Below are 502,500 nucleotides of genomic sequence, written 5' to 3' on the forward strand. Positions count from 1 at the left end.
TAATTCAACTCATCAAGTTGCACAAGTGGAAGTGAACACTATGATAAATTGAGACATAATATTAGCTGTGAAGATACACTGTTTGCCTCTAGCTCTCCATCTAGAGATGAAATGTAAATCTTTTCTTAGACTTTTAAAAAAGACACTTTTTTCAGACATTTCTATGTGCTGCTGTAGAAGCCCTGAAGCAGAAATCCAACTCAGAAACCTTCAAACATGCAGCACACACACAGAGCAACTCTCTGCACCCACTCAGCTGCTACACATATGAATTTCAAATGACAGTTATATCATGTTATGCTACACACACACACACACACACACACACACACACACACACACACACACACACACACACACACACACACACACACACACACACACACACACACACACACACACACACACACACACACACACACACACACACACACACACACACAGTCTTTTGTGTGTGTAATCTTTGACATGAAAGCTGTCTTTCTCCTGCCTGTCATGTTTCTGCTGCAGTGTGTTCAGCCCTGAATGTCTATTAAGCATAAATCTGCCTCCCACAGAGTTCGGCCTCTGACACAAACATGTTAACACACATGCCTGAGCAGGCACACACTGCACGCTACAGTATGCATGCTAACTGTATTTGTATATGATTGTAGTCTTCCTTCAGTATCTCACCAGTATCCTATAGCCTTTTCACACTTACAAACAAACTCCTTACAAATTTCCTGAAATGTTTGGGGTGGACTGAATGTTTGAAGGCAATTTTTTACCCCTGACTTTATGCAGATGTTTTGCTGCCAGCCCCAAAGTAAAATTTCTGCAAGAATTCGGGTGAGCCAATGTGTGAATGCAGATGAAAATGTTCAGGAAAATTCCCTATAAGCAAGCAGGAGAGTTGATGATGTTTATGTCCTGCGACCACTTTGTGATCAATTTGAGCTTGCATTTAATGAAACTGCTTCTTTATGTTTTCTGCTCGTCAAAATAAAACAAGCTAATGAGACTAATTAGCTGAACATTTGACCTCTACGTCTTTAAAGCAGGCTTAAGGGGAATTCACAGCACGTCCCTCAACAGTTGTTTTGAAAAAAATGGTTTCATCGAGGGTGCAGTCTGAACTTTCTGTTTTATGTCTTATGCTCCAAATCTGACACCTTTAAACTCCCTAGTCTGACATCCAGCCGCTAACCCATCCTTCTTCCTCTTCTTCCACCATTAATAGAAGAAAGACATGGAGGTGCTACGGGGCTACTTATCACTTCACCAGGCTGGAGAAAACCTCACCCTGAAGTGGACGCCGAACAAGCTCATCAACGGCACGCTGGGAGACTGTGACCTGGAGAAGAGGTAGACAAAACACGCTCCGATACATTTATAGACAATTTAAAAATTATCTCACGCTTTCCTGTGAGACAAAAAAGTTACTTAATAACTTGACACCCCGACGACGTAGAAACGTGGTAAAACTAGGATAAACATTAGAGATGCTTTTGAAAAAAGGTGAGAGGCTAGAACGCAAAAAGATTTTAAGACCGATGCAAAGCTGGCCAAACACTGAAGCTACAGTGTCCGCGAAGGAGGGGGCGGGGGGGAGCTCTCTTTGGACTGCAGTACCCATTTTAAGCGCTAGGTGTCAGAGTTATATATGGCCCCCCTGCCATTTACATCACATAAATGATGAAATAAAGGGTCCTCGAATCAAAAATACCAGACTATCCTCTTATAACTCTTCAAATTATTTGAAATGCAACCACGGCCCATGGAGCTTTATTCACACCACGTCTTCCTACCATCAGTATCTACTGGGATTACGCACTGACCGTCCCTCTGCGCCAGATAGTCTGCATCCACTGTCACCAACGACGTGAGTACGCTGCTACCAAGTACAAGTACATCCTTAAGTGGATCTATATGATGTTCTTATATCTTTCCTTTCTTTTCTTCTCATCTTATACCAGCTGATTGTGGAGGCACGCTTGTTCTGGTCAGTCAGGATGGGATCCAGCGGCCGCCCCTTCTTTTCCCCCCTGGTGGTCACCTCCTGGCCTTCCTCTCCTGTCTGGAAACCGGGCTTTTACCGCGGGGTCAGCTGGAGCCCCCCCTCTGGTCCCAGAAAGGAAAGGTAGGTCTCGGTTAGCTTGAGGATACGTTTGTACGTTTGGTGTCGATGCTGAAGGATCAATTTAGATGGAGGCCTCTAATGAAAATCCTTAACAGCTAAACTGAAACAAGAGCCATAAGTGTAGATTATGTGTGTTCAATGAGATTGTGAGCATCATTTTATTTTTAGTTAATAATAGGCATAAAATTGTGTTATATGACACTATACAATACAATAAGTCAGGAAAAAGCCTGTTCTGAACTCAAAGGTTAATGTGTGTTCTGCAGGGAAAAGTGTTTCCTAAACTGAGGAAGAGGAACAGCTGTGCTCGGCTCATCGACCAGGACAGGAACAGTGAGGAGGAGACAGCTGCCGACTACGTGTTTCGTATTGTTTACCCTGGATACCGATACGACGCCAGTGAGTAACACTTTTCCATTGCACATCGAAGTATCAGCATTTGGGCACAACAGAAATCGAATCTTCCAATCCATTCTGAAAGATACGTTTTGTATAACTGCTTGGATTTTGTCTTCCCTGAGGTGTTTTAAAAGTGTGCGTGAAGTCTGGTGTTTTTTCCCCCACAATTCCTCGGGCCTGCAGGGTGGCTCTGCTCTAACTGTGTTCTCTGTCGTCCCACTGGTGCACACAGTCACCATAAACTACCACCACACCACGGGCAGCCGCGCTCCGTCGCTGGACGACGACGAGGAAGAGGAAGATAGGCTCCATGCAATGATCTCAATGATCTGCTCGCGGAACCTCACAGACCCTAATGTCATGAAAGGTTTTTATCACCTTAACACACCCACCCTACCCACCCTACCCCAGCCACCCACAGCACCCACCCACCCTCTCCTGAGAACTCACCCTGGCTTCAGGCGTCCTCCCTGCCTCCCACTCTGTCGCCCCTCTTCTATCAGGCCCCTGATTGCACCCGTCCTCCCAACCCGTCCTCCCCAGCTTGGTCTGCCTGTGTGTGTGCTATCTGAGGCCGATCCCAACAGTGTGGAGCTTTGACGTTGACACAGGTTGATCAACACAGAACTGAAAAACAACCTTATATAAGTTGTTTTTTGGTGACATGATTATGCACTTCATATTTTCTTAATAGTCAAATGAAGAAATACTTACAAAAATAACACAAAACTAATCTATGAGTATATATAAGAGCATGAAATCTGAGACTCCAGTGGAACTTTACTGTAGATTAGATACTAAAAGTCTAATAGTCTCTGACAGATCTATAGGCTATTACCATTGTGGTCTATAAAGGGGAATCTCAAGTGAAGAAACCTGGGCTCTATTATGATGACTTATTAATGACTAACGGGTACAACAGGTTTTAGAATCACAGTAGATTGCTTCAGCCTGCAGCCAGAAAACATGTTTTAATGACTGGTTAACAAATATAACACCTTACTCCTGCATGACTTATTAGTAACCTTCTTTAAACATGTAACATGTTCTTCAGTCATGCAAACAACATTATTTTACATTGCACAATAGCATCTTTTCATTCCTTGGAATTGAAATTAATAAATTAGATTAAATAACTTTCTTTTAACAGCGTCTCAGCCATGTTTTTGAAACTAGCTGAGTATGGCAGCAACAGCGCTTTCTATTGGTCAACGAGAACATAACGTGATCACTGACACAGCGCTGTCTCATTGGTCAACGAGAAGCGCATTCCAGGCAGAAAGAGAGGGAGGAAGAGACTGCAGCAGGCATAGCTGACATACAGAACAAAATTAGTTCCTAATAGTTCATTAAGTAACATGTCTTTTTGTTTCAAAATATTCTAAGATGATTCCATATTTTAAAGAGCCCATATTATGCCCTTTTTGGGGTTCATATATTTAATCTATGTACCTACTAAAGTATGTTCACAATAGCTAAAGTTCTAAAAAAGTGTCTGTTCTCATGTACTGCCGCTCCATGCACCGGCTCGCTTCTGACTCTCTCTCTAAGAGCGCGGTCACACTGGCCATCCGTACCGTGCCCAAGCACGCTTCAACCCTAAATCCAGTTCGTTTGACCAGTGTGACCGCTCCGTAACGTGCTCAGGCACGGTACACTTCCTTGTCTTTGGCACACTTCAGAAGAGGTGTGCTTCGGCACAGTACACTTCATGCACAAGCACGCGGGTAAACAACACTGACAACCTTCATTATGGAGAAATCCAGAGTTTCATGTCTGTATCTGACACTAAAATGACACAATATAAGCCACAAAGTAGCTGTCATTGTTCTATGTGTTGTTCTCCGATGTGCGGCTGCGGACTCGCCTGTGGACTCGGCCGCGCGTCTATTTTATTATTTTATTTATTTATGGCTGTGTCTGATTAAAATGACTTAAAATAAGCTGTAAAGTCAGTAAAGTAGCTGTCATGCTCTGTGACGAAGTGCCCACGTTCAGAGTCCCCATGTGTGCCAAGTCTGATCTGGCATATCGTGGGCGTGCTACAGAAGTTAACGGGCGTGCAACATGAGCTGCTGGGCTTGCCACAATGAGCCAATGGGCTTAGATCAGTGATCTCACACTGACAATGACGACGCACTGACAAATTTATATGGAGGGGGGCTAGAACCGAGCGTTACATGCAGCTAATGCTACAGCTAACAGGAGGACGTAGGAGAAGCCTCGTTTCCGCTGACTTTGAATTTTTGCATATAGATGTGCCTAAACATGCACAGGACACTTGGAAAACACACTAAAGAGCATATACAACCAGAAAAAGCATAATATGGGACCTTTAAGGAACGGTTGGAAACCCTTGCTGCACCTACCAGATGCCATCCATCCACTGTGCTGGTTTACATCCAGGTGGTAGAGCACGGAGAAAAGGCCTCTTAACCAGAGTGACAGCGCCGACTAGTGGCCAGGGGCTGCATCACAGCTTACCCACAACTATTGACCGGCATTGTGGGCCTACATTCATACAAATATTAACAGTTAGTTTAACTGATCAGTCATTGTGTTGCATATTAGCGAGGGTGACATTCAATACTTTATTTGGCTGATGGCGCACATCCCTAGATGTCATGAATTTGTGGAGACCCAAACAGAGCGCAAGAGAAGGAGGATGTTGGACTTTATAAAGTAAAACACTTAATGAATGTTCTATGTTGCTAGATTTTGTTTGCTCACTTGCCTATCAAAGCTTTCACACTGTTATAAAAACAATGCTACCAAATGCTACATGTAGCACGGTATATGAACACAACACACATCTTGTGTTTGCGACTATCCCCTTTTGGCTGTCAGATAAATAACAGTTGTAAGTTCTAAGTCGCTGGATGTTTAATCAGGCACAATTAAATTTGAGTCTTTAGATAATTAGTCATAAATATTGTGAGACTTCCAGTAAATGTCACAGCAGCTGCTGAAACACTCCTCTGACACTCATCCTGCTTAATACTAATCTCCTCCTCTGCCTCTTTTCTGTCCCACTGCTCACACACAGATTAAGCTTGGCAGGGATCCTTACACACTGACGATAAACAGATTTAACGTTATGGAGAGTGACTGCACCCTCGTCACCTGGTCCGATCACAAAACTTCCCCACGGCTTCTTGTTAAGGCCAAGGCCTTACATGCTGTCTTGAATTCTGGGATTTGCAGTGCTGACTGTCTTAAAGAGACGTGAACTGGTTTAGCATGACTCAGCACTGTTGGGGTTACGCTGCGGAGGCAAAGAAGTGCTTTGATGATTTGCTTGGTTTTCTGCACACCTTTTGATTTAATTGACTCTGTTTCCTCCTTTTTGTCCTTTCATTTCTCACTTGCAACATGCTTGACAGTTTTTGCATGGGACAGTTGCACCTTTTTCTTTGTTTTTTTTCTTAAGAGAACGACTCTGTGTTTCTGCATATTTGTGATGGGAAATCCTCTCTCACAGTTTCCACATCTGTTCCTTTCGATTTCTCTCTCTCTCTCCTCTCTCTCTGAATTCCTCAGTTGTTTCTCCTCTTGTTTGTGCAGTCGTTTGCTGCGATGCTGTTCACTGTAATTCTTCACTAACCCCCCCCCCCCCCCCCCCCTCCACCACCACCACCACCCTCCCCTCTCCTGTCTCCTAGCCCCCTTCCTAACCCCTCTCATTACGGTCCTGTGGGGTTCCGCAGTAGTAGAGACGTGGAGTCCTTGTGTGAGCAGTCAAAAACACTTGTTGATCACGTCTAGTCATAAAGTAAAGAGGCCACATGGCGGCCTCGCCCCAGCAGCATTTTTTCTGTTCGCTTTTTTGTTCTTAATATTTTTTGCTTTTGGGGGAAATTAATGACCAAAGCGCAGCTTCATATTTATGACAGGTCATCAGCTCCAACCTGAAGAATTAAGGTGAAGAGCATTTATTTGATGTTGAAGTTTTATGATTTCTCCTCCCCTTTGTGTGCCTTTTGACTGGTGTCCATTTGTTTTCGCTATCTGTGAGAATATGAGATTTCTTTTGGTGTCTTGTTCTAGCTTTTTGCATCCTGCATGGCCTGAGCGTCAGCCTCGCCCCTGCCTCCTCTTCTTCTTCCTTCACTCCCTCTCTTCTTCCTCTTCCACCTCCTGTCTCCTGTTTGTCTGAGGCGTCCCTGAGCTCTGCTGTCTCCTCTGTCTCCCCTCTGAACGAGCTGAACCAGCATGGCTTCCCAGCATCCTCTCTGCCTGTCTGTCCCACAGCACCTCCCCCTCCCACCCTCTCATCTTTTGGTGTCCTCTCTTCTTGGCTTGCTTTTCCAGCTCTCACATGTAAACATGAGTGTAGAACTTTCCATCCATCTCCTCATCTCTTGATGTCATGAAGAAGAATACATGGAAAGATGTATTTATGGTTGAGCTGAGGGACCGATGTCATAATATGTAAGAACAGAGAACACAGCCAGTGTGAAGCTGATGAAATAACAAAGAACGTAGCTCGTGAAAACACCAGCGTTCATTTAGTCTCCAAGCACAGACTCTCTGTCTTCTTACTTTTGCACTTCTCTCTGGTTTTTAGACCATGGGGACATGATGGAGATGCAGGGTTTTGGAGGCAGCCCGTCGTCGTGGCAACAGGCTGAAGTTACAACTCACGAGCTACTGTGCCAGTCCTGCACCACGGCCGGCACTAACTTGTCATTTGATCTCCAGTCCGGCTGTACTTGCATACATGACACGTTAGACATTCACACGTAAGGCCTCATTAAAAACTCCTTCACCTGTCAAAAAGAGCTGCGATGTTTTCTTATCGGGATCTACATTTTTAGTCTAAAGACAAAGGAGACCGATGTGTTGAAATCATGGCATAACATTAAAAGCCAACTTCTAGCTTACTATAGAATTAAAACTCTGAATTTAGGGATGTTTCAGTGAATCTTTTCTGCAGTTTAGGATGCATACTATTGGATTTTAAAAAAATGTTTTAAATGTTTTTTCATTCAAACACCTGCCAGTTTGTAAGGTGAAGGTGAGGTTTATCAGTGTTATGAAACAAAACAAAGAAGAACATACCTTTTTTTAAATGTGCCCTCCCTTAAATAACATCTTTATAATCCAGCAGCATGGAAAAACTGCTAAGGCAATTATTTATCTTGTAAAAAAGTTTTTAAAAAAAGTTTATTTAAGGCAAGATGAGATAAGATAGAATTGTATTAATCCCGAAGGAAAGTTCCATATAGAAAGCCCTGTCTTATCTCTGTTTTTAATAACAGCATGTCAGTAGTTTTTGGAAGTATGTTTTTCCTCAACCCAAACGACTCATATTTGTTAAATTACTGGAATCTCAGTATTATGATACTATTAAAAGATCACATTTCTTCCCTATCATAGATAATATTTATTGCATTCTTTAAAAAATCTTGTTATTGCAAGATTTAAGACAAGTTTGAAGTGATGAAAGTGTTTTTCATTAAAGTCATATCAGAGTGTGAGTTTATGAACGGCTGCATGAAGAGAATCTGCTTGATAGTACATGACAGTGTCATCGGCATAAAGACATATATTACAATTGTACAATGAGGTGCTGTAGAGAGTGTACCTTGAGGGGCTTTCTTTGTTATGAGGAGAAAAAATGACTGCTATGCCACTGGTGTCACATCATAAGCTCAATCAAAGTTAAGGCCAATTGAATCAGCAAAAATATTAATGAATTCATGAAGGTAGTATCTAGTCCATTCATCTGTTAAAGAAAATGCATAAGGCAGCTTTTACTTTCAGCCATATCAATGGTTTCTGTGTGTGAAGAAAACATTTAAAAAGCTTTTACAATCCGCAGTCACTTGGTAATGGTTGATTTCTTTTCTCTCCCACAGTGTTCCTCTTAAGATGCTCTGCCAAAATATGAAGAGGCAGATAGTGTCCAGAGCCTTTTATGGCTGTAAGTCCTTCCTGCTCCACTGCACAGTGTTCGTACAGTCATTTTTAACATACGGTTTACATTTAGCGAGCAGACAACTCTAAAATGTGTTTTCTTAAGTTTAAGAATCCACCTACAGGAAACAGAGGCAACATTGAACTCCCAATGTAGAGAAACAAATATTTTAAAGTCACTTTAATAGAAAATGATTTATGCCTCAATGCAGCAGTGTCCTCGATCTGATTAAAAAAAACATATTATACTGTAATGGAATAAACCTTTACATTTGTTTGAATATATATATATATATGTATATATATATATATATATATATATATATATTATAGCAGTAGCCTGAAGAGCTAATTATTCAACCAATTATATGACCATTGTCATAACACCTTTAACACTGCAAAAAATTAAAAATAAGGCTAAAAATTAAAGCAGGTGTAGACATTAAGACAAATACAACAGTGTTGCTACATTACATACATTTTACGTTCTCAAACAGCGTAAGACTTTTATTTTGTCTGGATTGGTTCTTAGCTGTTAATATGCTACAAGAACCTTTTAACCTTTTAGTTGTATCAATCAGTCACTTTTAGTGCTGTACTTTCTGTATGGGATATTTGCTAAATGCTTGCCTGTCTTGCCTGAGTTGAGACTTTTGTCGAGGTTAAATTCTTCAAAACCCAACTCCCAACTTCAGTTTTAACAATCACAGAAACTCCCAACTTCAGTTTTAACAATCACAGTATTAAATGTCTCACAGTTGGGGGAGTTGTATTTTTCCGCGATTTGGGACATTTATTTAAAAAAAAAAAAAAAATATATGTCTGGACTTGACTTTGCAAAGGCTAAATGTCCCTCGTGTGTCTCTGTACATGTCTCACCTGTCCATCAGGGCTGGCCTACTGTCGTCATCTGTCCACTGTGCGGACTCACCTGTCAGCTCTGGTCAATCACAACATCGTCCCTCCTGACAGACCCTGCGAGGCATCCGGAGGTCTCAGCAAAGAGGTGTGGAGCAAGTACCAGAAAGACTGCAAGGTAGGTGGAGAGCAGAAAGGAATGTACAGTTATTAAAAGTCTACAAGAACATTTATTATAAGATAGTGACAGACAAATTACAAGATAAAAAGCACCTTAATCTTCTCCTGTAACCATCCGACACCACCAAAACCCTTCATCAGCAGATCAGTGAATGATAAAGCCAAAAGTCACAGCAGGCAGAATGCTAAATCATCAGTGAGTCATTGTTGGTATTGATCAAAACCTATACATATCATGTTATTGATGCTGAGTCAGGGCTTTGCTGGTCTTAATTACAGTGAAAATTTATGAAGTGGAAAAGGGCTGATGCAGCCTGTGAGGAAAGTTCCTTAAAAGAATAATGAGGAGCAAAAGATTTATCTCCAGAGGTTAGATGAGAGTTTGGCCCAATCACTCCCAGAGATGATGGCGGTATCTATTGTGGAGAGCCAGGAGTTTTAGTGTGAATGTTGTGGAAATTCTCATGACAACAGTCAGGGACATGAGGAACCAGAATCCATTGACAGATCTTTGTCACCTGTCATAGATTTTTCAAAATAAAATATTGAATAGGACGAAAATACCAAAGTCCTCAATGAAATTTAAGGAAAATTAAACTTGAATTACCTCAACAACTATTCAGTAAAATCATCTTAAAATGAAAAGGGCTATTGCAATTGTTGTAATTAAATTCTTATTTTATTTTCATTTTATATACAATAACAAGTTTTCGAAATACGTGGCCGCATACCTCCTTTTCACGCGCTCCAAGTACCCGTACTGTAATTCATTGTATAGATCATATTTCAAGCGGCGGCTGGCTTGACCGGGGTTTTGCAAGACGGCTCACTTGACCGTGGTCAGTCCGCCCCAGCTCTAGCTGCCCCCGGGTTCCTCGTCCTCACCGCTGCCGGCTCAGCTGCTGCGGCCGGTGGCGAGCTACCCGCCTGTCGGCAGCAGATGAATCGCTGCTATATTGCGGTTCATAGAGATAGCCACGAACATCCGATTTGAGCAAAAGACCTTCAAAATCCCCTTCATCCATCTCAGTTTGAAGTTGAAACATATCAACGCCATTATCAGCTTTCTCCATAGAGCCTGTTAGCATAGCTTCCAAGCAATATGGCGGGCGTTAAGTTTCGTTTCGGGGAGTGAGGTCCCACCCACTGATCTGTGATTGGTCTGTAGCTTCAGTGGTCGAAAAAATGAGGAACTAGTAGTAGTTTCACCCTTGCTTACCACAACAGCTTCCGATGACGAAAAATTACGATTTTTGCATCATCAGAGGCTCCTTGTCAGACTTAAAAATACAAAGATTTCCCGTCTCAGGGGAAAATGAGGGCGGGATGCACGACCATTTAAAAATACTACCAAGTTTCTAATGATACAAAGCTTAATGCAAATGGGTGAAGTATCCCCTTAAGTTAAACGCCTCCCCACAGTCAACACTTTGATACAGAAGACCATGTGACCATGCTTCTTTACATTTTATTTCACTCCGTCTTCATGTAATAACAATTACATTTGGTTGTTTTGTCAAGATGTCAGCTTATTATCTCATTATCTTGGGATAACATCACTTTTTTTTTCATGATAACGACTTAATTTCAATCGTTTTCTCGAGCTCTTGATGAAGTAACTTGTTATTATGGGAAAATCAACATTGTTATCTTCATTTAACGACATACATAAGACAAAACCTCAAGAAAGCAAATGGAAATTACTCGTTATCACCAGGCAGCAGTGTAATAAATACAATATTTATGGTTGTATGTCTGCATAGGACTTCTGTGCGTTAACTCATAAAACCACAGTAAAACTAAGCATTTTCAAGAAAGAAAATAATCAACTAAAGCAGCTTTAAATACTGATGAAAACTTAGTGAAATTGAAAACAAAAAGTAAAAAAACATTAATAAAAAATAAAGAAATATGGGGTGCCGATTGCCGAGTCGTTATGTCGTGTCCCCATGTACAGAGGCTTAGTCTTCATCTCTGTGGTCGTAGGTTCGAATCCGACCTCGGCCCTTTGCTGCAAGTCATCCTCCGCTCTCTCATCCCAACATTTCCTGTCTCTCTTTGGCTGTTCTATCTCATAAAGGCAAAAGACCCAAAAACATATTTAAAATAAATCAAATAAAGAAATATTATAAACTATAATAACCTTTTAATAATGTGAAGATTAAAATAAAAACCCACACCTTTTTAATGACTATCAAACTGTTTACTGAGTTTTTAACCCAATAGAAGCTTTTCTAACTTTGGAATTGAGTTAAAATATTTCTATAGATTTATCCTCCCTCCATGACACACTTTCCTTCTCTGTAGGCGTATACTTATTAAACGTCAGAGAACATGTTCTGGTCTCCTCCCCTCGCCACTCTCGTCTACACTGTAATGAAAGTTTAATGAGTCTCAGTGAGATGAGGTGTGTTACAGAGTGCAGTGTGATACCGTCACAGCTATTAAACTATCCACTGTAATCATTCATTAGCTCAAATACAGCCGTCATTACTAATTCACCCTCTATTCACATCTGTGCCCTTTATCTTCTGCAGTCATGCGTGTCTTCCTCTGTACAGATCACAATCACTCTTTCTCTTCTTTCATTATTGATGCTCTCCCTCTAAGTCTCGTTCCTCTCACCATTCACAGTCAAGTGTCGTCTTCCTGTCAACCTTTTTTATTCTTCTTTTGAGTCATATTCCTAAAATCCTGTTTATCTGTCTGTCTGTGTTAAGAACTACAAGGAGCTGGAGCTGCTGCGGCTGGTGTATTATGGCGGAGTGCAGCACGAAATCAGAAAGGAGGTTTGGCCTTTCCTGCTGGGACACTACAAGTTCGGCATGGGAAAAAAAGACATGAGCCAGGTACAGCACACACACACCTTAACATGTGTGCACAATCTTAACTTCTCCCTTAGGGGTAGTGTCCATACATTTTATCTGCTGGCAGCCGTGAAACAGGCTGTAACTGCTGCAATATTATCCATTTTCTGAAATACACAATATCAAACTATGCCCACTTAAAGTTCTTGTTTTTGCCACTGCAAGCTCAGATTATTATTCTAAGTTTGTGACCACCTCCAACTCCATAAACAAACAAACAAACATAATTTGATCTCTTGTTTTTATGATCAAGGATTACGTTACTATTGCAGCCTGTTTAAAGGCTGCCTGCGGAGAACTTCCAAACGTTTTGGTGCATTTAGTCGTTAAGATCCCATATATGTGAAATTTGAGCGCCTTTTGAAAACCAGAACAGAATTCCTGTTGGATCTACGAGAACGTTTTTCTTTCTGTGCAGATTGATATGAAGATCAGTGAGCGCTACCAGCAGGTGATGCGGGAGTGGAAGGCCTGTGAGGTGATCGTCAAGCAGAGGGAGAAGGAGATGCAGTCGGCCATCTTTGCTAAGCTCTCTTCAGGCAGCAGCATCGACAGCCATGTCCTGAGGCTCGTTCACAGAGACTCCACACTGAGCAACGAGGTGAAAATCCAGACGAAACACAAAACCGCCTCCATTCAGCAAACTGCAAACATCTAATTCCTTGTTAGATGATGTATCCCATAGAGCATTTGTTAACGTAGTATCCTGCTGTTCACTGGTGTCATTAACATTATAAAGATGTGCATGATGTTAATGATCTAATGTTGCATTTCTTGAGATCTGCACATTCCACTTTTCCAAAAAACCATGTCTCCTTCCTCATAACACTGCTTTACATTTCAACTTCATCTGCAGTAAGAGGGTGAGTTGTTTGTTTTCCTCAAAACTAAAAATAGGCAGCCTTTACAAAAGTCTTAAAAGCAGGGGATTTTCACCTGGTAAGCATCTATTCAGCTTTTTTTATTTCTCTTGAATGAATCTTTGGCAGGACGACTAGTAGACCAACTGAAGAACAATTCGTTCCTATATGGGTTTATGATTTGCTTTTGGATCAAAAGATTCCATAGAATCAGCAGATTGCAGTATTTCCACTGTCAAAGAAATAACAAAGGCAGTGTTACTTGTCCTGAAAAAAGCCTTTGACACTATCAACCATTGCATTCGCCTTTTTAACTTATCCATATCTAACTTTTCTCATTTTGTTTTGGTCATACCTTCAGACCAGAGAGCAGTGTGTAAAAGTTAACCAAGAAAAGTCACCTTTCTGAAACCTCAGATTTGGCTCAATCCACGGCACTCTGCTTTTTAGTCCGTTTTCATATGACTTGTCTACATACAAAAAGGAACTTTATTCATCCTGAAGGACATTCTGGTGCCAAGTTGCTGTGACATTTTAGTACAAAAGGCAGGCGTTACATGAAAGTGGATTTAGGGCTAAACTAAAAAAAATAGTGCCCTAAAAAGGATCAAAGTTAATTAACAGAATAAGCTTAGTATGACAGTAATGACATTATTGATACCACTAGTAATACTGACTGTTCAGTTCGTGGTCAGCTCATTTACATTTAAAGCTACAGATACAGAAACAGTCTGTTCTGAGCAGAGCTGAAATAGAGGGGTTTATAGGCATGATCAAATACAGGATCAGAGTGGATTTAGAACAAGAAACTTCACAGACATGTTTCGGGTACTCTGGGACTTATTTTGAAAAGGAGGATAATATGTGACCTTTAAGATCCACAACTCAAATGTCATAAACGTGAGAGGAACATTTCCTATTAGACAATTTCAACAGTAAAGACAAAAATGGTTTGACATTAATGTGACGTTTATTATCAACGAAGGGAGCCAGCCTCTCATTTCTCATATTTCATATTTCATGACAGTATGAGCTTAAGAGTCGTATTTCTAAAATCGGAAATAAACTTAATATAATCAAATTAATTTCAGAAGAAAGATAGTTTAAAATGAAGGTGAACTGTTGGCTAAAAGCAAATCAAAGCTGTACTTTTATTTCACTTAGTTTATTTACGTACTATGAGTTCCATGTATGAAGAGTGTGTATTGGAGCTTTTGGTGTGATTTTTATTTCCATATCTGTAATGTTATGTGGTTATATGCCACTGAAAGCTGTTTGAGTTGCTGTGTATGTAAAAGCCCAAACCAGACAAAGGTTGAACATCAGCTTAAGCATAAACTCTCTGTACATCAGCACATCAGTTTCAAGTTGCGTCATTCTTCAGGTGTTTATGTCCGTGGATGAGCCGGACGCAGGGAGCCAGGAGACCCCCAGTGGAGAGGACAGTACCCCCACCATGACCACCCTGGTTCCCCCCGCAGCCCTCCCGCAAGAGGAGCGCCCTCTGGTGGAGTTTGACTCCCCCGACTCGGGTCTTCCCTCCTCCAGAAACTACTCAGTGACCTCTGCTCATTCCCAGATCCTGTCCAGCATAGACGACGGGCAGAGCACGGAGGAGGAAGGGGGGGGCAGGGAGGAGGGCAGCACTCCAGGTGTGCTGGGGGGGCGTCAGGAGTCTTTGACTGAGGACAAACTGTGTAGCCAGCTGGACAAACTGGTGACCAACGGAGCAGATACAGAGGGGATCTTACCTTCACTCTCCTCGTATACCGTGAGTAAAAGGAAACATGACTAATTTCTTAAACTGAATTTTTGAGATTTCTTTCTATGAACAAAACAAGCTAATGGACAAGATGAGGTTTCTCATTGTAAATCCTGTAAATTAACTTTGATTGATACAACTTTACCATTAAATATCAACAACATTGTTGCCTTTGTGCAGATCGAGCTGTTGGACACAGTCGCTCTGAATCTCCACAGAATAGACAAAGACGTACAACGCTGCGACCGCAACTATTATTACTTCACCACAGCCAACCTGGAGAAATTACGAAACATCATGTGCAGGTATGAGGATGTGTTTCTAGATCCTTCACTGAGAGCTGCTATAATCACAATATATATATAATTAGAGCCCATAATTATAATTATTATAAACCATTATAACTGCCTATTACATGTACAGTGTACTGGTATCAGTGTGCAGCATATGGTTTAAATATAGGTCAGAATAATAATGTTTTGGGTTGATTCAGAAATAATGCTTCATTGAGTTTGTCCTGTAGAGTTTGCTCTCTGGCTCCTCTCAGTGATCCTCTCAGGACTGTCTGCAGCACATGTAGCAGAGTGGGACAGGTCTGCCACTAACAGGACTTTTAATAATGCTAATGTTTCTTTATCTCCTTGTTTTGTAAAGAAGTGTGTGGCATATTGTCTTAAAAGTGATTACATGTCAGTGTTTTGTTTGAAAAAAAATGTTTTACATGTAAAATGTCTGCATCAGAATAGCACAGAACATATAGTCTGCAATGGGGCGCCAGTAGCTTAGTGGTTAGTGTGCAAAGACCATAGTCCTCGAGGGCGGGTGGCCCGGGTTTGAATCCGACCTGTTGTTTCTTTACCACATGTCATTCCCCACTCTGTCTCTCTTCCCTATTTCTGTCCACTGTCCTATCTCTAAACAAAAAAAGCCCAAAATAATCCTTCAAAATAAAACAAAACATATAGCCTATAAAATGTTGACAGCAAAAGGAAGAGCAGTCATTATGCAGAAAAAATGCCACTCTGGGAATGTCCAACATTATATTATCAGATTCTTTTTAGTGATGCATTAATGTGTAAGTTGATGGCCAAGGTGGAGCTCAGTTGGTGCAGTCAGTTTCTTATATGTGATGAAATTATCACCAAGGTAACATATATGTAAAACTGTCTCTTTGAAAAGAAAACCCACACCCACAGTGTAACATGAAGCCTGTTGAGCTGAATGTGATTTCTTTGCTCTTCTGTGTCTCCTTCTCGCCTGCAGCTATGTGTGGGAGCATTTAGAGATCGGCTACGTTCAGGGCATGTGCGACCTGCTTGCTCCACTCATGGTCATCCTGGATGATGGTGAGAACAAAGACTCATCAGAGCACCATGTATCTTATATCTCTTATAGCTGTCATTGTAAAAGAAAGATCGCTTCTGTAGCTTATCAGAACTGAAACATGTATACCTTATTTTTATTAAAGAAAAAAATCACACTGGCATTTCAAACACAAGGGCAACCATGTATGAAGGTAAGGTTTAGTTACTGTTTATCATTTACAAAGAGGAAAATAGTCAAGTGCATTGAGTAGTCAGAAGACTAGAAAGGCTATACCAGCTCAAGTCTTTTTACCATTTGCTGAATATGTTGGTCAGCTTTGATTAAAACAAGTTCTAAAATATTTCATAAACCTCGGCCCTCTTCAAACATAATTTTGATCTAATGACTAATAGATACGGCCAAGACATGAGCTCTCAGGCTGAAACACGACAATTAAAGTAAAAGTTCCCAATCAAAGAACAAACACTGAAAAGCTTTTGTCACTTACAGGCTCAGATTTTTATTCTCAGAGTCTGACATTACAGACAGGATCCCTCCAGAGGTGGACCTTTTTTAAAACAATATACATAGTTACTCAAATGGACATTTGTTACACCAACACGGCAGCATGACCCCTTATCTTCCTCCGGTGTGTGTGTGTGTGTGTGTGTGTGTGTGTGTGTGTGTGTGTGTGTGTGTGTGTGTGTGTGTGTGTGTGTGTGTGTGTGTGTGTGTGTGTGTGTGTGTGTGTGTGTGTGTGTGTGTGTGTGTGTGTGTGTGTGTGTGTGTGTGTGTGTGTCAGAGTCCTTGGCCTACAGCTGTTTCACTCAGCTAATGAAGAGGATGAGTCAGAACTTCCCTACCGGTGGAGCCATGGACACACACTTTGCCAACATGAGGTCACTTATCCAGGTGAAAAAATAACTACTACTTCAAGTGTGTGTGTGTGTGTGTGTGTGTGTGTGTGTGTGTACATGCGTTTCATTTACCACCTTGTTTTTCTTCTCTGATGTCAGATCCTGGACTCCGAGCTGTTTGAACTGATGCAGCAGAACGGAGATTACACTCACTTCTACTTCTGTTACCGCTGGTTTTTGCTGGACTTTAAGAGAGGTGAACAACAAATTCTAACCCCCACCCCTCTTTTATTTTTTCTTGATCTATTTGAGAGGTATCCTGTCTAAGTGACTACATATGTACACCCAAGCATTTTCTATTCAAATTGACCATGCAAAAAGGTACCTTTAGAACCAAAGAAGAAGGGTTGGGTTTAAAGTATTTGAAAAAGTGTTAAGTGTGTTTTCTGTGTCTTTGTATGTGTGTGTGCAGAGCTCCTGTATGAGGACGTGTTTGCGGTCTGGGAGGTGATCTGGGTGGCTCCCAGGATTTCCTCAAAGCACTTTGGCCTCTTTCTGGCGTTGGCCCTGGTCACAGTTTACCGTGAGATCATCATCGATAACAACATGGACTTCACTGACATTATCAAGTTCTTCAACGGTACGTGACTTAGCTAAAAGCAAAGAAATCATTTGTTGGAATTGTTGTCTAATAAGAGTGTGTTTGATCCACAGAGATGGCTGAGCGTCACGATGTCCTGCACATCTTGAAGGTAGCCCGTGAGCTGGTGCACAGAGTCCAGTCTCTGATGGACAACAAGTGACTGTAGAGGAAGAGGAGGGGGCGAGAGTATATAAAGGACACTCAGCTCTTCCTCTCATCCCTCAGAGAGACTCAGTGTTCCCTGGCCTCCCCATGCGCGTTGCAGGTCCTGGGAGGCCGGGTCCCCTCACCCTGCCCAGGTGAAGCGCCCTATGAGTGGGGCAGGAATGCTGCTGAGGGGGCCCGGCTCTGGAGCTCCGCCTCCATCTGTTTACATTTAACCTTCACATGGAATGCCCATGGTGTCCGTTCAGACATGTGGATCTGTCTGCATGCTTGTGAGTTTGATCACACTGTGAACGCATTTCTTGAGTCTCCCCAGTCTTACAAGAGCTTGTGTGCGTGCATGAAAATACACACAGACACACACATGCACACACACATGCACACACACACGCGCACACACACACACACACACACAAACACACACACACATATTTACACATGCAGCATTGGCTCTGACAATACAGCAAGTTTCTCGAGTGTCGCCCTTTTCCTGACTCTGAACCAGAACATGTTCGGTGTCTGTCAGGAAGTCAGTGTCCCTCCGCGCAGTACCAGCGGAGGCCACTAGAGTGCAGGATTTACACACATAGAGGAGCAGAAGACTTAGCCACGAAGAAGTTTTCATTAGTGACCAAATGGACTGTGCCAACTACCTTTTCATGAGTGTTTTCTACAACAGGCATGTGTTTTTAACCCCCTTGTTCCCCTCTCTCTTTTTTTCTTTTCGTTCATTATCACACAAATGTTGCCTTTATCAGTGACAGCCCAGCGTACCGAGTTGCACTTTTGGGAGGGTTTCCTTCATGGTGCCTGTGAAGAGCGTCAGTGACCGTGAGGCTTGGAGGCACCACGAGAGGCCAAACTGTAGAGAAAAAAAACAGAACGGATTGCAGCCAACTTTCCTGAGCGTGCGTATCGGTGATGGAAGCATTTAAAATGCTTATTTCAACACAGAAAGAACAGAAGCAACAGAGCACAACAGTAGAGAATAAAGCACACAGGCCACCCCCTTAAACTCTGAAAATAACTTGAGCATCTCTGTTTGTACCACCAAGGTGTAAGGTCAGGGCTGAGGTCGTGTCTCCAGGAATACTTCTGGAAAAGAGATATTTAACAACCTAACATTACACAGTTCTAATGCTCATTCCTTTTAGAATAAATATCTTTAACTATGATTGTTTTTAGGGTTGAAAAACATATGTATTCATCACATTTTTAACAGATGATTTAACAGATTTAAACTAGCCAGGCGTAATGGACCTAAATGAGCGTAGGAGGAGTAGCTCTTTTTATGCATTTCAAAAATCATGTTGAAATGTCCAAGATACAGTATGCCAACTATTTGTATTACTGCCTGGAACAAGAAAATATAAATAAGTTGTTGAACATTTCCTCTTATTTGCAGTATTATCATAAATCAAATTGTCGATAGTTCAGTTGAAATACCATTTTGAAAACATAACGCTACAAAAAACACTGAGAGACCACTGCAACATGATGTTTTTCTCTGGTGCTACTCTTGAGTAGTTTCTCTGAGTTTGTCTTATAGGAAAATAAGCATTCTTTTATATTGAATTAACTGTTTAAAATTGTACAAAAACAGAGCAAGGCAGAACTAAATAAATAGATAAATTAATGGGTCAAATAAGAAACTGTGGTGCCACTATAAAAGGGTTTAATTAAAATGATTTAAAAGGTGCTGTCACAACAGTAACATCTCAGGAGAAAGGTTGGGTGACTCGATTATGTGGTTGCAAAAAGTTTCAAGTAAAGCATTAAGCATTCCATTTGTGTAACTGACAACATGTCATTAAGCTAATGGAAGAAGTGGTGTGGTGAGGTAGACTTCCAGGTGAAGAGGATATGTTTTTTTAGCAACCACCAATCTCAAATGCAGAGACATTCAATCTGCATATTTTACATCAGACTGAAAGTCTCCTCCTCATACTGCATTAACCTGCAGCCTGAGATGATAGAACAACAGTGAACATGTGTCAAAGTCCCTGACCCAGGACTCCCTGGTATGATCAGAAGAGACCGATAGTAAATGTAAAGTGATTTACAACTTTCAATATTAATTATTACATATTTCCTTTGTGTAAAATGACAACTAGTTACGATAGCAAAAATATGCAGTATTTATAAGGGCCTGACCGATTTCAGATTTTAAGTTACCAATATTAGGGAGAGAAAAAATCTGATACGGGTACATGTGGATGTTTGTGTATCACTGCTTGACGCTCAGGAGAATGATGATGCTTTTTGTAATCCATATAGTGCCCTCTGCTGGTGAAAGAGAACTGCTGGTTTAATACAGTGTTACTCAAATGAAATACGTTTTGACTGGTAAATAAATCTGGTGATATCCTCCCATATCTGTGATAAAATTGGCCCATACAGATAGTCATTTGATATGCTAATATGAACCGATACTATCGTCTGGCTGATTATTTGGTCTGGCTCTAGTATTTATCAGACTGGGAATAATGAGACGAACACAAGTTCTTATTCATGTATATACAGCAGAATAATAATGTTTGAACGTAGGACGAGTTCAGAAATAGTTCAGTATTTAGTGGAATAAACCTGATCTTAAAGTGCAGCTTTCATGCGTCTGGTCATGCTCTCCTCCAGTCTTAACACTGACATTATTTCACTCCTTGCACAAAAAGTCAGCAGCTTGTCTTTTTGATGCATTTTTTAAGATACCACTTAATATATTACCACAAAATATTCTGATGTCAGATCTCTTCCTGAGTTAAAAAAAACATGATTATTCTGTTGAGTATTAACTTTTTATCAAAGTTCATCAAAATCTGAAAAACAGTGCATCTTTAGTTATCTTAACGAGTCTTCATTATCGACCTAAATGAGATCATTTCATTTGGAGGTTGGGAGAAATGTTGTGTACAATTAAACAAATCATTTTCCGTTTATTCAAACAAAAACCTCTAAATAGTAGAACCAAAGAAAAACATACTTTTGTAAGGAGTCCTTAGTTTTTTATTCTGGAGCTTTATATCTGGGTGGGGCTTTAACAGACCAGATTCAGCTGACAGAATTTTAAGATGGTCCTAATTTTACCACACATAGCCTTAAAATGCCATTTCAACATGATTTGTTTTGCTTGTAGCTTTGCATACATGCACACAATGATTATTTTAGGAGAATCCGATCACTGTTGGAAAGTAGAGATATACAGAGTCTCAAATCCTCGTTTTCTGTTGGAAACATCAGATATGTTCAAAGATCTGAGCAGCAGGAAATCTGGTTGCAATCCTGCCTGGAGTTCAGCCTCTGAGAACAGAATTAAGCTACAAATCAGATTTGCGGTTCCTGTTTTTAAAAGAAGCTGCTGCTTTTGATGCCAAACTCTCGCCAGTGTTCAGCGAGTCAGTACACGCTCGGTCTTGGGCTTCACAGTGACAGCACAGAGTATTATTCATGTTTCTACCTTGAAGGGAATTTTTGATACTGTTTCCCCCTTATCAGTGTGACCCTTTATCTCCTCTCCTCCTTAAAACGTCCGACACGGCTGCATCTGATTGGTCATCCAGCACGGACCTGCACCTGTGATCCAAGTGCCAAGAGTCTTCCCCATCCTGAAGCGTACTGTAGTGATCCAGCTCTCTTCACTTGCTAGTTTGATCCCAGGAACGGGTGGAGACGTGGATGTACGTCTCCCCTTTTCTTCTTCCAATCAGGACGTTGTGTACCAAAGCCTTGAAAAAGCCCCCTCTGTGGCATGACGACAATGTGCAATTTCATACTGCATCTTGAAGACTGACTGTTTACTATGTGTGTACAATATTTTTGAAAATTGTGATTCTTTAACTACTGTGCAATTGCTGTCGTTTCAGAAGATCCATTAAAGTCTATATTGCTGTAAATAGGAAACTGAAATCCTAATATTTCTATGAAGACCGTGGAACCATAAATATAAACATATATACCTTATTTTGAGATCTATTTTTTATGTTGGTTTTAGCAGCACTAGTGGGAGTTTTAAAGTGTGCAGAGATGCAGAATGTGTGCAGACGTTGTTACACGTTGACTGTTAAGTGTTCCTTCTCAATGTTGTGCACTGATTTCAAGATTTCTATTTATTAAGAGATCCAATGAATTAATTGCATTGCTGAATATGTATTGGTAAGGATGTATTATTTGCCTTGAATGTAATGTATTATTAAACAACAATTTGTTCATGAGTGGGTTGTGGTTTATCTTCCTTTTAGTCGTTTAAAGGGTTTTGATGAGTTTTAATAAGTTGTGTTTGCTCCTTCACTCTCTGTGTTATCATTCTTCTTATAAAGGACATTAATTTACTATGAAGCTCACTATTCACTTCATGTATAACCAAAGGGTTAAATACCTGTGTTCAGCATAATAATCCACAAAGTCTGGTTGGTTCCTATAATTATAATCAGGCCCGCCCACAGAAATGGCTGGACCCCCCTCAAAGTCCCAGTGAATGGGCCCTCTCAGGATGTGATTTAAATCAATGTATACACATTCATGCAATAAATAATTCTGTTCCCATCAAATATTTCATCAAACGTTAGGATCGTACAGTTTATGTGGATTCTGGTGCCCCCATGTGGACAAGGTTTGTAATGCACTGTCTAATTTAGGGCAGGGTAGTCAGGTTTATCCTATCAAGTTTTATTTGAAAAATCAGAACAAAAGATGGATTATCTTTAATTTAGGATAGCAAAGAAAAACAGCTCAGATTCCAAGATCTGGATTATTTTTCATCCAGATCAAATCTTTTGGGCCAGTAGGCCCTGATGCATCAGACATGGACAATTCAGCCTCCGATAAAAAGAAAAAAAAAGCTTTTAAAATGTTGGTTTCTTGGCTGTCTTGTGATGAAACCTCATCATTAATTGTTACTTTTTACAAATCTGCATAATGGTGTAATTATTTCAGCATACCTTTGGACCCATTTATTAAAATGTAATCACAGTAAATTCTGTTTATTTTGGGTTCATAGCGCTGTAGTAAGACAGACTTCAGTCGTAACTTGATAGATACAGTGAAGCTGTCACTCAGTAGAGACAGATAGACCTCAGAGCTCCGCAGCTGAAGCAGAACGCTGAGAGAGAAATCCTGGTACAGATCCTAACTAACTGGTCATAATACTGGGACATGGTCTGGCCTGAACCAGCAGCAGGAAGTTCACCCAGAGACATGGAGTTCATGGAGGAGGAACAGAAATGAACCGAGCTGTGTTTCCCATTTGATTATTTTTGAACCCAGACACAATAATGTTTGTTTTTAAAACATATCAGTTAGGTCGTGGTAAACCAATGTGAATAAACACAAATGGTGCAGGTTAAGTCACTCTCTTTAGGTCTGAGAAAAAATACTACAAGTTGCCCTGAAATGAACAAGAGACAGAAGCTGTTCGGCAGCTTCCCACTCCCATCATCTGATTTATACAAATACAACCAATAACTAACCTGACTGCTGCATTCCTTCAAGATATGTGTGTTAGAATTATATTGCTGTAAAACTTTCTTCTGCTTTTCATTGTTTTAAGTTGATTTAAGTGTTGCACTACTTGTCATTAAGAATAATGCTGTTTCTTATAATATAAATTAAATGACTTTTAAGGAGGAGTTTTTTTTTTTTAACTTGTCAGGAGCTTGTTCATTTTGTAAAATCTTGACCCTAAAGAAATGTTGAATGCTGCATTAATCATTTAAATGAAGAAAAAAAACATGCGAGTGAACACAGGTTTAGAAAAAGCATCGTTTATCACGGTTGATACTTCAAACTGATCAGTACCCATGACATTGCACAATACAAAGGCATGAAAAAATGAACACTAAAATAGGTATTGCATCTTCCAAAAGCTAATTTTCCATTCATAAATACTTCTTGCGATTTCGCTTTACTGCAGTTTCTTACAACAGAATCACAGAGTTGTTGTTGTTTTCACTAAAAAGCCTGAAATCATTTCTAAAAAAGAAAAAGAAAAATCAACGAGCATGATGTGACACAAAAATAACAATCAGCAGACATTCTGTGGGTGTGAGAAGTATTAGTATTATTTTCTGTACAGTACAACATCCAAGGCCAAGAGTCCTCCGCTCCGTACACGAGGAGTAGGAGCAGCCTGCAGGTGGAGGTGCTGCTGATGCTGAGGTCACTGTCCTACTGTGCTCAGACGGTGAGATGATGTCCAGCATTTTCTGGTTCACTGCAACTGAGACATGAAGATGTTTGCGTCAAAAACATAACAGAGTTCGATATACAATGCTGAATATGAAGCTAAAAATAAGCATAATCTGTTAGCTTAGCATAGAGACAGGAAACAGAGGTGAACAGCTAGCATGGCTCTGCCCAACAAATATTTTGGAAAAGGTTCAAATGTTGCCAATGTATTTAAGCGATTGAGTCAGTGTGCAGGAGTTTGCATACGGCTTTGACTACCTTGAATCTGTTTTATTTCAGTAATTGATATCATTTTTATAACTGTAATCTAACATATTCATTTGTAAGTAAGAACTACAGCTCCCAGATACCTGTGTGTTGCGGTGATGGCACTCCCTCTGCTCTTAACTGGGGTTTGGTCCCTCTGCAGACTTCTGAATCTGTGAGGAAACAGACAAGTAAAGGTTGAACAGATAAAAAATAACCACCCAGATGACGCCCACAGGCAGCTGACGTGTTACAAACAGTAGTTTATTCATCCATCATTCAATACACAAAGAGCTTGATTGGGTGGACAAAATGAGCAAATCAAAAGCAAAAAGTGTGAATCAAAAAACATGGGCGAGAGCAAGATGTAGATTGGTCTAACTACCAGAAGGGGGCAGACGTGCTCTTCAGCCGACATCAGGCTCTTGAACCGAGACACAACAAGACAACATAAAGAGACTCACACAAAAAACAACAAATAAAGACCAAAAAAACACAACATAAAGCCGAGACCAGAAGACAACGAAAGGCTGCGTCACATGGCAAGAAACTCAAGTTAAAAACATGAGATGAGGAACGAAGACGATTTGTTTTCACTGAGCTGAGATGGTTTAAATCAAAAGAAGCCGAGTTTGGAAATAAAACAAAAGAAGAAAAAAAAGCTCAGCAACAGGCAGGAATGTTACTGTACCTGTGATTGTTCTTTTAGGAAATCTGGTAGCTGAAATTCACCTTTAAAGACCTGGAAAAACAAAGCGCCAGGTTTAGTGGTCATTGAATCTGCAGGAATTCATCACCTGGTTTACCAGGGGGAAGCTGGACTGGATCATCAGATCACTTTACATAAAATGAGGTTTTTTTAAAATCACTGAATCAATTAGATTAAAGCCTCATTCGTCATGTGCAAAAGCATGATTATCACTTCTCAAATCCAAGCTGAGCCGACAGTCTGACTGATGTAATCCACCTCAGTGTGTTTATCAGCAGGAAAAGGGCGTTATAGCGAATAGGATCACAAAATGTTTCATCAAAGTCGACAGCATGATTTAGACTGTGACAAAGCTTTCAGCATGAAGAGGCTTGATGACGGCCGGCGCCTGAATCAACCAGATGTTGAGAGAAGATTGGACTGAGTTGTCTATCTCAGTTCATTGCTAAAAAAAAAAACCACATAAAAGTATAAAACATGGATGTAGTATCAGTGACATCACCCATTGGTGTTTGAAGAGTAGTTATGAAGCCCAGCGATAGTGGTCGCCATATTGGAAACGCCATCTCAACCTGTTTTCTGATCAATCTAGAAACAAAGGGTGAGGCTGTTGTTGGCTAAACACACCCTTGTGTCAGTCAACTCAACCACGCCCACAATTATGCAAATGTTTGCATAACCCAATTTTAGAACAATAAGAAAATAAGCTAGACAAAACAGGGGAGGCTGCAAACAAAACTATTCTCACAATGAATCTTTGAATGTTCAGGTAAAAAAAAGGTAAAAAACATAAAGCCCAAAGTGACGTCCTTAAATCATTTCTGTTTGCCAAACATCATTTCAAAACAGAACAACTACAATCACATTTAGAAATGACAGATATGCAGCACATCTTGACCTTTTCAAAAGCTGGAAGGTGCAAATATTTTAAGTTTTCTAACGACAATGATCGCTCGTTTTAAGGCACATGGTATAGAAAAGTATTGAAAATGTTGTCAAACTTAACAGAGACATATCCTTGCTATAGGATGGAGGTTGATAGATGCATGCCAGATATAAGTTGTCCTCTTCTGTTGTCAGAGGTTCCTTCAAAGGGGGAGAGGGAGGTCTGTCATGGGATCAGACTAAGAGGTGCAAAGAGATGCCATGCAGGGAAATGGAAGGATAAGAGGAGGATACGAAGGAGGATACGAAGGAGGAGACGAAGGAGGAGACGAAGGTGGAGACGGAGGAGACGAAGGAGTCTTTCTGCTGACTCTAAGCTGACGGAGGGCTGACTGTGTGCAAAAAACAGACGTCACATCAGACAGAGGAGGAAGGTCAATACCCTACAGGACAAACCTGAGTTTCCTCTGTGCACAGAGGGAACTCAGCTATGTCTCCTTTTGGCCACACAGTCGTCTCGTGAACAGACAGCTCCTGGCTCCTGCAGGATTATCATGAACATGTGTCTTATTTCCTCAGACAGTATCTATTCAGGAAGTCAACTCCCTAACACTGAACAAAAACAACGCTGCAGCACAAGGTCATTACGTTAGACTGAGATAAAGAAGCATGTCGAGGGATGATTTGGCTGAGAGTAACAGTGTGAAAGGAGAGAGTGGATTTTAAGAGGAACTGAACACATTAAAGGGGTCATATTATACTTTTTCTGGTTGTATATGCTCTTTAGTGTGTTTTCCATGTGTCCTGTGCATGTTTAGGCACATCTTTGTGCAAAAATTCAAAGTCCGCAGAAACACGGCTTCTCCTACGTCCTCCTGTTAGCTGTAGCATTAGCTGCATGTAACACTCGGTTCTAGAACCCCTCGATAAAAATTTGTCAGTGTGTCGTCATTGTCAGTGTGAGGTCACTGATCTAAGCCCATTGGCTTGTTGTGGCAAGCCCTGCAGCTTATGTTGAAATTTCCGAGACGCGTGCTGAGCAACTGACCAATAACGACAGAGCGGATTGGAAGACCAATCAGAGCAGGCTTGGCCCACGTGGGGTCTAACAGTGGGGGCTCAACAGAGCGTAGCTGACGGACATGAAAACAGACACTTTTTTCGGACTTTATCTATTGTGAACATACAAAAGTAGGTACATAGATTAAATATACGAACCCCAAAAAGGGCATAATATGGACACATGAAAGAGGATCAAGTAGGGGGCAGTAGTGAGGCGCTGACTGATCACCGATCTGATCTCACTTTTTTCTACTTTAGTTCTTTTCACTACATTGAAAATGTTGTGTCTAAGCTGTCTCGCAGCCACCCGCCACTAGATGGGGCTGTAGCTCTGGTTAATGGCTGTAGCTCCTCCTCTCCTCGCTCTACTACCAGGATGTAAACCAGCACCGTGGACGGAATGCTTCCTGTTAGAGAAGCGCAGTTTGCCATATTTTGATCTGGAAAATGGAGATAAAGTTGTTTATAGGCTGTGTCATGTTTAACTGGGATTAAATGCAAATCAATTTAACATCTTTAAAAGTAGACCCTTTGATTAAGAGTTTTGAGTGTATTTTATTGGTAATTAAGTGGTTTCTTGCTTTTCTGCACAGCTTCTGTTTCTTTGACTTCCCCTCTCTTTCATCACGAACCACAGCTGCACTCAAAACACCCCCGACATCAAAAACAACCACAGAAAGACGGAGGATGTTTGAGAACAAAAGGGCAAAGATCACCTTAAAACAGTGTTTGTACTTCTTTATCTAAAGTTGCTCTATAAAACCAATAGAGAAAACTTGTCAGTTTGAGTTCCCGCACGCAGATAATCAATGAAGATCAACAATTCTGGACGTCTACAGAGAGGCAGGAGTAGGTCAAAAGTCCTCCTTCTGAGCTCCATTTAGGAAAACTTCCCCAAAACACAAACAACTCATTCTTTACTCCCCTGTGTGTCTTCATGCATGCTTGTGTGTTTGCCTGAAGTGGACAAGGAGCCAGAAACTGAACGGTTCTCATATTATTTCCAACACCAGAGACAGAGAGGCGAGCGCATGTTTCTGATTTCCTCCTGGGTGCCATTTTGAAGTTTTCCTCGGCGAACTGAGGCTGCAGGCCAGACAGCTCCGAGCGGGCCAAACCTCCCGCTCAGACACAAAAAGGACAAGAGGAGCAGAGTGCCCGATGGTTGTATGCTAGCTCACATGCTCAAGGTAATAAACCCAAGCTGTTTATGATTTGTAAACTTATAGAAGAGGCTGGTGTGTCGGCTTTGCACGCATCAAATCAATCAGTCCTTCAAAGAGAAGACGGACAGAGACAAGGGCCAGACTGCACGTCTGCATGATGGGATCTCTGCTGTAACATGAAGCCAGACTGCTCATGTCGAACTGACTCTAACCTCAAGGTCCATTACCTCTGAAGGATCTGTTAAAATGCTCATGAAAGGGGGAATATTCATAATGTGGATGATTTACAAGTCGTGTAAAACAAGCAGAAATAGTCCTGAGGATAAGAAAACTGTGCCTGCCAATTCAAGGCTCAGTCTACAATCAGCTGACTGACAAATATGATACTCGTCAAAGGTTGATTCTGGTATTATAATACTTGGGTCCAACTGTTTTTTTTTTGTTAACACATATTGTGGTTTAAATGACTTAATGGTGCAAAAAGTGATTGCGTCAGTAGATTGCTTCAGCTGACAGCTGCAAAACAGGCTGCTGTAGTAAAAGATTGTTTTTCAGGGCGAATGTGTCTGATAAAATTGATCATTTTCAAAACTACCAGACTCCCTGATCAATAACAACGATTTAACCTCATAGATCATGGGAGTAACAGTATATATCTTCTTGGTTGGTTCCTTTATTTGTGTTATTTTGTGCTATGGATCCATCTTCACCATGTACAACCACCAAAGCCATATAACAAGGTAAACAAACATGTCTAGGCAGAGTTCAACCAGCAACTCCTGAGTTCTTGGTTGTAAATTATTGTTTTTATCTATGGAGTCTGGTGAGCAACAAAAAGGACTCATTTCTGAGGTTGATTATTTCTGTCAAGTCAAACACTTTTAATAACAGTTTGAGCCTTCAAGATGCAAAATAAAATACTTTTTAGTGGCTGTACCATGATCAGGTACATCGACCCTGATGTGTTTTGTTGCAGCCATGACAGCCAATTTCACGGCTGCTTGTTGAAACAATCTTCTCAAGCTATTCCAATGTTTTTTATTACACATTTAGGCTCTAAAATATGCCCTTGATCGTTGGTTAATCTTTTTGTTCAGCATAAAATATGTAAAGAGTTTGAGTTTGGGGTGGATGTGTACAGTGACATGGGATACATTTCACTATGATTTGGTAATACACCAGGGTTATCACGATACCAGACAACCCGAAAAATAAATATGAATTCAAAACGGAAAAGACACCAACAGTAAAATCCAATGTTTTGGCTTCAACAACCCCGGAGAATCCACTAAAGTATCTGGAGCAGAAACCCTGAAAAGCTGCAGCTGCTCGGCCGGGGAGGGAGCAGAATGGCTGGGTCAGCCAAGGTGCCTGCTGGTACAAGCTGTAGGTCAGTCCAGTCCAACAGCAACAAAGTAAACCCTGCTGAGGTTCAGACTGAGTGTAACTGCTGCAGCTCCCTGTGACTAAGACCCCACCCCACCACTCCAGTCCCAGGGGGGCTAAACGTGAAACAGCCCAGTGAGTTTGAAAAGCTGCCAGTGTCAAGCCCCAGCCGGTGGGCGAGAGTGTCTCACTGCTCTACTTCAATGTTCCTTTTCCAGGGATTTTGTTACCTCAAAGAAAATACTTTTATCTGAACTGCACACAGAGACCCTTTAGAAGAAAGTATGCTTGTGTGTGTGCGTGTGCGTGTGCGTGTTTTTGTATGCCTCCTGGACCAAGACTGCACTAATCTTGAAAAAAAAAAAACTACAGTATCTAGTAGTTTCAGAGTTTGACGACAGTTTTGAACCTCAGTGAGTTCGAGTTTTCTTGAAGGCCTGTTATGTGACACTCTGAATATTAATACAGCAATAATCAAATGTACCCTTTGTTAATATGTTGTTGAGTAATGACTTCCCAGGAAGAGAGTGAGGTGAAACTACCCTAAACACTTTCCAAAACCATATATAGTAAATCCTTTTTAATTGCTATTAGAAACAGTTCATCACATTCTTCATTAAGTAAATTGACGGCTTTTTTCAATGCTGCTGAAATGTGTGACGCTTTGCGATGTGAATTATCCGCGGCTAAACATTAGCAGTGTTAGCATCACTAGCCGTCAAATTATCTTGCAGGTCAACGTCTACATGCTGAATGTGATTACACAGTGCTCCAGTCACGTAGATTCTTACAATAAAACCTGTGCTTCTCCTACGAGGTGCCATCCATCCACTCTAGCCACAGCTCCATCTAGTTGCAGGGAGCGGTGTTACAACTTAAACACAACATTTAACCAGCATTGTGGGCTTGCATTAGTAAAAATATGAAAATAATATTAAACTACCACTAATTCTGGTGGTGACCAGTGGAGAGGCAATGAGTTTTGTTTAGTTGACTAATCTTGCATTTTTCTAAAAGCCTTGCTGTTGAAAATGCTCCAATAATTCTTTGTCTATTTCAGGTATCGAAAGTTTGACCTACAAAACAGAAGCTTCAGGTGAACTTAAAAAGCTTAAAATATGCAGCCTCCTACCATTTCTTCTTCTGCATGTTTAAAGGTTTAGTATTGCCAAGAACATTCATCCAATTACCTCCATCCCACTTCTTTCTAAATTGTGAGCAAAGATATTTTTCATTATGTTGTACGTGGTTCTTAGCGCCAAAAGTGAAGAAAGACAGATGCAGAATGAAAAATAGGAGTATGATCGCTGCCTTACTAGATCCATCCATTTCTTATTTTCCGTTTATCTTGGTGTGGGGTCCCAGTGGCAGCATAATGAGGAAACAGTTTCAGATTTTCCTCCACTGAGGAAAGTTTTCCAGCTCCTGAAAGGAGAACTCCAAGTCTTTCCCAGACCAGATGAGATAAATAATCTCTCCAGTGAGTTCTTGGTCTACCTCAGGATCTCCTACTAGTTGCCCAAATAACTGAACAAAAGGAGGCCCCGTTATCAGTTGCCCAAACCACTTCAGTTTGTTCCTTTTGAAGCCTTTCTTAGCTCTTTTAGTAACATTACCTTTCTGAAACAGAGTCATTACATTCATCAGGTGTAGATCAGTTACGTGTTCCAAAATTATCCAAAAAGCTCTTGTTCCCAAAGCACACTGAGGCAAAGAAGGAACTAATGACCTCAGCAATAAATGATTGATTGTATTGATACCACGCTGAATCCAGAAAGATTGTGAAAACAAACCAAAGTAGAAAGTTGTGAATAAGTTATCTGTCAGTTAAGGAAAGGATTCTTCATGTTTCCACTGGAAATCAAACTCAGTTCATCTCTGAGTTAAAGGAATAAGACTCATGGATCGATAAACACTTCATGTGTGGCCGTCATTAATAAATCTTTTAGCCACTTTCTTCTTGCCATGCCTGTCTGGCTCATGGTTTCATGTATACAAGTCTCTGTTGAGGTCTGAGAGCGCCACGATGGCTAAGCACTGACGACAAACACCAATCGATACGTTTTGATGAGTCTGCTCATCATCAACTGTCCTCCCATTGATATAAAGGAAAAGGTCCAGCTCCAGACATGAAAGACGAAGAACCTTGCAAACATTCATTTGTTATCCCCCTTAACTCGTCTTATTACTGTTACTGTGGAGAAACTGAAAACTTATTGATCCCAATATCCATTTCCACCAGGGATCAGAACAACTGCAAAGCCACTTAAAAGCTATTGATTGCGGCTTCAGGAGCCCAATGAGCCTCATTTACAGCAAACTGGAGAAACCTCTGCTAACCAGCAGTCAGAGGTGAAGCCTGGACAAAGAGGAGACGCCCAGGTGTGGTCACGTTAACAATCAGTTATGATGATGATGATGGACAAAAGGATGTTTGGGTTCAGTTAATGCAACTTGTCCTTAATGTAAATTTTGTTGCTCTAGACCAAGACCTGCTTTTTGAGTAAACTAGGTTAGCATTTACATATTTGACACATTATATGGCTTTCTATTAGGGATGGGAACAATAACTCGAGTACTCGTTGTTGACATCTTTATTCGAGTAACAGTTCACTTCTCGTGAATGTTGTACGCTACAACTCAGTTAGCGTTCAATGCACCATGTCAGCCAAGCGCAGGAAAATTATTACTGGTAAAAATGATGGCGATAACATGCTGTTCAATATATGTGGCATTAAACTTGCAATTCTTAGAAATACCAGTTTGGTGCTTGAAGGTATTATATGCAGAATTGTATGACGATGTTTACATTAAAATACCTAAATTAATAAAATATGGACTAAACCCATGTTATACTGTATATATATATTTTTTGTTAATTATTTACATTATCTCAAATATGTCCAACAGTTATCAAAGAGAGAACTACGTAATTTTATAGTTGACGTGGTCCGCAACAGCCGCCATGATGAGCTGCCATGATGAGCTGCCATGACAGACACAAAATGTTCATCGTCGCTAAGGAAACACCGGAGGTTACGTCAAAGGCCCTACATATGAAAGCAGGAGCTTCTACTGAAAGCTGCTGTACTGTCGCTGTATGTGCTGCTGTGATAAAAACATCACGTAAATTATACTTAGCTCATGTCTTCATCATTGCCTTTACCACAGTGCAACACTGCTGAAAGAGGATTTCGTATAAGACATGTCTTCACTTCTCAGTTAAAAAAACATCAAAACAGCACATAGCTAAGGATGCTCTGCTTCTCATATCATCCACATCACTCCGTCTGCACTACTCAAACAAACACTGTGATCAACAAATGCTCCTAAACTGTTTCTCTGCCGAGATCCAGACTGCATTGTTTTCTGGACTGAAGAAGAGATGAGAGGGGGAGTAAATATTTGGATGGGACTGGCTGAAAATTTAAGACAGCAGAGAGAGCATTTCCACATGTGGTTTCATCACATAGCGGTTTAGTTCAGGGCTGGTTGCCAGATGTGTTATGCAATGCAGCAGAATAGTTGGGTGGTTCGTGGGGGTGGGGAGATCGTGCAATACTCATAGAGACAGTAGCCTTGAATTTAGTGAGATTACATTCTAAGTATTCACAAAGGAAACCTCCTAATTCTTAAATAGTTTTTCTGTATTTATAAAAAGTGAAATTGATTTATTTGCTTGCTCTTTCTTTTGAGAGAAGCAGATAAATTGCAAAGACTGTTCCTCTGTCTACTGAGGTTCAGAACCCCGCCTGTAGGACAATGACACCATGAAGCCCAAATAAACTATCACTAACATGTATGACAAACTGACCAGTAAGGTTACCTTTTGGTTTCTTGGACCTGGCAGGAGGAGGGAGGCCAAAAAAAAATAAAAATACTGACCCTGCAGCTGGGTATGATGCAGGGGAATCCCACTAATAGCGTGCATGTGTTCTCAGCATACATCTGAGCCAACTAGCATCAACTCGCACATGTTGTCATCAAGACACGCAAGTCCACTTTAAGGATTTCAAGTGTTATTTACCTTAGGGAGCAGAGACAGAGAAACAACCAGAACACACACAAAGACATGTGTGTTTACTGCAACAAAAAACCAGTCCACAGGACCACAGCCACATGTGAAAACCATTAACATGAACAACGCGATGCTAACACGGATAGAGCATTTGATAATCGACCAACGCACTGACAAACTGCAGCCCCGGAGGAAAATGATTACATACAGTTTGGAGACTCAGCTTTACAGTAACAATCCAACATTTTGAGAAACATGTTTCTTTGAGCTCATCACACAATGAGACATTGTGTTTAAACCCAACTGATCAAGAACATCTGTCTGCTGTGACTGTTAGCAGAGTAACATAACAAACAGAGCCAGATTCATAAAGTACTGGGAAGACCTTCAACTTAATCGTAAGTATTAAAAATAAAAACACATTCTTTATAAAGTTTTGCGTTCAACTTTCTTCTCTGGCCTCAGACACAGCATTGGAAAGTCTGTCAGACATACATAGTTGGGCACATCTTTAACGGACTGCCATAACATTTTGGATATAGGACACATTTTTTATTCATTTTTTCATCTTAAAAGTGGGCTGCATCTTGTATACTTGAGACCAATTTAGACCTACAAAATGCTGAAACATGCCCCATCATGACTGCATGTGCAGCCACCAACATCACCCATGAAAGAGAAAGTAAAAATATGCCTCCATTTATTGTGGCTAGACGATTATGAAAAACTTGAGTGGCATTTTAAAAAAGGAACCTTTGTTACAACAGATTTTGTATGTAAAGCCTGGGAGAAAAGACATAACACGTTGTTTAAGATTGAACTGTGACAGGAGCCGGCAACTTTGTAATGCTATGATATGTAAATGTAAACCACTGCAACTGAATTCTTTGGTGTCTTATAAGCCCATGAGGGTTGGGCATTTTGTGTGCATGACACGAAAATAGATTAAATCAATCAATTAATCAATCAATATTGCTTTGCCATCAGCTGCTACGCTACCCAAAACATGGTGACTTGGACCAGGCTGGTGGTGCCACTTTTTAACATCATTACTTCCTCATTTAATCCATGTGGAGTGCTGGTTTGATTGAAAAGACTCCTCAATCAAAGAAGTTACCAGCGAAGAGGGGCAACCCCGACTCGAAACGAACTGGTCCCAGTCTGTGGGTCAGTACTTCACAACTGTCAACGTTACAGAAGGCCATGAGCTCAACTAGCGTTGGTAGTTTGTTTTTTTTGAAGACTTTTGCCATTTATTGTCAGTATGAACAATAAACTAATTTAAATCGGCAATTAAAAGAACCAGCAACTTCCACAGTAAAGGGTTAAATCTCAAGGAGAGAATACTGTAAGTGTTTTTTTGCGACTCTGCCACTTCGTCTGAAGTTTCCATCTCTGTTTGTGGTCAGACACATTTTTCCAATGAATACTAAAACACCCCAAATGTTTTCCGTTTGACTCACAACACTTCTGACAAATTATAATTCATTCTTTCTTTGCGTCCTCCTTCCCTCTTCCCTGATCCACTCATAAAAAGGGAATAACAATCTGAATGTTTCAGAACAGTGGAACGGCTAAAACTTTATACTGGACGTACCTACTGTGGACAGACTCTCAACTTTTCCACAAACCACAGAATAAACCAAGCAACATCTGGAATAAAGCCATCACAGTGAGGACATCACACACTCAAACTCACATTATTCAAACACAACATATGTATGGAGTGAAATAAAATAGAAAAAACAATAAGAAACCTCAAGGCCAACTTAGAATTGCTAAAAATAAAAAAAAATGCAGTTCCTTGAGTGGCCTCTTGAGGCTGTCTCCAAAAGTGAGTTGGTCCCCATCATGTTAAAATGTCCATCTTTACAGCGGAAATAAACATGTTCACAGCCTGGTACAAAGACATGTTTGGTATGTAATGCAAAATGTTTATTGTTGTGTATATTCATGACAACTGTAAAGGGCTGGATCTTTAAACAACTCACCTTTTTAGACAATATTGAGACTTATGGTTATTTATATTCTGGGCGTGGCCTCTTTGAGTGACAGGTGGGAGCTGCTAGCTGTCTGCTAGGTGTCACTTTCTGTTCTCTCCTTCTCATCTCTCTATCACTAAACAGTGGAGCAGACTCTTACCATAACGTGAGTTAAAGACACTTTTTTTATTGCACAATAACCTATACGGCTGATGCTATTTTAAACAGTCAACAGTTTATTTCCTTGCACCCCTCCCCTTACTGTCTTGCATATATTTTGGTTTCACTGACACTGCAGTTTCTCACCCTCGGGTGTTGTGTGGTTGTGCTGATGTAGAGTACATTTCACTTCTTTGTGAGACCAGGGAGAAACTTCCTGCCGTAAACAGTGTTGACGATTCACTTTTGAATGATGTATAACAGGCCAGTAAACACACATGCGGCAGAGCTGAGGCAATAACTGGCTTCATTTTCAGTGACTTACACCACCACACTAATGTAACTCAGCTGAGAGTAATAGCAGCTTTAAAAAAGAGCACAGACCTACTTATTAGCGCAGCAGGACACTGTTTTCTCTTTCATACTGTTTATTTGTTACCTATGATAAACAGCAAACTGTGAACTGGATAGTCTGCTGATCATGATACTATTGTTATGATATATTACTTTCCAAAATCTGTAAAGCCTTAGCTCCATGTTATGTAAACCAATAGCCCGTCATAGCTGATCAAAGTATTGATTTGTTCATAAACATAAGAAATTTAAAAACTTGTTTACTCCTATATTTTGCTTGATAAACAAACAAAATTGTTCAAAACTATAACTGAAGATGTGTAGTTTGTTAAAGCTTCACTTTCCATACCATTTATAATAGTAAAATAACAGAGACTGTATCGTTTTAAAACTTTTGTTCCCTTACAAAAAGACCAAAGCCTCCAGCTAGCATAGCTTCTTAATTTAGATCGGTTTAAACAAAATAATGAATAAATTAGCAGACGGCCACAGATGATCTGTTTTGGTACAGTAAAAATCCAGGTTCAGTATTTTACACAAGTCAAAAAGTATAAGAACAACTAAACACTACAATAAAGGTTTGTTTGGATATTAGTCTCCTGCTATAATGGCCTCCTCTTTTTTTGGCTTTAGTCTTTCCACCAGATGTTGAACCTGGCTGCACAGGTTTTGTCCCATCCAGGCACACGAGCATCAGTCAGGTCCAACACTGGTGTTTGATAATAGGAAAAATACTTCAGTTCTCCCAGCTACACTTCATTACTTTGAATAAGTATTTACAAAGGACAGTTATGGTCTCTGTGGGTGAACAGACGAGATGTTAGAGGGGGAAAAAAAACACAGATACCTGGAAAGAGTTTCAGACCAGAAATGTTTGGACAGCAGACAGAGAGGGCAGAGGTCACACTAGGTAAACACACAGTGAACGGACAGAAATTCTCAAACCTGTATCCCCACACAACTGTTAATCCAACATTTTTACACATGTTTAAAACCGTTATGACATTAGCTTAGACTGTGATACAGTAATGGACCTCCAGCAGTGGAAAGGTACTAACATACCATCAAGTCATCACAGAAGGGAATCTCTAATTTATGGAAACTACAGCTGCTCTCTTTCTTTCTCCTACAGTCTCCAGAGATGTGTGCAACATGAATCATCTTTTTCCCAGTGGTCTCGATGATTTACAGTCATTCACAACGACTCAGATTTAATGTCATCTTAACTCATTGATATTAAAACCTCTTTGTCTGCACAATTTAACACACTGAGAAATGCAGTATCTTAACACCAGGAGGACCTTGTAATCTCGGCCTCTGCAGACCTTCAGAGATAAAAATAAAACAGAGAACCGTGTTCCTAAGCTCGAACTTACACGATGTGACAGACAGAGACGAGCGGCACACAAAGTCACCTGATAGCTTAGCTGGAGGGAAAACGATTTAATAGAACATATTCTGCTCCAAAAATAGCATATGCTGCCAAGATATGGGAAGAGTTTGACGTCTGGCAACGACAGCAGCAGGAGCTTGCTCATGCATAAAGATTATGTAACCTACAAAGACACTCAGTCTGTATTTCTGAGGATGGTGGTTCAATCTCTGGATCCTCTTCCTCCCTTGAGCAAGGCAACCCCTTGTTTCCAGCTGTGGTCTCAGCTGATAAAGTAAACCACTTTTGACTTAATCAGCAGGAGGATGAAAAATGTCTCTGTTTCTGCCATCTCACACTTCAGTGCAACCCTGGAATTTTCAAACTTCACTCCAACGTCGAAGAATAATGGTATTTTAAAACATTTCAGTGTCGTCGTGGCCTGGGGCCTGAACTACAAAGCAGGATTATCAGATCTCGAGGTAACTTCAGGGTTAACTCTTATTTTCAGGAGCATGAAGGTGGTTCACTTCTTATCTGGGTTAAATCACAATGGTTATTTATGCTGAACACCTATAAGGGAGACCAACAAATCATTTCTCTTTCCTGTTTGTTTTTTCATATGAAATATAAGATTGTGAAAGACTTTGAGTGTGTTACAGTTATCATCCTACAAACAATTAAACACACTGTGCCTTCTACTTTAGTAAATATAATATTGATTTACTCAGCTACTCACTGCTTTAATTGAAGTTTCTTATTCATGTTTATAAGCTACAAACCGCTCTGTTTCATCACATCAGCTGAAATGTCTTAAACTCTCAGACTTGCCATATTTAAGGAAATGCTTAGAGCGATTTAACAGGTGGTCTTATATTCATATCTATTTTGTTCTCTAATAATGATTAAGTGATACTACACACCTTAGTTTGAACATTCATCCAGTCTGTACTTGTTTTCCCCCAATAGTCATTTCTGCATTTGTTGCTGCAGCTGTGCTGAGTCTGGATGATCTGTTTAACTTGTTTAAGTTGATAACCAGCTTCATGTGATCCCCCTTATCAGGGTCAGTAAAACCAGATAACCAAAAGATACCCTGGGTATGTTTAACTCTGTTCTTGGTCCAGGTTCCTGATATAGAGGTCCACTCACAGCCTGTTACAGCTGATCTGGTTTCTAGAAGTGCATTTCTTTTTCAGTATATACTATAGGTATGTTGTTATAACTGTAATAATGTTTAATGTGTTTATCCCACTCCTAAGAGAGACACTATAGTTACTTTGTTTTTCAGAGTATCATGAAAAGAGTAAGTATATATAATTTGTTTGATGAGCTACTCTCTAAAGGAGTAGCTCGTCATTTTGGGAAACAGGCTCGATCACCATCTTGCTCAAAGTTACATGAGATCATTTGAGTTTGACTGAAGGTGTAAACGCCAAAGAAAGAGACCCTTTTAAATCTTCTGGCTCTTGTTCTGATCCGTACTCACCCTTCTGGTGTTGTCCAGGACTTTGGGGTCCGGTCGGCCGTAGTTAGGGGGGTTGGCGTGGGGGTCGTAGCCCAGTCTGGACAGCATGGGGGCGACGACGGCCATGTCCCTGACCACGTCGGCCGGGATCTTCCCCACCCACTTAGACAAGGCCTCCACATTGACAGGCTTGATGACCTGGTCTGTAGACCGCTCCACTCTGTCAGGAAGGGAAACAAAGGTTAGAAAAAAAATGCAATAAAGAAAGTACTCAATAAAAAGAGGAACTCAAACTGAGAACCTTGTGAGTGCAGCAAAAAAAATACAGCTGACGCCAAGGGCATTTATACATTCAGGACACTGAGTGCTGAAAAGCATTGGTTTTTGGATTGAAAATGGGCACGTGAACGATGAATAGACACTGTTAATATGTTTCCTGCAATTCAGACAGTGCGCATGCAGCCACCTCCTGCATTTTTGGGTAATTAAAAACAAGACGTCTCCCAATATTGGATGCATATCACTTCTATTTTTGGTGCTTTGGTATCAAAACAGGTATCGATATTGGTTGATTTTTGACTAGAATCGTATCAAAGTAAAAAAAATCTGGTATCGTGGTACGAAGAAAATTACCTTCCCGCAGGAATAAAACTTTCTGTTGTCCTAAAACAATACATTTATTGAAACCCCCTCTACTGTTTCTACATCTTCAGATTGCTCTCTCCTCCTGCACTCAAACTACGATCTGTTTACGGTCCAGCTTCTCCATCCCTCCTGTATGTTTCCTGACTGACTCTATACCTCAATACAGCAATTCACTTTCCTCTAATCCATTTACTTTGCAATTGAGTCTTTACACTGTACGGGTATAGTCTCCTGCATGATTAATAGAGTGAGCTGGTTTTGTCTTCTCAGGAGGACGCTGGAGATGCTCTCGGAGAGATGGGCCCCGATCCAAACATCCACTCTGCAACAAATGGGCAGGGAATCACTTTAGGTAACTCCATCAAGACCCAAGAGGCTGCTAAGTGTTAACGTAGAACATAAACTGATAAAGACAAAGACTGGGTGCAGGGTATGCAGCTTGGCTTAACTGTCATGTCCGATTTAGGCAACAACAAAAAAAGAGCAGATAATTAATTTTATACACAGCCACAAACTAGAGAAAACACAAATGAGTCACGGTTTGAAAATGAGTCATTTCCTTGCCAGTTGTGTAAGAGTACTTACAAATCTCAACTGCTTAGAAAACAGAATTGCCTTTGAATAAAAAAATATATATATACTTAATCTGAGCTCCATGGATTTGCAGACAAAACAATATGTAGCAGCATCTTTTAAAGGAAAACACCAACATTGACAATATCACTCTACCTCGTCCTTAACTTCCAATAACAAAATAGGAAATAATCATCGTTCGGGCTCCAATAACTGTCACTACACTGATATCAGACAACAGATCCCTTGGTCTACATCAAGCAACACTCCTGTGCTGAAAAATGAAGCCAATGACAAAGTGCAAAAACTGCAATTCTCCGAGTGTCCACTTGAACTGGCTGCAAAAAACTAGGAACCCCCATTAGGTCCAATTTTAAAATTGTACTTTATTAACTTTACAGCAGATATAAACCTGTTTTACACCTGGTACTAAACACAATTGAGATCTTTATAGCTCATTTCTTTATTGGCTAAGACTCTACAGGAATTAATCATTTGTTATAACTCATCTGTATAGATTAGATTAATGCTAAAGGGTTATGTATCATTAGTCATAATAAGGGGACTGGCAGGGTTGAAGTTTTTTTTTGTCTGATAATATTAATCAATCTTATTCATTAAGCACTAATCCATAAATGTTTTCTTGAGACACTTAAAACAGGTCTAAACCACGTTTGTTTTTATATTAGAAAAAATAGATACTGCTATCATGCAATAGGTTTGTAGGTCCTGCAGGGTAAGAGGCAAATTGAATTGGGTGCTGCTCTATTTGGCATTCTAATGAGTTAAAGAGCTAGCCTTAACACTTAGCAGAGAGTGATATATTAGCCCAAAAAAAAAAAAAGAAATTTGGAAGTTATGAATCTATTTCTAAATCTTAGGAGAGAAGAATCTCAATTTCTTCAGAAATCAAATTTTTTGCCCACCTCGACTCACGGCTGAATGTGTCTATTGCAGATGCTTGCAGTAAAAAAGGTACAATTTATTGTGCGGCATTAACTTATTCCTATCATCTTCTTTTTTGTGATGAATATCTCAGTCTTAATAGTGTTTGACTTGAATGACAAAAGATGGTGTTTGCAGCAGCACTAACACTTAAGTCCCGACTCAACACCACAATAAAAATGACAGAGACAATCCACAGATATAAATAACCTCTCTGTTTATTTCCTGTCATCAATCTAAAATAATTTGCACCTAAAGAGCTTAACGAGTGAAGTACACACATACTCCTCATGTCAGCTCCAAATACGATGTGACAAAAAAAAAAAAAAAAAACCTTTCTGGCCGTCACATGACCACTTCCCTCAGGCTGATGCTCTTAATGGCCTCCAGCTTGTCAATAATTCAAGACGAGGCCTCCTTTACCCAAGGAGGTGTTCTGTATCACCACAGGCTGAACAGAGGATCAGATAGAGACATCGGGATCACAAAAAGGATGGAGAGTCAGGTTAGGGAGAAGGGGAGGGAGCGGCTGACTGTTCTGGGAGGAGTAATGGAGCAAGTGGCCCAGCGAGGCAGAGCTCCACTAAATCAAGGCCGCGTAATTGATGTTAATGCTGAGATGAGGTCCCACACGGGGGCCTGGCTGCCCGCTGATCGAGATTTTCATGAAGATAGAGACCCGAGGCTGCAGGGTGGTAGAGAGAGCAGAGTGCTGGTGGTTGAAGAGGGCAGGAGGTGTTCTCTGCAGGGTGTCAGGGGGGTTGACTTTAATGGACTGTGGGCAGAGTAGCTGAGAGGAGGTGGGGCAAAATGTTTATAATGGTAAGAGGTAGTTGTGCAGCCCTGAAGGCTACTTGTGGCTGCTTTTCCTCTTACAACAAATTGTATCAAGAGCCTTTTAGAGGAGAGGTATGACACAGGAGCAAAGCCTGTAGTAGCAAACATGCAGAATGTGTGAAAAATTTAAATAGTATAGGGCCTCATAGGTTTGAATACTTCAAAAATACAAGAACAAAGTAGTCACATTTATTGTTTTCTGTCTATCAGTGTGTTTTTTATGCACAAGCTTCTCCAACCCATTGCATGATGTGGAAATAATAAACTTATTTGAATTGGATTGAAACCCGTTACATCTGTCAGATATTAGTAAAAACAAATCAGACTAATTTGCTGTGCATTTCATTAGAAATGAGTAAATGGCACCAAACTGATACTCATTGTTATGGAACTTTTCAGACTCTGTTAAAGCCTTGAAGTCAGAGTTTGATTTGTGGACTGTTTGGTGTGGACGTGCAGGACAAAAAGCAGCGAGTCTCTAAATGCTCGCCAGCACTCTGGTTAAAGTCTGTGTTCATTAATATTTGATGTGAATCAATTTGTGGAGGGGTGACGTGTGTTTTAAATGAGCACACATCTACATCTGGATCCAAAGAGCTCTTATCAAACCCTCTCCACATGAGCCCACATTTTGACCTCATGTTTGTTTTTCTATTCAGAGCCGTGCTGCGTTCTGTAGTGTAACACTAAATTCCTGTTTTATTCAAACAAAGTGAAGGTTATTCTCCTATGTCTGGAAACAACTGATGCAGACAGAGTGTTGTGAGAGTAAAGGACATTGTGGCCTTTGTCTGAAAGTCGAGGGTCCTCATTTTTGAGCCTCAGAGGTTCACTGTTGTAGTAACATGGCTGAAAAGCACTCAAGGGTCTCCATGGTACTTCAGCTTGAACCACAACACACCTGACAGCTTCTGAAGATGACTTTGTTTCAGCCTGCTTTACAGAATTTAGCCTCGACTTGAATGATATATGAGCACTCATCTCGTAGTTTTGCTTCATAGAGGATGAAAACCTAAATCTAAAAGCCAAACTGTGTCGAGGCGCTTTTTTTTTTTAATAGTCCTAGTTGCAGCAGCCGTGGGTTTGAATCTGAACTTAGCCCTCTGCTGCATGTCATCACCCACTCTCTCCTCCCAATGTTTCCTGTCTCTCTTCAGCTGTCATTTCAATAAAGATGCCAGCTGAGTCCTTTATTGTTTGATATCCACACATTTTGAGTCTAATCTGATCCCTACATGATTTTTGGGGGTCGAGGTCTCTGTCAATCAGTGGTCGTGTGGAGGAGGCTGTAGTCCTCCAAGCGGGCAGCCCGGGTTTGATTGACCTGTGGCAACTTTCCAGCATGTCATTCACCACTCTCTCATCGATAACCGACTCTATCCACTGTCCTCTCAAAGAAAAGGCAAAGAGCACAAACAAGGGATTAGCACATAGTGTGATTTGGCTGAGAATAAAAACTTCAACTGCAATAAAAAAGAATTTGCACTGTAGCCCATTACTACGATCTCTATGCATGTGCAAGTCGACACATCCTTATCCTTCATGATACAAGATCGTCCCATCGCATAACGGTTGCATGGCGTGAGAGATAACAGAGTATGAAATAAAATAAGCTACGCCAGATATCTTTGAGATTTGATAAATAAAATAGTGTGAAAGTTTCCTCAGAATGCAGTGCTCATAAAATGCATGTTTTCAAAAACAGAGCTAAAAGAGGTCAAAGAAGTGTTTTACTGAGATATCATTATGAACAGAGCAGCAGGTTTCTGTCGTCTGTTCAAACATTTGGTGTTCTTTGGACTGTGCCAAAAAAGGAAACAGTGAGTTTTACAGCTCTTCAGAAGGATTTAATGGTAGCAGCACCTCAGTGAAACTGTCTGCATTCTCCTCGTCTTACTTTTTCTACCATGTGCCATTGGTCCCCTTTTCTACCATGACATCACCTTAAACCAAAAAAAGTAGGTCATTGCAACAGTTTCTAGACCAGAGGTCATTCTAAATGTGCTTACGCCTCATAGTCTGCATGTCATGAGCAGGTTTATGCGTCTGCTTCTTGTAGTGTGGACGTCAGGGTTAAGAGGCGATGGTTCATCCTTGAACCACAGCTCAGAGCTTTGAGCTCAGCAGAATCAGAAGTGCTGAAGAGTCCTTGAGACTCCAAGTGCTTGACGTCACTAAAGACATGGGGTTTCTTAAGAAAAAAGAAGGTTTGACTTTCCGTCAGTTAATCAATAAATGGGTAAATCTCTGCAGCTCAAGAGGCATTTATTAATCCAACAGACCATTGTGTGTTAATCATGCTGAAAAATAATTTCCACCTTTAATCTTTAATCTGTTTATACGCCACTGTTATTCTTTAATTATGATGGTATTGTTTGGGCTGTAAAACAACCGCCCATCATAAAAAAGACTGGCCTGCAACTAAACCTAATTGCCGCCCCCTACTATGTCATCCTTTCTGCCTCTTTGTTACTTGTCCAAAGTTAAGACATCAAAGTTAAGAAGCACATGAGGGGAAGCAGAAGAGAGAATGAGGGCTGGAAGGAGGGCAAACAGCTCGATGAATGCACAGCTTCTTAAATGAAAACCACGAGTGTGTTCTCTCAATGCAGAAAATAACAAAACGTGGCTCAAACATCTCCAGAGGATATGAGTGTGTTCTGGTGCTACGTGGCAGGAAGGGGGAGAGAGTAGAGGGGTGAGACAGAAGCGAGGAATGAGGTTGGACCCCTCAGAGTTTCCTCAATGACTTTGAGAGGCCAACGTCTCAAATCACTGAAACCAAAACAAGTCTGACACCAGGCAGGGCCATTAGGAAAGCCTGCGTACAGTCCAGCACATGTAATCACGTGTTTTTCCCTAATGAGAAGGTTCCTCGCTGTGAGCAGCAGTAGGATGTTTCATTTCCAAACGAAACTCAATGATGGAAAGTCTTGAGGACTTGTGAAAACATGGGAGGGATACGTTTCAAGGCCAGAGGTGCATGCTTATTTTCAAGGTCTGCGGGAACTGAGATTAAGGAGAAAGTGATACCAACGTCTTGACACACTGCTACCTGCATGTCATTTTTCTTTGGGTTAACAGGCGAGCCACACTTCCCCTCCAGACCGAGAAGTGAAAAGCAAAATAGAAATGGACATGGCTAAGCTTTCTACAGCCATGGGAAGGTAGCATGGATGCCTGGGCTTAAATGGGAATCCCACCATTTAAAAGCTACATCCTATTTTTAGATATTTGGGCTTCTTAATGACTTAATGACTGAATGAGAATAGGTTCAAAAATAATGTAAGAGTTCTCCAGTTGATTGATTCTGCCGGTAGCCTTGAAATGGTCTGTAATGGCTGCAACGCGATCTCGGCAGGAAAAGGCCCCCAATGGAAATTCATCCACTCAGAGTTCTTGTTCTTTTCAAAGTCACCAAACTCCATTGAGAAAAATAGTACTTTTACCCTGAAGAACACACAAGACACTGGTCTACCACTGGATCATTGATTTGTGGTACATACAAAACAAATTGATTAACAAAGTTTTAAACACTAAAGTTGCACAATAACACAAACAAACTAAGAGACCAGGAAACAGCTATTTGTGATCTGCAAAGTAAATTAAGAGTTTTTCTTTTCAATGGTGTTTGTGGCTTTGAAGAGAGAATGATGCATTTCTGAGGAAAGGAATGAGAAAAAAAATCATTTTGAATGGTGTACTGTAAGATGTTTTTTCACCTGGGGCAGTTTGATTGTCTTGCCATTCCTGCCATCACAGTACCATTCAGCCAAAATAGGGACTTCTCTTAGCCTGTCAGTGGCAAAAACAAGCACTTTCATTGGAAGTACTCAAGCGTGCATTTTCCCAGCCATGAAAGCCTGTCTCTCAGCTGCTGGCTGAAGCAAACTACCGCAGCCTTTAAACACGTTTTTTAGTTATCTACATCAAATATGAACAAGAGTGTCCAGTTTATAAAAACACTCCAATGTAAGACATAAAACACAACCCTTTTCCAAAAGCTAATGTTTATTTTACCACTAGTACATCACCAGTGAGAAATGTGATGTATCTGCAGCTGCAAAGAAAAATGAATTCCTGTAGAAGCTGCTGTTTATTATCAGCCTCAACATGGAAAAAAACCAAAACGTTATCACAGAGAAATAGCAGACAGCTTCCCGAAACTGCATTTCAAACATGTCCCGAAACTCATGAGAACCTTGGATAAAGAAGGACTGAGTCACAGCATGAAACTTTTATAGATGGTGATTCAGTTTATCCTCACTGGATGTGGCAACGTTTGAGTGCTGGAAGTACCTAAATGGCCCCAAATCCGAGTGAAAAACATTCATACAAGGGACAAAACGAGGCCATTGACCTAACACCTTCACAAAGTATTACACTCAACCCTAATGCAACAACCAAAAGAAGATAATGTAGCTGTTTCAGTTTAGAGAAACTGCCAAGAGCGAAAATCTATTCTTAAAAGGCATCAGACGGGCCTGCGTTGTAATTACTCTGAAATTAGAGAGTTCACTTACCAAACTACAAGTTTCAACCAGAGCTACAAACAACAGAGATCAAAGACTCAGCGACGGGAAGCAAGAATAATAGTTCAGTCTGAACCTACAATTACTAGAACCAACAATGAATTCTTAAAATTAGGCCTTGACAGGACTGGAGTCTGATTGGTTTAGGCTGTTCAATAACAAGCTTTGACTATTTGTTCGCCTTTTTCAGTTTAGCTCGTCAAGAAACATTTGACCATCAAAAAGCTGTGTCGACTATTTCTTGCTTCACCGGTGATTCAGTTTTTCAAGTTCAAATAAATGTAATTAATTTGACCAAGGCAAGCTAACAGTCATATTGGAAAAAGTGCAACAAGATTTGGTAAGTCAAATAACCTATAATCTATATCTAGATAAGAATATCAATGATTGCAATTGAACATTACTGAAACAGACCAGTGTGTTCTGTGTGGTCATTTTCATCCGTCCTCACTGTGAAACACAGGTTAGAAAGTCTAAGGCTGCTAAACGTGCTGAACAATATCAGCCCTCATAGACAAATAAGTTAACTGTTTTATAAACCATTGCTTTTATTTACTTAATCATGGCCCAAAAATTGCTTTCCATGACACATTCCATCGATCCCTTAAAAATAATCAAAACTTTCATCAAATGTACGACATGATGATTGTCATCATTCAAATCATCATTTGAGTCCAGAACAACATGTCATGTTTTGGGATTTGGGTTCAGGAAAGGAAAAAGGAAAATAGGAGCTCTCGGCAGCACTTACTTGGAGAGAGAAACTCCTCCAGCTTTCCCAATGAGCTCCTCATGATGGAGGACGGCATCATTCCAAGGAATGTCCAGGAATTTCAGCAGTGTCCTCATCCACTTCTCAGGATGGAGGACCAACTGTTCGTAGTGCATAGGCAGACATTTGTCCGCTGCATCCAGGCACTGAGTGTACATGGTCTCTATGGCCCGGTTCCACTTGGTCAGGCAGTCCCTGTAGCTGCCCAGGTCGAAGCCTGCAATAGTCACCTTCCTTGAGATCATGGAGTGGACAGAGGCTCGCCCGTCACGGATCATGAGCACAAACTTGGCACGGGGAAATATCTTGGCCAGGTAGGCAAGCGACTTCAGTGCAAATGGGTCTTTGTTGCAGAGGAAGTTGGCGGGCTCTCCGTGTTTGACAATTATTTCCAGCAGGAAGGCCTGCATGGCGGCGTCCAGCACCTCGTCGGTCACTCCAGCCTCATCCAGACGCATCTTCTCTCGACCTGACCGACTCCACATCTGCTTCATGGCGAGAATCCGTGGGATGACGCGCGTTTCCTCTCCACAGCGCACCTCAGGGTGAGCGTCCAGCATGGCTCGCATTAGCGTGGTCCCGCTGCGGGGAACTCCTCCGATGAAGACGAGCGGCATGTCTTTGTTGTAAACAAACGGCGAGCTGAGATTTTGACCCATCCGTAAGGTGGTCCGCATGCTGCCCCCCAGCGCAGACAGCGGCAGGATCCCGCCCAGCTGGCTGCGCTCCTCGATGCGATGGTGGCACTCCATAGCATGGCGGCCCAGGTAGAAGACCGTGACCGAGCTGATGACCAAGCAGGCCACCAGCAGGTTCTGTTTTAGCTTGCCAATCATGTTGCAGCCCACAGGCAGGAGAAGACAATATTACCACAGGGGCAGTTTTAGGGGGAGGGTCGGGAAAGAGGAACTGAAGGGTAATTAAGGTTCCCACCCTTTACGGTTGTTTGCTGGGAACCGGGCATGGGTCGAGGTCCCTGGTGCACAGCAGACGTCGAGTCCCCAGCTCCATCAGGCCTGGATTTGGGTAAAAGACACACAGAAGACAAAGTTTGGATATGGCTATAGAATTTAAGTAAAAAATAAAGTGAAGTTGAAAAGAAACCATAAAGACAAGTAAAGGTATAACCATAAAGCCACATGGATCAATGTATCGCTTGAATGATTGAATAGAGTTAAATGAAGAAGATAAACACAGATCGTCATCATCATGTTGAAATACACCTTGAATTTAAAATCCCCATGGTGTTCTGTGTCTCATAATGTTAGCGCGCCCTTGAACTAATTAAAGAGATCTCCTATTGGAGCCGCAACAAATGATCGATCCGTCAAGATTTTTAAGATTAAGCAATTTTTCATTCAGTACTGACGCCACGATGCAATACGTAACACATACTCGGTTGACATCATGATTTTACCGTGAGTTTGTCCCAGCTTTTCTGATTTTTACAAAGAAATCAGATTAAAATCAATTTAGGAATATAAATGATTAATTTCAGTTCTCTGAAAATATGAAAAATTGAAATACATCAGATTGTGCCATTTGTGATTTACACCTAGTCAAGCTGTATGTCTCACATTTTAAAATAACTCAGACTGGATGTCAGACAACGGCATGCTGCACTGTTATTACTGCATCAAACACGTCTCGGAACAAAATACAGAGGATACATTTGTCAGGAAGACTGATCACACCCTTCCTTTATCTGACAGGCCTTTAGATCTCAGGCCAAAGTCACTATGCAATTTCATCTCAGCAGAGAGGTTTGACTTACAAAGATGACAAAGAACTCCTTTAAACACAATTATGACAATGAAGAGGCCTCCAAAAACTAACTCAAACTTGTTTCACAGATGTTTCTTTACAGAGAGAGAAGGAAGAGCAAAATGTACACAGAATTTTTTTTTTTTTTTTAATATTTACTCTGGATTCAATTATCAATTTGTATCAGATCTAATCATAGTGAATTGAAACCCCCCTGATCGCTCACAATATTTTTAGTTATTGATTCTAGAGGAAGCGATTGAATGTTTGGCAGCACTTTGAGTCCAAGACAAACTTCCCCAAGGGGACAAATAAGTGTCTCGTATCATAGACAAAAAAAATTGCAGTGTCACTTTTTTCAGAAATTATCCAGCCCTTATGCACACCCTTTACATCCACCATATTTGATTTAGATTAACAGGCTCTCAGTATTGGCACACAGGCCACTCTGACATCACTAAATAAAAGGCTGCAGAGGGAGTGAGAGTAAGCATCACACTGCCCCCCCCCCTCCCAACACACACAGAAACTGAGGGTCTGTTCGTATGCTTCATTGCTTGGCAGAGCACAACACAATGACACAACACACTGTCATATCCTTGGAATTTTAATCAACATTTCGTTTTGCCCTTTCTCAGCGAATACACAACTGCTGACTGGCTTTTTAAAAATCCTGTGAGAATTCAAACGTCTGAAGCCTCATGGAGATCTTACAGTGTTCACATACAGCTATGTTTAGAAACGCTGGCAACCTCGACTGCTGCCGACTGCAGAAATCAACCATCTCCATCTGTGCACGGAGCTGACAAAACACACACTAGTGTGATATCCGTGCCAATGCCACTCAATATTTATCTTAAACTTATACTACAAAACACCATGTTGTGTCGTCTGGACCAGAACTCTCCCCCCGAAAAAAAAAATCTTATTCCGCTGGTTAAAATGCAATGTCATCATCTTAGGCCTGCTAAGTGTACAAAATAAAAAATATGCTATAGAATAGGTAACGTGCTAAGAATTTTACAGTCTATGCACTCTTCACTATTATTTTATGGAGTAAGTCCATAAATCCTGGACTGTATTTTTAATTTTTAGAGGGGTTAGGACACAGAAGAACAGGCAAGTGCCTTCCTCTCCCATCTGTTTCCCCTCTGACACCGGGCTGCCAACTTCTTCTCAGCGGTTCACTCGTTCCTGATGAGCCAAGCAGCCGTTGATGCTCTTAAGCAAACATCCACAACAGTTAACTCATCGTTACACTAGTAAGGAGCGTTTCACAACAAAACATTACAGCTAATTCCTCACATTAGCCTCCCTGTGAGAGAAGCTCGTGTAGGACTAAGCTGCAGATAAATACTGTGGCGTTTTTCTCCACAACAGTGTGGCCGAGGAATGTAGAAAATGTGTGAAGACTCTACAGCACTTCTTACAATCAGTGTTTGTTTCTTTGTCTTCCTGTCGTCAAGCTTTGTCTTCTTTCTCAGCCCACACACTCTCACATCTCTCTGTCTTCTCCTCTGTGATTCAGCGTTGAAGGAAGGAAGGATTTACAAAGCATGCAGCATGCCAACACCTTTAGTCTATTAAAAGGTAGTGCAATAGGGGCCTGCTGCTTCCCAAGGCCACTGAAACTAAGCTTAAAGGGTAAATCCACTTTAGCATTCACGTATGTAGTTCAGATGTGATTAATTAAGTAGGTTGTATGCTCGTGGTGTGTGTTAGTGAAATTAATCTGCAGTATTTCTGGATCATCAAAACAGCAACTACATCGAATAAATTAGGTCAATTATCAAGATCAAGTTCTGCATGAAGTAAAAGGATGCAAATAAAGTAGGCGAGAAAGGAAGAGGTGGAAGGTAGAACGACGGTACGTTAACATGCACAGTTTAGTCAAGCTACTGTTACAGCTTCATTAGGCAATTTAATCTGAATATCATCCTCGTCTCAGTATAAAAGCACCGAGGGAGAATCCATTCATTTAAGAACAAATGTCCGACTCAGCTACAGTAGGTGGAGATATTCCTAACAAGTTAGAAAACATAAAAGTGGTGGATTTATGTAGAATAGGTTCAAAAAGTTGAATTGCTGCAGTAGATTTCCTCACCCAGCAGCCTTGCAACAGGCTGTAATGGCTGTAACACAATCCTTATGGAGGAAATGGGCCTGATCAAATAACATCAACTGAAAGCACTTGCTTTCTTTCCTTTTTTGTGCAAAATTGTGATGCAAGACGACACAAAGTATATGAAAAGTTTACAATAAAATGGTAAAAGTGTCCCTTCGGCATGAAGCTCATTATCTAAATGTGGACAGAACTGAGCTCCATCAAGATGAAAGTGCACAGTGCAGCTCACCGCAGCAGAGAGAGGAGACGCTGACGGCTCATCTACACAATCAGTCAACAACTTTATGTGCGCATTTCCAACATTTCCAAAGAACAATTTTGAAATACTTCAATTTTGGTACCAAGAGCTATTGAAAAGTATGATGTATGGCGTTACCTTTTTTATTTTCTTCACATCATTTGATTAATTTAAGGCTAGTACAAACAACAAGCATTGGGGAAAAGATTCACTTTGCTTTGAGGTTTTATACATTATTTTGACAACTTTTGAAATCTAGAACAAAAGGCCCCTTCAGACCTCCCTGACTGCCCGGTTGATGAACTGCGGTTGAGATTCAGAGCTGTGTTGTGTTACACCTTGCACCGGCACTGAAATGTGTTTGTGTTAAATTAATTGAAGCTCCTCTCTCCTGTTACTGATATTGTATCCTCCTGACAGGAGATTTTCCCCCATTGATCTGTTAGTGGAAAAAGAGGAGGCTGAGGCTACTCTCAGCGGAGCAACGGTGAAACCAAACCACAACGACATTTAATAACGAGGACGGCTGAACATCTTCAAGCTCTGCTGAGAGTCAGCTCGACTGATAACAGCAAGAAAACACGATTTCAAAAAGTTCCCTCTTGTTTGGTTATCATTTCTGCTCTATCATTAACTGCTTGATGAGTTGGCTTCATCAGGCTCGTACCTTCAGCGGGCACTGCGACAGTTTGCACCTCCATTCCCATACATGTGCCGTGCATACTAGCTCAAAACCTTTACAAGCAATATGAGAAATTCTAATAGTTATGTAGGGTAATTGATGAACAAATCTCAAATTAAAACACTATGAAAATCAATGTGCCATGTTACGCTGTGTGACTCTCGGGTCCAACACCAAAGTTTATGAAAATCTGCTGCAGTCTGGAGTTTCTAACGGTCACAGACAGTTGTATGAAATGAACGATGCCTCTACAGGCTGAACGTGCATTTGGAGATCCCCTTAGGCGTTTATTATTTTATGACAAAACTACTGATAGAGACAATTTATTGGTTGTTGAATATTTGTGTAAAGCATGTCGGAACAAACATTCCAGCAGATAAATGTTATCTTCCTCTTCTTTTACCTTTCTTCCTCTTATGTTGTTTGGCTTCATGGTGCACTGGATTACGATACAGGGCCGCCATCATATCATATTGTTGTTGTGTATTGATGACAAATGCACCAGCTGCTGTACTTGGAACTCTGTGTTTTCCATGAAAACACCCGTCAGACTTTGTTGAGGGCCAATGACAGTATGAAAATAGACGGTGGTGGCCGCCGCCAAGTTTTGAATGCAGGAAATATGTTCGCAAATGTTTAAGGGGGGCCTGGAAAATGACTTGAATGACAAAAAGACAAGTAGCTTTCAAGCACAGTACCTTTGTGAAAACTGGCTGATTTACTGTCTGTAATTCTAATTCGGCATCTGTACCGATCTTTAAAGTCAGCAAGTTTCAAGACAGATTTGGAATCAAATTTAAGAAAATGTGCTCACAGTTTGTTACAAATATCATAGAATGAGTCCTGCTATCAGTCATTTTCAGCCATAAAAATTAAGGCAAAGCAGGAATAAAAAACAAAGAAAAGGGCAAGAAAGAAGAAGAAGAAAATAGATGAAGCAAGGAAGAAGAAGAAAAGAGAAGAAGAAAATAGATCATGTCAGTTTAAAAGAGAAATACAAGTGATCGGTGTCCATGCTTGTGCAGGCCTGCTCTGCAGCTGTCATCCTCTTACTCACAAATCATTCAGCCATTATTAAAGTTCCAATCAGATCTCGCACATTCCTGCAGGATCAATCAGCAGGACTGTGGTCCATTAGCCTTTCCACAACCTCTGCCCCCCAGGCTCTGTCATACATCACACGCTCATAAACCCAATCAACCTCCAGCTACACTCAAACACAGGAAGGAAAGATGTCATTTTGGCATGTGCAACTTTCAGATTCATTAAAAACAGCTACTCTTCCTCTGCTTCCAGACGTTTTCTTCAAGGATCACTGGGCAAATAAACTATGCATAAGGTCTTCTTCCTCCACCCGTTATCTGCACAAACCTTGAGTCAACCTTGGGTTCCTGGGGGATTTAATTTGCTTATGTACCTGTCGCTCAGCTTATGGCCTGCAGGGGCCTGGTTTGCATTTGCAGAATGGATGGTGTGCAATTAGAGCTGACACATTCTGACATTTCTTTTAACAGGAAAAAAGCCTCGCCCACTGGCAACCCCACTCTTCTTTATTGTTTGTTATGTCACTCAGTCTGTAGCTATGGAAAGCACTCGTCTTGTTTTAACAAAGTCAGCCTTAATGTTTAAGCCCAGTTAATGAGGACTTTTAATGTAATGTCGGGACTGTTCGCTTTTTTCCACATTACAGATAACACACACACACACACACACACAAACGCCCATGAAATCACAAAAAAAATCAGATGAGGGAGGGTAGAAAAACACAGGGAGTGGAGCCGTTACTGTGATTTGTTAAGAGCCTTAGGTCAACTTGTTCACAACCATAAGAAACACTAAACCAAGAAACGCCCTTATTATGCAACCGGCTGCAAATGATCCAAATAAAAAACATAGAGCTCATGTTCTTTTACAATCGCCTGGACATTAACTACTCAATCATCACAATATCACAATACAATGCACTCCTGAATGTTACGAGAACATTTCAGGACAGCCTGCCCCTGAAATCTTCCCTGAAAAGTTTTCCCTGTCTGGGGGATTTAAGGAAGTGGGGGTCTCAGGAGGCAAGATATGATGTAAAAGGTGCTTGCTACATTTAAAAGGGAGAAATAACCAACCGGTGAGCAAAACAAGAATATGAATTTTATCATGCCTATAACCCGTCTATGTCAGCCATGCTGGCCTGTTTGAGCACGCATTCTCTGAAAAGTGGAGCAGGCAAAAGACGGAGAGGATGTGGTTTGTAGACAAGCTAGGGATACATATTAGTAAGAAAAACAATGTATTTTGCATAATGTGTGACCTTTAATAGCATCACAGTTAGCATGTTAATGCTGACAGCCCTACTTGAAATACAGCAAATCAGGGAATACTTGTTAGATGATTTGTCCAATACAGTTCAACACTCTTGAAGAATGTATAACTGTCCTGGCACATCCTTTAAGTTTGGCCCCTGTTAGTCACGCCTTGCAGATTGAAGCTAAAAGCAAACATGAAGATTCCATAGTGTGAAGATTTGTTTTTGACCTCAAAAGGCTATACAACATTTAGCTTCCTTTCTCACGCAATGTGTAAACTTATCTGTCACTCCCACACTGTGACATCTACTCGCGGTCAATAATTTCACAACATCAGAGCAGAGTACTCATGCAGCTCACGCAGGAAGCACTTCAAACCACAGCAGTCCTGCCTGCGGGAATCTGAATATGTGTGTGCTGCTCAGTGCATTTAACAAAATCAATGTCAGTGACCTCTGTAAAAGCAATGCCACACTTAGGTTAATCAGCATCACCTTCACAGAACAGGGGTTATAAACAGTGACTGACAGAACAGTAATGGAGGAAGTGACGGCCTGATACACTTTCACACTTTTCACACGCTTTCACACTTGCAGAAAATGTCTGAGGAGCTGTATGTGTGAATGCAAACAGTCAAATTTTCTTGTTGGTTGTTGAGAGTTTTTCCTCTCAACAACCTACTATTTTTTACTTATCAAGTCCAAGTAAGATGACGTGAGAATGCAGCAGGACATAACTAGGAGAATTCACCTGGAGCAGGGTTGGAATTTATTAATTCCCTGCAATCAGAGAAACGACCATAGATTGGTCTCATGCATACAAAAACATTAGCTACATAATTAAAGTGCTGCATTATGTTTTCTGTTTGGCAGAATGTTAGTCTCCGCTCTTTTGATATTGTGATTCTGTTTAACCACACATTGCATTGATATAAAGGCAAATATTCTCTTTAAAGCATTTTATAGCAGCATCTTTTGTTTTGTCTGCCACTTCTGTGTTGTTCTTTTCATATCATATCTTGCCTCAGGAGACCGCCCACCACCCCTCCCGTCAGACCAGGATATGTCCCGCTGTGAGTGCATGTGTGAAGACAAGATTAGGAGGATTTCTGGGGCAGTCCTCCTGAAATTCTCAAGAAATGTTCAGGAATGCATATGTGAAAACCCACTTGAGTGTGTTATTGATGGGGGAGGGGAGTTACACTGAGTGGGCTTTCTTTAGTAAACTATTCTCAATACTATTTGAGAAGGAGTAAGACACAATCTGTGCTGTCAGAGCTGTCAGTGTGGGAGTGTTGCTCTGGAGACCGTATTGTGAAGGAGAATTAATTAGCATAATTGTATGTATAACGTATTTACAAAAAAATCCTACAAACTTCACAGCTGATAACTTGTGAAAAATAATAAGGCTGAGCTCTCTGCAAGTTCCTTATGGCACAAAAATCAACTTATAGAGAAGTAGAACTTTCTAAATATAGGTACTAATCAACAGTTTGTGCAGAATGTGCAGGGCTGTGTTGTGATCCTGAATCCTGTTTCCAGCATTATTACAGAATCATCAGAATCATTATTACAGTTTCATCTTGTCTGTTCTTACCTCTTCAGTAAATGGGCTTTCTAAACAAGAGGTGAAATACAGAGGTGAATCTTTCTATAGGTCATTGATTGATTTGATTTCGATTATGATTCTTGGACTCACGATTCAATTCAAAATTGATTTTCGAATCAAACCGAAATCCCGATTCAGAACACAATCCCTATTTTTTACAAAGGGGGGCTTGGCTAAGAAGTGGAAAAGTAAACTATTTTCACACATAAGGAAATCTCCTGAAAAACTCCAGAGATTTCCAGGAGGAGCTGTATGTGTGAACGCAACAGCAGAATTTTTTAACCCCTTTTAGTTTAGACTCCTAGTATTTTTTCTGCAGATAATCCGGAGGAGCTGATGTCCGAACGCGGCCGAATATAATCCGGAGATTTCAATTTGAGCCAATAGGAAGAGAATGACGTTTATATAGTGACCGGCTAAAGTGTCTACACGCGACCTCTACGATCTCCGTGCACGTAGTTAAACGGCTGCATTATGTTTTCTGTTCGTCAGTATGTTGTTCTCCTCTCTTTTGTGGATGTTGTATTTCCATTGAATTACACATAGCATTGATATAAAGACAAATATTCTCATTATAACGTCGTGTAGCGGACTCTGTTGCTACGGCCGCTACTTCTGTGTTGTTTTTTTATGTCACGTCTTAGGTCGGGAAATCCCCCGCCCCCCCTCTGACAGGGAAAGTCCCCCGCTGTGAGGAGCATATGTGAACGGCTAGGTCAGGAGAATCTCCAGAGAAGTCCTCCTGTAAATATCTAGATATTATCCGGAGTGCATATGTGAAAACGGCTGTATTGACATTAAAGGTGCACTTAGACTAGGCAACCTGTACCATGCCCAAGCACATTTGACCCCCAAAGTCCAGTTTGTTTGACCACTGTGAGTACTCCATAGCGTGGCTTCCTTGGCCCTGGTACAGATGGAAGAGGTGGGATTTAGCATGGTACGACGCAACCAACTCACACCCTGCTTCATCGTAGTACCAAGTAAGGTGGAGAGGGTGCATGCCCAAAAATGCCAGCATTGGGTTGGCTGTGCTCATACTGACTGCTGGTAAACATTTACTTTTGATTTTGATCAACGGTCAATCATCTTTGGATGTTTGGAATCATGGAAGTTTATAAAAGTGAAACTGACGTGAATCAAATTTTTCCCACCACCACTAGTGAAATACAAAGCCATTCATTTATTAATGCATTTAACCAAAAATGTAATTATTACAATGCTGATCTTTTACTCTTTATGCCACATTTAAGAAATTACAAGCATTTTCCAGTAACAGCCTAACAAAAACATTTCTGTCAGTTGTAAACATTTAGATCTGAATCTGGTCTGCTGCATAAATCCCAACAGGCTACCGCCGCCCGATGTACAGTGGGGTTTGAGTGCGACCTGTGGCTCCTTTCCTGCATTTCATTCCCCCCTCTCTCTCACGATCACTGTCCTGTCTCTCAATAGAGGCATAAAAAGCTCAAAATCATTTTTTATTTTTTTTTAAATCCCAAAATGTTTCACTCTGGCTGTTTGCAGTTTTATTACAAAAAAAACTACCAGACATGATATACTTGTGTCCCTTCAGTTTCCACTGAGACAGAGTGTGTCACCATGGGGGTCTGACCACTTTGTGGGTGATCACCAAACTCGTTGGCTCAGAGCTCAACTCCTTCTGAACACTTTTCAAACAGTGTTGTTTCAATGTGATAAAAGTAAAGTTTCTTCACTGGGAATGCTGCTATTCTCAAACCTTCATATTTCTTTTTTCACATAATTTCGTACTTAATGACCAATAGATGAAAAATGTGTTCAAACTGCCAAACACACTGTAATGTCTGCAACGTAATCTTTCAGGGGAAATCCATACAATCATGCCATGTCTTTTTTGTCATTGAATGGCTGTTATTATTATTCCAAGTTTCCTGACACCAACAGAAAGGATCAGTAAAGAGATAGGCCTTTCTGAAAACAGTGGATCTTACTTTCTGACCAGAAACAGCTGTTGCGTAGCTTGCCTCAAAGCCACCAGACTGTTAACAAAATAATAGTTATTTTCCTCACAAAAAAACAAGTTGCTGGTCTGCCGCTGCCTCAGCTGGTTAGTTTGTTTAGTTGTGGGACTTGCATGGTCGCACATAAACACAAAAAAAACTCACTGATGGAGTCAGAAATATTTCGGCAACTCATTACAAAAAATGAATGTTTTTGTCAATGGAGTCTGGTGGCATTGAAGATAGAAATGTAACACATTTTTATGGATTAAAAATTATCTTTGTCTTAAACACACATTTCTATCTCTGAGGGATTCCTCTTATAATGTCACTAAGAATAAAAACAAGAACTTGTAGTGGTGCTATGATGGGGGGGGGGGGGGGGGGCAGTATAGCGATACCAAAATTACCTTGTAAGATCACAAATAGAAAACACAAAGAAGGGCAGGAAAGAAACCTCCCAAGTTGTGTTGTGTTAGCTATAAACTGTTGCAGACACTCTTTGTCCACACTCACAACCAGTAAACAAACAGTGACCAATCAATCAGGCATTTCACACCGAGTCCGAGCTGAGGACATCTACGGACATCTGCAGCCATCGGCACTACTATTCTCTTGAAGTTTGATGAATACATGCCCCCAGTCAACCTTAAAAATATGAGCTTTTCTCTGCAGTTTTCAGGGCTCAGTGGTCAGACAGCTGCTCAGCTGAATGTAATAATTGTGATGCAGCAGTGGGTGTCCCTTTCAGACCAGGAAATGAGAGTATAAGTGAGCTGGAGTCCAACTGATTCCTCTCTGCAGCTGTGGAGGCCGACACACAGAGAGCAGCCAGCACAGAGAAATACCCTGAATTCAACTGGACTCCAGTCTTTTTTCACTTCAGACCACCTGCGCACAACAGATGTGCTACCAGCTACACAGACACTGGTAGTCCTTGCCCCTCTGAGGCCAAAACCAACTGTTTTTTTTTTAGCTTTCCAAGACTGCTAGAATATATTTTCAAAAGCATTCATCATTGTAAGCCTGCAGGCTACAATTTCTCGTTTATAAATCCACTGAACAAATACTGTGACAGACCAGTATTTCCTTTATTTTCCTGCCATCAGCTCAGTAAGCAGTGAGGGGGAAGATAAAGCTGCTGCCAATAAGGATTTCACTCAGCAGCATGGGTTATAGCAGAGAAAAACAACAACTAAAAGTGCAACCATTAGTTAACAAATCAATAAGTGAATTGCTGATCGGCAATTAGTTTCTTCATTGAAAGAAAATGATGTTTTCAGTCGAGTAAAAGGGCCTTTAAAAAAACATGTTTCAATATCAGCTTGTGTGTTTTCCTATAACAAAACTTATTTGCAGAATATTTAACATAAAACAATGCTTATTGTGATTTTAGATAGTTTGTATTTTAATATGATTTCACGTCTTTTAAAAAAAAAGCAGCCTTATGATCACCCTTACAATGACATATTGGTCATAAATCCAGATGTGTTTATTTTCACACCAGCTCAGAAATGCAGTATATTGGCATACATTTTAGTAATCTGTTCATGTTCCCACTCTAGTATCCAGATCTGTAACAGCCTCAATAATCCCATATTGGTTTGACTGTAGTTTTACAAATACACAGCTGAATCAACTTGTTGCTCTCAGAAAGATAATCGCCTGTTATTTTGATAATCCTTCAATCATTTAAATATGTTTTAGAGCATATGATGCTTTTCCGCCTATGAAATACTGAGTTTCCTGCTATTATTGGTTTTGTGTCAGATTAAATTGAATATTTCCCATTTCCCCATATTTTCCAACAGAGTAGTAGATTAACATTGAAGATATTCAGCAAATACAAATATAGAGCTGAATGCTAGTAATAACAAAGCACTACTGTCTGCTGAAGTAAAACATGAATAATCAGTTTTCTGCAGCTAATTGATGCCACATCCCTGGAGTCCACCACAGGAGGGATGCAATGGGTATCCAACAAAAACTAAGACATTTAAATGATTGCTCTCTCGTAGTATTTTCTCATTTATGTGGCTTCTTTGTACAAGCTTGACCACTGTGATTAACTGAACCCCTGTTGCACTCACAGGCCATAATACGTAACCCCAACACATTCCATTATCTATTAATGCTACACGTAACCTCAGACCAGACCTCTATCTTAAATACTGCAATTAAACGATGGACTTCGTATGAACAGTTCACACAGAGTCAGCGTTAGGTTTTCCTTTAACGTCATGGTGTCATCGTTAATTCGGCACACGTTTCCAAACCTCTGAGGCTACTAATGCTCACAAAACCCTGAAGTTTAGATTTCGTCTCACAGTGGATTTTTACCGCACCCAGATGGGTCTGGTTTTGGAGATGAGCAGTAGACATTAGGGTGGAAAGAGGACGTGTTTTAAAGTTAATATAATTGAAATGCTAGCCGAATATTAAGGAACAGAGTTACCTTTTGATGCCAGTCTATGTTGATATTCAAGGTGTGCAACCTGACTGCATTTCTTGATAAACATGTCAGATCTGAGATACAGTTCGGCGAGGCACGTAAGGGCGCTGATCTGTCAACATGCACCTCCGGCTAATTTGTTTCCCCCTACATTGTATCCATATTGATTGGTGCGTGATTTCCAATGTTGACACTACACTGGCAATTATGTAACACACATTGAAAGAGGAATAATAGCTTTATAACGCTAAGAAAACGACGTATTTCGGTTATAAACCCCCCCCCCCCTTTAAAAAATGTGCGTTTAATTGTCGCAGCTCCTGAGCTAAAGCAAAGGAAAGGAGAGGAGAGGGACATTACGACGAAAAAACCTACCTAATTCTGCGGATACGGCGCAGGAGACTCCGGTTTCTCGGTTAAAATATCTTCACAGAATCCAGCGTGAATATCCGGACAAACCTGCCGGCCTCTCGAGTCACTTTCCGGGCATTTTCTGTCCACATACACCGTGTCAGCCGCACGGTGCCTCTGCTCGACTGAAGGTGATTTCAACACCAGTCTCCAGACTGCTAAAACTAACTGCACTGCTCTACTGGTGGTAAAAGACAAGCCCTGATTGGTCGATAATCTAGAGAGCGGTTGTGTGTCCCAGTCGCTGATTGGTCTATTCTGGAAAGGGCGGAACTAGGGTAGATTTAAAAGCACAGTACATTAAAGTCGACTTTTATTTGAGGTTCAGCAGGATCAATTAAACCTCATAAATCTTGTTGGAGTATATTGATTTTGAAATATCTTAAATAAGTAATAATTTAATTGCTAAACTATTCAAGTGAAACTGCCTTTCCGTCAAATTGTATCCACACAAGGAGTAAGAGGCAGCTGTGGCCTTGTTTACGTCCTCGTTTGTTTTGTAAATATAGCCTCCAAATAATTTCAAATACTCATTTTAAGTTACTTTAAATAATAATTATTTAATTATACAGAAAAATATAACAGTATTGGAAAGTTAATGCAAATAAAAGCCATCAAACAATTCATACTGTGAGACAATGTAGCCTATATAAATAAATCACAATGTCAGACAAAGCAAAGTTAGGATCAGGAAAACGCACACACATACACACACACAAGGTAAGCACAAGAAAGGGTTTGGGGTTTGCATGAAGGCTCATCTGTACAGGTGGGTTTTTAGTTTCTTATGATTACTCAAAGCACATTTACACCGCAGGTCAAACCTACACATTCACACACTGATGGCAGAGGCTGGTATATGTAAAGTGACCATCAGAAGTAACCAATCCCATTCACACCAACGAACCAGCGGTGCAATTCAGGGGTTAAGTGTCTTGCCCAAGGACACATCAGACATGTTGCTGCAGGAGCTGGGAATCAAACCTCCAACCTTCTCTACCAACTGCGCCACAGCCGTCCCAGGATACACCACAAGCTCTCCATGTAGGTGAAACAGCTTCTGCATCACCAAGAGGAGACTAAAGCCCTTCAGCAGGTCGACACACATTATCTTTTCTTGAAGGTCAGAGAAAAACTCAGCCATCAGCAGGACCAAATGCACATCAGACCTCAGAGGAGAAAGTGAGGGCAGATCAAGCCTCTCCACTAGATAATAAAGATTGCTTTTTTTTTTCTCCTACTGGAAAAATTCTCATGGCAGTCAGTGAACGCTTTGAAAAGCAGCGACAGAAAAAAAAAAAAAGATGGCGAGTGATCAATGATGCCATTATAGTGGCCGCTCTGGTTTCAGTCACAGTGAACGGTCAGTAGAGACGAGCACTCAGCATCTCCTGCAGAGTTCAAAAGTGCTGATAACTGATACGAGCAGACGCAGAGAAAACAGAGAGCCAACAGAAGTATTTCAACAACATGGAGGATTGTTTTTAAAGAAATTCAGCACTTTGTTGAATAAAGATATTTTTCATTGACATCATAATTTAATAAATGCATGAACATTTATCTCAGTGTATTTTCACATAAGATTTAAAAAAAAGTTTAGTGTTTTTTCTTATTTTCTAATTGTGTTTATTTATTTTGAAATGCTTTATTAATTCCCTGAGAAGTTTAAAAGTTGATGTTCACCGCTGGGATTAATATAAAGTAAAGTATATTAAATTAAATTCAAAATAACAAAAACAATACAAAAATACACAAATTAAGGGTATTTAAAGTTTTAGTTATTTCTCCAAAAGCAATTTTCCAGAGTAGCTTTTAGACATTTCCTTCATTTTGCCACTGAATTTATGTATTTTGAAATCTCCTTTGTTTATAACATAAATGTTTGCTTCATCGTTACAACTTTATTTCTAAGTTAAGATGCGAATCTGCATAAATTATGTGCCCCAATTTTTTTTTTTTCATTTCATTTTACACATTTTCATTCAACATACGTACATGTTATTAATCATCCTTTAAGAATGTTCTGTTCACACTTTCTATTGATAAACAGTAGATTTATTTTTTTTAATATGTATTCTGCCATTACCACTATTGTAGTGTTCTCCAAATTAAGTTTTTAATTATAATGTTTATAATCAACTTTTTTTTAATTAGAAATGCATAAAAAGCTGATTTGTGGTGACATGTGGGGTTTTTTCTGTGAATGTTATAGTAAAATAGTAATAGTTCATAGAGCATCTTGGAAATAAAACAGAGCTTTAAAACAACAACAAAAAGGAACTTAACTTGTATAATAATATAACAACAAGAAGCAGGGTCTTGCAGCTGTGCTCCTGCAGGAACCTGCATGGTATCAGATGACTGGATATCTGATATTTAGTTAAATATTTAAACACATATTGATCCAAACTCATGAAATATCTGGACAGTTGACACCTTTAGGATTATAAACAGGATGGTCAGTGAGTGTTGATCACAAAAGCATTTGGGTTGATGATGATGATGATAAGGTTTTGTCAACACTGATATTTCCCAGGAGACTCCCAGTAGATGAACAGCAGAGCAAGTACAATGCACAGAGTGTAAATCAGTGCTCAATCTGAGATTCCCCTCATTTATGTTGCATATTACTTCATTGAGAACTATGAAGGCTGTATAAGGGCAAAAATAGCTGCCACCACAATGCCTTCCCTATGGACTTTTACCCAGGGGTCTGTAGGAGTGTGAGAACGGATGGTAAAAAAAAGGGAGGAAATGTGCGTCTCCAACAATGCCCGTCTCCTCTTGGAGGAGGTTCAGAGGTCAAGGTGTTGAGGTAAGGTATTACTTATAGGACTGACACATCAACAGCGCCAGCCACCTTGTTTGTAGTTCGACCAAAGCTAAACAAGAGAGCACTGTAATGGAGTAAACAAATCATTCTAGTACAGAAAATATTTCAAGTCCAAGGAAGAGTCCAGCAATGCTTTTTCACAGGAAAATGTTAAATTAAAAAAGCATTACAAACTGGAAGTATAAAATGTCCTTATATGTGCCAGCCCCATGGGAACAAATCCAAAAGAGTAAAATAGGATCCTTTTTTTGATGGACACAAAAACACATGAAAGTCCTTTCCTTTCATCACAACTTAGATTATCTGCTTTTGACGTTTTCTCTCCACAAATCTAGAATAATTTACAACCCACTCTCATGATGACAGTCTTGTTTCTCTTGGACAAATTAAGACAATGAGCTAAATTTTTGTTGGCTGACTTAAAGTCCTTATCACGTCTGTTAGCTTGCATTTTACATTCAGTGAGAAGAGCACAGACAATCTTTAGCTCCGACACGTTAGTCTAATTTTCTGACTGAAGTTTTGATATAGCTGGATGTCTTACAGAGTCAAGATGTAAGCTGTGTCATTCAGTGCTTTCTGAACTTCAGAGAGGGAATCTGCTCTCAAAGAAAGGGTTAATCCTTGACTGACAGATTAATTGACTTGCCGCTCCCTGAGTGAATCTGTGTCAGTGTTCGTTGTTTTACGGCGCAGATTTCTCTTGACAGAGTTCCCAACAACTCGCATGCCACTTCTTTAAATGAGGATGTTTCTTTATTACTGGGAAAGAAAATGCACTGCAGCCAGATTCAACCCTGCCTGCCCCATGTAGCCTGTAATTACCAGTCTATTTAACTTCTTTTTCTATTTCAAAGCAGGATTTTGACAAACTAAAAATATTGGTCTTTCCTATGATCTAATGATAGATGACACATTTCTCCCTCTGGCCTGTAGGACTTTTTTACTGGATATGCAGCATTTTATTGGTTTGTTTTCATCTTTTCTCTATTTCTCAATGAATCAATCTTTATTTGTATAGAGTTAACTCAACAAGTGTTATCTCGAGACACTAACACCAACAATCAGGTGCATGAAAACAGCTGAAACATAAGCAGAAGTTCAGCTCTCACAGTGATGAAGCTATAGACAGCATGAGCTCTCAATGAGATAAACCCTTTTTCACACATACAGAAATCTCCTGAAAAACTCTGGAGATTTGTCTCCCCGGAGGTTCTTTAGGCTATGTGTGAACACAAACAGCCGCACTTTTTGCGTAGACTTTACCCAGAGTTTCTCCGACCAGACCCCTAGTATTTTTTCCTCAGAAAGTCCGAGTGAGCAGCATATACTCCGGAGAATTCATCTCGAGCCAATAGAAAGAGAGTGACGTTTATATACAGTGACTAGTGTCTACACGCGACCTCTACGATCTCCGTGCACGTAGTTAAACGGCTGCATTATGTTTTCTGTTCGTCAGTATGTTGTTCTCCTCTCTTTTGTGGATGTTGTCATTCCATTGGATTACACATAGCATTGATATAAAGACAAATATTCTCATTATAACGTCGTGTAGCGGACTCTGTTGCTTCGGCCGCTACTTCCGTGTTGTTTATTTACGTCACGTCTTACGTCGGGAAATCAGTAAAAAGGAATAGCCCCCCCCCTCCCCTCTGACAGGGATCGTCCCCCGCTGTGAGGAGCATATGTGAATGGTGAGGTCGGGAGAGTCTCTGGAGCGTTCCTCCTGAAATTATCTAGATATTATCCGGAGTGCATATGTGAAAACGGCTGTATTGATCAAGAAACAATCAGACTATACTGTCCAAAGTGAAGTTAAGATTGTTGAGGGTTTTCAAAATAATTACCTCAACTGCCTTGTCCTTGCTGCATTAAACACTCCACTAGTTTTCCAAGCTAAATATCCAATTTGGGATTCCAGAAGATGTCACAAATGTGTGTATTCCTGGAAGACCTTTTGCAATAGCTGTGTAGCCATGACTGGAGAAATAAATGAGGTGCAACTTTTAAAAAACTGATGGGTGCTACTGCTGAACATTTCAGGTTTTTTCCATGTTGGCCAGAGGGTTGGGGACACCCAGATGGCAGATGAAACGATAGTGTCTGATGCTATATGATCATTTTTTTCCTTATATGAATGCTGCGTGTAATTTGAGTGTAAAAAAAGAGTGTAAAGAACATGTTGTAGAGCAGAAACCACTTCAATGTAAGGTGTTAGTTTTTATCTATTTGTTGTAATTCAAACAAAAGCAATACTACCATGATGGTGTATTGGAGTATTTTTTGCAGATTGTGATACATCCCCATATTTTTCTTATGCACACTTTGAGTATTTAGAAAAGCGCTACATAAATCAAATTTATTATTATTATTATTATTATTATGAATAATAATCTGAACAGTCGTAAAATGTCATTGATTCAATATGATTCAAATGGAGACAACGTAAAAGAAAGGAAGAGAGGCTTTGCACTGACTAAGCTGTTGACCAAAGTTTCATGTCAAAAGTTGTCCTCTCTCTTCCTCTGGAGCCCCTGAGGCTTTTCGGTCCCAATTAGGAGCTCTGCATCTGTGCTGATTAGTCAACAGCTTTTCAACCGCTGCCAGCAAAGGAAGCCAAAAAAAGAGGAGAAGGAGCTCTTGGCCTAGATACCCAACTATTCAGAGTCCTAACAAGGTGAAGTGGAATGCATAAAATACAAAGACATAATCTCTTTGGGACAATGGAGGAGAAAACAAAGATTCAATCTGTACTACTTCCTCTCTCGTTCAGCTGAGAGACAAAAAGACTGGATTTAGTCCAAAATGGGATTTGTTTCTGCCCTCTGCAAGCAGCTGGTATGATTTCAAGTATAACAGACAACCAATAACAATATAAGTCAAGTAAAAAATCAGGGTGATTCTACAGCAGCTTCACTACAGTGCGCCTAAATGGACAAAATAGTATAAATGTGGTTTTAAAAATCAATGTGTTCATTTCCAAGCATAATCTCATTGCGGTTAACACGTTAACGCTGACAGCCCATCTTAAAAGTTGTTTACTAGCTTAGCGTGAAGACACAAAATCAGTAAACAGCTACGTTAGCCTAACAAATCCTTATCAAACAGATTCTCCTGCTTGTGAGTATCATGTGTGAAAGGGCAACTCAGGAAGATTTCAGGGGCAGTCCTGTAATTTATCTTGCTTTTTCCAGGAGTGTATGTGTGAAAAGGGCAAGGGAAAATCTGACGCACAAATATCTGTTAGAACAACAAATCACCCTGCAAGTCAAGGATCAAGGATCTGAAGTTTTTGGGCACTTACATATCTGGGTCTTTTTTTTTTTTTGGCCCTGAAGGTGCACACTTGCTTAGATATCATTTGATTGAGTTTTAAACTTCAGATACGTCTATGTGATATGGAACAAAACGGTCTCAAAACCTGAAAATCACCCCCAAACTCCTGATGACTGTCTTTAAAAGTAATCACTGTGATTGACAGAAATAATAGCAATCTCCTTGTATGCTTAGACAGTAAGCAAATACTGTCTCTGCAGGACCAGTTTGTACACACACACACACACACACACACAGAGAGACTGTGAATTAGCAGGATGTCCTGACGGGTTAAATGAGAGGTTTGTGAGTCTGGTCAGGTTTTATCCAACAGTAAGCTGATGGTCAGGGGGTGTGCCTGTTGTCTGGGCAGATGGTAAAAGGGGGAGGGGTGCAGAAGAAGTGTGAGACCCCAGGAAATTACATGCATGAATTACTGCTCAATATTATCACTAAGCTGGCAGTATCCTGGTGATTAAATCCCCCCCATCCTACTGTATATACAGAACGTAATCCAGTTGACACAGTTTTTATAATAACTGACTCAAAGTTGTTACAAGTTGATTGTATGAATGGCTCTTGTTTGTATGCTGACGTATATGCACTGAAATTTGTGTCAAGCAGCCCCTCACCATGCATTATTAATGAGCAGTGTTATATAACGAACTGGGGCTGACGCACTCTTTCACAACAGCACCGTCCTCTAAACCCTCAATGCCCAGTTTTACCCGGTCTGACAGATCTGTGATGGACTTGCTCATAAAGTCCATGCATACTTTGATCTGGGGTTGTGACGATACCAGAATATTTAACTTCAGTATGGTGCTATTTTAAATCAGTTTTCCAAATTAAAAAATGTCTTGTTATAAATGACCAACTCATGCACACTGTTCAAATTGCACAAATACGCTGGCAATGCTTCAGAACCAAAAAGTTGCCAACGTATTTGTGCAATTTTGACAGTGCTGAATCTTGGTGTCTTTCATTCAGACATTCTTCTATTGTAGTTTCAACTATTGCAGGATGTGAAGTTAAGCTCTTTGATCTATTCTGTTCGTTGGCAATAATAAAGGCACAGAAATAACCCCACACAGCTGTTCTTTGGGGAATGTGGTTATGGTATAAAGCTCTTTGGCTTTTAATGTCTCCAAGTCAAAAACAAATGTATGTCAACAGTGAAAAACATCACAAGATGTGTTGGCTCAGTGCAGAGGTCACAGAAGCTGCACGACTGAGGAGAGGATCATGTCCAAATGAAACTTGACATATTTTCATATGCTTGTGTTGGATGTTTTGCATTTCAGGAGGGAACATTTTCTGCACTCATAAGAAGCTGTATTTTTTTTTGACAGTGAGAGAAGTACGTTTTGGCATTGTGTTGGTGAATGGGTGTGGAGCAAATACAACGTTAGAACCAACAATTATTGTTGACTCTTTTAACCATGAGTATGGTCATTCTTGCCATCATACCCACATTTTTGTTGCCTGAGTTTACTGGTCTGCAGAGCTCCTCCTCTCCAGCCAGATTTAGTTTCACCATGAGCCTATGTGTTACAATTTCCCATCCATCCCCAGGAGGTCCCTTTGCTTTCTCTCATTTCTCCATATTAACCCAACCATCCGGTCACCTGTCTCCACCAGGGACTACAAAAACACACCATTTTTCCTAGATGGGCATTATAATGCAGGATGTTGCAGTGCTGGCTTCAGCTGGTGAAGCTATGTGACAAAATACACTCTTCATGGGCCATGTTTGGAAGATAGTTTGTTCTGATGCAGCTTGAATTCTGTACTTTTGCAAAAAAAAATAGGCAACTTTCAGCATTGATTAAGCTAATGCAGAAGTGGAAAAAACTGCAGTTCCTCGAGTGTCCACTAGAGGCTGGCCAAAGAATTCCCATTAGGTCCCATATTAAAATATCACTTTTTTACAGCAGAAATAAACATGTTTACAGCCTGGTACAAAAAGACATTTGTTATGAATAGTTAATTTCTTTATTGGTTCACACTATTCTGAGGGCGTTTTCTTTGTGACATATCTGTTTTTAATATAATAATGCTAAGAGTTATTCATACATTTGCATAATTAGGGGCGTGTTGAGTTGAATAACAGGTGGGTGTGTTGTAGTTGGTTGTCAGGAGCCCTAACTCCACCTCTTTGCCTGTTATTAAATTGGTTAGGGTTAGGTGCATTTCCAACATAGCAACCACCTGAAGAGGGGTTTCAATAGATGACATCACTGAGACTATGTCCATGTTTTATACAGTCTGTGGTTTTATCTCATAACCTAAAACTGGAGCTACAAAAGACAAACAACAAAGTCATTAATGAGCCAGAAAACAAAAGATCAATCAATGATCCGTTGTCATTTGAGTATAATCTTGAAGTCATATTAATGTTTGCTCCATAATGACATGCATGTATTATTACTAAAGTGTTACATTTTTAAAATGCTGCAGTACTGACGTATGACTGATGGGAATATGGAAGCATGTTGGAGAGCTGAGCCTTTTTTCCCCTCCATTAGACCATCACTCATCTTTCCCATGTCTTGAGCTTTCACAGCGAGCTGATTAATGGCCGTAATGGTGAGGGTGCAGTCAGATGCAGAATTCACGTTCTGCACGTTACAGCATTTTCACATTATGCAAAAATGGGTTAAGGCAACTTCCCAAGATTCGTTTTCCTTGCAAATAAGGAAGCAATGGGTGAGCTGGACTTAATGTATTTACAGTCTAATTGGCTCTGACACTTTATTGTATTTCCTTACCACTTTGCTAATACTCCCGGGAGCTCTGGCCCGGATGGTGCCTCATTGGCGAAACTTGAGCTCAATCAAGACAATAGACTCCTCAGATCAGGACCCTCTGATTGTGCCATGTCAGAGATTTCTATACTCAAATTCGACTCTCTGAGTGGGGGGAAGAAAGTCGAATATGTCATCCAAGCGCACTCATTAAGTTTGACAAAGCCAAAGCTAATCACGTCTTGGGTTGACGCTGCAGTAACTGATAGCCAGAGTGAAGGAAGGGCTGATGTTATTGCTCGGACGTTTTCCTCTTTGATATCACACATCTAGACTGAACAGCTTTCCTCTGTGTGAACAATGCTTTTAGACAAACAGCTAGGGTTAGGGTTAGGATTAATGCAGTGTTGCTAAGGAGGCAACGTCTGCTCCTTCTTAGAACAGGGCGTTGCTGCTGTCCAAACAGCCAGCTACTCAATTAAATTCAGACAGATTATTTGTAAAATTACTTTTAGATACTAGGAAATATTTTTTTTATTAAGATGTTTAAAGTCACTGTGCATTTGTAATGAAAAAGATACTTACCTTTCTATCTGTATGAGCACCCAACATACTCTATATCATTAGATTGGATGGATGGATGGATGGGTGTAATTAGAGGAGGCTCCAGGGAAAAAAGGTTGGAATAACTGCTCGATATTAATGTGAGTGTTTTTGCACTCCACACTTGGCAAAACAAAAAACTGATTAAAAGACACATTCATAATTGCATCACTTACACAGACAAGGGAACACTTCACTCCAATAAGAACATGGAGCAAAAGAGAAAAATACTTCTGCACACAAAGTTTCACTTCTACACTTATAGTCAGTAAGTATGAGCCCTGCCAACAGATGTCCTGTAGTTGACTGTCATGTCAAAGGTGACCTCAATCCAATAAACATTCTGAGGTTGTTATTTTTTTTTATCCATAAACATGGTTTTAGCTGTGATCAGTCACATTATCCTGATGACATGAGAAAGTCACATGGACGTCAGGAAGTTAAGAACACTGGTTGGGAATCGATGGGTATGGACGAAAGTGATTGGCACGCAGGTATCATCAGAAAACTTAGAGACACATTGGATATGATCCTGACACTTTACGGAAAAGTGTTTTTTTCCGGCAGGTTGACCAACTTGCCTGACTAGGAGGAACGTGGTTTAGTCCTGCAGACTAAATGAGCTTTAGAGACTAAAATCATCTTTTGAACCAGGCTGAAAACATGTTTATTTCTGCTGTAAAAAATGACATTTTATTATGGGGTCTAATGGGGATTCTTTGGCTTTTGTAGCCAGCCTCAAGTGGTCACTCGAGGAATTGAAATGTTTTGCACCTCCGCTTGCCTCCGTTACAATCCCCAGAGCTCAAACAGCTGATTTATTTATTCAATCAGCTGTTATAAACTGCATACTGAACTCAAGAGAGCTCACTGACTCTCTTCCTGGTTTTCTTCTTCCTCTTCACACAGACATTGTTATACAACTTTGCAGGAGCTAAAAGAAGAACTAAAACTACTATACGCTGCTATAGTGAGGAGTGAGTCAGTCATGTAGTGACGATTACCCAATCCTCTTAAAGCGTGAATATTTCCATTACTCTGCCCTGAAGCAGAAATGTGACGGCCGGTGCACAAGAGGCAGCATGTTGAAATGTTCTGCAACACTAATGTGTAGACACACAGGAGAGAAATGCACGTCTACCAGAAGACCTGAAGCAATAAAGATGTTTAAGAACATTAATCTGCATCTAAAGATGACCCAGTAACACTTAATAACTACACGCTATTAATAATTTATAAAGCATTAGCTAATCATTAGTTAATGCTTTATTGCACATCTAATTTATTGGACAGTTAAACAACAGTTAAGTGCGGCCCTGTTCTCTCTCTCTCTCTGTTTTTTCCTCTTCCTGCTGCACACCTGTTCTTTCTTTTTTTCTTTCTCCTCCTTCACCTGCTGCACACATGGGTGCACACTGTGCTTAGGGAGGAGAAGGGGTATTTAGAGCCGCCAGGTAGGAGAGACTGGGGCACACACACTCTGTGCAGTGATGTGGTGAGGAGCTTATGTTCCCAATTTTCACAGTTTTTCCCCACACAGGTCAAGATTGTTGGGTTTGGGGTGGAGATCACCCGTAGTCCTATTTTCTGTCTTTTATTTTTTGGAACGTTAATCTTTTCTTCTCATCAATCTTGTGTATGCATGTATTCAGTCATAGGAACTGTCTGAGTGTCAGCTGATAGAATTTAAGCCCTCTGTTCATCTGAACTTGGACTGAACTCCCATTGAAAAAGAGAAAATGCGAGGGATTAGAAAACAGTGCAGGAGCTTTATAAACTGTCATAACTGTTTCACAGCAGCAAACAAGTGAGGCGAAAAGAACAGACAGAGAGCTGGAGAAATATGACAACAGTATGATGATTCAGTGCAGACCAGCAGAGTAGGAAATCGGGTCTGCATAGCCTACTCACAAATGTCTCGAATACGCTAAACAAAGAAATTAATAAAGCGTGTAATGTTGCTGTGTGAGTCACTGCCGGTGGGCGTGCAGTGATAGCAGATGACAAACAGCTTCACTTACAAAAATAACCCCCATACTACCACGTATGTTCAGTCGAGCAGGAAATATTCTAAACAGGGTTCCAGTTTTCTGCTTTGTTAACCTGCTTCACAACACCAGCCACTACGACTTACATCCAGACGTTGCCCACTGAGCTAACACTTTGGCTGTTCCAGGTTTCAAATAATATAAACAAATTAAATATGACAAAAATGATATTTGACTTCTTCCTCGTTCATAAATATAGATGAAAATATGAGGGGGGATATGACAGTTTTCTAAGAAATAACAACTTATTTGATAACGTATGAGCTAATGCCAGACAGCAACTTATGTCAGCATATTGATGACTCCTAACATTACTGCTTAATATATTACATAAGCTAGCTCGGAAAGGGTTGATGACTGACTCTTGTCAAGCATTAAATCAATTCCAGTCCACTGTTATACATGACTAACCATAGCTAACCATTATTATTTTTATTTTTTTCATGAATTATACTTTCCACTGTTTAATTATTATTTATTTTCTGTCTTTTTTTTAATATTCACCTTTGTCTTATGTTACATGTTCGGAATAAACAAATCAAATCAAATCAAACCATAGCTAAATGGTTAGAAAATAGGTTGTTTGTCCTTGAAATATGGCCCGATATTACGGTTTTTACTGGAGCTACATTTCATCAGTTGTTTTTCATTTTGGACTGTGAAGTTGAAGACAAGAACGCTAATGCTAATGTTCTTCAGACAAGAACATTAGCATTCAGCTAATTCCTTGGTAAAAGTACTGTTTAATTATATTTTACTGTAAAACTGTCTTGCTAACAATAAAGTGAGCTAGGAAAATGCTAATGTTAGCCGTTACTGCTAATTTGTTTATCAAATAAGTTGTTTTCCATATAGCTGTATATCCTGCTGGATTTGCATTATCCATTGTCTTTGGAGTTGTTCAAAAGCAGTGATAGTGATGGTCTCCTTAAAGCTAATTTCAGACAAAAGCTAATATTCTGGTCTTCCAGGCGGGCGGCTAGGGTTCGAGTCCGACCTGTGGCTCCTTTCCTGCATGTCATTCCCCACTCTCTCTCTCCCTGATTTCCGACTCTGTCCACTGTCCTGTCTCTCCAATAAAGGCACAAAATGCCCCAAAATGAATCTTTTTAAAAAAAAGAGCTAATATCCTATCAAATCCAAGCTAGAAAGTAATGTTTAATCACTTGATGACATTTCCTTGCTAAAGTTAAAGTTAGTTGTTTGTGCTTTTAAAGGCATTTCCTTGTAATGTTTGACGTGCAGGTATTGGCTTACAATGAAAGCTCTGTAGATGTGTCTGATACAGACGTAAGTAAATCATTTGATATAAATGCTTTGACGTCACATCTCTAGTCGTTTTATAACCAATAAAAAACACATGAATGAGCAGAATGAGTTTACTAGACAATGATCAGACATCCTGTTTTTTTTTTTTTAGCAAACACAGCATCCTGAATCATCTGTTCATCATGTTCTAAATATGTCCTGAATATTTCTGCTGCCAGTCATATTTGCATCACACACAGCACAACCCTCACATGAAACAGCCACTGACCCTTAGCAAAATTACCAGCTTGTAAATTGGCTCTTTTACCTTGTTGTGCTGGTTGCCATGAAGACGAGGCAGCTCCAACAGTTGCCTCATTCATTACTCCTTCCACCAGTCACCAACGAGTGTTACATCAGTCATTCCTTACAGATTGTTTTTTTAATTAGGTAGAACAAACTCTTCAGAGTTAATATTTCGCAAACACCTGGCTCTCCATTTCCGGAAACGATTCCCTAAAACATGCATGAATTAAATATTTAAAATGGTACCGTCTGACGTCAGAGCAGTTCATGGAAACAGGAAGCTCCCTCCTCAGGAAATCACGGATGTTGTGCTGTTTGCACAACAACCATAATCTCAGCGAATCGATGCTCTAATGAACACAGGCTCCATCCGTTTACAAAGCTGGTAATGCCTTACCGCTCGGACAGATAGTAAACATTGGTGAACTTTCAAACAAATCAATACTGCAGGCGAACATGCATGTTCAGTACACACATGGAACGTTTTAATATTGACAAACTATCAGCATTGGCGTTTAAACCAACAAAAACACACGTGCACAAACATTGACAATGTTGGGAAATGATACCAAATGCTTAATGGCTTGCATACTGAAGGGTGAGCGAGGAGTTTTTAATTGACATGTAATCATATATTTAAACCTTGAAGATTGTGACCTTTAATGGGTATCTTTTTAGAGGACAGGAAAGTTAAGAGTATGATTCAGCTCCTGAGTACATTTCTGAACTGCTCACAGACTTAAACCCAACCAGGACCCTCAGGTCATCAGGTAGATGTCTTAAATAAGTCCGGAGAGGGGGCCTTTAGTTACTGTGGTCCTTCTCTCTGGAACAAACTCCCTGCTGACCTGAGGTCCATTACTACTGTGTCTACTTTTAAAACAATCTGTTCTCCAAAGGATATGAATGGTTACTATTAGTATGTGTGTATGATCACTTTTGTTGTAACTGATGTTTGCTTTGTGGTGTGTATGACTTCACTGATTAGATTTCTGTATCTTATTAATGACTGTGGAAACACTTTTTTTGTATGCTGTGTTTGGATTTTGTTTTTAACCTCAATGTAAAGTACATTGAGCTTATCTGTAATGATAAAGGTGCTATATAAATAAAATTGCTATTGCTATAAATGTTATTTGAAGTCTGTATAGCAGCCGAAACCCATCTGTAATACCCTCATTGGACTCATTGGTTTGTGGACTGCCTTTACGAAGCCTTGGATCCATTCAAAAAGTCCTTTCCTATCCACTTTTCCTTGACCTTGATGAATAAGGTCAAAGGGTCAAGGAAAGGTGTGAATAAAAGGAAAGGAAAAGACGACCGCAGTGAAAGGGAATCCAGCCGCACTTACACGAGGCAGATGTGACAGATGTGATGTGGGACTGCTCTTTTAAAACTACAATCAACTGACGATGGAGAAAGTTCATCTATCATATAGTGCGCTTACTGTATTTAGTGCATTCATTTAGTGCTCACTCATATAGTGCAGGCAAAACAACATGAACTCCTTGCTGGTACTGATACGTATACTTGATGCTCTCTATGAGATCAGGAAGTGTCTCTTGTTTCTAAGCTGATTATAATCAACACTGGTTCTGTTTTACTTCTAGCTGGTAAGTAATATGTAAATCCCTTTCAGCTACATATAAACACACTCGACTGACCTTTTGGAGCCAGCCTCAAGTGGCCACTACGGGAACTGCATGTTTTGTTGCTTCTGCATTGGATCTACCTTTCAACTGTGGGCGTTTCTGCTAAACTTTAACCCTTTTCCATGTTTGAGAAAAAAAGATGAGACTTATAATTTTGAAAGAATATACTCATTAAGAGATAAAATAATTTCCATTTCTTTAGTGTTCATATTATTGTTTCTGAATAGGCTAGAAGGAAACATTTTAGAAAGATAAGCTAGATGAGAGTGCTTCTGCGCAGGTGGCATAAATAGGCTTTTTTTTAAATGTGCATATTTATAAAAAAGCATCCAGACTCTGCAGGTTCTGAGTCACATGCAGTACGCTGCTGTCATCAGGCCTCTCCAGCTGTGAGGAGGAGGAGGAATAAGACATGTGGGAGAGATGAAAGACACAGCCAGCGCACACTCCGCAGATGTTGTTAGACACACTTTTTTGGAAATGCAAAATGAAAATCTAGATGAAAATGAAGAAGAAACATGCAATTGTGAGGTCAATGGAACGGCTACAGAAAACAACTCTTTCCAAACATATGACAAATGCAAAAGTTATTTTCTGATCATGATCTGGCAGGATACAAAGCAGCTGCTGCATGATTAACAGTGATATGTTTCCTGGAAAAACTCCCATCCAATACAAACTGAGCATAAAAATATCTTGTCCTGACATGTATTTATCAACAACGTGGTCTTCAGCATGAATTAGAGTTTTCAGAAATCCTGAAACGGTTTGACAAAGTTTGAACTTCCAACAACAATCAAACGTCAGCAGGATATGTTCCAGGAGGAGAAATCCAGGATAAATTAAAATCACAGCCTTGTACACTTAGATCTAAAACCAGGGTTGTTATCATTCATTTCTGCTGGATCATAGTATTAATCGTCCTCGGCCGCAGGGAGATTTCTGGACTGGTTTTCAAAACCTGCTGTGGATCATCAGCATGTTAGGACAAGCACCGGTGTAAGACAGAGGAGACACAGGAAAAGAGGTCACTAGCTGCTTTCACACACTATGGCACACATTTCAGACCTCACTGCAGCCTTGTGCACACTCGTCCTGAAGCGATCCTCCTAAGCAACACATTAGCTTCACGCATACTGCATGCATCCACACATGATTGAGAGCATTCTGACTGGTTATGTGTTATTATCAACATGTCAGGCAACATAACACTTAAACAGCCAATGGCATTTATATCTGGGATAATTGGACTGATTTTCTGCTTTAGTGTGTTAATCATCATCTCACTCCACCAGATAGGAGCTACTTATACTACTAATGCACACATCAACCTGACGGCTATTCTGTGTCAGATCTCTGATGTGAGCTGGTAAATTAAAGATATATCACCTTCATCCAAAGCACAGTAGCTGTATTGGCACACTTCCTCGTAGGAAGATGGCCTTATAGAAGATCATCACAATCAATTCTGAGAAGTGTGTGTGACAACAGCAAAGATTTCAACTCCATTTCATCAACCACAGTTTCCCCATCTATCTTGTTGATTACAAAAGAGACACATTTCCATTTGGTTGCAAAATCAAGAAAATGCAATACAGATGTTTTTGCTTCATCTTGGCAGTTCCCAAATCAGAGCAACTCTTCAATTGATTGGACTCTTATTAAAACATTCCATCATCAAGCACAAAACACTTGGGGAAAAAAAAAAGGAAGTCACTACATCCATATTTTTATACTACAAATTGACTTCAACATATCTGCAGTATATTTGGTTATCTGGCTTCATAAACCCCAGCTATGGAAGCCCTGAGAGGACATGCATCCATACATTTTATTTTACTCTGTTTTCCCTTGATTATGAGAGAGCATTTCAGCTGTTTTCTCAAAATCTCAACTTGTTTATCTCTTCATCTGGGGATAAAAACCTTGATATTCCCCATGATAAGTGAATTTTAGTCATTTCATCAAGATCGAGAAATTAACTCGTTATCACAGACAAACCAGGGTTGTTATCAGCAGTCATCATATTTCACAAACTCAAGGCTTACTATATTAACAAAAAATAGTAAGTTAAACAGATGATCCACTCTGAAATCAGAGCAGCTGCAGTGAGAGATTCAGGAAGAACTGGCAGCAAAAACACTTGCTGCATATTGAGACTTGTAAAATCACTTTCCATCATAGATCTGACTAGAATAGCTCCCATTTTCCCCTTAAAGGAATTCATTGTTAAAATGTTCTTTTGGCATATTTGACAGTTAACAAACAATATTTCAGCCGCAGTCCACTGCGATCAGACAGAGCAAAATGGAGCTGTTAAAATAAATACAACTGAAAGCTATATGAACAACTTATTTTATTTCTTATAAACACAACAAGCGGGCTTTTGTACACCATAGTTGGTCTGTGTCAGCAGCGCAGCTTAAGGTTCAGGAAAAACATTTAAGTCGAAGAATTGCCTCATTTGTGACCTGCTAGCTCATAATGTTAATACAGCTAACATTACAGCTTTAATCACTGGGAGAAGCTTCTCATGTTTCTCCTCCAATGTAAATTTTCACCACAGGCATGATGGGAAATAATCCTAAAAGGACTCCACTTGTAAGTGAAGATACCCAGTCTTTGCAAAGTCTCAAAGTCTGTTCTTATGCATGATGACATGTTATACATGGGCCAAGGTAAAGGTAAAAACTTAAATTTATTTTTCATATTACATATAAATCAGTTTATTTTTGTCCACAGGTCAAACTGAAGGGTTGTTTTTGTGTGATCCAGGTCACCTCGGGTAGTGACACTCCACTCCGATGACGGCACTCTGAGCCCTGATGATGCCACTTCTGCCCAACACTCTGGGTTTGTAGACCAGCTTAAAGGCATAAAGAAAGGCATCCTCTGTCATCTGAGGAAGAAGAACATCTATTTAAAGACTGAACTGACCCAACGTGCAATATTATCTAATAAAAATACTCATACCACTAGTATGCTTCCACAGTCGTGCAGCTCACTTTCAAACACTAGCACATGAGAAGAGTCGTCGACCTCTGTGGCTGGACAACCACCAAGCGTGACCTCCTCTGGTTTCACCCTACTGCTTAGACCCAACAGGTCCTGACTCACCTCCACCTGGATCTTACTCTCCCAACACCTCACTGCAACACGTTCTTTCGTCACCTGCTGCTGCTGCTGCTGCTGCTTAAGCTCAACAGGAGGCATGATCTTCAGCTCCACTGGATCTTCTGGAAACTTCCAGGAGAACGGTTCGATTTCTGGCCAGATCTTCCTTTGAAGAATCCCTGCAGTTTGTGTTGCAGACTCCCTGGAGTTCCCGCTCTCAGGTCGTGCTGCCGGCTCGGCCTCCACCTCTGCAGGCTTCTGCTCCTCCAGACCCCGATACGTTGGCAATCTCATACTGAGGAATCGAGCGTCATTAAGCCTCAAACATGCAAGCACAAAGCCAAACACAACAAGCTGCATGGACTGCATTGTTTCAAACAGACTGTTTACCCTGCAGCTCCTTTAAGTACGAGCAAAGACTCCTCCCTCAGACTAATTAGCTGCTTCACCTCCACACAGGTAAACCTCTCAGCTGCACCTCCAGCACTAATTAACCTTTGAGCTGTGTGACACTTTGAGACATGAGAAGCAGCCTCTACCACCTTCAGGTGCTCCACACATGCAGACTGAGCTTTCTTTGTTTCTAAAGGCGCTCAGAAGAATGCATTAGACAGCAACTGAGTGGCATTTTACAAAGATCTGTATTTGTGTTTTGAGGACATTCAGTCATTCAAACGTGTATTTATTCAGTAAAACTCTCAGGTTTGCTCCGTGAACACATTTTAACAGTCACACGTTCCAGTAAAATCAAACATAGAAAATAACTTGTGCAGTGATACAAGTTATCATCTGAGAATAGTGATAAATAAATCATGACAGTATTGGTTAGATAATGTACTCACCTACTTGCACCTCTTCTTCCCTACATTTCAGAGGGAAATATTCTATTGACATCAACTCTCTGTACTCCAACTTTATCCAGAATGTTTCCTGCTAGGCTCCTAGTAAGTGTGAAGATGTTGTGAGCCAGAGTGAGCACGCAGCAGGAAATATTCAGGTGTGAGCAGGAGCGGGTGATGAGGCTTACATCCTGTGACTGGTGCATCATTATAGACTGTATGTGCACAACCAGTGTGTTCTCCATGCACAGACTGAAACCGCTTATGTTTTCTGTTCGCCTGTATGTTCTTCTCCGATGTGTCCAACTACACATGGCATTAATATAAAAAAAATGAAAAATCCCCACCTCAAGCTCAGACCTCTTGATAAAATTTACCTGGAAAAAGGTTTAAAGATTTCTTTTTTTTTAAACCAAGAAATCTGAGCCTATAAGTGATGTCTCCTTTCTTTGTGTATTTTAATGTTTAATTTTAAGACTTTGCTTACTTCTCCAGTGAACGATCCTGGACCAAAAAGAACCTCAAACATTTCAAAAGACATTCTGGGACTCTAAGGAAGCACAGACATTATTTCTTTGAAGGCTCCTTTTCTTTTCTCCTTAAAAAAAATATATAATGTGAAATAAATTCAAGCATTTGAACCTCTGGTGTTGAACGATGAAGCCAATGCAGAAGTGCCAAAGAAAAGCAGTTCCTTGAGTGTGGCTGCAAAAACCTAAGGTTAAAAGAACAGTTTCCATCACTGTAGCCTATTTCTTTATTGGCATACACTGCCCAGTGTGTCAATTTTACAAATCATCTGTTTTGATGATATAGAAGCTAATAGTTAAGCATACATTTGCATGATTTTGGGTGTGGCGGAGTTGACTGACAGGTGGATGCGTTCCAACTGTTTGCCAGAAGGCTGAAGGCCCGCCTCAAATCCACTTTTTTGCTCGTTTTTTTTGATTGATCAAAAGTCAGGTTTGGATGCTGTATTTTCAATACAGAGACTGCCGTCATTTGGCTTCAAATCATCTCTTCAGAAGCTAACTGGTGACATCACTGAGACTACGTTCATGTTTCTTCAGTCTATGGTTTCACGTCACTGTCTGTCTGTCATTGTCTGGATTGTTTGTTTAGTGTTTGTTAAAAAAAAAATACATACATACATACATATATATATATATACAGTATAAGTGTGATATAGGGACAGAGAGAGTGGGGGATGTCATTCAGGAATGGAGCCACAAGTTGGACATGAACCGTACCGTCCGCTTCAAGGACTACAGCCTCTGTACTTGGGACGCGTGCCCTAAAAACTTGGCCAACAGCGCCCCAGGACATAATGTGTTAACATAAAACTGATAAACAGCTGCATGTGAGAAGGAAAATAAATCACCTTTTAATCTATGTCAGACACCAGCAGAAGCCAAATGTACAGCTGGACGACTTCCAAAAAACATGATTTAAACATACGAGCATATAAGAAAACATATGTTCACCTTCACATTTTTTCACTTCTCAAAGTCAAAATGTACTGCTTATAAAGCTTACTCTTTTGTTTAAAATTATTCAGTGGATGTCTGAAACAAAAAGGAGTCATGAGAAATACTGTTCCTAGAATCTAGACCCTTAAAGCCAGAAGTCTGCAGGAAAATATTTGTGCTAGCAGGGATGTCTTTCTTTCTAAAGCAGCAGTGTGTGTGTGTGTTGTGAGTGTGTGTGTGTGTGTGTGTGTGTGTGTGTGTGTGTGTTGTGAGTGTGTGTGTGTGTGTGTGTGTGTGTGTGTGTGTGTGTGTGTGTGTGTGTGTGTGTGTGTGCTCGGCTTGGCTGCCAGCAGAGTTCAGTCATGCAGCTGCTGAGTTGACGGCTCTTTGGCAGGGTGTGTTGTCTGCAGAGAGGACAAATGAGGGCAAATATCTGCAAAAGTAAACTTTCAAATCTCGCAGAAACAAAGTCCTGATACACAGAGCAGGCCTGCGGAGCATAAGTCATCTGACGACACAATCTCAGAAAGAGGTTGGACAGTTGGACACCTGTCAAACATGCTGTTGTAGACGTCATAAGAAATGTCCTTGTGTCACCTGAACCATCTGTACGTATAAAAGTCTGATAGACCGAATATTCAGGTATGTTTTTATCAGATAGTTGTCATAGTTTGGACAATTTAACCCTACGAACTATCAACCAAAAAAAGTCACCATATCTTATTAAAGAATGGTCACGTCTTTTTTTCTATATCCAAGATGAATCATCTAGTCAGGCAGCATTTGCAAACACTGCAATGGCATCCCAGCCCCCCTTTAATACTGTGAGCAGGGACATACATGAATGTACACACTTTTTAAAAAATGTATTTGTATTTGTTGATCCTTTGGTCTTCTACTGCAGCGCCATGTCGTCCAAATATGCTCACATCTGGCTGCAAATAAACAAGATGGTAATGGTGCTGAATGCAACACTCAAAACTCTGAAACAGGGATCCAAAAAACATTCCTGGTTTTCATCAACCTGTAGAAACTGCAACCCCACTGACAGCACCAATCTGCCCTAAGGGATGAACTCTACAACTGACACACATAAAGTACCATCCACACTGCTGGTTTAATTAGAATAGATCCATTTAGAAAAGACTGAAAGTCAAGTAATAAATGCTCATTTCAATTCCCGATTTCTTAGAACCGCTTACTGATTCAGATATTTTCAAAACTAGGCCCCATTTTTACATATGATGTAGTCTAAATGACTTACAGGGTACAAAACATTTGGATTCTTTTAGTAGATTTCTTCAGCCAGCAGCCGAGCAAACTGTAATGGTCGCAAAATAATCTCAGGACAATGCTATGTAATCTCATTCATGCTTCTTCAATCAACTTACAGCTTTTCTGGTTGTAAACAAAGAACTGTAAAATTATTCTTTTACAAAACAGTTTATCTAGGAGCGCCAGTAGCCTAGTGGTTAGTGAGCACGCCCTGTATATGAAGGCTGTAGTCCTCCAGACGGACGGCCCAGGTTCAAATCCGAATTCCCCACTCGCTCTCTCTCTCACTGCCCGGTTTCTGACTCTGTTTAGAGTCCTACCTATAAATAAATAGAATGGATAGAAAGCCCTTTTCTTAAGGTTGTCAGAAACAAGGTGTCAACAAAATAACTTTTAGTCGATATTGTTTGATGGCTCACATCGGCTGTAGCTTTTAAAAATCTGCCTGAGAGCTTTTAGTTTTAGTCATTAGGAGTCCAACATATGTGAAAATAGGACCCAGATCTCAAAGAACCTGAATAATCTTTTAGAAAAAAAACATTATTTTTAAGTCTATGTGGGTAAGCAACAGTAATTTAGGCCTACAGGAATTCGGCCCAATGTCAGTGAGCCTGTTAGAGCTGAAACAGGGTGCTGGGATGTCAGCTGTTTCCTACTGCTGGTTTACAAGCAGGATCTCTGATATCCAGAGAACTATTAAGTGATAAAAATGTCTGTTTGGAGCTTAGCAGCATCTCAGAGGAGCGGGGAGAATCTGATGCTAATGGGGTGCTCGTTAACATCAGTGAGAGGGGCTCGAGTGCACTGTGGGACTGAACTGAACACTTTACATTTGTCAGATCTTATCTTTGTTACTGTCAATGCTACAGTTTGTGTCATCAGAGGTTTAGAATCTGTGTTTTTACTATCAAAAAGTTGATTTTTTTACCCCCTACTTTTAGAAAATCACCAACCCTGCATGTTTTTATTTAGTTATAGGGATACTCTGCATCTTCTCATCTCACATTTATAGATTTCTGTTTTTTTTTTTAAGCCAATGCAAATTAAGAAAATAAAGAAACCGTGTTCCTCGGGTTGGCTCCTTTCCTCATCTTTATCTGGAGCCTAAAAACTCTGCTCTGACTCTCTGCTGCTATCTTGTGCCCACAAACAGTAAAAACACTCCTTGCATTCAGGACTCATCGTCAAAGAGCATCTTGTATTTTTTAGAAGTTGGTTGTAGACTTTCTGTGACTATTTAGGAAAGGGATTATATGTTTGAAATAAAAGTGGAGTATTGTTGAAGAAGGAGAGGATTGTTAAAATCAGAGGTTTATATTTGCTACTAATAAAATAGAGATGATAACACTTCAATAAATCTTTTAATCTGAACAAACAATAGCAAAATACAAACTTGTTTGGACTGTTGAACACTGTAAGAAGAGCGTGTTTTATAATCAGATGTTTCACCAGAAGTAGTTGTAGATGCCTCTGTAGTACCAGCAGGTGCAGTTGAGTCCTGCAGCGATGAGGAGGATGACCAGCAGGGTGACGAAGAGGCCAAAGCCGATGACGGTGGCGCTGATGGCCCAGATTAACGTCCTCTTTGACATGTCGATCAGTGGTGACCTGAGCGCCATCCGAGCCCTGCGTGCTCGCCGGCGGTCCTGAGGAGGGTACCGGGACAGGTTGACGTGCTCCATGCCCAGAGAGCGGATCAGACACGCCCTCTGGTGGCTCAGCCGGTCAAAGGTGTGTTTGCCATGGTAACAACCCATACCGCTCTGACCTGGAGGGGCACACAACAAAACAAGGAGGTCAGTGCTCAACCAAAATACCATTATAATAAAATGAATGCATGATTATTTTTGTAAAAACCCAGAGACACACCTCTCAAAACATTCTGGTATTCTCACTATGGTTTAAACAGTACCAGAATTTTAAACTTCAATATATACACCTGTTTCGTTACCACGGCAACAGACCCAAAATTGTCTATTTTATTGTTTTAAATAAACAAAAATTGCAAGTAAACTACTGCACACTGTCAAAATTGCACAGATATGCTGGCAGCATTTAGGTTCTGAAATGTTAATAGTGTATTTGTGCAATGTATACATACAGCAGCAGCTTTTAGTTAATAATATACCTGAGTAATTATTTTTAAGGCTTCGGTACTTTTGGATACTGTCCATCATTCAAATAACAGAAATTGTATTTAAAACACATTGTACTTAAAAGTAACGAACATTTTATCAACTTAATTTGTTAACCCCTCCCCCCTCCTCCTGAAATAATTAAAGATGTTGTTAAGGTTTAAAAAGCATAGGCACATTCTGTTTGGTGATCCAGTTTAATTAATCCTACACATATTTACACTTGGAACTGAAAGAAGAAAACCTAGAGTAACACCAGATTTGGACTTGACACTGCAAAAAGTCCACTTTCTTGATGAAAGATGATCAAAGGTTTCAATTTTTTCCCTCTGGACTGAAAAACAAATGATTTTATGTAAAATTGTTTTGGAGTGGAGTTTATCTTTGGATGTTCAGCATACGAGAAGGAATAGTTTGTCCTGAGGCTGCCTGATATGAAGAAGTCCTCCCACATAAACATACAGACAATAATGCACTTTGATTCTCACCAACTCCACCAAACGGGAGTGAGTTCAGCGTGTAATGCATCATAACATCATTGACCGTCACTCCTCCACTTGTCGTCTCCTCTATCATCCTTTTTACCGCCTTAAAGAGACAGAAACAAAACAAAAAGGAAAAGTTTACAACATGAATAAAAAAATGTGTTTGAACGTCCTCCCTGCTGCATCTTCCTCTCACCTTCTTGTCCTTGCAGAAGATGTAGAGAGCCAGAGGTTTCTCTCGCTCGTTGACAAAGCGGATGGCGTCGTCCATGTCGCTTACAGTGACGATGGGCAGCAGCGGGCCGAAGATCTCCTCCTGCATCAGCCTGGAGTGGGGGGGCACATCCTTCAGCACTGTGGGAGCTGCATGGAGGACATCATAAAAGTACATATACAGTATATAGAGTTAAAAAAAACGGCAATCTGAGTATTCACTCCACTACTAACAGATTTCGAAAAAGTACACTCATTTTGTATCTCATCTTGAGTAAAAGTAGAAATAGATATGCAAAGAAAGAATCTGGTAAAAGATTGACACCTGATTAAACTTTTTTACAGTTGTAAGAGTTTAAAGTCCAGGCTGTTAATTGTTCTCAAAGTAATAAGTCTCCTGTGAAATAATTTTCTACTGGTTGTTTCTGTCTTTGAACAGACCAATGTCACAGCTGCGTCTGGTGAAACAAAATGTATCTGAACTTTACAAAAATGTCCTCTCTTTGTTCTTTCTGTAGAGAGGTCTGACACTCATACTAACTGTGGAAAAACAAGAACTGAGTCAATAAGTGACATGTTACAACCTGAACAAGTTGTTCTGCAGGTGCAACTGGAAGTCATCTATAGGGGCAACTCCACAGTCATTTATCCATCTTCAACATTTCTCCTTAAATGTATTAAAACTAAAGTCCTATTTAATCTGAATCCTGTAAAAACTATCAACCACTTGTAATTTAACCCATCTGTTACATAATCCTGAGATTATATGTGTCCCTAGTCTGTCTACAAACCCCCCAATGATGAGAAAAGTCCATCCTCTCCGTCTTTTGCCTGCTCCACTTTTCAGAAAATGTGTGCTCAAACAGGCCGTTTGGAGATTTTCCCTTCATGACATCACAAAGGGCAGTAACCCCTCCCCCAGGTGGGTGACACTCCCACAGCTTGGTGTTTGTTCTGCCCTCTGAGTCTGCCTTCTCACTGTAAACAATTTGGCAGTGTGCAAGAAAGCCTGAGCCACCCAAGCCCTTCCAGAGAGGGGGCGTGGTCAGACACAGCTCATTTACATTTAAAGGTACAGACACAGAAACAGCCTGTTCTGAGCAGGGCTGAAATAGAGGTGTTTATAGTCAGGATCAAATACAGGATCAGAGCGGATTTAGAACAAGAAACTTCACACACATGTTTTAAGCAGCTCTGACCCTTAGTTCACCTTCTCTGATAAGTTAATATTTGTATTTCTTTACTTCTGCATACCAATGTATCGCTGTGAGGCGTCGCTCTGTCCTCCAATCACAGGAGTGTAACCCTCCATCAGACCCAGGACTCTGATGAAGTGACGCTGGTTGATGATTCGGCCGTAGTCCGGTGAGCTCTTGGGATCAGCGCCGTAAAATTCCTGGGATAGAATTTTAAGAAGGTCTTGATTAAACTCCAGACTGTGCAGTTTCACTTATTGTTAAAGTGTAACCAGGTGACAGTCTGAACAGGTACCAGCAGAGTAAGTCGGATGCACTCCACCACCTGTCCCTGGATGCACGGCTCACAAAGGATGTAGTCTGGAGCGATGCACGTCTGACCGCAGTTCACAAACTTTCCCCACGTGATGCGACTGCACACAGAAAAAACTGAAGACTGAATTCACTTTCATTAACATATTTTGTCCTCTTTCACAATTCAAATGTTTGAGTATTTTAAGTCTTTAAAGAAGCAACATTCAGATACTTTTGTGCAGAGTTGGCTGTCGGAGGTGTCACGGTTTCAATTCTGAATCTTAATGATTTAAAGTTTCTAAAGGAACTTTTGATTTGTGTTGATTTTGGTGCCCCCTGTGCATAACGGTGCTCCTTCTATCTCTGCACCTATTTGTCCTGTACATGAATAATAAGTGTTTTTTTTTGCTTCATCCTGTTTTCTTTCAACATTCAAATGTGTCACTTATTGAGAAATGTAAAAAAAGAGGCTGTTTTAATAGTGTGCTGTTAATCACTGCTTCTAACCCCCATAGTCTCAGGCATTAAAAATAACCATACAGAAATAGCTGTTCTTTGTTCTTATAGTCTTGTGTGTTTATTTAGGTCATAAAGAGACATCAACATTAATTTCAGTCTGCTTCTTAACCAGCTACAAACTCCCCACAGGAGCTTTAAATGAGTCTTTGATGTCGATGATCAAAATCAAAAGTTCCTGCAGAGATCAAAACATTTGTTACAGAGTATAATCCTTCTAGATCATCAGATGCTGACTTCACTTCACTCTTTTCAAAGAGACCAGACTCCATAGTAACAAAATACCACAGTAATTTCATAGCAGAACATGGTTGTTTTTTTTTGTCTACATCAGCCCTGATTTATTAGTTTGTTGGTGTCAGTGTGTTACAGAAAAAAACATGTTTGCATCCTTACCAACCATTTTAAATAAAAAAGAAAAGACAAGGTTAGACATGTAACCCTTAATACAAATGAACTAAAGCATAAAAATACAACACAATAAATAGATTCTGATTATGCAAAAAAAGGGATAAAACACTTCAGGACTAAAAATTCTAAAACTAGAAATAAATGATAGCTAGAATAATGTGTATGGAATGATTCAAACTCACAGATTAGCACAGACAATATATCTGATCGAGGCCGAGGTAGACAAGTAAGTCCACTTTTTAGCAAGGCCAAAAACTGTTTTTTGTTAGAGCAGTCTGTTAACAGCTGATGATGATAATTAAGCACTGTTGATGCACATATTTTAACTACAGGGAAATATTACATTATAACCATTACAGCCAATTTCTGATCATCAACTCGATTCCAAAATGTTTTATACTGTTGTGTCACCTACAGTAGATGCCAAAACATGTAATAATGCAGACCAGGGGCCGCACTTTTTTTCCCCCATTTTTTGGATTAACCAATCTCAGCTTCTGAAAAAAATGTGTCATACTTCGAAACGGGGTCAACCAGACCTCCTCACTAAGATAAAGGTTTATGTCCCGTCTTCGCTCAGATTTGCTCTGAGATTGTTCTTAAATAACTCCTAGGCTAAACATCCTTGCAAGGATTTTTTTAAGCTAAGTTAGGAGCTCTCTGAGAGGATTCTCAGAATGTTTGTGATTCGGGCCCTGGTTCACAAGTACCAGAATTCCCCTTGAAAGCCGTTGCACCTTTACCTAAGTACAAAATCTCAACTGGTCACCAAAGGACACAGTGTTAAGCATGAACAATAGGACAGAATCATGTCATTCAGCTGTTTGTGTGTCTCTCTGCTGAGTTGTGTGTTACCGGCAGGCGACCCTGATGTCACAGTCCTTGTCGATGTAGCAGGGGCTCTTCCCTCCCAGCTCCAGGGTGACCGGTGTGAGGTGTCGAGCTGCACCCTCCATCACCAGTTTGCCCACAGTGCTGCTTCCTGTGTAGAAGATGTGATCGAACCTGAGCCTCAGCAGCTGCTGGGTCTCTGACACACCTCCTGTCACTACAGGGTACAGGTCCTGGAAATAAACAGTAACATGTTCGTCAATATAAGAATATAAAACTGCACCGAAGAACTAATGAAATCATAAAGCATACTGTACATGAAAATTGGTGGCATGTTCCTGAAACATCAGTGAGAATTTCAAATCTTTAAACAATGGTCCTATTGTTACATATTTGATTTGTAATGATACAAGGTACTAAAAGTTCTGGATTTGCTTTAGTAGATGAGAAATGGACTGCAAAAGATTGTATATACCTATGCCTGATAAAAGTTTGTCCACTAGCATGCTTGTTTTTGCAACTGACACGCTGCTGATTCTTTTATTAACAAAAGTGTCTGACAAAAGAATGGAAAGTATCCCATAGAGATAGAGCTAGTCTTAAAGGAGTAATATACATTTGACAACTAGAAAAAGCCATTTCATCTCTCTTGTTTAAGATGCCAGACTCCTTTAACAAAAACAGTAAGTTTCCACTTAAAATAACAGAAGCTTCCTGTTATTCTGCAGCCTCAATCTTTTAGTTTGTTGTGTTGTGTTGGATCAAAAATATTTCAACACCAAAGTCACACAGTAACACAAAAAAAACTAACCAGTCAAGGCAGGGGCGGATAAGAGAAACCAGTCTCACTGTTTTTGTCTGTGGAGACTGGTGGCTTAGAAAAGAGAGACTCAAAGTCTGTTTCTGGTTTGAAAAGAGGATCTTCCTCTTAAAGAAATTGTCTATCTCTGCAGGAATCCTTTCTATGATGTTGTTAGACACTAAGTATAACAAACTGGGCCTGCTATTGGAAATGAAAAATGTAAGTGGGCGTACTTGAACAAGCAAATTAACCCTCAAGGACGATTTTGCAGTCATCACAGCCCATTTTGTGGCCTTCAGATGTTGGCCACAAACCGTTGGAGACTTTTCAAAACTTTTTTTTATCAGGTCAAAATAGCGTCACTTGGTTTAAAAATAACTCCTTTACAGATGATGTTAGTGTCTTGGAAGAATGAGTCTCTGCTGATGGAACGGGTCCTGTCATAGAGTGGCCTTTTAGCCTTGGCGTCAAACACATCCAGGGCTCACTGTGCTGTGTTGGTGCAAGGCTTTGACATTACAGCAGCTTTTTCTATCAACAATAGCTCCGGTGTTCAGACCTTATCCAGATAGCGAGGCAGCAGAGCCCGGAGGAGGAGGGACGAGAACTCGCTTAGCTCTGACGGCTTCACCACAGCTGCGTTGCCTGCACAGAGAGAGAGAGAGAGAGAGGGAGAGAGGACACGGGTTCCTGTGAATGGAGTGAGATCATTGAGTGACGGAGAGCAGACAAGTAGGAGGCTGAGAATGCAGCGCTGACTGCCGTCAAACTGAAGCTAACAAGAGTACATTTCTCTGTTACTGAATCTTAGACTTGTTCAGTAAAAAGTAGTTTCTAAGAACAATTAAACGTGTATATTTAGAGGCATTATTGTCTTTATTTACTCATGCGACTGTGGTGGCAGCTAAATGTGGACAGCCTGGAGTCCAAGAGACAAATAGGACTATGGGAACATTTAGGAATCAGGTTCAGTTTAATTATTTGTTCCTGAAGGTAGATTTGTTTGTAGCCAGCAAGATTGACAGCCATCATGATACACAGATTACAAAACAGATGTTACAAGGGACAACACATTAGAGAGAAGGTAAACCATTAAATGATAAAATACCAATCAGGGCATATAGGAGATAAAAGTCTCAAACAATAAGATCAATAAAAAAATAGCCCATAAATAAATAAATAAGTCTGTATTTGCAAATATGGCCACAGCTTGTTCAGTTCAGTGGAAGCAGCAGGAACAGAGCTGTTGTTGTATCACTTCGTTCTGAACCTTTGGACTTAAACTCTCAGTCCAGAGGGGAGAAGATAAAGAACACTGTGCACAGGGTGGGAATTATCATTTAAAATCGAGGTAGCTATCCCCTGTAACTGTCTCATATACAGGGACACAGGGTAGAGCTGTGACCCACCAATCAGTCGACTCTATGATTCAACATTCGGTTTAGGGAATTTCTGTTTTTTAAATTAAGTACAATCTTGATTGATCTTGATTAATTTCAGGCATTTCAAAGGTATTTCAAAATACCTTTCTATGTGTTGGATGCTCATTACAGGCAGGAAGTGTCACCAAAACAGATTGCAGATTACAAGTTGTCATGGAGACATAGAGGCATCTTACCAGCAGCAATAGCCCCAACAAGCGGCTGGAGGGTGACGGCCCAGGGGTAGTTCCAGGCCCCGATGATGAGCACGACTCCCAGCGGCTCCGGCTGGATATAAACCTCGTCTTTTAAAGTAAACAGGCTCCTCTCTACTGACCGGGGAGCCGCCCAATCCTTCAACTTTTCTATTGCCAGTTTGATCTCGTTCTCGATGCCAATCAGCTCCAGGAGCGGCGTGTCGTACTGACTCTGTAACAACAGTATACTATCTCTATATGCAGACAACATTGTTTTCTATTTCTAATACAGAGAAGAAACAGCGGAACATTTTAAGTTTTCTTTAAACAAGAAGGAAACTGGATTAATTAACTTTAGGAATTCTTCTCTCTACAGAACTAACTGGTTCCAACTTGGATCATAAACACTGTAATATGAAGTTTCATGTAAATATCTTCTCTTCTAGGTTGTTGCCTGATCAGCAGGTAGAGCTTTGTGAGGAATCATTAATAAAGGTCAAAACATAAAGAATAGGATTTTTTTATACACAATCAAAATCTTTCCAAGCTTGTCAAACTGTGGTTTGAGGCCTTAACAGTACCTCTATGTAATGGTTGAATCAGGGGAAAAAAGGCTACATGATAGTTTCTGAGTCTGCACAAATATGTGCTGCAGGTGACATGAACAGCTATTCAATTAATGTTATTGTCATGTTTGTCATCTCTTGTAGTTTTGCCATTTGTTTAACCTTTTAAAAACCAGGAGAAAACTTGTGAAGATCAATAAATCTCTTTCCAAGAGTGTCCTTACCAAGACAGGCAGCAGCTCAGTTATCAAAGTTTCCAACAAACAATGAGCAGCCATACATATTAACAAAATGTAAGATATATCAATACATTAAAAGACATTAAAAATAACAAGTAAAACAGCAGAGATTTATCTTAATAGATTAAGAGCATCGAGGTGAGTCTCTCTGGATCCAAACTAGCCGTAACAAACAGGATTTAAAAAAAAAATGTATATATTTTATTAATTTCTGAGGTAAATAAACCTGACATGCTTCTCAAACACATAGGCCTGTGGACATGCATTAGTGGAGAGATGTCAGAGTGGGCCTGCTACACAGGGAGCGCACCAGAGCGGTTAGGGGTTCGATGCCTCGCTCAAGGGCAGTACTCGGGAAGTACCCTGGCACCTCTCCAGCTACCAGACCAACTTCAATATTATGGTCCATATTGGGACTTGAACCATCCGGTTCCCATCCCAAGTCCCTACTGACTGAGCTACTGCCACCCATGATTAAAAACAAGTCATAGCATAACAACAACAACTACTCTTTCTGTACCAAACAATCATTAAGGTCTTAGAGAATCATTAACATTGTGCTGCATTTTTCATAGACCTACTTAAAGAATTTAATTCAGTGGATCATATCATTGTTACTTGACTAAACTTTTGTAAAACAAAAGAGTTTAGGTTCTCAGAGAGGTTTAAAAAGGGTAAAGATTAAAAGACATGTTGATGTCAATCCTGGTGTAATACAATGTTAGCTTGTTATTTACTTTTTTTTAATTTTAAATTAAGACTTTGACTTTTGACTTTGACAGCTTTCTTACAGCTCTATTTGGATACAAGCTGCAGCAAGCTTATTCATTTGCAACAGTGAGTAGACTAATTCATTATCATAGATGTATTTTACCCCTGCAGCCAGTCAGATTCACGTATTTACAGACCATGGATAGAAAGTACACCATTACACTGACATAATGTACATTACATGTTACATGCATCAGTCACCCTGCACTCACCCTGTTGATGTCCTGTTTGAGAGCGGTGGAGATCTCCGTCTCTTTCTCTTTGATCATCTTCTGCAGGGCGTGAAGCTGCTGCAGTCTGAACTCCAGCGGCCGAGTCCTGCCGCTCAGGAAGGCCTCTCTGGCCCGTTTCACTGCTTGTCTCTCCATAGAGACTGCAGGAGGAGTCTCGGGGGCTGCAGGACATTCATCAAAAAACTTGAGAAAACTTATCTTTGGTCTCTAACTGTGTTTATGAAATATTTCTTTATCAGCCTTAGAGCTTGTGTATCAGACATTCGTTTTATTTTAAATGGGATTCCTCAGGGAACCATTCTAAGACCCATTATGTTTGTCTTTTATGCTACCACTTGTAAATATTATTACCCATCACTATCATTTTATGCTGATGATATTCAATTGTACATCTCTGTTTCTGGTGCTGTCACAAAAGCGCTGAAGGGTTAGTGTCGGATCTGTTTTAGCTTTGTTTAGGAGGATAAAGTTGTAAAATTTACAAGAAAGTTGTAATATTACGCCATTAAAGTCGAATATATGAGATTTAAGTTGTAAATTAGCAACAATAATGTTGTAAATAAACAAGAGTTGTAAATTTACGAGAATAAAGTTGTTAAGTTTAGTTACAACTCAGCGTTGTCAATGGTTAAAGCACAGAGATTCCACTTATTTTAAAAGAATTTCAATTAGCAAGTTCCTTTTATGAAGTAAGTTTATTAATAACGTCCGAGGTTTGCGTGCCTAACAAGATATTTTGATTCTGACAGATTAGATAAATTTATAGATAACTTATATTTATACTCAGTTACATGAATTAGTATCTTTAGAATAATTTAGAAAATGTTCATACCTTTGGCACATTTTTTGTACTAAGGCTATAAAGACAGGGCTGCCTGCCCTTGTGGTCATATGTGTGACCTCATAATGAACTCTTATCAGTCTTTTCCTCGCAATCCCCCAAAAAAGGTAAATATTCTATTAAATCTATAACTTTCATCTCATAAAAGTATGACTTGAATTTTTTACTGTGGCTCATATACTCAATTATAATAATATTTTTGGAACAGTTGATTTAAAATACCAATATATATATTTATAAATTCTTTCAAGCAGAACAGTCGGCCTACTTGTTCTTAAAGATTTATTTTTCATGAAACTGTTTTTCAGATGCTTATACTTTTTACAGTAGACATAAATGGATAAATGCAATTTAAGAAATGTTCTTTCATGACACTGAATTCCAGCTAATTTCAGTAGTAACTGTCTATCAACATGCCTAAACCTATGACATATTAAATCATCATATACATTATGACTTGGGGCGCTGGTAGTCTAGTGGTTAGTGCACGTGCCCGATATACAGAGGCTTAAATCCTCAAGAGTGGGCGGGTTCAAATCCGACCTCTGGCTCCTTTCATTCCCCGCTCTTTCACTCTGCCCTCTGACTCTATCCATTCTCCTATCTCTAAAATAAAGGCAAAAAAGCCCCAAAATAAGAATTTAAAAAATCCAAAACATTATGACTTGACCATTTGTCGATGCTGAGTGACACAAGTGCTGTGAGGACATCATTAATTATCTAAATTTACCAAAGGAAAGAATCTGGAGCCTTGCATGATTGTTTATTTGTGTGTCCTTGTCCTGCTAACAGCTGAGATTCTCCAGAAAGCAATTGCCTGTTTACAGTTTGAAGATTGTCTGACAGATTTTTACTTTCATCCACTGAGAAATCCTCAGTAAGAGATTAATGAATCTATCTATTTTCCAAGACAGTCAAAGCACAGTTCAATATGGCCCCAAGGATTATTTTGTAGTCTAGTCGGCTTCATTGTAATCTAGAATGAGCTCAAAACATCTCGTCAACATCTGCATTTATAATTTTTTCCCCTTAATATAAATGAAAATGTATCAATCATGTCATGTTTAAAATATACATCAATATCAAATAAAAAAATGAAACTTACTTGAGCTCAGGTAAACAAGCATTTAGTGGATAATCTCTGTAAAAATACGAGTTAAATCTTCAGCCAGGGATCTGAAGTGAAAGCGGTTCAGATGTCCGACACGCTACAGACACACATACAGACTGAGCTCCGCGTGCAGGCAGCTCCAGGATCAGTTTACAGGGAGGCTTACTCACTGTGACCAGCAGCTTCATTCAGACTGCCTCAAACACTGAGAGCCTTGATAACATCAGATCCCACCTCCACACACACAAACACACACACACTGACATTTATTCAAGGCGACACATTTGAATTATAGATTTAGACCTCGGTTATCGCTTGTCGTAGCTTGCTTATTTGATATTGTCCAGTTATATTCAATGCAAAAATATTTAATCACTCTATTAATACAGTTTTACCATCACCATTATACAATGACCTCATTTGTTCCTCAGAGTCCTCATGGAGGTCAGAGTGTTATAAAAACAGTATATTTTAAATAACAATAACCATGGGAAAAAAATTCTGAGAAAGACCGTGATAAAATGAGAGGAGGATGTTTTATCCTAGACTACAGTAGAAATGAAGAGAATACATTTAGTGGAAAAGTCAAGAATGAAGTACAAGGGCGGGTTGGTACTGTAGTGTTAGTTTGGCGCCCCGTATACAACAGGATGCTGTGATCCTCCAAGTGGGCGGCCCAGGTTTGAATCCGTTTGTGGCTCCTTTCCCGCATGTCATTCCCCTCTTTCTCTCTGGTTTCTGACTCTATCCACTGTTCTGTCTCTACAATTAAGGCATAAAAATCTACAAAATGAATTTTAAAGAATAAAGTATGACATGAACAATTAAAGTCTGACTGTGCAGAAGAGAGTCCAAACGTCTGCACTCGATATAATACATTTTCTATGATAAGAATGGAAGGGACATTTTGAGAATGAAGATGTCATGTGAAGGAAAACTATTCTGATTAAAGAGGAGAAAAATCTTTTTTTTAATGTCAGATTTTGGACCAGTTTTAAATGTCACTTCAAATTAATTTGAGATATTAAACAGTTCTCAGGATGCAAAACAGACACAAAGAAATGTGGAAAATAAGACAAAGAAAGAAGTTTCAAATGTCAAGAATACATTTGAAAAGTTGACAAAATAAATTGTCGTTGAGAAGGTCAGGGGAAATGTTGTAAATAAAAGATGTAGTTAAAAGAAAAAAAATGTTAATGTTGAGAAAAAAAGGTAGAAAATAAACAAATGTTGAAGTTTTATTTTTAAATACTAAAATGTATGACTTACTTTAGATGTTATTTCTACTTTATTCTGGATATTCAGTCTTTCTTAGAGTGAAAGAAAGAAAAATAGAAACACAGAGATAAAGAAAGATAATGGAAGAGAAAAATATAGAAAGGGAAAAGGAAAAAGACAAAAATACACATGAAAGAAAGAAAGAAACTTTGTCCACTCAGGTTTGTTTTTTCATGCTTGTCACTCTCTCAAACATGTTGAACTGAACATTTTATTTATATATATTTTTAATCAAACACCTTCCTGCTCTCATCCCCCCCTCACCACCTCTACTACCTTACCTGCTAACTAAAATATGGACTATGAAAAAGTCAAGAAGAATCATCTGAGACTTTTTTTTAGTTTGTTGGAGTTTAATTGCAGAACGTGTGAGAAAATGTAACGGAGGATTGAAAACCTTGAATGCAACAATGATACTTGCTGTTATGGTTTATCTTCAAAGCAGATGTGTTGATTCTCGTGTAAAATGTTCCGTGCATGATGTGAAATTGAAATAAAACCGATTATATTGCTTTGAAAATATGAAAAACAATAAAACTACAATAGCAGCATTCAGTGTGACAGACGAGTACCGGTAATTCTAAAGACATACATAATACAAAAACAAAAGTATATGAATTAGAAATGATATGGGCCGTGGGTATATTTCACTTTAAATCATTGGGACACCAGCACAGGTAAGACCTCAGGACGCCAGCTTCTTCTCCTCGTCTTCATCGCAGGAACCTCTGAAAGAAACACCACACACAGACGCAGAGACATTAAAACAGATCGTTTGACTGTTCACGGGAGCAAAACAAGTGTGCATGTCAACAAAGGTGGTGGGGTGGACCAAAACAAAAGGAGCCATTTAGCAGAGGAGAGTGAAGCATGCTGGGTAATTAAAGGGAGGGTAGATGAGGGGGCGTTATGAGGTTAGATTTCCTGGACAACACCACACATTGTCCACATGAGACAAAGCCATTGTTGTGTGAAGGTCCAGGCCTGTGGGATTGTGGGTATGTAGGGGGGAGGAGTACTCATATCTCGTGGGGAAAAATGAATCTGTCGTTATTTAAAAAGCAGTAAACAGACGTCAGTTACACCACGTCACAGGAATCACACAGCTCTCTACTTAATCAGATCAGATTCATATCACTAGATGAGTTCTAATGTTGTCAACACTGTGACGTCTCTGCCTGTATGTGGTCGTTTGGGTTTAACTTCCTGGCTCAGCAGCCAATAGGCAGAGAAGGACATCAGTTAGCTGTGTACACCTGAGTTACTCAGGGCTCAGCTTAGGCCTGGTACACACTAAAAGTATTTAAAATCTTAAAAGTTTTGAAAATGTGAGACTCCACACGAGGACAAATCATGACGGATTAACGGTTCAGTTCTTAAAGTGTGCGGTCTGCAACGAGACCACCAACTCAGCACACCAAACACTAACTGATTCATTCACCAACAACCAGATCAAAACATGCAATCTAGCTACTCTGTACAATAATGGACTCTGTGCAATTACTTTCATTGCTGCCTATATTTGTATATGATTTATTCCATTCTTTTACGGATGTGAATGTGTATGTGGGTATGGTTGAGATGTGCTTGGCTTGTGTTTGTGTGTGTGTGCTGGTTATGCTGCAACTGGATTGCTCCAACAGAGTTTGGTTGATTAACATGACAATAAAGATCTATATATCTATCTGAAGGTGAATTAAGAGTAAACAAACATGATGGTCAAGCTAAATGTGGCTAGCTGTTAGCTGGTACGTCCATTATGGGATACATTTGCGTGCATGTTTTTGGAGTTAAAACAAGAAATTACTCAATTATTTGGGTGCCTACAATTTATATTTGTTACATTGATACAGAAATTTATTTCAATGGATTTTTTACAAGTATTATAACTTATTGTTGTACATGACAACCATAGTGAATATAGTCAGGGGAATAGTCTTCATCACACCACAGACTGAAGAGGTACAGAGTCTGGGTTTACAGGCTGCAGATCCTTTTTATTTTTTCATGTTTAACAGGTATCAGGTTTCATAGGTGTCAAGTTTACCATGTTCAAAAATGTATTTTAGTGTTAGCATGCTAACACATGAAACAAAATAAGTTCTAAATGCAGAACATTTGCAATTCAGAACTTTATACAAAGTAGAGATGAAGATAAGCTGAAGGAATTCATGATAGCGTTCCCTCAGTGTCTGCTTTCATCCAGTTATTTCTTACCTTGCCTATGGATTGAAAAGTGATTTACAAATAAAGTTTGATTTATTGATAATGTTGTTGTTTTTTTTTTTAAGATTTATTTTGGGCTTTTCGTGCCTTTAATTCAGAGAGAGGACAGTGGATAGAGTCGGAAACCAGGGAGAGAGAGCGGGGGATGACATGCGGAAGGGGCCACGGGTGGAAGTGAACCCGGGCCTACCGCTCGAGACGAGAGTCTCAACACATGGGACGCGCGCCCTAACCATTGTGCCACCAGCACGCCCCAATGTTGTCAGTTTTCAAGGTGCTTTGCTGCTAAAGTTTGATCTGATGATGACCTTTAATGACATTGCAGGCATTAGTTCTTTTAACTTCAATCATGAGGGTAAGTCGTTATTAGCTGGACGCAGCTAGCTGAACTCAGATCATCTCTGAACATCTCTAATCTCCAGATCATCAGTACCAAATGAAATACCATGAAAACGTTCTTAATTTGACCAAACAGGTGTGCATGAGTTTCTTTACCTGGACCACAAAGGCTGCCAGGCCAGCCAACATGGCGAGCATGGCGATGCGCTGCAGCCCGCACACGTTCACCCTATTCAGCAGGAAGAATCGAGCCCAGCCCAGCTTCTTGGCGGTGTGAGGGGGGTAACGCATGCTGTTGACGCCCTCCATCTTCAGCTGCTTGATCAGACAGCTGCGTAGGTGGCTGAGCTGGTCGAAGCTGTGCCGGCCGTGATAGCAGCCCATCCCGCTGTTACCTGAGAGACAGGTGAGGGGAGGAGTCAGCTGTGAACGTGCATCAGGGTGAACAGCTGGAGGTTCATTTTAGTGTTTAAAACTGACCTACTCCCCCAAAGGGCAGAGCGCTGACAGTGAAGTGAACCAGGCAGTCATTGGCCAGCAGAGCTCCGCTAGACGTCTCGGCTATCACCCTTTTGATCAGCTGTGGATCAGACAGGAAGGGTCAGAGCAGTGCATTGTGGGTACAATCTTTTTCATTTATGTATGAGTGATTATCTTAAAGTGCAATAGTGTCATTCCTTGTTACTTGTTATACAAGTGAATACTATTGTTCTTAACTGCTACCTCATGGTGACGTATTTATGTGATTTTCAACTTAAAATTTTGTAATTTTAGATTTTATTTGATTGTATAATTATCTTATTCTATTTAAGCTGTCTTCAGGCTGTGCAACAGAATTTTGGTGTATATTATTTGTTTATATAATTATTGGTTAGGATCCCCATTAGCTGTTACTTATAGCACAGCTATTCCTCCTGTGGTGACGTCCACATTAAAAAACATATCAGCAGGTATACAGAGGGAGAGAGGGCTGATGGCCTTATACACCTGTACAGTGACAATTAATATCTTCTATTCTATTTGCAGTGTGATCAGTGTTCATACAGTTTCTGCTCTTTGTTTCATTTGTTTAGGACTCATGTATTCTAAATTTGCATTCATTCTGACTTTCCCAAATCATCATTCCAGCCGTCACGGGCAAGCTGCCAACATAGAAAAGGATATTTGTGACATTTCTTAAGTGAATGATGAAGCCTGATTTTGCTATTAGTTCGGATTTTAACACCTCTGTAGCCAGAGCCTATTTTTTTTAAATAGGTTTTCAAAAGATATATGTATTCATGTCTGCAGGCGGTGATATAATCACCTTGTTGTTGTGAGAGAAGACGTACACAACCAGGGGTTTTTCCCTCTCGTTGATGAACTGGACGGCCTCGTCCACACCGCTCACTGTGATGATGGGAAGTAAGGGACCAAAGATCTCCTCCTTCATCACTTTGGATTCCCCCGTCACATCCTGCAGCACGGTGGGCTCTGTCAGGAGAGAACGGACAGGCTCAAAACAAATTGATACTACTTTAAATAAAGCATTTTAAAAGGTAAGAGTTCCGTGGCTGCAGTCATACAGCACAGATGCTTTTGGTGGAAAATATCTCAAACACATCACATACCTATGTAGCACTGAGATTCGTCGCTGTCTCCACCAGCAGCCACCGTGCTTCCCTCCATCAGAGCCATGACCCTCTTAAAGTGCCGCTGGTTAATAATGCGCCCGTAGTCCTCAAAGGTTTTGGGATTTTCTGTGTAAAACTCCTGCAGCATGTGGAATTAAAGATACATAATGTTCACATTGTCTTCATCTTCAACCGATACTTATTTCCCCTTCATTGTTGTGTTGTGCTGTGGTCAAAGTCATTCTTAGCTATTGTCTTTTGTTCGACTCCTGAGAGATGCGAACAGGTTAAAATCTTAATTTCAGACCCACCTTGATGCTCTTCTTGATTTCTTCCACCACTCTGCTCTGGATGGACGGTTCACACAGGATGTAGTCTGGAGCGATGCAGGTCTGACCACAGTTTACAAACTTCCCCCATGTGATGCGACTGTATCGGGTATTAACAAATAATATATTGTTATTGTTCTGTATTTCATTCATTATATTTATTTTACTATTTGGTTGCTTCTCAGGACTACGTTCTCAGATGTAACCGCAGTGATTTCCGCCTACCCTGATGTCACGTGCATAACCTTTTATTGGCACCATTACAATGCTACATTTCAGACTGACCGACATGCCACAGAGATGTCACAGCTCTTGTCGATGTAGCAGGGACTCTTCCCTCCCAGCTCCAGGGTCACCGGAGTGAGGTGTCGAGCAGCAGCCTCCATCACCAGTCTGCCCACTGTGCTGTTTCCTGTGTAGAAGACGTGATCAAATCTCTGTCTCAGCAGCTCCTGAGTCTCTGCCACTCCACCCGTCACCACCGGGTACAGGTCCTACAGAGAGAGCGTGCAGATATTAAAACAATCTTTGTACTCTAAGTGTAGGTAAAAGAGAAAAGGAGTTTGAAGCTCACTTTGTCGAGATATTTATGCAGAAGCTCCTCCATGACCTTGGCAGAGTGAGAGCTGACCTCAGATGGTTTGATCACTGCTGCATTACCTGCAGGATTAAAGAAATGAACACAGTGATGGGATGGTGATGATCATTAAACACTGAATAAAAATAAATAAATAAATCAAGTACTCTTGAGACGTTTTGTATAAAGCTGTGATATTCAGTAATTAATGAATGTTGTGGCTGCAGTGCATTCTGATCTAATGTGTGTTAGTTTGGAGCTCAATGCCTCTGGAAATTTGGCTTAGAATCATTCAAATACATGATATCAAAGTTCAGAGGGTCAGTAGGCCTAAAAATAAAATCTGAGTTAAAATTGTGTTGTGCATCTTCAACAACAACAACAACAACAACAACAACAACAACAACAACAGTATAGCTACTAGAAACCATAGCTAAAAACTCAAAAGGGTGTGTAGTAGTATTTTAGTACCAGCTGCAATGGCTCCAACTAGTGGCTGGAGGGTGATGGCCCAGGGGTAGTTCCAGGCCCCGATGATGAGCACCACTCCGAGTGGCTCCGGCTGCACATAGACCTCATCTGTTATGGTGAGGAAGTTCTTCTCCACCGGCCGGGGAGCCGCCCACTCTGCCAGCTTCTCTACAGCCAGCTCGATCTCCCCCTCCAGCCCCAGCGTCTCAAACAGCTCTGTGCCCTTCTCGCTCTGGAAGCAGAATTAAGACGGTACACCTGGTTATTAGTCTACATTAAGGTTGTCAAATATTTCAATTTACCGATAACACGTGTTTTATAACAATACAATCTCCACTAATTAGATGATAAATCGTATTAAAATCACAACTTCAGACCATCAGCCATATTTTAACCAATAGTGGCTGCTAGCAACACTTAGTACTTTAACATTGCCAATGTATTTGTGCAACTTAGACAGTATGCAGAAGTATGTAAGCAATCTTTGGTCATTAAAAACAAGAAAATATTCGATATTGGGACCCCAAGACTTGTACCTATGTTGCCGTGGTATCAAAACAGGTGTTGTTTTTTATTTTAAATTGTAGTATGGAGACAGCCCTGTAGCACCCACAGAGCTTCACAAGTGGTTTGCATAATGTGTCTTTACATAATATGTAGATAAACAGATTGTTTTCTTTTCTTCTACCTTGCCGAGGTCTCTTTTGACAGCATACGTGATGTCCCCTCGTCTCTCTGAGATGAAGCGCAGCAGGCTCTTCAGCTGGTGGATCCTGAACTCCAGAGGTTTGGTCTTCCCTGTTAGGAAGGACTTCCTCGCCTGCTGCACGACCAGCTGTTCTCGTGACATCCTAAATACAAAGCTGTAACACTCATCGTTTTCATTCATGAGAGTCAGCCTACTATAAAAACAGGTTAAGGCTGACTTCCAGCATTTTCTCTGACACGAACCACGCCCTGAGCTTGAATTTTAAATATGCCAGAGATTTTTTTAAATCAGACTGAAACACTCTTTTGAACACAAGTCAATCCTAAAATTGAATAAGGAGCTGTATCTTTGACTCTTGTCTAAAGAGACATACAAATTAAAGTTAATTTGTATATTGTGATGCAAGACAAATTTCAGATTTTGCCTGAAAATAAAGTCCTATCACTCAATAAATGACGAGACAATGTACATATATCAACACAGGCACCTACATGTGCTTCGATTAAGCCGTGCACAATCATTTTTTGTCTTTAGGTTGATGGCCTGTTATAAGAAAACATATGAAGGATACAAACAAAATGCATATAGGTAAAAACATTATCACATACATAGGCATGTGAAAAAGTGAAAACCTTATTGCCTTATTAGACAAACAGAACAGTATGTTCTAACTTCTCCAGACTATGACAACATCTTAAATAACACATCTGGATTAAGTCTGTCTGTCCTCAGCTGTAACTTTCTGATTTCTTAAATGACATTATAAAGTCAACAATAGTTTGTCTGACAGTAGCCATTGATTGCACAGTCTTCTTAGAAATAGTCATTTAATGAGAAGTTTAGAAGAGAAGAACTACCCCAGACCTTTTAGAGGTAAACACTCATTAAATAAACTGGGAAGAAACTACTACAATACTGTATTAACATAGCTTAAGCATTTCAATAGAAAGACTACAATACTGATATTAATAGAGTACAATTATTTAATTTAAAAAGACAACAATACTGTCATTATGACCCGATTATAAGTGTATAAATATCAAGGTTTGTTAACTATAACTCAACAAGCTGTTAGATAAATACACTCGTCCTCAAAGTTGTCTTAGCCTTAGCTCTGTTGCTAATGTCAGTGACAGCGTCTAAACTGTTTAAGATACATATCTATATTAACCATGTGAAGACATATGAGCTTTGAAGTACATAAATTAATGTATACAGGGTAAATTAAAGTCTTACCTTTCAGAACAACCGGGTAGCAGGATTTAGAGATGTTGTTAGCGCCGTCGGCTAGTGGTGAGGGGTGATGCTGCATTCAGATGCTCCTCGGAAAGTCCCATTCTCCCGACTCATTTGTGTAAACCTGGTGTAGCCTGAACGAGATTTACACCGTGAGAAAATACATGCACACTGAAACTACAATTTTTTTTTTTTAATTAATAACCGAAATGCAGTAGTCAACTTACACACTAATACCACAAAAATCTAATAAACGGTTAGCAACACAAACTTTTTGACCGTCAAGTCACTATTCCCCGCCATTTTTCAGCGTATCAATAAATAGGTAATTCAGCTACCAGCATTGCATGCAACTTTTTAAATTGTTCTGGTTTACTTCCGATATGACTGCGCCTTATGGGCTTACATGATAGTTTTATTCAAGCTGGAAACCATTTTCCCGGATTTTTCCAACATCACTTGAATCACTAGCCATATTCGGCACCAGCAATTGGCCTGCTAAAGTGTCCATCAAAGAAAGAACCAATCAGCTACAGGAACCCCCAGCTGATCCTCCCCAGCATTGCATAATAATAAGAAAAACAATATAGCTGCAGGGTGCTGAAGAACTGGAAGAGCCACTTAGGTCGGCATTTCAACTATTTAAAATCCATCTGCAGACTTCTCGGTTGGCTGACTTACTTTCAAATTGTGCTTCCTCTCCGACATCTTTGAAAATACAGTAAATAATTTAAAATTTGTTCATTTTCAAAATTGTATGGAAAGGTACATTTTACACTAATAAACAAGTGGTTTAATGCTCTATCAAGGGTCATAAAAAGGTAGAGCGGAGACAATAATGCAGTTGCAAAAAGGTGCAGATTTACGCAGCAACAGCCATTTAATATTGTAAAGGGAGGCTCAGATGGATTTTTTGAGTCATGATTGACCCAAATATCCATCTCAATTCAAAATCAACAAATATAGTATGTCCTCATCAGAAGAGTTGATGAAATGTGTACTATCCACAGCACATCAATTCAAACACTCAGACATCTGTTTGTGTATTCAAAAATATTTCATTCCGTCTCCTTGTGTAAATATTTAAAGTTTTGTCCTGACTAGTGGTAGACAAATTAATTTCTAATCAGTCAATAAATGAACTAAACGCTGCAGCTCTAAAGTGTCTGTTTCCTAATATGTTGCGTTTATGGTCTATCATCATAATACATAATTTGATATTTGATCAAATGCCCAAAATATTTCACCCAAATTAATAATATTTCACTAATTTTATCAGGCATAAATAAACATTTAGCTCTTTACAGCTTTCTGAAATGTCCCGACTTGAACCAAGAGTATTTGAGGTTTAAACTGATGGTTTGACAAGAGGACATGATAATATCCTTTTAGTCAAATAAATAGGGTTATACATTTTTTACACTATTGACAGACTTAAAGATTACTTCTGAAAACGTTCATCAGATTAATTGAAGATAATAATTTTATGTTGAATCCAAACAAAGACAATTATGATAAATATATATTTTTGAATAATGCACAGCAAGACAGCTTTATTGTTTCTCTTTTTAATAACAAAGACTGTATTTGTGTTCCATAAAGAACAGAGAGACATCCCTTGGTGAGACACAACATTGACATTTGTCTTCGAAAAATCGGTGCTTGGATAGAGATGCATTTTCAGGATCATGACTGACGGCGGGGTTCTTCAAAATGCATTCAGAACAAGCAATAGAGGCGTAAAACAACAGGGAACATACATTCAATAATCTAGAGGATCTACAGGGTAAAATGCAGACTTGGTTGGTACCCATGCTTTATCCAAAACAGTCCCCCTCTCGTGACAGTCCATGGACAGGAGCAGATTCAGGTGGGCTTTCTGTCAGATTTATTTGTCCCTCGTCACTCTGTGTGCAGTAAAAGGCTTCGTGTGGTTCAGAGTGCTCATGACGAGGACGAGGAAAACTTAAAAACCCGGATATGTGTAGGAAAAAGAACAGTACATCAGAGAAACAGGCCGCTGGGTGCCTGTGAATGCATTTATACACATTTTTACACTGAAAAAGAATTTATTCACACATGTACAAAGGAGTAGGCCTATGTCTGCTTTTACAAGAAGGCACCTCCTTTCTTCCATCGTTGTCTGTTCCTACTGGCCTTAATGCACACCTGGCAAGTGCTTGTGTGTGTATTTTCTATAGAAATACACACTCATACAAACATATATACAGTACATACACTGTTGGTAGCACAGCAGACGACTGAAGGGAGGCAGAGGAACCAAGTGGACGATAGGCAGTGCAGATTTTGACAATTCAAGTCTCACAAAATTGTATAAATTAAGTGAGAAATCTGATGCTTTCACACTCATTTCAGAAAATTTCATGAGACCCACTGAACAGATAAGTGTGTATTGATCAACAGTCCTGTGTAGAAAGAGTTTTCTGGAAAGTTTTGAAGCTGCCATGAGTTTTTTTTTTCTTTAGCACAACCCTGTTGCGCCAAAAAAGGTTTTATCCTTATCAAAGCCCCTTGGCAGACATGGATAAAATGTATCAAATTCATATATGTACATATAAAGATTTGTGCTCTTTGACTGACAGGCTGACGGTATCGTCAACAACCCCCCAAAAACTCAGATCTCATACACACAGACACACACACTCTCACTCCTCCTCCCAGAAGTGGAAGAAGGAATCATCACATGCATCACATATTTATAAATATATACAACTTTGCAACATCAAGTCTTGTTAAAAAAAAAAGTAGCTACTGATACTGACAGAACATAAACAGCTGTAGTAATTTTAGTAAAATCAATCTTATTTTGAAGGTAAATTGTCGTCAAGTTGAGCTGCAGCCAACAAGTCTTGGCTGTTCCGAGTTTCCCTGGTTGCTCGGCCTTATGGGAAATGTATGCATTCTGATGACTTGTTGCTCATGCACACAAAGCAGGTAGGTTTGGGGGTGTAAGAGGAGTGATTTGAAAACCCCTCCCCCGTCTGCCTTCACATATCTACCTCCAGAACTTATTACAGATACTCGTCTCCTCCACAAACTGCGATAAAGTGCTTCGGCTAACAACACAACAAAATTAAAAACAAAGCAGTTTCAAATCTACAGGTTCCTCGCTGACTAAACACGGCTGTGTGGTTTCTGTAACAGGAGTTTGTGTTGTTTCTGGGTCCAATCTGTTACAGTGATTGGCCATCAGCCTTTTGCTAATTTCTTCCGTCTCTTTTCACTCCAATACTTGAGGTTTTCAAGATAGGCAGGAGATTCGAACATCTTCTGAACCAATAAATAAGATCAATAACAACCTAAAAAACAGAGTAAATAACCACTGATATCACAGAGTAAGCAGGTTTTTAAAAAGATGAACCGCCTCATAGTCCTGTACAATGTCTTTTTGTTCTGGTAAAAAACAAATGATATCCTGAATGACAGACATTAGTCTTTATATACGTATAGTTCAGGTCCACCATTATAGTGTAGGAAAAGAAATGCACCGCAAAGTGCATGCATCATGTCCTCATCCAGTTACAGCCTTCAGTTTCTGTTTTTTTTTGTCATCTTTGGTTGGAAGTTTGTGCATCAGTCACAGTTCAGTCTGTGATGCAGCCAGAAAAAACAAAAAACAAAAACTGATGATAAATACAGATGAAAACGAGCGAATGAAAAGTGCTTGAACTGCTACAGGAGTGACCAGCAGCTCTGTGAGGATGAAGGTTGACAGTCTCAGGACGCTGCGATCCCTCTGTGTGTGTGTGTGTGTGTGTGTGTGTGTGTGTGTGTGTGTGTGTGTGTGTGTGTGTGTGTGTGTGTGTGTGTGTGTGTGTGTGTGTGTGTGTGTGTGTGTGTGTGTGTGTGCGATGCTACTCGTACAGTGTGACGGTGCAGTAGCAGAGGGCGGAGATCCTGCGGTCCACGCTCGCCTTATCTGCAGGGAAACAAAAACAAGATGGTGTTTACACAAGTACCAAAACAAACTTGAAAGTTAAATAGAGTAATTAGACAAACAGACTACAGACGTCTGTCCTATCAGACATGTGTAGGCTCTCTTTTAGATTGATTGTATTTATTATTTAGGTGTCATGCACCAAAGTGCCCAACCCTCATTGGTTTATTTAAATATCAATGACAACACAAAACATAGCATGCACTACAGAGGAATAGGTTTCATGTACGGGTAAGCCTCATCAGCTGAAAGTCCACACTGTATGAAATATTGTGGCAGGTAAGGTTGTTGAAGTTACTTTTTCAATACTTCTTGTTATAAAACAAGACAATCTCTCTGTGTTGTTTCTTAAAGATGATTGATAGTATCAAAACATACTGAAGCTATAAATGCACTACATCCATTCAATAAGACGGGTGTGTGGGAGAGAAATCAATCAAAAACTGCAAAGAAACTTCTGCACACAGTCCATAATTATATGAGTGACATTTTGCTGATGTACTTGTAGAATTTATAAATTGTGCAGTAAACTCTTAAAGCACTAGTTAATGTAAGTTAAAACCATATGTGTTCATACTGGTTGCTCTTGTATGAGGCCAATAGTTAAACAAGCGCTCAGAGTCTGTACTCACACTTAACCACGTTCTCGACATCCGTCGGGTCCTGCAGGATCTTGGACAGGCCGTCCAGCAGCATGGCCGCCTTGCTGTAGCGGTACGCGATATCTTCTGTCTGCTTGAACATCTCGTCCAGAGCTGCTGACTGAACCTGAAACACACACACACACACACACACACAGTCACCCACACATCATCAGGTAAGGCTTAACAAAACATGTAATAGCTGTTCTTTACTCAACATAGCATCTGAAAAAATCACAAGTGTCAATGATTATGTGACAGTGGCAAAAATCTCAGATTCAAAAACAGTAAAATTGTATATTTAATAAAGATGTATCTATGTTATCTTCTTTATACCAAAATAACCAACATACACCCAAATCAAGCATTTTTCTTGTACTGACCCTTACATTGCTCCACAGCAGAGGTTTTCAGGTCAACGGCTACACAGCAGTAAAACAATATAATTCAGACTTCTTGTATCTGAGGCTTACCATCTCCACAGCTTGATTGTAGATGAGTTTCTCTGCGGTGACGCTGTTAATCTCGTCCACAAATCGCTGCTTGTCAGAGAAGAAGTGGTTCAGTTTGTCGGTCAGCCGCCGGCAGAGGGAGATGCAGCTTTTGTACCGATCGTTCAGACTCTTCACCACTGAAAGTACACAAAGAGAGGGATGAGTTATTCTGCAGGGGTGTAATTGTGCTTGAAAATATTTATATCTCTCTTTCAAGAAAGTAAAGTTGAAGTCATGTATTGGTAAATGTTAACTCATAGTTCTTACCTTGTTTTACTGCGGAGGAGGGATTGAGCTTGGCTGATTTGATCTGAGCTTTGGCAAGGTGGAGGGAGGAAGCCAGAAGCTGTGCAGCCTTCATGTAAAGCACCAGCTGTTCCACCTGCCTGTAGGGGGCAGCACAGACACAAAATATAAGACCAAGAAGTTTTAAGCACTGCAGCAACATCACAGAACAAAGAGCCTCCTCACACAACACAAGATAGGAGGACAAATTTTCTCAAAACATGACATATGAAACATCAATTTGCCATGACATTCAGCAGGATTCAGATCTAAAATAAACCCTGAAAAGGTTACGCCTCCTCCAAGCTCGTCATCTATAAGCGGACATGACAGCTTCATCACTTTAGAGTGCAGCTGTGGGCCTGCACCTTTTGGGCATGTTAGCATCGGCGTACAAGTAGTGCTATTCTAAGTGTTAATGTGGTGATAAAACAGGGCAGATTGCGGGTTGTATTTCTGCGCATATTAGCGGGCACAATCCATCATTAGTGGATCAGGTCCCATGTGTTTAAAAACAATCTCTGTTATTTTAACCATCGGAAGAAATTAAAAGTACCTGAGTAAAAAAAAAAAAAAAAAAATCTGATCTAAAGTAATATTTTTAACTAAAAACTGAAAGAGAGAAAGTGAGCACATTCACTGGCAACCATTCAGCGCTGGAACATGTACTTGTCATTTTAACCAGTGTGGAAGAGTTTGCCCTCAAATGTAGCTCATTAAAACATGAAATTAGCTCATATTGGGTGTTAGGGAGTTTTTGTGGCCATGGTTACCAAATAGGTATCGATATCATTTGATTTTACTAGTATCGTAGCAAAGTTTAAAATTATTGTATTGTGACAAACCAGATGTCGGACAATATCAGATTTGTTTGGGACTGTTACTGTAACTATATGCTGTATAGATTGCTGCAGTTGGATCTAATACGTTCCCTGGGTCCATTAAGATGTAGGTCTGTAATTTTTTAACTATGAAGAGATTTACATTAAGTTATCCCTTACCCCCACTCTTTGCTGAGCTGGCTGATCTGGTCCACGACCACACTGTCCTGGGGAGGGTAGATGGAGGCGGCTGACACGCCGAGCTCTGCCCCTCCAGCCCTGATTGCCGCCATTTCAAGGACGCAGTCGGTGAATGAGAGCATCATCCGCAGGTGCATCAGGGTGTCTGTGTGCTCACGCTGCAAAATAACAACAATTAAATGTTAAAAATGATGAGTAGAGTTACAAGCATTTTTTCTGTAAAAATAAGATCGAGGCATCAAACCCCCCCTCACCTCCATGAGAGTCTCCTCGGGCAGCTCAGGGGCTTCGAATGTGATGAATCCCTCCAAGCTGGGAGGAGAGGTTCCATAGGGGACGTATCGCAGGCTGCTGGGTGCTCCCTCGGCCCCGGTGACAAGCTGTCCTCCACCAAATCCACCAGGAGGAGAGGAGCCCATGGCCATGCCTGGAGGAGATCCCACATAGACCCGGCCGCTGGTGGAGCACAGGGAGCCGCCCGAGCTGTTGGAGCCCACTGAGAGGAGGACGAGGAGGGGAGAGGATCATGAGATAAATACAACTGACAAATATCTCACATTACCTCACAGCCTTCTATATGTTAAAGGATATTCAAACCTGGGCCTTGTTTTAATATCATTTGGGGTTTTAATTACTAGAAAAGTACACAAAGTTATAGAACTGCTTCCATTAATTGCTTGAGTCTGCAGCTGTGAAGCAGTAACGTCTGAAAACTAATCCTTGGGACAAAAATGTCTTTCAGGTATGCCGATAAACAAAGGCTCAAATTGTTGTTCAAAGTCTATGACAACATTACAGAAAGGATCCCTGCAGACATCAACCAATTTTCAAGGACTAAGATGATTTGAAACCACAAACTGCCTTCTCATCGCTAGCCTCAAAGCCACCAGAATTCAACAAAACCAGGAATTTATGTCAAAGAAAAACAAGATTTCCCTTTAAGCAGCTGCTCTCTCAGGCAAATATTTCTGTTGTTGTGTGACTTTTGTTCTTCAAATATTTTATTTGGATCACACTCATATTTGTGGAACAGAATTACACAAAAGAAAATCTGGTTTGACTTCCTGATAAAGGCCTGATGCCGAAACATGTCATAGTTGGTTTTGGAGGGCCTTATGCCGATGCCGTGAAGGAAGTTTGTTGGAGGTTTTTTTTGTCTCCCTATGACTGTATGGATCCAAAGAGTTCCTCAAACATACATTTTTTAGTCCATGACGCTCTCCTTCCTGCAGCTTTTTGAGTTGCACAAAACAAACTGACTGATGTAGGCAGCATTAAATGAGCAAAACCTCTGTTCTTTCAGTCATAACAGCGAGCCTCATGGCTGCCGGCTGAAGAAATCTACTGAAGTTATTCCAAAACTTTTCATGCCCTTAGTCAATAAGACCCAACATTGTGTAAAAATGTGTTTAAAAATATCAGAATAGAGCATCACTCAGTGGAGGATCTTTACCTGAGGTGGTGCGTGGTCGTGTGCCCAGGTGGCTGCAGGTGGGAGGAGTGCTGCTGTTTGGCGGTGAACCCACAGTGAAAAGGACAGTACGAGGACTGGCGGACCCGCACTGAACCAGCCCGCTGGGACCTGCAGGGGCTGTGAGAAGAGGACACTTGGCTTTAATTTCTAGGTGAGGTATAAACTATCTCTCTGATTTGATGTTTATACAGAACTCTGTTTGACTAAATAACCAAACACATGCATCCTTTTGTAAATGTCCTTTGTGTGTGTGACAGTGTAGATGTACCTGTGTCCATGGGCCGCTCCGTGTTTAAGCTGTCGTTGCTCCCCTGATAGGCCTGTCCACCAAGCGTGATTCTGATTGGCTGCTCAGACAGACGACCTGTACTGACTGACCTGCAGAGGGACCACAGACAACGTCGACACAAAGTCAAACAACAGAAAAGATGACATCACAGAGTAAGGGGACAGACACAGAACATTTATTGCGTCATTATTTTTAACATTTGAATTCCCCTTACGTTAGAGGAGGCAAGGTTTAACCCGTTGCTCTAGAAACCGACAGGTACAGTGGCTAGCAAAAATATTCTTTATCCTGATTTTTTCCTATTCAAAGTACAGCATTACAACCTGGGATTTACAGTTTATCGATTAAAGGTGGGCTCTGTGTTTGTGACAAAAACACATATAAAGACAGAAAAACAGACAGAAGAAAAATCTGCTGTGTGTGCAATTTGAACAGTGTATCCTCCTTTGCTCTCTTTCTGTCTATAAGAGATATAAAAATAACTTTTGCATCTATACAAGATTACAAAACGACTTCAGATATGTGAGTATTTGCGGACCTGTAAATTTGGAACATGCTGATCTCTCTCTTTCCCTCGTGGCATGTTTAGGATAAAAAAAAATTCTATTGGAAGAATAAAGTTTAGGCAGGAGAAGGAAAAAGGCAGGACACCCACCTGCCAAATGTCCTGCTGCCCTCTGGAGCAGCTGGGCGTCCACTCAGGTACGGGCTGCAGTGGTGGGCGCAGATATCCCGGGCATCTGCCAAGGTCTTGGTGGGCACGGGGCTGTCTGCTAGTGCCATCAAGTTACAGGACGCCTGAGTTTTGGGGATCTTGAATGGGGCAGAAATGGTCTGAGAAGGAAAAAAATAAGTTTAAGAACTGATACTTGAGTTGGTTTGGTCATGTTGACTAATGATGAATTGATTGATAATCCCTCCACTCACTTTAGTAGGAGAGCCGATGATGGTCGGCAGTGGGGACTTCTGCAGCCAGTCGGACGTGCGCGGGGATGTCCCCAGGAGCTTGGTAGGGGAAGAGCCCAGACTGGCCGGTCTGCCGAGCTGAGGGGAGTGACTGCAGGAAGAGGAGGAGGGCTGAACAGGGTCTGATAACTGCTTGTGGAGCTTGCGGGTCTGGTAGACTTCGGTCAGGGTGGGGGCGCTTTGTAGCCGAGCTCCCAGGAGCTGAGAGGACGGGACGGGGGATCCTAAGAAAATGTAGAAGAATGGATTAATATCTGTACAAGTTAGTACAGAAACTGTCTGTGGTTAAAAACAGATCTCACCATCTTTCTCTCTCTATAAATAATATTTTCTTAATGTTCACAAACATTAGGAATACTAATCTGTTTCTGTAAAAAGGTATGGTGAGCTGATGTGTGAACACAGCCAGAAATATTCAGGAATATTCACCACTGATGAGTGGAAGCACTACATGGACGATATGATCTTCATACATGTAAGGAAGCAGCTTCATACTCTTTCATGCCTGCCAGTATTTTCTTTTCTGCTTTTTGGTTGATACTGTGAAGAATTCAATAACGCGCAGCACTGATATAAAGACAAAAACCTTGTCTGAAAGGGAAGATGTCCCACTGTGAGGGACGTGTCTGACGGAGCAGCTCAGGAATATTTCATGGGCAGGCTAACCTGTAACTTTCTAGAAGTGCATGTGTAAAAATGGCTGTCCATTGATTGAGCGAGGCCCCAAAACAACCAAACCGTCGGCCGAAGATGTCTACTGGGAGAAAGAAAGGGCCTGTTTGTCAACACAAGGATTTCCCTTTTATGGGTCCAAAGTATTTCTGAAGTTTAAATAGAAATCCATGTGGTATTGATGGCAATTGATCATGAACTTTCTAATTCCTCTGGCATGTCAGAGAACATCATTATGACTCATTTGTCTCTCAGCTTCCTGCTCTGTAGCCGCAGGGAATGATGCTACTTGTGACACTTCCATAACATTTGCTGAGACTTTTCAGAGACACTCAGCGTTAGTCATATAATCTGCCTGTTTGTGTGTCTTTCTTGTTTGAGGACTGTAACTGCTGTTAACTGTCTGTCTGAGGTTTCATTGCAGACTGTGTGTATTGTAGCTTCTCTCTTTTAAAACACGGTCACCATGACAGCAAACCTCTCGACACAAACAGAAGAGAAGTTGTTAGACGTCTGCAGAGTTCATGTAACGACTGCGTCAGACTTTCAAAAGGGATCTTGACTCATGTTGACACATGCACTCTTTCAATAATAAAGTCATGACACACAGGAGAGATCAAAACAAAGACTCATAGCTGCAGCTAATTCTTATAATACCAGGACAATAGGTTGCATGTTAGGTTGAACACGTTGGCAGAGTTAGATGTATGTTAACCCGGATCTGTGTAAAGACTGACCTCCTGAAGAGCTGCGGCTTCGAGGCTCGTGGTTCTGCAGGTGACAGCAGCAGTGACCCAGCTGCTCGGGGATGGTCCCAACTGTAAACACGAGCACAAACTATTTTAAAATCATGTCTTTGGGTGGTGTTATTAGGAAGCTGAGACATGTCTGGACATGTTCTTACCCAGAGGTGAAGGGGAGTAGGGACGGGAGCTGCCGATGGAGACACGCCTGTTGACCGTCTGAGGGGCGTCTGCGGAGCTGGGAGACCCTGAGCCCACCTTAGGGAACCCCATAGGACTGGTGTTGGAGCGCCTCACTGTTCCAGACCTAGTAAACAAAACAAAAAAATCACAAAAAGTATTTAAGCCTCTGTGAGCAGTTTATGGTTATGAAACAGACATGAATTAATTGAGATGCCTCTTCACGACCTATAAAAGCAAAGGAGGCCGTCAGGGACCAGATTTTCTATCATTATTTTATGACGACATGACTAAAAGCACCCTGCACATAACAGTCTATTTTTTTTATTTTCGTAGCAAAGTTTCACATTGAGTGATAGGTTTAAGTTTAACTGTTAAAAGAAAGCAGGATGAAGGATGAAAAAACTGCTTACAAATGTACAAGAGAAGGTCAGCAAATACATTAATGTACTGCTTTGTCCACTAGGGGTGCCAAAATCAACAAAAAGTTGTTTACATATAAGCACATGGACTAATTCTTCAGAGCTTTAAGAAAAATAAAATCTGCCCTGTTTCAGCACAAGAGTGACTTCAATGGTTATGAAACAAACACAATCAAACAATGATGTCTCTGTATTACCAACAAATGCAAACCAGATCATCAGGAAGAATATTTACGACTCCTTCATAGATCTTTTTGTTGCTGCTAAATGCTGCCACCAGTTAGGATTGAGGCTGGCTGAACTATTAACCAGATCTTAGTCTGCAGTTTCCTCTGCAAGACAACACATTGACTTGTACATTGCTTTATTTTAACATTCTTAATGTACTAGTCACTGTAAATTTTACCAGGAAAATGTATACAAAGATGCTCTCTGTCTGCCTGTACTATATCTTTGGGTTTATATTTAAAGTAACAGTTTAAAGTATTCAATATTAGCATATAGTAAAGACATCTTCTAGCTAATGTCTCCTTTGTTTTTGTAGTTCATTCAGTATTAAACTCAGTGTGTTACATAACTGGATAAAAACTACTTACAGTGCAATTAACTGCTACCTCACCGGTTTAGCAAGTTATACTTATTTGGCTGCCACAGGTCCTGACACAGTTGAATAGAAAGCATGTGTGGGAGCATCTTCTTTGCAGATTGCTCATATCACACAAGAAGTTTGATTTGCAAAGAAAGTTGCAGTGTTTTGCAGGACTCCATGTAATGAGTGAGATTTTCTTCTAGGAGGGCAGGCCTCTGTTAGGTCAAAGGGACAGTGTCAGAGCTGTAATCCACCCTGAACAGACTGATAAGACAGGACAACTGAAAGTGGGACAGCTGGACAAAGACTGAGGGATCTAGCTCCTAGAGGTGCCCAGAGGATCACTACAGGAGGCATTTAATAGTAAATGACAAAGCCAGGACACCACCAGATAAAAGAAAGCCCATACAGAAGACTGTCAGACTGAAATTATAACCACATTAGCAAGACAAAGTCTGCTGTAGTCCTCCCTTTTCAGACAAAAGACAGTAAATGGGAACAACAGAGCTTATCTCCCTATGAAACAAGGTGCCACCCTTCTTTCTTCCTCTACCCTGAAATCAGCTTTGTCTTTACATAAAGCTGCTAACAAACACTCCCAGACTTAGGAAAAGGACATCCCAAACTCAAGCTGATGTAACTGTTCTGCAACTTTATTGCTGATGAAGCAACAGCCTTGTGTTGTGAAACCTAGCCTGAAAAAGATGCACTTCAAAATGAAGACTAAAACACAAGTAAGAAAACGATATCAACAAACAGATTCTGATTCCTGGTGTTTCTATTTCTAAATCTCTTACAGTCAGACCCAGCAAAAGCAGCGCTTACCTGGGGGAGGTGTACAGCGCGGGGGTCGGGCTGCTGGAGAGGTTCTGCTTGATGCGCTGGTAGTTGCGGATCTGCGTGGGAACAGGGATGGGGGTGGTCTCGGCCCGTGGGGACACCATGGGGGTCTGTCCTGAAGTCGGCTGCTGCTGCCTGGACGGGAAGAACGAGGTGAGGGTGGTAAGCAACTCTGCTCGAAGCTGATGCTGCTGTTTCCATATGTGCAGGACATCTTCAGGGGTGTCAAAACCCATAATAATCTCAAAAAGGCATGTGTTATAAATTTAACACCAATTAAGACAATTTGTTCCTACAGCCTCCAACTTTTTGTTTACTTCGCTGGGAAGGTAGGATGAGGAACTGAAGTATAGCTTTGCTGCTCGTGAGTGCAGAGAGAGAGAGAGAGAGAGAGAGAAAAAAAAAGAAAGGGGGCCAGGCTCCCCATGTAAACACAGAAGCAGAACCAATCAGCTCACAGCCTATTGCTGGGGGCGGGGCTAGAGGCAGGGCCAGTCGACAGCACGTGTGAGGCACGTCCTTTCTATGTTCAACAGACACAGGAGGGGAAGTGCAAAGAGACACAGCTCATTTGCATTCTTTTGTTATTCCAGAGGAGACAAAATGTTCTCAAACGCAGGAGTCATGACCGAGTCATCCACAGAAGGCCTCTGCTTACATATAAAGAGAAGGGAAAGAGGGGGAGTGAGGGATATGGTCGTTAAAGAGAGCGGCACCAGTTGGAAACCACTCTTATGTAATGATGTGTAGCCTGAGAGGGTCTACAGGGGAGAAAGTGGAGGACACGTGAGGCACAGAGTAGTACAGACAAAGACACAGACAGCAGCCTCTTTGTTTGATTTGGAGATAAAAAAAAAAACCTTGTGCTTTTCTTTCTCCACACACAGATCAGGAGGAAGCCTGATACAGAAACACATCATGGAGGCTTCCTATTTTCTTCCAGGTTGCTAAAAGCTTTATTGATCCTCAGGCGAGGCTTAATATGTTGTGCAGTGCTGTTTTCTCCTTTTTCACAAAGAGAGAATTTGTAGGTCAGTGAATTGCTGCTTTATAAAAGAGTGTACTCGATCTGCAAGTCAGTTGCCTCTACATTGACCTGGATTTTAACTGAGCAGCATAGGAGAGGGGGGATGGTATCAAACCATGTCGACCTCTTTCTTTTTCTATCATTTGTCGCTTCTTGTTTCTCCTTATTCATCTCCCCCTACACATCGTCTCTCTGTCTTGTTAAGTGTAGCTTTCTTCTATAGCCCACACAGTATTCCTCTATCTATCTATCTCATTCCTTGACGGCCATCAATCTAAGACACACAGGGCACAGACGACAAACAAGGCTCTGATTGAGGAGCTCTCTGGGAGTGTTTCTGGTGCTGCTAAACTGCAAGGAATGCCTCCTGTAATGAAGAAAAAAAGCAGTTCCTCTTGTTTTGATTGTTAACTAATTTATGTTCGTAGTAAAAGAGTTAGTGCTATGAAGGGAGACAAAAAGGAGAGAGGAGGGAGGGAGTAAAGCCGGCGGCCTTAACGGTTAGATGAGGATGAGACAGAACAGCAACAAAGACCAAACAGACTGAGTGTCACGGAAAAGGGGAACTGTTTTGCTCGAGGCTGTGTACAAAACGTTGAAACAGGAGGGTGGAAGAAGTGTAAAGTGGTGTCTGGCTGCAGGTTATCTACAAAGGAAGGGTGGGGAAGAACAAAGCATGACAGACAGCAGCAGGATGTCTGCCAGTTTTTCATTCAGTTTTACACTACCCTTAAATTAGAACCTATATGAAGCTGAGCAGGCTTCAGGGATTGTTGAGATGGTTCTGAAACTGTAAACTATAGGAAAATAACCACTTCTGAGACAGCTGCTGTAATGACTTGTGTTCAAGTAGAGGGTTTCTTAAACATGCATCGACCTTAATTCAATACTACAGCTTTCCCCAAGGTTTATCATTTTGCCAACTGAGCCCCTTTCACACATGACAAATTTCCAGAAAATGTTCCCCAAATTGTCCAGGTGAGCTGCATGTGTGAACCAGCCCACATACTTGATTTTATAATGAGTATGGTACTGCCTCTGACAAAGCAAAAACGCAATCTTCTGGGATTTGGGGTGGCAGATCGGATTTCCATGGGGGAATACAATGATCAAACTACACGTAGCATTGATATAAGCTGTCATCATGGCGTCAGACTCTGTCGCTCCGTCTGACAGTGTCCTTTTAACATCATCTCTTCTCCCGTCAGAAAGGGACAATATTTGGCTTGGAGGGTTTTGTGGGAAGGGGGCTTAATGTGGCAAAAGATTAAATTAACCTTCAAAACATGACTCCGAAAAAATGTAATCAAGAGAATCAAGAAACAACCTTTGATTAAAAAACTATAAATAGGACATAAAAGGACATGAGGTTGAACTGTGTATTCAGTATGATGAGTGGGAAAATGTTCTATTTGGATTTACCTGCAGAAAAACGCAGTCAGTACGATGTTCACAGAATGTGTTGGTGAAGATGTGAAGCAAGTATGCGTCTCTTAACACACAGCTGGGGCACAGTGGTCACATTCACTGTTTGTTATTGAAGACCAGATCTAGTATGTGTAAGGAGTCTATTCTTATCCCACGGCCCTCGCTGGGTCAGGAGCTGTATTTAGCACACAGCTCCACCTTGTTGTTTGGCTCAGAGTCTGATTCATAACTCGCTAATCAGGCAGATTTAGAGGTGGGCGAGAGGATTCACGCGTGACAAACGGACAGTGAGTGTGTGTGATATCTGGTGTCAGGATGAGAGGAGAGTGTTTTCTTTATTTGGCGGTCAGAGAGCTACTAACGTAGGAAGCCTCGTTGACCTGAAAACACACACACACAAACAATAGATGGTACGACCTGGCCTGGAGTTCACGTGTGTGTGTCTGTAAGGTCGTACACACACGTGAACTCCAGGCCGTGTGTGAAATAGAATCTGAGTCACAGCATCGTGTCACAATAAAGTGCAAAGTCGATCTATTTTCTGCCCTGACTCTTGAAAACATCCAGTTCATACTCCATGAACCTCGCTGATGAGTTTGAGACACTGCCGGGCTACTTTTTGGAATCCTTTTAATGCCCTTTGGTATTTTATATATGACCAAACAATTAGAAAAATACAGTAAAAAAAAAAAAAAGTCCAGCCCCCAACGCCTATAAAACAAGACGTTTGGTTTTTACAGTTTGGTTTGGGACATAAATAATTACAATATTTGTTGGAAAGTGATTGAATGTGTTCATGATCATACTTTAAATATGTTGATATGCATCTTGTGTTACCTTTAAACAAAGCCAGGCTAGCTTTTTTCTCTGTTTCCAAGGCAACTAGTGAACTCTTTGAACTAAACTGTTATTTCCACTTTGTTTATTGTGCCTGTCAATATATTCCCCATCCGCTCGACTGCCCCTTGAATCTTTGTACCTGTACATGTTTATTTATTCTTACTGGGTCATAACTTGTTTGGTTATAAGTTTAAACATGAGATCCTAATGGGGCATGGTGACTGTAGCACGCTATTGTACATTCAGACTGTTACCACAACAAATAAACACAAACTTAAACTCCTCTGAAGACCCTCATCTGATCATTTAAAGTTTAAAGAAATACATCAGCTATTCGACTGCTGCTCTAAATCACCAGGTTTCTTTTTTATTAACATACCTGCATATTTTAATTATTTAACTTAACATTGTTTCTTTACTGCACAAATAGATTTCATATGAATTTTCACTGCATCTTGGTATAGTAACATGATTCTGTTTCTGTATGTGAGATGACTCTGATGTTTTGAAATAAAACAGACTTCTGTATGGACTATTGCCTGAGTAATAAGAAGTTTGAAGCAGATCTCCAGTGTAAGGGTCATCTCTAATTTTAAAAACGCTCTAAGAGCAAAGACAAAACCATATCACTCCCACTCTCGCAATGTTTCATTTTTTTTTTTAGGAAATATTATTTATTTTAGACCTCAACTCATGACTTTAAAAGAGCACTGTGACCTGGCTCTTACATTCTTCATTGATTTACTTGAACTTAAGGCCATGTGCAACATTATCTGTAACTACATAAAACTTATTATGTAGAGAAAGCCTTTTAAATAGTAAACATGTTGTTTGTCTAGTTTTATATTACACGTTTTATTATTTACTTTTTTTTTAATCAGGGGTTAGGTGTTATGATTTGATGAACTTTTGACTTTAACTATGTGTACTGTTTTACTTCATATCAGAATAATCCTCTCTGTCATCATTCGTATCACTATTGTCTTTGTTATTATCCTTTTGGAGCAACAGAGGGGTTGTTAAGTGTCTCCGAGTTCACTCTGTCATTACCTCTTACCCAAATTTTGAAAGGGGGGAAATAAAATGGGACATTACGTCTCTGGTACTCAACATCTACTCACCCTCCACACATGAGGAACTCACTGGACGGTCGACGAGCCACTCCCATTGGCTGATCATCTGAGGAGGGAGAGGGGAATTAAAGAAAATCATGATGAGGATGCAACAGGCTTTACAGATGTTTAAATCAGCAGTAACAAGGTGATTGAAAGTCACTCACTGTCACACTTTCAATTCTCAGCTTTTTGTTCAGTATTTGAGTGGGGCACTAGCAGGTGTAGGTGTATGTATGTGTGTGTGTGTGTGTGTGTGTGTGTGTGTGTATGTGTGTGTGTGTAGCAGTAGCAGCTGCAAAGCATGAGGATTCATTTTACCAGTCAATAGGCTACATGTGACTGTCTCCTGTTTGTGGACTGATGTCTACAATTACAGCGTGAAATGGTGAGCAGCTGTCTAACTTACTGTTTGTGGATTTGGTGACATGTGCTCAGAGAGTGTGTGTGTGTGTGTGTGTGTGTGTGTGTGTGTGTGTGTGTGTGTGTGTGTGTGTGTGTGTGTGTTAGCATGTGTGCTGTAGGGATCATGAGCAGGTAATGAATGTGACTTCCCTACATGTGTATCCAAGTCATGGTGTGTCTATAAATGTTTGCAATTTGAAGAAATCTGCTTTCTGGAAAAGAACAGACGTTTTTTTTTCTTCAAGGAAAAAAAAGTATATTTGTAACGGGTCATGGTTATCTACAAGTAAATGTTTGAATTTAAGGACTGAATGGGCTGTTTTCCTGTCTGTGTCTGCAAAATGTTTTGACGTTTTACCAAGTTGTGTATAAATTAAAGCACTCTTGCACACATCAGCAAATCGAGTATCAATGAGATAAGTAACAGTTCTAATTTTCTATAAATGTAAAATAATAGCATTAAGCTAAAGATACTTTCAATTAAACCAAAATGGGGATTTATTTTATTTTAATTTAAATAATCAGATTTTAACACCTGAGTTGATAAACACAGTTGTTGTATGTGTGATGAAACTTACAGCTGTCAGTTGAAATGTTTGGCACCAGGACAAAGTCATCAGTGTCGCAAGACGAGTTCTTACTGCTCGTGCTTCCTGCTGACTCTTTAGATAGCTGCAGGAAGTTGGGCGGGCCAAGCGGCGGGGAGGACAGACCATCTTCTGCGAGTGTCTGCATGTCTGGGAGAGACTGAGCATGTACAGAGAGAGAGAAAGAGAAAGAGAGGGAGTCATGGAGGAGAGGAGAAAAAACAGGATTCAATTTTGATGTGCCTCCTGAATGATGCAATTAAAGCTTCCAGGCAGGGCAGTGCTGACTGTACTGTCAAAGTAATGAAATCACATTGTTGTAGAGAACTCTGACATCCTGGGAAATAGTCTAAGCCTTAATTCCCACTGCTGCTGTGAGATTAGATCTGCCACTGTGAAATACATTGTTACAACCAGAAGTGGACCTATTTACAGACAAAGAGTTTTCACTAGCTGCGGTGGATCATTACTGAAAAGGTTAAAAAAAAAGTCTTGTAATGAAAGGTAAATAAAAAATAAGTCTTTTTACTTCCCCTTTGTTGGACACCCTGTTTTACTTTTCAAGCACTGTTTCAGGGTTGCTGCACACTTTAAAATTTGATTAAAGAATTTATAAGACCCAAACAAATATAAATTAAATGTTTATAGGCATGATCAAATACAGGATCAGAGTGGATTTAGAACAAGAAACTTCACGGACATGTCTTGGGGATCTCTGAGTATTATTTAAACAGGTTGAAAAGGAGGATTATTATATGTGACCTTTAAACGTTTAAGGATCTGGGGGAACCCTGTGATTGTGCTCGAAGAAGTATGCAGATCAAATATGAGCACAACAGGGAGGCATAGTTAATGTTTTAATGCCTTTGTTAGAGTGTGAGTGTAATCCCCTCTGAATGAGGATTAATAAAGTAAATTAAACTCACAGGAGGGGAGTTGTAGCGGATGCACGGGGAGCTGCCACAGGAACTGTCCGTCCCTGCGTTGGAGGCACTGGGGACCGGCACCGGACAAGCTGAGAGCAATAAATAAAAAGTGAATCATGTTTTTAATCTGAAGTAAGTCATCTAGTTTAATAGGGAATGTGAACTTACATTTTTTAATGGTGGACGTCGGCTCCAGGAAAGGATGGCTGAAAAATGCATCTGCAGAAGAATAGGTAAGAGTAGATTGTAACAAAAAAATAAGACAGTCTGAGAAAACCTCTTAGATTTAATATTTTTATGTCCCCACTCACCGAAGTCCATCCGGTCTTTCTGATTTCTCTGCAGCAGCCCGAGCAAAAGGTCGCTCAGTGGTGGAGACGTCTCCCGTGGGATGCTGGGTAACAAGAGCATGGGAACATTAACAACATTGTTTCCTTTTGAGTTTGCTACGTGCAACTTTGTGTGCTCTAATAAAGTCCTGGTTGGGATGTACGTCAGACTTAATGACATGAATTCTGAAGCATGTCAGATGATGGGAGGAATGCACGGTGCATTTTAGCACCAAGACGTAAATAGAAACAAGTTAACAGCCAGGCTAGCTGCTCTCTGAGGCTATACTTAAGACTGAACTGAGCTACGAGCTAAATGCTATCACCATGCCGACATCCTGTAAGGTCAACACTGATGCAGTCATATGTTCACCTTGGTCACTGTGTTAGATGCCCATAAATGGCACACAAGTGTACAGCTGAGACTGATGTGACCGTCATTACTTCTGCAGGTATTTTGGTCATTAACCAATGGAGCTTTAGCAGGGCAATTAAAAAGAATACATCAGTAAAGCAATGAGAAAACTATTTTGGAAAAATGGAATAAGAAATTACTAACATTTAAAGACAGTCTTCTGCATTTCCATTTATTCTATTTCTTATTTTCATTTCTTTGCAAATGTGTTTGTTCCTTTTAACTCATCATATATGCTCGTCATTATTTGAGAGTATGGCATGACTTGTTAACTTTTTTCTACTGTTATATGGCAGGCCCAGACTTCAAAGGCAGAATATGAAAAAGATGACTTAATCATGTTAAAAATGCAACAAAAAAGTTATGTATAAAATAATTAACTTAACTTAATTGACTTAACACTTGTATTTGCTCATTGCAATGATTATTTTTGCCTTTTTTCATTGCAATTATTTGACTATGAAAGCCAAAGGATTTGTTAAATTCAAATGTTTAAGTCATGGTCTCATTTCTTTAATCGTCGACTTTTATCCGGTACAGAATGAGAGAAAAGAGGCTTACATAGGTTGTAGGTTCCTGTTCTTCTCGTAGAACATCCTCAGGTCTTGGGGGCTATTCGCCTGAAAATGTAAATACACAAATCAGATGTCTTGACACACAACTTATAACAGAACATATTTTTGATCTGTAAGTGGAGCACAATGTCAACCTGGAATGGTGGCTTTCCGACCAGACACTGATATATGACAGTGCCTATGCTCCACAGGTCGGCCTTGGCATCGTAGTTCTGGGACATGATGACCTCTGGGGCCTGTGGAGGTTAAAGATCACGAGTAAAGATCCCGCAACACACTGTTATGCACTGCTGAGAAAGCTGACAGCTCACTTTAAGAAGGACTGAGCTCAGCTGCACACACACACACACACACACACACACACACACACACACACACACACACACACACACACACACACACACACACACACACACACACACACACACACACACACACACACACACACACACACACACACACACACACACACACACACACACACACACACACACACACACACACACACACACACACACACACACAGTAAAACACACACACACAGTAAAACACACTGACCATGTACATGGGCGAGCCGCACAGAGTAGCTGCCATCATGTTGCTCTGGAGGTACCGTGCAAATCCAAAGTCAGCTGCAGGACAGAAGCAGGAAACAAAGCAGTCAGAAAAAGACGTGGGAAGTTTTACATCTTACTTTAACCTCTGTGCCTGGTTTCTAGAAGATGCTCTAAGACAAACACAGGGAACAGAACAACAACACAGACGAATGTCATTGGGGTTGTAAGAGAGGCATTCATCTGATGCCCTAAGAGGACAGACATCTGTACATTTTATTTTATTCCATATTCCTGTGAAAACAAGGACATCTTGGTTGTTTTCTCAAGATCTCAACTGCTTTATCTTGTTATATCTCAAGATAACAACGATGGTTCTCCTGTGACAAGTAAACTTCTTGAGAAATCAGCTGAAATCAATTTGTTATCACAGAGGAAAAAAGGAACGCATCCTGAGATACAGAGCGATAAATAAGTCCAGATCTCAGGAAAACAAAATGTACCTATCACAGAAAACAAAATCGATTAAAACTCAGCGTTATTACAAAAATGCTTTTTAAGTATTCTTAAATGTGTTGTAACTTTTTGGGAAAATATGGACTGAACAGAAGGTACTGCCAAATAAAAATAATGTGCAGACTTTCAATTACCAGAAAATTATAAGAAAAGTTGTGACACTCAAAGCACCAGTCATTTATCATGAACTTGTGTCAACCCAATGGAGAGGATTACTGTCACCTATTTTGATGCGAATGCCGCTGATGTTGGACTTCTTGCGGCCCACATACGACAGCAGGATGTTCTGAGGTTTCAGGTCTCGGTGGATGATTCCTTTGCTGTTGAGGATGCGCATGGCTGCAGCGATCTGCTGCAGGAAAACCCTCAGCGTGTCTTCTCTCAGAGTCCCCTTAGCTAAAGAAGAGATAAAATGTATTTTGATAACTTGTGATTGAAATCAAAAGGGGTCTTTCAGTGCACATCCATTCATCCTGAAGTAACAAAAAGGAACTCTAAAATGTTTTTTTCCCCATGTTCCATATTTCTGACCTCCGGAGTTGGTCTTTCCCTGTTTTGTTTGTCTTGTACCTGCACATCATGAATATCTCTAGAACCTGGATAGCAGACCATAAAAGGCTCCCAACAGTCCAAACGCTTCCAGGTTTGTTTTCAGGGTATAGGCCCTGATTGTAATGATCATTTTTCAGGATAGTTATCCTCAGGCTGGCCCATTGATCTCATTTAGATGCTTCCTGCAGCCTAATGAAGCACATTAATAACTAGTTTCCTTTAGCTGCACTTCCATGTGGCAGAGACAAAGGATAAAAAGTCATGCATAACACAACTATGAATCATTTTATTTCTTTTACATCATAGGTAGAAGAAGCAATCACGACTCAGTCTCACTTAACAGTCATAATCCTCAGGTAAAAAGTGTAAATCGAGGCGATTCTTTGGTAGTGAAATAAGTCTAATCCGATGTGAGTCTAAGAGGATTCCTCTCTCTCGCTCTCTCTCTCTCTCTCTCTCTCTCTTTCTCCTCCTTCTCTCTCTCCATCAAGATATTGTGATTACAGTGTAGTCAAAGATCAAAGCTAGTAAGCTTATCAACATTAATCTAGGATTGGAGGGGTTAGTCGCTCTCTGCCCACCACAGCGTACTAACTTCTAACATGGGATCATTGTGTAAGTTGTGGAATCATTCACCAATGAGAGATCCTCTTATGCATTTACCTATGCAGCGCTCAATGTGACTAATGAGATCAAGATGGACAGCCGGTTTTGGACAGTATGCTGTGAACTCTGGGACCCTCCAGTTTTTATTTCACAACCAACAGTGTGACTCAAGAAGAGAGACCATCCCGACATCGATGAGTCTGACCATGAACTATTCTGTAAACTGTAAATGTTGACATGTGGGGCAGGTACATTATGCAAACGTACAGTGATAAGAGAGGAGCAGTTCCAGCCACACAATCAGTGTTTTTATGTATCAGAGGTGTAAACACCTGCAGTTATCTAACAGGCAGATTGGCAAACTGCCACTTGTTTGGAGGAATTCCAGCAAGCGACCAGATTTTAACTCCACACAGCAGCAATAATAACATACTGGGAATGTTTTTATGTTCAGCATTCACTGAAGTCAAACCATTAGCTTTTTTAATGCAAAATAACTACCGTGCATCAATAATTAAGATAAGACTAAAAGATCTGTAAATATGAGAGAAATCAAATTTTTAAAAAAGAGTCATAAACAGTGTGAGGCGCAAAAAGCTCTTGCAGAAGTCTAACACATCGACCTTGAATTCAAATTATTTTTCCAGGTCAGAAAATAAGAACTAAGTAATAGCTGCAACTTCCGCTGTCGTCCCTGCTGGCAAATCAACTGATGCATTCACTAGAAGTGTTTACTTTTGCCACTGACAGGTTCAGGTTGTTTTTCCAGATGTCTTGCAACATTGAGGAAAGATAGCAACAAAGATATGTGTGCCTTTGGTTTTTATACATTGTAAATCTGGATCCAAACAGAACATTCATTTACACACAACAATGCTAAACAAATCAAGGCAGCGGTACACTTCTCACTCTCTTGTTCTGCAAAGTTAAAAGTCAGGGATTTGTTAATGGAGTCGTGTAGCTTTAAAGACAGCGATTTAACGGCCGTTTCTGGTTTGATAAATGCATCATACTTTCCAACAAAAAGGTGTATCTCTGTATGGATCATGGCTGTAATGGTGTGAGACACTTAGAAAAACAATCTGAGCCTGTTGGTGGACAAAGCAAGAGGCTGTCGGCTAAAGCAGTCCACAGAAGCATTTTCTAGACAACAAAATATGTAAAAATACTTCCTAGGTTTCCAAATATCAGGATTATCCTTTAAGCCAACTTGTTGCCGATGAGTAGAAATGCTGACCTTTGTTTTAAATATCACAAGAGCATATAAACTGTGCAGTCAGCTCTGAACTAAAGAAGGAACTCTTTGTACTAAGCCATAGTGACAAACACCCCCACATGAAGACAAACAAAAACTCACTCAAAGACACACCCATGTACTCTCTGACATCCCCACAAGATACAGGCCTACATTATTCTACAAATCAGACATTATGCACAAATCATATATGCTCAATAACGTGCACACATTCCCACACCTACACTCCCAGCAGCTGCATTCACATGGCTGTTCCTCCTCTGCAACATTAGCAACTTTGTTATGATGAACAATAATCTGTGTGTGCATGTGGGGTGCAGACAGATTAGTGTGATGCTTACCTTGCAGATAGTCGGCCAGATCGCCTCCGTTGCAGTACTGAATGTGGGGGGGGAAATACATGCTATCAGCAACATTTACATCCAAGTGCAACAATGAAAAGCTGAGAAGCATATTTTGACATTAAATCTCTGTTTGAGTGTGGCTCATTTATTAATCTTCTGATTGACTTTATCTGTGTCTGTGCTGACAACCTCAGTCGCAGAGTGCAGTTAGTTCTCAGGAGGGAAGACATGAACAGATGGATTAAGTTTGTTGTGGTGGGGCAAAAGACAAAGAACTGCTGAGTGAATGAACAAAGACGAGAAAGATTGATTCAAGTCAGAGGAAGCCAAACAGAGCTTTACTACCATCGAGCTGTGTTTCAAACACTGGTAAAGATAGTCTGTGTACTCTGTTAAAAAGGGAAACATGTCTTCAAGGTTTAGGGGAATGAAATTGGCTCTTAAATTGGCCTCTCATTATCTTCCAGAACTGGGGAAATTGTTGAGAAAAACCTCATCAAGTCAACCCTGGAACCCATCTGCTATCATTTGAAAAGGGTTTATCCTCTGGGATTGACAGCAGATTTACTGAGGGGGGGGGGAGCTTCAGATGTAGCCATTGGTTGGACTCCTGTTTCCGTGCAATGCATTTGTTTACTGTCAAGAAAGGAGTTTGTGTTGAGGAACACGAAGCATGAACTGCAGTAAGTGAAAGAGAGAGAAAAGTCTAAATTGAGGATATAAATTAGTAATTTTTCAGTACCCAAATGTTGCTGATGCATATGTGCAATGCAGACGATGGGCAGGGGACTGGTTGCAATTTTTGGTAATAAAAACAAAGGAATTATTTGATTTGGGGGCCCAGGACTTATTTTTTGGTAGCTATGATGTCAAAAAATCGACTTTTCTAGATACCATAGTACTTAGAAGTCCCAAAACATGACTTATTCACGTTTACAATCAACTAAGCCCCAAATACAGCTGTTGCTAACCTGTTTCCAGATACTGTGTATAGGTACAGTAGCAGACTTCACATCCATATAAATAGTTAAATTTATGCTTAAAAGCTTTAATTAAACCACAACACAGTTTAGAGTTTGTGTCCCAGAGAGCTATACAGTTATCTTCAGTATCTATCCATCCTGTTGTCTCGCTGTTTGGCTCGCTTACTGTTTACTGAGACTTATTTAAACAATTCCTGCGACTGCACGTTGGCAGAAAGCTGCACAAAATGTTCCAAGTCAAACATCTCCTTTCCTTTGAAACATTATTCCAACAAATTACTTGTTTTTTTTTTAGCCTTCACAGGGAACAGCTTTCTTTTTCTTTTGGATTACACCTGGCTCTGTGCACATATCTCTTCATAACACTTTCATCTGATGTTTCCAACAATGTTTGAGTAAGACTAAGTGTTTCATGCTAGGCTAAACATTAGGAATGAGCTTTCATTTAGCTAGATTTAGCAACAAGGGCATGACCATCGCTGTATTCCTTTTTTTAACAATTTTACTGTTGAATAATGAAAAGCCATGTGCGTTAGCCACAAACTGCCCTTCTTGGCTTTCACCTGTGTCATAGAGCCATCCATAAGTTAATGTAACCTTGTCATATTACAGTTCAGCAGGATAAATCATGGAGTGAACTGTAGACAGCTCTAAACATAGATCAAGAAAACATTTTGGCAAAGGCTTTTGGGAAACGTGATTCCTAGAATACAGAGGAGTTCAGTCAGGGTTTGTTTTCTACCCTGCAGCCTGAAGAGAGTGTTGCGAAATGGGCGTGGAAAGTAGTGGACAAAGCCGAGGGTGAGGTTGTCAGCAAGAGGAGAGAGGAAATGTAGACACAATGTGAAAGAAAACAAGAGAGGAAAACAATAAAAATGGGTAAATATTGGCCAGTATTGGATCTGGAAGATCAAAACTCAGCAAAGAAAGCTTCAAGGACTCTTTAGAGGCTCTGCATTATAGAATAATATAAACTTTAACTTTACAAAATAACTCAATGTAAAGTAGAGGAGAATGTGAGTAGAGGTTCATAAAACATCCAGTCATGTTTTGACACTTACCTCCATGACCAGGAACACAGAGTTGGGTGTTTCCTGGAAGACAAGAGACAGAATTAATGACAGAAGTCATTTCATCAAGCAGCTGTACGTACATATACGTACATACAGTATAATATCCTGGAATTCAGTGTTTGAAATAGGCAGTGGATTTGTACTTCACAACTATCAACTTTCAATCAACCGTAAGTCAATACATTTCATGTTGAGAGTACTTATTTGTTGTTGTCTTACCACTAACTGGTGGGTATTAATCTTTCCTAGAGGTGGGTGGGTTAGCCAACATTAAATTGCAGGTTATTGTCTACAGTCTGTAATAGCCTGTTCACCGGTAGTGTCTAGCGTTCCAACAAAGGCCATGGTAGTAAAGCACAATAAACTTAAGACCTACATCTCTATACCTTTAAAACGCCACCAAGAAACAATGGTGAACCTTTCTGTGTTGGCAATGAAAAAGTGACACAGCAGCACATAAACTGCACAACACATAGTAGTCCAGTATTTTTCCAAGCCTTCTGTTCCACATATAATAAATCCTGTGATCTGATCACCAGCTCCAGCACCGTACCAACATGAAGTCAGCCTACGTGTGACCCCGAGCTAATGGGCTTGTGTGTTTGGTTGTTAAGTAGCTCAGTCTTTTCCAATCCGACACTGTGATTTCTCCAACTGGGGCAGCTGGTGATGGGGGAAGGGCCACCAGTATCCATTCTGACTGTATCGGTGGGAGAGTGTGTTGGGGCAAGGGGGCTTCAGGGGGGGATTACATAATGGGGATGTATTATGCAGTGCAATCTGCAGAAGAGGGGGGGATGGGAGTACAGTGTCAGGGTTGGGGTGTGTGGGGGGGGGGTGACTCATATGTCACCTGCACACCACAAAACACACAAACACATCATGGGGAACACTGCAGAACATTATTGCACAATCCACGTCAGAGAAAACTGATAACAACAAATACCAGAGTACTTCTAAGAAAAGCTGCTGCCTGGAGAAACATTTATTTTTCTAAGCGTGCGTGTCCTTTGGCAGCTTCAAGTGTTGTCGTCTCTGGTTGCTGCAGTTGCCTTAGTTTGGTTTGTTGCCTAATTGCTCAGAAGTGGGATGAATTTCAAGAGGCAGGTGGGGACAGCAGCACACAGCGCAGCCTTTGTTTGTGACGGCTTAGAGGAGGTGGAAGCAGTTTTAAACAGCTCAAACTGTTTTCTAGAAGGTACAGTGCGATTATTGGCTGCGTCGGAAAATACAAAATCTGGACTTTGGACATTGATATGGCTCAAAACATTCTGTCCAGCGCAAAAAATACCCAGAACACTATGTTTTAAATAGTCCCTCTGTCGTCATTAACTTTACATGTAGTGGCCAAATGTGCAGCAGGACAGAAGCAAGTAAAGGTTGTATTATCCTCAGATATGAAAACAGACACACAAACACAAAAACACTGCACAACGCCAAGAGTGAGTGTGAGCCAAAATCTACACTGAGGTTGGTGTGTTGTTCAGTTATTGCGTCAAGCTGCAACTCCAGTAGTGCAAGGTTATGTAAAACCATGGGGGGATGGGACACAGACAAACTGGAGAGGGTTGGAGGTGGGGAGAGAGTGTATAAGTGTGTATGTATGTTTGTTTATGCGTGTTGTGAAGAGCAGGCATTCTTTGTCCGGCATATGTAATCCGGAGACTTCTGAGAAAACTTGTGTCATTTGAGAGCAAAGTAAAAAGAAGGACACAGTGACGACAAGTGTGTGAGTGACATCTTCAGCAGGAAAACACTCATTATAACTGAGTACAAAAGGTCAGGACTGTTTGTTGATGTTCGGCGTGGCTGTGCCTGGTGTAAAAAGGGGAGGACGTTTGTTATTTTGCAGGTTTATGATCTGTTATTACGATACACAATAAAAAAAAACATGGACATATTCTCAGTGATGAGTGACATCAACTGAACTGCAGTTGTTAAGCACTTCAGTATTCGCTTTGCCCCTGTGACGTCTTGCCTTCACTTTGAATGTTAAGAAGGTGTAATGGGGGCCACCATCGAAGACAATTCATTTTTTTCAAACATTTTTCTTGGAAGGTTCCAGCGCCTTCTGATTCAAGATTTTTGAAGATTTTCATTTGTCACATACTCATACAGATGTGCAGTGAAATGTAAAGTAGTTATGTTAAAGTAGTTCAGTAGGTCTTTGATGCCACAAATCCGTCACAAGGGCGAGAAAGGGTCTGCAGAGCCAGCAGGGGAGAACAGCGCTGTGTACTTGTGTGTTTGTCTGAGCGTTCACAGACATGGACACCATAGTTACGCCAATCAATATGAAAGTACAAAGACGTAATGACGACAGAGATCGTTACAGCCGTAATGTGGAATCAATCTAAAAAAAAAAGCGAAATGTGAAACAACAAAAAAAGTATCTGTCTTCCAAAACGTCCTTGTTGTCCGACAGTCCCAGTGCAACATCTGTTATGTAACAGAGGCACATGTGTGGCAGATCATGTGAGTGGTCAGCAATTATGTTACACACTAAGCACATGCTCCGTTCAGATGACTGTGTGCTCGCGCGCGCGCGTGTGTGTGTGTGTGTGTGTGTGTGTGTGTGTGTGTGTGTGTGTGTGTGTGTGTGTGTGTGTGTGTGTGCAGCAACAGGTTGTTTTTTTTCTTCTGAGCCGCGGTCTCAGCCGGTTAAATATCAGTGCAGAAAAAAGAAAAAATCTGTGCAGGAATTTGGATGGAGGCCAGCGAGGTTCACTCTGCAGGTTTTCTAGGAAAACTCACAGAGCTCCAAAAATTCCCCTTTATCCAAGAAGAACATGTACTGCCCCTGTTTTCCTTTAAGCCCCCCTATTCTGTCAGACCTGCCTCAATACCTTCTGTAATTACACGCACGCACGCACGCACGCACGCGCGCGCGCACGCACGCACGCACGCACGCACGCACGATCATGAATAAAGTACAGTAAGTAGGCTACTCATGAACTCACTAGCTTTATACAGGTCTTTCAACGTCATTGTTTGGCCTTATTTAGTTTATTAAGTATGCTCAGGACACATGATAATAACCTTTATAAAGCAATTTTTTTAATCCAAGTTACAAGGTAGTTGGAGTGTACCGCATGTCTTACTAAATTTCTGAAATTGCTGTAGTGATCACTCACATGTAGTCCGTCTTAAAATCTTAGAGTTGTTGTAATTGTAGTCCATTAAGTGTGTTGCTGCTTTCTCTTGGTGTTCCAAACAGGTCCAGTAATATTTAACCTGCTGAATTTATCTCTGGTTTCTGCAATGCACTGATGTCCAAAATGGTGTTAAGACTGTTTGTGGATGGCTGCTCATACTTATTTAAAAACATTTAGCAACATTTGGCATTTTAGGGGACTTTCAAATTCATAAAATATCCAAAGAAATAAATTATTTTTCATGGTAAATCAAGACAGCTGTAGCATGCAACAGAAGCGAGAGAGACGAGAGAGAAGGGAGGCAGGAGCCCCGACATAAAGACACCTTATAATTAGAGCCGTCTACATCACATGGCTGCAGCTTGCTCAACATTAACAGCTCAATGAAGGAGGACAGGGAGCCGCTGAGCTGTGTGCTTAAGACTGTCATTAAATGCAGTAAATGAGCACATCTCTAAACTACAGCAGAGATAAAGGAGCGGATCTGTCATGGGCGCACGTACTCCCTCGTCCAGCCCTGCAGTGTTCTGTTAATGCAAAGTTATTCTGAGAGGCAGACAGGTAAGCAGGGACTTCTTCACCCACTGAAACAGCTGGGGATTCACATATAAGCAACCTTTGAGGTTTACTGCATTCACAAGAGCTGACAGAGGACATGTTCAAGAAGATTTTTAAAAAGCAGTTCTACATGTTAAACTCTACTTATTGTATCACAATCATCTTTTCAAACAACAAAAGGTTCAATTTGTGTGTGCAAATCATTTCAACTCCTAATCTGCATTAGCAGCTATGACAACAATTCTCCTTTCTACAGCCAAATATTTCCACCATTAAGGCCATCGTTTCTGACCATGTGACGATCCACAGAGTACTAGCACAGCTGTCCTCGAGGTTCCCCAACAGAGCAGTATATCGGATCGTAAATATTGAACATGTTTCATATATATTATTTAAAACCAGGGCAGATAAGTAGTTCTTTAGTGCAGATCGGATCACATGACAAGATAATCTTTAGAACGATCAAAAAAAATCAAGACTTTGCTTACTTTTTGTTGGAGGCGGGGAATCGGGCCAAAATCAGCCTGATTATCTGGTCGTGTGTACTCCACTTAATTTTGATATGATGATATTTTTTAATCAAATCAAAAAAGAAAACGTTTGTACAGCTTCTCCACAATATTAATTAAAATATACCATTAAAAATGGTCCCCTTGCAACTACAGAAGAACATCATGTTGGAAATCACAGCTTTAAGTTGTAATACCGTCTGATGTTATTACAACTGAAGGACATTTCCATCACAAACTGATACTGCATACACTGAAAACCTGCATGGCTACAAAGTCCTGAGAAAAGATCTGTGAGTGTTTTCTTTTGTTGTGATTTCAGCAAAGAGCATGAGAAATGCTGAGGTAGTGTGGTGTTAGCGCATTATTTCACAATGTGGTGCTGGGTGAATAAACACCTTCATTGTGAAACTAAATCAAACAGTCAAAAGAGCATAAGCTCTTCTACTCCGTGTTTATTCAGTGTTCAGATTGATACAATGTAGTGTGGTCTATATGGTGCACTGCGAGTTAGAAACACACAGAGTTCGCTGTGGTGGGAGCTGAAAATGTGCGTCTGATACTTCAAATAGCTTTAAAGACAAATCTACTTCACTTTCATTTTCAATATCCTGCTGTGAAAACTGAGCCTGTTTGTGTTGAACTTCTCCTCCTCCTGCACATCACCATCTGTCAAAAGCTTGCTGGCATCCTGTTAGTTACAACTGATACTAAAGCCATGCTAGCAGCTCTGCAAGTGTGTGAGTGTGTGTGTGTGGGTGTGTGTGTGTGTGTGTGAGCAGAGAAAAATGCTCACAATGAAAAGGCTAAATTAAGGATGCTTTGGAGGAATAATTTCCCTTCAAAGTTCAAGGTTTCCCTTCAAAGTATAGAGTTTAAGCATATTAACATTTGTTACAATCCAACAAATGACATAGTTCCTTACTTACTGAATTATTTACAATATTTCAGTAATGATTGACCATTAGGTGCAACAATCTACAGACAACCTAGGAGACATAGCAGCTCTACTGGTGCGGCTGAAGTTTATCTGATCCCAGCACTGAAATCTTAATCTAATCTTCAGACTCGACAGCAGAGAGTCTGCACAGAGTCAGTCTGAACTCTGTATCTTCTGCCGTTAGGGTGAGTATCTGCACGCCCTGAAGCACCGTCAAAAGGTCACACACTCTCACAATCGGCCCTCTTTATGAGGCCCTTATTAACTCAAAGCTTTGCCCTTTCCCAGCCGCCATCGACTGTCAGCAGGCCTATCAGCAGCCACCTGTAGTGTGGACCACGAGAGCTGAGTTTGTAGGTCATCAGACATTACAGCCACTGTGAGATGTTAATACAGTTAGTATAGCCTGCATACAGAAAAAGGTTTAATTATGACCCTTTAAGATATTTCAACATCTACATGCCTATTTGATGCTCACTGTTTGCATCAATTGTTTACCCAAATAATTTCAACCTGTCCAAATGCTGGGATTATTTGTAATGTATAGCAGTTTATCAACGTTTACTTAAGAAAATCCAATTACGGTAAAATGATTTAAAAAAGAGTAGAAAGTAAAGATCTATGCTTGTCCCGTCTTAAACAGAAGTTTGGCGTGACTGGACAGTTGCACAAAGCAGCTCTGGTTACATTTCCAGTTCAGTTGTGTAAACGCAGTCATACAGCACGTGGTTACAACAACAACAACAGCTGATGCAGCGGAGGCGAAGCCAACTAGGAATGCAAGAAGACATGATGTAAATGGAAACATGTGGAAAAAGTGAACTAAATATACAAAGTCAACAAGGAATGGAAACCATAAAAAAAAAAAAAGAAGAGGGAAAGGAAAGTGGCAGCTGGGGTTGGTTACAAAACAAATGCAGCACAGCAGAGTGAGAGAGGAAATGCACGCAACTACAATGGCTGCAGACACGCCAGCACTGCAGGGGACAGGAAGGCCAGCTGAAAAATAGACAGTGATATCGTGTGCCTTGGAGCTGTAATGTGACAGAGGCCGGACAAAATAAATCACGAAACAAAGAGGAAGTGAACGGACAAACTAACTCAAACCACATAATTGACAAAGTGCTCTTTGAGGGACTGAGAATGCATAAAGTGCAGCCAGATCCAAGAGTCTGTGTAGTGCTAAGAGCTTACATCCACTATGGATAACTACATCCCCTATAAAAAAAAACATTTATCTGTGTGTTTATTTCCTAAAGCATTCACAGAATCATGGCGTAGGGATACATAATCAAACTCAAGCCTTTAATCCAAGTTATAAAATCCAGATTTTTAGAAGACTTTTGTGCCCTACAATTAGCCATGAACACTGTATCTTTATGCATGAAATGATAACATCAACAAATCAATTAAACCCTCATGTTTGTTTTTCATATTAAAAACTTTCAACTAAGGAATTGGTTTTTGATGACTGATACATATGGATATTTAGAACCAGTTTTTAAAATCAAACCGACCCAAGAGATGTCACAATACCAGACTTTTAAACTTCAGTAAGATACCAAACAAAAATCAAACAATATCGATATCTACATTGATATACAAACACAATGGTAAAACATTTGGTACCAAAATGTTGCCAATGTATTTGTACAACTTAGGCAGTGTCACCTTCTCTTCTCTATGAGTTTATTGGAGACATAAATGGTACTTTTGTATATTCAAAAGGACTTGAATGGACTCCAAAAATCTCCAAACAGCCTGTTTGAGCACACATTTTCTGAAAAGTGGAGCAGGCAGAAGACGGAGAGGATGGACATTTCTCATAATTAGGGGGTTTGTAGACGGACTAGAAACACATATACTGTGTTAGAAAAACATGGCAACTAATGGAAGTAGGTCAATTCTGCTGAGTCCTGCCTGCAGAGTAATGACTGGGCTTCTCATCCTCAGTAATCTGCCTCTGGAAGAGTTTATTACATCAAATGGTCTGATGGAGGGATGAGGAGACTGGTGGGGGAGTGGATGGTGTGTTCAGGAGGGTCCCTGTGGGAGGCTTACGCAAACACAGGAAGAACCTCTACTATGTGGGAAGTGCTTTATCATCGCTTCAACTGTTTTCATCTCCTTTTGTATCTCCTTATAGGAAGTGAACTAAATGTAAGCATACATAAGCACACTTAACTTCTACTAAATCTACTCGTGAGAAATATTTATGACAGAAGAGAAGTTTCCAGATGGGGAAGATATTCAGAATTAGCTGTCTTTAATTTTGTGTTCACATCAGCAGAAACCACAGACTGTATAAAACATGAATGTAGTGTTGGTGACGTTAACCGTCGGTTTCTGAGGAGCCCAATGACGGTGCTATCTCAACCTGACTTTCAATCAGTCGAGTAACAGGCTAAGAGGTGGAGCTGAGGAGGGTCCTAAGCCTCCTGGCAAAGATCTACAACACACCCACCAGTCAGCCAACTCAGCCATGCCTCTAATTATGCAAATACATGCAAAACACTTACAGGTAAGCTTCATGAAATCAGACTGAGTTATAAAAAAGATCCATCCTGCCCATATAGTTTTAAACAATTCAGAAATAAGCTATTGATACCAAAATTCATCTTCTAAACAAGTCTGAAACATGTTTTAATTTCTGCTCTAAAGTGGACATTTTAATATGAGACCTAATGGGGATCCCTTCATTTTGGCGCCAGCCTCAAGTGGACACTCAAGGAACTGAATTTTTTTTGCCATTCAGCATTGGCTTTGTTTTTTAAAACACAAGAGGTTGCCACATAACTCAATAGCTGATGTAAGTCGGATTTACTGTTACTTACAGCTGTCCAGAATCTCTGGTGTTGACATGTTTCACATTTATGTAGAAGCTGTTCAACCACTGCATGAAGGCAATCAGACACATAAAACACCATCGGTCAGGAAGAAGAAACCCATCTCTCTGTGTAGAACAACTGACAGCATCTTTAATGCACCAATGATAGATGCTAGAGCAGGGGTGCCCAAACAGTCGATCGCGATCGACAGGTAGATCGCTGACTGATTCTCAGTCGATCGCGAGATGTTTAGTCAATATAAAATACAATTGTAAAATAGAAAAGTGATTTCAATTTCATCTCATTGCAGTTTTTCCCACACACGATACCTGTGTGGGAAACCCAAGTATACTTCCGACCTGTTTGTATTTAATTTTTCATTTATTCATGAAATTGCTGCGTGCATGAGAGAGCGAGCGGCGGAGATAGAGAGAGAGAGAGAGAGAGAGAGAGAGAGAGAGAGAGAGAGAGAGAGAGAGAGAGTGCAGGCATGCGCAATGACGTGCAGGTAAACACAAACGCACACACACACACGCACGCACGCACGCACGCACGCACGCACGCACGCACGCACAACGAAGTTGTTTGTTGTAAACTAAATTAAGGGAAAAACATATGTGATATAAATACAAACGTAATATTAAAATGTAGCCTACCCTAAAATAAGAGTTTAAAAAAAGTATGTCGATATTGCATTATTTTTTACAGAACTCTCATTTATTATTTTCTGTTTGTTGTTTGAGTATTAAATGCGTTTGTAGGCTGTTGGTAAAGGCTATGGCTCACTATGTGGCATGGTGATCTCGGCAGACTAGTAACTTTAAAAGTAGATCTTGGTTCAAAAAAGGTTGGGCACCCCTGTGCTAGAGAGAGGAAGCTATGAAAAATACAGAGTCCGATATCCTGCCTCAAGCAGCAATGTCTGTGTATTTTCAGATCACATTCTTTTCTATCCACCTCGGTTTGAAGCTGCCGGGAACATGTGATACCAGACTCCAGCTCCAGCGTTGAACAAGAGAACATGGGTTCACAGATGAGCATCAACCAGCATACTGCAGACGTGACAGTGTGCTCACTGTGCTGCCTTTCACATTCAGTACAATGCACTCTTCTCTACTGACTCATACTTTCCACAGACTTCACAGTTTCGTCAAAAGCATTGTAAGTGGTTTGTATTGGTGTTGTAGTCTTTTAAAATCTATTCTTAGACATGCAGGCATGAAGTTGCAGTTTCACATCGAGCTCTCTGAAGTCCCAATGAAAAAAGATAGACAAACAGATGTGGCAGATAGCTGTTTTTAGAAACCAATCAAAGCATGTTTAAGCATGGTAATCTGCTGTAAAATATTCCCCTCAGATGAAATGACTTCTTCTCTGAAGCAACGCAGATGTTTTCAAACTGAAGCAATACTCTCCATAGTGGAGCATTTCAATCTAATCCCAGAAACCCTGTTTGATTCAGGGAGGAACTCAAATGATGTTAGGCAACTACAAGCTAATTTCTGTTTTACAAAACACACATTTTGATTTAATTTAATTATAATCCATAATCTGAATAAAATCAAGAGTTTTGCTGAAGTTGTAGCATGCATGTATACTGAGCGGTTTGGTATCATGGAGCCCTTCAGGGTGACACATGACCCCAGCTGCTCACCTTCTTGAGGTTCCTTTTTGCAATAACGACCCGCTCACTATAATTATCTTTTTCCTTAACAAATAGAGCCAACAGTTTGGTATAGTTGGTATGCCTGACTCAGAAAACCTTAAAGCATGAAAATCTTCTAAAAGCCGCCAGTTTACATAGTGGATTCTGCTTGATTGTCTGGGGTGTAACTTGATGCAGGGAGCTTGTATTGAGGATATCTCATGCCCATGTTTTAAGATTGTTTACTGTCACTGTGGTGTTGCGGCTCGAGCTCTGCAAGATCATGTTTTTATTTGACGCAGCAAACCGACTTTGTAGAGGCTACACATCCCAACTCTGACAATCAGACTGATTGGACTGAACGACTGCAATAGTTGAGCCTTGAATCAGCCAGCTGTGTCGAGAGAAACAGAGGGGAGTCTTACTCAGCACTAAACTGAAGGACTCATCAATTGTTACATTGACCCTCTTGAAGAGATTTAAGGACGTAGATTTATTTGACTCGATCAAGCTTTTCTGCCCTCATAGATACTGGAACATAAAAAGGTCCTTGACATACCTGTCTGCCTTTAAATACCACTCTGAGAAAACAACACTGGATGGAGAGGAGAAATCATGTACTGATAAAAAGTAGTCACTCATCTCTTAACTGATTTGATGAAGAAAAGATTAAAATCTCACCTGGACATCGTAAAGTGCCACAATGTTTTCATGCTGCAGCTCCTGAGTAAAAAGAGAAAACATGATGGAAGATAAGCAGAAGCTAATGGAGTCACTTCTAATGACATTTCTATCCATACACTCAGAGCCTCTTTTTCTGTCGAGGGGGCAGACTAACACAAGGTCAATATCAGATTGTTCTTTGATTGCACTGACGAGATAAATGAGAGGCAATTAAGGGTCATGCTCACCTTCAGGATTTTGATTTCCTTGCCAAGAAGGATCTGGGACTTGGACAGGTTCTTCTTGTTGATGCTCTTGATGGCCACCTCCCAATCTGTCTTCTGCAGAGAGGATAAGAGAAAGGAAACAACAACAACTTAATACAACTCTCTGTGAAATGTCTCATTACCTCGCTTCAAATATACGTGAAAGCATTTGAATTCAGACATGCAGCACACCCAGAAAGCTTCAGGACATTTTTAAGAGTTTTGTGTGTGTGTGTGAAGAGGCTAAATATATATACTGCTCCTTCAGCTGGATATTTCCGGCATTCTCAAAATCAACATTCAACGACTACAGGAAGAGGCGCATGAACTTAAGGGAGAGCAAACTTGTAAATACAGGTGGGTCCCACTTTCCCTCACAATGTTGTTTAGTATGGGTGACAAGCCTACATGGATCCTGGCCTTTTTCTTTTTGTAATCAGTGGACTTAAGAGGAAACGGACAACATTTATGTTTGTTTGTTTTTCTTAACTTTATTGTTTGTTTGAATGAAATAAAATTTACAAATAAAATGTACACAACTTAAAAAGATGCCAATTTCTGTGTGAATGAGCTGCTAGCTATTGCTTGCCGTCTAATTCTGTAAACGATTACTGATTTATTATTTCATCGCTTTTTGAGGTACAGCTTCAATGATAAGTGGATTTATTTGAATATTTATTTCAGTTATCTTTCAAGTAACATTTGCCGGTTGAACCACCCTCAATTTGAGGGTCTCCTGCTGCTCTTTGTCATTTTTACAGTAAATAAAAAAAAAGGTTTTGGTTTTAAGTGTTAGTTGGGGGGAAAAAGAGACTTGAAGACATTACTTTTGATCATAGTGAGAAGCATTTTTCACAATTTTGTGACATTTGAAAGACTTGGAGATGAATTCATTCGTCATAAAAAGAAACACCAAAAAAACGAGTCATAAAAACGACAGTGCAGCTGACACCAACTGCTGCACACATTAAAGTAGCTGCCTTAACCTCTAAAAACGTGTATTATAAGTTACTTACAATCATATAGTTTTCCTCTGAAACTGACATTTCTGTATCAAAAATGAATAGCTTTTTAACATGCACTAATGATATTAACTGTAAAGATTATAAATGAATTACTTGAACCATTAAGTATATGACAAGACGTCACAAAAACTAGCACTAAGGGTTTAGTTAAACTTGCTTTTACCAAAAACAATGATTTATTTTAAAGTAATTTTGCACTAAGTTCACTGCCAATGAGAATCCAGAGGATACATCTCTCTCTGACCGCAGTGGCACTTACATTTTATTTGAAAAGAAAGTGACATTTAAACAAAAGAAGTGCGCTCTAAAAGCCTGCTGGCCCAAATTACTCTGTCAGCATCTCTGTGTGATCGCTGGCCTGAAGGACGAAGGAAATTTTATACGTTCCAAAAACACCGGGTCACTTGAGTTTCTGACAGACGGACCAGCCTATCGCTCTGAATGACCCGCTGAATGACGAGGCACTCAGATGACAGCTTTGAGCAGCGGCCAGCCTACTTACACTAAAAGCTAACGATGGAGGAGAGGGGACTATTTCTATTTTTTTTTTTACCCCTGTGCTGGGATAATGTTTCCAGATGAGCTCCTGGAGCAGGTATAAAAAGACTTTTGGCGGTCACATGAGCTCACAAGCTCTCAGATCAGGTGCTGCACATGCAAACACACAGCTGAAGACACCGAAATAAACCCGGGAGAGAACATCATAATGCCCTTGAGAAAAAACACACAGACTTGAGGCTGGAATATGGCAGAGGACAATGACACAATATTTTTACGATCATGGTCGATATTGGTCATGAACTATCGCTGTGATCATTATCATCAATTATTGTGAGTAACTTGATAATGCTTCTCTGATAATAAATCTCAAGAAAATAACTCCTTATCAAAGGAAAACTAGCATTCTGGGGCTGCTGCACATTTTAGCTAAGATGTGTTTCTCATCACTTTCAACAAAAGACTGATGACTAAATGCTTCATCCAGTTAAATTAAAAACTACTTCATAGAAGCCAAGATCTAAAAAGCTGACAATGAGCTGACTTCCACAAATTGAGTCGACTTGCTTCATGAAATCAGACTGAGTTAAGACATCAATTGGAAAAAAACAAGAGCTCTCTGATGTGCAGGGGGAAAACTGCCTGACTGCTGTAGGTTTTCATTTTCAGTAACAGGAAATCAGATATTTCTATATTAATTAAAATGTCCAGGTTTATTATTCTTATTGAAGTATCTGTTCCCGAGCAATCACAGGATAATTTTATTGTCTGGCCCCACATAGGAAGTCTTTTTAAATAGAAGCTAAGGACAGTATACTGTGGATAAAAAAAATGACATGTTAATGTGGGTTAAAGGAGTTTGTCCTTGTCCTGCGGGTGCACTACACATCCAGCCTGGCACAGAACCCAACATATAGGGTAAGAGTGCATGTGTGTGTGTCTGTGTGTGTGTGTGTGTGTGTGTGTGTGTGTCACTGCCAACTGAGCTGCATCCATCCCCAGATCACTGACAGCCTGCCCAGCCAAGTGTGTCCGAGCTGCCGACACAACACCCAATGAAGAAAATAAAAGATGTGACCTCCGCTCGACGGCCCGTCATGTAATGCTGGTGGGGTGAGGAGAGGACGAGGGAGGGGGAGAAACCAAACTAATAGCCGGGTAATGCACCACATAATGAGGAGCGAAGTATCGCAGAGTAAGCAGTTCCCTGCACAGACAGGAACAGGAGCTTTCATTTTCCAGAATACCGCATGATCTCATTTATGAATCACAGCTGATTATAGAGCAACAAAGAGATCAGCGTCAGCAACACTGCAGCCAGACGCTGAACTAAAGGGTTGTGTAAGACAAGAGTGTGAGAACAAGACTGACAGCAGAAGATGCCAAAGGAGTACAAACGTCTTCTAAAAGTTCTTGATTTTATCACTGACCTGCTCAGATTGTAATTCTAAGTGTCTGACATCACAGAAAGAAGCCCAACAGAGATAGACCTCTTGTCAGAGTCAGGTGGGGTTTCTTTAAAATCAGATACAGCCGTTACATTACTGTCTTCAAAGACACCTGGCCCCACTGACAGAAACACTTATTTTACCTTCAGAACACAAGAGTTACCATACGGCTGCTCCTACAAAAAAAGCTCTTTTTTTAAAGGTTTCTTTAGGGCTTTTCCATGCCTATATTTAGAGACAGGAAGGAGTCAGGAATGGGGGAGAGAGAGAGTGGGGAACAACATGCAGGAAAGGAGTCACAGGTCGGATTCAAACCCGGCCACCCGCCTGGAGGACGACAGCCTCTGTACAGGGCGTGGACTAACCACTAGGCTACAGGTACCCCCACAAAAAAGCACTTTTGATTCATTGAGTTACATGTTTTGCAGAGCTGCAGAAGGTCAAACTGTTGTGAATGTGTGAAAAGTCTGTTTTACAGGATGAGAATGTTGATGTTTGGCACCTTATTCCTACTTAAGGGTTTGCTGTTAACTGTGTATTGGGAAATATCCTTACAGAGCAAAGCAAAAACACAATTAGCTAAGTGCGCTACCTTATCTCTCTTGAGCCTTTGCATGATTTGAAATGATTAATTTTTTAATATCACTGTTACAGAACCAACGCCAGGTGTAACATCCAACACTCCTCTAAGCAGTGAAGCGATTCATCACTTCTGAAGCATGCAGGTGGCTCTAACCTTTCTGCTCCTCCGACCTGGACGGAATTATCCTATAAATAGGCTAAATGGCACGCAGATGACAAGACTTAAACAGTTAATACACTGATCACGCGCTAGGGAGGCATTAACAGCAGTCAAGGGTGTGCTCCCAAATGAGAAGCTTTTATTGAGGATTGTTTGCAGTGTAATTGTTCAGATACAGATACAAGGTTTGGAAATGAGAGTACACCAGTTTATGCAGCAATGAAAGCATTAGCCGTGAAGAACGTGAACTTATGTAACAAGAAATAAGTTATTCTTGCCTGCTCCAAAACAGTATCCTTAACAGCAAGCTGCACTTTACAGCCACAGATAGAGCAGCAAAAACAGGAGAAATTTCAGGTCAATTATCATTATAACAAAACAACAACAACAACAGTGCAGAGCTAGCAGAGGAAATAACATAAATCAAAGCTATATGCTGAATGAAGCAGTTTCCCTTTAACATGCTCTAAAAGACAAGGATCGTCCTGGGAGTGCTACAAACTAGCTTATCTTTGTTTCAATAAAAGATTTGTGGAAAAATATAGTATGGGTAAGTACCAAAGCTTTACAAATACTTCATATCTTAAGTCATATTACTGATCAAAAGCTGCAACGAGCAGAAGAAGGAGAGCATTGTCTAAATTGCAAAAATACATTGCCAAAATATTTGGCCAATTTATATAGTGTGCAGAAGTTTGCTGCAATTTCTGGCAATTAAAACCAAAGAAAACTCCCCAATATTGGGTATCTAGGACTTTAATTTTTGTTGCAGTTGTATCATAACAGATATTGTTTGAATTTTAATGGACTTGTATCAAAGTTTTACAATTCTGGTATTTTGACAAACCTAGTCTATACTAAATTGTTCCTGAAGTTTTTTGTTTTTTTTAACAGGAGTAGAATTATCCACAGAGGTCTCCTTCCCTCCAAAACAACTGGTCATGAAATGTTCCAACGCTCTTAGCAGACACAACAGAGAGAGAGAGAGAGATATGTCAAACAAATCTTCCACGCAACATTTGGGGTGTTAATGTATTCATGTTCTTTCTCATTTGGGACTGACTATGAATCAGAAAACAAAAGAAATCACTCTGTCACTTATTCTCTGTATTTAATATTTATCTGTTCATGTTAGAGGCTTTAAGGCTTTAACTTGAGCCAGGCCATACAACAATGAAAACAATCAAATCAAACCCATGTGGGATTAGTAGTAATGTTGTCAATATTCTCTAATCTGGTATCACAACAGTATTGGTATCAGCTGCTTTGTAAAGGATAGACCGGTATGGGAACTTCCTGACTGTGAGAGATGGTACAAGCTGCCCTGCCCCGCTTCAGCAGCAGGGAGGGATGTGAGGCTCTAATGTGGCGTTTATTGAGGACTTCAGCACCATCTGTTTCACACCAGCAGCAATGGGGGCAACGTGATGTCATCTCTTTGCATCTCTGTCACACGTACAGAAACAAACCCACCATCAGCATGTCCTTCTGTGATAAACAACCGCACCCTTATCAAATGGTAATGTATCTATGGTTTTACTGTGATGGATTCTTGCTGTTATGGTTACGTTGCTGTATTGTTGTTGGTTGTACTGTGATGTTATGTGTATTGCTGTATTGTCATTTTGGAAATCATGTTGACCCCAGGAAGAAAAGCTGCTGTCATGCAAAAGCTAATGGGGATGTAAATAAAAACAAACAAACCACTATATCACATCTCAATTGGCTTGCATTAAAAGCACAATGATTCAATGGTGTCCTTTTATTGACAAGGCTTATCTGGGCCAAATTCCCACCTGCTTATCCTCTCTTCATCTTAAAGGATGGAAATCACAGTCTTTATTTGTATGACATTTTTGAAGCACTATTTTGTTCCATCGGGGGAAAAAGCTTTTATATTCATGCAAGTACTGTATGAAGCAATCTATATACTCATCTAAAATCTATTTTTATGGCAAAGCTGTGTGTGTGTGTGTGTGTAAGCATATTATTGTTGAAATCATGTCTTGTTAATAATTTGGTCAGGTGTCCCTTGTAGATGACATTCCTGATCTAAATGGTGAAATAAAAAATAAGAAAGTATGAATGTGCAGCGTTACATAAGGGAGACTTGCATCCTAAAAAAAAAGGAAAAAGGAAAAACACTGCACCCCATCCTCCCCTCCTGCCTCCTCTTTACGTCAGCGAGTCATTCACTGCTGCCTGACTCATCCTGGTTTCATGAATGAAGCGAACTACATCAACACATTTATCCAACTTACTGCTATAATAACATTAAAAATCCCCTGTGAAAGCCATACAAACTTCATTTAGATGTTCAGTCCCACAAGCGGTGCAGTTTACCACCCCCCTAAAATTGGTGACAGCCTGTATGCTGCCTCTGCTGCAGAACTGCATCCTGCATTGACCCAGATCTGCAAATGAAGCTTGCCCTCTTTTTCCTGCAAGAGAAGAGGGAGAAGAAACACTGTAGACAAGCTGTGTATTTACCTTTCTGTGTCTTCCTTTGAACACCACGGCGAAGGCTCCATGTCCAACCAGGTCTTTTCTGCTGTACTCAAAATCCCCCACAGTCTCCATCGTGATGAGCTGACGGTTCAGCTGGTGGGTAAAACCTTAATGGTTGCCTTGAAAATAATCCTGGAGCAAAAAAATCCAGCGAGTCCTGGCAATGCTTGTTCTTCTTCTTGCACTGCAGATTTATTTCATGATGGGCTGCTAGTTCAATAGTTCATTGATTCAGAAAGTTTTCAAGCACAACTTGTCAACCAATGTTGATTCCAGCTTTATAAATGTGTTGATATGCTGCTGCGAATTAAGAATATTTAAGTTTCGGGCTGTTTGTTGGACAAAGAAGCAATCTGAAGACCTCACTTTAGGGTGCTTGGAAATTTAATAAGCCTTTTCCCAAGTCTTTGACATTTCATAGACTGATCTTGTACCTCATCAACAGATTGATCAATAATGAAAATATTCAGCTCGTGTGTCTTATTATTGCATAAAGGAGAGTCACAGTCAGGACATGGTGCACTCACATGCCCTCGTATTAAGTGAGATGGGATGTTTGTAATGTTACACAGAACAGACTGAGCAACAATCCTGAGCTGAACAGATATCAGTGCCAGCTCTCAGTCGCTGACCCAGTTGGATAGATGCAATCCAGCTTTGCGTTTATTTACTCTCCAAGGAGCCTCACAAGCACACTGTGTGTCCCCAGTCTCCAAAACGTGTAGAGGGGGACAGTCTACATGATGCCAGCCCTGCAGGACATGACCGTGCAAAAGACTGAGAGCAGCTGCAGGCAGCGAGCTATCTGTTAGCTCTACAGTGACATAACAACGCAGAGGCTGCAACACATAGCGTCATAGCTGCTGCTGCAAACATGCTTACAATAACATGTAAATAACACTGAGATAGCTGATGGCTTGTAAAAACCTGCTTCTTTATGGAATAAACAAGTTGTAGCAGCCTGTGAAGCTAGCAAAACATCAGTGAGCTAGCATAAAAAATATCAAGGATGCAACAGAAATGTCAACACACACACTGTTTTCTTATCCGGAGGCGTTAGTCCTTATTTTCATCGAGAAAGGTCCACAAGAAAAGAGATGTCTCCTCTTGAAAAAACATCAAAAACAAGAGGTTTCATCCACTGAGCATCATTTTCCTCCGACAAGAAGACTTCGTTGTTTTCCCTCGTCGTCAAGTCTCAAAGGACAGATAACCTTAGCACTGTTCGCAGCCGTCTCCTGTAGTTAAACGTAAATCCACGTTTATCGACTGTTTAACCAGCTAGTTCACTTATACTGTACAGCTTTTATTCTCTGTACAGAGCTGTCACAACAAAACACACGGCAGCAGAAGCTCCTCTCCTCCTGCCGATGACTTAAACAATACTGAACTATAGTGCCTTGCTCTGCTTTTATACCGTATCCCTCCGCGGAGGCCGACGTAACATTACCCTTCCGCTGAGAGAGTTAGACCCTCTGTTGCATCTCCCAGTAGGGTTTTTACAAAATGATGGATCTTCAGTGAGTGAAAGATTAGTCAGCCATAACAACGGCTTTTATGTAGTTTTACATTTTGGATACTAAGGCTATAACAAGGTGTTATTCTCTAATAGATTTGATTTGAGATGTACATGATTCCTAAAAAAACATCCCAAAACACCTGTAATGTTTTGAATATGCAGAAAGTTATGAACAATACAGTTGAATAATTAATAGTCATTCAAAAATAATTATAATTTCCTATAAAGAGATTTCCGCCATAAATTAATTCAGAAAAGGCACAAATTGTTGCATAAAAATTCACCAGAATGCAGGAAATGAAGTGTTTGACGCTAAAAAATTGTGTCGTCCCCCCAATGTTGCATCCAAACCTACGCCCTTCAACAATTCTTTGTTTGTGTGTGTTTGAGATATCTTTATGATTGTTTAGCTTGCTAATTTTGTATTGAATTTTTTTCCATCTTTTACAGATTTGTATTAATCATCTTAGTTTTATAAATGTTTTAATTCACCCATTTCCTTTATCGTCCCTATTTTTTATTCATTCCTCGTCTCTTTGCTTTAGTTTCGTGTCTGTCTTGGCTTAACCGTACCTTACTTTTACTCTAACTGTTTGTGTTGTTAAATTACATTTTGTGTCCTGCTTTGATAGTCAAAAACTTGTTTTTTAGTAATGAAATGTATTTGAAAGTTGTGTTCACTGTGCAGTGTCTTCATGGGATACAAAAAAATAATAATTCAAATACTGCTATAACCTAGACAGTAAATATTAAGGTGATGATGTATATTTCATATATAAACTGTAATTACTATCATTTTATCTTTTGCAACAAGTTGAACTTGACGCAGCACGAACCCCAAAAAGTTATTTTTAAAAAGTAATCAATAGCCTAAACTTGAACCTTGAACCTAATTTACAGTGCGATATGGCTGTTTATCAAGTCATACATAAAAAACAGTTAATAAATAAACGTAGCCTATGTAATCTGTTTTACATCGTACTTTTTATGTAGGCCTATTGATGTTTTGTATATAGCCAACTCATTCTGCTCACTTACTCTTACATTCTTTTATTTCATTTCTTTCAACAGTCTTAGCTTCTTAGAAATCTCCCACTTTGTTGATTTTAGTGGCCTTGTATTCATCTGTCTTCTTGTTCTGTAAAGTATTTGTTGTCTGTCTCTTCATTGATTCTGTAATGACTCTGTGCCGTTGTAATTGACCCTCAATGCTCTTTCGAGATAAATGTGGAATGAATAAATCCAAATATATATATATATATATTTATGTATATATACACATATATATACACAGCATATTGTAGGCTGTGTGAGACACAGACACTGTGAATATAAAGGTGAAGCAGGGCTGAAGGCGTTTTATTTATAAAAAAAAAAGTATTTTGCTTGTCTGTTTAGATTTGACGCCCTCTGGTGGTTGAAAACGTAAACAGGTCTGTAGACAGTAAATGTGTGTATGTGCCCTCAGCCTAATTTTTTTTTATTTTAATCCATTATCTTAAAATCTATTTAGACTACATAACACTGTTCTGTTCTGTTTTAAATTTGATCTTCTTTGATGTTTAATGCTTTGTTTAAATCATTTAAATGTGAAATCGCAACTTGAATTTTGTGGTATTTTTCAACGGCAAATTGTGCAGATTGGACATCAGACAGTAGACGTGAGAGAACAAAGAGAGAAACCACGGATGGGGGGGGGGGGGGGGTGAACCCTGGTACCTGCAGAGAAGACAATGAATGTTCCTCTTGGCAGGTACAGTTCATGTGATGGAAATCAACAGAGCAGGTCAGATTTGATATTTTATGCATCACCTGAGAAATGGTTTTATATTATTTTTTTAGACCTTACAACAGTCTTTTAAAATCCTGTGTAAAGTTCAGCAGGGTCTTCTTTGCATTTTGACATGTTCTAAATAACAAATTAAAGGCATTAAAAGGTATGCCTGTTTCATTATTATCCTATATTGGATTGTACTGTAATATCAACATGTGATACCTCTGTGTATTTGCCTGAATAAAATGGATAAAAACACCAAATATGTTTCATAAACATGTGTTTACTTTTAAAAAGAAACATTAAAAGTGCTCGTTTGAAAATGGCATTTTACCTTAAAATCACAGTGATAGTCAGTCTGAGACACAGGCTCACAAACAGATGAAAATCAGATACACAGATTAAGGTAGAAAAGGTAAAAAAATAAAGTTGGATAAAGTCAGAGCACATTAGGTCACTTCTTCTTGGTTTTGGGGGTGTGGTTGTACGAGGAGGAGAACAGCATGGTGAGGAGTAGCAGCACAGGAACCAGCAGGTATGGAGCGTATATGGAGACCAGCAGCCAGCGCTCCTGCAGGGTCTGAGGACCCGGGTGGGGCTTCAGAGGGAACTTGTAGAAGAGGATGTGAGCGAGGATCGGGACCAGCGTGGTCGCAACATGGGTGGAGTAAATGATGGCAGGAGTCCGTATCCACTTACAGCCGCCTGAAGGACGAGAAAGACCAGACAGATACGATGAGATAAAACTTTATTAATCACCAAGGAAATTATTGTGCAAGACTGAAGTGCTGAAAAAGTGTGACTAGTCCTAATGGGAATTTAAAAACAATAAATAAATATATTTTTTCTTTAACCAGGAGAACCCCATTGACATTAAGAATCTCATTTACAAGAGTGTCCTAGCCAAGAGGAGCAGCAGCAGCACAACACAAAATTACAGACATAAAACACAGAGTAATTACAAACACAGTTTAACATGTCTGGAGTCACAGAGCAGAAAGTTACTGGTCAAAGCATCTACAACCTGAAGCTGAAGACACATGTAGCCTACATATATGTAGCCTACATATATGTAACCAAACTGAATTGACATGTTTGCCTACCTTTTCCTCCTCAAAGGGAGACCCACTTATGTAAGTACAGCAAATACCCAAGAGAGGTCAGGTTTGATCTGGTTTCTTAGCGCTGGTCTCTCGAGTAAGAGTTGTGCCAAACTCCATTACAAAAACTGTAATTTTAATGCGCACTGGTTCAACTGAGACACAGGTGTAAACTATAGTCATAAGTAGGCTAATGGCTCATTTATAAGTCATTTAAGTGTAACTGTGCTTCATAGGATGTTCTCAAAGAATAAAACACTTTAAACACTCTACAGGCCTACTCTTTCACAGTCTGATAGTGATCCAGAGACGGTGCTGTGAATGAATACTCAGATTAATGCATTAACGTTATTAGATTAAGTCGCTTTATCAGCGCCGAATTCAAATACTAGTCATGCACATTTCCCAAACAACATACATTTGTGTTGATGCCCTCTGTTGTATCTACAAATGGCCAACGCGGGGTTAAAACTGCAAGTTTTTGATGCAGGTCTGGCACGGGTCGCAATTTAAATGCGCGGCAAACACACAGACTTTACACCTTACGTTTTTCTGTTTACTGACCTTTTAGGAAGGCATAAGATGCGACGGGAAAGAAAGCTAGCTGAAGCAAAGCCTCGCAGAAAATGAAGGACTTGAACCACTCCGGAGGATCCAGGACCATCGGGTCTTTGAACTCCTCTGCGTACCAGCTCAGAAGATCCTTCAGCTGCAGAAAAGAGACAGATTCAGAGTGTGACAACACAATCAGCTGTTACTACAAACATGAATACTGTCTGTTATTTCCTCCTAGTTCAGGTGCTTACCGGCTCAGGGTACACATGTCCGGGCAGCAGCGCTTGTAAGTCAATGAATAAAGTGATCGGGATGTGAGAGGCGAAATAGAAGAAGAATACAATCTCTAATACACGTAGTAGAGCCATTGTCTTATACTTATGCAGTGCAATAGGCAAAACCGGGACCGAGTGAGTTTAAAGTGTAAGTGTGTCGTAGAAACGCGTGTTTCCGTGACAGATCCGATTGGCTCATAGGAGCAGATGTGGGCGTTCCTGAACGCACCATTCGTCAGCAAGGGAAAGGTCAGACTCAGTGGTCATGCTGTTTTAGGTGAGTCTCCAAAATACACTTCGCTCACCCTTAACCAGCATAGACTGACTAAAACAGGAGTTCCTACACTTTTCATTTCACGACTCTCAGGGTGCCAGAGACTGGGGACCCCCACTGTCCCGGATGTGGTTAAGACCAGGACTGTAAATATGAGTTGAGCCATAACTTAGTAGTGCATAGCCACACACGCACAAACACATTTTATTTCTGTTTTTCTCAGAATGCTGAAAAGTCAGAACTAATAACATGATTTTTTTCAATGGCCCTATTATCTTCCATCTAAAACAACCTAAAACCATAAAATTAATTAATATAGTTAATCAATTCCTAATTAATTGTAAGAAAGGCCAGACGCAGAATACAAACAGCTGATTTTGATGTTCTCTGTCTTCTAACTGCTTCAATTTTCTTTCTGACTGCTTCAACTTGCATTTCCTTCAGAATATACATGATGTGATTTTCTTCTCTAAATGTCTCACCAGCATCATGACCACGTCAAAGACAGACCTCTTCAACCTGAACATGTTTCCTTCAGGAGGAGGAAAGGAATGGAGGAGTACACAAAATGATTTTTAATCATGAAATACAAATCTTTAAAGCCATAGCATTGTTTCCATTTAAGGTACATTTTAAATATTATAAGAAAAAATATCAATGTTGAAATCATAGACTGTATAAAAAGATGGATGACATGTCGGTCCCACCAAAAAGAAAACCAAAACACTCAGAGCTCCCCCTGCTGATTGGCTGCAGTACAGTACCTCCATGTCAACAGATGGGACGCGGGTCACAGGATAATCTAGATACATTTTTCTGAAACAAGGTGTTCACTCTTCTGAGACGTTTAGTTTGAATAAGTTACCTGATGCTATTTAACACCTTCATTCACAGCTTTGTTTACAGATAAGACTAACATGTTACCGTGTTAAACAAGAATATAAAAAGTTCATTGTTCACAACATTCAACATTAACAAAACAAATGTAGCCATAGATGTTACAATGTTACAATTCACTTAGCAGACACTTTTATCCAAAGCGACGTACATCAGAGAGTAAGTACTAATCCATTCATACACCGCCACTGAAGCAGCGGGAGCAATGCGGGGTTAAGTGTCTTGCCCAAGGACACATCGGACATGTTGCTCAGCTGGTGATCGAACCTTTGACCTTCCGGTTGAGAGGTGACGACTCTACCAATGCCAACTGAGCCACAGCCACCCATAGATAAACATAGTCTTAAATGTTAGATCTTGATTGTCCTTGGTCTGATGCCTTTGTACATTTATTCAGATGTGATTTTCATCCTTGAAGGAGACGCTGGCTGCTCGCAGACATTTAGCTTCGTGATATTCAGCTTCATCTTTCACAAAAATCTGCGGACTCACAACATCCACATAGTCCTGAAAAAAAAAAAAGCCATAAACAAATGTTTTTATTTCAAGAAAAATATATGAGCAAACTTGTCCAAGCTGCCATATCACATAGAAGCATGCAAACAATAATGAGTCATTTCTTACCGAATCGTTTTCGATTATGTTCTCCAGCATGGAGACGATATCTGTGAACGAGGGTCTCAGAGTGTACGGCTCCAACCAACAATCTCTCATTATGTGAAGACTGTGGGGTTCAAGGTGATTTGAGAGATATGATTTGATGCTAGTCAAATATTATACAAGTACAAAAACTGTTGTGAGTTATGGGTCTTACAGTCAGTATGCAGCTACAGCTCGATTAGGACATTTAAAAGGAATAATGTCCTTGTCCGAGGCAGAATGCAAACACAGAGGAAGAATCGATTTATTGATGGAAAAATGTCTGATTCCGCTACGCTGGGTGGCGATATGCCCCCTTGAGCTAGTAACTACTAGACCTTTAACAGGTTTACCCTAATAACAAGTTAGCAAACGGAGAAGTGGTGGTCATATGTAGAATGGTGAACATGGACAACTTTACAAATCTGCCACCGTCTCGCCCCTTTATGCCTCTATTCCCAACTCCAACACCCACTCAAGGGTAGAACAACTGCACCGCACCATTCCTTCTCTGTGCATTCAACATTGTGGACGAGGTGTAACACAGGCGTAAAAGTCTCTTCTTGAACTGGCAATGTAAAAGAGTCTTAAGTGAAAATCTGAAGTTTCTACCAGATTAAAGCTGCATATAAAGAAGCAGGAATCAGTGATGCTGTAGTTTGAAAATAACAGAGGAGCCTGGAGGGAGATCTGCACACTTTACATTACTTCGAGAGCTTATAATAGATCCATCAAGGTTTACCTCAGGCTAAAAAAAAAATGTGCTAAAGATGAGCGTTGATATCTAGAATTGATTTACAGTACACCTTGGTATCCTTTCTGATTCTCAGATGTTAACTGTTAACTAAGTGGCTGAATACTAACATTAGCCATGTTCTGATTGTTGCTAATGGATTATTAATGTGTTTTAATCCATAATATATCCAATGTCTCTCCAGGTTTTCAGTTTTGATTGTCTGTGTTGTTTCTTATCAATCGGGAAGCTTTGAAATGAAAGCAGTTGCTCAGATTTACAACATTTACATGACTTGAACGTAGCACATGACATTAAGACACAACAACATTAGAGCTTGCCACCCTGAGCCTGACGTCAGTTTTTCACTTACATCTCTGGTCGGCATCCTTCTGGGTTTGTGTTCTTATGGCCGATGCAGATGTGATACACCACTGCATCCGACGTCTCCAGGTTCGGGTACGGCAGTGTACCTGAAAATATGTGGAAAAATATGTCATCGCTATAAATAATGTAATCGCTGTCCTAACTTGGTATATATATATATATGTTTTCATTTAATGCATTTTATATATCAGAGACTAATGAGAAGAAAATCCTATTAGTAAGATAATACCTTAAAATATGGGCAGTATTCATTAGGGCTGGTTCAAATAAAATTGATTCATCAATGCATATCAATTATTATCAATTATTCAATATCGATTCAGGGAAATCCTGAGATCTATTTTTATCGTTGTAATGACGCCCCTCTCCACTGGGGGCGCTGTGGGTGCAGTGAATTCAGGTCAGGCACAATTGTGCACTTAAGATCATTCTGTACTTTAATGTTTTATTATTTGCTTATTGAAGAAAAATGCAAAAATAAAATACATTTTTGAGTCAGTTTGTTCTAAGTCTATACGGACAATGCACACATCATTATTTAAGAAATATCAGAAGGTACTGTGATGAGTTATCTGGGTATTTCTGTCTTCTGTATGTTTATTAAATCAATATCTAGGCATACTGATCAATATCAAATTGAATCGTGACCCAAAGAATTGAAATCAAATTGAATTGTGAGGTTGTGGACAATACCCAGCTCTAGTATTCATATTTAAAAAGAGGTTTCAAACAGGCCGAAGAATCGAAATGACACGAGACATCAACCCACCAAATGTCTGCATCTCCCACAGCATGATGCCAAACGCCCACACGTCTCCCTTGAAGCTGTAGTAGTTGTTCCTGAAGTACTCAGGAGGGTACCAGCGCAGCGGCACTCGCTGCTGGTGGAGTTAAGGACAAAACAAAAAAAAGTGGTTTATTACTCAGATATGTAACCCACAACGGAGAGGAACAATCAAACAAAATGTAAAAACCTAAAAACAAAGCAAAAAATAAGGAAACAATTGGTCAAATCAAACACGCTCTAAAAGTGCGTGCTGAACAGTTTGTCGAAGTGAGGCACCGTGTCTAGATCTTAACACCAACATAGGAGAGGACGTTTCATTAAAAAACAGGGGCTTTTATACCAGGAAAATGACGTTCAGTCTAAAGATTCATGAAAATGTTTGGAGACATTGATAACTGTTATATATGAGGATGGGCTCATGTTGGAAATAATGAGTACCATCAGTGTCTCGTCAATGACATCCTTATTCCTAGTCTTCTATGAACCAAGGCCACATGTCTCTGAAACTGTTGTTTCCTGTTGCAGAGGATGTCAGCCTACACGCACACACACACACACACACACACACACACAAACACACACACACACACACACACACACAAACACACACACACACACACACACACACACACACACACACACACATACACACACACACACACACACACACACACACACACACACACACACACACAGCCTGATACTAAAAACCTATTTGGTCTGAATAGCTTCCTGAATAGCACACACTGTACAGGTGTTGAATGCTTTTATAAGTCATCCACTTTGATTATATAAAGGCTGAGAGTTGACCGACAGGTGGGCATGTAGTAGCTGTTTGCCAGGAGGCTTAACGCCACCTTTTTGCCTGTTTTAAGATTGATAGAAAAGGTAGTTTGAGACAGCATTTCCGATATGGTGAACACCGTTTTTGGGCTTCATTACACCTCTTCAGAAACCATATTGGTGACTTCACTGAGACTATGTCCATGTTTTATACAGTCTTCGGTCCCGCCTTTGGCAAGGAAAATAGCCTCAAGGGTTTTAAGGTGGCACATGGACTGGGATACCAAATTTCAATGAGGGGGAAGGCAAAACCCCTGACTGTGACAAACACACTTGCACCCTGATACAGGGGGTTGACATATTTAACATGTTTTAAATGTTAGTAATTAAAGTAGAGTGAGGAGTGGAAACTCAAGACTCGACTACACCACTGGCCAACATGTACTAACATTCTTAAATGGCAGGCTGAGATTTATGTTGATCCACCAAATGTGCAAATTTGCTTTAAATTAGAATTTTAGCATGAGGTCAGTGAAGGCCAGTTATGTGATCTAATCTTGCTAAGTAGTAAGGTTTTTTTGACAATGCTGTGACCTTGTGGGAAAACTAAAGGCCTAAGATTATCAAGGGTTGTACAACAGGAGAATGGACGATAGATGAGCGTCTTACTCGAGGGTTTCTCCAGCGGCTGCTGCGGCGGCTCGTCATACTCGTTAAGTCTCGGGCCAGACCGAACTCGCCCACTTTGACCTCCCAGGGAAACTTGTTGACCATGATGTTCCTCAGAGCCAGGTCACCGTGAATAATCTGCAGAGAACCACCACAACAGTAGTGTTTGTTTAGTAGGTGCTTTATATATTTGAATCTTCAGCCAAGTGCTTCACAATACTCTGTTACCATTTTGGAGCGCAGGTGCTGCAGGGCCAGAGCGATGTGGTAGGAGGCGATTGTGAGCAGGCTCTGCAGCTCCAGGTCTGCACTCAGGCGGACTCTGTTGGTCTGCAGGAAGGTCCTCAGGGTGCCGTAGCTCACGTACTCCATGATTAGAATGCTAGGCTCTGCACAAACACAGAGAGGATTGAGAACTCATTTACCCTTTTATCTATTTCTATTCGACCGAAGGAGCAGATAAAAGTCTGTGTTCAAACTCTCCCACCCTCAGAGGTGTTCCAGTCCAGCAGCTGCAGGATGTTCTTGTGCTGCACCAGTTTCCTCATGATGGAAATCTCCATCTCCACATGTTTGGGACGGACTCCTAATCACAAAATAAGACAAAAAAATCCTCAGCTGTGTGTTTGATTAAATCATTGAAATCTGAAGTAGATTGTCATTACACTGTAATTCGTAACATTACTATTAGATACTGTATGAAATCTTAAATGAACACGATACAATACAGCAGCAATGTTTTAGGAGCAATTATAGTGCGAATGATTGATTATTTATTGATCTCCGGACATTTGATCTCATCTTTCCTTTGTCTGGTTTTTACTGAAGACTCATTTCTGTCTTGTTTCTATTACCAAGTCTTACTGACTGATGGTATACTCTTATTCTTATCTTACTTTTACTTTACTTGATTGATGGTATAGTCTTATTTTTCATCTTGTTCTCACTGATGGATTTATTTATCTTATTTTTACTAAGGACTATTGTCTTCAGTATTGAGCACTGTTGTCACTTCATCATGTTTTGTCCTGTCTTGTCATTTGTTTGTAAAAGGAGCCCGACTCTCTCACTGTAAACCAAATAAAAACTATGGGTACAAATAAAGTTACCTTACTTACTTAGTAAGTACCATGTATCATCTTAATACCATGACAACAACAAGTCCTAATTACTTCCTTTGAATTTGCAAAAGTTGCAAACAGACTCCTACACTGTGTCCACTGTTGGCTACAGCGATGCAGTTTGATTTGTTCATCTGCAGGTTTCAAGATATCTGTCTCTATTTTTTCTGGGTCATAACTTTGATGTTGGAACTACTACTTTTTTTTTCCAGTAGAAATATGTACCTTCTTTGCTGATCTTGCAGGTGAACAGGTTGTGGCCTTTACACGTCCCTTTGTTCATCCTGGCCTGGTAGAAGACGCCCTCCTTCCCCGCTTTGATCAGCTGCAGCAGGTTCAGGTCTGACTTGGTGAAATGAGGACTCTAAGTAGCAACAAGGCAGAGCAAAAGAACAATGCGTTAGATCAGAATGGTGACCAGGGACAGCATGCTAAAAAGGCCATTAAAAGTTTTCCATTGGGAGAACTGGGCAGCAGCTAAAGAAATGATGCAAAACCAAAAACACATACACCTAAAATGTGCTGCCTGTGAAAGATGTGCAGCTCACGGCTAATTTAGAGAAACATGAATGAAGAATAGTGAGAAACATACAAACCCAGAAAACAAATGCTCGAGAAAAATGCTGCATTCAAATCTCTCTCCATATCATGTAAAACAAAGATGGAGGTGTTTCTGTCAGTGTTACCTGCTGCAGGCCTTTCCACAGCCTCCTGGAGGACAGACGGATTTTGCTGCTCTGCTGCAGGGGGATTTGAGGACCCTCCTCTTCTTCGCCCTCTCTCTCTTCCTCCATCGCTGCTGGGACCGGCCTCAGAGGTGTGCTGCTGGGAGCTTCCGGCCGAGGACCGACACCCAGCGAATATCTGCTCCCCTTCAAGTCTTCATACCTCTTTAACAAAGAACGATATCTGCAGGAAAAAATACTTTAAGATGACCAACCAATCGATCAAACTTAATTCATACAGCACATTTCAGACAGATTCAAATGCAGTTCAAAGCGCTTTACAAAATGATTTAGAGTCTAAACAACACCCATAGGAATTTAATAAAATAACAATTAAAAAAAAGATGGATGATGACCAATAATAAGAAAGAGAGAAATATTTTTAATGTTAGTAAAATACAAAAATATTACGTTTTAATGAAGTAAAAATATGTTTTAGAATATAAACTCTAATCTGATAATGTGTTAATAAAGTTAGAACGATAAGATAATCATGACGATAAGAAATAAACACATCTTCTAAAAAAATGTAATTCAAACACTGAAATGTTCATTTAAGAGAATAATGATAATAATAGTAATAATTAGCTTAGTAATAAAAAACATACTGTTATAAGCAGATTAAAGAAATTCATTTTTAGATTAGATTTAAAATCTCAGCTTCTCTTTAAATCTGTTCTAAAGTCTCAGAGCGAAACAGCTGAACGCGTCAACAAATGTTTCAGTTCTTTTCTGTGGAGCAACGAAAGAGAAGAACGAGAGGATTCAGAAACTAAGCAGCTCTGAAAGGTCATCTGGTGCCAGGCCATGTTGTGCCAGCCTGCAGCAGGAAACTCTGATGGAAACACCTCCATCTTTGTTATTACATGATGCAGAGAGAGATTTTATGATATATTAACTTAAGTCTTTAATCTTAAAATCAAAAAGTTTAAGTGAAGCTAAAATAATAATACAAATGAAACTCTAATTCAAATGTTTTCCCTTTATCATCATTAATGTTGTTAATGTTGCCATACATAAAATATAAAATAAAAAAAACAGTCAATTACTGTAAAAAACTAAAGCTCATTTAAGCCTTAAATCTTGATTTCTTTTTCATCCAACTTTAAGTGCAGCTCAAAACAGGATGACAATGGCAACAGATGTTGAAAGTAAATCTTTGTGAAATGATTCCAGCCTCTCTTACTTTCTGAGATAAATGGCAGCGAGCAGCGTAAACACCACGATGGGGAAGGAGACGGCTCCGATCAGACTGTAGAGAGGCCAACCTGAGAGACACGACAGGACAATCACAGTCAGCTTCATCAACATCTCACACACTGCAAAAACTCACATCTAAGCAAGTCCCATTTCTAGTCAAAAAGATCTCCTTACACTTCACTAACAGGTAAAGTGAGGAGAGAAATCTTATTTTAAATATAAAAATTACAAAAAATATAAGGCCTGCATTGCTTGTAATGCGTTTTTTTTTTTTAAATCTGCCATCGGGAAAGAAAGTGAGTGTCTTGAAATGAGATGTACTCACTAATTCAGGTAGCACATCTCAGTTATCTGTTACTGCCCCGTTGGCAGATATATTTGACTTATTACATGTTTATGTGGACTTTTCAGGTGAATGTGGCTGATGTTAAACGTCAATGGTTATTTTTAACAAGATGTTAGACAAACACACTTGCTTATATATATATATATTTTTTGCAGTGCAGTGTTTCAGAGAACAAAGGGGGATGTAGATCTCACCTGAACAGGAATGTCCAACAGTGGAGTTAACGGGCTGGTTCTGGTCAAAGAGCATCACTGAATCCTGAACAGATCCTGAAAATAACATCAGAACAAAACATCATGCTTTTGAAGAAAAGGAAGACAACTCAGATAAAGAATATCTCAAAGTTTTAAGTTCAGAGCTACAGTGGTTACATTCTGACAAAACTAAAACACCTAACAAAGAGAGGACACACAAAAAGCTCACAAACTCACATTTAATGTGAGGAACTCCACTTAAAGGAAACTCATCTTTCACAGATGCTGATCAGAACTATAGCCCGCTCTCTGGCTCCAGTTTGCACGTATTCACAGAATAAACATGGAGCTACTTCGAAAAGGCTGTGTTACCTCTCAAAGAAGCGTGTGGTGGGAGCCTGCAGCCCGTCTGTTTTGTGTCAGTGTGTCGACCACAACATTCGCAGAGGAAATGAACAGAAGCAGCAGGTGGTTTGAGCTGCAAACACTCTTTTTGTCACGCTATACCTGATGCTCAGCAGGAGGGTCGTAGGCCTTATATACGTTTGATTTGAGGGACTTTGAGAAAGTGCTGTTTGAGTTCAAATCGCCTTAATTTGGTAAAACAAACGTAATGGCAGTGATGCAAGGAAGCTATTTCTGTTTCCCCCCACATGTTAAACACAGAGTGCAGTACAGAGTAAAAACAAACAAAAGACACAGGTTTACAATTGAATACAGGGAGATTTAACGATGAAAATCCCTAAAATAATAGATTTCAATCTATTAAAACAGCATGAGAGTGGACAAGGGGGGAATAGTTCAGAACTAGTTAACATTCACTTTAAAAATAAATTGGCAGCCATAAGAGGGTAGAGTGTAGTGTAAAAAAAGGTTAGACCAACAACTCCGCCCAATATTCTGTGAGGTAAAATTACCCAGCATCAGTCTGGTGGCTTTGAAGAGAGCGAGGTAACAGCTGTTTACATACTCAATTAATGCATCTTCCACTGTAACAAAAAAGGTTGAAGTTACCAGTAGGCTGCAAAAACTCCCATTGTCAAATAACTGTTTTTGTAAATGGAGTCTGAGGCCTTTAAAGAGACAACAGCTCTTCTCCTTTGCAAAAGCTCTCTCTGCCAGGGTTCTCTCTGGGATGTTGTCAAACACTTAGAATTAAAATCTGAGCCTGTAATATGAGCCCGACCTATTACTCGGCCAGCCGATAATATTGGCCGAGATATTGGCTAATTCTATCTCTGATATGTGCTGATATAATTAGGTTTATTAGATGTAATATAATGATTTATTTGTATTTAGCTTTAATTTAGAATTGTTAATTTCTAAGTTCAAAAATTGTGTTTCAGGGCACTGTTGTTATTCTGGCCAATAAAGGCTTTTGTTCACCTTAAAAAAAAATCTTAATTATAAATCTTTTTCACAAGTGTATAATAACAGAATGTGTGTGTTTATCTCCATCAATCAATCTCTAAAGGTCAAAGACAGATCTAAAAAAGGTATTGGCCAATATATATCAGCATCAGAATATCGGTATCGATATTGACCCTAACACCTCCATATCGGTCGGGCCCTATAATGTCTGTATTTGTATAGTATCACTATTTCTGTATTTCTTTAAGTCTACTGCTGCTAAAAGCCTCTACAGGAACAGGGGTTGCAAATTAGCCTAGAAACCTGTATGCAAGGAAGCTACTTTGTATTTTACATATGGTATCCTTGTTAAATAAACAAATAAAATCAAGAAAAGTAATCAAGGTGTTTACTTTATCATCCACTGGATGTGGGTTGCTGATCTACTGCTGCCTTCATTTGTTATTTTGAGTTATTACATTTTTCCAAAGATTGTGTTTGATTCAAACTTATGTAAAACACCACAGTCACACCATTAAAAAGAATAAAGGTTTGTGGAGAAAATGTTGTTTCTCTCAGGATTCCAATAAAAACAGGCGTCAGTCTGGCGTTGTCGTTTCCTCTGCAGAATTTAATTTGTTGCTTGAATATTTTGTTACAGATCAACGGTATCACTCCATATACAACTACAAGTACAGTATTTTGTACAGTTCATATTCAAATACATCGTTTTCATCGGATTATTTACAAAACACTTTTTTTTTTTATGTACATGTTTTTCATGTCAGTGCGATGTCACTTTCTTTCAACAAACACGTTACAAAAAAAGTTATTTAAATTAACAACTCTGGTTCAGATCGGACAGAAATGAACTTAAATAAAAAGTGGCTACAGACACTTACAGACAGCTCAGTAGTAGATTGCACTGCCTGCCGACACGCCGAACTACTCTTCTGGTAGGGTGGGGGACAAGTAGGCGGGGCTTCAGGGGAGGGGGAGGGGCTTAATATACATCTGTGTGGTTCATATAATCAGTCCAATCTCAGCGTCCAAGCTCAGTCTTTTTGAAATTGTGCTGAAATTTACTCCAACTATAAATGTGTGTTTGCTAATTCAGTCCAAGCTACAGGTGTGGTTAGCTTAGCATCAAACAGTTAGCCGTTCGAGTAATCATTCATAGCCAAAAACATGACAATTTGACAGCTATTGCACCTTTAAAATGAAGCAAACATTACAAACTGGGTTCTCAAGAGACACACTTTCCCTTTGAGTGAATTCATGACGTTTGAAACACGGACAAAGGCAGGAGGGGTGGAGGGGGAAAAAAAAGAAGAGAGCGGAGCGAAACAAACATAAATAGCACTCATCTGTACATTTCCATTTGTTCAACAAATGCTAAGGAAAATAAAGTTTCATTCAGTTCACAAATATCTCTCCAAATGCATCCACACTGGCGCCTTCTCGTCATAAATACAGCAGCTAAAAGAAAAAAAGGGGGCGAGCACACAGAATCGTCTCCTGTGATCGAGAAGTGGGGGAATTTTCGGGGAGCTGCTTTTTCTGTTCACAGTGATTAGACCGAGCCCTACGCATGCTGCTACACACCAGACCGGACACCACACAGCAAAAAAAAAAACCATACAGGTTTGTTCATCTCTGAAAAGTCACATCAAGAAACCATGAAAGGAGGAGCGGGAGTTAGAAGATATCTGGCCGATGATATTAAGATGCAGCAAACGGTAAACAAATGAAATGTTAGGGGTCCAGTTATGTAGTGAAGCTTTTACAGAGCAGACTCATCCTGCTGCAGCTCTCAACAAGACACTGTATAAAGCAGGCATGAAGGAGCTGATACAGTTTTTCAGTATCTCCAAAGGAACACAGATTTACAAACCCTTCACTGCACAAACTCCACTCTTAGCAAGAGGATAAAAATACCCACATTCACCTGACAGGTCCAGATAATCTTTTTATTTCAAGATATAAAAAGCAAAAAATGAGGTCTGAATTTCTTGTAATGAGTTAAAACAGTGAGGCAAGAAAAATGCTTGTCAAGTCTCTTGAGATAATACGTTACATCTCTTTTTTTAATCACTGCATTGGAAGGAAATTGTACCCATAACAAGCAATTCAGACCTCATGTTTTACTTTTTAAATCTTGAAATTAGATGCTTATCTGGAGTTGTCAGATGAATGTTGTTTGAATGAAATGTCATGAGATATTCTTGAATAGAAATGATACTAATACACTTTCTAGGAGTTGAGATTTTGCAGCGGGTGTCTTTTTTTAAAATGAGTGCATTTTATGATAAATGAATAAAACATGTATTTATTTAGGAATATGCACCACATACAGTCAGAGTGATATCAAGTTTGATACGTTACACACTAAAACTAGATTTTGACACAGAGCACCTAACAGCACAGGACTTTATGGTTTGTTGTAAATGAAGGCTTTAATGGTGCACATGACTAAACGAGTTACGATTTATCTATGAGCTTCGGGGACTATTGGAGAGTAGGACCAAGAGTTTAATATGTTTAATTCAAATGTTACTGGGGATGTGTTTTTAAGAAGAGTGGCATTAAGAGCTCAGAATTTATAGAAAGATGTTTCATGAGCAGCCTTTGAAGACAGACTTCAAACCTCCTGAAAATTCTGGTTTTCTAGCTGACTTTCCGGCTTAATCCACACGGCGATGTTTCCATTTGAAAATGTTTTTTTAAAGAAACAAATCTTTATCAACACAAGTTTTCTCAGCACAGTGTTAAGACTAATCTCTGTCTACATTAACACGCCCTGAAAACGCAAATCACCTACAATTCATATAATTTTTCAATACCACATGTTTGAAAACCATACAGTTTGTGTCATTGTGCAGATTTATAGTATCGTAAAAAATCAAAGTTCTGAGTAAACTACAGATCTTCAGTCATACTTTTAACCAAAAGCTGCCGTGAGAGAAACAAGAGAGAGAACCGTCTGAATCAAGACAGCGTGGAGAAGTGTGCCTGCAATGTTTTTTTGGTAAAAAAAAAAAAAAAAAATCTCTTAAAAATAAGAGATGACTCAATACGAGGTGAATAGGACTTCTATTTTTGTTGCAGTGATATCCAAACATATTGACATGTTTGATTTTTACAGAAGTCTTAATGAGGTTTAAAAATGTGGTATTGTCATAACCCTTAAAATTATGTATACTGGGCGTGCATGTGCAGGTGTAAATAGACACACACACAAAAGTGCTGAAAGTAGGGCTGGTGATGCACACAGGATTCAATGGGAGTAATAACACGCGTCCTGAGGAGCATGAAAATATAAAACGTTTAGCTGCGTCACAGCAGCTGTTAGACACCAAGGGAATCAGGGTCTAAAATAAGTTATTGATGTTGAATTATTTGCTTTTGTAGTTTATGCGTTCTAAAATGAAAACATCTTCGTGTGGGTGTGGCCTGACGGTTGAGAGTTGCAGCAGGTGAAAGCTGGATGCTGTGAAAGTAAGCTCGACCCCCCCCCCCCCCCCCCCGTGTAGCTTTGCGATAAATGTCTGTTCCTCTACCTGAAGAGGCTGCTAACGTCTTAAAAAAGAACTGAAACGTGAAATTCAATAAAATTAATCATTCATAAAAAAAATGTAGGATGCAAAAACAAAAAACATATACTGTATAATGTTCTCTTAACGTCTCACTTTGGAAAATCATGGCACCTGTCCTCGACAAACCCAGAGTGACACTACAGTGTTCTGAGTTTACAGGGGAATTATGGGTAATGTAGGCTAAAAAAATCTCACTAAGTAGCACTGATATTTGGCAGCTGTGGGATCAAACACACTCCTCGTTTTCACATCAGGGCATGTGAGAGGGAAGTGACATGAAACGTGTGCCTCCTGGCTCCTACAGAGGAGGGAAACATTTCAGTGATTGATAATACTGTCACGGATGTTTAGGGAGAAGTTGGCCGACACTGCATGAAGCGATGAGGTAGTATGAATTATGTGACACTACCCCCTAATAAAAACCTTTGGAGAAGCATTCTCTAAAACGTCGACAAAGTATCCAAAAGATGTGATACCAAATGTAATCATCATGGCATCAAATTTGACTGTTTAAAACCGTATCCAATCATTGGCCTGAAATTTACACCTGGAATCCTTTCTGTGCCCTTCCTCTTCTTCTTCTTCTTCTTCAGGTGAGATATCCAGACACTGGTCACGCCGTAACTGCAGGTGAAGGTGTTGCTTTTTATCCTCACATCACAGGTGATGATGCAGAAGAAGACTTAATGAATTGGCCACACTGGCATACATTCAGAGATGCGTTAATAAGCGGATAAATGTTACATAAATGTTATGGCGAGGAGGAGGAGGGGGACGAGGAGGAGGGGGGAGGGGGTGGGGGTTTGTTTTGTCGGGCTCAGCAAAGTGCACCAGTTGAGTGCTTTCACCACGGCTTTATTGTGGCCTTGGCAAATGTTTGCACTAATCCATGTTTTTGATCAAGTGTAGAAAGTGCTGCAACACGTCCCTAAACACAAAGAGCTCAGTCTGACTCTTGTTAGCAGTTTGTGATCTGAATGGTCTGAACGTTCCTGCTCACAGCGGCGCGGGGTGTGTGTGTGTGTGTGTGTGTCTGTGTGTGTCTGTGTGTGTGTGTGTGTGTGTGTGTCTGCGCGATGGAAGACGATCACTGGAGGACGCAGTACTTCTTGTAGTCCGACTCAAAGTCTTCGTCCATGCTACTGGTGTCGGCCATCTTCTTGCCGTCGATCTTTGGCAGGAACTGGGAGTACTCGACGCCCTGCTGCTCATAGAAGAGGATGTAGGCCGAGTCGGTGTCGATCTCCTCAGAGTGAACCTCCTGGAGGAAAAAGAAAACACAGAGGTGATGTGATGGACCAAAAATACTTAAAAATTCTCTCTGAATTCGATGGCTCGTTTTTTTAAAAGTGAAAAAACTAATTAGGCATTACTGATTTGTTTGAGTTATATTAACCTAGTGTTAGAGATCTGATCATTGGTCTAGCACTGAGAGACGGATGTTGCATAAAAATGCAGAATCTAAAGGCACACAGGCAGATTTTGGAATCAGCGTTCTGGTGTTCATTTGTAGTCCAAGTAGAGTCATCCACCAATGTTTCAGGAGAAAAAAAAACAAGTCCATGTGGTGGAGTAAAAGAGGTGGAACAAATACTAAACTGCTTTATTATGACATAGTGTAAACAATGGGGACAAAGAAAAGGAAGCCATGTCTGGGAGACCTTCCACCGGCTGCATCATAACTCCGTTAAAGTTGTCTGAAGCTACCAAAAGCTGTGTCATTGTCAGACTGTAACCCAATGGGATCCAATTTCAGGACAAAAATATTGTGCACAAAACTTAACAGCTTTCTGAAATGTCTAGTAGCGGTTGACCAACAATCAAAGCAAGGTGATAGAACAATACGATTGGTTCTAGTGTCTTACCTTACAGCTGCTGTCGTTGTAACAGTACCATTTCTCGTTGGGGTTTTTGGCATATGTCACATAGTGGCCTCCTCCCATGATTCCTGAATGGCACTGATGAGACAAAGAGGATTTAGAAACAAGAGGAAAGAAAAGTGTGGACTAAATATCAGAGACTTTAACGCGTGTGTGTTCTTACTGATATTGCATAGAGGTTGTAGATGGCGTCCAGGCAAATGTTGTCTCTGTGCTGCAGCAGTGAGCTGTCAGGGTCCACGCTGCTCTCTGTGCTGCAGTCCGAGCTCAGCCCGTTGCTGTCCCCGTTCACCAGAACCACATCACAGTGGCTGCTGGACGCCTCGGTGCTGCTCAGCGATTCTAACGTGATGCCGTCTCCCATCGCCGCCGTCCCCGCTGCGCTGCCCTCTGTGTCCGCCTGTGACACGCTGTCTCGTGTGTCCCCCTCGGCGTTAGCGGCTCCGTCCAGGCTCTCCTTGCTGTTGGAGAGGCGGTGTCGGCTGCCGAGCTGGGGCAGGCGTAGCCGGCCTGGTCTGCGGCCTCCGGAGCTGGTCTTCGGGCTGCAGGAGGGGCTGCTGGTCCGGCTGAGAGAAGGTGCCGACTTCCTGCTCGAGGCAGGAGATGCTGCGGGGAAACCACAGAGTTGTTTACTTACTTCCTGTGCAGCTAGGCCTGAGACTGCTCTGCACATTTCACTCTCAAGTCTGTTCAGTTGACATGCTGTCAGGCTCTTATCATTACACATAGAAAGAAAATAAAGCTGCAGACAGTCTGGTCATGTTCTGCATAAAAGTTATTTTTGATGCGATTCAGGGAAGTTGGGGAAGTTTATTCCCAAATAAATTTATTTTAGGCGCAAACCATTTGCATGTGTCTCAAACAGCAGGCTGTAGTGGTGAGATTATGCTAATTAACTATCAGTTGTATGTTAGAACTTTTTAAATTTTAATTTAACTGCTTATTAATCCATTTTGTTCCGTAAAAAATGCTGTTAAATCAAAAGAAAAAAGAAAGCGCATGCATCTCGTTCACCCTACATTCATAGACGTTCTGTGACGCAGCTCATGGTTTGCATTAGAAGGCAACGTGTTTTACCTTTGTTGAGATTGTAGAAGCCAGCAGGGGCAGAGATGGAGGACAGGTTGTCCTCTCCGACCCTCAGCAGGTCCTCGCTCTCGCTGCGAGAGTGCAGGCAGCGCTGCTCCAGGTCTCTCGGGGCCAGGAAGGCACTGGGATCAAAGTTCTCCCGCGGGAACTTTACGATCTTCTGGGACTTGATCCAGCGGCCGTTCACAAACTGGAAGCGCTTCAGGTGGACGATCTGCAGACGAGAACACACACACGGTAAATACTCACAACCTCATGTAGATCTTTGACAAACTTTTGTCTAAGACCACTGATCTTTGTTTCAGGACTCACCAGGATGGGGGGCAGCCTCCAGAGGTCCAGCTTCTTGGTGGCGAGCCGGTGTGTCTTGCACTTGGAGCAGTAATAGAGCTCGTCTTCGCCCAGCTCCTCCTCGCTGGTGAAGGCCTTCAGACAACTGTCCAGGCTGATGGGCTCGGCCTGGGTGCGGCGGGACTGCTCCACACTGCAGTGCTCTTCTACGATCTGCAGGGAGGCACAGATGGAGACCATGAGGTTAGTTTTTTTGTCTTACTGACAGTGTTCTTTACCAAAGACTTCTGACTTCTGTGATGAGAAACACAAAGAGATTTACATAATTTGATGATAAAAATGGAATCCACTTGAAGATGTGGAATATCACAGAACCTTTTCTTTTTAAGATTTTTATTTTGGGGCTTTTTGCCTTTATCTGATAGGAGAGTGGATAGACATAGAAACCAGAGAGAGAGAGTGGGGAATGACATGCAGGAAAGGAGCCACAGGTCGGACCAAAACCCGGGCTACCAGTCCAGCACATGACCCACAATGTAGGTGTCTTTCATTAAAAAAAAAAAAAAGTGTGTTCCCTAACATTGTACAACATTTTTTTTTTTTTTTAAAGATTTATTTTTGGGCTTTTCGTGCCTTTAATTCAGAGAGAGGACAGTGGATAGAGTCGGAAACCAGGGAGAGAGAGTGGGGAATGACATGCGGAAAGGGGCCACGGTTGGAAGCGAACCTGGGCCTACCGCTCGAGACGAGAGTCTCAACACATGGGACGCACGCCCTAACCACTGCGCCACCAGCGCGCCCCAATGTTGTACAACATTGCTTACAAGGCTTACCTATAGTGTGTCTATATGTACAGAATAGCAATTAATGCAATATAAATTTGGGCCCTTCATAAATAGCGTTTAACGTGTTGACAGTACTAATCAGAATATATCCAAGATGGCGGATGATGCAATGGAGTCCGGCACAGTAAAATTCTGGGTAAATTCGAAGTGAAAAATTTGGCTGCATTATGAAAAGGCTCTATGTTTGGTTTTGTCAATGGGTGCAAGAAGTAGAATAAAGCACAATTCAAATAGTAAAATAATTAGTGACCTTAGACAGGTAAAGAATTCTATTCTTTTTAAAACGTTCAGAGGACTTTGAGGAGCGTAACAGCATGTTTGTGTTTATGTGTGAGTGCTTACCCTCTCCTGGGAGGTCTGGTAGCGGAGGTGCAGGGCGGTGGGGTCCCAGTCCACAGCGATGTAAGCGTTTCCTACAGACGCTCTGTCATCACAACACTCGATGGTGCAACCCCGACAGAACCTGCACACACAAACACAAGTAGGTCAGGTACAGCTGCAGCACAAACACAAACACAGAGTACAGACCCCACAAATTTTTTTTTATTTTATTTTTTTTTAAAATCACATACAATCACAACCTATCAGTGAAAAAAACAGAACTGTTACAATTATCATGATTTCTCTATGCATTTAATATGTTTTGACATTTTTTCTGAGGATTATCCATGCACTTGGGAAAATGCAGTCCAGGCAATAACCCGTTTTGCACAGATTGTTAGACAGGACATGTTGTGTAAAGCAACAAAAAGTGTGTGTTGTTGTTTTCAGTGAAAAGGAAAAGGGGGCATGATGGCGGAGCTTCTTTACAGCACGCTGTGGTATCTCTTTGTATGAAAAACGGGTTAATGTCTCATTACAAACAGACACATTCCTCTGTACTTAGTGACATGTGAGGAAATAATCTTACCTGTACCAGGGACACCAGGCACACGAGTTACCGTCTTTACCAACGACCCGCAAGGTGAAGGGGTACTGGTAGCCCATACTGTCATCACTGCAGGGTCAAACAGGGAAAAACAGAGTCAACAATCATCATACACGAGGTCATAAGTCAAACTGCAGTTAGTTGTTGTCACTGAACAGTCAACAGACTCTGTGTGTTATCAACAGTTTCAGAGTGTTGTTGCTGGATTGGGGCACTTTGGGAGTTTTGTGTAAATATAACTAAACAAAGAAGCGTTAATGTATCCGGCTTAAGATTGCTGATAGAGGTCAGCCCTCAGCATGGTAGTCCGGATCAGCTGAGGCCAATCCTAATGATCTTTACTTCATTACGTTACAGCATGACCCGGCTTTGCCCTGTCAAAATCAACTGGCAGCCTACCAGTCCTGGGCGTGGTTGCTGGCTTCCTGTGGGGGCAGCGGGCTCGCCAGGCGGGACACTTGGATCCAGACGGCGTCGTAAAGATCCTTCTTATTGGTGTGGACCGTGCAGGGGACGATGAGCGGCATGCCGAACAGACTGGGCCGGTTCTTCTGAGACGACAAAAAGTAGAGCTCCGTGCGCATCTACAGAGGACACACAAACATTTAGAAAGACGGCAGGGACGAAATCAATATGGAAAAAAAGAAATACTGTTTTTGTAGCAACATGGATAGCACCAAAATACATGATTAAATAAAATAGAGGTGAGATTAACGCGTGTGCTTTTTTATCCTTTATTTTGGTTTTACATTTTAAAGGTTTATTTTTGGACCTTTTAAGACTTTATTTAGAGAGAGGACGGTGGATAGAGTCAGAAATCAGGGAGTGAGAGTGGGAAAGGAGACACAGGTCGGATTTGAACCCGGGCCATCCGCTTTGAAGACTTTAGCCTGAATACATGGTGCTCGCTAGTCACAAGGCTACAGGCGCCCCCCTCTTTGGTTGTTTTCCTTTTCTGCTTATTCGGGAAAAAGCGAGATCTTGCTGGTAACGGGATAAATGCATTTATAGATCGTCTATGCATTAGAAAATGTCCTTCCCCAGAGTATGTATTGTTTGTTTCACTACAGCTACAGTATCTGAACATGCAGCGCCAAACTAACCACTAGGCCACCAGCGCCCCACACTTTTGCCCTCTCACCATCTTCCTGTGCATGGCGATGATGTATCCAATGAAGGGGCTCTCCTGCACCGGTGTGATGTGTCCGTTGGCGATCCCGTTGGCAAACGGCATCTCCGGGCTGCAGGGGACCATCGTGTTGGGCCCTCCGTTGGGGATGAGGACAGGTTTGTTTCCCGGGATCCCGTTAGCAGCTGAACCGTTAGCGATTGGGGTGATTTCTGATGAAGGGGAGGAGGGAGGATTGAGGAAAAAAAGAAAGAAGATGTTTGTATATTCAGTCAGATCCATGCAGATAGAGAGGTGGGAAAAACAAACTCACCTGTCAGGGTAGGTGAGCTCAGAGACGTCGGCGAACCCGGCACAGGGATCTCAAATGCACACAGGAAGCCGTTGACAGACAGACGCACCTTCTGGTTGTCCTGAGGGAAGTTCTGAAGATAAAAAAATAACAGATATCAGCGTCTAGCAGCAGGACAGAAATAGATCAAAGAGATCATGCAGAAATCACACAAGTTATGCCTTCTGGACACTAAAATAAGAAAAACAAGGAGGGAAAATACTGAGAAATTTAGCGTGACAATAAAGACCATCGATATGCAAACATGTTCCCTTTCTAACACGTCGACTTTAATTTGTTTGATTCTAGAAACAGTGACAGACTCTGCCTAACACAAAGTTTTTAGGATGCTGCTTTTTCCTATGTTTCCTTGAAGGCACCAGAGAAACACTGAAATTAAACACATCTGCAACAAACAAAAACTAAGCAAAACATCCTGCTCAGGTGCAGTGACTTATCAAAGAATGTGCTCACTTTCCTGCTGAGTAAAGAAATGCACTGAACTAAAAATAGAGAGGATATGCTTCTTTCGCCGAGCAACAGCAATAAGATTAGTGATATTTACACTAATCCAGCTGGCTCCTCTCTGAGCCAGCAAACACTGACCGCCGCAACGGTGCCCTAAAACAATAGTGTCAGGAGGGAGCTTGTTTTTTGGGTGGAACAACGGCACGTGTGGAGGTGAGTCATGGCAATAAAATGGCCAAATCCCAGCAAAAGAACAAGCCACAACAAGCTATGTCTTCTATCCCTAAGAATACCAAGAGACTTATTGCAAGATCCAAATCTTCCTCCAATCTTCTTATTCTTGGGGTGTTGGTCGCTTCAGGGAGTGACAAGATTTTTGAACAGAAGGAAAGTTCTGTTTACAATAACAGTGTAACCAAGGTCACCATGTTATTCACAGTTCACAGGGTTATGCAACAAAAGGTAAACACGGTGATGACCATGCTTTTCAGAGGACGTATGGAGCAGCTGTGAGCTGAACTGCAGAAAGCACTTTTCTTGATGCTCTGCCTGCTCTCAGGAGAGGACTCCTCCGCTTTTTACTGTTCATCAGATTTTTTCAGAGAATCAAATCACGTACACTCTTTCTTTCCAAAACACCCGGTGACTAAAGGTTACAAAAAAAGTAGAGGAGGAAATGTTTCTGATGCTACTTGAACGGCCTTTAAAGTCTGCTGGCAGAGCTGCAGCTAATTTGAGCTAATCTCTCAAATCTGATATATTTGTAAAGAAAGTAAACAGCTGGGATTACTGTCCAGATATCAGCCGGCCTGGGTCAAACAGTTATGACATGAGATTCTTTTTGGCTGTTTTTAAAGATAGAGGGAAGAAAAGGATCAAGTTGAAGCTTTATCATGAACAGTCGACTCACAAATGACAAAAGGATGAGTACCTTGATGTTGGAGGTGTGGACCTCAGCCAGGAGGATCTGCTCCGGCTTCAGACTGCACAGTTCACTCAGCTGTTTCTTCAGCCCCGTGTACTTCTCGTCCATGTTCAGCCTCAGGCCGTATCGCACAGGTGTGGAGCCGTCCAGTTTAATCACTACAAACACATCAAAACATTTCACATGATTTAGGTTCTGCTATGGGTTGCATCAGCAATGTGTTAGCTCAAACGATGGAGTGGAGTGTAAGCACTACTAACACTTGAGATAGTTCTGATGTAGGCAAAAGTTACAACTTAAATCTTAAACCCTAGCTCCTAGTAGGTGTAAGGTATAAAGTACCATGGTTGTCATGGAGGATGAGGAGGTGCAGAGGGTTTTACTGGCTTTGTTTTTAGTCAGCAACATGTTCTGTGGGATAGATTACATCCTTCAGAAATGTGTGATATATACTCTTGCACTTGTTTTCCCCCCCGAGTACCTTCCCGTTGCCAGTAGACTTTAAACATGACACTGACAGAAATGTGACCCTCAGCTTTACCAGCAGTTATATTATCGCATGCTGTCACTGTTGTTATTTTACACAAAGATCAAGTCTTTATTTATCACCTTATCATAATGCTTTGTCATATTTTGCATTCATTTTCATCACTGTTTGTAGTTTAACAGCAATTAACATCAGTTGTTTTCAGCCGTTGGTCTGTTCAGAGACAATTAGGCAGAAGATTGTCTGCAACAAACACTTCATTAAGAAAAATGATTTTCACTGACACCACACAAAGTGAAAATGTCATTTCTAAAGCAATATTTTGGTTAGTTTGAACGTTTTGACACAAACACTGACACAACTTAACTAACAAACTAACTAGTTTGGATGTATGGTTTAGAGTAGACTTTATGCAGACAGGGATATAAGTTGCAAATTAGCCACGACTAGAAACCTGCATACATGGCATCTACTTTGTATTTTACATATGAAGCAATGTTCATTGCATTTGTCTCTGTTAAATAAACAAATAAATACGAAGCCCATGCAACAGCCCCCCCCCCTCCTCACCTGTGATCTCCAGGTGCATGGAGCTGTCCATGGGCAGCGGCAGGGACAGGAAGTTGAAAGGGTCGAAGCGAGCGCTGATGTGTCCGCAGGTCTTACACTTTACCTGCGACTTGAGCTGACCGTGGAACAGATCCACCACGATGGAGCGGTTCCTGCGCAGGTGGTTCTCCCACGCCTGCAGGAGCATTCAAACAAACACACACATGAAGAGCTGAGATCACGCTCCAATCCTGCAAATCCCTCTCCTCAGGACAAAAATGTTTCACTAATTTTTTTTTCTTTTGAAGCAGTCCATAACTCCACAGAGCGACACATAGTAGTCATTCAAATTTTAAAATCTATTATTGGTTTAGAAGTCTGTTTCAGTATTATTTCAGATGTTATCTCTCTGATGTGCAATTTGCTGGCATCTGTTCATATATGTTTTTGACCTACAATCTAATGTGAAATAAATGCCCCTAAAGGGAAGTAATAAAGCCGTTTGAATTTAATGGATCAGTAGTGTAACCTCTGACCTCAGAGGCGACCTCCCAGTCTGGCCTGCCGTCGCTGTCCTTCAGCTCCACGTACGGTTTCTCATGCACCCGGTTCAGGTCTTCGTGGAGACCGTCCAGTAGGAAGGCCAGCAGCTCCTGAGAGTCCTGCTGCTGGAAGCCGTTAAAGCGCGGGGCGTACTTAGCTATCGTCCACTGCAGAAAAAGCAGAAAAAATGTTTATTCCAATAATAATCTTGAAGGGTTTTGAAAGGCAGTTTGTAAAAGTGTTCATGCAGCAAACAAAGTGATTCAGCTAGAAGAAAGAAAAAGAAAGAAAAAACACCAACAAGCATCTTTAAATAACCAGGACATCCAGCAGATGTGTTTTAATACATGTTTAAGGTGATTAGAATCAGGTGTGCATTAAAAACATATTTTTTTGACCGTGTCCATGTTTGAGTGTGAGATCTGAGGAGTTCACTTTGAGTTTTATATTTTATTCTGTTAAAGATTTATTGAATATTTATGTAATGATGGATCTCTGTATCCCACATGATGATGTGCACTGGATGGAGATTTTGTTGCTTCACCCTGAAACCGTTTCCCTATTCAGCTCTGCAGGCAGCTGTGGTGAAATAAGAAACACAGGTGAGGGCAAACAATGTCACTGTCTGCTCTGTGATTGCAGGACTGTAGCTGCTCTCCCTCTCGCTCTCTCTCTCTCTCTCTCTCTCTTTCCTCGCTCGAGGAGAGGCTCTTCTTCCTCTAGGTGGAGTTCTGCACACGCTGAGCTAAGACTTCTGACAATTTGGGTGCAGAGACCAAGGCGGGCTCTGCCCCTCTTATGACTGGTCACTTTCAACAACATCACACACACATAACTGGACTCAACTTTGACTTTGGTTATGTGAAGCCTGCTGTTCGGCTGACGAGACAGACAGAGGTCACTACGATATATATATATATATATATCTCTTTCATTTTTTGGCAGCATGTATGCTAGTAGCTGGCAAGACAATGACAATAAAAGTAGTTTTGCAGCTATTCTTTAAGACATTTTAGGGTTATTTTCTGGAAAACTGTTGATGACTCATCCTATAAAATCCAAAAAAATGTGAGATGCGTTCTTGTTTTTGCTTGAATTGAAAGTCTTTCACAAAGATGCCACCAATTCATGCTAACTCTTTATGACTTTCCTGCCACTCCAACAAATTTCTTTGTGATTCAACAAATAAGTATTAATGTTATCTTTGTGTGCAGCAGCTTCAACGACGCTAGGCGGTAGAACACCAATCGAGTTCCTCTTCAGAGTTTCCTTTGTATAGGCAGTATCCGGTAAGCTGTCACATGGGGAACTTAAAGGACCCTGCTCACCCTGAGCTTCAGCGGAGCCACATTCTTCTGCGTCCCGCTCCACAGCTCCATCGCCAGGTCACCGTAACACTTGGCCATGTGACCCCGCATCCCAATGGGGTTTGTTCTGTAAATGCGTCACAACATGGGTTAGGGTAAAAAGAAACGCTGGCAGGGTTTATATCACAGTGAAACCAGTACAAACGTCACCTGTTGAGCTCGTACAGGTGTCTCCCAGAGATGAAGTAGTCCGTGAGGGGCTTGGTGTTGCTCACACACTGAATACTGGAGTTCATGAAGCACGTGTTGCCGAGGTTACTGAGGCCAGTGGCTCCTTTTTCAGTTGGGACTGGGATCGAAAAACAAAGACGCACTTATCAGACTTTAAGCAAAACAACCTACCTTTGACCTTACTATCTTTTACAGACTGAAACATTTATTTTCTCTATTAATCAATGAGTGGTTTGGCCTGTAAAATATCAGAACATGATCAAATATGTTCACATCAGTCACTCAAAGCTCAAGATGATGTCCACAGATTTTGTACTGTCTTGTGATTGCAGAAATATTCTGAATACAATCATCAAGAAGTTAGAAAGTCATACCGTCGAGATTTTTAAATACCCTGGTATACCTTAACACCAAGCCTAATCACCTGTAAGCCTCGGGGGGAAACGCTCTGAAACTAAGGTTGTGGGCACTGCCAGGGCAAAAGAAATACAAACTGAGTTTTACTAACTGTACACCTTTCAGTCAAATTATTTTGTTTAGCAAAAGCATGAGGAACACAACCGTATTTTCAGCCTATCATTAAAAGTTTCTTCTTCAGGTTGTAGTCAAGCATTTGGACATTATCAGGTCTCCAGTGAACAAAGATCTCCTCCCAGCTTACCTTTGTGTCTGTCCATCTTACTACTGTTTGCAATGAAGGACATTTCTTCAGGCCAGCTCATGTCTTTGTTCCTGACTGTGGAGGAAGAGAGAAATATGATTCAGCTCTATTATCGTTCAAAATATCCGTCCCTTCATTTCTGGAAGGAAATGAAACATACAGAGCTCCTACAGGGACATGGGTGAATAAAAGAAGTTTCTGGTCCGTACAAGAAAGAATCACGTGCTCACTAGAACGTTTTTTGTGAGTACGAGAATATGCACATGCAATATTTTCTTGTGAGCACCAGAAACTCTCTTGTTGCACAGACAATACCTTCACACTTCACAAAGGCACATTGTGACAAGAGATAGTTTCTCCTGTGCACCAGAAAGTAGCAGGTGCCCATCAGATACTTATGACACTTTTGTTTTTCAGCCGATGTCCCCTCAGGGGCTGCGTAGAAACATAAACATGGAAGTGTTTCTCACCTTCAATGACCAGCTGCTGCTCGTCGTGGATCTTCAGGCTCTCCAGTGTGTGATCTTCATCGTCCAGGAGGGTGAGGTAGTTCTGCAGAGTCATTTAGACTTTTATTATAAGGACTTAAGTAATTATAAATACGTTTTTTTTTCTCATTCGCATCAGTTCATTTTGTGTTGATTTATGTTAATTAAGGAGAGAGATATATACAGTATATTTTTGGGGTTGCTATTAGGGTTGTCAAGATGTCAGAATTTTAAACTTTCATACGGTTCTAATAAAAATAAACAATATTTAACTTGTTTCAATGCCCCAGCAATGACAAAAAAATAAGTCCTAGACATCCAATATTATGCCAGGCACACACACATTGGCAACGTTCGGGTACTGAAACATTGCCAATGTATTTCTGCAATTTAGAAAGTGCCTCCTCCTCTGCTCTCTGTGCTTTTGCATCTTTACAAGACACCAAAAGGACATGTGAAACATCTGTATTTGTAGCCCTGTGAATATGATTGGACACATGTCTTTGCAGCTCACCTCACTGTTGTAGAGCCAGAGTCTCATGTCCTCCTCTTTGATGCGGAGTCTCTGGGACAGGTACAGGTGGATGTCTTTGATGGTGCCCATGCGGCTGAAGCAGCCTGTGTAGGCCAGCACCCTCTTCAGAGGAGCGTTGGGCGAGGGCACGCTGCCCGCTGAGAAGCACAAAGACGAGCGTTAACACACTTACAGCAGCAGATTGTTTGAAATCTCTATTGGCTCATTCTTCATATCTGGAAGGACTTACAGTATCAAATCAAAAAAGTCACAAAAAAGTCACAAAATCAACACTCTGGTGACTGAGGATTAGTTGTAAGGAAGCAGCAAGAAAGGGCTTTTCGGTCAATCAGTGCAGACTTGATTTGTCAATCAGTGTGGTGGATTTAGTGAACTCTGATTGGATTAAATCAAATACAAAAAAAACAAAACATTAGTTCTGTTAAATCAATTTAAAGCTTCATTGAACTAGTATTGATCCCAAATGTATGATTTACAAATAGTGATTTTAAACTTTTTTTTGTTTTCGATCTGCACAGCTTTGCATCACTACCAGAAGAACAAAAAGGTCTTGTAGACTTGTTCAGTGCTCTGCTGTTGCCTTCAGGCTCTCAGAGGACATTATGAGGCAGAATTAGATCCACTTTAGATGTTTGGCTTGGAGCCTAAAATAGGGGCCGCTGTAAAAAGCTGCCTGGGCTCAGAATGAGTCATGCTGGAAGCCGAATCCTCACTGGGGGCAAAACCTGATACTCGAAGAGGACCAGCGCTCTCCAGCTCAGTACTGATGCCATCTCCAAACCTGATTACACCGCAGCAAATGTGCACATCTCCACTCGCGTTCATAGTGTATACTTGTCCAATGAATCCATTTGGATGTAATAAAACAGGACAACAGACACTGCACTGAGTTACTCTACATTTAGGGTTTCCATTGCGAGTACACTGGAGCAGAATTTACTGAAATTCATAATAACACTGCAGATCCCTGACTGTTCAAAGGGCTTTGATTCAGAGGAGAAATAATAAAGGCGACTGCAGAGAACTAAAACAAGTGTTTTCAAAAACTAATACATGAGCAGCAAAGTCTGTGAAGATGGAAAAGATTGAAATTATGCATCTTTTAGAGTGATCAGCAGTCTTTCCCCTTCATGGGCCGTTTGGTTTATTCCACCGCCCACTCCAGAGCACTGCCAGGGCTGGATCAGTCCACTCTGGGAGGATTAAAGGGGGGGGGATGCAGGGTGGCTCAATGAAGCGTTTGTCGACGGCTTGCTCTGGTCTTGCTGCAGGCTTACTTTACCTCTTGCTGCGGGTAAATACGGAGGGAACATTCGCAGACTGGTCATACCCATATTGACCCAGATGTTGGACTGGGGGGAGCGCGTGGCCGGCTGCTGGCGGAGGAAGAGGAGGAAGCGGGGGAAGAGCTCCAGCTCTGCTTGGCCTGTCTTGCTCTCCAGGATCACCTGCAAGGATGGAAGGGAAAGTTTCACGACTATTCTGACGCGCCATACAATGAGCAGTTATTGCTAAAGTGTCCTTTCTTGCTCTGTTTGGTAAAGATCTTGAAGAATAAAACCTTTGTTGTAAGAAACTTGAATTATGCTGCAGTTAATATGCCTGTTTTTAATGTTTCAACTTAGAGACTTTTCTAAAATAAAACCAGTAAAACTTGACCCTTGCCTCTATGAGATGTGTCTACAAACATTTCTACGTATGTGAGGAACTCCCCCCCCCCCCCCCCGAGGACAGAGAGGTACCTGTTCTAGTGATGTTTAACAAAAGCTCTCATCCCACTTTCTTTTAACAATCAAACGTATCACTCATTAATAATCTTTGCATTGAAACATGTAAACAAGGCTGTTTGCAGTAAGTCACTTTGTCTGCCACCTACCCCGGTGCTGAAGTTTCAGGCATTAAAAATAACATGATAGAAATCTTTTGTTTTTGTCGCGGCTGACCTTATTTCCTTTGTTGGTCATAAAGAGACATCAGTATTTATTTCGGTCTGCTTCATGACCAGCTAAAAAAAACTCACAGGAGCTCACAGGAGGAGGAGGAGAAGAGCTCTTAGTTTTTCTACCCTGAAAGTCTTAAAGATTATCACTGTTTGTTTATCATCTCCTCCACTATTGTGCTTTTGAAAATGTGTGTCATCAATACTCAGAAAACATGGATGTTTTTTTTTCCCACTTTGCAAAGCTGAAGTCTTGCTTCCATTTTTTTAAGCCACATTTGAAAAGAAACAAAATAACACTCTAGCACAATATTTTAACTCTCATTTTACAGCTTGCAATGAAAATGTGTTATCGTGCGATTTGGGACATTTTTTAAATATTTTCCTGTGCTGGTCAGATTGACTCTTTTGGCTTTTTAATATCTGTTGTCGTTTTATCAGTTTCATACTTGGAAAGTTTCACCATAACTTTAAAAATTACATGAGTGATTTATTTAATAAGCAATGGTATGCTAAGACCCCAATGAAGCATTCATCAGGTTTAATGGTGTCATCATCACACATGCACAAAACCAAATCATACATTTTCTGCATGAAGTCAAAGTGAATAGATGAGTGAATGTAGCTGGAAATATTCTTCTTTTTGTTTTTTTCTTAAAACCAACACTCACCTCTGATGAGAAGGAGAGAGTGATGATGTTTAAATCACCTGACCAATAAGTGGTAGTTCACAAAACAAAGCGTTTTCTCATACTCTCCTTAGTAGATATCGAGGATATGTCCAATTACACATATCATTACTGTAAAGGCAAAAACTGTCAATATAGTGTCAGACTTTGTTTCATCATCTTGGATATCTTGTTATAATTTGACCACAGCGATCTCTTGAGGACATTGGTTGCCTCCAGTGGAACATCTCCAGCTGTGAGGGACACGTGTGAGAACATTTCTAAATTTTCAGTCAGGCTGGCCTGACATTTTTTTTAATGAATTTTCAGGGGTGCATGTGTGAAAACAGCTTATTTGTAAAAAAGACAAAGCCAGAATTGGTTTAATCCAATTTCTTATCTGCAGTTTCTTTGGTTGTCGTTTAAAATATTTATTTTCCCACTCATTAGACTTTAGATTTTGTGTCATGTGTTATTATAACATTTTCGGTTAAATCATACCAATCTAAACACCTGTCCTAAAATCAAAGTTCTATGAATTCCTATATTTGAGGGGAGGGGACTGAAATGAAATGTGAATAATGATTCATATATGTATCTCAGTTCTACACCTGACAACAGCCCATCTGATCATCACAGGGCCAATGATCCTGATCACGTGATAAGTATGAATATTCTGTATAAACTCACCGGTCTCGGCAGGCTTAGGTTGGCACCGTACCAGTGGTAGAGTGCCCGCCACACCGGCTCTGGCACCGTCTCAAAGTCTCTGCCATGCGGCAGCTGCAGGGTGCGCTTCAGCCGGCCGCCCTCCATGGTTAACGTGGGGGCCTGCAGGGACACAGCATTTAAACACGTGCACAAAATAAAACCACTCTGCCTGCTCAAATGACAGATAATAGACAGGGACTGTATCCTCTGTCATTACAGCAAAATACAGAGATAAGACAGAGGGAAAAGGAAGCACCATCTGGTCCCTGAGAGCCTGAGCCAGCAGAGGAGGAGGAGTGACTCCTCGTTTAGAATATCAAATCTTTACCTCTGCTATACAAAGCAGGGTCTGAAGGTTCTTGAGGATGGAACCACAGGTGTGAAAATGCTATTTCATTTCCAGGTTTTAGGACTCGTTATTGATTCACTCTATTGCATTTACAGAAGCCAAATATACTGGTTGTGAGAGAACTCAAATGCCAACACAGTGACAGAGCCAGCTTGTAGATTCTGTGCATCATGGGGGAGTAAACTTTGTGTATCTGTTAAATTTAATTACTTAAACTACAAAAAGCAAGGAAATCATTGAGCTTTAGAGGCTTGGTAGTAGGTGTATTTCTGACATTTTTCAATAGATACAGATAAGTGGTTCCTTTTCTTTAAGTGAGAAGGGGAAAAAGCAGGAAGTGTTTTAATCAGGACGTGGTAAGCTTAAAGACATTTGTACAAATCTGACCTGCATCACAATTACAATTTCAGGCTGAACACATGAGCACACAAATACAAAATAAAGTTAGGTTAGCTGCTTCTTATTAAGATGTAACCATGACAACACTAGAGTTCAAAATATTTTCATGTAAAGAAGCTGAACAGAGTGTGTGGCTCATTCTGCCTCTTAAAACAACACATCAACAAAACAACACTACAGCTTGCCTTCATGGGGTCAGTATTGACCAGAGACTGGTTGTCGATGGCGCCAGGTCTTTGTGCTGCCAGCTGGGAGGGGAGGTGTCCGTTAGCTCCAGAAAAACACTGATTGTTGTTGTCTGACACGTTGTGCTGTCGGGCGAAACAACTCTCGGTGGCAGAGGGAACTACCTGCGGGCTCAGGGCTGCTGGATCAGAGGAGAGGGAAAGAAGCAGAAAGAAAACACAAAAGAGTTACATTTTATTCCTGTGTGAGATTGTGATGTTTTCCATGAAAAGAGGCTGTGATTCATCACTATAACACCTCTTATTTACTTTTTAAAAATACTTAAAATGAAATGCAAAGAAAGCTACAAGCAGTCTGTTGCAACACAGCCCAAATTCATTTAGGATTTGAGAGTGGAAGATCAGATTTAAAGTGAGGCTCTCTGGCCTCCTCCTGGATCCAGCCCTGATGTCCAGGCAAACTGACCTGAGGCTGCCAGCTCATCACTAACACCACTACGCATACTGAGGCTCCTATAAAAATTACTCTATGGATTGAAGATGTCCGCTCAGACATCTATGGTTCAGCCGACCGTTACTGCCTGAGAAGACAATGAATGGCTAACCTTATGCAACAGGAGAAGCCTCTTTATAATCTTTTTAAGTAAAAAGGTCTGAAGCCAGCTCCACCCTTTTTAAAGCGTCTCTAGTGCTGTGAATGACTCGATTGGGAGATGTTGACAGTGAGTTTATGATAATTCAGTGCGATGAGGAGACACACGTCTTGTTTCATAACAGGGATCTGTGTGTAATGACCCTGATCTTTTGTCTGTTTTAGACTGTTGTTTCACAGCTTAAAGAAACTTGAGCCTGCAGTGCGGTCCTTATATTCCAGTGATAGTCCACGGAGGAACATCAGCCTTCATGATCAAAGAGTATTACATCACTTCAGCCTGTATCATGACTGCTCCTTTCAGTCCAAGTCATTCAAAATCATTACCGTGTAAAGGTCTCTAGAGTAAGTGCATTAATTAACACGTTAATGTTGACTGCCTTAATAAGAATATTTGTTCAATAATAAAATACAAATGCACTTTTTAAATACAATTCTGCAACATGATCAGGGTCCATAATCTCTGATTATGTAATAAATTCAATTTGGTTTTTGGATAACTTTGTTCTTGTGTTGCTGATCCTGAGATATAGTTGATTAGTTTTAACTCATGGTAAAGCCCTGAATAACAGCTAATGGGCAAATACAAAGCCATAAGCTTCAGATAAGCTTGTTGAAAACACAAACTGTAAAACAGTAATTGTACAGGAGCTTTTGAATGCATGTTAAAAACTGTATTAAACCAGGAAGGACAGAAAGGATGCTACATCAGCACAGTCTGAGCATGCGTTGGGATTCGTTTTCATATTTTGCGCAGTGTGCAGACTGACCGCTCTCTGTAGCCTCCGAGGCGCTGGACACAGCATCGGGTGACCTCTCCTCAGAAGGGCTGACCTGGCTGAAGGTTCCCAGTCCTCCCAGTCTGTCTGGTGGACTGGGCTCCACGGTGGCTGTGGCCATGGGGGTCCGCAGCGAGCCCAGGATGGACGGCTGCTCCACCACGATGCCCTTATGCTCCTGCACAGGAAGAGAAACGCAGGGACTGCCCTGTCAAGGTTTACCTGAGATTAATGAGGTGTTTGCTCTGCATCTATCCCAGTGTGCTGATATGGATCTTGTAGTTTTTTTTTTTTTACATGTCTGTCTTCAAACAGATTCCTTCTGAGCATTAGATGTTGCATGATGTAAAGGAATGATATGACGCTTTTTCAAGGCAAAAGTTGATATGGAATTATTTTATAAAATGCTTCTTTAAAAATGTGATATGGTGTTGTTACATTGGTGCATATCTATATTCACACATGTCTTTAAGATGACTTACATATTGAACGTAGTCCTTCCACTGCTGCCACCACAGCATGGAGATGAGGAACCAGTTCTGACCCTGCTGCAGCCCATGTCTGCTCTCCCTCTCTAGCCAACCCCTACACATTCACACACACACACACACACACACACACACACACACACACACACACACACACACACACACACACACACACACACACACACACACACACACACACACACACACACACACACACACACACACACACACACACACACACACACACACACACACACACACACACACACACACACACACACACACACACACACACACACACACACACACACACACACACACACACACACACACACACACACACACACACACACACACACACACACACACACACACACACACACACACACACACACACACACACACACACACACACACACACACAGGGAAAAAAAGACAAATCTGATAAGAAAACATACATCAAACAGGCACGCTATTCTTTACCCAAGCAGAGGCCGGTAAATAAAACAGATTTGTACCTGATGATTTGTCCCTCCTCCTCAGGAGTACCAGGCCGAAGCCCCAGGACAATGTGGCAGACCTGGACCAAGACAAACACACAAGTACAAAACACATGGAAAATGATGAGTTCATCTTTGCAATTTCACAAAAACACAAGTTGTACAACAGCAGGAAGTGTGTGTACTGACCTGGAAGAGCAGGTTTAGGAACTCATTGGCCAAAGCGCTCTTCACACTCCAGATCTGATAATCCTCCAGGGTCAGATGACCCAACTGGTGAGGAAGAAAAACACCAGAATAATCAGATTTACTTTTTTCAAACAAATAAAAATCAAGATCCTGCTCCTTTAAAGGAGTGAAGAAAAATCTTTGCACAACTGGAGGGTTGCTGCAGGTCTGATGGGAATTCTCCTTCATGTTGTCTGACTTGTACAAATACTTTGGCAACATTTCATTGCGAAAGCATTTGTACAGTTTCGACAGTGCTGTGTCTGTAACTGGCAGCTTTTGGTTAAGAAATGACTGAAGATCCGTAGTTTTTAAGATTTTAAAAGCTTCTTTACTTTTCAACACTGTTACTCATTAAAATAGCTGGGACTGTATTTTAAAACACATGGTTAGGTATCAAAGTATTTCAAATGTAAATCTTAGTCCCTAGTGACAACATGTGGAACTACAAGACTGTGAAGCAGGTCAAAGCTGGAGTTAACCTTCTCTGCATCAGGATTTATAAAATCTGAATATTATGGAGCCAAAATCAAAGGATTCACTTCTAAAGGCTACACAAATGACGACTGATGAAGAGTCGGGTGTCTCACCTTGGTTGTGTCGTGCATCTTCAGGATGCCCTCTACGATGTTGGACACACTACTGTGCAGCTCCTGAAAAGGTACATTAGCATAACACAATATATATTAGCATAAAAAGGCAAACACCATGCAGCAGCTCATGCTCGTCTACTGATGTGGACAAATCACAACAGTCCAGTACTTAAAAATATGACATTAAGACTACAATAGTTGACTGGCTCAATGTCATCATCATCACCATTATTAAAACCCAACATTTTCAGTTTCATAATCATACATTTAAAAGATAAACTCCCGCAAACAGTCTAACTTTCAAACAAACATTTATTGTCAACTTTTCAGAACTAAAAATGTTTTTTGCCTGATGAAGGTCTAGTACCGAAACGCCAATAAACATTTGTTTGCAAGTTTGACAGTGTGCAAGAGTTTATCTTGAAGTTTTTGATGGACACATTGCTCTCCTACGCACCCGTCTTGTGAAGTGGATGTGTAAAGGTTTTTATCCATGATCATACATTTAACTGATCTGTGTTCAGATTGAGCCAGGACTCTCTCTGTTTTGGAGCAATGATTAGATACTTAAAGAGTAAAACAGAAGATCAGTTTCTATGTGTAGTCTGTGCTTACAAGTATAAGTCCTTAGCATCCTGCAAAATGTTAAGGTAAATGATAAATGGACTTGAGCTTGTATGGTGCTTATCTAGTCTGACTACTCAAACCCCCCAACCTTCAGGTTGAGAGACGACGACTACCAACTGAGCCGCAGCCGCCCCAAAATGTTGAATAAAGCAATCTTGAAATGTGCTTATTCAAATTCCAATTTTACCTATAAGAACATTTTTATGGTGAGAAAAACTCTTTTCAGATGACATTGCATGTAATAGAACACAAGTATATATTACCAAATGAATGCAGTAATGTACAGGGTTCAAGGCCCCACAAGTATGAACTGTAAAGAGTTGGAGCTCAAGAAGAGATCACTTGGAAATGACCTACTGGGTTTGAAGACCCACAGAAACAAGTAAGGGCAACTAAGGAGTTCATTTAATTAGATGTTTCTAATATTTAGCGGGTTAGAAAGCGACCAGACTTAGGCCTAAGCAGAGGTTTTGTTTGCATTCAACTATTTGAAGAAAATAAAAACAATAAAAGAAGATGATCTTTAGTCTCTTAAAGGGACGACACAGTAGAGGGAGCAAAGTTTAACGTCCTTTGTTCTGTTCACACACAGTTTGTACATGCATCTTTGTTCAGAGTGTTTGTGTTTGTGTGTGTGTGTTTGAACTTACAGGCAGTGTGTCTGTGTGTTTGTGTGTTTGAACTTACAGGCAGTGTGTCAGTGTGTCTATGTGTGTGTGTGTGTGTGTGTGTGTGTGTGTGTGTGTGTGTGTGTGTGTGTGTGTGAACTTACAGGCAGTGTGTCTATGTGTTTGTGTCTATGTGTTTGTGTGTGTGTGTGTGTGTGTGTGTGTGTGTGTGTGTGTGTGTGTGTGTTTGAACTTACAGGCAGTGTGTCTGTGCGATTGTCCTTCCACACCTCCAGCAAGGCCACGACCATTTCATGCAGCTCATCTCGACTCAGAACCCCGTCACGGTCAACATCAAACACTTTGAAGCAAACTAGCAGAGGAGGACAGAGAAGATATGAGTTAGTTATGAAGGAAAATACAGATGCAAAAGTTTCATTCTCGGCTTGCAAACCACACATAATGCTGCTTAGACTATTAGCAGGAAATCCATTTCTGCAAATGTAATTTCAAGCTCCAGTGATTGTGCACTAATGAACTACAATCTGCCACTTTCCAAAAAAACACCCTCACCCTCCAGCTTACATTTTAAACCCCAAATAACAGCTTCAAAGAAGAAACAGATTGCGCGTGTGTGTGTGAAGCCTTTGGGATGCATTTATCTGTAATGATTAAAAACCACAGCATGGCTCACATTTCTGCCTTTCAGCCACCGGCCCCCTGCAGCATGCAGACAGTCCACAAGAGATCTCTTTAAAGTCGATGTGATTGTCCCGGTTCTCGTCAAAGGCGTGAAACAAGCCTGAAAAAAAACAAATAAATATAAGACAATATTAACACAAACGCTACTCTCTGGAGATTAAAAAAAAATAACCCTGCAAAGTGAGACTTAAGATGTGCCAGCAGAGCTCTGCGGCTCAGAAACGACCTGCCGCAGGACATGCAGAAGGTGTGCGGAATCAGGGACGTCTAATAACTCAGTTTTATAGACGTGTTTTTACAGGATGTCATCTTCTTAATGCCTTCATTATCTCACTTCATTGTATTCTTCTGATTGCTTCAATACCGTATGTCCTACATATTTGTATCTAATATTTCTCTCTATGGCTTGAATTTCTTTTTTATTGCATTTGTCTCCTGTTATCACATTCATCTATTTTTATTGCCATTTGTGTCTTCCTCCAAGCAAGTCAACTTCCTCCTAAAGGACCATTATTATTATTATTATTATTGTTATGTTCATTAATATTAAATAAATAGTTCAAGTCTGTCTTACCTTCACTCAGGGAGGCGTGGATAGGAGGAGAGACCAGCGGGACGAAGGTTTCCAAGTCAAAGCGTCCAGTTCTGGACTGAGCTTTCAGCAGCCAGTAGCGCTTCTCCAAGTCTATAATGTCGGACTCCTCCACTGCAGGACAGGAAACAAGAGGGGTCAAAAACACAGCGTATAACTATTACAAGGTTTAATGAATACACAGTGAAGTGTTTTAGTGCAGACGAGCAAGATCACATGTCAGAAACAAGGCCTGGTGATGCTGATGACCGTTGGTTGGAGAGATATGGCAGTGATGGAGTATGAAGAACGCCCCCCCCAGCAGAGCCCCTTAGGAGGGGGTCCACCTGTCTTCTCTACAACACCAGAGTGCAGTGAAGAGCAGTGGAAGGTGTTGTTCTTACCTGGTTTCTACAGTCAATCACTAAAGTTATTCTACCAGCTAATGTTGGCTGAATCCAATGCAGTACTGTGACATGTTAACAGTCTTTCCATCAAGTCTACAAGGTGAACATTGCACATCCATGTTAGCCCCATACACACCTAAACATCAATCCATCCATATCAACAATCCATCCATTTTCCTCTGTGTATCTAGGTTGTGATGGCGGCAGGCAAGTTGACCCAGACTTCCCTCTCCCAGGAACGTTTTTCCACTCCCCATGAGGGATTCTGACGTTTCCCAAGGAAAGTTGTTGTATATTTGATCCCTTCAACAACCTCTGGGTCTACATGGAGCACTTACATATTGGGACCAAGCAGGAAAGGTAAACATGAGAGCTGTCATGTTAACAGCAAATCTGAGATGTTCTCATATGACTCAGCCAATATAGTATATACAGCGCTGCCCGGGTCAATGACCCAGCCTCCCCCTTTTCAACATGCTAATCTGCAGCTTAAGGTAATAGGATTCAGCAGCTAGCCAGCTAGCTAGCATCTGGCATGGAGCCACAACATATGACACGTGTCAAAACACACACAGGGAAATAAAACGGAGGTCATTTCCTGACAGAAAGTGGACTAAGGCTTTCCAGTTGGGTCATAAAAAAAACCTTCCTAGAAGCTTGTACTCCCCAGTTATTGGTCACAGCTTCCAGTCAGAGGGGATGTTTATGGTTGTGGGCGAGTGCTTGTGAATCCTGGAAGTTGTTGTTCGGTGTAAGAGGGGTATCGCTCTGTCGTTCAGGCTGCGATTCCCGTCCTGATTAAACAAGTAAATCCACTATTACCAGAATTTCAAAGGGGCATTTCTTGATATCCAGGATGATCCAGCACTTTAGTGCCTGCTGTTCAAAGCTACATTTGATTGGATCACCTTGATCCAGATACAGACGTTAGAAGACTACCAAATCCGGATTGCTTTAAATGAGACTACCAATCAAAGCTATGTAAAGAACAGGTAGAGCGGCCAGCACAGGGTTACTTAAAACTAATAAACATGCAGAAATGTTTATTCTGGAGCACTTTCTGAATGACACAAACTGCACATATCACAGCACAATCAAACCTTAGTGTCATCTACTTATGTTTCTTTTGAACAGTCAGGCACCTGATCGAGCCGACTACAGATAAAGAAAAATAGTAGGCGATGCACGTCCATGCCCAGTTACTTTCCAGTTGAGTGACCATCTTGTCTTTATTTTGCATCTTTTTCCACAAGTCTTTGATAACTGTATTTGAGGGATCAACACAGTAAATGTGTATATCTACAGTATCTATCTATCTTCACAGATCCAACTTGGATCTACGAAAGATATCCGCAGTTATAACGGTATCTGACTTTTTTCTTCCAATCAATATCGGCCCCAAAAATCTCATATCAGTTGGGCCCTAAAATATAAAGATAATAATAAGACAAAAAAGGTCCAGAACCTGACGTGGATGTTAATAATACATGATCCTGTAGGAGCCACAGGTTGAAACACACTTCCTTTGGGGACCTTTAATTTGCAATAAGGGACACTGTTGTTAAAAGCTACTTTTGACCGTCATTGTTAGATTTGAGTAGTGTTTGGTATTTTTCCTCTATAATATTTAAATTTCCCCTTTAATCTTCACATTTTCAAAACAGGATTTTTACTGTAGCTTTGATGCCTTGGAGCGGAGTGATTCATTATTTTTCATTGAACATCATTGCACCCTACAATCCCAACATGAAGACGGGTTTAACCTACATTGATGGACGAAAAGAAGATTCCTTGGTGCATCAATCACATCCGACAAAGCTAAAGACATATCCAGATAAAAAAAAAAAAAACAGACAGAGAGGCAAACTGGAGCGTGGAGAAAAGACACATGGTGAATGTGATGTGTGTGAGTGACAGGGAGAACTTTGAGCCACATGGAGGAAAGTGAAGGATCCAACATGGCCGACGACAAGCAGCAGATTTAGAGCAGACAAGCCCCATCCAGCTGTTTTACAAACTTCATGTTCCTTATTTTCTGCAGTTTGATTTACATATGAGATGAGTTTCAGTTAGCTTTGCATAGACTGTTTTTACTTTGTTCTTTACTCCCTGAGGACATTTCAAACATTTACTTGATAAAAGAAGTAATATCAGTACTTCTACTCTTCAAATAGTCTTGTTTTACAAAACCACCTAAGTATTGTGTGCATGCGTGTACATTCAAAGCCTCTGACCCTGTATTCAGATGTAAACCTCAGGACAGTTGACCTTGACCTGGCTGGGAGGAATTCCATCCTTTTTAACATTTTGTGTTCACCTCCATGTCCGGCCTCAGGACATTTTGTTTCTACCTAAACAAACTGAACGCTGAGCGCTGAGTGCAAAATCAATAATTTAGAGCTAAAGGCGGCTATATGGAGAAGACATGGAGGAAATAATATGAGAGTGATACATTATTGAACACCTCTGAGCAGACTCTGGACTAACCTTATGTATCAACGCTTAGTTGCAAACTCAACAAAACCAAGAGGTAACCTGCTCAAGAAAAATAATAAAATAAGCAAACTGTGATGGAGTCCTAATCAGCAAGGCTTTGTGGATGTGTTGCAGATGTGTTGGCATTTTTACACATCCACTCTTTCACTTGTGGCAGCTTTTTTGTTAAAAATACAACTAAGATCTTTCGTTTTTTTCAAAGCTTTTGTACTTTATATATTATTGATTAGTAAAATAACATGGTGTATGAAAAAGTAGCGAGGTATAGATACGCAATGGCAACCTTTCATCCCACAAACGAACTTTCAGCACTTAACTTTTCAGAAATATCTTTGTGGAACATTTCTGATCAGCTTCATTAAGATGGGTATCCATTGCTTCCTGTTTACATTTTTGATTGCTCTTTTTCCTCCTCTGGTTTGGTTTCCATTTTGTCAATAAAGCAACAGCTTTCACCAAATTGTGTTCATGTAGGCCATGAGCAGAAGGAACACAAGGAAGAAGGATAAGGTTGAGTTGGGTTTAATTTGATCAGTTTAGAGATGTTTAAACTCACCTCTAGACTGGCTTTAATTTCAGTCTGTTAGCATCAGTTTTATTTTGAATCAAGCGATTACAGGAAGCTTTTTTTCAGAACTGCTCATTATAAATCTTTATGGCTCCTTGTTAACGAAAAGGCTACGGTATTAATGAAGGTTACATCAGTATCAGTGGCTTTGATTGAACTCAAATTCTTGGAACGATTGCAGTCTTAAAAATTTGGGTTTGGCAGGGGAACCTGCCAGAAGCTAAAGGACCTTAAATGCATTAGGGGTAAATGAGCTTTCAGACAGGCCATCCTTTAGATACAGATGACCAGAGACACACCAGAGTCTTCACCAACAGGTATATAAGCAAAGACGTACGTACGTTTCTGGAAAAGTGCCTCAGAAATAGGTCCAGGGTGTTCATTTAAACTTCATACTAATTCTTATTTTAGGTTCTTTATGACTGCACGGGTCATCTCTGCAGGAAAATGCACCCAATAAAAGTATGCTTATGAAAAAGCAAGCTCAGTTTGTTATGCTACATGTCTGACAACAAAGTCATTTTACATCACAGAACACAGGACTTGCTGCTCTACCTCGATCCGTTATTTTGTTGGTGTTATCATGAGTCTTTACACAATTATCATATAACACACAATAACACGAAGAAGTAACTGATTGATGCATCTGTAGACCAGCAACTCCCATGTTCAACTAGCATATTTATAAATCAACTCGGGTGGCTTTAAAGACTGAATGCCTTCAAGGGAACGCTCCTGGTCCAAAAATGATCATATTCCGCTATCGTCCACTACTGTAGGAATCTTTTCTGTAATGTTTTCAGACACTCAGAAAATCAATTTGAGTCTGTCAGTGACACAAACAAGAACTTTTAGGGGTCTTACTTTGATGGGTTGTATATTAAGTCAAGGAGTAGTCGTCACTGCAGCCAGTTTTGTGACTGCTACCTGAAGCAATATGACATAGACATTTCTACATTTCTCAATCTATTATACCCAATCATTTAGAATCAAACACATGCAGAAGATAGGGCCCAGTTTTAGTGATACCTGACTTACTCTTTGACACCTTCATAAATTAAATGTATGGGTACGATTGGGAAAAAATGTCCTAGCTCAGGAACTTTCTGTTAAAAACTTAGACAGGTGTAGGAACCTTGATAGGAAGTTTGACACAAGCTCTTCCTTAAGATTGAAGCATTAACCAAGATGTGTTTGTAAAACCAAGAATTAGAAACTTTAAGGATTGATATCGTTCTCTCCTCGTAAATCTACCAATAAAACAAACAAAGGTCTGTATTTGTCATCAGATGAAATTGCCCTGTCTGTTAATACCAATTAAAAGGTCAAAAGATCTCCAACAAACTGTTCCAACAATAGCTGCTAAAAGAGAACAACAATCACAGCAAGTCTGACTAGTCTGACGTGATACCCACCTAGAGGTGCAACTCTCTCCGACCTGCAGCAGAGATACCATACCATTATCCAGGGAACATCCTTGGAGAGGTGCTGCCACAGCCAGCGCTCAGCATATTAACCTCCACCTGATCACTGCTCACAGAAATCTACGTCATCCCGACCCGACGCCCGTTTCTCCCTCAGATTTCCACTCTCAGAATATTACAACGCTATCGGACGCTAGCAAGTTAGCGGAGGGAGGGGGGATTCGCTGCTCTAAGCTCGGCCGTGAGTCAAGCTTCATGTTCCTTTTCTAGAAAGAATCATGGATCAGGAGAGTGTCAGTCACTCTCTCTCTCTCCCTCTCCAACACACACAGTCAGAGACACTAAGTTAAGAGGATCAGCAGATTAAAGGCAGCGTCCAGGTTCTCTTTACAAGACACGCTTTTCCAGCCCTCTGTCCTTAATTGGCAAAATAAAGCCTGGCTAAATTTACTTGAAAGAACATGTCTGTATATTTTTTTCCCTTGTTCTATATTTTAAATATGTTCTGATTTTGATTATGATTTTTTTTTTTACAACCTCGACAATTAATTTCTCTTCAAGATAAGAATATCAAAAATCAGATATCAGTACAATATTTGTTGGATTTCCAAATGGTAAATAGACTTGAGCTTGTTAGTTCTTTCCGAGTCTTCTGACAACTCAAAGCGCTTTTACACCACATGTCACACCTAAACATTCACATCCATCTACACACTGATGGTAGAGGCTGCTATGCGAACGCCAGAAGTAACTTATCCCAGTCATTCACACACGTCGCCGCTGACGAGACAGCGGGAGAAATTTGGGGTTAAGTGTCTTGCCCAAGGACACAACGGAAATGTTGCTGCAGGAGCTGGGGATCAAACCTCCAACCTTCCGTGTTGAGAGACGACTGATTCTACCAACTGAGCAACAGCCGCCAAAATCTTGGTATCTTGCAGACATATCCAAGTCAAACATAAAGCTTAAGAAATAATCAACAAATGAGATAGAAACTGAAAACAGATGTGATAATGAGAGGTAACATGAGGCAACATGACCTGGTTAAATGAATAATCCTGATGTTGGAATACTGAATTTTTATGATGAAATTAAGATATTTATTTTGTCCAATGATTTCTAAAACCTGTTCCTCTTAATAATAATAATAATAAAAAAGGTCTTCATCGGCTTCCAGCCAACAGGATTGATGCAAAACCAACTGCTCTTTTTGTTACCTACTGATGGGCAATCAAACATGCTTCACAGTTAAATCTTTGTTAGTAGAAGGAATAAGCTGTGGAAGAACTTCTATTAAATATACATTACATTTGGTGGAATTTAGAAAAAATAATTCCAATGCAGTTTCTTTTCTCAAGGTCTTGTACAGTGGCAAGAACTTTTTTGGGGGGGAAATCAAGTTGACTGAAGTGAATTCTACGTAGAGAATCTGAGTAAACTTTATTTAGAGAATCATGAGATAACGAAGCTGTGATTTGGTTCAATATCAATACAAATTATTTGATTGACATATTCCCTGTGTCTCTTGTTCTACCTGTTGAAAGATGCCGATTTACACATTTTCTTCAAATGCAGCAAAGTTGCAGAAAAGTTTTAAAGGAATGCTGTTCGACATTTTACACATAGATACAGCAGTAATCAAGTATCTCATGTGTAAATACCTCTGAGTCATGACTGTCTACAGTGAGTGAGAAACCTGAGTCCCGCCAGCTGTACTGTTGTCTGAGACGTGTTTACATCATGTGTACATGGACGGGACGACCTTATGTATAAAGCTGTTTCAGTCAATGACTTCAGAAAAGAAGAATAACACAGCCTACTCACTGATTATTTGGATGTCATGTAAGTGTCTTGGACCTCACCTCTAACACCAAAAAAATAGACTACAGAGGATCAACACAGACTGACCTTCTTTGTAAAGGACTGGGTTCTAGGTTGCTTTGATCTGGATACAGATAATGTTTGCCACATTACTTGAGCAGCCAACTTCTGGAGTCTTCAATATAATTGCGAAAGTTAAACAACAAATACATCTACAACCTTAAGTCAACCTTGGCAACAATTACAGAGTAATGGATACAGAAATCCTGCATCAACAGTTAAGCAGTCATCGATCGTGGTGTGATATAGGAGGCAGCAGAGAGGTGAGAGAGAGCTGACTGATGAAGGGCAGATGGAATAATGGAGAAGACAAATGATAGGAGGAGAGTGTTTCTTGTACTCACAGTGTGTGACACCAGCGAGGGTCTGGTAGAAAGTTGGTGTGTCGCTGTCGTCGGTGAGCGTGACACACACTCCTCCAGACAGAAGCCATCTGGACAAAGTGAACGCCTCCTTGTTCTGTAGGAGCCAGCTCTTGAAGCGCTCATAGTTCACTTTGTCGCCCTGCAACAACAACAGAAATCACAGTTAGACTTGTCGAAAAAAGTGAAAGAGATGATCAGCATCTCCGCCTGTAACACGTGTGTCTGTCTCGAGGAGTCCAGCCGCACAGTCCGTCAGCTGCCTTCAGCAAAGTGTCGCTCACCTTTGTTGTTGTGGCAATACGTGTTGAGCAAAGTGGTAGGCTTCATGGTTCTTGGTGTTGGCCACGTGTTGAATCACATCTCTTTTAACGCCTCACAAGTCATCAAGCAGATATGCTCCTTTTTGTCACTCCTCCTCAGCTACATGTAGTGTTCTGACACATGGTGGTGTGTTACAGGTTGGCAGTGGTGTTGGTTCTGCTACTGCCACTAGATGGTGTGTTTAACAGTGCACTTGTGGTGAGCAACTTTCGGGGCATATCTGGTTAGTGTTTATAAGTGACGTGTATAATGAAGAGAGGTTTCCCTGTTTAAAACAAACTTTTACTTAGCTCTTATGGGGGAGGTGTTATGTTCTGTAGTGTTGTGTCTCTTTGCTGAGGTGTTATCTCCCTCTCCCCTGTCGACTCCTCACACCTCGTTTCCACCTACACGTGTGACTGATGTCTGTAGATCTGTTAATATGGGGGTGATGCCACTAGTGTCCTCGAGCATTTCTTTACAGATGAATAGAAACTACATGTAGCCGAGGGAGAGACTAATGTTTAACTGATAAAGAGGATGACTGTGTTTTATATCGAACTGACAAATCTGATAAATACTTTATATAAAGTATAACCATATTGTAGCGGATTAACATTTCTCAGATTCACAATGTGCTTACCCGATACTCAAGTTCTTATTTTTTAAATTGTATCTTTATTTGGATTGGACAGGCAGATACAGCAACAAAACAACATTAGTAAAAATAGAAACAAATGTCCTTCCAGTTTTGTTTGTTTTCAGTCCGGAAAAGGCGCAACATCAGCCATCCAGGAATTCGAGTCCAAAGAAAGTAAAGCCATAGATCGTGGATCAGATTTCGTTCGTCCGTTGTGTCCACTCTCCCCTAATAACTTAAATTTAACAGCAATTGTGATAAAGTCATATCGGCGGGTACACATTAACCTCTTAAGGACAGTACTGACAATTTGCCCGGGATAAACAGAACCAAATGAGGCTCACATGTCCACTTAAAGAGAACTCTGATACAACTTAATTAAAGGCAGAACATGAAACTATGAACAGAAACCAGGGAAGTCGTCTGCTGTTGTCGTCATATAAATAATCATCAATAACCAGTCAGAAATTAAATAATTAAACTACAAAACAATATTACCAGTGAGATCAAATAAAGTCTGCTCTCGTGGGGGCTACGAATACAATCCAGTTGTTCCAAATTTGTCCTTTTGGATCCTTAATTGACAGGTCAATTTTTCCATCTCAAGAGTTATTCCAATCCAATCTTCCAGGGTAGGTCAAGTTCTTTTTAATCATACAAACTCACTTTACAAACAAAATCGGCAACTGAATCCAAGGAAATAGTCTGTTAGCTAGTCAGCATCCTGTTAGCTGAGCTAGCACACAGTCATACGGTCTCTCCGTATTCCAACGCAAAAGTTCAATTTTTTTTATGAACTGGATTACATTCGAGACTGAAATATAACGGAGGGGAGGAGTTTTCGCAGGCACATCGGATATCAAGGGGATTCCCAAAGGAATGAATGATTGACTTGCCTCTGTAAATATACGTAAGTAGCAACGAGGCGTCAGGTACTGCTCTCCTGTTGCTGCAGCTGCTGATTAAACTCATCTGTGCCAACTTTACAATTGAGGCAAAGTATACAGAGCAGGAGAGAGGAGGCAGTCAGTGCCAATAGGGTGTGTGTGTGTGTGTGTGTGTGTGTGTGTGTGTGTGTGTGTGTGTGTGTGTGTGTGTGTGTGTGTGTGTGTGTGTGTGTGTGTGTGTGTGTGTGTGTGTGTGTGTGTGTGTGTGTGTGTGTCTCGAGCTCTTCACCTTCTGCTGAAGGAGGGGGTTTTTCATCAAGGTCTTAATTTGCGTTTTATTTTTTATTATCCCAAGTTGTTTGTTGCACTTCGTGATCTGAAAGGCTCTTTTGTATTCTAATAAGCAGAACAATATCCCGCTATGAAGCCAAACTTTGTATTATCTCTCTGGCTCCATGTGAGAAACTCTTAACAATAGCTGTTCTATGAGCATGAGGCTAACTCCTCTGCAATAATGAAAACAAACCCTGAGATATGAGCCAGGGTTTCAAGAGAAGGCGGCTGATAAGAAAGATATCAGTCTGAAGCTCCCTTTAGACTGTTTTTATTATTCAAACCACACGCGTTTACACACACACTTGACCCTGGTGTGTTCGTTGTGTGTGTGTAGTTTGTTGTGACAGACCTGCTGTGTTGTGTTTACTGACCTCACTGAAGCACTTCTTGAGGGATGTTGGGACTTCTCCATCCAGAACCTGCAGAACGCCTTCAATGTCTTCCCTGGCAGCATATCCACCCAGATCACTGGCAAACAGGCTGAAGAGGTCTGTGAGCACGCACACACACAAACACACGCACACACACACACAGAGTCAGAAGAGACTTGAGCTTTATCACAGGAAGGCAGGCTTCAGTAAGAAGCTACAATGTCAATAACATCCTGATGGATTATTCTGCCTGCAACACATCAACATCAGCTCTCAGAATAACAATGAGGGAGAGACAGGCAGAGAGAAGTCCTGCTTCCATAATTGTGTTTTTATGCTTTTGCATTAGAAAAGCTCTGCAGAAAGGGCAGACTTGTGATAAAACGTTAATGTTTCAAAGGATTATTATAATGAATGTTTCAAACGTTTTAATCCAAAGGGCTGCACTCCCGAGCGAGAAATGAGGATGCCGGGAATGGTGAGCATTAAAGTCAGAGTTTTCAGCGTCACAAAGCGGGCTCTCTTTTTCGCCGTGTTGACTTATACTGCTCTCCTAACCTGGTGGAGAGGCGGTTCAGAGTTTTTGGTTTAATTCGGCTGTCAAACGCTGTCATGTCTGTTGTTCTTGTGCTCTGTGAGGCAAATATAGGTTTGGATGTAGGGGGAATTGTAAAAGGAAACTTGTCAAATTGTAATGTTGGGTTTTGTAAAAGTGCATAACAAACTGTACAGTGAACAGTCTGCCACAAACTGGAGCAATGCATCATGAGAATGTGCATGCATGCAGTGAATCAGACAAATCTGACCCCTCCTTTCAATCTTCTTCCTTTCATGGTTTTCTGTTTGCTTTAAAATGATGCAAAGGACTAACAAGAAGTAAGATGACACCGAGGCGAGAGCAACTACATAAAGTGATGACAGTGATATGTGGTGTATTCAGTTTAAAACACCCGACTCTTTGTTCGTCAGAAGAAACTTACACTTTGCTTTCTCCTCATCGCGTCCTCGAGTCAGGAGCACCAGACCCACAATCAGATTGTTGAAATGAAGCCCTTTGGACGAGCCTCCAAATGAGCTGTAGATCACCTGAAACAAAGAAAGCAGTGTTCGAAACAACTTCCAATTGGCTCGTGTTCACACCGCTGCAACACGATTTACAGGTTAGCAGAGTATGCAGATACAAGTTGGTCTGAAGAGAAGTTGCTCTTTAAGTCTCAGAGATTCTGGATCTGAAATTTGATTCCTCCACTCTTTTGTATCTTGATAATAAAAGTTGTAAGTAAAGGGACAACTTATTAAGGCCGCAGGTTAAAAAAAATCATCAACTCTATTTGCTTTGTGGAGGAAAAGACTTGCTCTCACTTCATAAGACGAAGAGGGATGAATACTTGGAAGAATAGGATTGCTATAAATGTATTGTCTTTAACAAATACTTTGCTGTATGAATCCCTTTGTTTTGATTTAGACAGTCCATCTGTTTTTTTAAATATCACTGACTATGCTGTAAGGTAGGCCCCATGTCAACTTAGCGGTTTTTTCCCCCGGGCAAAACAGCGCTGGAAGGTCTCTCGCTGAGAATAAAAGTGCTGCACATCCATCATGTCTCTATTCTGTTTCCAACGACTTCATGTTTTATATCTGAGGTTGTTTTTTCTTCTTGATCAGACACGGAGCAAAGAGGATGTGTGTACGACCACGATCAGCAGGAGGCAAAAATACAGGAATTCATCTTTTATTTTGAAAAGAGCGCCGATGACGTCAACCCTTTGGAGGAGTAAAGTTTACACTATCACTTGAAAAACAACTGACACGTCACATGATTGATCTATTTTTAGAACTATCTGCTGAGTTATTAAAAGATTAAAGACACCAGTGGTTCTGTTGTGCAACAGTTTGAGATATGTTGTTTTTGATGGTGTTATATTGCAAGATCACGTTACATCAAAATACAAAAACATAAAAAACTAATGTTTCATCATCCTCATCATCATCAATAAACAGCTCATCTCTATCTTTTAGATAAAAGGTCCCGGACCCTCAACATTCAACAAAGCGTGAAAGAGAAGATTTCAGGCTGCTCGTGTGAACAGAAACATGAAGCTTGAGAGGTGACTGTGCAGTCAGTGAACTAATGAAGTGTGTCTGTGTCAGTGGGTCACACACATAAACACACACACACTAGAGCAGCATCACTTCTTGCTTAACAAATGGAGAAGTCAACATGAGTCATACTTTGAAGTTTTAAATTCACCATCAAACTTCCTGTGTTACTTTTTAACCAGTTATTTAAAGTATATTCAGTTCCATCCTCTTCCACACTTAACAAGTTAATAAATAACTTAATCTTTTTACGTATCCAACAACATGAGTGAAAAAACTAGACGCCAACCTAATGTTTTTACATTACATAAACTCTTAAGGTTATAATTCAAATTCAAATAAGGCCGTTTTTGTTTCTAATAAATTTAAACTTTGTGGAGGGTCGATAGCCTAGCGGTTATGTAACGGATCCTGTCCAATCCACAGGACGGATTTGAACTGGTGCTACCCGCTTTGAGGACTACAACCTCTGTACATGGGGTGCGCAAACTAACCACTAGGCCACCGGTGCACCTAGATTGATTTAACCAACGGCATCATGGTCAAATCAGACGTCTGGAGATTGAAAAAGATTGTATTTTTATTCAGCTCATTAAAGTGTACACATTATAAAGAGCTCATCTGTTTCTACACTGACTCATGCTTTCTTTGAACTGTAACAATGTGCAGCAGCCATGTTTCTGTTTGAAGAGACCAGCAGCAGCAGCCTCAGATCAGGACCGCTGTCACCGCAGTAACGGCTGCCATGGTGACAAAGGACGGAGGAGAGAGAGGCAGCATGCTGGTTTGTCTAATGGTTCATTATCTAGTGTTTATTGCAGTGCAGATATTGAGCTTTTGTTTTCCAAACTTAGCCAACACAGGATACGCTGTGTGAGATTACTGTGGGAAACTTACCTCTGCAACTTTAAGGGGAACTCCATCTCCCAGCACTTCCCTGTAGAAGCACTGCTGGGTCATGTAATAGGTGATGCCGCTGGTTCTCTTGAAGGCATCTTTCAGACGCTTCAATTCCACATCCGTGACTGGAGACACACAAGAAGAGAAGAAAGAAAGTTATTAGACAACTCGGCATGCATCGTTGCTTTAACAAAATATTGACAACAAAAGCCAAACACAAAATACATTTTAATTGATTTTTAATCTAAATTTTGATCTGCACTACCGAGCATTTTTTTCACCTCCGCTACACTAGAAATTCTCTCACTATAAAGTCTCAACATTACCAATAACCAATTTTTCTATATTTTCAGATGGCCGACAGTTTATCATTGAGAAGAAGTCCATAAATAAAATGTTCACGAGTGAGTGTTACACGGAGCTGTGTGGTCATATCTAGGGGATAATGTCAGTCAAATAAAAAAATTTGACTTCTCTTATCCTTTCCAAAGGTGTTGCACAACATTCAGATGTAGAGATTTCATTCCAGTCTCGCGCCTGTCGCGCTTAAGCTGCTCTACTCTGTTTCAATGAATATATTGAGGATTAGAGACTGCTGAGCAGAAAACACATTCACGTTATACCAGTAAAAAAAAAAAGCCAGGCAGGAAATGAATGAAAGGAACACATAGTTTTTGACTTAAATGTTTAAAAAGTCATTTAAGGACAACATTTTTTTTTTCTTTCCCTGCTGTTTCAAAACACACAAACCTGTGAACAACTCTTTACATGATGTTTAGATCGTTTACATTACTATTAAAACATTTATTATTAAGTATATAGCCAAATTGTGAAGTTAACTGTCAACTTCACAATTTGATATAATCACTGCTTGCATCATGCCAATTTTCTTATATTATATTATGATTAATCATTTTTATATAGAAATTGCCAAAGTCTAAAATTGTTTTATTCTTTTATTTCAATTATCTAACGATGCAAAGGCAATTTATATATCTTTCTTTAAATTTAAGAAATCATTGATCATACTTGGGTTATAAAGTTACTGAAAAAAGTAATGCATTAAAAAAAAAGAAGCTTTTTAAATAAAGGATTTCAAAATCCCAGATCAAGTACATTTATAACACAAATAGTAAACATCTCTTTAAATGAACAGCTGCAGTTTCTGGTTCTGACAGTGAAGCACTGAAAGCTTTTTTTAACCAAGTGACTTTGTGACATCTAATATAAGTTATCCTAAACAGTTTTGATAAGTCATTAATAACGAGCTTAAATCCTTAAAAACCACTGCACTCAGTGATCTCGGGCGTTGCACTGGTGTTGGTCTGGCATTTCAAATTTGCGTTCAGGGTTTGTTATGATAAATGTAGATCTGTTTGTCTCAAGCGTCACAAGAGGCAATGTTTTACGTGTTGCATCATTTTGGATACGCTATTTATATGCACACTGTTTTAGTCTTTTGTCTAGTCTGTAAGCATCTCTCTTTGCTCCTACACCCCTGCTTTAAAACAAGAAGCTGCATTCTCAACAGCAGCGTGCCTGCTGTGAGGTTGAGCTCATTATAACCACTATCACCTCTTTAGTTCCTTAAGATCTCTCACACAACAACTAGCAATAATCAGGCCGCATGCTGGTAGAGAAGATGTTTTTTGGCAGTTCATGGTTTTATAATCCTAAATAAAAATATTTCTGTTAATAACTGTGTTAGTTAAAAAAGTAAAACGAGACTGAAACATCAGGTTCTACTGTGTTCTAACATCAGCCTGTAGAGGGAGATAGAGTCCAACAAAGATAGAAACATGAAGTTTACCCTGCAGAAACACAAAACCTCAAGTACACATGTTTACAACAATATGCAGCGTGTTGTTAGACTGCAAACACTCAATATAAACTACTTCAAAAACACTCAATATAAACTACTGTAAACACTCAATATAAACTAATGTAAACAATCAATATAAACTACTGTAAACAATCAATATAAACTACTGTAAACACTCAATATAAACTACTGTAAACACTCAATATAAACTACTGTAAACAATCAATATAAACTACTGTAAACACTCAATATAAACTACTATAAACAATCAATATAAACCCTTGTAAACAATCAATATAAACTACTTCAAAAACAATCAAAATAAACTACTGTAAACATACTTACAACATTATTCTCCAACCATAAAATAAATGTTCATCTATTTCAAAAAGCAGTTTTCACAGGATATTTTAAAACCTGACAAATCTTCATCCTGCTTCATGAAAAGTAAGCTGTGAAGAAATCCACACGACAAACTTCTTATGAACACAGATCTCATTTAACTTGTACGGAGTACGCGCCCCATGTACGGAGGCTGTGGTCCTCCGTGCAGGTGGCCCAGGTTCGAATCCGACCCGTTCCTCCTCTATCCCGTATCATTCCCCATTCTCTCTCTGACTCTATCCATTGTCCTATCTTTACAATAAAAGGCATAAAAAGCCCAAAAATACATCTTAATAAAAATAAGCCGAGGAGAGAAATGTATAAAAAAAACAACATAAAAATGCACTCTTCAGTGGGGCGTCAGGGGCTGCTAACTGAGCTACCACATACTTTAGCTCACAAGCTAAATTAAATCCTTTAATCATTAAGTAAAAAACAACACAGGAGTGACTTTAAACACTAAGAAAATAAGCAGCTGGAAATGTTTTACAGTCTCTCATTCAGACAGTGCTTAATGAAAAGTAGGCAGATGTAGGAGTCTGGTGTGGCACTCAACTGCAATAAAAGGAAAGAATAGTGAAAGCTTCATATTAAATATTTAAATCCAATTCTACTCACAAAATCCTGAACCAGGTCGGATCAGTCAACATTAAATTAAAGGGTTTAAAACAAGGACAAACACACTTCTGAGATACACACTTCCTCTGCCACTTCTACCAGACCTTTAAAATAGTTTATCTTGGTTGGCCTGGTGACCTTTTCTTCTCCACACTCACAGTAACAATAACCACTCACACAGCATGAGCTGCTGGTCTCTGTTTGACTTTGACTGCTGTCAGTCGGCATCAAAGAACGTCCTTGGCTGCAGAAGTATCCTTTTTACATACATACATCTAGTTTTACAAACACACACAAACCACTCTCCTTCAGTTCCCTTTTCAGTCAGCCTAACCTTATCTACTGCCTGCTGCACAAACAAAGTGATCCAAAGAAGCAAATGAGGCAAATAAATTCAAAGAAAATGCTTTGGAGAGCAATACAGGGACGCAGGTGTTTGACAGGACTGATGCAAAAGAGGATTGATGAGACACTGGTGCGTCCTTCGGGATGGCTCGGGTATTATTGCACATTCATCTAACCAATTTCAGAGGCGGTGGTTAAAAAAAACAAAAAAAAGATCCAAGCAGATAGAGCCGTGATGAAAGCCAATAATGATGATACACTGTGGGCATTTCTGATCTTAATATGAATAGATCTAACAGAATATCTCAAAGCAGTTCAAAAACAACCAGTCTTTTCTGCAGATTTTTAAAACACTGTGGATATTAAAAACCTTATTTAGATCTTGGTCATCTAGACAATAGAATTTCACCAGATGAATGCAGAAAACTCCGCAAGAACTCCTGATATTTCCAGGAGGAGTCGTATGTGTGAATGCAAACAACAGATTTCTCTCTCTTTTGACTTCACCCGTAGTTTCTCTTGCAGCCCCCTAGCATTCTTTCCGCAGCAAGTCTGAGTGAGCTGATGTGAGAACACAGCAGGATATTATCCGAAGAATTCACCTCGAGCCAGTAGGAGAGGGTGGTGGTGATGTTTTTGTCATGTGACTGGAGTCTGTGTATAGACTGTGTGCATGCTACCTCTATGTGCACAAAATAAAACAGCAGCATTATGTTTTCTGTTTGTCAGTATGTTGTTCCACGTCCTTTGTTGACATTTTAAATCCATCAAACTACACATCGCATTGATATAAAGGAAAATATTCTCATCATAGCATCTTATAGAGGACTCTGTTGCTTCATCCATTTTTTTTTTGGACCCTGACTGTGACCTCATGAAAGACAGTTTGAATATTTCAGGAAGCAAAAGAACAAAACAGAAGAATATAAAATGCAAAGCTGTTGTTTTATGGGGCTCAGTGACTTCCTCAAGTCAGAGAGTGGACATCAAGTTACAATACTTGAGGAAGTTATTACAACCAGTGAGGAAATAGTTTTGCATGAAGTCTCACATAGCCCTGGATGGTTTTACAATTCAGGTATCTAATGGATAAAACAAACAAGGTACGAGCTCTTTCTTCAGCTGTAAGGACAGTTTTTGGTTTGGACTATAGCGTGATTAGCTCTCCAAAGGATTAAACCTCCTCACCCTCAGTTGTCGTCAGTTTAACTTAAAAAACTAAACTATAAATATGAATCAATGAGGGCCACATTACCAGTTAAATGATGTGTCGTACAGCCTCACTAACTGGGGCTGTAGCTCTAGTTAATGAGCCTGCTCTCCCGGCTCTCCTGCCTGGATGTAAACCAGCGCAGTGGACAGATGGCATCTCGTAGGAGCAGGGCAGGTAAAACGGCACATAATCACTCAACCACTCCGAGCAATGTGTAAAAACATTCAGCACAGGTATTTGGACGTGAAACTGCAAGGAGGACCAAAGGCTAGCTGTGCTAACACTGCTAATGTTAGCCACAATCGGCAAAGCAATTTGACCTTGTTTACCCGCTGAGGCTGTGATCCAACTCGGTCTGAAGAGATAACACAGATCATCAAGAGAACGGCTGCACAAGATATAATGCTAGATTGTCAGCTAGTCCTACTTTCAATTTCTGTTTAATAGACAAGGATATAAGCCGCTAGGAACATCCCGAATTTAGACAGAGCCCGGCTAGTTTTCCCTTGTTTGTAGTCTGTATGCTAAGGAAACCATCTGCTGGATGTGGGGGTGTAAGAAATGACTGTGAGAAAATATAAACCTTGCAATCAAACAAGATGTGCGGACAGCCAGAGGGCAGAAACATAAAAAACAGCTCCCCTCGAGGGATGCTCAACACTGAGAAACACAAGAAAATGACCAAATGTCAGGGAATAAACCTGGCTGCACAATCAAGCAGCCATGACATGAACATCTGGTTTTACTGCACATCTTCCAGGTGTTGATGTGAGTAACAGTGTGAGGAAGGATTGCTTTACTGCACAAGAGCACCACTGGTTACATTTTGAAGCATTTCCCAAACTGACTAAATGGGAGATGTGTCGCAGAGCAGCGGTGTGTCGTTAACAAAATAGAAAATGTGTTTTTCTGTATGACTGAGCGGGCGATAGGAGCCACCCAATAGAAATGCAGATATGATTAGCATTGAAGTGCTGAATCACAGGCTTTAGCAGCCCTGCGGGCAGCCAATCACACACGTGGATCAGCAGAGCGCATAAAGCTCCAGAGGCAGAAGAAAGGAGCAGGCTCGTGTGTCATGTAATGTCGAGCTCACTGTATTCACAAGAGAAGAATAAAAGACACTGCAGAGCCCGGCAGCAGCTGCCTTTGTCCCATAAAAACCTTATCTCATATTAGTGACACATTAGCACATTTTAATCTCTGCTAAATCAAAGTTACAGTGAAGACTTGGTATGGTTTGAAACCTTCCAAAACTAGTGAACATTTGAAATGGTGTTAATGTTGTTTTAGTATTTGATTCATTAATTTAAGTCTTTTTAAATTTAGATATTCTAATAAGCTTCTTCCCCTGACAGATCAATTCTGATATGGTAATTTACAGATACAATATGTAGATTACGCTGCCAGTGGGCTTTTAATCAATACAACAATAACAAAAGATGACGTCAAGGCTATCGGGGAAGAGAATATGTTTACAGAAGAGCTAATGTATCCAAGCATAAATTGACATCACGGTTCTATCCCTGAACTGAGCATGTGCAGGTATTATAAATAATCAGCAGATCAGAGGGGGGGGGGGGGGGGCTTGAAGGGCTCATTATCTGACTTAATTTTACATCTACCCTCTGCTGAACCCTGCACTCACTCAATCTCAACATTGACATGCTGGAGGTTAGCGGGCAGCCAGCTGACGGATCAGCTGGAGCGGGCTGTCCATCAGGGAAGCATCAGTGATGGAGGGTGGATAAACCACCGCCCTGCAGACAGCTCTGTGTTAGATCACTGCCGTCTTCCTCTATCTAAACATTTCAACACATTTAAGCTGTGTATACCGGGTTATTCCACCATGAAATATCTGAAGTAGAATAGAGTAGGGATGTAAAGGTGTTTATAATTTTACTATACTGACAGATAAAGTGCGTCGATAGGGATGGGTCTCCTGAGCAAAAAAAAAAAAAGTAGATTGTTTCAGCCACAGTGGAGCAGACAGGAGGGAAGTGGGAACTACTGAGACCATCGTCCAATGCGCTCCCATCATCCTCAGCAAATATGGCGGACACCAGCGTTATTTGCGAGGGAGTACAGAACGATGATTTTGAAATAGTGGATGCCACAGCGGCTTTTAAATATGAGGTATGGAAGCGTTTTGGTTACACCGAGTAAAGAGATGAGACAAGAGAAGGTGACGGAAATATCATGCAGACACTGCCAGACTGCGGTGACCTACTTGTCAGGGAATACGAGTTATATGAGAAGCCATTTGGCAAATTGTCAACCCATAAAGTTGGCAATGCTTCGGTACCAAAACGTTGCCAACTTATTTGTGCAGGAGGGAGCATGTTTCTTTTGTTGACTAAAAACAATAAAATTTCCCAATATTACGTACGTAGAACTTATATTTATGGTATCGAAACAGGTAACACTTTTGTTTAACTTTTAGAAATAATCATATCAAAGTTTAAGATTCTAGTATCGTGACAACACCATAGGTAAAGTTTTCTATATAGTCAACCTCAGTGAGGTGACTGAATGACTAACAACACCTGATTCAATGAATGACTGTGGCTCAGTTGGTAGAGTGAGTCAGTAGAGTGGGTCGTCCCCAGCTCCTGCAGACACATGTCCGATGTGTCCTTGGGCCAACGACAAATTCATAGTATAAACTCTGTCATCTAGTGCTAGTGCAAGCAAGGGGTAGAGAAGGAGCAGGGAGACAGGGAGGCGTGATTGGTTCATCAGATTGGTACCTCTTACCAGATATTGTTCAAAGTTTTTACAGGCTTACAACAGGCATCCCTTTTTCAGAGCACATGAGTTATTCATTTCTGTCAGGACCTAAAGACAATTTTAATCAAAATCTTAAAAAAGTGTATCTGGAGAAAATGACCAGCCCTGTCTTCAAGTCATTTTTTCAATCCTCTGAATCCAGCTCCTCCAGTAAAAGGCTTTGCTACTTACTCCATTTTATATCTTTAAAAAAATGTGATGTTTCAGCCCGAATAGTTCATCATCATCAGCATGACAACTGTATGCACAAAAACCTCAACTACAACCCCTGCAGGCTCTCAGAGTCAGACTCTTGTTAGAAAGCAAACATATCAAGGAACTGCCCCAGAGAACCAGGCAGTAAATAAAGAAAATGTTTAGTTTGCGAATCAGGGAGCAGAAGTGTTCTATTATACCACTCTAAACAGAATACAGCCACGGGATTATAGCAGAACTGTTACGTTTGCACAGACAAATGAGGACGGGAAACAAAGCAGTTCACATTGTGGAGAACACTCTGCGTATTGTTGATGCTGTGATGCAATGGATGTATTCGTGGACACTGGGCTGCATTAACTGCAACGGTTACCATTCAATACAGGGCAAACAATAGCTCTGGTTTCTGCAAGTGCACCAACACACACATACACACACTCTCTTCGGACAAAGCATGAGGGATTGTTACTGCCTGATACACACCTCTGAATCTTTAGCTTTTCTTTCTCAGTTTGCCCACACACACCTGCATTTCTAACACACACACATTCACAGCAGGTTTTCTGTTGTACGACCACCTCACTAAATTATCATGGCAGAAGCCAGCAAAGCGTCCCGCTGTGACTTAATGCTTCCCATCCTGTCAAATAAACAGGAGCACTTCTGCTGACAGTGAAAGAGGAAACACTGCAGAGTCTGAAGCAGAATGCAAATACTGAGCTCACATGAGCCCGGCTGTCAACAAATAGCTGCAGGCAGAAACATACAGGGAGTGCTGTTCTTAGAAAGCCCTGTCCTTTTCACCTGAGGGCAGGATGCCAGCATTCACCCGAGAGCTTTTGTTTGATGAGATTGAGAAGAGAAAATGTTTTTATTTTTAGAGCCACTTGTAAAATTGATTCTACAAATCCTAATAATCCCCCGTGTTCTGCATAGACTTTATCACCTGATTGTTATTTCAAGTGTCTGACAACTTATCAGAAAGGAGCCAAACAGAGAAAAACCTTTCCGTAAAAGAGTCAGATGCTTTTAATAACCAGAAAATGATGTTACCTTGCACTCCTAAAAGCCACCAGACTTCATTGACAAAAACAGTAATTTTAGCGGAACATATTTGAGCAGAGCATGAGAGTTGCTAGTATACCGCTGCCCCGTTGATTCAGTTCCTTGTGTTATAATGTGACTGTGGGTTGGCCAGAACAATGTTTGTGAGTGACACATTAGTATGCCAACCGGTTAAGTCAGCAGTAGATATGCATCTTCAATGCTCTGCATGGTAAAATTTACAGTTTTGTGAATGGAGTCTGGCAGCTTTGAAAAATGTGATGCAACAGCCATTTCTGGTTTTTCAAAGCCCTTCTCATTCATCAAATATTTGGAATAACAATCTGGAGCTGTTGGACGCAAAAACATTCAATTAATAGAGGACATATTTTAATTAACCCAAAGAATCATGTTTCAGTAAAAAAAACTTTAGGCTGCCGGATGAAGCAATTCATCTTTCTAATCTTTATGTATCTATTGTTTACTTTAAAACCAAGCAGCAACCTCCAGTGTTGGAAAATGAAGTGCAAATAACTGAGTAGTCCCCTTAAGGCTGGCTGTAAAAGCCAAAAGGGCCTTACCTACCTCCATCGTTGGGCTAATAACCCCTGGTGTTGTCTTTCCATTGCGGGAGCAGCAGGCTATTATATGAGATTATGATATCAAAAGTCTTTGACAAAAGGTGTCGTGCAGCCACTTAAAAATGTTTGCCTCACTTGGTATTGCCTCACACCGTACTTCAATGCAAAAAGAGCAGGAGAGTAAACAACACACACCTCTATGGAGATCTAAACTATAATTAAAGCTTAAAGACTGCATGTTACTCATTCATACAAGTTACAGAAAGTCTAGCAGCAAAATGATTGAGGCACTCCCAGATTAAGAAGAACTCACTGCCTAAACTCAAAAAAGTACAGACAATTGCTTTATGATGCGAAGAACTTTAAGCACAAGGTTTATATCAAGCTTTTTAGTAATTTTCATATGCAAAGATAATACATTCAATCAATAAAGTGTGAATTTGACAGTCCTGGTGTCGACAGCTAAAGTATAATATGTTCTATTGTAATGCAGCATGCAAACATGCACCTATATCTGAATGATGGCCTAACCATGTTTCCATAGCAAACACCGCACTGTAAACCTTTGTGGCAGCAGTAGACAGACCCACATCCACAAACCAGGAATACCAGGTAAGAATGCAAAGCAGGGGTTTGCCAGCTGGGCTGATAAAGCCGGCTGACGTCAGACTCAGGGAAGCAGTGCAAGCCTCCGCAGTTCTCAGGTGACTGTCAGACTGAGTGTCAGACGACTCAGACTGATGACCCTGGTTGTTGCAAAGCTAAACTGTGTGGTGGTCAACCACAAAGGATCAAATGACCCATGAAGGTTTTCAAGGTACTTTAAAAATCTGCATGTAAAGAGGTCCCTGCTCCATCAGAGAAACGGGAAAATACTGAAATACCATTAACAATTCTGCCAATGCAAACAGGTATTAACAACCAGGGTCAGTCTGGGAAAGAAAATGTCAATACAGTCAGACATGTTTGAGTTATGCAGCTTCACTGAAGTTAAAGTGCATTACCGGTACAATTAAACCTCAGCCCCATTTTTAAATGATAAAAGCAGTCCATGTTGTGTGGATTCAAAAGGTAATGAACATTTTGACAATCTTGAACTCTTCTGAACTCTTCCTCAAAGGTCTGCTATGGAAGAACAACATATTGTAATTTACGTTCTAAATATGGACGAAGCAGCGTTTAATCATGGTGCCAGGGAACCTCTAGGACTAGGTTTATCTGTCAGGGGGGTAGCTTGATCTTCGGCCTCTCACTCACTGTGAATATACCTGTACACTTCGCTCTGCTGCAGTGTTGTGCAAGTTCACGCCATAAAACCACAAGCTCAAAGTTCAGACATACATAGTTCACACATATCCAAATGAAGTAGTTCACACTCACAGTGTCAAATTTTGAACTAAGATCGTCGTCCAAAAAGTCAAATAGTTCATGTTTGTGTTTCTTTGCTGTAAAGAGCTACTCTGCTACTGGATGGAATCTGAAGTCTTTCCAACTCATGGTGGGTAAAAAACAATGTCTGTCATTGACTGCCTTTAACTCTTTATTAACAATCATTCATATTAGAAAACACCTGTAAAAAGCCAGGTGTATATAAAACACATGACATTAAACATGATATGACCCGAAAACACCTCCACACACGCACGGTTGAAAAACTGTGTGGCTTCCCCTGATTCCTGGTTCCCCTTCCTCATTCACCTGTGACTCCCTTTCTCGACTTTGCCCAGGGGTGCAGGTGACGTAGAAGTGGAAAGCAATGTTTACATGTAGTACCTGACTTACCACACACAACACAACACACATCAAAGTGGAGACAGCAACAGCCATAAACTAAATACAATTCAAATGTCTTGCTTTAGTATGATAAGGATCAATTCAAATCAGGCGTGTGCTCAACCACATGTATCACAGGGATCTACACCAGCGCTCTCACAGTGCTTGTGTCACCCAAAAGGGGGTGTGGTTACTTTGGCAACAGGGAAGTTACCTTTGACTGCTCTCCTCCATACGGGAATGATTCTGCCAGGTATTACAACATAACTCACTGCAATACAACAGCTCCACAATCTTAAGCTTCATAAATACCATCAAGGTGAGTCAACACTTCCAGGTACGCACAGTCAGCTGTTACTTCAGGAAGTGATCTCTCTCTGATCTGCAAACTACTGTTCAACAATGGAGATGATTTCAAACAATAACCTTGATGAAGCTCAAACAGAAATCACACGGCAGCTTTGTCCATCCTTCACAATGCCAGAAGGATATGTTTCATGTTTGTTCCCTTTAAATTAAACTTCTTGTCAATCACCCAGAAAACAAAAACTGGACCTGAAGTAGATCACACGTATATAATATAATCTTTAACCTTTTTATGAAGGTCAGGTAACATGGGACTCTAGATGACGTTTCTCTGTAAGTGAAGAATGCAGACTTTAGCCTTTTCCTTCTTTCTAGAAACATCAGTAACCAACTGGGGGACGTGTCCTTCTGTGCTGTTTCAGTAAATGTTTTATTATCAATTAAGAATCTCTGGGAAAATAAAAAGGACTTTCACCTCTTTAAATCATTGCAGCTACTTCTCCACCTCCTGTTTTGATTTTTTTATTGAAGGTTTTTTTTTTTAAATTAAAACAGAAACAGGCAATGGGAAAAAATACAAGGAAAAACTCTAAACATAAATTATTCAGAGGCTATATGTTCGCAAGCCTGCCTGACTTTTAAAATCATTTCCTGTTTTTTACTCCATTTAAACCAGCCGAGCAGTTGCTGCTTACTTTGTCTCAGTTTGTTTGTCTCATATATGACATGCATCTTGTAAAATGATAAAGGTAACAAAACAAAAAGATGTAGACAATAGGAGAATTTTTAACCTACGTGCAAGCTAAAAACTGCAGACTGTCTGAATGTTGTTCTACTGTTCGACTGACTATAACATCTATGCACGGAGAGTTGAAAATGTCCTAAATTTGTCATCTATTTGGAATAAATTCAACCTCCTCAAGACTGTTTATTAACCAGCTTTATTCAGAAAATGATTAATATGTTAGAGCAATATTTTTTTTAAGGACAAGAGCAGCAGTATGGTGACCCAAAGAAACCTGACCTTTCAAGCTGTCACACTGATGATATATGACTTCAAATGACAGAAAGGAGAGGGCAGTAAGTCTAGTTATCTAGATTAGCATAAGGAAGGATAAAGTGGTATCTAACATCTTGATGTTTAACAGCACACTATACTAGTTTTATTTCAAACAGACATATGGCAGCAATCACACCGTGTAGTGGTAAGAAAACTGTAAACAAAGTGAACATGGATTGCACAATCAGCCCTATAACGACTTGCAGGAAGTCTGAATGATCCCGGATTTACTACAGGAACAAATCAAAGCATGAACTTTCAGGACACAGGATGCTCCCTGAATGTTATCCTACTGCGGTCCTACCGGGACGAGCTCAGATGAAAACCGACCCCATAATTGCTGCAGTCGAGACTGCTGTGGGAATTAGGGAAGGCTAGCATGTGACCGGTCAGATAAGGCTGGATGGCTGGATAATTCCACCGCCTGCGAGTGTGTGGTCACATGTGATCATCAGAGTGGGAACGAGGAATGTCCAAACCACCGCACAACAAGCGGCAATAATGAAGGTTTGCCACACATGGACTTAAATAATAATGGAGTATCTCAGCTGGAAATATCTTACACTGTATGTAATGCAGAGGACAGGTGAGTCTGTCAGGACTCTGTTACAGATGTGACCGTATCCTGGATGAATGTGTAACAGCTCCCCCCTCGTAATCTGACAAAGTTCATCTGTTGCCAACCCAGGGAGTAAAGTTCAACATGAAGGCCATCGGGTTTAACATCTCCTATGTGTTTCCTGATAAATGCTCACCCACATCTGACCATGCACCAACACTGCATCACTTACTACACAGACTCAGCTAGCTGCGTTCTGTGCTTATAAGATTTCATGCATATTGTCAGTTTTACGGCAAGAGTTATTACAGGCATTTTCACACTCATTTTGTGAAGATATGGTCATAGGTTGTATCTGTCAAAACTAATGCAATCAAAGCTGGGTGCAAGGTGATATACAAAAAACAAACACAATTTAAAAAAAAATGCAAAAATAGCAAACTGATGACATAAATAACAGTCCATCCAGGGGTTTTCAGGCTTCTTGGGGGGTATATTTTCAACCTAAAAAGCTGTTTTGTTTTTTTTAAGTTTCAATGACATTGCTGGAGCATGTATACTTCGCAAAGATAATTGCAACTGTGGAAAGTGTTTTTACTAAACCATACCAAAATATCTCTTAAAACACGTACCGGTTTGAGGTTTGCAAATAAAGAAAGGCATCTTAGAGTTAGTACACAAAGGTGCAAAAAAAGTATACATTTGATCTATTATTATGGATTCACTGTAAAGAGATTGCCCATTCTCTGTGCGATATATACACCCCAGTGACATCCTGCCTTCAGTATGGATGTCATGGAGGCATAACTGGGGGACGAAGTAATCCCACCTTTGTGCCGCCATCAGAGGTAGTAACAGAGGCGTTACAGGGGCTAACTGTCTGCCATGTTTCTTAAAAAAAGGCAGGCATGGTGATGCAGATGATGTGAATCTGCAGAAAATAGTTTCCTAACCGAAAAAGCTCCAAGAAGAGTGGACGCTGATTTCTTCTTACTGACTGATGTTGAAAATCTAAAAAGTGTGGTATTTTGCCACATCATAAGAATGAGCGCTTTTAGAGTAGACTCTATTAGACAATAGAGGATGGATGCATTAGGAGAACAAACCTGTATGTAGCCCCTCATCCAATGCATCAAAAACATGTGCACTTACATGTGTACTCAAAGCTAACACAACAACAGGATTTATGATTAACAATGATCAACATTATTACACCAGACATGCCTTAATAATAATAATAATAATAATAATAATAATAATAATAATAATAATAATAATAATAGGCAACATGTGACTGTTACCACTGCTTTAAAGAGGATTGACATGTATTTGTTCAACTGGAACTAAGCTGGAAACAACCACTACATTTAACCCAGAACACTAAAAGGGTGAGTTTAAAGGGGAAATTAAGAGGCAGAAGTATCTAAGATATTTCTGCTGATAACATGTCTACACTCATGCACTTTAACTTATAGTATCACTGATTGCACATCTCCCTATGTCAATACTGGCCATTTACAACTCTGTTTTTGCACATTTACATTTAATCTTTCATATTTAAGACTAGTAATGCTAAGTTAAATCCCATTCTTAGTTTTGATATTTTACTGCTTATTTACTTTGTATTTAATATTATATTGTGCTTAGATTTACTAATATTGTGTTTTTTTTTACTAATATTGTGTGTTTGGATAACCTGCTGCTGTAACGCCACAGTTTCCCAGTTTGGGATCAATAAAGTAATTCTATTCTATGTAGGTGACATATCTGTGTGTGAAGGGTGGATTGTTTTTGTTTTACTGTTGTTTTATTTATTTACAAAGATCGTCTATTGTAAGAAACGTTAACATCGTGTTTTACTTTCATTTATAGACCCCAAGAAGAACACGTTAATGTGGTATTAATCAGTAAATATATTTGAATCTACAGGAGGTATCTGATTTTGCAGACTATGCAACCCTAGGAGGCCCATGTTGATGTTTACGAGGGATCATCCGATGGCTCGTCCAGTTTTAAATAAATGTCCACAGGCTAAGTTCTCCTGCAGTGACAACAACATGTTTGTTATTCAGCTAAACGCAACAACCACATCATGCTAACTAAAGGGTGTCCAGATTAACAGAAGCAACCTGAGAGACCCCTACCGCCACTAACACAGACGATTAGCCTGTATCACATGGCTAGGCTCGAAATCCGCTAGACGACAAGGCTAAAGCAAACAGTCTGGAGGCATTCCCCCTCTGTGAGCTTAGCTTCATAGCTACCTCGTTAGCATGCTGTGTTGACAGCAGAGGAAGAAATGTGCACACTGTAATGTCAGGTAAACAAACGTATGACACATTTAAGGTTCTGTGTACTGGTGTTTTGGCAAAGCCAGCCCATCCCTCCCCGTTAGCCAACACTAGCAACACTTTCGCAGCTGTGACCAGAGCGCCACACCAAACACAGTACAATAATCTGTCAATTTAACGTGACCTTGCTTACAAGTGAAGGCAGACGTATCATATAATGCCAGTCGATCAAATTTACATTAAGCGAGCAATAACTACTCAATCGGGGTGGATATAATCCACACAGTGGTTTTTAGCTACAATATATTAAAGGTATTTTAACTAGGGTTGCCTTCCTGCTGCACCCAGCGCAGTGTATTCTGGGGTAAAGACGACTGCGGAAAATGCAGGCAAGGCTTTTGTATAACATGACATAAAATAACAATCCGCCAGGTTTTTCTGACATTTTTCTAAGCCGAATTTAACAGTGTATCCTAGCTGTTCTGGAAATTTCAATCAAGTCGTTTTTTGTCTGTTGTCAAAGGCATCCAGCATCAAACGCCACTTAAACAGCCAGATTGTAAGGCTTGGTACGGAGCTAGCATAGAAGCTGACAGCTAGGCTAGCGGCTTACCTCTCTTGACGGCCTCGTCATACGACAGGAATCCTATCCTCGACTCTTTGGCCCCCATGCTCCCCTCATTTCATTGCGATGTAAGGAAATAATGGTTTCCCACTGAGATGATCGTAATGGGTTGTCTCCTTAAATCCGTTTATTGTGAAATAGGTTTCCTGGTGGTGTGTTTATGTGCTGAGCGGCTGAACAGCGACGCCTCCATTCTGTCACATGATCATCGGACTCTACAGGTCAGTTGATCAGAGTCTCCTGGAAACACGGCTGACGGATATTATTGTTTTATTTTAAACCCAAATAACTTGACATGTTTCCCCATCGCTTGTTGCAAATAATGGATACAGTTTGATTAATCTAGGCGCAATCATAACACAATGCCGTGTGTTCGTGTGTCAATGATTACAGGTTGTTAAACAAGAGGGAGCAGCGCCCCCTAGTGGTGACTGCTAAATAACATTACAGCCTATGGGTAGTTCACATCTACGCATAGGAAACAGCGACATCTAGCGGCGAGATAAATAAACTGGAGCAAGCGAGATGAGTTTGATAAGCCTTCTACAAATCAATGCGTGGAACAGCTCTTTTCATTTGGGCTCTCTCTCTCTCTCTCTCTCTCTCTCTCTCTCTATATATATATTTTTTTTTGTGTGTGTATGTGTGTGTGTGTGTGTGTTTCTTCGTTAAACTTCGTTTTACCGAGATAACGACTTAATTTCTTGATATTACGAGAAACCGGCTGAAATTATCCCAGCATAATGGGAAAACGAGCACTATTATCCCGAAATAGTGAGATATATAATATTTACAGTCTCTGGATATAGCCTATAAATTCGTGAAACAACCTAAATTGACAATATCTACACATTTGTATTTATTTAGGCTATATTTAAATAGCGACAGTCCACATTAATGAACATAAAAATGTAAATATGCCAGATTTAGCCTTAGGCTAATTTCCATCTGTAGTCCCTTGGCAGGTTGGTGGTAAGCAGGTAAACAAAGTTACATCAAATCACGATGACAAGCAAAACCAATGTAACAAGTAATGACAAAACAACAACATATAGGCTACTGTACATTAGTTAACAGAGACACAGTTAATATTCACGGGTCTAGGCGAGCAATTTACTGTACCATCCTCTATTTTACTGCAAGACCACACGTGTTTTTAGATGACATTGACTACCTCGGTTTATAACTGTGTGCCGTAACACAAATTATAGTAACATCAACATATTTTTACGGCTGAATGAGTTAATCCGCGAATTGTTAGACTATATTTTCCTTTACAAATTATACCAATATAACCGCCCTAAAGGTAAATACATTTCGTGCTTATTCGTGTATCTTTGTTTTAAAAGATTTTCAAAGGGCTTAAGCAAGGTGTTGTTAAATTGTCAGATTTGAGAACAGTGTTCGGCGTGATGTGCTGTCTCAGCGTGCGTCAGCTTCCTACGTCACATAGTGAACATGAGAGCTCCCACAGCACACAGCATTACAGCGACACACTTCACTGTCTCATGGGCACCACTGGGTTTACATTAACCGAGACAGTTCAGTGGATATATAACTACAAATTCAGTGTGTTCTGGGTTGGCAGGTAAACAGGTCGGTCTGTAAACAAGGCAGATTGCATCATCTTCTCTTCCGCGATGAGGCTCTGCTGCTGCGTTAGTAAAAACTGACAGGACATGGGACAACAAGTTCTGCTTTACTGGCCAAACATTATTGGTGAGAAACACCTGATTCAATTTGAATGAACTGTCTTTTTGTTATCGGTTATAGTTTGCATTTGTATGACATGGAAACTGTGAAACCGGTGTTAGGGTTTAAAGAGTGATCTTGTTAATTAGCGACTTTTAGACAAAAAAACGTGGCCATTCATATCAACAGCAGATGCACAGTTTGTATTATGCCTATGCTGTAGTTTTAGTTTCGTACATAAATGTCATTCATAAATAATTCAAGGCAGAATAATGAGGCTGAAAGATGGTCGGCATATTTATCTTTTCTTGCATTACAGAGTGTCTTGGCTGTACACTGAATAATGTGTGTATGTTTGTGTGTGTTTGTGTCTTTCAGGTTACATTAGGATTGCTCTTGTGATTACAGCATGGGCTGCATATGAAGTACCAGCATTCTTCATCTTTTTTTATTCCATCTCCATAGCTCTTGATGGTAAAGACTTAATGCAGCCTAATGCAACTAGTTGTTTAAGTACATCTGCGGCTGCTTCCTGTAGCCTAATTCAACCATATGTTAAAAAATGTTTTTGTGTGGTCGTTTGTGTATAACGAACCTGCAAACAGCATGGATAAACCAAAACATATGCAAGATAAATATTTTCCCTTACTGTTTTAATGGCAGGCCTTGTATTCTGCATATACTGTAATAGCCTACAAGTTGTTAACATAAAATATAACATGCCTTACAGTTTTTTTTTGGGGGGGGGGGTTAAAATGTCATATGACATGCTTAGAAAGTATTACAAATACTTTTTCTTATTAACTTCAATTTAACAGACTATATCTTTCACTCAAGTGTTGATGTAGTTTCAGGCCCGGTTTTATGATGGTGCAAAAGGATGCACTGAACCCTCATTTGAGTGGATGCAAAATAATAACAATATTTTTTTTATTTTTTTAAAGTAATCAAGGCTTTCAAATGACAACTGACTCAGATTGTGTTTATTACATCCATGATGTGATGGTCAGGACAGGTGCTGTGACCTGTATGTTTCGCAGGGGCCACACGCAGGACCCATAACACCTACGCTATTTTTTCATTGCTGTTTGCCGCTAACTGTAGCTGCACCCCCTTTAATCTCAGATTCACCCCAACCTAGTCATTTTGTTTTGGAACCAGACCTGTGTAGTTTTGTAGCTGTTGTTACTTTTTCCATTATAAAACAGGTTTTAGCTTTTAACACTTTGCCTTTAAAGAAGCTTCCCCTTCACTACTGTTTACCTTGTTTAAACTGTGGACTTTGGAATGAATACTGATCCATTGCCGTTAGTAATCAAAGTGATATTGGACATGTCCAAAGTACATTAATCTTACACTTTGGTCCTTCTACCACAGGTCACTTTACCCTACCACAGTAGAAAAGCACAGGGGGAATCACATATATACTGGCTGAACTGCTGCTTTATTTCCAGGCTCTATGTATTTTGCATGCAGCCACATTGATGTCAAGTTTTGATCTTTTCATCACCTTTATGAACAAGAAGGTATAAGAAATGGACCTCGCTTCTTGGTTTAGTAAGCTGAAGCCCAATGTGCAAGAGCCTTAAATCTTCATATTAATATCCTGCAGAGGGCCACGCCACTGATTGCAACAAGAAACCCACTGATCCTACTTGATGAGTTGATGGTCATAATCTCTTGTTTCAAGTCTTTTTTTAATACAGCATGATGTTATTTTTTATTGTGGTCCCATCAAGACTAAAATAGCCAATAAGGCAGGTTTATGCTTTAACTGTCTGTGATTGACAAGTCACCAAATAGGAAATCAATACTGTATCAATCCTGTCTGCAAAAAAAACTGCAAAAATGGGAAATTCAAAGCTTTAAAATGTTGGTCTACAAACAGAACAATAATCAGAATTATGGGTGCATCGACAGCAATGACAATTTAAAATGGCCTCTAAACACTTCTTTGCAATAAATTAGACTGAAATCTTTCATATAACAAAAATTCATGGTGGCCTTCAAATGGACACTAGATATATTTAAGTTTTCATTGATGAAAGGCTGATAAAATACAGAAACGCAGGCGTAGCTTGTAGGAAAAGTTGAATCCAGAGTGTGGGTTTGGTTATTGATATGTGAGGATTTTTCTGTTCAGGAGTGGACGGCTGGCTGGCGAGGAGGCTGGGTCAGACGTCGAGGTTTGGGGCCTGGCTGGATGTAGTGGTAGACAATGTGGGCAGAGGGATGCTGTGGAGCCTGCTGTTCAAGGTCAGCCACTTTTTGAATTATTTTCATCATTATTTGAAAGAGGGCTACCTTTAAAACAAGCTTAGGGCTACCATCTGAAAGAACAGCAAAGTTACCAATATATATTTTTTAACCAATATGGATTTTCTTTAGTTGGTTACTTAAGATAGATACATATAAGTATATTTCAATTTTCATTTTTGTTTTTGTGACATCAAACAGCCTCTGAGCTCAAACATGTTTGTGCTGATTCTGGATTTTGACTCTGAAATGACTTGTGTCTTGTGTGTCTGATGCTACAGGTTTCCTCTCGTGCTCCTTTATTTCTTGTCTGATGTCCTGTATTTGTTGTTTTTCAGTGGGGTTGGTTGATGTCAGCAGTGGAGTGGTGTGTGTTTGTGTGTAACCACAATGCCAGAGGAGATCACTGGAAGAACAGCTTTAGCAGCAGCCCTCGACTCATACGGGCCATCATGGACAACGGTAACAAATCTGTCACTGTTCATTAAAGTGATGCTGCTAACTCACAGATTGTATGACTTAATTTGTGTGTGTGCTGCTGTCAGGGTTTCGGACCCCTCTCGGCCTGTGGGTGGTGAGTGGTCTGCACTGTCTCCCTCTCTGGCTGTACGGGTCTCAGAAAGGTTTACTCTCCCACTGGATGTACCTGCCGCCCTCGATACAGAATCTGGTGACCATGCTGCTGGCTGCAGGACGCCTGCTGGCTCTCTCAGCAGAGGTAGATATAACCTGTGACACCCCTGAACATCAGAGGGGTAAAGCACAAAGCGAGTTCAACATACCCAGAGAGAGCCTGAAGTAGCAGGTAGAGACAACAGGTATTGCAGCTGGTTATTTACTGTCCATGTTTGACTCTTTCTGCTTCAGGCTCTGAGCATGCTCACATAAAAGGGCGTGTTTTAGTGCAACATTTGGCTCCGTAACTCTGAACATTTCCTGGTACAGATCATGTCACGAGTTTAAAGTCAGTTACCGTGGTGATGGTGAGATATCAAGATTAAAAGAGAGCCAGCTTTTCTGACATGGAAAACTCTGACCTTATGCCTGACAGAGGCTCGCTTCGTTGTTTAACCCCCCAGGTTGACAAAATGAAACCGTGCTTTTCATATTTAATGTTTGATTTGGTCGTGGAAAGACTTAATTCTCACTTTTTTCTCTCTAGATATGGTGTATAAGGACACACATTGAATACTTAACCAGTGAGGAAACAGAAGACAAGAAGAGCTGAAGGTCGATCAGTAGTCATCTTCTGTTCTCTCCTCTTTCTCTCAGTTTTTAGGACATTCAGATGAAAGTATGGGGCTGCTCTACAGGTACAAGTTGATATTATCTGACATAATCTTGACCTCTCACTTCATGTTCGTTCTTCAGCTAAACAAAGAATTTATCTTGTGAACTTCATTGATTTTGTTTCGAGCTGCTGAGATATGAGATGGCATGTGGAACATGTGGAAAAGCAGAATTTTCTATCAGGTTGAACCTTCTAAGGGATTAAAGATATTATTATTATTATTATTTTTTAAAGGAAATCAACAGAAGGAACTGATAATTCTTCAACCTCAGCGCACTGTAAAAGTAGGAGAGTTTATGATTAGCACGACTCTGGTGATACGATCTAATCACAATACAGGTTTACTATTCAGTATGATTTGAATCTATAAGAAAGGCAATATAATGTTCTTAAGACTAGTGCTGCTGGTGTTTGCACAAGCTCTATGCACTTATTTGTTCTGTCTCAGCTTACATTAAGTTGGAGGTTGGAAAAGTCAAATGTTTGGTGGCCGGGAGGTGTCAAACTAATTACATATCCAAAATGCTTTGCGGAAGAGAACTACCAAACATTGTTTGATTTACTTTCACAGTTTCTTCCATGTGTCCGTCAGGTAAAACGGTCCATTAGAAACACTGCCGATAGTCGGCCCATTTAAACTTTTGTTGTGGCTTCTGTATTTGTTTTATAGCTTCTGCATATGTGTTGTTGTTTTTCCATTAATGCAGTTGTGTTTGTCTTGCTTTTGCAAAAGGTTTGGGATCTTTCATTTGTCTGACACCTCCCGGCCGTAGTAAAAAAAGATGAAGATAGTTAACAACACTTCCATCTTTTGGCCGGGGGGTTTAAACACAACACAAAAAGAATCAGCAGAAATATTTTTTATATATATATATATATATATATATATATATATATATATATATATATATATATATATATATATATATATATTATATAATATATAATAAAATAATCTAATGGACTACACAAGTGTATCAATGGTCACGTGTCCCCGTAGTGTAAGGACTGTCAAAATGCTGGATAGAGGTCTGAACATTACTGCACTAAACTATGTTCTGTGGGTGATAAGAATGATTGTGATGGCTGGGATTTTCTTTAAAAAATGACTCAAGGAGCCAAAGGGAGATGCTTATCGTTCACATCAATTAAACTCTAATAAGGGATTCAGTTTTGTTTAAAACTGAGCAGCAAAGTTATATTCATGTTTAATCTGAAACCTGCACAGTTTTTGCAAAACGCACCAACAAAGTCCAGATGTTATTATAATCTAATGAGCATTACTACTAAACACAAAAGTGATTTAGTAACATTTATATTTAATGTTGTTTAAATGTAGGGACTTGAAAAAAACCTGAGTGGATTTGGTTAAATAAAAAGTTTGTTTTTTTACCGATATGTTTTTTTTACTGATTTGTTTTAAAGCTGTGGCTTTACAGTTTAAGTTTTTGCTTTTGAGAATGTTTGTAAAGTCAACTGTGAAAAGGATAAAAGCTGTTTTTCACACATTGCTAAAGGTTTTATTTTCAATAAATATATAAAGGAAATCATTTTCTTTTTCGCTTTCTTAGAATATTAAGAACGATCTTATTTGCAGCTTAGAGCTCCAGTGAGGATTTTTAAACTGGTAATGAAACAGATTGAAGTTTATACTGATGCCTCTTTATGACCTTCTATAGTAAACTGGACCATCAGGGAGAAGGTTAAAACTGTCTATAAATTACATTTTAATACCTGAATTTAAAGCGACGGGGTAGGTGTCAGACAAAGTGATTAACTCCCCGCTGACAAACATTTGACAAGGCAAAGATTCACTATACGATATATAACATACTCATCTTATTCATGATAAGACAGCAGGATGAGATTTTCCAGTAAAAATGACTACTTGTTGCACATGTACAGGACAAAGTCATCAAAGAGATACCACTTTGTCCACAAGGGGCGCCAAAATCAAAACCACCAGTAAGTTCCTCACAGGCGCTTTAAGGACAATAAAGACATTACTTCATGAGGGTACGACTTGCTTTGCTTTTGGTCTGAACACAGCTTGAATTACTTTAAAATCTGAGAACAGCAGATTTTTTTTTGCCAATGCAATGCAAGGTAAGTATTCAGAATTTTTTCAAAAAAGCATTATCTATGCCTGGGTAGGTTATAGAAGCCCTAAGAAGACATGCCTCAATTAATTTAATCTAATCTAGTTTTCATGTGATGAGTTTATTTCAGCCGTTTTCTCACAATCTTGAATAATCTACTTGTTGTCACTAACACCAGCGTTGTTTCCCAAATAACAAGATAAAAAAGTTGAGATCTCAAGTGGTGAAATACAATGGGATGTATGTCCATTACAGGCTTCCATAACGTACAGGTGGAAACATGAGGGCTGGTTTTTGAAACCGCCTACTACATACTTACATACCATTGAACATAGTATGTAGTATACTTCATACTACATGCTTTGTTTGACAGTAATATGTAGTATGACTGCTGGTTGGTGGTTATTTTGTAGTATGCCTAAGCTGACAACAGTCCAGCTGACAGCACACACCACAGTGACTATCAACTTACAGTAATAAAAAAATAGGTGGTTTCTAAAGCAGACAATTTCTTCAGTTGAGCGTTAAGTGTTGTTTTAATACTTTTCTGATCAAGAAATAAGAGGCAGGCGTTCAGCTCAGACTCATGGTCCACGTGTATCAGTCATACTTACTATCAGGTGAGTTTTATTTCTTAATAATAATGATCAATCCTAAATGTCAGTGTTCCCCCCCCAATCCTCAGGACTTCAGTAATCTGCAGAATGTGGGGATAGTTTTCCCTCAGATCTTACAAATGGTTGTTTCAGGTTTCAGGCTCTTAGTAAGTAAACAAAATAAACAAACACAAGGTGCAAACACAAGAGAGAAAAACATGTGTCGTCTGTGATCAATGATATAAGTTTTAATGTTTTTGCAGCTAACAGTGAAGCAGTAACAGGACAACAGTGAAAACATCCCCTCATCACGCTTTGTTTCAATCATCTTGAACTCTCTGAGAGTCAAAACAGGGCACAGCTTTATTGAACATGTTTGTTCTTCTGTCCATCTCTCCCCAGCAAGCCCTCAACCGTGGATCCTCCGACCCCTCCTGCAGCGTTTTCCCTTTCAGATACCAGACGATCAGAAAGACGACCTGTTGGTTTGATCAGCCTTTGTGTCTTACATTCCTTCAGTCAGCTGGTTTCTCAGGGTTATTGTTAAAAGGGAAAAAATAAAAACACCCAATAATACTTCAACACCGTTTAAAAAAAGCACATTTTCGGATCGAAATGACTAAGAAGAAGAACTGGAATCATTTTGGAATTCCTCAGTTTGTTTGCTTCATCAGCCTTGAAATAGGCCTTAATGACTGCAATGTAATACTTTTGGGCTAATGTAATCATACAAAATATGCCATGTAAAAGTATTTTTTCTTTTTGCTACTGACAGCCTCCGACTGTTATTCCAAGTTTCCCTACAGAGAAGGACCCTTCTGTCTCAGGCTGAGATGCTTTTTTTAAAAAACATCCACTACAACGCTCTTCTCAAAGCCTCCACAGTCCATCGACCAAAACGTCATTTTTACCTCCCAGAACATAGGAGTCATTTGTATACCTTTTTCTTTGTTTTTGTTTTTTTTTAAGTCATTGTGCCTTTACACAATTATTGTGTTGAAATCTAATTCATCAATTTAAAACACCAAAGTCACACAACAGCACAAACCAACCAATCCAGACAGCTGTTGATCAAACGATCCGGTGTCAAGCAGGGTAAAATGACTGTTTTTGTCAGTGGAGTCTGGTGACTTTGAAGAGAGCAGCAGTTTACAGGGGGGGGGGGGGGGGAACAAAAAGCTCCATCTCTATCTCACTTGGAATAAAAATCTGAAACTTTGAAGGATTACAGCCATTACAGCCCGCTCCATTTGTTTTTGTAGTTTAGAAAGCATACGCTGAAGGAAAAACCTTTCTAAAATATGCACTGCAGAAGGAGCAGAATGTACTTGCCATTTGCTCCAAAACAGTAGCCCTAATAGATCAGAGTGCAGTGCAACAGGTCGGCACAAGACCCGAGAGCTGAATTCATTGTAGGAGCATCCAAGGGTAGATTTAATTTCTGCAATTGTTGTAGGACAGGACGTTCTGTGTCTGCTGTTCCTAAAGGACATTCATTTCCCCGACTGCCAAGGAAAAATGTTCTGTTTGTGTGGAGGATGGGAGGGTGCGCCTGTTGGGCTAAGGCTGGACCTCCTCAGCTAGAGCCACTCACATCACTGCTAGAGAGGGAGACCTCCCGACAGCACTGAAGCAACAGCAAGGCAAAGCTCGTTTTCCTCATTCACTTTAAATCAACAGAAAAAAAACAAACAAAAAAACAGCGGGGTGCTTCTGGAAGGCATCAGGTTTTCAGAAATGTTGCAGGAGTAATGCCTAAACCTGTTTTTGGAGCTGGACCTGTTTTTCATGTTTTCCATCAGAGCATAAATCTCAGCAGTTGTTCCTCTGTAGAGCTGCACACGTCACACTCATGTCTTAATGAAAGGATTCCTTCTGCACAACTCTAAAGGGCCAGTTCACCTAAACTCTATAAAACAGTTTAAAAAAAAAAAAAAAACAACCTCTAACGATATGAAGCCATGCAGACGGTTCAGGTTTAACCATGGCCACCTTCTACATTTCTTCACTTTTCAGAATACAATGAAAACATAAATTGAATTCCAAATATTTCAAAATGACAACAGAGCCTTACAGCCATCTGCTACTTAAGTTTTCCTGGGAACATTTAAATTACCTTTAACTTTCTGCACGGCTGAAAAGTCTGACACAAACTGCATCATGCATCTAAATGCATACAGCATGATTTAACCTCGGCTCATCGTTGGCCATAAAAAAATCCTCCAATGGAGCTCGATTTCTGCAGATGAACAGTTAATGAGTGTATGTACTAATAGGTTGTATGTGTTGATGTGTATCCATTAGTGTTGTTATATTATCAATAATAACATTCATCTGATATTTCAAATAAAACAAAGTTTCTACTTGGACTTTTTGGCAAAATATACATGCATGTACCTTATAATGTTATATTGGAATCTATTGGTTAGTTGATTTATTTAAAGTCAAAAGTTGAATCTTTCCACTGTAAAGCACACTTTTGTTTTTGTTAACGATTACCTCTAAACTGTTACTTTTGTCAAACTTAGAAATTCTCAGTTGGTTTGGTTATAGAAAGTTAGGTTGTCAACATGTTCGATACTTTTTGATATTACTGGTTTAAAAAAAAAAAACTACAATCTCTGTTATTTGTATGACAGATCGTATCAAAAAGTACCGAAGCTTTATAAAAAAAAGGTCAGACCTTGAGTCATATTTTCAAACAATAGCTGCTGCGAGTTAATCAGAGATTCACAAACACACGGGCAGCTAGTCAGGAAATAAAACAGGCACCGGTGTGTGTTTTCCCGAGTATCATGTAATTAGTGTGTTCTGATCCTTCAAATTACCGTCATGTAGAGACCAGCAGCAGACTGCCAAAGAGCTGGCATGACATCATCTTCAAGGACAAAGTGAGTGGTAACATTTCAAAAAGACTTGTGACGTTTTCATCATGATGTCATACATGCAGCTCTGTAAGCAAACAACTGATGTGATTTTGCAAAGAAACATTCAAGTCTGATGGAGCACGTGGAAAAAAAACACAGTCCAGAAACTAAAAAAAGACAAATCTGGATTGTTACTTTGATGGGACATCTGAGCGGAAAAGGCAAGATGCACATGTTTGACAGGCCAGTAACACATGCATTCATACGCACTCACACACACAAATATACAATATTGGTCCCCATTGTAGTGCCCTTAAGGGTTGAATAGTTCATTAGCACTTAGATGTATGGGTCCACCTACAGACAGAGAACTGCAGGCTGGTGTAAGGCTGATAATCATCAGTGGAGCACTCAGGCACCGAGAGCTCGATCTGTGTTTACTGACACACGCTCACACAGGAAAGCACTCTTTCAACGGGAATTGTTGATTTTTTTTAAAAAAACAGCCTGGACTCTATTTTCACACTTTGTGGGGTCTTAAAGATGAAAAGAAGATTCAGATTTTGTTCCAGAGCCGGTTGTTCAAAAAGTTATCTCCTCACATTTAATCTATCGGATTGGATCTAATCATGGATCAGGTTGTTCAAAAGAAAACAACATCAGGTAATCCAATCCTGATGAACATCCAGATAAACCCTCCAGTTTGAGTAGATCAAAACTTGAGATCACTTTGATCCAACAATCAGGATTATCCTGACCCCAGTAGAGGTCTGGATTCAGACCAGATTACAGGGAAAATGTAAGAAAAATGATAAATTAGGTCAAACAATCCAACATTTTAACAGTGTAGTCAATGTTTTGACAAACACAATGCTGTTTGTCTTTAGTGACAAAGTAGATGAAGGTACACGAGGACTGTAAAAAAAAAAATGATTTCACTTAATATCATAAAAATCAAACATTCAAGATTATTTCAAAGTAGATGTGAGGATCTTTCAGTTTCTGTGGATTATGGCGCCCCCTGTGGACAAAATAAGTAGTGTGAAGTACCCTTTAAATGACTGGGTAATCGGGTTTCGGTAATCCTTATAAATCTGGATCTGGATCTCCAACCCAGTTTCTCCTTGAAAATCTGGGATTGAAGTGATCTAGATTATTTGATCTTTGGTAGAAAAATCAGGATCTTTTTCATCTTTTGAACAACCAGGCTTAGGAGAATTGTTCAGAAGGTTCACAAGCTATAATGGTAGCAATGTAATCCCTGCAGGCAAAAGCACCAGACCAAAGGAAGTCAACTAAAAGTTCCTGTTGTTGCCACTGACAGTCTCTGATTGTTGCGTGTGCAAGCCTTAATGCTCAAGTCAGATTTTTATGGCTCAGATTTGATTTTTGTTTGGCTGTCCAGATTACTTTTTAAATGGCGGCAACAATCAGATTCAGGTCACTCTTGGCTGCAGTGTGAACGCAGCTGAAGTGTCAGGCTACATCACAGAAAGGATCCTTACAGAGACAGACCTTCTTGTTTAGGAGTACGCTGCTTTTTTTAAAACCAGGAACTGATGTTTTACTGTCACTTTCAGAGCTTGCAGAATCCACTGACAAAATCAGAAATGTAACCTCTCGAGACACAGAAGTAGCTTTTCCACCGCTACGTAGTTAATGTTTCACTATGATGTCTTGATGAGTTAAATCAGATTCAACACTATAGTTGTTGTATCACAAATAACCAATAGAGGGAGCCGTAGAGCAGCTACAGCTGTGATCTTTGGGGTAAACTTGCTGGATTTGTCAATGGAGTCTGGTGACTTTTAAAAGAACGCAAACATTTGTTCTGTTTCTTAAAAAAAAGCCTCTCCTCTGAACAAAAATGTATCAATGTAAGAATCCCTCCTGTAAAGAATAGGAGCCTTTCAGTGGCAATAACCAGCACTTTCATTGGATTAACTATAAGAACATGCAGCTTTCCCTGAGAGATTACGTTGCAGCCATCACAGCCTGCATCAAATCTTCAATCTCCAAACTTTTAGTACCCATTAAGACCCTATAACATATAACAACAAGGCCCAGGTGTACACCAGAATTCCCCTTAAAGATGAAAATAATCAAAGCCTGGGCCTCTAAGCGTCTGCACATGTAGCATCTTCCTCTCCTCGCTCACGTCCTTCGTTTTACCGTCAGAGTGTGGAGCTGTGTTGAAAGCATTCATGGCTCACTCAGTAAGAAACGCAGAAACAAAAAGGGCTACATAACATACACTTTTGCATATAAATTATTGGCATTTTAATTGTTCTAGATCAGTACTACGCTGGAAAACGAGATCAAATCAAATGTAATGTGGTAATTGTGTAACAATAAACCCACTGGTTTAACACATTCCTCTGGTTGTAATCTCTCCAACGAGAAGGATTCTGAGGGTGCACTTCCTTTTCAAAGAGAGAGAAAAAAGAAGCCTTCAATCAAAACGCAAGAGTACAATCTGCTCCAATATTCCACAAGTGTCAAAAAAAACATCGGACATTTTACATCTCTGTTCCTCGTAGTTATGATGGATTGCGGGTGGAGACATATTTCGCAGATGTGTTAGTCAGGGCCAAGATACTGTTGTGTACGTAGCCCTGGAGTCTCATGGCATTCAGAGCTACACGGTTCAAATATAAAAAGCAAAAAAAAAAAAAAAGAAGAAGGTCCTCCCATTCCAAACGGAAAGAAAAAGGCGAGCGAGACAAGAGGGGAGGTCATTGGTCATCCTTACAGGACGTTAAGAGGTTTCTTTTTTTTTTTTAACCCTGCCCCCTCAGTCATGTTTTCCTCTTTTCTCTTGGAGAAATGCATCATCAGTCTGCTCTGTGGGGTGAAGCTGCGTCCAGGCTTCAGTACCGTTTGCAGTAACCATCTCCGTGGTTCGTGTGGGTGTCAATGAGGTTTGATAACGGTGTCTTCTCTACTTTTTAAATCCATGACTAAATCTGTGTGTGTGTGTGTGTGTGTGTGTGTGTGTGTGTGTGTGTGTGTGTGTGTGTGTGTGTGTGTGTGTACTGGCAGTTGACTTGCCGGTGATGCTTGAATTTGTTGTGTTGCTAATTTATTGTGTTCAACGGGAGCATCACATCTGGGCTCGTTTCTGTCCTCACCAGGCGAAAGCCCAAGCGTCTTTTTTTTTTTTTCATCCTCTCTTCCCTCATCGAATTAGCCGAGGCAAGGGCGGGTTGGGCCCATACTCTGGGCCAATAGGAAAGCTTGTACCACTTCCTGGGTCTGCTGCGGCGTAGTGTTGACGTCCTCCAGGGCGTCCGCCACTGCAAACTGCCGGTCCCTCAGCCGGTTCCAGTTGGAAAGTACGTTGTGGTATTCAAACACCTTCTCGTAGTTCCCCACTGAGTTGTAGAGTTTGATGAGGCCTCGGTAGTCGTATTCCAGTCCGCTGTAACCCTCCCCGAACAGCTTCTTACCTAAACAGAGTAAGGAAACATCACTTCCTGTTTTTGTAATCATTCCAGAGCAGGGTTGTCATGATACCAGAAGTTTAAACTTTGATGAAATACTGGTAAAAATCAAACGATATCAATACTGGTTTCAATATTGCGGCAACAAAAAATGAACTTCTTGGCACACAAAGTGGGTGATATTTGTTTTTTAAATAACCAGCCTGCACAAAGTCACTGAACTCAACATATGTAATACTGTAAACTGTGCAGAAGAGTTAAGTAGGATTTACCTCCAATAATATATAAACCAAAAATAAATCATCCCTTTTCAATAAGTACTCATTATCTAGAATAACTGTGTTTTCATCTGCAGGGAGTACGGTCTTATATGTTTTAGTTTTCTTCTGTTTGGGACATTTTGAGGGCGTCAGTCATCAAGCTGTGATGTGAAGCCTGTCTCCCTCCTCTGCTTCCTGTCCATTTGTAAAAGACACCAATGTAACTTCAGCATCTTTATGATACTGAAGTTACATTTGAATACATAAAAAGGTATTGGCTGACCACACCATGCACAAGTAATCCCCCCCCGCCCCCGCCCACTTCTCCCCTGTGTCTGACCGATAGCGATGGAGCGCAGGTAGAGTCTCTCTGCGTCGTCGTACTGGTTCATATCGTAGTTGTAGAGGGAGGCCAGGTGACCCACAGACAGAGCCACCTCGTAGTCCTCATGACCCAGGAGCTGCTCCTTGATCTGGATGGCTTTGATGTGCATCTCCTCTGCCTCCTGACGCACACAAATAGAGAGATACGGGTCAAACACTAGCTAAAATGATTGAAATGAAGTGGATATCTTCTAAATAGTATCGTCTCTTAGCACAAAAGTCGTTGTTTTGTTACTGTTAGTCTAATTACAGGGAAACACAAAAAGGGAAATTATACTGTATAGACTCAGTTTGTCTGTTTTTATACAAATCAGGCTGCTGAGATTTCTAACAAAATAAGAAAATCTGATGTTTGATATATCAAATTTAAAGAACTCTAAAAACATATCGTCAACACCTACCTTGAACTTCCTCATGGACTGGTAGAGTCGTCCGAGGTTGCCGTAGTGTTTTGCCGTCTGGACGTTGAACTCTCCAAAAGCCTTCTTAGCGAGCTGCAGCGAGGAGAGGTGGAGGTCATGAGCCTCCTGCAGCAGGCGCTCTTCTGTCTCCTTATTGTGGCAGTCGATGGCGATTTCCTCGAGGATCAAAGCTGAGCCAATGAAATGGAAGCAAAAGTTAAATGCTTTAAGTCACATCCGTCTCTGATGTATAAACATCACTTCACGGGGAAAGAAGTCACATCCCAATCTGAGATAACTCTTCAGAAAACCAAACTTGCAGAAGCAGACAACAACTCCTGGATTCTGCAAGATAAAATAACCTTTATCACCTACAGAGTCTGGTGGTTTAAAAACAGATATTTAATGGCTGTTTCTCGTCTTTAAAAAACTGCTCACAAATGAATCAAAATGTCTATCACTGTAGGGATCCCCTGTGCAATGTTATCAAACACTCCTAATAGCTATTTGAGTCTGTAAGAACAAGAGGATGTACCGTGAGGGGAAATTCTGTTTTACACTGTTTTGTTATTGAGAGCTGGTGAGTTTGTTTGTTAATAAACAAACAAACAAACTCCCCTCTGTGACCTTCACATCTTCACACGGTGGGCAGCAGCACTACATCTCAAGCATATTTCAACAAGTTTACCTTTGACTCTCTTGGAGGAAGCCAGCAGCAGGTGATCCTCAGGCAGAATGTGAGTGATGATGTCTATGGCACGTTCTGCATGGAATCTGGGGGGAGGGGGGAACACAGCAGCTGAACCCAACATGTAGTCCAACTCAGACTTAGAAAGGAACTGGATTTAATACAGGATAAACACGTCCAAGACAGGCAACATGTTTCCATTAAAGATTGTTGTTGTGAGGCTCAGATCAGGATAACAGAGCACTACCAGGCCCCTTATAAACACAACACTTCCAAAGGGTTTTAGTGCTGGGCATTGGAAATATAAAAATATGGATATAGTTATGACTATATATTCACATAAAAGAAACTTTCAAGTTCAGGTTTGAGCATATTTTCTTCACGTCAGCTTTAACGCTGCACGTATTCAGCTTCATTCTTTACATTTCAATCTTGTTTATATCATTAATTTTTTGATCTTTTGTCATTTTGGTTATATTCTCTTCATTTTCACTTTATATCCGTCATTGCCATCAAAACAAATTATATCGATTTTGCCTTTGTTGTTCTTAGCTCCACTTGATTCTGACTTTTTGCTCCATATTTTACTCTGGATATTTTAACTTTGAAAATATTTTCTCGACATTTCTACATAATTGTTATAATTTTTTAACTTTATTCTTGACTTTTTTTCTCAACATTTCTGCTTCAATGTTCAGCTTTATTGTTTTAATATTTCAGATTTAAACTACATTTTGCCTTCCTTGTCACACTACTATTTAAAAATGTAACATTTGTTAAAAAAAAGACTTCTTTGTCACCATATTGCCGTTTCTTTGCACTTCACCTTTATTGTCAGCAGTTCGATTTTATTCTTGACATTCTGACTTTATTCTCAACATAGAGTGTATCCTCAACATTAAGACTGTTGTGATCATGAGGACTTTATTCTCAAAATGTTCACTTATTTACTGACATTAACACCTGATTGTCAGAAGTGAAGGATAAAAAAACGTCCTTCTCTTTTATGTTTCCTGATCCTTGGCCCTGATTGTCAACATATTCGGTTAAATCACAGAAACATCTTTCCCTCAGCTCCTTTTCCTCGTCTATCAGTGGCTGAAAGGTCAATACTTGTTATGGAAAAGCACACGACGACAGCCTAGAGCCACAGAACATAACAGACAGTACAGAGAGTCCCAGTCATGTGCTTAATGTCTAATGCAATTAGCTGCTGGTCTCAGAATAGTTCAGAGATGGGAAGATTCATTGTACTCACAGAGCGTTGTCAAATTTCCCAGAGCTGTACTGGTGCACGTACGAGGAGTAGGCCAGGTCTTCATGGGCGGTGGCAACGTGGATGTTCTTTCCCCCAAACACAGACTGTCGGATGTCCAGGGCTGTCTGAAATTTATACAGAAAAACAAAATAAGATATGACTAATAACCCACACTGGCTTTAAATTTAAACACAACGCTCTCTAATCGCTCTACGTACCTGGTAAATAGCGACTGATTGGCATATGTTGTCTACATTTAATAAGTAAAATCCATAATCTAGCAGCGTGTCTGAGTACTTGGGATGCTTGTGTCCAAAATGCTCTCTGTAAGACACAAAACACTGAATCAAAATTCACGAGAACAAAAAGTGATAAGAATAACGTTGAGTCCCCGTACAGACGCAGCAGGTTACCTCGCTAGAAACACTGCATGTTTGATCAGCTGCTCTGCTTTTCTGAACTCTCTCTTCACCACGCAGGCCTGCAGAGGACACACGAGTCACACATATTTAGTCAAAGGATTTCCTTTAAGCTGAGCTACTCCACAGATACATTTAGGTACTTTTAAAAAATTAATATATTTTTGATCATATCGACCTTTGAGGCTTGTCGGAGGACGTCAACAACGACTTTGACAGGCAGCCCGGGAGTGATTTCCTTCATAGCCGCTATACACCACCTGTACGCCTGGAAAACAGAGGAAGAAAGACAAACTCAATCCAAGTCTTTACTGCTGGTTAACACAGTGTAAATAATAACAATATAACTATTTAAATTTTTATTTTGGGGTGTTTTGTGACTTTAATGGAGAGATAGGACATTGGATAGAGTTGGAAATCAGGGAGAGAGAGAGAGTGGGGAATGACATGCGGGAAAGGAGCCACAGGCTGGATTCAAACCGGGGCCACCTGCTTGGAGGACTACAGCCTCCATACATGGAGCGTGCGCACTATAACTATTTAAAAATGGATCTGTCACAGCATAATGTTTGTATAATCATGTTTACCTTTATCTATTACAGCTTTACTTTTAGATTGAGAATTCATTTTTTTTTGCATCTGAAAGCTAAGGCTGCATCTTGTTTCACCTCTTTGCATGTTGGTTCATGATGAGAATAAATAACTGTTAAGTTTCATTTTAGTTTTTAAAAGAAGTAAAGACAGCAGCATGGGGCTGTAAGAGATTATGTATTTTGCAGAGTGTGGCTAATGTTAGCTTTGCTTGCACCACCATCCTTCGCTCCTTGCAGGATAATGTCCACATGCTGAATGTGGTTACACATTGATCGCTGGAGAGTTTATAGGCCAGTTTATTCTAATTCTCATCTATCATAATGACTCATTAACTTGCAAAACATTTTAGCATATTTTTTTATATATATTCCAGGGCGAAGAAATCTTTTAAAAGAGCCAGAAAAGAAAACAATAAACAAAACATAAAAAACAATGTACGCACTGATGGACTCTTTCCGTTGCATAGTAACAACTAAGGGTTAAAACTAAAAGCACAACCCTGTTTTGCTACATAAGAAATGTAAGATAAATATCTCAGTCATTGCTGATGATCAGCTGAACGTACCTCATCGTAGTGGCTTTTGGCGAAGAGCAAGGCACAGAGCTCGCCGTACAGCGCTGCCTTGTTGGCCTGGTGGCCATGTTTGGCGAGTTTGTCCATGTAAGACTGAGCGAGCTTGAAGGTCTCCTCCCCCAGGTGGTACTTACAGTTTCCATTGCGGACATGAAGCAGCCTGTGGAGACAAGAGGGGCGTCTATTTTTTTAATTATTTTTTTGCATTGATCATAGTCACATCTCCAGGGACCAATCCACTGTTTCCCAGCACACAACTATGGCCTTGGACTCATCCAAACCGCTTCACACTTGGCCGCAAACCACCCCAATATCATCTAACTAGTGCGCACAAGATAAATGTAAATGTATACAGTAGGGGTGCAAACGAGTTCATTAAATAATAATCGGTTACAAAAAAAATGTAATCGATAATCGTTTTGTAGTCCACATTTTTGGAAATGTTTCTTGTTGCATTGTGGGTTCTAGGATAGGCCTAATTCAAAACAGAAAAAAAGGAGCACGAGCACAAAAAGAAAATAGATGACAAACAAAGCGCTGATAAAGGCTCTGTGCTGAATACGCTGCTACCTAACAAAAATACCCCCCTATGAATTCACAATGTACAAAAAGTCCCAAACAAACAAAATATGCAATATGATCTACGAAAGTTCAGTTCAAATTGTCTTTTTAGTCCACAGAAAAAGAAAGACTTTCACTTTGCGATTACAGCTTTACCCCGCCAAACCAAAGACGTTTGATCATCCAGGACAGAGCAGCATAACTAGATGTTTTCCTATATTTTAGAATTTTAGATGATTATTTTAAAATCTTTTAATAACTACAACACGGAACGAGCATATAGGGAGACAGAGCTCATAGCGGATGGACGAGCGAGATTGAGCGAGTGTGTCATTACGCACAGAGGAGAAAGATGAAACAGACACTGAAATCGTTCACATGTTCTATTGTAACTTCATTTACCAGAGTAAAGTGTGCTCTACACTGCAGACTGGAGTCTTTGTTAACACAGTGTTGCGGTCAAAACAGCTTCAACGTGCGATGAGTGCGCATTGATGTCTGCACGTCCGCTCGCCACACTCACTGCTCTTAATTATAATAAAGTGTTAAAACAGTCATAAGATGTGTGAACTTTTATTGGAGGTTTGCGGTCTGTTGAAGTAAGAAATGTCATATTTGAATGTTAATACAATGGCCTCTTACTAACAATTATTAAAATCCCGAAGATTCAAATTAATCAATAAATACAGTCAGCATCGCGTCATAGTTGGGGGCGGGGCCTCCCGTGGGGGAAAAGAATCACAGAAAAAAAAAGAACTACAAAACAATTACTCAAGTACTCGCTTTAACAATGGGAAGAGTAATCGATTAGAGAAAATTTTGCATTTCTGCACCCCTAGTATACAGTATTTTTTACTTTTTGGGACTTTAGGTACAAGGAGCTTTTAAAAGTAGTTCCTGATCCATCAAACCACAGATATATCATATTTAAAGACTGACCTGACACAGCACTCCACAGCTCTGAAGCAGTGAAGGACCTCACTGTGGAGCGTGCACAGCTGCAGGCACGACAAAAAAACTTTCTCTGCATCTCCATACCAGCCTGCATCAGACAGGAAGCCACCTAGAATGAAAAGACATCAGATTACTCAAACTGTCACCACGTCAGAGGATGTTACTCATGAAACCTTAGCATAAATGATGTTTTTTAAACTTATCAACACATGCTCTGCTTAAAACTAACCTCATTGTGCACATGTGTGGGTGTACCACAGTTTAATCACACATGAACTTGTAAAGGGAAGAGGACATTATCTCTTAAATACATCAATAGTAGTAACAAATGTTTTAAATAAGATTAAATTGGACAGATTTAAATTGATAAAAAAATAAATGTGGCTACTGGCAATAAGCAGACGTCTCTCTGATCTCTGATATATCTTTCCTATCAGCTGAAGCTATGATAACATCACTGGGATGAATGAATGGCCTCTTCTTGTAATCTCACTGTTTCTCTGTTCCCGCTCACCACTTACCCAGCACAAAGCCAAACTGGATGGCCTTCTCTTTGACGTGGGCATCTGACTCTGCAATGTAGGAGCAGCGGCGGCTGAAGGAGTTAGCCAGGACTGAGGCCACTTTCACACCGTGGTCCATCAGGGCCTGAAAGCAGTGGTGCAGAAGGTGTCTGCAGAGAGGAGAGGAAAACAGGGGAGGACCATGTGAGACTTTGGCAGTCCAAACTTTTCTGATAACCTTAGTTTAAAGAGACAATTTATGGGTCAATGAGGATGGTGTGGGGTTTCAGGCCCACTTTCAGTCCCATTATTTTCTCACCTTTTGTCTGAAGCTCGCAGCACTTTAGCAAACACCTCCAGTTCACAGAACTCTCCTCCCAGCTGGCAGAGCCGGCCCTGCTGGTAAAGCTGAAAGACACAAAGAGACAGAGGGACGAGGTGAGGACGGACACTCACTGGTGATGCTCTCTGCAGAAGCGTACGTGATTATATCTGAAACTACAATGGTTGAGCGTCTGTCTTTTTTTCAATTATCTTAAAGAGCCCATATTATGCCGTTTTTGGGGTTCGTATATTTAATCTATGTTCCTACTTTTGTACATTCACAATAGATAAAGTTCTAAAAAAAGTGTCTGTTTTCATGTACTGCTCCGTCAGCTACACTCTGTTGAGCCCACACTGTTAGACCCCACATGGGCCAAGTCTGCTCTGATTGGTCTGCCGATCTGCTCTGTTATTATTGGTCAGTTGCTCAGCACGCGTCTCGGAAATTTCAACATGAGCTGCAGGTCTTGCCACAACAAGCCAATGGGCTTAGATCAGTGATCTCACACTGACAATGACGACACACTGACAAATTTTTATCGAGGGGTTCTAGAACCGAGCGTTACATGCAGCTAATGCTACAGCTAACAGGAGGACGTAGGAGAAGCCGCGTTTCCGCGGACTTTGAATTTTTGCACATAGATGTGCCTAAACATGCACAGGACACTTGGAAAACACACTAAAGAGCATATACAACCAGAAAAAGCATAATATGGGACCTTTAAATTCTATTGTATTTGTGTTATGGGAGACACTTTAAATTGTTGCCTGTTGTTTAGTTGAAACAAAAATTCTGCTGATGTCTAGCCTGTCATCAAAATGCACTCAACTGGAAGCTGTTATATTCAGTGGCTCTCAATGGTGGGGTCTATTGGAGGGGGGGGGGGGGGATTGTTGGTCTCAGCTGTGTCTTTTTATCTGCAGTCATCTGTTGAAATGCCATAAAATGTACAAGACCCCTAATATCCTGTATACCAACATGAGACTCATGTTTTACAGGTAAGAAGCATGTTTATTGGAGTTTTCCAAAAGTACCAGCAGTTGGAGATTTTACCAGACCACATTGATGCATGTTTCAGGTCCTATCACTATTGTTTTGAGCTAAACTAGTTTACTATATATTATTTAAAGAATTTCAATCAGAGAAAGAAGCCCAGCAACAACTGTAGGAAGCTTGGCTAGCAGTCTGAAAAGCATGTGAAAGAGACCGACTTTTAATGTAATACTGTTTTGTTCAGCTCCTCACAAAACCTTTTGATTTGATAAACCAAGTGGAAGCTCTGCTCGCAGGCCCCTGACTTCCTGTGTTCACCAAGGAGTTTCTAAAGCCGTTTTCAGATTGAGATTCTGCAACAGTGCCGTAATGAAGCCCTGCCGCTATTACTCTTATCTACTTTCAAATTGGTGACCCAGTCCGTGATTTCCCATTACGTTACCGTGTTGCAGAAGCACAAGGTGTGAAGAAAAAGCAGGTGCTTCACATACACGCACAATCAGACATGTGCACGCACGACTTGGTCCCACTATCCCTCCATGACACGAAGGTGAGACATTACAGGGGCATAAATATCGCACATTAAAACTGACAATATGAAAAGGACATAAAAAAACACTGATTTTAGTTTTTCTTTTTTTTTTCCAGGTTTAAATCACCTGGGGTCTCATTTATAACTGTTGCATAAGCACAAAACGGGGTCTGAAACTGGCGTACGCCTTTTCCCACGCAAAGTTTGTCATATATAAAAACAAACCTGACGGTAAAATGTGCACACCGGTAAGCAAACTCTGACCCAACCGTACGTTCATTTTGGAGGCATGGGAAATTGGTGACACAGACGATGAAGTGGTGAACTGAAGCCTGCAGATACATATTGATGTCTCTTCCACATTTTATTTAACTAAATATCAAACTTTACTGACAGATCCACGTCATCAGAATCATTCAAACCGATGGTTTTATTTAGGCTATAATTGCGCATGTAGTGAGCCGTTTCATTATGACAATATATAAACATAAAATAAAATAACATACATATTACATCAGCGCCGTCTCGCCTTCATTATCCCGGACGGACCTCAGAGGACGGGACTTGTACACTAATGTAATCACTGATATAGAGTTAAAAATTAGACTAACACAAACACCATAGAGCATTTTCATTAATATCTTTCAATATCGTGCATTTATCATCTAGTGTGATTTTTAGTTTTATTAAAGATGCCTGCGTCAAGACGCACAGAGACACGGCGATGGCTTCACACATTTCACCTTCTCGTTACTAAGCACTTCATCTGAGTAAAGTGCACTTCATCAGCTGCAAGTATTTATTCTGTATTTATAAATACAGAATCGAAATTTAAGTATTTATTCTGTAAATAATTCAAGTGTGGACATTAAGTCGGAGCATCTCTGACACGATCATTAGGTCTATATATCCTCATAATGAGTCGCAGAGCAGACACAGTTTCCCATGAAAAAAAGGGGCCAACAATCAAAAGTTTTTGTTCGTTGATCAAACTTTTGATTACTATTATCATACAGTGAGGCAGACTGCTGACTGACGTGAGCACTCTGACAATATGAACAAGTCAGTGTGGGTCCTGTAAACATGTAAACATTGCAGATATACCCGTGTGTAATGATGAACGGTGGATGTTTTGGGGCTGTAGGAGGACAGCGTGAATGCAGCAGCGACGTGGTGTCATTCTCTGATTTTTTTTCAGTTTGTGATCCTCCTGCTGCAGTAAACTATCCATATGTCCATTTTATCCTCCACTTCATTCACAAACTCCTCCGTTTCTGGGTCAGAAAGTTTCATTTCTTTGTCTAAACTTCCGGGATCCAGCGCTGGAAACCTGTGATCTGCCCCCTCGTTTGTATGAGGGGGCATTTTCATTCACAAGCTGCTTTTTATTGACCGTTTATGGTTGAATGTGGGCGTGTAGAGGGCGGAACATGGGACTAATCTACGTGCGCACATTTCCAGGTGGATCGTGATTTATAAAGGGAACTTTGCGTGCAGGTGTGCGTACCAACGGTTTTATAAATCTGAATCATTTTGTGCGCACGCCATTGCCGGGTTTTTGGCGCACATACATTTTTAGGATGGATTCTACGCACTCTTTTATAAATGAGACCCCTGGTCTCTTTGCTCTCCAGAGGTGAAGAACTCTGAATACTAATCACTGACTTTAACTATAATTGCCACTCTGAAGTACCTGACTCTAGAGCCGAACCGTACTGACAGACACTCATCCACAGACTGGTCTTGCATTAATCGATATATTACATACAACAATCGACCTCAGAACATCTTCGAGAGGATTAAAGTTCAGGGTTTGCTCCGTCTGTGTCGGTCACAGTCATAAACTGCCCCAGAAACCCCATGAAAGGTGCTGTGGTTACAAAATCCTCCCACAATCTGTAATGTAACATATATATATATATACATACATATTAAATGAAAAAGGGTAACCGTTTTAAATATAGATTTTCTTTTACACAACTGTGCCATGCTTCTCAAGTACAAGTTTGAAAAACGCACGTACAGTATAATTTTAAGTGGAGCATATAAAGCAAACGCATGTTTGGGTTAATGAGTGGTGAAGCATGATGATGAAATCTAAATTACAGAATCCAAACAAAACCTAAATTTACCTTGTTTTTATCATTCTAAATGTCATTATTACACCACTGTGTGTCTACTGTGTTGCCTCAATACCTTCATAACAGTGATGAGCAGAGTAACTTGTGACAGCAGTCTAACTCAAGTGGGTCAAATTTAGGTCAAAAACACGTCCAGTGGAGCTCATCTTACACTCGTGTCCTGTTTAAAAGGGGCCTCAGTGAAGACAGCTAACGCCACCTCATGCTCCTACTTATATGCACAAATTGCTTATAATAAACAGGATCTGCTCAGTGGCATTTAATGCAGATTGAGAGCTCCTCATGGGCCTTAAAAGATAGCCGCAAGCTGGCTTTTTCAATCTTGTGTAAGACATATCACTGCTTTTATCACAGGATAAGGTTTAACCCAAATGTGCGTTTCAAATCAGAATTGAATGCATGAAAACCAGAAGTTCCTCACTAAATAGAACACTTCATCCTATAAAGTTCCCACTGTTGCTATAAATGTCAGTGAAGAATAATGTCAAAGTGCCTCAGCACTTTGTGATGTCAGAATGAGGGCAAAAAACCCAGAAACACCTGTGTTGAGTATGACTTTGCAGTTTTGTAGGGATTTAGGGTAGTCGTGCTATCTTGATGAATTTAGAAAGTTGGAAACAAACTTATGCATCTTCATGAAGAGACCAAAAACTTAAACTACAAGTTTCCAGGTTGGCTGCCCCTGGTAGACAAGACATGTACTTTGGAATTATACATCAGGGTCAGACTAAAAGCAAAGCCAATTTGGGGATGGGAACATTCATACTTACGCACCACTTGCACGTTACAAGTATTCAGATGTAATTTGCATGCTGCTGTTGTCTTGTGTCAACACCGACTATGTACTATCACTTATAACAAATCTGAATCCTCATAAAAGCTATTTCAGCAATTTTTTGACATGTTTATTACATGTAATCACAGGATAATCTGTCTAATTTGCGTTTATAAGGCATTAGAAGTCCAGATTCTTGTGATTTATGAGGGACCATGACGGGCCACTCACGATTGACAACAGGGAGGCAATCCACAACAGAAATGGAATGACAACTGAACCATCAAGGTCGGCCTTAAGTAGCTTAAAGTGTCAGTAAATTGAATCTAGACACAATTGCTGGAGAAGGCGGCGAAATCAACCTAGCTTTGTGTGCCTCCAGGTGATGTTATAAAGCTTTGACTTGACTCATTTGATGTTCCAGAGAGCTAGAGAAATACTCTCAGGTACCATGACAGAGCAGTGTAAATGACTTTGGGATCAAACAGGTAGTGCACATCCACACTATCTCATATCACAGACACTAGTACTTTATGACTTCATGTCAACAAACTTGGAATATAAGTTACTCAATCACTACAAGAAGAAGACTCTGTGGAGCATATGGTCACCTCTTGATGTTTGCTTGAGGTGTGACACACAGCACAGGATGGTTTATTCATTATTTTGCCTTGGGTTCAGGGTGTTGTTTACACTATGTCAGTTTTACTGTAACCATTTCCATCTATGTATGACACGCTGTTTCTCACGTGACACAGCATGTAAGACCATGTCAGGAAACTTTGAGGCAAACCTCTGACCCATCCTGTTACTGATGGAAGTTACAAACATTTCTATTCAGAAGTTATAAACAAAAATGGGAAAACCCTTTAAAAAAAAAAAGTTGTGTTGTGATGTCTTGTTAAGTAGGAATGTGTAAACTCCACCACACATCACAAATGATGATCCGTGTAACCATGTACTGATATAATTGTCATGACAACAGACAGGAAATCTAAAAACACGGCTGTATTCATGATCTATTCAGTATTTCCAAAATTCTGGTCATTGCCCTGTTTATACTTAAATGCCGCCCTGTTTTTTTTTTAGTGCTAAATGTTATGACATTTTATGTGGGTCAAAGGGAACGGAATTTTGTTTTCAAGTCCAATAAGTTGCTGCTGCTTTGCGACCTATTGCAATTTGACAGACTTATGGTTTAAAAAAAAAAAAAAGCTCAGATCTTTATGAACTAGTTTGTTTGAATGTCTAACAAAGGCTACTTTAAATAAAGAGGCCAAAACTGATGTTTGACAATGACTACACTACTTAACAGAAGGGATGGTTAGATGAAAAAATGAATCCACTCATGTGCCATTCTTTTTGTAAGGATCAGTGACTTGATATAACAGTCTCTTAGGGCTTTCACACTGGAAGAAATCTCCTGAAAAACTCAGGATATTTCCCATAGGAGCTGTATATATATGTGAATGCAAACAGTCAAAGTTTTTGCTCGGACTTCCACCGGAGTTTCTCCTGCCAGGTCCCTAGTATTTTTTCAATAGCAAGTCCGAGTGGGCTGACGTGAGAACGTGGAAACTTGCAGACCAATGAGAAGCTTTCAAAACGATCCTACGAGACACTACTCAGCCTCAGTTAGGAGACCCTTCTATATTTAAAGTTCTAGGCAGGACTTTAAGCTTTGAACACTGATGAAGGCTTTAAGCTGTAACACGTCCGATGTCGATCTGCACACTGCTGCTCTACCCAGATTATAAAAATGTTAGAGGGCATTGAGTGTGCCAACTTTTCTGTTTTCTTATAAGCCTTTGTGCCTTGGTCGTGCATCTGAAGATTTGTTACTGTTTGAGTTTGCGCCTTTTTCTGCTGTTAGGATTTAAAACTTTGTCAGCTCCACTTTTACATTTTAAGTTATGTGTGTGGAGTAATGCATCGTAGGGTTGTCACAATACCACATTATTAAACTTCCGGTACGATTCTAGTAGAAATCAAAACGATATCAATATCTGTTTGGATACTACAGCAACAAAAATACAAGTCCCAGGCACCCAATATTGGGTAATTTATTGTTCTTTATTACCAAAACAATTCTCCAAACTCCTGCACACTGTGTAATTCACACATGGCTCCTTCTCTCCATTTCCTTATGGTAGCTTTTGGTTTAACACATTTCTTTATAAGCTGTGGTGCATTTCTTTGTCATTAAATAAAGGAGATGGTATCATTTTAAAACACTTGGTATCGAAAAGTACATAATCGAAATTTAGATCGACATATAGTGATGTATTGCAATATGTATCCTATTAGGACCCCATGTATAGCGATATGTGTGTCGTATTGTGAAGTTCATGCCAATACTCAGCCATAAAGATGAGAATCACACTGGTCCAATAACACCACATAGTGTAAAGGAGTGACACATTTCATTTACAGTCTGATGTAATTAGCTTTAGGTGGTTCTAGACCACTTTTACTGAGGGGGCCAAACTGGGGCCAGTTGTTTTGTCAGAGGGGAACATTAAACCCAGGTGAAAAATAGACAAAGATGATCGCTTTAAAAATATATAAATCATGCCAAATAATAGCGCACATCATTAAATACCATGATTTATATTTGTCTCAGTATTTATTACTAGATAGTCAGTCCGGTTGTTGGGTCACATACTGTACGTGTTATGAGGGGGTCTCTTCCTTTTGGAGGGGTGGCCACTGGGGGAACCAAGCTCAGTGTCATAGGGGCCCTGCCTAGAACCGCCCATGTTTAGGATCATCACCATCATGTCTACCAGTGTCCCGACTTCTTCATTTATTTTTTCCTCTCCTACAGACAGTTAATTCCTCTTCATCTTTCTTTCATGGACAAACTTTTGGTTTGGCAAGGCCAATCAGGGCAACGAGAGTGAGTGAGTGAGTGCTGTCAGATGGGGCCCCCTTAGGGAGGTTGCCTACTGTACTGTAGTTGCACAATTTGCATATTTTAGGCCACTGCTTTGGTTTAGGTTTTTCAGCCCTGGGGGGGGGGGGGGGGGGGGGGGGCAAGGCAAATGTCTGTTGACAAGCAGCGCCTCTGAGGAGCTTCTTTTTCTGCAAGTTCAACATATATGGTGTACATACAAGCTGTTTGGAATAGGCTGGAGGACTGTGTAAACAAAGAGACATAAGAGGGACAAGAAAAAGCTGTTTTACGCCCTGAAGAGGCAGCTAACAGTGTACAGCAATGTTAGCTGCTGCTTACACTAACTCGTACAGTCTGCTCGCTGCCACACACACCTGAGCCTCCTCGCTGCCATCTCTTACCTTATAATAGACATCGAACTGTATGTTTTCCGGGAGCGACCTTATGTCCCTTCTTGAGCGGCTGTAGTTGTCCACCACAGCCGAGATAGCGGTGTTGTAAAGGGTTTCAGGGATCCATTCGAGCTCCACCGCCGCCATGTTGTTTTCCCTCTCCTAAAAAAAACACAGCCCAGCAGCTACAGCCCTCCCCAAATCTCCCTACACTCACTACCTCGATTAAAACACGTCCTCCGCGGGGCCTCATACAACATCCGCCTTACAGAGAATCACAAATATAACCGAAGTACCGCTGCGACTATAACAAACACGCTGTTTAATTCCCATTTCCCCCCTTCATCTTCAATTACTCGTCGACCCTACAGCAGTTCCGTCCCCCCCCCACGTCCCGACGTGAACATCCACTGGCGCTGACGCAATGACGTCATCGTGCAGGAGATTATTGGCAGAAATAAACCTTTTATTGTAAAAACAACACAAACTCCCCAATCTCAGATAGTAATGTATTCTGTTTGACATTAATCATTAGAATTTAATTATTAAATAATTGTTTAGTAAATTCCAAACTTGTTATGTCGGTGTCTTAACATGCAATAACTTTGTAATTCACTGCTTTATAATTGTCTATTTACTTACTCAGTCACTGCACTTTAACTTTAACTGTTTATTTATTTATTTATTTATTCATTGCACTAAAACTGTTTATTTACTCATCCAGTCACTGCACAATAATAACTGTATATACTCTTTCACTGCACTATAACTTCACTTATTTGCACTATATATCTCTATATTTATATTTGTTTAATTAATCAGTCACTGCAAAAATAATAACTGTATATATTCTTTCAGTCACCACAACTGTCTATTTATTTATAATTATTATCATTCATTCACTGAACAGCAATTGCTCTGACCACTTTTTACATACTTCTCTCTCATATCAACACAAATATATTTTTGTTGTTGTTTTTGTAAACGCTGCTGTTTAGGATTGCTGCTAACGAAGTTTCGTTGTGTCCTTGTATACAATGATAATAAAGATTCTATCTATCTATCTAATCATGTAATGAAAAGTTTATATTATCAGAATCAATACTGTGGATTTATATACTGTATTATTATCAATCCACTAATATTAATCTATGCATACTCTTAATGCAAATACTGAAAGAACTGAATGTATATTAACCCATCTGATGCATAATTACATATTGTATTATCATGTGTATCTCAACTTTTTTGGACTACCCACCACTGTACTATATTGTCTCATTTAGTCTTGTACATAGCATTTGCTTATTTTGTGTTTAACGTTGTACTTTTGTAAATATAGAGCACAGTTCACCAAAGTCAAATCCCTTGTGTGTAAGCATACCTGGCTGATTCTGGTTCTGATAAATAAAAACAATGTCCTCATGGGATACCACTGTACCAGTGTTTCCATATCTTGGATTGATAGCGTGTAAAGCAGCCCTTGATTGCTTGTCAAGGCCAGGATGATTTTATTTTCTGAGTTATTAAGCCGGCAAATACATTTATAAATAAAGATTCTCAAGATGACTTGCAGCATTGACCCCTGGCGCTACGGGGTATTCTCAGCAAGATTTGACTTGAAGTTTATGCAAGCTTGCATTACTGTAACAGTAAAATAGTGTCAGGGATAATAATCCAAATGGGTTTTCTTTTATTTTTTTGTATGATAAAGGAACAAGACATTTTAATTTCAGGACACACAATTCATATTAAATAAATCTATATCATCACTCTTAATCAGGTTATTCCTAAATATAATGACATGTTTCATGTATTAGTATCGTTCTTTTGTCTGGGATTTCTCGGAAAATGCTTAGTAAATAGCTCTTGATCGTCTTTCAATCTCAGAGAGTAAACACTGACAAATGTGGTTGTGTTCATCTGGATCTGTTTTTTTTTTATTTACATACGTTTGTGCAGCATTTTACCCTCTCTCCCTCCCAGTCGCTGCTCCAACATCCAACCGCTAGAGGGCAGCAGCTGCACTAGAGCAGGTAAATCTATGTGCTAGAAGAAGATAACTCTGACGTCATCACGTATGAGCATGCCTACTACGCTCGCACATAAACAAAGGCAGGACATAGCGCTACAGTAAGTGTACTCTTTTAATTTTATATACGACCAGAATCGAAAATTGGAGAGAGGTGCCTTCTCGAAACAATGGACAACGCACTTTTGATGCGAGTGAGTGTTTTCACCGACCAAGGAGGCAGGAAATACATGGAAGATGTGACCGAGGTCATAGTAGAGCCCGAGCCGGGGGAAGACGACTCGGCGTCGGTTTGTTCTCCAGCCGGTGACACGCAGACAGACCGGACCAGTACAACTGTGGAGTCCTCTCAGTTGTCAGAAGCATTATCTGAATTAGCACGAAGGGCAGACGAGAGTGTGGGAGTGGAAACACCTTTACCCGGAGGTCAGAGCCCGACTACAGCTGAGCCGAGCCCGGCGTGTCGGTCCCGCCGGTCGGTGGCTTTCTTCGCCGTGTTTGACGGACACGGGGGACGGGAGGCTGCGCAGTTCGCAAGAGACTATTTGTGGGACTTCGTGAAGAAACAGCGGGGGTTCTGGTCGGACTGTGACCGGGAGGTGTGCGCTGCCATACGCAAAGGATTTGTAGCCTGCCATCATGCTATGTGGAAAAAGCTGCGTAAGTTTATTAACACTTTACTAAGTTCTGATATACAACTTAACCCACATGTCCCTCTCCACCTGCTTCAGTGTGTACCTCAAACTAACCCGGGATAACACTAGTCTGTGTGGCCTACACCCTAAACGTTTTACTTAAAATCGTCTGTGTGTGTTACAGCTGTTGTCACCAGTTAACACGGTCACTCGTTAAACCATAACACCGGCTATCTCAAATGCATACCTCCGAATGTGCCGAATGGACTTTTTGGACTCCGGGACGGCAAAGTCACTCTCGCTTAGCTAACATTTTGTATCCGTTTTATTCATATTAAGGCAAACCAACATTTACAAACAATTTGCGCAGGTTACCTGTGTCTTTATTTAAGTACAACATGATTTTAGGGGTTAACAATGTTAGCAACCAAAGGCAGTGCAGCTAACAAAGTAACACTGCGTTCACGGAATGTCGGAAAAGGGCGTTTTCGACTTGGCAGTGTCACGTGAAGGCTTTCGTACGGGAGAAACAACATTTATTTTTTTGGTTAACGGGTTAAAACAACTTGACAAAGAAACATGACAGATTACAGTGAACGTTAATAAATCAAACATTGCAACTTACCCTCTTTGCTAATTTGACAATCCTGATACTGAATATTTATCTGTCAGTTGCTGGCCACATTTAGGTACCCTAATTTAGGTACCCTAAATGTCGTCGTGGATACTTAAATATGAAATATCATTTTGATCGAGTTCATGTTGTTTCACCCATAGGTTTCACCTTGTGAACCAGTTTGTCAGTATCAATGACTTTTAAACCTGGGAATTCCGAGCACCCCAGGAGCAAGTGAATACAGCAGTGTCGACTCTAAACAAAGCCTGCCCTAGCTCCCACAGGCAGATACAGAAGTACATTATGTTCACAAGATAAATCCCCGTCAATAGTCCACATATATATATACATTTTTATTAAACTCACTCTCTATCTGCTAGCGTATATGTAATGATTTACATGTATTTCGTTTTTTTACCCAATTCAAAGCCTATCGAAAAGTAGCCGATGGGTGCTGCACAGACACCAGCGGTGTGCTCAGCTGTCTGTCTGGATGTGCCTTTGGCATCTCAGCTGATATATTGCTGCTCAAACTGTCTACATTAATAAAAGCCATAGATACCATTAAAATAACGTTTCGAATTATAAACTCAATATTGTGTTTATTTTCATACCATCCGCCTTAACACTCAATGTCTCTCTTTTCTTTTTACAGCTGAATGGCCAAAGACACTTACAGGCCTTCCCAGCACATCTGGCACCACAGCCAGCGTTGTGGTCATCAGAGGAAATCGTATGTATGTGGCTCATGTCGGGGACTCTGCTGTGGTCCTAGGGGTCCAGGATGACCCCACAGTCCCCTTCATAAGAGCTGTGGAAGTCACACAAGACCACAAACCTGAACTACCCAGAGAGAGGGAGCGTATCGAAGGTCTGGGAGGGAGGTAAGACTTAATTCTAACCTGCTTCTGCACTGAATTTAAATATAGTTTTTATTTATAGCTTTTATACAATACTTGTTTTGTAAAGATCATTTTTACATAACCATAAATCAACAAGAAAGGCAAGAATTTTGATAGAGATCATGTCAAAACATGATGTGAATTAGCTGTTAAAGCTGTTTATGATGATGATGGTCTGAGACAGTAGATTGAAATGGTAAGTTAATGGCACAGTTTAGCAGGTGGAGGCAATTCAGGGAAAAGAAAAGGACATTCATTTCATGGACTAAACAAAATCCAGTTTCGTAATAGCTAATTCATTCACATTACTCACCAGCCTATCAACAACAAAGAAGTGATTGTAAACAAGAAGCATCTGTATTTCACAATAGCAGATCAAAATGTAATCTAATGTAATCTACCTCAGAGAATGATGTGTTTAACTGCCTGTGGTATGTCTACAGATAAGATACTGAGGTGTTAAGGTCCTTGGTGGCTTGCTTACAACAAACTTTTAAGCTTAAAGGAAAATACACAGCTGCCAAGATGAATTCTGGTATTTTTATTTTCGGTCCAAATAACTAATAAGGATCAAACGGTTGTGGGTTTGTGATCTTCCTCCAAAACACTGCTTCTTGTTATTCTTTGTAGTTTCAGGACACATATAAAGCAGCCCTCTCTTCTCCTCCTTCTGTTTTTCTACAGTGTAATCAAGAAGTCTGGAGTCAATCGGGTTGTGTGGAAGAGGCCGAGGCTGAGTCACAATGGCCCGGTCCGTCGGAGCACCGTCATTGACCAGATACCCTTCCTGGCTGTAGCTCGAGCTCTCGGTAGGAAAAGTAAAATAACAGTCATCTCAGTGAATGACCTGTTAGGATCACAGCAGAGCTGAATGACTACAGTTGCATTGTTGTTTTTTTGTGTTGCCATGAATAACTAACTAACTTTATTACAGTGAAAACCTTTATTTATTTTAGAGTTCTTCTCAAAGGTCCAGAGAGGTCAAACAAGTTCAACGATTTTTTTCCAATGTTTGGATCCAATAAACTGAATGACCCGTAAAACAAAATATATATATTATATATATATATATATACCTACTAACTTAATGATGATGGTTTCGATATCATTGATGATGGTTGTGACGATGGTTTTTGTTTGATAATGACGACTTATAAGATGGTTTCTATACTGATTAGAGCTCTCAAGAACTGCCCTCAATGTTGTGCTTTGCCTCTGGTCACTTCCTGTCAGTACCTGTGTGTCCAATCAGACTCAAAGCTGATTGTTTGCTCTTACTCACATTGTTCCCTTTTTTCTAGATCCTTGTTTGTGTTGTACTTACTCTCTGATGTACGTCTGCTAAGTGAATTGTAGAATATTACAGACATTAACTAATTGAGAGAGAAACTTGAAAATGTCTGGAAATTTTACTTTTTCTACACATCTTGTACAGCTCATACACTCCAACTTTGTACATCTGTTCTTTTACATTTTGTCATGTTCTTCAACAAATTTAATTACATTTCTTTTTTTAAGTTTTGAGCGATGGAGTACTAGTTCTTTTTTTTCTCGCTTTATTTGTTCTTGTTTCTTGTTACTTTTACACACCAAAATAAACCGAATTTGTAAATTGTATTTTCCAATTCAGCAATAAGTCCATTTTCACAATTTTGATTGTGAGAGTTGAAGTAGCCACTTTAGTCCTAATTGGATTTATGTTGCCTTTTACAATGATTCTTCTCTGTGCAACAGGCGACCTGTGGAGCTATGACTTCTACAGCGGGGAGTTTGTAGTTTCTCCTGAGCCGGACACGAGTGTGGTGACACTTGACCCCAGAAAACATCGCTACATCATCCTAGGCAGCGATGGTCTGTGGAACATGGTCCCTCCTCAAGAAGCGATCTCCATGTGTCAAAACAATGATGAGGCAATGGTGAGTGCAGGAAAGAAAACCTGATCCAAACAGTGCTGTAATGATACCTTAATAATAATGATATAACACAGAAAAGTCGACCTCATATCAGAACGTGTGAGCATAATAACAAATCTTCATGCTGCAGGCACCATGTGGGGTATCGAGCGCCCGACATCTGGTCAGCCATGCTCTTCTGAGGTGGCGACAGCGCATGTTGCGTGCTGACAACACCAGCGTCATTGTAATCACACTGGAGGAGTCTGAGATTTCCCAGGACACCTTGCACACTGAGGAGGTGTTGCTCGACTTATCCAAGATCTCCCAGTGTCCTCCCACCTCCATCTCCCGTGCTGACACGCCTCTTCTACAGGTAGCAAACAAATATTGTTTTTGTTTTTAAATTGTTGTCAAAAAGAACAGTTTTGGTAAGCAACCGACTCCAAGGCAAAAAAAAAACAACAACATGTTTTTCTAATCTGTTGTTTATTTTTGTGTTGTGCAAGTTCTGGGTGGGGTCTGAAATAACTATTTTAACACAAAAATCCCACAACACACAAAGGAACCTCTTTCCACCAAACCCCATCAACAAAGCAAGAAATTAAACCTCACATAATACGGGATTTGCTGAGCTTTGATCCTGTTGGATTTACTTTTGAACAACTTGGCCCAAAAGTTTGTTCTTACTTTTGTTTATCTTGTTCTTCTTCAGCGGCCTCCAGAGGAAGACTCTCACTCTGCCGTGTGTGAGTTCCTCCCTGCGTTGGAGCGACGGGACGGATTGTCAGGAAGCAACAGCCTGTACAACATTCATTCCTCCGACCCGTTCTCTCTGACTCGACTGTGTTCACTCGGTAGCCTTGAGGTTCCCAGTCAGTCGGGTCTGTCTGACAGGACAGTTGGCAGCTGGACAACAAACAGCAAGCGAACTATTGCATCACCGACAAGCATCCAACCTAAAAAAGCCCGGCGCAGGACTACTGACAGGCAGCCACTAGTCCAACACAACGCAGAGAAGAAACAGGAGTCCAGTGGTGCCTCCCCAATTCTCCAACAGCATAACAAGAACACAGTGTGTGTGTGTTGAAACAAAGATTTAAAAACAGGTTCTAGATTTATTCCCATATTTCTATCCTAAATCTCTAAAAATTAGAGCACAAAAGAGAAACAATCTGAAAAATGTAACAAAAAATGTACATCTGAAGCACAAAGACGTTAAAAGTCAGTGGTTTTTGGCTGCCTTCATTTGGATCAGAACAGAAATATGAAGGAAGAACTCATGTCTCCGGAAAAAAACAACCTAGGAATAATTCTGAAAAAAAAAAAAAATGTAGTTTAAAAAAAAAAAATGTTGTTTTAGTTGAAAGTTGTAATCTTAGGTTAAGTTAGAATTCTGACTTAAATCTCAACAAAATATACATTTTTCAGACGTAGCTGTTTTCCTCCTCTGTACTCTGGAGTTTGCCAGAGTACAACGCCTCTTGAAATCCATGAAACCAGTTTTTGTCTGTGCTTATTTACACAAGACATCTCTTTCCTTTGTTGTTAAGACACATCCTTAAACACAGATTCATGTTTCTCCATACATCAAACCCTTCAGACATGCACGTCTTACTCCTTGAAAGAAATAAGTACCACTAATGATGCTGGTGTAAATATGCATTTTTTAGGATGAGTATTGAAGTAAATGTTCGTTTAAACAAACATATATATTTTTATACAATCTTGTATTATTCAGTGATAGACTTTTGATGAGCTCCACAATAGCTTTCCTCCCCTTTTCACAATCTCCTCATATATCATTGCATACTCACCCTGTGTTTAAGCATATTTATGTATTTTATTCTTAGCATTTTATGTAATCACTGGAGATATGTCTTGAATATAAACTGAAGGCGCTGCTACAGCCACAAACCATAAGCTACATTGATATAAAGATATATATCGGATAAGTGTTGGTAGCATTTTGTGTCTCTCTTGGAGAACATGGCCCCATCAGGTTTTCAGATGATAATTTTAAAGGTTAAACTGCACAATGCTTCTTAACACCTGGATTAATCTGCACTTCTGAGCAGCACGAGGATGCTGCCTCGCTGTGGCGTGCAGTCGCAGTGTCCACACAGTGATCGTGAAACTGGATGTTCTTTCACAGTTCTTTGATTTTGCCTTTGTGGTCTTAATCAAGTGTTCATTTTGTCGTCTTACATTTCTGTCATTTCTAATGGATCATTTGAGTTTCTTTTTTGTTTCTCCACTTTCTTTTAGCCTACTCTCCCCTTAATACACCACATGTCTATTTACTCTGTTTCCCAGAATGCCTTTTTGCAGCCCTCTACTCTGCTGAAGCTTTTGCAGAAATGGTGTGTTTTTGTTTCCCCATGTGTGTGTTTGCTGAGCACCAGCTGGCTCTAAAACAAAGACTTCCTTTGGTTCTGAGGGACCGACACAAAAACTGATGTTTACAATCGATGTGTAATGATGATTACCTTTATGCTGCCAGACTTCCATTGTGGCTGCTTTTGAGGTATAAATGATGTCATCTTGTTTTTGTTCAATCCTATGAATAGCAAAAAATTCTCCATCACCAGCAGTCGATCCTTACAGACTGTTTCACATCACCATCATCCTGCTACTTTGTTTTACCTCGTTTGCATCAACTATTGTGTCTTTCTTTCTGCTTGTATCATTCTCCTTTAACAAGCCATTGTCCCTCCATGCTGCAGCTGCAGTCGCATTGTTACTGATGTATGCACAATTCTCGTTTGTGAGTAAATACACTCTGCATGGACTTTATATGAGAATATTTTTGCACTGTAGTTGTGACCTTAATTGTGTATGAAAAGGGAGTTGTTTTTATACATAGTTTGAAAATGATGCAGATTGGAATGGAGAACATGATGGAGCCTGAAATGAAAAATAGAGGATGGTTAAAGATAGATTAACTTTTATTTTTTAAATCTTAAAGCAGAATATCCTTAACATTTTTAGGAGAGTTTGTCTTGGTGTTTCCTTGTCCTCTTCCGCCTTTTGTTTTTGTTGCCAGAAATGTTTAATTCATATAAAAAATATTCCCAGCAAGAGAATATTGTCCATGAGACACTATGATCGATGTCGCTTGTGAACCTTTGTTACATTATGATGTATTTTTGTTAAGCCAAGTGCAATTTCAAACCGGACTTTGTAGCATTATGAACTGGGTAAAAAAAGTGTATTTTAATGATTGAAGCTGATGATGATGTTTCTTTTTCCTCAGCTCTTACAGTCTTTAGTTGTCTCTGGGTCCCTCTGTGATTTTAAAACTATTTTGAGAATTCCCTTGAATCCACTTGTTTATTTACTCTGTTGATTTATGAATTCCTGATTCAGATGGCTGCTGTGCTAATAGCATTAAGTGCATGTGTTAAGTGTAAATGTGGAAAACACTTACCTGGAAATGAACCTTTTAGAATAAAAATCTCCCTGGTGTCAAGTAATCTATGTTTTGCAAGAATTTTGTTTTTTATATTTAATTGTTAAGAACTCCTGCTTGTTTGTTTTTTCATTGAAAAAAACTGAGTATTTGCATTTTGACCCTACCATCTTATTTACATCCCATATTGAGAAATATAATACTTTGTATTTCTTGTTCCTTTTGTTCAACATGTTGGTAATTTTAATTTTTTAACATGAAGCATACAGCATGTCCATCATTCATTAAAACAAGCATATAGAGCACATTTCTCAGTCACCAGTGTTGGCATTGATATATTTCCTCACATTTCTGTGTCCTGAAGTTTGTCCTGATGTTTTTATTTCCATTAACAGCATTATCAGTACAAGGTTTAAAAAGCAGGAAAATGCAACGTCATATTGTGGTTATCACAAAAAGTAGGCCAAACTGATCCGCTGAAAAAAAAAAATATTATTGAAAAAAAAGACACATGAAAGCAAATCAGTTGCTTTATCATAAATGATTATAAACTATTCCTTTTTTTAAATAAACATATGGAATTCATCTCCAAGCTGAGATTCAGGAGGTTTGTCCTGCATGCTGGTATGACATTAATGTTTTATACAAATACATCATGTAAAATTGCATCATTCTGAGAATTACACAGCTTTGTATAACTACAATGAATAATTTCAGTAAAACACATGCACACATATCAACCATAGCTCAAAACATACTAAATCTGGCTGATTTCATAAAGCCCAAAAGGTACAGAGACAGAGAGTTTAGAAGCCGAAAGAGCCGGTTCTTATTGCTGAGATGAGGAAAATGATCCAGCTCTCTAAAAAGAGACGGAATTTCCATCACTAGTTTATCCATGATGAATCTGTTGCATTACCTAGTAAAGCCTTTCTGCACATGCGCGGCTGCCTGGTGATGAGTGCTTTGCCTGGGCATGCCTCTGCAGTAGTTATGATATGAAAAATATAGGGGCTGGTTTAAGGTGATTTGATTGAAGTTAAAAAAAAACTTTGGTGGCGAAAAAAGTAATTACTTCATGATATTTACGGGATGTTTTTTTAATGTTATTTTGGAAATACTATTTCGCCGATTTAACCATTCAAGTTATATTATTCCTTTAAACTGTTGAGCTGTCATTCACTTCCTAGCACTTGCGTACAAATTGACCATAGATAGTAAATATTGAAATTAACTCACCTGTAAAATTCCAGAGAAACAGGACCTGTGCGGATGTTTATACTCGTCACTTCCGCTTTTGTCAATATGCCACCAGTACGTCAAAGTTATTTAAAATAAAAGCCTAAATCATACCTTGTCAATGGTCAAAAGGATTTATAGATTTTTTTTCTTTTCATAAAACTGTCGTAAGTCGAAGAGATAATCCTCCCATGAATAAAATACTACAAGTATGCTGTTATTTCTTCTATTTTTCGAATACATGCTTTTATTTTGAAGGCAATTATGAGAAGTACAACTGTGTATTTCGGCTAACTTCCGGGCTAGTGGTCAAACATGTTTTCTGTTAAAGCGGGAAGACGAATGGGGAATGTAACATGGAGATAAACAGCGTGTGTTCGCCAAATGAGACCAGTGTTTCCAGTATAACCATGGCATATGGATGTTGTAGCTTTAGCTCTTGTTAGGTAACTGTCTTAAAAAGTTAGCAAGTATCTGTTTCTGAACTGTCAGGTAAGTAAGTTATGCTGAACACATTTATTAAAGTAACTATCAGTGCATTCTTCAGAGTGTTAAGCGTGTCATTTTGTTGTTTGCTGCTAAACGATATCACACGGAAGTGCATGATGTACCATATCATAATCACAGCAGCTGGTACCGATAATATCAATTCAACTGGACCCCACGTGTGATGTTGTTTTTATACAACAGCTGTAGGACCAGCATTAAAAACATCCACCAAAACATCTTAACTAAAACTGACCTGTTGCCACCCAAAGAGTCTCCTGCACACTCTGTTGGTCTCCATGGTTACCACAGACCTGCTACTTGCTTATGTACTTCTCTTTTTTATGTTTTCATTGACAATGCAGCCACTCTAAGAAGAGTCTGTTTTGTGATACAGAGGTACCAGCTAGATGAATCAGGACAAACTGTATCTACTGTAATGTTTAATTACATGAATTCAGAACACCTGGCCTCGACAGAGTGATACACACACAAAGCCTCAGTGATGTTGCACTCTATATAGGCACTATATCATTTCATTTTAATGTTACAGTCATAATTACAGTACCTTATCACATGCATTGAGGGTTTTACACAAAGTACACCAAACATACATCTTAAAATTGACAAGTGAATAGTGCAAACCTTATCATACATGTTTCTTGTTTTTAATGATACAGGAAAATGGCTACATCCCCAGTGGAGTACACCATTGGAGGGGTGAAGATCAACTTCCCCTGTAAAGCTTACCCCTCCCAGCTGGCCATGATGAACTCTGTAAGTAACACCTTCAAAAACTCATCTTGTACAGCTGTAAAGCTGATTGTAATTTATATGTAATATAAATACACTGGCAATGTTTTTCTTTACGGAAATGTTGCTAATGTATTTGTGTAGTGTATCTCTGTGTTATGGCACAGAGAAAATGTAAGAAAGAGTTTAATGCAAAGTTTTGTCTTCACAAACTGTGTGACCAGAACTATTTAAAGTTTCCAAACCTCAGCAACGCAGATTTTGAAGGCCTGTCACTGAGTATGACCCATGTCTATCCCCTCGTCCCTTGATGTCTCTTTCCTACTTTTTCACTCTCTGAAAGGAAGGGTAAATGCCATGAAATTACTTTAGGAAGTCAGTGTAGAGGTATTTCTGTCTCATTGTTGATTGGTAAATGTACCTAGTTTTTGTTTAAGACCTGCATTTCAACGGTTGTCAAAATAATCACTGAAAAGGCGACACAAACCTCAGATTGTAACAGATACGTCTAAATTCTAAAACTAATTTGTCTAAATTTTGTTCGCAGATTGTACGAGGCCTGAACTATGGGCAGCACTGTTTGCTGGAGAGTCCAACGGGGAGTGGGAAAAGCTTGGCCCTGCTGTGCTCCTCCCTGGGATGGCAGCATGCTCAATGTGGTGAGTCAGTTCTAACCAAAGGAAACAAAATAGAAAATGATGAGGTACTGCTTGTACCAGCTTATAATGATTGTCACTGTAAGAGAATTCTGTGTTTCAATATGTGATCACAGCTAAACTGCAACAAGGAGGGAGCCTTGGAGAGTTCAAGAGCCAGGCAGATAAAAGCTTTGGAGACTGTAAGAAGTCAGATGTTACCCCCTGTCAGTGTGAGTGCCACAGCCACACCAAGAGGACCACAGCTACACCAGCTGCCAAATCTCCTGTTGTGGACCTCACTGATTCACCCTGCAAAGACACAGCACAGCTGGCATCTCCAGCACCTGGACATGGTAATAATCTTTCAATTCTTTGTTACATTTGAGTTTAGGGCTGGTTTTGTTTCACCTTTTCAGCATACAACTTCCATGTAAACAGAGAAACTTTTCTATGCAGTGAAATTAAAAGATAGTGTTTTTAACACTTGATGTCTTTCAGGATCGGTACCAGAGGAGCCGCAGCTCAAGAAGCAGACCATCGCCTCTCGTTTGTCTGACAAGTTCCAGTCTTTCCTTACTGGTCAGTCCTCCTCTGAGCGCGAGAAAGACGACGACTTCCAGCCAGAAAGGAAACGCATTCGCACTGCCGATACCAAGGTATAGTAAACCCTTTGTTCACTCTGTAGCACATGAATACAGATTTAAAAAAAATAAATAAATTCAGTGTCATGTAGGGCTGCGTGATTATTCGTAAAAAAAAAAACAAATCACAATCTCATTTCTACAATTCACTTCGCTTGTATATGCATTCAGAACAGTTCTCCTGTTCACTTATTTGCTTCACAACTATCCCAGTTGCTATATCAGTCACACTTACACAGCGTGAAGCAAAACAATTATTTAATTCATTAATCAGACCACAGACTCGGCAGCACATGTTTTTATTTGCAAGAAAAAAAAAAGATTTGTGAGAGAATTGTGATCTCAATACACAAGAATGTTGCTAAAATGAATCTTTAAAATAAATGAAAAATACCCAGGAACAGCCTCTGTTTGACTATTTGTTGCACATTATGAAATTCCAAGGATTGTAATTTGATACCAAACTATCAAAATCTCTGTTGAAGTTGTGCTTATACAGTCCACTGGTTCAGAAAGCAGCTCAGTGACTCAGGGATGTTTCTGTTTATTCCTCAGAGCCGTAAGAGGCAGCGTCTGGAGCAAGGAGTCGTTTTTATAGATGATGATGATGAGCAGGAGAACGAGTCACAAGGTCCTCCGAGTTGGACAGTAGAGCCAAACAGCCCGGCACAGGGTTGGTCATCATCATGCTGTGTGAGTACAGACATCCTGAGTGTCATCAGTTAAATCTGTGCATCTCTTACAATGATATATTTCAATGTCTTTTGTGAAAACACACTTTCAGTGTCATAAATGACATATCATCATCCTACCCATTTTTTTTTATATTCTATCATCATTCTTGTTTAGTTAGACTTCCCTTTTTTTTGCAATATTGCCAATAATAACTTGTCGAAATAAAACATTTAATCAAACATGAAGACAGAGTAGTAACCCTGGCATCGATGAGTCTGGTATTCCAGATTTAAGCCTTATTTTATTGTGTCCTGGCCCAGGAGTTCACTATCACCATTAACTATTACCACTAGGTGGCGATATACTCCACCAAATAGACCAGGTCTGTGTTGAAAGTTTCAAATTTGAGTGGGCCTAAACACATTTGAACAAAGCAGATAGTTATGTCTTTATGAAAACTTCAGTTAGTTTTAAAAATGAAAATAATAACTGAGATAAAACTATAAACATTTAATATATAAACATTACAGGTGAACGTGTTGTTCTGTTCTTGTAGTGTTTTTTGTTCAAATAAAAAAAAAAGAAAATGAATGCAGGTTTAATCTGGTAAACTGTGTACTAAATTACATCAACATATTAATGAACGGATGAAAAATGTATTGTTCTGAGGGGAATTTGTCTTGCACTAATAGAATAAAAACATAAAAGACAGCAGTGACCATGCATGACAGCACACAACAAATATGACAGAAAAATTGTGAAAAATACACGATTAAAGCATCGCCTTTTTACATGTCAGGGACGCCAATTGGCGATTTCAATAAAGTGCAGTGCCAAATTCATGCTGTTTTATCAGAGCTTGTTAAGCAGCTGAATAATGAAAAGATGGATAAATGATGAGTGTATAAAGTCATTGTAATGTATTTCAAATGTAAAAACCCAAACACACCTGCCAGTAAAACACAATTCAAACTAAGAATTCTACAGCGATTACATATTTGGATCATCACCTCTCTAAAGCACTCCCAGAAGGTGGGAGGACCCTGAGAGGACAAAGTCAAGTACCATTTTATTCAGAAAGTGCAGCAGTCAAAGATGTTCTTGAAGCTTATTAGAAAAATAAATGGTTACTGAAATGTTATTGGTAGTCCTGAGCATTCATAATTAACTCATTTTGTTGAAAGTGTTTGGTCCTACAGAGAAAAATCAGCATCTTGTGTTAAATCATCACCTCAGTCAGACAAACCCAAGTGCATCAAATATAAATATTTATCACTGTCTGTATCTGCTGTGTTTGTAACCCACGTTCCTAAGATCTGTACTGGTGCGAAAGACTAACAGGTAATACATGATCTGATTATTAGTCAATCAAATGCTCAGTCATAGAGTTGTGTCACACAGCTCAGGGGGAATAGTTGAACTTGCTAAAACTGAGCCTTAACCTGCCACAGGTGTGCGGTTTGGATTTAGAGCTTCGGATTGTGGGAGGTGGAAAAAGAGGAGGAGGGAAAGTGAAGTCGAACAGGCGCGTCGGGCTCTGGTTTCCCTGCAGCTACATGACCTGGGCTCTTTTGTCCCGCGAGCGCTGACTGACGGCCTGAATGGGCTCCTTTGAAGCAAGCTCCAGTTTTAATTAAGAGGGTTTGCCTCGCCTGGGCCGCTGATCTGTGAAAGCCACGGGGATAAATATTGAATGGGGTTCACCCGCTGGTTACTGCGCCCGAGGGATAAACAGGTGCTTCGGAGGGCAGATACTTGCCAGGGCCCCTACCTTCATAGTGTGGTCATATCAGTAGAGGTGGGGTGTTTGGTGTCATGTCTTCCCAGGTATTGGCTATTGAAGCCCACCCTTATTGGAATGAATTCCAAGCCCTCCAAAGCTGTGGAATGAGGAGCAAATTGGCGTCCAGTGAGAGGTGTCCAGTGAGAGGCGCCAGTGATACCTAAGTGTTCCACTGCCTACGGCCCCTCGCTGCCCTCCAACTGCCCCCCTGGAGTGTGAGATTTCCATCTCTCAGGTGTTGGCAGGGAGCAGAGCAACAGAAGCCTACCTGTGAATATTCTTAGGTGTTCAGTAACACCACTGACCTCTGTTCTGTCAATTCAAGAGAGCTTTAGCCGCTGCATACACTTACACCTTTGGAGTGTAGGTGTACTGCGGAAACTTGGTATGCCTGTACGAAGTAAACTTAATATATCCAAAGAAAGCCAGTAAACCTAGAGGAATGTGTTATACCTATACATTTAGAATCTACCTTTCTGATCATGTCAAATGCTGCTCCCACATTCTACATTCACTTTTCCCCATATTGATCTATATTAGTCTTAGAAGGCTCTTTTTTTTGTTGTATTATTACGATAGTGAAAACCACAAAATCCCCATTGAGTACAGCAGTCTCTACAACGCTCTTGAGCTGAAAGGGCACCTGGGGCTTTGTGCCGAGCTGCTGCTAATGTTTGCCAGTTTTTAGCATTTAGGATCTCTCCTCCGAGGTCTCCTCTTCTCTCAAATTAGCTAGGTGATCAGCATGAGTAAAACACGATAAACAGCAACTTCCTGTTAAAAATGATTGTTATTTTGATGATGCTTGGCGGACAGGGAATCGTGAGGGACTGGGAGCTGAGCTGCCACTAGTATTTCTCAGTTTTTTGTATCAGATTTCTTTAGCTGAATTGTCCCAAGTGGTCTCCTCTTCTACCACATAAACTGACAAAGGGATAAACATTCCTAAAACACTTAAAACAGCAACTTCATGTTGAAAATTATAGATTTTTTGATGATATTTGGTGGGCAGGAGGGCCTGTGAGCTGAGCTGCTGCTAATGACATTAGCTCAGATTTTATTTTCAGGTATTCTCAGTCAGTGTCAACAAGGTTTCGACTGCAGCTTAATTAACTGCAGATGAAACGTTCCCACTAATCAAACGTTCCTGGTTGGTAAATTTAGTAGAAGCAGCTAAAAAATCTTGTTTTTGACCAAATTTATTTTTGGACATTCTACTGAAAGGCCTGATTAGTTATCTAGCTAATCTCTTCTGAAAAGCGGACTAAATCCATCATACAGTAAAATTAGAAAGTGTTAATTAAAAAAAAAAGTGACACTGTTCGATAGAAGTAGGCCAGACATTTTTTAATATTTGGCTTAATAGCTTTGCAAAATTAGATTGTTTTATCCCAACAACTCTAGCAGTTTGGTGGACAAAGCAGCACCCAAGGAGCAACACCACGGGAATTACTGTGCGCTGAAAGAATCAGTATGTTCTTGTTGCAAGCAAAGCTGGCGTCCCGTTTGCCTCTTCTGCCAGTTATCTACATTCCTTTCCAGGGGGTGTCTGCTCCGGGCTGTGGGGCCAGGCTTGAAACCTTGTTGTCCTGGCATCTCCGAGAGGCAGGCGCGTAAAAGGATACTCTTGTGTCAGCTGTTTCCTGCTGCAGCTTTTGACAAGAGCCTCTATTCATCAGCAAGCCCTTCTACACTGCCCTATCCCACCCCTTCCTCCCCCCACCTGCCAATGAATAAGTAATTATTAGCCATCTTGGGGCAGGATATTTGGATGGCTCTGTTTAATGTGGCAGCAGCAGGTAAGGTGATCGGGCTCAGGGCCCAGGCTGTGGAGCGTAACTGTTCCAGAGGAGAAAGGTAACCTGAACTGGTGTTGGGGCCCTGCAGCACCTCTGTTTGTTTTTCACATGAGCTCAGGGCTCGTTATCCCTCTTAACTCTGAGAGGCGGCTCTCTAAGGGCTCCCTTTGGCCTACACTCCATCACACATTGTAATATTTGATGGGCAAACATGCTCGGAAAATCTGAGCCGCGGGGGAAACTTGAGCTCCTCGTCTGTCATCAGAAGTGCTACCTTCTGATCCCCATCATAGTTTGCCATGCGTGACAACACATACCGTTCATTCCTGTGTGGAATCACTCGGTAACTTGTTGAGGAATTAGCGTTAAAACATGTTAGTCAGGCATCTACATTATGTTTATTTAATAATAACACAAATATGTTAATCTCTTTCATTTTCATAACTTAAGTCCAACTACAAAAACAGATAAAAAGTTAAAGAAATGAGCATGTCAATGTCGACCTCATGGTGCGATACTATTTGCTAATTTGCCATTTAACCAACTGACTGTGTTGAGTTAGATTTCTATCAACAGTAGGGCTGCAGAAATAATCAAAACGTTGTTAAAATTGCACCATAATCAAGGGCAATATCCAAAAGCAGAGGCTGCAATTTATTGAAATGAAAATGATTTATGCAAAATAAAAAGCTTTATTATAAATGCAAATCTTGTTCTCAATATCGGATTGACAGCAACGATCCACTTCACTGATCACGAAAAATTGGGCACTTGAAACATTTTCAGCTCGCACAGTCTCGTTTTGAAGACGTTCAGACTGAACTGTTAGAAGTGCCCATAAATCGTCTCCATGACGACGTTCAGACGTGATGGAACAGCTCCTGTATGATTAAAAAAAGAACAATTCTTACACTTCAGTTTAAACGATTTAATTTGAAAACCTTACTGTTGTTGCTGCTTCCTGTTTGTATGTGAAGCCAGCACAAGGTTCAAATAAATTTAATTGGAATGATAAATTTTTATGCATTTTTATTTATTATTCTTATAATACTTTTGCACTTTTAATAAGAAATTCAATGTTGGCTTTCCTACAGCTATGTGTAGCCTTACACTTAATGCCAACAGCATTAATAAAAATATTAATTATGGTAAATATTGGTACATATGTATCGGAATTGGATCGAAACTGAAATAAGTGTATCGGAGCATCTCTTCAGTATGTGACCTACAATAAGTAGATAAGAAGTGCAGTGCACAAAAAAAACGGTCAGTGGTTTAATACTGATGTGAGTGTAATTGTCTAGTTTTTGTTCAGTTCAGCAATTAGAATACAAATATTAACAAAATTAAATTAAATTATTGATCTCGTAAAAACAGATGAGTTATCAAATTCAGTTTTCAAAACAGTTTTATTTTAATTGACCAAAATTGATTTAGAAAGGAGTATTAATGAATCCTTATCTGTCACTATATTTTTCCTCCTGTAAAAATAATTTCATATATGAAAGCTATTTAAATAAATTACCGCTACTCCTAATACTGCTACTATAACTGAAAATGTTCATAGTGATCGGATGTGAATGTGAACAGCTGAATGGTCAAAGAGTACGCCACTTAAAAGAGCTCAACACATAAGCAGGATCAGTTTCATAAGCGTTGTCGGCTACACTTCACCTGTGAAGGTGGGGAGAGAAAGAATCCACCACGTCACTGGTCAGCCAATTATGAAGCAGCTAGATTTTCTCAGCCGACACAAAGGTGACTGATCATCTTTCAGCCTCTAAAGGTCACCTGGTGCTGAGTGACAGGACACCTTATGTATGGATGCTAATTCTATACGCTTCTCCATGTGTGTTTCTGAGGATTATACAAGACAGCCAGAAAGACTGCTCAGGTAGTTTATGATCGGGATGATTGTCTCGTCCTTTCTATCAAAATGTGTCAGAAACCAGTGGAATAAAAAAATGATGCGGTTCCTTGAGTGTCCACTTGAGGCGTCCTGCACAAGTCAGGGAAACCACATATTAAATATATATTGAAATGCTAATTTTTTACAGCAGAAATAAATTTGTTTGTAAACCTGTTTGCCCTCTGTTTCTGCATTCATGTGTATCTTGGGTGGTCCCAGATTTCAAGTAGGTAAGTCGTTCCCTCGACTTCGGACCGTTCACGAGATTTCAGCAACAGTTTATAATCTCAAAACCTCTATGTTGGGATAACAATGGAAAAAGTACAAGACATTGCAGTTAAAAAAATGTATATTGTTTCTAAAACAAGTCATCATTTCTCCTACTTCTACCACACAGAGCTGCCACCGCCTGTAGGCCAAACCCTGCTTAACGGCTCTTCCTCATAAACAAACGAGTGACGCAGTAATCACCAAAGCAAACAAACTCTAAACCCACTCCTTTTCGGACGTGTTAAATGAAGCAACAAGTATTTGAAAGCTTTTGTACTGTAGCTTTTTACAGACCCAGATCTGGGACACAGCAGGTTCTGTATTAAGTTAGTCTCTCAATGATTTTATAAACTACTTTTTCGTCAGTAACTTTTCTGCACTCTTGTAAAGCACTTTTAACTGCAATTTAATTAGTCTGAAAGGTGCTATATAAATAAAGTTTGATTTATTGATTGACCTTTCTCCTTGTTTTTGCTTCTGTCTCTCTCTCTCCAGTCCTCTGAACCCTGCTCCCGCTGCTCGTGTGCTTCAACCAAAGACGGCCCGAAGGACAAGGACCAAGAAGGCAAAAAAAAGATTAGAAAGATCTTCTTTGGCACTCGCACACACAAACAGATAACTCAGATTGCCCACGAGCTGAAGCGCACTGTGTACTCGGGAACACCTATGACCATCTTATCCAGCCGGGATCACACCTGTGTCAACCCGGAGGTGGCGCCTCACGCCAACCGTAATGAACGCTGCAAGGACCTTCTGGATGCAAAAGATGTGAGGATGAACACCAACAAACACATATATTCACATTAAACCTCAGTGTAACTTTTAGGTAACACATCACCTGAGACCGGTCTTTTACCAACAGGTATACAAGTATTGAAAATGTTGACAACCATATTGGGACAAGACTTTTTAGAACCAGGATAAAGCCTGACACCAGCTTCTGAATGACACAGTAAAACAGACCCAAAATATAATTGAGCTTTTTGATCCCCCTAGATTTATCCCCCTCTGTCACCCTTTAACACAAACATAAATGTAACTGGCTCCCCCAGACAAAAGTCCTCTAACAATGTCGCCCCAGAGCAGCAATTATTCAGCTACAATATCAACAATTGGTCCAGCAGGCTCTTTTTGACACACCGAAATGTCACGAGCCATTCAGGGAGCTTTTTATAGAGACATGAGACACTTGTAACCCCCCATACTGTCCTAAAGTTGAGGCGCCTACTGTAATGAGGACAATTACGCTGTCATTGGAGGTGTTTGCCTCCCATGGCAATTGTCTCACTTTGTCATATGGCCGAGTCATAACCCCTCACTGGAGTGAGTGTTACTGATGCTCTGTGTCTTCATCACCCCAGGGTGTAGTCTGGTCAGGGTCAGGTTTCTATGCTGTACAGACGCAGTGATTTAAGCACAGGGAAACACATCAGTCAGCGTTCAATCTTAACCACAGACTGTAGGAATGAAGGTTGTGAAAATGTATACTTTGATTTGTTTTAAAATTTCACAGCCACAGTTATTTTACTGATCGATAGAATCAAAAAGTACCAAAGCTGCAATAATTAATTCATTAATTCATTAATTCATTAATAGTAGAAGTTCCCTCATAGTAAGACAGACCTTTAGTATAATAAGTGGACTCTTCACAACCTGCAGTTTCTGGCCCTTCCATGTTGGCGTTATCTTTCATCCCTGGAGGTTATCTCTTGGCATAAATCTGCCTGCTATATAAACTGCTCTCTAAGAAGTCCAGCCTTTCATTACTTTTGCTTCATTGTCTTTAATCCCTCCAACCCCCTTACTCTTAGCAGACAGGGTTCAGTGTCATCAAAGTGTCTCAGCTTAGCATATCATTGTGAGACAGTGCCATCCTTACATCACTATTGTGTCTGAAGGTTACGGAGTCCACAGTGTACCGTTTTCACAAGAGACAGTGTCACCTCCAGCTGGTGAACCCATAAAGAAGAGGGTGGGACATCTAAAGCAGACACCTGCTTTGACAGAGTAATTGGCCATCATTACATGAGATGCTGCTTCTTTACACGCCTTTTACATACACTGTATGAGTTTCAGCACATGTAAGGTGCTACAATAGCTGCAACACCTGATCACAGGAAGCAGCAAGATCACGTCTGAAATACTGTAAGTCACCTCTGGTTCAACTGGAAACCAGTGGAAACAAAGAGAAAGACTGCAGGGCTCCAATATTCCAGAAATGTATTTCACTAGGGTGATGTTTTCGAGCATACCTGCTCTTCATCATACAACTGGAAACCAGAAAACAAATAATAAAACAGCTCAGATATGTTAGAAAATCCTAGAATTACTGTCAGTGTGTGTTTTGTCTATGTGTCTACACATATCAGCAGTGCTGTATCCTTGTCCTTCTTTGAATGAAATACAATGTTACAGGGTAGATCTTGTCGCTACTACCACGGTGTGCAGAGGATACGGGACCAGTCCGTGCTACAAAGAGTCCACGGACTCAATCACGCCTGGGACATTGAAGACCTGGTCTCTCTGGGCAAACGGCTCCGCTCATGCTCCTACTATGCCGCTCGGGAATTAATGCAGGACGCCTTTATCATCTTCTGCCCATATAACTACCTGCTGGACCCGGTGATCAGACAGAGCGTGAGTAGAGTGTGAAAGAAAAGGATAGAAGAATCATAGAAAAAAAAGAAGGACCCAAAGTTTGTGGTACTCCCTCTGATATTTCCCTTTCTGTCTTAATTTTCACCAGATGGAGATCGACCTTGCCGGCCAGATCTTGGTGCTGGACGAGGCCCACAACATCGAGGACTGTGCGAGGGAGAGTGCCAGCTATAATTTAGACAACAAAAGTCTGATGATGTCCAGAGATGATCTCGATGGGATGGTCAAGAGCAACATCAGAGCCGCCAAACATGAGCCGCTCAGAGACTTCTGTTACAGTCTCATCAAGTAAGTCCATTGGTAACCTAATGCTGCTCAAGGGGATGGTTCAGGTTCTTTCAAGTTGGGTTGTATAAGGCACTTATCAATTGCAAATGTATTTCGCAGTAGATAATAGTCGGTACAGTCCTTGTTTGAAGAAGCCGGCTGGAGTTTTAACATTTAAGCTAAGCACCACTGCAGACAGGATCATGAAATACACAAAGTTTAAGCGTAATAAAAGGACTACATGTTCGACCGATGTCTGCACAGATCATCATTCTCTCTTAGACTTTTCACCCATGCACATCTGAAGATGTTTAGAAAATATCAGAACAGCCTGTCCCGGAAATCTCCCTGAGTTACCCTTTCGCACATGTCCATCACAGCGTGAGACTTTGAGGTACAAAGCCTAGCATCCATTTAGCTTTCCAATCGGGCTCACTGTTATCTACTGTAAGTGCGACACTTACTATTTAAAGTACCTTATACAACCCGCACTATCCCTATAACATCTGTGGTGCTTATTGTGTGAACAGATACAGTATGTGCTAAGGAAGTATTTTCATCTATGGTGTAGCTGGATCCAGGAGAGCCAAAGCCTTCTGTCTGAACGGGGATACGAGAGTGCCTCTAAAGTCTGGAGTGGGAAGGACATACTGGGAATCTTTCACGGCCTCGGTATCACTCCTGACACCTTTGACATCCTGAAGGTACAGCTAATGTCTCTACAACATGTTACCACTTAAACACCTCATGAGTCATTTGGTACAAAGATTTTTCGTTGTTTGCTTTTAGATTTAAAGCAAAGAACAGCAATGATGGCTCGTTGAGAGAGTTTAGTCGTAATAGTCTCTTTCAGTTTCTCACATACATTTCCTTCTGTTTCTGTATTACAGCAAAACTTGGCCGCAGTGCTGGAGAAAGAGGAGCGTGTTGGTGTCATTAACGGTAAAGAGGACATGGTGCAAGTCCCAACCATCAGCTCAGCTACCTCCACCGTCCTCAAAAGCCTTTTTGTGGTCCTGGACTTCCTCTTCAGAGACAACTGCAGGTCAGAGACCAACAGCAGAAGTCAACTATAACACAACTCATACCAGTTCATATTTCAGACGATACAAATCGTAAGGCCAATCGGCTTTTCTCTGTGTGTCTGTAGGTTTGCTGACGACTACCGGGTGGCTCTGCAGAGGAGCTACGCGTGGACAAACCAGGTCCCGCCTGATGTCCCCGACGCGCAGGGCTACTTTGTCCGACCTCGCCAGAGACAACGTCAGAGCAGCCGAGTCAAGACTGAAGTCCTGACGCTCAACTTCTGGTGCCTTAATCCCGCTGTGGTGAGAGGTTAGACGTGGCAGAGCCTGCCATGTAGACCACACTCATCTTTTACTGAAGTCTGTAAACTTAAAGACTAAAAAAAACTTTAATTGACTGCTATTTTAGATGCCCCTGAACTTGTGGCACTTTGCAACATGCGTTACTATGCAGGTAAACGATGTAGAATTGGTTTGCCAAGTGTGGCTAACGTCAACAGTGTTAGCGCCACAAGCTTTCGGTCCTCCTTGCTGGCTAAATGTCAGTTTACCTTTACTGCTCCTACAAGATGCCATCTACCCACTATACTGGTTTATATTAGGGCAATAGATCCGGGAGAGCAAGCCCATTAACTGAAGCTACCCTTCTGGCCATTTGCGGGTGGCTGCGTTACAGCTTAGACACAGGATTTCATTAGCATTGTGGGACTATTTCAATAAAATAATTAGTAATTGATTGAACCTACCGTATTTTCCGCACTATAAAGCGCACCGGATTATAAGGCGCACCTTCAATGAATGGCCTATTTTAGAACTGTTTTCATATATAGGGCGCACCGGATTATAAGGCGCATAGAATAGAACGTGTTTACAACTGAACAAGGCTGGGAGATATTGTGAATATATAAATATAAATACGTATAAAACGTAACGTATAAAACTACAAAAACAAAAGTACATAAGACGATTTCCCCAAATAATAAATTATTTCTTTGACGTTTCTCTTAACTCTCAAAACGTAGTTTTATACGTAGTGCATTCACAATAACTCAACGTTGTTCAAACGTTAATGTGCATATTCACAATATCTCCCAGCCTTGTTCAGTTGTAAACACGTAAAAGAAACACAGTCTGATACCGCTAATTCAAACGTTAGTGCAGGGGTGCCCAAACAGTCGATCGCCATCGACAGGTAGATCGCTGACTGATTCTCAGTCGATCGCGAGATGTTTTGTCAATATAAAATACAATTGTAAAATAGAAAAGTGATTTCAATTTCATCTCATTGCACTGTTTCCCACACACGATACCTGTGTTGGGAGCCCAAGTATACTTCCGACCTGTGTGTATTTAATTTTTCATTTATTCATGAAATTGCTGCGTGTTAGAGAGAGCGAGCGGCGGAGAGAGAGAGAGAGAGAGAGAGAGAGAGAGAGAGAGAGAGAGAGAGAGTGCAGGCATGCACAATGACGTGCAGGTAAAACCGGGGGGGTAAATGTTTTACCAAAAAGTCATATATAGAAACTATGCTACGAGTATTAAGCGCATTTGATGAAGCTGCAGCTACTTTTCTCTGCTCCTCTCTGCTGTCATGACTGTGAGCATGGCGGGGGACGAGACACACCAACAAACAGCGCACACGCAAACGCACACGCACACGCACACACATACACACACACACTTGCACTGGAGCGCCAGCCACCACGCGAACCTTTTTACTTTTTACCTTTAGTGCTACAGCACACAGTTGATCCGTGATCCGTACGGACCGAGGTGGGAACACACGTGACCCGGTCAAACAGTCGGTTGGACTTTACTCCGTTCACTCTCACTGTGTCTGCAGCTAATTTAACAAAAGCAAAATCATCTCACAGCAGCCTGCTGTAGTCTGTAGTCTGCATTATTTTTTACAGAACTCTCATTTATTATTTTCTGTTTGTTGTGTGAGTATTAAATGCGTTTGTAGGCTGTTGGTAAAGGCTATGGCTCACTATGTGGACTGGTAGATCTCGGCAGACTGGTAACTTTAAAAGTAGATCTTGGTTCAAAAAAGGTTGGGCACCCCTGCGTTAGTGCATAACTCAACATTGTTCAGTTACGTATAACACGTAAAGCTCACTTTTTCAGTTCATTCCCCGTCCACGAATCCCTCGAATTCTTCTTCTTCAGTGTCTGAATTGAACAGTTGGGCGAGTACGGCATCCAACATGCCCGGCTCCCTCTCGTCATTATCCGAGTCAGTGTCGCTGAGCGCCGTGTACAACCAGTATGGATCAACCAATTAACCAATTGATCCATATATAAGGCGCTCCGGATTATAAGGCGCACTGTCGTTTTTTGAGAAAATTAAAGGCTTTTAAGTGCGCCTTATAGTGCGGAAAATACGGTACATGTAATTCTGGGCTGACTAGCGAGGGTGATGGCATCTAATCTTTTTGTCGCCTAATTGAACTAAACTCTTTTGAGTGAATGTCCGATTGTGTGCGTGTATGTGAAGCCCCAGCTGTTTTTTCATGTTGTGCCTCTTGTGCTTCTGCAACACTGTAGCATAATTTAAAATCACACTGTAAAACTAAAGCGCTAATGACTTCATTAAAATGGGAGCTAAAACAGCTTTTCTTTACCACATTATATCTCTGATATCATACATTTTGATTATGTCATTAATGACTTCTGCGTCTGTTTCTGGCAGGCCTTCTCTGACCTGAGTGGGTCGGTTCACAGCATTGTGCTAACATCAGGAACTCTATCACCCATGGGCTCCTTCTCCTCTGAACTCGGTGTGAAATTCACCATCCAGCTAGAGGCCAACCATGTTATCAACAAGTCCCAGGTCAGTAGTGTCTCAAGCTGTGGGAACTTGCAAGCAGGCATGGGAACATATAGTCTCTGAATAATTTATGTTTAGAGTTTTTCCTTGTATTTTTTTCCCATTGCCTGTTTCTGTTTTAATTTTTAAAACCATTCAATAAAAATAGATAAAAAAAAACAAAAACATTCAGCTGTTTTTAATCATTTGTGCAGATGCTGTACGTCTGTACCCATCTCACATACTACATATACAATTTTTTTCATAACAGACATCAGGAGAGATAAGCAAAGTTGTTACACTGGTAGCCTAAAGGTTAGTGCGCGTGCCCCGTGTACGGATGCTATAGTCCTCGATGCGGACGGCCCAGTTTTGAATCCTAATTCAAATCCTAATTCCTTATTCTCTCCACTGTCCTGTCTCTAGAAGAAATGCATAAAAAGCCCAAAAATAAACATTTAAGAAGAAATAAATAACTATATTAGCTCACTATACTCCTCTACTGCCATCTGTGCTGAGTATGTGATTTCCGGCACAGCCAACTACTTTTATTGTCGGGTTAAATACTGACATAAGGGTGTCCATTAACGCATCTAAGTTGATTTTTATGGAAATAGTGAAAGTTTTCTTTTTTTGAATCAAGTTCTCCAAGTTTCCTAAAAGAAAGTTTAATCTCTGAAAACAGTCTACATGAGGTCGAGATCTTAAAAGGTTAGTCAAAGTGGGGAAATGTAGATGCTCTTGTGTCAGTTGGAAGAACTCTGATATCTACGCTAAGGGTGTATCAAAAAATTTCCCAGTGCCACCTCTGTCCAGCAGATGTCACAGTCCAACCATTTGATTGCTGTGAAACTAAACTGAAGGCCAGACAGATGTGGTGCTTTTAATTGTGCTAGATTTAGGAGGGCAGCAAGGACACAGTGAGTTAGTGTTACAACAAGGACACACAGGATTGTGGAAAATCAGAGTTATACCATCTTGTCAGACACAAAATGATCGATTGCATAGCAATGAGTGCTATTTTTGTGTTACTTGGATTTATATTTGTTAAAGATTACGTGAAGTATGATGCAGGTCAGGCCGAGGATCATAAGAGGACTGAGGAAACTGTCACCCTGCACTGCTAAGCTTCTGAAGAAAATTAGCAGTGCACATCAGAACTAAATATTATGTTTTATAAAAGGCTTAAAACGAAGAGATACATGTGTGTAGGGGCCGTTGATAACCTAACATTTCTGCTCCCCTCTTTTCAGGTTTGGGTGGGCACTGTTGGCGCAGGACCCCAAGGCAGAAAACTGTGCGCCACATTCCAACACTCTGAAACATACGCCTTTCAGGACGAGGTCGGCGCTCTGATTCTCCACATCTGCCAGGTTGTTGCAAAGGGCGTGCTCTGCTTTCTGCCCTCTTACAAGGTAAATCCACCACCAAATCACACCTTCACAAAACAGTGAAATAGGATGTTAATTTACATATGAATCACTATGAGTCAGATTTAAGATACTCATGGGCTTTATGGTATTTATTTTCTGCAATAATGAACAGTACAAGTGAGAATGCAAGTTTTGACTGACAGCCAACATAGTCCTGTACTGTGAAGCAGGATTTTCACTTATCAAGGTAAATGGTAAATGGACTTGAGCTTGTATAGCGCTTTTCTAGTCTTCTGACTACTCAGAGGGCTTTTACACCGCAGGTCACACCTACACATTCACACCCTGATGGTAGAGGCTGCTGTGTAAAGTGACCATCAGTATTATAAACTAATCACATTCATACACATTCAACTGACACAGACGAAGCAGCAGGAGCATCTTGAGGTTAAGTGTCTTGCCAAAGGACACATCAGACATGTGGCTGCAGGAGCTGGGGATTGAACCCTTGACCCTCAGATTAAGAGACAACCGACTCAACCACTGATCCACAGCATCCATGTGTAGTTTTATTCCCAGCTGTTTGAGGATTTCATAACAAGATGCTTTAAGATGCCTTATGAGGCTTCGTCGTGGATGTAAATTTAATTTACACTTTGAGTGTCATCGACATGATGGATTGTTTCTGGTTGAAACAGAAATTTGGACGTCTCACCACTTGGAGGCGCAAGACACCGCAACATAAACTGTAACAGAGTGGAGTGATAATCTCTGCTTTAGTTCTTTAAAGGCATTTCTAACAACTTATACAAAGCAAGTTACAGTTTTCAAAGCCTCGACTGGATTCCAGCAGATCTCATTCTTGAAGAGGCAGCTGTCGGCAATGTTGTATGTTACAATAGATCAAGACTAATCAATAGAGGTACTTGTCAAGTACTTGTTAAATGGCGTCATCCTCACAGAACTGTATCCTCTTTCAGTTAATGAGGGCGCCTGTGAGAGCGCACTCATAGACACTTTGTTCTCCTTTGTCTGCTGTGCGTTTTTGTTCATGAATAATTAATGTCCACTGGAGCTCAGTTGTCACTTTAGCTTACTAAGGGTTAAGTGGATTTTCATTTATCATTGTGTGTTTGTCCACATTGCACATGTTATGTGTTACTTCAATTAGCAATTTTGGTCAGTGGACATATTTACTGTGGGAAGCACGACACATGTAAGGTAGGAATAGAAAAAAACCCTACGTAATGAATAATGAAAGGAAGACATAATTAAAATATTTTAATCAACAAAAAGGTATACCCCCTATAAAAAAGGGCATGCTAATATTTGATCCTGAGGTATCAAGCAATAAATCATCTGACTTAACAAAATCTCACTTTTAGCGAAACCAAATTTTTATTTGATTAATTAATCAATCTTTTTTTTAACCTTTGGGGTTGTCACAAAATCTGAATTTTGAACTTTGATTAAATTCTAGTATAAATCAAGCAATATTGTTACCTTTTTCAAAATCACAACAACCAAAAATTAAATCGACACTTAAGATTGGGTATATTTCTTGTTTTTAATTACAATGCAGGCAAACTTCTGCTCAATTTCTCGCTCATGGCAGCTTTATAATCAAAAATATAATTGAACATCTAAATATATCGTTCTTAAACACTTGGTTTTGAAAAAAACATTACTATATAGTGACCGATCACAACAGAAATCTTTTTACCTTTATTTGATAGGACTGCTGAAGCCGGGACAAGGAATCAAACTTAGCACTGTAGCCTCTGTACATACTGCGACCGCTCTACCAACTGAGCTCAACTCAACAGATTGTTCCCTTCTAAATCCCAAACCGTGAAGTTAATTTTAACTTCGGGACAACCTCTTCATCTCTTTCAAAAGGAAATATATAATATAATTAAATTCAGGTATCACTTACAATCTGTGTCTTGCTGTGCTGAGTAATATGTTGTTGTTGTTTTTTTATCACAAACTGTGAACCTTTACTGTTACGTTCTGCCCTTGGCAAATTTTGTTTTTGCCTTTGGCATATTTGCATTGTTTGTGTTAAACGTGCATTTCACTGTTTCACCTGCAGTGATCATTTGTTTCATTCTTCCACTGTCCTTGTTTGCTTGCTATCTAGTTGCTTGCTCCAACAGCTGATGACACCATCATCCAAACTGAAAGGGGGGAGCTAAGACTCTGGGCCTCATTGTTTTCTCAGTTTACCTTCCTTTTTGTCAGCCTGCTCTGCCAGCCGAGGAGCGACTGCGAGCTGTGCAATGTTTTTTTATTATTGATAGCCATGTAGGAGTCTTCTATCGCTCTCTCTATGCACACACATTAATATTTAATCTGCAGTCAGCTCTTAAAGATGAGGAGATGAGGGGATATGAAGGGCTTGGGTATTAATTGGAGCCCGTGGAGGCCTCGTTGGTGCCGCTGAGTCCCGTCTGCCCTGGGATGTGTGTGTATTTTTGTGTGTGTAGGCAACATACAGAGGATAGGTCATCTTCAGAAATCCCTGTTCAGTGTGTCCAGATCATGGTTATAAGCCCCTCATGCAAAAGGCAGAGAGAGCAGTGAGGCACAGGTAGGATTGTTGCGATACCAGAATTTTACACTTAATATCAACTATCAACAAACAATATCAACTAACAGCTTTTGGTTAAAATCTGAATGAAGATATTGAGGTTTTTTTTTTACTTTGGTCTTTTCCAATACTTATAACCATTAAAAATAACGTAGATTGCATTGTTTTAAAACACAGAGTATCTAATAGTATTGAAACGTGTTGAAACATCAAACATTTTGACAACCTTTCAAGGAGGTGTACCTCAAGGCTCTGTTTGCGGCCCTCACAGAAACAATGAAAGGCAAACATTCACAAAAGGATGTGTTGCATTGTAAGATCATTTTGTTTTCTGGTTTTCTAGCCTTCCCGTTATTGTGAATGGGATTTCTCAGGAAGCCTTGAGGGAACTCACACTTGGACCAAAGGATGAATGTGGGAGATTTGGGTTGGAAAAAAAGGACAGTGATCTCTCAAAGGATGATTTAACACTAGAACTCATATGCTAATAATGAAAAATTCATACAGATGTGTAGTAGAATAAAATGATGAAGTTATGAACTGTGCCATCATAATGTTCTGGAGAAACTCCTTCCTGCCCGTTATGTCCGTCTAATTGTGAGTGTGATTTCTGAAGAAAGACTGCAGGGAATATCTTTACATTTGGCATCCAAGAAGGAAACTCCGGTGAGGTGGCTGTGGCTCAGTCATCGTCGTTCGACTCTCAATAAGAAGGTCCGTTGTTTCGATCCTCAGTATGTAGTCGAAGTGTCCTTGTTCAAGACCGCTGCCTCTGCCATCAGTGTTTGAATGTGTAGGTGTGACCTGCGGTGTAAAAAGCAAAAGGTTATACAATCTCGGGTCCATTTACCAATGTTAGAAAGAATAAGAAATTGTGATGTATTGTGCAGCCCTACTTTGTATTTTTCTCAGCAGGTTTATATATTCCCCCACAGCATCATTGGTGCACTGAAGTTACGAGTGCAGAGAAAACTCAAGAGCGTGTTGGGCAGCCGCATGCAGCTCAATCAATTTCTTTTATAAGATACACATACACAAAATGTATGTCTGTAATCATGGTCTCACATGCACCTTTTCCCATAGAGCCTCACTGTGGTTTTGTAGCACTTTATCCTCAACAGTCCCCCAGTTAATGCCCATTAAAACCACAGAGGGCCCTGCGGCCCGGCCCCAGCCGCCAAAGGATAGGACTGATGCTCCACTGAGGAGACGGGGACGGATGGTTTATGAAAAAAAAAAAAGCGAGGTTTTGCAGAGGTGAAAAGATGGCAGGGAACACAAGATGCTTTTAAAGGAGATTGAGATAAGGGCCATTAGGTGATGTCGCCTCGCTGTCTGTGTGAAGACCCACCCAGTGCTGGCGCCTTGGCTCCGCAGAGCATGTGTCAAATCAAAGTCAAGGCAGAGTGCAGGGTGAACACCCACCGGCACGCACTGTCCTCAGCTGCAGCTCAGGGGCATTCGAGGCACCAATCACACAGCTCCAGGAGAGCTGGTATTTCAGAGAGAGAGACTGTTTCTGTCTGTGTTTGGGAAGATATTACAGTCATGGGTCAATTTGTCCAGTGTAGCCTATCCCTCCTGATTCTTTTAGAGCTGAGGTGATGTTTTATTAGAGTTTTTACAGTGGAAACTTTAAGGTTACTGCTGTTTCACTAAGCTGGGTGCTTTTTTTTAGGCTTAGAGTTTCAGACTTGAAAACACAGGTCAAATGTAGCTGGAGTCATCTGTTTGTTCTGATAAAGCTCCTCTGTGAACCATTTTCTGCTATAGAGTCATGACAGAGGTACTTTAATTTGCAGTGGTGGATTTTAAGCAAAAACTACTTACATTTCAATAATGCAAGGATTTTTCACAACTTGTAGTACATAAGTAAACCACTTTACATTCTCAGTTGTAGACAATGGGCTTATGGCTTAGAGAGGATGGCAGAAGTTTGGTCAGAATCACATATTGTTGTTCCTTGCGAGTCTCTTTGACCCAGTTATTCACAATGTAAATTAAATATACTGTTTTAAGACACTTTGCACTTGAAATACAATAATATATATTTCGATGCCCTATTCAGGTTGTCAAATTTTAAGACACTTAAAGGCTTTATATGTGATTTTTCACACTTAAATATAATAGAAATCAAGTATATCCTCTGAAAATAACTCTGAGACTCATGACTGTCTACAATGGGTGTAACACCCAAGTCTCACTGTCTGTGATGTTTTGAGTCATATTTTCAGTTTGTTGACATCGCCCGGATGGCGACTGACTCCTCCCCTCGCGAATAAAAGTTGTTTAATTGAGGGACTAGAGAAAAGAAGAATAACATACTGTACTCACTGCTTAACTGCGTTTCTAGATCACGCTCATTTCGGGTAAATAAAGATAATGAATAATAAAGATTGCTAGCATTAGCATGCTAACACAACAATGCAGCGCTAGTTGTTTTGGTTTCATGCTGGTGCTCAAGGGCGACATCTGCTGGATCAAAAAATCACATATAAAGCCTTTAAAAACTTTTAGAGACCACATGTTTTAAAAAGAAAGAATCTCCATTATCTTTTAGGATTGACAGTATTGAAAAGTACCAAAACCTTTTTTTTCACATTGGTGAAAGAGAACACTGGTTAAATTGAACAAAGAAGTTGGCAATGTTTGGGTGCATATTTGGGCAATTTAGACAGTATGCAGGAGTTGGCCTGCATTTTTTTGTTTTGGTATTAAAAAAAGAACTTGCCTAATATTCTGTGCCTGGGATTTGTATCTTAGCTGCTTCATTGTTTAAAAGGGTGTTGATATCATTAGATTCACCAGAATCATATCAGTTTAAAAATCTGGTATTGTGACAACCCTATGCAATATAGGGTACAAGTTCAGTCTAATAATGACTTGCAGCACTATCAGATGTAGAATAATGAAACTTTTATTAGCACATACTACTACGGTACTTTATTTGATTTGAATAAAGAATATTCAGAAATCCTTTCATACAAAGTGAGAATGACATTTTACAATCAATCTAATAGGTACACTTACACACATTTAGTATTCAGCTCAGTTCATCACTTATTTTATTCGAAAGGAGACGATGCAGCCCGGTCAGTGGCTTCTTCTTTGGGCGGCTGCAGTGTTTCTGCAGCGCTCCGTTGTCACCGTCGGTGTGGCGGGGATGTGTAGAGCAGACGACAGGGGACGGGTGGCAGGCCAGAGGTGGCAGGTGGCTTCTTGCCACCCGTCTTGGCGTGATGGTTGCTGTGATATTTTGGGGCTGAATAATTTACACGGCAACAACACGTCTCCCTTCGCCACTGCGAAATGTGGCTCCTGGCTGCATGTTTCATTAATGCCGTCGCCTCCAGACCCCTTCCATAATTCAGCAGGCACTGGAGAAGCTGCGATGTGTCGCCACACAGCTCACTGACACCGGGGACACGGGGAAGGAGATAGAGAGAGGCCTGGATGCAGGGGAGGTGAAAGATGGAGAGATAGTGAGAGGGGAAATGTAAAAGTGCGAGAAAGACTACAGTTCACTGTTTCTAGCTACTTGTTTCACCACCCTGTCCCAATTGGCTGAGAGGCCTGGCCCACTTTACCATGTCCCTGGCAGAGGCTGAACATTGCACCTACCATGCCTAGAAAGGGCCATAAATTATGTACACTTTGTTGTTCCCTCTTATGTGCTAAATACTGCTCATTCCCATTTATGATGCCTGGGAATCCTAACGGTGCTCCTTTAGGATGTCTTGTTAAAATCTAAAAGGGGTTGGCAACAAATGAATTTACTTTAATCTCCCAACTTTCCTATCTTTTAAGGACAAAGAGAACAATGGTTTATGTTAGAAGGTGCACTAAAATCAAAATGTGTAAAGGTAAAGGCAATTGTGCGCTCCTGCTAAAAATACAATCATTTAAAGTAACATGTAGTTTGTGATGCTTATTTATATAAGGAACATAGTTAGCTGCAACTAACGATTACTCTTAATTACCAAGTCATTTCAGGATAAATCTTTTAGTCCAATAAGTAAGTGGAAGGAAAATGGCTCGAGGTTTGAAAAAGTAAGAAATAGCAGATTTATTTCTTTAAAGGACGAATGCGTCTTTTGCACGTTTTAATGTCATCTGTTCCAGTAATACATTTACAGGCCATACAAAACTATGAACTTTTATTTTCTTATTTAAATCTTTGCTTTTGTGATTTTACCGAGGCCTGTGTGAATTGAGCCATTAGATGGAAATATTGTTGCCCGACCCAGTCTGTCCACTAAACACCGTGTCTCTGTCAGATGTTGCCTCTGAATTATTCATGGAGCTGCTCATGTATGTAATTTTTGTGTCTGTAATTTCTGTGCTGAGTGTCTAACACTCACATTGCTGAAAGCATTTGCTGTAGGTGCTAAAGATACGTATGACTGCACAGTTATACACTTCACACCTGCACCTTTACACTTTGAATCAGACCTGTCCTCTGACTTAGATCAGTGCTGACAATAAAAGTAACGCCTGTAATGGAATGCAAATGACCAACATACTTACCCAGCTATAAATACTAATTAACTACGGTGTTGATGGTGTGTGTTAGGTGGGGGTTGTTTCTATAGTAGATGAACGATGATGAAATCGTGAAACAGACTGTGGATCATCTTAGATTTATTCAGCCATGGTCAGACAACATAGAAACACAACACACATGGCTGAAAAAGTGTAGACCATCGCTGACCCATGCTGACCAAGATCTCACAATCGCTTGCAATCATAGGCAAAGTGGCAAAGTCTTCATCTTCACAGTGTTGCTTATATTCTACTTGAAGGTACATCCTACAAATTCTTGGCTGCTTTGTTACATCTCTAAAAGGCTAGAAAGAAGACATAACCTCGACTCGGAAATATCAGACAAATACATTTCTTCAGTCTCAGAGTCACATTTCCTTTTCAGCTCACAACAGACTCTTCAATCCAAATATAACTCTGCTGCTATGAGGTCTCTTACACATATGTATTACAGCCTCACAAATCTAAAAGAAGAATTACTCTTAGATGGTTGACACAATTCAAAGATATATCCACAAAATTATCAAGATGAATGAATCCATGAAAATACGTACTAACAGTGTATAAAGAACCAGTTTTATGCAGGACATTGAACCCCTTTCATCATGCACAACAGTTCTGCACTATTCCTGACATTGTGCAGGATGGATACAGGAGACTTTATGCCATTTTTTTTTGTGTCCTGTTATTAAAAAGGCAATATCAAAACATTGTGAGCAAAGCAGGTAAAATCCTGGAACATTTACAAAGATTCCTCCGCTTGCACATGCTACCGATTATTTCAAGTTGTGAGCTTGTGTTTGACGCTGACAATCTCTTGCTGTGAGGTACATATGAAAGGCTGAATAAGTTCCTGAAAACACCAGCGTCTGAATGTCCTTAGATTATTAAGAAAATGACAGGATTTTGTTCTACATGGGGAAGGGATCAATACCACATTGATGGATGTGCTGAAGGGTTCAAACAAAGTGTGTCACCTGTAGGGATGTGTATGATTAGACACTAGTAAATTATTGGGTTTGTCAGCGTTAATGCGTTAATTGCAGTGTGTCTAAGGCCTGAAATAAATGCATTTATGTTTTTAAATTGCATTTAATTGCGTGCTATTTTGTCCCTTTCAGCAAACCGAAGGCACTCCCTTTAGTCCCTTTCAGCACATCATAGTTACAGCACCACAGAAACGCTCTGCAGTCGCATTGTTGGAGAATAAGACCATTGCGTCAACATAGTGGAAGGCTCTGGAGGACGTCCTCAGATTCCTCAGAAGAAGCTGTCTCCTGCCCATAGTCATGGTTTCAGAACACCCTCGTTTTGCCAGTGCAGCACTTATTTAAACAGTAAATCTTAGAGTGCATTTCTTTACGTTCATTTAATTTCCAAATCAAAACATAAGATTGATTCACATTATTCATATGGACTATATAGAAATCAATCTCAATTACCTACTGAGATCCTGCATTCAAACGCAATTAAAAAATGTATCGTTTGGCAGTCCAATTAAGCCCACAATGTTGATAAATGTTGTGCCTAAGCTGTAATGCAGCCACCCACCACTAGTCAGGGCTGAAGCTCCAGTTAATGAGCCTGCTCTCCCCACTCTACAGCCTGGATGTAAACCAGCGAAGTGGATGGATGGTATGCTGTAGGAGCAGTGCAGGTAAACTGGCATTTAAAAAGTCAACCTGAGCAATAACGATATTCAGCACAAACATGGATGGTGGACCTTCACCTGCAAGGAGGACTTAAGGCTGGTGGAGCTAGCACTGAAAACGCGAATTGAGGTATCATCTTGGAGAGGACAAAATGGCAGATATGATACTTGTGGTACCGTCAGATTAAGTTCTACAGGTGTAAGACAGTTTTTCTATTATCAGGTTTGCTTGATACTCTTTGACTCGTGGTTTTTTCGGCTCCTTTCCAAGAGCAGTGTGGCCAATAATGGCTGTTTTGTTTAGTGGTAGATCCACCTAAAGTACATAACATGAATTATTCATCCTGCGCAGGAAAGCAATTGAAGGACAAACAGTTTACTGACTTGAAGATGCACGTAAGGGGTTCCTCGTCAATGTAACACTGCATATTTAGTGAGTGTGACATGTTTTATTGATGCAAACGTCCCACCCTCACTTACTTCAGGAGGCAACGACCTGACGAAATCTTCCTCATGCTTCATTTCACCGCTGTCACACTGGCATGCAAGAAAATATCAACGCTTTTATAGCGTCTCATTTCCCTGTCTGCATTTGATGTTTTCCTGTGTTCTGCACAAAACCTGCAGAGAATTGTTGTTACGCTTTTGTTCAAGCTTGTGTTTAGTGAACAGAATAGATGTGCTGCTAAGGTCAAAATGTTGTTGAATCCTACCCACCTTCCCTTCATCTGGTGGCACCGTCTGAACTTGACTCAGGCTTCACTGGTTGTCACTATCACCGTGTTGTGAAGTTTTCTGCTGACTCAAAAGCAGAACTTCTACTTGACCCTTCTAACACGTTTCCAATCCAGTGGAGCTGCTCTTTGATTGTGAAGCCATGCTTATTCAAGGATATGACCTGCACAGCACAGACAGTGGAGCCGTGCTAAGAAGAAGGCTTTTAGATCAATGAGTCTCCCCTGAGAGCTGCTGACTTTTTGCACCAACAATAGTGCAGGAACAGTGATTTTATTACAGACAGGGTTTAAACCCATCAGCTTACTGTACAGGGATAGTAAAGAAAAGACATCCTATTGGTTTCAGGACACAGGAATAAACATGTTATAGCTATATTCCTCCTGTACCCTTTATTTGTGAGCTTTTGTCCTACTATGTAACAATGCAATCCCTCTCAGATGCTTGGCATACACATTAGCGGTGTCTGAAACTTTTGTCCTTGTTTACATCAGTTTCTGGTCTCTAATTCTTCACCATCCTCCAAAACACAACACATAACTGATACTGCCATCAATTCAAACTCAAAATACCTTATTTTTCTAACTAGGAGGAATTATTAATTATTAATTAGGAATTATGATTTAGAAGCTTCCTTGTTTCTTTTTTCATTTTATTTAATATTTATTGTACCAGGAATATATCTTGCCATTCCCTGCACATAATCTATTCTGTTAAGAAATGTATTTTGTATGACCTTCTTCTGCTTGTCTTTGTGCTGCTTCAACCCCCGAATTTCCCCTCTGGGGATCTTATCTTATATTCTCCTTGAGATACAAAATATCTTTTACAAGAAAGTCCTGGCAAAGACGGCAGCAAGAGAAAAGTTTTACACAAATAAAGAACAGATGACGAGCAGCGGAACTTAAATCAAGCATTAAGTAAGCAGCTTTCAGCAATAAAACGTGCATACACAATCCGGGTTTTAATCTCTTCCAAGCTAATAAAATGCTCTAGTTTAATTATGTCATGTAGCCTTTCACTCAAACACAAAACACCTGAACATTTCCAGATATTTGTTGTAATGTGTCAAAGCAAACAGCAGAATTTTAAACGCAACTTTATCTAGACTTTTCCTGCCAACCACCTAATTCATTCGTGCAAGAAGTCGATATAGCGGATGTGTTAACGCACTATACGCAGTAATATTCAGGAAAAGTTACTGTAAGCGAGGGTGCGGGGTGATGACGTTTGTATCCTGTGACCAGAGCATGAGTAGTTAGATCTTTGTGTATGTAATGAAGTTGCTTCATTCTCCTATCTGCTCTCCACTTTGTTCTTTTCCATTTATTAGTTGATACTGTGAACACATCAAAGTACATGAAGCATTGATATGAAGCAAAAACTCCCACCGCTTGTTCAGTTTTTTTTGCTTAGTCTGCCATCTTTGTCATGGAGTCCAAATTGCTGAGTTCCAGGTCCAGGTTCTGCCCATAGACACAATTACACACTTATTTAATCCCAAAAAATCGATGCTGAAATTCACTCAGGGAAGTTTTTATCTGTGATAGAGAACAATAAATTATGCTCTTTGTCAGCCCTCAGGATGATTCCAGTACTGTACTAAGCTTCTACTTTTTTAGCAAAACATAGTCCAACATCTCTTTTTTTTAACGACATGAATCCTCCTGTGAATTGATCAGATGCTGGACAAACTGCGGGACCGGTGGACCAACACGGGTCTCTGGGAGAAGCTGGAACTGAAGAAAACTGTCATCACAGAGCCTCGCGGTGGAGCGAAGGGGGATTTTGACGAACTACTTCATACGTATTATGATGCCATCAAGTACTGTGAGGAAAGAGGTGAGACTCGTACGATGCACATGGAGGCTTGCAGTGAATTGATTCTTTTGCATTTTAATTTATGATGCAATGTTTACCTATTTCATTCACTGTGTTGTTCTATGTTGTGTGTATGGTGTCTTTATTTTAGATGGTGCACTGCTGATTGCAGTCTGCAGAGGGAAAGTGAGTGAAGGACTAGACTTTACAGATGACAATGCTCGAGCCGTGGTCACCATTGGAATTCCTTTCCCGAACATCAAAGACCTCCAGGTTAGTCAAATTAAGATGGTCTGCAAATATTTTGCTGAGACACTTGTAGATATGCTAACATTCTAACAAGTCTCATATTCTAGTGTCACAACATTGAACATTTCTTTTTGAGTCAATCAAAAAAAAAAACGTTTTAACTTTATTAAAAATTATTCATCAACCAACCATCGAAACCATCGAAATGATTTTGTTATAATTAAACTGAAGATGACTCTGAATAAATTTTATTAAATCCCTGTTGTTCCGCTTACATCAAATTACTGAAATTCATCGAATTTAGGGCATCATGTTAGTAAGTAACGCTAAATTATCTCAGCTCAGGGTATCAGTATAGCTGTTTTCACACATGCACAAATCTGCATGATATTTCCTGAATTTTTTCGGGGTGAGCTACACATGTGAACACAAATCACAGAATTTTCCCCTTTGACTTTATCCGGACTTATCAACCCCTGCCCCTCTGGAAAACTGCAGAATAATCTTTAGGGAACATTCAATTGGATAGTGATTACATTAACGATGAGTTTTGCCATTAAGCTTAATAACCACTCGCGTAAGAAGTGCTAACCTATTCCTAATTTGACCAAACGTAATATGTTCACAAATCCATCATCAAATGGAACCAATATAAAGTTTAACTATCGCATATATAAATACTTTTTAGATTTAGGCTGCTACCTTTAAAATATGTTACTCATTTGTTGGTAGACATGTTTTATTGTCCATACTACTGGTATATGGATAAACAACACTTTCTTTAAAATGCCCACATATACAGATACCATGAACACAAAATGTATACCTTTCAGATATACTCAGGCACCCACACACACACCAGACACACACACACACACACACCAAATAAGAGCATCTCTTTTTGGTGATCCGTAAAAGAAAATCCCAAAGCGATGTTGCTGTGTCTGCCCCGTCCTTAGCAGATAAAGTTGACCTTTAAGTTTGACTCTCTCCCCGCCTCCCTCCTCTGCTCCCCTTTACTCCTCCACGTCCTCCTGTCAGAGCACGACGGAGCTTTCACTAACCTGATCTGTCAGTGTGGGGAGATGTGTGGGTGATTGAAGCTTCCTAGACCCTTTCACCTGAGCCAAAGCTGTCAGCTTCACCACCATCAGCTCTCAGGATGTTGATCCTTATTACTAACTAGATGAATTTCTTTAATGTTATAGTTTGTATTAAAACGGCTGCTTCTGAACACGTACATGGTCAAAAGTGTGCCGAGGCCACGGTGATGATGTTCATTCATTTGCACACATTGCAACTAGCGATGGCAAGAATATTTTTTAAAGTTGAAGCTAGAATTAAATGTTTGTCAAAGGGGAGAGCGTTATCAATAGGGTCAAACAAAAATCCCTGCTGATGCTGCATCCAATCATTGCAATGAAGACTTACATAGTGGTTTGTTGCTAGTCCAGGTAGTGCACACTACACAATGGTGTATCCTGAAGTCCCCAATCAATAAAACCTTCTTGGTTGTTTACATAACAAATGCCTCATAGGGGCTTTCAGGACTATCCCCAAAATGAAATTACACCTGATGTTAAGTCAACAAGCCAACAACTTGTCAGCAAGGTTTTAACTTTTTTTTTATTTTCGCAATAGGACATTTTCAAATAGCTGTGTTTTACAGCAACAGGTATTATGAGAATATTTACTGAAATACAAGACGTGAATTCATTGAATTCAGTATATTTTATTCTGTTCTTCGCCTGCATGTTTTGCTGTCCTGCCAATCCATCAGACTGCTCTTTAATTCTACGCATTGTACAATTGGTACATTGGTACCATGTAGAAGGTATGTCCACCTTCATCCATGTGATGCAGCATATGGCAGAAAACACATAAAAGAAGAACTTTATATCCTCACTACCTTGTTAAAGTCAGTGTACAGTGTCATGAAAGGGATGTTTCCGTGTAACTCTGCTGCATCAAACTTGTAAAATAAGGTGCCTGATGCAGAATAAAACAGGAGCTGTGTGGATGGAGAAGACCACCGGGGGGAGGATGGAGAGAGCCAGAGCTAGTTAGGTAGAAGGTGGAGCTGACCGAGCGTGAAGAGACGGTGAATTCCTAATGACAGATTCTGTGCTCCACATCAACATCCTTTGTTTATATGTTACAAGTGCTGAGCTCCTCTGAGAGCTTTCCGTCTCCTGCCACATGTTGTCTTAATTGTGCAGTTAGATCAGGAAAGGCTGGCGGTGGCAGCTGCTGACAATTTAATTTTGTGCTGCCTCTTAAGGCACACCAGACCTTTAATCTTTGTTTTTTATATACCATTGAAATACAGAAAAAAATTAATGAATAAAAAAATTACGCTTTGGTTGGAATTTAGGAACCGTTCATTTGTTATTCCACTTTCATCTGAATTTTCAAACCAAGGATATCAACCAGTCTCCATACAATAGCAATGTTGGAAAGATTGTTATTTTCATACAATACATGTAAAGAGCTACATGCCTTCAAAAAAAGTCAGAAATACTTCACTATGGACACAAGTCTTCAATGCAAAATTATAAGGTATTCAATTTTATAACCTTATTTTCTGAGTTTGGCTTTTATGTCTAGTTTGGATCAGCCACCTAGTGGGTTTCTGATGGAACCCAGCCAGATCTGCTGTTTTTTGAATGCTCTGGCTCGCTGCTCTGTTAATGCGTCCTCTGCAAAGCTCTGTTGCGCCTGTAGCTAGCAAGTTAACTGTAAGCGATCAAGTGTTGTGTGTGTGAATGATTGGCTAATGCAAGTTTTCTGAGAAGTGGTTGTTAGAAGAAAGGAGTTGGAGCCTGTACCTCGTAGGGCTCTCAAATCTTAAATAAATTTGAACATTCAATCGAACGAGAAAGTTAACACGCGAAATGTGAAATATACAGTCTATCGGCGCATCATGCTGTCTGAAATAGTTTTCAGTATGATCCAGCAGAGGGTGCTATCAGTGTAACTTGACCATTGCATGTACTCTTGACCTCAGTAAATCAAAAGCATAGACTGTAAAAATTAGGTCAAAAGCAATTCAGAAGATGCAAACTCTCAGTCGGGAGACTCCTCTCTCTGCAGACAACAGCCTGCTGCTTTGGCTGAGTGAAATGGGGCACGCAAGATACCTGCAATTCTCCAAGCTGACTCGCAAATATTTGTGTGTACCACAAACATCTGTGCGCTCTGAACAGTTGTTCTTGTCAGCAGTAATTAAAAAGAGAGTCTCACTCGATCCTGATCAAGGTAATGGACTTAGAGAAGAGTAGAAGTTCAAGGCAACTTATATAGGGTAATTTCCTTTTTTAATTACCTAAAACGGCAAGCTAACTCCTACAAACTATCGTAATTACACAAATACATTTGCAATATTAAATACACTTGGTAATAAACGCACAGTATCAAAGCAATAACAAAATATTATGTCAAGGCTTTTAATTGTGGCCACCTTCAGGCACAATTTAAATCAAAATTAATATATTTGCATTTTTTCTTAATCCACTGACACGAATGACTTTGAAAGCCGTGCAGCTAGCCCTCGTAGCCTAAGCTGGGATATACTGTATAATGCTGCCGCACTCTGAGATACAGAAATAATAACTTCTGGAAAAGGTCACACACAATGTTGATACTTTTCGATACCACGTGTTGAAAAAATATACAATTTCTGTTATGTTAATCACCTCCATGCACTAGTGCTAACATGTGCACATTCTCTTAAGAGTACACATGGACCCAGACATATTAATTCATTCATTCAACGCCGCACTCACACGGCAGCACCCCATTGCTAGGATAAGAGGTGTACGCCCGGCTTCTCTCCATGTAAACTGCTCCAGCACTTTACATGCCTGCACGGCCTGCATTCCCAGACGGGCATAACTCTCCGACGCTCCAGCATAAGCACATAGCATGGCATTTTATTGGCCTGTTGTGTTATTGTGACAAAGATCAAAGGTTGAACTTGAAGAGTCCTCTGCAGAGAAAGCCCTGCCAAAAGGTGGAATTACATTTATGTTGAGATTTTTCCAACGGCATGTTTTACAATGAACAGTCCTGTCCTGCGTGAGTGAGTCAAACAATAAGCGGCTTTAACAAGCAATAAAAAGACACTTACAACTGATAAGGCATCTCTGTAACTTTAACGACAGGCTCAGCCAACCTCTCGCTGCTGCTCCTTATTAAAGACAACCACAAGAGAAGTTTTATTCTAAGGCCTGCTAGAATGTAAAACGGGTGGATGAAGGGGATTTTAGAGGAATGTTGGAGAGTTTATGGAAATCATCAAAAAGAGGGGGTGATGGATGCTCCAGGCTCAGTCAGAACACTGTACACATGGCTATATCATCAGCCACAGAAGGAGAGCTATATAATACATGATCTCAACTTTTACTGTCCTTGTCAGCACAACAGGCCTGGTTTAGATGGACGCCTGAGTCGACATTCTTTGTTATTAATGCACGTTCAGCCCGTTATTTACCCTTAACAGCACATAGACATTTACACATCATTAATTTCTATGTTTACAGTGTATCGTTTGCCCCAGTACCAAAAAACGTACACTTACGTTATATATTCCAGTTTATTGCAACTTCTTTCTTCTACAACAGAAACAAAAGATTAAATTCAGAACTTTATGATCAAATATTAAGACTGTTAATTTAGTCAGGCATTCAGTGCCAGCTATCTGGCCTCGATGATGATCAACATTTTTTTGTTCAAAATTTATTTGGGGCTTTTTGCCATTATTCGACAATGGGTAGAGAAGGGAACCGGGTAGAGAGAGTGGGACAAGACATGGGGGAAAAGGAGCCACAGGTCTGACCCTAACCCGGGCCGCACATATGCAGGACTACAGCCTCTGCACAGCATAAAGAAACAAAGAGGTTGATAAGGTTTAGCCCCCTTAAGTAAAGTTTGAATTCCAAGTCCGAACAGTTTTTAGCTTTTAAGAGAAAGCTGGAGAGAACGGGATGACACCCAGCAGCTACTTTGATACATGGGGCCCCTGCTCTGCCATAAACCAATTAGGTGTCCCCACTCCCAAGCAGCTTTGAGATCAAGTGACCAGGACCCATATGCGGCTCAAGACCATCTTGTTGCACCCCGCTCCTTATTGGCCCTTTAGGACAAACAACACTTTGACAAAACAAAATAACCAAAGGCTACAGTTAAAAACAACCAAATCTAATGGACCAAGGACACACAACGGACCAAGTCACTCTGTGAAAATAGAACTTTAAACTAACAAAAATCAAATACATAACTAAATAGCAACACAACATCTAGAACTTTTCACACTCCTGAAGCCACTCATAGTGAAATGTTTTGTACCTCAATCTGGGAAATGAGGCGCCTTCTTTGACCCTAAGAAACAACCCGGCAGAGGACAAGAGGAAAGGGACAACTAGCACAGGAAATGCATACAGCTGTAACACATTGAAGATACAGTTTAAAATAGAAAGGGAGACTGTTCAATGTAGTTTGCATTAGGTTGTCAAACACTTTGAAACTTCAATGCTTGTCAACACTCGTGTTTAAAAACAATATAATGTCAGATTTTTTGATGACTGATTTGAAAACTTGATGTAAAGTCATACTTGTAACCCTAAATTGCTGCAAGTGAGAGAGAGAGAAAGCGCAGTGGTGGTCCATTGAAATTTAAAGTTTGACAAATATTGACATCTGAAGTCCTTTTTGGCATCTCATAAAGATTTGAAAGTTACATAGATTTTTTGGCTAATAGAAAGCCGAGGAGGTTACACTGTGATTCAGTGAGTTAACCAAAAACTCAAAAAACAGGAACGTAGCCTCAGTGACATCAGCCGTCAGATTTTGAAGAGGCATTTTGAAGCCCAACAATGGCAGAGTATTTGAACTGCCGATTCCAAATACGGTAGCTTTAAATCAATCTAGAAACGGGTGAAGAGGTGGAGCTGAAGCCTCCTGGCAAAAAGCTCCTCCTGTTATTCAAATCAACCATGCCGCCAATACTGCAAACATATGTATAACTCTTAGCCTTGATATAATCAAAACAGATGATTTAGAAGCATACAGTTTTTTCCAATAGAGAAATAAGCTAGTGACACCAAAACTGTTTTGTACCAGGCTGTGGACATTTTGATATGGGTCCTAATAAGGATTCTTAGGTTTTTAAAACAAGTGGACACATGCAAATTGCAAATCATTTTACTGTTAACAATTTCACAAAGTCATTGTTAGTGATAAAATGACAGACACAAGACTGAGATAATGGAAACATTTTCTCAAGATGGAGACTACCCTATGTCTCATACTGATCTCTGTTCTTTGCCAATTCAGATTTTTTTTTACTTTTCTCAACACTAAGCCTAAACCTTAACATACAACTTAAGTTAAGTTTTCCCTTTAATCAACTTTACAAGAGTGCAACTTCAAATATAATGATGAAAGAAGAAGTTGGATTCAGTTAGTGGCTTTGGTGATAGTTGATCCTTGTGCACGTTGGAAAGCAGTGTGATAGTCTGATGCCTTTGTGAGTGTGTGTGCAGCAAACACATGCACATATGGACACTGTTTTCAAGACAAGCCACTCAACTGTCAGCTCGGTCTTATGTGGCAGATGAGGCGCTCAGCAATCTCAGTGACAGGCACAAGATGTCCCGGACTGCCAGGGGCGTGCACACTGACACCGACGCATGCACACACACACACCCTGCGTAATATTTAGCTCAAACAGATGCGCTCAGCTGCGAATCATGCCTACTGGTCAAATATATGTTTTTAGGGATGAACAGGTAGCTGTAGAGGACAAGGCCAAAGCAAGCGAGTGATCTCTTGACATTTTAACTAATCCCTTCAAGCTTGTGGTTTCTTGCACATTTGCGAGACTTGCTAGCAGCCAGAATTGGCTTTTTCACATATGCAACCTGTCATGTTGGATTGAACGATGACATGGTGCAGAGCGGGGATGTGATGGCTCGAACGCTGAAGTGGACTGTGATTGGATTTAAATGACACCACCGGCTCAGGGCTACTGGCCTTTCTGCTCGAGCTGTGGCTTTAGAAGTAGATTCTTTAACTGCTCTGGTGTCTCATACATTGGCAAACATCTCACCATGAAGCCAGCAGCGTTAACAAGACTTCCTGTGATAATGCATGAGCTGCCTCCCACTGACATCCTGCAGTAGTATTGTATTTGCACATATAAATCCTGTGATCAAAACATCTCTTGAAACAGACTTCAAAGTTTCTAAATATTTGAAAGTTTTCCAGGTGTTTGTTAGTGGTTTGCATGCTTCTTTGGTAAGGTGTTATTAGTCATAGTCCAACTTTGGAGCGACATTTAGGATTTCCTGTGACTCTGCTTGTTTGTTTATGCCCAGACAGGCCACAGTGGCATTGCGTGATGCGCGTGAGGGAGCAGGCTGTACCTGCCATGGCCCCCGTGTTTGGTGGCTCAGGGCGAACACACGGTACCTGTCAAAAGCAGTTAAAGCCCTGTTCAGCAGGCTGCCTTGCATGGCATCCCGTCAGACGCCAGCTGAACTTTTCACTTGTCAATTCTGAAAGGTTAGCGCTAAAATCAGCAGCGACAGATGCAAATGGATGGATGCTTTCCTGGCATTTTTGTGCAGGGATGCTTCATGTCACCTAGACCACCTTGTCTGCCCCCTCCTTCCCCAACCACTCTGTCATTGCCTCTGTTTAGCCCCTCTGTTCCCCTTTCAGAACAAATCCGTCTGCAGGGGCAATGAGACCTGACCCCTTCAGGTCCTCGGTAAAATTTGTTTGGGGTTTACTTTGTCCTAGATTGCATCCTCTTAATTTTCTTTTATTTAATCCATGATTAATCCAACTAATTTGATATCCTTTTAAAAGTTTACTTGGGATCACTTCCAAAACAACAGAGTTAAAGTTAATTTCCTAAAAATCATTTTCTTCCTGCTCTTCTCACCCTCCTTTTTTAGTGTATGCTATTTTTATTAGGTCAGGTTATATTTTAGTATTAAAAAAACAAACTGCACCACACACACCGAGGTGTCTGTTCACATGGCCATTTATACATTTGTGTTGTTATTCTATTCTATTTTGAAATAGCGTTTTATATTCTTATCTTATTCCATTTAAGTTTCTTTGCTAATTGTTTTACACCAAAACACCAAGTCAAATTCCCTTCATGTGTAAATTAACTATTCTGATTCTAATTATGCTGTGTTTATTGAACTTTGATCTTTTTACTTGAAAGAAACATGCATTTTAATTTGATTTTTGTCTTGTTTTATTTTATATTCTTTATTAATCCGAGAGGGATCATTTAAGTTTACACAGTGTTGTTGAGAGACATGCTACCCACACACACAGGCTGGAAATACTCGAACGCACAAACAGGACCTATGGACTTGCGTCAATGGAGTGATGTAAGAGTGAGGGACTGCACACAGGGGGCGCTCCTGAGCCGTTGGGGGGGTTTGGTGCTTTGCCTCGGCAGTGACTTGGCACCTCTCCGGAAACCAGATCAGTTTCCATACTTTGGTCCGTACCAGGACTTAAACAGGTGACTGTTGGGTTCCCAGCCGAAGTCTCTACAGACCTAGCCACTGCTGATAAATGAGAGCAAATGAAAAATGCCATGGGAAACACCCCGTTTTCCCGACTTGTGCGTGCATGCATGAATTGGAGCAAACATTAACAATCATGGGAATCACAAGCTCCTTCATTGTCCTGTGTTGTGCCAAAATTAAACAAATAAACCAAAATTTAAAATAATAAATGTATTTTGAAATGACAAAAAAAATTGTCAAGGAGGGCACATGGGTTAAATGTTACTATTGTTGTGATTCATTTAATCAATCATAGAAAATCATCTTTTCATACACTGGCACCTGATTTCATTTCAGGTGGAACTGAAGATGAAGTACAACGATCAGCACTGCAAGTCCAGAGGTCTTCTCCCAGGCAATCGCTGGTACGAGATCCAGGCCTACAGAGCTCTAAACCAGGCCCTCGGGAGGTAAATCAGTCCTCTGCAGTTTGTATGGTGTTTCGTTTGTTCTTTATCTTTTATACTTTAACCTTCAAACTTCTTTTTTTTCAGATGCATCCGCCACAAGAACGACTGGGGAGCCCTGATTCTAGTGGATGACCGGTACAGGAATAATCCCAATAAGTACATCACAGGTACACAGTGATGCACAGGATCTCAGCTTGAACACTAGATGGCAATAGTTATCCACTGTAAAGCTGTTGGTAGTGGGCATCTCTGTTTGATGTGTGTGTGTGTCTGTGTGATCTCAGGTCTGTCTAAATGGGTCCGTCAGCTCGTCCAGCATCATGACACCTTCGGCAACGCCATGCAGTCTCTGGTGGCGTTCTCTCAGGTGCAGCAGCAGAAGATGGAGGCCGCCCCTGCGGACAGTCAGACCCAGAGCTCTTCATCTCCAAATGGTCACACATGTTTACCTGCAGAGGGACAGAGTCTAACCAAGACGTCAGAACCACCGACACCACGCTCATGTGTGAATCCACCTGAACCCCCGAGCCCCTCGGCCTTCAGCTTTTTCTCTCATACACAGTTGAAAGCTGAACAAATAGGAAAAGCAGGTGAGCAAAAGAAGAATTTGATCAAAGAAACGTTGGTTCTGGGAAACTTTTCTCGACCCTCCTTATTGAATACTAATAATGTCACTCTTGAATTGATGATTAAATCTTGAGATCTCTTTTTTACTTTGTGTTAATATTCCCTCTCATGTTTGTACAAAAAACCAAATCAGCCAATAATGTACTTACTGACAGCATCATCAAACTGACTTAAACACACCTCATGTTGGAAATGAAGGAACTACAACATAATTTAACATTAAGAAACAGGTAAACTGGAGTGTCAGAAAGCCTAGCGGTTACGTCGCACCTCCCATGTACAGAGACAAAAGTCCTCGTTGAAGCGGCCATGGGTTCGAATCCAGCCATGGCCCTCTGCTACATGTCGTCCTCCGCTCTCTCCTCCCAACATTTCCCGTCTCTCTTCAGCTGCCCATAAAGGCAAAAGGGTCCAAAAAACAACTTTAGAAAAAAAATAAACAGGGACATAAACAGGACATCTCAAACATAACGTCATAGTACTGCATAATATATACAACTAAATAGTGTTTTACTACATTGACAATTAGCACTGAATCAAATCCAACAACAAAATTCTACTGAGATGAACTGGTCTGTTCATTAGACCAATATGCTAGACGAGTTTATTCATAGAGCATCATTCATTCAAAGAGCAACTCAAAGTGCTTTATTCAGTTAAAAAACAGAACATTAAGAACACCATTTAGCAAAAATAGGACATTGTAATATAATATAAGCCCAACAACTATTGTTTCCCCCACTTTTAAATTGCCTCTACTTCGGCCTAAGTCTTTATTAGAAAGGCTTTAAAAATTAACTTTGATTTAGTTTGATTAGTGGGCCTAAATTCCCTTAGTTTTTTCCAAATATCCTCTTATTGAGCATCAAACTCTTTACGCTCTATATTAAATGGGGCTTTGAACCCCTTTAGATTATAGATTATCAAGTGACAAGGATATTTGTCTAAAAAATACAAGACCTTTTGATGCCTTGAACATGTTTTGTGAAAATGTCAAAGTTTGGTTGAAAATCCACGTGGTTAGGTTTGGAAATAGATCATGGCTGAGCAAAAATAACATAGTATATAAATAGTGACCTTTGGTTTCACATGGGGCAGGAAGATCTCTCTTGCTAAAACCCTAAGGGGAGATTTCACCTGCAATCCAGACAGTCATGGAGTGTGCTGAAGCGTCCCTGGGTTTTATGGCCATAGGGTAGATAATGTGTTTTTAGGGAGTCAAAAACTTTAAACTAAAAATGACAAAAAACATCCAAACCCAAACAAATATATTAAATGATGCTTCACTCTGCCTTGCAACTATCTTAACCAAACTAATTCTATTGAATTAAATTGATGATATGGATGTGACAAAGATGGAGTTAATTATTTAACTGAAGCTGTCCTACTTAAGTTTGTTAAGGTTCCTCTGCTTCTTCCACTCTCTGGCCTGTATTTCTTTTTATTGTCTTTATTAATCACCCCGTTTAAACAGCTGGGTTTTTAAAAGCCAGCGATCTAAAAAGTGCATGTCATTTTTTTTTCCCTTGCATAAGAATGTGTGAGCATGACATCAGCCGGAGAAAACATGTTGAGGTGACGCCATTGCACATCGCAGTGGTGAGCACCCATTGTCTTTGGGGTCACGAAAAGGCTGAGCAGTTAAATCTGATGTGGTGCGGAGGGGTGGTGCAGAGCAGACCCCTCATAGTTGGGGGTGGGGGGATGGATGTTGGGGGTGGGGGCCATGGGATCAGTTGAGTGGCTTGCCTCATTACTGTAAGATCTTTTGCGTGCCTGAGTGGCGCTGGAGCGAGCTGATGAGCAGATGTTGGACTGTTGCTTTTAATTAAATCCACTTGACCTTTGTTTGGGTTATATTGAGCGTAAGCCCACATTTATATATTCTTTTACAAAACAGCCTCAGCAGCTATGCTACTCTGCATACCAGTCTCACTTCATTATGTGCTTAGCTATGAGTCTTCAAGCTTCTGGAAACCCAAATTCACGAGGGTTGGCACAATCCCAGAATTTTACACTTTGATATGATTCTAGTAAAAATCAGAAGATATCTATATCTGTTTCTATACCACAACAAACATAGTCCTAGGCACCCCATATTGGGTCATTTCTTGTTTTTAATTACCAAAAATGGCACACTCCTGCACACTGTCCACATTTTACAAATACTGCAAGGTTTCCGTTACCAGACGTTGAGCAAAAGTCTCTCCTTCGCTGCAGCTTTTGGTCAAAAATATGACAAAAGATCTGAAGTGTTTTAGACATTCGTTGTTTTGGATACTTTTAATCCTTAAACTGGGATTGTATTGTTGTTGTTGTTTTTAAATGTATTTTTGGAACCTTTAGCGTTTATAAGATAGGACAGCTGAAGAGGGACATGAAATGTTGGAAGGAGAGAGTAGAGGATGACAGGAAGCAAAGGGCCGAGGCCGGATTTGAACCCACTGCTGCTGCGACGAGGACTACAGCCTCTGTACATGGGGCTTCCAACATAACCGCTAGGCTTCCAACGCTCTCTGATTGTATTGTTTTGAACACATGGTATCAAAAAGTATACTGAAATAAACTGAAAAGAAATAGAAAGCCCACATATTCTTGAAAAGGGTCTAAACAGCTAAATGAGCTGATTCTCGTTTTCAACCATCAGTGAACATCTATTTTTACAAAGATTATTGTGAATGTCTTATTATACATGTTTACCTTGATATCATAAATGCATGTTTACCATTCAAAGTAATATTTCCAGAGGCTTTAAAATGTTATTTCTAGTAAAGTCTGTAAAATGTTGTTTTCTTGTTGTAGGGTGTTTGAAGACGATAAAAAGCCCCCCAGCAGAGACCAGATCACATCAGAAAAGCAAAGCCCCGCCTCTGTACAGCATCTTCACCTCCAGCCCCGTCAGCACCCGCTTCAAGAAGCCAATCTTCAAAGAAAAAACAGCCCATAACTCTAACCAACACCTTGAATCATCAAATCATTCTGAGAACGAAGAGAAACTGCTGATCTCTGAGGCGGCTTGTCTGAAACAAGAGACACCAGACTGTTCCAGTGAAATCAAAATGAAACCAACCAATCTGTCCGTAGAGTCCCCTCCCAGCTGTGAAGGTGAGCCACCCTCAGCACAAGATCTCGATGAAGATGAAGAGGACGAGACCATCTTTTTTACTCCAGAACTTTTCGAGGGAGAAGAGAATGAGGGCAGCCCACAGAAGGAGACAAAGACTCCTCAGAAGACAGACCCTGCCCTGCTGTCAGAGGAGCGAGGGCAGGCGTCTGTTTGGAATGAGCAGAGTGATAGTTCAGTCAGGAAGGAGGACACAGAGCCGTCACAGGGGCAGAAAGAAGAAATCAACGCAGAGAGGCAATCTGAGGAGGGAAAGCAAATAGAGCACCAGATCAGGCAGACAGAGAATAAGCTTCGCAGACTCTCCAGGTCCAGACAGAAAGCTCCCTCCACTCCTACAGGTAACTAACCACCTGGGGAAAATAAATTATGTGAACAAAGCAGAGTGTCTGACATGTAAATAAAAGCCAACAACTTGATCAACAAATAAAGTGCTAACAACATGTTAAATGTATATAATAGTGAAAAGAAAGTGTTCCAATCATAATACACTACTAGAGTTCATTTCATTTCTGCACAGTTATAATCATTTTTCATTGCTGCTTTTTCACATTTCATCTTTCAGAATTATCCACTCGCTGCACATGCATCCACACTATTTTGTTTGAGTTTTAAAACAAGTTTTAAATAGAAGAAAAAAATGAATTCTGTCCGGGCATGTGTTTTAGAACAGTTTCAGAACTAAACGTTTAGAGGTTTGATTTCTGAAATCACATATAACCTGACCATTCACTTACAATGGGGATACAGGCTGTAGTTTTCTGATTCACAACAGGGCTTATTATGCCACGGGACACGGGAATTGCTCGTATACCACCACCACCACCTCCCGCACATACAGGAATTATTAAGATAATAAAATACAGTGTTTCCCCTTCCATTATATTAGGGGGGCGGCCCGTCAACTTTTTTTAAGATTTATTTTTGTGCCTTTATTGTAGACATATGATAGCTTCCAATAGAAAAGGACAGCTGTCATTAAAAGTAACCCATGAACACCAAGATTCCTTCAAGTGTTTGTGCCGGCGTGTCGCCCCCCCGCCACGCTGTAAACCTAGGGGAACCACTGAAATATAGAATTGAAATGTCAAACAACAGCAAGCATAAACAACAAGGTCATCATCAGACCATCACTTAGTTCATTATGTTCATCATGGCTGATGTTTGTTTTCTGAGTTACATAAAAACAAAGGGAAGTGACAAATCAGAGAGAATATGTTTGCTTCCAGAGTTTAAAATGCTGACGCTTTGAAGTCTCATATGGACGCCCACGGTATTGTTTCTTGCGGGTCACAGTGCAGCGAAAGGTAGCTCATGTCTTTCTTCCTCTTTTCTTTGGTTAACATCAACACTCTGTTTGGCTGATTGTAGGCCAATAAAACTACATTTTAAAGATGATAAAAACATGATGGGGTACAGTATGTTTAAGAATGACACTAAACACAAACACATCATGGTGGACGTCCTGTGCTGTTCCTACCTCTCTGTGTTGATACTACATCACCATCAGCTGTTTCTTTGGGTGTTTTATTTTGTCCGTCTGATATGTTTAATTTCTCCTGCTGATGCTGAAGGTTACTTTGAGGGCTGTGACTGAACAGCTGTATTGATACGTTATGAATCAGGACAGACTGAACACTGCTCGTTCACATTTAAGTCTGACTTATACTTCTGCGTTGAATCTACGCCGTAGCATGTTCTGTAGGTTTGTGTAGCCCTTTACCTACATAGAACCCTATGTACAAAGCCTGACATGCACCTCTTCAAACATGTAACTACGAGTCAAAAAGACGCACACCACAAGCCCTGTGATTGGTCCGCTGGGTCGCATCGTATTTCCTGCATTTCGATATCCCCGTCCTCTGCCTCAACTGATTCAGCGGCCATACATTCCATCTCCTCCGACGTCTCCTCTCCTCTCTGCAATAATAACAGTATAATCAACTTCTACTTAAAATGTATCAGCTCCAACTCCAACATCGCACACTTGGTTTTGGTCCCCATGGTTTCTTGTACACAAAGAAACAGCGAATGTGGCGAGAAGGGAAACTGGCAATATACTGTAGTTAGCATAGAAATTGCATTCCCAGCTAGCGATCGTTAGCGGAGTATTACAAAGCTACACAAACGCACCAATGTTCTCATGGTGTTGTACGCCACTACAGCTAAGCCACTAAGGTGTAGACTCTAAGCAGATGTATAAATCAGGCTTTAAATACAACTCCAGAGTCTCAAACAGGGTCAGCAGCATTTCAAAAGAAAATCAAATCAAACATGTCACTGTAATCATGTGTGGTTTTTTTTAGCATCAGAGAGTGTCACAGCTCCTTACACGACAGGCACACCCACTCCTCCACGTGCACCCGGGAGATGATGAGGCGCCAGTCATTTAAGATCAGCTGCTCATCCAGAGTGACAGCACATCTTATTAAGGCCATTCTCAGTTAGAAACACAACTAACAAAGAGGAATGGAATAGCAGCGCTGATTGAACATGCGTTTTAACAACTCATTAAAATACAAAGCCATAAAATTATTTTTGTTTTCAGCAGATAATCAGTTAATACTCCTTTAATGATGTGTTTGTAGAATAAGGCCGAGGAATGTGGGCGCTTTAGACATGCCCCACTCAACCTTTCAATTCCAATTCCAGTTGTGTAGTCATGAGCTGCAAACGTAAATGGTACGAGTGTGTGAACACAAATGCACCTCCTAATATCCATATACAGTCGGCTAGGTCAACATAGATTTAGATTTCTAATTTTCTAAGGCTGAAGGGAAGCGAAAGGTGAAGATGAGTACGGCAACCAACTGATTTGGTCGTAAATAAAGAAAGAAAACCGTTTTATAGGAAAGCACAGGCAGTAGAAAGTTTCATATTTACTAGGACTTGACATTATCTTCAATAAATACATAAAGGATTTTGGATTTAACAAACGGATATTTGCAAACCAGATTCAACTGCGTGTGCAACTCAGCCTTAATATGTTGATATTTTTGTCAACATTTTTCATCAATGAGGGGCACACTCAATGTCCCTAAAAGTAAACCAGGACCCTCCCTGAAACATTTTTAACACCATCTAAACATAAAGACTTCCATTATTGAGGGGTTATGACAGGATTGTTTTAGTTTAGACCTGAAAAACTTAAATGAGTTCTGGTATATCTCTGCTTAAAAAGCTGAACCTCTATTACAATATATGTTAAATCCTTTTTATTATCAAATAAGAAGCCCATCATTTTATCTTAATGCTTTAAACTCACTTAAAAATATCATAACCAGTCATTTTTTTGTATAGTTAAAATATTTTTAGTCCTTATTTTCAGTTCTTCATAATTCACAGATATTTAGACTTGAACCTTTACATCTGTATTTTATTCATGCTTGACAACAACAACAGGGATTATTTTGTGACCTGAGCAATACAGTAGTTTGTGTGATCAGCGCTTTAATGGCCACATTTGATTGTTGGAGTCTGAGGAGCTGAGGTCATTTAATCAAGCTGATGCTAAATGCACAATCATCAAACTGGCCGGGCCGAGGGGAGACAGAAAAAGGAGATTAAACATGATTACGCTGATGTGATTTGTCTCATTACAGCTCAAACTTCACCAATGTGTGATTTGCACAGACGAGCAGAGCAGACAAGTGTTCCATTAAAGCCTTTCTTTGCTCATCAGCTGCCTTCCCAGGACCCCTTAATCGTGCATGACCACTCGTTAACATCATCAGGACACAGAGCGCGGAGAGGAGAGGCCAGGGAATGTGTGTTAAAAGCACTTAATAGGAAGCCTGCATTACTGAAAGACTCAGTAATGGCTGTGTATGAATGAATGCTTTTTTCCCGTTAGACTAATTTATCCTTTCCGCCCGACCCCGAATCATTAAAGCTTCACATTTTTATTTAAAGAAATGAACCAGACTTGACCACGATCACAAAGTGGAAAAACAAAAATGTTTTGCATCATCATCAATAAAAATCCCAAAGATTAACAATGTTTTTGCAAAGATTTAATTCTGGATATGGATTGGTTAACAGAATCAAAATACAGGACGGAGTTCAAACTCCTGTTTCTTCACAACGTTTGAACCTCTCTTAAATCACAGCTCATTTACAGGATGGTAAAATTGGTTTATTAGTTAGATAATAAATAGATAGAGATAATAGTTAATAAGTGATAACATGAAATTAAAGTAGTCGCATAAACTTTGTATTAGGAATAAGTAAATCTGGGATTACACTGAAATGTATGTAGGGAGATATAGGTTCATAAATTCTCAATATCATCGACTATCAGGTTCAGGTTACTTTATTTGTACCCGTAGGTAGATTTGTTTGCATCCATCATGACACAGATTACAGAACTGACATGAAATGACATGTAAAAATCATGAAAGTCAAAATCTATAAATAGATAGAAAAATAGAAATCCTTTATTGTCAGTGCACATTAAACAGCGAAAAAATGTGAGAGAGAGCACTATCTCTTCATCTTCTTTACCAACTTCTTAATACAATTTAGACGCTGTGCAGGAGTTCACCTGACAATAATAAGACAAGAAATTATCCAATCATGGGTGTCTAGGACTTCTATTTTTGTTGCCATGGTTTTGAAGCAGTATCAATATTGTTTGCTTTTTACTAGCATCGTCTCTCAGTAAGAAAATCTGGTGTTTTGACAACCCTAGTCTCATTGGTACCTGAATGTGACCTTCATTTAAAAAGCCACAGTGGTCTTACAAACAGTGCTTTTGGGTCCCAGAGACCCACATTGTTGTTGTTGACTCTGCCAGTCTGTCATTCTGCCCAATGCAGATGTAAAGAAATAACATGAGAAACTCTGATCATACTGTAACAGCATGTGTGTTTTGCTAATTATGCAACTCGATGTGAATTGACAGGTAGAGGCGATGAGGTGAAGAGCGTAGGGAGAGTCAGTCTTCAGCAGATTGAGACCAGGAGCAGCCAGAGGAACAAAGAAAAGGCAAAAACAGACCAAGAATGTTTGAAGAGCAGACCATCCAAAGTCAGACCAGTCAGAGAAAACAGGTCAAAAACTAAGAATACATGTCTACCAGAGGATCAGGATGATAGCTGGATTACCTGCAGACACTCAGAACAGATCTTAAAACCAGGTGTGAACAGCAGAGTGACTGAAACAGGAAAGCCTTCTGATGGTTTAAAGGAACAAAAAGCTCTCAAAAATGTGCCCACCACACCTGTTGGTTCAGCAAGGATCGAGTTTGACATCATTACCCCCAAACAAGAGGGCACACAGAGTCTGCATGAAGCTGGAGCAGCAGGATGTTGTCCTGTAAATCCAGGTGCGGATGGTGAAGGAAGACAGCAAACAAAACCTAAAGGTAAGGCCTTCAACATGCAATCCTGAAAATGTGTTGATGCATTTCAGGACAGTCGCTCCTGAAATTCTTGGGAGACAAGCCATGATGTAAAGAGGATGCAGCCAAAGTCACAATATTGTTTACATCATATCCAAGATAATTATAATTTTTCCTTTAATAATCCCGACAGTGGAAATTCAGTTTTACACTCTGTCTAATGAACATGCTACACAAACATAGGCTGAAATACACACACATGCACAAACAGGATCCTATGGACATGCATTAATGGAGAGGTCTCAGAGTGAGGGGGCTGGAGCTGCGAGCGCTCCAGAGCAGTTTTGGGGTTTGGTGCCTTGCTCAAGGGCACCTCGGCAGTGCTCAGGTACCTCTCCAGCTACTAGACCAATTTCCGGACTTGGTCCGTGCCGGGATTTGAGCCGGCGACCCTCCGATTCCCAGCCCAAGCAATAACTAATTGGACATATTCTTGGATTTTCCTGAATATTTCCCTGCTGCGGTCGCACATTGGTTAACCCCGTCTCCATGCAAACTTTTAATAGAGACCTGACAGATGTAAAGGTTCAGTCTGGATAAATTCAGAGTGAAAAATTCATCAATTTGTGTCTATCAATCCTGTATCACTTACATTTCAGGAGTAAATGTAACCCACTAAGCCTGCCGCGGCCTCAGACTGTTGCCCAACTGTATAACTAAATCGCCGAACTCTATCGAGCTTCAGAGCATCCCTAACACTGAAGTTTTAATCAGACAGGAGTCACTGAAATGTTAATTGTTTACTCAGTTACAGTCATTTAGGTTACCTTATCAAGGGCAACATAGCAATGTGATTACACCAGTTTATTGAATAGAATTTGATGCAATGAATTTTATTTACTTAAGAGGCATTTGCATACAGATTATGTTTTTCAAATGTTTTCTACACCGAGATGTGACTTTCAGAGCTAGTACATGTTCTGGTGCTTTAAGGGAGCTTCTAATAAAGCAGAAAAGGATGTCTCATCCAAGACGTGACTCGATGTTTTTGTACTTCGGTACTCTAAGCATGAATTAATCTCAATTTGATTATTCAGGGAGCTGCAATTTTACTTACTGCAATGATGTTAAATATCACTTAATTATGTATTTTTATTCCAACCAAGCCATCAGAGTACAGCGAGCCTGCAGGAAGAAACGTAGGAGATTTAACAACACGTCTCCAAAAAGAAATGCACTCGGAGGTCAGGTACTACTTCTGGTACCCCCACCCCCCTCCTGGGCCTCTGACCCAGGAGGGGGGTGGCGTATTAACATTCAGAGATTTTTATTCCACTTTGATGGAGACATCTGTTATGAACCTGTGAAATGTATTGAACATTTCTCTAAATGCCCCCATATTTAAATACATATACCTTCTCTATTCCTCTCGACAGTTTTATGTAAATTGAAAAAAATAGAAAGATAAACATAGATAACTACTCATCCTACAGCTGTTTCTTTTATCATTTAACTTCAGCACTCACCCCCATGCCCACCTGTTTTTTTAATTTTTACTCTGATACCTCTCACTGAACACTCATTCATTTAAACTATTTACTTTGTTGTTCACTATGTTTTTTTCTTTTTCTTTTATGTTTTTGATGTTTTTTTATCTTTTAGATTTATTTGTTTGTCTTTGTTTTTGTAGATTTTGTCATTAAGTATCTTCTTCCTGCATTTCCCTGTCACGTAGTCTTGTTATTGTGTCTCTTTCGTGATGCACTCTTCTTGTACAATTAAATAAAATAAAATAAAATTACTCTAAATATCCTCAAAGATGTTTCTTTAAGGGATTCCTAAATGTTCGTATTTAAACTTTTTCTTCATCGTTTAGAGAATCAGAGAGCAGAAGCCGTGCTCTTTGGGACTCTACTGCTCCTCGTGTGAGATGGAATTACTTCCTCTGGTGCATGGTAACTTCTGAGAAACTTTAGCTAACTAATACAAATCAAACCTTTACCTAAAGTCAATGTGTGATTAATGCTTTGATACATTTTCACTGTTTTTTCAGATGCATTAGGACGCGCTGTTTGTGAATTTAAACCTCTCTCTATTCTGAGTAAAAACACATCCAGTGCTGCAGCATCGAGCTGCCGCTGCGTGTGTGAACCACATCAGCCATCAGTTCAAGACAACTCACTGCTGGTGGTCCGAAGTCTCACGTCTCTGGAAGCCCTACGGTCTTCTCTGCAGCCCTATTCTGATGACAGCTTAACTGGTGAGTTGGAAACCGGATTGAGATGGAATAAAAATAAAGAACAATTGATTGTAGCTTATCATGTTATACACAGGGAGTCACTAAGCGCTTAATGGTGTTCATCTCAGTATTAAATAAAAAATATATGTAATTTAATCAGGAACTTATTTTGAGCTTGTTCAATAAGAGAAATAAACGTACAAGCCAGCAGACAGACAAAAACAAATATTTACAAACAATGAAAAGTATAGTAGAAAATAAATAGTCAAACACTTGATGATTTACAAGCAAAAAAAAGAGCGGGGGAAAAGTATAAACAAAGCTGCAACCTCGGGTCTTGAAAAGTGAAGCCAATGTGGAAGTGAAAAATCCTGCAGTTTGCCAATTGTCCACTTGAGGCTGGCTCCAGGAGCCCCAGAGGTCACAAACCACAGCCAAAGAAAAAGTTTTTATGAATAAACATGTTTACAGCCTGGTACAAAAAACAAAATAGGTCTGATTAGTTATTGTTCTCATGGGCACACACTGTACGGGGGGTGAATATGCTTTGCTTAGTGTACTTTCAAGATGCCTTCATATAAACGTCAGCCAAAAAGGTAGAAATAAGTAAAAACATGATAAACCAGTAATTTCACCTCCCAGAACACACACATTGTTTGTCTCCTGCTGCACACCTCAGTTGGTGTTTTGCATTAAAAAAAAGGCAAAATGGGAAGCACTGGAATAAACGTTAAACACAAACTTTCACTTCTTCTTTTTACAGAAAAGTTTCTTCCTTGTTAAGTTTATTGACATGCTTTCCCACTACTTCTCCTTTGTGCAGCGTATAATGCCATCTGGAACCCCGAGGAGGGCTCCGTCACCAGATTTCTGCAGTGCAAAGGCTGTTTGTCTGAACACCCCGCTCGGTCTGCAGCTTTCATTGCAGTGGAGCTCCAGTACCCTCGAGACAACAGCCAAGATCAGGTAAACTTTCAGAAAGAATGACAGGACAGTCTATGAGACGATTAATCTCACAAACTGTTTAACATACAGTACAGACCCACATACAATAAGATAGAAGACCCCCGGGAATGGGCATCTTTATAGGAAAGTGATATGCTGAAACCAAGCGGCTTGAAAAATGAAGCCAATGTGGAAGTGCAAATTCCTGCAGTTCCTCAAGTGTCTGCTTGAGGCTGGCTCCTGGAACACCGGAAGTCACATACACACAACAGGCAAAAAAGCTTTAATAGCATAAATAAACATGTTTACAGCCTGGTACAAAAAACCAAATAGGTCCGATTAGTTATTGTCATCACTGGCACACACTTAACCGGAGGGGGTGGGATGTTTTGTTTTTTTTGTTTTTGTTTTTTTAAACGGCTCCGTTTTGATTTTGAAATGATAAGTGTTATCCATAGTTAGGCGCGTAGCTGACATGATTGACTGGTGGGTGGGATGTAACGGTTTGTCAAGAGGCTTAAAAACCTGCCTCATCTCCAGCTCTAAGCCTGTCTTTAGGTTGACTGAAAGTTAGGCTGAGACAGGATTTCCAACATTGCTGCTGCTGATGATCCTCTGGAACCGCCTGCAGTAACAGATGGCTGACGTCACTCAGGCTTCATCCATCAATGTTTACAGTTTATGGATGAAACACTTCCATTAAGGCTTTTATTTGCCTCGGTCTATAAAATGATCCTGATGTTGCAGTTCATATTTATTTTTTGTGTCCCGCTGCTTTTAGTCCTTATTTTCGATCCGCAAACTTTTTCAGCACTAAATGAATTGGAGCTCCTAAATGAGACCTTCCTTTATTTTATTTTCCTGTTAAAGGTGTGTTGATATAGTACCGTATTTTCCGCACTATAAGGTGCACTTAAAAGCCTTTAATTTTCTTAAAAAACGACAGTGCGCCTTATAATCCGGAGCGCCTTATATATGGATCAATTGGTTAATTGGTTGATCCATACTGGTTGTACACGGTGTTCAGCGACACTGACTCGGATAATGACGAGAGGGAGCCGGGCATGTTGGATGCCGTACTCGCCCAACTGTTCAATTCGGACACTGAAGAAGAATTCGAGGGATTCGTGGACGGGGAATGAACTGAAAAAGTGAGCTTTACGTGTTATACGTAACTGAACAATGTTGAGTTATGCACTAACGCAGGGGTGCCCAACCTTTTTTGAACCAAGATCTACTTTTAAAGTTACCAGTCTGCCGAGATCTACCAGTCCACATAGTGAGCCATAGCCTTTACCAACAGCCTACAAACGCATTTAATACTCACACAACAAACAGAAAATAATAAATGAGAGTTCTGTAAAAAAATAATGCAGACTACAGACTACAGCAGGCTGCTGTGAGATGATTTTGCTTTTGTTAAATTAGCTGCAGACACGGTGAGAGTGAACGGAGTAAAGTCCAACCCACTGTTTGACCGGGTCACGTGTGTTCCCACCTCGGTCCGTACGGATCACGGATCAACTGTGTGCTGTAGCACAAAAAGTAAAAAGTAAAAAGGTTCGCGTGGTGGCTGGCGCTCCAGTGCAAGTGTGCAATGAGATGAAATTGAAATCACTTTTCTATTTTACAATTGTATTTTATATTGACAAAACATCTCGCGATCGACTGAGAATCAGTCAGCGATCTACCTGTCGATGGCGATCGACTGTTTGGGCACCCCTGCACTAACGTTTGAATTAGCGGTATCAGACTGTGTTTCTTTTACGTGTTTACAACTGAACAAGGCTGGGAGATATTGTGAATATGCACATTAACGTTTGAACAACGTTGAGTTATTGTGAATGCACTACGTATAAAACTACGTTTTGAGAGTTAAGAGAAACGTCAAAGAAATAATTTATTATTTGGGGAAATCGTCTTATGTACTTTTGTTTTTGTAGTTTTATACGTTACGTTTTATACGTATTTATATTTATATATTCACAATATCTCCCAGCCTTGTTCAGTTGTAAACACGTTCTATTCTATGTGCCTTATAATCCGGTGCGCCCTATATATGAAAACAGTTCTAAAATAGGCCATTCATTGAAGGTGCGCCTTATAATCCGGTGCGCCTTATAGTGCGGAAAATACGGTAATTAAAACTTTATCTTTGTGGAGTTTATTACACCACATCTCTCTCTCTCTCTCTCTCTCTCTTGCTTGAGCTGATTTTCCTTGACTGTGTTTTTGACATTTGCCTTCATAGTTCTTCCCTCTGTTTTGATCGATTGACCTCATAAAGTAGAATCTTTATTGAAGCTTTTAGTAAACAGACAACAACCCACAGTCTGACTCTTTTCTCCTTAGTGTCGTGACATGCGTTAGAACGTTCAGTGAGGATCTCTCACTCGGCAAAACTTGACGACTTTCACCATATTTCACGTTTAAAAAAAAAAGATGGCTTGTTTTGACAAAAAAAGGAAGTCTGGGCCGTAACTTTGCTAATCTGGATGGGATTATATTTGGAGTTTTGCGGTGATGCATGGGTACACGATTGTTTGTTTTTAATGAATGTTTGAGTTTTTTGTAGTAGTTCTACATCCCTGATACGTGCTGATAGTTTGTTCCAGGAATGTGTAGCTCAACAGACGTCACCTTTTCACCGTTAGTCCCACACCTAGGTAGGTTCATAACAGTCTCCTGTAGTTGGTGCTCTGGCATTTATCCTGCTGTTGTATTTTCACAGCAGGGTTTGAAAGTTCTAAAAATGTCCATAACAAAACAGAAATGCCTCCATGCCGTGATTACTCTACATTTATCTCTCTTTTTTTGATAAGTGTTGATGTGAAAAAAATAAAAATGAAAAAATAAAAAAATAAACTTGGTCCTCTAACTTCTCATGCACAAAGGCTGTGGCAGGAGGCCAATTTCAATCAATAACCACTCCCACCCCTCCATAATCCGATTTACAGTCATCACAGGACAAAGTATCCCAGCTTCTATAAACGTCTCAGCCAGTTTTTTTTATTGCCTCATTGATTGTTAACACTGAAACTGTTTTAAATGGTTTAGTTTACAGGCTTGAGATGCCTCGGTGCATGTGCCTATACGGGAGTGGTCTTTGTGTTCAGCAATAGATAGACAACCAGTCTGTTTTAGTACTCGGGAAGCATACATATGTATCTTTTGTTTGGGGCGGGGGGGGGGGTTACAATCTGAAGAATGTATTTATATATCTGGTATAGAGTAGTAAATGACTGTTTCAATAAATACAGTATTTCACTAAAGATTTCTACAATATCATCTAAATAGTTAATTTATCTTGAAGCCTGCACATGAAAATCTGTATTTGAATTTTGTTGTTTTTTTGATCAAAAACAATTCACTCGTAATTTTTTAGTAAAAAATAATCCGCCTAACACTGACGTTAATTATTGATTTTTCTGATATTGGGTGCCACTTACAATCACCACCCTCATGTCAATAAAATTACATTTCTGTACCAATCAAAACTGACACAGTAGCCTGGAGTGCCCTCTAGTAACTGTGGAGGATTATCTCTGCGACCTGTCAGATTAAAAAGATTAACCCTGATTGACTTGTAAATTCAGGTTAAACTGTAACTTTCCAAACTCTGTGCTACTTTCAGATCTGAAATCATCTCAGACAAATATAATTTTTTTCCTATGAAAAATAAACCAGTAACACATTTTATAAACAATATTTTCCTCGTATAAAACTCCGTAACTTAAGACACATTTATTTTTGCTTGTTAACATCCACCATCCTTATTAGCCGCAGGTTGGAGGCTGACAGGTGCTGGTACAATTAATGGGGAAAAAAACATTTGTAAGGTGAGATAAAAGTTGCATGAACACTTTGATTTTTGTATAAATAACTGAATTTGAATATGCTGAGCATGCTGTAAGTAAAGAAGTATTTTAGATTTGGACCTCAGTTAAGTTATCGTTAGCCGCTTCTGTCACTTTAAGCATCTCATCCACATCAGTGACTATCTGCTGACATGTCTTAAGGTTACAAACCGCCCAACATTGCCGTGCATTGAGTCCATATTTTGTGTAATAGAATAATCCTCGCCTCTTTCATGTGTACAACATTATGTGAAGATGAAGGACATGTTTGTGAAATCGCGTCCACATCTTGTGCCATCTGGATCACAGTGTGAATCGGACTAAGCCCACAGCTGAACGCACGCCACTGCCCCCCTCTGCTGTGAGGGCTTTAGGACACACTTTGTTTCAGCCTTTGCGTTTTTTCTTGGACCTTCGCATGAGGAGCTCGCATGAGGCCTTTTCAAGTTCCTGCTGTTCAGCTGTAAAATTGGCAGACACCATATTGCATGTAAAGCTTTGGAGTCTGTTTGGGTAAAATCACCAGACACCCAAACTGCAGTCTACATGCAGTCCAGTTCACAGACCTCAACACTCTCTGCGTGGGGCCTGACACATTCACAACAACTTCATCGGCGTCATCGATCCATGCCATTTTGACCCGTTAATCTCAATTGGTCATAGTTGTCATAACACCCCCTCCCCATCATTTATCACTTTGTTATCAGTGCCAAAACATGTCATTCCTCATCCCTCCAACACCTGCTTTCAAATCTTTATACCCAACCTGCCATCATAATTGCATATAGTGACTGCGGGAGGAATTACATTAATAATTGTTCATCTTCACATAATAGGGCAGCGCGCAGACACCATGTGTGTGTTAATGTGCTTTGTTGCAGCACAGATTGGAGGCTTGCAAGCTCTGATAGTGACCTTTCATAAAAAGCAATAATCACGCCTCAGTGGTTATTAAAGATGATTATTTTCATCTGAGCGGTTTATTTGTAGCTCAAGAACATGCTTAAGTAACATGTTAACTGATGTATACAGTCTCCCTGATGATTTGAAGTTTGAACTCTGAAGTTGAATCATTTTTTATTTATGATGTTTCTAGAATATCTGTGCAACTATTCATTTCCAAAAGAAGGGTGTAAATAACTTTTAATATCTGCAGTTTCATGATGGGGTTGGATTACCATGCAAGCTGTCTTCTGCTAATACATAAAACACATTTAAACACAGTCACTGTCAGGACACGTTAGCCATAGCTCCATACAGTGAACTATTAAACAGAGGACTGAAACTATCAACTGTCTTAGTTAAGAATTCATCTGTTAGTTATTTCATTGATTAATCAATTCATTAATTTTATCCACTAGTTATATAAGGTTAAAAAACACTTGTATAACTTTCACAGAGCCCGAAGTGATGTCTTCAAACTGCTTCTTTTTTTTCACTTTAACACAAAGCGACTTTTGATTTACAAAATGGAAAAAATTTATGTAATGTCTTTAAATTAATCCAACATCTTTGTTTCATTTTCTTCGGCTAAAATAACCAGATGAGAATATTTGATTTGAAAGTTAGCATAAATGTTGTCGACAATAAAACACAAAGAAATTTGATTTATTGAAACACAGAGCTATAAATAGTACAACCAGAAGAAAAACATATTTTTGTAGTGGTCGCTTACTTTTCTTCTTGAGCTGTATTTGCTTTTAATCGTATAAAGTACAACATTTTAGATTGGGAGCAACTCTATGAATGATGTATGATTAATTTACAGAATTTATTTTTTTCTGATTTTGATTCATAATTTCTGTAGGATATGATTCAAGACTACTGTGATAGTATCAAAATGAATGGAATTAAATTGTTTGCCTCTTCTCCACACTCTCATCTTCCCATATAAAGAACATAATAATGAACAGTTTTTGCAAAGGAAATTCAAACAGAGACATGAAATATATTGAATAAAACAAACATCCATGTAAAAGTATAAATCCCCTCCCCTCTAAAGTTTGAATCCTGCTTGGTGGATATTTAAGTCATTTAAATAATGGAAGTTTCACGGTTGTGCATCCAAAACAGCAACATTTTAATACAAATTTTGATCTTTCCCTGCTGAACATCCTGTGTGAAAATCAGCTTACCCATATTTTCCAAATAAAATATAAATGACACAAAGCATCTTTTGTTTTCTGGTATAAAATGTATAAAAAAGAGTTGGAAGTGTATATCTGCTTTTTGTCCTTTTTTCATAAAATAAAGAATGCAGGTGGATTTGTGATTGGAAAAAAAAACTGGTACACAACCTTTTTAAAATGTTCTTAATCTTCAACTTATTTCAATGGAATTCAATTGGTACAGTCATTGTTGTGCATTAGGTTAATAGGTACTGGTATTGATTTCCTTAAGCGTATGTAGCCTGATAAGGATGGGTAGTCCGGATCATCTAGTACTAGAGGATCCAAAGCAATCTGTCTCCGGCTGCAGCTGTTAGAACTTGGCTTGAGTCAGAGGTTTGGAGCTCCTTGGATAATAAACCCAGATTTGTTTCAGAGGGTCAGTCGAATTAGACACCTAATCTGCCTATGTGGTTTTATAAGTTGACTAATCTTGATATAGACATCCGTTGTTTGGGCTCATCTTAGTGTGCTTACACCATAAGCTGGTTAATGCTTTAAGTGTGATTGTGGCAACCATTTGTCAGCTGAGAGCCTGATGCCGTTTCAGTTGTGCATATTGTAGGACGGTCTCAGCAGGAGAGCATTAAGGACTGGCAATTAGCCATTATGCAACTTTACGCCTCTTTATGGTGGAACACCAGCAGAGATAAGAAACTCTGATCCATTAAACTACTTAACTTCTTTGTGCAGTATCACGTTGAGGTTTTCTAGTAGCTGTTGTCTGGTTGTATTTAATTTTGTAGGTTAATGTGTCACTGCTTTTATATATTACAGAAATATGCTTTGATATATAAATACAGTATGGAGATGGGATTAATGAAAACTGGTGATCATTCACTTTAGTGTCGATACCAGTGTACTGTTTTGATTTGCTAATTCCCACCACAATAGAGCTGCAAACAATCTTTCTTCATATTGTTTACAAATTGATTTTTGGGGGAGATATCAGAGTCAGGTTTAGTGCCATGTGCATTTCCACATACAAGGAATTTGACTTGGTGTTTAGGTGCAGAAAAACAATTAACATAGAATATGCATTAAAGAGAAAGACAGTATAGAACAGCAATACTCCTGCTGTCAAGGGACTTCAATAGATTAAGTATTTAACTACAAGTGTGAACAGGAAATATTCAAGTCCACTGTGCCTTAATGTAACGCTTGAGATCTGTTTTAGCCTTATGTTACGGTCCTGTGGGCTTAATTGAACTTATTATTCCTGGAAGGGGTGGAGGGGTAAGATGTGCCAAACTTTCACGGTGACTTATCAATAGCACTTATTGATCTGCTCCAAACAGAGGAAGAGTCAAATGAGGCTAAGAGTATTAATTCAGGACCCATGTTGTTATATCATTTTAAATTCTTCATGCTTTTCAGCCTTTTAAGCCATGAAAGCATAAGTCATGGCAGTGTCCTTTGACATACCACTTTTTCCAGAATGGTAATATCCAGCAGCTATGGGATTGATTTTCTGGAAGTTTAATACAAATATTTTTGAATATCCAAACTTTGAATATTTCTTTGTGAGTGGAGAAGAATCAGAGCCTCATAAAGAGCCACTTTTTTTTTTGCCAATCTTGAACCATTCCTCAAACTCGACCTCCGCCTCTCTCTTTTTACTCAGAATCCCTGAAAATAACATTTCATGACAGTTTTGTCCAGAATAATATACACACATTGACCAAGGACTTGATCTCTGACATCTGTCAAACTTCTTGTCAGTGGTTGTGATCACCTTATAGGGATAGCTCTGTTGTGCCACCATCATTGGAACCTTATAGGCTTAATAAATTTGCACAATTTTGGTTGCCCCTTATATTGCAGCCAGTTTGACCACTAATCACAATATTCATAGACTTAAACAAAACTGGGATACAGCTTTATATTTACCAGAATTTCTTTATTTTAAAATAAAAAAATACTTCTAAACACACGTGAATAAAATGGCAAAAACACTAAAATTTCTTATAAATAAATACAAATAACTAGTGTAACAGAACAAACAATATCAAACAGTGCAGGGAGCAGAAGTGGTCACAGACGGCCCGGGGACGGCAGGGGATGGTTTTAAATGTTTATGATGAAAATTGGATTTTATAATATAGTGTGAAAACAAAATATTATTTTCTGTTCAGAGCAGTACAGAAACCTCAGCATAGTTTTTCAGGTGAGCCCAAATGTTTTCCTAACCAGACCTACAGCATGCACAACTATCTATTCAGTGAGGACTTCATGCACAAAATGCATTCATGCTATTAAACATAAATGCTCTAAAGGCAAGAGCTTAAAACTATTAATGACAACAGGAAGTGGAAAATAAACACTTCAATCGACTAGGGGGAAAGCTCACTAAGTACACAAAGATATCAATAAATATAAAAGTAGGTTTTGTGTCCAACAACATAGCTTACTTTACAAAAGAAGAAGTGTATTTCTTACACTGGTTATTTTCTTAAAAAGAATAATCTTTACCTTATGAAAGTACAGTGGAACTAACTGATGTTAATTCAAGCTACTGATTAGGAATTAGGAAACACTGACGTTACTATCATCCATCCATAACGAGCTAGCTTAACTACAACAGATAAATAATTGATCCGTGCAGCATGTTACCTCGGTGTCTTTTTCACATTATTCCTCCTCTTCTTCTTTTTCGTCCCTGGGCTCCCGAGGGCTTTGTTGTTGTTTACATTACGGTCATTTATAAACGTGATATTAATCGGTACACTCATTGTCACTCACTTCTAATAAGTCGCCTGCCCTCCTCCTCCTCCACAACGAGCAGGTAACGAGCAGCTGTGTTGTGATGTGCCGGGTCAAGCAGGAGACAAGAAAATAGAGCCTTTTGAAATATGTGAAGTAGCCTAGTTGTGTTTTCATGGCTTCTTTCATAACGTTACTAATTAATAGCATGAAAATTATATTAGATAAATAATATTTACTGATATTTAAACACATTTTTCCTTTTATTTCTTCTTCTTATCTTCAACTTTTCTGCATCACTCATTTGGGGGTTAGCCCCCTATGGATGCCGGCGCCCCTAACATTTGCCTATATTGCCTATGCCACGGGCCGGCCCTGTGTCTCCGGGTACATGAAAGGTAGTCCTGCTTTCTTTGGTGACCCTCTGGTTCTTCACTAAGTGCCATTAGCAGCTTGACATTTTTCTCTTTGAGTGAATACTGGATTGATTGCCTTGAAATGTAAAAATATACATTGGGCCAAAAGGTTAAATCATATTAACTTTGGTCATGTAATGGCTTTTCTTCTTGCTTCACCAGCAGGTGAGTCTTACTTGTACAGCATCTGAGACCCTCTCTTAATTCTACTTAACGACCATCATCTTACAATTAAACTTCAACTAGACTTTTATGGCCACTAACTTTGTAAAATTGTTACTTATTTAACTCTTTAGATGACTACAGACCTTCAAATGCAGTACCATCTCCCTTAGATTGGCAGGACTGCTATGGTATCACAAAGGTTTTACCTGACACACAATAAAAAGTCATTCAGGGTTTAGATTCAGCCTTCTACTTGAAGGTCACTGCACTTGGCGCCAATCCATGCTGTGATCATAGACAGTAACTGTGTGACTACAGTCGTAGCTTTGTTGGGCTTTTTTTTTCTCTTTGAAGAACAATCTCATTTTTTCAAAGTATGTCAGCAACAAAAGACTGCACCGGCCTAGATTTAAGTTGGTCTGCTTTGTTTGTGTTTAGTGCATGTCAACTGAACAATCAATCAACATTTAGCTTGTTCATGTGACTTCTAAATAAAAGGATTCACTGTCTAAGTGACCATGAGATACTTACAGTTAAGTTCTACCATAATAGATAGCTCAATAGCCTTGAAGCTTGATGAGTAGTTTTTATTGCTTACCTGCTCTAAAGTCAACATATTTGTTTAAAATATATATATTTATATACTGTATATGGACCATTTTTGGCTGTATTTGATAGGACAGCTTAAGAGATACAGAAAATGTTGGAAGGAATGAGTGGGGGACGACATGCAGCAAAGGGCCTTATGACAGAATCCATAGCAGCTGGGACGAGTCCTGTAGTCTCTGAACATGGCACAAGCGCTATGCTCTGCAGCGCTCCAGTCAACATGTTTTAAGCTGTACAGTTAACATTATTTCAGATAATGATTTCTCATAAATCTGCCCTGTGAAACATTTGCCTCTCATTTGGGAACAGGGACATGACCTTGCACAACTCCATTAGTGTGGTATGCTGCATAAAATATCCATCGAGACCACTTAAAAGATGATTCCACCAATGATTCTGTCCTCAATATTCTAACGGACGTCAAACTGAAAATAGAACGCTTATGACTTGCCTGCAAATTTAGCTTTCATGTGCAGATATCAGTCTAAGATTACCATCCAAAGATACTTATTTTGTGGCATGAATAAAATATATAAAATGTCAAAAACTGGTGTACATCTTGAGATATAACTTGAAAGCTTATTAATTTAAGGAATAGCTCTTTTTGTAATCTTGTAAAATTATCTCTCATGCTCTGTTATTAAGAGACATTTTACTCACTCATGTCAGATTTCAGAGAGAGGGGCTGCACAAGGGGCTCCTCTGAGCTGTTGAGGATTCAGTGCCTTGCTCAAGTCACATCGGCAGTACTCGGAAAGTTACTCTCCAGCAACCAGACCAATTTCCATACTTTGGTCTGTACTGGTACTTAAACTGGCAACCCGCCATACGAACTGAGTTACTGCTACCAAATTTAAAATGAAGATTGAAGATGGGTTTTGCCAGAAAAAAATCTCAGATGATTGCGTAGTGTCAATTCATCTTCTCACAATAGACATCACTTTAACCAAGGAATTTTATTCTTATGAACAGTTTTGAAGCACAAGATATAAGTCCAATACCAACTTAATGTGCAATAGTACTGTGCCCAGTAGAGACTTGGCATGAAAGGGCGTTGAGGTCAGAGGATTGGATAGGTATGTAGTGCATATGACTTTATTCCAGTTCTGTCACATATTAACAGTATTTTTTTTTTTGGCCTTTGCCTTAATTCAATAAGACAGTGTAGACAGTAATGACATATTGGGAATAGAGAGAGAGGATGGTGTGCTCCAAGAAGCCAATGGTTTTGAAATGAAACCAGGGCCTGTATGGCAAGGACTCCGCCCCTGTGCTCAATGAATGAGCGAATGTAATGCCACACTCTGTAACCATAACCCAGTGTGTCAGGGTTAGCTCCTTAACCATAGTTATTATAAACTCTCCAGCTAACCAAAGGGCCCAATGACGACTTGACGACTTGAATGAAATGCTGCTATTGAAAATAATGAAAGTTCTTGCAGAGTCATACTTCTGTCTGGCAGTGACATCAAGGCCCTGACACACCAAACAGATGGCAAAGAACTAGTGGCGGCGAAGGCTGACTGTGGCATCCCATCACGTCGCCTTTGTCTTGGCCAAAAAGCTGCACTTCAACACACCACAAAGACTACAGCCGATGGCCAACCACCACGTACATTCTGCGCTAGTATGAGAGGACATAACTCTCCATGCCAGCAGGCGGCGGTAGTTAGTTGTTGTGATACACTGCTGTCGCTCACCACTCGTATAGGTATAGGTATATAGGTACTTCTAATCGAGAATGTCTGATAAAAAGTTTGAAATGGCGCTGGTGTTGTCAGGCCTTGGTCTTTAAGTGGAAAAAGAAAAGAAGCGGCGGAGGCGACAAATAAGGAGAAACCGCACTAAATGGGTGAAAGCATGGATAGCCTACTACAGCGGCAGTCTCAAGGGGCTTTCCCGAATCTGTGTTGAGAGCATAGACTGTAAATATTAAGGTTAAGAGCTGGAGTTGAATGAATCCTTCAAAGAGCCAATCAGAGTGATTTCTCTCACCAACCGCGACAACGCCGACCGACGCCGATTGAACATGTCGAATCGGCTGAAAAAAGGCAGACGGGGGCCGATGGGTAGCGACAGAGCTGGACGCACCGCAAAAACTAGGGCGACGATCGCTCACCGACGGTCCAACCAGAACCACCGCCGACGATTTCCTTGGTGTGTCAGGGCCTTTAGATCACAGAAAAGTGGAAGATTATAAATATCTGGAGTGTTCGAAATGATGGCAGGGTGGAGTTTTTGCAGTCTGTTGATGCTCTCACTGGGCACATGTGGGGAAACTCCCTCAGATATGCTTAAGCACTCCTACATTTGGGAATCCTTCTGCAAATATTTCTTCAGATCAAACATGTTATTTCTCACTCATCTCCCGCTAAATGCTCTGCGATTCTTTCCTCGAAAATGATGGATTGCCCTTTTCTTTTGACATGGTACGGGTGAAAGGTGAGGTATTAAAAGCTGTCAGAAATCTACTCGTCACAAAGCTACGTTGGAGTTTAGGACTTACAGATATGCGAGGTAATGTGTTGAAGAATGGGAGGAGTGAAAGCACAAAGCCGTAGGTGGTCCAGACCTTTGTAAATATTGTAAGTGTTGGGACATTGTGCGTGAAAACACGTCCAAGCTTAATGAGGTTGACTTAGGAATGCAGAAACCCTGAGAAGTGTAAATTGTTGGTTTTTCATGCAAGTAGATTTTGGACTGGACAGAGCATTGATAGTATTTTTATTTTTATTTTTTTACATCAAACTCTTTCCTCCATGTTCCAAATTATCTCACACCTATTCTCACCACACACAGTCATTTGCAGCACCGAGGAAAATCCCAACAGAGTAATGACGGGAAAGTTCTTTGTCCCGGCCTCTTAGTGGAATCTGTAAGTGCTGACAGACAAGACCATTTAAGTAGAGGAGCTCTTCAAATCAAACAGGACACACTCAGTGTTTAATTCTGTGGCAACATACCCGAGAGCTTGCCCTGACTCATCACACTTTCAAAGCTCGCTGGCACACCTCGCCGTGGGAATGACACTTCTCAGCCCATCTCTGTTTGAACAGGTTGATTCCACTTTCTCTGAGCTCTGCGTCAGGCATTCAGCAGCTTTTCTGATTTACAATGGAGCTCTGGCTGAATGCACGAGCACAGACTTCAAAAAGGGTTAAAAAGTGTTGTGTACAAGTCCAAAGTGTGCACATGAATACACCTAACCCTCCGTTTGATGTATGAATTAATCCCCTTTTATTGTTGACGGCCTGGCAGGTTGACACTGAGCTGAGGATGGACAGGCATCAATAAAGCTCAATAGATTTCCCTGCAGACTTTTTCTTTCCCACATTTGTATTTGGGTGGCATATTACTGACACTCACTGTCAACACAGATTCAGATTAAAATTACCAACTTTTCTTCAACATAGTGGCTTAAAAACTAACAATGCCTCTCTGTTTAACAACACACATTTTACAGTTTCTTTTTGTCTTGAATTAAACATATATGCATAAATATTTATCCCATTATAGCTGCTACAATCAGAAGTTAAACAAAAAAAATTAACTATTTACTGCTTCCAGCATCCTGTATATATGTGAAATTGTCCTCTCCTTTTAGTAAAAAGAAGAAATGATATCTGTGAAAGTGTAGGCAGAAAATCTGTTAACTGACAAATCAGAAATATGAAGTGTTCACCTTGAGCTCGAGGAATTGTATTCTGTGTTTCACAATATTTTATATAATATTGTCAGTAAAAAAGATTCAATAAAATAATAAAGGGACTGATTTGGATGAGAAATCAACAATAACTTCTTCTTTTTCCTCCAAATCTTCTTTTTTCTAGTAAATCAGTGTAGTGATACAACAGAAAACTCAAAGTACTTGGTCTTTTTTGATTCTCTGATTTTTTTTTGAAATTTTCAAAATCCAAAACAAAAAACGCCAACCAGAATTTACATTTTTAGACACTTCAAATCCATTAATACAGAGGAAACATTTGTTGTAAACAAAATATGTTTAACTCATAAATGACTAAACATTGTAATCTTTTTCAGTGTTAACTTGATACAATGTGATTTTTATGAACTGATAACATAATACAAGCTCCCCCCAAATGTTTTTATTTATTCTCTTGCATACAGGATTTTCACATTTTTCTTAAAGACTTATTTATCCTTCTCCAATTCAATTCAATGGGTCCTTTTTTTTAGATCGTGTGTCCTTCATTTGTAGTTCTGATATGATTTTTATTACAATGAAAAATAATCTTTTCATCTTATGTATTCAATCTTATTTTGAAATACCACCTTCTCTTTATCAAAATCTTAGCTTTAATGGGTTTAAGTAAAGGTTTAATTACTTTTTTATAGGCTCATTTGAAATTACTCACCTCGTTTTTCAGAATAAAACATTGCATGCAAATCTGCTGGTAAGTACAGTCAGAACAAGTGAAGATAGGATGTTTGTCCATAGTAATGAGTTTCGTTAAACATTTAAAAAAAAAAAAGTATCTTCTTCTCCAAACTCACAGAATCTCTGGCTTTCTTTTATACCTGTTCTGGTTCTGATGTCTTGTTACTTCTTATTTCTAGCAAAGTTTTTTTTTTTTCTGAGATCTCCATGTTTTCTCTTGACTTTGGCCAAGGTTGTAATAAACTGGAATTATAATATTAGTAAAAGGGAAATGTTTGTTTCTGATCCAGATCCTAAATAGTTAAATTTTGTAAAAAATATTGAGTTCTTGCAAATTGCAGGCTGAATATTGTCCTTTTATTCACCACAAACATTTATGTATCATGCTCCAATACCATAAATCCTTATCAGTTTAACTTGATTATGTATATTTATACTAGAGCTGATAATACAGGTGTCCCAGTGCTACCAGTCTAATTCAGTCACGCATCAGTGTCCACAGCTCACTCTCGACACCCCCTGTTCGTGTCAGAAAACAAAGGCCATGGGCGTCCTCACTATACATAGCCGCTGGGGCACCGGACAACACCTCTTAAGCAAACAGGCTTACCCGCTCTTTATAACAGCCGCATTATGCTCAGCCTTTGTCCTTAGCAATCCTCCACCCTGGTCCTCCTGCTCCATAACAGGTGCTGCTTCAAGTTGCTCTTCTGATTCATTGTTTCTTCAATTCCAAAAGCCCTTTTTTTTAAATATTTGTCCTCCACGCTGACTGTGGAGGTGACTTTATCTTAATGTACACAACAAAAAAACACCAGCCTTTCACTCTGTGCGGTGCATTGAAAGCACGGCTTAGGAAGTGTGCAATTTGATCGTGTGTTCTTGTCTTTGTGCTGCTACCCCTATGAAAGCACACTACTTCACCCTGTGAGAATTAACACGACTCCACACTTTTTTGCCAGTCATAATGTCAGACAGATATTCTCTTTGTCGTGTTTTAGATAAGTTTCGATTGAGACAGCACAAAGTTTATTTCTAACCTTGGAAAAAACGAGTGTGACAAATTTTAACTTGGGATCCATTTAATAGCGTTTTCAAGATTTTGAAACTACATCTACAGAGGCACTGCTTGCCAACAGGCAAGGCAGGCAACTGCTTGGGGCCCCAGGCTAGTAGGGGGCCCCCAAGGGCTGACAGACTTTGAACCAAAGCAGTGCTTTAGAGTGTGCAAGTTTTACAATGACAGTAGGATACCTCCCTAATGATGCCCCATCTGACAATATTCAATGTTGTTCCAATACTCCTATGAAAACTTACAACAAAACTGATAGCATGACTCCTGCTACAGATCTTAATGCAGAAGAATTCAGTGTTTTAAATTAAACAAACAGCTGTTGATTGCTCTCTTAAAAGCCATCAGAATCCTTTGAGAAAAACAGTCATTTTAACCTCACAGAACAAGGGAGTAGCTGGGCTTCCTCAGCATGAACCACTTTGTTTTGCTGTGAGATTAGAATGAGTCAGAGTTACATGAACGGTTGTTGGACAAATTATCTTATTAACGCTCCATAGTCAAATCTAACGTATATTATAGCCCACATTTCAGTTCTCGGGTGCTTTTTAAAGTCTTAAGAGAAAGCCAAACATTCAGGTCCGTTTAACTGGGAGGTTCATCCAGAGGCCCGAATTTTCAGAGAAGTTCAACCAAAGGTCAGTTGGAATTAGTAACCTTTAGGATAACATGATTAGCGTTTCTTATAATCTTTCCCTGCTTGGCGTTGAAAAATAATCAATATTGACTGGTATTTAAGTTCTATTTGTATTTGGGAAAACGACGTAGTTGGAGAATATACAAAAGCCCAAAGCAATATCGATGTGTCATCACACTAATCCATCACTTGACCCTTCGCTGCCCCTGTTTACCGTGAGCGTCGGGTCATAGGACACGTCAGGGCGTCATCAAACCTACATTAGAATCAAAAACATGCTAAACCAACACCCCTGCAGAGATAATGGATCTCCCCTCACATGACATTTGAGAGCCTCAACCCTGGAGCTGCAAGACAACCATTGCAATTCCAATAGCATAGTCACACACACAAACACAATCGCCTACTCACTTTATCTGCACTCAGGCGCAGGTATCAGTCCCCGAGGTGCAGAAGGGCTCTCTTTGACAAAAAACCTGCTACCCGCAGTCTCCTGTTGTCCCTGTGTGAAGATGCGTTGAGATTAAAATGTCCTACATGAGATGTTATCTTGTAAATTCAACAATCAATTTCTTATCAAATATAAATAAGGTTAGTTTATTATTAATATAAGGTTAGTTGATATTTTGAGTATACACACACACAGTCACCTTTCACCTCTCCTCTCTAAATTCACACAACCCGTCGGGCCTCCATCCATTTCTCTATTCCTGTATGTGTCTGATCTTTTGACATCAGGCTTCTTATCGACAGTACATTATATAAAGACACTTAAATGACCCAACTCAAATACATGTTTTTGTGCATATTACTTAATTTGATTTGATTTTTTCCCCTAACATGTAACCTATGACTTCTATGTTTTCTAGGTAACAAATTTTTGTTAGCACATTGTGGATTTAAGAACAAAAAAAAGCAATTTCAATAATTTGAAAGTGGTTGTTTTGGCCTGATAAGGTACAAAATACAGTTAAAGATGTGGAAGAAATATAATTATGAATATATGTGGTACTGTGTTCGGTGATTTGTTGCAGTCTGACGACAGGGCAGAAATGATTCCTACAATGACTGACCTATTGGTGAGAGTAAAATAAACTTCTTATTTTTTAGAAGCTGTAAAGGCTAAAAATGTGATACGACAGAAATGAACCCAGCCTGGGCAGCTCAGGCATTAGCTTTGACGTTTCACCAAACAATGGGTTAAATTTGAACTGATCATATTAACACATCGGTTTTGATGTCATATCACAAAAGTATTAATGCCACTGGGCGAAAGTTAAACCTGAGTTTGTCCTCTTTGACAAAATATATTCATGTCCTCATGTTTTCAGTATCCTAACATGAACTTCCAAGCCTTCCTTGTTCATTTTGACTCATGCTGTTTTCTTGTTATGCTTTTCTTTAAAAGATACTGTTTGCTCAAACGCCTTAAAACTGGGAGGCAGAACGAAGAGATGAAAGGCAGCAGGAGAAAAGAAAACATGTCAGTAACTGCTGCGTTGATCTCTGTGTACCAGAAAAAGCCATACATCAGTCAGTCATGTAGGTGGTAGAGGTGCAGCAGCAAATAACTTACCAGGGCTAAAGCCATAGGATCATGAGAGTGCAAACATGATTATTGACAGAAACACAAAAGGAGGTTTAAGGCAGACTCATCCAAGCTGTGTGAAATTTCAACCAAACACAGTCATGTGCAAAGAGGGTGGGCAGGTGACAGTGACCCACCCCCACAACCAATTTGTATGCAGTTTCCTCTGTTCTCCTTTCTTCACTCATGACCCAGTTTCTGGGGGACAAAGCCCCCCGCACCCCTGTTATGCTTGTAATAGTTTCCAATTAATAAGACAGCCTGTATTTCTGTGTGCGTGCATGTATGTAAACTGATCACTAGGCAACCTAATCATCTTTTTTTCTGTGACATGAAGGTGTTGCAGACATGCCGTCTTTGCCTTACCCGCCTCCTGCTTGAGTTGTTAAGCCTTATTGCCCTTTACACACTGGCCTGAAGAGAATGTCATCCCCTCTGTCTTACTCTTAGAGGACAGAGTGGGGCGCTGTTTCCTTACTTTGCATGTGGTGACTAGTCATGAAGTGTGAATAGTGCTCTAGCCTTCATGAGTTCACCATTGGGCTTTGTTGCAGGGTTTAACCCCGATGTCTGCTCAGTCGGCACCAACCGAGAGACATCTGTTTCTTAAGCTAATTCTGCTCATTTGCGATCCCTCTCAGAAGTGAGTGGCTTAACCAGAGACAACAAGACACCGCCATTGTTCAGTTCCTCTTGTCACTTTTGTTTTGCCAATCTGTCCAATAAGATTTACTGTTGTTGAAATGAAGTGCATGAAAGAATGCTGAAACAAGTTAATGACACAGACAAGGGTCCTAGGAGGGAGATTAATTTTATTAAGACACTAGTTGAGAATTTCGGGGACCTACCAGTCGTATCCCCCGAGAAAAACCATTAACCAGTTAGTCACTGCTGTGTGTGCAGATGATCTATAGAGTAGACCCTGAACACACAAATGTGGAGAGACATTGCAGCCAGACAGGTGTGGAAGTGATGTGTAGTTAGGTTGAAAAATACCAACAGAGATGACATCAGTAGAGTTCCTTTTACAGAGTCATGAGTACTTTGATTTTTCTTATCTGTGGCCTGCTGCACCAGCTATGTTTTAGTTGTGTCTTAAATAAGGGGTGTGAAGTTCACAGTTAACCCTAAATTGACACTAGTTTGTTACATAAGTTGGGTCAGTGCTTGGTTGCACCACTCTGAGACGTAATGTTCTTCTAAACTAGTACCACCTTTCAAAACAGTCACCATGACAACCGTTTATTAAGAAGGACTGTACACCTGCTGGGAGCTTTGTGTCAGATTTAAGATGTAACTTTTGCATCAGTTGGAACTATGTCATCTGGTGCAACACCTTAAATGTTCGTAGTGCTCCAAGTCGGTCCTAACTGAGAAATTATCTTAAACTAGGCTACGTTTGAACTTATTCTTATTTAGTGTAACCCAGTGCTGGTCTACTCTGAATGCATCACTGCTTAGTTTGCGTGCCCAGTTTCACAGGAAATGTAATTGAGGTCATTTTAATCCCCCTGACTTGGACTCTTTTACCATGTTCTGTTGATGCAGTGTACTGTCTCTAAACAGATTCAGCTGTGCTTTGTAAACCAGCTTTGGTAAATAAAACTCTTTCAGTCAAGGGTGGATTAAAAATCATGGCCATATTGGAGGTTATTGTAGTAGGTACTTGATTGGTGTTGGATAAGTGTTTCTATTTAGGACATCTCTTATTGCATGGACGGAAACTCACTGGGCCACCAAACCCCTAATGAACTTACGTTGTGTGGGTGAATTTGATTATTGGTTGCCCAACTGTAAACTCTAAATTTAGAAAAAACAAAACAGGCAATTTGAAACATGTTAGTATGTTAACACACCAATCCCCTTCCCTAACGCTGGCACAAGGACGTCTATATTTTGCAGAACTGCAGTGGTGGGTTGGTGAGCGCTATGAGAGTGTCAGCCGCCTGCAGCGTACACAAACCAAACAGAGATTTCCCAAAGCAAACACTCGTGTCATCTGAACAAAAACATCCACTCACACTCTCACCTAGTCGGTACACACGTCGACACAAACAGCAGCGAGGCAAACACATGCAGAAGAAACGGGAGTTTAAGCTGCAGAGCAAACGAGGGAGTGGAGGCTAAAGCTTGGATACATTCTCAGGGCAGCAGGGCCTATGGGTGTCAGGGAGAGCACTACCTCTCACCTTTTGAATTGTGTTTGCGCGCACATGTGTTTGCTTGCCTGTCTGCTTGTGTGTTTGCTCATAGAATAAAAGTGTAATGTTTGCTCTCTTAGCCTGCTTGACAGCTGTCTCTCAGGTAAAGCCCTATCAAGTTCAGGCCTTTCAGCAGCACAGAGTGCTAATGGAAAAAATAAGCTTTGAAAGGACGGGCAGTCTCAGAGAAGTCATTAATTTTCACTCAGGCCTTTGTTTTCTCTGACTCTGACAGATTGATCGTTGTGTCAATGTCCTAATAATTTCTCCTCCACCCAGTCGGTACTTAACTTCATATTAATAAAACAAAGGTTATTGAATACTTGAACAAGACACTAATTCACCTGCTTGATCACTTCACGTTTAGTCAGTCATCATTAATCTTAACTACACCGCCGATGGCGACTACTTGAGCCTCTGCTCAAGTTGTTCTGTCTGCTCCGGCAGAGTGACACGCTGTCAAAATCCAGTCCTGCTAATTAAACAACAAAACATGTTATTTGTGTGTGCTCTCTGGGCGACACACATTAGGAACATCAATCAGTTTGATGGTGTAAAAGAAGGTTTGGTTAGGTTTAGGGGAGCGTTAGTTAGGAAGCAGTTTGTGAGAAATATTATTTTAGAAAATCAGAAAACATTTGATATAAACTTCTTAAATATTTCAGATATGAGTTCATCTTATCCTCTAATTTTAGTTTGATTGAAATGGTTAGTTTTAGGTGTTTTAGCATGCTGGCTAGCATTTTACATAAATGTTTAAGGCTATTCTAAATATGTTTACAATGACAGTATAGAAATAAAGGTTTTAGAACACTTCTCTGATTTGTTCCAATGCTATTTGAATTTAGTAATCGACCTGAAACTATTCCCTCTGCCAGACACAACCCAGACCCAGCCAAACAGTTATCTTATATCAGGGAACCTGCACTCACATCCAGCCCTCCACCGCCCGCTCTCTGCGTCTTCCTCTCTCTTGTATTCGGTGTAGTGCACATTCTCCTGCTGCAGCAGACTCGCTGTCTTGTTAATTTCCTGATTGTGTAATTATATCAGGATGTTGTTTGTGCTATCAGAAGATTTAGTTCTAGTCATTGTTTGGGCTGTGCGTGTTTTTGTGAGATGAGTGCAAGTGATAGCAAACCGCGGCTCCATATTTGTGTTATCTAAGCCATCGGTGATAGCAGCTCCTTCACCAGCTTCTTCACATAACACACCCTATCAGCCAACTGCTTGTTGTGAATGATTTACATGTGTGGTGTCAGGAGGAGCTTAGGCAGTTACAATCTGATACATCCTCGTAGAAACCTCAGGAGGAGTGTTTGCGGGGCGGGCGGATGTTTTTTTGTGGCAGAGAGAGGACACAGATCCTATCCTGCACATTAACAGTAATTGTGCTTGTCTCGAGTTCATTAGACAAGGAGTGGGGCCTGTAGGAAGAAGGCAACGGAAGGGGAGGTGTCATCCTCTCACATCAGACATGAGGCTCTGGGGCCAGGAGGAGAGTAGGTGCAAATGAGTTTAGGTCCAAACGCAAAGGGACTGCGTGATGGACACGATAAAACTCATTGCCGCTGCCCACCCTTCCTGGCCCGGGGATGATAATTGCTCAGATTGTTTTGCCATCACTACCTCCTGATAAAAACCAAGGGCTACATGACAAGACTCAAAACAAACACTTAAGATGATAAAGGACAGGCGAGTAGCTCACACGAGTGAGACGAGTCATGCTCTTAAAAGGCTGTTGTACTGGAGACACTGAAACTTGTTGGACTTCCTCTATGACCCTACATAGTTTCTTCATAACTTGTTAAAGTCTTCTGGCAATGTTAAAAAATGTAAAGAACCTTTTTTAACTGCAGTGTAGCAGGATGATGCGAACCACTATTTTAGCAAGGAGATCATAATATCAATCCAACTACATGTGTTCCTGTGAAAAGGCTAAACAGCATACGAGTTAGTATTCATTAGTTTACTGTACTGTATGAAACATGGACAGAGTCTCAGTGATGTCATCCATTGAAGCCAAATGACAGCGGTCGCCATGTTGGAAATGCCATCCATTGCCCCATGCCCTCACAGTGTATCGCTGGAAATTAACCATCTTAACTCCTCAGCCACATGGACTCCTTCTCCCTCCAATAATGGGTTGACCTCCTCACTGCCACCTGCTTGCTTGGTATCATCAGCTGTGGCTCTTGTTCATCTACTGTGTCAAGATCATTTTGCTTTTTGTGAATCATTGGAACATCAATTGCTTTGACAGTTTATAAAAGCGTGCCACCAATCGTACAAAAAGGTCATACTGGTTAGGAAATGAGAGTGATCTCAAGACAAGATGAGTTGCAACTTAATATATCTGCAAACCAAGGGGTCAACTACATGTTTTTATTGACCACCTTGTGTTTGAAATGCTTTGACTGTTGATTGTCCTCAATGTAACCGAATATCTGATTTCTACATTAACTAACGTTGTTTAATCGTTGAACCTTTTTTTCAAATTCTGTCATGGACAGAAGATTTGCTAAACATCTATCCAAGAGAAATGATTGATCTTCCCCTGTTCATGTCTTTCTACTTAGCTTGAGTGAACATGTCTTCTCACATCAGTGTAGTTCATTCTTTTGTTGAATACCACAATTGTTTGCTCCAGTTGTTGATCCCTAGAAGTAGAATAATCTTGTTATCGTCACACCTCATCTGAGATCATTTAGGATCTTTGTGTTCCCCCTCAGCTACAGTCTGAAATAAAAATGGCCTTAAAGCTTGAGCACCTTGGAAATGAAAACATCCGATCAGACAGCACGTAACCTGCAATTGGCTTCTGTGACATCAGTCGATCATTCTCTTACACCATCACAATACTGAAGGTTATTCCCTCCTGCGTGACAAAGACAAGGCGTTCGTGGAAGCTTGTGTTCTGTAAACGTTCCCTGCCAGGAGCTGCTGTCAGAATCCTTCCTGGACCTGTTTTGGAGTTTTCAATCCAACGTAATTGGATCACCCTTTAAATACCCTTTCAAACGGCTACGCTAAACGGATGTACAGCCCGTTTTTCAGCCATCTCCCTGATCAACCTGGCTGTGCTGCGTTAAGTAGACACCTGATTTGACGGTCTAGCTTTGTCAGATCGTCACAGCCTAAACCCTAAAGGGATGAGCCCAAAATCACCTGCTAAGGCTCTTTGGAGTCAGAGCTGAGGACTTAATCTCCAAGTTTACCTTTCTTACCTGTGCTTAGTCCTCTTACCAAACGCTAACTTTGCAGGACACCAGGGTTTTGTCCCTGGAAGGCTGGCTGTAAGGACACCTGGTGTCCAGATTTCTTGAGATTACGCTACAAGGGCAAGGCTTGTTTTTTACACCTCTGACACTTGAGGCCATGGTATTTGTTTCATCAAGTAACGTGTGCAAATCAATAGAAGAAAGCAGTGGCTACATTTCGAAGGATTTTATCTTAACTACATCAAGCACTATTTGTGAGTTGCCTTTTTTCTATTAGAAAGTAAAATCTGAATATTTCGTACCTTTCCATGCAGCTATTTTCTGCAGGAGTACTTAAAGAACTTACAAAAGGAAATCTAAACAGTGCTCTGCTGGGGAGATGAGGGTATTACAGATCAGTCTCAAATACCTAGTTTTGTTAGATTAATTATTTTCATACAATGATATTAAAATGTTGCATAATTATAACAAATATTTGAATTTAAAGGTTTTTAATGGCTTTTTTTCTCAAATATTTTGAGAAAACGTAAATGAGCTGTTCACCTGGCCTTACTAAAGAGCCTCTACGGCTTGTAGATTGATGAACTTACAATGATCCAACATTGGGAAATCATTGCATTCCCACTGAGGAAAATCAAAGCAAAAACAACACATCAAAATAGATTTAAACACCAAAAGGGATATAACTAATAGATATTCATATTTATAGAATTTCTCTGAATTTCACAGTGGAAAATATACTCAAATAAACCATACATTTTATAAAATACAGAACACAACACTAATACACACAGTTCAGTACAATGATATTCAGATAAGTAGATGCTCCATGTGCAGAGTTAAACATGTTCAAATAGGATGTATAACAATCATATAACTTATCAAATCTGAGGAACTTAAAAACTCGAATACAATCTGTGAATCTATTTAGGTATGTAACAATGTTATATATGTGCACTGAGAGAGATGTGTAAAAAGGTAGGACAAACTGAGACCTTGTTTTGCTTAATCCCATCATGAGCTCACCATCCTCGAGCGTGCAAAATGACAAACAAAGTTGTCTCCTGCCTCTCACCCAGCCTTTCTTTAGGTACTTAATCACCTTCATGGGGATAGTTCCTCCTTTGGATAACCTGGCCGTCCACAGCGTGTGATCCCCGGTAAACCGTACTTACCAATCCTAAAGACTTGATCCGGACCAGGCCGCCGGCTAAAGATGAAGGTCAGCTCGGATCGTTGTGATTACAGAATTACTGAAGGACAAACTTCTTAGCAGGATATTCGTGACCGCTCTTCCAAACACAAATAGGGACTTAGGCTTGACCTCTGTCCAAAGTACTCACAGTTTAATGGTTTGAGACAGATACGTAAGTAAATTAACCATTTTATTTGAAATTTAGATGACTTCTTTAAACATGCACACTCCCTTTACAAAAACATATACCGACTTTTATCACATGAGCGCTTTAAGTAAATCTCTTTGTTCCACTGCTGACAGTGGCCTTACGTCATTCTATATAATTTAAACACATTCTTCCATTTCCTCATAAACAAAGGACACATTTTTTAAAAAGTAGCTCTTATTTTGCTCTTCTATCACTTGAAAAGATAAAATCATCAAATTTATCACTAGAGCATTTATGTGCGAAGGCCATAAATACAACACAACCCTTCTAAAACTACGATTATGACTATGAACAGTGAGTGGACCTTTCACATGGAAACAAAACAACTCTCTTTTAAAAGAGCTTTGTCACCTTTGTGACCTTATACTCACATGACAAATGGTTTATCTTAAAGGAAACTCTGTGATTAAAAAAGTCACTTTGATGTAGTTTAGTTTTGTAGGCAATCTCCCCCTCTAACAAACCCCAGTCCATTTGTTTGTGAGTTTGTTTTCTATCTGTTGTTTAATGTAGCTTGAATGAATGCTAAAAAGATATGAATTTAAATGTTGAAGTAATAAATATTTTTAAAAGAAATGACAACATTGCAAAAAGTGTAAAAATTAAAAAAAAAAAAAAGCTTATTCAAGTTTTTTGTTTCTATTCTGCTATTCAGCTATACAGATACTGGGACATTTTGGCAGGCAATGCTTAAAGGGTTAAATAACTCCCCTGTTGGATTTAACTTGTTTCAGCCAGTAGAGGGTATACGTACTCCAAGAGGAGATCCTCCCACTGCAAAGCCTCATTGTCTCATTATTCACCATTACCCAACAGTTCCACACGTCTGATTGTTTGTGCAGTGTGTCTGCACTCATGACGACAAGAGTCATTGTCACACTTTGTGCATGTCGCTGTCGGCTGGTTCTATTTCTATCCACGTTAAAGACCCACTCTCTACTTGCGGGTTAAATGTCAACAACAACAAAAAGGTTGATCAGGGGACGATGAAGTTTCCTTTTGAGGGTGCTGAATTGGTGCAAGAACCTTAAAAAGACCCACTAAGCCGCGATGAATCTAATTGGGGCGGGGGTGGAGGAAGTTATTTAGGTCTTTGTGTCATAGTGCTTGCAGAAAAAGCCAGACATCAAATAGGCTCCAGCCAGAGGTGAAAGACGGCTGAGCGGTTAAGAGGAAATAATTAGGGAGCGTCTCGGAGCCCACTATGTGGACGGTAGGGCAGGCGTGTTACTGAGGAGCATTTCAGCCTCTCCTAATCTTCTGCTTTAATCACAAATGGAGTATTTTCTAATTCCCTTCCATCATTAGCATTTAGCATGTTAGCTTCACCTTTTTTGGGTCATAAAGACCAAAAGGGAAGCAGGATCCATTAATGGGCATGTTACAGATTCAGAGTCAGATGGGCCAACAACATCCCAACAGCTCCTCTCAATCTATTAAAAGAAATAAAACATTTAGCTTTATGTTTATTTTGCTTTTATGTGCTATAACTGTTTAAGTTTTACAAGGAATTGATGCTAGAAGTGGACAGATCTGTCAGTCGTAAAATAGCAGGGCTTAACTTTACAAGCCACATGATGCACACAGCAACAAATGAAGGTTAATGGGCAAAAACCATACAGTAAAGCAACTCAGTGCATGCACATAGCAAGGAGTTTTTTGACATTGACTTTAACTGTATATCACTCTCTCACCTTCAGATGGAAGGTTTATTGAAGTATAAAAGTGATAGCCATTAACACGCCAAGCTGCACAGTCTGTTTACAATGTTTCCTTGAGTACATAAAAATAGCAGCCAAAGAGAAAACACAAGCTGTTTAACTTTAAAGGCTGAATGTGCAACATTTTACACTTAAATGTAGCAGAAATCAAGTATATCCCCTGAAAATAATGTTAGTCATGACTGTCTACACTGAGTGTGACACCAGAGTTCGGCTGTTTGTGATGCTTTCCGAGCTTTCCGAGCCGTATCCACAGGGTGTTTACATGGACGGGATGGCCGGCTCGTCCCCTTGCGTATAAAAGTTGTTTAATTGAGGGACTAGAGAAAAGAGCAACATACTGTACTCACTGCTTATTTGAACGTAACGTAAGCGTTTTTAGATCATGGTCATTTTGTGTCAATTTACATGCAGTGTGAAGCTACTAGCAAACTAAAGAACATTAGCATGCTAACACAACAATGCAGCTCGAGTTGTTTTGGTTTCATGCTGGTGCTCAAGGGCGACATCTACTGGATCAAAAAGTTGCACATTCTTCCTTGAAATTCAAGTGGTTAGAGACCGGTATCAACAACAACAGAAAACAAAATTAAGCAGTTTACTTACATGCATTGAGATTTCATCAGACGCGTGCATACATGATCTTGTCAGATTTTCCTGTTCGGGCTTCACAGTGGTGAAGTGGTTAGCGCTGGTGCTTCACAGCAAGAAGTTGCGGGCCAGACAGGAGCCTTTCTGTGTCGAGCTTTCATTTTGAAGAAGATGATGATGATAGATTTTTATTTAACATGGACATCACAATCACATTGGATGAACCAGATTCATTGTTTGAGTGTTTTAGCACGCATGCTTTTTCTCTACACTGTTTTCCTCGTGCATGAGTGGGTTTCGTCCAGGTACTCCTGCTTCCTCCCACAGTTTAAAGACAACTTGTTAGGTTAACTGGTGACTCTCAATTGTCCCAAGGAGTGACTGTGCTGGTTTCTTTGTTTGGTTGTTTGTTTTCCATGTGTCAGTCCTGTGATTGATAGGCGACCAGTCTAGGGCTCTCGCTCAGTGACAGCTCAGATCAGCTCCAGCCCCCTGCGACTCCGAATTGGACAAGCGGTATAGATGATGGATGGATTTATCTGTGGTGTTAGATGTGTTTGGAATGATCCAATCTGCTCTGAAACTTTTTGATATTTATTATCGAATATTCTGTTGTATGGGGGGAACTGTGGATTGTCACATGGAACAAAAAGATCACCAACTGGGAAGTGAGTTTACTGAAGAAGTGAGCATAACAACTACAGCAAATCAAAATTGACTCACCCCCAGCTCGTGTTGTAAAATGTACTGCCCATGTTCACGCCATCTCCACTACTCAAAAACTGTGATCGCTTATTCTCCTTGGCCTTTCTCCGCCATCTTTGTTTGCTCTTAAGTCACATTCAGACTCTATAAGGATTATTGCCCAGTACGTCGATGTTGTCACTGAGCATCTCTTCAGGTTGCCGCATGTTAATGTCTTGACATAAATGTAATTTATTTTTACTCAAATCAAAAGGCAGACAGGGCTTAAAATTTACGTGTTTCAAAATTATCAAAAAGTAAGAGAGAAATCCCCCTTCATTCACATTTTCTGCTGCCTTTGAGATCATTCTTCTCTCCAGAACTCCTGGGGATTTTTGACCCTTCTCTGAGGAGGCGGAGCCTGGCTCTCTTTGTTTTACAATCTGAAAAGTTTACCTCTATTTGTCCATGTTAGTTTAAGTATCTGAATGCCTTACTTTGGGTTTTGATAGGAGTTTGACTTAGATTTATTTTTGACTTGATTCATATAAAACTTGAAAGCCACAAATCCGAAGTGGATACTTTGTTCTTTATGTTTGTTTGTCTCTTTCAGAGAATGCAAGTTTATTCAAAGCTAAATGTTTCAAGTAAAATGTAAAACGTAAATATCCTGCGTCTCTTTACTCAGAACGTCTAATCCAGGAATTTATTCTAATGATAATTCGTTTTTAACAGATGCTTTTATCCAAAGCCATTTTGAAATACGGACGTCCTGTTTAATACAGCAGATTTAGCTTTGGTTTATACCGCTGCCAACCAGCTGTGTGTTTGATCAGGAGACACAAACACAGTTTAATGTCCTCCCACTAGAGCTTTGAACCACAGTGAGCCCTTTTGGCCCGGTCTTCATGCCCACTGAGGCTAATCCATCGCAGCATGTTGGGTGTTTTCCTGGATAATTTTTTATGAAGGATAGGAAGAAAGAAGACTTCTAACACCTCAGCATGTTCTCAATCCTTTATTCACAATAAAGCGCAGTATCACCTCATACTTGGGACAAATGTAAAGTAATGTGAAGGCGAGCCAAATGAGACCCTCCTCGTCTCCTCCATGGCAGAACTCTCTGCATGTGGACCAGATCAGAATTACACACTAATTGACAATTTACAGGCTTGAGAAAAGCCCTAATGGACTCGATTTTAAATCCCCCTCTGATATTTAAAGTGTCTTTTTGGAGTAGCTTGCCGAAATACCCAGGCTCTTTTCTTTTTTACAAGAGGACCAAGTTAAACCCGTCAGTGCGTCAGAAAGGGCCAGCAGAGCCCACGCGGCTGTTAGACGGGATTATGGGACGACAGTAGGCGAGGGCAGTGCGACGCAGGGGAGAGGGGAACGACCAGATCTCCCTTCAATCACTTCCAGATGGATTGCAGGCTCAGGGTCTCTCACCGGGGATCTTGATGCACTCGTGCTCCATAAGGGGCTTAAGCTTGGCTTCTTTGAGATTGACCGGAGTTTTATGTGGAAAGTTAGATAACATAAATTCCAGTTTATCTGACCTGTCCTTTAATGCACTTTTTAAGCTTTTGACTGAAAAAGTGGGACCATTAAACCAGTCTTGGATCTTTGGTGTACACCTAAGAACATAATAGAACCTTACTTTAACTGTTGTTTCAGGAACAGCTTTCCTATAAAGGAAAACACATTTAAAAGGTTGTCATCATTTTCAATACTTCTTGATACCAATTGTTTTAAAACAACACAATCTCTGTTATCTTTATCCGATGGTTGCCAACGTATTTGTGCAGTCAAGCCAATGTGCAGGAGTTTGCTTATCATTTGTGGTTTTTAAAATCATGACATTTTCCAGTAATTGGTGACTTGTGTTTTTGTTGCCACTTTTTCAAAACAGGTAATGATGTTGTTAGATTTTTACTAGGATCGTATTTAAGTATAAAATTCTGGTATCCTAACAACGCTACATATTTCAACTATTTAAGGGAGGCATAGTTACATATCAAGTAATCCCTGTCAAGAATAGAACATACAGCAATCATTTTTTGAAGCGACTGTCCTGTGGCTCCATTCCTGCATGTCACTCCCCACTCTATCTCCCCGATTTTTGACTCTGTCCACTGTGTCCCATCAGGCAACCATTAAGCTACAGTGTTGCATGAAATAATCAGACACCAGGTATCCACACTGAAGTACCTCCTTCCTCGTCTCAAGCGTAACTTGGCCTGTCTGGTTCAGCATATCCACAGACTAGAGACATCAAATAATACATTCTTTATCACATAATGAATCTACTGATGAATAGAAGGATTTTTTTGTCTTTTAGTTTGGTTAAATTCTGCCTGTAATCAAAACGCAATCGTTTGAATTCTGGAAAAGGTTGCTCTCTAAACCTAATGTGACAGATAGATGTTTTATTTGTTCAGGAAACTACTCTCCCACTTTACATGATGTACTAAGATTTCTATGCTCATTTGAGTCAACACACTGTTCTGATGTCTAAAGGGTTTGATCTTTAATATTTAATAGTTTGGTTTATGTTAAAAACTAGATTGTTTTTGTTTTTTACAGATATTGTTGGCTCCAGCAGCAGTCCAGTTCTGTTCGCGCATCCACATTGAAAGCTAACGCTGAAAAAGGACCAGAACCAGAAGGAGGATAACACTGATGGCAGGAGCTTGTTTTGCTTTAGTACAGATTTTTTTTTATTCTTTGTACCATTTTTATTTGTAATATGACGGCTAAAACTCGCACGACAAATTAACTGTGTCAAATATTATCAGAAGTAACTTGATCTTAAATAAATGGCATCTCAAGAGACTTATGTGAGCCTAATTAGTTATTCAATTTATTTCATCGCAAATTTCAGACTGCAAACATCCCCAACGTGAGCCAACCCAACAACTGTGCAAAGCCAAATACATTTGGAAACTATAATCCTTACGTTTACCATCCTGTGGTACTAAAACGCAGAAACTCCTACACAAGAGAAGGAAGTTGCATGTGAACATAATCCATGGAGCTATATTTTTTCCATGAAATGTTTTAGTAGTGAAGCAGTATAATTCCTGGAAAACATGGTTTTCAAACAGTGGTTTGGCATATTTCATCCTATTTACTGCAAATCAGTAACAGTGGAACACGAGAGTGTGGACTGAGAGGACACTTTGGGTAAAAGCTTTAGAGGATGGCTGCCCAGAAAATCCTGAAATAATTACAAAGAACTCAAATTCAAACACTGTTAGAAGGTAACATGTTTACGGTAAGGTTGTCCAAATGTTCGATATCATTTTCGTTTTTTAATGATCCACTGTATGGAAAAGCACTGACGCTTAAAAAAACTTCAGATCTGCTGTCATATTTTCCACCAAAAGCTGCTAAAATAGAGATAACCTTTTTTTAATTGCACTGTTAATTTGACAATATTTCAAATGCTGCCCAACCTATTTGTCTGAGTGAGACGGTGGGCAGGAGTTTGTCTACATTTTTTGGTTCTGAAACAAAAATGTACCCAAGATTGGGTGGCTAGGACTTTTTTGTTTGATTTTTGTTGCCATGGAATCAACACAGGTATCGCTGTCATTTCATTTTTACTAGAATTGTACCAAAGTTTAAAAAAACTAAAATGGTATCATGACTAGTTTGCGGTTTGATTTTCAATTATTTACAAATTAAATACCCAACTATTTGTACTCTGATGTCAAAGGGCTTGATTATGAATGGATATTTGAAGTGAGAAATGTGCAGAATCAACATAACAGTTGATTTTTATTTGATAAAAACTGGAAGAAAAAAAACAGGTTTGGTTATTTAAGCTAATTAGGTAAAAGAGTAACATTTGAGACCGACACTGTACTTCAACAGCTGAATGAATGTCTGATCTCTGTTATCACACATGTTATAGCTCAGTGTTTGGAGATAGCCGGGTGATGATTTGTTGATTTGGGTGGTAGCTCTCTTCATGAGAACTATCATCCTCCCTTCATGTGAAATGCATCAACAGCTGAGAGGGAGATAAAGAAAGAGGTGCTGACACGAACCAGGACCGAGCCATCAGCATAACTCATGATCTAATGAGAGCGCTGTGAGAGAAAGCAGTGCCCTGTATGCTGATGTACTCGCCCGTTCTCTCTGCATTCCTTTCAACCAAATCTGCTCTATCTTTACTTTTGATTAAGCCTCTTTAGACATTGACTGATAGTTACTCATGACTACTCCACTGTAAGTGCATCTTTTTGATCCTATGATCCGTTTAGTAGCCAACTGCTGCTTATCATATTGCGTAAAACGTTGGGTGCACCCAAGCCACAACCTCAGGTGTTTAAAAGATTTTGCCAATGCAAAGTTTAAAAAACTGCAGTTTCTCAACTGTCCACTTGAGGCTGGCTGCAAAAGCCAAGAAATTCTGATTAGGTCCCAGTATAAAAGTAGATTTTTCACAGATTTGCAGGATTGGGGCATAGCAGAGTTCACTGACTGGTGGTTTCATTGTAGCTGTATGCCAGGAGGCTTAAGGAACTGCCTCAGCTCCACCTCTCTGCATTTTTCTAGGTCAGTGGTTCTCAAACTTTTTAGACTGCGTGCCACCTCCAAAAATATTTGGCTCTCCATGTACCACCATTATGGTAGACCTTAAAATACACTGTAGGCCTATTCCTACACACATTTTGCACGAGGCATATATATTTATAAAATAATGTTATTTATTTTTGACTGTTGGCAGCCACACTATAGGATTACTAAGTGCTAGCGCTAGAACTGACACTTAAACTCCACACAACTTTGACAAGTGCAGCTCAATAAAAATGACAACTTTATACCAACAACCTGTTTGAGAATATTTAATCTCCAGTGTTTCCCACACAAACACGATACCTGGGCTCAAGTATATTTCCGACCTGTTCTTATTTAATTTTTCATTTATTCATAAAATTGCTGCATGTGCGAGAGAGCGAGCGAGAGAGAGAGAGAGAGAGAGAGAGAGAGAGAGAGAGCAGGCACGCGAGAGTGCAGGCTCCGTGCAACCAGAGCCGCTGTACTATAAGGCTCTGCGTTCAACATAGCAAAACTCCCTTTAAAAAAAATCCCTCTTGACTCCTGTGCACAGTTAAGACAGCAAAAGAGAGCAGAATCACATCAGCTTCAGAGCAAGAGAGAGAGAGGGTGAGCGACTGTCCGTACATGCATCACAACAGAAGCTTCTCCTGGCTCCGTTTTAAAAATGTTAATGTACAGCTGCTTTCTGCCGATTGTGTGCTGAACTCCAATAACTAACAGAATATCTGTTAATGTAGGCCTACATTAATCTGTTAATGTAGGCCTACAGCTGCTTGCTGTTGTTTCAGTTCTGAACTATAACGGAATATCGAGTGGAACTTTTCAAAACGTGAGGCGTACTCCTGTTGTTGTTTATGTCTGTGCGCGCGAGCATAAATTGAGCAGATTAAAGTTGTTTGTTGCAAAAACTAGATTAATTTAGAGGGGAAAACACATTTGATATCAATACAACCCAATAGATACAAGACAGATAAGATAAAGAGTACAACAAAAAGAATTGATGTTTTATGCTGAAGGTTTTTTTTTTTTAATATTGTGGAGATTTCTTTGCGTATCACCACAGGGAGCCCGCATACCACCGGTGGTAGAACCACTGTTCTAGATTGACCAAAAGTTGGGTTCAGATAGCATTTCCAATATGGCGCCCGCTGTCGTTCGGCTTCATAACGCCTCTTTAGAACCCAATGGGCAACATCAGTGAGACCACGTCTATGTTTTACACAGTCTATGGATGCCTTGGGAATTAAGGACAGAAATGGAGAAGTTGCCTCTGTAAGTGTTAATGGCCTCTGACAAACAGCAAAGTCTAACAGTTATTCAAAGCAGGGCGACGGTTTTTCACCACTGATCCTAACAAGCTCATAAACTATAATTTTACAAGATCTTGTAAAACAAAGAAGAAATGTTCTGATTTAGAACACCAATATATACGGATGTCCCAACAAAAGTGTTTGCAAGTTTTTAGCAATGTCTGAATTCAACTTAAAGAAGGAATTTGGGTGGGAAGATAGACTAGTCATAGAACTAAACTGTCTTTGCAGTAGAAAGGTGATTTTATTTTTTTAAATGGTGCTACATAGCCAGAGAAATTCTAGAAAATGGGCTGTGTCGTTCTCGTCCAAAGGGTTCAAATACTTCAACACCCAGAAAGCACTAGGCTCATTGCCTTCCAAGGCCGTTCCTTATTGGATGGACCAGAGCTCGAGCTGGTTCTTCCCCTTTCTCCCTACAGCTGGTGCAGCTCTGCTGCAGCTGCTTCTTGCTCCTCTGTGTGCCGTAATTCTTCCCACTGTATTTTGGCTCATATCATTAGCCCTGAAAGTCTGACCCCAACATTACATTATTCAAATAATGATCCTCATTATCCACAGGAACACTGCCTTCTGCCATGTTTGTGTGTTCTCACCAGCTGATTTCGTACGTGATGATTTGATTCTGGGGCAGCTTCTCTTTAGAGATGACTCTGAGGGCAGGCACAGATAAAATGAGGAAGTACAGGTTGTTGTATGAAAGGCATCTGAAAACATCGCCTGGCAGAGTTTTGCTGGTATATGAGAAGGGAGCTGTCCTTGCAGTAAGCACTGAGGGGAGTGAAGCATTGTTCATTTACATTTTCTTTTTCATAGTGATACGCAGCTGGTTAGCAATCAGCAAATTATTCCAGTAACTACCAGGAGTCTGGTGTTTTATCATCTTAAAATCTGGTGTTTACATTGGACAGTGTGATTTGTGGATAAAACACGGGAATGATGTGTGTGGTTGTGTGTGGAGGTGTTGTGGTTTAAAAAAGAAAAGCGGTATTTCATAGGGAAAAAACTCCGTAGCCCTGAGTTTTGGAAGTTGACATTTGCTTATTGTAACAATGTTGTAAAGTAAAGTCATCAAATCCTGGTAAGGTTTGGAAACATTTTTTCACAAAGGTTTTCTTTTGGGTTTAAAGAGTTATATTACTACAATGTACATACATGACATAATTAACTTAAAAAGAAGAACACATCCTAAAAGAAGTCAACATTTCCCTCTGCACTGGCACTAAACATTTGCATTTGACTTAATTCCTGAGCTGCAGAATCAACCAATAGAAAAACTTGTTCATAGAGAAAACTGACTGTAACACTTTGAACGCCTCAAACATTTTGTAATAGAAATTAAAAAGCCACATTTTAAATGTCATGAGATCTGAAGCATCATGGACTAAATACAAGTTTGTTCAAAAACTTCTCCAAAGTGTGTGACATTTATTTCGGTTGCACAATGTTGGTCTTTGATTAAAAATGGCAAACCATTAGAGGCATTAAATGTTTATTTACGAGGTGTGCAAAAAGGTCAATCTAGAAAAAAAAAGTATATTTAATTGGACAAAACCAAATAAAGGGGCAATACTCAAATGCATGAGGAATCTCGTTTATGTCCTCCAGACACTCTTTCTTCTAATGTATGTTATGTTCCTCATATATTTCTCCTTCAGCTTCCCGGGCTGCTCAGGCTGTTTTGTATTTGCAGTCTTGAGCAGATTTTTTCCAAGTAAGTCATTTGGGAGTGGGATTTGTGTGCTGCTCTCTTTTTCCGGCGCTCACAATGGCTTAACAAAAAGTTCTTTAAGCTCCCATCTGGTTCTGCCTGAGAGTTCTTTGCTGTCCCGTTTCACTAGAATATTGTTTGGGATCGTGAGTTTGGAGCCAAGCTTTGACGACCAACAGTAAGAAAGGCTTAGTCTCACACACAACCGTGAGTGTATCAAACAACCAGCATTAATCTTTGAAAAGTATTTGGATTGAACAAATACAACAGCGTCTCTCACTATGGGTTGTTTGTTGATTTCTCTGTATATACACTATAGGAAAAGACTGTGATGCTGAGATTCACAGTGTATGAACAACGATCTACCCTTGTTGTATATTGTAACATAATCAATCTCACTTTGCAAAGCACTTTCACCCTTAACATCAAGATCTGGCAAATATAATTTTGGCATCTGTCAAAAAAATAAAAAGGACTTGAGCTTGATTTGACAAATTTGTGATTACTTTTCAGAAATCAACCCAGCCCCCTTCTGGTTGAACGGATCCAAACATTGGTGATATTGTATATTATCTTACAAATAAAATCAATGAAAAAGGCCAAAACAAACAGTATATCAATGCATAGGTTAACATGTTTCTGTGTTGCAGTGGAACAGTCACTTTCATTTGTTTTGAGTAAATCCAACAGACTGGATTTAAGAAGTGGCCATAGCCTCTGCAATATCACCCATTACTTTCTGGACTTCCTTTTTGAAGACTAAAGTTTAGCATTCTAACCATTGCCTTTTTTTTCTTGGAGACCAGAAGTGATGAAAGGCTGGATTAACATTGCTCTGCATCCATCCCTGTTGAAAGGTCGCCCTGGTAGTAACCACTGATTGTTCATAAATATGGCCGAAGAATCCCTTTCTCAGCCTGTTGAACAAAATGAAGCCAAAACCCCTACAATGGTTGCGACACATTGTGCTTGTGATGTCATTTGGAGCCAGGACTTCGAATTCATGTCCCGCCCCTTCCACCAACAAAAACCCACACATTTAGCTTATTTTTAAAACAGCAAAGATCCCTCAGGTGAGTACAGTCCACAGCAAAACAGATTATTGTGTCAGTTTGAAGAACACATTCTCACATTCTTGGGATGGAAAGTTCAATGACTCTTCAATGACTCTGTTCTTGTTTGTTATGTTTACCATAATCCAGATGAATATGTATGAAGAGAGCTGTAAATTATGATATCATGGACATATATAAGAGTGATAAGAGCTTACCATAATGACAAACCATGTTTGATTTTTGATTTTCTACTTTGCCCCATATCCCATTTGTTAACATGGAAGAGGCAGCGCTTGTGTGCAGTCCGCAGAGGGAGCCCCAAATATTTGGCTTCACTTTGGAGGTGCCGTTATGCCGTCCATCATTTAATACAAATCAGTATTAGCAACTTGGTAAACACAGCTTGCTGCATCCCAAAAGAATACACCACTGTATTTTCTACAACCAGTGGAGTAGCCACTATTTGACCTTTCCATGAATGCAGGTCGAAGGCATTTCTGCAAAGGCATCATGTTTGTAACCAAGAGGCGAGGTCAACTTCTTTCATACAGTCTATGGTAACAACCATCATTCTGTTGTTGGAGATTTAGCCAGTCTTCTCACATGGTAAAGGTAATACAGAATTCTTGCTGTGTTTTATATGGAGTCAATAATGTGGCCTGGTCACTACCCATTAAAAGGGTTTGTTGGATATATACATTTTAATGACTTCAGTTTACTGCAAGAGTAATGCCACAGAAAACCAGCAACTGAAAAAGATGTCCTACAAAGGCACAATTTGCTCCTGTTGATAAATGTTTTTGCAAAAAATGATGGAAAGGTGTTTAAGGTGATTACTCTATTTTGCAAGAGAGCCATAATTGATCTTTAGTAGGAACAAATGGAATTGGTGATGACTGATATAGACGTATAGACAGGGTAGGGAAGGCATACATTATTCAGAGGTGGAATAACACACTGATTGTTCAGGACTTTTCATTGACTTTAACATAAAAAATGTAGCAGCAGCAGCCACATTCTTTGAATGTACTCTACAAAGGTTGCGCCAAAATACACGGGCCCTCAGTGCTCAGTTTTCCCTGAGGAGCAATCCTGTACTCTTAATTTACCCATCCGTGCTTCTCATTTTCTTCAAGATTAACAACATAGCAACTGTCGATTTCCCTTATCCATGTTATTTTCTGAAAACATAATCCTCACCCCTCTTCAGGTTAGGTGCATGACATTCTTGGGATACATGTTTGCTGTTTACTTTTAGACTTAGTGTCATGCTAACACTTCTTGTGCTGAACCTTTCACCCCCTCTGGTAGACTTTTGACCTACAATTTATGAGAACATAGGACACCACAACAGGCTTGAACATGTGCTGCACATCTGCATATCTGTGGCAGAGGTAAGGCTCTGTTCACCACATTAAGTCTATGTAATAGAGCGTCAGTGAGAACCCGAGGATGAAGACGGATTTGGAGTGCAAAATTAGCAATGACCATGTCCAATCATTGTCATCACTAGGCATCAGCAGACCCAAGTTGGATTTGGGAACTTGATTAATTTTGACTTGTACACTGGACAAAAGTGTTTACTTGAGTGGTTCACATTAACTGTCAGTCCAATGAGTCCCTGTGCTGCTCAGACCCACTTGGTACTGATAGGATGGCTCACGAATGGATATAGTGCCTTGAGTCGGATAAGCTGAGAAATCTCTATGAGGACGAATCGGCGACCCTGGCTTCTTGTTGTACAATGCTGAATGGCCTGATCTATCTCTGGATCCCAGAACAGCTGGAGGGCAGGATGAAGAAGAGGGTGATGGAGGTATGACTGGAAGACCTCGCTGAGCTGTAGCTGAGTTGTAGACCCCCAAGTCAGACTGGGGGCGCGACGCCATGGACGATGAGGGGTGTGGTACAACTGGTGAGACTCCGGCAGCGTTGGTGAAATGAGCAGCGAAGGGCTGGTATGGGACACCCTCCATGCTATAGCGAGAGTAGGGCTGCATTGTCGCCCACATGTTGCAATTAATTGAAGAGTTGGTGAGGTCATCTGTGTCTCCTGCCCCAGATCCAGACTCTGTTTCCATAGCACCATACATACAAGCTTCTCTAGAGTTGATTGACTCAGTGCAGTACGGATGAGACAGTATGGGCGACTCGTAAGATGGAGCTGAACGAAAGTAATGCTCCTCTGAGACCCCAGATGATGCATCCAGGTATGGCCGCTTACACCCAAGCTCCAGATGTCTGGTGTTATCTGCAAAGTGATACAATTAACATTTTTGAGTTGAGCAGTTCCATCCTGCACAATGAAATCAACAGAAAGAATGCTTTAAAAGGTACCTCTATGCTTGAAGCAGTGGTACAGAAGGCTGGGATCTCTGTTCTGAGGAAAATGATTTGAGATTGGATCTTGGGGGTCTGTGTTGGACAAAGGAACCCCGCTCTCATACTGATAGGAAGACAGGACTTGAGGGTGTCCAGTAAGAACTCCTGCACCGAGCTTCCCTGCTAGGTGACTATGCGACGAGATAAGCCTCTGTCGAACCATGTTCTTTGAAATCACTGGATATTCTTTCCTGTACATTAAAGCAGCAACAAAAGAGAAAAATAGTCATTGTGCAGGGCCATGCCAAGTGTTTTTTTACACTGGCAGTGCCCTCAACCATAACTTCAGAGCACTTCTCAACAGTGCAAGGTGTTGCTAGGTTACAAAAGTTGTCTCACGGCACTTGTGCTTGGTAGTGACCATTAAAGAGGATTTAAAATTGCTCCTTATGCTTAACATTTGCTTTTATTCAAGGAAATAAAGTTAAAAGAATACATAAAGCAAAGGTCCTTGCATTAGCAGCTTTAAAGCTGAAAATGTACCCTCCAAAAATGTATCAATGGGTGAGGGAGAAGTGACTGACAACCAGTGCAATGTTCCAAAGGTTGAACCATTTTTAAAAGAGGGCTATGAATGCAGCAACAAAAAACAGCTGACACCATGACCATTTTGTGCTTAGGATACTGAGCTCTGAAAATGTTTAAGTGCATTGATTTTGTATTAAAAAAGGCACTACCAGCTCAACAAATGCTGTTGGTTGACAAAGGTCCTAGACTTTTTATGCTGATGATAGGGCCATGTGGGCCAAGAATATGACCAACTGATAACTTGTCGGGCAATCATTTGTCATACTAGCCACAAAATAATCTTCCCAAAAAGCTGATATGTGAATAGCTACTTTACAAGAGTCTCCCAGTGGTTCCACAGGTTCAGTTTAATCCTGGTTCTTTTTTGTATGTATGTGTGTGTAAACATACCCCTGTAGTCTTGAAACGCGCAGATCTCCTTCTTCACTTCCTCTGAATCCTTTGGCGAATGGATTGTTTTCTATCTTCAACTGTGTGATCTAAGAAAGGTACATTTAATTTAAGATCTCACTCTCCGTGGTACAAAACCGAAAAGAACCATAGGTAAAGCAGTTTAACGACTTTTGGGGATAATTAAATTACCCCTGTACCTCTATGCACACTTTCATTGTTAAACGTACTACCCTTAAATAGTCCAGTTTAGGTAAACATCATTTACCCTGAGTTATTGGTCGTACCTTGTGGTTTTGGTAAGATGTTACAGAGATGAAGGCCGTCTCATTAAAGACATGAGTACAGTAGGCAGTGTTCTTGGATCCAAAGGCATTGTTTTCATCTGCTTTGACAATGTGTAGTCTTGGCTGGTACTTGTGCATAGAGTTCAGGATAATCTAGGAAGGGAAAGAGAAGGCACAACATGTTTACCTTTTAACCTTGTTATAGTAACATCTATTAAAAGCCACTTAGGCACGGTGCATCAGTGCTGTCCATACAATATGAGATGTCAGATTTTGTTTTTCCATCACCAAAAAAAACCTGCTTACATTAATCAGAGATCCACTGAACAGCAATGCTATGTCATTCATTGTAATGACAATAAAGGTTTCAAAGTTGTTGCAGATTGGGGCACCCCACATAGTTTTTGCCATGCTCTTTCAAGATATCAAATCGGCATTGTTTGAAGCAACATGGGATTTTTTTTTTTAATTGTAGGATGTACAAGTCTGCATTACCAGTTTGAAACAGTCAAGCTCACCTTCAACACTTGTGCACACCACCAGAACACATTATTAATGTCTTAAGACACTAACTTGTGAATCAGAAAATAAGCTTGAATAGTACTTATTTTTTTAGTTAAAACCTAAAACAAAGAAGGTCTTAGAGGGCGCAACAATAATAACAACATAAAATACTGATTAGTTGACTTGAAAATTTGATGACCTGGGATGTTTTTAAAAAAAACAGCTCATGATTGTGATTGTGTTACATGAGCAGCACATGAAATAAAAGGTCATTAGGTGTAAAAAGTAATTAAAACATGCTTACAGAATCAACAGTGCATATTTGTTGAATAAAGCAAGAGAGCTATAACAACACTCATTGTTCAGTCTTTGTTCAAAAGTGTCCCACAACTCATTTTAAAGCACAGCTGCTGCTTATTAAATTTATAATAAGCAAACAAAGACAACAGGCAGCATAACGTCCAACGCCTTCCAATAAGCAGACCTAAATCCTCATTGCTTGAATTAATTGCAGGTGTGTCTCTGTGCTGGAATGGGTCGCTATATTGGAAATGTTCAACATTTCGATCAGACTATGTAACAATGAGCAAAGAGATGGAGCTGAAGTGAGCTTTAAGCCTTCTGGAAAACATCCACAACACATCCACTTGTGAGTCCACTCAGCCAAGCCCCTAATTATAAAAATACTGTACATGTATGACTCTAAGCTTTCATATAATCAAAACAAGTGTGTTTTAACCAATGGAGAGATGAGCTATAGAGATCAGTTATTTTTTTAACCAGGCTGTGAACATGTTTATTTCTGTTGTAAGAATTAGCATTTTATATGGGACCTGATGGGGATTCCTTGGCTTTTGGAGCAATCCTCAAGTGGTAACTCGAGGAACTGCAAGTGGTATTTGCACTTCTGAGCTGGACTGCTCATGGTGCTTACCGGCACTAACTGTGCATATCATAGAAAAAAAACTTTACAAAATCAATAATATTGTTTATTAAGAGTGAAAATATTTTTTTTAAATCTTTAATCCCAAATATGGTGAACATGTGATTAAACGGTTAAATATCCTCACACCTGCATCTTTGAAACGCTTCTATTCTCATTGTTTTTAACAGTTTTATTGGAATATATATTGGAAGTGCCATTGGATTTGAACTGTATTACAATAGAAAAAAAATGTGAAGTCACCTAAAACCCTCCCAGGGGATCAAAGTGTTTTGTGTTGCTACATGAGTCTATGCTTTTGTTTTTTGTTTTTCATCCCTGTTAAATTTCCCATTGAGCTTTACCTCTATACTGTGCAGTAAAGTTGGAATAGATTAGATCAGGGAATAGTTTTCCTGCGTCTTTTATCTCCATCACACGTGATATAAAAGTGTTCTTTATGAGTGTAGCAGGTAGCATGTGTTGAGCTGGCCCAATGTTTAGGTTGTTTGGGTGGCTGCAGGTCAGCTCACTAGCATCAATCCGCTCACTGCAGCCGAGTGCTGTGCCCAGCGAAGCGTTAGCAACAGTAGGGCAGGGTCATCACTAGTCCAGCTCTGTCAGGGCAGATTAGCATCACACTCTGCACCTCGGCTCCCCTCCTTATTCGCCAGACACTCCTGAGGAGCCTTCTCCTCCAGGGGGCTCCCAAAGAGAGGCAAAGGTTGAGCAGGGCACAGGGAGCGAGGCTCAGGTTGAGCACCGAGTGGCCCCGTGCTCACATGTTTCTGTTGCTGAGGCAGGCTGGAGACAGAGATAAGCTATTGGCTGGTCCACCACAGGCTCTCTCTTGACCTTTGTCTGCTCTGCTGTCTGACTGAAGTCTGAGGGTGATACCAGAGACTGCTGGGTGATTGTCTGAAGGCTGATCAGGGAGGCTGTCCTCGGATCAGTGAAGAGCTAAAGAACATGTTTGCTTTCATCTTCCCTGATAGAAAAACATTCAGAGAGTATTATTTGCTTCAACGGATATGTGATTAGGATGTGTTTCTAAAAGAACAGTAGGTCGTCTTTTATAACCACCAGGGCACTGGTAATGTCAGTGTAGAACACAACCCTATACTGCGCTCAATATTATCTATCAATATTATCTCTTGAAAAAGATATCCACATGTAAATGCATATTTTTTGCTAAAGGGAAGTCAGATGATTATAGTGGGCTTTGTTTGCAAGTACCCACTCTGTTTGAAGAACTGAATCCAATCATCTATCAGACTTTTCTTTTTGCACATTTTTAGGGACTCCTTTATTTCCTATGTACTACTAGTCTTATGAAATAGATGGACAACATATTTATTTATATTTATTTAGGATTTTCACACCTGGGTAGGCCAATCAGATTTCATAAGGGGGCCCATGCCACCCCAATGGACACGCCTCTGATTACAAGTGCACTGAAAAGATAATCTCGGTTTAGATATTTATGGTTATACTGGGAGTCCCACTATATTGGCAGTCATCTGTAGAGGATTTTTTTTTAACAAAGTTGACAGGATAGACAGTATGTGTCTAATGCAAAGGTTTTACAATGAGTCAAATTTAGGATAAGGTTTGTGAAAAACTGTGATGATGTCAATCAAACACTGACTATGGATTAAAAGTCCATGCAGGATGCAAATTTAGTTTGAGTGTTTTTCATGAGAGTCAAATGTGCTTCACACCCATCAATCCAAATGACTTCAACACCTTAATGCCTGCATGGCAAGCAAGCCGCTGGGCCCAATTGACAAGTTGTGACAAGTTCTGTCTGTGACACATGATACATATTGGCCGCAAACATATTCTTTTTCATTTTCTCACAGTTTAAAAGAGACGGCTACAAATTAGACTATAACTTTCTTTTGAAACATCAACCAAATGTTCAACCTTCAAGTAGCCTTTTAAAAGGCTTTTTTTTATATCCCACGCATAATATGTTTAAGCATAGGAGAACAGCTATCAAAAAGCTTCGGGTAATTCAGAAGCTTCCATAGAAATGAACAGTAGCCTTTTGAGGCCAACTTTGTAATAGTTCCAGTTTCAATGTCTCATGCAGTATTCAGTTCTCCCTCTGCATACATTAACAAATAAAACACATTATATGTTGATTGGTGCTCACAGTTGTTTGCCAGTGCAGTTTAGTACAGATGTCTTTCCTTAGGATACTTGGCTGAATTATCATAGTTTGAAATATCAGAGTGTGGATGTGGTTCATTTATGGAAAGCGAAGGATATGGTGCGATTTAAAAAAAAAGAATAATGGTCACAGGATTAAAAAATAAAAAACAGAAAATAGACGTTATTAAACAGTACTGAACTCCAAAACAGTCAGGACTCAACCAGAAATGTCAGAAACAAGAAAACCAGAATACTTAAGTTAAATTAGTCATTCACATAAATGACTGCTGAATAAGAGCTCATTTATTCCACTGTGTGAAGAACTGTTCCACTAAACACCTCCTGGTCTGGGCGTCATCTGGGCTCTGCCTGGCCTCAAACTCGCTCTGTCCTCATTACTCGCCCTTATCGCTGGCCAGGCACTCAACTCAATCTGACAGCGGGCCCCGCCACTGATCTGAGAGGTTATGAACCTAATGAGCCCGCCCATTGATGGGATGGCTTCAGACAAGCTATCCTAGAGTCCCCCTGGGGAGTGCTGCCACAGTCATACTCTTCACCTCCCTCTGCAGCCTCTGCCTCCTTGCTTTCTTTCATCCTTCCTTTCAGACATCTGCCTGTGAAAACACCTTCCTCATTCTGATTTGGCTGTTTGCACACATATCAAAAAGATTTTTCACATCAGCTGTGTATTTCACAAAAGCTTTCTTCTCCCTGTAATGTGTCTGACATGGTGAGATTTTTGGCTGAGCTGAGTTCCCTCTGGCCATGAAATTTGTTTTAGGTTCATTTCAGACATGCAAGCTAAATCTGACAAATTACTTAGAGGAGAAATAAACAACGGTACCACACAAGGTTTCATCCTTCAAACAATAGTTAAAGGAATATCACCTGTATCCCCTTAATGCTGTATGAACCAATTAATACACTGTTTTTTAAAATGTATACCACACAGCTGATCATCAAAACTCCTGTTATAATTTGCATAATGCAACAAACCTTTAACTTGTTTGGGACTTGATTTTCTCCTGTCTTTTTCTTGACTTTGGACTTGTGCTTTAAGCAATGCTACAGCTGTGGATGGCTATGCCAGTCCTCTAGCTGAGTGTAAGTCTTTTTCTTAAAACAGTTCAATTCATGTTAAAGAACCATTAAGCTAAGGCAGGTAGGGTATGTAATCACCACCTGCCCTGAGCTCTTGAAGTCAGGCATGCATTGGTTTTGGACCTTAAAGCTTAAGTAGTTCACTACTTCTGCTTTAATAGAGTCCAAATCAAACTGCATCAAGCTTATGTTGTCTTATATTACCAAGCAGAAACCGCCGATGTTGAAAAATGAAGATATTAGGAAGTGCTAAAAACTGCAGTTCCTTGAGTGTCCACTTGAGGCTAGCTGCAAAAGCCACAGAATCCCCATTAAGTCACATATTCTAACAGCAGAAATAAATATGTTTACAAACTTGTTAAAAAAAGGTTTGGTCTCTATATCTCATTTCCTAATTGGTAGAAAGGGGGGTGACTTTTTTAGAGTTTTTAAGAGTTTTTGCATGCATTTGCATAAATGTTTCATGGGCATCACATCACTTCCACCCTTTGTTGTAATGCAGGCTTATTTTATTTAATAAAAAATGTAATCACTAACAGCTCCATTAAACAATCATATTATTTTTGACACCATTTTGAAGCTTTTTTTTTAGAACTGTTTCAAATTGTAGGAGGTACATGTGTTAGTCAAATATTCATATTATCTATTACCATAATAGCAAAGCTAAAAAGATGATCCTGATGGTAGAAATACTACCCCTCTGTTTCAATATCTTGTGTTTTGCAGATACGTACGTGCCCAAAAGGGTCCAGGTGATTGTTTGTTAGCTTGAGCTTCTGAAACGACACCAGCTGCCTCATCCAGTGAGCTCCTGTGGCGGGGGAATCAGGGTGCACATAGAGTCTGCCAGGCATCGCTGGCTCTGCTTTGCCAGCTACCATCCTATGAAAATACAGAAAAATAAATAAGGATAGTACTAGAATTTAAAATCATCCCTAGTTGTTTTCAAAAGCTTATGGTATCCAACTATTAGAGAGTATGTCTCTTAGCCTTCTGAAAAAATCTACCCCAGCCAGCACATGAACCAAGTGTCCTTTACTTTCATGTAGCTGGAAACAGGCAGAGAACGCTGCTGTTCCCAACCCTTTAGAGTATTTAATCCCTGAAGGAGACTGGGAGGAGGTGGCCTCTGCTTAAACATCATGACTAATTATGCTTGGCCAAGGTGTCGCTGAGAAACACCAGAACCCACCGACTGCAGGCCATGCCACACAATCAGAAACAAATGGCTGTAAAATTACTTCTCTCTGCTGGAGACTTTGGCTTCTTTTCAGAGTAAGTTGAAGTCTTGGGCTATAGCATTGAGCACTGCAATGTTGTTGCCTTCAGAGTTTACTAGAGAAATATACAGCCCTGTCCAAAGTCTTTTTTATTTCCATGAGAAATGTCTAGCCTTTACCCTGCTGTATAGCTTTAGCCACTAATGATCTGACTGTGCTGGGCTGAGAAAACTTGCTTTTGCAAAATAATTGAGGTAATAGATGAAGCAGAGATTTTGCACAATGCTGTTATTTTGTCCCAACCTTACAACTCCAGGGGAAAAAATGCAGTTTGAACTTTAATGCATGAAAGTATAAAGGAACAATGAGGAATTTGGTGGCAAAATACTCCACAATCCCTTAAAGGCAGGGTTGGTAATCTTCAAAAACTAGCATTATTTTGTTTCATTACTTTATAAGTAGCATTCCCTCAGTGCTCAGTCTACACCCTCCCCCTCCCCTCTGTGCTCCCTCAAAAGCCACACCCCTCACATGCACGAGCGCCCTTCTCCAGAAGCGGACCTCAGCTCATCTCTTGCATTATGTAGAAACTACGTTGTCTTATTCAGCGGTAAGTAAACACTAAAATTTATCATAATACACATAAAAAAGATGTGAACATTTTACTACTCACAGCGGCCATCGAAAAACTCACAGTATAAACTATGTCATCAGTGATGTGCTTTGAGAGTGTGCTAGAGCTCGCAAGAGGTAGAGAACGAGCAGGGAGTCAGGGAGGCGTCTGATTGGTTCATCAGATTGGTACCTCGTTGCAGACATTGGTCAAAGTTTTTACAGGCTTACAACTGCTACAGATGACGGATTTCCTTATTTCCTTTTTCAGAGCACATGAGTTTTTAATTTCTGTCAGGACCTAAAGACAATTTCAACCAAAATCTTAAAAAATGTATCTGGAGAAAATGACCAACTCCGCTTTTAAGCCAGTAGACTCTGACATGTCCGTTAAACATCTCCCCAAGATCAAACTTCTGCTCAAAGCAGACCAAGTAAGACTAAAGTAGCAGGTGTTATTTATGGCTAACTCACCACTTGTTGTCACAGAACTTGTAGCGATGGTCATCAGCCGGGACGACGTCTATAAGCAGGATGTATTTGGTTTTAGGGTTCATCCCGGTCACTTTCACCTTGTAGCTCGGAAACATCCTCCTGTTAAAGAATAAAAAGACAGGTGTCAGAATTGCTTCCTTAGTAAGATTCAACCATAAAAATAGACAGCGCAACACCTCCCCTGAAGTGAAGCCAAAGTGTTGATATAGAGCTCCAACTTATAGGTCATAAACCCTGCATCCTCCATATTAACTGATGGGACATGGGTCAAACCATAAGAGCAAAATTACACAAATGCAGCTCTTACGGCACTGTGTTAACCAGATAAGCAGAGTACAAGAGGAACCTAAGAGGAATCTTAACAAACTCTAACAAGAGTCATTGAACGTCACACGTTAATAATGCTGCTATTTTAGCAAATTCCTTTTACTCAGACTCTGGCTCCAAATGCACAATATGTCAGCACCCATCATGGGTGACATATTGACACATGGGTCAGCTAATATTGGCTTAATTTTGTTACAACAGGATGATGTTGAGGCACGTTGTCTATCTTTATATACAGACTATGTATCCAACATGCAGACATAGCAATTATTTATTCATCAGCTTTCTATGAGATTAATTAGCTCAATCACTTTCTGCACAGTGCACTGAAATTCTTATCTTCACACTGAACCGTTCCCCCACATCTTGGATTGGGGCTTAAGAGCTTTCAAATTTGTACTTCTTAATAATATCTCACCTACCGGGGCACTAGTGGCACAGTGGTTAGTGCCTGCGCCCCATATATGGAAACTATAGTCCTCAAAGCTGGCGGCCCAGGTTTGAATCTGACCTGTGGCTCATTTCCCGCATGTCATTCCCCACTCTCTCTCTCTCCCTGATTTCCGACTCCATCGACTGTCCTATCTCTCCAATAAAGGCCCAAAAAGCCCAAAAATAAAATAATAAAAAATATAATAATAACTCACCTTCACAACACAATTCTTCTACACTGATAACTGCAGTAAGCATCTTCCAGGATCGTTTTCATGACATTTTCCTTACAATCCAAATCTCGCAAATTTTCTGACCTGGCTATGATTTAACTCCTTTCAGGCATTTATTTGGAAAAAGACTCAAATCCTCTCATACTTGGGAATCTAAGAGGCCATAAAAGAGCACGGGACCATGCTCCATCTTTCATCTTTTAAATGCCTCCAGACTAAAAGACAAAATATGCTAATATAGCACTCAAAGCCATAAAACACATGAAGGGAGCTACCTTTCCTGACCTCTTCTGGGAAACCAAAAACTTTTTCATCCCATCTGCGTCAAAGGAAATGTAGCAAAGGGCTCTGTGCCCCCTTATAAAGCCCTGAGTGGTTTTTAATGACACCCCGTATCGGACAACAGTTTAGATTGCCGACTCGTCATTGCTCAAGAGGCGAAAGTCAAAAGGGCCTGCTGGAGTTTATCTGTGTGTGCTGCCCGTGGTAACGTGTTCAAACATTGGAGAGGACTTTTGAAAGCCTTGGATGCTTTCACGGGGAGCAGCATTAAAACTCTTCATTCTTGCTGTTCCGATTGGTTCCGTTCTTCAAAGGCTCATAGTGCCTGACACCATCTGATCATGTTACTGTAAATACTCCCTCACGTAAGAGATACAGAGAGGAGGGGGATTGAGGGCAGGTAACTCAAATCTCTCTCCCAGGCTTCAAATCCAATCAGTGAGACAGATCAGTCCCGGTATCATCCTCGCTGAAAGACGGGTTAATCTTGGAGGAACATTCAAAGCAGACCTCTGCTCGTCTCTGGCTCCACTCTTGCCGTACAGACAGAGCAGATGGACGCCTGTGTCAACACATGTGGCCCTCAGATTTGTGTGTATCGGAACGGTCATAGCTACCAAGTGACAAGCTCTGTTGCTGCTCACTTCAACTGTGGAAATCAGTCCATCCGGCTGGGCGGATACACCAATAAACCACAGTCACATACACAAATGAAAGCTATTGAGTCAATATGAGTCTTTAGTCTTCAGAGATACCAGGTTTGCCTCTTTCTGGAGTCACATAAGCTCCTTAAAGTCTTAGTATCACTCAAGCTAACTAGCTTGTATGATGTCTAAAGGGGTGATATATTTAATTCCTCAAAGGCAATTCTGCTGTAACTTACAAATAGAGTTAGGTAAATATAAATGAGAGCTTTACTTGAGGTGTAAATACTTTCACAGGCCAATTACAGAGCACAGGGGGATGATTTTTATTTTTTTTTGTCTGAGGAGATTACACAAATAGTCAGATACAGAAGTTTCAGACGCTTATAGTCAAGTACTCTGTTTGAGACATGCTGAGTCCCTTTAATGTACACCTAACCACATTCAGATAATATTTTTCAGGACATCCCCCTGGGAAATGGGCAGACTTAATATTTTCAATTATTTCCATTGATAATATGATGAATCTCTTGATATGAAAGAAATTTATCAACCTTTGTAATATTGATTGTCGATATATTGCCAACCAGCCCTTTAGTGAGTCAGTTTCATTATCTGGCTGTATCAGTCCAAAAATTACAAAATATATATTAAGACCACTTTTTTGACTCTAGGGTTTTTTGAATGAGGGTGATTAATCAACTTTTTTTTCCAGATAGTTAAAGTATATTTCAAAGATCTCAGCTCCATTCTGTTCGCTGGCATTTGGTGACAACTTATTATTGAAGGTGAATTTTTTTACTTTGATCTAAGGCTGGAGATATGCTTGCTTTTACTTATTTTTTACTTTTACGCATACCCATGCCATGTGCCAAGCGTCCCCTGCATGTGTTTGACGTATTGGCTGTGCACATTCTGAAAAATTAACAAGACGCATATGCAAGATTTGTTATCGTTATCGACGGCAAGGGGCAGAGGAGATGTGGCTGAATCCCTACAGCAGCAGAGACAAAAATGGCAGAAAGTTATTAAGGCAGACTGATAGACCAAGTCTGTAATTGTCCACATCTCAACAGTGTGTGTCATTGTCTCCACACAGAGACAGAATCATTCTGTCAAACATAGCTGGTAACATATAAGTTCACATTTTAGAGGTTGATATGGAAACCTGCAAAACTAAATGGAAACAAGTCCTATGTTTATGTTCAACTATTGAACGTGTAAAGTGACGACTTTCAGCTGAATGCGTCCGTGGCTGCATTTATATTTGTTAAGTTTTTTTAATAAATACATATCTCATGAGTATATATATATATATATATATATATATATATATATTATTTTATTTTTTTTAAAGGTTTATTTTTGTATTTTGGGCCTTTATTGAGAGATAGGACAGCGGATAAAGCCAGAAGTCAGTGAGAGAGAGAGAGAGAGAGAGAGAGAGTGAGTGGGGAAGGACACGTGGGAAAGAAGTCACAGGTCCAATTCCAACCCGGAGGACCACAGCCCCCGTACATGGGATGCACACCAACCACTTGGCTACTGACGCCCCCCCCAATCATGAGTATGTTTTGACATTATAATAAAAAACTAAACAAAGAGGCATTCACGAGTACTATGTTTTTAATACCTGCTCTAACCATACCTTCTATGGACAGATTTTCTAGTTTAGTTCATACAGTGAAACATCAGTACATTTTTTTAATTGAATCATTTAAATACACTGTGTTTTAATTTGTACTGTACATGCAGCTGCTCCCAGGAATAGTTCCTCTGATTTCATGGGGTTAAATTGCCGGCCTGACTATTTATAATCCGAGGTGCATGTGATGAAGCATGGTGTATGTTAGTGTGACATACCTGCTACATCTATAAAAGAAACATAGGTAGTGCAACACTGGACGATGGATTTTCAAAGCCGGACAACATGAAGGCGTTTATACACATACGGCAGTGTGACTGAGTGAGTTTAAGCCCAGCATGAGAAATGGAAGTTGGAGAGTGTGTGTATGATATCAGTGTCAGGCTGTGTGTGTGTGTGTGTGTGTGTGTGTGTGTGTGTGTGTGTGTGTGTGTGTGTGTGTGTGTGTGTGTGTGTGTGTGTGTGTGTGTGTGTGTGTGTGTGTGTGTGTGTGTTTCTGTGCCCAGCCAGCTGTTTCTCTTAACAATCCCACATGTTTAGGCCCTGTAGTGATCCATTCCTCTCTGGGAATCTCCAGTACCACGGGAGATCAAAAGGAGCAGGAGGTGGGGGGGGGTGGGGGGGTTGACGAAGCGCTACAACCTAGTAGACTCAGCCTACTGCGGGCGCCGGATTCCTCTTATCAAGCGGCCGCCGCTCTCTTGACGGGCTGTGTACAAAGAGTGAGAGTGAAGGAAGAGCTGCGCCGGGTGCTTTGAAGAGGGAGGATTACGCCTGGACAGTGACACTCACAATAACAAGCCTGGCAGGCTCGGCTAGGTGTTGCATGTGAGCGGACTGAGAAAGTTTCATGTGTTGGGAAAACGTGGGATCTCCTGCAGTACAGTCTGGCTGCTCTGCATCTGCACCTCCTCTGCTGTCACCTCGGCAGAGACCCTCCTCACATGTTACAACTCTGAGTCCAAAACTATTTTTTTTCTAAAGCCAGGAAACTTCTAAGACTGTTATTTTCATGGCATCCCTTTTTACAGATATGCTAAGATTCTGATATTGTGACAACCATAAACCCTTCCTGTCGAGACTTTCCAAATAACTCGTGTTAGCAGTACTTCAACAGACGCATAATGTTTTAGAAATGAGAAATGTTTACAGTTAGTTTTAGAAAAAAAGGTGACGGTGAGCAAGTCAACATTCATTTTCAGGGGGCTTTGTTGGCCTAGTGGTCATTGCTCTCACCGCATGTACAGAGGCTAAAGACCTCGAAAGCGGGTGGCCTGCTGAACCATGTAACACACACACACACACACACACACACACACACACACACATGCACCGTCCATTTAGTGGATTTGTGTCTGTTTACTGGCTGCATTGCAGAGTGTGCTGTGTAAGTGAGATCAACAACAAACCTTGCAAGTGAGTTTAGGAACTACATCTTCAGTTTTGGGAGCAGACACAGCGCTCTGTAATGAAGTTTACAGCGACAGTTCACAGTAGGCTCTAACGTTACTAACATTAAGTGCAGTCACACACAGCAACCAGCTGATCCTTGCATGAGAACGACGGAGTGAGAGTAAACACAGAAAAGACGAAGCAGTATATGAGACAAACACTTTATGACTTTTCTGTGTGAAAGTCCGCAAATAAATTTCTAGTCTTCTAACTACTCAAATTGCTCTAACACTGCAGGTCACACCTACACATTCACACACTGATGATAGAGGCTGCCATGTGAAGTGACCATCAGAAGTAACTAATCCCATTCCCACACATTTATCTGCTGCCGATGAAGCGGGGTTAAGTGTCTTGCCCAAGGACACATTAGACATGTTGCTGCAGGAGCTGGGGATTGAACCCCCAACCTCCCGGTTGAGACACGACAACTCTCTACCAACTGAGCCACAGCCGCCCCTAGATGTGTGGCTTAATTTCAATGGAAACCATCTATTTCAGGATTATCTATATCGATATTGAATTGGGAAACATTTATACTGCTATGCATTGATGAATCAATATGTTTATTTTGCTGTAAATGCGACCATTTTTTATTTGGTAACTAAAGGGATTTCTTTGGCTTTTGGAGCCAGCCTCAAGTGGACACTCAAGGAACTGCAGTTTTCTTACCCTTTGCTGTATGTTTGCTGAGTGTTTTGGATCCCAAATATTTTTTGAATATTCTATATCCAGCTTGATTTAAAATAAATCACTCTTTGGGCAAACCATATACAACTCAAGGACGAATCCAGCCTTTGGTTTGGAGCCACGGTCAGATGTTTCCTCATTTTAAAAGGCAAAATGAGTTCAAAGCTGGAAACAACAGAGCTAAACGCCTCATTTGTAAACTATCTCTGATCTCGGTGTCAAAGAAGATTAATGTTTGATCAAAGTGTTTTAATAAACTATGCTTATGATGGACAGAGCCACAGAAACAAGCCTGAGGTTATACCTCTGCTCGGCTGCTGTAAACGGCTAATGCTATCGGCTTTGTTTACACTGGAGGCAGTTTGGAAGTGACCAATCAGGGTATTGTGAAATATGGGATTTGGTTGGGAGATATCAGAGAAACTCACCAACTCCTCTCAATCTTTGGTCTACATTGCTTCCTCTCTTAGTTATTTCTATCCAACATCTACATTCACTTCTGCGTGAATCAAACATCTTGTTAAGGTTCAACTATATTATATATTTGGAACTGAGCCAAATAATTTGAGTTCTCCTCAGGAAGCAAACAATCACTTTTGAAATGTACATCTAGTGCCATTATTTCAGATCTTAAACCTTCCAGTATGAGCAAACACAAAACAAGGTAATTAACTCTCATCAGCCTCAGCTGTATATGAAATGTTAGCACACTAATGCCCTTAGCTGAGATAGATAACTTATATACAGCTCAGCATGTAAGCTTGAACATGTCTGCTCTCAGCCTAACTTGATGAAAGATTTTAAAGCTAAAGATAACTGACTCTCTTATCGAGCAGAACATCTTTCTGAAACCATGTAGACAAGGTTTGTAAAGCTGGCCACACACAAGACGATTTTAGGCGCGATTAGGGGCCTGATTTGCCCCCACAACGACCTTCGGGGTGCGGCCCAATTCAAGGTCTCTTTGTCCAAAGAATCCTCAAGTGTGTGGTGTCACTACCATTATTTCACTGCTCCCGATCGAGTTGGAGCATTCCCGATCTTGAAGCGTAAATACCAAACATGTTTGATATTTATTCATTATCACTGAGGGCATGCCCTCGTTTTAAATGACAACAAAACAAACACGCACACAACAAGAAACAACCCCAAAAGTTATGGGAAATTAGCTAGCACAGAAAGCCGTTTACAGTTTATAACAGTTACTTCATGAACAGAGTAGTTCATAATAATGTTTATAAATGGACCCATGGTAATTGTTTGGAGATGGTGTGTGGTGTAAATTGTTCCAGGTGTTTGCAGCACAAATGCTAAATGAAGTTCTCATGTGAGGCTTGCAGATATACAACAAATTCTCTTTAATGATTTGGCCTCCGATCAGCGTTTGAATAGATTCTATTTAAATCTGTTCCTGATGCTCCTGAAAATGTCTTGGATTTGATTTTATTGAACAATTAAGCAAAATTAGGATTAATAGGATTTTTTTAAATTATTGTTTTCATTTCAACTCTGTGATTGTTATTTGAAACCTAGCGCCAAGCTCAGGTGTTGAAAAATGTAACCTGTACTGATGGTGATTTTTTTTAACCCATCTGTTTTGAATATATATTATGACTAAGAGTTTTGCATAATTAGGCGGCCTGAGGCGATCATCGGGTGGAGTGTTGTAGCTGATTTGGCTAATTTTCACTTCGGCTCAATGCCGTCACTGACCTTGAACTTTTGCTGGTGTCGAACATCATTTGGACTACGCTAACTGACGAGCTAGTAAAGCATGTTCCAGAAACCGAGATTCATTCAGCCCGCCCGTGTTACTGTATTTTCTTGAGCCTACGTGCTTCAACAGATTTGAATGTGACCTAATATGTTCTGCCACTGTAACACGGTGAGAAGCTTTACATTTACTATTCATAACACACTTGAGTTATTCAGTCTAGTGTTGATAACATTCAGTGTGCGCTCATTATCAGAGCTGTTGCTCTTTAAGATAAATCCAGACGTTCAGTGTGTCTGCTGCTCCCTGACTGAAGGTTTCCCAGCACAGCTGCACGGCTGAACCCCTCTGCAGAGCCCTTCAAAGGGCTTTAAGGATTCAGAGCCCACTTCATCAGCTGGACAAGGGAAAGCCCATCTCGTACAGTTATGCAGCATTAAGGGAAAAATGTGGTGACCTTTTACATTTTCTACAGGAAAAAAAAACATCCCATGAGGAATGAGAGGCGGAGGTGGATCTGAGAGTGTACTCATTCTCTGGTTAATGTCCACAGGCCTCACTATCTAATCCTCAGGTCGCATTAAATCCAACGAGACGGCCAGTCATTTGTGTTTTCAATTATGAAGTTGCTGCAGCAGGAACTCCACGTCTCGTTCTCAGAGGTTATAACCACTTTATGTTACGATACTACAGTAGCAGCTCTAACAGATGCTCACAGAAAGGAAGGACACTCATTCTGTATCACTTGAATATTGTGCTCTTTGAACTTTTACACAAACTCCATTTTTAATCGGAGACTATAGATATATTCACATATATCACATGAAAACTTATGCAACATTTTCCAAGATTCTGTCACATCTCAGGGTAAATCTGGTGAAAAGGTTTACTTTGTAAAGACAGATTTATTTTATTTAATACTTCACTATAAGCTGTAATTCATTACTCTGTGTTTTTTTGTGGTGTACAGCAACACACAATTCATAAAATAATAAATTCATAAAATGATTAGTTGATCTGAATAAAACTACCACACAGTGCAATAAGTACTTCAAACGGGCACCTCACATGGAAAAGCATTTTCACTGAATATAACGGTTCATAGGGTAAAATATATATTAATGGAGAACTTTGAAAAAAAATACTTCTAATTGTGACACTTTGAGTAGAAATGCTTGCTCAAAATTTTTAAGTTTTAAACTTAAGTTGTGTTTTACTACGGAAGCCCTGAGAGGACATACATTCAAATATTTTATTTACTCAGTTTTCCTGTGATAAAGAGTCATTTCTGGTTGTTTTCTTGAGATCTTGACTTATTAATCTCATCTCCTTAGAGTTTTAAAAGCACCAAACAAACACAGAAATAGGATTAACTTCTTAGTGAGGGTAACGGCAGCATGGCATGTCGTGGTCTAAGCTATCACAGTGACCAGACAAAAATTATATTATCATGAGAAAACCAGCTTTGTTATAGTTTGGATCTCAAGAAAATGACTGAGAATTACTCATTATCACAGGAAAGTAGAGTTTATAAGATGTATGGATGCATGTCCACTCAGGGCTTCCATATTTTACTGTATTATAGTCGCTATTTTTCCAGAAATAAATATCACAAATACTTCTTCTGACTCTGATATTTATGAAAATTCTAATTAAAGAATAAGATATGCACAATGCTACTACACAAGCACAGATATACTCTCACTTCTTTTAATGCTAAACATGTCTTCTTTTTTTGTGGAGGTTAAAATATGTTAACATACAGAAAAAGAGAATTAGTAATTTTAGATTTTAGTAAGTGCTGTAACAAATGAATGGGAGTTTGCTGCTTTACTGACCTGCCTGCTTTTGTGATGATCATCTCCGTGCCGGCCTCGTGGAACTTCTTCCACAGCTCCCTCTCATGAAGAACGACCTTTATGTTCTCGATGTTCTGCAGGAGCAAAAACATCACTGTGACACTCAACACAAGCAATCCTCCTGTCACAGGAGGACTTGTGGTGAAAATATAAACACTGCAGAATAACATCTGAAATCATTTCACACCTTAAAAGATTGATTAAAAATATAAGCCTCTTTAGGTCTGAACAGATGTATGAAATAAATACTCAAGGCTTATTTAAAAATATAAAATTGCAGCTCTCAGAAGACACGGTGTGTTTCTCATGAATGTGTACCTGATCAGGTTCACTGGATGTGGGGATGCTGGGAGCTGTGGAAAGACCCGGTCGTGACTGGTCTGGAAGGACATCCGTCTCCTCGCCGCCGCCGCCACCAGTCATACATTCATCCGTCACCGCTGAACCTTTCTCCTGCAGCATCTCTGCAGGATTACACAAATGCTCAGCTGTCAGAGAAATGTCGTCTGCTATGTGACACCTTTCAGATATAATGTTGACTCTGCAGTGTAAAATAATATGAACCCATATTACCACGGTAACTCTAGACATGAACCACTGGACACCAGGCTGCAGTGAAGCTCTGCTTTAAAGCCTATAGTGTGTAAATGTGTGTGTAGTTTTATTGACTTGTTTAAATATATGCAGCTAGTTTTGGAGCAGAAGTGTAAGTTTGAACACTTATCTACATTCAAGTTACCAGGATTGTATTGCTAATAATATCAACAAAATTAAAAATAATGTTTCAGATGTATTACTAGGATGATTTTGAGATAGTGACCTTCGACTGAAAAAAATCATATTAGCAATGTTGACCTGCATGAGAGAAAATCATCTGAACTGTTTCTCTAAATTGTAGGTTTTTAAAGGTAATTATTATTATTAATTTAGTATTTTTTCTCTCCCTTGTTACTCTCTGGGTCTGCAGAATTTAGTCACATCTATTTTTTTTAAACCTCAAAGAGACAGAAGTGCCTCTACACATGAGTTATGTTTAAAAGGCTTAATCTGTGTCGACACCTTTTTTGGTCAGTTTTTTCTTCTTCCAATACGTCATTTATTAAGACACATTTCTTTGTATTTATTTTAGAGAATTATTAACATGAACTAAAGAAAATAAAATACTTTTGACTGCCACTAACTCTCAAATTTCCCCTCATTATACCTGTTGAAAACACTCAAATTCTGCTAATTTATCTCTGTGTTACATTTTCCATCCTGCTTACTGATAAACAAACCTAGAAAACATCAAACTACTTCTCATCTTTTTTCAAGCCAAATTTTGTCCTTTCAACAAATATGCAAAAATCTTTCACCTATCATCTTTTTCTTAGTAAGTGTAAATTCAAAATCAGTATACAGAAGATGTGCAGTGCATGCTTTTTGAACTCAGATATATATATATATATATATATATATATATATGTCTCATGTTTTATTCTAAAGTATAAAACTCCTCCACTCCCAGAAATAAAATCATCTAGCTCAGGAAACATCTGCTGTCAATGCAAGATGCATCTGTTTTATAGAAAATAATAATGGTAGACTTGCATTAATAAGCCCATAATAAGGAAATAAAACTTTAAATGACAAATGTGGACCTCAAAACCAGGAACATATTTGATCTTGGCTGAGCTGTTCCACTAATGTGTTTGTATTTGAGTGAAAACGAGGTCATTTGTTAGATTGGACCGAGCGTATGTACGACCACCAGTTGCTTTAGTTGGTGAGAAAATCGCTTGATGATGATGGAAAGTAACGTGTTAACTTGAGCCAAGTAGTATTTAGAGTCGGGTTATTATTGGATGTAGACAGGAAGAACAGTCTGAGACGAACATGAAGGGAAACCTCATATTTACTAAACATGTTCAGCTGACACGATTGAAGATCGAGATTTGAAAAATTGCTGTTTACAGTGTTTGTCTCGCACTTTCCTGACTTCACTGCCATCATTTAAAACTGTCAATCTGAACATCAAAAATGGTTGCATTTCAGATTTCTGATATTTTACCCGTAATCGATATAAATATGTGCAAAACACAACAGAGCAGAAGCCTCTGCAATACAAAATCCCTGTTAAGATTTCATCTCTTCAGTCGTTCAGCATGGTCCTGTCTGAGCTAAAATCTGAATCATCGTTGACAGACATTATGTTTCCCATCATGCACTGGGGCAAACTTCATACAACAGTTCAGCATTTGTTAATTCCTTTGCTCCTATGAATCACATTCATTTCTCAAGCATCATCTCATCCCTGAACACTGGCACCTACTAATCATCGCATGTGAACTTTAGTCTGTGCAGACTCACAGCCGTTCAGCTCTGTGGAAGACAAAGTCAAAACTTCAATAACTGAGACTTGATTCTGGATTCGCAGAACAAAGCCTGAGCAGCAAATCACACTGACACATTGTGGTCAAAGCTGCATTGAAAACACATCTAAAAGGCGTGCAGTTTGGTCCAAAGATGCATGTGGACTTCTGTATCTTATTTTATTTTGATTGTGAAACACGCACTCGAGTAAAGCAGCTCAAGGCAACCAGGAGGAGTTCTTTGGAATTAGGTCATTTTCAGTTTGAGAAAGTATAATTTACAGAAGGTTATTAAAGAACAAATTCTGCAAACAATTCTTTAAAAAAAAAAGACCCAAAAGACTTCTTGAACCCGGGCCGCCCTCCTTGAAGGACTCAAGCCTCCATAGATGAAACCAACAAGCCATCAGATGCCTCAAAAATCTGTTACCTCATGCACACAACTGCTTTAAAGCTCCTGCAACACACTTTTGGTTTGTGCTGATTCTGGCACCCCCGGTGGACAAAAAAACAATCTGAGGCTTCTTTCTTTTAACTTTCAAATGTATCATTTATCAAGACTCCTTGCCTAGGAAAACGTAAACAAAGACTGTTTCTGCAGCGTCTGTTTAATCACGTCCTCTGCCACCTACCCCACACCAGCAGCTTTCAGACATTAAAAATAGCTTCATAGAAAAAAAACAGGCATGGCTCTGGTGGTCTTGTTTGCTTTTGGTAGGCCATTTAGAGGCATCAGTATTAATATCAGTCTGTTTCATAACCAGTGAAAAACTCTTCGCTGCAACTTTATTGAACTATATAAAGTATCTGAAGATCCTCCCCCTGAATCAAAGATCTTCTTCACTTGGCTGTGGCTCTCTGTAGAACCAGATGGCACTTTTAAGAGCTGTCATTTTTTGTTTCCTGCATTTTCTCACCACGTAGATTTCATTATTTAACAGGCAAGGAACAAAGTCCGTTAGAAAAACTGATGGAACTTAGATAGTGCAAGTAAAAATAAAGACTGAACTAATCAATGTAATTAAGTTGACGGTCATATGTCCCCTCTTTCTCTAACACCCAGAGAAGTGCTGCAGACTGTCATTCACACTGCTTCATAACCTCCTTTTTCTGTGACCATGTGACCCTCCCGCTGCTCCGAGCTGCACGGCTGCCGCAGACTCTCGAGGGCTTCGTCCAGCTCCAGACTGCACACCCTTCTCTCTGAGCGCTGTTTAACTCCTAGTGAGCTGTGTAGGAGAGGATATATTTAAAAAAGGACAGCTATTCAACTACCAGTTATTTCAAACTGTAAGATGTTAAAATTATACATCGAATGTAACCATGGCTACTATGAAAAGCTATTATGAGGAGTTTTAAGCTGGTCATGAAACAGACTGAAATTAATACTGATGTCTCTTCATGAGCTACAAAAGTAAAAGAGACCGTCAGCCACAATAATTATTATTTCTACTAAGTTTTTTTTTTATGCCTGAAACTTCTGCGGGGGGGGGGGGGGTGACAGATGAAGTGTTCAGCTGCGCCCAAACGAACCTGCCAGCAAAGATGCTTGATGACTGATTTATTTGACTCTTTAAAAAAAAGGTTGATTATTTTATTAAAAGACAACATACCGACACAAAATAGGCAGAGATAAAACATGCCGCTGAAAGGCTGACGCCAAAATCAACACAAAGCGAGAGTTTTTTGCAGGTTATGAAACAGACTGTTATAAAGTTTATTTTGAATGCCTGTAAAAGCTGCAGCGGGGTAGTCGTCTTATAAGGGGATAGGAGCATGTAGTGATAGTGAGTATCTGTTTTTCTGTTAAAATGCAGAGTGAGGTTTTTTTGGTCAGAAATCCTGACGCAGGAAAGGCAAAGAGATTAAAGGTACCACTTTGTCCATAGGGGGCGCCAAAATTGACACACACCGAATCTCTCTCACAGGAGCTTTAACTAAAGCTACTTCAAAAAAGTTTTCTAAACCTGTAAAAGATTATCAAATTTACAGTGTGCCAAAATAAATAGATTTAAAAAAAAAAAAAAAAAAAAGACAAAATAAATTTCTGACATCCAGGGGGGCGTTTTGCACTCAGTTCAAGCAACTTTTCAATCAGCACACAAAAACTCAACTGAATTAATTAATAGTTAGAAATTGTCAATACCTACAACAACATCACCTGTAACATAGTTAAGTTTAGTTTTAACATTCAAATGTAAAGAAATATTTTTATTTAAAGAAATATTTCTTTAAGCTGATAATCCAGTTCTCTGAGTTACCACTGAGACGTAAACAAGTCCTCACACAGAAATAATCCCCTCTGGACTGTAATTTTTTATACTTGTAAAACAGTTAAAAAGAAAGTTAACATACAACTATTTAATTCATTCATGATACCACCCTCATTTTTTTAGTTTTAGTTGTTTATCACAACATGTTTTTGACATAAGAGCATTTTACCTGATTTAAAAAGTAAATGCTTCTTCAGGTCACCAAGAAAGCTGCAAACTACTTAAAATATTTCAGTGACTCTGGTTCAGTACTCTCCATCTCTTAACAAAGCAGTTTTTTTTCTTTAAACAAGTACAAGTTATTTTAAAAAAACACTCTTTCCTTTATGAATTTTAACACCAGACTGATGTTTTTAATTCTGATTATAATTTGTCTTTTATATCTTTGTCCTGCGTCTGTTTTTGACACTGATTACAACTTCTTCTCACTCTGCTCTGACTTTAAAATGTTCCCACTAATCCTTAACGACCATTCAATCTGAATAACTGAAGTGAAAACACAGTCTGGTACGTCAGAGTGAAACCTGTTGCTTTCTCTTCCCTGTCCCTGAAAGCCTCTCTCTCTCTTCTCAGGCCTGTAAACACACCGCGGCCGCTCTCTCAGCCATGAAAGTGGAGAGGCGGCGTCCAGTGTAAACTGATGGAGACATATGTGAGAGCCAATAAAGATAAGAGCTGACAGGGAGCCTTTTTTTTTGGACAGTGTGAAACTCGGCCTTTCACTGTTAAACTGAGCAGCACGAGCCAGAGCCCTGTTTCTGTTTGTGTCACTGTGGAGTCTGAAAACGATGCAGGGCATGAAACTTTTACACACACTAAGTTGATGTCTGTCAACACTGGGAAAAAAAGGAAAAATATCAAAAATCAAGCAGAATTTTTGTCCTAAAGGGCTATTAAAGCTCAAAATGTTTGATATTCTGAGCTGTATTTAAATGTTTTAAACCGTACATGGGGTCTGGTATGAGCCTGCTGTTTGAGCTGTAGAAATGTTTGCTTTAAATGAAGCTGCTTGTAACAAAGAACTTAAAGAAGAAGTCTGTGCAGTTAAACAGAGATTCCTGTGCAGAAGTGGAAAAAATCTATAGGATGAATTTGAGCAAACCCACTTAGAGAAAATGTCCAGAAAACTGTCCTGAAGGAAACAGAGGGGGTAGGAGGAGGAGGTGTTTATGAGATAGTTGTAATAAAAATTCTATCAGCCGCCATTTTGTGCCTGAAGCTGTGAAACATGAAGGCCTGAGCATCAACACTGAGGGCTTTTCAGTCCAAACAACAACCATAATGCATGACGAATATGTAAAACAAATAGCACATAAATAGAAGTCTGCCATCATCTCTAATCAGCTGCACAGTTTCACAGAATTGTTTTCCACTTCACTGCAAAAAAAAGCCGCTGAAAGAGGAAATTCTTTCAAGGATATCTCTATGAAAGTTTCAAATACAAGAAATATAGAAAAGCCAATGTGTTGCATTTCATCACACAACATTATTAACATTTTCACAAGATTATGAAACCTTTAGAGATAAGTCCCACACACACTTAAGAAGCTGCCCTGATTGGCAAAATATATATATACATATATATAAAATTAACCCAGAGTATTGTCAGGGACTGCTATAGAATAACAAACATTTTAAAAAGTTTAGATTGTGATAGAAACTTCCAGAGAAAGACTTCATAGGAGAGAACTGATTTACAAAATTATTAAAGAGCTAATATCCTGGGCTTCAAGAGAATACGAAAATAAAAGTTAAAACTGACAAAAACACAATTCAAAAAACGATTTATAATATCAATAATAATAAAAATGTATTACGTTACGTTATAGGCTTCTGTTATAACCTGCCGGTTACAGTCGAATATTTTAGCTCGATAAATGGGAAACACATAAAGTTTTACATTTAAAATGAAGTTGAAATAAATGTAAAATTATACTAATAGGCTAATAAATAACGATACATTTTTATTATAATAATGAATCATGAATGATCCACTAATCCTCATGAATGATCCTAATTAATGATAAAGCTAAACATTTTTTCTAAATAGAGATCTTAATTAAAAGTTATGCAATTAAAAATAACTAAAGAATTAATTGGTATTTTGTAATCTAAAGCTGTAAATTAAAAAAGTTTTGCATAGTTGGAAATTCTTACACATGGCGATAATAACAAAGTCAGAAAAAGATCAAAACGGAAAAATGACTAACTAAAATGTCAATCAAAAGTAAAAAAACAGAGAGACTTGTGTTTTTGTCATTTCTCCTGTTTCTCGCTCTTTCTCCTCCGTCGTTCTTCTCTATGTCAGATTAAAATCTCGCAGATTATCAGTCTGTGGTAAAGAGGGACTTCAGTGATCTAATGATCGCAGCTGATTCCCTCTCAGAGGATGACTCTATTTTAAAGCTCTCCCCTCCTTTAACAGATTCTCTTTAATACAACAGACACCGCGGTTTAGGAGCAGACAGATAATCGGCGGATAATCAATTAACATCTAATCAGCAGCACACAGAGCCTGTACTGTACCTCATGCGTTCAGCTATCATCTGTTTAAATCCATCCCTGTGCAGCTCTGAGCTCAGCCTGGAAACAGCGGGGAGTCGCCTCCACACAGCAGCTCCACGAGGGTTTCAAATGCTCTGTTTTCTAGCGGGACTCTGGCGTCTGCAGCGGCGGCTGTCCGCGGGGAAAGTGTCGGTGTGTCGGTGGGTTCCGCTGCCTTAGTGCCCTTCAGCTTCTTCGGCACCGAGCTGCGTTCTGCGCCTGTGCAGAGCGCAGTCTGAGCTCTGAGGGGGGAACTCGGTTTGGTGTTTTCTTGGAATGACACACACACACGCACGCACACACGCACACGCACACACACACATGCACACACACGCACAAACACACACACACACACACACACACACACACACGCACAAACACACACACACACACACACACACACACACACAAACACACACACACACACACACACACACACACACAGTTGCTCAGCCCCCTTGATGTTGATGTGTGAAAGCAGCAGGGAGAGAGAGAAATCTGTCCCCATGCTCCTCGCACCGTGCCGACCCTGAGGCTGTAGCCGGGAAGCAGAGCTCTCCAGGCGGACTGTGTGTGCTTTGAGCCTCGGTAACATCCAATAACCCTCACAACTTCATTATTATCTACCGGCTTATCATTCACTTCTGCTTTTAATTAACCCTAGAAACAGATATTTTTCAATATTATTATTCTAATGGGACCAACATTAGATTATTGAATTATTCAGCACTCAGAGACTTGTTCATATTAAGTCTCTGAAGTGAACCATTTCCACATCTGTACTGCTGACCTGCAGGTTGACATTCATCTCAGGAAGCATTTCTGAACTGATGCTTAGACACTACTCATTTTTTTAGAAGTGGCATGCATTTTATCCATATGTGCTCCAGCAATTATTTTAGCTGCAGTAATATTTTACTTTGATTAAAGACCCATTGAAGATAACTTTGGCGCTCAAACTAAAGTAAACGTATCCCTCAGGTTACAATATAAACTCCAGCATAGCACCTCCACCTCTACTTTTCAACGATTTATCGACTTTTAGAAAAGTCGATGAAAATCCAGCCAGCAACTTATTTAAAATAAAAAAACGCCGCTCTGTGTTAGTTTTGTTGAGACATATAGGACTAGCTCAAATTTAAGTAATTCAAGTCTATTGAAGAAATGCATCATGATACAGGCCTATAGTCAGCAACAGGTTAAAACTTCTGAAATTATTAATTACAAACTTTTCCAGTCTTTTCTATGCTCCCTAAGGTTAGCCAATGTCATGTTTATTTTACACTTCACAGCATGCATCACATTTATTATAATGTATGAAGTATTAAAATATGTCGTATATTGCAATTCAGGATAATGTGTCATAATAAGGCCTAATTCGTTTATTTTAATCGGTTCATATTCGAGTCATAGTTAGACTCTGAACTTCTTCGCAAGGCGGATACGTAGCAGAAGGTCCTTCACGTTCAACGTTTTTATTTCTTTATTTCTTTATTTGGTAACATATCATGATTAGAGAAAGCATAACCCATGTTTATTTAAGGTATGTGACCAGGCGCTGAACTTTCCACCCGAATATCTGCCTGAATGTGTGACAAAAATAATATAGTACAAGAAAATCATCACATCAAGCATGTTAGTGTGTGTGTGTGTGTGTGTGTGTGTGTGTGTGTGTGTGTGTGTGTGTGTGTGTGTGTGTGTGTGTGTGTGTGTGTGTGTGTGTGTGTGTGTGTGTGTGTGCTCTCTGCTGGATGAGTGACGTGAAGGCCTCGCTGTGTTTGCAGGTGAATTATGCGCTCGTGGTTTTGGAGTAAATGACGCATAACTGTGCGGCACTCTGTGTAAATCACGGACCAGCGTGGCTTAAACTTCTAATGGTGACATAAGCGAATGAACGGCCACAGTTTGTCATTCGGCCCTCTGCCTGTGTGTGTATGTGTGGGTGTATATTTGTGTGATTTCGCCGCTGACAGACACACAGCTCCGACTTTCTCCAACTGCTGAAAAGGGAAGATTGAGCTGCTGCAACCTCAAACTAATAACTGCACACACTTTCTCTCCTTGCTTCACTTACACTGTAAACATCACATCTCTGCGTAATTTACTCCCATCTAAATCCATCATTTCTGGTCTTTTATATTCACATTTTTTGAATTTTATTTGCTCGCTAATTGAACTTTTAGCTGCAAAACAACGCCCGCGGTGTGTTTAGCTGTGTGCACAAACTCTGCGAAAGACCTCACTGTGATGCGGCTGCATTTATCTCAGTAAATGCCCTTATTCCGTCAGAGCCAATTAGACAAATGGTCTAATTAGCGGGAGCGCAATTATTCTAAAGCCTGAACTCAGTAAGAGCCTGTAAAGTCTGGTACACTGACTGGGGAGAGTAATGGGCCTCATTCGGCTCAGCTCAGCAATAATATCAGAACATTACAACTCATGAAATATAGAGGCAATATTCAAATGTATTTAACATGCATGTTACATATTATATTGAATAAGAAACGATGGAAGTCTCAGAGAAAACAGAGCATCACATATAAGTCAAATAAAGTGGTTAAAATGATCCCATATAAGGCCCAAATTTGTTGAATTACAGCAGGTGAATTTAGGTGTGATCCTGCAGAAATATTCTTAATTCTCAGCTTTACATGCACAGGTGAGTCAGAAAAAGCCTTTTCATGCTCCAATTTGACTAAATCTACTTAAATATATTATTATTATTTTTTAATTTGACAGGTTTAATCTCAGAAAAAAAAGTACAAGACTCCATTCAAATTGTACCGATTTAAGGGCAGGTGAAGAGGAATCCTGCTGCAGAAAAAGCTGTGTATCTTTGCATCAGTGTTGGTGATCTGTGTCCGCTCTTACCTCCTGCTCTGCTCTCAGCTCAGCCCTGACCTCTGTGCTCCCCCAGTCCTCCCTCTCCTCCAGCTGAATGTCAGTCCTCACCGTGCCAGACGAACATGCAGTACCTCTGCCAGGATCTGCTGCAATCAAAAAGCTCGATTTTTTTTTATAGCAGCAGAATTGAGCAGAGATTCTGGAGGGGAATTTTAACCTCCACACACTCCCACTGTCACGTGGTCGCAGCAGGAGGAGGTCACAGCTGCAGACAGGCTGACACCAGAGTGTGACTGGAAATATGACTTCCATTTGGTGATCAAACAGTAGTATTCACACAACTGAACCGTTATTATTATACCTTCAATCATTTTTACAATTACAATCAACCAGTGCAATAGCTCCTGATGCACTTAATAATTTTAAGCAACTATAAAGACCTCTATTAATTATATTCCTCCATTAATATTTTATTAAATACTAAAAAGTGTATATACTGTATGTTTCAAAGTAGTATATATTTCATGTTAATACTCTGTTCTCATATTATCTCATATATTTGATTTTTTTTGCATTAAGAAGTTCAACATTAAGTGAAGCCAAATGTTGTTATCCAATCAAAGAGCGGCAGGTTAAAAAAATGCATGGTCAAATAAGTTAAAATAGAGCTGTCTTTTGGGCTTTTAAAAAATATGTTTTTGAGAGAAGTTGTCAAAAATTCCAACAAACAAACAACTTTACCTATGTCTTATTAATGTTCTGATTAAATATCTTAATTTTGGATAAAGTTTTGGATAAAAGAAAACTTTAATTTCAGCTAAAGGTAACTGAAACACATACATTACTTGTTTGTTTAGAAAAAGAGGTCTAGCCAAGATCACAAACCTATCCAAAGATGCCAAAAAAATCAGACAAGCATCAGATGCAGAATATTTTTTAAACAAGGTGCAGAAAGTATAAAATCTGAAAATACAGGGGTGCAGAGCCCAAGTGGTTAGAGCGTGCGCCCCATGTGCAGAGGCTCTGGTCCACAGGTGGGCGGCCCGGGTCCAGCCTGTGGCTTCTTTCCCACATGTCATTCCCCACTCTCTCTGTCCCTGGTTTCCAACTCTACACTGTCCTATCTCTACAATAAAGGCATTAAAAAAATAAATTATAATAATATCTGAAAGATTACAGAGCCCACTTAAAGCACACACAGCCAACAGAAATCTCAGATTTCAAGATTCAAAGCTTTTATTGTCAAACAACAAAACTGAAAGGCATCTCCCTGTAGTGTATAGTAGATTTTTATCTTTTTAAACCTTTTACGCAAAGGAGACAAATTAGACATTACAAAAATGATACTGAAATAAAGTAAAGACAAGAATGAATGGACATAAAAATAATTGACTTATGTATCTGTATCTTAGAGATCTTCAGCTGGTTTAGCTTTTTAGCCTGTGAGAAAAGTGCAAGTTGAAATTTTGGAGTAATGTAATATTTTATGCAAACCCAAGGGCCGTCTATATGGAATAGATTTTTTGTATCTGGGGGTGTGTTCACTGAATGTTTTGTTGCTATTATGTCATCCAGAGTTGAAATCGAGGTCATTTTCCTGCTTTAGGGCATTGTATCAGACTAGCTTCTAAACAACTCTCCCACAGCACTGAATCAATAGTTACAACATTTATTTGCACTGTTTTATAATCTGTTTAGAAATATTGCAGGCTGGATATTTGAATTATTTAAATCTTTTCAGTGATTTTGGCGTCTCGTCTCAGACACCTCACAGACTGTCAGTCTGAAAATGTGCTTCGCCTTTAAAGCGAGTAAACCTCTTCGATTTCCCTCATTTGAAGCTGAGCTGATGTTGGAGTGTGTGTGTGTATGTGTGTGTGGGGGGAGGGGGGACAGATTTACAGTGGTGGGGGTCTGGTCTTTTTTCTCCCGGACAAAACATTTTCTTGTGTAATTGGCAGGAGGTAAGAAAGTAGTAGGGGGGTCAAGCTAATGCACGCTACCACGTTTCTTCCTCCATGTTTCTCCAGTCAAAATGGCGGCTGAGGCTCCTCTTCTGTTAGCAGATACAGTGTCAGCCACCCCCACCCCCCTTTCTCTATACTGCTTGTTATCTAATCACGGATTGGCTGGTTTCACTGGAGCTCGATGTTGAGTGTTAAGTGGCTGTGGAGTAGATTTCAGTTTGACTCCTCCTCAGATCTGCAGTGTGTTCATCGCTGACCTACAATAAGTTTTTTTTTCCCACATATTAGGACGGGGTATTTCTGGAAATCTTCACTGTACCTGAAGTAACTTTAAAACTACTTTCCTGTTTCTTTTTCTGTGTGAGAATCAGCATTTTGGTATCTTTCAGTCCATTGTTTTGGTTGTTTGGCAACACTTCTGATTTGTTTGGTTTGTTTGATAGCAAGAAAGTTAGCTTGTAAACAAAGCAACATTATAAGAAGCTTAATGGCAAGAAATTTCCCTATGGAGGTGGTGGAGACAAAACAGAGCTAAAAGGACATGACACTACACGTACATTAATGGCAACAGAAGCTGATACGTTTTTTTATGTCACTAAATGTAATCAGACACCTCAATCATAGATATGTGGATCCTTTTATACCTCTTATTTGGCTAAGGCGTTGACTGTATATAAAGATGGACGGTGCATCCACACCTCATCACGTTGTACAGAAGTGAAGCCAAAAGCCCCAGAGGTGGCTATATTGGGGGGGACTGACCTTTTGCACATTTGGAGCCAGAGTCTGTTTAATAGAGATAGTCTGGCTGAGCTGCAGTATTGATGTCCCTCCCCTTCCTCTAATCAAAACACACAGTTAACTTACAGATAAAACATTAAAGATCCATCAGGTTGGTACAGTAGGTTTGGAGCAGACACTCAAGTTCAATGACTCTTGCTTTAGTGTTGATTACATTTCCTCTCGCTAATGCCTTCTGCTAACCTGATGCACACGCGCTGCAGGAGCCTCATTTGTCAACAGGGCTGTCAATCATGGTGTTACACTCCTTTTTTATAACATCTAATTAATAATTAAAGCTAAACTTCTCAGAAAAATGAACAATTGGACATAAATTGGATAAGATTGAACTATAGCGACAGAAACTATGGTTGAGAAAAATGTGTTTGACATTTTGACTTTCTAGTTTGACCCATCTCTCATCTGTTAACATGGAGGAGGCGGAGTTTATGACATGAACTGCAGCCAGTCAGTATTTTGGCTTCACTTTTTGGGTGCTGTCAGGTCATCCATCTTTTATACAGTCCATGGGCTAAGGCTCTGATAAAGAGTAATGCATCAGACGCTCAAGTCCATTACCAATATATACTATTTGAAAAACTTGGCATACAGGTTACATACAACACATCTGACAAAAAAGTAAGCTCACTAAGTTTATTCGGGTGTGTGTGTGTGTGTGTGCGTGCGTACGTGCATGTGTTTAACTGCATCCAAAAGTCTTCTTTACCGACAGGAATCTTGTCAGTTGTAAGGGACGACTTCAATGGCTGATCAATGCGTTTCATTTAAGAGATTTGCTTCAGTCAAAAGCTTCAATTAAATCTGGTAAGTTTTCACTTTCTTTGTATTTCTGAGTTCAAATTTAGAAGCCCTGGATATTTTGTGAACATTGCATTCAATGTGATTAAATGCTTCTTGACTGTTAAAAATGAACTTTCTCACATCTAAAATTAGATTAAAAAGCCTTCTGGCAGTCCAGAGAAACATAGATTCCTCTTTAAGGTGATTGAGTTCAGCATGAAAAAGCAGTGACTTCTAGGAAACAGTGACCCTCCTGAAAGAGATGATTTCTATTTTTACATTTAGTTTATACTTCATCCTCCAGCGATGTGTTGTGGTGTTGTTTTGAATATATCACACAGTCTTTATTGTGTAGCTGTATTAAGCTCTGCGGTCACATCAGATAGAGCCTAAAAACCTCTGTGGTAAATTAAGGGAGGAGCGGCGGTCTGGCTTTCTGCAGAGGCATTTAAATGTCACTCACATTTGGTTTCACACATTCTGAAGTTGGCTGAGTTTTTCTTTCTGCAGTTTGGGGGAATTCTTTAAATGTAAAAGTGCACCTCATGTGGCAGCTAAATGAAAATCACTCAAAAGAATTAATCAAATTATAGAATCTTTACGAAAAACTTTTGATTTCTGTAAATTTAAAAAATATATTTTTCACATATTACTGACAAGTATAGATTTATTTGGACCTTTATAATGTCCCAAAACAAAAACAGATTTTCTCAAACTATCTTGAGGAATATTTCAAGTTTTTTTCCCCCTCAGTGTTGGCACAGATCAGCTGTGATTACACACTGGACATTAAAAAGTGAGTCTCTCCAGTTAACCTCCAGCTCAGAGCAAACAGTGAGCCAGCAGCTCCGTCACACACACTGAGTCTCCTCCCACTTTCCATGAAACAGACACACACACACTGTTGCATGTCCGCAAAAACTGACAACTGCCATAGCTGCAGCGAGTTAGACTTCACAGTTATACTGAGGGATAGTTGAGGGATTCCCGTCAGTGGGCGTGGTTTTGGCACAACTTACAGACGTGCCCTCAGCATCCCAGAGCATAAATCACTGCTACAATTTGAAACTTAATATGATATTCTTAGTGATTTTTTTCATTACTGAAATTTGGTCTGGGGTAATAGTAGACTTATGTTGTATGACTAACTTAAAATCTTAAAATGCATTTTTTATCTCTTTACACAGACTTTAAAGATATCAGCTCCCACAGACCCAAACCCTCCTGCAGCATACCTAAATCCCCTTTCCCCCATTTCAAGACGCACTTTGGGGAAAGATAGCAAAATAAAGTCTTGTGAAGGGGTCACAGAGCACAGATTGTAACTTCCAGCACTTTTCAAGTGGATAAAATTAGACAAGTAAGAGGAAACAAATTAAGAGTTGCCTTATATATAAGGACATGTCAATGTCAATGGGTGCACAATGCAGGCCAGCCAACTCGAGCAAACAGGTTGCAATGAAGAGGGATTTAAGATTAACATGTAACCTGTTTATGACGATGCTTTCATGCACAAAAGTCCTGAAAACTTCCTGAAGCTTTCAGGGTGAGCTGCTATGTAAATTCAAACAGCCCAGTTTTTCACTCTGACTTTAACCAGAATTGTTCATGCCAGCTATGAGAAGTCGGGGTGAGCTGATGGAAAGCATCGGGAAATATTCTGGAAAATTCAACGCGAGACCTCAGTAGGGGAGGTGACGTTTATATCGTGCCGTTCTTTGTCATGTCTTGCTGTCTGAAACCCCCCCATCCTACTGTCTGAGTGTCACGCTGTTTGGTGTATTTGTGAACAAGCTAGTCAGAATGATTGCAGGGGCAGCCTGCCTGAAATGTTCTAGAAATGTTCAGGAGTGAAAACAGTTGAATTATGAACGAGTCTAACAGCGGGCTAAAGTGGTAACAGCTTCTATAAAACTGCTCCTGTTTATCAGCCCCCCTCCTCTCTCTGGCGTCTCACTGGTTCCTCAGTGCTTGTATTTAAACAGTGTCATGCCCTTTGTTTTTCAGCGGTAAGCCCCGGACTCTTTGAAGTGGCCGCCATGTTTGCACTATGACCGTTTAATTCGGAGCGCAGCTTGATGATATTAGTGTCAGGGTCAATTGGTGATTCCAGTCGGACTTTAGAAGCTGCCCTGCCGGCGGTATGTGGGCATCATGTGCTGCTCGGTTCACCATCTGGTCAAACCCATAGTCTTACTTACACCCACATACACACTCCGGCTCCTCCGGTTCCTCTGATCCCCGAACATGTGACCTGGCAGACATGGGACCTGGTTATCCTGCAGACTTCACAGACCTGAGCCCGACTCTGTGGAAGTTGTTGCACAGACCTCCCAGGAAGGAAAATCCCTCTTCTCCATCTTCCTCCTTCTTCCCATATCATCATCCAAAAAAATCTCAGAGTGGTTCCTCTGCAGAAATCTCTTTTCCATGTGAATCCTGGAAGTGAAGCAGTCAGACTTTCTCTGCTGACTTTCATGTCTTTTTTTTTAAAATAGCACAAGCACATCAAAAATGGCTGCCTCATATTTGACTCTCTCTTATTAAAACAGTCAGCAGGAACAGAAACCAGTCTGAAGTGAATTTCTAAAACTGGACTTTAAAGTGTTTGTCTATTCTGACTGATAGGTGTTTGTAAGTAAATGGTTAAAGGGATAGTTCTTATTTGTTAAAGCTGGCTCCTACTTATCAGTGAGTGAGTATAGTGAGTATATTGTGCACAGCAGATCAGTCAGTATCCAGTCCATATTTATTAATAAAGAACTTTTCAAACAATGAAAAAAACACAAAGACCAATGTAAAACAACTGGACATAAAGAAGTAAAAGTGTCAAAAATGAAGGTGTAAAGGCAGAGCAGGGGACGGCTAAATATGTGAAAGCAGAGCGATCCACAACTTTGGAGCTGCTACAAGGCACCGTCATCTCTGAGCTTCAACCTTCAACTTGTGACAGTCAGTAGCAACAAATTGTACAATGAAGGAGCTGTACTGTCATGTAGATGTGTGATTTACAGTGAAAAGGTCTGACAGTATACATTTCAACATAATGTAAACAATAAATACTGAAGTCCAATGTGCAATGATGTAACGCATACAATCTGATTTGCACATCAGGCTCTGGTTTAAACTTCATGAGCCAAAAAATGTTAGGTGGGAAATGTCAATTATTGATCAACAAGAAAAAAGTATTGATTAACTCAAAAATCACACCACCTGTCCTTTCACCATCTTTCCACAGTCAAAAACCATAGGCACCTTTCTGTGCCCAACACCTGCTGCCAATCTTCAACACAATGAAATGCATTTCTGTGGCCTCACCTTTAGATAAACAAAAAAATATTAATGGCTTCAATAGATGAAGAAAGATGAGGTCATACAGCTAAATCCTCCAAAACAAGCTAGCACTTGGATGTCACATGCATCTCTGCATTCTAAATCCAAAGAAAGGATGGTTTAAAGACTTTGTTTTTATTGTATTATATCATGCTTGAATTTTAGAATTAGAACTTTCTTACATCTAAAATTTGATACAACAAAAAACTTCTCTGCAATCCTGACACCAAGATTTAACTAGAGACGGCTGTGACGTCTAGGAAATAATTAAAACTGAAAGAGAGAGATGCTATTTTGGGCAAACGCTTCAAGTATTGTGCTGTTTTCAGTTTTTGAGCAGGTAACAGAGCACCGACAAGAAGGACAACAAGGAGCCACATGGATGGAAGTGAGGTAACCAACATGGCCGACAAGCAGCTGATTCATAGCAGATAGACATTCCCCATCCAACTGATTAACACATTGGAGCGAAGTTAGAGTTCAGTTTAATATCTCCTAATAAGGTGAACAAACAGTAGAAATGTTCTTCAAGGGGAAATTTTTTACTTTTATTCTCTGAGGACATTTCAGAGCCTGGACTGAATAACTTGTACTGCTCTAAAGAAGTTTAATCACTACCTCTACCTTTACCAACATCCATTGAACACAAGTTTTACTTTTACCTGAGTTAGAGGTGTGTACTTTTACCAACTCTTTAAATCGTATGCCAAACCAGCAAGTTAACTTCTGTCCTGAGAAGTTCAGATTGTGGTGTTGCTCAGACTCCCCCTGTCGTTGGACTCTTGTCCCTGTTATGTCCTTGAGCTGAACATTAAACAGCACAGTGTCTCAAACTCATAAAATACCAGACGCCTGTGACACGCACAGACTCCTCTGAAGTCCTTCTCATTCTTTAATTCAGATCATTAAACTGGACTTTAGGGGACTACTTTCTGTCCCCAGCCTGCGGGTTGTACTTTGCTGCTGGCGGTAAAAGCCAAGCGTCCATTTGTCTTCCGTCACTTAACCATATCTCTGTTTTTATTGGGTGTGTGTGATTTGTCAGCAGTCAGTTTCTTCTTCTCAGCCTTTGTTCTCACGGAGGAGAGGAACCTTGTGAGTGTTGGAAAACCTTCCACACTGACCATGTCAATATGTGAGGAGTCTTTATACCTGCATGAGTGCCTCCTTGAGGTGGATGAATTACACACTTGATTGAGGCAACATTTAATTATCTCATATTTTGTGGCTTATCTTAAAGTAAAATAATGTTGAAAATGTGTGAATCGAATACGATACAGCAGGTATTTAAAGTGGATATAAATAAAGTTTTGCATGTTATGGATAATGCATTCCTTAATGCTTCCTCTTTTGCATATTAAGATGTTATATACATCAGATTGAGTAACTGGATATTTGTGTGGGTCACTATTTTATTTTTCCAATGTATTTTCACTTGAAAGTGATCAATTTAGAAATGATAAACAATAAGAATGTGTTTGGCGGTACATTAATAAATAGCAATTAAGTAAAGAAATAAAGATGTCAACATCAACAAAAACAAAAACTGTGGATAAAGGCCAAAATGAAAACGAGAGTCTCAGAGGGGGATTATAGAGTAAATACGTAGTGTATGAGGAGGAATCATCTGATGAAGATGAGGCCTCTGGTGACGAAGGTCTTCCAGATGAAGATGACTTAGATAAGTGGTAAGAGGAGGAGGAAATGGAAGAAGATCCAGACAGCCGGACTGATTCCAAAGCTAACAGTGAGGAAGACATGAATCACCAAAACGAGTGCGAGGAAGATCAAAACCAAGTTTGTGTTTCCACTGGTAAAAAAAAAAGCACTGACATTTTTAATCAGCATATTAAAAACATTAACACCTGATCTAACATTTATGATAATGTTACACTATTACTTTTTTGAAGTATTTATTTCGACTCCAGATTCAAAGAGTCTGACTTTTCTGATTTTATCTGAAGGCCTTACAGAGTTTGTCAGCAACTGATAAGCTTGTACTTACATATATCTTCTTCACCCCTCCAATCCTAAACTCTCCCCTTCCTTACTGTTTGACACGGCTGCAAAATGAAGACGGTTAATGATATCAATAATTAATGTTTGAATATTGAGAAAAAAGGCAGAAAAATATAAAAACAAACAAAACACTAAAAGCAAGAAAACAAAAACTAAATATTCATAAGCACGCAAAGCAGATCTCATATTTCACATGGTGTAAACATCACAACAACATGTTTACTTCTGCTGTAAAGCTGGACTTCTTAACATGGGTCTCTATGGGGATTGACTCACTTTTAGAGCCAGTCTCAAGTGGTTAGTCAAGGAATTGCTGTTCTTTGACTTCTGGCTTTATGTATTGTATTTTTCAGCTTTCGAGGTTGGCACTTTGGAGCAACGTTCATTTCAGAGACATTATTTCTCTGAACTCTTTTCACTTAAGATGAAAAAAAGAATTTCCCAAATCGCTATTTTTCATCTGGTTAACATTGAATATTAAACAACTCTTCTAAACACCGTACACCGTCTTTGTTCTCACAGAACAAGCAGCATCAGTCAAACTCCAGTGTGAGTTCATCGCTGTCTGCTGAGCGGCTCACAGTTTATCTAAACGGGCTGGGGGGGAGGGGGGGGTGTTTTACATGTGTCTGAGCTCGTACGAGTGTCCGAAGGGTATTGTATGTTTTTAGAGGAGCTGGCGGTTTAATCTCAGCGTCTTGACTCGGCCTGGGCGTCCGTTTATCATGACAGAGACTGTTAGTCTTTACTAATCTGCTATGTTCATCTCTGTGTGTGCCTCAGTGTGCAGAGGCCTGGCCTCTTAGTGCCATCACAGCAAATGATTTCTGCAGGGTCAGATGCTCCGATCCCACATAGTTCTTCTTTAAACACGTCCTCCAGGACCGGGCGATGATCAAAAGCCCACTTTCACTCCGGCCTGGCTGTGCAGCAGGCTCATATGTTGTGATTTGAGCTTGTACTCCTGTGACTGTTTGATCTAGGACAGAGAAAGGCGTCTGTTTCCACCCGAGCTTCTGCTGTTTCCTTTGGCGGTAATGAGTGACAAGATGGAGGTCACGTTGGCTTCACCCTCTCCAGCCACTTCATTAGCCGCCCCGCACTGTTTGGCTTTGCTCTGATTTATGGATTTTCGTCGACATCTTTCAGTTTGTAATTTGTCTTAGGAGCAGCAGGTCACAGGAGGATGTACCATGAAACACTCTTTTCATGAAGCTCTTACATGGTGTATTTATTTCACACAATGCTCTAATGTACGCTGGGGAACAAGCAGAAGAGCGTGCAAATACAGCAGAGTTCAAAACGCTATCCTATCTAGCATGTCAGCTGAAAAATCTTTTTCCAACAGGATTACTTAACTTGACCAATATCAGGCAGAAGAAGTGTCACAAAAAGCCTCCTTTTAGTCTTATATATGGACTTTGCATCACACCTGGAAAAAAATGCAACAAAACACCAAACTCTTCAAGGTTCTGATATGATATGTACGTCAAAAATGTAGACAATATTTTCAAGGCTGCACACTAGATCTTTGAGGTATTCTCCTTGCTATACATTTTGAAGTGTGTGGCAATAAAAATAAATAAATAAACAACACAAAGGTATTCTCATGGCGAGTGCTAGAGTGAGAGGTTTCAGCTGAAGCAGTATGGATGGAACGAAAACAGTTAGCCACTTGCTAACTTGTTTGTAGATTGTTTGGTGAGGGTAACCAGAAGATGGAGTAGGTTGTACTTGTGTCAATAAATCAGTTCCTCCTCTGTGCTTGTATGCTGGGGCAAGGAAAGTAATCCAACTTATTGGCCTAATAGCGATATAACTGTAGCTCGACTTAGCTGTGCATGTAAATCTACTGAGTGTGTGAATGTGTGTGCAAAAGGATGAATGTTTGGTGTGAATGTGTGGACTAGAAGACTATAAAAGTGTCATGTAAGTGAAGTCCTTTTACTTTTTTCTCTTCTCAGAAAGTTTATCAGTCTTTCCAGATAAGTCCTTGCTGAGTCAGTGTTGCAAATCAGTGATCAGTTCCTTTGTATCTCTCACTGTATCCAGCAGCCGGAAAATCTAGTAATGATACTTTGCCAGATGTGTGAACTTTGTGATTTATGAATTCATTTCCTTTGGTAACAATGTGTAGACAAAGTCATTTTTAGCATAAGTGAAGGTCCATAAACTTAGCCCTTTTCACACATACACTCCTGAAAATGTCAGGAGGACAATATCAGGACACTCTGCCCCTGAAATGATCCCTGAGTTGTTCTTTTACACATTACCTTCACAGCATGATGGAAGGAGGGGTCGTCAGAGGGAAGACAATGTTTTAAAAAGGACAAGCAACAGAGTCTGATGCTATAATGACAGTTTTCTGTCTTTATATCAATGCTAATTGGATATATTCATGGTAAGTAAATGAGCGGTTTAGATCATACGGTCGAGCAGAACTGAATATGAAGCAGATCATTGTATGCATAAGAATCGCACAAGTTGTTCACCAGTTGTAGGATATAATTGTCCTAACCCCTGAATATTTTCTGCTGTGTTCACACATCGACTGCACTCAGAAAATGTACTGGGGGCCTGTTCTCTGCTGAACAGGCTGACACATCCACCATGTCTGAACATTTTATGCACAATAACATTACTGGCGGGAAAAGGACGACATGCGGGAAAAGAGCCACAGGTCGGATTTGAACCCACGCGGCCCACATGGAGGACTGTAGCCTCTATATATTACCCTCTTTTGTTTGAGCATCCAGTCGTCTTTGAGTAGTTTGAGGAGCGAGTTCGTAGCATCATTTGGAAAAATGTTTGGTCCATATGGGATTTTGTTTTTCAAAGATTAGAGTTCTGAATATTAAGTTTGAAATTACCTGTAGCAATGATCATTTCTCCTCATATTAACATTTTGAGCTTTAGCTCATATAGGATACATTTCTTTATATGTTTTTACTGATAACTTGTAAAAAGTAATTCAACATGTTAATCTGAACACATTTTCATGTGCTACAGATGTACTCTTACATATCTTACACATTGATCATTGCTTATGAGGTTTTCCCCCTACATGTTAAACAGTTATGAAAACACAAGATATTATCTGTAGTTTTAGTTCCTATGTGTTTGAAGATCTGTTTGAAATTGTTTTCCTTACATGTTGCAGCAGTGTCATTTTACAGCATATGATGACGTCATGGGGTACATGTAAAGTAAGTAAGTGTGCCACCTAGTGGCTGATTGTTCTGGAAGAAGAACTAGTTTTGTGAATCTTGGAAAGACAGGAACGGGTGAGTCAACAGATAAAAACACAAAGACACTGTCAACTCTGAAATTAATAAATAAATACGTTGACAACAGAATATTGATAAGGTTTCATTTTTAAACTGAGGGGGAAAAGTGTGACTGGCCTGATGACAGCCTTAACCAGTTACATTAAATAGGTGTGTGTATATATATAATAAGACTTCTTTTGCTTAATAAACACTTACAATGTTTTGATGATTGAGTGACATTTAGAAGAAAAAACAATTATTTCGAATAGCATTAAAATAAAACAGAGGGAAATGAAGCACTCCTCTTTCAGATAAGTTTTTGTTTTGTAGATACAAAGTGCTCTACAGACCCTGAACAGGAACAAGTAAAAAAAAAAAAAAAAAAAACCACACTAAATAAATCACAGAATTAAAAAAAAAAAGTAGTCCTAAAGAATAAATCATCCAAAGGATGCAGATAAAGCAGTTTTGGAACTAAATTGAAATGATATACATCCAAAAACCTTGTTTAGGAAACAGGCATTATCTGTCCACATTGGCTGTCTCTCTGTCTTAATGCTGATCTACTCGGTCATATTATTCTAAAGATGAGTGTAGATTTGGCCCCTGTGTCTGAGAAAAGTCAAAAAACAGTAAAACTGACTGAACTTTGGATGCAAGTTTAATAAAAAGGAAAAACTTTGTAATAGATTTGTGCTATAAGAAAACAACAGCAGAGATGAACTCTTGTGATCCTCTGTGCTTCTTCAGACACAAGACCGGGTCCTTGCTGTCCAGGAGGGGGCGACAGGCCTGCATGCTGTGGTGCTGTAAGTCCAGAAAACTCACCAACACACTCCCTCTCTCTCTCACACACACACAGACACAAACGCACAGTCACAATCAGTCACTACTTGTTGCATGTGTCTAAGACTCTGCATGGTAATCTGCCTGACATGCAAACATAATCAGATCATTCACACTTCATGTGTTTTTAAGGGTTGGAATTCTTCTCTTTTTCATTTTTTAAGATAACCCAAGTAAATAACCCAAAATGTTGCAGCTGGGGTCTTCCTTTACCCCCTATTAAAATATTATAGGTGTATTTTTGACATATTTTTAATGGATCTTTTGCACCGATGATGAGAGTTTCTAGAAAGCAATTTGTGCGTTCCCATGTAGAAACATCTCACTTTAAAAGGCTCCACAGAATTTAACAGTGCATTTGTATTTTCCACCTCTGTGTGTTTGAGTCACTGGTTCTTACAGGCTTGTGTGTTTCCTCCTCCTCCTCCTCCTCCTCCCTGGTCTGTGATTGGATTGCTCCTGCTCTACTTTGGACCAGTGTGAAGGCTGCACCTGAGCCGAGCAGCCAATAGGGAGAGAGAGAGAGAGAGAGAGAGAAACAGAGATAAACAGAGAGAGAGAGAGAGAGAGAGAGAGAGAGAGAGAGGTGCAGCGTAACAATACCCACACTGTAGAGAGGACACAGGTTTCCGGGCTTCTTTCCCAGCACCATCAGACTGATATTCGGCACTGATACTGACTCTCACTCACACAGTCACAGAGCATGCAGGCAGTCCTCTGCAGATTTCAGGTTCAGATAAAACTGAATTTTCTTACAGTCTCACAACATGTTTTTGGCTTCAAAACGCTGAAAATAAGTAATAAAATGTTGGCATGAAATACTGTCCTGTATAGCTGCATCAGACATCAGTCTCAGCCCTCAGAGATCAGATCAGCCTGCAGGGATCAGGAGGAGGTTTGTGAACCTGATCCTGTTCACTCCTCTCATGTGGACACTCATCAAAATCAACAGGTTTGTGTGAGCAGAACAATGTTGGACACAAACAATATCATATAGTTATTTATTTTTACAACTGAACATTGAAACACAATATGTGATCAATACAAAAATAATCTGCTCTATCAAGGAAATATCACTTTCATGTCTGAAAATCTAATTGTGATCTTTTTAAGCTATAATCACATATAGGCCATTTATTGTGTTTATTGATGTATTTCATTTTTAAAGAAGCATTCAACTGCACTACAGAAAACAAAAAAAACATTGTTTATATTAATAGCCTATACTGCTCATTCTGCCTGCTGTGTTATTCAGTTTTAATATTTGTTTATTAAAACAGATGCAATCATCTCAGTTCAATGTTTTAAAGTAGCAGGTGCTGTAATCTAAATTAATTAACTTTAACTTTACTTTAATTCACAAGAAAGTGTCCTATTCTTTATGCTAATTATATCTTATATCAAAAGTGTACATTTGAAGAATAACTAAAGCTTTAAACTAGTTATTGTGGATTAGAACAATATATGTTTTCTGTTAAATTAAGTGTAGTGTCAGTATTCAGTGGCAATAAATAGAAAAAAAATTAAACACGTGCAACAATAGACTTCAGTTAATAGAAGTCAAGAAGATTTAAGTGTTTACTTTCCACCACTTCCAATGTGTGTGTGTGGAGGGGGGGGGGGGGGGGGGGGGTATATGTGTGTGTAATGTGGGGCAGCAGCAGACACACTGTGAATTATCTCCTGTAGATAAAGAGATAAAAATATGTCAGCCCTCTGTGATGTGTTTAGGTCCCACAGTAAAAACAGGAAAAGCTGCTGTTTGTCCTCACTGTGTAACTTCTCCTGTTGGCCCGAAGCTTCAGGAACAACACAGGCCTGCACTGATCATTTAACAAAGTTGTGAATAATCTTGGCCTTTTTACCCCACGCCGTCACCAGTCATTAGTTATGATCCACGGGGCCTCCACAGGAGCCTATTGATCACTCATTGACTGATTGATTTAGACAAATACTTTTTTCTCCCAGAGTGCGAGGTCGAGCCGCTCTCTCTGTTAATTGAAGATAACAGAGGGGCAACAATGGCCCCCGTAATAGAATGAGAGTTTTGTGATTATCGCTGCAGAAAGAAAAGAAAATGAAGAAGAAGGGGAGGAGGGTGAGGAGAGAGAGAGAGGAGGGGGGGGGGGTTCTCTAATTAGGAAGCGGGGCGGTGTGGAGGCTGTGGCCGGCAGGCAGGCGACAGGCGCCGGGTCCCGGACAAAAGGCTGTCTGCTGCCCTAAACTCCCCCTGCTTAACCCTTTAAACTGAGACACACATATATACAGACACACACACACACACAAACACACACACTGTGCAATGCGGAATCTTGCATGCACACACACGCACTAAAGACAAATGCATTACACGCCAGGAATTTTACAGGAACAATACGCAAAAGCATCTTCATTCAAACATTTCATTTTGCTGAATTAATTACATTATTTTCTGAAATAAATCACAGATTTAATAAATGTTCCCCTCACAGAGTAAATCAGTTTTAATATTTGTTCAATATTTTTTTTAACAATTATTTCTGCATGTAAAGTTGTATTTAGTGAAGCAGAGGTTTAGGCTGTGGACCTGTCAGCTGAGGTAAACAGGAGTCTGCACAGGATGTTGTGGAAGTGGTTTGTGTGTGTGTGTGTGTGTGTGTGTGTGTGTGTGTGTGTGTGTGTGTGTGTGTGTGTGTGTGTGTGTGTGTGTGTGTGTGTGTGTGTGTGTGTGCTGCATCGAAAGCTCTTCCTATAAATACTTACATTACTCGACTCTTTCTAAAAATAAAGCCAGGGACACAATAGTGAAGGAAATGCTGATTGACGGTGACTGAGGAGCTGCTCCAAATAGACCCCGACTGCAAGCAGGAGACAGACCTGACGTAACATAAATTAAACACACTTAATGAACTGGAGCTTTTACCGTAATGCCTCTAATACAAAAATGTATACATCAGGAGGAAAATAAAGAAGAAAAATAAAATAAATAAAAAACTCCCAGATCACAGCCTTCCTGCGACATAAAAACGTAATTCAACGCAATAATCCATCCTCTTAATTGAATATGATATCAATAACATGTAGAATAAGACCTGTGGCATTTTTTTTATCGAGTTTAATAAACCACATGCAGAACCCCCCCCTTTTCTCGTTTAATGTTTGACCGACAGATGGCGCTCCAGCCAAACGTGTACGTAAACTATAAATGACTTTATTAAAATGCTCTATACATTTCTGCAGCTGCTTTCTCCAATTAGATAGTCAAACCAAAACTGAATTAATGATATAAATAATATAATATTAACAAGAATAATAATGAAACGTCTGCAGGATTTCAGCACAACGATTTTTTATTGAAATTGTGAGACAATCAAAAAAAAAAAACCCGGACAACCAGCATAAACAAGATACTTTCATCATCTTTAAATATATTTATGAATAGATATGAATGATGCGCCCGTTGAGGAGGAATTGCTTTGAATGTCTCCTGGCTGGAGTGAAATAACCTGAGGTGTTTTTATGAATTTGGAGCTCTTCCTCCCTCTGTCCCTCTGGATTTTGTCGGTGGATGCAGACTAAAACATGGCACACACGTCCTCTAAAACTCAGCGATGCTTCATACACAGTTTGTCAAACCAACAAGCGCTAAATAGCTTTTAATTTACAGTATATGTTCATGTAAAATGGGGGAGAGGGGGGGAGGAAAAGGAGAGAGAAGGAAAGAGAAAAAAGTAAAATTCGTAATATATACACGCTAATATACAGCCTTGAATAAATTAATACCAATTGCATATTCTTGGATCTTAGCTTTATTTACAGAATTGTTTTAATCTTTAATTACATAAATAGTTCAGAAACATTTTTTTTTTCTGGCATGAAATGATAAGAAGCGGCTCTTTTTTTCCTCTTCATCTCCATGCCTTTTTTGAAATAGTCAGGCCTTGAAACAAACAAAGTTTTTGGATGCAGCTTGAGACGCGATGAGGCTCCTGTTCATGTCTGAAGCCGGCTGCTTCAAGTTAACAAACTCGACACATCTTTATCAGTCTGTGGAGCCGCAGGCAGGCTAGACCGATATCTGGGGGCAGATACTGACCTTGTGTGGGCCAACTATGATATGATAAACTTTGATTGACTATATGTTTTATGTTGGAAAGTCCTGTAGTGGTAAATTTGTGTGTTATATATGTATTTAGTTAGGCCTAATTGTTAATTTTCTATATTATTTTCATTTTAGCAGAACAAAGATGTATCCCCGAGTTTCTATGATGTAAAGTCTGCCTTCAGGAAATACTAACCTGATAAACCTGGGACTCAAGGGAGAGTTTTGGTGTCTATGATGGTCCAAAATGACGTCTGAGAGGCCTTCAACCCTCATTTATCTATAATTTGAAACGTTCAATTTAATAATATGGACTTCAAGTTCTGTATTTCTGCAGCTTTGTTCCCGAAATACCAGTTCTCAGCCTTCACCGGGACCATATCGGCCTCACTCGTCCCAGTATCCATAATGTGCTGTACAGGACACTTGCACTTATAGTCCTCTGGTTTGTCTTCATCCCAAAGTCAGTGTTCATCACTTGGGAGAGTCAGCTCTTGGAGAGGGCTCCCTCTGACCCTCCAGGCCGCTCACCAGTCTCTGGATGCTCTGCAGCTCGTTCACCGAGTCTTTCATGGAGGTTTTAGGGGAAGAGGTCCTCCCATTGGACCCTCCAGTCTTATGGTTGCTGCTGTGGTGCTCCGGGGCTGGGCTGGTCTCCCTGCTACCCGGTTTGGAGGATTCAGAGCTCAGGTTGAGGCCGACCTGCTGCAGGCCAGTGGTGAGCAGGCTGGAGCTCTGTGACAGGGAAACCGGGAGCTGGTAGGGGTTGAAGCGGAGCCGGGGCCTGGATGAGTTAAGGAACGGGTTCCTGGAAAGCGGGTTGGAGGAGCTGGTAGCCGGGAGAGCTGAGGCCGAGGCCGCTGCTGCAGCCGCCGCCATGTAGGTGTACGGGTACGGGAAGAGACCGCCGAACGGAGGCATGGGGATGCCCTGGAAGACAAAAGAGAAAAGTGTTTGAGTGACTTTTTTCATTCTAGTCTATAAATAAAAATAATGAGGATTTTTTTTCTCTCCTGAGTTGTTATGGAAATACACTGCTCAAACAAAGGAGAGGAAAAAATCTTCTAAAACACTTTTATCAGAAAAATACATTGGCTGAAATATTGTAGTGCAAAGTTGTATAAGTGTAGACAGGTGAAATTTAACAATCAAATCCATACAGAAAACATCATTTAATCTCACACAATGCTGTTGTGCAATAATAAAAACATGTCCCTTTAAGAAGTATATTTTTTATCCACATTGGCTTCATGCAAGCTGGAAACTAAGTTTGAAGAAATCCTCCTTTGTGAATGTAAATGCTTTTGTTAAAGTCCTGCAGGTTTGCATGCAGAAACAAATGCAATTTTGCTTCTTGATCACTTTTCACTAAATGCACTATTTCAAACACATGAAGGAACATATATTTCAATGGCACACATGGTCCACATTAGAAGTTTTTTATTATTTTATATGATGTTTTCTGTTTGAAATCTGATGCTAGATGTCTCTTGATCAAATACAACCGTGTACATTGTTTAAGACTGCTCCATTTAGGTTTTAAACCACTCTACTTATAGTCTGTTTCTTTAATTTTTCAAGTGAAGTTCTGATAGGACCGTGCAAAGTGAGTTTTCTGGTCCTAAGAAGGTAAAACTTGACACCTAAACCTGTCTGCACTCTCACGTTTCTGTTCTTGCTGACATCGGCTCAGTGCTACAGGTGTCCAGGCAAACTAAATCATGCTCTGATTGGCTGATTCTTCTTACCTGTGAGGCTAGCATGTGCTGGGACAGATGGAAGGGGAAGGGGTTCGGGGTTCCTCCTGCGCCCTGGGAGGAGAGGCTGCCATTTTCCAAACCACCAGCCCCTGATACGGAGGCCAAAAGGTGACTCATGCCCATGGCCGAAAAGGCTCCGGGGGCCATGGCGAACTGACCCGGGTGAAACAACAGTGGCGATCCGGTGTTCAGAGGGTTAAAGAACTGCTGGCTATGCAGGCCAGACAGAGCCAGGCTTTGTAAGTGGCCTGGGCTGAAGTGCGAGGGGCTCTCGGTCTGGACCATGAGAGGGGAGAAGGTCTCCTTGCTGGCACTGATTCCTCCGGACTCTGAGTCCTTCGTCAACGTGTCCAAGGTGTCCTTCCTGCTCCTGCTTTCAGCTTTGTCCTTCTCCAGGTTCCTTACACTGAATAAAGAGTCCTCCTTCTTTTCCGTGCTGGGCCGCTCCCTCACGCGCTCCTCACACCTGGAGCTGTAGGGGGACACGGGTTCAGGTCCAGGGCTGTTTGAGGCAGTGCAGAGCTCGTCTTGATGCTCCATCTCCTGCTCGCTGTCAGTGCACGTTTTGTCGTCTAAAGCAAACGAATCATGGAGAAAGAGAGGTGTGAGCAAAGTGTCAAATTCACACCAATAGTACACACACACACACACACACACACACACACACACACACACACAAACACACACAAACACACACACACACACACACACACACACACACACACACACACACAAACACACACACACACAAACACACACACACACACACACACACACACACACACACACACACACACACACAAACACACACACACACACACACACACACACACACACACACACACAAGCTTGGCCACATAAGCCTGGTGGGAGCCTTAAAACTTTCAAAATCCCGTATTTCCCACCGTATGTTCATGGATTAGGAAATTAACATGTGGCCTGCATTTTAAAATAATTTTAAAAGTAAAATACATTAGATTCATTATTATTTAAAACTATTTAAAGCTTCTGTTTTCAAACACTTCAAATAATAATTGTCCAGACATAAATAACAGGGCCATTTAAATCTGCTACTTGCTTCTTAAGCTTTCAATTTATTAAAATTAGGAAATTAAAAACAACAGGATTAGACCGGAAAACAAAAACAAAAGATTAACACAATTAACTTTAAAGAAAAATGGAACAGAATAATGCCACTAAGAGCAGCACACACTGGTGATTATAAACTGTAATATTTCACATTAAAATCTTGATCAAATAATCCACAAAATGTAGACTGATTTTAGTGCTGCATATCAAGTTGTTGAATGTATACTCTAATGTGTTAAGCATTTATACACTGTCTGCTTCAGAACCAGTGATGCACTAAAAGATTGCATACAGGCTACCTTAATTTGCAATAACTATCATTATATTAAAAAAAGACAATAATTGATTTTCCTAAGGTTGCCAGTTATTTTCTCCCAGTCAAACTACCATCATTGTTTTGCCGATTAAACACAATAAAATTACTACATTGATTAAATGTAAATTCAGACATTTTAGCATCAATATCTCATCAACATACACTTTATAGTCATACTCAGCTAAATGACCATATATGGGCATTTAAATGGAAATAAATAATACTGCTCCTCACCATGACTTGGCCTGCTGAACCTCAGTGGGCTTGAACCAGCACCCAGCGGGGAGTGGACGGTGTCTCTGCCGGCTGGAGGATCACTGGAGGAGGCGTCCGAGTCTGCTCCCTCCCGGTCCCCCTTACACTGGTCCTCATACATCCGCAGTGACGGCATGGTCAGCTGTTTCCTGTCGGCGACACTATCATTATTTATAGTAATACTAATGTTAATGATAATAATAGTAATAATAATTATACAGATATCAATAATAATAATAATAATAATAATAATAATAATAATAAATCATGTTACACCATGACCTTGCAGGATATAAATATGGACACACACACACACACACACACACACGCACGCACGCACACACACTGAAATTTAATTATTGATAATCTCTGTAGGTGTTTGATATCTACCTTTTCTCTCTCCTCCCGTTCCCCGTGTCTCTGAATCCTTTGGCGAAAGGGTTGTTGTCGATCTTTAACTGTGTAATCTGCCAAAAACACAAACATTAAGAATACATTTTTACAATAAAGCCAAAAAAACAATTACAATTATTACAGAATCCACAGAGTTGTGGGTCAATTGTCTGTCTATACACCTTGTGCATGTTTGGATTAACACACACAGAAACCAGCGTGTTGGACAGGAGCCACAGCAGGCCTCACATTTGCATTATTAATAAAAGCGTAATGACGGAGCGTTATTCTCATTGGCCCCTGGAGGGAAATTCTGCCACGAAATATTCCTCTATGGGGGCCACAGAAGCCTTAGTCCCCCCAGAAAGAAAAAAAAAGCAGTGGGAGCAATACTTGAACAGATGACTATCATATCAATAATTAATAATGCGGTTTGGATCGCTGCTGCTGCTTCCCGGTTGTCTCTCGGTACACGCAGTCACGGAGGCGGCAGACGCCTGTGTGTCACTCGCACGTGCTTCATCTGGGCTCCTGGAGGCCTCATAGTGGCCCCGGAACAGGACGCTTCGGGGCGTTTTGCCATTTGAGCAGAGAGAGTATCTCGCAGCATCTGTCCACTGTGGCTGCAGGGTGACCAGCCTTTTAAATGCCCTCTAATCGATGGTGACTCTCTGCAATAAACTTTTACAACAAGAGATCCCCCCCCCCCCTCCCGCTCCCACTCCTCTACCTCACCCTTCGCCATCTCCCAGACCCCGCCGGACACAAGCTCCAATTAGCCTCATGGAGAAGGATAAAGAGGCAGTGGAGGGGGCTTATATTATTGCCATCAAATATATGAAAAACCTCAATCCAGATATGCTGGATTTTTGTAAACCAAAATCTAAGACTAAGAATGCCCTTTTACACACACAAATATAAAACCTCCTCTAAAATATTCCGGATGTAATAACCATACACAAACCTCGGTTTAGATATGGTTTATGATACAAGCATACATAAAAGCTCGATTGAGGTTTTCTTAATTTTACCCATGTACGAACCTCAAATCATAAATCAAATACCAATAGAAAAACCTCAATTCAATTATGCTGGATTTTCCATATCTCTACAAAACTTCAATTTATGTGTTGAATGTCTATACACAACCCCTACACGTCGATTGAAAAATACACCTGCTGAATGTGTATACCCATTTAAGGAAACTCTATTAAAATATATATATTATTTTGTAAAAACATCCATAACAAAATGCTAACATGTATTGCTCTTTTTAAGATATAGTGTATTTTTAGCAATATAAAATAACTCATTTCAGATGTGATGGATTTCATTCACAAGTAAAAAATGTGTTTAAAAAATTCTGGATTTTAATGCCATAAACAAAAAAAACGTCAATTCCGATATAGGCTACTGCGGTTTTAATAAACTCTTACATAACCTAATTTCAGAAGCGCCTGGTTTCAAAGCTATTTCATTAAACCAAAAAAAAATAAAAAAACACATCGTCGTTATTTAAAAAGAAAGAAATAATCGTAAAAAGTAAGATATTTCGGCCTTAATAGAACATTTAAAGCAACAACAAAAGCACACTTGCCACATTTATACGCCTAATTATTCACTCCTGGTCAAGGTAATTGCGCGTTTAAAGCGCATGGATTCCTGCTAACACACCGCAACACAACAACTTTGGCTTCAAATTTGAATTCATAGTCAGAGATATCAGCTACACCCACAAGTCCAGGCAAAACAGCAATTACAAAAATCAAGTGGGACATGGGAGTCCTCTGCAGGGAAATTAGGCGACCTACAAAATCAGATTAAGTCTTCAGGGGATGGCGCGGGGGGAGGGGAGGGGAGGGGGACGCATGTAGGACATTTATTATGCAAAGTATAGCAGCCATATTAGAGGCAGTTGGTGTAGTGTGTGTTTGCAGTGACTCACCTTGTCGTTCTGATACGCTGTCACGGCCACAAACTCGGTTTCCGGGAACACGTAGGTCCTGAAGGTGCTGTAGGGGAGCTTGAGGATATCGTTGGCCCGGACTATGTGGAACCTGGGCTGGTACTTGTGCATGGAGTTCAGGATTGTCTGGACCAACACACGTGAACAAACAGAGCTTTGGAGTAAATATCATGACATTTTGATGCCTCGCTTTGTTTTCTCCACATTAAAACCTCGACAGATCATCTTTGTTATTGATGCTGTTATAATTACTGTGTGAGCAGACTTGTCTGTAATTAGCGCGAGGCGAAGGGAAAAACCTGACCAGGCCACACATGTTGTCATGAGGGCTCACAACCACAGCAGAAAATGTGATTTGATGCAGTTTCTATCTTTCATTCATGTTTAATTTACCACCAAGTATGGACACATTACAGGCTGCTGTAGCCGGAGGGCCTGCTGTTTGACATGCACAACAGCATCCAACACAAAATATCATTCCAAGATACCCCCAAAATAAACCTCAAATAAAGCGGAAATCAATTCCATTTATAAGCAAGCAAATCGTCAGTTCCAGGTAAAATAAAGAGATGAAATCACAAATAAGCAACACATGCATGTGTGAATAAGTCGCGTACAAACAAACAAACAAACGTGCCTGTAAGCGATTGCAAATTTAGACTGACATGTAAATGTTGAATTTGTTTCCAGACGGAAGCACACTTTGCCTGCCAGTCAGATGGGCTTTCTCAGACATTTAACATTTGCCCCCATTGTTTTTATATATTCATTTAAGTGTCCTGTGCATGTTATTGAGGAGACACATCATGTGAAATGATAAAAATAGGTGGAATGATGTGCGTAAAACATGCACTTATTGCAGCATCCAGAACACATTGAATGCAAAATAAAACAGCAACCTAAACTCCACTATGCTATGTAGTGCACCATATGTATTTGTATGTGAGGTAACAGGTTGGATGGGGTATAAACACGTCTGTCAGCTCCGATATTTAAGCTCATTTAACGCCATTTCTCTGTTGCCAGATTTGAAGATACACCTCTTAATCCTCTTTCTAAACACTCAGCTATGATATGATGTGATTTTTTTTTTAAATTCCTAATAAAACCACGGAGAGAAATAAAGAATAAAAAAGTATAGCCGTGGTCTTAAAGGCCCTGAGCTACTGCTGCTGCTGCTGCTGCTGTACGGTTTGGATAAAGTCTGTGGATACGAGAGGAGAAAATGTAGGCTGATAATAATTTGGAGAGCTGCAAGGAAACATAAGCTCTGAGTATGTCAGCGACGGTGGGAAGTCAAGTGGCGACAAAGTGTCAACAGCTTTGGAAGTAATAACATCCCGCAGCAAATATTGCCTCATTTTTAAACGCATAAATGATTTAGTCTTAAGATGATTATTCACGCACTAATATGTTTATTGTATTTGTGTAAAAATGATCTACTTTTGCACATTTTTTTATTTGCATGCTGAAGTTTTAGTTTGAATTTAGAGCTTTTAAAAATAAAAATAATAATTTCACTGGCATTTTGTTGTTATTTTTATTTTGCTGCTGCAATGACCCACTTTGCCCCGAATGCCTCATGAAAATTTAATGTCATCTTAAAAACACATGAAACCTCCTGCCCGGTCTTGCAGCAGCAAACACCTCATAGTGTAAATATAAAAACATGTCCTTAGTGGAAGAAGAGAAAAAGAAATAAAACGTTTCTGTACTCACAAATCCGTGTTTGTCTGATATGTTGTTGGTCAGCTTGAGTTTATGGAAAGCAACAGGCTTGGCCATCCACTGCTCGCCGGTGGCCGGGCTGTCCGGGTGGATATACATCCTCTTGGGCATCTCCGGGTCGGCCTTGCCCGCGACCATCCAGCGAGAGTTGTGAAACTTGTAGCGGCAGTCGTCCGCCGCAACGATGTCCATCAGCAAGATGTATTTGGCTTTTTTATCGAGCCCGTTTATCCGAACTTTAAACGGAGGGAACATCCTCCTGCAGACGGACACAAACACACACACACATCGAGTCAGCCAAAACAGCAAGAACATGCACGCAACACCGGAATAATCGTGACAAAAGGAGGCCGTGAAGGCAACGCGAAGAAAACAAGAGGACATATTTTAATATTCACATATTACACGCAATTAAGCAACACAACACAATCACAGTGTAAGCGTGTATGTAGGCCTATGTGTGTGTGACTTGTCTTTCCGCCTGTGTTTGTGTGTGTATGTGTGTGTTGTCCAACTCGTGCACTACAAAGCTGAGCAGTATATTTATGACCACAGCTCTTCACGTCCCAGCTTTTTGAAGTGACAGCCTGTTTATAAAACCCAGAAGCTCTGCTGCCTCCTCACAATGCACTTTAAGGAGATAAAAAAAAAAAAAACGTGATAAAAGACCAGAGCAGATTTTACACCCCCCAAAAAATATTCCAAATATTTACTTTGATCAGCGGGAAAAATTGTCAGAAATATTTTCAAAATCAAATGACGCTTTCTTGTCTAATTGACTTATTTTGTAAAAAAAAAAAAAAAATGAAGCTAGCCTACTTTAAGTGTCCACACAGTTATTGGGCTGGAACTTATTTTATAAAAACAACATATTTAGTGTGAAACGTGAGGAAAACAACGCCAGTTCATTCTTTATAATCTAGTTATGCCTATTTTATTGTTCATTTATCGTGGAACAGGCTAATAATCAGAGGGGAAATAAATACGGTGTTGCAGAGGCCTGACACGCAGGCTGTCGCTTCTAAACGTTAATAAATCTCCTTAAAGCTTCTATAAAGTCGTCAGCTGGGATCCATTCTCTTCATAAATACACATCAGTGCTAAGATCGTATTTAAAAGAGAAAGAATAATAGTTGTGAGGGATTCCTACCTCCCGGACTTGGTAATAACCATCTCAGTCCCGAGTTTATGAAACTGGTCCCACAGATCCTTGGCTTCCAGTGTAACTTTGGGGTCGTCGTCTACTTCCTCCTCGGGCTCCAGGCTCTTCATGCTGCGGAGATGAGCCGCCTGATGGTGGCTGAGGGCCGGGTGGAGCCCAGCCTCCGCCGCCCCGGCCAGGCCGTGGTCTGGGATGGGCTTGGTGAGCGCCCCGGGAGGCAGACTGAGCGCCGGGAAGAAGGAAGGCTGCGCGGCCGCTAGAAAGGCGGACATGGGGAAGTCGGTCGGCCGGTGTGCGTGGAAAGGGTGATAAGCCATTGCAGTCCCTGTAAAAACTGGATCTCTCATCGGTGCATCCACAAAAAGCGAAGTGAAAATTTGAGATTTGTAGTGGTATTTCCCCCAAAACCCCGGAGCCGGTGTAGGTCCGCGCTTCGCGAGCAGTTTAGTTTGTGTTGTGCGCTTGAGAGGAGTCCGGCGCCGTGTCAAACACACAGCGCGTAATCAGAATGAAGAAAACAGCACAGAGTTGTGCTGATGTGTGCTTCCTTTGGATCCTCCGCCGATCGCTGAGCTGGAGCGGCGCGGTGTGTGAAGGCAGAGCCCGGCTGCGCTGTGTGCCTCACAGTTCCTCTGCTTTAGTCATCCCACACTGACTGGAGAGATGTGGCCCCGCTCACTGCAGATCTGTGACTATCTCACATGTCCTTCCTGCCTCCATCCCCAACACTAATGAACCAAGCCCCTTTGATTGCTGATTTTACGCTTTCTGGACCAATTGTAGGCCCCTATAGGCGTGGTTCTGACAGCTTCGGCCAGACTCTACGAGAGGAGGGAGGGGGGACAAGAAGGTGTCGGAAGCATTAGCAGTAAGAAAACATGTCAACAGAATAAAATATTAACCAATGACAGGAAAGATCGGGAAATCCCACCCCCATTTCCAAGCCAAACACCGGGTCAGCCCTCAGTTGTTGGCCGGTGGAGGCATCACCTCTCTCGGCTTGCGTTTTTAACAATGTCGCCTTCGGAGAACCTGTCCACAGACTCCCTGTCTAATACTCACCTTAATACAGAGGAGCAGCTCCACTTCTGCACGTTTAGCACTGTCTCTCAGAACAACTCATTCCAGTCAATCCGCGGCTCGCAGCTCCGGCTCCGCATTCCGGAGAGATTTATGTCACAGAGCTGCAGCTCTGCGCGTCGCTCTTTATAATAACAGACTTGTAATTATTCCATGTTATCGGCTGTTTTGACGCTTATGCTGGATTTCCCTCATACTAGCCTCGGCTATGTTAGCTGCACTCCAGCTTCACAGAGAGACATTTATCTGCGCGTTTTCCTGATCGAGCTGACGGGAAGAAAGCAGCAGCAGCAGCCGCAGCGTCATAAAGAGACGAGGCTGGAAAAGACAAACCCAGATGCTGCTGCGTGGAGACAAAAAGAGGAAACCAGATGAATGATGATGAGTGAATTTTGAGAGAAATCAGGGTGAGTGTTCGCTTTGATATAAACTCTTTGAAAAGGACATAAAAGTTAGTTCTCTTGGAGACTTTCTGGTGGAGACTGATTCTCAATGAGTTGAGGAAAAAGTTGTAGGCTATTCGTGCAGTTCGTGGGGATTACTGCAGAGTCTCGTTTTACTGCCACATCAAACATGCAGTGATGAGATGATTTAGTGCTCGGTCTGAAGCTGAGGGCAGGCCGGGCTGCAGCGTGTAATCTCCGACAGGTTGTATTTTGTCAAACCGAAGGACGGTGCGGGGCTCCGGGAGCCACGGGGCCCCCACCACCACCAGACTCTGTGCACTCTGCTCTGCTGAGTCTCGCCTTTAGATAACTGCAGCTCCCGATTAAGTCGGACTCAGTTTGCTAACGAGCCGCGCGGCGCCAGTCGCCACAATAAGAACAATCTCTTGTCTCTTTATATTTACCCTGAAGTCCTGCATGTGCGCGCCCCTCCGGCCCCTCAGCTGCAGCCCTCTCTGCGGCTCTGTTCCGCTCCTCTGTCTCGGTCATGACTCGGTGTCAGATGGGATTTTTTTTCTCTGGATAAACAGCTGCTCTCTCGGGGAAAGAAAAACAGTGCCACGGGCTTCACTTTGACCAAAAGTGAAACAAAAAGTGATAACCCTTGTGAATGAGGCTGTCAGTAACAACTGTGCATTTCGTATTAACCCTGGAAGTTAGCGGCGTCTCTGCGACTTCCTCTGACAGCCATACACAATCCTCAATGGCCATAAAAAAAAGTCCTGAACAATATTTATAAACCCTTTACTTAATAATTAGGTAAATCCACCTCAAGTAATTTCTAATTGGATGTAAAACAGATAGTAAAAAAAAAAGCCTGCTTTTGAGAGACAAAACAAAATAGTTTTCATGTCTTTTAATGATTTAAAAATCCACAAGGTTGCAGAAGCGCTTGTGTGGCAGATTCAGCATGTTATGTGATTTAAGAGCATGAAATGTTTGGACATCTCCGCTGCGTTACACACTTGTTGCCCGGCGTCCATCACACTGATACAGCCATGCGTAAAGTGCCAGCAGGCCAGGCAGGATGAGCCACACCTGAATGATGCCTAAAGGTGCAGGGAATACATTTTGTTTTGATATCAGACACAAGTCCCCAGAGCATCAAGTGTTCTATCATTGGAGAGTGTATTTTGACTCAGCTAGGTGTTGGACATAAGCAGTGACCTCACATACAGAATCATCAGGCATGTCTATAGTTTTCTTAGAGTTACAGATTGATGTGTATCTGCAAATATTAGTCCGGACATCATTGTTTGAACTGCAGCACCTTCAGATTTATGAAATGACAGAGATGAAACAGAGCGCCACAGAGTCAGACTTTTTCAGAGCTTTATTGCACAGAAAAAAAGAAAAAAAGAAAAAGATTAGCAGCATATGGAGGAGGATAACGGTTTTTCTGCCGGAATACTCAGCTGGATAATTGTATCAACAATGCTCGTGCAAATTAGTCACCATTTATTTGTTCTGTGCCGTCAGTGGTACAGAAATCTCCATTACGCGCGATTTAAAAGTCATTAAGTCCAGGGAGGAGGACTGCTCCGAGAGGAAGGGGCACTGCGCTGATAGATTAACATACTCTCTGTGCTGAGGATTAATGCGGGTAGACAGTAAATACGCCGCTCACACTTGTTCTTTGGGAATGGGTGTCATTTCTGGAAGTGGGGAAGCTGGATAATAAAGGATCTTGAGGCACATTCAGAAGCTTTCTAAACCCCAAATGTCTCATACGTTTATATCTCAGATAATTTCTGATCATGGAAATATTTTTTTATTATCTTAATCCATGATATGATTAAAATCAAGCAGGTTTGGAAGCTTCAATTTGAGATATTTCTGCGAAAAGTCGTCAGCCACCCTGCAAACATGGGCTAAAATTGTATGAGCTGCTTGCATGCCTTTTTCAATGCAGTAGGAAGTTGACTAAAGCCTCTGCGTGTCCTTGATACGCCTGTCCGGTACATAACAATAAAGCTGCAGATGTGAAAATATGCGTAAAAGCGCCTTCCGTCCCGCTGATTTGGCCCCTGTGCATGTTAGTGATCCGGGCCAGAGACGCTCTAATTACAACAGAACGGGGCAGTTTTGCGCCATATTCGTCCATAATCGAGTATTGTTTTTTCCTTCCTCCCCTCGACATTATTCCTTTCTTCCTTTTATCTCTCCATCTTCTCCTTCCATCTCCCTGCATCATCTCTTCGGCTATATTTAGCGGCTAGACTGAGGCCTTGGCGCCAGACCGTTTAAGACCTGTCAAAGTCCCTCATATTTCCCCTTGTCACATGGAAACCCGGCGACCAGCGGCCCTCTCCTCCTCCCTCCCTTTCTATGCCTCTCTCCTCCTCGTGCAGCCACCAGCAGCCCTCCTCCTTCTCCTTCATCTCCTCTACCTCCTCCTCCTCCTCCTCAGTTCACTCTGCTAAATGAAACATATCAATTCTCACTTTCCTGAAAAGAAAAACGCACACGCTGAACCGCGAGTCCATGTCATTTGAAACAACACAGTGAAAGAGATGCTTTTTGGGAGCAGACTAATACCTGATGCGTCTCAGCTCTTCCATAAAACAAACATTCTTCCCGGACATGACAAACTCAATCATGAACTACAACCACTCACATCCCAGTTTCCTTCCAGCCCTGTTTCAAACCTCCTACTCTCTGAGCTACTCCTCCTGCCTGTGTGCATGGAAGCTCTCGCTATTTGTGAGCATGGGTGTGTGTGACTAACAGGTGGACCACCAGGTGGGGGCGCTATAGTGACCCAGGGGAGCCAGAGCAGAGTGATAGAGCCATCACACCCACAGGCGTGATAGCAGCCGTCAAAGCTTTGATTCTCACAGAACCCCGGAGAAAAAAAACACAGTCATTTGAATGCTGTTATTTTTTTTCATTGCTGTTAATTTTGTTTTTTAACATCATTTTCAGGTTCTGAAATTGAAGTGGAATAGTGCTAAAGAAACTTGGGGACCCTTGGTTGGCCCTAAAACTCACTCCTCGAGCCGCAACATCAGCCTGTCCACAGGTGACGCTCTGCATATGCGCGTGCATTATTCATTGATTTTATGGCTGACTTTGGGAAACGTGCATCAAAATGTAAAAAGCCATTAACTTCTGTCCAATTTTCCTACTTGTAGCATAAAAAAAACAAAACTATTTTGTTGTGTGACAGCTGGTTGGAGGTTATCTTTCCGTTGTGCCCCCCCATTATAACCTTATATAAATCACCAAAAGAGTTTCTGAGGTACTTCAAGCTTCTTTCCCTGTATGTTCAACAAAATTTTAACAAAAGAAAACCTAATGTGATTGCACCAAAAGCATCTCTTCTGTCTGGACTGATAACGGCTTTAAAAAATGTTGCAGGTGCAGAAACTGATAACAAAAAAAAAAATACCTGTGCAAAAAATCTGTGACACAAGCATCCACTCACCGGTGACTTCTGTTCTATTATCATTGATTAAATATTTCAACAGGTAAATATCAACAAACATATCTCATTACATCACATCCATCTCCTCTGTATAAAAAACGGGTTTACATCATCACCTGGAATTTAGCATCCTCTCTGCACGTTTCACAATTATAGGCTACTATACGTTTTTATTTTTTTTAAGCTGTGTGTGTCTGTTTGGGGAGAAAAGGCCAACCGGAGTTCACATTTATTTCAGGTGCACGCCTACCTGACCGGAATCACCGATCATGAAAAAAGGCCTCGCTCTCGCTCGAACGAATCTGTTTAAAAATAGAGCTCAATATGCAGATTGTGAAACAATGATTCATTCCTCCATCTCCGTGTGTATTTTATTCATTTATCTTAGACATGTGTTGTTAATTTATTTCAACATTTTAAAATATATTTAAGTAGGCTATTTTGAAATAGAGCACAAACCCATTTCTCCCTGGCGCTAATTAGTAAATGACATATTTGTTTATGGTTGTTTTTAAATTAAAAAAATCTTCCTACACAGTTTCAGATTTCTCTGTCAGGAGAAGCTCTGAGCTTATTCTTAATCAGGAAACATTTCAGCTCCGGCGTTTTAATACGAACCAGCTGACATTATTTTATTACTTAATGTTCGTCGGGTCGCATTTATTCTAAAGCAGCAGAATAATCTTTTGTGTGTTTTGCAGATGTGTTGACAGCGCGGAGGAATTGAATTAGCAGCTGCAGCGGAGGGAACATTGGATCATATTAGGAGCGCGGCGGAGGCTTCACCTGCAGGCCTGCAGCCAGAGAGAGAGGAGGAAGAGGAGCACACACACACACACACACACACACACACACACACACACACACACACACACACACACACACACACACACAATCCCATTAAAAACTGTTACGTAAAGAAAATATCCTCATCTTTTCATCAAGACCAGAACGTAAAAAAATATCTTTGTTCAACAGTTGCTTTAAACAAACACATTTTACAGTGTTGTACAGTTCAAACAGCAGAATGGTAAGTTTAACAACTGTACATAAAAACCCCAATTTATTTCAGAAATTCACCTTAAACAAAAATAAAGATTCAACAAGTCCCAAATTCAGTCCCAATTAAGGCCGAATCGAACATTAGATAAAGTTTAAATATTTGATTTTAATCGCTGTAAAATCTCGTTGTATTACATTATATGAGTGATATAATGCTGATCTAAGCCATGATTAATGGTGATTTATTGCATGATTGAAAGCATGATGCATCAAGATCTTGATGCTCACAAATTACAGACCGATCAAGTCACTGTGACTTTATGAGTTTAGGCCTTTAATATGAGATCAGATTTTTTGTTCAAACATTTATTAATCTCTCTATAAGCAGAACAGTTTACAGCTTGATCTTGAATCATATAGTTCAGATACAAACATTTTAAAAGACACATGAAACAGTTTTATAATATTTGATGTAAAATCAATTCAGGAATAACATTCCTTCATTTTTAGTCTGTAAAATAATCACATAATGACAATTATTAACGGTGAGCCGCAGGCAGTTATGATAAATCATGCTTTTATTAGCAGCATCAAATCGATCTTTTTTTATAAAATCCTTGTAAAAAGTGTCATAACATGCAGGAAAGGAAGGTCTCATAAGGATTGAGTTAAATATAGAGATGATGGGGCCTTTTGCAATCCAAATAATTTATATCTCCCCTTCAAACAGCTTTTATAAATCATCTATCAGAATATGTTGTAAGAATTGATATGCGTTTATTATAGCCTTAAAATGTAGTCAAATGACTGTGTACAGGAAGATTGAACGTAAACCCTGAAACCTCTCTGAGATCACACACTAATGCCTGTGGAAGATTAATAATGTGGATGAAACTGAAGCATGAAACACATCTTTTCATGTTTCCTATTCACATTTAATCTCCATCAGACCTCACAGCAGCAAACTGACACTCAAATCGGCCTGATCAAGACACCTTCCTCACACTGCGCAGGCCCGGAAACAATGATGGAGAAATTTAGAGGCAACAAAAGTGTGTCTGTAGTCCAAAGAGCCCCGAGGGGCCACGCAGCGGCCTGCAGGAGGTGTGCAAAAAATATGCAAACCTTAGATATCAGCTTTCTTTGATAGAAATAATCAGGATTACACAGTGAAGTATCTTTGCAAGAAAACAATAATTAGAAATCAAATCAAATACAGTTATTGATGTATTTATTATGTAATGCTTGTTTTAGTAAATCATGGATAAAAACAGCCCTGGGCCTTGTGTCAGCGTGCTCAGCAGCTGACACAAGGCAGCTGACACGTTATGCCTCTCTGAACCAGCTGTCATTACTTCCAATGATGTCGTTCTCTCAGGTGATCAAAGGTTGATCATAATTATTACATCATTTACTATTCATTATTTCTCACTAAATAAAACCAGACACATTCTACTTTCTGACAGCTGACCACACCACTTCCTTTGACGTGCACATACATATAAATTTCCAAAATAAAATCTAAATATTTTCAGCCCCCTGAGTCTGGTCGAATGAAGCTGAGGTCCTGGTTGTGCAAACAGAAACCCTGCCCCCTCTTTGTTTCTTAGCCCTCTTTGTCTTCACAGGTCACACTGGGTGCTGTTTAAGGATTTCGTGTGAAGATGGTCAAACATGCAGGAATCATTCAAGGTAAGGAGACTGTGCTGTGCAACAGTTTAAATAATAGTGTATCTGTGAAGTGTCAGGCCCATGCACTCTGGTGTTTTATTTTCATGTTTTGGATTTTTTTTTCAACCAGTGTGACAGATTAGGGAAGGCTAACTTCCAAAACTATTCTTAACAACCATTTAACAACTCCACAAAATTATCAGCACACGGTAAAACACCCTTTAAATACATTCGTGATGTAGCTAAATCCATCTCTGATCAATTTAAATAAAATTCTCAATCCAATGCATATGTCCTCCTTGTTTTTTTTTCTGCTCTCGTGTTTGTTTGTGTTTTCTTTCTCTTTTCTCAATTCTCTTTGTTTAAACATTTTTAATGAGTAAATATTTGTGCATACCTACATCTGTAAGCCATTACACTTATGAAGTGTCAACTCAAACAACCAAGTGATGTTTCCATGTGAAGCAATCCAATACACACAGCTAAACATTAAAGGGTATGGCTACATTACATATGAACTTAACATGAGGATTTTTTTACTTAGTGCTGTGCTCATGAAGGATTAATGTTGGCTCTTTGTAACATAGCAATGAGTAAGGTCTTTGTAAAGTGTCCTGAGATAACACCTGCTATAGAAATAATGATTGATTGATTATTGATTTTGAAAGAGCATGGTTTCTGATACATTCCCTCTAGCATGATGCTAATGGTTAAAGCTAAACAGTGTTGACACCTGAAAAACCAAACATAGCAAGTTGCTCCTGAAGCGGGACAATTTCAATTCAATTCAAATATTCTCTCAGGAGGATGGATAGTAGATTTCTCTTTCTGCTGGTTGTGATTAAGAAAAAAATCCATCAGGGGCTCTGACATTTTTTTCTATGTATTAAAACTATGTCTGGTGGCAAAGCTGCAAAGCTGTGCATAAATGAACCCGACCCCTCTGGCTGCACATTGAGGTGATGATAAATGAACACACTGATGAGTCTAACTGAAATGAGCCTCCCCGCCTTACAGCAGACTGAGATGATGCGGACCTGCAGAAGATAAACTATCAACATGGAGCCCATAGTCTGCTTAAAAACAATGAAACCCAGTTTTCATGCACAACAGTGCAGTTTAAATACTAAAGTGAAGTTTATTAGTGAGGTGTGCCGACAGTACTCCCTCAACATAGTGTATGCTAATCTGCTAGCATAACAGTATGCAGAACATGTTAGCATGTTTTGTTCAAGGTTTGAGATGTTTCCAATTAAAAAGTCCAACATCTGAGTCATTTCTGCTAGAGCTAACCAGGCTAATGCTAATGTTCCTGTTCTGTAGTGAAGCCATGCTTTATTCAGCAGGTTAGCTGTCACACATGTTGATTATTTAATTCAGTATCAACAGTTTGAATTAGCTCTAAATTGACTAAGAGTTAGCTCAGCAGGTTTCTCTGGCTGACAGTTCAACTGTATGATTAGTTGCATCAGGACGAGTCTTTAAGAGAGCCTGCTGGATTCTTTATATTTACAGTCTATGACTGGATTACACGTCTGATAAAACACTCATCTGTTCTCAGGTTTGTCCACATTTAGCAGGACGGCTTTCTCTGTTTGTTACATTTAAACATGTATAAAATTCACTTCAAGGCTGCCATGATTTTGAGTGTGTTTGTTAAATTATAACCATATTGTTAAAAATTACATTTTTTTTTTTAAGAGTTCAATGATAAGATTTCCCCCACATCAGAGATAGAAAGATAAATAGGAACTTTATTGATCCCGAGGGAAATTCAAATTACATTAGAACTTAACATGATGCAAATGTATTAATATGAAACACAGTGAAACGTCTGTCTTCACATCTTGGGATGAAATAAAGAGTTTCATGTAAATGCTGTACATTCAGTTTTGACTTTGTTGCAGAACTGGATGAAGTGGCTTCGACACAATCTGCCAGCTGGAGCTGATTTCTCCTTTATTTTTATGAAAGGAGTGCTTGCATATAAACCTAAATAAACACATTTTGTAACGGATCTGTTTTTATGTACTTGTTCTGTTGTCCTACAATGATGAACAGATTTGAGTTTTGAATATAAATGCAAACATACTGTTTGTAATTCTCAAACTTTTACAAGCTTTTGAAGTTGTAATAAGTTATTGATTTAATTGTGTTCAGTTTGGAAAAGTTCCTGAGCCCTCTCTTTTCGGTTCACTTTACGACTAGAAGCTTATGAACCTATCAATGAGATGAAATAAAGCATACGAAGAGTAATCCAGCGCTAATCTAATAGAATCTGAAGGAGTTCAAACGGGGCCCTTTGAGAAAGAGAGAGTTCTGGACCCTGAAGTTTTGTGCTGATTAGCAGAGAAACAAACATGCCCTCTCGCTCCTCCACTCCCTCCAGAACAAAGAGCCAGAGTCACCCATAAAAAGTCCCTTTAACAACACTTTACTGCCTGTTAAAAAATATGGTACTAATTACCAGAGGGACTATGTGCTGATGGTCACCACCGCGGTTGAAATCTGAACGGCACAATTAGGGGCAATCACAGAGCGAGAGAGAAAGAGAGAGAGAAAAGATGCACAGCTTCCTTTTTCTTTCGTTTTTATTATGTTCTTTTCTTTGCATGAATGCTGCAAAAACAAGTCAGTATTTCACTAATCAACAACAAGCGTTTGCTCTCATTTCAAACTAGAATCAGTGACCGAGTAACAACAGGCCTTCATGACATGCAGCCAGCTCCACAACACTCACACATGGGATTGTACACTGTGTTTATCTTTACAGGGGAATTCAAGTGTTGTCAACCTGGGGCTTTTTAAAACAGATTTAAGGGTCTAAATTAATAACAAATATCTTTACGTTGCTCCTGTAGGTTGCTCTATCTTCTGGATGTGTTCTCTTTCAGAACAAATGTACCTGATCAGAGTGAGTCCGATTGAAAAATCTAGTTTTCTTTTTCCACTAGTGGACTCAGATTGTCACTCAAAGTGTCTGACAACTTTACAGAAAGATTCCCTACAGAGAGAGACCTTTGTGTGAGAGCCGTTCATCACTCTCTGATTCAAACTACCAGACTCCATTAAAGAATCAGGCCCTTTAACTTGCAGAATTAAAGAAGTGGCTGATGTTTTAAAAAAAAGTACAGGATCTTTACCAAACATTTAAAACACTGAAGTCAAGTCACACGATCAGACAAACAAACTGGCAATTGAAGGCCGAGGTATACAAACAAGGTCCTCGCTCTTTCAGGTCAAATCAATGTTTTTGTGAATGGAGTCTGGCTTTGAATAGAGTAACAAAAAGGTTTCATCTCTTTATTATCAACTTGACCTTAGCAGAACATGGGAGCTGCAGGTCCACCCCTGAATCGGCTTGTTGGGTATATTTACTGTGATGTGACTCAGGGCTTTTTAAAGTGTTATCTTCAACTTACAGATAGAGGCAGCAGTAGATCAGCGCCTTCCATGTTCTGAGAGGTAAAATGACTGTTTTTATCAATGGAGTCGGGTGGCTTTGAGGAGAGTGATGCAACAGATGTTTGTGGTTTAAAAACATCATCTTTGTCCTTTAATGAAAACAGGTTCTCTCTCTGCAGGGATCCTGTTTGTTATGTTGTCTGACACATAAAAGAACAATCTGAGTCAGTCAGTGATAAAGAGTAAAAACTGTCAGGGGACCTACAGTAAGTTGATCAGGTCCACTTGTTGCGGCGAATACATCGCAGCTATCACGGCCTGTTTTGAGGCCGCCAGCTGACGCAATTCACTGGACAACATTTTCTGCATACATTAGTCATTAAGATAAGATGCAGACATTCTGTAAAAAAGACGACCCAGGTTTGAGAAACACCTGATTTCTCCTTTGTTGTTTTTTTCTGAGGTGACTCTGTAAATAGTGCATTTAAGATTTCACCAAGTCAAACAAGTGTGTGAATAAAAGGATTTCTGATTATCAAAGTCAATTTTTGTTATGGGAAAAGCTAGAACATTTAAGCAAAATACATTTTTTTATTTTAGAGGCAGATAAAAGATTTTGGTCAAAAGTTGCTACCGTACAAAAAACGGCATGTAGTCCATTACTCCCCTCAATTCAAATGGACTCTGCAAGGCCGAGGTTTTGGGGTTCAAAATAATCCACATGACATTTCTCAATCACAGCGTAAACATCAAAATTATCGTAGCAACCTACATATAGTGTCATGTCATTACTGCATCTTTTAGACAAAAGCAAATGCATGAGAATCAAAGGCAGAACAGGACCAAAATTAATGAAAAACATTGAGCAAGCAGCAACACACTCACACACACACACACACACATGGTTGCTACACGTCACTGACTGGAATAAACATTTCTCCTCCGTCTGCGCTCCCTTTCTTACGGCTCATTCAGACAATAGGCACACCGTAAAACTTCAAACACACAGAAAAAGAATGATGGCGGGCGGAGGACACGGCAGACTGAGCTGCAGGAGAGGAGAGGAGAGGACGGCTGGTCTCTGAAAACAACAAGGAAGGTAACAGGCAGAGTGATTCTGGTCCGTAATTGAAGATCTGTTATTGACAATAATGGAATTTCCCCGGTGACTGCAGCTGTATGAAAATACTCTGTGTGGAAACTGCAAATTTGGTTAATTGTTCAGCGACAGTTAAAACTGTTAACCTGAAGTGAAATTAGTTTTACAGTGTTTTTTACAGTGATTTGCTGAGGTGTTTTCATCCAGACATGAAAGCAATTCAAGTTTTAAAACTAAATGATATATATTTTTTTGAATCTCTAAAATGGTCAAAATATTTGGAACTCTCCACAGACTTAATCCAACTTTCCAGACTTAAGTAATAAAATACTGATTCTGTTTGTGATCACACTGAGCTGTGAGAGAGAACAGAAATCCTAGACACAGTTTGGGTTCAATGTAACACATCAGAGAGTCAGATTTGTCGGGAGAGGAGGGGAGGGGAGGGGAGGGGAGGGAGGCAGAGGTGGGTCAGGAGGGCCGGGTGTTGGTGGATGTTTCTGGAACAGAGGTGGGTCTCCTCAGGGGAAGTTGGTGGGGAAGAGGCTGAGCGGCTGGCCCTCATTGGTGGGCAGAGGGGAGCGGTAGCCCTCGAAGTTTCTCGGGATGCTGCCGCTGGTGGAACCCGAGCTGTTGCTGAGGGTCTCGATGCTGCCCTCCCTCTGCAGCTCTGCAAGGGGAGAGAGAGAGAGAGAGAGAGAGAGAGAGAGAGAGAGAGAGAGAGAGAGAGAGAGAGAGAGAGCGAGAGAGAGAGAGAATTAGTCTTCTTAAGTTCGTATTAAAGATTTGTATCGAGCCTTCACACTTTAAATACAAATAAAATGTATTCATATTATTAATCATTTTAAATCTGCAGTTTGGTCAGAACACCACAGGAGGTCTTTCTCTACCTGTAGCCATCAAACAATAACACCTTCACTTTCTGCAGCAGGAAAAACTGAGTATATAAGAGCAGTACTGTTTTCATATCATATGCAATCATTTTCACAACTTGTGTATAATATACACTACAGTATCTTTATTCTGGGCTGTATTGTGCCCATTATTATGTGCAATGATTACTCTCATATTTTGTGCAATATTGGATTTAATTTCACGTGTAAAAATACTTTTTACAATTAAAATATAGTGTGAAGACTAACTTTCACCATTGGGCTTTATTGTGATTATTATCATGTGCAATCATCATCATCACCTTTCTTTATGACCTTTAGGGTTTTTCATTGTGGTCACTACATGAAGCTAACATAAAGAGAGTCTGAGTCTGTGTCTGAACTGTCAATAATCCCATCACTGTGCTACATATCTTACTCTGCTTCTTAATTTATCATACTTAACTAAATACTTTAGAAAACATAGAAGCTATAGAAGAGGTCTGAGGCAATCAGACGTGTGTAAATAAAACAGTATTTAATTCATCAGGGTTACAGATTCATGTAAACATGTTTCAGTCATACTGGCCTTCATCTCAGCTGAAACATGTTTTTATGAATCTAAAGCCCTGATGAATTAAATTATCTTTATTTATACCCCTCTGATGGACTCAGTTTCTAAGATCCCCACACTGAAGAGCTTCAGAAGGACTCATTCTTTTTTTTTTTTTTAGCAATTTTTAAAACATTTTCAACATCCATGCAGCACTCCATGCCTCTGCTTTTTTCACCTTTATAATACACTTGATCTTTTTGTATTTCACTCACATTTAATGCTCTTTTGTGTTACTCTTTTTCTGTACTGTAATGTTGGAGCAACCTGGCACCAGAATTATCTTCAGGATTATTAGAAGATTTATCTTATCTTATATTCTGTCAGGTCTAGTTCTACATTCTTTGATCAGATCACTTCTGATTTAAGTCGAAGCCTTTTGAATTTTGCACTCCTTCGTGTTGGCATGTGCTGAGTAAGGCTGCTTGTGTTACAAACTCTCAGAAACAACTGTGGAAACAGGCTAAGACGTATTCTTTTAAACATCTCAAAGTCCTAAAAGTTAGTAAAAAAAAAAAAAACTCAAAATCAAACAAAATTTCAAGCATATAAAACAAAACCAAAGATGTTTAAACCTTAAGTAATCCAAACTACATTTAGACTGTATAGTTACACTTAACTTTCATATGTAAAAGCTCAAGTTTAAAAGCCTGTTAAAGGATCATTCTGCTAAATTTGACTATTTCTGCCTCCATATTAGAAATGAAATCAAATGTAGAAACAAAATCTCTCATCTCATCACACAGGAAGATAAAAACAGAATAATTACTTTGGAAGGGAAATGATAACAATTGAGATTATTTACAACACTGTCACATCACACGTTGCCATCCTGTTTCAACCTTTACTTTGAGTTATTACTGTTATTAAGTTATTTGTGCATCTATGTTCAATTTGGTTATTAGCATTATTTCAGATGCACTCACTTTCAGTTCTCAGTCAGGAATAATGGCTGACAAGGTGTTCATTATCAGGGAATAATGGACAACATGGAGTGCATCAACACCTGACAATGAACAGGGCGTCATCCTGCTTATACCATGCTCACTTGTTTGAGAAAAAACATTCCTTTATTTATGCTTTCATGCACTTTGCAGTCACAACATGGCCTCCCTGCAGTCAGCAGGAATGCAGAACTCTGTGGGGCTGAGTTATGATGTAGGTCAGATAATCTGGACAAAACAGTTGATCAACAAACTGTCTGCATACACGAACAAACACAAGCAAATCAAACAGTGCATGACATATCATTTTTTTGAAAGTTTCAAAGTGCACATGGTGGTCTGCATTTTCACTTTACTTTACAGACAGTAGGTCAAAAAAAGGATATCCCAGGAGGAGTTTCCCCTTCTGGTTGCATTATTCAAAAGACATGTTGGAACGAGGAATGTTTCAATCAGACGGAGTCCTCGTTTGTTGGATTATCTCATCAGTTATTCTGGGACTAAAACCAAATCGACCACATCTACCGACATTCTCGGAGTGACACCAAACATTTCTCTGACATGTCACGCTGCTCCACAGCCCTCCAACATCCCTCACTGTGCACTGCCCAAGCTGCCCGGCTCATGTCTCACGGCCATAAGGAACCGATTACTGTTATTACATGCTGTAAACCATATCCGTGGATGTACGGACAGAATGGCGTGCGCGGAAGTGGCAGCGCAGTATTAAGACCGTGATGCATGTAGTGAATAGTGACGTCCATCAGGAGCCTTGCTGTATTTAATCTGCCTGGCTGCTCTGCTGACAGCGGTCCACGCCCTGTGAATGTGCAGCCGTGTGCATCCATGACAGAGTCAGACTGTCATCGACAAATTGAGAGCGGGATTCGATAATACACGTACAAGAGAGGAAAAGTGCAGGTTACATGGAACAAGCTGCTCGCAGCTGCAGGCAGACGAGGGGAATGTTCAAAGGTCCATACTTTCACAACTTCAAACTTTAAGAAGTGGATTAAAACGGGAAAAATGCATAAAATCGGGAGGGCTAGTAGAGCTAAGTCCTCACTTTCTTATGCAATAAAGATGAGAAACAGATTGTTTTAAATTTTGGTGAAACCTAGAGTAGCAACTGAACTTAATAGTGACAAGAGTAAACACACAATATCTCTAAATGGGCTTATTTTTCACAGCTCAGGCACTGTAACATACCTAACACCCTCTTCCATTCACTTCTGTGGTGTAAATGATTGACAGGTGTCATGACACGCCCCCTCTATATGCTGATCATTTGGGCTCACTTCATTCAGCATTCACTATTGGCCAATAGCACAACAGCATCATTGACCGCAGAGATGATATCAAAATAACTTAGCATCTCTAAGCATATTTTGCTTTCATGTCTTTTGCTCATTGTGACCTAAACAGCAGCATCAGGTAAACAATAAAAAAAGCAATGCATTGGTAGTGTTATTGATTGAAATGTCCTGGAAAACCTTAAAATATATATATTCAGATTCATCTATGCATTTATCAAAAGGGCTTGTACTAAAGACCACAGGACCAATGAGCTCATTAGCAGTAATGAGTCGTCAATGTGTTTGTGTTCTCACATTCGGTGCTATTAGCTGCTGTTAACACCAATCAATATCAGAAATGAGTCTCTCCTTAGCCCTCTGTGAAAGGAAGTCACATCACACTCTGCTAACTGATTCATTGGTAATTTACATGAACATATTTCAAATTTGGATTTAACCATGTTTGTGAAATGTTTTAGATGCTGACTATGACAAACATCAGGCCTCATTTATCATAGTAAGGAAGCTAACATGGATGTGGTTTTCCAGTGGAGTCAGCCTGTGTTTTCTTTTATGATTGAACCCCAAGAGAGGAGTTGGAACAACCAAAGGTTTAAATAAAAGAGACTGGTTAGGTACAGATAATGGGATTTTTTATGGGAATTAATGTGTAAAAAAAAATGATAGCCTGCACTGACAATAAAAACAGTGTGAAGCAGATCAAAGAGAAGCTGAGATTTATTCTCTGCAGCTTGAATTTGTGGTCAACAGTTTCCCAGATTTGACGACTTCAGAGTATTATGTTATTAATTCTCTCTGCTGTCTGTCAAACTGTACAGCACATCCATGACCTTCAGATGAACAGGAGCTCTAATTAGCTCAATAGTCTTTTCAAATTTCATACAGTCATAACAGACATGAAACCGCAGCGTGAGTTTACCACATCCTGCAGATGTTCGGAGCCAGTTTCTGTCTTTGTCACAGAGTGCACGCAGGAAGTGAGCTTCTTACTTCAGCCCAGGAAACCTAATACAAGCCAGAGTGTTATTATCCCCGCTAACACGCAATGTGCCACTGTGTGGTGTTATCCCAGCTCCCACCCCCACCTTAAAATTTTCCCCCTGTTTAATTCTCCAACACCACACAGGGCTCAAATGCTGCAGTAATCCAGGCAGAGTTGAAGCTGCTGGTTTGTTTTCAGATCATTTGTGGATTTATGAGGCCAATTCTTGGAAATGTATCCAGTGAGGTTTCTAATAGGTTTTCTATTTTCTCTCTTTCCTCTATTTTTAATCTGTCACTAGCATGTCGTTTCTTCTTCAACAAATGATACAATTTGCAATTGAAGGGCAATTCTGACTCGATTTTAAGTCGAGACAAATTTCAGCCCACTCGTGCGTCGTTTGATGTGCAGTGAAAACAGGTAGCGTGACACAACGCAAAAGGTGGATTTAAACACGAGTCTCTCCTCTGACAAGGCAAATGGCCAATCATAGTTCAGGGCTTTAGGGGTGGCCAATCAGATATCTAGGTTGGCCCTGGTCACCCCTTGGTTCCGCCCCTGTGTATCATATCTTTTCTCTTATTCAAGACCCCTGTGGAGTACGAGCACTAGTGTTTGCTCTCTTTCTACTTTTATATTCTTCTTTTATGTTCTTTGTTTTTGCACCAGAAACCCAAAAGACACATTCCTTGAAACATATTTGACCTGATCTGATTTTTGGAGCCAGGCTGAAACTAAAAAAGATCTTCCCAAACAAGTTCCCTCCTGCCATCATGTTTTATGATAATATGCTGAATGCAATACGCTGCACATAATGTCTTCACTAACAGATGCCCAACATGATGACACAAAAGATGTAAAGCAAAGCTTTTCTTCTGCAAAAAGATAAAGGCAGGTCATATAGAGAATGATCTCCTGCAGAAGTCTGTTTTGAGTAATGCCCTCTGTTTTATTATTCATACATATTTTTTAATTTGCAGTTTCTTTTGCGTTCTATGATCTCCTGAATATTCATATTAAATTTGAGGTTTTTGTGTTGGGGTTTTGGTATGGATGGGTTAAGGTGAAATGCTTCCCTGGTGACAATACATTTTAAACTTTGATAGCAGACTTTAGGAAAGGAAAGGACGCAGCAAAAGCAACAACAAAAACTCATCAAATAATGTTCTTCATCACTTGAAAAAAAAAGAAAATTCTGCCCCACATGGCTTTGAATTTACAGTATTACAGCTCACGCCACAGTGCTAGGTTTAGCTGTGAGAATATGGGTCATCTGTAATGATATCGTTTTCCAGCCACAGCTCCATGCATGCAAGCAGCGACAAGAGCTGGAGCCGCTGAGACTGAGCCCTCACCTCTCCTCTGCACCTCCTGCTCTCTTGACTCCTCTCCTCCAGACACTCCTGAAGGAGCACTTCAGGAGTGTCTGGAGACCTCCAACAAAATGCATAAAGTAGAATCAGGTACACGGTCTCCCTGTTACCTGCTTCTCATGACCACATGGCTGCCAGCCACTTGCCCGTCCTGCTAGCCTTTTTGCCAGCCCTAGCTCTGGATGTGCACAGTTGCAGTGTTATTGTAGGCGCTGTAAGCTACTGAACACCCCAGTAAAGCCCTAAAGGCCCTTTCTAGTGCTGCCTAATCCACCTCATTGTGTGACGCCTACCAGCTATTCAACACGTCTTAACCTCTCACGCCCCCGACACAATCCCCCGCCGCTCTAATGTTGGGGATCTGTTCCTCTGGGGCTGATGTCACTGGGTAAAGTAATATGGTTATTTACAAGGTGGTTTTGTGCGACGTGATGTGTAGATAATGCGGCTCTGGAGGGAGGCCAATGAAGAAATGGAAACTACTGTATGGGTTTGACTGATATGGGCTTTTAAAGGATGGCAGATCTGAGCCGGCTGATAAATGTTTTGTTCCAATAAATAGCGGCATATCCGCAAAAAAATGTCTTTAAAGCCACAAATGATGGGTTTTTGTAAATTTAAAAGCTGATAATATCTTAAATTCTACTTTTTGGATATAGTGTGCCGTTTCTTTTCTCTCCCAGGCTTTATTTAACTTCCCTATGAAATCACTACACTAAAATGTTCTGGATAAAATCGACACGTGTGCAGCCTAATCTCCGAGTCGTTCGTTCTGTTGCTGGTGTTGACTCAGTGCAGCCGCTGAGACGGGAGCTGTGTTCAGAGACGACACCAGGGGCCAAACTTCAAAAGAAAGTGCAAGTCAACGCAAGATACAGACACGAAAAAGCTATCAGTAAAACAGCAGCAGATGCCACAGCTGGAGATAACGGAGAGGTTTTTCAGGCCCGAGAGTTAGACAGGGGGAGAGGGGGGGAGTTGTTCTTGGCAGAGTTGAACAAGGGAGAAAAAATGTTGCTGATTTTGGATATTTCCTCACACAGTGCGACAGACACACATATAATACAGAGCAGAGTTAATACCTCATCAGCAGAACATACAGAAGGAATGATCAGAAACAGTCCGGTCTGCAGCCTGGGCTGTGAACAGACCTTTAATCCTCTTACAGTGCAACACACACACACACACACACACACACACACACACACACACACACACACACACACACACACACACACACACACACACACACACACACACACACACACACACACACACACACACACACACACACACACACACACACACACACTTTCATTTTCACACAGGCTGAATCTAGCGTCACATGCAGTAAAACAAATATAGTGTATTGTACCTAAAACTTACACCAACATGGTGTTTATTTTAATAGTTCTTATATCATTCCAGTTTCTATCAAATTACTTCCTCATCCAAATAACTGAACACAGCATGGACATTTAAAAAAAAAAAACAACCTTTGTTATGCTTTTATTTATTTTATCTATTGGGGGTGGGTGAGGTGGAATAATGATTTTACTCAACTACATTTTCTTAGCTTTCTACACTGACAGTGATTGGTCCAGATTCAGGGCATGCCTGAAAGCCAGGAGAAGTCAAGATGTTCACATGAGCCGTATTCACACTTGCAATACATTTTCTGAAAATTACCGGAACATTTTCGGGGTGAGCTGCATGTGTGAACACAAACGACCACATTTTTTTTACCCTGATTTTACACAGACTTTACACAGCCTTTTCCCTTTCCTGCTCGTGGAAAAATGTCTGCACAGAGTCAGGGTGAGCCAATATGTGAACACAGCAGATCATATTCTGGTAAAATGACTGCAAGCGGGAGATGCCATTAATATCATGACTGGTCTTTTTGCATGAAAAGAAGCAGCTTGGTACTCTTGTCTGCTTGCATTATGTTCTTTAGTACTTGTTAGTTGATACTGTTAATATGTCCAATTACACGTAGCACTGATATTACCGCAAAAAACGGTAATTTCAGTGCTTTGTCAGCTATCTTAGATTTCCACAGCGTCTTTTTTACGTCATGTCTTGCCATCTGAACTGATGGTTGTCAAATGGAAACATGACTTTTGTCTTCTTACTATCATTTTTCATTTGCAGAAATATAATTCTGTCCTCAACATATTACCTGTAAGTGTTACCTTGCCATAAATGTTAGACAACAACTGAGCTATGCCAACTCTGCTGAGGAAGAAGGTCTGAAGTAAGTTAGAGGATCTTAGGTCAGAATTTTAGATTTTCTTTTCAGGCAAAGACCAAGCTTGATTTTCTGACAGTCCTTCTATCTTTAAGTGTGGATATCTATGAAAACACTCGCACACACAGAGCAACCAATACAAAGCGTGTCCTGTGGCGCAGACTGGCAGTGGGTCTGTGTGTCATGTGCATGTTGTGGTGAGACTCTGAGAGGAGGGGATCAAAGAGAACACAAAGGAGCTCTTAATCAGAGGGTCTGTGCCAGGCAGGCCGGGCGGAGGAGCCCCATCCATCCATCCTCTCTCTCTCTCTCTCGCCCTCAGAGGGTGGGATGAGGGCAGAAACCCATAGCGATAGTATACTTATCCCAGCTGATTGTTTTTGTGTTTTAACTTTAATCTCACTGTTGGCCCCAGCTGGCTCTGATTAGTGCTCTCACGTCACATTTCAACCCCCAACAGTCTCACACACCCGCTCACACTTACAACGAGGCGCACACACACGCTTGACTTTGTAAAAAAAAAAATGTTTCACATACATGTTAAAAAATATATATATAAATGTGGGTTCCTTCCAGCGGGTACCAGTATACTCCCTCTGATTGAGCTGCCGTCAATATGAACAAAAAGAAACTTCAAGTGCAAAAAATAAATAAATAAATAATTGAACTGGCACAAGCTGCAGTTCCTCGACTGACCACTTGAGGCTGATCCCAAATGCATAACAATCCATATGAAATGTCCAAACTTAACAATAGAAATAAAAATGTTTACATGTTACAAAAAATAAAAAACGTTTTGTTGTCTAAAGGTCATTTTCCCGTTCTTGAGGACTCAGTGATTTTTAATTTTTACTTCCTGTAAAACTTTAATTAATATTCAATATGAAACAGGCCTTTAATTATTTTCAACAAAACTTGTTTACGGCAGAATTATAAAAAAATAAATAAAAATAGAACAAACATTTAATTGTGTAAAACATTAAGATATCAAGAAACAAATCTCTAATTTGCTCTAGCTTTGTAAGACAGCCCATCTCTGACAATTTACTGCACTGTGGAAGAGAGAGAGAGAGAGAGAGAGAGAGAGAGAGAGAGAGAGAGAGAGAGAGAGAGAGAGAGAGAGAGAGAGAGAGAGAGAGGAGGGGGTTCTCAGGTTCTTTAAGTTCTAAAACATAAATGCTGCTGATTATGTAAAAATGTGAAACTTCTGGGTTGGTCATTTAATATGTAGAGCCGACTGAGTTATTTTAAAATAATCTAACACATGCAGGTTCAAAAACTGAACACAGAGCCTTTTCACACATGCACAAAACTCCTGAAAATTTCCCCAAAATTGTTTAGGGTTGTGCTGCATGCGTGAATCCAGACGGCAAAATGTTTCACTCCAACTTCATCCTGCCAGCGACTCATTCATTTCTGCAAGAAGGTTCAAGAAAATGACCCGCGAACAAGCAGGCATGGCTGGCTCAAATCCTGCGGCTGCTGCAAGGTCGGAGGGATGCTCGCAACGATTACAAGTAGCAGTGATATAAAAGTAATGTCATCATAGTGACAGACTCCCGTTCTGCAGAATCTTTTTTATGTCATGTACTGAACCTCCCTCTGTCTTCTGACAGTGAAAATCTCCTGCTGAGAGGGACCTGTGAAAAGGCTATTTCAGGGGCCGGCTGTTCTGACATTTTCTGAAAAATTTCAGGAGTGCGTGTGTGAAAAAGACTCTAAATACAGATGCTGAGGACTTCGTTGTCTATGCTGGTTGCTGCTGTACAGATAAAGTCAGGTTTTTCATAATACTTACTTTGCCTACATATGTAGGAGAGAATCTTATATTTAAGCGATTCCTGAAGCTGTATTACCCCTACTTCTTTCTTTTGGCTGAGAGAACGAGAGCTGGTTTTGTGTTTTTATACATTTTCGATATTGGGAGGAGAAGACTCTGGAAATGCTGCTAAGATGCATCTCTGGAAACATAGTTGTGTGGATACAGCTTATGTAAATCATGACTTCAGTTTGTACTCAAAAAGAACTAACGAATGGGTAAAACGGCATCATCAAACTAGACCTGCAAAGAGCTTGGAGGGAAACAACCCTTTCTTCCTTAATGCAGAAAATCTACCACCACAAACAGTGTCACATTACAAACAGTTCACCAACATCATAAATCATCAGTACTGGCATGTTATAACAAAAAGATACTAAGCAGTATATAAAGAAACACTATTCATTAAAAGGACTTGCAGATGTTTTTCCACATACAGCATGTTAGCACCACTCTATGAGCCCTTTGCTTTGCACAATCCTTAGAAAGCTGTCCAGTTGGACGACTGAGCCCACATTAGTAGGAAAGCTCATTAACATCTACCGGAGATCATCCTGATGGACTGTGAAAAGCCAGGCTTAGCACACCCTCCTGAGTAAGACAGCACACATTAATGCGGCTACAGACACACACACAGCGCATACAGGAGATCAGGATGGATGGCATGTGCAGGGTTCAGAAGGAGCCACGTGCTGGATGTTGGAACCTCTTCTGCTCCTGCTACGACTCAATGAGTCGCTCATATTTGTGCTCATGTTAGCGAGTACACAGCAAACATAACTGCTGTTTGAGGAAGAACATGCCACTTTCAGATCAGATGTCCTGTAGATGGTGCACTTTAGCACATGTACCTCCTTTGTCCCTCAGCCCACGGCCTCCACTCCTCCCAAATCCCTCCCTTCCTCCTCCACCAGCAGCTAGCAGGGAGCTAGCTAACAGCGCTAACTGCTCCAGGACGGAGTATGATTCTACAATTCTATAATTCACTTAGTAGACGCTTTTATCCAAAGCGACGTACATCAGAAAGTAAGTACAACACAAACGAGGATCTAGAAAAAAAGGGAACAATGTGAGTAAGAGCAAACGATCAGCTTTGAGTCTGATTGGACACACAGGTACTGACAGGAAGTGACCAGAGGCAAAGCACAACATTGAGGGCAGTTCTTGAGAGCTCTAATCAGTATAGAAACCATCTTATAAGTCATCATTATCAAACAAAAACCATCGTCATCATCATCATCAATGATATCGAAACCATCATCATTAAGTTAGTAGGTATTCATAATGCCAAACAACAATTTCAAGGGACGAGGTGAGCACGGAGTCATCTTGGCTATTATTCCTTCAGTTGTGAAGTAGCTTTTTCTTTGCTAATGTTATATTCCAGCCAGATTAAACACAAAGTGAAACAGGCTTTGGGATTGATAAAACTGTACCCTAAGTCTACATCCTTTTAGCGAATAACAGTGGAAAGACATGTGAAATCTGTAAACACATTATTTACTCAGGTAGAAGGTCAGATACCGGGACAAGAGAGGGAGGAGGGGTTCTCAGAAGGCAGCAGAGTCTGACACTATAATGAGAATCTTTGCCTTTTAATCAGTGCTATGTGAAGATGCGTTTATTCTCTGTCGTCATCATGTCTGTCGCCTGCGTCATGTGCACTCCCTACTCTATATTTCGTAATGAGCCGTTTTGAAATTGTAGGAGTAGCAAAGATTTTTTTATCAAAAAATGAAAGATAGAAATCCACATATAGATATTTAAAAACTCTACAAAGTACAGCAGATTTTTTTGTACTTTGATACCCGCCCTCCCTGTTCATGTTTGCAAGTTCACGGGAAATGTCTTGAGTGAAAATAGCAGAGTTAAAGCTGATTAATGCCGCAGTCTTCAAACATCACGGCTGCTGAACTCCAGCTTTTTTTCCTGACTAATCACGGCAGCAAACAGATGCCTCAAACACCTTTAAAAACACACTAACTATGTGCTATGGTCCGCTGGGAATGCATGTTGGCCTGATGCTTGAACTCCACAGGGTAAAACACAGCCAGCAGCGAGGCTCATGAATCACAGAACTCAACAAGTTGCGTGATTAAGGAACAAATGAAAAAGAAAGTGATTCATGGGGCCGATTCCGCCCTTTGAGCAGGGACTTTCTCTCCGTCTTCTCTGATAGTATATTCTGCGCTGCACCGGCTCCTTACACGCAGCTGACCGCAGCTTTCCCAGCGGCTGCTCATTAGAGTGTGTTATAAAGGGTGCCAACAACAGGCCGGGACACTCCTGACACTCTATGTGGGCCGCTTTGAATTAGGCCTCTAATGAAAACCTAGCGGTGACCCAGGATTTGACTGGATACTTACTCAGCGCAGACTGACAGCCGCCGCACCACTGGACACTGTGTGGAGGGGCTTTTACAGGCCGACAGCTGCTCTTAAACATGGGTTGAAAGAGCAACATCAGACACAGACTGGTCCATGCAATGAGAAACTAAAACAGCAAATATATAGAACGAAGCAAATATTGAGGAATTTCTTAAACCATTTTTAAGAAATTCAACTGCAGACTAGATTATTTGAGGACTCTCTGAAGGCAGGTATGTACACATTTAAAGGCCTGGCCCAGATGTTTAATTAATAACCATAACCACCATAATAACATAACCACATTGTCAGAACATCCTGCAATGGAGCCAAGAACCAAACACAGTCTGATGATCAGAAACGTTCTTCAAAAAATATTCTGATTGGCCAAAAGAAGAGAAAAGTGGATACAACTATTACCTGTACTGTAATGTTTAATCATCTATAACAATTTAAAGAACAACCTCCAGATTCAACACTGACATACTTTCCTTAGTTATGGAGGAGTTATGATAATAGGCTTTGTTTTTTGTTCATAGCTGACTTTTGAATGACTTCTAGCAGACTACTGATAAATATTCAAAGTCACTCTAGACTCTAACATTATCTTGGGAGACAAAAAATCTACTCATGTGTGCGACTTCGCCTTCTGATACTAATGCAGTGGGCTTGAATGATTGTATCTGGGTTTCATATCCGACGCAGCAGTCTCTCATCACAGCCTTGATGTGATAGTTAAAGACCTCATTGGTGTGAATGCTGCTAATTTCTGCAAAACCAGACCCATCATAAAATTGTAAAGAAGCTGGATTTTTAGGGAGTGGTTAAAAGTCGTGAGGTTTGAGGAGTTACAATATCCTTTCCATGGACCAATACATTTTCATTTCTATAGAGACTAATCATACTATTTTTGGCAAACAACAGTGGGTCACATTGTTGTTTGACACAAATCTTACACTTGATCTTTCAGTCAACTGCACATTTGCAACGGATGCATTGCATTTCTCATCATTGTGTACGACGAACCACGGTTATCTCCTGTGCGGAAGCATAAAAAGTGCTTGAGTCTTAACAAAGCATTTTAAAAACAGAGACAGTGAATCAAACAGTAAGCACTTTCTTTTTGTGTAAGCACTTTATGAAGAAACTGGAAAACTGTGGACCACAGATCTACCATTGAAATATCCTAACCTGGACACACACACACACACACACACACACACACACACACACACACACACACACACACACACACACACACACACACACACACACACACACACACACACACACACACACACACACACACACACACACAGATGCCATTTGACAGGCGTGCTGGGAGACCCTGTCGATGGTTCGGACAGGACGGCTGCTCTCAGCTGAAAGAGGTCGCTGGTGTTGGTGGACGCAGAAGAAGCTGATGGACAACACATTGTCAGGAGGCTGTCGCTCGTCGTCACGTCACATACCTGACCACATACCTAAAAACATGCCAAGGTAATGCTAGATAAGGATGCTGCAAAACACTGTGTGTGTGTGTGTGTGTGTGTGTGTGTGTGTGTGTGTGTGTGTGTGTGACTGTGTGTTTGCAGTCTTCTTGATCCTATATTTCTCTGTTATCCACCATCTTTTATCTCATTCAGTCTTTTTAATACACAGATTTCAGGGAAAACATTCAGACCTAAAATAAATGCTGCTAAAACACTCAATGAGGGCCCATTAAATATGGGGAATATTGATACTTCAACCTAAAAGTCATTATAATATATTTAATACATTATAAGTGTTATGTTCACTCTTTAGAGGCATAAATATTATAACTATAAATTTTAATGATCTACAAAGAGAATATTTCCAAATATAAGTATGTTCATCGTGCAATAAAGACAAGAATTGTGACATGAGCTTAACATCTCTTCTCACGTTTGAAAGAATTCATGTTACAGAATTGATGTTTAAATTGTCCCTGCATACGTCACATCAGCGGGTCATGAGTGAATTCTGTGCTGTTTTGCAAAACATGAAACAGATTTGGCATGTACTGTACACAGACGTGAAGCACACCCGTTTACACACAAGCACACACGAGGGTCTCTGCGATGCTTTTCTTGGAGCAAGTGTGAAATCAGAACAGCAGCAAATGAAAGCAAACTCTTGTAGGAGCACCGAGATGGTAAGAAGAACAAGGCTCCATTAAGCACAACATCTGTGTACTAGGGATACTAGTGTACACGTTAACCCTGAGAGATACACAAGCACACACTGTACACACACACACAAACACACACTTACGGTAATCGTCAGTGAATCGTCAGTCAGCGACGGGTCAAAAGGGGAAAAGTTCAGCTGCTGTATAAAGGAGCATAGGTCTTTGAAAAGCTGCTGGTGAATACAAAGAGGAGCTTCCATTACATATAGATCGCTCCTATACACGGCGGGAAAGCAGTCCATGAAGAGAAGAAATCTACGATTCTCTGGGTTTGAATAAACAGAACCTTTTAACCTAGGGTTTGACCTTTAAGGAGCATTATTCTCTTTATCTGTTGGATAAAGGAGAGCAGATGCTCTTTCTGTGGACAGGTTAGACTCGGGTCAAGAAAGCAGAGGTTTTCAGGTTTACACACAAAACGATGGATGAACACGGACAACCTGCGATAATGCACAATCGCTCAAACACAACGGCCCATGAAATGCACATAAAATGAACCGCTGCAGGTAGTGCCATGAAGACACCATGAAACCACTTCTGATGTTGTATCATACACTGATCGCTGGTCGTGTACTCAAGGACTGAAAGACGATGCATAAAGGCTTTCTTACAGAAGTTATTTTGTACATTAAGTAGGTTTGTAGCTATGTTTATAAGGAGCAGCTGAATGAGGCTTATATCTATGCATCACAGGACCCCTTTCAAAAATAAACCACATCATATTTTTGAGCACTTTCTAACACATGCTTATTAGTTTCTATTTATTTATGTTGTAAATGGAATCAGAAATGAGACTGCATAATGTGTATTTTGAAACCTAAATGTTGGCAGATATGGTTTTCATATGTCAAAACGTGCATGCTTATTTTCAGGTAATTTTTTTCTACACAATAATCAAACTTTTTTTTAACTGTATTTCATCAGAACATAGTCATCTGAAAAGCAAAATCTGTCATCTCCATGCTAATACTGTGTGTATATATATCCAGTACATACTGTATGAGTTTGTCATTTATACCAGTCAAGTAGAATTGTTTTCCATCTACTCATGTAACCAGTGTCTAATGGTTTCATGTTTCCAGAGAATTATTTTGGCAGATACTCGTAAAAAAACAGAGACACACAATGATTTGTACAGCAGACGTTCATGCCTCATCGTAAACATGCCTTGAAATATACCAGTCCATCGATACTATAATTTAAAAATCTAAGTCTACTAATATCTGTAATATCTGGGCGATCAGTTGAAATCCCAGGCTGTAATTGACCTCATCAACCAACCCAAAGGCTTTTAGACTTCTAACATTAAAACACGACATACAGGAGCCAATCAGAAGCTTGAAATAGTCACAATGAAAAAGGGAAGCTCTCCGTCCACTTAAACGAGCCTCTGCCCCAGAAGATGATGGTGCTCATCATCAGGATGAATTAGCTCATTTCCTTATTACTGAATTAGACGTCCTTGTACTGCTTTTGTTTGTATCTGAGTGATGTGGAGTGGGAAACGGAGATAACATTATCTCCACGGCATCAAAATGGTGCTGATGCTTTTTGTATGTCAGATCTAATTGTTTTAATGTGGCGTAATCATGATTGAGCTTTCATCTTAGACTTGTGGCGTCTCAGGTCCTTCAGTCTTAATATGATATCAGTCGGCACAACGCAGGGAGCTAAATGTCAAGAGAACGAATGAAGTGCATAACCTAAATGATCTCCGCCTTTTAAGCAGCATGGTTAGAAAATACACATGTTGGTGTTTTACTGGATACGGCTTCTGAGTAAATATTCTGCAATTTCTGTCGAAGAAACCATTTATTTTGTTAATTCTGTTATAAAAGAAAAATCCCAGACTTATATGGAAATGTAATGAAAAACTTTTAGCTGGAGTTGTTGCAATCTCCTGTCACCTAGACTGAATGTGTTTTTAAATTTGGGCAAGTAACAGAAAAATTCTGCATGATTGGGAATATGACATATTAAAATGGAAAGATAAAGAAAAGAACAATGAAAAACGTGTGCTTAAAGGTGCATTTTGTAGATTTGAAAGTTGGAGAAGTGAAACAATTCTATGCTTTATTTTCTGAACTGAATACACAAACTTTATTGAAAGGAAAAAATGGGTCCCTGGACACAGTTTGGAGCTTAAAATCTATCAGGAGAGTTAAGGTTGTGAACATATAGCACAGAATCTGCACACTTCTTCTCCAACTTTCACATTTCTCTACCAAACCTCCATAGTCCACCTTTAACATACACTTAAAGACTAAAGGGAGACACCCTCTCACATTAAAAGACGTTTGAGTCACAAACTGTAAGATTCTTCAGAGACATCTTTACAAAAGTGAAAAATCCACACTTCGACATGGGAGTTTGTTGCTTTGTTCAATTTGTGACTTTGGTGTTTCAGACTTTTTTTTTTGATCCAGCAAAATATAAATGTAATATACAAAAATACAAAAATAAATCCATACTGAAGCAGAGTTTGACAAGCAACTCACGTTAGTCATGCAAAGTAAAAATGACAGTTTTTGTCAATGTCCTGTCTGTAATGTTGTCAGACAGTTAGAGTAACATTAGAGCCTGACGGTGACAAAAACAACAACAAGAGCAGACTTTGATCAGGCCCTATTTCCCCTGTATTGCAAACTGATAGAATTTAGGTTCAAAAACACCAGAATATCCCTTTAAAAAAAACGTGATTTTTTTCTGTCAATTACTTCAATTGTTTCCGAACTTGTCGACTCTTTGTCCCTCCTCTCTTTCTCTCTCTCTAACCTGTCCCCTGGTTGGACGTCCTGTTGACAGGAAGTTCCAGTGTTGTGGAAAGCTGGCCTGGCTCGGCTCGGCTCGGCTCAGCTCAGCTGCCTCTCCATTATGTATCCCATCACTTATTCATGCCACCATATTTTATTGATACACACACACACCAGCATGCAGGGTCATGTTAGGAGAGGTTGTGTTTGAGTGTAATATATGTGTATACATGAGAGTAAGCGTGACAGGGTGTGAGCGGAATGTGTGTATACATGAGTGCTGAGTGTGCGCATTCCCAAAAACACATTATCTGCTAGTGTGTGTGTGTGCGTCTCCGTGTGTGTGTGCAAACACTCTGCACACTTTTCTAACAGTATAAACTGTTCCAGTATGTGTCATCTTTCCTTGATTTAATTCATGTGATTGCTGGAATAGTCAGTTACTGTATAACTACACAACGTTAACCTCAAAAATCTTTTCAATGACAGTGTGTCACTCTGATTTCAGACTATGGGGCTGTTTAGTTAGAAAGCACAATGCTGTATTAATTAGGGATAGTAAGGGATGAGAGTAGCCATACCTGAATAAACATCACAAGTTGCACAGGTTACATATTTTGGCACAACACTGCTGCATGTCTGCTTCAGCCTGAGCTGATCACATGCAAGCAGAAGAACCACTGGATTACTGTGGATGTGAGGGAGTTTAGAGGAGTTTGAAATCCAATGATAGTTTTACAGTGATAAAATACTTTTTCACAGCTTTTTATTTGGGTTTCCTGAACACAAAGTGTCCTCTCTGTATTAAACGAGTGCAATTCACAAATAATGTTTTTTATTGTTATGTCCTATTAAGTTCTTGATATGCACAAAAATGATTCTGCACATACTAACTTGGCCTGACAAACAGCCTGTCACATACATAAGCTGCTGCTGTGCAAGCAGGCATTGAAGTAACAACCTGGCATCAACAGAGGACAACATTTCAAACAGTTTTCAGTCTTTCTGATATTCATACCTACAAATAAGTAATTCACTATAGTTTGAAGTAGTTCACATATTTTATTTTTGAGCAACATTTAGAGTTCTTTGGATGCCTTTAATGTTTACATGAGATCACCAGGCTTCTAAGTGGCTCTAATGTAAAGCCATCTGCTGCAATACAGACACTTAGAGAAACTGCCTCGACCATTCATACAGATACAGGCTATGTCCCAATGCAGGGGCTGCATCCTACAGAGGGCGCATTTGAAGACTGATGACATCACATCGTCCAACAAATGTGTCTTTCACTGGACCAACGAAGGATCAATATGGTCTACCCTTTGAGGCCTGACATATTCTGAGATCCACTGTGCGCTACATTTGATGAGCTATGGTGGACTCATGAAGCTGCTGAGTAACACACTTCAAATTGTAAATAATTGGTTTTATCTGTGATATCTTTTGTATTTCTTAGTGCAATATAAATACAAATTGATTGATTTATTAAAGTGGGATGTTATCAAAAAAGTTAAGCTCTACTGCAGTCATAATCAACACGATATGAACAAGATCATCCTGTGTGTTTTTAACTTCACACAACTCAGTCCAAACTCCAAAGCACTCAAGTATCACGCGATGGAAGTCACTAGTGTCAGCTGGAGCGGCAGTTTGCAGAAAATGGCCTGGATGCAGTTTGAGTGACGGGTCACAGATCACAGCGAGTTCATTGCTGCAGTCAGCCGAGCGTCAGGAGCGTCGACGACAAACAACAAGTGTTTTTTCTGTGTGCTACTGCTGCCGCCGCCGTCGGTGGTGAAGCAGCAGATTGGGCGAAGTGGATCGCCCTCAGCCACGAGTCCATTTCTGTTTCTCTGCACAAAGTGTGCCTCCTCGGTGTTGTCTGACCGAGCCAAAACAGACACAGGAGCGGGGCTTTAAAAAGCGCTTCCCACCACTCTCACCATCCCTCTCTTTCACTTTCTCGCCCTAATTCTCTGCGCTCGCTCGCCCTCCTTTTTCTGTGAACCCTTACAGCCGCATTTGTGTGTTAGTGTGTGTGTGTCTCCCTTGAGCGAGCTGTTAAGTGCAGTCTCCAAAAAAACTCTACAAAAGCCCATTTGCAGTCAGCTAGATCCCCAAACTAAACACACACACACACACACACACACACACACACACACACACACACACACACACACACACACACACACACACACACACACACACACACACACACACACACACACACACACACACACACACACACACACACACACACACAGAGTGATACTAACATGCATAGACACATGTTACTTTTACACACCAAGACTCTCGCACTCGCCCACACGCACACTTTTCACACTTCCCTCTGGGCAAACGAGGCAGAGTGGCAGAGGCGAGGCTGGGATAAATGATACAATGATATCCAGGCCTGACTTGTCAGAGGAGCTGAGAGAGAGAGAGGATGAGGAGGAGGAGGAGGATGAAGGGCAGGAGGGGCGAGCGGTGGCAGCTCTGAATACAGGAATTATTCTTCATCGTCTCACACCGTCGCCACACATTACGGTCAAACTCTCGCCTGGCAACGTAGAGAGACAGAGAAAGGGAAAGAGAGAGAGAGAGAGGTTGGGAGGAGAGTTGTTGGCGGAGGAGGGGGAGGAGGGTGGAGGCCGCTGAAGGGCAGATATAATGACCACACTCTGCTTTCACACTCGCCGTCTCTTCTCTCAGCACCATACTCTCCGGCCTCAGCAAGCCTCACATTCTCTTTTCTGTTCTTTCACTCGGTCCCTGACGTCTTTCTTCCCCCTCGCTCTTCCTCTCCTCCGCGTTTGTTCTCTCTGTCTGTCACGGCAGCACTGAGTAGCTTTCAGGGAGAGAGTGCACTCATTTGCTCTCTCTCTCTCTTTCTTCTCCCTCTTTGGTTGAAGCGAGGGGACAACACGGCCCTTGGGGCATGTCACAAAATGATTAACTAATAGTTTTGAGTTAGTCAAGTATCCAAATGGTGTATGTGTGTGTGCATGTGTGTGTGTGGTCCGTGGCGTGAGTGCTTCCGCCTGTGCATTAGTCCCGCTATTGAGATCATAGTCAAACTTGTGCTTTCTGTAAAATACATACATGGAAGCTGCGAGGCAGCCGGTAGCTAAATACCAGCATTATTTCTGTCAATTGAAAAGTTAGACAGTGAACGACTTCAATGAATGGTGTGAGTGTAATTTGGAGCAGGCACATCTGATTCATTATTTATCCAGTCAGCTCTGAGGACAGACTAAGACGACTTCATGACAAATCAGACTGGCATGTTGAAAACCAAACTATTACGTTCACTTAAGGAAACCAAAAGCAGACCCAGGCAGCTCTTCAATGTCTTTTCTGTGTCTCTCACTGGACAGAAATTTTCATTGATGTTCAGTAAATTCACGTCTACCAGTCGCTGTTTGACTTCAGCAGGACAGTGACATTATGAGGGAGCTGCAGACAAGTCCTTAAAAACTCTTTTTGGATGTGTCTGTCCTGGAGAGGTGGCACAGTTTAACATTAGAATTTGTGATATGTAGTAAATTAGACCACATAGAGTGCATGTATAGGCGACAGATTCTTGTGTCATTGTATCACATGCAAAGGTCTTCAAAGTCACCTGTTACCATCACAAAGACAGATTTTTGATCTGTGCACAAACACACCAAATCAAATCATATTGTGTGGATGCTTTTTTATCAAGGAGAAAACTACCAGTGTTGAAAAATTAACCCAGTGCACAAATGCAACAAACTGCAGTTCCTCTAGTGTCCACTTGAGGCTGGCTGCAAAAGCCCTGGAAGTACACACACCAAAATTAAAATTCCATTGAGACATGTTTACAGTCTGGTACAATAAAACGATTTTAGTCTGAGAAGGTAATTTATGAGCACACAATGTACAGGGGGTGATTTTTTAATAATCCGTTTTGATTTTATGATGAATAAGAGTTATTCATAATTAGGGGCGTTGCTAATCTGCAGACGCACTTTACCCGTTTGTCTGGAGGCTTAAGGCCCGCCACATCTGCACCCCCTTCACGGTTCTTAGGTTGATGGAGAGTTAAGTTGAGTCAGAATTTTCAATATGCAGACTGCCATACATGGCCTTCAAAAGTGTGCTTCAGAAACCACTGGGTGATGTCACTGAGACTATACGTCCTTGTTTTACACAGTCCATCATGTGTCTATCCCACCAGCTGGTTTAGGCTTTGATAATATATGATCACATGACCTCTGCTAAGGGTTTTAGTTGACTGTACCAAGATATATTACATTTATTTTGTTTTAAAGGAATGTTTTATATCAGCCTCATACATGATGCATGCACAAGGGAGTTAACACAACTCAAAGTACTTCTTCAAAGTTTGGAAAATTATTTGGTGAATTCAGAAAAGTAAACACAAACCTGTGTTGAGGTAGCTCTATAGCTCAACAACAGTTGGAATCAAGTCTGCTTAACTCCAGTGTCCAAGTCCTTTTGTAGTACAATGTTTTTTGTATATTGACTGAACATGATCTAGGCAGAAATGTATGTTTATGAGCAATTTGCATACAGAAAGAGCTAGGGAAAGCATGTTGAGATCCCTTCACCCACAATACTTGTGTCAGCAACATGTTTCTCTGAAATCTAAAATATATCTGGAGGACTTTTTTTTTCCACTACTGAATTGGCAACAATTCATCTGAGTGTAACTGACGGCCGGTTTGAGCTTCATCTCAAGCATGCGTGTTTACATACAATTTATTTTCCTATTTATTGCCATACATTCAGACTTCTGTCATACAATGATAATTATGAAATTACAATGAATTGTGAAGCCCTACTAACCAACCTGTCAGAAAGTAAGGTGACAGGCCCTCACACACGCACTAAAAGATACCTTGATGCAGACCTGACCACCTGTTATAAAGGAAGAAAACAGTCGCACACTTAAAAAAACACTTAAAAAAACACTTTAAAAAAAGTAATAGGTACCTTTAGACGGATGCTAAATTAAAGCTATATGTGTCTGTTTGAGACCACAAAGTGAGACTCGGCCAAATGTTCATTTTGTGAAAAAACAGAGATCACGCTGTCTGTCCGGTCAACACCAGTAAACCAGCCAGGATGACACTACAAGAAGCCGCACAAGTTCATACAGAAAGCATGCATGTTTGTCTTGTTGGTGTGTATGTGTAGAACTGAAGCCAGCAGACGTCTGCACTGATTGATAGGAAAAAAGGGACCTCCAAGCCCGCACACCGCCCCCTCGCCTCCACCCGCCCCTGTGTGTTGTTGCTCTTATGATGGGTATCAGAGTACTAAAACAAGGCTGAATAGCAGAGAAACCAGTCAGTCGGTGGGATAATAGCCTCCCTTTGTGTGAATGGAGTAGTTGGCCAATTCAAATACAGGACGTATTGTACGACCATTAAATCACACAGCTGTCTGAACAGGCGTGCAGTCTAGTTTCCATGTTTCCTTAATAGACCAATTAATGAGGTTTTCTATGGAGTGATTTATATAATAGCAAATCTTAAAGAGGCTATTCATTTTTATATAATGGAAAGAAATGACATGTTTTTTTCCTGTCCAGCTTGTTTGCATGGCTCAAGGCTACAAGAGGGTTCATAATCACCTACTTTATTGTGATTTGACAGGAGAACCAAGTTCAAGATGTCTGCTAATATCATCCACAACTAGACTACACCTGTTCAGCCCAACAGATAGTATCTAGAAAAACCCCCCACCATCTATGGGTTGAATAGGGCTATAGGCTCAGCAATCCTTGAACAATCCTTGAGGTTCTCTATAGCTCAGCAGTGAGTGAAACTAATTGATTTTGATCTATGAGCTTCTTTTTGAGCATTCTTGTTTACATGAGATATTTTTCTGCCACTGACATACAGTTAGGACAATTGTGCTGAAAACTTCGGGTCATTCGGTTCATTTTAAGGAAAAATTCCGCCCTAAGAAATCTTGATACACATCATCAATCTGTGATATCTTGTGCGTTTCAGGGATTTTTATGTGATTATCTGGTAGAGGTGGGTAATGTGACTTGAAATGTAAAGCACAGTATATTTTTTGCTTTTTGCTGTAACTTATGTCAAAGTGTTATAAACATTAAAAGGGGTCTTGCATATCAATGCACGCAATACAACCACCCCTTCTCCCTGTAAAACAAGCCTGTGATGCCTTCTTCAGCTCGTGCATAGGACCAGAGGAAAATGTTTTTATAAGTCACTGTGTGTTAATTTTACATCGTAGCTTGTGACTGAATCTGTGTGGTTTTAATTTTTGTTCCTGTCCTGTGAAGGTGTTAAAGTGCTGTTCAAAAATCCCCACATTTCCTGATAAGGCTCTTTCATAATAAAAGCGTTTCAATCACATTATAAACACTTACCAATAACACAGCTACAAACACCTAACATTGTGATGTTTATGCCCCTTTGATATGAGTGAGATTTGGATCTAACTTTGACACTCTACTGACTAGATACAAGATAAAGCCCCACAAACAAGACATGGAAATCAACAACTCAAATCTGCCTCAAATGCTAAGAGCTAAATCAAATGATTTGTTTTTGGTTTTCAGGTTCCAGATTTGGTATAAAGTAGTAATGGTAGAAACAGAACTTCTTTTGGCTGTTCCTACAATGCTGAACTAAAGTATGGAGATATTTCTGTTATATGGTGGAAAAGCTCACTATTTCAAAGGAAGAACGTGCAACTTTTTGATCCAGTAGATATCAGTCTTGAGCACCAGCATAAAACCAAAACAAGCTGCTGTTTGGTCAAACCTTCGACATACCTAAGCCTCCGCTCTCCTCCTGCAACTCTTCTACTACCCCTCCTCCCCTCAGGTTTGCATCAAGGAGTCAAGCCCAAGCGGCGGACAGACTTGTTCTTTGCTCGAGCTGCCATTGCCTGTGGCCTGCATTGTTGTGTTACTGGCTGTTGGAGCCGGTGGAACGCACTTTAGCACAAAGATGCGGGCCACAGGCAATGGCAGCTCGAGCAAAGAACAAGTCTGTCCACCGCTTGGGCTTGACTCTTTGGTGCGAACACGTGGGGAGGGGGGTTGGAGGTGTGTCGCTGGAGGAGAGCGGAGGCTTTTAGCAGGATAATGTAAGCGCTCTTTAGTTAGCTTGTTGCTTCACATTGCATGTGTTGTACATTCTACCTTTGAATAAAAGTCTAACAGCAGCATATTAAAAAATCAGACAGACCTAAAAAAATTCCACAGGTTGTTGTGAAGAAAAGTCCAAAATCTTGACATTCAAAAGAAAAAGAATGAGTTGATGAACCAATAAGTGCCCACAGGGACTAATAATTGAAGCAATTATGGTGCAGTAGAAATGAGTAACAGTAGTGAGTAATGTATTGCTTTCGTCCAGTCGGGAACCAAACTCCGGGTAGATGCACGCAGTAGATTACGGGCTCAGTGGTATTAAAACAATAAAGCATTATATTTGATAGGTTATGGTAATATACAGTGCACATTCATCAAATGGAAAAGGAACACTTCGTCCAAATGGAAAAATAGCTTGCTATCAAAGCACAATACAGTCTTGTATAATATTGATTGGTAAATGGGGTGAGAGAGATAAGCAGCACTGTGACATGTCTTTAAGATAAAAACATGTTTACGTAAAAAAACATGAATGCATGTTGGAGGGGAAACCCTCAATCTTCTCTAAAAAATTACATCAACTTTCTTTATCCTGTACACACAAACACACACAGCCGCAGCATATGGCCACAGGGTGAATGTTTTCTCTGAAGTGATAACATCAGAAGTGTAGTGGAAACCTCCCAAAGTCTACATACAGTCAGAGACCAATTACAGCTCATGACCAATGACCGCCTGCTCACTCATAAAATTTTAATGAGTGCAGGCCGGCCACAGGGCTACGGCTGTTAGGAAATAAAAAAACACATTCTCTCTTCCAATTGGTCAAATACTTAAACTGTATAAAACATGGTGGTAGTCTCAGTGATGTCTGTAGCCCAACGATGGTGGTTGCAATATTTGAAAAGATATCGCAAATTAACTTTCAGTCAACCTATTAACAGGCAAAGAGGTGGAGATAAGGCGGGCCTTGAGTCTCCTGACAATCAGCTATGACACGTCTGCATTTCAGTCAAGTCAGCTGGCGCCCAATAATGCTAATTTATGCACAAGTCTTAGCATTAATATAACCAGTGAGTTATTAAAAAAAAAACCCATACAGTGTGCACTGATATCAAATCCTTTTTTTTAACCAGGATGTGAACATGTTTATATTTACTGTAAAAATTGACATTTTATTATAGGTCCTCATGGGCACCCTTTAGCTTTTGCAGCCAGCCTCAAGTGGACATTCAAGGAACTGCAATTTTTGCACTTCTGACTGGCTTCACTTGCCACTTGGGTAAGACACAAGACTGTACTTTTGCCAGATTATTCTAAAAAAAAAAAAAAAAATTTGATGGACCTATATCTGGCTAAAGCGTGAGTGAAAAATTGGGTTGTTTGTGTTCTGATATGCAGCTTGGACCCATCGTCCACCAACCCAGGTGGACTTTAACAATCTTCATACTAAGAACCCTGAGTTCAATAGCACATCAAATCAATTAGCATCCAGCTAGGCCCTAGAGCTTTACCCAAAAGTGTCACGTTTTGAAACTTTTGGCCACCAAACAAGCTGCTGATTTTGACTACTTTGGGATGACAACTGGCTGAAACACACAAGCACATACACACAGGAATATCTTTTCAATCACATGTAGGAATTAAGTTGTTGAAAGATACACACATGGATCCACACATGCACACACACATGCTCAAGTTATTGCAAACATATGTCAATATAAAGAACCTGTGCTGTCCTACAAATATATAATAAAATGCAGGCTCACACGTACACTGACATACATTCATATACAGTAAGTGTACGAATACACATACAAGTGTTAATTGCACATAAAGCTCAAATATAAACACAGCAATGGGTATCTTAAACAGAAATCTAAAATTGGGATTGTATTGTACATGCCTGTTCACACAAGTGTTCATGTCCATCCACAGACACACACACACACACACACACACATCCTGCACAAAAATATATAGGGAAGTGCTGGCATAAATACAACTAACACATGCAACCAATGTCCTCACACACAGGACCCACACACACACAGGACACACTTTTGGTGCTGATAAGGCTCCCCTAAATATTTGTGTTGAGTCGAGCGTTGAGAGAGCCAGCTGGGTTCTGTGCTGCTCAGACAGTCTTACCATTATTACAGTTATTGTTTTTACTATTATTACTCCCAGTTTCTTTGAGCTGAGATCCAACAAACTGAGCTGGTTATGACCCAGTAGGTGTGGGTGGTCCACTAGCAGCCTTTACTCATCAATCAACTAAACTTAACCCAAGTCATACACACGCACACACACGAAGAGAGAGAGAGAGAGAGAGAGAGAGAGAGAGAGAGAGAGAGAGAGAGAGAGAGAGAGAGAGAGAGAGAGAGAGAGAGAGAGAGCAGCAAATATACAAAAAAATAGAGCATGCTTGACACCTTGAGTAGAGGACAGTTTTCCCTTAGGACAATACAGTGAGTCACACTGGTGGCTCAGACTCATATCTGGAGATCCTACTGAAGAGTTCTGAGACACATTCATGGGGTAGGAGTAGGTTTCATAAAGTTTAACATGACTTTGTAATGCCGAACAAATTTAATTCACATAAAAAGCCTTTTAAGAACCACAATAAGCTAATCAAATGACAATCCTTTAACAAGGCTTTGAAAATCAAACAACAAATAAATACAAGGAATGAGAAATAGAGAGCACCAGCAAATTAGATCAATGTAGAATGTAGAACAATGTAGTTGTGATTATTTGATTATTTGGTTGGATGTATCATGTTGTGCTTCTGACCTGGATTCTGGATTGAAAGACTTCTAAGCCAACAAAAAGAAAACTTCCTGAAACTGTCCCTCGGGTTTGGATCTTGCCTGGATATAAGCTACTTATTCATAAATAAAACATTGGATTAAAAACACATAAAACATGGAAAGAGTGTTAGCGACGTCACCCATTGGCTAATACGGTTATCTATCAGGCGGCGGAGCTGAGGTGGGCCTTAAGACTCAAACAGTAAAAACACAATTACAACAAAAAACATACATGCTTACATTATTGAAACACAACATGAACATGGTCTGGGTTAAAATATCATAATGTTGAATTTTTGTGACACGCAGGATTCAAGCATTGCTGTCCAAAAGACCTCCAAACTGGCTCACAGCTGTGCTATATTCAAATTGTGCTGCATTACTATTTGTAGTATGAGCTCATAGAGTGAATTCAATGATGCTTTGGCAACATTGTTATTGATACTTTCATGCCAAAAAAGCCACTTGAATTAAGATAAGATATTCCTTTATTGATACCCAGTGGGGAAATTCAAGAATTGAATTGAATAATAAAAACCTATCTGGATAAAAATATTTATCTAAATATTTAGCAGAAGTAGATGACACACTGGTCTGGTTCAACTCTAACCTGCCACCACTTGGTGCTTGTCAACCCTGTTCTCTCTTCACCCCATTTCCTACTGCTCTGCTGTCATATCTAATGAAGGCAAAAGTTTAAATAAAAGAAGCATAAAATGTCTGAAACATCGTCTGATTGTATATGAAATACTGCTTACCTATGTCCATGTTTCGTCCATTAATCCCAACAGATAGAACTGCCGTGTATTTGCATCCAGCCCTGGCTTTTGAACCCAAACTGAACTTGCTCATTTTTGTGGTATGAAAATGTAAATGCTGGATCAAAATATCAGCTCATGACAGTTTCTAACCAACAGTCTCTGGCGCTGAGCTACAAACACTCGTATCAGTCAACACTGCTCTGAACTGAGCTGAAACGAATCAAAGCAGAAATGTCTCAGTGTAATCAAAGAGATGCTTTTGTGAGTAATAAAATGTCCCAAAAGAAATCCATCTTCTACCTCTGATAGAAAAAACTCGTAAAGATGACATTCTTGCTTTGATTGTAGGAAATTGGAAATACTAAGAATATATGAATCGAGACTAATCTGTTTAACATGCCGACAAATTATTATGTAGCAGAATGTAAAGGGTTAAATTGTTCCCCAGATATGACAAATGTTCAGTCTTTGTTCTGCAGGGAAAAGAAATATGATTTATTTTCTGTGATATAAGACTGACTATAGTTCAAGACTATAAAACAGGCCGCTTGGTCACAGCATACATTTTGGTAATTGAAGATGTCTCCTCCTAATTAAATTCCACTTTTGCAGTATGAAGACACAATGGCAAAGGGCTCTCTGCACCAAAGACAGAGACAAAATAAAAGGGCCCCTACCACCACTTAAAAATTGTGTATTATGAAATGACATGATGTAAACGTACACAGACAGCGCAATTGTTCCTCAGCTGAGACACTCCAGGTCGTGTTGAGCAGTCGTCCACTCTCCATATGGCTTCAATGGAATTTATGTTGGGCAGGCACCAATAAGCCAAATCTAGTTAGCAACATTATATCATTGGAGCCAAATCTAATTTCAGCCCCAGTGTGTTTTAGTCGTCAGTGACTCTCTCTCTCTCTCCCCCGCACCATCTTCTGTTCTCTCTCTCTCTCTCTCTCTCCCTCTTTCTCTCCGTCCATCCGTCCATCTCTCTATGTGAGTGTCACCTGCCCTCCGAGCTGGCGACGCTGGGTCTCGGCCTTAGCGTGAGAGCCCCATTACGCTGACTGGAGGCTTTGTTTTCCCTGTGAATCTGCGAGAGAGTGTGTGTCTGTGTGTGTGCGTGTGTGTGTGTCTGTGTGTGTGTATACGTGCTGGAGGAGAATGTCAGAGAGACGGTGATTTGTTACATCAGCAAGCATTCCTGCTCTGAGATCCTCTGAGTGTGTGAGCAGAGACACATATCGGGGGGGGGGGGGGGGGGGGGGGGGGGGGGGGGGAGAGATTGTTGCTGCGTTTCTGTCCGGGATTATTTGTATAAAATTGCTATGTGGAAAATGGTTTTTGAAGATGATAAATAGCTGTGGAAGTGCATAAATAATGACATAAGCGCAGTTGAAACGGATTGTATATAAAAGTTTGAAAGGCTTGCAGAGATTTCACTCAACAGTCGCGGGGAAACACGACGGGGAAATTGATGAGGAGAGTGTGTGTGTACAAGTGAGGTAAGAATGTGTGTGTGCAATCAAGTTCAAGGTCTATGCTGTGTGTCTAAGCAGCGGGGCCACAGCTCCCAGCAAATGTAGACACTGAGCAAGATACCATCTGCCTCTGCCCATCTCACGCCAAGAAACACACACACACATTCACAGACACACACACACACATTCACAGACACACACACACATTCACAGACACACACACACATTCACAGACACACACACACACACACACACACACATTCAGGGCGCCTTTAAACGCACCATGTACAGCTCAATTCACAACGGAAACACTTTAAGTGCACATACATTTACATTGAAATCCCAGCAACTGTGAATAATTAATTGAAGGCAACAACTCTAGCAAAAAAAAGTCACATTAACCCACGGGGTGTTTCATGTGCGGATCATACACACAGAAAATCTCACGTAAGTGTCAGAGCAGAGTGGATGGTTTTATCATTACGTTACAAGTCCAGTGTTGGAAAACTACAATGAGTCTAAAAATATATGAAACGCCTTCTGCTCCACATCGCTGGGAGCTTCAGGCATCCATCTCTGAGGTGAATGTACAGGATAGTATACAGACTCCAGTGTTGTGTTATAGGATATCACATCTAACGCCTTTGCTTTGAGATTTTTTTTAAATGTTTTTGAAAGAGACCCACACATGCCGATAAATAAATGATGAATCAATATCTTTAACCTTTGATTAAGTCTTCATTTCTTTTTGATTCACCAGCAATTCAAGTGTTTAGTGTCCTGCAACACTACCGATACCAAATTTTAAAAAAATTCACCCAAAAAAGAGATAAAAACTTTTAGTGGATTATCTTTGCAACTAAATCCTTTAGGAGCAATTAAAGGTGAGCAATCATAGATACCATTTCACAAATTGTTGGGGTGAAGCAATCTGCTGGGCTAACCTACTAGTTATTTATGCAGCTAAACATGTGAAATAAAAGCAACCAGGTTAAAAAGTTCCAGGATTCCCCTTGAGGACTCATTTGTTCTTGAATGATTACTACCACTGTATTTAAATCTATACTGTAAGATAGATTTTTGCTAATTCTTTCTTAGGGTTATTTTATATTCCTTTTGCACCTTTATTTTGCTTTATACTTTTCATTCTTTACTGTACCTATTTAAGACAGAATGAGTGCTGCTGTTCACTTTCTTTCCACGTTCACACTTCCTCTGTGTTCTTTGTCTTTTGCGCCAAAAACACCAAGACAAATTATTTGTATGTTCAAACCTACTTGGCAATAACCTGATTCTGATGAACAGATATCACATGATCTGTCGGTCTTCCACACTACTGACATATCCACATTTTTTCTTGTCTCCTGACCATCTATGTCGCTCTCATGTCGCCCTCTCACAGGAACATTTCCTATATGTTACAGTGCAGAAGTGCTGTGCTATTAGATTATCCTAAAGACACTGAAGCCTCTCTGTCTGTTTGAACCAACGAGTCCATCACATTCCCTGAGGAGGGTGTCTTCAGCGCGGATCAGGGCGCAGGAGAGAGAGTGTGTGTCAGGGGTGTATTTTGATGTAATGCAATCAGTAATGAATTTTGTGTTGCATTAAAGGGGTGGAAAGGGAAGGGGGGGATGTTATATGATGGGGCAGAGGAGGGGGGGGGGCAAGTACAAGAGGACAAGAGGCGACTGACTACGAGTGTCCGGGAGTCTCCAACAAGTAATCTAATGAAGGAACACAGAGGAAGAGGAGCTGGGGGGGGGGGCCGTAAAAAAGAGTGATGAGGAGACAGACAGAAAGAGAGAGAGAGAGCACAGCTACAAACAAGGTTAAAGCCTCACAAAGAGAGAGAGAGAGAGGGAGGGAGGGAGGGAGGAGAGAAAAAGAACGAGGGGGACAGGGCTGGATATGGACGAGGATGTTTTTTTTTTTTTTTTTTTTGGGGGGGTGATAGTCGATGCTAAATCCATTAGGCCCTTGTGACCCCCCCACTCCACTACCCCAACACCCTCCCTAACCCTGTGGCTATGTCTGAGGAGCTACACCCCCGAACCCGCACACACACACACACACACACACACGCCCAGACACACACACACACACACACATTTAAATCAAAGGAACTCTTGTTCACTTAAGGAGGGAGGGGGGAGAAAGAGAGAGCACTGCCGCTTCCTAAACGAGTTAACCATTTGGACTGTCAGGGCCAACGGCATGTCTGCTGGGCGTGCGCACACACACACACACACACACACACACACACACACACACACACACACACACACACACACACACACACACACACACACACACACACACACACACACACACACACACACACACACACACACACACACACACGCAGACAGGAAGCCTCAAAGAAAAGAAAGACATGTGCAGATATGCCAAACCTACAAACACAAAGCTGCACACTTTGCGACAACCAGAACATCCTTCCAGTGGTGGGCCAATCCATCACTGGACCTTCACCTGGCAGCAGTGTATGCTGGGTAATACCAAAGTGCACTGTACACCTTCATAATAACATTTATAATCAAATAGGACAGAAAACATAGACCTAGATCACCAATGATGTTTTGTTAAGTAGGTCTGTCCCGACCCTGCTGTATTTCTGTTTGTTAAATCAATTTCCTCTTTCTTCTTTTTTTTCTTTACAATTCTGGGTGCAGCTAACTCCTGTATTATCCTAACAGAGTCCTATGTTTAACCTCTAAGCCATTTACCTGAGTTTTTATCTAGGGCTGCAACTAATAACCAGCTTGACAATTGACTTGCCTTGACAACTGTTTGGCACAATACCTTCATGGCTCTTATTCAGCTAGCAGTTTTAACATGACTCTTTCAAACTCAAAATACGCCATTAAAAGTATTTACACATCTTGTAGGCGTTCCTTTTGTCATATGAGTAGCAGAGGTTTGTGAATAGCTGAGGGCACAAGAGTAAGTGGTAGAGTGAGCGAGAAGAGAGACGGGGAGTCAGCAACTCGGCTTCAGGAAAGATGTTCTGTCGGCACACAGCCTTAAAAACACACATGATGACTTAACTGACCAATAATGGAAAATTCAATTCCATGGCAACTCATTTTGTCATCACTTTTTCCAATGCACCTCTATTTATTAACATATTCTGGTGGTCAATAGGGTAAGTGATTCATGTCAAGTTAGGTCACTAGTTTTTTAATTTTTTAATTTTCATTTAACAGGTTGAAGGATTTAAAAAAGCTAGTAAGATACAGTTAGCAGTTTATGGCTGTCAAGAACTTTCAGGCTCATACAGAAATCCCCCAAGAAAGATTTCTTTGCAAGAATCCCCTCGCCAATAAAAAATATAGCAAAATAGTTGAGATGCTCTAAGCCAGGACTTATCTGGTGAAGATATGAGAGTGGTGTTTCTGGATGAACAGATTACACATGCATACAGATCAGTGTGTGGAACAGGTCACAGTGTGCGGATCCTTTATCTGGTCGGAAGTTTTCACGGTGGTGCAGCTTATCTCCCTTTTTTCTTATTTTCACTTCAGTTCCTATCAAAACATATTATAAGACCTCTTTCTGAAATGTTTCTTACGAGCCAGGTGTCATGGTCTGATAATACAGTTAGAAGAATAGAGGTTTCATGTAAATGGACACATTAGTGATCGTGTGCAGAGAGCAGGGCGTTCTTTACTGACCTGTAGCTGATCCTACGATGTCCCTAGAGGGGGACTCGGACATGGCATCGGCCAGTCTCTCCCGGAGCCCTTCATCAGTCGCATCTGCCGAGCCGATGTTGTGTCGCGGTACGCCAAAGCTCTCCGGCCAGCTACCACAGACCTCCAGCAGGGTGACGCCTCGCCCGTCAAACACACCTGCATCAAAAATCAAACACAGAGAAAAGACATATGAATCAATATTTACTGTCACATCATTTGTGCAATGTAAGATGGTTTGCAGGACTGACAGCCAGACAGGTGTGACAAGTGTGATCAATTTCTGCTTCTACCCTTACAGGTGCACACATTTTTAATTTTCCACAATGATATGAATCAGGTAAAAACAAACTGGGATTTCACATGTGCTGTAATTCAAAGAATTTTAATTAGGGATGAAGAGGAGCTGATTGTCCTCTATGATGAAATCAAACAAATCATTCGACCAAATCCTTTAAGAAGTATCAAGCAGGGCGCCAATAGCCTATAGCGGTTATGTTGCATGCCCTGTGTAGGGAGGCTACAGTCCTCGTCGCAGCAGCTGTGGTTCAAATCTGACCTTGGCCCTCTGCTGCATGTCATCCCCCACTCTCTTCTCCCAACATTTCCTGTCCCTCTTCAGCTGTCCTATCCAGTAAAAGGCAAAAAGGCTTTAAAAAAACAACTTAAAAAAGAAGAAAAAAAAGCATCAAACAATTGATGTTACAGTTTTAATGTATTTTTTAGGGTAAGTGTCCAAGGACACATCGGACATGTTGTTGCAGGAGCTGGGAATCGAACGCTCAACCTTGTGGTTGAGAGACAACAGACTCGACCACTGATCCACAGTTGCCCCCATTACATTAAGGTATAATCCTTTTGGGAGCATGACATTGTTCACTCTATGCATGTCGATTTGAACAACGGGTGTATCTCTTTTCTTTCAGTAGTAAAATCATAACCCAACGTTTCTACAACACTGCAGCGTTAATGAATTTACTACACACAAGTTCCACTGGAGTTCAGCAGATCAGCTGGTTCAATGGTTCAAAGTCACAGAGACACACTCACACAACAAACAACATGTAAGCACAACACAATCTTCATGCCTGTCAAACCAAATCGACACAGACCTGCACTGCACCTTAATCTCTCTCCTTTCTGTCTGTCGTAATTTCTGCAATCACAGAGATCTTGTGCTCTGGAGCCAGAAAGTCTGCAACCTGTTTCTGTGTGTGTGTGTGTGTGTGTTTGTGTGTGTGTGTTTATGTGAGGCAGGCAGGCAGGCATGCAGACACTAAAATAACAGGTTTATTCTATTAGTGTGTTCATTTGACGAGGTCAGCGTGCCTGCCAGCACTGAGAGGTGATAATGGCTGAAGAAAGAGGAGGTTTAGCAGTGATGTTGGGAAAATGCTCAACCACACAAACACATGATCTCTGTTTATCATCATCATCAGTCCAGTTGTGCATCTCTCTGCTTGTTAACATCCAGGAGATATGAGTGGGAAACAGAGAGTAACTGATTCAAACTGGTGCATCTTTATTATATCCTTTTTTTTTAAAGTAACTTTTATCCCGCTGGGAAATCCTGCACAAGTGTCCTTATGAAGATAACGTATCAAAGGAACACAAAAAAACTGCCTATAGCTCAAACACTAAAAATGGGGGAAACTGCTTTCCTTGCTCTCTTAAACTTAAAAAACAGACAACTTCCTTTTGTCCAACATGTTGTTGACAATCATCCACTGATGAAAGAAATATCCTGTTTGTTGGAAATCAAAGAACCTTTAACTTAGCTCTGGTGCTCCTTATCATTTGACAAAACATCTGCTTTAGAAAGAATGAAGGGAGATAAATCAGTAGATGTCAGACCATTTGACCGCATTAAACTACCTTTTTTGGTTTTCCTAATACGATAGCATCAGTGTGGTTGAAAGCTGTATCTTAAGGCTAAGCCAAATTAAACTCTCAAAGAATATACATGGAAATCAACATAAACAATACATAGGATATTCCAATAAGTGTGATTTTGAAGGCAAACAAACACAATTTAAAAAAAAAGAAAACAGGTCATATAATCAAAAGTTCATGATGTCTGCACTTTTTTGGCTTTTTCCTCTTGACTTCAGATGTAAACACATGTTCTGGGATGACTGACTGCGGCATGACCAAAAATGCATCACAACACAAAACTCACACCAGAGACTGTAAAAATACGGATTACATGACAGCACCTCAAAAGTGAAGAAAAAAACATTTGGAGGAACTAACGTAACGAACACTAACACACGAGTCATTGAACTTTCTATCATATTAATGATGTGTACTATTATAACACAGCCAAAGAAACATATACAATACAAGCAAGAGTTATTAAGTGGAAACTGAAATTTATGACTCATGAGTTCTTTTTCAACATGTTATCAGGAGCTGAATAAGTGTTGGACCTTCTAACCCAAATTCAAACAGTATTTTGAATCTTGTAAAAAAAAAACTCAACACAAACTGTATTCTTACATCTTGTAAATGCTTTTTGTGTGTCTCTCTCTCTTTCTCTCTCTCTCTCTCTCTCTCTCTCAGACATGTGGACAGACACAGGAATGTTTCTGGTCTTGTGGGTATCAGCAAAACCCCGAGTGAGAACGCAGACAGGACTACATCAAAGGATGAAGTGAAGACAAGGACAGAAGAGATCCTCTTTTCCTGGAAACATCAGCGTCCAAGTGCACAATCTGTGTGTGTGTGTGTGTGTTTGTCTGTGTGTGCATGAAGTACAGGATGCAAGAAAGGACATAGATTGAGGGAGACGAAAATATGTTTAAGTACTCATTTTCAGATGACCAAAACATCAAAGATAAGGAATCTTTTTTTTTTACTGAAGAGAAAGAGTCACAATTACAATACATTAGGTTAGTATAACAACAAACAACAACATAAATGAATACACTACTAAAAGTGAAATCTATGATCCATGAGAAATTAATTTAAAATCTGTGTTTTGTTTTTGTCTGAATTGAAAGTTTCTACACTCAAGTATTGTATTTGTTTCAAGCTTTTAGACTTGAAGATTTAGAAACTTTCCATAGAAGAGGTCAGACTAACTGATCTAGCTGTCCAGCACACAGAGGGTCAAATGATGAGGTGCAAAGATTGATACATTCAACTTGGATTGGCTGTCAGAAAGAAAGAAGGAAAAGTGGCAAAAGGAACCTAGAGGGAACCTTAACAGACACTTAAGGGTTCCTTGAAATAGGCGCAGAAAGTGACTGCACCAGAGCTGTTGGATGGTACACCCTGAAACAGACAGAGATGCTTGATGGTACTCTAACACCAAATGAAACCTTGAAACATACTCAATCCTTCATCACAAAGACTTGTGCGGGACGCTTTGCAGAGATTGATTGAATGAAATTTTAAAGTACATATAGGCATGTTAAAGCTCAACCAAACTGTCCACTGGAGGTTAAAGTGGGTCTTCGTTTTGTAAGCAATGAGCAACACTTCACTCAGTCACACTAAGATGTCTGGGATGACATCCCAGTAATGCAGCATTAGATCAACCACAGTGCAGGAAAAAATAACATCATATCACCTCACAGGCAAAGCACATGGCTGTTGTTGGACACACACACACACACACACACACACACACACACACACACACACACACACACACACACACACACACACACACACACACACACACACACACACACACACACACACACACACACACACACACACACACACACGTCGCCCAGGCTCTCGTGGCCAGCTTTGATGGAGGGCCTGCTGGCACTAAAGGGGAATCCTTTGAAAAATCAATCCAACACACACACACACAGGCTGCTTCTGAAGTGCAGCAAAGTTATCAGGAAGCTCAGCCACCTCATGTGTGTGTGGCAGTGTGTGTGTGTGTGTGTGTGTGTGTGTGTGTGTGTGTGTGTGTGTGGCAGTGTGTGTGTGTGTGTGTGTGTGTGTGTGTGTGTGTGTGTGTGTGTGTGTGGCAGTGTGTGTGTGTGTGTGTGTGTGTGTGTGTGTGTGTGTGTGTGTGTGTGGCAGTGTGTGTGTGTGTGTGTGTGTGTGTGTTTGTGTTGCTTCTGGAGGTCGGTCAGTGTTATCACAGGAGGGAGCATGGAGGCCCGTGCAGCCTCTCGCCCCGGCATTAGCACCTGTCACTGGCCTGCAGCGGGGCTGAGACTGGCCAGACCTCAGGGTACACACACACACACACACACACACACACACTTACACACACACACATAGAAAAACACACATACACAGTAGTCTGCTCTCTGATAGCTGGTGAGCCAGGAAGATCAAAGGTTTTGACAGCAGTGTTTTTTTCTACATAATAAGAGCTTGACAGAAGGTTAGGAAGAGCTGCGGGTTTATCAGAGCAGCTTTGACCCATACGAGTATTTGAAGGCCGATACTGATCGCTGAGACTGAAACTTTCAGTTGCTGAGAGTCTGTGATTTTTCTTTTGTACTTCCAGATTTTCTTAAATGTGGAAAACTGTTTTCTGGGTTTATCATCAGACTCTCCTGACAGAGACCTGGCTCTGTTTGGATCCTCAAAGGACTCCTCAGCTCTCCTTTCACACATTCAAACAGCTCTGTGGACATGGCGTCAGGAAAATAACTTTTTCTCAAAAACTGAAGGCACCAACTCTAATACGCTTCAAAGCTGGTTGCATGAACTAGTTATGGTCATTATTTAAATGTCAACATTAATGAGGGGAGTGTTGGGCCAGTTTTTTGGACTTCGCGACAACATTTGTAGTTATATATTGATGTGTTTTAGCATATGTCCATTATGACCGATTTGCATTTAACAAATACATGATGATGACATGAATCCATATAAATGCTTTTGTGTCCTTTACACAAAGTTTGGGGGATTTTCTTTTAGATTTTTGTACCACTCCCCCCTCTGTGTTAATGTGGAGTGGGAGTGTGTGAGTAGATTTCAGGGGCTTATGATATGGAGCGAGTTCATCATAGGATGTTGATTACATGGCTTCACTAACCCTGACACCAGAGATAAAGTTAAACAATCACACAAAGCTTGTTATCAACCTGAAAACTAAAAAAAATATATGAAAATGTGCTGTAGTGGTGTAGAAATGCTAAAGTTATGTTTACAAAGGGCATTTTTTGATCGGACTTTATTTTATCGATGTCTCGAGACAATATTCACAGTGAGTGAAACATTTGACATTTAAAGACATGTATAGCTGAAAAAGTGGAGCAAAAGTTGAGCTGAAAAGAGGAGCATGCGGCTGGTTTGCCATCTTAATTTTTTAATACTCTGCAGCTAGAGTAGACATTATGTAATAATACCGGTGGTAGAAATAGTTCAGTTATTTACCTACAAAACTCCTATGGTATATTCAAATACCAATAAGGATGCTCAGCCATCAAAATGTTGGAAAAGTCCCAACTAACTTTCAAAACTTCCCCTCCAGTTTACTTGTATGAAGGGGCAGGTATCCCTTCTCAGGATACAAATGTGTTTAATTTTTCATTCTCTCTGCAAATATGAGGATGTGATGTTTGTAGTCGAAGGAGGAGGAGGAGGAGGAGGAGGAGGAGGAGGATTTGAGAGACGTCCTGGATTGGTATTTTTTCCTCCATCATGTAAACCCAACAGGATTAAAAGCCACTCTCCACCCAGCTGTTAGTCCTCACATACTGGCCCTACTTATCACTGCAGCCAGAGCTACTTTTCTTAAAGATTTAATCACACTGCAGCGGGATGAGTGTGTCTGTGGGTGTGTGTATGTAAACTGTGGCTTGGGATGTCAAAGTTGGACATGAGGCTCAGAAGGTAAAGCTAAATCCAAAAGAGACCTTACACTGTGGGCTTTGTTGGTGTTGTTGTCATTATTTGGGATGTTGGATGTGTTTCAGTAACCAAAATATTAATTTGACCCGCCTCAACTCAGCCTCGTAGCAGGAGGTGAGATGGAGTTGTCATTTTTAAAAGGGGACCGCCATTGTTGGGGTCCTTAACACCTCTTGGTGACGTCACTGAGACTAAGTCCATGTTTTATACAGTCTATGCTTGAAACTGATGCTAAAGAGTATTTTGGAAACATATTCTTAATGGCACTAACAGCCACTAAAAGGGTACCTTAAAACAGACACAAAATAGGACTTTTCAACCTGTGCTCAGGGTACCTCAGAACAGCTGTGAAACGTTATAAACAGACACTAGAGTGAAGGGATCCATTGAAAGACCAAAAAGGCTGTCTTGAAACATCTGTCTAGGGTAACGGAAGCTAAACAGAACCTTGAAACAAATAGGGAAGCTTTAAAGGACACTAAGGAATTCCTTTAAACAGATATACGTATAAGAATAACTGGTACCCGAGCTACCTTGAGACAAATGCATAATGGACACTCCATAGAACCACCAACGAGTGTCTTTAACTACCTTAAAGCAAACTCTTTAAAGGTTGAGCTTTCTGTGGGATGTATGACAAAGCATCGTCATGCGGGATGAGAGTGCTTGGTATTATAAGTGAAAGTTGCCAAATGTGTTACCAAAGTATGTTTGTCAAACTCCTCTAATTTAATTGCTACCAGTACCCTATTAAAACTACTGACTCTGATAAATGTATTATGTTTACAGTTTGACGTCACTTTTTTTCCACTTGTGCGTGCAGAAGAATGCTATGATGAAATCTCGTCACTTCATGCACACGTAAGAACATTTTAATGAATGGTTGCCATTCATCAAATTTATAAGTTTGGGTAATAAAGGGGAAATTCCACTGACTTTTCAAATCAAAATGTGTCATGAGGTTTTTAGGGAGAACTATGGCACAAGTTTAAAAAGCTGAATAGCGCCTTTTGTGTTCCTTGAAGGAGCTATGTAAGGCTGGATAAATATTTGGGTCTCCATCTGTGTCTTAAATATGTTTCCTTTTACAATGATTTACACTTGTTTTGAAATATTTTATCTTCTGTATTGTGAAAGATATTTACATTGTGTGTCCGGCCATAACCAAAGAGCAGAGAAAACAGAACGCCGCTGTGTTTTTGTCGACCACTGGATTCTCAGATGACTGACTCGTCTTTTAGGTGGAATGAACAAACAAGATCCAACATGTTTCCAACCAAATCTGAACCTGTGGCTGAGGTTGTACTGAATGAAAAATATTCAAATGTGATAAATGCTACATTGTTGTTTGACAAATGTTGAGTTAAAAAATTAAAAAAAGGTTCACCTTTTGTTTTCTTTTTTTTTTGGATAAAACATGTTATTGCCTGGATGTTGTACACCTTTCACTGGTTCTAGAGACATAAAGCACCCCCCCCCCCCCCCACACACACACACACACACTCTAAACTAATGCTCTAAGGCTTCATGCCTCTGTTTCTGGGTTACCTTTGCAGTTAACACGCTAATGCCTTGCTAATGCTAATTCAATTAGGCTTTAGTGCGGGGGACTGATCGAACTAATTCCTTTATTAGGGGTGTTGTTTAATATGTAATGGTGCGTGTATATGAGTGTGTGTATGTGTGTGTGTGTTTGTGTGTGAGATTGCACCTGAGTGCTGTTACTGGGAAAACGGGAACAGTCAGTTACAGCAAACAGGTTGTAAATCAGACGGTAGTTCAGGTGGGAAGTACACAGAGTTAGGAGTTCATTAAACACGCCTCTAAAATCTAAACTGTTCAACCTTAATAGGAAAGTTGAATGGTAAAAAAAAGTATTTTCATACATTAAGACAGGATGTTAGTATATTATTCAATAAAGAAAACATAAAAAACATCCTTTTAGTGACTGCATAAATTGAAGTCATTAATTTTTGTTTTGGTAAGTTGATTAAAGTAAAAATAAGACCCCCATTACTTCATATTTTAGGAAGTGCATTTGCCTCTGTGAATTATTTGTAGATGTACAGATTTTTTTGGACAGAGGTTGGGACAACAAATTTGCAACAAAAGTAACTTTCCATGAGCGTGTTTTAATGCTGCTGAGGACTGGGACAGCCTTCATTATATCAGTGGTAGATGGCAAGGAAAGGTCAGTGGTGTGTCAGTCTAATCCTACACCACACATACACTCAAGCATGGTTCTAATGCAGGGAACATCCATTCACCCGTGCTCAAGTACATTGACACCATTCACATGTTATAAAGATAACTTCACAACACCACTCTTTTAATAGACTTCCACTTGCACACACACTTCCATGACTGTGCTGTGAACCTGTACTGACATCCCTCCAGGCCGTGTGTGTGTGTGTGTGTGTGTGTGTGTGTGTGTGTGTGTGTGTGTGTGTGTGTGTGTGTGTGTCAGAAAGACAGGGAGCAAGAGAGAGTGTCTCTGATATCCTTGGGGAAACACTCAGAGTGCTAGCTAGCTGGCCGGGTAGGTTTGTGGTGCAGGGTTAGTGTTAATGGAGATGTAAGCTCACTGGATTAGCACCCATAGGTAGCAGTGCGCGCGCATGTGTGTGTGTGTGTGTGTGTGTGTGTGTGCGTGTGCGTGTGTGTGTGTGATCTTGACAGGCCAGGCCTTTCTTTCATTACATTAAGGCCAGTGCTTCTAAATCATTTACTCCCTTTGCAGTCTCAGTGGTGTCGGCTAAGTGTTAGTAATCCCCATCAATACCAGAATCTGCCTCAAGGCACTTTACTCACTACCACACACACACACACACACACACACACACACACACACACACACACACACACACACACACACACACACACACACACACACACACACACACACACACACACACACACACACACACACACACACACACACACACACACACACGTGCATGTACACCCTCACACGAAAACATATGGCGTTCAGATATGAAGACGCATTAACCTGTATGCAGTTAATTGCAGATGAGTCAGTGGACACTCAAACATACACAAACACACTTACTGTCCACTAAGCTAATTCCAGGCATGTCAAATGAGTCAGCAGCAGTGCTTTGCTAACTATTAGTCTTAATGCTTGGACAGCAAGCTATGGCCAGTGTGTGTCTGTCTAGGCGCCATGTCTAGCCTTAGTCAACACTAATATTTATGTTAAAACCATAGACTCCCCTGTTAAATGGACCCCCCTGTTAACCCACAAACAACTCTAGGTCATTTGTTTGTGTCACATGTTGGGAATTCATAAAACTGAGAAACAGTAGGACGGTCCAGATGAGACCTTATGCTCATGATAATTTGGATAAAACGGTCATAAAAAAAATATAAATGGCTCTACTCTTCCAAGTTGTATGTGTCAATGCATACTTTGAGTCCAATAACGTTTTCTTTAGCTCTCGGGATGTCTTTCTGAATTCCAAGAAAAACTCAGATAAAGTCTTAGTGATATCATTCGGGTTATATCAACTTGTGCTTAGAGGCTTGGTATTTGCAATAGGAAGCCAATGGTACAACTTGAAAGACTTGGGTATGCGGACTCCCTGAAAACATGGAGATTCGCTCGTAGGAGTGTGGTTTTGCAGGATGTAACGGTGCATGCTTCTGCAACCTCAATCTAAGTCACAGTGATGCTGATTGTCTATTCCATGGAGGCCTCTGGGTCCCCTGAGGAGCCCAGATACATCATTGACGTACAGTATAAGCCCAAACCATGATCAATTCCTGGGTCAAACTAAACTATGAACTTACACAAACCAAGACTAAACAATGGCTTTTTGGCGAAGTTTAGAAACAAAAAGTGCCTGTTGGGTCAAAATAATAATCCATAAAACAAATACATTGGAATCAAAAGTAGATTAAAGTAAGAAGATTTGAGTTTTTGAACAAAATGTTGTCCATGTAAACTTCAGTTGATGTTCATTTAGTTTTACATCATTTCAAGTATACCTTATGATGTTTGGCTTGAGAAATTAATCTCAGTCAGTTAAAGTCATTTTGGAAAATCTGCAGGACTCCTTGTCGTGAAGGTAGTTTGTTAAAACTGCAACAAAATAATGAATAAAATTATTAACACAATAAAGTTTTTACTGGAGTCACACAGTCAGCATGAATCCATTTCAGATGCTTCTTCTTTTAAAGAAACGTGAAGCATGCGGTGCCCTTAACACTCAACGTCAGAGATGGACCTCACCAAGGCTGCTGTGGTTGAATGGGAGCTAATTACTGCAGCAAAGTTTCATAATTGGGGGGAAAGACGCCTTTAGTTTGAATTGAGACGTTCAAGAATCCCTTATTCAAAATATTCCCTGAAAATGTAAACCTTGAAAATAAATGAGAATGCAATCATATCGCAGAAGAATACGAGTGGCTATGACAATGACAGGGCCTTATTCTGCATCCTGTATATGCCCCATATGTGTGTCCTTCATCACAGCCTATTGTGATAGAGTGAAACTTGTGCCATATGTTGCGTGCCACGGACACAGGGGCTGATGGCACGGCTCATACATGCTCATGTTTGCACACAGATCAGGTAAACACACATGGACATTTTGTGTGTGTTTATGTGTGTGTGTGTCGTCTCGGGGCTGATTATGCTGGTTTTTTGGATCAAGTGGTGTGCAAATACACAGTGATGTGGGCACCTGAGAGGAGACAAACCTTGAGAGGGCTCAGTGTAAATAAACAACATGACATAAAAAGCTATATACAACCCGCATGTTTTTAACCTCGGAAACAAACACTGAACTTAAGTGTGTGTCAATCTCATACTGTACATTTAAACAGAATTACTACATTGTTGTACAACAGTCTGTAACAGACATTGAGATAACAGTGCAACAAATACATCATTAAGGAGAAATACATGATTTGATTTGCCTTGTTGACACTCATAGCAAAAGCTGAAGTGCTATACAGACAGAAGAAGTGGATATTTGCTAATTCTTTCCAGTCCAGGGAGTGGATTTGATAAGTTTTTTTTTTTTTTTTGCTCAGGTATGGCCTGTAGGGTTGGCTTCACATGCTATAGGGGTATGATAAATAGAAATCAACTGCCACAGGTGTTTGGATTTATTCCATATGCCTGCAGTGTCTATTGTTCTTAAAGTAGAGGTCAAGAAAAACTACGTTACAATTTTTTTCAACCATTTTTGGAAGAAACCCAAACCTCTCTTGGAATCTGTGCACAAGAAAGATACAGATTATAAGAGTGAATGTAAAAAGCTTAAAGAGTTTGCAAGATCCCATTTTCTTTTATGGTAAATTAACCATTAAGAGTTTCCTCAAACAATAGTTGGCATGATGCAAATGGTAAATGGATTATGTAAAGTGACCATCAAAAGTATCTAATCCCATTTAAACACATTTACATGCCGCAGACGAGGCAGCGGGGGCAACTTGGGGTTAAGTGTCTTGACACATCGGACATGTAGCTGCAGGAGCTGGGAATCAAACCCCTGACCAACCTTGACATTCTGCTTCAAAAAGCCTTAGGAAGAGTTTGGGTGATTCCTAAGAAAAATATCATTTTTGTTTCACCCATCCATCACACCGCATTGCTCTCCCAGTTTTGCACAGAGGGCCTAATATTGTCGCAGTGTGGTTTAGATTAGCGTTAGATGAGAGATAGGTGCACTAGAGAAGGTGCTAGGTGTCCAAATGACCGTAAATAATAAAAATGAAAACAAACTGAATCCGAAAGGGGACTGTCCAGTAACATTGTTAGCTGACTGCTCCTATGGTTCTGAATGTTGCAGGTCAATAGAAAATAAATAAATAAATAAGGCAAGGGGTACAGAAATATGCAATTTTTGCTATTAAATAAATGTTAAACACTGACAAGAAGCACCAGAATGGTCAAACTGATCACACAAGTGTCAAAGACAAGACTTTCCAAGCAACATTTGGACATTGATGAGAGTTGTTTTTCTTTCAGAAAGTTGCATAATCTTGAACTGGACAAAGGATTCCTTGTTTGTCAAAGATCTAACACAAGGCAATATCAACTGAGAGTCAAATCTTTCAGGCATCAAGCCTAACATGTGGCTCAAAATGAGAACAAATGGCATGCAAAGGTCAGTGTTCTACATCCAACTCATGAAATAGGATAATATAAAGATCAAGAGACAGCTGAGAACATTTGAAGCACGTGACAGTTTGGTGCATAGAGAAGAAGGCTCACAGATTCATTTTGGAAGTTTATATAGTAGCAGAGATCTGCAGTAATTCAACACACTGATAGACAACAGCTGAGATTGATTAGGGGTCTTTCTACATAGACATCCTAGTTTTGACAATAGCACATATATACGGTTATAAAACTAGCACTGGTCCTTCTGTGGTTAAAAAGATCTTTGTGCCAAACCAGCAGGAAACCAGTCCTGCTGGCTTGGTTTGTCCACAACTCCAGAAGTCTTTTGATGGTATGAGCACTAATGAATGTTACAGGAAAAGAGGGTGTGGAGGAGAAAAGTGAAGGGGAAAGACCTCTCCTTGGTCTTGTTGTTGGGTTCCAGAGGTCATTAATAATGAGCTGAAGGGGACACTGATTAGAAGGAGGCCATATATTTAACACTAAGCAGACCCCAGAAAGGGTGTGTTTGCTGACAAATGAGCAGGCGTTCTCTGACAGCATGCATGTATGAACTATATTTGCACGAGTGTGGTATATGCATGATCTTTTAGAGTGTGGTGTTTTTGTGAAGTGTATATGTATAGTTGAATTTATTCCATGTCAAAATAAGGGGAAGCTTCAGCTTTGTTGAGGCAACATTTCTGCCCCTGCTTGATGCTCTTAATTTCAGTTTGAGAACCACTTTTACGTATTTCCCCTGGATGAGAGATCTGGTGTGCAAAAAACTAAAAAAAAGGGGCTATGGGTTGAAACAAGGTGCAACCTTGTGTTATAAAATTAAGCTAATGGAGAAGTTCAGAAAAAGGCCGGTCCTTGAGTGTCCACTTGAGGCCGGTTGCAAAAGCAAGAATCCCCATTAGGTCCCTTATTAAATTGTCCACTTTTTTTGGATGATTTATTTTGATGCTTTTTATACCTTTAATAGAGACAAGTCAGTGAATAGAATCGAGAGAGGGAGTGGGGGCTGCATGCGTCAAAGGAGCCCAAAGTCGGATTTAAACTGGGGCTGCTCAGTTAGGATTGTGGTCCCTGTAGATGTGGCTACCATCATGTTTATAAAGTCTATGGGTTAATATCGGTTTGATATATAACACAGAATAGCTTGCAATGACCACATCCTTGCAAGTAATGCTGTGTTAAAATGACTTGCGACACAGAAAAAAGGCCAACATGCAAAACGTAAGAGGAAGAAAAGAATCAGTTTCCAACAGGTGGTTTATGTTGTAAAACAGCTGCAGTTTGGTGGAGTTTAAATAAATACCTCCACTGTGTAATTTGCATCCCTGATTAGGTTTACCAAAGCTGAATAAAGCACCACATGACATGAACTACCAACTTTTTTTTCTCTTACAACTCACAATTAATACACATGGCTTTATAGTCTGTGAATACATGGTTGAATCAAGTGTTACAGTTCATGTTTTAAGTTGAAAAGGTGGTATTTATCTTGGGCTTAAATAAGAGCACTGATTATGGAAAACCTTGCTGCCAGTGCTACTTGTCATTCAGGTTTCTGATTTGGTTTTTACTTCATTTTATCAATCTAAAAATCTACAAGATTCTTCACTTTATCCAAAACAGCAACAACTATCTGTTTTGGTTTCTTGTCTTTGTGAAATTTCACATCATTCTGGTCTAAATTATTATAATTAATACAATTGATTTTTTAACTGTCATTTGAAATGCTTAATTACATATTAAAACTGAAACTCAGAAAAAAACAAAAAGCCATGTCAGCTTCATAATTTCCTCCAATATGCATCGCAGAATGGGTTCAAAACATCTTTCATCTGGTCATAGCCGTGGCGCCCCCACACAGCTGAAACTCCGTCCTGCGCGCTAGACATTGTTTTCCATCAAACCAAAACAAAGATTGGGGAGTGTACACTTCACGGTGCTAGCATGGCCAGCTAATTGATTTCAGGCCAGATCATGTTGCTGTGTAATGGAGCAGGCTAACGTGATGATGAAGCTGGGATGGTCATGGTGATGACTTTCACAGGGACTCCAGCCTCATTTGTTTGTTTGACAGGCTGCAGGGTGTGTGTGTGTGTGTGTGTGTGTGTGTGTGTGTGTGTGTGTGTGTGTGTGTGTGTGTGTGTGTGTGTGTGTGTGTGTGTGTGTGTGTGTGTGTTAACGTGTGTTTCTCCACTTGGAATAAAGGATATGGATTAAGCTATAAAGGTGACAGATGATATGTTTACAGGAGAATGTTTGCTTGCTGCAAGATATTTAATTACAAGGGTTTGTGAATGTCGCCGCCTGTGACTATACGTGTGTGGGAGAGAGACAGGGTGTGTGTAAACCTTGTCATCAGACTGTTGAAGAGTCACTAACCTTTATCAGTCACACACTTCCTTCAGATTAAGATTCAGACCACTTTATTTATCACCAAGGTCAATTTGTTTTCCTGGGCTTTCCTCTCTCTCCTAACCCTAACCCACACATTACTGACTAACTTGTTTTTTCAGGTAATTAAACTGGTGCCATTGAATGTTTATTGGAGTTGCGACACAGTACAAATAAACACCTTAGTGTTATTTACAAAACAGATCTCCTCATACGCAATACTTTGCCCAAATCTCCCTGTAAAAGCCAGGAATTGAAGATGGAGGGAGGAGATTTAAGGAGGAAGTACTGTAGATCAATAAGAACCGCAACAAAAACAAGGAGGATGTAGCCTCAGTGACGTCACACATTGGTTTCTAAAGAAGCGATAAGATGCAGGTCCCCATATTGGAAAAGCTATCACAACCTAACTTTTGATCAAGGTGGGCTGAGGTGGGCTTTAAGCCTTCTGGCAAACAGTTACACCGCATTCACCTGTCAGTCAAACCCAACCACGCTCCTAATTATGTAAATGTGTGCTTAAATCCTGGCGATGATCTAATCAAAACAGATGATTAATAATGAAATTCACTCCGTGTACAGAGTTAACAAACAAAGTAATGAGCTGTTTTTGCAACTTGAGAAGTGAGATGTTGTTGAGAGACAGCATCCAAGAGCGGGTTGTTAGCTGAACTTGCATGCAGACATCTGTTTAAAGACATCAATAAAAGCTAAATCATCATAAGATGACAGTTGATGGTATCCAGGATTGCTTTAAGACGAATTGCAGTCAGACTCTTTCTCTCCACATGGCCTGTTTCCTGCATCAAACAAAAGCATTCTGAAACACTGGTGGAAGATAATACTCGGAGTACAAACAAAGTTGCACACCTTGAAATTTAGATTTTGCATTTTTAAGCTGGATCAAAAAATACAGATGAGTCTATAATTACCATAAAAAAACAGTCACAACAAGCAGCGACATCCAGTGTTGAAAGATGAAGCCAATGGAGAAGTGCAAAAAGTCTGCAGTTCTGTCTGCAAAAGCCGAAGAACCCCAACAGGGTACTATATAATAATGCCCATCTGAGCTCATTTCTTCATTGGTATGCATTGTACATGGGAGACTTTTTTAAATGAAACTAATCTGTTTGGATTTTATTAAGGCCAAGAAAAATGCACACATTGGCATTCAGTTTTGCATGGTTGATTTGAAAAACAGTTGGGTGGGTTGTAGCTGGTAGAGTGTTTCTCAGGAGACTCTCACCTCCACCTCTTTATGTTCCTAGATTGATCAAAAGTTAAGTGGTGATAGCAATATGGCGACCACAGTGTTCTGGCTTCATAACGCCTCTACACAAATCTGAGTGACATCACTAAGACAACAGTCTATGGGGGAAAATCGTCTTTAATGTGCATAAAAAGTGCTTTTGATATAATATGCCGCTGTTCTTTTCTGTTTCTTTTCTTCTACACTCACTACCAGTCTGAAAGGAGGCATAGTGCTGCAATCTGTGGTGTGCTGTGTGCTGATGAATATTGAAATGTGCCCAGTTTCCTCTCAGGGGGGTAAATGAAGAGGATTCCCAACAAGCCACATCCTCATGTTCCTGGAAATCCTCCACAATCCCGTTTGATCGTAACGCCCTGCTCGCCTAATGTGTCCCTAAGCTGGCATTATCACACCACAGAGCAGGCCAGAGGGGATAGACTGAGTGAGGTACGGTTGCATTGCTAGTTAGCATTCTTGCACAACTTTAAATCATTCTTAGAATCGATGTTTCACGTGCTCGATCCTGCATGACAACCACAGAGGAGAACGAGAATGGCTGAGTGTCAGGAGAGTGTGGGTGGACTACTGGGAGAGAGACAAACACATGCAGAGGTGGAGAGAAAAGCTTTATGAAACAGCCAACCGTACTCCACTAGCCTCTTTATTGTAAGCAAATAAATCCCCCATTATCGTGTCTCTCTCTTGGGCCTAAAAGCAAGCATCTTACAGGGAATTAATCGTATTGGATGGATTGGAGGGGGGGAAGCTCATTTCATTTCCTTGTCAAGTTTGGGGAGAATTGTATTGGAAGCCAAGCAGCCACCTGGGAATGGCCTCCTCTCCTCTTTCCTCTCATCTCCTCTGCCTCCACAAAGCCTTTTGTCTGCCGGGATGCACATGCCGGGCCCTGCTCCTCTCCTGTCTTTGTAACCACACAATCCAATTAGCCACGTTATGTCTGAGAACATTTAGACGCAAAGTGTCCCCGTTTTTGTTCACAGGATGATTCAAGCCAATCTGTTCTGTGGAGGGTGAATCATCTGCTTGAATGGTTTGAAAAGTTTGGACCATGAGGAGCTGAACCCTGAGAGCTCGGCAAAGGAAATGTTGAACCAGGGGTCTACATTAGTGACGTTGGTTATTGTGACGTCATTTCTTGGAAGTATTCTCAAATGTGTTCTGTCTCTGGAATCTGTACAACCTATAGCTAAAATGTTATGTAAATTAAAGCCACCATTATTGATGAGAGTATTCAAATTGTGTCTAAAATGTTCTAAATCTAAAATCTGTCCAAATGAAATGTTATACAAGCATTACACATTTTCTCTGTTATCAAAGTTTTTGTCTCCAATCCATTTACACAAGATTAACTACTTTCCCCAGCGGCCAGAATGCGGCCTCACTTTGCCCTTATTTACGCCATTTACAAGGCAAGTTATGTGACAAAACGACAAAGAACAGTCCAAAAGACTGAAGGCTCTAGATTTTATTTCAATGTGATTTCAACATGATGCTGCAAAAACGATCTCTCTGTGCCCTCAGCCGACGAGCCTGTTTTTATAGGGTTAAACGGAGAGTGTGGTTTCAGCTCTGTGTACAAAACTTGTCAGACTGCACAAATATGAATCCAACTAGAGCTGGAAAAGTCGACTTAAAAAAAGGTGTGTGTGAATAAGTGTGCATGTGTGTGTCCAGCTCGTGGCAAGCCAAGCCTCCTTAGGCCTCTAAACAAGCACCATAAATTCACTCTCCACTTACCTGCAGTAAAAATGTCAGGAGCGAGGCTTTTATTGGGCCACACACACACACACACACTCGCTAAGAAGTCACGAAATACACACACCCTCACTCCCCTAAACACACACCCACTCGGCCTTTTACTCCATGTGTCTCATGCTATCTTCCTTGGCAGCTTTACATTGATATTGACATGACATGCTTTGGGGAGGCAGGGACTCCACGCTAACAACGTTAGCCACATAGATCCTGTCACAGCCACTTTGTCACCTCCCCACAACCCCACCCTACTCTAACAGACAGAAAAGCTGAAATGACATCAAAATGAAACGAAAGCGCATAATTTAAGTAGACGCAGAATTATATTTTCATCACAATTACTCTCTGCCTCAGAAGGACATACACTGACGATTTTCCAAACAGGCAAAGAATTTCAACAAACAAAAATTGAAAAATGAAGCCAAGTGAAAACAGCTGCAGTTCCTTGAGTGTCCACTTGGAGCTTTCCACAAAAGCCAAGAAATCCCCATTAGGTCCCATATTAAAAAGCCACTTTTTCAGCAGAAATAAAAAAAAATTACAGTCTTGTACAAATTTAGCTAATGTATTTATAGTTAAAAACTGGTTGGGGGATGAATTTATATATAGCTCATCAATTTTAAATATATTAGGCATTAGAGTAACTCATATATTTGCATAAACAGTGTCACAATATTTAAGTAAGATATATCAAACCTGTGTGTGTGTGTGTGTGTGTGTGTGTGTGTGTGTGTGACACAAAGTGTGTGTGTCCCTCTGAAGACATAACCTGACAAAGTACAAAAGGTTAAAGGATGGTACACATGTATGTTCCCCCTCCTCCTCTTCAACATACACACACAGAGACATGAAAGCGGGCAGCAGTCAGCAGTGGTGTGTGTGTGTGTGTGTGTATGTGTGTGTGTGTGTGTGACACATCTGGGAGTGTAATCAGTGGGCTTCTTTTAAGAGCTGCCAAAGCAAACAGGCCAATAAGGAATCCACTTTACAGACCATCGATCTCCGCTGGCCACAGCCAACACAAACACACACACACACACACACACACACACACACACACACACACACACACACACACACACACACACACACACACACACACACACACACACACACACACACACACACACACACACACACACACACACACACACACACACACTTCTACACACATTGGTAAAAGCGGTCACATGCAAACACAGACACAGTGTACAGTACAATGCCTACCTTCATTTAAACTCATGGATGAACAGCAGAGAAAAAAAACTCATGTGAACTCACACACTTATACAGGAAGACCCACAACCTGTTGCCAACAGACACACACACATGGACACACACGCGCACAAACACACACGCGCACAAACACAAGCAATATAGTGAGCAATGTCTAATGCTAGAATAGACAGAATAATAGAGCAATCTGCAATTTCTCCAAAATACAACAAAGTGCTAAAGGAGCTGCTACTGGCTTACCTCTTTAGTCTCACACACACACACACACACACACACACACACACACACACACACACACACACACACACACACACACACACACACACACACACACACACACACACACACACACACTAAAAACATGTTTCTTATAAATGTAAAAACAGGTATGTTTATTTTTTTTTCATGTCCAAACAAAGGTTGTATCTTTCCAGCTACAAAGGGGCGGTGCTGTTTCTTTTAAAATAATTTGGTCTTCTTCAATGACCAAAAGACTGAACCCCCCCACCCCCCCAAACCCCAGAAAAAGTGAAAAGAAACTGTTAAAACTATAAAAACAATTTTACATTTTTACTATTATCTTGTGATGCAAATGGCCACTTTTTCGCAAATATAACAATTTACATTTATATATATATATATATATATATATATATATATATAAATCTGTGTTACATCTAAGCACAGAAAAAGGCCTTTATTAGTTTTTAAACATATCATCACTCAGAGTATTCTTAAATTCTTCATACCTTTTGAATCTTCATAACCTAACTATAACATTTAAGTGAGTTTTAAATAAAAAATAAAATAATGAAGGTCTTTGGATTTTTGCACAAATTAGGAAAATGTTAAAGTGTTCTAACTTTTGATGGAATTAAAACAGAACATATTCATCCAGATGTGACTGTAAAAACATGAACATTGAAACAGTCCTGAAGTTATTTTAACTCTTTTTGAAAGTTTGAGAGATATAGTGAGTGTAAAGGTGTGAAAGTTTTATCTACAATAAAATGTAGCAACTCTGTTAACATCTTTACATATTGTAGGTAATGCTTTACCTTATATGGTGTTCATTTTGGATAGATTTCAACAGGATAATGTCATGTTTATGTGCAGTGATCTGCAGGCTGGGTGTTTAAATCCCATGTAACGTTACAACGTAAATAAACATACACAAAAGTGATGATGCAACAAGAAGCCTTAGCTGTCTGCAAACGGGAAAAAAGCTTCTGATCAAATATTTTTGCTTTGAGATCCGTCTAAACAGGATTATGAAAGCCACGATCTCCTGCAGCTGCTCGTGGGAGGTCTGTTTAAAAAAAGTATATTCATGACGAAGAAAAGAGAGACAGTCCATGTTATCTGACTGACCGCTGGACATCTAGGACAGTTTCTCCAACTATTCTTCTTTTGCAATCTAATCCTCTTCTCTGGATTTCCCTTTTTTCCTCGTCTAACTAGACTGAGGAGAAAACACAGAGCAAACAAATAAACAATGGAAATATTGTTATGGGGAGTCTCTGAATGATTCAGAGGAGCCATCGGTGTCTAAAACACTTCCAGATGATCCTCAGACAATAGAGCAAGAGAAAACAAGACTGATACGTCATCCATTTACTTTGGGCCACAGTGGTGAACAACAATAAATCCTGGAGGGCCAGAAGGCGCGCGCACACACGCACACACACACACACACGCTCTCACACACAGCACAAGTCAGTGTGTTTGTTCATGTGGATGTGTAGCGATCTGGAAAAGGAAACTAGATAGATTGAGCTGATAGCAAACTGCATATAGTTGCATGCCAAGATATAATACAACCCACCAACAGGTTGTTTTTCCAGTGCGAACACACACACACACATATATACACACACGCACGCACGCTAACACATATACACACACGGCCGCCAAGTGCAGGAGACAACCTCCATTGAGAAATTCAACGAGCTGTGCCTCTCCTGAGACTGAAGCGCACACACACACACACACACACACACACACACACACACACACACACACACACACACACACACACACACACACACACACACACACACACACACACACACACACACACACACACACACACACACACACACACACACACACACACACACACACACACACACACACACACAGCAATGCTATCAGTGGCAGCATCAGAGTGAAAGTCAGCAGCTGTGGCAGTTTGTTGAGATTTGCTTTGCAGCAGGTTGCTGCACATTCACTTCCCCTAGACATTCAAAAGAGAGAAAACTTGCTGTGCATCTGAGTGTGTGTGAGTCATCGACTGTACAAAACTTGGACGTGGTCTCACTGACTTCTTCCACTGGTTTCTGAAGAGGCTTTGGGAAGCTAAACACCGGTGCTCGCCATATTGGAAATGTTTCTTTCTCCACTTAACTTTTGATCAATCTAGGAACAAACAAATAGGTGGAGCAGAGCCGGACCTTAAGGGCGTAGTGATACAAGGCTTGGTAGAACGATAGAAAACATTCAACCCCTTCAGTGTGTACAAACATCGAAATGAGCTATGGAGTCAAAACTATTTTTTGTGCTATTTACTTCTGCTGTTAACATTAACGTTTTCATAGGGGACCAAATTGGGGTTCCTTGGCTTTTGCAGATTTTTGCACTTCTCCATCTGCTTCATTTTTTAACACTGGTCATTGCTGCTTGGTGTGAGTGTGTTTATATAGTTTTAGTAAAATCATCTGTGTTTACAAAACAAAAAAAAAAAGAAGATTTTCTGAATTTTTTAATCTATTTAATATCTCAGAAGATAAGAATCCCACCTCTAGTATCATGTGTTACTGTAATGTATTATCAGAAGTCAAACATCTGTATTGAACACTATAGCCCAACAGACTGACCCTATTTAGAACTATATCTTATCTCCTACATGAACCCAGATGTGCTTATTTCCACATAAAGATGTGCATCTTTTTTTTTCTCACTGGAATGCCACTTGTGTACATGACAGTTATTTTTGTTGAACTTGTGAGGATATTTAAAGTGTTGTTGTGCTGGAGTATGGATGACAATAAAACGCACATGTGCTTTTATTTCCCCCCTCCTACTGTAGGTGCTGCAGGGTCACCCAGCCTCAAAGACTGTGAACGCAGACAGTTTTCATTTAGTCTGGCTTGCTTTGCACTCATTAGTCACTAGTCTGGGTTTCTGTGTCCCATGGAGGTCTAAATGTGTTCAGAGGGCTTTTCCACTCCGACAAGGACGCAGTTTGTTGGGAAAACAGCATATAGTTTGAGTTTTTTTATGACACCGTAATGGTTTAATATGATGGAATCATATTTAATAAACTAGAAATTAGTACAAAATGTTCCCCAGGGAGGGAATTTCGGGTTTACAGCGTGTCTGAGCAGCATCCAAATCCACTTAGATAACACTCAGAGTGTAAGGTTAAGACAAAGAAACATGAGGAGTGATGTCACTTCCTGAATGAAAGAGAGAATGGAGACAAGAGAGGATGAAAAAGGGCAGCAGGGTGAGGTAACCATGTGCAGATGGATCTCGTGTGTGCGTGTATGAATGTGTGTGTGTGTGTGTGTGTGTGTGTGTGTAGGCAGCTGCAGGAAGGATCCTGCTGAGAAAGAGCAGGACGTCTTGTCATCCACTGTGGCCCCAACATCAAGACACACTCACTCACACACACAGACGCACACACATCAAAGAGTGTGTGGCCGGTGTCGTTCCAGCACTTTTGTGATGGGAGGCAAATAACAACAGCGTCGCACACACACACTTACAACGCACACACACACGCACACAATATGGGACTCACACGCTAACACACACACATTTACAGTATAATCAGCCACATTCATGCATACAAACAGAAATGCACATGCTCACACAAACACACAGCCCACATAATGGGCCATTTCAGCACCGAGACCACAGCTAATACAGTAAATGACAGGGGAGGATTGGGAGAGAGCCAAGCTAAATGTGACACTGATTTTCTCTGGTGTGTGTGTGTGTGTGTGTGTGTGTGTGTGTGTGTGTGTGTGTGCTTCTATGTGTGTTTACCGCCCTGACACCAGGACGCTACATGGCTGGAGCCCAGATGCTGGTGTGGCCACTACGTTGTTTGGTCCCGACCTATTATGGCACACTCAGATACACAAACACACACAAACTGGGTGTAACACACACGCACAAACACACTGGGTGTAACACACAGAGACACACACGCACATAGTGCTGTCCTTAAACAACATGGCTGTGGTGTTGGAAACTTTGACCAGAGTGTCAGTGGAAGCTTCAAAGCAGCGTAATGAGAGAGAAGAGAAAAACCAGTCAACAAGGAAGCTCACACCAGTCCAAGAGTCAGAAATACACTCCACACACCAGTTCACTGCACCGGGGTGGGGTGGGGTGGGGTGGGGTGGGGGGGTGGGGTGGGGGTGTCACTGGGATGATTGTGGTGAGTAATAGAGTGAGGACATTAGATAATTAGTTCAAGAATGGAATAAAATGTTTCTGTGTTTGATGAATAATACTGACGACTGACTGAAGAATGATCTTAAGATGCTTTGCTAAGTATGACCCATATAAGGTAGAAGTAAAAGCATAAGATCATAATTCATGTTCAACAACTTCCCAACTCACTGTCAGTAAGCAGTGATTAGGAGCTGCAGACTCTTAGTAAATGGTCCATTAGCTGTAGATAATGGTCATGTAGAAAAAGGTACTAATACCGTAGCCCATACATACCGGGGCAGCAGTAGCTCAGTCTGTAGGGACTGTCTGTAGGGTTCAAGTCCCAGCACGGACCAAGTCTGGACACCTCCTGAGCACTGCCAAAGTGCCCTTGGGCAAGGACCCGAACCCCAAAACAGCCCTTGAGCACTCACTGGGGGCAGCCCCCTCACCTTGAGACCTCTCCATTAATGCATGTCCATATCCATCAACGTGTTAGTATTTCGGCCTATGTTAGCATGTTCATTAGACAGAGTGTAAAACTGTAATTTAACATATGTAATTTCCCCTCGTGGGATTAATAGAGGATAAATTATACTATTATTGTAAGCAGCCAGTATGCTACAAGTTAGCATGCTAATACTCAACTAGTTAATGGTGAATATTGTGATAAGTGTTACCATCTTCTTTTTTTAATTGTATTTACTTACATCATTAGTTTCTTTTTACAGATTCTACCTCAAAGATGTAGACTCTTTACTCAGGGGTCTAGAGTCACTATGGGAAGTGCTCTTGTTTCCGGCTCCCATTGGCAGCATTCTGATGAAAAGTCATTAAATTGTACAACTAACAATCAGACATAAATCAAGCATTTCAATGACAGAGATATAACACTGCTTTAAAGCAAATCAGCGTTTCAAAATCCCTGTCGACTTAAAGCACATTTCAAATGATCGATGTAACCTCCATTCAACTAACAAACATTTTAAACGTTTTTTTCTTCTCCATTGGGCGCCGACCTGATAAAGCTTGACTTTTAACTTTTACAAATCTGCATGATGATTACCGTAATAATGTAATAATAATTATCATTGCGACCTTGAAATAAAAAAAGGGGCCTGGAAAGACTTCCATTTTTCCCCAACACATAACAGAGTTTTTTTGTCTCCTGAATTTAACCACAATTTATCACAAGCGATGCAAAACCAGAAAAGCACATAAGAGGCCGCATCGTGCTGTTGTTAGATCAAGCATCAAAAATCCCTTAAATGTTGTTGATGTGAAAGATATGGACCAACAATGTGTCTTATTGTTCAGTTTTGTGTCCACACTTAATTTAACAAACAAACTGATTAAACGAGCAAACACGGACTCGATGGCACTAACAAGTAACTCTTTGAACAGACAGTTGGATGACCTTTCATCGTGATACACGCAATGTGCTCCTTCAATTATATTCAGTGACACGCAACAAATCATTCTGTTCTTCACTGCAACTTCATTTATCCTCTTTTGGGGGTAACAACAGAACATACCATATGGTAACATAACATAAATATGGAGCGATACAAGCTGATGATAAAAAAAACAATGCATTCATTACCCTGTATGATGTTTGTTGTCACTATGACACATTACATACATATCCAAACATTTATCTTGAGCCGAGCCCACACTTCCAAGATTATTTAATTTGAACAGAAGATGAAAATTTGAGACCCCACTCATGACGACAAATAATCTGGATCAAACGGTTTTCTTCCTTTAGTGTGTGGAGAGCAACGAAACCAAAACAGGACACCCCCACAATAACAAGTCCTGACTCTAAAACTGGAAATCTCTGGAAAGTCTTGCAGTCCAATGCCTTTAGAGTAAACAAACATGGTGGATGATAAAAAGTAAGAACTGACCATCACAGTTGTTGGACTATAGTTTTTTCTAAAAGTATCTTGAAGAAAAGAAAGGCTTTGGATTAGGTCATGGAGACGGCATGAGCACGGGACGTACATCATGATAAAGTAGAAGGAAACTCCTGAGCTTCAGCAGCTCTACAAATGGAGGTCAGGGCTCTCAGAGAAGGATCTAAGACATTCAAAACATAACTCAGTGGACTCTTGTGTCTTCCTCAGTGTGTCGAAACGTCAATCCTTAACACCTAAATACATTTTTCCTGCAGTGATTTGTGTGATGCAGTACTTTCTTTGGATCCCGCCTGAGAGAAGTGGTTCACTGAATTATATTTTGAATGTTACAGCGTGAGCTGGAGGTGAGTAAAAATGGATTTGCTGCGGCAAATCCATTTGCTGTGGCAAATCCATTTGCTGTCGCGCCCTTCAGGATTCAAGATTCAAAAATCTTTATTGTCTATGATAAAAGGTTACCTTTGTCTGAGGCTCAGTAATATAAAAACATGCAAACATTAAGACACACCAATAAGACTCACATTAGGTCATAAAATCACAAGAAGTAGTTCCTTCTTCAGACAGCTTTCTTACCAGTTGGCTGCCCCCCCCCCATCCACAAAATAAGATATTAGAACATAAATATCAAACATGTTTAATATTAAAGGTTTGAAATGAGTGCAGCCCCGACGTTCTTCTGAGCAGATCAGCTCAGATCAGCCTTAACCACACGTCACACCACAGAATAATCTGGCAAAATGATCTTTAGAAGCGATACAAAAAACAGGACTTTGTTTTATTTTGTAAATTTGCCTGATTATCTTGAAGTGTGTTACCTGCATAAAGGAAGCCTACAAGCAAAAAACATGCACTATTTTATCTGTGTTTTTTTCTTGTCAGCGTCCTTCAATGAAAGGCCATTATAATCCTGCATACTGGTCTGAGAACACATTGGAAGGCTGTTGAACAGAACAACTAATTTATGACCTTTACTGATCGTTCTATGACATTTAGAGTTTCTTTTTTAGCTTTCTATTTATTAGCATATTTTTTTCAGATTCTGTTGCATATTTGAGCCCTTTTGTAATTTTTTGTGACACAGTGTTTTGTTTAAATTTCAGTCCAACAAATTTCACCTGGTGGAATTGAAAAATTGTTTTTTTTAATTCAATTATTTTGTACTCTTTAAATGTCTACAGTTATTGAGATGGAAGGAGGGGTAAACATGTAAATTAGTTGGTTGTTACTTTCAATAAAACACATTATATAATAATAAAACTAAGACAATTACAATCAAATAAAACATTTAAAAAATATTTTCAACATTATTGAGGAACAAACTCAGATGCTAAAGCGTGCACAGAATATTGGTCTATATATGTGTGTGTGCCATCTTTGTGTATGTATGTGTGTCTCCAGCCTCAGTGCCCGTAAATCAAGTCTCCTGCCGTGCATGTGCCTCCACCCCTGCTGTGCAAATTTGTCCAATTAGCCATGGCCCCCGGGGAGTGTAAGCATGCACACACATAGACACAACCACACACAGACACACACAGGCCCCCAGAATGCAGTGGGGCTCTGCCACAGTGTGAGGATTAAGCGACAATAAAATGCATTTCACGGCCGCAGCGCTTTATGGGACTGGCCTCCAAAGAGCACCGGCCAAAACACTGCTGCTACTCCGCCCCCTTAATCTCTGCCTTCTCCACCCAAACACACACACACACACACACACACACACACACACACACACACACACACACACACACACACACACACACACACACACACACACACACACACACACACACACACACACACACACACACACACACACACACACACACACTATAAATCCACACCCTGGGAGAGAGGGAGAGGGAGCTTGAATCAATCAACACCCTCCCCTGACCAAGATGTTTTCCTAAATGAAGTTGTAGCTTCCCTCGCTGGCAGCAGATTATCGGTTGCCTGTTGTGCAAACACCAAAAGCCGATGATAGAGTCATATTCGTCTTATATAACGGACATATTCTCAAGCCTGTGGATTCATCAGAACAAAACACCATAACAAGGAGACATCAGAACGTCCTGTGTTTTACCCTATAATTTGCCTTTTTCTTCAAAGTACAGCAAAAGGCAAAGAACAATATTTAGAAGATTAAAGATATATATATAACATTTTGTTTAAAAAAACATCATCTTGTTATTTAGTTCGTATTACCCACTACTTATACGACAAATAACATAGAGTTCAGAGATTTTTAAAGGTCAACAACTTCAAAAACAATACGCCGAATTAAAGAAAAAAGGCAAAACACATGAAAAAAAATGAAATCGTAGATGACTCAGTAAAAAGGAAATATCTACAGTCAGACAAATGCATGAACGTTAAGAATGAGAACAGTAGATGCACTCAGTGAAGTGATAAACAGATGTAATACATGAATAGTCTACAAGAACAACCAAACAGAAATAAAACTAAAGTCAGAGGAGAGGGGCGAAAGGCCATCAGCATCAAAAAATAAGTTAAAATTGTAAGATTACATTTTGGTAACACATAAATGTTTTGGTGATTTATTGCTTAACATAATTGGGCCAGTGCTGACATGATAATGATTCAACTCCATAAGGTCCAATAATAACACATAATAATTCATTCATTTAGAAAGAGGTAGACCAGCAACTCCCATGTTGTGTGAGGTCAAATGACACTTTTTGTCAGAAGCGTCTGGTGACTTTGAATAGAGAGATGGTTTGAAAATAAAAAGTGAATCCTTCACTTTAACAAAAGAAATATCTCTGATGGGATATTTTATGTGATGTTGTCCGACACTTTGAATAACGAACTGATCCGTCAGGGACAAAAACAAGAACTTATTAACGGTGTATTTAGTCAAGCAAATATATTACTCTTTGTAGCCTAGTTATTTGCCATATTTACCTAAAGTATTTTTTTTTTGTCACTGACAGGCTCACATTGTTATTTTAAGTCTCTGACAACATCACAGAAAGGATCCCCACAGAGAGACCTTTAATTCAAGGTTAAATCATTTTCTAACCAGAAACAGCTGCTCTCTTTGGAAGTAACAGACTCCATTGAAAAAAACCCCACATTTTAACCTGCAGAAGATGGGAGTTGTCGTTGTTGTTGTTGTTGTTGTTGTACCTCTGCTTCCATAAACAGTGTTTGTTGTGTCACTTATATTGACCCAGACCAACCATTTAAAACACCAAAGCCACATGATAACACGGCTGCTTTGTTTCTGGCCCATTTATTTACAGATATTAATATTTTTATTGAAGTGCATCGGTTTTCCAACTTTTGCAATCAATCCTTATTTAGACTCTTCAGACTTTTATACAGAAAGGAGCAATAGAAAGCCTCTATAATTTATCCTTTATTATCTCATGATATTGACCTGTAATCACACTCCACATCTCCAGTAACCACACACTAGCACACACCTTTAGTTTCTGTTTGGTTTGACTGAGCTGCCTGCTCGTTCCTCTGAGGTCAGCATATGATTGCATTTTGTACATGTTTGAATGTGTGAATGTGTGTGTGTGTGTGTGTGTGTGTGTGTGTGTGTGTGTGTGAGCTGATGTGTATGCAGACAGTAGTCCTGCAGTGGTGACTGGGGTTAAGGCTCTTATATGGAGGATAATCCAGGATAGCCAGGGGGTCTTAACTCACCCCTGCAACACACAGGGTGTCACCAGGGTGGGAGGGGGTGCTGCATGAGGTGTGAAAGGAAGTCCAAAATCTCTCCCTCATTTTGATCCTCTCCCATCTCAGTGTATCTGTATCTATGTTCAACATGCCCAAAGATCCAGTGTTAATGTGTGTGAAACAGATGTAACATCGCAGGTTAAGAGAGGAACGATGGAGCAGGTTTTTGTGTGCACTTGTGTTTGTTTGACAGGTTAGAGTATAAGTTTAAAAAGCAGGCTCATCTTCCTTTTTTTGTTCCAGCATGGAAACAAAGGCAGGGAGTTAAAATAAGTGAGCAGGAGGGAGCTGTAAAGAGAGAAGAGTGTGATAGAAGACACAAACTAAATGTGAAGGAAGAAGAATAATGAGAGGAGAAAGGTATGAATGAAAATAATGAAAAATTAGGATATTAAAACAAAAAAGGGGAAAGTAGAGAAGGATGGGGAAGGATCAGTTAGCAGAAATGAAAATAAACATGAATAAAAATAGAGATGAAAGGATAAAGAAGAAGGAAGAAAAAAACAGCTGCCAGATTTTTTAAAAGGTGGTAAAGTTTAGATAAACAGAAGGAGGAAACACAAATGATGGACGGAATCCCTGTCTCTGAGTCTCTGCCCTTGTTTCTGAAGATGAAAAAATGGTTTTCCTTGTGTGTGTGTGTTTGTGTTTGCATGTGTGTGAATGATTTGACAGATCTGGCGGGGGCGTTATCAGGCGAGGTAAATCGGCCTAAACCTGGTGCTAATGTCTTGGTGGGGGTGTGGGAGAGATTAATAAGGACCCGCTCCAAAAGGCTTTAGCTGGCCTGCTAAGATTCTTAACCCGCCTAACCTCCCCTGGCGCCGCTGGGAATCCAAAATGTGCCTGAATGCCGGCAAAAAAACACTCACGAGTTTCATTTTCCACTGCATAATCAATTGGAGCTTCTGGGTATGGCATTTTGACTTCTGAGCTTTGGTAGCAGCTCAGGAGACGCAGAGGGAAAAGCTGTTTTACTCACAAAAAATTAAGCCCCAGTCATTTTTTACTTAGATTTCTTGTACATTGGTGTTCACGTTTTCTGACAGTCTAAACTTTAACCAAAGGTGTGGGTGACTTGAATAAACAGTAGAAACTGTTTACTGGCTGTTTGTGGGACTTTGGCTGCTGGGTTATACGCTGTTCCACCTTTGCTGTAGTGAGTTGACAATTTTTATGACGACTACAAAATAGCTGACCAACATGCATGCAATGTTATTTCAAAGACATGAATGTGTAACTAACGATGGAAATACACACATTTTTATCAAAAAAAAAAAAAAAAAAAAAAGAAGCCCATGAGGAAAACCGGCATGACTCTTATCAGCATTTAGATTCTTCCGACTTCCTGAAGTTGCATTCAAAATGGCCGATGAGAAGTATTTTGGACAGACCTGACAAAGCAGGATTTTAGACCTTTTTCAAATTGAAGTCTTCATTTAGTTATTGATGCATATTTTTGACCCAACTGTTGTTATAAATACAAACACAATGTGTTAACTAGGCTTCACATGAGGCTAGACTGCAATGTCTGTAGGATTTATTAGTTAGAGTGAAAGTATCAAAGATGCTCAACAGCTGAAACAGAAGACAGTTGATGGTAAAGATGCTGTATCCTGGTACCAAGTAGAGCCAGGTTAGCAAACAGGGTATCAAGTTCCTCAAGTGTCTGGAAGCTGCAGTAAACGTTTCTACAATGACCCAGGTTGGTTGGACCCATGAGGTTGTTTGGTTACCAAGAAATGAAGAAAGGTGAACATTCTTCAGTTGCGTTTCACCAATACAAATAAACGGATTCCGCTGAGAAACGTGATTCAGAAATGTGAAGAAAATCTCGGTTTTACTTTCTGTTTGAACAAATCTTTTGTCTACCAATTTTCAATGGTTATCCACTGTAGAGTTGCACACTGTCCATGGAAATCTACCTACATTGGTGTACCACCAAGCGGCAGTGCTGTTGTTAAAAAAAGGAAGTCAATGCAAAGGATTTAAAACTGCAGTTCCTCAAGTGTCCACTTGAGGCTTGCTGCAAAAGCCCAGAAATCCCCCCTAGGTTCCATATTAATGTGCCCATAGTTACAGCAGAAATAAACACGTAAGCCTGGCTCAAAAACAGTTCTGGTCTCTGTAGCTATACTTTCTTTGTTGGTTAACAACCGTAAATTGTTTATAACACATCTGAATTTTCATTATATGAAAGCTGCAATCATTCACATAATCAGGGGTGTGGCCAAGTCAATGGACAGGTGGGTGTGTCAAGTAGCAATGGGTGACTTCACTGAGACCATGTCCATGTTTTAAACAGTCTATGGTGTCCACATAAGCCTTAATCATGTGAAGTCAGGGTACATGTAATTTAGCTGGGAGTGAGTGTTCTGAGAACACCCTCAGTATCTCACGAGGGTGGATGTCAGAAGATTCAGGGATACTGCAGACAAAGTTACACTGTGCCCTTGTTTGAGGTTGTCAAATAATGAAGTTTTATTATATGGGTCTGTTTGGTTCTGTTTATGCGATTCAAAAAAAATAAAAAAATCTTTTAACACAGGATTTCAACCCCTGACTTTGGGATAACAGTCCTATGTAGTTTTAGCAATTTATCACATCAAGCACACTTTATCTTTATTTCTTTTAAGTTACTTAATTTAGTTGCTCTGAGCATCAAATTTAGCCTTGTATTGCGTTTATATTGGAGATAGTTAAATGCTTACGATGCATCACTACAAGGCTGTGATAAAGCTTCAGTATTATACGGTTTGGGGATGTTAATGAGCTTACTTTCCAATAGTTTAATTACCGTAAAATCCGGTGTATAAGACGCACTTTTAATACCTATTTTTTCGTCTTAAAAGTTGGCTGCGTCTTATAAACCGGTGTGACCAATATACCAGTATAAAATATTAAAACACGCGCCGTCATTACCGCGGGTGCAGCAGCCCCTATCACTGCGACCTGGTGTGATTAAAAACCCATCCCCGATCATTGTGTAGTGAAAGCTGAGTGCACGCTGTGCTGGGAAAGACGGCGACACAGACCAGGCTGCAGACATACAGTCTTGGGCATTTACAGAAACAGTGGTATATTGTTCCGTAAATAAAACTTGTGGAGTGTTCTTTTGATTTAAAGAGTCCTGTATTGAAGTTAAAGAGTAATAGTAGTAAGTGTTCATATAAGTTCAAGTACAGCAGTTCTGATGAATCATGAATGTGATATGTGTTAGCTGTGATAAGTGGATAAAGAACCTGTTTTCTGCTACTTTACCTGAACATCTCCAAACCATCATTCACTAGTTGGTTAGGTAGCTAACTGAATCAGCCTAAAGAGATCAGAAGACTCCAACACAGTTCAGAGAACCAAAGCTAATGCTAGCCGTCTTTGGGGATGGTTGTGTTCTCTGAAAATTAATTTGCACAACTCTAGTTTTCACTCCAGTCTTTTAAATCCTATTTTGTCCCACCATGTGCTGATTCCACAGTGAGATTCATTAAAGTCTCATCTTATCCCATCTTAAGTTAAGTACCTGTCACGGGATGAGTGTAATTTGGTGTAATTTGGTCGTGTCCTATGTGTTGTGTTGGAAGGGCTGGCCCTGACCTAATCTGAGCTGGGTGGGATTGAGACACGGAACTGGATCATTATTGGTTCACAACAACAGCTCTGTGCCCTCGCCCTCTGGGAAGGAGTGATAATCTTTGTATTTGGCTCCCTGCTGCTGTGTTTAGCTTAATGCCCACACAGTGGCATGATAAACAAAAGCTCACACTGACATTATCGGAAATGCATGGGACATTTTATTTTGGGACATTATTTTTCATCTGAATATTTCAAGGCAGAAAAACTAATTTTATAAATGTTTCTATTTCTTGCCCATTTTCCTTAACCCTCTAGATGACAGTGATATCTTTTCTATGTCCACCCTTCCTCTATTTGATGCTGATGCATTACATCGGTTCATTCATGCTTTAAGGATGCCCTGCTCCCTCTGTGTTGGTGATATAGTACTGGTTGATGTGGCTTATGTGTTTTGGTTGCCCCCCTAATGAGAGATCAAAGCGTGGAGGTCTTGACCCTGAGAGGAGACGCTGGGAGAGGAGATTTTAAATCTCTGGGCTTCCCAGCTCCCCTCCCAGTCCCACCTACACAAATACATGCAGACCCACATAGAGTTAAGGTTAGATTTATATGTGTGTCTCTGGTTAGTTAACTCTGTGTAAATGACCAGAGGAATAAGAGAGGGGAATCATGTTCCTTTTTTAACTACCACAAGGTTCTGAAGGATGGTTGAAAATCTGTCATCATGTCATCAATGTCACCCATAATTTGGCTCAACATTAAGAAAAACTTATATTAACATTCAGATTTGTAGAAGAACCCTACTGTGAAAATTGGCTTCAAAATGTACTTTTAAGGTGGGTGATAATGGTTTTAGTACCATTTGAATGTGTAAGTTATTGTACAGTTAGCTTAGTTTAAAGACTTGATACGAAATGTTTAAGGGGAATTCAGTATCTTAGAGCTTCGGCCTCGGCCTTGAGTTTACATATATTGGGGTCAATGAGATTTCTAAGGAACAAAACCTTTTTGAATGTCTCCAGTAAATTGCTTCAGCCAGCAGCCTTGAAACAGTACAGGATGGTTGCAACTTGTCCGCTAAAAGTTGTATTATTTTCTTGCAACTTGTCCTCTAAAAGTTGTATTATTTTCTTGCAACTTGTCCTCTAAAAGTTGTATTATTTTCTTGCAACTTGTCCTCTAAAAGTTGTATTATTTTCTACTGGCAAACTCCAAAATGGTTAGTCTAAATGTCTGAACACATTTCAGAAAGGATTCCTACAGACACTAACCTTTTTGTCTGTAGGAATAAAGACTAATACACTTATCCTTAACCAGAAATGGTTATATCGCTTTCATTGGGCCACAGGACTCTTTTGACAAATACAGCAATTTTACCTCGAAGGAAATGGGAGTTATTCATCTACCGCTGTCTCAATTGGTTAGTTTGTTAATGTTGTATGCAAGGTTTTTGTGCATGTATAAATTTAAATATGTGAACTCAGGATTTAGTCATCTTTTTCAGAAGATCGTTTCCAAAACATTAAAAAAAAACTTGCCCGAGAGCTCAACAACTTGCTTCTGGCCTTCACGAGCTTCAAGCCGTTTCTAATGAAGAGACAATATTATTATTAAACACTGAAGAAGATGGGAGTATTTTTCTTCCAAACCAAGACAGCTGATGAGCGTTTTCATGCAGCCCTGTGTGGATGTGTTCTGTGGCGGTGTGGCATAGAGACATGAAGTCTTCACATATCCTGATATCCTCCCTGCAGGACGGGGATCGATGAGAGCGCCGGCACTTAGAGAGCAGACACAGACGGTGTATTGTGAAGGGACTGTCAAGCCACTGACAACACTGTGGGTAAACACACATTGGACTATTCACGGCCGCACACGTGCATCGTCACACACCTCACACACATTAATGCACTCACTCGCGCACACACACCTTTGACATGCAGACACATCAACGGCTGCAGGCCCTTGGCTCAGGGAAGTGTAATATTTCAGTAATGTGATGGAGTTTGATCCAGGGTGTCCAGTGTCCCGTAGAGCTGCTGTTTTATTAGCACAAAGAGCACTCAGGGGCTCTCCAGTTCACACACACACATACAAACACACACACACACACACACACACACACACACACACAAACACACACAGCCGCACACTGTACAGGCTCCTCTGTACAGTCCACAACCACATCGGACTCTGTAAACTACTCATGCATAGAGAGGTTTGACTGTTAAAAACAACAAGCAGCTTTCAAGTGGAGGTCAAAATCAAATCATGATGCAACAATCCGTCTTTTAAAGACACATCAAGATATAGTTTTTTGATCGAATACAGATTGCGCACAAAACTCCCTCCAATAATTGAACAGAAACACTTCCTAAGGACGACAAGGACACAGAAACTAGCAAGGATTACACTAAGGGTTCACACTAGAAAAGTTATTCACACACAAAAAAAAAACAGAAGAAAAAGGAAAAAGGACAGAAGTATCAAACCTGAAATTTTCTTGAAATCAGGAAAAGTACTTTGATGATATAAGCTCAAAGTGCTCTTTCTAGCTTGTTAGTTAGCTGATAAAACCATGAGATGAGCCTCGACACTCAGTGAAACGTATAACATACTATAGAAGTAGAAAGCCTTTTTTTGTTACATGATTTAATATAATTTATATTGCCAGCTGTAACTACTTTCCTATTTAGAGATATTTTAGTGGTTTTAATCCAGAACTTGCCTCCTTTAATAAGGTGATCAATACGTTATTTTGGCAAATACAGTTAAAGAATTAACACAGAAGAATGTAGGGACTGTAGATGCAATTTAAAAATAGAAAAAAAGGAGATTTATTCAGGTATCTACAGTAGCCCTTTTCAGTTGATATCAAAGGTTCAAAGAATTTTATGATGTGTTGCCAACCAATAAAAGACAATTTAAAAATTCTGTGAAAAGTATTTTATCAGGGACTTTACCCTCGACCTAACCTGATTGAGTTATTTGTTGACACATTTTGTGCAACTTTTTGGACCATTTGAACTGGCTCCTGTGTTAATGTTGTTAGCTTAAAACACTATAAAAAGATTCACCATTGAGATCAGCAGTTCAGGTCAGATATATATCGCCATTATTGGTGTTGTGAAAAACATTAATGTCAGTTATTCAAACTGCTAAAACATCACAATTAATTTGCACTATTTTTACTGGCTTTAATTGTTCTGCATTATTTCCCCTCCTGTTATAGCTCCACCTACTCCGGCTCTCCTGTGCTGTTATTGGCTAGTTTTAATGGCCTCAAAGAATGCCTTCAGGGCCTTTTGGAAACTTCTCGATTCATCTATTTGCTCCAAAATCTGCTCTTGTTGTACCATGAGTCAGTCCAGTCAAAACCCAACCAAACTGGCCTGTTTCATAAAATGAACCTTCTTTGTTGGGTTCATAAATCCACACATTTGGCTAATTTAAGGAAACAAAAGTTAGTATGAGTATAACTTCCCTCACCTATAAATGTGAGGGAAGGGGAGGAGTTATTGTTAAAACGTTCATGTTGACAAACAGTCTAACCAATCACAGTACATAGGGTAGGATTGAGCAGCAACAGGCACAGCAAAAAATAATTTCAGCACAGAAAGCAAAAAAATAGTATTGTATTTTTTCGCATTGTATCACATCCCATCGCATCATATCATATAGTATGTAATAGTAGTAAACAACAGAATGTGATACTACTTGAGGCGACAGCAGCTCATTATTCTGTGTATTTATGGAGTTTTAATGCCCTGTGATGGTTAATAAGGTTGCTTGAGACTTAACTCCTGGGAGGAAATCACTTTGCTCATTTTTCCAAATATTCCTGGGCTAATTGCTCCTGATTGTCAAACTGCATTGATTATGTGCAGACTGGCCATATGGGCTAAAAGCACTGATACTGGATCTACTCCTGCAGCTGGAGGGGGGCTAGTTAAGTCACTACCATTCCCCCTGGCTCTATCCAGAGAAAGTCAATGTGAAATTTGAACGACTTCATTTGAGTATATGTATTTCCCCCCCTTTTTTTTCAATATTGATATGAGCTAACCAGGCTCTTTTATAGCAAACACTATCAGGGGAGAATCTCTAGCTGTGGTATCGACGAAGAAAAGGGTGGTCTGGATAATGCATAGACTGTGACTGCAGAGCGGATCATATTAACACTTCTTATTGATGTGGCTTTTAACAGATATCATATTCACACACAGCATGATGTGTGGAAAAGGTCCATACGCACTGGTGATGTAGCTCAGAGTTTCATCTTGTGATCACATAATAGACTAATGACATTAAGAAATCATCGTATTATGTGAATCATCCTCATAAGACTTGCATTTGCTTTTCACTGACACCCATACGGAACGGAACGTCCCATTTGGCAGTTGCCTTTTTCCCTGAGAAGCAAAACAAATCGGAGGGATTCACCTCTAAGAGTTCTTCTATTTCTATACTTTCATCATCAGAACATGAGATACATATCTGCACCTCTAAGGCTCAGTTTAGATATGGGTTTGTGTGAATCGTTTCAAGTGCGAAAGCTTTCATCTTGTGATTATGTGACATGAAATTAATGCATTAAAGAGTCATCATAAGACTTGCATTTGCTTTATAGACACCCAAACTATTAACAGCGATGGTGTGCACATACAAGAGGGAGGCTGTGTTCGTGTCACGACGAAAACAACATCCAGATTACGCTCTGCTGCGAGCCCAGCTGATTCAATTAGTTTAGGTGGGTTATCAGCTTCTTGTGGTAATCTGCTGGATCCTTGCTTTTGGGTTCCTCAGCTCCATCTTTGGTGCTGCTGTGGTGTTTATGTTTGTCTCCATCTGTGCTGTTAAAAGCTCATTACCGGGTGTTTTTCACTGCGAGGCAAAGCGGAAATCTGTCAGTAAAGCAGAGTGTATTCTGTCCTGGCATTTATGTTTGAATAGTAGAGGTATCTGAGCACAGAGGACGTACCATGCAATGCAGTTTTTTTCCTTTTAAAGACTAAAGGAGGTAAAATCGTAAAAGTCGTCCAACATGTTCATATGAAAGTGAAATTTCTCACAAAATGTTAACATGCAACAGCATCTTGAGAGGCAAAGCTCAACTCTGCTGGGTAAATAGAAACATACAGTACTTATCCAAAGACACTTCATACAGTGTCTTATATCATAACTGTCATAAATACTTAATATATAAATGTCTAAGGTTTCTTTTATATCCTTGGATGTCAATTGCGACACAGTGTCACAGTTCCCTGTTTGTCTTTCACTCAGGCACACATTGTAACAAATCTTTAATACTCTTCAGTAGCTTAGTATCAGCGGGATTGATCTGTTTTGAGGTACCCTTCGGCGTCTGTTACGTGGTCCATTAGGTTTAGGAACGACATGGTGTTGTTAAACTACTAAGACAATAAATCTTGTGAACTGACATTACCAGTCACTATCAGACTATTTTACTTGACTGCCCACGTGCTGAAAAAAGCTGCAGTGTCTAATATTGGACTTCACACTTCACAGAGTTAGCCGACTTATTCAGATGTTGCACACAAGGCTTCCAAATTCCATCGGCATTTTGTGGGTTGTACACAAATTATAGTGAAAGAAAATAGCTTCCTGGCTACTATGGGGGCACTTCCAAAATAAAACTAATATCTATTTCTGGAAAACTCCAGCCATGATTAGTACAGAAGGTGCAATTTTATTAGATGAAATGGTTAGGGATTATGCAATTCTGCAAATACCAATATTAGCCCGTCCATTTGTTTGGCTTCCTTTTGGCTGTGTTAGTATTTGGGGATAACCTCTGGACCGTCCAGATATAATCTCCTGGACGTTTTAAAAACCCCAGCGATAACATGAGCCATGAACTGGCAGCGATACACCCTGACAGCAGACACAACGCCCTCCATAACCCTTCCCAAACGCCCCCTCCCCTCTCCCCATGCTCCTGATGGATTAGCCCGTGTCCATCGGGTCACTCCGGGATGGGCTCAAAGGCTGCGGCGGTGGGGGTGGGTGGGGTGGTGAGGACAGAGGAGTGTCTGCCCGGTCTCACCTCTGTTGGCCTTTGGGGTGGACTGTGATAGGATTGGGTGTATCTGAGCCGGGGGGGCAGATAATGAATGAGGGTGTATTATTTGTGCGTGCTGACAATGCCAGGGGAACATGTGTTATGAATCTATCAGGCTGGGTGCCCGGGCCGTCAACGAGTGGACGGACGTCTTTTTCCAAGTACTCTGGACTGGGAGGATGACTGGCATGCATGGCAGCTACCTGACCCCCCTCACACAAACACACACACACACACACACCTCCCTCCACACACACATTGACAAGCTTCCCCAGCGCTCGACACTTTAGACTGATTGGGCTAGCAACTGCAACAGCTGGCTGGGGATTAAGGCACGGCCAGATTCAGCGTGTATGTATTTCTGTGTGTGTATGTGTGTGTGTGTGTGTGTGTGTGTGTGTGTTGCTGTGAAGGGACTGGCCGGTCCCTCTGGCACCTGTCGTCTAAACCCAATCCCTGCCCTCCTAAGCTGGGTGGATGAGCAGAGCCTGGCCCTCCTCTGGGACCCTGCACTCCTGCCCCAGAACAGTGTTGGGCTGAGCTGATGAGTTCAGCGGGGTAGTAGGGGGATGCTGAGGGCAACTGGGGGACAACCAGGGGTGGGAATGAGGGCGAGAGGGGAGGGTAGTTCCAAACAGATGTGGGGATATACCACCTCTCTTAAAAACAAAACAACACACACACAGAAACAAGCTAACGAGAGACAAATTCAAAGGAAAACAAATGTGTAAATGATACGAGTGACACCTCCTCACCCTCGGGGGGGGAACCGGGGCAAGGGCAAAACAGCTTGAGTGGATCAGTGGGATATTAATCGGACTTATAACACATGAGGGTGCAAAGGGTCTGACAATTTTACGCCCTCCTCTGCAAACCAGCGAGAGCACACACACACTGAAATATGGGCAGGGGAACACACACACAGAGGCTGATTCTGGTGAGAGAGGGCTTTACTCAGCTCTCAGCACCCTGCCTTTTACTAGTTTGATGACTCTATTTCCTGCAGACACACACACACACACACACACACACACACACCTTCAAGTGCCTTGTATTCAGTGAGTGACTGAATGCTTGCACATGAACTATGTACACTGTGACCATCACTGACAGGGATAAAATGTTAATGCTAATCAAATACTGTTACTTAAGTAGAAATACTTCTATGCTTAGAATTAAAATATAAATAATGCAAAAAATAGCTTGGCAGAAGGGCTTATTTTCTGGATAAATTACGTTACATTAATTTGCATAAAATCAAAAAGGCAAAGCGCACTAACGAGAATGTGAACAAATCAGTGCAACAAATCCCTACTTTATGTGGTCCAAACTTTTGTGTCATAATCAATTAAACCACTTGTTTTGCCTACAACCCTTTTTGACTGATCGATCATTGCTTTCCTTAAAATGGTCAAAAGCTTTCTCTTTGCATTAAAATTTCAGGAAGAAAAATGAATTATTTTATGAAATATTACTGAAATACAGTGAAATATCTTGATAGCGGCAGCAAATGTGAAGCAATCTGAGGACCTATATGGATATAACGTGTTTCGGATTAAATCTTGCACTTGCTTTGGATTGCGGTGACTCTCGCCGATGCAGAAGGACTGTTTTTTATGTCTAGAAAGTACTCTGAAATGGTGAGCCAATATACAGTAATTTACAGTAATTTGTTTGTCGTTGGTCTGACAGATGCGTAGATTGTGGCTGATGTCTTGGTTGGACCTTGAAATGGTTTACATGGTCATTATCACAATAAGAGTTATACCTGCACACAGATGTTGTGTACAGAATCATGCATGTTAAAAGAGCACACCTCGTGCTTGTTAAGCTTACTCTCTACGGGCTGTCGGATCTCCAACAGTTTCTAACTTTACATGATGTAAAGCACTGAGGCTGGAGAGCTAACCTTCGTTTTTTTATATTGAATGGGAGACCCTGTGGGAATGGTGCCTCCCACATTACAGACCACCTATATTGGCACTACTATAAATTTGTCCGCCATGAACAAGAATAATTAACTTTCACTGTGTCTGTAGTTTACAGCCTGCTCGTCCGATATTTGCTTACGTCCTGAGCTCACAGGTGCTCCCTCTAAAGGTTTCCTGCAGTAACATCCGAGTAGGTGAACAATCTCCTTCATAAAGCAAGAACACCTCCAGCCCAAGACGCTAGCCAAACAACACAAAACACAGCAGAGAAGTTTTAGGATCGCTGATTCAACTCCATGTTTTTAAATGTACAGTTACACATTCAAAGTTTCACCATATGTGTATCTCCATAAAGTGGTTATCTCTGCCAGTTGTCTACCTGGAAATGACTTCTCTTAACATGACTTCACAGTGTTCCTGTCTGTATGAGGTGGTTTTCATTTGCCCTATAACTACATTGCTTTTATGCAAGTTGTACAGGAACCACAAGCACATAGATCACAGAGCTCCTTTGAACTGTCTGTGCTAGTAGCGATGTTCTTACATTCGTCCTACACTGAAACATAGAAAACTGCTCATTATGTGATCATGGCTTCAAGATTTAAGCAGTTTTTTTTTTATTATCATAGCTGGTCTAACTACTCCACTTACTGTTGGCGGTATGTGAGGTTGTATATAAAGCTGCTGTGACATGTTTATTACAGGCTGTGTGCCGCTGGCTGATGCATGTTGTCATGACAGAGATGTGGAGAACAACTGTGACAAAGACAACAGCCATAACATTTCACTTCTGTCACTTTTAATTGTGAACCAACGACCGCCTCAGTTTTTGTGCACACAACTTCTGATTGACAAGTTTGGTTGTGAAAAGTTTAAAATATGTATTTAATCAGATAACTGTGTTTCTGAAATATGACAGCAACTGTTTGGTCTCTAAAAAGCAAAACTTGAATGTAAATTAATCTCTCATCAGTTTAGTCATGCTCACTTTCACTTTGATTTAAAGGAAGAATGTGCAACATTTTACACATAAATACAGCAGATTTCAAGTATATCTTCACGTTTTTTATTTATTTTTTTTGGCTTTTTGTGCCTTTATTAGAGAGATAGGACAGTGTGGATAGAGTCGGAAATCAGGGAGAGAGAGAGAGTGTGGAATGAAAAGCGGGAAACACAGGTGGGATTTGAACCTGGATCGCCCGATTGGAGGACCACAGCCTCCATAGATGGGGCGCACTACCACTGTGCCACCAGCACCCCAGAACTCAAGTATATATAAATGTGAGTAAATACAAAATGTACCCAGTTGAGTACATGGCAGCATTTAGTAACCAAAGTATCCAAATAGAGACACAGCATATGTGTCCCAGTTCCATACATAAAGTACACTAGAAGTCTATATACTTTATTATTTTGTGAAGAGATGTGTTTGGATTGTGTGCATTATTTGTGTCCTGCATGAACACAACTTTAATGAGTGCAGTATGTAGTGTAGTGTGAAATGTGGACTAAGCTGTACAGAACAGTAAGTTGTGAGTTCATTCAACCACAGTGAGGTTCAGTCTTGTTTCGCCTTCTTGTGAATAAATGTGCTGCTGTTTTGCTAGGCTGCTTTAATCCACAGTGTATGAGTAGGTGTGTGTGTGTGTGTGTGTGTGTGTGTGTGTGTGTGTGTGTGTGTGTGTGTGTGTGTGTGTGTGTGTGTGTGTGTGTGTGTGTGTGTGTGTGTGTGTGTGTGTGTGTGTGTGTGTGTGTGTGTGAAGTTGGGTCTGTGCTGCTCAGAGTGACAGAAAGCAGATCCAGGCTCTGCTTCTTCTCACCCAGCGCTCACAAATCTTCAAACCAGGAAAACACACGCGCACACGCACACACACACACACACACACACACACACACACACACACTAACAGGTAAGCAGGAAAACACAGAGCAACACCCACACGCTGCTCTGTTAAAGCATACAAAGAGACAGGCAAAAGTCCTCACACAAGAGCTTTAGCGTCTCAAACCCTGCCAGGCGCTGTGACCAGGGTTAGATTTTGTTACACCTCAGAAGAAGAAACCTAAAATAACATCTGGCTGTTGCATCCCGAGGAACGGTCATCAAGAGGAAAAGGATAACTCAGGAAAGACAAAACATTCCCACGTCTGCCCCGAACAAGCACATACACCACATGCACACACACACTCACACGTAGGAATTTCATAAGATCTGCAGGAGTGTGAGGTGAAGCTGTAAAAGAAAAACAGGGGCTCTTTCAAAGGAGCGCTCCTCTGAACACACTGGTACAATAATATCAGAGTGAGGCTATAAATGTCACAAGTTCAATTTTCACTCTGAGAAAAGAACACAAGGGCGGACTGTAATACGAGGAGAGGAGAATCTCTGTAAAATGTTAGTGAGGTCATGAATCAACACTTTGGCTTCAGCCTACAAACCAGACTGCACAGGTGAAAGGGGAAATGTATTAACCTGAATGACATGAATGGAACAATTACCTTTTTCATCTAGAAATGTTACTTCCCAATAAAAGAGATGCTTATCTCCCCCGTTTTGCCATTTTTGGGGAAATTAGAATATGGGAAGAGTCACTCTCATTTCTCAACCCTAATGTAATGAAAAGGGTGTATTATTTGTGTGTTCTGACAGTGCCAGGGGAACTGTAACTAAAAATATCTCACATTATAATCACTATTATATTCAAGGTCCAGCCTTGAGCTGCACAGACATCCCTTTGTAACACATTTATTTTTTTGTATGCTCTGATGGAAATAAGATGGAACCAGAATGAAACCAACCTCACACTTTCACCACAGACTGAGAAATACCCTTTATACCCTGAGAAATTGAAAGGGGTGCCAGGCGGCCTAGTGGCTAGTTCGCGCCCATGTGCGTACTTTAGTCCTCCAAGCAGGCGGCCCAGGTTTGAGTCTGACTTGCGACACCTTTTCTGCATGTCATTCCCCACTCTCCCTACTCTGTCAACTGTCCAATTAAATAAAGGCATAGACTAAAAGCAAATCTCGTAAAAAGTGCTTTTTTCAAAAATCCTTGCTCTCTCTTGACGTAGTTTGTTCAAAGCATAAAACTACGAGTAGCTTTGTTAAAATAAGGAAAACAAATTTTAAGATAATCTCTATTTTATTTTTATTTTTGCCTTTTTTTTAAATGTATATGGAAATGAGATATAATAGAGAAAATAGTTTGTGATTTATTTTTAATACATAGTTTCTCTTATTGGATTTTGATTCTTTTGCTTGTTATTGTTGTATTTAATTTTGTTGCTTTCTTCAAAACACCTCAGTACCTAGTGTTTGCCTTCATGTACCTACATACTCTAGGAATGAAATAAAAAACCTGCCTTGAATCCATGAACCCTTAGTTGACTACAACAAATACAAGGGATTTTCTAAAATATAAATATATTTATCTTCTGTTCAGGTCAAATAAAGAACATTCTCAAAAACTCTTTGTTAATTAGAAAGATTAAATCAATGCAAAAACTTTAATAAAAGGGGCGTACAAGTTTAATAACAGACATGTGGATTGCTGTTGGATTTTAATGGTTGAGATATAATAGGAGACAAACATGAGACTTTTCATCATATGAGGAGATAATGACCTTGTAAATAATTAAAATATTCAGTTTGGAACTTGTTTTCTTCTAATCAAGGTCACATGACTCATATTTTCTAGACATGTCTTCACTTTCTGAAGAAAACAGAATTATTTTGACTAAAAGTTGTAGAAACTGTGACAAGGTTTTATTGTTATTTATTGAGGTACTTTCAGTGTTTGATTATCCTACTGAATCCAAGAGCTAAAAAGGATCAAATCTGACTGATGGGTGACAGGTTTACAGCTCTGATGGAGGACGAATTCTCAAGTTGCAAAGACTCGGCTTAAAGGATGGGAGCAGTTGATCTTCATTTGTCTTTGAACGATATCGTAATTAATCATTTAAAAGATTATCATTGGGTAATCAATCACAAATTCCAGGAAAAACCCAGCGATGCTAGAAGGCAAACATTTCTAAAGATGTCTTAAAAACTAACTATTTATCTCTTACTGGAGTGGTTAAAAGTGACACATGGAAAAACACTTTCATAACATGTTTCATTTCAAACTTGAGCTGATCATGCTAATCACCAACAAAAGCATGTTGTTGGAAGCTCGTCTAATTGAGGTGAAACTAATGAAATATATATTTTTTGGTGTATTTTTCCACTCTCTGACTTTTGGCACACCCCATCGAACGTCAGCACTCTTAATGGCTTCATTCAGTTTCAACAGCAACAGCACCAGAGAGAATGTGATGGATCTGCCTTATCAGGACTTCAAAGACCAACATTTTCCATCATTTGAGGAAGAGTGTGAGAGAAAAGCAGCCGCACTTTCTGGCAAAGTGTTGCTGTGATGCCTCTGCTTGATATGGACACACAGTGAAACACACACACACACACACACACACACACACACACACACACACACACACACACACACACACACACACACACACACACACACACACACACACACACACACACACACACACACACACACACACACACACACACACACACACACACACAGGTCTGAGTCATCCTGCCGTCCCTGAGAGTTCACCACTTGAAGGAAATGATTTACTTGTCCAAATCCTCCCTCCTGTTTGATCCCATGGGGAGCTGGAGCAGGAGCGGGGGCGATGCTAGGTTACCAGAGTGTGTTTTTGCCATCCCTCCCCTCCTCTTTCTTCCTTTTTCTCTCCTCTGCTTAGGTCGGCCATTTTGTAATTTACGGCTGTCATAAGGCCGGCCGTCGGCTATGAACAGTGTGGGATTATACGAAACGCTGTCCGACTGCATATTTCATAAGTAAGATCAAACAGGCTGTTAAGTGATTTCTTTTTCTGAGCGCAGTAGCTTTTAGTGCAGCTCTTTTTCACGGCCTTGGAGGGGATGGCTTAGCAAGGCCTTGGACTGAAGTATTCATTGAACTTCCACAGAGAGTTTAAGAGGAAGGAAAATGAATCCCTACCTTTACAAACTAAAGCCAAACTCTCCTTTGGCAAAGTAGACAAAATATACCAGACTTCATGCTTATGCAAAAATATTTAACATGCATTTCCCCAAGTTGAATGTACACAGAGTGGAGGTAGGTTCAATAGAGAGAGACAGCAGAGGCAGGTGAAGAGGAAGTGATCTCTCCTCACACACAATCACTATCAGTTAGTTTGCCACAGCATCCCTTTGGGGTTTTTAATGGTTTTTATAATGGAAACCAATTTGTAGAATGGGTAAAAGTTAAGGCTGAAGGTTATTATAATATCATTAACAGTGATAGAATCAGATAAAACAAGTCATATTTTCACATGAGGATATTTAGAAAGTAACCCTCGCTCACCCTCGTCAGAATATATGCCCACAAAGAGCAAAAGCTGAATGCAATTGGCTATAAAGGTGTTAAATGATAAATAATCATATTTGACTGTTCAAAGAATTCTTGCTGATGCACAAACAACCTTAACTGCCTTTGTTTTTCAAGTAATGTGTAAAGTTGTGTAAAATTACAGCTGTATCATCAGCATACAGCCGCAGTTTCTACAGTGAACAACGTTGTATTTAACACATTCTGGCTTTGGTTTAAACTCTGAAAAGTAATGTTACTTGGGATTTAGAAACATTTGGTAAACTTCCTAGACCCAGTACAGCAATGATCTCTGTAACAATCTAATGTAAATGTAATGATAGGTTGCAATATTTGATTGAATCGTTGGTGTGGTGACAAAAGTTACCTAACAGTTTTTTCATCCCAATTAATTCTTTGGACCACATGAATGTCGTTAATAAACTACAAAGTATTCCATTTCATGAAGGTCTCCACTAAAACCATCTGCAGGTTTACAGAAAAAATGTAAAGTTAGAACTATCTCCTAACCCTGCAGATTTATCAAGCAATCCCTCGTTGGAGTCTGAAAACCTGGGTTGAACACCGCTGTGTTACATGAAAAGTATAACTAAAGTGATTAGCATTTATTCTTTGACAACCATTCCTGTATGTGCCAATGTTATTATTATTTACAAACAATATAATAGATTAAACATATTTCAGCTCAGACAGAGGAAGAACAGACTTACTATGGCATCTCTAAGGTTATACCGTTTGAGCGGCTTAAAATGTTAGCTAACACAGCTTGTTGCAGCGCTGTTTGTCTGTGGTAGGAGTAAGCCTGTTTAATACACACACACATACACACATACTAACACACACATTACAGGGCATTGCACTCATGCAAAACAAATACAGATGGAAATTTGGGCCAACAAACACAGAGTTTAAGCGGACGTTTGTGCACCTACCAACACTGTGAAACAGCAGAACGACAGTGATGAGAAACTCCAGTAGCACTTTGGCTGCACCGGTGTCAGCACTGAGCAAACAGAGGCCAGTTGTTGAAGGGCCAGATATATGAGTGTTATTCTTCCTCTGTGCATATGTGTGTGAATGTGTATGTGTGTGTATTCCTGCTGGGACTCCCCTTGGCTAAACCAAGCCTCCTACACCTTCACTTCCTCACAGCTCCATTTTCTCTCTCTCTCTCTCTTTCTCTCTGTGGAAGGATTGATGAGCGGCCTGACTTCCCTCCATCCTCCCTGCCTTTCTCACGGAACAGAGAGGGAGAAGAGGAAGAATGAGGAAAGCCGAGTCTGTCGGCCATCATTCATTCCACTTCACCTTGGGAGTGTGAAAAAAACTGCAGAGCTCTGGCCATGACGGATAGCGCAATAAAGCTCTATGGGACGGCAGAACACGCAACCCCTGCTCATGTTGTGGGAAGGTATGCAGGGATGACATCACCTGCGTTGGGATTTAGATACCTGGTGACTTACTGCCATGCCTTCAGTTTGAACAAAGATGCTACTGGAGGCAATTTAATACCATCATGAAGCTCTAATAAAGGTGTAAGGTGGTTAACGTGCACTGAAACAAAGATGTCTTGTGCATCTGAGTCCCAGCTGCTTTTAAAGACGCCGAGGTCAAGTCCACTTTATATTTTCGTGAAGTTGACCCCTCAAGTGAGGGCTGAGACACCAGGAGTTTTGGGTTAATTTATTCCTGACTAAAACGTCCTGACAATCTCAAGAGTAATCTGGTCTTGATGACTTTCAGTTCTGTCGTTCAACCAGGATAATCTGGTAATATGAGGGATTTAAAAGTCCAGTCTTAAACATCCTTAACTGTATGCAGACTCATCAGGGCTGTCAGCTGAGCAAACATGTTTTATGTGAAAGTTTGGAAATTTGTCAGTACTGTCAAAACAGCCAATGAGAGAAACGTCTTCAAGGACTTCTAGCTGCTTAAAGAGCCCATATTATGCCCTTTTTTGGGGTTCGTATATTTAATCCATGTACCTACTTTTGTATGTTCACAATAGCTAAAGTCCGAAAAAAGTGTCTGTTTTCATGTACTGCTCCTCCTTGCTCCCTCTCCACTCTGAGTCCGTCAGCTACACTCTGTTGAGCCCACACTGTTAGACCCCACGTGTGCCAAGTCTGCTCTGATTGGTCTGCCGATCCGCTCTGTCGTTATTGGTCAGTTGCTCAGCATGGTTCTCGGAAATGTCCCGCCCCTTTTACCATATTGGGAATGCAGCCACTGGCTCCGTCTGAGGGTAGCATAAACATTAGCACCTTATCACTACTGTGCTACAGAAGTTAACGGGCGTGCAACATGAGCTGCAGGGCTTGCCACAACGAGCCAATGGGCTTAGATCAGTGATCTCACACTGACAATGACGACACACTGACAAATTTTTATGGAGGGGGGCTAGAACCGAGCGTTACATGCAGTTAATGCTACAGCTAACAGGAGGACGTAGGAGAAGCCGCGTTTCTGCGGACTTTGAATTTTTGCACATAGATGTGCCTAAACATGCACAGGACACTTGGAAAACACACTAAAGAGCATATACAACCAGAAAAAGCATAATATGGGACCTTTAAAATGAAGCTCAAGCCCAGAGAACGTGGAATCATTAGCACTTATCCAGCAAGACAGAGCTGAATATCCACCTCTTCCCCCTCTTCAGTTCACAGGGATTTCCTTGAGGCCACAACATGTTTGTTTGTAAAATGGAAGTAGAAGATGGTGGTAAAGGTCACAAGACTTTTGAGGAATTACACAGAGAAAAAACCGCACATACATTCTAATTGTTAGTGATTTGAGGACAATAATCTGGGCCTTTCTTTACGTTGGTGTCGCTGCAGCAGCTCAAATAAAAGTAAAGGCCAAGCTGTCTTCATGGTCAAACTGCATTAAGAGGGGCAGGAAGTGTATCGTTGTGTTGTAATGCGTTTAAGGAAATACAGAGCAGGCACAGAGAACACAAAAAAAAGAAACACTGACCTGTGAGGATCCATTGGATGACACCAAACATGGAAAAGGAGAAGAGAGAGAACACATCGGTTAGAGGACAGTCGTTCAAACAAGTCGTCATTATCTAGGACACATATTGACACACTCACATTAACATGAGTGTGTCACACAAATCATAGGCTAATTAGTCAGGCCACTACAGGTGGTGACAGTTTCCCTCTGTGGGGAGCCGGGTCAGCCACTGTGTGTATACGTGTGTGTGTGTGTGTGTGTGTGTGTGTGTGTGTGTGTGTGTGTGTGTGTGTGTGTGTGTGTGTGTGTGTCTGTCAAGTGTCAGAGACCTCCTTAGCACCTCATCACCTTTGACTTCATGGGGGCTTTCATGCTGTGAATAACATTAACACTGCATTGTACGAACACACACAGACACACACATGCACCAGGGTTGAAAAGTTACTGTCAGAGAGTTTATGCAGTTTGATGTCACTCACTCAAAGTGTCAAACAATATTAAAAAAAATCTTGACTTTGTGTTAGGTACGCTACTTTTTGCTTACATATCAACAAACAACCTCTACGGAGCGTCTTCAAAAACCACCAGACTCCATTAATATTGATATTCCCGATTTTACTCGATTTTATTTTATTTCTTGAAGGAGTAGTTTGTGGGTCCTGAGACGCGACTAGTTAAGAACTACTGATATAAACCACTGATATAAACTAAAATCTACGCCTCAGCCTGGTATTAGAGGAAATCCATTCATTAACATTGACCCCATGACAAGAACAGTAAATTGATTTATTAAGTAACACTTCCCCTGATAAATTATCCCAACAAAGGTTTGTCAGACAAGATTTCAAATTTATACAAATGGTGCAAAGGAAAAAAACTTCCCAGCACAAACTCTGCTCTAATAGGCCAGTTCTTGAACTTTTATTGGTGTGTACCAGAGGTGTCAATTATACTAGCTTGCAAAAGCATGGGCTGAAGACATTAGGAAAAATAATTATGGGTCCCAGTTGTGCCAATGTGTGCTAAGAAGGAAACATGTCTTGCACTGGGCGAGAGTTTCCCTCCATAGAAGCCAGACCACCTAGCACTGGGAGCCTGGTGACAAGAGCTTTGATTATTATGCCTGTACTCCCTGCCAGGGCTAAATTTAAGTGTTCCCATAAAGTCCAGAAGAAATAAGACTTGGGAATGGCCCGGCCTGTGCCTGTGTGAGAGAGGGGCGAACTCTGACTGAGTATGTGTGTGTTTAGGGTCTCTTTTGGTCAGCGTTGTCGCACAGTCCGGGGGATAATAATAGGATGTGCTACAACTTACTGAGACTAAAGCTGGGCTTCCCACGTCTCCCACTCACTGGTGGCACTTGTGTTATTCTCTAAACACCCCGCTTGACTCAACCCCCCCTTTATGCAACCCAGGGCTAGGCTCTCATCTCATGCTTCATGTCTCTCATTCAGCGCCTCCCTCGAGCATAAAGAAACTATAAGAAAGAGCAAGACACTCTGGGCAACCCCCCATCTCCCAAGGAAATGTGGATTCCTTGTTTATCTTTGATTAAAAATAACTTGGGAAGAGGCCGATCAATACTTTCCCTGCGACAAGAGAGACAAGGGGGGAAAGGAGGCTGCGGAGGAGGAGGAGGAGAAGGAGAAGCGAGCGGAAGGGAAGGAAAAAAGCGTGAGAAATTTGACGGCATTTAAAAATGTGTCTGTGTGTGACGGGTCACTCAGAGTCATTCCCATGGCCTCGTACAGTAGCCCTGACGCTGCAGCCGACTGCTCTGATGTTTTAACACTGACAAAATGGACGACACGCACACATAATCGGACAGTAGAGGTCCTGGAGGAGACGCTGGGAGCCGTGTAGGCTATATAAAGGCCTTCAGAGGACGGGAGTAAAGCAAGGTCAGTCCTGCCTGTGCTTTCCTTGGCTACCACCTCTCCTTTCAAAGGATCTGCTTATGGTTTCTGTCAGAGATGCACGTCCATTTTTCACCCCATTAACAACTATCATTACCAGCCCAACTGGAGGCTATAATTGGGCCAGGCATGGAAAAGAGTTGTCAAAACACAATTAAATTCCAAACTATGGTGAGAGAGAACAGAGAGAAAGCGCTGGACGGCCATAACATCATATTGCCGGCTTTCCCTGCCCAAAAATAGGAAAGAAAAACACAAAAACCGTTATTTTACATTGGAAGCCTTTGCAGGGGGATTATATAGATGGGTGATCTGAGCTGGCCAAACGATAGGGCTACTGAAAGCATAACAAATAATCACTCTTGGTGTCAGAGATGAAGAATGGACACATTTAAAGTCCCATCCAAGGATCAAAAGCCAAGATCTTGTGTGAGCCTTAATTCAGGAGAACTTCAAATACAGTCAGGACTGCAAAGTGCCTAAAAAGACAAATTACGCTGGCAGATTAGAGATATCCGCGATGAATAAAATGCTTATTCAGGAGTGTCAGGAGCTAGTATGAGCTGCTGGTAAAAAGGTCCATCAAGTAAAAGGGGGTGCCCAACCTGCATGGAAAAGAGCAACAACACCATAAGAGAGAAATAATAAATAATATATGTTAAATAGGCCGGTTACCCTTCTGATCAGTAAATGAGTCACAAAAAATATGGTGACTGAAATTCCCATTGCAATATGAATCTTAAATATGCAACTCTGAATCTTTTTTTATAAGAAATGCAGAACTAATGACCCAATGCAGACACCATGTCTTCTAAACTATTGTCTTTCTTTGAGCATCAAAAATTGTTCCTTTTGAAAAATGGTGAATGGCTTCTCAGAATGGTTCACATGCTGGTGGTCAGGTACACCTACGATCACTACATGCATAATATGTAGTAAGAGTACATATTGGCTGTAAAAGCCCATGAGGGCATGAACCATAGAGTTGTTTTATCTGATGTTTTCTTACCCTCAAATTCATTCACAGTTAAATAACATGGATGTGTTATGCTGGACATATTTCAATATGTGATGTCATTTATTTTTCTGTACCCAGTCACCTAACCTGCCTGCAGGGACTGCCAATCTCTCCTGTAGATGTTGTCAGCAGCTTTCAATCCCAGCTGGAAGGGAGGGCATACATATATATTCTGAAGCCAGTTAAATTAAGTCATGAACATAGAGGGAAGTCTGTGATTGTGGCCTCGGCCTTTAATCAAAACAAAACATGTCTTTTGGCAGCAATCAGCCTGCGCTGTGGGTTTCTGTCAGCGGAGGAATTGTTACATCTTCTTCTTTTTAATGATCAAAAATTGTTCCATCACTGATTTGAGAGTTACCACTACGTTCTTGTATTAAATGTAAATGTAGCAGCTATGCAAATGTGTGAAATATATCAAGTAGGAATAAGGATAAGAGAGTTTTAATCATCAATTTTATAGGAAAAAAAGCCTACTGTACTCTACACCGAAGGCCTCAGACAGTGTTTCCCAAACCATGCAGTGTTAATGGTGTGTGTGTGTTTGGTGATATAAAGCAGAGGAGGCTGCAGGGTAGTGGAAGGGAGTTGCAGGCCTCTCTGCCTCTGTAATCTGGCCTGATTTATAGAAGCTAGCCCTGCTCTCCCCTTCCACCTCCAAACTAACACACTGGGCCTCCTCCGCTGGAGACAGCCTGGCGTCCACACACACACACACACACACACACACACACACACACACACACACACACACACACACACACACACACACACACACACACACACACACACACACACACACACTCCTAACACTGTACGCGGAAACAGCCGTGCACACAGACACATGAACATACTCAGGCGGGATCGTCTCAGTTGCACAGTAGTGCACGCAACCAAACCACACGGGCCCATTGCTTAACAAAATGAACACCAGATCCAGAAACAAAGTCTTGTAAGTGTCTGCATGATGTCAGTATCGAGTAGAATAGAGACGATAAATCACATTTTTTTTATTGGATAATATTTGATTACCCCCTTTGGGAAAGGTTGGCTGTTTTAGCAGCAAAATAACATCAAAGGAACATTGAAAAAAAGTAATTTATTAGCAGAATAATCTCATTTTAATTTGGTACCATTTTGGTACCATTCGTACCAAACGTCCCTGCGATTAGTTATTAAGACCCCAGAATATGAAAACAGGGCCTCAGTTTAAAAAATCTGGAGCTATTTTTAATGCCATACCTTAAATGTATAAAATGAAAGAGCAGCACAAACATCCGTAAAATAAGTAATTTCACAATTTCTAGAAACACACTAGTTTTATTACGCAATGTACTCTGACATACTGTCATTGGGGTTGTGTACCTTTGCAATCAGTCGCCAGTATTTAGAGTGCTTTGATTGGTTGAAAGCATAAATTAAATTGTTTACTCCATGCTGTCTGAGCCAAAGGCCAAAATCTCTGCGGGTCAGAAAACAAATCGAAGCTGCGCAATAACGGATAAAAGAGAGACTCAATGGAAACACAATATTCAAACGCATTAGGCCAGCAGACTCCAACACCTTCTGTGTGTGTGTGTGTGTGTGTGTGTCGGTCTACATGTGTGTATACTATGAATCACAGTGTATGGACAGGTGTTTACAGTGAGGCTGGGTTATCTGTCTCCATTACACCACCATGGCTCAGCCTCCCAGGGCCATTATCTACTCAGACCTGCCTAAACACACACACCCAGAGACAGGAAGCCCTACATGCTAACGTCAAGACCCTTTACACAAGGCCATGGCGTGAGCACATAATGGGCCTTTCTGGGGTCTGGGTGGCTCTTGAAGCAATCCAACACCCAAACAGAGAAGACCCCAAAAAAAGCAACATTTCCGTCAGCTTTTTCTTTGATCCACAGTAACATCAACACACGTTCGGATACAGCTGTTCATCATAACTCTGAACATCCAGACTCACTTTGCTCCATTCACTGTTGTTGTTGTGGCTAATGTTTGGACGCGGAGCCACAATCTGACCCAGGGTCAATTTAACATCCTCTTAAAGCGCTCAGATGTTGTGACAAAGCACAGTGAGCTGGTTTCTTATCAGTTTTTGCAAACAATGTTCTGCTTAAATCCAGTTTATTCTGCTTGAGACATGCTCTGAGTACGATCAGATAGTGCACATTTGTGCGTTTGCTAGATTTGGGATCAAACACAAGGAGCTTGTTTACACATTAGCCATTAGGCATTGCTCATGGCAGCCATTTCTGACAAATGCAGTGTTCCTTTCTGATCATAGGACAAAGTATCCAATATGACATACTTACAAATACTGAGACTTTAGATATTCTAAACTACTTTCCATTTTCCAATATAGGCTATGCATATGGAGTCACAGTGGGCAGAACTCGCTGCAGTTACAAAAAATTGAGTGTCAGAAAGTAGGCAACGTAACTGTTTCACAGCGTCAGCGTTCAGCCTCAATGTTGCAAGAACACATAAAGACTTCTTAAATGGGAGAGAGCTGTTCTGCACAAACAGATTCAAGAAGTCAGGGCTCTCTTTATACAGCCTACTGGAAGCTGAAGAAGAGAAGCAGATGGATCACTGCAACCCAACGAATGAATATATCAACCCCCATCGTTTGGTTTCAAATTTCCCCTTCGGAAACCAATGGGTGACGTCACTGAGACTACGACCATGTTTTATCCAATCTGTGGGAAGTGGTAGCTCCAGGTAAGTCGGTCGAAGTGTTGAAGACATGTATTTGTAACATGAATCTGCTTTATTCAACATCATGAGAAACATCATTCTCTCTCAATTTTGTGATATTTTCACACGATCATTGACCTGAAACTGTTCTTCTTTGTCACTCTATAACAGGAGTTTAAGGTGGCAGTAATTCATGGCTGGGCGCAGTACACGTTCCTGTTTTGAGGGGTGAGGATGATTTGATTTCCAATCAGACAAGTCACTTTTATTCCTCCTTTTGTGGATTGATTCCATGAGTTTATTTTTCCCACTCTTGCATATGACTCTGCTTTACTTAATGAACAAATAAATTTGAACTGCTTTCAATCAAAGCCCTTGCATTAAGAATCTACACCACTGACACCCAAAATTGACATTTAAAGCTGGAGGAGTAGATCAAATGAAAAAACTCACATGATCCTAAAATGTGGGAGGCAATTTTGGAATGGACAGTTTGTAAGAATGAGAACATTTATGGTTTGACCAAGACACGACTTTTGTGAGCCTCCATGTGACCACTGGAATAAGTGGAGGGGTTTATCGTTTTTTCCATTACGGGTGTTGAAAATATAATTTAGGCAAAACAAAATGAATTTGGTATTCATTCCTGAGGCACTTCAAAGATTAAACATTGAAGTATTCAAGGTGGTTTTGCTGTCGACGTGCAGCTTTCTTTTTCCACAAGCTGGCTAAATAGGCATTTTAAGTTCAACCATGAATGTAGAAAATGTGTTTTATCTTTGTGTGATAGGATTTATTCAGGCTTCATGGATGTTAACACTGAAGCGCTGCAGGCTGCTTTTGTACTTGGCATTTGCTTTGGTGCATCACATTTTCCACGACTTCAGCAGCAAAGATAAGTTAGTATGTGACTGGGAAATCACACTGCAGATTGGATCATTTTCCAATATCTAGTATTGAGCCATTATTGAGTTCAGTTTTCAGAATACCTCCACCAGCTTTTTTACAAATACTTTTCGTGCTACTACCGAATCTGTTAAATCACATTAACTCCACTGGATTGGTACAGTTGGTATTGTATTCTCTGCTTAGCTTTGGGTACAATGTCATTGTTGATTTCAAAGCAATATTTTTGAAAGACATAGTATTTGACCTTTTTTGTTTTTATTTTTTTTCCCCCTAACATACTTGTAGAAATGTTTTCCTTCCAATGTTCTGAACACTTTCTACGCCACCAACAAATCTAAGATCTGGTCTGCACTGAAAACTGAGACACATTTGGACGCAGATGGTTGGGAGAAAAGAGGATGATTTAATTCAGTCTGATATCTCATCAACAAAATTTGATTTTGAAGACATCAACTGATACTCATCGATCAGATCAATAACACAGCTGTGCCAAATACTTGACTTTGACAGGCCAATTACGCATAGCAGCGGTTTGCTATCACCATCAGTGGAAATGCTCTGTTTAATCTTAATAATAATGACTAGGTTAGCTTGTTTCATGAAGGCTACAGAGTTAACCGTCGCTATGGACACAATATTTTGAGTCAAATGATTGATTTCCTCAGTAAGTAGCCGTGTAATAAGCAGGCTACTTACTTTGCGTCAGGGTCCTGCTCACTCTGTGTGGGTTTCATTCTGCGATAACAACCCACTCTCTATACATTAACCCCTGCTTACAGTCGAAGGGCTGTTTCAGTCCAACAATATTCATATCAGTCTGGTGGAGTCATATTGTTAGAACCCCTGCTTGTGCGGTAGGTGTGTGGGTGTGTAAACATTGTGGTAACCCCCAGCCAGGTACTGTCTGGTCTTGTGTATGAGGTGGTACCACCAGTCTCCCACTGCCTTTTAATTACGAGTGGAGGGTGGGGGGAGCCGTTTTAATGAAAATGGGCCACATCATAAAAGCTGATTTGACCGGGTTCATCCACAGTTCAGGCTCAAGGACGGTAAACACACAGATAATGCAGACTGTACCACTCATAAGTGCAATCACACCAGATAAGATAAGATCATGTGAAACTAGAAATTATCTCAGTAGGGGAAGTGAGTCAGTGTAGCATCAGAAAACTAGGATATACAAAAAAAAAAAACACAGTTAGTAGATTCTAACATAACTTTAACACCCTTTTATTCTAGTGGAAATCAATAGAGCTACAACTACAGTCAGAGCGGGCTGTAGTTGTAGCTCTATTCATTTCCATTGGTTGGCCAGTGAACAGATAAACTGCCTCCCATTATCCCTTTTTTTTAAAAACAATATTGGGTCTCATCATCGTCTTTGGCCCCTTTCAGCTAAAATAATTGGCCCATCCCAATACTGGCTTGGCTTTTTTTTTAACAGAATCAATCCAGGATACAGGTGCACTAGTATTTTTGCTATGCTTAGCTCTTCAGGTGCCATCTGTAGCTCTGCATTTGGAGTACAAATCTTGTGATTAAACTCGCAAGAATAACAGCCATATTTCCCAAAATGTCCATGTATTTGTTTTAAAATAGCACCTACTCAGCATGACAGTTAATGGTCTTAATGTGTCACAAAAGACAAGCAGCATCGAGTATGTCCAAGACCATACCAGATGAGATTACTTTACAAAATAATAACTGTCATTAATTGTTGCAATTTCATGAAAGTTGATGGTTCCAATATGACTTCCCATAATTTGCAGACATTTTCGAGTTGATGAAGGTAAGCTATCAACTTTTTCATCTTCTTCTTTGAGTAAGCTGATTATAACTTTTGGTTGTGTTGCATGTCATTTAAGGACACACCGATGTATCGATGGAACAAGAGTATCAGTCAAACATTGGTTCACAGTCATGTGACATGTTCCGATGTCATAAGCTGACGTGCATCTGTTGTGTTGCATCAATTTAATGCTGGCCAGTGGTAAACTTTACTGCTGGTTCAGAGAAGTGTTTTTTATAGGATTGGAGAAAACACCTGTTGGTTGTGTGGTCTGACTTTGGTTGTGATGTTTACATTTGGATGTCAAATAGAATTTTCCAGCTTTCTTCAGTTTGGAAAATGTAGTGCTCTCCATCTGCATCATCAAAACACACAAAGTGGGTACATCTTTTGGAAAATTGTCTTCCCCCTTTGAGTTCCAGATACTTGGAGAATCTTAGGATGACAAGCTCTGAAGTTGGTGACCACCTGATTCTGACAGTTTATGTTGGTTTTTCTCATCTTTTGACAAAGGGTGAAGAGCCCCGAGCATCCTGAATGCAGCAGAGCAGTGAGGGTGATTCTGTCCTTGAGTTAAGAACCCCACTTTTCTCAAGAAGATCAAGATGGATGGAAGAAGGAATGGAGAGACGTGGGATGGAGAGTGACAGCCAGAGTTCAACCACCGACTAATTTTAACATCATCCCTCCGTTTTATTAGCTCAGTGTTAGAGGGAGGGAATGGAGAGGACCTAATCGGTGGGAAGCTGCCCAGAAGCCTCTGACCTGAAGCAGGATGGGGGCTAAAGTGTGTGTGAGTGTGTGTGTCCAGAAGGGGTCGGGGAGAGAAGGCAGCATCCTGGCAGGACATTAGGGACTAAGTTCCCAGCAGCGCTCTCGCTGTACTCTCCTGCTCAGGCTCCATCAGTCTCTCTCTGCTGGGTCAACGTTGCCTTCCTCCGGGGGATTCCCACTTTTTCCCAAGGCTATGCCAAGCTAGCTCTCACTCTCGCTCCTTGCCAAATGACCCCGAGTTCGGCCACTTGCTTCCCTTATCTGTCCTTTCCCAGGGCTGTGGTACTTTATCCATGTCACCCTCTCTGTCGTCTGATGTACAGTGGTCAGTGCATCTACAGGGTCAGCTTAATGATGGCCAGTCGCACTGAAATTAGTAACAGTACATGCTGCTGTATGTGAGACACTGTCTAACTGCGAGACACCACTAATAAGCATATACACATATATGCACTCTTTGTAGTATGATGCTGAAAATTTGAGGGTAATAATCACTTATTATTAATCAAGAAGCAGATTCAGACGATGACAGCTTTGACCTTCAAACTGAGATGCAATGTGTTTTGTATAAAGCCAGAAGAGAAGGTGTGTATAAGCTGTCAGATATGTGGGTCATCAAGAGAAGTACATGACAACAGACAGGGAGATGACATAATCACAGATGATAGCACAGACTAAAATCCAGTGGCGATCCTAGAGTCTGTTGGGGCCCTAGGCAAAAATTAATTGGAGGCCCCTCCAATGACTATTATATCTACCAGTGTCCCGATGCTCTTCCTCTTTTCACTCCAAGACAGATACTTCCTCTTAATTTTCCTTCAGTGTTTTCCTTGACAAACTTACTAATAAAGCAGGACAATGAGAGTGAGTGCTGTCACGTGGGGCCCCAATCAGGGAGGTTTTGCTGTCATTGCAAAATTTGCATATTTTGAGCCACTGCTGTTGTTTAAAGCCCTCGGAGGCTCCTAATTGGCCTGGGGCCCCCAAGCAGTTGCCTGCCTGGCCTGTTGACAAGCAGTACCTCTGCAAGAATCGCTAAGCTTTCAGGGACAAACCACAGTACATTCAGAATAATCAGCAGCTACTTCTAGCAAAGACAAAGGTTTGGACTTGAAAATAATTTATACAGTACAATTCACTCCTTTTATTTTTCAGGGGCTTTCAAATGCATCTTAAAGAGTTCACAGAGTGTGTTCAATTAAGCAAACTTTGTCTGAAAATTTAGTAAAAAGTCTTGTCAGTTGACCTGGAGTTTAGATTTATTTCTTCAAATATTAAAAATACGTTGATATCAGTTCTCAAATAATCCAAATAAAAGCACAGACAAGACTCGCTCTATGACACTGAAATAAAAGTTAACCCTTCTATAGCATATAGTAACCACAGAAAGAATTCTGACTACGTCCATCATATCACTCTGCATAAATAGGTTTGATGAACTATTGAAGTCTGATTACAAAGGGCGTGCTGCTCACGCTGGCAGTCTGTAAGCTCTGACTTTTGCACATTGAATTGAGAACTGAGCTCTCACAGAGGCATCATGCAACCAACGGTCTGAAATCTGTTCTATCATACGTATGTTGAAAATAAATCAAATTTCTTCTGTTGCGCTTCGATACACAATGTGAAAATGATAATTACGATGTTGACATTGACGGTCAACAGAAAATATTCAAACCCACTCACCATTGTTGCCAAAATCCCGCCACACTACTGTACAGCTAAAAAAAATGAAACCACTCCCAGGCGTTAACTACCATGAGTGATCTAAGAAGTGCAACAGTAAAGACATTGAATGG

The 502,500-nt window shown here is 40.3% G+C and overlaps 16 protein-coding genes and 1 long non-coding RNA gene across 32 annotated transcripts in view; 5 read left to right on the plus strand and 12 right to left on the minus strand.

Moving 5' to 3' along the window:
- The first annotated feature begins 1,202 nt into the window (after positions 1-1,202).
- On the plus strand, positions 1,203-22,145 carry sgsm2 (small G protein signaling modulator 2). Of its 2 annotated transcripts, XM_065959964.1 has the most exons (17): positions 1,203-1,347; positions 1,797-1,864; positions 1,959-2,122; positions 2,389-2,521; positions 2,754-2,888; positions 7,089-7,263; positions 8,383-8,447; positions 9,331-9,476; positions 12,199-12,327; positions 12,764-12,946; positions 14,590-14,976; positions 15,148-15,272; positions 16,231-16,313; positions 17,075-17,184; positions 17,289-17,385; positions 17,602-17,769; positions 17,844-22,145. In XM_065959964.1, the coding sequence occupies exons 1-17, from the start codon at positions 1,232-1,234 to the stop codon at positions 17,930-17,932; spliced, it is 2,373 nt and encodes a 790-aa protein (XP_065816036.1). In that variant the 5' UTR covers positions 1,203-1,231; the 3' UTR covers positions 17,933-22,145. The 2 variants fall into 2 exon arrangements, with proteins under 2 accessions (XP_065816036.1, XP_065816037.1); XM_065959965.1 differs by lacking the exon at positions 2,754-2,888.
- A 1,532-nt stretch (positions 22,146-23,677) lies between these two features.
- Positions 23,678-60,948, minus strand: tpst1 (tyrosylprotein sulfotransferase 1). Of its 2 annotated transcripts, XM_020649025.3 has the most exons (6): positions 60,755-60,948; positions 47,208-48,244; positions 38,946-39,144; positions 25,055-25,105; positions 24,468-24,536; positions 23,678-24,148 (listed from the first exon to the last, which is right to left on the minus strand). In XM_020649025.3, the coding sequence occupies exons 2-5, from the start codon at positions 48,062-48,064 to the stop codon at positions 24,501-24,503; spliced, it is 1,143 nt and encodes a 380-aa protein (XP_020504681.1). In that variant the 5' UTR covers positions 48,065-48,244; positions 60,755-60,948; the 3' UTR covers positions 23,678-24,148; positions 24,468-24,500. The 2 variants fall into 2 exon arrangements, with proteins under 2 accessions (XP_020504681.1, XP_020504682.1); XM_020649026.3 differs by lacking the exon at positions 25,055-25,105.
- A 16,933-nt stretch (positions 60,949-77,881) lies between these two features.
- Positions 77,882-79,282, minus strand: LOC109995356 (zona pellucida sperm-binding protein 3). Its single transcript, XM_020649038.3, has 2 exons — positions 78,516-79,282; positions 77,882-78,441 (listed from the first exon to the last, which is right to left on the minus strand). The coding sequence occupies exons 1-2, from the start codon at positions 79,023-79,025 to the stop codon at positions 78,319-78,321; spliced, it is 633 nt and encodes a 210-aa protein (XP_020504694.2). The 5' UTR covers positions 79,026-79,282; the 3' UTR covers positions 77,882-78,318.
- A 4,299-nt stretch (positions 79,283-83,581) lies between these two features.
- LOC109995340 (aldehyde dehydrogenase, dimeric NADP-preferring) lies at positions 83,582-94,703 on the minus strand. Its single transcript, XM_020649015.2, has 10 exons — positions 94,496-94,703; positions 92,529-92,710; positions 90,741-90,972; positions 89,682-89,767; positions 88,345-88,553; positions 86,564-86,681; positions 86,327-86,468; positions 85,056-85,222; positions 84,863-84,962; positions 83,582-84,007 (listed from the first exon to the last, which is right to left on the minus strand). Exons 1-10 carry the CDS (start codon positions 94,515-94,517, stop codon positions 83,685-83,687), a joined length of 1,581 nt encoding a protein of 526 aa, XP_020504671.1. The 5' UTR covers positions 94,518-94,703; the 3' UTR covers positions 83,582-83,684.
- Positions 94,704-95,447: 744 nt separating this feature from the next.
- LOC109995335 (aldehyde dehydrogenase family 3 member A2) lies at positions 95,448-103,424 on the minus strand. 2 transcript variants are annotated; one of them, XM_020649003.3, is made up of 11 exons: positions 103,280-103,424; positions 102,023-102,185; positions 101,335-101,566; positions 100,861-100,946; positions 100,572-100,780; positions 100,269-100,386; positions 99,955-100,096; positions 99,651-99,817; positions 98,825-98,924; positions 98,501-98,739; positions 95,448-96,507 (listed from the first exon to the last, which is right to left on the minus strand). In XM_020649003.3, the coding sequence occupies exons 2-11, from the start codon at positions 102,182-102,184 to the stop codon at positions 96,493-96,495; spliced, it is 1,470 nt and encodes a 489-aa protein (XP_020504659.1). In that variant the 5' UTR covers position 102,185; positions 103,280-103,424; the 3' UTR covers positions 95,448-96,492. The 2 variants fall into 2 exon arrangements, with proteins under 2 accessions (XP_020504659.1, XP_020504661.1); XM_020649005.3 differs by having other exon boundaries at positions 102,023-102,197; positions 103,280-103,413.
- A 1,407-nt stretch (positions 103,425-104,831) lies between these two features.
- ulk2 (unc-51 like autophagy activating kinase 2) lies at positions 104,832-147,546 on the minus strand. The gene is made up of 27 exons (XM_020649021.2): positions 146,149-147,546; positions 139,928-140,020; positions 139,698-139,739; positions 129,370-129,402; positions 127,323-127,359; positions 124,791-124,964; positions 124,057-124,130; positions 123,633-123,734; positions 123,485-123,543; positions 122,491-122,573; positions 122,348-122,398; positions 122,180-122,268; positions 121,245-121,413; positions 120,271-120,328; positions 115,840-115,989; positions 113,985-114,130; positions 113,818-113,898; positions 112,370-112,632; positions 112,098-112,276; positions 111,422-111,531; positions 111,133-111,270; positions 109,934-110,175; positions 109,659-109,837; positions 108,640-108,758; positions 108,352-108,509; positions 107,870-108,005; positions 104,832-107,219 (listed from the first exon to the last, which is right to left on the minus strand). Exons 1-27 carry the CDS (start codon positions 146,236-146,238, stop codon positions 107,155-107,157), a joined length of 3,120 nt encoding a protein of 1,039 aa, XP_020504677.1. The 5' UTR covers positions 146,239-147,546; the 3' UTR covers positions 104,832-107,154.
- Positions 147,547-149,722: 2,176 nt separating this feature from the next.
- tmem97 (transmembrane protein 97) lies at positions 149,723-151,555 on the minus strand. Its single transcript, XM_020649035.3, has 3 exons — positions 151,366-151,555; positions 151,124-151,268; positions 149,723-150,164 (listed from the first exon to the last, which is right to left on the minus strand). The coding sequence occupies exons 1-3, from the start codon at positions 151,480-151,482 to the stop codon at positions 149,914-149,916; spliced, it is 513 nt and encodes a 170-aa protein (XP_020504691.2). The 5' UTR covers positions 151,483-151,555; the 3' UTR covers positions 149,723-149,913.
- A 668-nt stretch (positions 151,556-152,223) lies between these two features.
- On the minus strand, positions 152,224-160,655 carry si:ch211-167j9.5 (tyrosine kinase receptor Cad96Ca). Of its 3 annotated transcripts, none has more exons than XM_020649028.3 (12): positions 160,517-160,655; positions 160,145-160,219; positions 159,591-159,672; positions 158,366-158,588; positions 157,905-158,043; positions 157,046-157,144; positions 156,787-156,947; positions 156,559-156,696; positions 155,089-155,200; positions 154,306-154,405; positions 153,185-153,284; positions 152,224-153,067 (listed from the first exon to the last, which is right to left on the minus strand). In XM_020649028.3, the coding sequence occupies exons 2-12, from the start codon at positions 160,197-160,199 to the stop codon at positions 152,954-152,956; spliced, it is 1,323 nt and encodes a 440-aa protein (XP_020504684.2). In that variant the 5' UTR covers positions 160,200-160,219; positions 160,517-160,655; the 3' UTR covers positions 152,224-152,953. The 3 variants fall into 3 exon arrangements, with proteins under 3 accessions (XP_020504684.2, XP_020504685.2, XP_020504683.2); XM_020649029.3 differs by having other exon boundaries at positions 155,089-155,197; positions 160,382-160,550; XM_020649027.3 differs by having other exon boundaries at positions 160,382-160,546.
- A 1,449-nt stretch (positions 160,656-162,104) lies between these two features.
- usp32 (ubiquitin specific peptidase 32) lies at positions 162,105-216,290 on the minus strand. Of its 5 annotated transcripts, none has more exons than XM_065960080.1 (34): positions 216,046-216,290; positions 200,449-200,576; positions 198,432-198,537; positions 197,452-197,570; positions 194,897-195,056; positions 187,780-187,911; positions 187,198-187,305; positions 186,761-186,876; positions 185,266-185,328; positions 184,637-184,720; positions 184,466-184,527; positions 183,942-184,044; positions 183,451-183,667; positions 182,029-182,210; positions 181,075-181,215; positions 179,060-179,225; positions 177,757-177,914; positions 177,225-177,306; positions 176,755-176,829; positions 176,073-176,211; positions 175,884-175,989; positions 174,549-174,722; positions 174,034-174,208; positions 172,983-173,134; positions 171,566-171,677; positions 171,265-171,464; positions 170,523-170,707; positions 170,106-170,192; positions 169,538-169,658; positions 168,372-168,563; positions 168,048-168,273; positions 167,134-167,576; positions 166,956-167,048; positions 162,105-166,351 (listed from the first exon to the last, which is right to left on the minus strand). In XM_065960080.1, exons 1-34 carry the CDS (start codon positions 216,101-216,103, stop codon positions 166,178-166,180), a joined length of 4,839 nt encoding a protein of 1,612 aa, XP_065816152.1. In that variant the 5' UTR covers positions 216,104-216,290; the 3' UTR covers positions 162,105-166,177. The 5 variants fall into 5 exon arrangements, with proteins under 5 accessions (XP_065816152.1, XP_065816154.1, XP_065816153.1 ...); XM_065960082.1 differs by having other exon boundaries at positions 183,451-183,637; positions 216,046-216,289; XM_065960081.1 differs by having other exon boundaries at positions 182,029-182,207; positions 216,046-216,289.
- A 1,213-nt stretch (positions 216,291-217,503) lies between these two features.
- Positions 217,504-222,843, plus strand: si:ch1073-145m9.1 (uncharacterized). Of its 2 annotated transcripts, none has more exons than XM_065960091.1 (6): positions 217,504-217,776; positions 218,128-218,223; positions 219,893-220,005; positions 220,344-220,467; positions 220,551-220,823; positions 221,168-222,843. In XM_065960091.1, exons 1-5 carry the CDS (start codon positions 217,737-217,739, stop codon positions 220,805-220,807), a joined length of 630 nt encoding a protein of 209 aa, XP_065816163.1. In that variant the 5' UTR covers positions 217,504-217,736; the 3' UTR covers positions 220,808-220,823; positions 221,168-222,843. The 2 variants fall into 2 exon arrangements, with proteins under 2 accessions (XP_065816163.1, XP_020504690.1); XM_020649034.3 differs by having other exon boundaries at positions 217,506-217,776; positions 220,551-220,723.
- A 1,374-nt stretch (positions 222,844-224,217) lies between these two features.
- Positions 224,218-245,334, minus strand: appbp2 (amyloid beta precursor protein (cytoplasmic tail) binding protein 2). Its single transcript, XM_020649022.3, has 13 exons — positions 244,961-245,334; positions 237,217-237,305; positions 236,916-237,067; positions 236,380-236,503; positions 234,871-235,039; positions 233,890-233,979; positions 233,706-233,773; positions 233,511-233,616; positions 233,293-233,417; positions 232,035-232,120; positions 231,347-231,537; positions 230,902-231,067; positions 224,218-230,307 (listed from the first exon to the last, which is right to left on the minus strand). The coding sequence occupies exons 1-13, from the start codon at positions 245,096-245,098 to the stop codon at positions 230,045-230,047; spliced, it is 1,767 nt and encodes a 588-aa protein (XP_020504678.1). The 5' UTR covers positions 245,099-245,334; the 3' UTR covers positions 224,218-230,044.
- Positions 245,335-247,018: 1,684 nt separating this feature from the next.
- On the plus strand, positions 247,019-254,504 carry ppm1da (protein phosphatase, Mg2+/Mn2+ dependent, 1Da). The gene is made up of 6 exons (XM_020649006.3): positions 247,019-247,643; positions 248,890-249,118; positions 249,821-249,945; positions 250,871-251,052; positions 251,180-251,404; positions 251,744-254,504. The coding sequence occupies exons 1-6, from the start codon at positions 247,154-247,156 to the stop codon at positions 252,116-252,118; spliced, it is 1,626 nt and encodes a 541-aa protein (XP_020504662.1). The 5' UTR covers positions 247,019-247,153; the 3' UTR covers positions 252,119-254,504.
- Positions 254,505-255,997: 1,493 nt separating this feature from the next.
- brip1 (BRCA1 interacting helicase 1) lies at positions 255,998-335,909 on the plus strand. Of its 2 annotated transcripts, none has more exons than XM_020649008.3 (26): positions 255,998-256,171; positions 256,846-256,942; positions 257,466-257,577; positions 257,691-257,909; positions 258,055-258,212; positions 258,753-258,890; positions 265,129-265,401; positions 267,049-267,270; positions 267,380-267,579; positions 268,130-268,262; positions 268,449-268,603; positions 268,709-268,886; positions 271,276-271,416; positions 272,646-272,807; positions 283,969-284,128; positions 284,259-284,380; positions 293,248-293,360; positions 293,445-293,527; positions 293,645-293,950; positions 296,790-297,452; positions 302,015-302,476; positions 303,619-303,701; positions 304,329-304,407; positions 304,506-304,712; positions 305,515-305,657; positions 335,661-335,909. In XM_020649008.3, the coding sequence occupies exons 2-26, from the start codon at positions 256,850-256,852 to the stop codon at positions 335,715-335,717; spliced, it is 4,662 nt and encodes a 1,553-aa protein (XP_020504664.2). In that variant the 5' UTR covers positions 255,998-256,171; positions 256,846-256,849; the 3' UTR covers positions 335,718-335,909. The 2 variants fall into 2 exon arrangements, with proteins under 2 accessions (XP_020504664.2, XP_029136092.1); XM_029280259.2 differs by having other exon boundaries at positions 256,008-256,125.
- A 2,007-nt stretch (positions 335,910-337,916) lies between these two features.
- tbx4 (T-box transcription factor 4) lies at positions 337,917-371,780 on the minus strand. 3 transcript variants are annotated; one of them, XM_065960417.1, is made up of 9 exons: positions 371,641-371,780; positions 361,920-362,065; positions 361,581-361,675; positions 352,303-352,422; positions 350,731-350,878; positions 345,310-345,462; positions 345,023-345,111; positions 344,060-344,295; positions 337,917-343,973 (listed from the first exon to the last, which is right to left on the minus strand). In XM_065960417.1, the coding sequence occupies exons 2-9, from the start codon at positions 362,061-362,063 to the stop codon at positions 343,321-343,323; spliced, it is 1,638 nt and encodes a 545-aa protein (XP_065816489.1). In that variant the 5' UTR covers positions 362,064-362,065; positions 371,641-371,780; the 3' UTR covers positions 337,917-343,320. The 3 variants fall into 3 exon arrangements, with proteins under 3 accessions (XP_065816489.1, XP_020504693.1, XP_065816488.1); XM_020649037.3 differs by lacking the exon at positions 371,641-371,780 and adding an exon at positions 368,752-369,153; XM_065960416.1 differs by lacking the exon at positions 371,641-371,780 and having other exon boundaries at positions 361,920-362,942.
- Positions 371,781-387,939: 16,159 nt separating this feature from the next.
- On the minus strand, positions 387,940-398,207 carry tbx2b (T-box transcription factor 2b). 2 transcript variants are annotated; one of them, XM_029280258.2, is made up of 7 exons: positions 397,367-398,207; positions 396,208-396,475; positions 394,468-394,614; positions 392,520-392,596; positions 392,109-392,278; positions 390,458-391,041; positions 387,940-389,639 (listed from the first exon to the last, which is right to left on the minus strand). In XM_029280258.2, exons 1-7 carry the CDS (start codon positions 397,723-397,725, stop codon positions 389,184-389,186), a joined length of 2,061 nt encoding a protein of 686 aa, XP_029136091.1. In that variant the 5' UTR covers positions 397,726-398,207; the 3' UTR covers positions 387,940-389,183. The 2 variants fall into 2 exon arrangements, with proteins under 2 accessions (XP_029136091.1, XP_029136089.1); XM_029280256.2 differs by having other exon boundaries at positions 392,109-392,290.
- A 522-nt stretch (positions 398,208-398,729) lies between these two features.
- Positions 398,730-403,238, plus strand: LOC136180461 (uncharacterized). The gene is made up of 2 exons (XR_010667114.1): positions 398,730-398,865; positions 401,830-403,238. It is a non-coding gene; the product is annotated as an uncharacterized lncRNA (long non-coding RNA).
- Positions 403,239-407,577: 4,339 nt separating this feature from the next.
- bcas3 (BCAS3 microtubule associated cell migration factor) overlaps positions 407,578-502,500 on the minus strand; it is a 336,126-nt gene continuing 241,203 nt past the window's right edge. For both annotated transcript variants that reach the window (XM_065960137.1, XM_065960136.1), the window contains 2 exons: positions 442,883-443,059; positions 407,578-410,178 (listed from right to left, as the gene is read on the minus strand). In XM_065960137.1, the coding sequence (XP_065816209.1) occupies positions 410,030-410,178; positions 442,883-443,059 (326 nt within the window). In that variant the 3' untranslated portion in view covers positions 407,578-410,029. The remainder of the gene's footprint in view (positions 410,179-442,882; positions 443,060-502,500) is intronic.

The sequence above is a fragment of the Labrus bergylta genome, chromosome 11 (genome assembly GCF_963930695.1).
Source record: "Labrus bergylta chromosome 11, fLabBer1.1, whole genome shotgun sequence".
In the NCBI taxonomy this organism is placed as follows: domain Eukaryota; kingdom Metazoa; phylum Chordata; class Actinopteri; order Labriformes; family Labridae; genus Labrus; species Labrus bergylta.

What these genes read in the sequence shown, in the direction of transcription:
- sgsm2 (XM_065959964.1), top strand. Translation starts at nt 1,232, where the DNA reads ATGGAGGTGCTACGGGGCTACTTATCACTTCACCAGGCTGGAGAAAAC. An exon ending in GTCCAGAGCCTTTTATGGCT is followed by an intron (nt 8,448 to 9,330) that starts GTAAGTCCTTCC and finishes CCTGTCCATCAG; the next exon opens with GGCTGGCCTACTGTCGTCAT. An exon ending in CATGGTCATCCTGGATGATG is followed by an intron (nt 16,314 to 17,074) that starts GTGAGAACAAAG and finishes TGTGTGTGTCAG; the next exon opens with AGTCCTTGGCCTACAGCTGT.
- tpst1 (XM_020649025.3), bottom strand. Translation starts at nt 48,064, where the DNA reads ATGATTGGCAAGCTAAAACAGAACCTGCTGGTGGCCTGCTTGGTCATC. An exon ending in GGAGGAGTTTCTCTCTCCAA is followed by an intron (nt 39,145 to 47,207) that starts GTAAGTGCTGCC and finishes CCTTCCTGACAG; the next exon opens with AGTGGAGCGGTCTACAGACC. An exon ending in TCCTAAAAGAACAATCACAG is followed by an intron (nt 24,537 to 25,054) that starts GTACAGTAACAT and finishes GTTTCCTCACAG; the next exon opens with ATTCAGAAGTCTGCAGAGGG.
- LOC109995356 (XM_020649038.3), bottom strand. Translation starts at nt 79,025, where the DNA reads ATGCAGTCCATGCAGCTTGTTGTGTTTGGCTTTGTGCTTGCATGTTTG. An exon ending in ACTGTGGAAGCATACTAGTG is followed by an intron (nt 78,442 to 78,515) that starts GTATGAGTATTT and finishes CTTCTTCCTCAG; the next exon opens with ATGACAGAGGATGCCTTTCT.
- LOC109995340 (XM_020649015.2), bottom strand. Translation starts at nt 94,517, where the DNA reads ATGCTTGTTTACCTGAGCTCAA. An exon ending in TGTTGGGGCTATTGCTGCTG is followed by an intron (nt 89,768 to 90,740) that starts GTAAGATGCCTC and finishes CTCTCTGTGCAG; the next exon opens with GCAACGCAGCTGTGGTGAAG. An exon ending in TGCCTCGCTATCTGGATAAG is followed by an intron (nt 88,554 to 89,681) that starts GTCTGAACACCG and finishes GTTTATTTCCAG; the next exon opens with GACCTGTACCCTGTAGTGAC.
- LOC109995335 (XM_020649003.3), bottom strand. Translation starts at nt 102,184, where the DNA reads ATGTCACGAGAACAGCTGGTCGTGCAGCAGGCGAGGAAGTCCTTCCTA. An exon ending in AAATCAAGAAGAGCATCAAG is followed by an intron (nt 100,097 to 100,268) that starts GTGGGTCTGAAA and finishes CACATGCTGCAG; the next exon opens with GAGTTTTACACAGAAAATCC. An exon ending in TCTTCTCTCACAACAACAAG is followed by an intron (nt 98,925 to 99,650) that starts GTGATTATATCA and finishes TCTGATCCACAG; the next exon opens with CTGATCAAAAGGGTGATAGC.
- ulk2 (XM_020649021.2), bottom strand. Translation starts at nt 146,238, where the DNA reads ATGGAGACTGTGGGGGATTTTGAGTACAGCAGAAAAGACCTGGTTGGA. An exon ending in AAGCCGCAGCTCTTCAGGAG is followed by an intron (nt 112,633 to 113,817) that starts GTCAGTCTTTAC and finishes ACATTTTCTTAG; the next exon opens with GATCCCCCGTCCCGTCCTCT. An exon ending in CAGCTCAGCAAAGAGTGGGG is followed by an intron (nt 108,759 to 109,658) that starts GTAAGGGATAAC and finishes TGCCCCCTACAG; the next exon opens with GCAGGTGGAACAGCTGGTGC.
- tmem97 (XM_020649035.3), bottom strand. Translation starts at nt 151,482, where the DNA reads ATGGCTCTACTACGTGTATTAGAGATTGTATTCTTCTTCTATTTCGCC. An exon ending in GACATGTGTACCCTGAGCCG is followed by an intron (nt 151,269 to 151,365) that starts GTAAGCACCTGA and finishes TCTTTTCTGCAG; the next exon opens with CTGAAGGATCTTCTGAGCTG. An exon ending in ATCTTATGCCTTCCTAAAAG is followed by an intron (nt 150,165 to 151,123) that starts GTCAGTAAACAG and finishes CTCGTCCTTCAG; the next exon opens with GCGGCTGTAAGTGGATACGG.
- si:ch211-167j9.5 (XM_020649028.3), bottom strand. Translation starts at nt 160,199, where the DNA reads ATGCTCTTTGACCAGAACCAGCCCGTTAACTCCACTGTTGGACATTCC. An exon ending in AGCACCTGCGCTCCAAAATG is followed by an intron (nt 156,697 to 156,786) that starts GTAACAGAGTAT and finishes GGTTCTCTGCAG; the next exon opens with ATTATTCACGGTGACCTGGC. An exon ending in GAAGGATGCCGACCAGAGAT is followed by an intron (nt 153,285 to 154,305) that starts GTAAGTGAAAAA and finishes TGAACCCCACAG; the next exon opens with TCTTCACATAATGAGAGATT.
- usp32 (XM_065960080.1), bottom strand. Translation starts at nt 216,103, where the DNA reads ATGGGGGCCAAAGAGTCGAGGATAGGATTCCTGTCGTATGACGAGGCC. An exon ending in CCACGCCTCCCTGAGTGAAG is followed by an intron (nt 187,306 to 187,779) that starts GTAAGACAGACT and finishes GTTTTTTTTCAG; the next exon opens with GCTTGTTTCACGCCTTTGAC. An exon ending in ACCAGACCTCCCAGGAGAGG is followed by an intron (nt 168,564 to 169,537) that starts GTAAGCACTCAC and finishes GCCTCCCTGCAG; the next exon opens with ATCGTAGAAGAGCACTGCAG.
- si:ch1073-145m9.1 (XM_065960091.1), top strand. Translation starts at nt 217,737, where the DNA reads ATGGGACAACAAGTTCTGCTTTACTGGCCAAACATTATTG. An exon ending in TGTGGAGCCTGCTGTTCAAG is followed by an intron (nt 220,006 to 220,343) that starts GTCAGCCACTTT and finishes GTTGTTTTTCAG; the next exon opens with TGGGGTTGGTTGATGTCAGC. An exon ending in ACGGGCCATCATGGACAACG is followed by an intron (nt 220,468 to 220,550) that starts GTAACAAATCTG and finishes TGCTGCTGTCAG; the next exon opens with GGTTTCGGACCCCTCTCGGC.
- appbp2 (XM_020649022.3), bottom strand. Translation starts at nt 245,098, where the DNA reads ATGGCGGCGGTGGAGCTCGAATGGATCCCTGAAACCCTTTACAACACC. An exon ending in CCAGTTTGGCTTTGTGCTGG is followed by an intron (nt 236,504 to 236,915) that starts GTAAGTGGTGAG and finishes TTTTCATTCTAG; the next exon opens with GTGGCTTCCTGTCTGATGCA. An exon ending in AATCAGTCGCTATTTACCAG is followed by an intron (nt 233,418 to 233,510) that starts GTACGTAGAGCG and finishes TATAAATTTCAG; the next exon opens with ACAGCCCTGGACATCCGACA.
- ppm1da (XM_020649006.3), top strand. Translation starts at nt 247,154, where the DNA reads ATGGACAACGCACTTTTGATGCGAGTGAGTGTTTTCACCGACCAAGGA. An exon ending in AAAACAATGATGAGGCAATG is followed by an intron (nt 251,053 to 251,179) that starts GTGAGTGCAGGA and finishes TTCATGCTGCAG; the next exon opens with GCACCATGTGGGGTATCGAG. An exon ending in CTGACACGCCTCTTCTACAG is followed by an intron (nt 251,405 to 251,743) that starts GTAGCAAACAAA and finishes GTTCTTCTTCAG; the next exon opens with CGGCCTCCAGAGGAAGACTC.
- brip1 (XM_029280259.2), top strand. Translation starts at nt 256,097, where the DNA reads ATGGATGTTGTAGCTTTAGCTCTTGTTAG. An exon ending in CTCTTCAGAGACAACTGCAG is followed by an intron (nt 268,604 to 268,708) that starts GTCAGAGACCAA and finishes GTGTGTCTGTAG; the next exon opens with GTTTGCTGACGACTACCGGG. An exon ending in CGAACATCAAAGACCTCCAG is followed by an intron (nt 284,381 to 293,247) that starts GTTAGTCAAATT and finishes ATTTCATTTCAG; the next exon opens with GTGGAACTGAAGATGAAGTA.
- tbx4 (XM_065960416.1), bottom strand. Translation starts at nt 362,192, where the DNA reads ATGTCTAGAGTTACCGTGGTAATATGGGTTCATATTATTTTACACTGC. An exon ending in ATCATCACAAAAGCAGGCAG is followed by an intron (nt 352,423 to 361,580) that starts GTCAGTAAAGCA and finishes ATTCTTTAACAG; the next exon opens with GAGGATGTTTCCGAGCTACA. An exon ending in AAGTTCTGTGACAACAAGTG is followed by an intron (nt 350,879 to 352,302) that starts GTGAGTTAGCCA and finishes GTATTTTCATAG; the next exon opens with GATGGTAGCTGGCAAAGCAG.
- tbx2b (XM_029280256.2), bottom strand. Translation starts at nt 397,725, where the DNA reads ATGAGAGATCCAGTTTTTACAGGGACTGCAATGGCTTATCACCCTTTC. An exon ending in CAGCGTATCAGAACGACAAG is followed by an intron (nt 392,597 to 394,467) that starts GTGAGTCACTGC and finishes TGTTTTTGGCAG; the next exon opens with ATTACACAGTTAAAGATCGA. An exon ending in AACGGGAGGAGAGAGAAAAG is followed by an intron (nt 392,291 to 392,519) that starts GTAGATATCAAA and finishes AAATAATGATAG; the next exon opens with TGTCGCCGACAGGAAACAGC.